Below are 576,716 nucleotides of genomic sequence, written 5' to 3'. Positions count from 1 at the left end.
AGGGAAAGGGACCTGTATGTGCACGAATGTTTGTGGCAGCCCTTTTTGTAGTGGCTAGAAACTGGAAACTGAATGGATGCCCATCAGTTGGAGAATGGCTGAATAAATTGTGGTATATGAATATTATGGAATATTACTGTTCTGTAAGAAATGACCAACAGGATGATTTCAGAAAGGCCTGGAGAGACTTACACGAACTGATGCTGAGTGAAATGAGCAGGACCAGGAGATCATTATATACTTCAACAACAATACTATATGATGACCAGTTCTGATGGACCTGGACATCCTCAGTAAAGAGATCAACCAAATCATTTCCAATGGAGCAGTAATGAACTGAACCAGCTATGCCCAGAGAAAGAACTCTGGGTGATGACTAAAAACCATTACATTGAACTCCCAATCCCTATATTTATGCCCACCTGCATTTTTGATTTCCTTCACAAGCTAATTGTACAATATTTCAGAGTCTGATTCTTTTTGTACAGCAAAATAACGGGTTTGATCATGTATACTTATTGTGTATCTAATTTATATTTTAATATATTTAACATCTACTGGTCATCCTGCCATCTGGGGGAGGGGGTGGGAGGTAAGAGGTGAAAAATTGGAACAAGAGGTTTGGCAATTGTTAATGCTGTAAAGTTACCCATGCATATAACCTGTAAATAAAAGGCTATTAAATAAATAAATTAATTTAAAAAAAAGAGAGAAAAAAATGAGGAGGGGCTCTAAAGGGGGAGGACTGTTTGAGGGAGGTGGTCATCAAAAGCAAAATACTAGGGAGGAAGGAAGGGGGATAGGAAAAAGTTACCTTTATCACTAATAAGGTAAATAACACACTCTGGGTCACATAGTCAGTATGGGTCTTGAGCAGAAATTAAGTCCAGGTCTTCCTAACTTAAAGGTCCATTGTCTATCAATAATGCCATGCTATATTGTGTGTATTATGAATATATATTTATTCCCTAAGCAATCAATCACTCAAGAAGTATTTCTAAAGTACTTATTATGTGCCAGATACTTTGCTAGATGCTAGGGATCAGTATAAAGAATGAAATAATCATAAACATTCTACTAACTTTACCAATATATGGAAGGCATTTAAAGACAACCCTGAATGGTGCTAAGCTGACTACAGTCACACTTCCCAATGGATCAGTGTACAAGGCAAAACACTCATTATTTGTCCACATAAGGGGAAACTCCCCATGGCACCCACATAGCAGCAGCTTTATGCTAAGCCAAACCCTAAAAGGCTAACAGCTCAATTTTTTTCCCTAGGTTGAGAAGCTAAAAGGTTACAGGGCAACAAAGTTACAAATAGTCACCATCACCAGATACAGTAGCAGATACAGAAACTGTTTTCAATTATGATCCCAACCAAATACCCCTGGAAAATAAATATCATTTGCTACACAGTTTATCTATTGCACACTATTCTACTGGGTTTCCCCAGCTATCATGCAACAGTATCCTGCCCACTGAGATTCTTAATATTAACTAATGATCATGAGAATCCTCCTCTAACATCCTACCCAGCTATCTAGTTTCAATGTGGAGGTGACCCTGACTTTTTGAACACTATGTCAATGGATTGCAAGCTCTGGCAAAAGCTATGAAGCTGGAACAGTTTCAAGCATAGATTCAGTGACAGAGTAGCCTAGCTAAGGGAGACTCATCAGGAATGCAGTGGACAATTTTTTTTTTAATTGGTTTTGGGTAAGGTAACATAAAACTGTCTACTAAGGCACAGATGGGTCTGAAATCTGGGTTAGCAGACAGAAGCAAGAAAGCAGATTAAGAGTTAGGGTTCTTAATTCTTTTTGTGTATCATGGACTGCTTAGGCAAATCTGGTAAAGCCTAAGAATCTCTTCTCAGAGGCCATAATATTTCTAAATGGATATCATAGAATGCATAGTAATACAAAGGAAACCAGTTATACTGAAATATAATTATCAATATATATATTTTTTATATCCTAGGTGAATCCTGGATTGGAGATTAGAAAGGGGATTAGATATATTCTGGATCCCAGACAGCAGAATTTGGAGCAAGTAATAGGGTAGATTTACATTGAATGGGAAAACCAAACATCTTGCAAGTATTAAAGTTAATCAGTCAATAGGCATTTATTAAGTGTCTGTTATGTGTCAGGAACTCTGCTAGGCACTGAAGATACAAAGAAGTAGATTGCACCATCTTTGATGGTAGTTGGCTCTCCCAAACTATTAATTTTTAAAACAAAGGCTGAATGACCATTTACTGAAAATGTGGCTGAGTAGATTCTTGGTAAGGTATAAGTCACACAGATTGTCTCTGAAATCTTTTTTTTTAACTTTGTGAGTTTCTGAGACTCAAGAGTCCCAGTATTTACTTGGGATTGTCTGGAATAACCATATCTTTAAAGAAAACTCAACTGGCTAATTTATCTAACTCCAAGTTGTGGACCATCCAACAATCTTAAGAGCCTTTAAAAAAAACAGAATAGAACTAAAAGGTCATCCATGCTACATCTCAATTGTTAAAATCTTAATCTTTAGGAGAGAGGATTTTGGAAAGATGATGAAGTAGGTCAGAGAACTTTTGGCTCTCCAAATTTCCTCCACAAAAAAAATAAAAACAAACAAACAGAATATCACCCAAACTCTGGGTAAAGCAATACTTTTCCTAAAGCAACTTGAGAAGATTCCCCCAGGAAAAACCCCATCTCTAGAGTTGGGCTGCCAAACTCTGTGGAATCAACAAATAATAAGCCTTGGGAGCAGTTGGTGTTGGGAGTCACTTTAGAAATTCTCATCTCACCAACAATGTGGGGGGTCCTATGGCTAAATAGGAAAAGATTGATTGACCTTCTGCTGTCCAGAGATGCCAAGTACAGCTGGACAGATCAGATATATCTCAGACTCGGCTATTTATTATAGGGGAAAAGATAGCAGACACCTAAGTGCACCTAAGTATAAGTGTAGTAGCAGAAATGCTTATGGGAAAGCAGAGTCTCTGGTTTCGGTTACAAGGCAGAGAGAAAAGTTTTAGCTTGTAGTTATCTACAGAGTACAGTACCTGACGGATTGCAGGGAGAAAGATCAGGACAGTGAACCCAAGGTTGAACTCCTGGAAAAACTTTGGTAATGTGTGGGACAGCAATCTGTAAAGTCTGGGTTAGCACCCTGGAGGCCTCAGGAACAGCCGGAGTCAGGATAAGTAAAAGTCATTGGTCTTGAGGGGGAGAAGTGAAGGAGACAGACAAACTGCCACAAATTCGCCATCAACCTCCCTTCTCCTGGTCCTGCTGTAAAGTGAAGTTCTCTTGCCTCTCTCACCCTACCCCTTAATCCTTATCTACAATTATCTGTATATACCAAAAATTGAGCCAGCAGGGAACAGTAAGAAGGGCCATTTTTTCAAATATATGCTAATAGAATCATTGTCCAATGAGTAATTAGCCTTAAGTGCTCAGTTGTCTCATTCAAGCATACCTTTTAAAAGTTTCAGCCCTTTACAGCGCCCTTTACCCAAATTAAAATAGAGACTCTCAAGATAAAAAGCAAAAACACATGATTTATTATGATTTCACAAGAAAGAGCAACTCCTAACAGACAAGGTATCCTCAGTAGAAGAGTGCAAAGCACAAACTGCAAAGCACAAGATTATATAGACCTTAAGTCAAAAGCCCTCAGCCTCATCTGACCTTTTCTCTTATTGACTGGGGAAATTCAGTTTTACATGCTAATTTATCCAGTCAAGAACACACTCTTTACCAGGTATTCAAATGCTAACGAAAAGGTATAGGGAGTGGTGACACAAGGGGATCTCATAAGTTTTAGATAATCAAATGTCTGCAGCTTTTAGCTATAGCTCAACTTGTTATTGCAAAGTCTCAAAGTCAAAATTAAGTCATAGGTCAGGTCACTTTTGAGAGATCTTCATTCAGTTTATCCCATTCCATCCCTCCTCTTATTTATTAACCTTTAAAAATCTCTCACACCATTCTTGATATATTTCCTCAATTATCTTTTCTTCAATATCCCATCCCTCTGGGCCTGGTTTGTTCTTTTTCTCTACTAGGCTCCATCCTGTCCTTTTAATACTCCAAGTCTAACTAGACCTCCTCCTTCAGGTTGTTCAGTTTTTACCATTTTGACCAGTGATGTCTGTACTATCCTTGTGATAAACTGTATCACACAGGGGAGGCAGACAAAGAGTAGTATTTATGTGGGAAAGATTCCTTTCTTTGTGACTCCCAAACAGCTCCCTCCCTCCCCCAGTTAATGTAATTACCCTTTAACTCACAAATCCTGGTCCCTTTGTATTCCAATAGAAGATCTGGGCCTGTCCCAGTCCCATCCAGATCTGAGCCAACTTTGGGGCTACACCCAAAAGCCCCTCTAGCTAAATCTCCCATTATAAAAGGGACACACTGGGACCTCTTCTTTGCAGAGGTCCCAAACATGCTAGCCATGTGAGGACCCTCTGTCCACTGAACACTCTGTCCAGTGCCCTCCTTATCTCTACCTTCACCTATCTCCTTATTTCTAATCCCAATAATAAACTTATTGTATCAATCTAGCTCCTGGGCCAATAAATGCTTTTAGACCTCATTTACCGCCATATCCTTATGCTGAATCCAATGGGGTCACAGGGGAGCTTTGCTTGACTTCCTGTACCCCAAACCTGCCACTAGACCTCAACTAAACCCTAATTTCATTTAGGTACCCCAAATCTAGACCTCATCAGTATGACACCACTTAAAGCTAACAGCAGGAACCAAGTAATCTGTTTCCATTAGCTGCCTCTAGACCAAGACCACCAATAGAGATTAAATGGTCAGCAACAGGTCTGGAATGGGATGTGAACCAATTTTCTGATGTCTTTGGTTATTTCCTTTACTATCTTTCCATCATTATCAATTTTCACACAGCAAGTGAAAAAATTTAATTTCCCACAAACTCCACCTTCTTCAACCAACAAATAATCAAGTACCAATATGTGCTAGATTGCTGCTTCTCTAGTCTGAGAGTCCTGGTTTGCTAACAAATCCAGTGCTTTTGTTATCTGGCCTAGAGTCTAATGCGCTATTCAGCATACAAATTGGAGTCCTGTACCCTCAACTACTATCTAGGGTAGGGGTCCTCAAACTATGGCCCACGGTCCAGATATGGCCTGCTGAGGATGTTTATGTGGCCCTCCAGGTTATGGCAAAATCAGACCGGAAGTGACATTCGACCTTAACTCGTGTTAGCAACACACACTTCCGGCACTGGGCTGAGTGGCGGAGACAGAGTGTGAGGCAATACCGAGGTGAGATGAGTTCCCAGGCCTGGGTGTGTGGTGTGGGGAAGGGAGAGAGATGCATAAGACGGAGAACTGACAGCCCACGGCCTTGTACAGTAACGACAGCCGCCACAACAGACAGGCGCAGGGGATGTACAGTGCACGCTGTGCATATCACAGCTGTTTGCAGGGAGAATTCACTGCAGCAGTGAAGGTCGGAAGCGGGAGTGCGAAGAGTAGGAGAGAGAGTGTGGGAAACGAAGGCATCACAGCGCAGAGGCAGCTTGTAGGAAGTTGGGCATTGCAGTCTGTATGTCTCTGTGTGGGCAAAGTTATTGCTGGTATATTGTTTTTGTAGAGCTGTGTGTGTGTGTGTGTGTGTGTGTGTGTGTACATATATATATATATATACATACATACATTATATATATATATATGCTATTATATATGCTATTAGTATATATGCTATTAGTAAATATATATGCTATTAGTAAAATACATACATATATATATATATATGTGTATGTATTTTACTAATAGCAATTTGGAATCCCTAGGAAATAATGATGTCAAGAAAAAGAAAAATTGACTCGGAGTGTAGGATATTCAAAGAACAGTAGACTTACGATTAATTTTTCATGCAGTACAAGGAAAAAAACTGTATGGATGATATGCCAGACACTATATTCTGTGTTCAAAGAATATAATTTGTGTCGACACTATGAAACTCAACATAAAGATAAATATGAATGTTTGGTTGGAGAAGTGAGAAAAGATAAGATATTAAAACTGAAAAATACATTGACAACTCAGCAAAATACTTTTTGTGAAGCAGAAGCAGCTAAATATTTCATCACTGTGAGCAAGTTTTCAAGTTACCAAGCTAATAGCATGCACTGACCTTCTTTCTGTTGCCAAAGAGATGTGTCCAGAGAAGGCCAATTTATTTAGGACAGTGAGTCTTTCAGGATCTACAATTACATGGAGGATTAAAGAAATGGGAGACAATCTGCATCAGCATTTGCAAAACTCCATAAAAAATTTTTCATATTTTTCCTTGGCACTCAATGAAAGCAATGATGTTCAAGATTCTACACAACTTCTAATTTTTATTCATGGGATGAATGATTATTTTGAAGTCATAGAAGAGCTTGCTGCACTGCAAAGCATCAAAGGAACAACTACAGGAGAGGATATTTATGAAAAGGTTTGCCAAACTATGAATGGTTTGGAGTTGGACAGGGCTAAACTAGCCAGCGTGACAACTGATGGTGCTCATACCATGGTGGAATCTAAGAAAGGAGTAATTGCTCTCATTAACCAAGAGATGGACAAACATAACCATTTTCATCCAATAGCCATACACTGCCTCATCCACCAACAAGTGCTGTGTAGTAAAGTGGGAATCTGTTATGAAAATTGTGGTATCTTGTGTTAACTTCATTAGAGCTAATGCACTAAATCACAGACAATTTCAGGAATTTCTGTCTGAGCTAAATGTTGAGTATGAAGATGTTCTATATCACACAGAAATCCATTGGCTGAGTCGAGTGAGAGTTTTGAAATGTTTCTATGACTTATTTCCACAGATTACAACTTTTCTGCTTTCAAAAAACAAAGAAGTACCAGAGCTCAAGATGCAGAATGGAAATGGCACCTTGACTTTGTGACAATTGTAACAGAGATACTCAACAATTTCAATATGCAACTTCAAGGAAAGGGGAAACTCATCTGTGATATGCAATCACATGTCAAAGCATTTGAAGTAAAATTAGGCCTCCTCATCAAACAAGTGAAGGAGGAAAACTTCTGCCATCTCCCCACAACTCAAAATCTGTTAGCGGAAAAACTGCTGATTGCATTACCAAACAAAACATGTGTGGATTCACTGGAAAAACTGCAAAAGGAGTTCCAATTTAGATTTAAAGAGCTTCATCTCCATGAGCAAGACATACAGTTTTCCCATAACCCATTTTCTATTGACATTGAAAATGTGGATACAATTTACCAAATGGAAGTGGCTGAACTGCAGAATTGTGACTCTCTGAAAGACACATTCAAATCAAGCAGCCTTCATAATTTCCTATGCATTTCTCCCCTCTGAGACATATCCTCATCTCAGGAACCATGCACTCAAAATGGCAACCATCTTTGGCAGCACTTATGTCTGTGAACAGACTTTTTCTAGAATGAAACATTTGAAGACCAGACCAAGACTAACAAATGCACACTTGCATCACTTGTTACAACTAGCAGTGACAAATATGGAACCAGACATTGACCATCTCATTAGACAAAAGCAGGCCCATCATTCCCATTGAAATACTGGTAAGTTTGTTGATTTAATTTTACTTCATTTTAAATACTGTATTTGTTCCCCTTTTGTTTCTTCACTTCAAAATAAGATATATGCAGCATGCATAGGAATTTGTTCATAGTTTTTGTTTTTACTATAGTCCGGCCCTCCAACAGTCTGAGGGACAGTGAACTGGCCCCCTATTTAAAAAGTTTGAGGACCCCTGATCTAGAGCCATCTATCACCCCAACCATTTGTGTCCCCAGTATTTAAAGAAAGTAACTCTTCACAAATAAAGATGACTATCACAAAAATCAACAAAGGAAGTGCCAAAATGAACAGATATATGCATCTAGAAACAAACAGATGACTATGCCAAAAACTCACTACCCTACTTATTTAGTATATAATTGTGAGAAATACTGAGAAGTTGGGTTTCCAGTGTTGTAAACTTTGAAATAGTGTAAGGTAGTGACCAAAACATTTTCAGAATGTGAGAGGTTAAGGAAAGTTAAGATTCCACAGAACAATTAAGTGATCAAAACAAGCCTTGAGCAAACAAGGAATTGAGAAGCTAGGAAGGCACAAGTGGATTCAGCCAATCAGAAAGCATCTTATGGTTTTGAGAAAACCACAAATTTTAAGATAATAGTGGGCTTGGCCCACACTAGTGGGGGAGTCAATGACCTAACTTAACTAAATTACTACAGTACCTGTTTAATAGGCTAATTAAATATTAAACACCATACCCATAGGAGGAATTTTCCATCATTTTAAAATATGGGATTATGATAAAGGTGGGGGGGGGGGCAGGTTTATACACATTTAGTGGGAAACATGTAGTGGAAGTATCAGAAAACTTGTATCCTGGAAGGAAATAGATCTAACCATTCTATCCATTTGCTGAAGAGAGGGGCTGCTCCAAGCTAACAAGTATAAAACTTGGTGTTCCCTCTTCCCAAATAAAATAAATCAAACAGTATTTCATATGGGGAAAGTCCCAGATCACTTTTGAGGACAGTTCTAATTCTTTAGTAAAGCAATAGGCAAACACTTGGTCCAAAGCACTTTAGTATCTAACATCAATTTAGTAACCCATTTCTTAAGAATCTGATTTATTCTTTTCACTTTCCCTGATGAGAGCAGATGCACAGGTATATGGAATTGTCATTCAATTTGCAATCTCTCCCCATTATTTCCTATAAAACCTTAGAAGTGAAGTATGTTCCATTATCAGAATCAATAGTCTCCACCAATCCATTCTTAGATACAATTTGTTCCACTAACCCCTCTTAAGGCAGCAGAGCTGAGGAGAAAGCTTCCATCCATCCTATGGAAAGATCCACTATAACCAGTAAATATCTCAGTTTTCTTACTGGTGTCATTTCAGTAAAACCCAATTTGAATGTTCTGGAGCCAAGTTCCCTTCCTCCAAAGGGACACCTCTTTGATATCTTCTAATTTATCTTTAGACACATTGCACACCTTTCAGTTATTTGTTTTGCAATTACACATATCCCTATACACCAAATTTTCTTGCTTTTATTTCTTTGTTAAAGGGAGAAAGCAAAACAAACCTTAAGATTCAGAATATAGGTAATATCTAAACAACTTTGGAACAAAGCAGGGCTGACAATGTTAAAAGCATAGCTCTTTCAATTTTTACAAATTGCCCAGTATAGAAATCAGTTTAGAAATTGCACAGTTTAGAAATCAACATAATCATCTAATTAGGAGATAAAAACATGTTACCTCTTTGAGTAAGTTACCAGAGAACTTTATTTTAATACCCAATTTTTTTAGCTTAAAATCAAATCAAATACAGATTTAAATTTCTTGTAGCAATACTTCAATGTTAATGCATACATATTTCTAAAATCTCATACCAGAATAAACAAGTTCACAATTTTAGCACACACTAGTTAATAATAATTATGTAAGGGAATATGCAGAGCTCCCATTTCTGATCCAAAAAGGGCAGGCTATTGTTGCTATTGTTTTGGATTTTTTTTTTTTTTTGCTGTTTTTTAGAAGGCTCTTCCTTATGTAAATTAGACCTACTTAAAAAACACCGTAGACTAACTCAAGTTAGCTGATAGAAAGTGTCAAGAAATTTAATGATTAGTTTCAAAAAAGCCAGAAAAATGTTTTAGCAGTTCTATAACTTGTAACTACTTCTGGAGACCCAAAAAGACGAGGTGGGTTTTTTTGTTTGTTTGTTTGTTTGTTTGTTTTGATGTGGCAGTTAAACACTTTCCCTATTTCCGAACTAGTCCTTCTTCTCTCTTGCTAAAAGCTATTTGCATAAGTCCAATTATGTATAAAACAAATGCTTTTAAATCCCAAATGGCCCCATATTTTCTTTTGTGATTCAGCTGAAACATAAAGACAAAAAACACAAACTCACAAGCGCTCTCTCTCTCTCTCTCTCTCTCTCTCTCTCTTTCTCTCTTTCTCTTTCTCTCTCTCTCTCTTTCTCTCTCTCTCTTTCTCTCTCTTCTCTTTCTCTTTTTCTCTCTCTTTTACACACACACACACATACACACACACACACACACACACACACACATACACACACACACATACATACACTGCTTTTCTAAATCAGGCAAGCTCCCATTCTCAGACCCTTTTTGGGGTGGAGTCGAGAAGACTTCTGGGAACCACATACAAGTTGCTCCAAAGTCCACAACCACAAGGCTGCATAGTCACTCTCCTTCCGGATTAAAAATTCCTTGAATTTATACCCAGCCCTTGGGGGATTGACCCAGCAAGGGTACCTGCTCAAACAAAATACAATAGTATTTAAATATTTTCCTTTTGTCCCTCTCTGAAAGTTTTGGTACTTCATCCCAATAAAGGGCTATCTTCCAGGACACAGGTTTTTAGAGCCAGTTGCCTTAGATTGTTCCTTTCCCATGATTCGCAGTATCTTGTCCTCTTTGATGCAAGACTCACCTGATCACAGCAAAGGGAAATAGGAGCACCCTTATGGATCATAACCACTTAGAATGTCCCAAGATCAAAGAGAAATAATTTATTATATACCCTACCTGCTTAAAGTCTCTCATTCCCACTCCCAGTCACCTAGGCTGATAGGTGAAAGTACTCTTATTGACTCTACCACTTAAGAGTCTCTTCCTCTGCTCACCAGTTCTTATCAAAGGGAAAGTACTCTTATTGACTTTATCACTTATAGTCTCTCCCCCTCCTCATTAGTTTCTTGCCCTACCTGGGTTGGGCACAACTTACCCAACTTTCCAAACTTTTTTTAGCTGGCTTATCTCCTGAGTTAAATTAATTCTTGCTTCTGTTTTTGCTTTCCCCAAGTATTTGTCTTGGGGAATTTATCTGTTCCGAGCAGGAATCACTGAACTAAGTCCAAGGACCACTGGAGAACTCTCTCCAGAGGGTCCCTGGCCAAAGATTCAGTACAGGATAGACTCCTGATAAACAGGAAATATTCTGGTACAAGCCCCCAAAACTGTGTGGGACAGTAACTTTTACCCAAATTGAAATCAGAGACTTTCAAGGTAAAAAGCAAAAAAGGATTTATTACAATTTCAGGAGAAAAAGGCAACTCCCAACAGACAAGGGGTTAACAGTGGAAAAAGGCAAAGTACAAACTGAAAAACATAAGATTATATAGACCCCAACCTGGAAGTCCTCAGCCCCTTCTGATCTTTCCTCCCATTGGCTGGGGGATTCCATGCTTATATTCTAATTTATCCACAGACAACTAGTTAATAACAGACTGTTTACCTTATTAGGTATTTAAATGCTAATGAAAATGTCAAAATGTCTACATTTTGAGAGAAGGGCAATGTAAGTTTATCTAAGATAATTGAGCATCTGCAGCTTTTAGCTATAGCTCAACTTGTACTGCAAAGTCTCAAATCACAATTAGTGCATAGGTTTTCACTCAGTTTATACCATTCAATAAAAAGGACCTAAGCCTTGGGACTATAATTGGGACTTTGAGACTATAATTGATTATATTAATAGCTGCCAAAAACAAAATAAAACAATAAACAAACAAATAAATATGAGAAAGAAAAGGAGAGAGAACCCAACCATAAAAAGCTACAATGGGAATAGAATATACCTGGGTTCATATTCAGAGGAATATAATTTTTAAAAAGCCATTTCTTTTTGATTGAAAATATCAAATGGTCCTAACCACACACACACAGACACACACACACACACACACACACACACACAAATTTTCTTAGAACTTAAAAAGAACTTTATAAATCATGTAAGAAATATCTAGAAAAAAATAGAAAAAAGTAAACTATGCAAGAAAAAAGAAAATTAAAAAGAAAGTAAACAAACTTGAAATAGAGAATTAAAAACTTAATAAATAAATCCTTGAAAATTAGAATTGGCCAAAGGGAAGCTAATAATATTCTAAGACATCAAGAAATAATAAAACAAAATCAAAAGAATAAAAAATAGAAGAGAATATAAAATATCTCAGAAAAACAAGTAATCTGGAGAACAGATCAAGGAGAAAATATAAGAATAGTTAGACTACTTAGAAATTACAATTTAAAAAAAGAATTTTGATAATAACATAAGAAATTATTATGAAAACTTGCCCTTACATTCTAGAAAAAGAAGACAAAACAGAAATAGGAAAAAATCCACTTATCACCTGAAAGAGATCCCAGAAAGTAAATTTATAGGAATATCATAGCCAAGTTTTGAAACTGCCAGGTTAAGGAGAAAATTTTGTAAGCAACAAGGAAGAAAAAAAAAGCATTTTTTAAAACTGTGGAGCTACAGTATAAGATTACAGAAAACCTAGTAATTACTGCATTGTAGAATCATAGATCTCAAAATGCTATATTTTATTTAATAATAATAAAAAAATCTAGGGCTAGAAATAAAGGTAACATATTTAGCAAAGTTAAATATAAACCTAAGTGGGGAAAAAAAAACCTGGATATTTAATGAATTGAAAAACTTTTGGGTATTTGTGACAAAAACAACAGGACTTAAGGAAAAATTCAACATATAACATTCAGGAGAAATATAAGGTAAACACTGAAGATCAATTTTAAGGGGCTCCATGAGATCAAATTCTTTGCTTCTTATACTTGAAATATTATCAGTAATTTTATGACTGTCATAATTATTTGAGTTATTTGAAAAAAATGGCTTGGGTGATGGAGTAATTCTAAAAAATTAAAATAAAAAAAAAACTGTAGGAAGAAATTTAAAATGAACAATTATCTCATAAAATGAAACCTAAATGGAAAAATTGATATAAAAGATGCTAGGAGGAGGAAGGGCAGGTAATACTAGAATCATATTCTTACTAGTATAAGTTCTCCCAAATAGCTTCTTCTTTATGTATATGTAATCTAGAAGTTTTCAAACTATTCTAAATTCAGAAAGAAGTAAAAGGACAAGCATAAGAGAGGGACTCTTAGAGGGATAGATAGATTAAGGAACAGAAGGTCAAGCTAGTGTGTAGAAGTAAAATAGAAGACTGAGAAAAATAGAAATAGAGTGAGAAGAATAATGAGGGAAAATAGGAAGAAGAAAATGCACAAGTGATTATAGCTTAAAATGTAAATGGAATGAATTTATCCATAAAATAGAAACTGATATATTAAAAATTTGAATTCAATAATATGTTATTTTCAGGATAAATTATAAAAATGAAATACATACAAGCATAAAATAAAGGACAGGAGTAGAATTTATGTTAAAAAAAAAAAAGCAAGATAGTAATCATAATCTCAAACAAAGTTACTAAAATAGATTAAATCAAAGGAGAAAAATAGGGAAATTACACTATGGTTCAGCCATATAGTTCAATATTGTTTTAGACCATTTAAAATAACTACACAGTATTAAAATATCTGAGAGTATACCTGCCAAAACAAATGCAAGAACTATATAAATATGAACATAAAACACTTTGTATACAAAGTAGATCTAAATAACTGAAATAATATTTATTGTCCATGGGTAGAAAAAGCCAATATTAAAAAATGACAACTTTACTTAACTCATCTATTTAATGTCACCCCAATTAAATTACTAAAAATTATCTTACCAAATAAGAAAAAATATTAACAGTCATTTGGAAGAACAAGAGATCAGGAATTTCAAAAAACCCAGGGAAAAAAGATGTAAATTCTTCAGTAAGATCAGACCTTAAATTATAAGATGATAGTATTGTTGAAGTGTAAAATGGATAATTGTGATTAATTTAAAATTCTCTCTTATAAATAAAGCATATAACAGCCAAGAATAGAAAGAATTAAAAAAACCGGGAAAAACTTTCATAAACCATCTATCAGATAGAATATAATTAGGTATTATTTGGTCTGGTATAGGAAATGATGAGCTAGTTGATTTAGAAAAACATGGAAAGACATGGATTTATGAAGAATGATGCTATTTACCTTCAAAGAAACAGATGGTAAATGAAAATAAACATTATATATACATATATATACACACACATATATATGTCTGTGTATGAGTGTATATGAATATATATATATGTATATGTTTACAGATATCTATGTATATGTATATATATCCATCCTTAATTGTAGTTTTCTTTAGGGTAGGGGTTAGGGGAAGGAGGGGAAAAAAATAACAATATGTGATACTTACTATATAGGCTTTCTTGAAATGGAAATATATTGTTTTATATTGAACCCTTTATGTTCTCCTGTGTACATGAACTTTTTTTTTTCTAATTTCTATTTAAGTTTAAAACAAATTTTAAAATTTACCAAAAAAAACCCTTAATCTTTTAGATAGCTTTTGAAATGTGCTCAGCAACAACATTAAAAGAATGGGGGAGGGGAGGAAAGGTGTCTGTATAAATAAAAAATTATGCTTTGAAAGAATTTTAGGTTGTCAATCAAATGGCAGATATTAGAAATAATTTATTATTGCTAACTCATCTTGCTTTTTTCAAGGTAAAATGGGTTAAGGGGTATGATATAGTGAGTGTATTCCAGATCTCTCACTCTCTGACAAGAGTTCAGGAACAATCATAGCACAGTCTGCCTATGTAGAACTATGCACCTTTGTCTTAGTATTTATTTCTGCAGATACTCTAATCTTATGATGCATATTATTCATAACTATAACTTCTGTTTCTCTGACTTCCCAGAGAAAGGAGGAAGGGATAGAGATGGAGACATACATTTCTTAAGTACCTAGTATACTAAGCACTATGCTGTATACTTTTCAAATATGTCATTTGATGTTCATAATATCCTTGTGAAGTGGATGCTGTTATTATCTCCATTTTACAGATGAGGAAAATGAGGCAGACGGGTTAAGTGGCTTGCCCGGGATTACATGACTAGTGTCTGAGGCAGGGTTTTAACTCGGGTCTTTTTGATTCCAGTGTAAGTGCTTTTTCAACTGCATTATCTTGTTATCTATGCAGTCACAGACCAATAGTATCATTAAGAATAGAGATAACTCACTGGCAGGGAGACTTCCTACACAGTATCATTGCTACACACTTCTAAAATACTCAGCATTTTCATCCTCCACAGATTTCCAAATGGATTGTACTTCCTATCTATCCCATGAAGAAGGGGCTAGTAGTCCTATAAACAGTACACAGTTACACATAAACATGTTCTTACAGCTTCTTATTATTGATGCAGCATAGATTAGTCTGAGAACACCTTATTAGGAGTATTTATGAGCATTTGCTAGGCTCAGGAAGATAGGGATAGAAGGACTGAATGTCCTAATGTCACAATCATCATGGAGGAGGTGATAGGAGGTGGACAACAGATATAAGCAGTGAATAGCCAGTTGACTTCTGGGCTATCTTAATAATGCCTGTACACAGTAGATGCTCAATAAATATTTATTTATGTGTAACACAGGAGCTAGTGGGGAAAGGAGCAAGAGAGAGCTTCATCAAAGAAAGTGAATTACAATTTTGTCTGAAGTTCCAAGAACTATTGCAGTAATTTAAATCCTAAAAGTATTTTAGGTTTAATGCTCACATTTGGTGAGCATCATGGTACACTGTCAAGGTACATAACAAAACTACGATCAGTCGATTGAATTAGATGAACAAAAGGAATGTAATCCTAAATGTTTAATTTATTCATAAAATCCCTGAATGTGAAGGGACCTAAGAAGTTTATTTATATAATAATTTATTTGAATCCCGAGAGGCTATATGGTAAACAACTGATATAATCTTGCCCCTAGATTGACTATCTGAGACATCCATGAAATTTTATATGAATGGTCATCTGGAGGAGACAAAGGAGTAGACAGATAGACAGATAGGTAGGTAGATAGAGACACATATATATCTATATATCTATGTAAATATGTAGATATGTATAGAAGATTATTTGTATATTTTATATATATATATATATGTATGTATGTATGTATGTATATTATACACACACATAGAGGAGATGTTGGAAAGCTGAAAGGAAACCTTACTCAAATGTAAATTGTGTACTTTAATCAAAATTATCTCCTCAATCAAATACTAGCTTTTAGCCTTCCACTTAGATAAAATCAGATATGCTTTAGATTAGGTCAGAAAATATTCCAATGATGTCTCAACATCCCTTACAACTACAGATACAATGAATTTCAAAGTTGAAAGTCATCTCAGAAACTATCAAGTCCAACCTATTTCTGAACAAGAATTCTGGTATTACACCTAATGTATGAGTATCTTTGCTTTAAAACCTCAAATAAAGATTCACCCTCTATTTCTTGCCATTGTCCATCCCACTTTTAGACAGCTCTAATTTTTAGGATATTTTTTTTCTCCCACCTCCCTACTCCCTGCCTTCATCAGGCCTAAACTGATCTTTTTGTAATTCCCATTCATTATTCTTAATATTCTTATCTTCTAGAGCCAAGTAAAATAAATTTAATCCATCTTTCACTTGACATCCTTCAAAACTTTGAAGACCATTCTATATCAGGCAATGAGGCTGTACAATGGCTAGAGCACTGAACCTGAATCTTACCTCTATTCCTAGAGGTTCTAGATTGTTGTGACGATCAAATGAGATAATACTTGAAAATTCTTTGTAAACATTCAAGCTTTATGTAAATGCTATTATCATTATTTTGTCTCCTCTTAAATCTCCATTTATCCAGGCTAAACATTCCTAGTTAATTCAATCAATCCTATTATAGAATAAACCTGAGGCTACAGTTTTATACATGATGATTTTAAAGTGACAAGTTTAATTCAACTCCTGCTTGAATTCTTCCATTACTAAAGAACTCATCATCTATAAAATCAGGCTTTTCTATTGTTAGAGAGATTTAATAGTTAGGAAGTTCTTCCTTATTTTTATTGACTCAAAATCTGTCTTCTCTAGTTTCCAACCAGATAGTCAATAAATAATTGCTAAGGGTCTGTTATATGTCATGCACTACGCTAAGCACTGAGAGTACAAAGAAAGGCAAATGCCTAGAGAACCTCTAATGAGGGAGACTACATGGAAATAACTATGTACCAACAAGCTATTTACAAGAAAATGGTAAATAAGCAATGATGGGAAGTTGGTAGAATTAAGGGAGATTGGGAAAGGCCTCCTGTAAAAGGTAGAAGTTAGCCTGCAGCTTGGAAGAAAATTAAGAAAGCCAAGAGATGGGCAATGATGAGGGAGAACATTCCAGGAATGAGGAACAGACAGAGAAAATGCCTAGAGTTAAGAGGCAGTGTTTTGTTCAGTGCTGGTGCAACTGGATTAAAAAATATATTAAGAGGATCCACTAGGAGGTACAGTGGATAGAGCACCAGCCATGGAGTGGCTAGAGCACCAGCTCTGCAGTCAGAAGGACTCTTGTTCAAATCTGACCTTAGACACTTATGGTATGCAAGTCATTTAATCTTGATTGCCTGCCACCAAAGGGTTGTATTTGAGAGAAGTTGCAAAAGTAGAATAAACAGGTGTTAGCAATAAATTACATATGGGCAAGTGAGGGAGGAGAGAAGGAGGAAAAAATGGAATATCATGCTTAGATTGTAAACTAAAGGGATTATGAAAATGCTAGTTCCCTGATAGTAATAGGGAAGTTTGGGTGGGTGGGAGTGGGGGTTGGGGAAAAGATAATGAGTTCAATTTTGAACATGTTGAGTTTAAGATGTCTATAGTTCATCTAATTTGGAATTGGTCTTAGTTCTGTTTCCTTAACCTTTACAGAATCTTTCATATGATGACCTGTCAAATGTTTTTTAAATAGTTATGGCCTCACTTACTATTCTTTATGAGCTGAAAATGCTCACTTTCTTCCACCTAATCCTCAAATGATATAATTTTCAATTGTCTCATCAATCTGGTTAACACTTCAAAACATTCTCTAATTGGTCAATTTCCCCTTAAAAGGGACACCTAAAACTGTATACCATTCTGTAGATATGGTTTAACCATGGCTAATGAGATCACCACATCTCTTGTCAATATATACTGTATTTCCATCAGGAAGCCTAAAATCACATCAACTTTTTAAAAGTTCATTTTCATTGAGCTTTCATGATACTAAAACTCTCAGATCCTTCACCAAGACCTATTGTCTAGCTATTATTCCTCACCTCACCTCCAGTTCTGTATTAGTGTAGTTCATTTTTTTTAACCCAAGTGCAAGATTTTATATTTATCTCTCTTTAATTTTCTTAAGTTTGTTCTCTTGTTCCACTATACCAAGATCATTTGCAATTCTATTACCCAATAAATTAACTTCTAATGTGAGCATCAAAAAGCCTAATAAAGAATCTCTGATGATATAAAATTTGAAGAAAACTGATTATTGTTCCTATCTCTAATCCATCCCACAAAACCTTTCTTATCTCTCAAATATGTATTTTATTCATGGAATACTTGTGGAAACAGTATTGATAACCAATGTATATCTAATGTTTCCATCCTTAATGTAGCTTCTATTGATAAACTCATCAGTTTCTGATTGCCAAAACCAAGAACTTTGGTGACAAGAACTTTCATTTCTGGATCATCACTAGCACTCACAGAAACAGTAGCCAGCTCAATTATTTTCCAGAAAGATGTGGAATCAATCCAGTTGGGCTAGAAACAGGCTTGCTGGACCAAGAGGTGCTACTATATTCCTTGCCCTCACAAGCACCTATTGTATACTGACTCCAAATATTGCCCATATTTTTCCATAGCCCATATTTTTACATTTTGCTGGTAGTTGTAATTATGTTCACAACTAAGCATAATACAATAGCACAGGTATAAGGTAAGATCACAAACAATTGGATCAGAAACATTTGACAGAGAAGGTACCACTTGACCTCTCAAACTGAGGAGGGAGTGAATTCCAGGCTATGTAAATAGAAACTAAGGAAAAAAAAAAAGAAAAAAATTCAAATAAAGAATGTTTACTTCAAATCTATGATATATTTGCAACATACTATGCATAGCAGTGTGAACACTGAGAAAAGGAAAGAAAAATGTAAGTAAATTAAAAAAAGACATATTCAAGTTTAATGTAGATGATATGTGTCTTTCAGGGATGAGTTGAAGGCCAGGACATGAGTTAACATAATCAGGGACAAAAAGATATTATGAGTCTAGCAAGCAAGGTCTTATTCCAGGTCATGGAAACCAGAAGAGGTCAGGAATAGCTCAACAGTCAGATGAGCAGGCCAAGGTCAAGGTCAGAGGGTCCAAACTCTGTTCAACAATGTGGAAGATGGTGTTAAGAGGTCCAAAGCAGGCAAGGAGAAAAGGTGGGAATAAGGAACAGAAAGAAATTAGGAGATGAATAATAATAGTTCACATTTCCATATGATGCTTTACAATTTACAAATTAATCCTTTTCAGTAGGGAGGAAAAAAAGTGTGTGTGTGTGTGTGTGTGTGTGTGTGTGTGTGCTTGCAGTCTGTGTGTGTATAGGTGTGTATGTATGTATGCAAATATGTGTGTATAAACAGATGACATTAGTAAATATAAGAATAAAAACTTAAAAGTCAGGGAAAATAACTTCTAATGCAATGCCTTCCTCCCCAGATTGTGTGAAAGCCAGCTCTAGCCAATATGAAGAAGCTACTTAAAGTCATGAGCTTTTACCTCACAAATTTTCATACAATAGTGTGGGAATCAAATAGTTGATCATTTCCAGACTCCAGACCTAGAGGTACTGAGCAGAATGATCCTAGTTTGTGCCTGTAAACCAGGAAGAACAAGCTTGTATCCAATCAATGCAGTAGCACGGAGAATGTGAACACTTTTAGAACAGCATAGCCAAAAGCCTTAGCTGTAGTTTAGGAGAGAAAAAAAATGGCCTAAAGTTGTGTTCCCAGAAAGAATGCAGAAAATTACAGTAAGAAGGACATGAAGCCTGATGCACCATTACTCACAATTTAGGATTAAAACCTGATTACAATAACAAACTGCTAAAAAATAAAATAAAAATGAGTAAGCAAAGAAAAAAAAAAAATCAAAGGTAGCTTCTATGACTTTCTCTATGTATATCCATAACAGAGATATCATTCTTAAGAATTCTTTTCTTTTTACCTTTTTATGCTTCTCTTGAGTTCTAAACTTGGATGTCAATTTTTTTGTTCAGCTATGGTCTTTTCATCAGAAATGAATGGAATTCAACTGTTTCACTGAATGTCCATCTTCTTCCCTGAAAGAAAATGTTCAATTTAGCTGGACAGTTTACTGGCTGCCTTCCAAGTTCCTTTTCCTTTTGGAATATCAGATTCCAGATCCTTCAGTTCTTTAAGATAGAAGCTGTTAGGTTCTGCATAATCCTTATTGTGGCTCCTCGATATTTAAATTGTTTCTTTCTGGCTGCTTCCAATATTTTTTTTCTTGGTGTGATAGTTTTGAAATTTAGCCACAATATTCCTTGGGGTTTTCATTTCGGAGTCTTTTTCAGGAGGTGATTGGTGAATTCTTTCAGTGGCTAATTTACCTTCCGATTCTAAGACATCCAGACGGTTTTCTTTGATGATTTTCTGAAAGACACTGTCTAGGCTGGTTTTTTTTTTTCGTCATGGTGTTCATGAAGTCCAATAATCCTTAGATTGTCTCTTCTAGAACTATTTTCCAGGTCAGTTACTTTTCCCAGTAGGTATTTTACAATTTCTTTGGTTTTTTCATTGGGGGGGGGGGGGTTTGCTTGATTCTTGATATCTCTCTGAATCATTCATTTCCATTACTTCGGTTCTGATTTTTAGTGAATTATTTTCTTCAATTACCTTTTTTAGTTCTTTTTGTATTTGGCCAATAGCATTTTTAAATGATTTGTTTTGTTCTATGGATTTTTTTCTGGTTCACAAATTCTATTTTTCAGGGGGTTGTTTTCTTTTTACGTTTCACAAATACTATTTTTCAGGTAGTTGTTTTCTTTTTCTGTTTTGTCAAATCTATTTTGTAAGGAGTTATATGCTTTTTCCATTTCACTAAATCTATTTTGTAAGGTGTTTTCTTCAGATATTTTCTGTATTTCTTTTTCCAAATCCTCTTGCAAAGTTCTCATTTCCTTTCCCTACTTTTCTACTAGCTCTCTTTTAAGATCATTTTTAATTTCTTACAAGAAAGCCTTGTGATATGAGGACCAATTTATATCACCCTTTGGGACTTCGTCTGGAAACAATCTGCTTTTAGTGACATTTTTGAAATCTGTTCTTCTCTTTTACCATAAAAACTATTTATGGTCAGAGTTCTTTTTGCTTTTTTGCTCATTTTTTTTTAAAGTGGAGATCTGTTTTTAGGGCAAGGAGACTGTCCAAGCTTACTCTACAAGCAGCAGTGGCTGTGCTAGGTCAGTGCTGACTAACTTTTGGTACCGGGTGAACATGGCCAGGTCCCATTTTGGGGTTTGTTATTGGCTTTTTGTATTTGTATTGGATGTCTTATAAGTAGTCTGCTGCTCTACTGGCTTGCCACCAGGACAGAGTAGCCAACATTGCTGTATATTCCTTCTTGTAGATTCTCTACCACACAGAGACCACACCACCCTGGCACTGTGTGCCTACACTTAGTGTATGTGTTCAGCCTGATTGCTCTTGGCCTACCTCCCTTCTTGCCTGATTGAAACATACCTTTTCTAGAGATCTTAGAAATTATCTTCTGCTGGTGATTTGTTACACTCCCAATATTCGTGGGTTCAGTCACTCTTAAAACAGTTCAGAGGCTGGATTTGCTATTAATGTGAAGGTCATGGGGAGAGCTCAGAAAAAGACGTGTCTCCTCTATGCCATCTTGGCTCCACCACTACCCTCATTTTTTCTCCCCTTTTATGACTTTCTCAAAGAAAATCTAGGTTCATATTCAAAGGGAGATAGTGAGGTTAAAAAAAAAAAAACATTTCTACCCCAAGGAGGAACATCAAGTGGTCATAAGATAAAAAAGTTCTTGGAAGAACTTTAAAAAAAATTAAAAATCAAATAAGGGAGATTGAGGAAAATTAGAAAAACAAAGTAATCCAAGAAAATTATGAAAAAAAGTTAATCAATTGAAAAAGAAGATCCAAAATCTTAAGGAAGAAAATTAACTCTTGAAAACTAAAATTGGGTAAGAGGAATCAAATAATATTATAAGATACAAAGAAATAATAAAATTAGAAGAAAAAAGATAATCTAAAGCATCTCATAGAAAAACAATCGATTTGGAAAATATATTGAGGGGAGATAATATAAGAACTGCTGAACTTCCTGAATCTGTATACAATACTACAAGAAATTGTTAAGTAAAATTGTCTTGAATTTCTAGAACGAGAGGGCAAAGTAGAATTTTTTAAAATCTACTGTTCACTACCTGAAAGAGATTCCAGGAGGAAAACTTATATGAATATCATAGTCAAGTTTCAAAACTCCCAGCTTAAGGAAAAAATATTTCAAGTCACAAAAAAAAAAATTAAATACTATAGAGATACAATCAGTATTTCACAAGATCTATAAGCTTCTTCACTAAAAGCTCATAGATCTTGGAACATTATATTTTCAAGAGGAAAAAAAGCTGAGATTGTGATAAAAAATAACTTAGTCATCAAAGTTAAATATAAACCTGAATTTTAAAAAATAAATGGACATTTGACAAGCTTTTAGGAACTTGTGACAAAAAGACCAGAACACAATTGAAAATTCAATATAAAACATCAAGACAAATATATAGAAAATATTAAAAATTAATTATAAGGGACCCATTAAGGTCAAACTGTTACTTATTATATATGAAAATCTTATCAGTATTCTTAAAACCATCAACATTACTTGGGTTGTTTGAAAAAAAAAAAGAAGGGGTTGGGATTAATTTGCATATTATGGGTTAATTCTAAGAAACAAAATTGGGTAAAAAAAGGTCAAAAGGAGCAATTATATCATAAAATGAGCTACAAAAGGAAGAAATGATACAGAATAAGCAGATGGGGTGAAGGACTGGTAGAGCTGGAAACTTATTCTTATTAGATCTGGGTTAAAGTAAAACCAACATCTGCCTAAAAAGGTATAAAAAGTTTTCTAAACTTATAAAGAAATGAGGACTAAAGAACAAGAAAAAAGCATGATGGAAAAAAAGAGGCTAGACAACATACTTTGAGAAATCAATGAAAACTGCCCTGATGTTCTATGACCAGAGTGTGAAATAAACATTGAAAATATCCACTAATAACCTTCTGAAGGAGACACCAAAATGAAAACTCCAAGGAACAATGTAGCTAAATTACAGAATTATCAGATCAAGGAGAAAATACTGCAAGCAGCCAGAAAGAAATAATTCAAATATCACCAAGCCACAATCAGGATACACAATCAGCCACAAGACTTAGCAACTTCCACTTTAAAGGATTGAAGGGTCTGGAATATGATATTCTAGAGGGCAGAAGAGCTTGGACTGAAACCAAGAATCAACTATCCAGCAAAATTAAGCATTATCTTTCAGGGAAAAAGATGGACATTCAATGAAATGGGGAGTTTTCATTTATTTTTGATGAAAAGATTAGAGCTGAACAGAAAATTTGATCTTCAAATACAGAACTCAAGAGAAGCATAAAAGGGTAAAAATGAAGAAAAAAACTATGTTTTTACATGACTATATGGGAATGACATATTTTAACTATTGAGAACTGTATATTTGTTAGGGAGATGCTTAGAGGGTATAGGTATAATTTATTTTACTGTGATGATACAAAAAAAGAAGCTACAGTGGGAAAGGAATTGTACTGGGAGAAGAGGGAAGGGGAGGTAAATGGGATAAATTATATCACACGAAGAGGCAAGAAAAACCTATTATGGTTGAAGAAAAGAAGGTGGGGGGAGCATTATGTGAACATTAATCTCATCATACTTGGCTCAAAGAGAGAATATCAGCCATATTTAGTTTAATGTAGAAACTTGTCTCATCCTATAGGGAAATAGGAACAGAAAGGAGAAAGGAAAGGGGAAGATAATAGGAGGGAGAACATAAGTAGAAGGAGAAAGGAATAAGAAAGAGGGAGGGGTTGTAATAGGAGAGGGTTGTTTGAGGGAGGTAGTGGTCAGAAGCAAAACACTGTGGAGGAGGAAAAGGGTGAAAGGAAAGAGAAAAGTATAACTTGGGGAAAATAAGATGGAGGGAAATACAGAGTTAATAATTTTAACTATGAATGTGAATGGAATGAACTCTCCCATAAAATGAAAGCAGAAAGCAGACTGGATTAAAGGCCAAAATCCTACATTATGTTGTTTACAAGAAACACATTTAAAGCAGAATGATATATTCAGTGTAAAGATAAAAGGCTGGAGCAGAATCTATTATGCTTTAGCTGAATTTTAAAAAGCAGGGGTAGCAATTCTTGATTTCAAATCAAGCAAAAGGAGAAAATATAACTAATTAAAAGAGAAAGGAAGGAAATTACATTTTGCTAAAGGGTACCATGATACAATGGTACAATATCATTATTATTATACAATGATACAATATCATTATTATTATACTAAACATATATGCACCAAGTGGCATAGCATCCAAATCCCTAGAGAAGTTAAGAGATCTTCAAGAAGAAATAAATAGCAAAACTATACTAATGGGAGATCTCAACCTTGCTCTAACAGAACTAGATAAATCAAACCACAAAATAAAGAAAAAAGAAGTTAAGGAGGTAAATAGAATTTTAGAAAATTCAAGTATAATAGACCTTTGAAAAAAATTGAATGGAGACAGAAATATGCACTTTTTTCTTTTCTTTTTTTTTTTTCATTTCAATTCACTAAACATTTATTAAGTTTTTATTTCATGCCTGTCACTATGCGAGGCACTGAAGATAATTATAATATACATGTAAAAAAAATATATATATATACACTCAAAACATACATATATACATACACATATATACATATACACACATAAATATCTGTATGCATTACAAACTCTCAAGGTGTTTTAAGTTTTTCTAGCTGAAATCATTAAGTGTCTGAATAAAAGCACTAAAAACTGGGGAAATTGACAATATTCTCTTAGAGATGATGCTCCCTGAGATGGGATCTGAAAGATGTTCAGGATTCCATGCATACAGGGGGAGGGATGGATGGAGAGATGATTCTCAGACAGTGAAGATCACTTCTGGAAATTCATAGGTGAGGGAGATGGAACATTTTTTTTGTTTTTTGTTTGTTTGTTTTATTTTATAGCCTTTTATTTACAGGTTATATGCATGGGTAACTTTACAGAGTTAACAATTGCCAAACCTCTTGTTCCAATTTTTCACCTCTTACCCCCCACCCTCTCCCCTAGGTGACAGGATGACCAGTAGATGTTAAATACATTAAAATATCAATTAGATACACAATAAGTATACATGACCAAAACATTATTTTGCTGTATAAAAAAGAATCAGACTCTGAAATATTGTACAATTAGCTTGTGAAGGAAATCAAAAATGCAGGTGGGCATAAATATAGGGATTGGGAATTCAATGTAATGGTTTTTAGTCATCTCCCAGAGTTCTTTCTCTGGGCGTAGCTGGTTCAGTTCATTACTGCTCCATTGGAAATGGTTTGGTTGATCTCGTTGCTGAGGATGGCCAGGTCCATCAGAACTGGTCATCATATAGTATTGTTGTTGAAGTATGTAATGATCTCCTGGTCCTGCTCATTTCACTCAGCATCAGTTCGTGTAAGTCTCTCCAGGCCTTTCTGAAATCATCCTGTTGGTCATTTCTTACAGAACAGTAATATTCCATAATATTCATATGCCACAATTTATTCAGCCATTCTCCAACTGATGGACATCCATTCAGTTTCCAGTTTCTGGCCACTACAAAAAGGGCTGCCACAAACATTCGTATGCACTTTTTTCTTGATGATACATGGAACTTATACAAGGATTGACCATGTATTAGGAGATTAAAAAACCTCAAAGTCAAATGCAGAAAGGCAGAAATAGTAAATGCATCTTTTTCAGATCATGATGCAATAAAAATTATCTGTAATAAAGGGCCAGAAAAAAGACCAAATCTTAATTGGAAACTAAATAATCTAATCCTAAAGAATGAGTGGGTGAAACCACAAATCATAGACACAATCAATAATTTCATCTAAGAGAATGACAATAATAAGGCAACATCCTAAATTTATGGGATGCAGCCAAAGCAGTTCTTAGGGAAAATTTATATCTCTAGATGCTTACATAAAATAGAGAAAGAGAAGATAAATGAATTGGGATTGCAACTAAAAAAGCTAGAAAAAGAATAAATAATCAGAGAATTACACACACACATATATATATATAATACACATATATAATTACATCAGTAAAAGAGAGAAAAAAAGGCAATGAATTGTATATGCAATTTAAATAACTAGTTAAAAAATGAAAAATCCCCAATTCAATACTAAATAGGAAATCCTAAAAATTTAAATTGAAATTAGTAATGTATAAGTGTTGGGGGTGTCTACCTCAAACATGTAAAGACTTCCCCTGGTAGAATGGGTGGATGAGAATAGTTTGTTCCAATGGCCATGAAGCAGGTGTTGTAGAGCTTTGTTAGACATCAAAGACACCAAGATCATCCACCATATCTCAGATCACCACCATCTTGACACTCTCCTGCCACTGGACAGTTCTGGCTTTAGAAAAGAGAATGAGGTTGATCACTTTGTGCAATACTGACTCACTTAAATCTAATTTACATATGAATAAAAAAAACATACAATTTTACCATTTCTTCCCTCAAAGCCTTATGGGGATGGGCAAGTGAGGGAGTGGCAAGTGTGGATACACTGGGCACTGTGGTCACAACCCTGCACAAAGGTGGTCCAGGACATAGGGTCATCTTCTCACTAGAAGCAGCTGTGGGATTCAGCAGCATCTGGGTGCCTGAGCAGCCTGTTAAGGATCTCACTCCAGGGGTTAGAAGGAGCTAAAAAAGGTGCCCTAAAAATTGTCTGTTCCAGTCTGATTTACCACAGTCTGTTTACCACAGTAGGTAGGGATCCCACCTTCTGGTTGAGACACTAAAAAATGTACAAAAACTTCTTAAAAGTTGATTCCACTTACCATCAGTACATGGAATCTGCATGCGTTTATAGACAACACAAAATCCAGTAAACCTGAAAGAACAGCTCTTGTTGCAAGAGAACTCAACAGGTATTGCATTCACATAGTAGCCCTGAGTGAAACAAGGTTAGCAAATGAAAGCTTCCTTATTGAAGTAGGATCTGGATACACGTTTTTGTGGAGTGGCCATGGTAAAAGGGAGTGCCATGCTGGTATAGGTTTTACAATCAAAACTAATCTAGTAAACAAACTCACATGTCTTCCAAAAGGACTGAATGAATGACAGGCTCTGTCATTGCCACTTGGTGAAAAACATCATACTATCATTATCAATGCCTATGCTCCCACCATGATGAACCCTGATGAGGTCAAAGAAAAATTTTATGAAGACCTAGAGATCCTTATTATCAATGTGCCAAAAGAGGACAAATTTATAATTCTGGGTAAGCTCAAGTTACCAAACATATGAAAGAGTCCTTGGGAGGAATGGAGTTAAAAAACGCAACAACAATGGTCACTTACTACTGAAGACTTGTGCATCTCATGACCTCATAACCAGCACTTTAGTCTATCTACATAAACACAATAAAGCTTCACAGATGCACACATTGGCATTTATTTATTAGACTATGATTGTAAGGAGAAGAGTCAGACAGGACATGAGAGTGATGAAGGCAATGTGTATACAGAGTGCTGCACTGATCATAGACTTAGCCTCTCTGAGCTGAATGCTCACATTCACCAAAAGTGGCAACCCCAAGGCAAAAAAACTACTAGAAGAATTAAAAGCAACAGATTACAGAGCTTCACTGAGAGGAATAGTTGTGCCAACTTGGAGGGTAAGTTGAGCCAGCACATAGTTGGCAACAGTGGAGCAGAAAATAAGTGGGCAGCTTTCAGGAATTTGGTGTTACTCATCTTGGTCAGAACACTCACAAGCATCAACAATGGTTTAATGAAAATGATGGGGAAATTTAGAAGCTGCCAAATGAATAATGAGAACTCCACAGGGTGTACCAGCAGGATAGTTCATCCATCTCTAAGAAGTTAGCATTAATTCCTTCAAAAGTAAAGTACAATTGAAACTTAGAGAGATGCAGGATTCTTGGCTCAGTAAGAAGGCAGATGAAATTCAGTTTTATGCTGATAATGACAATCCATAAAGTTTTTATGATGCATTGAAGGTTGTTTATGGGCCAAAAATATATGGTGTATCTCAACTACTCAGTGCTGATGGTGCCACACTAATTAGAGATAAGAACATAATCTTAAAGAGATGGATTGAATGCTTAATGTTCTCAAGAGATCATCACTAATCAGTGCTGAAGCTACTATTTACCTCAAGTCAAAATCAAACTGACTGAAGTTCCAACTGAAGAAGAGATTTTGAATGCCATTAGGCTACTTTTGTGTGTTAAAGCACCGTGTGCTGATTTTATTCCAGCTGAGATTTACAAGGTGAGAGGGTCCATTGAGCATACAAAAGCTGATTGAAATTTTACAGATTAATGGCAAGAGAAAGTTATGCCCTAGAAGTTCAAGGATCTCTCTGTTGTCCATTTTTATAAAGATAAAGGGAACAGATTGTCTTATGACAATCAGGGTGGGGTCTCTCTCTTAGTTATTGCTGACATGATTCTTGCCAGCATCTTCTTAATAGGTTGACCCTACACCCAAAAAAAGGTCAGCTGCTTAAGAGCCAGTGCGACTTCTGAAAGGGCCAAGGAACAGTTGATGTGGTGTTTACTGCCCAACAACTTCAGGAAAAATGCCAAGAGCAGACCAGAAGTCTGTACACAACATTTGTAGAGCTGACAAAGGTCTGTGATATTGTAAGTTATGAATGCTTAATGGGGCTCCATAAGCCCTCATGGAAAATTATGTCAAAATTCAGTTGCCCAGAGAAGTTCTTCAGTACAGGACCTCAATTTCATGTTGCCATGCTTGCCCAGGTTCTGGACAATGGACAATGTTCTCGAGCTTCCAATGGAGTCACCAATGGAATGAAACAAGGCTATGTGCTTGCTTCCATGCTTTATAGCATGATGTTTCCAGCCATAAGGACAAACATGGAATCAGTCAGCTACTGCAATTATGGTAAAATTTTTCAGCTTGAAAAGGTTACAAGCCAAAATCAGAGTGGAGGGAGTGTTGGTGCATGATCTTTTGTTGGCAGATGATTGTGCACTCAATGTAGCCTCCAAAATTGATACAACAAAGTACGGATGGACTCTTTACTGCTTGTGCTAATTTGGACCTAAAAATTAACACCAAGAAAACACAGTTCCTCCATCAGCCAATACCACATCATCCATATGTGGAACCAACAGTTATAGTAAATAGTGATTTTTGAATGCTGTGGATAAATTCTCTTACTTTGGCAGTATACTTTCCAGAGATGTCCACATTGAAAATGAGATTGACACACACATTGTCAGAACTAATTCAATGTTTAGGAGACTCTGAAGGAAAGTCTGGGAGAGGAAAGGTACTACACTGACTACCAGACTGAAGGTCTACAGAGCCATTGTGCTGACCTCATTGTTGTATGTTTGTGACACCTGGACAACATACTAACTCCATGCCAGAAACTGAATTGCTTCCATTTGAATTGTCTTGGGAAGATTCTGAAGATTAATTAGCAGGATAAGACACTAGACACTAAGGTCCTCTCTAGAAATAAAATGCCAAATATTCCAATTCTGGTAGAGAGCACAACTCCATTGCTCTGACCACATTATGCAAATGTCAAATGTATACTTGCCAAAAAGATTATTTTATGGAGAACTTACACAGGGCAAATGCTCACAAGATGGTCAGAAAAAGAAACACAAGGACACTTTCAAGGTCGCTTTTAAGAACTTTAGAACTGATTGTATAAAATGGGAGGCTCTGGCACAAGAGTCCTCATCATGGTATGCCCTCATCAGAGAAGATATGAGCTATCTCTATGAGCTAAGCAAAACTGAAGTACCTCAGAAGAAATGAGAGATGCAGAAAATTAGAAAAGCCACTCTAGATATTCATAGGGACTATTTGTGTCTGACCTATGGCTGAACATTCTGAGCTCATATTGGTCTAATAGACACACTGTTACTCAACTCTAACATATTGATGTCATTTTGGTCCTCTTCAAGAATGAAAGACAACAACCAACCAGACCACCAATCAAATGCTTAAAGGATATAAACGGAATTTTCCAATGAAGAAATCAAAACAATTTATAATCATATGTTTGTGCCTTAGCATTATTGATTAGAGAAATGCAAATTAAAACAACCTTGCAATATCATTTTACACTTATTCAGTTTGGCTAAAGTGATCGCAGGGGAAAGCAAAAAATATTGGAGGGATGTGGAAAAATTGGGACACTAATTCACTCTTGATGGAACTGCAAATTGATCCAACTATTTTGAAGAACAATATGAAATTATCCTTAAAGAGTTATTAAACGGCCTTTATCCTTTGATCCAGCAATACTACTATTAGATTTGTTTCCCAATATGATTAGAGAAAAAAGAAAATAACCTATATGTTCTACAATATTTATAACAGCTCTCTTTGTGGTAGCAAAGAACTGGAAATTATGGGGTTATCTGTTGAATGGGGAATGGTTGAACAAGTTGTGGTATGTGATTATGACTGAATTCTGTGCAATAAGAAATGATAAGCTCGATGAAATTTGACAAATGTATAACAGAAAGAGGACTATAGGGATTGAATGTGGATCACAAATAGTATTTTTATTTTTTTTTGTTGTTGTTGTTTCTTGCTTTTTTTTTTCCCTTTCACATTTTTTCCTTTTTGATCTGACTTTTCTTGTGCAGCATGATAAATGTGGAAATATATATAAAAGAATTGCACATGTTTAATATATATTGGATTACTTGCTATCTAGGGGAGGGGTAGAGAGAGGGAAGGAGAAAAATTTGAAGCACAAGGTTGAAAACTATCTTTGCACGTATTTTTAAAATTAAAAACTTGTTAAAAAGGAAAAAGAAAAACATGGATAAACTTACACAAAATACTGAAGAGTATAATCAGCAGAACTAAGGGAACATTGTATACAGTAACAACAATATTGTTTTAAGAACAACTTTTAGTGAATAAATCACTAAGACTATTATTAATATCTAAATTAACTACAAAGGACATATGAAGGAAGATTATCTGCATCTAGAGAAAGAAACTGATAAAGTACATATAGAATGATTTTACATACACACACATTGTCCCTTTACTGCAAGGGTAAGGGAAAGAAAAAGAGAGGGGGAAAAAGAAAGTTACATGATAAGTTTATTATATATTTTAAAGGAATAACAAGTTGTACATAATAGATTTGCAGATTTATGTAAAATTATCTTTTTTATTCTGTTATAGAAATACTTGTTTTATTTTTTAATTTGAGAATAAAATAAACACAATTTAAAAAAATTTCTCTAGCAATATTTACACCTCAGAAATTGGCAATTGTTATAAATAAGGGCTTTATTGTTTTGTTGATTTCTAAACTTGAGAGTGCTAATAATGCAGATTAAACTTGAAAGTATCTTTTTTTCTAGAGAGCTTAGCTGTTAAACATTTACCAATACATTTATCCTGCTCTATAAATTGCTCCATAAACCTTGCTTGAGCTCAGCAGGAGTGCAATAGAAGGCTCAGAGAATGAAATCACCAGACTGGAAGACTGGTGAATGAGGCCTAATAATAATAATTAATATTTGGCACTTGCATAGCACTTAAATGTTTGTAAAGTATTTTTACATCTATTATCTCATCTGAGCCTTACAATACCCTAACTCTCTTCCCATATTATGCTAAAAGACAAGTCAACACTAGTGGTATAACTAGGTACATACACATGGTGGTCAGGAGGTTTTCAGCTCTCTGACATAAACTTAGAGTCTGCCAGGTTGTGGGCAGATGAGGCTTGGCAATTATATGCTAGTATCCAGAGAAAGGCAGAACTTATTTTTCTGTTCAGCGATTGGTCAGAGATATTTTTGAGTTTAGAAGGTCAGATTATCTCAGTGTGAATGTTGTCAGTTTTTTCTTGGGCCTGTTCAACCAAATCTAAGATGACTACCACTGTTCTACACCTGCAAAGCTGGGAGATCAGACTCTGGTGTTCAGTCAACAACAATCAAAAGATCTTTCCCAAACATCTTTTTTGAAGTTCTCAGACATAACCTTAGAGTAGAATGGTGAAATTTCAGAACAATTGTCATATTAGAAATACAACCTGTGTTGTATTTGAATGATCATCATAGATTTAATCATATAGGAAAAATTGAACCTTTCTCACTGGGTAGAAGTAAAAGAAATACTACACATAGCCAGAGAATAAGAGGCTTTTAAGGGGAAGAAAAACAGATACAGAAAACTGCTTCCCCAGATGCTACAAGTTAGAGCATTAGAGAAAACCTTCAGGATTATGTCACAAAAAAAGAAGCCCCAGAGGCTTACCTGAGTCTAAACATTGCTTCACATTTGCACTCAAAAGCACTAGGATAGTAATTAGTCTAACATTTTACCAGTCACAGTAATAGTCTTTTTTCTCCTTAAATCCTTCAGTTAACTAATTGTGTATTATTTCTCTATGAGAATACTAAGAGAATACTCTATGAGAACTACTACTTCTCTATAAGAATCAAATGATACCATCAATCAAAGCCATTTAACAAAGATACTATACTAGATGCTGAAGAAGATAACAAAGATGTCCTCAGATGTAGTAAGATTTTTATGGAAAAACTGAGCAGGGTGTTCAGTGAATGGCTTATAACACTAAAGGTCAATTTTATGGTTTGGATCATGTTCTGGGAAGGGGGAGGCTGACAGCAGGCACATAGAATCAAAGTAGCACGCAGAGAGATCCGTCAAATTCAGCCATACTTCATGCCAGATAATGAGACCATTGACACTTGTGCTTTTGTTTAAAATGTCCCCATTTCTCTCCACCACCCTCTGCCGGAATTCCATTCCCCTTTTCTCGGTCCAAGTTTTTCCTCAAATATCTCCAAAGCACCCCCTACTCACCTAGAGTTGGGTTGCTCTATATTGATGAAGAAATTTACCACATGAACAGTTACTTATTTAGGGAGACATTTTGCCAAAGTGCCCCTCTCTCAAAATAAACAGTGAACTCCTTAAAGGCTATCAAAAAACTTGGTATCCCTAGTGCATAATACCCAATAGTTCTCTGTAAATGTTGTTTGATAATTTAGAGTACTCCAACACCCAGAAACATGGACTAGATGATTGAACCAGCACTAGTGTGATGGGAAAAGCAAGACATCTGAAATCAAAAGATATGAATTTGGTTCCTGACTCTGCTATTTCCTTCCTTATCGGAATTTGGGCAAGTGATGACCTCAGTGGACCTTGGTTTCCTAGTCTGTCAAATGATATGACAGGAGCAATGCTTTTTAAGGTTTCTTCCAGATATAAATCCTATGCTGTTTATGATGAAATTGTCACTCTTCCTAATATATCTAGCCAGAAACGAGACCTCCTTCATTTACAATTAATCAGGCAGCAATCATGTATTAATCACCTCCTATGGAAAGGGCACTGCTAGTCTTTCCCCTTGAGGAATTTGTATTCTATTAAGAAACATAATATGCACACGTGTAAATACAGGCAAAATATTTACAGAACAAATTCAAGATAATTATCAGGTGAAAGTACTAGGAGTGTGTGTGTATGAGAGAAAGAGAGAGAAAAAAAAAACTTTTACAGAGTCAAAGGTGACATTTTAGTCAGTCAGTCAATAACATTTCTTAAGAGCCGACCTACCATGTCTAAGCACTGCTCAACAAGATCGTAATCTAATTAGGGAGACAACCAAGAAATCAATATGTACAAATAAGGTATATATGGGATAAATGGGAAATTATTAAAAGAAGGAAGGTACTAGAATTAAGAGGTATTGGGATTTCTTCTGAGACTTAAAGGAGGCCTGGAAGTAGGAATGAAGACAAAGAGCATTACAGAAATGAAGACCAGAGAAAATGCCTAGAAAGATAGACTGCCTTGTGGGAAAAACAGCAAGGAAGCCAAGTCACCAGGCTGAGTAAGGGGAATGGAGTAAGGTATCAGGAGACTAGAAGGGAAGGGAGGAGGAAATAACCATTTATATTGAAACCACTCTGTACCAGGTATTGTGCTAAACACTTTATAAATATTAACTCATTTGACTTCACAACAAAGGTAGATCCCCACTTTACCATTGAGGAAACTGAGACAAACCAAGGATAAGTGCCTTTCCAAGTTTCAATCAACTAGTAAATATCTGAAGTTGGATTTGAATTCAGAGCTCAGCTCTTTATCCATCATGTCATTTAGAAGGTGATGCCAAGGGTTTAGGTTTTGAAGAGTTTCAAATGCCAAACCGAGAGTTCTTTATTTCATCCTGGAGCTGAAGGGAGGCCATTGGAGTTTATTGAATTAAGGTACCTGAATAGAGAGTATGGATTGTAATGGAGAGAGATAAGAGGCAGATTGATTCACCAACAGGTTATGATGATAATGCAAGTGAGAGATGATGATGGTCTATAGCAGAGTGGTAAAATTGTCAGAAGAGGGAAGAAGGTCTATTTGAGAGATGTTCAAAGGTGAAATCTTCAGAACTTGGCAATAGATTGTATATGGGGGTCCATAGATAGTGGGGAGTGGAGAATGACATCTAGGTTTGTAAGCCTGAGGACCCAAAAAGATGGTGTTGAAATGAATATTGAAAGAAAAAAAATGACTTAATATTTTGTCTCCCCTGATACTAGATTATAAATTCTAGGAGGGCAAGAATCAAGTCATAATGTTCTTTATATCTCTATCAACACCCAGTATTAATCCTTATACATAGTAAGCACTCTGTGCATTAATTGAAATGAAATGAAATTTAAACTCATGTTACCCAATCTAATTGAATACAATTCAAATCTAGAAAAATGCCCATCCTGGTCCCCATACTATTCTAAATAATGTGACAATAGTCATTACTTACAGTCTAGCTGAGTAGCTAATACATACATAAAACAAAAAAAGAACAATATGACAGAATGTAAGAAAATGTCAATCTTTGAAGTATAGGCAATGTGAAGTTTAAAAGGTCAGGTAATAAAAAGGTCAGTATGAACTAAATTACTTGTAGAAAGCTTCAGAAAGAAATGGAGAATCATGTGGTCTTTGAAGAATGGTTAAGATTCATATAGTAAAAGTAAAAAAAAAAAAAAAAAAAAAAAGATATTTTACTTGAAGAAAACAGTACCATCCTAGATATGGATATGGCTATATACATCAACATCTTACAAGTGTGGGTTGAATGAGACAATTTTGAGTCTTTTCAGGTCAAAGATTTAAAGAATCTATTCAATCTCCTATTCAAAATTCTATTTTAATCCAAGTGCTAGATTCTAATCAGTTCCTGATAATCCTTTTTTCTTGATGTATTAACTGTGTTTTTCCAAAACCAGATAGTTCTATTCTTACTTCTCTGAAAAGAATCTCTACCAAAGGACTAAGGAGCATTATGAAGTTAATCAAACCATTCATTTTTTTGTTTATTTGTTTTGTTTTGTTTTGCTAAGGCAATTGGGATTAAGTGACTTGCCCAGGCCACACAACTAGGAACCATTAAGTGTCTGAGGTCAGATTTGAACACAGGTCCTCTTGAGTTCAGGGATATCCACCTAGCTATCCCAGACCATTCATTTTTTACAAAAATATCTCAAACATGTTGACCAGAATAGTCTTAACTATTATTTTAAAATGTCAAAAAGAAGCAAAAATGTATATTCAACAGAAATGTGAAAAGAGCTTAGAGGTCATCTAAACTCAGGGTTCTCAACCTAAGATCTATTCAAAGAGGCTATGGGCATATTTAAAGAGATCCATGAATTTGAACAAGAATAAAAAATAAATCTTTATTTTCACTAACCTCTAAAATTTTGTATTTTTTTCAATTATGAGTTTTTAAAAAAATTATTCTGTGGAGGGGATGTGGGAAAACTGGGACACTGATACATTGTTGGTGGAACTGTGAACAAATCCAACCATTCTGGAGAGCAGTTTGGAACTATGCTCAAAAAGTTATCAAACTGTGCATACCCTTTGATCCAACAATGTTTCTATTGGTTTTATATCCCAAAGAGATCTTTAAAAAGGGAAAGGGACCTACATGTGCAGAAATGTTTGTGGAAGCCCTTTTCATAGTGGCAAGAAACTGGAAACTGAGTAGATGCCCATCAGTTGGAGAATGGCTGAATAAATTGTGGTATATGAATGTTATGGAATATTATTATTCTATAAGAAATGACCAGCAGGATGATTTTGGAGAGGCTTGGCAAGACTTACATGAACTGATGCAAAATGAAATGAGCAGAAATCATCATACATGGCAACAGCAAGATCATATGATGATCAATTCTGAAGGATGTGGCTCTCTTTAACAATGAGATGATTTGGACCAGTTCCACTTGTGCAGTGTTGAAGAAAGTCATCTACACCCAGAGAGAAAACCATGGGAACCATGGTGGACCACAACATAGCATTTTCATTCTATCTGCTATTTGCTTGCATTTTGTTTCTTTTTTCCCAATTTTTCTTTTTCTTCCTTCTTGATCTGAGAGGATGTTGCACAATATGTATACACATATTGGCTTTGGCATATATTTCAGCACATTTGGCGTGTATTGGACTGCCTGATGGGTGGGGGAGGGGGTGGGAGGGAAGAAGGGGAAAATTTGCAGCAGGGGGTTATGCAGGGGTCGATGTTGGAAAAATTACCCATGCATATGTTTTGTGAATAAAAAGCTTTAATAAATATATATATATATATATATATGAATTATTCTGAAGAATTCATAAATTGGGCCCATTTCACATACAAAAAAAAAAAAAAGATGAATAATCCCAGAAATAATTTTTTCAGAGGAGAGAACTGAAATTCAAAAGATGAATTAATTTGGCTAAGATCATACAAGTTAAAAAAAAGAGCTAGGATTCAGACCCAGGTCTTTTAACTCTAAGTCCCTTTCAGCTCTCCCATGCTGCTCCACTTTGACTCTTGTGACTAGTACTGGAAAGATTTTCACTGATTCCTTTACAATTTATAGCCCAATAATCATCTTTTGACCAATGGCATACACTTTTGCCATGATCAGCCAGAGTTAAGACTTTGTCTGTATTATTGATGACAAGTTCAAGGGTTGAAATCACTCCCTTGACCTTATGTTGGTTGTCCTCCAAGCAAGTCACAGGTCTATTCTGGTAATTCTGGTAATTATTTATCTCACACAAAAGAGGGTCCATAGCTCACTGAAGCACATTATTAATATTATTCTTTATTTTTATGCTAAATCTTGTATTCTTTCAGCTTGATCTTGTCATGCCTAATTTCATTCAGATTCTGAATCTATGCCTTATATAAATTTACAGTAGATGTGCTCCATTTCCTTAATCTATACTTTAATTTTATAATGCATTTAAGTTTATTAATTTACAGTAAGACAATACATTGTGGAATGTGAAATTTTCAATAGAACCAAGTTATTATACTTATAGCATTATTGTCATGCAAGTTTCTAGAAGGAATAGGACATACTATGGCTACTTAATGAACCAGATTTTTTTCTAATACATGCTGTTCCCTATGCCCAGGGGGCCAGATTATTGCCATTTTGCAACAACGTATTCTCAGAAGAATAACTTGTACTTCTTACAGAAAACAGCCATAATTTCACATAGGCACTCCTTTCCCTGACAAAAATGAAAACACCAGCAAGCATTATCTGATTGTGTATGGAGATAAGGTGAAGGAATATGAATAGTTAGAAAATCCCATACTTATGATATTACACAGTAATCAATATTCTCAAATATTGCCATCATACTGATCTCTGCAAGGTGTCTGCTGAAGTAATGCTAAGATTTTTCTGGGACTGTCAGTTGTAATAAGACTACTCAGCCGAATTTCTGCCCTCTGCTATTATACAAAGATTTCTGGTTACGTTATTATCTTTTTCTATGTAGGCTATATGGTTGGCCAGCCATTAGCTATAGCTATAATGTTGTCTTTCGTTCTTTTATGATGTAGACCCTAGTCAGCTGTATCCAGGCAGCTATTTAGAAAAGCTTTTAAATATTTTAAAATCTGTCTTTCTGAACTCCTTCACTCAGGATCTCTCACTCTAAACTCTTATCAGAGTTAAACAAAAATTCCTTTTAACTCCAATCAAACCCTGAGATTAAAAGGGTACATTCTTACATATCATCCCAAGGACTCCACTTGGCAAAATTACAAAATCATCAAATGGAGTGGTGGTTGAAAAATAAAAATTCCTTTCACTCCCCATAAGTTCCTGTTTGTCATTTTAAATCAACATTAAAGAAAAGCTAAAAAAGGGCCCTTTGGGGCTGGTGGAGCTAGCAACCTTTGGTCTACTTCCTATAAGTCACTAAAATTGCAGTTCTTCCTAAGTTTATAACACTTTATAGCTTCAAAGCCTTTAAAAAATATTTACTTTTCATTCTCACAACAACACTACTAAGTATGTAGTTAAGTATTATTATTATCATGTTAAAGATGAAGAAACTGAGGGCCATAGAAATTAAGAAATTTACCACCAGTTACAAAGCTAGTAAATGTTGAAGCTAAAATTTGAACTTGGTTTGCTTCACAGATTCACTTCATATCAGTGATCCATAAACTAATGTAACTAGCCCCAGTTCACTCAGAAAGTTGATATCAGAATCAGGACTAGAATCCAGATCTTCTGACTCAAAGTTCAATGTCCTTCACTGACTCTCTAATGGCCAAGTTTGGCTGCATGTGTCACAGGAATGTTAGAACATAGGTGAGCATGGTGACAGTTCTGGTGGTGGACTTGAGCTCTCCCACTAAGCCAGGATTCAGGCTTAAGACTTGGGTGTGTTTGAAACTTGTCAGCTTTCAGAAGATTATAAATATTACTTAGAACCAAGCCAGGATATCTTTATTCTTGATCTCAGGATTTTCTTCTTTAAACATTTTTAACCTTCACTAACTTTTTTTTCCCAAATATGAGATAGTGGTTTTAATTTTCCTTAGAAAATGCCTGAGACACAAAAGAATACTAAGATGCATAAAAATGAATAAAGAAAAAAATAAAGTATCTTAAATAGCCTATTTATACTTCCTAAAAAGATAAAAGCTCTTTGTGATACTGGTGGTCAAATACTTTCCTTTCAACTCTGACCTGTTCTATCTGAATTATGAGATCCAGTTCTCCTGGCCAAGGACAAGTCTTGGTCTTGCTTTTTTTTTTTTTTTCCTTTCTTTCTTTTTTGCTGAGGCAATTGGGGTTAAGTGACTTGCCCAAGGCCACAGTTAGGAAGTGTTGAGTGTCTGAGCTCAGATTTGATCTCAGGTCCTCCTCAAATCAAGGCTACTGCTCTATCCATTGCACAACCTAGCTGTCCCAGACTTGGGTTTTCTCTAGTCAATCAGTTTACAAACTAATCCGGCAAAGTATTGTAACACAAGGTTTTGCAAGGGTTAATGTTGAAGAATTATCCATGCATATGTTTTCAAAAATAAAAAGCTTAAATAAAAAATTAATTAATTACTTTCTGAAAATTTAAATATACGTTAAATCCAATATAGGGATATATATTTATACAATTATCTTGCTGCATAAGAAAAATCAGATCAAAAAGTAAAAAAAAAAAAAATGAAGAAAAAATAAAATTCAAGCAAACCATAACAAAAAGAGTGAAAATGCTATATTGTGATCCACTCTCAGTTTCCACAGTTCTCTCTCTGGGTCTAGATGGCTCTCTCTACCACAGATCTATTGGAACTGGCCTGAATCACCTCATTGTTGAAAAGAGCTGCATCCCAGCCTGCTTTGTAGTGGCCAGAACCTGGAAATTGAGTAGATACCCATCAATTGGGGAATGGCTGAATAAATTTCAGTATATGAATATTATGGAATATTATTGTTTGGTAACAAATGACCAACAGGAGGATTTCAGAAAGGCCTGGACAGACTTACATGAACTGATGCTGAGTGAAATGAGCAGGACCAGGAAATCATTATATATTTCAACAACTATACTATATGATGATCGATTCTGATGGACCTGGCCATCTTCAGCAATGAGATGAACCAAACCAGTTCTAATGGAGCAATAATGAACTGAACCAGCTACACCCAGCAAAAGACCTCTGGGAGATGACTAAGAACTATGATATTGAATTCCCAATCCCTATGTTTTTGCCCACCTGCATTTTTGATTTCCCTCACAGGCTAATTGTACACTACTTCAGAGTCTGATTCTTTTTGTACAGCAAAATAATGGTTTGGACATGTATACTTATTTTGTATTTAATTTATACTTTAATATATTTAACATGTTTTGGTCATCCTGCTACCTAAGGGAGTGGGTGGGGGGAAGGAGGGGAAAAATTGGAACAAAAAGTTGGCAATTTTCAATGCTGTAAAAACTACCCATGCATATAACTTGTAAATAAAAAGCTATTAAATTAAAAAAAAAAAGATAAGAAAAGAGCCACATCCAAATGATCAGTGTTCTTTGCCACTCAATATGGCAGAAGAAAGCCACCAGGGACTGAAGTTCACCTTACCAAGCACATACATGTTCCTACTGTCTTCTGCTTGAAACCTTCATTATCCAGGGTGGGGAGGTATAAGAGGAGGAGGAGGAATGGATAAGCAGTGAGGAAACTTTGCTTTCCCTTTCACCCTTGATGATCTTTAATACTGGATCAATACAATGAATTGTGCTTGACTTTCTTAGATCTTGGGCAACATTGACTTCTGAAGTTCAGAAATCTGCTACACTCTATAACAGTGCCCAATTTTTTTCTTTTCTCTACTACACTTCAGTCTTAAAGGACCTTACAAGGAAAAAGAATAAACACATTCAGAAATATTATATCATAAGCAAATAACTGATCACTGATTATTGAATTCTTAGCTCCCTGACAACCAAGAAAGACAAGGAAAAATCATATAACTTTCACCTCAAAAGTAAAAAGTAAAAGATGTTTTAGAGATGTAGCATGACACAATAGAGTATTGGACTTGGAATCATGAAGTCTTATTAATTCTATCTTCAAAACATCTTTTCATATCCAAATCGTCTTTATTTGCAAACTAGTTTAGGCTCTTTTCAGCTCTATTACAGCCTCATACTAGGAGTCCTGGATTTCATTCTTTCTCTTCATTAATTAACATCTACATATTTACTTAAACTATATTCCTAAAACACAATTTTGACTGTCTCATTATCCCACTTAAAAAAACTTTACTAGGTGTCTTTTGCCTTTTGGATGAAATATAAAATCCTCACCTTGGCAATTAAAACTCTTTATAATCTTGCTCCGATGTCTTTTTCTAGGTAAATGGTCTACTCAATTCAACAACCCATCTCCCATTTTTGTGTTTTTGCAAGGCTATTCCATGCCTAGAAAGCATTTTTTCCTCATCCCTGTCACTTAGAATTCCTAGCTTACTTCAGTTCATGTACTTCCCAGAAGAATGTAAGTTTCTTGAGGGCAGAAATTATTTTTCATCTTTGCATCCCTATTTCTATCATCTTGTTTTGGACGTGGTAGGTGCACAATAAATGCTTATGATATTATAGTGTAATCATACCTCTAATACATACTAGCTGAGTGACTATGGACAAGTCATTTAACCTTTATAAATCTCAAGAAACTAAGATTTATTTAATGTCAATAAAATGAGACTGGCATTGGTGGATGAAGTTCCCATAATGGCATCCCCTATGCTAAAGAAAATACAATCCATTTATGTATTTGAATATTGAAAGAATACTATCTTATACCAATCTGAGTGATACTTAATTTTTAATTAAAGTTCCCCATGACAAACAGTTTAACTTTCATGATCTTGGTCTGGGTTCTATTTACTTACCCTAGAATGGTGTCTTCAATCCTAGGTTATTCACCTATTCTACAAATCTAGGCTTAGTTTCAATCAGTTTGGAACCCACTCATTCAGCTTTTACCTCAGGCTCACACTCAAACAAACAGAAACTTCATTGTCCAAGACAAGGTGTTGGATATTTCACCCACATTCCTAACTAATCTTTGGCTATCTAACTTCCCCCATATAGGGAAAGATATGGAAATAAAGCATGTAAAGACCTCTTTGTGCATCAAGGTATACCTCAAATGTAATTATCAATTCAAATTTAGTTCAGTTAAATTAGTAGTGCTTTCTATGTTCAGTTCATTGTTTAAGATGTTAAAGAAAATTCAAAATTAAGATAAAACAAGGTCAAGATCAGTACTCTGACAGAGTTTTTAGTGTGGCAAGGAAAAAACAACCCTCAAAAATTAGAATTCAACTTTAACATACAATGTATTTCCGAAAGTTCAAAAATAGAATTTCTTTCATTGAGACTTACTTTTCATTTTTAATTCATTTTCTACATTCTTGAAAGGTATAAAAATTACCCCAAGTATTAGTTTTCATATTATTTCTTTTTTTTTTTTTTTTTTTAGTTTTTCTGATTTGTTCTGTGAGGTTTACTATTTTTATTTGGGGAAGGGCACAGAGATCACTGTTGTCTTAACGTAAAAGAAAAGAATTGAAGCAGGATGGGATAAGACCCTACCACCCAAATTCTCCCTCGTGGTGAGGGACATAGCCTGGGGAAAAAAAAACTGGGAAAAAAGCATTCCTCTCCTCCCCAATATATTTATATGGGCATTAAACAGTAACTGTCAACTGGAAGAAGCATTAGATTTATTCTGTTTGGGCCCAGAGAGCAAAACAAGGACTAATGAATGAGTGGCTTTTTGGAAGACAGTTTCCATTTCAAAACAATTACTAAACTTACTATCAATCAGAGCACAGTAGCAAAATGGAGTACTCTCCTTCCAATGGAGTAAGTCCCCTTCCCCAATTAAAAATAATAAAGCCCAAAGAACAAATCTAGTTTTTTGACTAGATGATCCCCTGTCGGGAATGGTGTAAAGAAGATTGTTGTATTGGACAGAAAAGGTGGCAGCTAAAAGAGAGAAGTGAATGAAAAGAACAAGAAATAAAGTCAGATCAAGACACAAAGACACAAAAAGGGCTGAGGAAGAGAACCAAGAGAGAAAGGAGAGAATATGAGCTTCTCCAGAGATAGTATGTCTTCAGACCACAGAAACATAATCTTATCAGCAATCCCATAAGCAAAGCCTTTCCATCTGGAGAAAACCTGATGGCCCAGGAGTTCTGCTGATTCAGTTTTCTAGAACCCAAAGTCACTTCTATGCCAACAATTATTTAGTAACATTGGCACTTTAAATTAACTTTTTTTTTTTTTTGTAGTTGAAATATTATTAAGTCAATTCACCAAGCATTTATTTAGTACCTACTGTGGGCAAGGCACAATGCTTAAAAAATGAAGATACAAAGAAAGGGAAAAAATAGTCCCTGTTTTTAAGGAAATTAAAGTCTAATGGAGGAAGCAACATGCAAACAACTAAAAACAAACAATATATTGACAGGATTAATTAGAAATAATCTCAGAAGGAAAGAAGTAACATTAAGGAAGATTGTTAAATGTTTATTGTAGAATTTAACTGAGGCTTAAAGAAAGCCAGAAGGTAGAAATAAGGAAAGGGATGGAGAGAGAGAAAGCGATACAGACAGACATGTAGACACAGAGCCAGAGACAGAGACAAAGAGACAGAGAGACAGAGAGACAGAGATACAGAGATACAGAGAGACAGAGAGAAAGAGACAGAGAGAGAGAGATACAGAGATAGAGACAGACAATGACAGAGACAGAAGAATCCAGGCTGACACCTAGTTTATGAGACTTGTAACTGGGACGATAACAATACCCTCAATAGTATTAAGGAAGTTAGAAAGAAGCGAGGATTTATGGGGAAAGATTATGAGTTAAGCAGTGTACATGCTGAGTATAAGATATCTACAACACACCTAATAACAAGACACTTAAAAACCAGTTGAAGACTCAAGTTAGGGTGAGGAGAAAAATTAAGGCTGGGCAAGAGAGTAATCTGCATAAAAAGTATGACTGAATCTGTGGAAATTGAGGAAAACACCAAGTGAAAGAGTAGAGAATGAGAGAAGACCCATTTAGCAGTGTGATTTAGATGAAAACATGGCAAAGACTGAAATGGAATTATCAGTCAGGTAGGAAAAGAACGAGGAGTGAACTGGGTCAAAAAACCTAGAGAAAAGACAGAATCAAGGAGAAGAGAGTGATCAACAGTGTCAAAGTCTGTAGAAGAGTCAAGGAAGATGTGAAGAGAAAAAAATACGACCAGTTTCAGTTAAATTATATGGTTGAAAACCAAACTGTAGTAAGTTCAGAAAAATAAAGTAGAGGTACCTATTATAGACAGCATTCTCAAGAAGGTTAACCATGAAATAGAGAAGAAATATTGAGTAAGTTTTTTGTTGTTTGCTTGCATTTTGTTTTCTTTCTCATTTTTTTCCCTTTTTGATCTGATTTATCATGTGTAGCATGATATTTGTGGAAATCTGTATAGAAGAATTGCACATTTTTAACATATATTAGATCACTTGCTGTCTAGGGGAGGGGAGGGGGAAAAGGAGGGAAAATTTAGAACACAAGGTTTTGTAAGGATGAATGTTGAAAATTATCCATGTATATATTTTGAAAATAAAAATTTTAATTTAAAAAAATGCTGAATAAGAGGTAGCAAAGATGAACAAATCAAGTGAATGTTTTTTTTTGAGGATGGAAGAAACAAAGGCATGTTTATAAGTAGTAGGGAAACAGCCAGTCAATAGTGAGAGACTGTAGAATGAGAGAGAAAGAAATATTAGAAAGGTCAATCTACTGGAGAAGACAAAATAGAATGGGATCACAGGTATTTAGAAAGAGTTGCCTTAACAAAGGCAAGGTATACATTTTTTCATGAAGGTTACAGTTGCAGAAAGCATTAGAGTGATATGAGATAAGGAGAAGGAGAAAAGGGAACTCTCAGTAAATGACCTCAATTTTTTTCAGTGAAATATGAGCCCAGGTTCCCAGTTGAGAGGGTGGGGGAAGGGAGAGACATAGGATATTTGAGGAAGGGTGAAAAGGTTGGAAAAAGTTGCTGTGCTGAGTAGAATAAATAGTAAACCCATTAGGGAAGAATAAAGAATTACCTTGCTGCTGTGAGGGCCCAGTTGATATTATGTAATATAAATTTGGCAGTTTCATGATTTTCTCTAGCTTCATTAAGCATCACATGAGTTGGAATGATCACAAAGAACAGCAGAAGAAACAAAAGACTGAAGTTTGGTAGGACAAGGTTAGTGTTACCATAAGGGAGCAAGAGTCTTAAGAAAAGACAGAATAGAGTTGAACTGGTTTGTCAAGCAGTCAAGATAGCAGTGAGGAGAGTGTAATTAATGGAAAGATGATGACATGGAGAAGAACTGAAGATCAGAGGGACTAGCGATCACTATGAGGAGAAAGAACAGATTTAGGGAATGTAAGTGAAAGGGAGAGATAAAATTTCAACACATTAATATCATCTTCCTTTTTTCATATTTTTTCAATGGGATTCAGATAGAAATGGTCCTGGTACAAGCCATTCTTCTGCAATTATTCTTTAATATTTAATGACTTATGGATGACTTGAAGAGGGATAAAAAAATTATTTTTATGGTTGAATAAAAGTATTGGGATATAAATTCAATTTTTGACAGCCTTTTAAGTGGCATCCAGGAGCAGATAAGAAAATAGAGATGAAATTTACTTTATACTATTCCCATCTGATTTTGATCTACTATCCTATATCTTTTCAGTGAATTTTTTTCATTCAGAACTTGTCTAATTGACCCTGGTGTGAGATTTGCACTGCTTGAAAACTAAGAAATGATAAGGTAATGAATTATAAGTGTTTTGCAAATTTTAATGTTGTATAAATTTCATTTATTATTACTTGTATTATATTGAAACCAACATTCACTTCTAACCAAAACAACGATTTTTGGCAAACTTAGATTCTAATGGGAATAATATATAAGTAGTACAAACCAGAAATCATCCAATGAATAAAACCCTTCAGGAATAAATGCCTTCACAACTGTTCACAGGTCTACAACTGCTTTATCAAACCTCCAAAGACTTTGTTCTTATTGGAATAATCATAATGTGGTGAGAATATTTTTTGGACCATGACTCAAATATCTATACTTTCCAGATGACAACAAATGATGGGCAAAATGTAGTAGCTTCCCTACCCTGAATTAAAGGACCCACAATATAAAAATTTAATTTACCGACATAATAAATCATACTAACAGGCCTTTTAACTGAAACTAGATATTACAGTATGATAGAATGAAAAGATAAGAAAAGTCTTATAATAAATAATTTACAAAGAAAATTAAACAAACATTTCAATAGTTTAATTAGTACTCTTAGATAAATAAATATCAATACTTATTTCAAAAATGCTAGTAAAAAATGATCACGTCTCTGGGAGTATCACATTTCTTTTATTGAGGTTCTATCCAGAATCTCAGAAACATTTTCCACTAAGGAGCCCCCAAACTGACACTTAGCATCATAGGTTTCATAAGTTCTATCTGGAGGTAAACCACTTATGATTACATTTGACAAATCCAATAGTGCATATCTGCAATCAACCTTTACAACTATTCATTGATGCAATGTCTACTTGTCACAAAAATGTCTGAAAATTTTGGACCATTTTTATCATGTTCCCTAAGAATGTTTATCAATATTCTTTCTTAACAATCATACTTTTTACTTAGGGTAATGGTCCTTGTATTTCATGAATTTTTGGTAAAATACATTCCAAATCATTAGGATCAATTTTGCAGTTTCAAAAGAGTTGTTAAGACTATCTAGCATCAAATTAAGATAACTCTGAGATACCATTACACATCTGTCAGATAGAATGACAGGGAAAAACAATGAGGAATGTTGGAGGGGATGTGGGAAAACAGGGACACTAATACATTGTTGGTGGAATTATGAATACATCCAGCCATTCTGGAGAATTATTTGGAACTATGCTCAAAAAGTTATCAAACTGTGCATACCCTTTGATCCAGCAATGTTCCTACTGGGCTTATATCCCAAAAAGATCATAAAGAAGGGAAAAGGATCGGTATGTGCAAGAATGTTTGTGGTAGCCACCTTTGTAGTGGCCAGAAACTGGAAACTGAGTGGATGCCCATCAATTGGAGAATGGCTGAATAAACTGTGGTATGTGAATATTAAGGAATAGTATTGTTCTGTAACAAATGACCAGCATGATGATTTCAGAAAGGCCTGGACCAGAAGTACTCAAACTTTTTAAATAGGGGGCCAGTTCACTGTCCCTCAGACAGTTGGAAGACCAGACTATAGTAAAAACAAAAACTTTGTTTTGTGGGCCTTTAAATAAAGAAACTTCATAGACCTGGGTGAGGGGGATAAATGTCCTCAGCTGCTGCATCTGGCCCACGGGCCATAGTTTGAGGACCCCTGCCCTGGACAGACTTACATGAATTGATGCTGAGTGAAATGAGCAAGACCAGGAGATCATTATATACTTCAACAACAATACTATATGATGATCAATTCTGATGGACCAGGCCATCTTCAGCAATGAAATGAACTAAATCAGTTCCAATGGAGCAGGAATGAATTGAACCAGTTACACCCAGCGAAAGAACTCTGGGAGATGACTAAGAACCATTACATAGAATTCCCAATCCCTCTATTTTTGTCCACCTGCATTTTTTATTTCCTTCATAGGCTAATTGTACACTACTTCAGAGTCCGATTCTTTTTGTACAGTAAAATAACTGTTTGGACAGGTATACTTATTTTTGTATTTAATTTATATTTTAATATATTTAACATGTATTGGTCAACTTGCCATCTGGGGGAGGGAGGAGGGGGAAGGAGGGGAAAAATTGGAACAAAAGGTTTGGCAATTGTCAATGTTATAAAATTACCCATGCATTTAACTACTAAATAAAAAGCTATAATAAAAAAAAGAGACTATCTAACATCATATGAATGTTAATCTAAACTTTTTAAATGAAATCCTTGCAAGCAAACTATAGAAATACATTGAGAAAATGACTATCTAATGGGTATTTGTACATTCAAAATAGAAGGGAGGCCAAAATGAAGTTGTAATGGGGAACAGAGTCATGGTTAATAATACTGTTCTTGATGAAAAGACAAATAAGGAAAATTTTACACAGTTCAGATAGGATGACTAAGGCATAGAAGAAGAATTTTCCAGTGCATGCGGTGAGGACAAGATGCAACTCCACACAGAAATAAATTGTCTACAATACTTGTGTTCTTATATTGGTTCACTAGTTCTAAGTGAGAGAGCCATCAATCACATAAAAAGCAGAATATGAACTGGTGGAAACTGAAAGCAAAATATACTTTGTCCTCATAAATAAAGGTCATTCCCATGATGGTGATTTGTTTTGTTTTCTTTTATTTCCAGAAGAGGTCTTATTCAGTTTTTTGTTCTCTTTTAATTAGGGTAACATAGCTGATAATTCAAATCTTTTTCCTTATCAAATGAGATAACATGTACAGCACTTTCCAAACCTCAAAGTGCTAAATAAATTCAAACTACAATTAATGTTTTAAGTTCTAATTTTTGTTATTTTGTGTTCAAATCTGAATTTGAAACTTACTTATACATGGGTTTTTCACAAATTATCTATTTGCATGGACTATTTACATTAAATATAAAGGTACTTCAGCTCATCATTTCATATAGCACAATAGCATTTCACCACAATCATAGACCACAACTTGTTTAGCCATTCCCCAATTGATGGTTATATGCTCAATTTCTAATTCTTTGCCACCACCACCACCAAAACAAACAAAAAAAAAGATCTGCTATAAATATTTTTATACATATAGGTCCTTTTCTTTCTTTCTTTCTTTTTTTCTTTATCTCTTTGGGATACAGACCTAATCATAGTTGTTCATCCTTTGTTTTCAGAGGACCCATGTCATGATGTTGGAGTAAAATAGTAGGTGACTATAATGGGCCAGAACTCTGAAACAAGGATTTTTACAAGGTGTTAAGTCAGTGGAATTGATAATACAATGGTTATCTAGTTTAGCATGGTGATTAGTAGTTCTCTAGTTCAGTACATGTACTTACTTAACTAACTTAGATCTATAAGATTGACACCTATTCTACAAGATACACTTATGATGATTTAATTATAATAGAATATATAAGTTGGGACAAACTCAGCCAGATATTCATTCCATTTCCCACCTTTGTGGTGGCTGGAGGCTGGAGCATAAACCCTCGGACTCAGAGAGACATTCCATCATTGATCAAGCTCCTGGTGGCTCTCCTTCATTCCTCCACTGAAACCAAGTCCCATCTGAAGGGCCTCCAGAAAGCTAGCCAGGCCCCAAGTGAAGGAGACAGACTTGAAGGAGATAATAAAGAATTTGGACTTTATCTCTGGCTATTCTCATAGTGATTACTCTGCTGAAATGAAGACTGGTCCAAAGACCTCCAGAAAACCAACCAGAACATTATATATTGGCACCCAATGTGGGGTTAAGGATTTACACTCAGCAGTCCAGACTGACATAATCCTAAATTCAGTGAAAAAGTCTCTGATCCTGAGTTCAATGGAAAAGTCTCTGTGACCCAGAAATTAGGATGAGCACAAAAATAAACAAGAAGGAAACTTTGTAAAGGGTTAAACTAGTGTTTCACCTGAAATGGGAGAAATGTTTAGAAAACAGCCTTCTCCACCACAAGGAAAGTGTATAGAAAGCATAGTTAGACTAATAAAAAACTAAAGCTTGATTATAACATGGGAGCAGATCATTCGACTTTTAGAAACATTAAAATACACATCATTCTCTAAGGAAGAAGAATTAGAGCCAGATGAGTGGAAATTAGTAGGAGAGCAACTAAATTGAATATTACAATGATAATGGTCCTGATTCAATTCCTAAAGAAACATTCTATACTTATAACAATGCAATTGGCTTTAAGGAATTACATAAGTTTTAGAATTAAGAAAAAGGTGAAAGAGCAGAAGGGGGATATGACAAACTAGGTGAAAAGCATGAAGAATTAGACAAGAAAGGAGTTAAGAATAATGCTGGTGTACTTAAGGAATGTGGTGCTTCACAGCAGGACCCATTAGGGCATTTCCCATTCCCCTGATCTACCCCCCTTAATTAATTCTTCATGGGTGGAAGAAGAAGGAAGAGGGGGAGGGGGGCAGTAACACCTTCAGCACCATCCATACAGGAGCTTTGTTCACCCCCTATGACAAGATTACAAAGGCACTAGTTAAAGCTAAAAAGGATAGGATATATCTGATTTAAAAAATAAAATCATACCCTGTTATTCAAGAATTTGACTCTTCAGGTCAACAAAGGAGAAGATACACTTTTTTTGGAAATTATCAAAGATTTGAAAAAGGAATGCACTCTTTATGGGGCTACATCATCTTATGTTAAGATGGTATTAGAGAATTTAGTTTATGAAATTTTAACCCCTAGTGATTGGAAATATAATATAACAAGAACATGTTTAGAACCTGGACAAAAGTTGTGGATTTTGAAATATAGTGAACTATATGTATGGTTACAAGCCCAACAAAATAAGCAATCTGGAGTTAATATACAAATCACCTTTGACCAACTAGCAGGTAAAGGTCAGTATGCAGATGCTTTAGCACAGATTAGTTACTTTTTGATAGCATATGAGCAAATTGTTGCTGCTATCAAAGCATGGGGCACCCTCCAAGGAAGGCAAGATAGAGGGGAAGCCTTCATGAAAATAGAGCAAGGTCCAAATGAATCTTTTGCTGATTTTGTAGGACATTTGCAGACAGCTGTCATACGAACTATTGGTGAAAATGTAGCAACAGAAATTATAAGACAACTTGCTAGAGAAAATGCTAATGAGGTTTGTAGAAGAATTATATGGGAACTACACAAAGATGCTCCTTTAGAGAAGATCATAAGATGCTGTGCCACAGTGGGCACAAATGCCTTTTATACTCAGGCTATGATGCAGAACATGGGAAGACAGGGTCTCTCTTGGCAAGGGACTTCCAGAGAGACTCGTAGGTGCTTTCATTGTGGTAAAGTAAGCTCAACTTTGGCATAGAGATAGGGTGAGAGGCCAAGGTGAGATAATAAAACCCCAAACCCCGTGTCCAAAATGCAACAAGGGCTTCCACTGGGCCTCAGAATGTAGATTGACCCAGGGAAATGAGAGACAGGGCCCAGCTCCAAGACCTCCAGCAAAAAACAGGTGGGGCATAATGGCAGCTGAGGTTAAACCCAGAGAGTCTTTAGAACTTCAATACCCTGATATGATCAATCAGCCAAAAAGCAATCAGATAGGAGAAAGGAATTACAATTAGAGAGAATACAGGCTTTTTCACCCAACAGAAGGACAGTGTCCAGTGCGAGCAGGTCCAATATAATCACCAGGTGATGTGGAGAGATCCAGAAAGTGGTGAATTGAAGGGACCAGATAGGTTAACTGCTTGGAAGAGAGGGTTTGCTTGCATCTCTACAGATGGAGATGGAATCAGATGGGTACTAACAAGCCATATTCACCTTGTCCATCAGAGAGAGACAAAAAAAGAGAAAAAAACTCAAAACAAAGGAGAAAACCTAAGAAATATCTGACACCGAAAGAGCATGGCTGATGTTGAGACTGTTGCAGGACTTCAAAATCTGCAGGAATCATTGGATTCCCTGACACGATAAGACTATTGCAGGAAATAATGGTTTGGTCATGTATACTTATTGTGTATCTAATTTATATTTAAATATGTTTAACATCTACTGGTCATCCTGCCATCTGGGGGAGGGGGTGGGGGGTAAGAGGTCAAAAATTGGAACAAGAGGTTTGGCAATTGTTAATGCTGTAAAGTTACCCATACATATAACCTGTAAATAAAAGGCTATTTAAAAAAAAAGACTATTGCAGGACTTCAAAACTTGCAGGAATCATTGGATTCCCTGACATATGAAGTAATGGACAATCGGTTGGTTTTGGACTATTTCTAAGACTTATGGACATGTACAATTCCTCATGTTGATTCATATTGTTTATTACATCACTACTAGCCTGTGTTAGTATGTGCTTGTGTAATACCTTCCATGTTGATGGATTTATGTATACTTGTTTGAAGTGAGACCCTTCAGAAATCCACTAATCTGGTTTGACTCCCCATTTCCCTTTGGAGTTTTCATCTGCCTTCCTGAGATGTCAGAGAGGGTGTGATCACCTCCTTTTTTGGTGTTTTCACCCCCTTTTCTGAGAAGTCAAGGAAGGTATGATCACCTCCTTGTGGGAGTTCTCATCTCCCTGAGAAGTCAGGGAGGGTGTGACCACCTATGTTCTAAAACAAAAGAAAGCAGGAGATGCAATGGGTCAGAACTCTGAAACAAGGATTCTTACAAGGCGTTAAGTCAGTGGAATTGATAATACAATGGTTATCTAGTTTAGCATGGTGATTAATAGTTCTCTAGTTCAATACATGTACTTAGTACTTAATATAGTTCTACAAGATAGACACCTATTCTACAAGATTCACACCTATAATGATTTAATTATAATAGAATATATAAGCTGGGACAAACTCAGCCAGAGACATTCATTCCATCTCCCACCTTTGTGGTAGCTGGAGGTTGGAGCACAAGCCCTCAGACTCAGAGAGACATTCCATCTTTGATCAGGCTCCTGGTAGCTCTCCAATTTTCCACTGAAACCAAGTCCCATCTGAGGGGCCTCCAGAAAGCTAGCCAGGCCCCAAGTGAAGGAGACAGACTTTGAAGGAGATAATAAAGAATTTGGACTTTTTCCCTGGCTATTCTCATGGTGATTACTCTGCTGAAATGAAGGCTGGTCCAAAGACCTCCAGAAAACCAACCAGAACATTACAAGTGACAGATAATGTCTTAATTCACACTTGGATTTGATCTAATTGAGGAAGAGTAGCACAAAATTATCTGCCTTACATCTCTCGTCATCAAAGTTCAGCAGCAAGGCAAAGTCAAGTTGGCCGGCTGTGGCCCAGGATGGAGAGGATGACTTTGGTGCTTTTATGTCTGCCCAAGCTTGAACACTCCCAAGTGCCTGCTTTACCTGACTTCATGGCACTGGAACAAAATGTTTTCCTCTACATGTTCCTCTACTTCACCTGCTTGAAGTGGTCCTCCCCCACCCCGAGCCCCCACTGGATTTGAAGCCTGTTAAATACTTTCAATCCTTTAGCCCATCTATTGAAATGGTTTTACCAAGGTGTGGCTGCTGGATATGTTACATCTTCTTAGAGTCACAAGTGAGAATTAGGGGGTAGTAGGGATATTTCCAGATCCAGGGGTATACACAGTTGTATAGCCCTTTGGGCATAGATCCAAATTATTCTCCAGAAAGATTGGATCAGTTCACAACTCCAGCAATAGTGCATTAGTTTCCCCATTTTCCCCCCATATGTCCTCTAATATCTGTCATTTTCCTTTTCTGTCACATTAGATAGGTGTATGGTAAGACCTCAAAGCTGTTTTAATTTGTATTTCTCTAATCAATAATGATTTTGAGTATTTTTTCATGATTTCTTTATTTCTTCTGAAAACTATCCGTTTATATCTTTTAAACACTTAAATGAGCTGAACTTTGAAGGAAACTTTAGGGATTCTAAGAGGTGGAAATGAAGAGGGCCTCTCCATCTATTTAAGGTCTTGTACAATCTGATTCAAAACTGGGACCCTCAATTCACTTAAAGCCTTGCACAATCTGATTCTAAACGAGGACCCTCCATCTATTTAAAGCCTTGCACAATCTTATTGCAAACTGGGACTCTCAATCCACTTAAGGCCTTGCACAATCTGATTCCAAACAGGGACCCTCCATCTATTTAAGGTTTCAAACAATCTGATTCCAAACTGTTTGGTGGCTTTATGTCTTAATACTTCTCTGCTTCAGGGAGAGCTAAACTAGATTGGTTTTAGTTAAGCATTTTCATTTCTATACTTTAAGTCACATTGTTCCCTGTACCTGAAAAGCCCTCTTCTACTTACCTCTGCTTGTTGATATTCTATCCTTCCACCAAGAATTAGCCCAATTGTCAGTTCTTCCCTATTCTCCACAAGTGAAAATGATTTCTCCTTCATTCCATATAATATTCTTTAGGAATGCCATGTACTGGCCATGGGTCACATGGGAGAAGCCTGATTTTAGAGCATAAACTATTTGAGATTTCAAGGAAATTATTTCCCTTTTTAGCAAGTAGGACCTAACCATTTGCCAGTTGCTATTATCGTGCAACTGAATGCAGTCAGACAACAGATTTGCATCAAGTAATAATAGTGATTATTAAAAATGCATATGACACACAATGTGATCTTTGTTCACATTAAAAAAAAACTTAAACATCACTTTTATAATATCTTATATTCCTTGCGTACACTAAAAATCTCGTAATATACATTGAATTTGTCGGTTTATGTGTCTCATCTCTCCTACTAGACCATGAGCTCCATAAGGAGAGACAAAGTGAAATTAGTTTTATTTTCTATAGAGTCTAGCAAACCTGTGGTAGAAATGTAATAAATGTTTGTTAAATGAATGATGTGGTTTGGACTTACTCTGAAAAATGCTTCAAGGTCTTACTGTTAAGGTAAATAATAGTGAAGGACTTTCCCAGGAATAAACAACATTATTATATTTTTCAAACTCTTCCTCTTCTTCTTCCAAAGGACTTTTACAAATCCTTTCCAAATAACTTTATCCAAAAAGAATGAATAATGACTAAGGGATTAAAGCTGCCCCTCCAAGAAGTGGAATTTGAACTCACTGAACCTGAGGGACAGACAGTGGTTAATTCAATAAGTCATTCCACTGTCATTTTAACTTTTTATAAAACAAAGCACTAAGGGAGGAATTCTATATCTTATGTATACTCAATACTTCTGATAGGATTCAACCAATGTCAGGTTTCTAAATCAAGATTACAAAATATTAAATAACTATAATGAATCTTACTAGTTACAGGCTTTCCTGGTTCTGAAGAATAAGAAAAGATGTCTTCTCCAGGTCTTTTAATCCCCTGACTCCATGATAATGATGATGAGTATGGTGATGATGATGATGACGATGACGATGGGAGCAGAAGTTGTCTGGATTTCTTTCCTAACCAATTTTTTCTTTGTAGCTCAATCATGTGATGAATTCTGCAGGATAGTTATTCCCACTAATTATCAGTCTCTGGAGGCATACATAACCATTCTGCCAGCCGTGGCATTTATATGTGGTAGAACAACCAATTTATATGTGGTAGAACAACTAAACAAAAAAATAAAAAACCCTGAAACATATAAGTAATAGAGAAAAATTGGAAAGCTCTCTGTAATAAGATCTTTGGAGTGCAGAGACAGGTCACAGACATCATTACTCAGGCTTCCTCAATGCTGTGTAGTGTATTTTAGGAAGAACATTGATAAATGGGAGGACAATAATGGTCTTGAAGTATTTAGAAATCTATTACATGGAAAACAGATCAAATTTGTTCTTCTGGGCCCCAGATAAAGACCAAAAAAAAATAGATAAAATATTGTAAAGAGGCAAACTTGGGCTCTTCAATTAAGGCAAAATTTCCTATCTTTTTCGTGTAAGACAATTGCAGTGTGTCAGGGTCACACAGCTAGTAAGTATTATGTATCTGAGACTAGATTTGACCTCAGATTCCCCTGACTTCAGGGCCATTGCTCTATCCACTGCACCATCTAGCTGCCCCATTATTAGTGTTTTTCATAACTGGAATTAGACATTTCTAGAAATAGTGGATTTCAACACACAAATCTATATATGAATGACAAAGATCATCAGCAAGAGATAGAGAAATTCCACTTAAAATTACTGTAGACAAAATAAAATACTTGGAGATCTACCTGCCAAGACAAACCTAAAAACTATATGAACACAATTACAAAATACTTCTTATGCAAATAAAGACATAAACAATTATTCATGGCTTGGTCAAGCTAATATAATAAAAATGACAATTCTGCCTAAATTGGTCTACTTGTTCAGTGCCATACCAATCAAACTGCCAAAACATTATTTTATAGAACTAGAAAAAATAATAACAAAATTCCTTTGGAAGAACAAAAGGCCAAGAATATCGAAGGAATTAGTGAAAAATAAAATAAAAAGGATGGTGGCTTAACAGTAGCAAACTTAAAACAATATTATAAAGCAGCAGTAATCAAAATCATTTAGTACTGCCTAAGAAATAGAGTGGCGGATTAGTGGAATAGATGAGATACACTTGACAAATAATTAAGCCTAAAGCAATCTAGTACTTAATAAACGCCCAAATTTCAATTTCTGGAGTAAGAACTCAGTATTTGACAAAAATTGCTGGGAAAACTGGAAAATAATATATCAGAAAGTTGGCATAGATCTACATTTCATACCCCATACCAAAATAAAATCAAAAGTGATACATGATTTGGGCAAAAAGGATGATACCATAAACAAATTAGGAGAACAAGGAATAATTTACCTATCAGATCTTTGGAGAAGGGAGGAATTTATGACCAAAGAAGAACTAAAGAATATTATAAAAGGTAAAAGGAACAACTTTGATTATATTAAATTGAAAAGGTTTTTCATAAACAAAACCAACAGAAATAAGATTAAAATGCAAAATTTTTACAACCAATGTTTCTGATAAAGGAATCATTTTAAAAATATATAAAGAGCAGTGTCAAATTTATAAGAATACAAGTCATTCCCCAATTGATAAATGGTCAAAGGATATGAACAATTTTCAGATGACAAAATTAAAGTCATTTATAGATATGTGAAAAAATGCTCTAAATCATTACTGATTAGAAAAATGCAAATTAAAACAATTCTGGGGCACCATCTCACATCTCCCAGATTGACTAACATGACACTAAAAGATAATAATAAATGTTGCAGGGATGTGGGAAAACTGGCACACTAATGCATTGTTGTTGGTAGTGGTATGAAATAATCCAACCATTCTGCAGAGCAATCTGGAACTATGCCCAAAGGGGCTATCAAACTGTGCAAACCTTTTGACCCAGAAGTGCCATATCCCAAGGAAATCATAAAGGAGGGAAAGGGATCCGCATGTGCAAAAATGTTTGTAGCAGCTCTTTTTGTGATAGCAAAAATTGGAAAATGAGTCGATGCCCATCAATTGGGGTATGGCTGAACAAGTTGTGGTATATGAAGGTCATGGAATATCATTGTTCTATAAAAAATGATGAACAAGCTGATTTTAGAAAGACCTGGAAAGATTTACATGAATTGATGCTGAGTGAAACAAATAGAACCAGGAATACATTGTACCCAATAACAGCAAGAATGTGTGATGACCAACTATGAAAAATTTGGTTCTTCTCAGTGGTTCACTGATTTAAAGAAATTCTAATAGATTTTGGACAGAAAATGCCATCTGCATACAGAAAAAGAACTAAGGAGACTAAATATAAATCCACACCTGCTATGTTAACTTCTTTTATCTTTCCCATATTTTTCATTTTTGTTCTGAATTTTCTTTCCCAACATGATTCATAAAGCAATGTGTGTTAGAAATAAAAATTTTTAAAAATTAAAGTAGTAGATTTCAGTTCAATGGAAGTCTCAAGGAAAGATTGGATGACCACTTGGAATATTGTAAAGAAAATTCTTATTTACATGTGGATTTCATTAGTCCATTCTAATGCTGAAATTCCATCATAAAGAACACAATAACTAGGGGAAACTAGTTCATAAGATATTTGAACTAGAAGGAGTCTTGAGATTGGAAAATCCAACCTCTTCCATTTGCACCTGAAAAAAAAAAGATACTCTCACAATAACTAAATATCTTAACCAAGGTCACATACAAAGCTCATACCATGGCTTATACTTTTTCATACTTTCTAGTTAATGTGATTTTCACTAAAACCTGGCTTCTCTTTTATAAGTAAGTGCCAAGCAAACCAAGCCAAGCAAATTGAGGAAATAAAAATTTGCTTAAATAATCGGAGTTGAAAAGAGTTTTTCTTTTGGGTACAGCTGGGAATAGAGTATGTCACAGGGAATAGAGTATGAGGTTTAAAGGCAGAAAGACCTGTGAAAATAATTTAATTGTTATTTGCCTCAGTTTCTCTAACTGTAAAATGGAAATAATAGTACCTGCCTTACAGGATTGTGAGGATCTAATGAGATTATTTAGCCCAGTGCCTGGCACATGCTAAGTACCATATAAATGTTTATTCCCTTTTTAAAAATGAGGTAGTTCAGCTCCTTATTAATCAATTTCAGAAATATAAAGAAAAAAGGTAAATTTAGGGCTTGCAAAGTATGCAGAATTGGGACTCCTTTTGAGTAATGCAATTTCTATTTTAAAGGCTAATTTTAAACATTTTATACTGATTTTCCCACCACCACCAACCCCCAGAGACCAAGAAATTTTGCTTCAGGCATGGAAAAATAAATCAGCAAACAAAAAAGAATGCTTTTATCTTGATTTATGTGCATTCTTCCTACTTAATGCAATCAAAGCTTTCTTTATTTGGATGCTGGGTAACCTGAACTAAGTCACTTGGCTATAGGAAAACATGAGTTTAATGGTATAAAATGGCAGTCACTGATCATTAGAAAAGATACAATGGGGCAAAAAGGCGGATTACTACTTGAACAAAACATTGATATAGTTTCAGATTTGGTCACTTTATTAAATGTTTTTCTTCATTCTTTTACTTGGTAACAAGGAAGAATTTAATTGGGAAGTGGAGGGTTAAAAATGTAAAGATAATAGAAAGTAAAATATCACTTTTTTTAAAAGAAAAAGTATGAGAGATATCAAATGAAAAGTGGTATAGTTAAAAAAATGTGCTAGAAATAGTAACTGAAAAATGGTAGGGAGTGAATAGCAAATGCAATTTTTTTTTCCCACAACAAATCTATGATGTAAGGAGTACAAATATTGTCATTTTACAAATGAGGAAACTGTGACTGGTAAGGTAAAGATAAAATGACTTTCTCAAGGTCACAGAGTTGCTAGTAAGTTAAATTTGGAATTCAAATCTTCTAACTCCAAGAGCTTACAACTAACTAAATCATAATATAGGATGGATATGCTATGATACTATAGTATGCAGATCACTAGGCACTTAAAGGGAACACAAGTTTAAAATATACCTTACTTCAGTGAATTTATAATCTACTTGGAGAAAAAAAATGCAAATACATGAAAAGTTCAACATTACAAGGCAACAAACTCAAATTCAAATTTGACAAATATTTGCTAAATGTTTACTATGTGCAAAAAGAGAAATGATTCAAGGCTATAATCTATTAAACATAGACCATTAGTGCTAATTCAGATTAAATTAACTAAACATATTGAAGAAGGAACTATTCATTTTCTCTCCTTTCTCAGGGTAATGCTACTATATGATTCACATCAGAAGAAAAAAGACAGTTTGGCTATTACCATGTTCTATCATATATCTTCTTTTGAAATTTCCTGAATCTATCCTTTGATTTCTATTTCTCCTTCAATATCTAGAATAATCTGCTTAGGTTCTTGAAATTTTGTCCCTTCTGAAATTTTTGTTTCTGTCACTATATCTCTGCTTGGTGTTCTGATGAAAGCAATTTTCTTTTTACATTACTTTGAGCCTTAATAAAAATCTTCTGATGTGTCACTGTGATATGGAAGTAACTCAGTTTTGAGACTATTCCAGTTGAGTGTGAGCTTTTAAAGGTCCATCAACCTGGGAAGCCTTAAATTACAGACCTGGTAATGGACTATATGTCTTTTATCCAAGGATCAACCTAGTTAGTTCATTATTATGTTGGTCATAATGGTCAAAAAGGCCATAATTTTTTAATGGCCAATATTTTATAGATATGGCAACTTTTTAACACTATCTGCTAAATCATGAAGAGGTTGTAATCTTCATGAAAGAATACCAACACTAAGGAAATCATGGATCTTTTAAGTACTGAAATACTGTACTACATTGATTTGAGCATGTAACCCTCTATGCTTCCCTAAAATGTGTTAAACTCACAAAGGAACAGATTCCGCAAGCTGCATATTGACCTATAAAATCATAAATTAAAGTGATCTATGGTGGGTTTTTTTGTATTTATATTTATTTTGTTAAATTTTCCCAATTATATTTTATTCTGCTTAGGCCCATTAGGATGACCTGAAGAACACAATGAAGGTTCACTCTCCCAAGTGTCCTCTGACTGGGGGTATTTGGGGTTCTATATTTGGTTGACCAGTATCAAATAACATTGATCACTACTTAAGAGATTTTGTAATTAAATATCTACTAATAACATGCTAGATGACATATAATATAATTTAGACAGACTCAGTCTTTCTTCTTTATGAGTTTACAGCCCAAGACTGACAAAAAAAGTTATGGAATTTAAAAAAAGGAGTGTAAAGAAAATATATAAATAATTAAAAGTAATCATTTATGCTACTCTGTGTCAAAAATAAGTGGATTAGGGATCGCAAGTTTGCTGTGAGAATAATCATGGAAAAAAATACATTGAAATAATTAGTAGGACTTCACAAAAGCCAAGCTTACACTTCAATAATTCAAAAGGTTCATAGTACATTTTCTTAGGACATTATGGGCAATTCTCTCTTACGCAACTATCATATTCTTGCTTGCTTTATTTTTGTCTTTATGCTATATCCTTATAGTGTATTTTAAGCTCACAGAGGGAACAGAAGAGTAGCGTGTTCTCTATGAGTGCTACATTTGGAATAAGAAAAACTTGAGTTTAGCTTCCATCTCCAACTCTTATAAGCTATATATTCAATAGCAAATCATTAAGGTCTTTGAACCAGTTTTCTCTTCTATAAAATGGGAGAGTAATGCCTGTATTGTCTACCTGTTACAACATAATCCATATGAAGGACTTTTGCAAACCTTGAAGAATTATTTAAATGTCAGTGATTATTTTTCATTTTTGTATCTCCAGACTTCAATTTAATAAATATTTATTAAGGGATCTACTATGTACAAGGCATTGTGCTAAGCATTAGGTTTTAAAAACCAAAACAGTTCTCGCCCTTAAGGAGCTTAGTTTCTAGAGATACCTGTGGAATATACTTGCTATCATTGGTTATACCCTCTGCACACACCACATTACCAGTCCATTTTCTTTTTCAATTATACATATCTTTGATAGCCACCTATATTTCAATTCTTTTTGTAGTTCCTTATTTGTTATGGATAGGAGGCTTTTCATACACATACACATTGCTTTTGGGGTGACATCCAGTTTTAATTCTTTAAAGAAAAAAGAAAGTGTTCCAAGACTCATAGTCATATCACAATACCAATAAAACTCTGGTAGTGGGGAGAAAGAAGTTTAGTCTCAGTAAAGGAATTTTTTAATTTCCTAAAGAAAATTTGGTTTGTTCTTCTTCCACTGAATAATTCTAGAGTAAATTCATTATATATTTACACTATCTATTCAAAGATATTTAAATACACAAAATATATAATTTATCTTTATGTATACACGCATATACAAACATATTTGAGCTATTCAAGATATAAATCTCTCTATGTGTAAGACAGATAGCATAAATATACAGATACAGGGTATCCTAAAAATCTCAGTGTAGTTATGAGCTTTAATAGATTTGCTAGTTTAAAACTGCCCTAGGATTTTCGGGATAGTCTATATATTGGTAAATAAACTATTAAAGTGCTAGGTGTCACAATGGAGAGAGCATTGAACCCGATGAAGACATGAGTACAAATCCTGTCTCAGAAACTTACTAGCTGTGTGGTCTTGGGCAAACCACTTTACCTCTGCCTCAATTTCCTCATCTCTAAAATGGAATAACAATAGCACCTACTTCCCAGAGAGGTGATGAAGATAAAATGAGATATTTATAATGTACTTTGCAAACTTTAAAGTGTTATATAAATGTTAATTATTATTATTAGTTATCATTATTAGTAATCTATAGGCTTTCATGTGGGAGGGTACAAAAACAAAAAAAGAAATATACCTCATCTCTGGGGGTGAGACCCCCAGAGACCTTACAATCTATCAGGAAAAAAAACAACAACCTGTACACTGGTAGGTAAAAACAAACTAGATACAAGGTAGATATTAAGTCATTTCAGGAGATCAGGAGAGGCCTCATCTAGGATCAGGCACTTGAATATATGAAAAAAGCTAGAAGCTCCAAAAGGTAAAGTGAAGAGACAAGCAAGGGAAAAGAGTCTACGGAAAAGAACAGAGGTGGGAGATGCATCACGGAAGTCATTGGCTGGAAAAGAGACCAATTTTCTTAAAATTGAGCATATTCATAAAAGAGAGCAATATTCAATATTCTGGGAAAGTTAGGCTGAAACCAGATTTTAAAAGCCAAACAGAAGAGTATTAGATCCATTCGTGTAGATGAAGTTTTGACAGCAAATTGTCTGTAATTTGAGCCTTCATTCCTGAGCTGTATCTTTGAATCAAGGGACTAGTATTAATGATTCTGGTGATAGAGAGAAGAGGCTTGATAAACGGGATTCTAACCCCAGAGGGGAGGATCCTGTCTGAGACTCAGTCCTTGAAGTCAGACTCAAGAATTGGGCGAGTGTGAATGAGGTATGTTAAGGTTTTGGTTATGGACTGGGTCTCAATTAGCAACAGAGGCTATAAACATTTATTCACAGAGAGAAACAATCACAATATGGAAAGAGGCCTTTGGCTTCCTGTCTTCTCCTCTCTTGGAGATGACTGACTTGAACTGCTCATTCCCTGGAATGAATGGTTCATCTCAAGCAGGGGTCCTCAAACTACAGCCGTGGGCCAGATGCAGCAGCTGAGGACGTTTATCCCCCTCACCCAGAGCTATGAAGTTTCTTTATTTAAAGGCCCACAAAACAAAGTTTTTGTTTTTACTGTAGTCCTGCCCTCCAACAGTCTGAGGGACAGTGAATTGGCCCCCTATTTAAAAAGTTTGAGGATCCCTGAAGGGGCATGGTACATTCTGGACAGCAGGTATCACTTGGGTGTGTCGTTATTTGGTTTTTGGTTGTTTTTCTGCTTGCATGGTTTGACTAGTCATTTGAATTGTTACAGGTATAGGTACTTCTACACTGTCCCAGAACTTGAGATCTCCAATACAGTCATCTCCAGAAAGGATCATGTAGATATCTAGCCAAGTGGGAATTTCTTTTTCAACTTGGACTCCACACTCTATCTATCCCCTTTCTGATGATGACAAAGATCTTTAATAAGCTTGAGTCTGCATTTTTATGTTACCCCCTCATATTCATGATCATAAGGCAAAGGTATCTGTTATCTCTTTCAAAAAATCTTTACTAATTTTAATGTGTGAATGGAAGACATTATTGGAAGTCTTTAAAGTGACATTTTTATTTTAATGAATACTTTGAAGAAAACAATAAAGAGTAAGTACAGTGGGATCTTGTATAGTAAATACAAAGTAGGTAAAAAGCTATACAAAATAATACTAAGATACAAAGAACACCAAACAATTGAGAAAAATCAGGAAAGGCTATGTGTTACAGGTATTATCTGATCTGAGAATAAAAGATCTAGAAGGTATCTAAGAAATAAATGTTGAATTAAATTGTAAGCATCAGGAATTCCTACACTGATACAAATTACAAACTTGATATCCCTGGAAGAAAATGATTTTTATAAGTTGATGTGGATAAAAACTTTAATCATAGAATGGCTGATCTTTGGCTCATTAGCTTCTCAAAACTTAACTAGTCTATTCCTTGAATAGCAGACATAGTTTGCTTGAAATCTTGTCAGCAATGTTGCATGATCATAGCATCACAGGATCACAAAATCTTGGCAATTAGAAGAACCTCAAAAGTCATCAAGGACAATACTTGTTTGAACAAGAATCTCTTCCACAGCCTACAGGATGGTGATCAACCAGTTTATGTTTGAAGACCTTATGAAAGAAGTTATTTTACACTTGGGACTTTGACTTATTATAGAGTATAGATATACTGTAGTATATCCATTTTAGTGCCAATATATCACAGAATCTTACAGCCACGAAGTAGATCTAAAGATCCAAAGAGATATTAAAAAGTAAAATTATATATACCTAATTATTCTTTTATCAACAAATAATGGTGCTGCCTGACACATTCATGTGTATTATTGATTTGTATATATAGACACATAAACATATATGCATAAACATATGCTTATATGTCTACAACACATGTTACATACACACAAATTTTTTCCCCCAGTGATTTCATCAAATTTCTTCTACCAATATAGATTGAAAACTTCAATTAATAATAGGGGAGGTAGGGGAGGGAAGCTAAAAGGAGTTGGTTACAGAGCACTTGAAACTGTCACCCTATTTAGCTAACTAACATGTGTCAGAGGCAGGACTTGAAACCAAATTTTTGTAACAGCTTAGTTCTCTATCCATTAACTTTATGCTGTGTTTTATTTGTCTTAGGTACACAGAAACTGAAACAGGGAAAATAGAAAATATTTTACTTTGGTTAAGGATTGGGTTCCCTGCACCGCCAACACACACCTATTAAACAATGCAAGAGCAAGCCTATTTTGCCTCATTCTTTACCACCAAGAACCTAAAAATCCTGTCTTCTTTGTCTTTTGTTAAAGACATTTCTTCTTTGTTTTTCTGGTGTACCAGTTTAAGCCAAAATCACAAGAAAATAAAAACAAGTTCTTCTTGTTTACTGCCATATATTATTAGCAGTTAATATAAGTAAATACATTAATAATGGATTTCTTTTATATTCCTTATTTATTTATACACTTTATATTTGTGTGATTTTAATGTGTGGATCAGAAAGCCATTTGTACTAGAACAGGAAATGTAAAAATATATAACTATAGGTGCTATAGAGAGATAAATACGTTCACACTCATATTTTTCAAAAATAAAAAAAAAAAAAGATGTCAATGGTTTCTAGTTTATCACTGACCTTGAATTCTCAAGGCTAATTGGGCTATACCTACCTACTTTGAGGAAAGTTATGAGTTTATCTGAAAAAAAAAGCTACTTCAGTCTCTATCCTTTAAAGGAAAATAATATTCCTTCACTGATTCTAGTCCAAAGACTGTAAAAAACAATTGATCATTACAAATCTCTAATCCTAATTTCAAGCATAGGAAAACTGATAAGAATGAAGTCTAGTCTACATGGGAGAATGATTTTCCTCTGAATTCTCAGTTTATCAGTGCCCTTCCTTAAATGCAAATTAAAACAAATTTCAGATGTAGCTTGAATGTACCAAAGAATATACAATGAAGTTACCACATCTTGAGGCCTGGACGACATTCCTCTAAATGTAATCCCAATGAAACATGGGTCTCACAGAGGGTGCATAGATATTTCCTGCCTGTTCTCAGTTGACCACATGTGCTAGTTTAGTGCTTGTGTGCTTTGGAGGTTATTAAATCATCTCCTTAGGGTGGAGAGGGGAGGGAATAAAAGGGAAATGTGTGTGTGTATGTGTATGTATATATCTACATATGTATGTATAAATATATCCTTTCTTAACTATAGCCTGCTTGGGAGTGGTGGAGGGGATGAAAAAGGAAAAAAAGAATAAAGTAAATAAAGTGCAGCAGAGAACAGAGAACAAAAGAACAATTTACAAGGAAATAACGAAAAAAAGACACTCATGAATATAATTTCTCCTACTAATATCTATACTTTCTTAAATTCGTGTTTGTTGTTATATGTTTTGAATCCTTCCTGATTTTTGCTGGGCATATAATAGTGTTCTCTTTCGTTTTGTATCGCTTTTCTATTTTTCTTTTTGCTTATTCTGTTTCTTCATGTAAAATAAATTTGAAAAAAAAATCATCTCCTTTATTAGATACTGAAAAGGGAGAGGCAATGACTTCATGGACCTTTAAAAGGGAAGTGACTCCACTCCAGTTTTTCTCCTCCTTTCATCAGACTTTCTGTGAGGGGTTTAGGAAATTTAATTTATCCTTTGACCCAGCCAGACCACCATGTGGCAATAAGCTCATAGAAGCTAAAGTCCATTTTTTGCCAAACAAACCTGAAATTGGATCTCACAGCACAATCCTAGTTGCCTCTTCCGATGAGTGTCTTCCCTGAATATGGGTAACAGCACATTGACATTTTTAGAGGGATGTGTCTAGGTTTGAATATGAATTCAAGAATAAGTGCTCCAAAGGTCCAGGGTCCACTGGATGGAGATGACCGGCAGCAGGGGAAATTTCTGTATCAGAGAAGATGACCACAAAGAAAAGTAGCCCAAACTGTACAGTTAATGAAATTTGAGACATTACAGAACTAATAGAAAAATTTACATGATTATAGACCAAGCTTGACAACTATTCTATATTCTGATGAGATTAAAGTTTCAGCCTCCTTAGAGAAAGCAGTTAGAAGTTCAGTTGCTCACTGCTATTTTGAGTCTTTCTGTCAATATTTTTGTTCATATTTCTTTTGTGAGCAGGAAATAAATACCTGATTCATACTACATTTTGAATACTTTTATGCTCTCCAATTTGGGGAGACCATAGACATGAAACAAAATCTGTTTTGAATAATCTCCCTCAGAGCTCTGAGTTGGAAGCATGAATGGAAAACATCAAAAAAAAGTTTAAGAAAAGGTGTCCTAGCTCCCTCCATACTGAACCTCCTCCAGATCATTTCAGTCACACGGCATCTTTCTAACCCATATCAGATGTCAGACACTGTGGTGGCAATAAACAGGATAAGGGTTATAAATATAAATATATAAATATAAATATAAGGTTAAAAAACCTTGAACAAGGTTACGTAGCGTTATTATTTGCTTGGTGATGAGTCGGATAAGTCAGATTTGTAGAATTTGGATTCGATTATGTCAGACACTGTGCTAGGGCAGATAAGTCTGGTAGCAAGAAGACAGTGCATAAGAGTGGTACAGTGCCCCAGTCTATGGGACGATTTATAAAATCGCTCGGTAAGCTTGTACAATACGTGTTTTCTTTACTTATATTTAGTTTAAAATACCCATCCCCCCTAATTGCTGTTTTGCCACATTTTTGCACTTTGTCATAAATTTTACAAATGTAAAACATTACCTTTGTCCCTATTTAATTTCTTCGTTTTATCTGTCACAATGTTCTTGTTTAGCAAGATTCTCTCGACTTCTGGATTCTTCTAGTCTTGATTTGTCACCTGCAAACTTACCCATTATAAAGCATGATAAACAGCAGAGCCAAACGGATCACACAGGAACCGACTTTGCAAGGTGACATACATATACAGCAGATTGCTCTCCGAGTCTAGATGTGGAGTTTCGAGTGATTTCCCCTAATGACATATGTTTGAACCCTTTCCTGTTCATCTTTTCTACAGAAGCATGCAAGGCTTGGATGGTTTTACAAAACTCTGGGCAAACTCTGCGTGTGTGCGTGTGTAAGTATGGCATTTTCTCGATTTGCCGCTCTCGAGACTGTCCAAATAGAAAATAAGATTTATCCGGCAGGGCCCGCCTTGTGCACATTGCTTTCCTCTCTAAGCGTCTGTGTACCTCTGTTAAGAGCGGGTCCTCCGCCGGCACAGCGCTCTAAGACCACGGCCACCACTAGGAGGCACCTATAATTATTACATAAGCATTACAATTCCCATTTCACAGACCAGGAACCTGAAGCTGGAGGAGAGAAGTGACTGGCAGACCAAGCCGCTCTCCTGGCTCTAAGTTTGCTCAACACCAGTCCTTGAAGTCGGGAATGTATGGTAGGATCGGGCGTATAAACGGTCCCGGTCCATCCCTGGGGTCACGCGGTCCGTCCCTGGGGTCACGCGTGGGATTTCGGGGGCTGTCCCAAAGGGCCTCGAGGATTAAGCCCTTCGATGGAAGTTTCATTCCTGTCAATCTGAGCACCTACTCCACGGGGGCCAAGTGCAAAAGCGCGCTCTCCTCCTCCTCCTTCTCCTCCTCCTCCTCCTCCGCTAATAGTAAAAGCCCAAGAAGCCACCTTCCAGCTTCGTTAGTCTACTCCTCCCCCATCTACAAACTCACATTCGCAAGACCCGCACTGCGCACGCTCAGTAACACCGCTGGCTTTCATCAGCCTGGGACCTTTTTCACGCTGCTTAAACCCACCCCGCCCACAGGATCTCCCCCTCCGGATTGGTCGAGTCGAGCTGGGAAGGCGGGGGGGGGGGGGGGGGGGGGGGGGGGGTAGATGGAGGAGGGGCCGGGAAAGGGAAGGAAAAAGAGACCTCGCAGTTTCTCCACTTTTATCCCGCTTCGCTCCTCGCTCTGGAAGCACCCGCGCACGCGCGCGAGCGATCGAGCACGAGACTGCCCGAGAACGTGGAAGAGAGGCGCGGAGCTGGAGGGAGGGGTAGGGAGTGGGGAGCCGAAGATGAGGAAATAGGAGGGCGGGGCTGTCGTTGCCATGGTAGTTACGTCAGGCGGCGTCTGGGAGCGAACCCGACACACATACACACACACACATACACATACACACGGAGATGTGCACACGCACACACAAGAGGAAAAGGTCAAACTAAAGGCGAGGAGGAGACGGAAGGGAGCAGTCGCCGTTGCTGCTCGCGCGCGCCATGACGGACGCGACCTAATCCACTTCCTTCGTCCGGACGCTTCCGACCCCCCTTGACTTTACCAACCCCCCCTCCCGCCCTCGGAAGCACCCCCCTTCCCGGCGCGAGCGTGTCCACGCCCCCCTCCGCCACTCCCCCCTCCCGCGGGAGCGTTATTTCGGGAACGCGCGCACGGGCGCGTGCAAGGAGGGGGGCGGGGGAACGGGAAGGGGTTCCAGGTTGGGGGGCGCTGTGACTGCAGCTGCGGCTGCACCTCCCTGTCCTGGAGAGACCCGAGAGGACTGATGAGGTGAGTGCTCTAAAGGGGGGTACTTGTCAGTGGAAGACGAAGACCCCTTGTACCCCCACCCCCCCTTCTTTCTAATTTGAGAGGCGCTCCTGGAAGATGTAGGGGATCTGCTGGGGGCGGGGGAGAGGCTAGGGAAGCTTTTGTGGAAGGGGGTCCCATCGCCTCAGTTGTTGGGAGTAGGGCTGCGTGGGCTAGAGGGAGCTGAAAGAGGGCAGGACTTCTTCAGGGAGCCCCCTCCCCCCTTTTTCTCCTGGAGTTGGGTGGGCTGGGCAGACCGGTGCAGAAGTTGGGTCAGAGTGAAGTTGGGAACCAAGTGCCCCGTGACTCTGGAAATGATGCGTGTGGGTGCAATGGAGGGAGTTGGAGACGACTTTAGACCGTAAGAAAGTCCTAAGCCAGGGCGGCTTTTTGTGGGCGAAGGTCTGGGAATGGGTTGTTGCCAGGTAGAAGCAAGAGTTGGCCAAAGACAGGAGCCCGGTAGCTATCGCTCACCGCCTCCCGGCTTTCGGGGGTAAGGTCGAGGAAAGGGGTGGGGGGAGGGGGCGCAGGGGCAGGAATCGATACTGACCCGAGTGAAATGGAGAAGGGAATGCCCGGGGACCCGGGGGATGGCTCGGGAGCAGAGTCTGGGGGAGGACAGGTAGCGGGCCGGGGAGGCGCGGAGAGCGCCGGAGCGGGCTCGGGATGGGGACCCAGCGTGCTGTGGTGGTAGTTCCGCCGCACAAAGCTTTGTGACCTTGGCCAGAAACTTGGCCCTGCCGAGTCTCGGACGAGAGAGGGGGCTCGGAATTCTCCCTGGACCCTTCCGAGTTAGCTGGGTCTGCAAGGTGAGCCGCGGGGTTGGAAGTTACTGGGGCTGGCAACTTCGGGCTGAATGGAGATTCCGAAATGGGCCCATCTCTGGCACTTTCTGGCAAACACGCTTAGTTGGGAGAGAGTCCTTAACGTAGTGCTGGACCTAAGGGGTGGAAGTAAGGGAAGAGCAGAGGGTCATGTTGGGATTAGGAGTAAATAATTTGTGAGTCAGTACATCGTGGTACTGTGACTGTTGACATTTCAGTGTTTTGTGAATGTATTAATTAATGGTTTTCCGTAGTATTCATTCTGGTGTATAAAGTTGGTAGGGATGTAAATGCCTTGATTGTATATTTCTTTTGTACTGGGATGGAAAATAGGATGATCTTTTTGCTCTGTTTAACATTAAAAATAATAAGTACAAATTTTCCTAAAACCTTGAAAAGAAGTAACATTTGTCAAATGAGTTTGAAGTAGCTCAGTGTTTCCTGAAAGAAAATTTGTAAGAGAACGTATAAGCAGTCATCTTTATAATCATAAGCTTTGGAAGCCATCAGAGTGCACTTTAGTTGGAACTGCTAGGGTTTAATAATCACATTGACCTAGGGCCACTTTCCAAACTGAAGCTTTGCTGAGAAAATCAGAGGGATAGTAAGAGCAAAGCACTTCATTATAAAGAATGTCTGGTTCTTCCGTATTAGTCTGGAAGCATCTATATGACTTTAACCTTTTTAATTGTTGTAATATTAAATGTGTATTTGTGGCTATGTTGAATGTAAATTCTCATGTTGGAAAGAATTCTCTGACTAATGAATTTCTGTAGGCATTTTAACTTTAATTTGTTTAATTCTTGAATTCCTTTTTTGGCTAATTTATTTTCTGAAGAATACAAATAGTTGAAAAACAATTGCTTTTGTAAAACATGTGTAATCTAAACAGGTTATATACTAGTAAATTGAATAATATTAATTTTTAACATTTAAAGCATACTTTGGAAAAATTGTTTTGTGAAAGCTAAGTAGTGAAAGTAGTGGTCAAAGGGTTAATGCTGATTTAAAAAAAGTGAAGGTGATGTTGACTAGCAGGCTCAGAATATCCAAACTAACTTTTTAGTCACTAGAAGATTTATAATTAATTGAAATGCTCTTTCAGTTTCTCAATTTTATTTTTACACAAAGTTATCTCTCTAGGGGGCCCCCTGCTTTGAAATGTGGGCTCTGTGGCACTTAGCCAAAATATAAGTTCAAAGGTCTTTAGTACACAAAGTAAGAAAGGTTTTATAACTTTTAATATATACTATTTGGTGGAAGTTTGTTTTGTGCTTCATACTGTGTTCTGAACCATTTTATACTTTGTTGACACTGACTATTGGTTTTTTAATGGGATTGTGCAGTGTGAAGAACTGTTTCATTTAATTCATAAGTCCAGGATTTTCAGAAAAGCTGAAAAGTTAAACAACTGTAAATTTATACCTGCCTTTGGGCATCATTGTTCCTGTAAGCAGCACTTATTCAGCAATTCATCTCACTGTAGGTCTTACTGACCTTGATGACATTTCAGAGGTCATGATTTAATACAGAAACAATTTTTTGAATAGTTTTAAACCTCAGTATAATAGAAATAAATGCTTAAGAGCTTTGAAACTTAGATATCTTTTTCATTTTTTTTTTCTTTACTGAAACCATAGCAAAAAAACAAACAAACAAACATTGGTACCTGATCCTATAATAGATACCTTTTCCTCACTTTTTTTTCCTAAAAAATAAAATTTATAAATTATTTTCCAAAGTAACTTGTATTCCCACTCCACCCTCTTTTTAAAAAGAAATTTATGTGAGAAAGAAGAAAGCAAATATGGTTGTGAATCTGCCTTTTGAAATAACTTTATCCTGATTTAAGAAAACCCATTTGCAAATTTACAAACATAACTTAGATGGTTATTCATAATACAAAAGGTTTCTTTGTTTTTCAAAGGGATTCAAAACTAGGGCTTTTTGAAAGAATGAGATTTCTTAGTGTAGTACACGTTAAATGTGATTTGGTTGGCAGTAATTCGGTTTCACAATGTTTTATGAACATTTTTGTGGCATATAGCCAAGGTATACGTGTGTTTAGAGAGAGACAGGAACAGGGACTCAGAAAAGAGACTTAGAAGAGCTAGGAGAAACCTTAGAGATAATTTGGTTCAACTCCTTCATTTTATGTTTTTTTAAATTATCTTCTCTTTCATAGATGTTCAGGTTAGTAGTTTTGTATTTTGTGATTCCAAATAGTGTTCCCGTTGGCTATTCAATTTGGGTGTTGTATAATTGTCATCTGATTTATGCTGTTACATTTATTTAGTAGTAGCCTGAACTCCTACAATAACACTATTTGGTTTAGAGCAAAGTTTGTCTGAGGCAGGTCTGTCTCGGATCCTATCCAAAGAGGTTTAGTTACTCAAGTATCAAAAGCATCTTGTCATAAGATACTCCCCTCCCAAAGGGTGGTCCCATAGGACCCTTAGGAAATGTTAAATTGAAACTCCTGTGTAATGTAAATAGTTTTTATCTGAAATCCACCTTTAAATAAAATCCAATTACATTGAAAATATATGCAAGATATTCTTCAGAATTAAAGCTTTATGTTGTACTAATCTAATTTTACTTAGACCCATAGATAGTTAATATTCATTGTATATATAGGACATATATTAATCATGGCTCTTTGAATTTATGCAAATGCTTATTTATATTTTCTTTATAATTTCAGAAATTTTTCCTCTTTTGTTAGGGACTTGTGTTTATTTGTAATGGCTAAAGGAAGTTGAATGGATTGCTTTCAGAATTTAATTTTGAAACCACTTTGAGTGACCTAAAAGAAGGAATGTGTAATAATGTAACTAACGCTTCCTATAGCAAACTTTTATGTAGGTGGAAGGAGAGGAAAAGAGAGTGAATAAAACCATAGACTTAAAAAAAAGAGGAATTCCTTTTTAGCCTGGTTTAGACCAAAGATGTAATAGAGGTGAGTATTTTTCCAGCTTTTTTTAGAGTAATCTTATGATTATCAGGAAGAAGATTGTTTATAGTGAAACTTATTGCAACTTCATGCTGAATAAAATGAATAGATATTTCAAGACTTTAAAAAAATACTTAATATTCATTTAAAAAGTAAAGATATTGCCCTTAATGTACAAAATTGTCATCATATTAATATGGTCTAGAGAGGCTATATTTGGCATACTTAGAAGTTTTCTTCATGTTTTGCTAAAGGGATATTACAAAAGTTAAAATCTGAATGATACCACTGATTCCAAAATGAATATTTTCAGTTTTTCATTTGAAAATATTAAAACAGTTGCCTATGTCTGGGGAGGGGTGGAAGAGAGAAGATTGGAGAAAATTTACTCCATGTAGCTATTTGGATTTAATTCCAAATTTTATTTTAAAATGTTTTAAGTTTAAAAAAAAAAACCTATGAACTAAACAATTTGTGTGTGTGTGTGTGTGTGTGTGTGTGTGTGTGTGTGTGTGTGTGTGTGTGTGTACTATAATTCAATGAATGGAACAATGATTAGAAAGATGCATAATAATCTTAAATAGAGTTAGTCATAGTTCTTTAAATAGTTCACTTATTTTTTTTGTCTGCAAAATGGAATCAAGAATATACTTTGTAAACTAGGACTGATTTGTATAAAATAATAGTAAAGGTTTTGGAGATAATTGAAAATGCTGTCACAAGCTCATCTTATTTTAGCATGATGTTTGTTAAATTGTATGTTTTTTTTTTAAAAACTTCCTTATATGTTTAATATTTGGAACTAGAATAAAGTTATGGAGATAATTTTAAAAATAGATTTTAGCTTATAGTTTAATCTCCTAAAATTAAATTTCCTTCCCTCATGAACCTACCTACTTGAAATTTTTTTTTTTACATTACATTTACATTTACAGCTCTAATGATGTTAAATGCTGGGCATCTTAGCTATAACAACAATAGAAAGTTTGTTTTTTAATAATGTCCTTCATGTTTTCTTCCAACTGTTCTATTTGTATTTTAAGTTAAACATTGTTTTAATTGTACTTAACCAAGGGCACTTGAATCAAGTTTAATAGAAGGCTTTTGCATTTTCTTTAAAGAGTAAAGAACTAAGCACATTTTATGTTAAACATTTTAATTTAATGATAATTTTAGATCTGCTTTTAAGCTAATTTTAATTAGTATGAACAATGATAACAACATATTAAAAAAAAAAACTTCATGTCATTAAAGTGTTTTTCAAATGTTCTCCATATTGGAATTGTCTATTATCTAACTTGTAATCTTGACAATTTTTAAAAATCTAGAAATCGGCATTTTCTCATTATTAAACCTGGAATGAGAATAGATAACATTTATGTAGCACTTTAAAGTTTTTATGACCCTTTACATGTATTATCTCCTTTGATTCTGATCTTCACAACAGCTTTGTGTGGTAGGTATTACTACCAAACTCACCTTGCAGAGAGGTTAAGTGATTTATCTAGAGTCACACAGCTAGTAGGATTTGAAATTCAGGTCTAGCCATCTGTCTATGGATCCTCCACTTTACCTGGAGATCAAGTTTATCTTACCTCCTTATTTTACATATGAGAGAGCTAAGGCTCAGAAATGGAAAATGACTTATCACAAGTTGAGATAGCTTGCAAAAAAAGAAGTCTTCTGTCACCCTGAACATATGCCCTTCCATATGTTTAAAATATATATAAAACAAAATACATTTTTAAAAACTATCACATTTTTCTGATTTATAAACAAATGTTTTTTGAAAATACTGGGTTTTTTTTTAATGATTATATATAGCAGTTCTAAGACCTGTACTAAGCTGCAGTAGTTTATATGAGCATACTCTTAATTTATGTTATGATATAAGACCTATAAAAACAAATAACTATAATGGAATAATAACTTGTATTTGTTAGTTTAAGAAAATTGAAATGTATCCAGAAATAACATTTTAATTATGAATTGCTGGATTAACTTGAGAATGTCACACGGAAATTATATTTTAGTAATTATAAGTTTTAATTTAGTTTCTGTTTTTTGATAATCTTTGTCATGTGGATAATACAAGTACAGAATATGTTTTAGTTAACTGATGAATTTATGGTTTGCCTCCTCATACCCCTTCTTTATAATTGGCTTTTTGCCAAACAACATCAGAAATATTACTGTATGATATTCATAGTGGACTGTGTTTTTTTAATTTCTTATCTGAAAGAGAAAAGAAATGAGAACTATGTAAGATAAACCTGAGCACTGACTAAAAGTTTCCTATAACTTTTTAGTTTGAGTGTTGAACAATTATTTTGAATGTTTGTTTTTAATCTATAGTATCCCGATAAAGGAGATGGTATTTAAAAACAATTCATCAGAATTTTTAAGTTTGTTAAAATGTTAGCATTTAAAATTTAGCAATTAAAATGAAAAAGGGAGTTTTGTAGAAAGTGAATTAGGTGACAAGTAAAAGTCTATTGAATTTATTCTTACTGTTTTCCTAAGATCACAATCTTACTTTATTTGTTTATGCAGGTCTGATGTTCAGTGGTCAATGATTCACTATAGTCATATCATTTGAAAGTTATTAAAATAGGAATAACCCAGTTCTTAAAAAGTTTGTTTTAACTGCTATTATACTTTTAAAAGCCCAGAGGATTTGAAACAATTTTCTCACTGATTATCATTCTGGATGATCATACGTAAATTTTAAAAGTACTGACTTTTATAAGATGACAGAAAAGAAGAAAGGGTAACAGGCATTCAGGGGAAGTATTTCTATATACAAATCAGCCTTAGAAACCAGGGTCATCAGTTTGCCAAGCATGCTTATAATTGTTTATTTGCAAGCTGAGAAGAAATGGTGAAAGAGATATCATAACTTCTTATACTATAACATTTATTAATTATTTAAGTGTTAATATATGTGTCTAGGGGGAAAAAAAGTAAAGAAAAACTGTGTTATTACCTTAAGTCTGACCAATCACAAGACTCCAAATTGGGTTTCCAAGGGCCCTAGGACCTTGAGGATTTCTGTGGAAGGAATTGAGAAGAACTTAACATGACTATTAGTCCTTCCTCTGTACCCCATTCAGTCTTCTTCTTTCCCCTCAAGCACAAACAGGAAAGGTGGAGCTGGTGCAGGGATGTGAGAAGTTAGAACCTCCTGCCATTAGAGATTATTGTGATAATAATTGGGGAAAAAAGTCTCTGTAGTTCTGATAGAGATCGCCTAGAACATGCTTAGTGTCATGATAAAATGGTGTGATGATCTTGCATCTTGGAATTGTTGAGTCAAGGACTTAATGTCAAATGAAATCAGATACCTTTATTTCATTGATGAGGTACTCCCAAGGGCTTGAAGTGAAGAATCTGAGGTCATACAGCTAGTTCTCTTCTGAGTTCTGAAGCCACAGACTCCCTTGAGTACTAGTAAAGTGGTCTTTCCATTATACTGTGTAGAAAAATGATTATGTTGATTCATTACTTTTGAATGGGAAGTAGTTAAATTATTTTAAAATCAAGGTTTTTCCACTTACTACTTGTATGACTTTTAGCAACTCACTTAACCTATCCAGGCTTCAGTTTTCTTATCTATAAATTGAGGTTAAATTAATTAACCTTAAAACTACTTAACCTCTTCCTACTTTAATTTCATGATTCTGCATTTATTTTGTTATAGCATTATGTTTTCAACAAATAATCCTTAAATACTTATATATCCCTTTAAAATTTCCAAAGGGCTTTTACAATTATGAATCTCATTTTTATTCTTACAACAAGCTTCAGGAGGTAGGTGCTATTCCTCATGTTATAGATGGGAAAACTGAGGCAGAGATTAAGTTGAACTTGGATCCTTCTGACTCAAGTCCAGTACTTTCTGCACTCTGCCATGTAGTTGCCTTTTGAATTTTTCAGATCAAAAAGTAGTAAGGCACTTAAGAACAAGGACCATATATCATTTATCCCCCTCAATTTCTAGTATATATTATGCCTTACGGATTATGGACATGTAATTTTCCTGAATTGGTCAATATTTAATATTGATAACCATTATCTAATGAGCAAATGGCATATTAAAGACATAGTGCTGGTGTTTTATCAGGGAGTAAGGGTAGAAAACAGAAAAATTATATCCTTTTGCAAGTTGAATTAGATGGCCTCAAAGGCCATCATCAACTCTGAGATTCTATGTCATAAGACAAGAAGGAATGGGGGAGGACATTTATTCAGTGCTTACTATATGCCAAGCACAGTACTAAGGACTAGGGATATAAATAGAAAAGTAAGATAATCCATTCTCTCAAAGAACTCACAGTCTAATTGTCTAAAAGACAGCACACATGGAAGATTTTAACAAGTCTGGAAGGTCCAAAGTTATAGAAAGTCCAATGGTCCTTAGGGTACATTAAAAAAAACAGATGGTAATACATCTTTAATGTCATTTCCACCACAAAATCATATTTATTTCTTATGTTGAATCATTTAAGGGAAGACAAGATGCTCATTTGATTCTTACAACAACACTGTGAGGTAAGTTATTATTGACATTTTACAGTTGAGAAAACTGAGTCAAAACAAGTTTAAGTAATTTGTTTTAAGGTGGTAAGTAAATTTACTTAATTCACTATAGTCATACCATTTGAAAGTTGTTAAAATAGGAATAACCCAATTCTTAAAAAGTTTGTTTTAATTGCTATTATACTTTTAAAAGACCAGAGAGATTTGAAACAATTTTCTTACTGATTATCATTCTGGATGATCATACTTAAATTTTAAAAGTACTGACTTTTATAAGATGGGAGAAAAGAAGAAAAGGTAACAGGCATTCAGGGGAAGTATTTCCCTGTTAATTACTAAGCTAATAAGAGTCTGAGATAGTAAACTCAGCTAGTAGGAGTCTGAGTACAAACTTGAACTTAGCTCTTAGTTCGAGACCCAGTGCTTTATCCACTGTCTGAGGTTAAATTTGAACTCGAGTCTTCTTAGTTCCAGACCCAAAGCTTTGTCCACTGTGTCTGAAGTCAAATTTGAACTCAGATTTTCTTGATTCCAGCCCCAATGCTTCATGCACTATGTCACCTAGTTGCCTTGAAAGTGCCAAGGTCTCTGGGGGTGAGGATTATTATTAGTTAGGTATAAACACTTAGGAAGCAAGGACTACAGAACCCATAGAAGCAGTTGCCAGCATCTCCATAGTGCTTCCTGCCAGAATTGATTCTTGCCAGAGTTGGACCAGAAGTCTGAGAGGTGTTGCCATTCCTGGGGCTCTTGCGTTTAATTTGACTGATGGTAGAAGTTGGTGTTTGTGGCAAGGAAAGTGGGCCAATTCTCCATAGAAATAGATCCCCCCTTGATAATGGCTATGGAGCCTAGGCTGAATGCATGAGTTGTGGTCTTGAGGGCACTCTTGTTTCCAAGGCCGTTGATTTCATGGTTCTGGCTAATTTACATGGTGGTCTGAGGAGACTTAGAAATACAAAAATTAGTTTAATCAGGAGAATATTCAAGTAACTGATGATTGGGATTAATTTCTTATATTTATGAAAGTTAAGAAATCCCTTTTATATATAATAATATTATGAGGCTTCTAATGATTTTGATTAACATACTAGTTTCAGTAGCAACACTTTTTTATGGTATACAATATCCTCACTGAGATAAGTCAAAGTAGTACAATTCTTTCTTTTCTAACCATTTTATCATATTTATCAATAATTTATATAATAGCATTCTATCAGACTTATAGATAAAACAGAGATGGGAAGGATAACTATTGTATTTTAAAAAGTTTAATTCAGAAGATTTTGAGAATCTAGAATGTTGGGTCTTATCTAATAAGGTGAAATGTCAAGTTTTACACTAGGATTCAGAATTAATCTTAAAAAATACAAGATGGCAGTTATAATTAGACAGCACATTTTCTGAAAAAAATATTTAGTGATTTCAGTGGACTTTAAGTTCATATAGGTCAGTTTGTGATTGATATGTGAGCTTGGAAAATATATGCAGTCTATGCCAGGTGTGTGTGCCAAGTATTGAAAGTATGAAGACAAAAACAAAAAAATTACCTAACCTCCAGAAGTTACATACTATTAGGGCAAATATGTGTACATAGAAGGGAATACAAAATAAATCCAAAGTAAAAATAATTCTAAAGGATCTAAGCAGCAGAAGTGGATCAGGAAATGAGATATTTTTAAAAGTTGGAGGTGAAGTTAGTATGGTCTTGCCATGAGGGACAGCTTACACAAAAGCACAGAAAGGAGAGTTAGATTTCTTGTAGCAGGATTAGCAAATAGGCTCATTTTGATGGAATATTGAGTGAGAAACAAAAAAATTGGAGGGGATGACAATTTCAAATACTTGAAAAGTATTTGGAATAAGAGAATTCCTGCTTGATTCCAGAGGGGAAGAAAAGTATCATTAGTGGTAAAGGTTACAAAGAAACAAAATTAGACATGATAAATGGAAAAACTTTTTCATTATTAGGAGCAAACCAGCAGTGAAACAGATAGTATTAGAAGGCAGTGGGTTCTGCTTCAAGTTGTCTTAAAGCAATCTATATGACTACTTGGGTATGTTTTTGAGATGGATTTATTTTTTTAGCTTTTTATTTTCAAAACATTTGAATAGTTTTCAGCATTCACCCTTGCAAAACCATGTGTTCCAAATTTTTCCTCCCTCTCTTCCTCTCATCTCTCCCCTAGACAGAAACCATCTAAGATATGTTAAACATGTGCAATTCTTCCACATTTATTTCTACAATTATCATGCTATACAAGAAAAATCAGATCATAAAGATGAAAAATAAGAAAACAAAAAGTAACCAAACAACAAAAAAGGTAAAAATACCATGTTGTGATCCACATTCAGTCCCTATAGTCATCTCTCTGGGTGCAGATGGCTCTCTTTAATCACAAGTCCTTTGGAACTGGACTGAATCATCTTGCTGTTGAAAAGAGCCATGTCACTCAGAATTTATCGTTGTATAATATTGATGTTACCGTGTACAGTGATTTCATTCTGCTCATTTCACTTAGCATCAGTTCATGTAAGTCTCTCTAGGCTTCTCTGAAATCATCCTCCTGATCGTTTCTTGCAGAACAATAATAATCCATAGCAATCACATACCATAACTTATTCAGCCATTCTCCAACTGATGGACATCCACTCAGTTTCCAGTTCCTTGCTACTATAAAAAGGGCTGCCACAAACATTTTTGCGCTTGTGTGTCCCTTTCCCTTCTTTATGATTTTGTTGGGATATAAACCCAGTAGAACACTGCTGGATCAAAGGGTATGCACAGTTTGATAACCCTTTGGTCATAGTTCCAAAGTGGCTCTACAGAATGGTTGGATCTGTTCACAACTCCACTCCACTCCAACATGGGTCCCAGTTTTCTCATATCCCCTCCAACATTTATTGTTATCTTTTTTGAGTTGGATTCTTTTATATATGAATTGGATTAGATAATCCCTGAGATCTCTTTCAACTCTAAAATTGGCATTCTTTTCTGACTCTCTTTTTGGTTGCTGTATCTCCTGTGGTATAAATAAGTCATTCCATTAAAAAAAAATTTTTTTTTTCTATTTTTGAAGTGTTAACCATTTCTTTAACAGGCAGGTTAGTGTATTCAATTCTCATAGTTTCTTGTGAAATAATAGACTATTTCAATCAGAATGACATGGGAAGAAACTAGAAACTACATTCTCCTGACTTTTAAAGCTGAGTATGGTGTTTCTGCCACCTGTACTGCTCTAGCTGGTACTCATAAACCTTAGGTAGAAGAACTCTGATGAGTATGAGAAACAAGTATACATGGCTTTTACATAATTTATGGAAACCCAACAATATTCACAACTTCAGTATTATACATTAATTAGAACCAACAGGGTTTGGCATTTTGCTTTCTTTTTTGACTTCAGATTTATACATCCTCTGAATCAATCTACTCTATTTGTCCATGTCCCAAAGAAAGACCTGTTGGTTTTTATATATGAACTTAACATATTAGATGGCTTCTGTCTAGGGAAGAGGTGAGAGAAAGAGAGGGAGAAAAAATTTGGAACACACGGTTTTGTAAGGGTGACCAGAAGACCTAGTTTTGTATTTTGTCTCTAGCCGAATCTTAAAGCATTACATAAATGTGAGATTATTATTATTGATAAAATTGATTTCATTTCTATGGAAGAAATATTTCATGAACCCAACACTTGTGTGAAATCTTCCCCTCCCTCCCCCCAAGGCTATTGAGCTTAAGGGACTTGCCCAGAGCCACACAGCTAGGCAGTATTAAGTGTTTTTGAATGCCACATTTGAACTCAGATTCTCTTCACTCCAGAGTTGGTGCTCTCTATGTCTCATCTAACTGTCCCTGAAACCCTTCTTTATAAACAGACCAACATTCTATATAAAATATGCTGGGAAGGGGGAACTGTCAAAAATGTAACACATTAATTTTTGTCTTTTAAGATTTTACTTGAGCCAGGTACCGTCTTAATAATAAATCTTGTTCTCTTTCTTCTAATTCCCAAACCTCATGAACTATTCTTCATGACTTGTTTGAGATTTTCTTGACAAAGATACTGGAAGGGTTTGCCATTTCCTTCTCCAGCTCATTTTAGAGATGAAATACTGAGACAAACGGACTAAATGACTTACCCAGGGTCACACAGCTAGTCAGTGTCAGACCAAATTAGAACTCTGGGAGAAAAGGCTTCCTTCTGACTCCAGGTCTGGCACTCTGTCCAGGGAGCTACCTAGCTACCCTGTTTTACATAGAGTGGGGACTTAATAAATGTTTTTGTTATTTTAAGTTATGTATTTTTAAAAGATTGACTTCTTTTTATAATAAAATATATCTGGAGAATGTTTTAACAGTTTGCTGTCGAAGCAATCAAAATGTAAACAGAAAGTATGTTTTATGACAAGCATTCTAGATTACATTAAAGAATGTTAAGTGAATAGAAATGTTCACATAAGTTGATCATACAGCAATATGGTCTTTTAATTGATTCTTTGGTTCTTAGCATAAGTTATATTTTCCCAAATGATGTAAGCAAGAATTTCTATGTATTATAGTCCATCATGGTGGAGTCTTCCCTTGTCCCCTTCTTGTAAGGATTCTGGGAATTAAGCCACAGAAGAAAAAAACAACTCTAGGGTTATTAGTAAAGTTTAGACCAAACCTATTTCCTTTACAAAGATACAAGAAGTTATGAATGTTTTGTATTATGATTAACCTGAAGTTTTCATTTCTGTTTAGCAAAATGTCTTCCTATATCATTTTTACAGATTCATAAAGCCAGAGTGTCTTTGCTTAGTTTTGTCATGAAAAAGAATTAAAATACGGAAGCATTTAAAAACTTTATAATTCCTGTCTTGTGTTTTTATATTACCTTTATTTCCAAATATATACTTACCACTCCTCTACTTAGTGAGCCATTCTTTTTTTTCTCCATTTTTCAAGTGCCTTAGAGAAGAGTTGCTCATGTATTAAAATAGTTCAAATATAAAATTAGTGCTAACTAAATTATAAGAAAGTGCAGTAGTTTATTTCTCTAATCTATTTTTACCATTTTAAAGTAAGAAAGATGATTTTATGTTAGTGCAGAAGGAATTTGTTATGTAAAAAGTATTATCTTTAGATCCTTTGTTGTTTGCTGCAACATGAGCGTAGTTTTACTGAACATCAAAATTGGTGATCCTGTGCTACCAGTTTTTTCCCAAATAATTGGGAATGCTGGCCTGTTCCATCCCAACATCCCTTATTTAAGGTCTGTGAATATTTTCTGTTATTTGAGTAGGCCACCTATTGTCTGGGTAGTATAGGTTTGTTCAGAATCTCAAACCTGAGTATAAATTCCAGTTCTGGTCCAATGAACCTCAGTTTCTTCATCTGTAAAGTGTGAGAACTGAATTAAGTTAGATGTTCCCAATTTTTTTTTGGTTTACATACTCATCATATCTCGGTTTTTTCAGGTAGTCTCTAGACCAAAAGAAATACTTAACAATTCCATTTATTAAATAGATCCAAACAATGAATATTTTTGTCCTAACAACTTAGTAACTGTTTGGAAAAGTAGCATAATTTGAAAGAAAATTATATATCACTGTTAATGTTTTATTTCATTCACAATTAATAATGGAATTATGGATTTTTTTGGGCACTGCACCATTTACTAGAATCAATTTTGGATACCATCATTGATTTCCTTTTTTTTTTTTTTTAAAGTTTTTAAATTTATTTTAAACTTAAGTACAAAATAAGAAAAGGGGGGAAAAAAACATTGCATGTATACTGTAGGACATGAGAGAATTCAATATAAAGCAATAAATTTCCATTTCAACAAAACTTATATAATAAATACATACTGTTTTCAAAGCTATCTAGCTTTTCATTGCTTTCTTGTAGGTTCTTTTGTTTTCTGCTGTGCAGAAAAATTTTTATTTCTATACAGAAAAATTTTTAATTTTCCCCTCCATATCCCTCCCCCTTGCCAAAAAAAAAAAGGTGTGGATTATGCACATACATATATACATATATCTACATATATATTTATAAACATATATCTAAGACTGTTGTGCTTACTTTAACTTGACATCTTTTTCTCTGGAGGTAGGTGGCATCTTTTATAATTCAAATCTTTACTTGCTGTGCTAAATCAACTAGCTTATTTCTTTTCCTAGACCACAGCAGTATTCCAACCCAATCACATTCTACCTGAGAGATGTTTGTAAGCCTCCTCCTTCCCCATTTCCCTGCATTCCTTCTATTCTTAACTGTGTAGGTTTTATTTAGACAAGAAAATTTTAATTTAAAATTTTGCACTTCCACAATGCTCTTACCTTATAAAATGATTTAATGCCTGAATTATTTCTGAACGACTAAATCTACTTCCTTTGCGTCTTTTTCCCCTGGTTTCTTTGAAGTTGCTAACCTTTTGTTCTTCTCATTAAATTCTGTTATTTTTTTCTAACTTAATAAAATAAATTTTTTTAAGTAATTTAATTGGGGTTGCATTTTACAAATAGATTATTTAGGTAAAATTGTCATTATAAAAAAGTATTGACTTTACCTACCCATGAACAATAAATATTACTTCAATTATTTAGATGTAATATTATTTGTATAAAAAATGTTTTATATTTATATCTATATAACTCTTGTTATCTGTTTTGGCAGGTAAATTTTCCGTGCTTATACTCTAATATAATTAATTTAGAATGTCTGAAACAATATTGCATAATATGACTGATACACAATAGTTTCTTTATTTTTCTCTTTTAATTTTGTTGAAAATCAGGACTACTTCCTCAGTCTTTTTTATATAATAAATTCTACTCCTGATCTTTATTTTGTGTTTCTGTGTATCTCTCATTTTTATAATGTTTCCTGAAAGCAACATATTGTTGAATTAAAAATTTTAATCTGCTATTAGTTTCCATTTTGTGAGTAAATTTATCCCATTCATCTTTTCAGATATATATTTTTTTGTATTTTTTCTGCCTTTCTATTTTTCTTATATATTCTTCTCACCCTATTCCTATCCCACCTCACTCCTGTACTTTACTTCTACCACTACCTTGCTCCTTTCTCTTAACCTCCAAGAATTTTCACTTTATCTTCTCCCTCCACCCTATCCTCTGGAGCCTCTTGTTTCTCATTGAAAAAGTAGTACCTCTTTTTAATCTATTATCGTCCTCTGAATGTGAATCCTGATCTCTATCCCCACAGTAGTTATCTATGGTTGGATTCTTTCACCTTTGTTTACTTATTTCTATTTTTTTTTTTATTTTTTAGCAAATATTAATGTAATCAAATTCTAGTCCCAATATATGGGGAATCATGCTCCCAAGTTCAGGTCCTTTTGCTCTTTATTTTCTGAGCTCTATCCCAGGACTCATTCTTTGTTTCTCCTTTCTATTCCTAAACCTGGACTAGAGGCCTTGCTCATACATTCTTGCTAATGATCTTGTCCCCTGTAGTCCTTCTAGTGGCTGTGGCCCATAGTTGTCCTCTCTTCTTGGGACTACTCCTGCAGGTGCTCCCAGCCAGAGAGTTCCTGCCCCTATGCTGCGGGTCCTTAGCAGGAGTGTGGTAGCTTCTTCTCCAGCCGCAGCCTAACCCTGGAGGCTTCTGGTCAGCCCAGTTGTGCTTGACATCCCTCTTCTCAGCCTTAACCTCAGCACCTCTCCTCCCCTTCCCTCCTCCCCCCCCAAGCGCTTAGCATACACACTGTCCATGATATGATAGTTTCTAAGGCTGAAGCTGCTTTCCAAAGCCAGCTGCTCTCAGGCCTGGTTTGTTGATTCCCAAAGTTGGCCTGGAGGTGTTAGCACCTCTCTGGGGTGGTGGGGGATGGAGAGGAGAGGAGAGTCTTTTCAGGTTGTCTTAGGAAAACAACTGGGTCATCTTGACTAATGTTTTTTGCTGCTTCTTCACCTTCCTTCTGAGGCCAAGTTCTTTCATTTTCTTTCTCATAAATTTAGAGAGCAGAAAGTTTTCTAACCTACTTCACAATCATCCCAGAATCTTCTCCCATCATTGATTTTCTTGCATTGAAAATCCAACTTCACAAAAACAAAATATTGAAAATGAGAAAGCTTGAGAGGTTTAACTGATAGAGCCAAAAATACAAGTAATCAAAAGCCTATCATTCACTAATGTCATCAAAAGGAATATAGTTAAGTCTTAATATTGAAACTATCAACTCCCTCAAGCTAGTAGTAGTTCATGCAGTGTTCATTGTCTCTTTGTTTCTCTTGAAAATGTGACACCTCTGTTTTTAAGTTCTTAGTGGCACCTTAGTGGCCACTTTTGGGAACTGTAGGACCAAGGAATGTTTCTGATCCCTTTCAGTTCTGACATCATCTAAGTTTCTGTGTCATTTGCCCATTGTCTTTACATGCTTTGTCTAGATTCTTTTTGCTGATAGACTATCAATACATGTCACCTCTGACCTTCTCCATTGCTCTTTACCTGAAATCTAGTAAAGAGGCTTTAAGTATTGTTCTTTTCATTGACTTCCGAGTGAATATGAATAAGCTTATGCTCCCAGGGTTTATTGTAGGTCATTGTAGGCTGCACTATGTCATTCATGTTCAACTTGCTTATACTAGTGAAGGTGAAATCAGTCTTGAGAAGCTTTGAATCATTTGAGTCTATTTTCTGTCCTGGCTCTTGTTGACTGAGATAACTATTCCATTGCTTTTTCAATCTTTAAACCATCTCTTAGCACCAAGCTTTGTGGGAAGTGATTGCTTTGATTAATTTTTTTCAGGAGTTATAGTTAATCCATCTTATGTCCATTGTATGTAACGGCATTTGGTGTTTATTTCATTAATGGTACATATACACTGAATTTACTTCACTATTGTACATTCAAGTATATTCAAAGTTGCTATTGTTTCTACTGATTCGAATACCATTTGTAATTCACAAAAATATAGCAAAAGGATTTTTATGAACTTAAATCATAAATTGATTGTTTTATTTTCACCAATGTCTTACATTCTCCTCAATACAGAGAGATGTGTATATTTCTACAATGGAATTTTAAAAAAAATTTTTTTGTACCCCAAAGGAGTTGTGCTTAAGTGCCGGTAAGATGTGATTTAAAAATCCTTAAGGCAGTAATAGAAAATTTTTGAGTTTGCTTCTTGACAGCTTTAAGAGAAGAGGGTGATGAAAAAAGACAGTTTGTCTGTAGGCTGCCAACTTTTTGTTTGTTTGTTTGTTTGTTTGTTTTTAATACTCCATGTTATTAGGCTAGGAATTGAGTAGGAGGAAAGCGGGCTGGGTTACATTTGGGAAATTATACAGTGCTTTTAATAACCCCACTCTTCTCTGTGAAACAAAGGCCCATCTTTTAAACAATGATAGTCTTTCTATGATGCTGAAAGACTGCGAGCCATGGAATACCATAGTCATTGAAAAAATAAAATTGTGGGTCACTTAAAGGGCAGTAAAGAAGTATGCTGTGCATGAATAGACTACAACATATAACTAATGATGAACTGAATAGGAAAAAGGCTGTAAAGGATATCAGGGAGATGGATTAATTGGCAAAAGATTCAGATTGTCAGAGAGTGATAACTGCTGGATAACTTGAGTGCTCCATTGAAATCTTCAATACTAAGAACCTTATAAAGATACTGAAATTTATAGGAGAACATAATAAAGAAGAGACAATTAGGTGGTTCAATAGAGAGAACACTGGACCTGGAGTCAGGAAGAAAAGTTCAGAATGCTTTAGACACTAAACACTTGAGACACTAGTGTGCCCCTGAATAAATTACTTAATATCTGTTTACCTAAATCTTCTGGAGAAGAAAGGGCAAACCACTTCATTATCTTTGCCAAGAAAACCCCATGGACATAGAGTGATGTGGTATGTGGATTATGAAGTATCAGACACAACTAAACAAGTGAACAACAAAATGGATGAGGATCCAACCACATGGAATAAGAGATTATAGATAGGTTATCATTTCTGTTGTTGGAAGGAATGATGATATTAATGAAATTATAAGTCTACTTGAAGTATAGAAATCAGTTTAACATGAAAATTTAATGCAACCTGTATCTGTCTGTCTGTCTGTATGTGTTGGGGTTTACTAACTGGTTTTTAAGCACTAGCTGGGTTGTCTTCGCTGGGTTGTTTTCTCTGAGTTTCTGCTCATCTGCTGTCTAGGAAGCCTCAAATGTGTGAGGGTTATGCCATGTGCTAAGAAGAATAAGCCCTTACATTATTATCCTTTGTGGTTTGCAAAGTATTTTACAAATGTCAACTCAATTTTTCTTTGTAAACAACCCTGTGTTGTTTAGGTACTATCATTTTACAGAAAAGGAAATTAAGTCAGACAGAGGTTAAATGGCTTGCCTAATCACAAAGCTAGTATCCAAGGCCAACTTAGAACTCCAATTTTCCTAACTTCAGGTCTACTTCATATCATTTAGCTGCCTCTATATTACAATTAAGAGAGGACACAAAGAAATTAAGTGTAAAACTTGGAGTTTAGAGTTGAGAAGAAATCTCAAGGTTATCCAATTCTAGCTTTCTTACTTCAAGTAGATATGAATTAGGCAACTGCAACTCACAAAAGTGAAGTATCTTACCTAAATAGTGAGTGGCAATTATTTCTTTGCCTTAATTCAAGAAATGAGAGAGAGGAATTAATGGAACTAAAAGTTAAAAATAAGCATGCATCTTTTGGAGCATCAGGACTACACAAGCTTCAGCTTCTTAGCTATAGATTCAAGGCTTTTTGTCTTTTAATATATTTTTAAATTAACTTTAAACTTTGCATTCTGAAAACTGTCAGCCTTGGAGCTGTTTATATTTATAAAGAATTAACAAAATGAGAATTTTAACAATTAAAGTGAGATTAGTGTGTTCATCTAGTGTGTACATGGATAAATGTTGCCTTGGTTATAGAGTCTCTATACATAATCAGACAGGGTCCATGAATAAATATATTCTACCTGTCTTGGTGAGTGTTGTTTTTAGTTATTGTTGGCTCAGGATTTCCATTTAAGTTCTACTTTGATGTCTCAGCTTGGCATGGAGGTGACCTTGGGTTCCCCAGTTTCATGCCAACAAACCATGGATTTTTGCTGATTGTAAAATAGAAGATCTTATATGGGCCTGATAATGGATTGTAATGTCTGTCAACTGAAGGCTAAGGTTAGAAATGAACCAGTCTGGTAAAGTTCAGAGTAGGGCTTTGTCAGAAGAATGGTAATTAAATGGTGAATTTTTGAGAGAGATATACTATTTCATGAAACCATTCCACTGGAGATTGAATTGTTTGTAATATGTAGAAACAAAACTAATGATATTTCCCATCTTTTGTAACATTAATGTAACAATTTATGAGCTCTAGTAACAGATTCCAGGTCTGAAGGCCCTGGAAGCTATCAAAACAGACTGAGTTTATATTTGGCTAGCAAAACCTGTTCTTAGAGTATTATTCCTTTGTGTAGGACCTTGGGTGTGGTGAACAACTCTTACAGGTGGCAGAGTTAAGCTTCTGACTTAGTGGATGTTACTGATAATAGTATATCTAGTTTTAACTAGATATGCAATGTAGTATTGTTAAATCTGTTATTTTAATCCAGTTTAAGAATAGGTAAATTTTATCTCCCTTCTCTTAAAGAATGTTGCAAATTTCATAATTCTAGAGAAAATGTTTTAAGGAAACAGCATACCTTACCAACTTTTTCATTATTTTTCAATCTTTTGTGAATCATTATTCCTGAAGAAAGTAGACATTTTCATTGTAGATTCTAATGAACATGTTCCAAATCTTAAAATAAGCCCCCCACAATTGCATTCTAAGGAGAAGCAGGTCAAGTAGCAGTACTATAATTAGGTAGGAATCAGTATTTTATTTCTAAGAGTTCCTCTTTCAGGAGCTTATAATTTTCTACAAAATGTAAAAATTACCCATAGAGTAAGTATGTTTTATTCTTCCTACCCAAAAGTAATTTTGTGTTAATGAAGTTTGATTAAATTTTTGTTTAGAGGCTATTGGCTTACTGACAACTGAGGGTACAGAAAGAATATTAAATTTACTTTTCTCATACAAAAAATACTCAGATACTATGTGTTTTCTAAATAAAACTGATTTGATTTTAAACTCTTAATCTTACCATAATTGCAAAGTTTCTTAACTTTAAGTTCTAAAGTATGTCTTTAATGTGGTTCAAAGAAGAATGTATTTAGAAAGAAATGAAATTGAAATTTTTGATTATGACATGTAATACAAGGAATATTAGAGGATAAATTCTTGAAGGCTTCATTATGTGACCTCAAGTTTTGTTAACACAAGTCCAGTTTTCATGGTTTAACATATTAAACATTCCCTGAGTCACATCTGAGACTGATGATGGAAGCTAGGTGTTCAGAATTTGAATGGAGACATTAGTTTAAAAAAAAAAAAAATGCGAGTGTATGCTTTCTATTTTGTATAAATTGTGGTATAGGATTATGGGGAGGGAGGATGTCTTGAAACACTCATAGTGAAAGATATAAGCCAGAGTTGAGTGCCAAAGTGATTGTACCCCATCATTAACAAATGTAATACTACCTTCTTTCTGTACTTTTCTGTGTTATAATTTTGTCATTGATGATAACTTTTGTTTTTTTCTTAATTTGTATAATTATAAAATTAAATATCAGGTACAGAATAACTGGGGATCAATTAATCATTATAGCATCCAGTTTGGGGATTTATTAACATTCAAGAGCCCACTATTTTTTGAAGAAATTCAGAATGCAGAATGTATTTCAAGCAGGAGAGCCCTACTTATGTTATTTAAATAACAGAATAGCAGCTCTCCAACACATGGTGGTGAAAACAAGAAAATAACCACATTATCTTTTTGAGCAGCATTTGTAAGCATTTTTAAAGTGCCTACTATACTACAGGCAATGTTCTAAAACTCCAAGCATGATAAGATAAAAATAAAATGGTTTCTGTCATTGAGAAGCTTAATTTTATTGAAGAAAAGACTGGGGAGGAAGAAGAGGACAAAGTAATATACATATAGAAAATTAAATAAAAAATATATGCAAAGTAATTCCAGGAATGGGGAGAGTCCTGGTAATTGATGGGATTAGGATAGACTTCTATATCAAATGAAGATTGCTAGGAATTCCAGGAGAGTCAGCTGGGTGGCTCAGTGGAGGGAGGGCTGGGCCTGTCTGTAGTCAAGAGCTGAATCCAAGTCTGGTTTTAGCTGTGCACCTTGGGTAAATAAATCACTTAATCTGTGTTTACCTTAATCCACTGGATTAGAAAAAATGGTAAACTGAGTGTCAAACAAATCCCATGGACAGCATGAGACTCATGAAGAGTTGGTCACAATTGAACAATGATAATGAGAAGAAATTCCAGTAGATGGAGATGAGGAGAGAGCTCATTCCAGACATGGAGAAAAAGATAGTTTGGGGAACTATAGATGATTTTGGCTGCATTGTAGAGTGCATTAAGGAGGGGTATGAGTTAAAACACTTGCAAATTAGACTGCAACACGATTGTGAAGGTCTTGTAAAACAAAAAGGCGTTTATATCTTATCTGTCAGGTAAGAGGAAGTTATTCTTTAGAGGTTCTTAAAGAGAAAACTAATATAGCCAGACTTGTTTAGGAATATCATTTTGGCAGCTATGTGGAGGATAGATTATTAGGGAGGAGAGAGACTTTAGGTAGCAAGATTAGTTAGAAGAAGGGTATTAGGATAATTCATTCAATTCAGATAAGAGATAATGATAAACTAAGATGTTGACTATGTAAGGTAAAGAGAAATGGACACATTAAAGACATCTCTTAGTAAAATCATCAAGATTTTACAACATTGGGTGTGAAAGAAAGAAAAGCTGAGGAGTCACTTCAAGGTGGCAAATTTGAATGACTTTAAGGAAGATGGTGCTCTCAACAAAAATAGGAATGTAAATAAGAGGTGAGATGTTGAAGGAAAATATAAGTTCTCTCTTATTTCAAATGCCCTATCCTTAATTGAAGATGTTGATGATAGGCAGGTAATGATGTAGGACTAAAATCAGAGGTGAGACTGGGGCTGGATTATGTAGATAGTAGAGTTACTTATATAAGAGGAGGAGGGAAAGAAATGAGCATTTATATAGTTTATATTACCAGGCTTATCTCATTTTATTATGTAGTTGAACTCATAAAATTGCTGAGAGTAAAGGGTAGAGCCCTTGAATATTCTGCTGTATGATGATTACAGAAAAGCATGTGAAGAAAAGATGTGAAGAATCCCATCAGACACAAAGGGAGAAAACCGATATTCATAGATTAAAAAAGAAAAAAAAGGCAAAACAAAAACTATCGGATTTACACAGGAGATTCTCCTTGAAGACAGAAACATCTGTATCTGTCATTTAATGGCAATTAAATAGTAATTTTTGAAATTTTATTTTAGGCGCTGTACTAAATACTGAGTCTACATAGACAGAAAAAGAAAATCTCTTCTCAGGAAGTTTATTCATTAGGAAAGACATCATAGGGCTATTTCATCAGTAGAGAATAAATAAAAGGGGAGGAGAAGGGGGAAAGGCTTTGTGGAGAAGGCGGTGCTAAAGCAGGGATTCTTTGAGGTGAGTACTACTCATTGCAGGTTTGAAAGAGAGTTAGTGCAAACACAGAAGCTGGAATGTGTGATTGGGGGGAGGTTAGCAATAAGGAGTCAAAAAAGATAGGTTGAGGCCAAGTTACAAAGGGTATTAAAAGCTAAACAGATAAAAGCATTTATTCAACTTTTACTTTGTGCTAGGCATCATGCCAAACAAAGGAATTTGGATTTTATCCTAGAAACTATATAGGAAGCCACTAACGTTTATTGAGTTAGGGAGTTGATACTATCAGAATTGTGCTTATGAAAAATTACTTTGACAACTGGGAGATTCTCAGATCACAGATTTAGGCCTGAAGGGGCCCTCAGAGGCTATTCTTGGGGCCAAAAGATGTTGAGTGACTTGCCAAGATCATGTAGATTAAGTAAGCTATGGAGGATTTGAATTTCATTTCTCTAACTACAGTCACTGCTTTTTTCATTTTATGAAGCTGATAGACCAGTTAGATCTTTGTGGTAGTCCAGGTTTAAGATGAGCAATGTCTTGTTGTTCAGCCTTTATTTTGGAAAGTTCTGATGACATTGGGGGGGGGGGGGGGGGGGGGGGGGAGAATGAGGCGCTACTTGATTTGTGCATAAATTGGATTTCAGTAAAGCATAGTTGCATGGAGTCATCAGCATCACCGTCTCTTCCAGGGTCATCGGAGTCCAGTGGCAAGACAAGTGAGGATGACTGGCTATGGCCTGGGCTGCAATGGATGACCTCTGCTATCTGACCAAGCTCTGAATGCTCTCCAGCTCCTGCTTCAGGTGACTTCATGGCTCTTGGAATAAATTATTCTCATCCACCCCTTCCACTAGGAGTAATCTTTATATGCTTGGGGTAGATACCTCCCCCCCAATTCCTCAACAGATTTGAGGTCTGTCATTTATTCTCAACTTGCCCATCTACCAAGACAGCTTTACAAAGGGTGTGGCCATTGAGCATGTGGAATGATAAGTGGACACCAAAAAGGGACTGAGCCACCTTGAAAAGGCATCATTGTAGGTGAGAACAGCTTGAGCAGTTACTTGAAGGTCCAAGAAGTAAAATAGTTAAGGATTAAATTCAGCATGATTGTAGTTGGGTGTATATACTTTTGAAAATGTTAAGTGGATTTCTAACACACACTTTATTACCTTGTATAGTGAAAAAACTATCCATATCTTGTATATGTATTTAACAAGTATAGTCAATTTTGTGGTGAAAAACTACCCATATCTTGTTATGCTTAAATGTAATTCCTAAGATTTATATCAATTACAGAATCTTTCAATTCTGTATGTGGTAATAACAACAGCTCATTTACCTGGTTCTCTGCAAGATTCAGGTTAAAAAGCAGGACCATAGTGTAATTTGAAATTTAAAGAGGGATAAAGTAACTGATTCAAGATAACTTAACTTGAAACTTTACTTGTCAAGGTAACCTTTACAAGGTAACTTAGTTCAGCAAAGCTGAAATCTAAAGTCAGATTTTCTAACTCCCAAGTTACAATAATTATGTACTAAAAAGAATGTGTATATGCTAGTGTTTCTTGTTGATTAGTGAGGATTTTTTCTTCCCTTATCCCCTGAAAGTCCTGATTTCACTTTGAAATTACTGGATTTTCTGAAATGCTGTTGATTATTAAGCTTATTGTTTTTTCTCATTTAAAATGATAACATTTCTTCCCATTAGTGTCATAGTTAACAACTTGAATTTTTCAGTGACCTGGGTTTTGTCAAAGTCGTTCTTTCAGTTGCTCAAATCAGAAATTTCCTACTCTCCTACTTCTCAGTCTTTATATTTATTCTTTAGTATTTAGAAATTTTACATTAAATACCGTTAGCATAAATTTTAATTTCTTTCATTTATGTTTTCTCAGTGACTCAGACTTCTATCTTTGTTTTGTACTTTTGTTTCCTTTAGGATTAAACTCTCCCATATTAGATTATTCTAATTTTTTTCTTCTTTGCCCTAGTAGTGTTTCCTTTCCTCTCATTATTGAACTGTTAGCCTTTTTTTTTGTTTGTGTTGTCAGTTTGCTTGCTTTTAATATGAGCTTCCCCCCCACCCCACATAACAGCTAGGCTGAAGCACTTTAAGAGGATCTTCTTATAAAATTACATTAAGATTTTGATTAGTTTAAATCCAATTTACTAGAAACCTTTACTAGAATTTTTTTTTTTCAGGGTCCCACTTTTAAATGAGAAGCAAATTATTAAAAGCAAGTTGTTATAAACTGATATTTAATCAGTTTGCTTTCAATAATTAGTACAAATTTAAGCCAATCTCCTGTGTTATCTTTGATCTCGACTTCACATTTATCCACTACATTCTAGCAATTATCAAGTCTTGCTCATATTATCTCTCAAAATATCTCTACTTCTCTACTTCTTTTTTCACTACTCTAGCTCAAACCTTCCTCACCTTTTACCTAGATTAATATTTAAAAAAAAAGTTAAAGCTAGATTCCATCTACACTTTATTCTGTATACCATTCTCAGATTTCATTTTCCCTAATGAAAATTATGTTTTCATAATATCTTATTTTGTCAAATCATTAGTGGTTTTTGTATTTTCCTGTCATCAAGTCTATACATCATTCTGTTCTATATATGGTCTCCCAAAATCTAGCCTTGCTTGATTTAGTTTTCTCATTATTCCCCAAAAGTAAACTTTATCTTCTCTCAAGACATTCTTATCCAGACCTTTTTCCTGTTGCCCTGGTCCCTACCTTATCTTCCCTTCTTTCTTTCTGAATTGTACCTACACTTTTAAAGTTTTAGCTCATTCATATGACATTCATAAAGATTCAGGAAAGTCTTTGATTCCTTTATCTTTCATTGATCTCCTCCCTCCCCTCAGAACTTTGATGGTATTTACCTTTTATCATTTAACCCTTAAATATATATCAATTTTATTATTTGTTATTTCATGTGTACTTATTATGCCTCTTTTAAGTGAATTTCAAAATTTATTTAATATTTTTCTCACATTGAAAATAATTTTTTTACGTTTTTAAGATTTTTGAGTTCTAGTTTCTTTCCCCTATCCCCATCTGCAATTAAGAAACCACCTGTGAAGTCATGCAAAATTATTTCCACATAAGTTAAGCTGTGAAAGAAAACATAGATCTTCTACCCCGACAACAATAAAAACCATCAAGAAAAATTAAGTTTAAGAGAGAGAAACAGAGAATCTCGTTTAGACACAATCAGTTCTTTCTTTGGATTAAGATAGGATTTTTCATCCTAAATCCTTCAGAGTAGTTGTGGATCATTATACTACTGAGAATAGCAAAGTCATTTTCATCCCAGAACATTGCTCTTAGTACATTTCACTTTGTTCATGGAGGATTTTCCATGGTTTGTTTTTTTTGTTTTTGTTTTATTTTTCCTGAGAGCATCCTACTCATCATTTCCCAGAAATAAATATTTCATCACAAACACATACCACAGTTTATTGGACCAGTATCCAATTGATGAGCATCTCCTCAATTTCTAATTGTTTTTTGTCCTTAGAAGAGAACTGCTATGAATATTTTTTATTTATACATACAGGTTATTTTCCTTTTTATAAATTCATTTTTTTTTCTGACTCACTCTTGGTATTCATTCCATAGTAGTAGTTTAAACCATAGTAGTGGTTTTTATGTCAAAGGATATGCATGGATTTGCAGTCTTTGGGGCACAGATCATGTATTTAATCATTTATCAATTGGGGCAAGGCTCCTATTTTTTGTAGATTTGACCCAGTTCCCTCTGTGTTTGAAAAGTGAAGCCTCAGAGAAATTTCAAAAAAATTTTTTTACACTTACTATTGCTAATTGTATTTACTCCCCATTTATTCTCCTTACACCCTGTTCTCCTCAAAAGTGTTTTGCTACTGAGCATTCCCTCCTCCCAATATGCCCTCTCTTTTTTCATTCTTCCCTCCTTTTCTCATATCCCATTCCCTTCCTATTTTCCTGCAGGATAAGATAGATTTCTATATCCCTATTGAGTATGTATGTTATTTCCTCTTTGTGATATATCTGATAGAGTAAGATTCACTTCTAACTGCCATAATAATGAGAATGACCTAATGAGTTATAAGTATCACCTCCCATGTAGGAATGTAAAAAGATAAACCTTATTAATAAGTCTCTTATGATATCACCTCCCCGATTACTTTCTTATACTTCTCCAGAGTCCTGTATTTAAAAATCAAATTTTCCATTAACTCTGGTTTTTTCGTCATGAATGTTTGAAAATTCTCTGTTTCATGGAATGAGATCTCCTATTGCACTGAAGGATTATACTGTCTTGCTAGGTAGATGATTTTTGGTTGCAATCCTAGTTCCATTGCTCTCTTGAATATCATATTCCAAGCCCTCCAGTCCTTTAATGTAGAAACTGCTAAATCTTGTGTTATCCTGACTATGGCTCCACTATATTTAATTTTTTTTTTTTTCTGGAAGCTTGCAATATTTTCTCCTCAACCTGGGATTTCCAGAATTTGACTATGATATTCCTGAGAGTTTTAATTTTGAGATCTCTTTCAGAAAGTGATCTGTGGATTCTTTTCAGTTTCTATTTTACCCTCTTGAATATCAGGATCATTTTCCTTCATAATTTCTTAAAAGATGATGTTCAGGCTCTTTTTTTGATCATGACTTCCAAGTAGACCAATAATTTTTAAATTATCTCTCCTGGATCTATTTTTCAAATCAGTTTTTTTTTTCAATGAGATATTTTGATTTTTTTTTTTTTTCTGTTTTTCCATTTTTTGGTTTTGCTTTATTGTATCTTGATTTCTCATAGTAATTAGCTTCCATTGCTCAGTTCTATTTTTTTAAGGAATTACTTTCCTCAATGAACTTTTGTACCTCTTTTCCCTGTTGCCCAGTTTTGCTTTTTAAAACATTCATTTCCTTATGAGATTTTATATTTCCTTTTGCACTTCTCTCAATTCTTTTCCTAATTTTTCCTCTATCTCTCTTCCTTCCTTCCTTCCTTCCTTCCTTCCTTCCTTCCTTCCTTCCTTCCTTCCTTCCTGCTTTCCTTTCTTTCTCCTTCCTTCCCTCCTTCCCTCCCTTCCTCCCTCCCTCCCCTTGCCCAGGATCACACAGCTAGGAAGTATTATGTGTCTGAAGCCACATTTGAAGTCAGGTCCTTCTGATTTCAGAGCTGGTGCTCTACCCACTGTGCCACCTAGCTGCCCTCACTCTTGCTTAGTTTTCAAAGTCCCTTTTGAGCTCTTTCAGGACCTGAGCCCAGTTCTTATTTGTCTTGTCTTGGAAGCTTTGGATGTAGGAGCTTTGACTTTATCATTTTCTAAGTGTGTGTTTTGATCTTCCTTGTCATCATAAAAACTTTCGATGGTCAGAAAATTTTTCTGTTGTCTGCTCATTTTCCTAGCCTATTACTTGCCTTTTAACTCCTTGTTAAAGTAGGTCCCTGTTTCCAGCTTCAGGGTTTGATGCAACTGCTTTCAGAGATTCCCTCTGGGAACCTGATCACAAACCCTCTGTTCTGCCCTGGAGCTGTGAGGGAGGGTCCCTTCCCCACTGTGACTATGAGATCTCATGTGCTGGCCAGAGCTGAGGCTCCACTCACTGACTGGGGCTGCTCTGGGACTGCACACAGTCTCCCACCTCATTGTCACAGACTCTTTCCACTGACCTGCTGAATCCTCTCTGGTTTGCCTGGGCTGAGAGGTCCAGAAGCCTTCAACACTACTGCAAATCAGAGGTCCTGCCTGGGATTCGGGCTGGAGCGGGGACTTGTAATATTAATAGAAGGATAGAATCTTTCTAACTAAATAATGGCATGATAAAATGTTGAAATGATGGTATAGTCCGTGATTAAAGGTTTAGCTACTTCATTCCATTTTAAGATTCATGGAATAGTCTGGCACTTAAGGATTTCAACAATTTGTTGCTTTTCTGTTGTATGTTTTACTACTCAGAGGCTAATTTTTAACTGGAAAGGTCCTTAGAGGTTTTCTAGTTCGGAATCATAGAATTCTAGAATTAAAATAAAAGAATTGGCTACTTGATCTTGAAAAAGAATGCATTCTATAACATAACTCCAAATTGGTCAGTCTCTGAGAGAACTACTTTTAAAGTTAATCAGTTTCATTTTGGTGTAGTTCCAGGTATTGGTCATTAAATCAAAATTTGCATCTTTGCAACTCCCTAAATTAGCCAGAATATAGGGAAAATATTACTACATTCTGTAAGGGGGTAGGGAGAGAGGGAGGCTACAGAGCCAAGATGATGAAGAATAGGAAGGTCTTTGAGCTCTTCTAGTTTCCCTCAGATCAGAGCCAGATCAAGCCTCTAAACTGGTTTTGGAATGACAGAATCCACAAATATTTGGTGTGTAACAAGTCTCCAGCAGAAGATATTTTGAAAAAGCTTCAGAAAAGATCTGTTTCAGTTGAACATGGGGGAGGTGGCTGGTCACAGGCCCACTGTAGAGACCCAGGGCAGTGTGGTCTTCACACATTGGGCAATCTACCAGGAGGCTCTTGGCCAAAGTAGAATCAGCATTGGCTCCTCTGTCCTAATTCAGAAGCCTCTGGGTCAGCATACTAGTTGTGAGACCTCCAATACAACTACAGAAGGCAAATGATGAGCCCCTGAGCCCCAGGATAATGGAGGAACTTGGCCACACCCACCAACATGAGGAAGCCAGCAGCATAGATCCTGTGCCCTGTTGCCTGTAGAGAAAGCTTAGGACAATTTCCCTTTTCCCCTAAGAGGAGACTATAACCTTTAAAAATGCTCAAAAAAGCAAAAAGAGCTCTGACCAAAGATGGCTGTAATGGAGACAGAGAAGATCAGCTATCGAACCTTGAAGACACTAAAGACAAATCGTCTCCAGATGAAACCTCAAAAGGATATGAGTTGGTCCCTATCTCCCAAAGCTCTCTAGGAAAAATTCAAAAAGGATCTTAAAAGAGAGAAGAAAAATGGGGAAAGGAAATGAGAACTTGGCAGGAGAATTTGGAAAAGGAAACACAAATTATCTGAAGAAAACTCCTTTAAAAATACTTTTAATGAAATGGAAAAAGCATATAGCTCCTTACAAAATAGATTTGATGAGGTGGAAAAAGAAAACAATATCTTGAAAAACAGAGTTTGGGAAATGGAAAAAATAATCCCATGAACAAAACAACTCATTTAAAAGTTCAATTGGCCAGATACAAAAAGAGATAAACAATTTAACAGAAGAGAAGAAAATAATTCACTAAAAATTAGAATTGAACAAATAGGAGTGCCTCAGTGAGACATCAAGAATTAACCAAACAAAACCAAAAAAATGAAAAAATAGAAGAGCATGTAAAATATGTCATTGAAAGACAATTGACCTGGAAAATAGATCCAGGAGAGACGATTTAAAATAAAATAAAATAAAACTCTACCTACCCTTTAACATCCAGCCTAAATTCCACATCCTGTGAAGTTCTCCTTTCTTGCCCCCACAATAATCTTTTCCTCTTCATATCATACTTCATAGTATCTTTTTTGTACTTCTGTTTGCATTATTTTAGACTTTTATTTGTGTATATATTGATATCCCTACTGAATTCCATGAAGGTAGGACCTAAGTGTCATCTTTAGGATCTGTACATAGACTCTTCATATTTTTAATAAATAATTCATTATCCTCTAAAGAAAAATATTCTGCTTACTGTATTTACTACTAAGGCAGTGAAAACACATTATGTGCCAGACACTATGCTAAGTACTAAGGATATAAAGAAAGGCAAAAGACAGTCTCTGTTTTAGAGCTCACACTCTAAAGAGAGAAATAATTATGTACAAACAGGATATATACACAGGGAAAATTAGAGGTCAACTTAAAGGGAAGTCACTGAAATTAAGGAGCACTAGAAAAAGCTTTTTTGGAGAAGAGATAGCATTCTAACTGAAACTTGAAAAAAGATGGGGAAGTCAGAAGATGGAGATGAGAAGGGAGAGCCAGTAACAAGATTCATTTGTTAAGTACTGGGGAAAGAAAGACACACTATATATACTCTGAAGGAACTCACATTCTAAGGAGGGACACAGCATATACAAACAGCTATATATGTTCAAAATATATACAGTGGTAGTCTCAGAGATAAGGCATTAGTATTAGGGGAAAGTTACTGAGAGAAGAGGACCCTAACTAGAGCCTTGGGCATACCCATATTTAGCTAGATGGGACATTGTTCATGAATTCAGCAGAGATTGCTAAGTATCTGCTACATTGTTAGGAGAAGAACCCTGAGAGCAGTGCTCTGACAACCTAGAGGGGAGAGAGGATAAGGGTGGTCAATATCAAAAAGTCAATGGGAGAACTGAATAAGGACCATAGGATTTGGCAGTTTACTTAATTGGAGATCAGAAGTGAGATTACAAGTTTGAGAAGTTAGTGAAAGTCTAGTGAAAGTCAAGATGAACAGAAGGTGACAAATGAGGTTAGCTTTTTAAAGAGCTTGTGAAAGAAGAGAGATGAGGTCAGGAGCTTGATGAGATAGATAGGAGGGTTATTGAAGGCTTTTTAATCCTAGGGACATCTGAGTAAGTTTAGAGGTAGCAGGGAAGGGACCAGTGGATTTGGGGAGATTAAAAATTAGGGAAAAAGGAGCAGTTATGAGAGAAGGGACAGCCTGTCAGAGGAAATGGGTTCAAAGATACAGTTCTGACCCCAGTGCCTTAAAAAAAAAAAAAAAAAAAGAATAAGAAAAATAGAGGCGCTAACATTTCTTCAGACATTGGAGCAGAATGATAGAGTAGTGTGGGTCTCTAGTTTTGAGATAAAGAGTAAGGAGTTAATAGCAAATGACCTCTTGTTAGTCAAAGAGGAATGGGTCTTCTGGTATGGAATTATAGGGAAGAGAGGTAGGAGAGGGTCTGAAGGAGACAAAAGATTTGGAGCAAGGTCAATGAAGGACAGGTCTGATAGGGAAGAGAAACTGTGGCTTTAAGTCTTATAGCACTTCGCAGTACCATATAAAATAGAGAAGGCATAAATATTAGATTTGCTCTGGAGTTGAAGTTTGGCGAAGCATAAGATTTGGGGCAGCTAGGTGATTTGGTGGTAAAATGCTGGATTGGAGTCAGCAAAGTCTTGAGTTGAGTTGTGGCTTCAGACATAAGCTTTGTGACTAGGAAAGTCAGTAAACCTCTGTTTGCCTTAATCCCCTGGAGAACAAAGTGGCAAACCAATCCAGTGTCTTTGTCAAGAAAACCCCATTAAAAAAATAGTCATGAAGAATCAAACCAGACCAAATAAACAAGACACAAGAGATGATAGAACAGAAAGGCAAGGGATTCATGCCCATAAAATGGTGTATAATCTGTAGTGTCATTCATTCTACCTAGACAATCAGTAGCCAGATTTTGTTATTTCTACTTGTATGTCATCTTTAATACAAACTCTTCCTCTGTACTCTAGGCTGTCATCACTTTTCATTTAGGGAAGTGCAGTAGAATCCTGTTTTTCTCCTTAACTCAGATCTCTCTCTACTAGAATCCCTTTTCAACAAAGCTTCCAAAATTCTTTCTTACCATGTCATTCTCCTCCTCAGTAAACTCTTAATGGCTTCCCCTTTCTACTAGGATCAACCATAAATTCTTTTCTTTGGCATTTAAAATTCTTCACAACACTTTTAGGATTTACCTGCCTAGTCTCCTCCTAGCATTCTGTGGCCCAGCCATCCTGGGCTTTTTGCTCTACTGAGTCAGGTAGGTGGATAGAGTTGTATGACCCTGATCAAGTCACTTAGCTACTTTCTCAAGTTTCCTTATCTGTAAAAAGAGTATAACCACATTACCAATCTTCCAGGATGGTTGTGGTGATCAAATGAAATAATATTTGTAAAATGCTTTACAAACCTTAAAGCATAATGTAACCAGAGTCCTGGCACCCACAGCTAGGCAGGAGAAATTCCTGTGTCCACCTTCTTGAATAATGAATCAGTGGTTCTGCAGGCCAAGGCAGCAGCCACTTTGCTCTCTATCCCTTTACCCCAATTCTTTTCTCTATGCCTCCTTATTTTGAATGGTTTAATGGGAAAGAGTGAAAAGCAAACATTGAACAGGCTGCAGAATGACTTATCATGTTTTTCAATCCCAGCCTTCTTTCTTACTTTGTTGCTATGGAGGGTATCATGGTCCTTCTGAGGTTCCCAGTTTCTGAATATCTTCATTTTTCCTTAATTGCACACTTAATTTTGAAGAGAGTAATTTACGTTATCAGTGAACTCTCTATTTGCCAATTCTATTAGTTTTTTCAGTCCTTATTCTTTTTTTTTTTTTTTTTTTGTAATTGTAATTTTTATCGACAGAACCCATGCCAGGGTAGTTTTTTACAACATTATCCCTTGCACTCACTTTGTTCCAATTTTTCCCCTCCCTCCCTCCACCCCCTCCCCCAGATGGCAAGCAGTCCTATACATGTTAAATGTCATCTCTTGTTGCACAGGAAGATTTGGATTCAGAAGGTAAAAATAACCCGGGAAGAAAAACAAAAATGAAAACAGTTTACATTAATTTCCCAGTGTTCTTTCTTTGGGTGTAGCTGCTTCTGTCCATCCTTGATCAATTGAAACTGAGTTAGATCTTCTCTTTATCGAAGAAATCCACTTCCATCAGAATACATCCTCATACAGTATTGTTGTTGAGGTATATAATGATCTCCTGGTTCTGCTCATTTCACTCAGCATCAGTTTATGTAAGTCTCTCCAATCCTCTCTGAAATCATCCTGCTGGTCATTTCTTACAGAACAATAGTATTCTATAACATTCTATATACCACTACAAAGAGGGCTGCCACAAACATTTGTGCACATAACTTCTTTAAGATCTCTTTGGGGTATAAGCCCAGTAGTAACACTGCTGGATCAAAGGGTATGCAGTTTGATAACTTTTTGAACATAGTTCCAAATTGCTCTCCAGAATGACTGGATGTATTCACAATTCCACCAACAATGTATTAGTGTCCCTGTTTTCCCACATCCCCTCCAACATTCCGCATTCTCTTTGCCTGTCATTCTAACCAATCTGACAGGTGTGTAGTGGTATCTCAGAGTTGTCTTAATTTACATTTCTCTGATTAATGTCAGTCCTTATTCTTGACCTTTTTGTGGTATTTAATGCTTAGGTCCTCCTCTTCTCCCCCCCCCCCCCCCCCCCCCCCCCCCCCCCCCCCCCCCCCCCCCCCAATCCTCCCATTTACTCTTTTCTCTTGGTTTTCTTGATATTGTTCTCTTGGTCAAGTCACTTATCTTCTCTGACCTTTAGATAAATTACCTCAATTAACTCATAACATGGAGAGTAGGAAAAAGGAAGGAGAATAAACATTTATCTTTGTGCCAGGCATTGTGCTTGTGATTTACTTGTGATCATGTTAGACAGGTACTGAATATCCTCATTTCACCATTGAGAGAACTAGGGCAAACAAATTAAGGGACGTGCCCAGGGTCCCCAGCCAATTAAGTATATGAGGCACTCTTTCTTTGTCCATTCTCTCTGACTTCAAGTCTAGCACTCCACTGAACCATCCTGCCATTTCTATCTTTTGATCTTTGTGCCTGAACTTAGAATTCCTTTTGTCCAAACAGCCTGATTTCTTTTAAATGTGGTTTATTGAATAAAATGTATATAATACTTTTCCCATCAGGGTAATTTCTTTATAACCAATGTGTAATTTTTACACCAAGCAGAAATATTAGTGGCTATTTCTTTAATATAATTGAATTTTTAAGGGTCATGCAACTAACTTGTGGTATAGCTGGGACTAAACCACAGATCTCCTGACTTCTAGTCCAGTGCTCTTTGATTACAACAAACTTATACTATGCTGTTGTTCTGGGAATAAACACTGCTGTTTGGAATTGGAATGTTGAAGAAGTATCTTACCAGATCCAGCTTGCCGGGAAGTAGTGAAAAGAGTATTGAATTTGGAATAGGAAGTTCTGTGTTAAAAGTGTTGGCTTCATCACTTACTACCTATGACTCAACAATTTTCTCCTCTATTAAATGGATATTATAAGATCTTTCCTAGCTGTAGTACAGGGTTTTTGAGAGGTTCCGTGTATGTATGTATGTATATATATACATAACATATATATGTACATATGTAATAATACATCTATATACACACTATAGAATGTGTACTGTGGTCTATATTTGTCCTTTCATAAACCAAAACTATGCATAATATATATGGGGCAATTGGGTGGCACAGCCCTTGAGTCAGGAGAACCTGAGTTCAAGTACGGCCTCAGACAAGACATTTAACCTTATTTGTCTCTGTTTCCTCAACTGGAAAATGAGCTGGAAAAGGAAATGTCAAAACACTCCAGTATCTTTGCTAAGAAAACCCCAAATGGAGTTACAAAGAGTCAGGCATGGTTGAAGTGACTCAACAACAAACATCCTATTTATATATGTGTATGTCACTTAATAAACCATAACTATAAGAAGCTAGAAGCTTTTAAAATATTTGTGAGTAGAACTTTAAAGAATAGTATATAGGAATACCCACTTTAAAAAAGCAGGGATAGGCAAAATATGACATCTTTGGTTTAATATTTCAAGAAAAAATTTAAAGTTTTTAACTAGAATATTTGAATTTATTAATGACTTTTTCTTAAAATGAAGGAAGTAAATTTGTGATCATTCCTCTGATTCTGTTTTCTGCTTTCAAGAAGTATTTTTAAAAATCAAAATATAACTTTCTCTTGTCTTTCCCAGCCAATTTCAATATTTATTGACTGTTCCACGTCTGGAACACCAAGCACTAACAGGGAGATTTAAACAACAACAACAAAAGAATAAGATGATATCCCCATTCTCAAAAGAAATTTAATGTAATTATGAAGATAGAACAATGACTCAAGACATAAATAATCAACAACTTTATCCACCAGACTTGTATACTAAATGAAAAATTAGGAGGTGGATTCAAATATTAGTCTACCTCTTTCTAGCCATCAAGATTAAGTTACTTAGGATCATAGTATCATAGACCTAGAAGGAAACCTTAGAGGTCATTAGTTCAGACCCTCATTTTACCAGTGAAGAAAATGAACTTGAGAAGTGAACTATCCAGGGTCACATAAAGGAGTAAATGACAAAGATAAAATTTGACTTCAAGTCAAAAAAAAAAAAAAAATGGTATGATACTTGTTATATATCTCTCACAAGGATGTTTTAAGGACTGTTTGAAAAGGTGCCATGATGATGTATTAACATGAAAGCAGAGTAATGAGAAATGAGAAATCTAGGCAAGCTTCATTTAAATTTTAAAATGACATCTTCCAATTCCAAAAGACTTGGGATGGAAAAAATGCCATCTGCGTCTAGAGAGAGAATTATGGAGACTGAATGTGGATTGAAACATACTATTTTCACCTTTTTTTGTTGTTTTTTCTTTCTCATGGGTTTTCCCTTTTCTGATTCTTCTTTAACATCATGACAAATATGGAAACATGTTTAAAATGATTGTTTGAATATAATCTATATTAGATTGCTTGGTGTTTGGGGGAGAGGGGGAGGTAAGGGAGGCAGGGAGAAAACATTTGGAACACAAAATCTTAACAAAAATGAATGTTGAAAACTATCTTTACATATTATTGGAAAAATGAAATACTATGGAGTAAAAAAAAAAATCAACGACCATGGATAGACTTGCCCTAAATAATGAACAAAATAAGAGCCAAGAGAAGTATGGTAACAGCAATATTGTTTTAAAGACAACTTTGAATAACTATGTCATATGTAAATATCCAAATTAACTACAAAGTACCTATGTTATCTTCATCCAAAGAACTGATAAAACTATGTATAAAGATATGCACATACACACACATTTATGTCTAATGGTAGCTATCTCTAGAGTGTAAAGGGCTGAAACTCTTAAAAGGTGTCCTTGAATCAGACAACCGAGCACTTAAGGCTAATTATTACTATTGGACAATAACTATTAACATATGCTTGGAATTTCTCTTCTCTCAGTTAATGCTAGCTCAATGCTTGGGGTTAAGAGAATTGTAGGTAAGAATTAGGAGGTGAAATGAGAGAGGCCAGAGAACTTCACTTGGCCTCAGGACCAGGAGGAGAAAAGTATGGAGATTCTGGACTCTAGAATCAAGAAAAGATCTTTGGCAAAATTCCTGGCAGTTTTGTCCATCTCCTTTACTTCTCTCCAAGTATTTTTGCTTATCCTCACTCTTATTGATTCTGAAGCTTCTAGGGAGCTAGCCCAGACTTTACACTAGGGCATGGAGGGAGGGAAGAAAAAAGGAAAAAAAAGTTGTATGATAACATTATTATATATTTCAAGGAATATCAAATTGTACACAGTAGATTTGCAGTTTCATATACAATCATCTTTTTTTCTATTCTCAAGTTATGGAAATGCTTTTATTAAATCTAGAATAAAATTAAAAAATAAAATGTCTTCTCTATAGCAGGTAATGGAACTAGAGACTCAGGAAATGGGTACAATAGGCAACTTCACAGTGTCTAGAAAAGGGTCTTCATGTTGTGTCTTGTTACTGTTATATAAGTAGGGGGTTGACTTGCCAGTATAGAACCAGTTTTTGTATCAAGCTTCAATTAGTTTTTAGCTTCTATTTCAACTACTGTTGTAGCATGTTATAGCCCTTCCAGTACTTGAATAAAGCTGGCACCATCTCCATTATATGAGTGTTCTTTTAACCAGGATAAATGTGTCCCTTTCCCCTTTTAAGGTTTATTTAAAATTACAAAGTTCAGTGACATTTTTCTAAACCATTCATTTCTATAAGTACCCTTTTTTGTCGCATTATTATAATAAAGAAAAACAGTTAATCAAAAATGTGGAATATTTTAATAACACTTAATACTTGAAAAGGGGTAAACAATCTAGTATTTTTATACACACACACACACACACACACACATACACACATACCCCTTTGAGAGGAAGGAGGTTTGCTAAATGCACCTATTTCCTTTTATCAGTCCGAATACGACATGATCTGGAGGCCTTTCAGTGTCCTAGATGGCCTCCTTTGGACATTGTGGTCTATAATCAAGAATAGACTCTTCCAGTTTTTCATTATTACTCTTGAGATTCTGGACTTTTTGTTCCTCTTTGTGAATGTCATTAGCATTTTTTCTAACTATTTTTTTTTTTTGATAATTTGATTTATGTAGAACTGAATAATAAATATATTATTTTATGTTGGCTGAACCAACCCAGGAGCAGTAAATGTATCTCTATGGTTGCTTTTTAATGTGTTAAAATAGTATTTTATAGTTGAAATTCACATAGTTTTAGAGTTTACCTTGGCAGGCATACTCCCAAATATTTTATAACTTTTGTAGTTGTTTTGAATGAAGTTTTGCTTTCTAGCTCTTCCTTTTGACCAAGATGTGAATGTTGATGACTTGTGGATTTATTTTATATCCATCAATTTTGCTGAATTCAGATTAACTTTTTCTTCCTCTGCTTCCCAACTCTAGGGTTTTCTTTTTTTTATTATTATAACTTTTTATTGATGGCAGGATTTTCTAAGTAATGATCCTTTCTTTAGGAATTTGTACCATTTTTATATCACAGAAAGAGATTGGAAAGAGTTCCTTATTATTGCAAACAACAGATTTTCAAGCAAAAGTTTGGAAATTATTTCTCAGATATGTTATAGAGAATTTTACTTCAGGTAATGTGGATTATGGGTTTTGGAATTAGAAAACTGTGAATCAAATTCTATCTCACACTCTTACTAGCAGTGCAAGTCACTTGACTTCTCTGTGTTTCATTTTCACCATCTGTAAATAAGGGATTTGGACCTAGTAGCTTCTAAGGTTACCCTTTAACTCTAAATCTGAGAAGTATTTACAGTTCACATTGGTTAAGATGGACTTTTAGATCCCTTACAATTGACACATTTTAATTCTCTGAGACTTACAGAAACTTAGCCCTTAGGATAATTTGTTGTTTTGGACATTAGCACTTAATGAACACAATGGCAGAGAGTTGTAATAATCTTTGTCAATGGAAAGATCACTTATACATACATATCAAAGCAACAATGGTTCTCAGGGATTTTTATTGTGTTTTTATTGTTTTCTAAAGTATAGTTCAGATGGCACTTCATACTAAGCTTCTCCTTATTCTCCCCTCCATCACCAAAATTGTTAGTGTTCTTTTCTTCCTGAAATCCTGAAATTACTCGGTATAACTGCATCTAGCATTTCCTATACATCAAGGGTATGGGATCTTTTTTCCTGCCAAGGGTCATTTGGATATTTATAACATTATTCTCAGGGTCTACAAAATTATCAAATTATAGAATTCAAACATTAGAAGGTTATTATATCTACCTTTCAGCTCATCCTTGCCTGCAGTGATTTCACAAGCCTTTTATACCACCTGCAGCCTGGAAATTCACCACCCATACTATATATGATCCCATGGTTTATATTGTTATATATTATTATTATGTTGTTAATTTATATTGTTATATAAGGAAACAATGATTTGGCAAAACAAAATGCTTAACTATGGCATGATTTATTGTGAATAATAATATCTTTCTTCCAAATGCTCATATATTTGAATGATAAGTCTGGGACATTCCAGAGCCTCCCAAATGGTATTTGTAGACATCTGAGTTGACTATTCATAGTCTACTTTGTAAATATTAGCTTATCTACAACGAAAAGCTAAATTGATAAAGAATATTTATCTATACAGCATTCTTCTGGTTCTGTTCACTTTACTTTGTATTTGTTCATTTAGTCCAGATTTTTTTAACTCATCCTGAACAATGAAATTTCATCACAACCATCTGCCCCAGCTTGTTTGGCTAAACATTTAGCCATTTCCCATTTGATGGGCATCTCCATTTCCAATTTTTATCTACCACAAAAAGGAACTCTCACAGTGGATTCTAAATCAAAGGATTTGGGTCATAGATCCTTCATATTACTACCTATGTGACTTTGAACAAATGATTTTATCTTGTTGTACCTCTTTGCTCATCTTTAAAATGATAGATATGGACTCGATGTCTCTAAAATCCCTGTCCTCTCCAAATGATGTTCTGTTAGCCTATGAAGGGGGGAGTAGGAAAAAGCATTCAGCACTATCATTATTACTTTTCAATATTGTATTAGAAGTATTAGGTTTGGCAATAAGAGAAAAAAAAGAGATTAAAGGAATTAGAGTAGGTCATGAGGAAACCAAGTTGTTACTCTTTGCAGATGATATGATGGTATACTTAGAGAACCCTTAGAGAATCAACTAAACAATAACTAGAAACAATCCACAACTTTAGCAAAGTTGCATGATACAAAATAAAACCAATAAATCATCAGCATTTTTATATATTCCCAACAAAGTTTTAACAGCAAGAGATACAAAGAGAAATTCTATTTAAAATAACTGTTGATAATATAAAATATTTGGGATCTGTCAAGGCAGAGTCAGGAACTGTATGAACACAACTATAAAACTCTTTCCACACAAATAAAAGTTAGATATAATCAATTGGAAAAATATCAAATGCTCATGGGTAGGCTGAGCAAATATAATAAAAATGACAATACCACCTAAATTAATCTACTTATTCAGTGCTATACCAATCAAACTCCCAAGAAATTATTTTGCAGATCTAGAAAAAATAATAGGGGCAGCTAGGTGGTACAATGGATCCGCCTTCAGGGCATCAGCCCTGAAGTCAGGAGGACCAAAGTTCAAATCTGATCTCAGACACTTAATACTTCCTGGCTGTGTGACCCTGGGCAAGTCACTTAATCCCCATTGCCTCAGCAATAAAAAAAAAAAGAAAGAAAGAAAAAATAACAACAACATTTATCTGGAAAAATAAAAGGTCAAGAATTTTAAGGCAATTAATGAAAAAAAAGCAAATGAAGGTGTTCTAACTGTGCCAAACCTAAAACTATATTATAAAGCAACAGTCATCAAAATCATTTGGAACTGACTAAAACATAGAGTAGTTGATCAGTAGAATAGGTTAGGTTCAAAGGACAAAATAATCAATAACCTTAGTAATCTAGTGTTTGACAAACCTGAAGATCCCACCCAGTTTTGGGGATAAGAATATCTATTTGACAAAAGGTTCTGGGAAAATTGGAAATTAGTATGGCAGAAACTAGGTATTGACCCATACTTAGCACTGTATACCAAGATGAGGTCGAAATAGATTCATGATGTAGACATAGAAAGTGATATTATAAGCAAATGAGAAGAATAAAGAATAGTTTGCCTGTCAGATCTGTGGAAAAGAAATTTGTGGCCAAAGTAAACAAGTTCATTATTGAACAAAAAATAGATAATTTTGATTATTTTAAAAAGTTTTTGTACCAACAAAACTGATACAAGATTAGAAGAGAAGCAATAGAGAAAACATTGTTACATTCAAAGGTTCTGATAAAAGTCTCATTTCTAAAATATATAGAGAATTGGGTCATTTATAAGAATTCAAACCATTCTTCAATTGATAAATAGTCAAAGTATACAAACAATTAATTTTCAGATGAAGAAATTAAAACCATTTCTAGAAATATGAAAAGGTGTTCTAAATCATTGATCAGAGAAATGCAAATTAAGACAACTCTCAGATATCACTACACACCTCTCAGATTAGCTTAAATGAGAGAAAAGGATAATAATGAATGTTGGAGGGGATGTGGGAAAACTGAGACACTACATTGTTGGTGGAATTGTAAATAGATTCAGCCATTTTGGAGAGCAATTTGAAATGCCCAAAGGGCTATCAAACTATGCATATTCTTGGATCCGGCTGTGGATCTACTGGGTTTTTTCCCCAAAGAGATCTTAAAGGAGGGAAAGGGACCCACATGTGCAAAAATGTTTGTGGCAGTCCTCTTTGTAGTGGCAAGAAATTGGAAACTAAATGGATTCCCATCAGCTGGAGAATAAGTTATAGCAGTGGTTCTCAAAGTCTGGTCAGAGCATCCTGGGAATCTCTGAAATCCTTTTCAGAGAATCTACAAATTCATAATTAGTTTTTATTTTCAATGTGATCAATATCTATAACTATAAACCACATAAACAAAAACTCTTTGGAGAGATCCTCAATCATTTTTAATAGGATAAAAATATTGAGAACAAAAGTTTGAGGACCACTGACTTGTTACAGCATATGAATATTATGGAATATTATTGTTTTGTAAGAAACGACCAACAAGATGATTTCAGAGAGGCCTGGAGAGACTTACATGAACTGATGCTAAGTGAAATAACCAGAACCAGGAGATTATTGTACACGGCAACAAGAAGATCATGTGGTGATCAATTCTGTTGGACATGAAGCTTTCCAACAATGAGATGATTCAGGCTAGTTTTGATGATCTTATAATGAAGAGAGCCATTTACACCCAGAGAGAGAACTGTGGGAAGTGAGTGTAGATCACAACATAGCATTTTCACTCTTTTTGTTATTTGCTTGCATTGGTTTTTTTTCTCATTTTTTTTTCTTTTTGAGTTTTGTGCAGCAAGATAATCGTATAAATATGTATACATATATTGGATTTAACATATTTTTACCATATTTAACATGTATCGGATTACTTGCCATCTAGAGGAGTAGGTGGGAGGAAGGAGGGGAAAATTGGAACATAAGGTTTTGTGAGGGTTAATATTGAAAAATTACTCATGCATATGTTTTGAAAATTTAATCTTCCCTTTTTTTAATTTAAAATTTTTAAATTTTCAAAACACTAGTTGGGTCTAGCATTAAATGTAGATTCCTCACTTATACTTTCTGCTATTCTTTCTATTCATATTGTTGTTATTGCCTCTCCTGTCTTATTTATTTTTATTTTATTTTGTATCTGTTTATGTTTTCCTATTCCTCTCCAGTTTTCATTTTTCTTTATCACATAATATTCTATTACAGTCATGTACCATAGTTTGTTTAACTATTTTATAATCAGGGGCATCTGGTTTGTTTCCAGTTCCAACTACCAAAAATGCTACTATAAGTGTTTTGAGCATGTCATAGAACTTTGAAAAAAAATCAACCTCCTTGGCTTTTATGCCTAGTAATTTTATTTTCAGGTCAAGGTAATTTCTGAGGAGGGGCCCAGTTGGGCCCAATTTTCTTTACAGGATGGTTGACTAACTCCATGTCTTTTTTCTTATATATATAATTTTTTTTTTTTTTTTTAGTGAGGCAAATAGGGTTAAGTGAGTCGAATTCAATTTTATTAGTGTCTAGGTATATACTATAGTCCAGTCAGTCACAGGCATCTATTAAGTACTTGCCATGAACCAGTCAGTCTTAATAGAATCGGGAAAACAAAGCTTAAAGTCAAATAGTCCCTGCATTCAAGTTTATAATTAATGTAACAAAGGGAGACATGTTCATGGATAGCTATATATAGAGACAGAATAATTTTGAAGGAAAGGGAGGGAGCTTATCATTTCAGTAAGTCTTAAAGTAGAAACTCAAGTGAGCCTTTGAAGTAAAGTGGATGTTTTAAGAATCTCCAGAAGAAAAGCTGAGAAACTGGATGATGGAAGGTAATCCATGGTTAAAAACAAGCAGATTGTGAATTGTGGATGGTATAGTGAAAGGGGGTGGATGTGTAAAAGGACTTCTGGCACTGCCAGTGCTTCATTAAAAAAAGTGATGGAACCAATGCTGGGTTTGGAAGTAAATGAAACTAGAATGGAAAGAGATGGGCTGGGAGGAAACATAGGAACTTAAAGTCCTGAATGGTAATTGCTTAATTGTAATAATAATGGTAATGAAAGTAAATGTTAATGTGAGTTAAGGAGTTGTGGGAAAAGTGGGAAAGATGAGAATAGGATTTTAAAATTCGTGCCTCAGATATAAATCTGTGAGATGGTAAAATTTGAACTTTGACCATGGGAATATTTAGCTGAAGTGAAGTGAAAGGTTTATCTGGAAGAGAGATTTTGAGTGTGGTGGTTACATCAGAGATGATGACAAGGGATGGATGATATGGAAAAGAAGACTGAATTAAAATCTTTGTGAGAATAAGTAATGTGGAAATAAGTAGGTAATAACAAGGATGGTAAATGAGATGTTTAAATGAATGATATAAAGGTCAAAGGAGGAAACTACTGGGGAATGGTGATAGAGGAAAAGCTACTGATAAATAGTACAGAAATAGCAAGAGTGGAGAGGAAGAAAGAATTACACTGTTTCTACTACTAGACCTGTGAAATGTCTGAGAGTAGAGATGATTCTCAGTCTAGAGAGTTTTGAGTTATTTGTTCTGGGGGTGGGGGACATGTTTTAGTTAAAGCTTGAAGGGAGAGAAAAGTTTTTAAAAGAATAACATAGTCATTAAAGTCAAAGACAGAAAGTTCCTATAAACTATATTGTGTTCATAACTTTTCAGCTTTTATATCTTTCCATTCTTTTAAGTTCTACTTAATTCATTTTTGGCTAGTGCCTCCTTTTTATCCCATCAATCAGCTTTTCTCTTCTTTAAAATCATCTCTTAATGTGAAATAATTGATTTTATTATTTATTCTTTTCTTGACTTATTTTTATTTACCTTTCTTCTACTTTTATTATTTTGTTGTTCCTGTTGCTTGAGATGTTTATAAATCAAAAATTCTTCTGTTTTTTTGTTTTTCCTTTAGAAATGTTTTAAATGCCACTTTTTCCTTGAACCTCCATTTCTTTCTCTCTCTCTCTCTCTCTCTCTCTCTCTTTTTTTTTTTTTTTGGATGATTAATCTCAGATTTGCAGTGTAGGCCTCAGTAGTAGGCATTGGACTAACTACAGATCAAATTAAATAAATATTTAAAAGGTAAATATTAATTTTATTTACTTTTTTTTTTTTTTTTTTTAACATGGTTGACTTTTGCTTCACTTCTACCAGTTTTCTTTCACTTCCATCTTTGGGAGTTTCAAATCTGGTGATTAGATATCATGGATTCATTTTTTTTTTTAAATCTGCTAATTGTTTTTTTAAATTCTGCTCTGAGAATACAAATTTCTGACCAGCATTTATTTTTCTTATTTCTTATGTGTATTTTTGATTCTTTTTGATTCTTTTGATTTTGATTTTGATTTTAGAATCTTTATCTATTTGTGTGCTACTTAAGTTGAAGTTTTATTTTCTTGCTTTTGTTAGTATGTTTATCTTTTTTGTTTTTCATTATCCCTTTTTGTGTTCCCCCTCCTTTACTGTTGAACAGATCTGATCTTTTTACTTTTCTTTATACCGAAATTCCATTTCCTATTTCTGCCTTTGCAATGGTTTTCTACCATGCCTAGGATATATATTTCTTTGGCACTTCTTCTTAGACTGTCTAGTTTCCTTCAATACTTAGCTCACATGCTACTTTCTATAGGAAGTCTTTCCTGAGACCTCCAGTTACTAATATCTCCCTCCCTCGCCCATCTTGCATCTATTTTGTATATATCTGTATATATTTACATGTTATTTTCCCTCAAGAATACAACTTTCTTGTTGGTAGGTAAGATTTTATTTTGATCTAAATGGGGCATTGGGAAGATATATATTCAGAATTGAAAGGGATTAAAAAATAAAAGAATAAATTTATTTTTGAAATAAACAAGTCTTTTTAAAAAGATTTGAGTGGGATATCCTAAAATACAATCAGGTTGAGATTACCCTTTGAAGGGCTAGGAATGCTAGTTTGAATCAGGAGAACAACTCTGAGGAATTTATATCAGCAATTATATCCAGAGTGGCAAGAATGGTGTCACAGAAGAAAGCTTGAAGTTAGTGCTGGGGGAAATTTACTCATTTAACATATAAGGTGGTAGGGGAACTGATAAAAGTAGCCCACATCAAAGTTTTAAATGCAGTACAAAGTTCTGGTATTTCAGAATGTACCACAGGTGGTCTTTTACTGAAGTTGATGGTGGCTTTGGGACTTGTAGGTAGAAAAGGGTGACTGATAAAGAGTATTGTCAGCTAATTATAGTAAAAAAAAATATTATTTTAATGCAGTATTCATTAAAATCTAAAACATATTTTCCAGAGGGCAGAACTTGGACCAGTGGTGGAAGTTAAAAGCAGAGCTTTTAAGGAGATACTGTCTCACAATTTGAAGTGGTAAGTTAACTATTTCCCTAGTTCAGATGGAAACTGTAGAGGGTACTTTATAAAGTTATTCATGCTGCAAGTAGGGGTTTGCTTAGAATTCTACTGACTCTTTAAATCTTTAGACTCCATGATTTTCTTTGCATGTAACTATATGCCAAAAGGACATAAATTGGTCCACAGTATAAAAAACATTAGTATGGTGAGGCACTTTAATAATAGGATTTTACAAAATTGTAAAATTTAATATGATATGATTCTGTGATTCCATGATCAAGAAAAACTTTCTATTTCCTCTTATATTAAGTATAATGACTGTGGTACAGAAATCTTTTTTTTTTTTAACTATGAGAAAAAAGTGGGGAATTCTGTTTTTTTTCTCTCTGCTTAAGGAGCACATTGTGTTAATTTTCACTGATTTTTAAAGAAAAAAATGTTTTAAAAGAGATTGCTGTAATAAATGGTTCGTTGCAACTTAATGCTTAGCAACTTAATTAGTGAAATACCATGTGCTTACCTCTGCATGAAACAACTATTTTTTTTGCAATTTAAACATGAAATTTTTCAATTGTGGAGAAGACAAAGGTGACTTGTAAATGGCTGCCAAATTTTTTAAGTATTTGTCGTCAAAAACAATATAGGTCAAATAAGTAGCCATAGAGATTGCACGTAGTTTTTTTCATTAATCTGAACATGACTTTTGTAATGGCCAAAATTATTTACATCGTATGAACAAATTTTTTTTTTTATAACTGAAAACTTTTAATATTAAAATGTGGTTGTCAATATCTAGAATGATAACTTCTATATAGTTTCTTGCGAAACTATAGCTTACAAAAAAGGAGTAGCTTACAAGGCAGTCATTCTTGTCAGTCTCAGAATACTAGATAGTTTTTACTTTAGTAGATTTATGTTATACCTTGCATGCTACTTTTGAGTGTGCATTTTATACCTTTCTATGGTAAAAGAAAATAGGATTTAGAAATTTCCCCCTTAATTAACCTAAGACGGGTCTAATTTTGTTTTTAGACAACTTGTATTTATTTTTAAAGGTTTTCTTTTTATATTTACATGCTTGAAATTATATGAATCCAGCTCAGTGTAGTGGACTGAGAGCAAGCCTCAGAATCAGAAAGCCCTGGGTTCAAATCAGCTAATAATCTGACATTCTTAACTCAAGCATATTAGCTGTATAACTATGTTAGCCATTTATTTATCTTTTCAAGATTCTAGGCAAATTTGAGACTAAAGGTATATCTCCTTTAGTGGAAGGATTTATTTCACTGGTATTGCCTTTAGGAATGAAATCAAATCACATATCTGGACCAAAAAATTTGTTAAGTATAAAGAACACTTTTTGGCTGGTATTGGGATTCAAATATTTCAGTTTTTATTTGGATTTCATCTCTTGTACTTTTCAGAATACTAATTGCTCATTTATAGTGTTTTACATATTACAAAGTACTTTCAATTCAATAAGCATTTATTAAGCCCTTAATAATAAGGTACTGTGAATAGATTGCCAAAAAAAGAAATAACCCCTTCCTTCAAAATAGGAAACGTGCAAATATGTAAAAAACAAATTAATTTGAGGAGAGAAAGAGAGCACTAAAAACTGAGGGAGAAGGGGAAGGTTTCTTATAAGAGATTTCATTTGAGCTGAGCCTCTTAGGAAGATAAAAATTCCAAGAGGCACAGATAGGGGAGTTTGAGTTTTCAGTCATCTGGGGCCAGCTTCTATCTCTCACATGGCAGCAGGAAATGGAATGTTTAGCTCAAGTTTGAAAAAACATCTAACTGTCCACTTTAGCTGGTAGGTATCAATTCGCAAACATTTATTTGAGTGCCTTCTATGTACAAGGAATGATTTTAGGCTCAAATGGATATGCAGTAATCGAAAATAAGATTTGGAAATGCCTATTTAGAGCCAAATTGTGTAATGCATTAAGTGTTAGGTTGAAAAGGTTATCTTTTATCCTAGTAGCAAGAGGGAACCACTCAAAACTCTTTCGGAAGAAAGAAACATGGTTACTTTAATTCAACAAACATTAAATGCCTCAGAATATTAGTTAGGTAGCCATTTGGAGGATCACTTGGAAAAGAAAGAAACAAGAAACTAGGAGAACAATTAGATAGTCATCAAATCAGAGGTAATCAGGCACTTGATAAAGAGTGGTTATATGATTAAGAAAATTAAAAGGAACTTTTTTTTCCTACAGTAACCTAATAGATAATACAAATACTATTATCTCCATTTTAGAGATGAAGAAACTAAGATTCAAAGAAGTCAAGCAGTTTATTCAAGATGACTTGGCTAGCAAATGGCAGCTGGAATTAAAACAAGTAATATGACTCCAACTCCAGATACCTGCATTGGCAAACACTTCTGCAGAGCCTGTGCCACATTATTCCCATTAGGAAAATAGTTCAGGTAATGTGATAATTTTAGGTAGTTAGGGTAAGATAATATAGTTCATTTTGCTTCCTCAGTTTTGTATCCTTGCCCTGATAGACTGTCTTGCACATACATACCATTAAGTCAGGAACCCAAGAAAGAGATCTCAGATTCATATTGTCCAGCCTGGTAACTGAACAAACATCCCATCTATAGTATTCCTGATAGATGATTAGTCACCCTGTCTCTGCATGAAAAACTCACCATGTCCAGAAGCAGCTTCCCCCAATTTTGGACCACTCTCATTTCTCAAAAATTTTTTTCTCATATTAAGTTTTATTTACAGCCTCCGCAACTTATACTTTTTGTCATTCATTCTGCCTTCTGATATTGAGCAAAACACAAATCTTTTCCTTCGCCCAACTGACAACCTTTCATGTATTTCAAGGTAGTTATCTATCTTAATTCCTCTGGGTTAAGCATATCCGATTCCTTCAGCTTGACTTCTTATGCCTTTGTGTCAAGTATTCTTAACATCATCTTTATCCTCCTTTGGATGCTTTCTGACTTGTCATTATTCTTCCTTATTTGTGGATTCAGTTTCACAAGTACTTCTTGAACACTAGGCTAGACCCTAAAGATAGAAAACTAAAAAGTGAATCAGTGTTTCAGATGTGGTCTGATTAGGGCAGAATATAATCACCTCCTTTTTTGGAAATAGTGTGTTCTCCTGAATATAATCTAAGATCCATTTGGCCGTTTTTGGCTTCCATATGTCATAATGTGGACTCAAATTGACCCTGCAATTACCTAAAACATACAGGTTTTCACAGGAATTTGTCATCAAATTAATATTTATAAAGCAAAAGCTCCATAAATGCTAGTTTTTATTATTCTCCAGCTACATTATATAATTGCAGTTGGTTCTTGAACCCAAGATCAAGTACTTTATTTTAGACAATTGAGATCTTTTTTTTTTTTAACTGCAATTCTGTCACGTGTTTTCTGTAAGTATAAATCCAAGTCATAAATTAAATTGTTAAGTAGCATAGGTCAAAGCACAAATTACTAGGATACTTTATTATAGATCTCTCTCCAAATTAATTTTAATGCATTAAATCATGGTAAATCTACTTCATTACTATTATTCAGTCTATATTTCTACATGTTATTTGCAAAGATTTTGTGAAATGTCTTCCTGATATTTAAGTTACTGTGTATACTCCATTCCCCTGGGATATTTCAACAGTGATCTTCAAACTTTTTTGATATAATAGTCATATCAGTGCAAAAGTTTTTGAAAATATATCCTCAATATGAGTCTACTTACTTAGAAATTATATACATGTTATTGTTGTGCTAGTAATTCTGTACATTATAAAACTTACTAAAAACACAAATGAAAAGGGATGAAATAATAGTGAGCCATTCTTAGAATTTATTGAGTAGGGGAGTGATATGGTCACACCTTTGTTTAAGGAAGGTTGCTTTGTCATCAATATGAAGAATGATTTAGAGAGAAGAAAGTTATGATGTAGGCTGACCAATTAGAAGGTTATTATAGTAGTTTCCGAAAGACAATGAGAGTCTGCTGGTAGGGTGCTAGTCACATAAATAGAAAACAGGGACAGAAGTGAGTGACATGGAAGAAAAAGCGACTAGATTTAGTAACTTATTATTGGGGGGGGGGGGAGTCAGAGATGTTAAAGGTTCTGAAAACATGAGTGTATGCAAGGATGCTGATGCCTTTGGAAAAGTAATATAGGGAAATCTGAGAGATAAATTGAGATAAAAAAGATAACATAATGATGCCTGTACTCTAGGTAACAATGTAGCTGTCCCTGCTTATTTTGTGTAAAAAAATGAAAGGGAAGGAGGGAGTTAAGAATTCTTACTCAGTAGTAGGCATTTGGACTAACTACAGATTTGCCTCAACTACTAGGAGATCTGGAGGTTAGATCTGTGGCTAACACTTATTTTGTGCTTAAAGATTTACTTAATACTTTAAAAATGTTATCTCCAGGCAGCTAGGTTGTGCAGTTGATAGAGCATGAGCCCTGAAGTCAGGCGGACCTGAGTTCAAATCTGCCCTCAGACACTTAACACTGCCTGTCTCTGTGACCTTGGGCAAGTCACTTAATCCCAATTGCCTCAGCAAAAAAAAAAAAAAAGGAAAGAAACTAGAAATGTTATCTCATTTTATCTTCATGACCAACTTCCCTGCAAAGCAGGTGCTATTATCATCCCCTTTTTATAAATGAGGAAATTCAAATAGGGTTTACCCAAGGTAACACAGCTGGTAGCTATTGGAACTCGTCTTTCTAACTTCAGGTCTAGTTCTATGTCTACCTTTTGTCTCTTGGTTAATTGCACTTAGAGCTAAGCTACAATGCCTCCCTAGGCATTCCTTGCCCCACTTCTAGTATGCTGGAGTACCTGATCAATGCGTAACCCTGTTGGGAGGAGGAGGGAGGGAGAATGGATAAAGCTAATTGGTAATGACCTCAATATTATTGGTCACAATGGGAAAGTAGATAAAAGCTTATTATAGATAATCACTACTATCATAAAAATTCAAATTAAAGGGCATATTCTATTAGGGGAAGATCAGAAGTGTTAACTTGGATTTAAAAAATGTTTGTTATTTAATAAAATTAGAGAATTATAAGAGGGTATAGAGATCATCTAGTTCAGTCTTCTCCCCCAAGCATTTTGCATTTCTTCAGTTTGGAGAGAAAAGTATGGTATCTCAGATTTTTTACTCAGCAAGCAATCAGAGTAGAGTTGCATCTTCATTGTTATGTAAAATCATTAGATGACATCCATAATGAAAAATAAGTATATTTAATACTTGCCAAGCTGTACATTTAAATCAAGTTTCTTGTTAGTTTCTTTGTGAAAAGTAAAGTTGTTAGACTTTTTTCTTGTTATGTGAACAGCATGTAACTGTACCTTTTCTATCCTGGTTTTTACATGAGTGGTATTTAACATACGGAAAACTTTTTTTTTTATAAGTAAAAGAGGAATTTGGAAGTAGTTGTTTATAACAGTACTTCGAGTTGGTAATTGTCAATGAAAGTCTGTTGTTGTAAACATCCCCGACTGGAAGCTGTAAGACACAGCCAAGCTTTCAGTCAGATGTTTGCTGCTACCGGCTAATCACAAACATCATCATGTTATAATTATACTACATCATCAAGATCTCTCCTGTGCATAAGGGGCAGTGGTGGAGAGACTGTGGAAAAATTTAGAAGTACTACATTGTTGTTTTGTTGTTTTCCCCCATGTGTTCTATTTGTATTTTTGTTTGCATTGTGATTGTGCTTAATTGTAAATTAGGTCAATAAAATTTTGTAACTTGAAATATTTAGTATAATCAGAGCTCTTAAGATTTTAGTTGCTTTTTCTGCTTTGTGACTCCTACTTAGTCATTTAAGAATCAATCATACTTTAAATTTGGATAACTTTCTTATTATGTCATGATTATTATTATGTCTGATTATGTAAGTTTTTTTTTTCTTTTATTCCTTATGTTTCCATTTATGCCAGAGTTTATCTTTGTACAGATCTTTCTTCTTTATACATTTATTGTATTATCAAGGAATGAATTTAGTTCTTTGCTTAGGTTTGTGCGTTTTTGTTGTTTTCCTGCAGCTTACAATAAGGAACTTTTCTCAGTGTCAGGAATTTAAAATTATAAAAAATTATAAAGATATGGAATTGTTGATCAGATTCCAGCTGTGCAACATAATTCTACAGCTGGTAATAAACTAATTAGTCAACAGTGTGTACTTCAAAACTCTTATCAGTTATCATTTTCTAGCTTGTCTCTATATATTTGCTCTTTACCTTTGAAAAGTACCACACCTTCCCTGGCAGAGATGCCCATATCTTTCAGCCAAATTGTCCTTCTGACTATTTATATGATGGAAATGTTGTTTGTTGGTAAAGCCTTTCTAAGTCCTAAAACACGTTACTTCAAACACACTGACATCTCTTCATCTCCTTGTTCACAGCTGAGAGTTCAAGTTAGAGGACTAGATTTCAAATCCTGGGTTTTCTATTATCTACATGATCTACAAGAAAGAAACTTCACATGTCTGGACCTCAGACATTTATCTAAGAAAGAAAGATTTATACCAATTGTTCTTTTAAGATATCTTTCAACACTAAAAATATCCATAATATCATAGATTCAATTAGTTATTTTATCAGTATCATTGGTGTTTTTCATGTATATGACCCTGGTTCTTTTGTCCTCCACTGTACTTGAGGTTTTAAATTCACCAAAATTATGTCTTTACACAAAGTATGTAGTGATAATTCAGTATCTATTATCATTGACTAATGTTATACAGTATTGAAACATTTTTTAATGTCTTATTTTTCATCTTTAGCAGTAATGATTTCTTGGTGTATTTAAAAATCTCTTTAATAAAACACTAGTCTATCAATTGGTAGGCATTTTTTGTACATGGAAATATATTATCACACCTAATTGATTTGAAAACATGGTTCCTACTTTTATACATCAGATTATGGACGTGATCTATGATTTCACGGACTAGAAAATTGCCAGAAAACCATCAAATTCATTTTGATGCTTTTTCTATAAGAAACATCTACCGTACAGCAATGGTGTCAGACTCAGAAAAAGAACTCTAAACTGGACATAAGGAGCTCCATAGGCACATATTGACCTGGAAATCCAGAAGTTTTATTGTATTTTTATTTATTTTGTTAAATACTTCCAAATTACATTTTAATCTGATTCAAGTAGCTTGGATGTGTTGTAGGTGAAATGTGAATGTATCCCATATTTTTGACACCTTTGGTCTAAAACACTGAGAGGTTATGTGACTCAATCCAGATAAGCCAGACAATATTTATAAAAGTGAAAACTTGAATTCAGATCTTCTGGGTTTAAACCTAGGTTTCTTTCCACTATCCTACACTAGTTCTCCATTATTCTTACACTTAAAATTCTGACAATTGACTTTTAAAGTCATAATAATAAAGTAAATTTAAGCACTCTTTCTCTCATAGAGAATATGTACTTTTTGAGGTGCTTTGTTTTGATTTGGTTTGTTTGGTTTGATGTTTAGTTTAGTAGTCTTTCTCATGGAAGATTTTTCAGAAAAATATGAATGTGTCAGGATGAGAAAGCACTCAGAGGTTTTTCATCTTCATTGATCGTAGTGGTAGTGGGGGGACCCACAATATTGAAATACTAGATTTCCAAAGAACCAAGTTATAGCTGTCTTTAAAATTTTCCAGTGTATGGTTTATTTAAAAGTATTTTGTGAAATAGGCTTTTCTTTCAGATATAGGTTGGATCAGATGTCTTCTAAGATCTCTTTGAACTATGATGCTATAACATTCTAATAACGTTCTCTTTCTTTTGTTTGAGAGGGATAGTGTCCAAGTCTTTCCTTTCTTTATTCAAATATAAATAACTGAATATAATATAATATATTTATATTATATAATATAATATACTTCAAATATAAATAATTGAAGGTCCTATGTAAAAATCCATCAAATTCACTTCTTGATAGTCACTTAAATTTTTTTTTCTTGTAGTAGAATATTAAGCATATGTCCCAGTGATATTGGAATAATAATAATATTAATAATTTAATAGCCTGAATTTTGTATATGCATACATATAAGATGTGAAAAGCTTATATTTTTTCATGTATCCATATGTATTACCAACTCCATACTTTATTGATTCGTGCATAAGATAAATGTTTTTCTAAGCAAAAGAGGTTGAATTTTTTCATTAAAGCTGGTATGCTGTGCTTGAATGGTTTTATTGCCTCTATACATTGCAGGATGAATAGTATAGTTTGTGTTATATAATACCGATTTTATGTTATTTAGACCTAATGAGATGAAATAAATTCTTTGTCAACTATAATTCTAGCTGCCTTTGCTTAGGTATCTCTAACTATGACCTCAAGTATTTTGTGAGTTGAAGTTTTCATATTTGAAGGTGGCAAGTCTCACTTTAAGTGATCAAGTTTATTTACCATTCACATCTACATGTCTTAGAAAAGTTAGATTCTTTTTATTGTTTGTCATATACTATTCAGTTGTTTGTAATACACCATTAAGGTGTTTGTTAACCTTTTATTAATTGTTACTTTGGGGAAAATAGAAAATGTTAAGATTAGATAGAAAACATGAGAAGCTGTATCATTTAAGACTACTTTTTAAAAATCTAGTTTTGTCTTTAAATGAAATCTCTTAATCTTAAATGCTCTCAAGCTAAAATGTATTTTAAGATGATTTGGAAATAATTTGCTAAAATTAAATAATCAAATATTCATTTTTAATTAGGAAGAAAATTATTTTAAAAAAGAGTCTTTGTTAGTTGAAAGTACTTTCCAATAGCCCACAAAAAAGTATAAGTTTAATATATAAGAGCATATTATTTCTACTTTATTTTTCAATTTATTTACAACTTACATAACATTTAAGTGTTAGAAAACAATTTGAATATATTCTCTCTTTCAAATCTCATTCCAGCAGTCTGAGCATTGTAAGGCAGATGATATTACTTTTTATTTTTCTTTTTAGTATGTGAGGAAAGCTAGACTGAAGGGAGTCAATAAGGCCAAATAACTAGAAATAGTAGAACTCATACTTGAACGTACATCTCCAGATTATAAAGCAGAATGTTTAGCAGAATATCTTGAACATACTAAGTATTTGCCATAGCTGTCAGATTTTCAAAAGATTACTTTGTAAGAACTAAAGAAAAATAATGAAATATCAAAAATATCAAGGGATTATATTATAGGGGGGAAGTTTAGAATCCTTTAGAAATATATAACAGAAACAATGTTCAACAAATTTAAAGAGCTCATTTACTGGAAAGACTCACTTTGATAAAAACTGGGAAAAATAGAAAGCAGTCTAGCAGAAATTAGATTTAAACCAACATCTCATTCTACATAGCAAGATAAGCTCTAAATGAATATATGACTTACCTATAGAAAGTCATTTCATAAACAGATTTGAAGAACAAGGGAGGAAATATTTTCTCAACTGTTGAGAAGGTGAAGAATTTATGATTAGACAAGAAAAAGGATCACAGAAGATTAAAAGGACAGTTTTAATTACAAGAAACCAAAATGTTCTTTAAGAAAAACGATTAACTGGAGGAAAAAATCTTTGGAACAAATTTTTCTGATAAAAAGTCTCATCTCTAAGACATATTAAAAACAAACTATTCTCTAATAGATAATTGTTTAGGCAATTTTGAACAGATTTTTTTTTTTAAAGCAAAATATTCAGGCTATCAAAAATCAGGGAGGGGCAGGAATTGGGGAGAAATGTTCCAATTTATTAATAAGTAAGAAAAGAGCAAATTTAATTATTTTCTAAGGTTCTATTTCACATCCATTAAGTTGGCAAAGAAGAAACAAAAGGATGACAGTTGTTGAAGGAATTGTGGAAAAGTAGGCACACTGAATGGCCATTGGTGGAATTGTGTATTAATCCAGCCATTCTGAAAAGCAATTTGGAATTATATCGCAAAATTCAATAAATCTACATGTGCACAGGGAAGATAAACTAATTCTAATTAGCTAAATTAAATCCAATTAAATCTTATCCTTAGCAAAACAAAAATTGTCAAGGTAAGGCAAATTGAACAACATTTTGTTTGTTTGCTATTTACAGAATACATCATTACCACTTCCTTCTTGTGGTGTTGGTAATTGAAAGTTAGTTATATTATGTAGCTATTTCTTTAAGATACATAATACTTTGGTAAAGTTGGTAATTAAACAATTGAAATAGATATTTTTTAAAATTTTGAATACTGAAAGTTGGATTAAAAAATTTCTTTTAAAAATAATGTAAGGCAACAAGGAACTTTTGGTTACTTCTAAAGGATTAGAGATTATTGACTCAATCTATAAGTAATTTCACATCAAACTTAATTCTTGTCCTTTTTCTTAATAATAGGATCATATTTTACTCAATGGAATGAAGAGGGATTTTTTTTTTTTCCTAAGCTAACTCAGGAAGATTGAAAAGAGAGGAGAAAAAACAGTATCATAAATCTACTATGAGAAAGATCATAGGATTTAGAATAGAAAGAATTTTAAAGAAAAACCAGTCCATCCTTTTCAGATGAAGAAAGTTGAAATGCCTCACAATGAATTAATTCATCTAGCAGGGGTTCTCAAACTTTTTAAATAGGGGGCCAGTTCACTGTCCTTCAGACTGTTGAAGGGCCGGACTATAGTAAAAACAAAACCTTTGTTTTGTGGGCCTTTAAATAAAGAAATTTCATAGCCCTGGATGAGGGGAATAATCATCCTCAGCTGCCGAATCTGGCCCACAGCCCCGTAGTTTGAGGACCCCTGAATTCTAAGATATTGAATTCATCCAAGGTTTTCTTTCTGCTAATCTAGTGTTTTTTCCAGTAAAAGATTACCTAAAGTTGAAGCAACAAGACTGAATAGTAATAGAAAAAAGAGGCTAAATATATATGGGAATTATGAGGAAAGAAAAAAGAGAATATAAAGGAATCATTGAATTAGAACAACACACTATGCATGAAAATCCAAGAGAGTTTGGGACAGAACAAAGGATACGCAAATCCAAAGGTACAGAAGGTACAGAGTAGTATAACTTGGGGAATAGGAAGGGATATAGTATGTGTGACCAGCTATTTCTGTACATAGTGTAAGATACTCTTCAGACTGTGATATATAGGGAGTATGAGTATGTATAGCCTTATATGTATGTATATATGTATAATTCTCTTAATAAACAGAAGCTTAGATTCTTAAAATTTGAAGTACAGTTCTGAATTGGTTTTTTTGTCATTTTCATGGGTTACTGTGCTGTTTTTAAAATTTTTGTTTTATTAAGTTAACATTTTAATGAGACTTCATATGTATCCCAAGGTGAACTTAACTCTTATAGATAAGATACTTAAATAAAGTTTCACAAGCTGGGCATTAAACTGAGTTCCAGTTCATGTAAACATCCTACACTCAGCTGTAACACATAGATTGGCTGGGAGGTGGATGTTTACTTCAGCTGACTTGGAATAACAGCCTTTTAACATTCTAAAATGGAATCTGACAACAATATTTTAGGGAATAGAATTTTTAAAGTCATATCAAAAATTTGACCTATTACAGTCTTTCTCATACTATTATAGGCAATTGTGTGATCTTTGGGGGACAAAAAGTACTGGTAGACATTTTTGCTATTAGATACTTGTATCATATTTGGTTATTATGTCTTTGTCAAATTTAAAGTCGTTTTAAAACTATTGTTATTATGGTAGTCAGAGTAATGTTAATTTTTTAGTACTGGGGTATGAGTACAAGTAATTTTTTTTTTTTTTTAACATTACCATAGCTGCCAATAACATTTTCAGATTATAAGTTTTTCTGAATGATTTAAAGCTTAAACTAATATTTGTGCAGTTATATTTAGATATTTAACATCTTATTAAACATTCTTATAAACTATTTAAAATATACTTCCATAATTTTCCCATCAGTTTTATGAAATAAATGCTGTTTGGTATTAGTGAAACATCTGCAGGTTTGTATGAACTAGCAAATACCAACTTTTCTGAACTTGAGTTCAAATATGGCCTCAGACACCTAACATTTTGTAGCAGTGTGACCCTGGGCAAGTTACTTAACCCCAATTGTCTTAGAGGAAAAAATTAGGTATGATTTATAATAGAACCTGTTGGATTGGATAATTACTGAAATTCTGAAAGATTTCCTTCCTTAAGTCCTATTCAGTAAGAAATTTCTAAAGACTTAATTCAGTAACTCTCAGGTGAGGAATATTTCTTTGCCAATGAAGATGTAGATTTTTTTTCTGCAATTGCATAGTCTTAAAGAGTTGCCCTATTACCACTCATATGAAAGAGTGTTCCAAATCATTATTAATCAGAGAAATGCAAATTAAGATAACTCTGAGATACCACTACACACCTGTCAGATTGGCTAAGATGGAAAAAATAATGATGATTATTGGAGGGGATGCGGGAAAACTGGGACACTGATGCATTGTTGGTGGAACTGTGAATGAATCCAGCCATTCTGGAGAGCAATCTGGAATTATGCCCAAAAAGTTATCAAACTGTGCATACCCTTTGACCCAGCAGTGCTACTACTGGGCTTATACCCCAAGGAGATATTAAAAAAGGGAAAGGGACCCGTATGTGCCAAAATGTTTGTGGCAGCCCTGTTTGTAGTGGCTAGAAACTGGAAAATGAATGGATGTCCATCAATTGGAGAATGATTGGGTAAATTGTGGTATATGAATGTTATGGAATATTATTGTTCTGTAAGAAATGACCAGCAAGATGAATACAGAGAGGATTGGAGAGACTTACATGAACTGATGCTAAGTGAAATGAGCAGAACCAAGAGTTCATTATATACATCAACAACGATACTGTATGAAGATGTATTCTGATGAAAGTGGATTTCTTTGACAAAGAGACCTAATTCAGTTTCAGTTGATCAATGATGGACAGAAGCAACTACACCCAAAGAAAAAACACTAGGAAATGAATGTGAACATTTTTGTTTTTCTTCCCAGGTTATTTTTACCTTCTGAATCCAATTCTCCCTGTGCAACAAGAAAAATGTTTGGTTCTGCACACATACATTGTATCTAGGATATACTACGACATATTCAACATATATAGGACTGCTTGCTATCTAGGGAGAGGGTGAAGGGTGGGAGGGAAAAATTGGAACAGAAGTGAGTGCAAGGGATAATGTTGTAAAAAAATTACCCTGGCATGGGTTCTGTCAATAAAAAGTTATAATAAAAATAAAATTAAATTAAATTTAAAAAAAAAAGTTGCCCTAGAACAACCTAGAGTTAAGTGTAGTATCCAGGGTCACATGCCAGTTGGTATCAAAAACAAGACTATAACCCAGGTCTCTCTGACTTTTAAGGCCAGTTCTTAATCTCCTTTGCTAAATTAGTGAGTTGACAGTTTCATCAGATTCCTTAGTCATGGGAATACTGGCTTGAAGCAGTTCAGAGTATTGAGAAGCATTAGTTAGATATCACTGATTTTAGTACCTGGTTTACCCAAGTTCACTTGAAACTTAATCAGTTTTGGGGACAGCTAGGTGCTGCAGTGGATAGAGCACCAGCCCTGAAGTCAGGAGGACCTGAGTTCAAATGTGATCTCAGACACTCAATTGCCTCAGGAAAAGAAAAAAAAGAAACTTAACCAATTTTAAAATATCTTTTTACATTTTATTGCAATTCAAGAAAAATTCTTCAGTGCATTTTGGGAAGTACTAAAGTTTATTTTTTTTTTCTTTTCCATTTGAAAAATACTAAAAGGCAATGAGCACTTTTCTTCACATTTTCAAACTGGAAAAAAAAAACAATTCCTGAAGTGCTTACACATAGGTCAAATTCCTAACTAACATTCTTTATATTTTAATATATTTATTTTTCAGACATTTTAAATCTGAAAATGATGTGTTTTATTGATTAAATATTGTTGCTTAATTCAGTTGCAGATAGAACTTTTGTTCCAAATAAGAAATGTTCATATATCTATACTACATAATAAAAGTTTGTAAAAAATTAAAATGATGCTTTTTTTCCTTTCTAATGAAACAAACATTTTTTAAAAGTCTTAACAAACTGATGTATAAAGTTAAATTATCTAAAGGCAAACATGTTTTTTCATCAATTATGCTGTTAAAAATGTGTTCTTATGCCAGCAATAAATGTTGAAATGTCCCCTCCTTTTCACCAACTCCATACATTTTATGTATGTTTTTTTATGTTTTCCCTTTATTGATAGAAAATACAAAATGAAGTGCTATTTCTTCAATTACTTTATATTTTAATATATGAAAATTCAAAATATACTGTTTTACATTAATTACTTTTTTGCCAGTTCAGTTCAGTATTTATTAAATAAATGCAGTGTGCCAAGCACTTTTGGACCCTATTAAGGCAAAAATGTAGCAATTTTTGTTCTTTGCAGCTTAAATTCTACTTTCCTTCATTTTTTAAAAAATGTGGAATCTCCTTTATTAGTTTTGCTATCTAGACATGCTGATTAAAATGATTAAGAATGGTAAGAAATATGCAGTGAGCTCCCCTCTACAAACTCCTTCAAATAGGTCTAGAAAGTTTTTTAATAAAGGAAATGAGAGTACTTGAGGGAAAAGAATAGAAAAGAAATGAGATATATAAAAGAAGAAATTGGAAAGGGAATAACAACAGCTTGATTCAAGAGGTGCAAAATTTTGTACAAGCAACAATGGCTCTAAAAATTAAGAGTGGACCAAATAGAAATCAGTGATTTCCTGAGCCATGAGAAATACTAAAATCAAGAAGCTAGGGGGAAAAAATGGAAGAAAATGTAAAATGTCTTATGATAGCAAAATAAATTGACTTGGAAGACATGTAGAAAAAAAAAGAATCAGTAGAATCTCAACTCCATTAAGATAGATTAAAAGAAAACTGCCAAATCTCACAGACCCTGAGGCAAAACAGAAATAGAATTACTCAGTCATCTCTTGAAAGAAGCCCCAAATTGAAAATTCTCAGGAGCATCATAGCTAGAATCTAGAGCTCCCAAGTCAAAGAAAAAAAAAAATACTGTGAGCATCCAGAAGAGAATTCAAATACCAAGGAATCAAAATCACAAAAGATGTAGCAGTCACCATTATTAAGAAGTAGAGAACTTAGAAGATAATATTCTAGAAGGGAAAGGGTACAGCCTTACAACTAAGAATGACCTGTCCAATATAATAATACAGGAGGGAAAAAAAGAATTTTTAATGAGATAGAGGACTTCCATGCTTTTATCATGAAAAGACTAGAACTGTATAGAAACTTGGTAACAGCACAGAAGAGAAACAAAAAAGTGAACACAAGTCAATAGTGATAAAGAGCTTAGTATAAAATGCTTACATATAAATATAGGGATAGGATCCTCATTTTGACTCTGACCTCAATCATTATCAAGGTTCATAGAAACCAGTCACAGAAAACCTAGGAGTCAAGTTGTTCTGTTAATGTGTTGATTTTTAAGGGGGGAAAGAGGGAAGAAGAGTACACTAAAATGTGGGAAGAGAAGAAAGGTTATATTGCAGAAGAAAAATATATTACATAATTGTTATACAAATGGATACCTATACAGGCAAAAAGATTATGGGTAATGGTAGACACTTGAACAACTTATCTGAACTGGTTAAGAGAAGGCATACACATACAGCTACAGGTACGTAAGTACTTATTACTTGATAGGGATATAGAATGGCAAGGGGAAGAGAAGAGGAAAATAAGGAGGCATCAGTCCTAAGCAAAACAAACTCGGAGGACATGGAGCTTTTGAGGTGACAATAGAAATCTGAGGGGGTGCATATAAATTGGAGAATGTTTAGAAGACAAATATTAGGCATCAATTCATGTCTATGTAGTGTACACCTAAGTGTATACAGAAGTACTTGTGCATGTATATATGTCTATATAGATTCTGTATTTCTAATTCTAAAACTTTATCATATATTGACTTAAGTCAAATCATCCTTATTTTAAAGTGGAGACTTATGTAATATTAGTATTTTATTAGATTCAAATGTAATATTAGTATTTTATTAGATTCAAGGGAAGTTCACTCCACATTCTCAAAATTACATTAGTAACTCAAAATGCATGATGTAGGGCCTGTGCTAGGTCTTATCAGGGATACAAGAACAGATAGGATCTCATTTCTGAGATATGCTGCAAGTCACGGGCACCATACGAATGTCATAACATATTTTAATAGAGGGCTTCATAGGAAAAGTAGGGCTTTGTCAGGGGATGGGATAAGGATTGCCTCTTTCATGTCTGAGTTTTGAACTAGGCAGCTACTGAGAACCTTTGCATTTAGAATATGTTGCTTTATGTTCAGTATCTTAAAATAATTTTTTATGAATCTATAATGAGGCTTAAACAAATTTAGAACTTATGACCTCTTGCTCTTTACTTTCTCTTTAAATACTTCATATTAAGCTATTCTCCATTCTGTTCAGCCTGTGCTTGGATACCATGCTTCCTCATCTTTGCCTCTTAGAATTCTTTTTTTCCTTCAAAGTTCAGCACAGATTACACATTCTACATGCAGCCTTTCATGATCACCCTCAGCTGTTAGTGCCCCTGGCTAGCCAAATTAACCTGTATTTGCCATATGCTACACTGCGTGTGTGTGCCATTTCAAAGATTAGAAGCTACTTGGGGGCAGGAATTGCTTCATTTTTGTGTTTGTATCTTCAGTTCCTGCCTGACATGTAGTTGGTCCTTGATAATGCCTTGTTGATTAATAATTTGTGAAGGTGGCCACAACTTCTACTTTCAGATCCTCAGTTTAAAGGCATTTGTTTGAAATGCTGAGAAAATATGATTATAAATTTGCTTAAGAGTTAATTTTGCTCTTGAAACCAAAACTTATTCTGAAAGAAATAGAAATATGTGAAGTAGATTTCACTTTCTTTTACTAGGGTTGTTAGCATTAGAGAAATGTACTATCCTTGAGGCTGTTTTCATAATGTGATTTATTATGTGCAGCAAGTAAAATTGTTCCATGAGTCAAGGTTTTAGTAGTTGAACCAGTTCAGCAACTTTTCTATCTTAGGACTTCTCAAGGTTATGCAGCTAAAACTGGTTTAGAAGCTGCGACTTTTTTCCCCCCACTGTTTTGAATAGTCTTAAACACCTGTATATTAAACTATTTTTAAGTACTGTTTATCCTACTCTCAAATGGTTTGGAACTTTAAAAAGTTTAGTATGTAGGTTGAGAAAATTCTTGGGCTACTAGAATGCCAGTCATAATTTTACAGAGGCATAAGTGACTGTTTCTTTAAAAGTTCGTAAAATATAAGTTACTCCTCAGACCACTGGGAAATTACACACTTGCCTTCTTGGTAGCCTAGCCCTTTTCACATTATCATCGGGGTTACTTACATATAGGCAAGATGGTAAATCTTGCTTTCAAGTTTGTGTTAATCATACAACTTAGTGAAAAGAGACATTAAAGGTTAATTCATCTATAGTTCAAATTCTTACCAGGTAAGTAATTTCTCTTGTCCAAACTTATTCCCTATTCCTTCCTTGTCATTTTGCATATTCTATCTAGTTTAACAGCAAATACTAATATTTAAATAGATTAGGATATCAGTCATTTGTTAATGCTGGTTCTAATCTTTCATGTATTCTGTGGCCTGGTAAAATGTCATTTAAACCAAGACTCCTAATCACATCCAACAAAAGGGAAAAAAATAACATCTCAAACCAAAACATTAAAGTAGTACACTAGTGTCTGAGAGGTAATGACGTCTTATCTGTAGAAGCAGGAAGAGCAAGACAAGATGGACATCCTTATATCCTTATACACATTATACATACACATCTGTATTGCTTTGACGTATGAATTCCCGGAGACACCACTACACAGTCTCATGTTTAATACTTAGAAATTGTGTGCCTCACCATGAAATCTTTATCCTGGTTATTGCTAACTTGTGAGTAATCATAGTGTCCAAGCCACAAGATGAAGAAAGCTGATCACAAATAAACTGAATAAAATTAGTTTGACGTTAATGTTGATGTCTAAGCAAGCTCTAAGTGTTCCATAGTGCCTGCTTCAATCACCTTCATGGCCACTGGAACAAATTGTTCTCATCCACCCATTCCATCAAGGGAAGTTTTTGCATGCTTGGGATAAACAACCCCTAACTCATTGAAGGGTTGAGACCCCTCTGTTACCCTCACGTTGGTTTAGCCCTCTGCCAAAATGGGCTTACCAGGGTGTGACCACTGTGCATGCTGCAACTTCTGGGAGCCACAGGTGAGAATGGGGTGGGTCAAATGCCAAAGGGGTAAAGCAGCCCTGAAAAGGACTTGCCACCCTCACATCACAAGTGTGAGTCCTGAACCCATTCTTCTCCTCCATCCTTTTTAGCATGATGCTTTTAGCAGTGTTGTCAAACATTTTCAATGAGGATGAATACTGCATCAGGGTCAGCTGTCACACTGTTATTTACCTCGAAAGAACTGCAAGCCAAGACTAAAATGGAAGTTTGGTGCATGATTTTTTTTTTGTTCACAGATGATTGTGCTCTCAGTGCAACCTCTGAAGTTGAGGTACAACAAAGTAGGAATCCATTCTCTGCTACTTATAATTTTCGACTAACAGCAAGAAAACACAGATACTCCACTTGCCAGCACCACACCATGCATCCATTCATGGAACCACTGGTTACAGCAAATAGAGAAGTTCTGAATACTGTGGAAGAGTTCACTTACCTTGGCAATGAGGTTGACACCTATTGCCAGAGTAGTTCAGTTTTGAGAGACTCCAAAGGAAAGTGAGAGAGGATGTATTAGACTGTCTACTAAACTAAAGAGCTACAGAGCTATTGGGCTGGCCTGGACTGCATACTAGCTCTAGGCTAGGAAACTGACCTGCTTCCATTTGAGTTATCTTAGGAAAATTCTGAAGATCACCTAGCAGGACAGGGTAACAGACTGAGGTCCTTTCTTGAAATAAACTGCCAAGCATTCCAACTCTTACTGCAAAAGCACAGCACTGGTGGGCTGGCCAAGTTTGTATGACATTATATACTTGCACAAAAGACACTTGGAGAACTCAGAATGCAAGCTCTCACATGATTAATCCCAAATATTCACATGGACTATTTGTACCTGACCTATGGTCAGACTGATGACTCCTAAATAGAGTGCAACAACAAATTCTGAGCCATAGAGTTGTGACTTTCTACCCGATGAGGAGAAGCATAGGAAATAATTGTGTGAGGAGTAAAGAGAGACTAATCAAGCCCAAGAATAGTGATCTACTGAGCATGGTTTCTGAATTTCCAGTGTCTGAAAGTCAACCATCAGAGGAAGAATAAAGGATTACTTAGCCCTGAAGACCTGAGAAAGAAGCCAGTGATAGCTGAACATATTCCTTTGCACCCTGTAGCCTAATTCAGTGATGGTAGGGGGAAACTCAGAAAAAGAAAATCATCAAACTCTTACACAATCTAATTAAATCTCAAAATTTCTCTCAGATTTCACTGACATGACTGAGCTCCCTCACACCAATTCTTTCCATACAACAATCTTAGAAAGTTGCTGTGCCCAAAAAGTTAGTCACTGAAACTTTGATGTTTTAAATGGTTATTAAAGAAGAAAAAACTTAGGAAGAACAAGATGGCCATCTCAGAAGCCATCTTAGATGGATTTCTGTCTCAAGAAGTCTTTATTAATTGACACTTGGGTGACTTTCATTTGAAAAGATACCTAGGAGAGGGAAACACATTTCCTCCTAAGGAGTTGTTTATATTTTTGGATAGTTAATGAAAAGTGTTTTCAGTCAAACTAAAAGCTGTTGCTCTGCAAGTTTGTAGCTCTGCAAGTTTCACCCATTGCACCTAATTCCATCCAGTGAGCCAATCATAAATTTATTCCTTCTTACATGTAATTGTTACAAATATAGGTTATATTCCTCATGTCTTTTCTGCTGGCTAAGACCTTTATTTTTGTCTTGCACCCCTTTAGCATTCCAGTGATGCCTATAGATCCCTTCTCATAATAAAAGTTTTTTTTGTTGTTGTTTTTTTGATGCAAAGAACAAAATTCGGAATATTACAAGAGAAACCAATAATTGTAAGGAAGTTATCAAAATCTTTTTCAAAAAGTATTTCAAGGGCTCTAGGTCAAGAACCTCTGGTGTAGAGAAAACTGTTTTTCAGATATTCATAAATCTGAGAGCTAGAAGATTAATCTGTAGCCAACTAGACCAATTCTAAAATGAAAGAAATCCCCACTATAAAAGAACGTAGAAATGATTGTCTTGACTTCTGCCTTGAAGTCTCCAAAGTGGGTTGAGGGTGTGAGGGGGCTGTTTAGAACCAATTACCTCTCAAGGCAAACACATGGTTAGAAAGTCCTCCCACCCTGCCCCATACACATCAATCCTAATTTCGATTCTTTCCATCTTCTATTCATTATTCATAGTTATGTCCTCTGGGCATAAGAGAACAAGTTCAATCCTTTCTCTGCTTGTCATCCCTTCAGATACTCAAAGATACCTATCATATTCCCCTTGAGTCTTCCCTTTTTCATGCTAAACATGTCCTGTTCTTTCAATCAATCCTCTTCAATATCCTCCTTTGGACATTTTCTAGCTCAGCAGTGTCTTTCTTAAATTGTGGTTCCCAGAATTAAACATTTTACTCATAGGAATTCTGATAAGGACTGAGCATAGGACTCTCTTCTCTTTTGTCTTGCAGCTCAAGACTTAATTTTCTATCACATTGCTGATGCATTGGGCTTTCAATCCACAATACAGCTTTTGTTTAGCCATCTCACCTACTTATTCTTTTGAAGTTGGCTTTTTATGCCCAAATGCAAAACTTTATCATGACCCCCTGTGTTGGATTTCATTTTATTGTATGCTGTCACTCACAGGATTAGCTGTCTTTGTCACATGCCAATTTGGTAAGTATGCTTTGTATGGTTTTATCCTAAGCATTCATAAAAATGTTATAGGACTAATCATGTATTCTTGGGGTATTATATTAGAGGCTTCCCTCAGGTTGAAAATGAACTATTAAAAATTATTTTGAAGGCTGACCATTTCATTATTTTCTAATCCATATTTCTCCATCATCATCACAAGAATAAGGTACTTTATGAAAAGCTTTAGTAAAATGTAGTAAAACTACATATGTAGCATTCCCCTCATCTGCAAGCTTAGTAACCATGCCAGAAGTGAAACTTGTCTCACTGGATTGTGAGCTCCTTGAGGGCAGGTGCTGTTTTGTGTGTGTACACTTGGCTCAGTGCCTTGAGCAGTTAAGCAGCATTTATTAAGTGCCTTACATGTGCCAGGCACTGAATCAAGTACTGGATGTATACACAGAAAGACAAAACTCCATCCCTTCTCTTAAGGAATTCGTAGGGTAGTGTGAGTGCAGTAGAGAAAACAATATAAAACTATTTGCAAAAAATACAGGATAAATTAGAAATAATCAACAAAGGGAAGGAAGGCTGTACTATTAATGGTGATTGGAAATGTTCTTGTAGTAGATGGAGTTGTAGCTGAGATAAAAGAAAGATGGGAATTCTAGGCCTGGGGAATATCTAGTAAAGGTGCCTAAGAGGTGGAGATGTATTGTTTTGAAGAAGTAACTGGAAGGAAGCCATTGTCATTGGATTGCAAAGTGGAAGGGGGTGAGTAAAGTATAAGAATTCCGGAAAAATGGAAGGCGGTTGATTGTAGAGAGTTTTGAGAAGGTAGTGATTGATTAGAGTTTTTGAATGGGGCCAAACTGCAAGAAAATTGGGAATATGGGAATATGGGAAAATAGGGATGTGGGAAGGGGAAAGAGTGATAAAAGAAAGGGAATATTGAGGGAGGGAAGGTCAGTAGCAAAACACTTTTGAGTTTGAAAGATTTTTGAGAGTGAAAGAAGAGAATAAATGAGGGAAAATACAATTAGCAATAGTAATTGTAAAAAGATTTTCAAAGCAAGTCTCTCTGATGGAATATTATTCTCTGGGAAGTGATGAACAGGATACTCTCAGAAAAAAAGAAATACCTGGAAAGTGAACAAAGAAAAATATACTGGACACAAAGTATAGTAGCAATGTACTGGGATGACCAATTGTAAACGACTTTGAAATGGAGGATAAGCAGCCTTACATAGGTGTATATGAATATATGTTTTTATTTGAGTATAATTATGGGTATGTATGTATGTATATATATATATATATGTAGTGTATGTATGTATGTACACATGCGTCTATTTTATGTGTGTATATTATCTTGAATTGAAAATTTATTGTTTTGAAGCTTCTGTCTGCTGTACATTTTAAAACTTTCTATTTTCTTTTTCTTTCCTTTTTATTTTGTAATTAATTTTTAAGTAGATAACTTTTATTTTTTTAAAAATGAGAATTGAGCAAGGAGAAGCTAATGATTTCATGAGACATCAAGGTATGATCAAGCAAAATAAAGAAAAGAAAATGTGAAATTTCTCATTGGAAAAATAACTGACAGGAAAAAAATAGATCTAGGAGAGATAATTTAAGAATTATTAGACTACTTCAAAGCCATGATTAAAAAAAAATCTTGGACAATATCCTTCAAAAAATTCTCAAGAAAAACTACCCTTCTAAATCATAATTCATCAAAGAAATGCAAATTAAGATAACTCTGAGATACTACTACACATCTATCAGAGTGGCTAAGATGACAGGAAAGGACAATGATGAATGATAGAGGGGATGTGGGAAAACTGAGACACATACATTGTTGGTGGAGTTGTAAACTGATCCAGTCATTCTGGAGAGCAATTTGGAACTATGCCCAAAGAGCTATCAAAATGTGCATACTCTTTGATCCAGCAGTGTCTTTACTGGGCCTGTATCCCAAAGAGATCATAAAAAGGAAAGGGTGTTGGAATCCTTTCAAAGTGTGAAGCCATTAGAATTGATAGAGACAATAATCATCTAATTTAACATGGTTCAGTATGATTGATCTTATCCTACGAGGAGATGTTATGGGCCAGAACTTGAAACAAGGTACTAAGTGGAACTGAGGAGACAATGTTTAAATTCTAGTTTAGAATTGATTTAATCCTACAACAGATTATGGTTTCCCAGTGATGTAGTGATTGGTGTGTACTCAGTGTACAGCATATAAGCAAGAAGCTCTCAGGACCGGACACAGAGCACTCTGGGAGATACAGAAGCCCACAAGTCCACTCTCAGAGGTGGAGTCAAATTTATTCCATCTTCCACCTTTGTGTTGGCTGGAGGCTGAAGAAAGCAGAGGCAAAGGACAAGCTGCAAGAGCTCTTAGAATTAAGCAGAGAAATAGGCCTCTAAGAAAGCTAACCAGTCCCAAGGAAAGAGATAAGAAATAAATGTTTGGATTTTATCGGTTGGCTGTATTTGGAGTGATTATTACGTTAATTCGAAACTAAGGCTGCCTCCTGAAAACCTCCCCAAGAAACCTGCTCTCACAGAGAACCATCATATATAAAAGAAGAGAACACCACAAAAGGGGCCCACATGTGCAAAAATGTTTGTGGCAGCCCTTTTTATAGTGGCAAGGAACTGGAAACTGAGTGGATGCCCATCAATTGGAAGAAAAGTTATGGTGTATGAATACAATGGAATACTATTGTTCTGTAAGAAATGATCAGCAGGATGATTTTAGAGAGGCCTGGAGAGACTTACGTGAACTGATGCTAAGTAAAATGAGCAGAATCAGATAATTGTACATGGCAACAATAATATTATAGGATGATCAATTCTGATGGACATGACTCTTTCTTACAATGAGATGATCCAGATCAGTTCCAATGACCTTGTGATGAAGAGAGCCATCTGCACCCAGGAGGAGGACTATAGGAACTGAATGTGGATCACAACATAGCATTCTCTTTTTGTTGTTGTTTGCTTGCATTTTGTTTTCTTGCTCATTTTTTCCTTTTTAATTTGATTTTTCTTGTGCAGCAAGATAATTGTATAAAGATATATGCATACATAGGACAACATATTTTTACTGTGTTTAACATATATTGGGTTACTTGATACTGAGGGGTAGGAATGGTGGAGGGGGGAGGGAAATTGGAACACAGGGTTTTGCAAGGTTCATGTTGAAAAATGATCAATGCATATCTTTTGAAAAATAAAAACTTGAAATAAAAAGAAGGGTCACTGGGATATAACATCATTTGTGGACTATAAAATGATCAATTTATAGAACTCAAGTAGTGGGAGGTGGTTCTATCTAGTTTTCAGCTCATTATCACATGTGGTTGTTTAACAAATGATTTCTCATGCCTTATGCAGCCCCATTGCCCAAATCTACCATAGGCAATGAGTAATATTAAAACTAAACACATATGTACCAAATTGTATAGCATCTAAATCAGGAGTCCTCAAACTATGGCCCGCGGGACAAATGCAGCAGCTGAGGATGTTCATACTCCTCACCCAGGGCTATGAAGTTTCTTTATTTCAAGACCCACAAAACAAAGTTTTTGTTTTTACTATAATCCGGCCCTCCAACAGTCTGAGGGACAGTGAACTGGCCTCCTTTTTAAAAAGTTTGAAGACCCCTGATCTAAATGTTTGAAGGAGAAGTTCAATGAGTTACAGAAAGAGACAATAAAACTATTTTAGTGGAGGACTTCAATAAAATGCAGAAAAACAAATGCATCCTTTTCAGAATCCTAACCAAGTAAAAATTACATTCAGTAATGGACAATGTTAAGATTAAAAATTAATTGGAAACTAATTGAATCCTTAAAAGGATGGTGGGGGTGGAAGTCAAAGAACAAATAGAAACAATTATTAATTTCAATAAAGAAAATGACAACAGTGACACAATGTATCAAAATTTATGGGATGCAGCCAAAGCAATACTTAGGAGAAATTTTATCTCTAATTGTTTACATCAAAAAAATAGAGAAAGAACAGATCAATTAATTGGGCATGCAACTAAAAAAATAACCCTAGAAAAAGAACAAATTAAAAATCTTCAACTGATCACCAAATTGGAAATCCTGAAAAGCAAAAAGATTAATAAAATTGAAAATGAGAAAACTACTGGACTAATAAAACGAAGCTGGTCTTATATAAAAAAGAAAATAGATAAACCATTAGCTAATTAGATTTTTTAAAGGAAAGGGGAAAACCAGATTACTAATACAGAAAATGAAAAGGAGTGAATTCACCATCAATCTAGAGGAAACTAAAACTATTAGGATCTATTTTGCCCAATTACATACCAAATAATTTGACAAACCTAAATTTAAAATGGATGAATATCTACAAAAATATAAATTACCAGATTAACAAATGAAAAAATAAAATAATTCAATCTTAGAAAAATTTTAAAAGCTATCAAATTTCCCAAGAAAAAAATCCCCAGGACCAGATGGATTTACAAGCAAATTCTTCTGAATATTTAAAGAACTGTTAATCCCAAAAGTATATAAACCAATTGGAATAATAGGCAAAGAAGGAATCCTACCTAATTCCTCTTATGACACAAATATGATACTGATACCTAATACAGGAAGAACCAAAACAAAATTATAGACCAATTTCTCTAATGAATGTTAATGAAAAAGTTTTTAATAAAATATTAGCAAGGAGATTATAGCAAGGATCATACACTATGAACTGGTGGGATTTATGCTAGAAATACAGGGATGGTTAAGAAAACTGTCAACATAATGGTCATATAATAACAAAGCCAACAAAAACCATATGATTGTCTCAATAGATGCTGAAAAAGCCATTGTTAAAATGCAACACCCATTCCTATTAACAATAGAGAGCATAAGAATAAATTAAGCTTATCTTACAATGGTAAATATTGTTTATCTAAAATGATCTGGAAGCATTATCTGTAATGGAGATAAGCTGGAAGCCATCACAGTACAATTAGGGGTGAAGCAAGGATGCCCATTATCACCTTTATTCAACATTGTACAGCTAATGTTATGTATAGCAATAAGAGAAGGAAAAGAAACTCAAGGAATTAAAATGGGCTGTGAGGAAACATCACTCTTTGCTGATAATATGTTACAGAATCATAGGAGAATGAACTAAAAAATTATTTGAAATCATTAACAATTTTAGTAATGTTGCAAGATACAAAATAAAACCACATAAATCATTAGCATTTCTATACATTAGCAATAAAATCCAGCACCAAGGCATAGAAAGAGAAATTCTATTTAAAATAACTGGGGACAATATAAAATACTTCTGAGTCTAACCTCCCAAGACAAAACTCAGGAACTGTATTGACATAATCACAAAACACTTCACACAAGTGAGATCTATACAATGGGGAAAATATTAATTTGCTCATAGTTAGGCTGAGCCAATATAATGAAAATGTCAATTCTATTCATAAGCTAATCTATTCAGTGCCATACCAAACTATCAAAAAATTATAGAGCAAAAAAAGTGATAATTCATCTAGAAAAACAAAAGGTCAAGGTTATGAAAGAAATCAATGAGAAAAAAACATAAAGGAAGGTTGAATAACCATGCTAGATTTCAAACGATCATAAATTGGCAATTATGGGTTTGTTTTTTGTTTTTTTACTAGAATTTTTTAAAAAATCAATTACAAGTAAAGATAGTTTTCAACATTTATGTTTTTAAAGATTTTGAGCTCCAAATTTTTCTTCTTCCCTGTTTTCCCTTCCCAAGATAGAAAACATTCTGACATGTTATACATGTATAATCATGTTAAACATTATACATATAAATTGTAAGCTCCCATCAAGGATACTGATTGCCAGGGACATACATACCAATCTTCCCTCGGTATACAATATGAGCCCATGTTAGGTGCCAAACAGCCTTTCTTTATTGGTAATTTCAGCAGGGGTTAGCAGGAAGCATGAGCAAGTATATGTATGTCTCTGCATCTCTTTCTGCATCTCAGAATTTCTCTACTTCTCTCCGCATCCTTCTCACCTATGAACTCAAAGCTGGTTATTTATATTTACTCTCCTCTGGGATTATCCTGTTCCCAGCCCATTCAGCACTGCGTAGGTGGATCCACAGAACAAAGATACCTAGAGTTAGTGCTGCATCCTAAGAAAAGATCTAGCAAGAGGACATACCCCTTGCCTTCTCAAGGAAACACCTGCAAGACACAACCTCCTACCTCAGAGACCAAGCCCCTTTTTACTTCCTGAGTCCACCCTACCAGCTACATGGTATACATGATAATTCTCAGAAGGAAAGTCCCTAAAAATAAATTATATAAATTATAAAATTTTATCTATTATAACATATATAATTATATATAATATGTGTAATATAATATGTACTAGACATTGGGGATACAAAGCTAGGGGAAGTGAGAAATCACCTCTGCCCTCAAAGAATTTATACTCTACCAGAGGAGACAACATAATGTGCATATGTGTGTATATGTGCATGCATATGTGTGCATTTATCAGTTGTAATCATGTCTGAGTCTTTGTGTCCCCATTTGTAGTTTTCTTGGTAAAGATACTGAAGTAGTTTTTCATTTCCTTCAGCTCATTTTGCAATTTGCTAATCAAGAAACTAAGGTAAACGATGAAGTGATTTGCACAAGATCATATTGCTAGTGAGTAAAGCTATATTTGAAGTTGGAATTTGGCAAGATTCTTTCTTTGCCTGTTTTTTCCAAATAGTTTACAAAATATTGCAATTAATTGTTTTATTAATGTTTGGTAGACTTCACTTGTAAATCCATCTGGCCATGGAGATTTTTCTTAGGAGTTCACTGATGACTTATTCAATTTCTTTTTTTTTTTAATGAGATTATTTAATTAATTGGTTTCCTCTTCTGATCATCTGGGCAATTTTTATTTTTTTGAATATTAATCCATTTTAAGTAGATTCTCAGATTTGTTGGTTTACAGTTGGGCAGAATAGCTCCTAATAATTGCTTTAATTTCTTCTTCATTGGTGATAAGTTCACCCTTTTAATTTTTTTCCTAGTAATTTAGTTTTTTCCTTTCCTTTTTCTAATCAAATTAATCAGAGATTTATCTATTTTGTTGTTTTTTTCATAAAACCAACTCAGCTTTATTTGGTTTTCTTTCAATTTTATTAATCTCTTCTTTGATTTTAAAAATTTCTAATTTGGTATTTAATTTGGGGGAGTCCTATGCTCCTCTTGAGTCCTGTGTTTGGAGATCATGTTTTCTGTTTAGTTCTGGTCTTTTCAATAGGAATCATTGAAAGTTCCTTAGTTCCTTGAAGATCCATTTCCTCCCCTGAAAGATGATGCTGTCTTGATGGGTAGTTGATTCCTGGTTGCAATCCCAGGTCCTTTGCCCTCTGATTCCTTATTAAAGAAGGTGTCGGATCTGAGTAATCCTGACTATGGCTCTTTAATATTTGAATTATTTTTCTGGCATTTTGCATTATTTTTCCCATGAGATTATGGTTCTGGAGTTTTGCAACAGTGTTTCTTCTGTTTTTCTTATAGGATCTCTTTCCAGAAGTGATTGATGGGTTCTTTTGCCCTCTGGTTCTAGTATATCAGGGCAGTTTTCCTTGATGATGTTTTAAAGATTACTATCTAGACTCTTTTTTTGGTCATAGCCTTCAGATTAAAAAATTTTAAATTGTCTCTTCTGGATCTCTTCTAGATCAGCTGTTTTTCCAATGAGGTATTTCTTCAGTTTTTTTCAGTCTTTCTTTTTAGTGTTGTTTGACTGATTCTTACTGTCATATAGTGTCATTAGCTTCCATTTGCCCTTTTTTAGTTTTTAATGTATAATGTTTTATCAGTTAGCTTTTGTAGCTGTTTTGCTGTCATCCATCTGTTCCAACAGGGACTCTTCACCCCCTATCTCAGTAGGGTCTGAGAGCCCATGGTCACCTTTGCCTTGTTTAGTCCCATCTGCTGAAATGTGTAGCTGAGCTTTCATAGTGTGCTCGCAATGACCTAGGGGCACTTTTTTAGGGATGCAAAAATCCACAGTGCTGGATCCATCCTATTCCAAGTAGCTGCTATATACAGGTAAGTACCTGGATGATCTTTAAAAAATGAATACAGTAGTAGGACAGATATTAGTACTTATGTCTTCAAACTAAGTTTATATCAAAGAAACTAGTCTGACTTAAAAAGCAAACAAACCAGACAACTGACCATCCAATTTCAGTCTAAAATAAGAATGCTGATTTTTTTTTTCCCTGCTGGAGTGTTTTGGAATAGAATATTTAACAAGTTTAGAGAATCTAAAGTGGAAATTAAAAGGGCTCACAAATTTGTTTCATTTTTAGCTAGGGGAAAATATTTGTTGTTGTTGCTCAGTCATTTTAGTCATGTCCAATCCATTTGGAGTTTTTGAGGCAACGATACTGAAGTAGTTGGCCATTTCTTCTCCAGGTCATTTTATAGATGAGGAAATTGAAGCAAAAGAGTTAAGTGATTTGCCCAGGGTCACACACCTAGTAAAGTGTCTGAGTCCAGATTTTAATTCAGGTATTTCTGACTCCCTGGTGTTCTTCATTGCATCATCTAACTATCCCAAAGAAACTACAAGAGCTTTCAATTCCATGTTTGATTGTTTATCATTTTGTTGAGTTTATATCAGATCCAAAACTATTAATATAATCACAATATCTTGGAGTCCTTAGGAGAATACCCAACATGTAAACAGCTTTAGCTTTCTACCTTAAATTAAATTTTTGTGTAACTATAGATCAAAGTTTCTTAAACTGTGGTCATAACCTCATTTAGGGTCTTATAACTGAATGTGGGGATCATGGGATTATGATTTGTTATCAGCAAATGTTTTATTTATGTACCTATTCCATGTACCTATATACTTGAGGTCATGTACAATGAGAAAAATTTTAAGAAGCCTTTCTCTGGAGAAATATAACTCTTCTATATTAGAGGCAAAGTCAAAATACAGGAAATAAATAGAATTGGAAATCAAAATACTGAAAAAAATAGAAGAAAATGTAAAATATCTTAAAGGGGGGAGGGAGACAGAAGGGAAAACTGACTTGGAAAACAGATCAAAGAGAGAAAACTTAAGAATCTTTAGACTACCTGAAAGCCATGAACAAAAAAGGCTCTGTATATAAGATATATAAAAAAAGAAAAACATTCAGATATCTTAGAACCAAAAGGCAAAGGAGAAATTGAAAGAATTTACCAGCTATCTAGTTGGGAGAAAGCCTCTCTATTGTAACCAATAGCTGTAGCTCCCAGGTCAGGGGAAAAATTAATACTGCAAGTTACCAGAAAAAAAGAAATTAGTTTCCAAGGAACCACAATTAGGTTCACACAAGACTTCGCAAATTCACTCTAAAGGATAAGAGAGCTTGGAATTTAATATTCTAAAAGGTAAAAGAATCTTGAGTTATATCAAAGAATAACCTGCCCAAAAAAGCTGAGTATAATTTCACAGAGGAATGGACCTTTAGCAAGATAAAGGACTTCCAAACATTTCTGAAGAAAAAAATAGAATTGGATAGAAAATGTTACATACAAACATGAAGTCAAGCATAAAAAGATAAACAGGAACAACGATCTTAAAGGACTAAAAAAAAGTTAAACTGATATATTCTTATATGGGGAAATAATATATGAAGCTACTCAAAATTCTATCATCACCAAGAGTTTTATAGATCGAGTCTAATTAGACAAAGCACCTGGATGTGATTATATTGTGTTTAGATGAACTCAAAAGAAAAATGGAAAGGAAGGGAAAGAATGATACACTAAGAACAGAAGAAAAGGAGAAGCATGGGGGAAATTATCTTACATAAATGAGGTGCCCAAGGAGGAATTTGTATAACAAGGACACAGCAATGGCAGAAGGGGAGAACAGATGATCCTTAAGCCTTATATTCCTCTGAACTGGTTAAGGGAAGGAAGAAAACACATACACATACATACACACACTTACACAGAGTTAATCAGGCAATAAATATTTGTTAAGCACTAATTATGGCTTTGTGTTAAATGTTAGGGATAGAAAAAGAAGCAAAAAGACCTTACACTCTAGGATCTTACAATACATATTGCTTAGCAAGAAAATAGAAAGAGAAATGTTAAGGAAAGGAGGAAATAAAAGGGAATATAGATTAAGGGAGGTATTAACATGCAAAGTAATCTTTTAAAAGGGGAGAAAGAAAAAGTAAAAAGCAAAATATAAGAGAAAGAATAGGAAGAAGTATAGTTAGCAATCATAACTGTAAATGAGAATGGGATGAACTTACCCATAAAAGGAAGATGATAATAGAAGGGATTAAAAACTAGAATCCAAAAATATGTTGTTTATTAAAAATATGATTGAGACAGAAAGATGCACATTGTGTTTAAAAAGGGGGGGGGACTAGAACAAGATTATGTTTTGGTTGAAGTTAAAAGACAAATTTGGTGATCATGATATCAGACAAAGCAAAGTTTAAAAGAAATTGATCTAATTAAAATGTTAAATATGGAAACTACTTTTTCTTGATTACAAAATAGCAAAACTAATGAATTAATATTAATACTAAACAGGTGTACCAAATACCATAGCCTCTAAATTCTTAAATGAAAATTTAATTATAGGAACAAATAGCAAAACTTCCAATTAGTGTGAGAGCATCAATTTATCCCTCTCAAATATAAATAAATCTAACTAAAACATAAATCAAGATGAAATTAAGTGAATGAAATCTTAGAAAACTTAGTCATAAAGATTCTGGGAAGATGGTTGAGTAGATTAGAAAATTCCAGGCCATCCAGATTTTCCCTCAAACAAAACAAAATTGCTCCTTAGGGAGAACAGAGATTGGGGATAAAAAACAAATAAGACTCAGGACAAAACAAGGGTCCTCCTGAGATAATCCAAGAAGGCCAGGAAAAAGACCTCTGGATTTAGGGTTTAGTTGGTGTGAAGTGTAAACACCTTCAGGCTAGCTCCTCAGAAACAGCCAGAGGGGAGCCCTGGGGCTACTGAGTGAAGCGGAAACCTCAGCCAGGACCACAGGAACTTTCATCTTGTTGGCAGCATGGAGAGCTCAGATCTGAGTAGGGAAGGCAGAGGGAACCTTGGCTGATTAGGAAAGACAGATTTCTGTTCTGTTTCTGTTCTGGGACATGGCTCTGGGCTAGAAGGAACTAACATACCTAATAAGTGCAGAGCTGGTGCAAGCTTCAGTCATTTATTTGCAGAAGAGAGGGGTTTTTGGTTTGGAGTTTCAAGTCAGAGGGGAGAGCCCAAGTGAAGGTAGAAAGACCATCACCTTACCCCACAATCACAGGTGCTAATAGTTCTCATTTTTTTTTAAAGGAGCAAGCAAAGGAGAAAGAACTCAAAAAACTTAGAAACTTACTATGGAATATGGAAAATCGGGGTTCATCTTCAGAGGAAGTTAGTGAAATAAATGAAAGCCTCTTCTACCCCAAAGAACAATGTTAAATGGCTACCAGTCTAAAAAAGAATTTGTTGAAAAACTCAAAGAAAAAGACTTCAAAAATCAAATGAGATGGAAGAAGAAGAAAGATGATTATGAAAAAAATTAACCAACTAGAGCCTTAAAGAAAAAAATAATTCTTTGAAAATTAGAATTGAGCAAGGGGAACCCAGTGAAGGTATAAGTCACCAAGAAATAACAACAACAAAAAAAAAAAAAAAACATAATCAAAAAATAGAATGTGAACCATCTTATAAGAAAAATAACAGATGTAGAGAATAGACCAAGAAGAAAAAAATAAAAGAATAATTGGACTATCTGAAAACTATGACCAAAAAAAAGAAGAAGAAGAAGAAGAATCTTGGCACAATAATACAAAAAAATAATAATAATCAAAGAAAATAAAATTGTCCTGGAGTGATGGAACATAAGGGCAAAGTAAAAATAGAAAAAAATCTATTGATTAACACCTCAAAGAGGTCCTATTAGGAAAATTCATAGAGACATTATTGCTAAATTTTGAAATCCCCAGATCAAAAAAGAAATTTTTATAAGAAACAAACAAAAATTCAAATGTTGGAGTTACAAATAGAATTGGACAGGATTTATCAGCAGGTACAATAAAAGACTGCAGGTCCTGAGATAATATATATTGACAATGAAGAAAACTAGCCCTGCAGCCAAAAATATATCCAGCAAAATTAACCATCATACAAAACAATGAAAACATGGACTTATAATGAAATTAAAGATTTTCAGCATTTTGTTTCAAACAAACCTGAATCGAATAGAAAAGTTAATATGTAAGAGCCAGCATCAAAGATTAATTTCAAAAAACTCAGTAGGGACTAATTATGTTTTAACATTGAAATATAAACTGTTTAAGACTGACATCATTAACTGGGTAGCTCAAAAGAAAAATTAGGACAGAACTGATTTTGATTAGCTCTAAAAAGCAAATATGTCTAGGAAAAGATAAAAATAGTAATTATGTTATAGAAATGAGGTGCAGAGTAAGAACCAACACAGAGGCATTAAAGCGGGGAGGAAGGCTGGTAATTCTGAAAATCTACTCACCTCAAGAATGTGTTAAATATGGAATCATATATATATATATATCAGCAATTTTAATATTTTAGATGTGTCTACATATGTATAAATGCATATGGATATATATGTATGTGTTTCTATAGACATGCATGTGCATGGGTATGAATATATGTAAACATGTGTATATAGAAATGAGTGTGTATATAGAAATGTATATATGTGTATAATCGAATATATATACATATCTATCTGTGTGTGTGTGTGTGTGTGTGTGTGTGTGTTTCCATGTTTAGCCATAGCCTGCTCAGGGGATGTAGGGAGGATGAAGAGGAAAAAATGAATAAAATAAAAAAGTGCACAACAGAGAACAAAAGAATAATCAGCAAGGAAGCAAATAAAAGATGGATAGTCATGAATATGCTTTTCTACTATTATATATGCTTTTTTGAAATGGAAATTTATTGTTACATATTTTGAATTTGAATTTCCCTCATGTTCTGCTTGGTTTATATCAATATTTTGTTTTGTTTTGTTTTTTTCCTTTTCTATTTCTATTTTTTTCTTTTATATTCAATTTTAAATAAATATGTATTTTTAAAAATCTTAGTAATAAATGAAACTTAAACAATCAATTGTTAAGTATTACTTTTTTCTACCTTCAGATCTTTTATATATATGTGTGTATATATATAGATATATATACTATATATATATCCCTTTCTGTCCACACAGCCACTGTCTTATTACAGATTCTCATTACCTCATACTCAAAATTATGATTTATTATAAATATTTGATTTGTATGCTTATTTTATATACTTAAATATCCAGGATCACATAAAAATTTCTAAATTGAAAAGGGGTTGTGAGTGGGAAAAATTTAAGTAGCTCTTTCTCACACAAAACATTTAGTCTCCTGACCAGGCAATTTCACCAACTGTGGTCCATGCCTAGAATCTCCTCACTCCTGGCTTCCTTCAACATTCAGTTTAAATCCAACCTTCTTCAAAGGACCTTTCCCTGCCCACTCCTACTCCAACTATTTGTACTTTCCCTCCAAGGTCACCTTCTATTTTCATGTTATATCCTTTATGGAGACTCCAATTTTATGTTGTCTCCCATATTCGAATTTTAGCTCCTTGAGCTGAGGGACCATGCTACTTTTTATTTTTAATCCCCAAATTATTGACATGTAATAAATACTTAATAAAATTTTATGGACTGGTGACAAATTATTTTAGACTGCCATTCAGAGCAAATATACACCAGCAATACATGCAATAGACAGTGCAGGGCAGAGCGTGCATTGACCAGCTGGAAATAGTTCTGTTATATGCAAGACAGATTGAATGCATATCTTAGCAAATTCATATAAAAACAATTGACTTAATTAGAATTTACTTTGCATATTGCATTATACCCAAATAACTCCTCCCCTTTTTCTTTTTTTACAAATTCTAGGTTTAAATGGTCATTTCCTTTATCCCTAAGTTTTTTTTATCATCTTTACCCATATACTATGGAGTGATGATTGTACAGACTCGGGCCATTATGTTAATAACTTAACCATAAACCTACAGTAGTTGAGTAGAATAATGGATAGAGTGCTGGAAATAGACCCAAGAAGACCCGAGTTCAAATGCAACCTCAGACATTAGCTGTGTCAGGGAAATATTCCCTTCACAACTCACTTAATCTTGTTTGTCTCAGTTTCTTCATTTGGAAAATGAACTGGAGAAGGAAAGGTCTTCAATATCTTTTCAGTACCACTTTAGTATCTTTCCCAAGAAAATCTCACATGTCATCACAAAGACTTGGACATCATGGAAGTGACTGAACTATAGCAACAGAACCTACTATGATTATCTTCATTCAATCACAGACCATTGGTCCAGAATCCATTACCTTCTGGACTCCTATAGAAGCTTTGAAAGCCATGAAATTACCTTCATACTAATCCCTTTAGATGCACTCTTAATCTCAATCCTCATTTTCTTTAGCAAACTGTCCCCTACAATCATCCCTTTCCTTTCCTTTAACTTCAACTTCTCAACATCTACAGTATAAATATTTCTTCACTACCCAGATGTCCCAACTCTATAAAAACTATACAATAAACATTTTAATTAAATGCCTATTATATGTCTAGTACTGTCCTAAACACTAGATCCAAATTTTGGGGGAAATTTTTGTCCTTTTCCTCAAGAAGCTTGTGATCCAATAAGAGAAAATAGCACACAAAAGGGATCTGGGAAGTAGGGTGGGGAGGAGGCAAAGGTACTTACCAAGGGGTTAGGGTTAGGGTTAGAGTAGAGGGTAGGGTAGTTAGGGTAGAGTCAAAACCATGCAGTGCACTTGATAGGCAATGAAAAATTGACTAACATTCTCTAAAGCGAGGCTTTGGATGGAGTTCTTTGCTCCTTTCTCTAATCCTTTAATCAGAGATACAGAGGCAACAGAAAACTGATGAGATGTGAATGATGCTTTTTTGAAATGGAAATTTATTGTTACATATTTTGAATTTCATATGGATATATGGATATATATGTATGTGTTTCTTTAGACATGTCAATTGGGCAATGGCTAATTGCAAATAATGAATGATGAAACCTCTCAATCCTAAGCTATCATATTTCTACTTGTTTTCTTCAAAGTTCAACGTAAGTACAACCTTCTATATAAAGCAATTTTCCCCCTACTTTTGCCCTCATCCTACTAATATCTTCTTCCCAAAATTATCTTACTAAAAAAAAAAAAAAATCAGGGGCAGCTAGATGGTGAAGTGGATAAAGCACCAGCCCTGAAGTCAGGAAGACCTGTGTTCAAATATGACCTCAGACACTTAACACTTCCTGGGCAAGTCACTTAACCCCAATTGCCTCATTGAAAAAAAAAAAAATTATAAGTATATGTCAAATCCCTTTGTTAAATTTTATACTTCTCAAGGTCAGGGATTATTTCACTTTTGACTGTGTTCCTTGTATGCATCACTATTCCTGGCCTATAGCAATTGTTTAGTGAATGTATATTGAATGATTGATTCAGGCAAGACAGAATGAACAATAGTTTATAATATACTTGAGTATTAATAGAGTTCCCTCATTAAAACTAAGTAAGTTGGGAAAAACTCTTATGGCAGTGATTTAATATTGAAATGAATCTTCCTTTTTAGGTGCTTAAATGGGAAAAAAAAAAAAAAAAAAAAAAAAAAAAAAAACTTGTGAAAATGTAAAATACCCCATGGTTGATCTTCGAAAAATAGAAATAAAGACAATGAAATAACTATATATATATATATATATATATATATATATATTAAGATGAAAAGGATACTAATTCAGTTTTTCTAGCAAACATGTACAAAGAGTTTGGCTTCTTCAGAAATGTAACATTCCTCCCTATCCTTCCTCCAATAATAGATCAGGCAGCAAAATAGAACAGAAGGAACTCTGGACTGCAAAAATTGTGGGTCCTAATTCTGCTTTTATAATTGATGAGCTTATTGATATTGGATAATATATTTTATTTCCTTTCACATTTCTCCACCTAGTTAATGGCATAACTTGTTCTGACTAGTTAATGTGTAATTTTGTGATCCCTAAAAGTATTTCTAGTTCTAAAATTCTGTGATTCTATACTTTGTTAGCTTTGTTTTAAATTAATGGAATGTGCAATATTTCTTGTGGGGAAAGCAAGCAGGTACTTCTTTGTTACTAGTTGTTGTTTTTTAAAATAACTATTTCTCACTTTCTCCTAGAAGTCTATTTTACTTTTAGATAGTTCTAATTATTAAGAAGTTTTTTTTTTGTCTCAGTACTAAATTTACTTTTTTCCTCCAACTTCTACTCACTGTTTCCATTTTTTCCTTCCAAACTGAAAAGAACAAGTATATTCTCTTTCCTATAAGTCAATGTCTCAGATACTAAAGATAGTTATTATAAATTATTATACATATTGTACATCCCCACTCTTGTAAATAGGAAATAAACCTGAAACTCTTCAGGAAGCCTCTACATTATCAATGTTCCTTTTAAAATGTGATATCTAAAACTAAACATAATAATCTAGCTACAGTCTGTCTAGAGCAGAAGACAACAAATATATCACATCCCTAGTCCTGAATATGATGCCTCCCTATGCAGCCTAAAACTGTATTGACTTTCTTGACAGCAATATCAATCCCCTATCATTTTCTAGAAAAATTTCTTTTTAAGTGTCCCCCATGTTGTGCTTATGAAGATGATTTTTTAAAATAAATTTTTATTGACATCTTATCCCCAGTACCCTTCCCTTTCCCTATCCCAGAGAACCATCCCACGTAACAAATAATATTCCATTAAAGAGGGAAAAAATTCAACACAATTGATCAAATACATTGAAAAATTCCAAAAATATGTGCAATGTGTAATGCCTGTGGACTTACTACTTTCATGAAAAGGAGGGTTGAAAGTATTTTCTCATTTATTTTTGTTTTGTTTTTGAGTCAGGCTTTATCTTTATAATTTTGTTGTCTTTACTTTTGATTTTTTTAAGCATTTGGTTATTCTTTCCATTTAAATTGTTGTAGTTACTGTTTTCTTAGCTCTACTGACTTAAATTCATGTAGATGAAGTCCATGACTCAATTCATGCAGATCTTTCCATACTTCTCTTTATTCATTACACCATTTCTTACCACACAATAATATTCCATTATATTCATATGCCATGGTTTGTTTAACCATTGCCCAATTGACTGGCATCTACTTTGTTTCTAGTTCTTTGTTATCACAACAAGTGCCAATATAAATATTTTGATGTATACAGGTCTTTCTTCATATAAATAACTTTCTTAGGCTATTAACCCATTTCACAACTCTTTCAGCAATATATTAGTATGTCTATCATTCCGCAACCCCTCCAACATTAACCATTGCTATTTTTTAATCTTCAATTAAGAAGGTGTGAGTTGAAACTTATTATTATTGATTTGGTGCATTCTTTTATGTGTTTGTGAATACTTTGCAATTATTTTGAGAACTGTTTATTCATATCCTTTGAGCAATTATTTATTGGGAAGTTATTTAGCCACACACATACATATATGTATAAGTAGATAGTTTATGAATCTTGGACTCTACTTTCTTATCAAGGACATTTGATACAAAGATTTTTTTTTCCCATTCATCCACTTCACTTATCCTCAGTGCATTAATTTTGTCTGTTGTGAAGATGATTTTTGAAGCCATGTGTAAGACTTTTTTTCATCCCTATGAAATTTCATTAGATTCATCCTGCTGTCCTAGTCTGTCAGTATGTTACTTAATTCTGACTCTTATCATTCAATGTGTTATCTGTCTCTCTTTGGGGCTTGGCCTGGGGCCTATTGTGAGCTAATCAATGAGTCTATCCTAGTTTTATATTCCAGATTTATTTATTTAATAATTTAGATTTTTTTTTTTTTTACTAGAAAGACTATTCCTTTCCTCAATTGCTACCTCATCTTAATTACTGAATAGGTGCGGCCTCAGTCAAACTGAGACCTGTTGATAACCTTAGCTTACAATCCAAGATCTCCCCCTGCATCTCCATCATGCTGATCTACATCTGGCCACTGGACCCAGGTGGCTCTGGAGGGAAAGGTGAGGCAGAGGATCTTGCCCAGCCCTCCCTCACTGAAATCCCAGTCACTTGCAAGCCATGGCATCACCTCGCTAATGTCCTGGTCCTCTTCAAGAAAGGAGAAACAACAAGAAGTCATACCTAAGTCAAAAGTAAGAATAATAGGGTTTAATTAAAAAGTGGATGTTGAAAATATAAAAGCCACTTTCTTGAGAAGTTTATCAATATAAAGCATAAGTAAATAGCATGTCCTCTTTCTAGCCTAGGTGAGCACAGATAGAGACAGGTTTGTAAAGTGGCTACAATTTCTAAACAGAACCAGTTGTGCAGGTATTTAGTTCTGGGAGAGGCTATGCACAGGCACACAGAATTCCCAAATGCAGCACAGAGGGGCCTAAATCTGTGCAGATGGGACTGGTCATAGATGCTGATTGGCAGTTTTATTGCTTCTACAAAGTCCCACGTTACACATCAAGAGCTGACTGAGGAAGGGACTTGTTCCTGGCTGAGGAACAGTTCCAAGTCCTGAAGTTCTAAAGCCTTGTGGCTGTGACTGCAAGAGCAGAATGGGAGAATCTCAGTTCTAGCTTCCTGCCCAGTGTGAAGCATATGACAGGAATCTCAGACCAAAGGGGAGCCTGAAGTTCTGTCACTGTGAAACAGCAGAGCTTTCCAACTGATTGATAATAACAGTTCATCAGCACTAAATTAGCACTCTAAGCAGGGACAAGCCTAAAGATATGTTGTTCAGATGCAAATTCACGCCAGGAATTTGTAGAGTTCAAACTAGGATAGAAATCACCTTTTCCTTGCATCAGGCCACTTTGAGAACACTGAAGTTTTATAGGTTCCCAGCGCAAGCTGTTCTTGAGAACCTGCAATAATGCAATATTTAATGTCCCAAGAAATAAGTGGGAACTAGAAGACATAAGGAGAGCTTGGATGTTCTTCCCAGAAGATGCAGAGCTTACTCCTTAAGTAAAGTCCAAATATAAAGTCAGGAAGTAGGCTGAAAGAATGAGCAAAGGAAAGAAAGAAAAAAAGAATCCCATCAAAGTGTTGAAAAATCAAAGTAGAAAGAAGCTACTGTTTACCTCCTAAAAGATGTCCCAAAATGAAAACTCCCAGCAACATCATAGTCAAAATCTAAAGTTTTCAGGGCTAAACATGCAAAAAGAAAGAATTAAATTACCATGGAGCCACAGTTGCGTTCACACATGATTTAGCAGCCACCACCATGAAGTAGTGGAGAGCTTAAAATATGATATTCCAGAAGGCAAAAGATAAAAGTTTACAACTAAGAATAACTTACTCTTTAAAGCTGAATATAGTCCTAGAAGAGGAAAATTAAACCTTTAATGAAATAAAGGACTCCATGTCTTCCTGATGAAAAGATCAAAGCCACATAGAAATTCTGTCATGGGAACACAACAATTAAGAGAAACATGAAGGACTGAAGGATGAACTGCTTATATTCTAATAAAAGGAAATGAAACATGTGTTCCCATTGACCCTATCATTAGTGATCATAGAGGGAATTTAATTAGAGGATCTTGGGGTGGCTCTGTTGTATTTTGTTAATTTTAGCAGAATGAAAAGGAAGGTGGAAAGGAATATATTAGAATGGAAAAGGAGAGACTAAGGATTTGGAAAATTCTCTCACATAATTAATTGGTTTGTGTAAGTAAAGTCTATATTAACAAAGAGAAAAGGGATAATAAGAAGAAATAGGTGACACTTGAATCTCATTCACATTTGAATTGGTCACAAGAAGAATACTCACAACTGAGTTTAGAAATGCATTTCATTCAAAAGATAAGTTGAAAAAGGGGAGAAGGAATGGAGGAATAAAAGAGATGGTAAATTACGGGAGGAATTTGTCTGAAGCAAAAACGAGCTCTAATGGTATACAAAAATATAGCAGTTTTTTTTTTTTTTTTTAATGAAGGCAGAGATCTAGAAACTGAGAAGGAACTCATCAATTGAGGAATGACTGAACTAGTTATTGTATATCCATGTTATGGAATACTATTGTGCTATAAGAAATGATAAAAGGGATGGTTTCAGAAAAATCTGGTAAGATTTATATGAACTGATGCAGAGTGATGTGAGCAGAACAATGGGAACAATTTGTACAATGACAACAACATTGTAAAAATAACTTTCAAAGACTTAGGAACTCTGATCAATATTATAATCAAATATGATTCCATAGGGCTCATGATGAAACATGCTGTCCATCTCTTCTCATAAAGAGATGAAAAACTAGATGGGAAATTAAGACTTTTTTTATATAGCCAGTATAAAAACTTGTTTTACTTATCTACATTTTTGTAAAAAATATTTTACTTTTCTCTTTTTCTCTTTTTTTCTCTTTTTTGGGGGTAAGGAAGAACACAAATTTGAATTGATTAAATAAAAGAAGTGGTTTTAGGATAAAATACAGGGAATGACCCACAGAGCTCCTAAAAGTCACAGTAAAAGAGAAAAAGAAGGTAAGGGCTAGGAAATTTTTAAAATGCAATAGATTATGTATATAAGAAATGGATGTGAAAGTTGGAATAGAAGTAGTGTAACTATTTATGTGGAGAACATTTAAATTATAGAATGGAAACCCATGTTAGCAGCAGAGAGATAAAATAGCAGGATTCTGTTTTTGTGAACTGGGGAAGCACAAGGGGACAGGTCTATAGAATTTTTCTGCATCTAATCTAACTTTTTCATTTTCTATATTCATATCAAGTGATTTGACTCAATTATTGGTTTCTTGACTCTTTACTATGCATATTTATATGAAGAGACTATAAAGGGGAGTTGTACAATCACAGACATTCAATCTCATGAATCAGGCTGAATCCCAACATTTGAATTTCCAGCTCTGTAAAAAGATTATTAATTTTTTTATATTCTCCTTTTACTTGGGTTAGTTAAAACTGGGGCCTAATGCTAAAGAAGAAGTGAATGTTTCTCAAAGAGATGGGAGAAGAAAGAAGGGAGTCTCAGTAGATGAAGAGGTGGTAAAAGATTTTCTTTAAAAAGAAGGTACAGATGAAAGTCATGGACTAATTTTTATAACTATCCATATGAAAAGCCTCTATAGCTAGGATATAATTTCATACTAGTCCATATTTCCTTGTATTAAAATGGAAATGAAGCACTAGATTGCTTAACTTATCTATTTTATAGTGTGTATTTTTCCCAGTAGCATACATATTAAGTGCCTTTTAAGATTATTACATCAAAAACCATCTTTATTGTGTTATAAAAGTTGGAATTATTGAAGACATTCTAGAGTCTTCATTGGAATCAATTATCAAAATCCAGGAATATTATAGAACATAGTATTAAATATTTGGGAAGAAAAACTTTAAAATAAATTTTGTCTCCTGATTGCAAGCTAAGTGCAGAGAGAGATCAGCTGATTTCATGGCGACTTTATTCCCAGCCGACATTGAAGCTCAACTCAGATTAAAATAAAGGTAATATTCATTTAGGTGTAGTACTGGGATGTTTGTTTATACCATATGAGTCATGGTAGTCGGGAATTTTCCTTGTTTTTTCAGGATTTATCAACATAGGAATAAAGTTGACTGTTATTTCTTGCAGCTGGGACTTCTGACTGCTAAGGAACCACAGGGGAAAACTACCATGTGCCTTCATAGAAAAAGACTTCCCTTTCCTAAGTAATGCCCAAAGAAATGATCTTGTGAGCCCTTTCCCTAGCAGATTCCTCTCCTTCCTTTCTATTGCAGGGCTACCTCTATGAAAAGTGAGAATTGAAAGAATAGCAGGACCCAAGGACAGACATTTCTCCAGAATGGCAAGGAGAAGGAAGAAGAATCCAGGAATGAGTGAGAAGCATGGTAAATGTCTTTCCTAAAATGATGGCCCAGGGAAAGAATTGTAAAGCAGAAGAGCAGGGCAGATGTCCAGTGATAGTTGGCTACTGGATATTTTTCATACAACATTTCACCTAATATCTTTGTGCCTTTGGATCTACTCTTCATATTTTTCTTCCTCACTTCTACCTCCTTATTTCCCTAAATTACCTCAAGACTTAACTCAGATTCCACCTTCTGCAATAAGCCTTTTTCCCCTTTCCCCTCAGTAGCTATACTCTTCCCTTCTAAGGTTTCCTTGCTTCTAATTTGTAAGTATCTTGTGTGTACTGATTTATATGTATTTTGTCTTCCTCCATTAAAATGTGAACTATTTGAAGGCAGAGACTTTTTTTTCTCTTTTTTATTTATATTCCCAGTCAATAAATAATAAGTACTTAATAAATGTTTGTTGATTAATTGATTGATTCCTCCTTCCCCTATACTGTGTTTATCTGATACAGTTAATAATATTTTGGACACTTACTTTTATAATCATTAGGAAAGATAGAGACATAATAAATGATAAACACTTTCTGTGTATCTGGACCTGATTTAGGTTCTATGGGGAATTCAAGAGTATAGAATTGCTTCTCTCCTTTAAGGGGCATAGTTTAACTAGAGATAATATTAATTCAGGTGAAGCAATTAACTGTAGTTAATAGTATACATTTGCACCTACCAAAAGATTCACTCATATGATCTTGAGTCTAAGTGCAATAGGCAGTCAGGGAGAGAGAGCTAAGTATGAACTGAAATAATCATGAAAGGTTTCCTAAAGGTGAGTTTTGCATTCCATTCTTCTTTTTGGTCAAGAATTGATGAAATTTAGCTAATTGGAGAGTAAAAATAAGACCTTAAAGAAGGAGAGAATAATAAAAATGTGTTTAAATTTGTGATATGAATGCAAAACTGTTACACAGCTTTCAAAATAGTCTTCTCATACATTGTTTCATTCAGTCTTCACAATAAGCCTTTCTAAATATCCCAGGTATTACTTCAAAATAGGTATGATCATGGTTGCCTTAGTTTAATGAGTTACTTTGGCTAAAAGACTATCATGTGGTAAACAACTTTCTGGATGCTTAAGCATATCTAAGCTTAAGTAAACCAGCTCTGATGATAAGAGACAAGATTGGCTAGGTAGTCAACCAAATAACAAGAATTTTTTTAAGCATCTATTGTAGGCCAGGTCTCTGGAAGCCCAGCCAAGGATTTTGGCTTTGTTTTGATAGATAACAAGAGCTACATAAAGTTTATTGAGCAAAGAAATAGCTTGATTAGAGAATGGTACTTGGGAAACAATCTAGTGGTAGTTTGCAGAGTGGATTCAAATTTGGAGAGACTAATTGGGAAAATAAAGTAGAAGACTATGGCATATAATCTCAAGTGTAACTGATGGGGACCTGGACTAATATGGTAACAGTGAGGGAGAAAAAATATTAATCCAAGAATTAGCACAAAGATAATAACAATAGATCTTAGCAGTTACTTAAATGTGAGAGATAATGGTGGGTGCAAGGATGACTTAGGAAAATAAATCCCCAAATTCTTCAATGATTCTCTCTTGGAGAAAATGTAAATAAATTATCTTGGAAAAGAGAAGTTGTGAAAGGAGAGGAATGGACATTTCGCTCTTTTAAATATTTTTAAATGGAAACAAATTTATTCTACGAGGCCAGAGAACAGAACTACAAATAGAAATCCCAGGGAGGTTATTTCTATTCAAAATGAAGAAAAGCTTTTCTATCATAAAGCTTTCCCAAAATAGTTTGAGCCAATGAAATCTCCATGATTGGATATAATCAAGCAGAGACTGGGCAATCATTTGTGGAAAGCTGTAGAAGGGATTCATACTATAGGTGGTAGTTGACCTAGAGGGCCTCTGTGGTTTGCTGCAATTCAGAGTCCATTCTCTGTAGTGCTATTGGCAGTCACAGACATACTGAGAAAGAAGTGATATTTATCTTGCTTTTCCGATAGGATCATATGCTCCTTGAGGGCAGAAGCTGTCTTAAACTTGTGTGCATCATTTGTAGCTCTTAGTTTGCACTCAGTGAAGGCCTACAAAAATGAGTTGAATGATAAAAACCAACAAAAGAAGAAAAAAAGATTCTCTGAATCTCGCCTCAAGTTTCTGAATTCACATATGGAAGTAGAGCCAATTTAAGACCACTTCCCAGAACGTGGTAGTCACTGGATTTGCTCCAGAGATGGGTGAAATATGAGTCATGCTTCTATTTGTCTGCTTCAATTTGCTCCTCCTAGTGCCTCATATTTATAGCTTATGGTGGCGGTTTTTCACTTGTTAAACAGCGAAAGAAAAATGGCTGAACTAAGGCAGAGCCATAAGCTAATGGAAATTGTTTAAATAATTAATAAAGAAAGGCTTGAAAATGACAACTCACTAGGAAGTTATGGAAACATTTAAGCTGAAATTGCAGCCAGCAGACTTGGAGCCATGGATTACCCTTCAGAGGTTAAATGGGATGATTTGAAAGCTAGCAGAAAAAGGGAAGCCAGTTATAATTTGTTTTTTTTTAAAAAAAAAAGAAAAATATAACTATAAACCTAAAAGGGAAAACTATCATCATTTTGAATAGTGATGTGAGCAAAAGTAGTAGTGACAGTAATAATAAAATTATAGAAAATAGTTCACATTTGTATTGGCCTTTAGCATATACAAAGCCTTTGCCCTGTGAGGGAGGTATTGCAAAATTATCTTCCCTATTGTGCCAATGGGGAATCTGAGGTTCCTTGAAATGATAGAAAAAGCCTAAAGCCACACAGATTGTTAGTTATAGAGTTAGGACTTGAAAGAAAAGCTCTTGGCTCCCAATTCAGTACTTTTCCCCCTACATCAAAGATTTGGTGGATTTATTGACATTCAGGGGGCAGCATGGTAGATAATGGAAAGAAAATGAAGTTTAGAATCAGAAAACCCAGGTTTGAATCTTAGTGTTGATATTAGTTGTGTGAAATTAGACCTCGCTCAGATATTTTGTGTTTAGGAGTCTCACTCTCCTCAGCTATTATGAATATTTGGAGTGACCATGCCTCAGGAGGGTTGTGAGAAAGATGCTTTATAAACGTTAAGATGTTTGTTATATGGATGTGGGTAATTTTGTAATACGTTCATTCTCTTTTAATGTTAAAGATGTATTCCAATGACATTTTATTCTCAGAAACTTTGTTTTTATTCATATAATCAACAAGCATTTATAAATACCTGCTGTCTACTAAGGTACCATGCTACATTCCAGTTATTAAAAAAAAAAAAATTCCCAGACCCTATCCTCAAGGAACTTACAGTCTTCCAGAGCCAGAATTAATACTAGAGATGGACAAGGTAATATTTTCTAAAGCATAAGTTTACTTATTTTTCTTATCTTCAAGATTTTTTTCTATGGAATGAAATTTATTAGGTCAAGAGGCATTTCTATATCCTGCTATAAAATATGATGTGTTGATATTATAGTTGTTTCTTAAGAGATTTCCAAAAATGGGTGTGTGAAAGCACATATGAAACCAATAAAATGATCATTATCCTTTAAGAGAAATAGGGGTGGTCTCCTTTGGAAAGGAGAGAAATTAGAGGGCTATCACAAAGAACTTGTAGCAGTAATTTTCTTATTGGTTGGTTTTTTTGTTTGTTTGTTTTTTGTATTTGGTGAGAACAGAGACTTACCAAAAGATGTGCAAAGCAAAGCAATTCAATTTGCAAAGCAAAAAAATTCAAACCAAAACAATGAATTCCACCATTGTGGGAATGGTAAAGAGACTTTGAACCTGAGTTCAAAACCTGATTAATCCTTATTATCTGTGTGACTCAGTAAGCCAATTAACTTTGCCCAACCTCATCACTTTATAGATGAGGGGTTTGGACTATCTAACCTCTAAGTTTTAGCTTTGTAATTTTGTAGGTTAGAGTTCCAGAAGTAAATGATCTGAACTTTTCAACATGGGGAGAGGGATTGGTTTTATATATATATATATATATATATATATATATAATTTCTGAAAATATTTTTTTGTATTGATACTTATAACAATTTCATCAGTTCTGGTATATAAGAGTTACCTGCCTTCAGGCAGGACACAATCCTTTATACCCTCTCAGTCTATGTGATTCTCCCTGTCTTTGCAAAAAAAAAAAAAAAGTTCCCTCAAGGATCTACTCGGCACACTGGAGTCCTTTCTTTGGCCTTTTGCAATTTCTTCTGTTCCAGACAAGAAAACTAGCAGCAGTGCATGGATATTACAGATTTCAAACAGACTTTTGATCAGCATAAGAAAAAATTTCCTAATAATTAAGAGTTATCTAGAAGTGGAATAGAATGCCTCAGGAAGCAATAGGTTTCCCATTATTGGAGATCTTCAGGTAAAGACTGAATATCCAGTTGTCACAGATACTTTAGAAGGGATAGTAGTTCAGATACAGGTTGAACCATATGGCTTCTGAAGTTAATTCTGAAATTCTGTGATTTTAGGTTTGAGTGTAACACTCAGGTTATATATCCCTAGTGCTCTATTCTTTTTGCATGGTCATAGCTTTTCCAGAAATACATCTTTTTTCACAACTCATAGGGATAGTAACATAATTCAAATTGGTTAAACTTAACTATATTTAATTACCTTTTTTAAAAAGGAAAGTTCATCTCCACTTTTTAAAAAGTAAATGATACCTTAACAAGGTAAGAACATGTCTTAATCAAACAATCAGACTATTTAGAGCAAATGTAGAAAAAAATCTTGCCCAACTGGAGTTGCACAGAAGGTGTGATCAGATTGGCTGAAGAAATTTGATCACCTTCCAGTGCTCATCTATAAAATATTATCAGATCTAATACTGGAGAGAATCTAATTTAGGAATGAACATTTCAGCAAAAGCCCTGAGGAGAACTATTGTGGAAAGGAGAATGCCTCACTGTGGGCACTAGCTTCAGTTCTTCCCATCCCTTCTGGACTTCTTAGCTTCTCATTTGGGTCCTGGCATTAGTCCCTGGCATGGCAATGGCTGGCAGCTTTGTCAGAATTGGGAACCTAGAATGGACTGGATTCTATGGGGGAAGGCAGATTCATAATTCCACAAGGAGCCCAGTAGAAAGGTGATACCATATGTAAGGTATGGTAAATATATAACACATTACATACCCAAAGAAAACTTCTTAAGTACCCCCTGAAGGGCAGTAAAGGACTTCTAGCAATTCAAAGATATGTTATCTTTTAGTTACATGTACTTTCTGGGCTTGAATCCAAAATCCCTTTGTTTCTTTATGTACTTGTGGGAGATTATGTCACAGACCTTTGGGAGGATGTTTTGTAATGACAGTTCTAACCAGATCATTTTAGTAAATTCCCCTTTGTAAAGGCTACTTAAATCAGGATGACTAATTGATTCCTAACTGGTCATCATTTTAGGAAGTACAGCTATAAAGGAGCATGAGCTATAGCATTAGAAAATATACCCTACCCCCTTGGGGTATATTCCTCTCCCTGAGAGGAGATATATCAGATATACTCTGGGTTTATCAGTGTATGTGGAACTTGGAAAAGTCACCTCAAAATATGTACTACATATATATAACTTTTATTCTTCTAGGAGGATATAATTTGTTATAAAATAGCATTACAAGGAAAATATTGATGGTAAAAACATGGACTTTTGTGGCAATAAGAATTTAGGATTTTTAATTCCAGTTTTTAAGTGGAAATCCAGCCTAATCTCTTTACACTTAATCCTGGAACCAGGAAAATATACTTTCATTCATTTTTTCCAATGTAAGTGGTTAGATAAGTCTTTTTTTTTTTTTTCACATTTATAGGGAATCTATTGTAAAACGTCTGTAATGTTTGGAAATTCAATACAATTAGTATGATGTCATTCATGAGTATATTTTGAGAACCTAACCACCAATAAGAATTCTTGTGTTTAGGCTCTAATATTCCATACCTATATGCTAATACATATTAATATAAAGATAAATATTATATTATATATTATACATATATTTTATATGTAACATAAATTACATTTTGTTGTTATTGTTATTCAGTTGTTTGTCACCTCTATCTTTTTATGACTGAATTTGGGGTTTTCTTGACAGAAATACTGGAGTGATTTGCCATTTCCTTCTCCAGTTCATTTTACATATGAGGAAACTGAGGCAAACGGGATTAAGTGACTTTCCCAAGGTCACATAGGAAGTGTCTAAGGTCAGATTTGAACTCATGAAGATGTGTCTTTCTGACTCCAGACTCAGAACTCTATCCATTTAACCACCTAGCTGCCCCATAAATTACATGTAAATGTATAACACATTATATATAATGCATTCTATATTATACATAATATATGTATAATGTGGATGTGAACATATGCATATAAATATTTGCATGTACCCATTGTTACACACATGTATGCGATATATGTTATATTGTTTTATATAAGGACATTTAAAAGCTGAAACCTTTCTGAAAGATGGCCACCAGAATGGTGAAGGACAATGTCATTTGAAGGATCTATTGAATAATAATGATGAAATGGAGTAGGAAGAGACTGATGATAACATTTATAAAGTCTTTAAAATCATCAAAGCATATTATTTACATTATTTGAACAACCATATGAGAAAGGCACTATATCTCACAGCATAGAAAGAAAACTCAGGCTTTGTAGAAGTTAAATGTTTTGTCTAAGTCATGTAACTAGTAAGTACAGGAAATATTTAACTTGAAGAGGAAGATTTTGGGCACAGGTTGGAAGTAATGAGAGAGTGAGAGAGAGGGAAGAAAAAAGGAGTAATTATTTTTTTATCATGTAATTGAAGGATTTTTATGGGGGAAATGTTAGATTTTTTTGGCTAGGCCATAGACTTTGGCCAATGATTATTGGCCAAAAAGTGCAGAAGTGAATTTTGTTTCTTTATAAGGAATAAAACTCTATCAATTAGTACAATTCCAAAGTGGAATTAACTACTTTAATATATTAATAAGTTCCTTATCACTAAAAATACTCAAATGGAGACTGGATGACTTTTTCAGGAATATTATAGATGGAATTCCAATTCAAGTATATTGCAACTAAATGACCTCTTGGGTCTCTTCCATCCCTGAGGTGTTATGATTCTAAGTATTTCTTGATATAACCTTTGGGTCATGGCTCCTTCTAAAACGAAAGGCCTTAGTTATCTCTGGGTAATTTGTTCCACATACATAGATACATATACACCGGAAAGTTCATAAAGTCTCTGAATTGTACAATCTGACTATGCTTTTGAGATAACAATAGTATTATATAGCACTTTAAGATTTGTAAATCCCTTTACATACTTTATCTCATTTGATCCTTTACAATAATCCAATGAAGAGAGATTGAATGATTTGCCTAAACTCCCAAAGCTATTAATAGCAGAGACATTTAAACTCATCTTCTTAACTCCAAGTCTAGTATCTTCTCCACAATACCATCTAGTTGTCTCAGTTCAAAGTATATTGGCCAGTGTATCAACACTAACTTTATTATTCTAATAATTTAGAAAGAATGAAAAAAGTGGCTTTGTTTGATTCTTAAGTGTCATGGTCCCCTTATGATTATCTCAAATAGCTACAGTTTTAGCAACTAGTCTCATTCCAATTATAAAACATTCCTTCTAAGAGGCTAATTTTTTAACAATTTAAGAGGTTAATTTTAACCATATAATTTGATTGCAGGAAACTGAAAAGCTTAAAAATTTGAATAAAAAGGAAAGTAGTCAACTGGGAAGGAATGAATGAAAAAGCATTTATTAAGCCCTTATTATGTGCAAAGCATTGTGCTGAGTGCTAGGGCTATAAATTAAAAAGTGAGACTAGTCTCTATTCTCAAGGAGTTCACATTCTAATAGCATATAATGAACAGGCTACTGCTGTGAGGCAGAAGGAAAGGCCCCAAGTTCCTTAGATGAACTGGCATGGCACATAGTAGAACATCCCCCTTTATAAGCATCACAGGGCTTTGCACATACCCAGGCTGCTTAAGATGGAGGCAGTTGAGAGTGAGAATCTCTATTGAGAAAAATCGTTCTACATTTCTCAACCAGGCAGGTGGGAGCCCACCTATTCCCATGGCTGCCTAGCTGTACTGGGCTATGTGATGGTCTACGGGGCTAAGACACCATCACTCTTTCTCTCTTTGGATGTGTCCTGTAGTAAAGGTCTTTCTCACTATCAGTAGTTTTCAGTCATGTCTGACTCCTCATGACCATGTGAGGTTCTCTTGGCAAAGATACTGCAGCCGTTTCCCTTTTTCCCTTCAGCTCATTTCACAGATGCAGAAACTGAGGCAAACAGCGTTAAGTCACATATCCACGGTCACAAAGCTAGTAAGTGTTTGAGGCCATATTTGAACCCTAGAAGAGGATTCTTCCTGACTCCAGATCTGGTACTCTATCTATCACCTAGCTGCCCTTATTCACCCTTAGTATGGGTGCCCACAATGTGCTAGGCTAGATGCTGGGTCCTGTATCCAGAGTCTTTTTCACCCAAAACTGGGAGAGGGAGACTTCTTCCTCCACTCCATCTCCTGGCTTCTCTGGCTTCCTTGGCTTCCTTCAAATCACAGCTTAAATCCTATCTCCTGCAGGAAGCCTTTTCCAATCCCTCTCAATTCTAATGTCTTTTTTCTATTGATTATTTCCTATTTATTCTGTAAGTAGTTCATTTGAACATATTTATTTGTATGTTGTTCTATCCTTTCTATTGGGAGTTCCAACTTGTTGCCTTTTTATATCCTTAGCACTTAGCACAGTGCCCCGCACATAGTAGGTTTGTAAATAAATGCTAATGGCAAAAAGAAAAGACCTTTATATGCCAAAATATTTATAACAACAATTTTCCTAGTAGCAAAGAACTATAAACAAAATAGGTGCCAGTCAATTGAGTAATGACTAAACAATTTGTAATTCATAAATGTAAAGAAATATTGTGCCACAGAAACAGTGAATATGATGGCTACTGAGGAGCATGAAAAGACTTCTAAAGTGATGCTAGAAGTAAAGTAGAGCCAGGAAAACACAATATACAGTGGCACAACAAAACAATTAAAACAATGTTACAAAATTATAATGAGAAAAAGTTTGCCTTTGCCTTTATGGAGAGAGATATATCCAAATATCTCCCCATCTTTCTTTAAGAAGTAGAAGATCAAAACAAAAAGATATTTTGGTTTTGTTGTTTAGTTTTGTAGAAATTACTTTACCCATGCCCTTCCTTTTCTTTGTTTATTATGATTTATGGCTCTCCTGGAGGGGGAAGACATACAGTATTAACTGGTTTTACTATCACCAATATCTTCCTTCTCATACAGACCACCAGAAAGGAGACTTTTTGCATGAAGAATGGACAGAAGACAAGATGATATAGTTGAAAGAACATTTAAACAAGAGTAGGGATACCTGGATTCCATTGCTGACTTTTACACAAATTGTGTAACTTTGGGCAAATCAAATCACTTGTCTGACCCTCAGGTACTATGTGGATTACAAGAGATAATGTACTATAAACCTTAGTATAACATAAAACATTAGTTGAATCTCAATGATTATTTCAAAGCTAGATTGGATACCATGGGACAAAATTAATTTGTTTCCATTTTCTTCACTTTCTCTCCTTTCTTTTCCTAGATTCTCATTCTCCCATCAGACTGTGAGTGCTTCATTTGAAATGGTTGAATTTATTATTTGGCCCCCCCAAAAAAACTCCAAATGAAAGCAAGTTTTTTCCTTAGTTACACATCATTCCTTGGGGAATCAAATAAAATCTAAGGTAAGCAGTTAAAGAGAAATTTTCAAAGCAGGAAGCCCCAGATATGTAAATCATTATACTCCCATTTAATCCAATGGTCATTACTCTGCTGCTTGAGAACACATAGGAGAGTTCTAAGATCTTAAGATCATATCTTCAGAGCAAAAGGAGACCTCACAGGCAACATAGTACAACCCTTTTATTTTTACAGATGAATAAAATGAAATCCAGGGAGGTTAAATGATTTGCCTAGTGTCAGACAAGTTAAGAATCAGAGGCAAGGTTTGAAAGTAGGTTTTCTGATTCTGGAGTTAGCACTCTTTCTACTGTACCATATGCTAAATGTGAAATACTAAATAGAATTAGTCATTAAGCTTCTTCAGCATCTCATCTAGAAATCAAAGAGGGCGTTAGAGAAAATTATTGCAAGAAGGGACATTAAAAATCTTCAAACCCATTTATCTCTTTTTACAAATAAAAAAAAAAGATGAAGGACCAGAGATGTGAAATGATTTACTAAGACTGCGTGGTAAGATCTTGTCTGAACCAGGATTAGGATTTCATCCTTTTACCTCTTAGACCATGGCTCTCCCCAGGATACTGCATTATTGCCCTAACTTCATTATACTAATAATGATTGGGAAATGTCTAAAGAACTTGTGGTTTGTATATGTAATAGAATGGTTTTGCATTCTAAGAAATGACAAATATAAGAAATTCAAGAAAACTTGGAAAGATTCATTCTTGAAAAGGAAAATGGTACTAAAAGACATCAGTATTCAGATCAGCACCATGACCAACTGTTAAAACATACCACTCCCTTTTTTAGTAGAAAAGTGTGGGACTTTTGGAGAGGAATGAGGCATCCACTGCAAAGCATGATTAGTGCTTCAGTTTACTTCCTAAAGTACTTGTTTGTTTCTCACAAGGAAGAGTTTCTATTAAGAAATTCAGTAATAGCAGTGAAATGAAAACCATCAATAAAGCATTATTAATAACAGTTTATATTTGTATAGCATTTAAGGTTTACAAATCACTTATACACAAAGCAATTTATCTCATTTGATCCTCATTAATTATCCTGTGAGAAAAGCATCTGCATCCCCATTTTACAGATTAGAAAACTAAAACCCACAGAGTTTAAGTGATCTTTCAAAAGATTGCTTTATAATTGTGAATGTACTTGAGTTCTTATCACTCTCAAGTCCACTGTTCTTTCCATTGTATCAGTCTGACTCGTCCATTAAACTGTTTTGAAGTTCTGCCAAAAGTACCAAAGATCCCATGACACATTCAGTTGGTTATGTTATATTTAATTTCCAAGGAGAATGCTACTAATGTAGATGCATGATGAAAAATAATCATCCAGTCTTGAGAATCTACATATGATATGTTCCCAATTTTTTAAGGTGCAAAAATGGCCAGAAAAATTAAAAATACAAGACATCTTTTCAGATTCTCCTTGCCCACCACAACTCTGGCATTTTAGAGATTACCTAATTCAGTTCTCTCACTGGACAGAAAAGGAAGCTGATGTCCAGAATAGCCAACTAACCTGCCAAGGTCACCTAGCAACTTAATGGCAGAGACAGGACTCAAACACAAGCTTTAAGATTCAAAACCCCAAGAAAATCAAATGTGCTCTCAATTGTATTCCAAAAAAAGACCAAGACTAGACCTCCCACTGTCCAAATGGCCTTGTTTATTAGCAAATCTTGTAAAGTTAAACAGTAGCTAAGATCTCCTGACAGTGATGTTTAATTTATTAGCACTCCTAGCCTTGCAGCTCAAACCTGCAAGTTGAGCTCATTTATTTTTCATAAATTCTTTGAGTAATAGAGTCTGTGTTTCAGAACCATGGAACAACATGATGAGCTAACGAAGCTCAATTGGAGAACAGATGGTCCTGAGAACTGTACATTTAAAATTATGTAACTCACTTTGCTGAGGCTCTGGCAGCTGACACTTTTATCTTAATGAAAAACATAAGCAAAGTGAGAAAAAGAATCCCATGAAACCTTCAGATTCATTTCCAGTTATTATCAAAATAAACTACCATATCCAATGGTAGTGAGAAAGTTAAAACAGGGTGGAGGGGTGCTGATGAAATGTACTTAGGACTGAAGGCTGTTATCTATCATCACCCAGTTTTCATGAGAAGAAAAACTTGCTCTTAGCTATCCCTTCTGAAAATCAGTGTATGATTTCCTTAGAATTACACAGCAGTGGAAGTGGGCTGCCTCATGAGGTAGTTGGCCTTCTGTCACTCATAAGTGTTCAAGGAGTGGCTAAAACCTCAAAAAAAAAATTTAAAGGATACCATAGTTCATGTTTTTGGAGAGATTTGGACTAGATAACTTCCCTTTAGCTTCAAATTGAAGTTCATGCTGCTTATGAGCACATGTGGAGTTATACTTTTGTCATTTCTTAAAATTCACATAAAAAGAGATGTCTTAGAATCATAGGGTATATGCTAACCTAGAATCATAATTTTAGGGATGAAAGGAATTTCTCTCTACAAATGAGAGAAACTGAGAACCAGATATGACTTCCTTCAATCGTAGACCCAATTAGTGTTAGGACTGGGACTAGAACCCAAGTCCCCTGACTTGTAGTGTTCTGATTTTCCACTACACCAGTCTCTTTAATTGCTTTTCCCAGGAAGTAAATGGAAGGCATGTTTACTGTGTTGCCATGGTTTACCAAACCCTGTAATGGGGAAGCAGCAGGCTGTAATTATCATCATCATTGCCCTCAATTTGTTTTTCCTGAGCACTTCCAGTGATGATTGGCTTCCATCCTTCATCTTCCCTCCTCTCTGAAGCCTTCCCCAGTGATCTCATCCTTCTTTGAACTCTGGTAGCATTTATTGCCTTGGATGGTAATTAGTCACAGTCTTGGGATATCTCTTCTGTCGAAGTGTAACTTTTGTACTGTTGGTTATTTCTTTTTCCGTCCTTATATCTTTTCTTCCCAACTGGAGATTATAAACTGCAAGCACTTAATAGTGGTTGAATTAAATTTATTTGTTGATTCATTTATTCATTTAGCCACATTTACAGGCGTAATTTATCTGCACTATTTATGTTCCATGCTAAAGCCTTCCAAGCTCATATTGGTCTGATCGGCATCAAACACACTTTATCTTGACCCCCCACAATAGGGATATCATTCTGATTCTCTTCAAGCATAAAGAACAATAACTAACCAACCAATCAACTCACCAAGAGGCATGCCTTAGAGATACTGTAAGTTCAATTCTAGATTGCTGCAATAAAGTGAGTCACATAATTTTTTGGTTTCCTAGTGCATTTAAAAGTTATGTTTAAGTGTGCAATAGTATTATGTCTAAAATAATTAGAAAGTTTTATTGCCAAAAAACCCATACCTGCTAACCATCATCTGAACCTTCAGTGAGTCATGATATTGTTGCTGGTGGAGGGTATTCTTTGATGTTGATGGCTGCTGACCTGGGAAGGATTGCTGAATTTGAGGTAACTGTGATAATTTCTTAAAATAAGACAACAATGAAGTTTGCCACATTGATGGACTTTTCTTTCACTTGAACTCTTAGTGAGCATTGTAGAATTACTAATTGCCCTAATTTCAATATTGTTGAATCTCAGGGAAGCCCAAAGAGAAAGGGAAAGCTGGTTGGTGGAACAGTCAGAACACATAAAACATTTATTAATTAAGTTCACCATCATATATGAGTATGGGTTGTGATACTACCCCCAAATAATTATAATACATCAAAGTTGTTGGGAGAGCAGGTTTCTCGGGGAGGTTTTCTGGTAATTACTCCAAAATCTCAGCCAGCTGATAAAAGTTCAGATCTTTTATTGTGTCCTTCAATATAGTCCGGTTAGCTCAGGCCTCTCTCTCTTCTTGGTTCCAAGAGCTCTTGCAGCTTTGTCCTTGGCTTCTGCCTCTGCTTTCTTCAGCCTCCAGGCAGCACCAAGGTGGAAGATGCAATGAATCTCTCTTGCCTCGAAGATAGGGCTTGTGGGCTTCCTCCCAGAGTGCTTCTCCCCGACCCCAGTCAATGTTCTGGAGAAATTCTTTTAAGCTCTAAGAGCTTCCTCCATATATATGATCTCCCAAAGGTTAACTCCTCCTTCTGGAGGCAGGGCTTAAGGGAGGTGTAAATTCAGATATATCATACTAAACCTGAACTCTCCCAAATGTGTGAACTCCATTGAGTACTTAAATACTTATGAGCTCTCTAAAGGTGTGAACACAAGCATTGTTTCTATCAGTTGTACTTAGTACCTTGTTTCAAGTTCTGGCCCAAAATATCTCCTTCTAAGATCAAATCAATCATATTGAACCATGCTAAATTAGATACTTATTGTCTCTATCAACTCTAATGGCTTAACACTTTGTAAAGATTCCAACAAAATTAAAATCACAGATCATCATAACAGATATAATAATCATTAAAAAGTTCGAAATATTGTGAGAATTACCACAAGGTGACACAGAAATACAATGTGAGCACAGGCTGCTGGAAAAAATGACACTGAAAAACTAGCCTGACACATGATTGTTATAAACTTTCAATTTGTAAAAGAAAAAAATTTGCAATAATTGTGAAGTGCAATAAAGCAAAGCACAATAAAACAAGGTATATCTGTATTAAAAGTACTATTCTTGTCCAGAATTAACATACTGTTTTTCAGTTAGTTGATCATTCTTCCCATTGATCTTTGGAAATTGCTTATCAGCATATTCCTTTCAGTTTTCTCAGAATCTTAAAAGTTGGAAGGGGGCTCAGTGGTTGTGTAGCCTCATCTGTCCTTATCTGAACAAGTGCCCTTTCTATAATATCGTGGATATATATAGTGATCATCTAACATATTCAAAAGCCTCTAATTTAGAGTTTCAGTTTCTTCACTTGTAAAATGTTAACAGTACCTGTACTATCCACTTCATAGAGCTGTTGTCATCAAATCCAAATAAACCTTATGGACTCATAAAATTAGAAAGAAGAAAAGAGTAGGAGAAGGGGGCAGGTTATTATGGTGGATAGAGGACTGGATTGGGAAACAATAAGAGTTGAGCTTCAGTCTAGCCCACTTAGTTTGCTATGTGACTCTGGACAAGTTTATATTCTTCAAGCAATTTTCTGTTGCTTATCTACAGAGTTATAAATGGCATTGATATGCATTAGCAGAGGAAAAGCCCCAAGCTAAAGAAATCGTAAATCATTGGTTTAAAACTGGTAGGTATTGCTTCATTGAGTCAACATGCTAGTACTCAATGTTTTCTGTTCTCTCCTGCTTGATGAATACAGTTGAAGCTGAATCTTTCCCATCTCTTTTCTATATCCTCTTAGATGGATTGTTTGAAGGAAAGGTATCAAACATACTGTGGCCCACACCAGATTAAAATGGGAGATATTTAATAAATTTGTAGGAAAATAGGAAATATTTAACAAAACAAAATAAGGCATAAAGAATTAATATTCTTTAAAGCTTTTTATTTTCAAAATATATGCATGAATAATTTTTCAAAATTGACCTTGAAAAACCTTGTGTTCCAAATTTCCCTCCCTTTCTCCCTACCTCCTCCCCTAATCCAATATATATTAAACATGTTAATATATATATATTGAATCCAATATATGTATATATATATATATACAATTATCTTGATGCACAAGAAAAATCAGATCAAAAAAGTGAAAAAATGAGAAAGAAAACAAAATGTAAGCAACAACAACAAAAAGAGTGAAAATTTTATGTTGTAATCCATCCTCAGTTCCCACAAGTCCTCTCTCTGGGTATAGATGGCTTTCTTCATCACAAGATCATTGGAACTGGCCTGAATCATCTCATCATTCAAAAGAGCCACATCCATTAGAATTGATCATTGTATAATTTTGTTGCTGTGTACAATGATCTCCTGGTCCTGCTCATTTCACTTAGCATCAATTCATGTAAGTCTCACCAGGCCTCTCTGAAATCATCCTGCTGGTCATTTCTTATAGAACAATAATAAAGAATTAATATTCTTTAGAGTAAAATAGTAAAATGTAGTTAATATGTAGCCTGAAGGGATTCTTATTTATGGATTAGAGGCCCTCTTTCTATTTGAGTTTTATACCACTGGTACAGATCATGATCTCTTCTTAGTTCATCACTCTTCCTATCCCTTTTTTCTCCAGATATTTAGTCAGCCACACCGTCTTGTATCAATTAGCTTACTTTTTAGCTAAGGAGCAATACAACATCCCTCTGGTGTAAGTGGTCCCTTTCTTTATTTTATGTAGTTTAAATAATTAGAAAAGTTATTATAAATCAATAGTTCAAAGACCCTAATTGGGGAAATTTCTAAAAATTCCAAAAGAAAGTAGACTGACAACTTAAATTTATGCTTACTTCTAGTTGACTAGCCCCTGGTCTCCTTATGTTGAAGCAAAAATCAGGAAACAGGAAATGTTTAGGTAAAAGAAGCCAACAGAGTATATTAATATCTGTTCCTGGACTATCATGGGAAAAGGAAGTTGGGAAAGAGAATATTTTTGGAGGTGGGGGAGAGGATTGCCCTTAGCTCTTGAAGAGATAAATATAATTAAGAGCTTCAGCCTGAATCTTCTGCCCTCCAAAGCCTGTAGAAGCCTGATGATCCTCCTCATTTTCACCCTTCTCTATTAGGACTGAGTTCTTCTTTCACTTTTTCCCATTTAGTTTTTTCTTTTGGCCTTCTAGAGCCAAGTTTTGGGGGCCCGTGTCATTAAGTCTGGGTGGGACCAGGAATGCTATCTTTCCTTTGCTGTTGTTGATCTACTCCTGAAGTGCCTATTTCTTCTCTATTCTTGTTTTATGGACTGTGTGTCCCTTTAACAATTCGTAGACATGATTTGTTTCCCTTCCAGCTCAAAGATTTGTATCATCTTAAATCACTCTTGGGGTTGAAATGAAATACTTGTACTTTTGAACTGAAAATCCCAGGATACAAGTCAGTTCTCAAAGCCCTATTGCACTGGTGCAAAGTGCTACATAAAACTCAACTATTTCTGTAAGCAGGAAATGTTTGTGTTGATACTGAATGTTCACACAATTGTTATATCATCAAAGGAGATTCCAGAAGGGGAAATATTCATCTTTTCATCTTAAGAACATTGGAAATGGCTTAGCATAGTTTCTAGCACATAGTAGATGTTTAATAAATATTTCTTGAAATATTTGGAAATAGGTGGAGTCAGAGTCTCAGAGTTGGAAGGGACCTCGAAGCTGTTGTTCTGTCATTTTCCACTCTTTGGGACCCCACTTGGGGTTTTCTTGGCAGGAACACTAGAATGGTTTTCCATTTCCTTTTTTGGCTCATTTTACAGATGAGGAAACAGGCAGTGTTAAGTGACTTGCCCAAGGTCACATAGCTAGTAAGTGTCTGAGGGCAGATTTCAGGAAACTGAGTCTTTCTGAGTACGGGCCCAGTACTCTCTCCCCTGAATAGCTTAACTGCTCAGGAAGAGACCTCTGAAGCCATCTATTACTGAGAAGCTATTTTGTATTTACTTCTCCATGAAGAATCTAAGTTTTCTGATAGCAGAAATGTTTTTTGCTAGAATTTTAGGAATTTTTCCTATTCCTATTAGGAATTCCTATTCCTATTCCTATTCCTAATTCCTATTTCCTATTCCTTATTTCCTATTCCTTAAGTTTTCTCTTCTCCAGGTTAATACATCCCTGATCTTTTCAAATGATCCTCTTTGCTAGGCTGTAAAATCTCTCTCCATCCTAATGGCCCTCTCCTAGATCCCTCAGCTTGTCAGTGTTTTTCCTCCCATGTTATGTCTAGAATTCCACACAATATTCCAGATATGTTTCACTAAAGCAGTATCCGACAGGACTGTGCCCTTCCCATCTCCTAGACAGGACAGAGTCAGGTCGTGGATCTGAACCAGAACGTAAGATTCTGAAGCATTTGTCTGTCCTGGCCTTTGTCTGTTATCCAGACCCTGTTAAGTGGTGGAGGATCCGAGAGAGCCTTTGGGACAAAAGCTGAAACTTGAAAGAACCACAGTTGGGAGTGAGTGTATAAGATAGGGCAAGAATATTGAAGCCAGAAAAGAAAGTTTTCACCCAGGATTTTCTCCAGGATTCCAGTACCTTTCATGCTCAGAAGGAGGCTATTGGGTCAGTAGGACCATTAAAAGCTACCTGGCCTTCCCCAGGGTTCATGACTGTTATGGGACAGAACTGAATTTGAAACAAGGATTCCTACAAGGTGCTAAGTCAGTGGAATTGATAAAGACAATGGTTGTTTAGCATGATGCTTAACAGTTCTCTCGTTCAGTATATGTACTTAGTACTTAATATAGTTCCACAAGATTCACACCTTTGATAAGAGACCATATAAGCTCAGACAAACTCTGCCAGAATCAGAACCAGGGAAGACAGAGACCGTGGTGGTCCTCCTGCTTCCCCCACAGAAACCAAGACACATTCTGGAGGACCTCCAGAAAGCTGGCCCGGGCCCCAGGCAGAGATAATAAAGGATTTGGACTTTAACTCCTGACTACTTGTCTGGTGATTACTGAACTAAGGAAGGCTGCTCTCAGAGACCCAAAGAAAACCCAAAAGAGAACATTACACATGACAGTGACATGCTGATCTTCACCCAAGAAAAGAAACACCCATAGTTATTGTTAATAAATGTGTTCTGGGTTGGTAATCTGCACTTAGAAATAAGTCAAGGACAAGAAAAGGACCTCTAAGATTCTGCCTAACTGTTATATTGCTGAGGAAGAATTCCAGGCCTTTACAAACATAATCATTCTATACCTTTGCATCTTATTTTGTTTTATTTTCCTTTTTTTCTCTTGAGCTCACAGTCAAGATTTAAAAAAGAAAATGAAAATTAGGACTATGTCTGCATTGAGGTTTTGCACATAAATGACCTTCTTCAGTGACCAGATGGAAAAGAAGGAAGTGGTCTGGGTCAGGGGTCTCATGGCTTGGCGGCAAACCTACTTCCTTGATCTCCAAGGCACTGTTCACTCTATCATAGTAATAGCAACTAATATTTATATTGTTGTTCAGTCATTTCAGTCATGTTTAACTCCTCCTGACCCCATTTGGGATTTTCTTGGCAAAGATATTGGGGTGGTTTGCCATTTCCTACTCCATTTTACATTTTACAAATGAGGCCCTGATGTTAACAGAGCTAAGTTACTTGCTCAGGGTCACGAAGCTATTAAGTGTCTGTGACCAGATTTGGATTCATGAAGATGAGTTTTCAAGCCTGGTACTCTATCCACATGGCTGCCCAATGACATTTATATAGCTTTAAAATAATTACAGTACTTTACATGTATTCTTTTATTCGAACCTCTCGTGAGATAGATAATATAGGTATTATTATCCCCATTCTATGGCTAAGTGATTAAGTGGCTTGCCTTGGGAATATAGTAATTATGGTGGGATTTGATCCCAATTCTTCCTGACCACAAGTCCAACATTCTATATTGTCTTGTATTCTCTATTACTTCCCATATCCAATCAATTTCCAGATTCCAATGATTCTACCCTGATAGTATCTTCTATATTTAAGCCCCTCTAGATCAGGCCTTCAATTATCTTCCAGAACATTATAATAAATATAAAGCCTGTTCTTGTGTCTCCACTAACTTCTCCTTCCAATTCATATTCTGCAGGGTTGCTGCAAGATTCATCTTTTTTTTTTTTTTTTTTTTTTTTTTTTTTTTTAATGCACAGGCCTAATCTCATTTCTCTGCTTAAAAATAAGTAGCCCTTATTGTTCATCTTCTGTATGCTTAGCACTATGCTAAGAACTTCAAAATCATCAGGGTCTCCCTTTGATCTACTAAATAAAATACAATTATTTAGTTTAACCTTCAAAACTCTTCTCAATGTGGCTCCTTTCTACCTTTGCAAACTCATCTCACCCTAGTACCCCCCATTTATTCTTTGCTCTAGACAAACGACAAAGCTTTTCACATACATCTGGGAATTCTCTACCTTGGCTTCTTTCCTTCTACCTTTCATTCTGACTGGAGGGTCCTTGCAGAATTTTAGAGCCAGAAGGCAGCTTAGAGGCCACCAGATGAACCTGTACCTGACCAAGAATTCTGAGAATTTACAACAAGGCTAACAAGTCAGCGTGAAAACCTTCAGTGAGAGGAAACTTCTCTGGAGGCAGCCCAGACTTCTCTGCAGTTGCCTTAATGGTTATGTGTATCACTGCATCTTCCTTCTGCCCTCTATCTTGTTTCCATCTCCACTTGATGAAATCCTACATCTTACATGTCTTTCAAGATTCAGCTTTAACTTGATCCACAAATCTTTTCCTGATTTTCATTTCTTGACTTTTTTTTTTTAATTTTTTTAAGCATTTAGCTCTGTTGTCCTGCCCCCTTCTCCTAGTTAATCTCTTCTCGCTAGTTTTTTGTGACACGGCTATTTTTCTGCTTGTCTGGCCAATATCTTTCCTTTCTAGAATCATTTATAACCTGTGCTTTTTGTTCCAGGGGGCAGTTCTCTCTCCCCACTATTTCTGTCTCTCTCTGTCTCTGTCTCTCTCTCTGTCTCTTTGTGTCTTTCTCTCTCTCTCTTCTCTCTGTCTTTCTCTTCTTTTTTTCTCTCTCCTCTCTCTCTCCCTTTCTTCTTCTTTCTTCTTCTTCTTCTTCTTCTTCTTCTTCTTCTTCTTCTTCTTCTTCTTCTTCTTCTTCTTCTTCTTCTTCTTCTTCTTCTTCTTCTTCTTCTTCTTCTTCTTCTTCTTCCTTCTTTCTTCTTTCTTCTTCTTCTTTTCTCTCTCTCTGCTTAACAACTCTGATGGGCTCCAACATCACCTCTATGTAGATGTCCCTCAATCCTATCTATCTAATCCTTGTATCTCTCTCTTGAGCTCTAGCCTCATATTTACAACTGCATGCTATGCATTTCCCACCTTAATCCACAGACAACTCCAACTTAACATGGCCCAAGTAGCTTCTTCCCAATTTATTTTCATTTCTTTTGAGGGCAATACCATTTTGATAGTTATTCATGTTTACAACCTCGGAATCTTCATGCTCCTTCACCCACCAAGTTATAATCAGTCATAAAGTTCCTGTAGTCAAAATAATAACAATTAGCATTTGTATAGGCCTTTTAAGATTTGCAAAGCACTTTACATACATTATATCATTTCATTTTTTTACAGTTTTCAAATGCTTTATTTTATTGAATAATAATGAATTTTTCATTATTATTTTAACAGAAAGATCAATATGTATGATTCTAAATTTATTATTCTAAATTTAACCAAAACCATTTAAGAAGAACATTTTAGATAATTATTTTTAATAATGGTTTTTATTTTCAAAATACAAGCAAAGATAGTTTTTCACTTTCACCCCACAAAACCCTTGTTCCAAATCTTTCTCCCTCCCCTCTCCCGCTCCCCTCCCCTAGACAACAAGCAATCCAATATGTGCTAAACATGTACAGTTCTTCTATACAAATTTCCACAGTTATGCTGCACAAGAAAATCAGTCATTTTATCTTTTTAACAACCCTATGAAGTAGGTACCATTATTATTTCTATATTATAGGTGAGGAAACCACCAGGACTGAAAGGGGTTAAATGACCAAACCCAAGGATACATAGTTAATAAATGTCTGAGACAGGATTTCAAATCAGGTTTTTGTGATTCCAAGTTCAACACTCTCTTTATGGCCCCACTTAATTCTGCCTCCTCACTTTTTTTCACATTTGTCCCTTCTCTCCACTAGCATAGCTACTGCTTTAGTCCAGGTTTTCATTTTACAATTGCCTTCTATTTGATCTATCCCTCTGCCCAATCAATCCTTTATGTAACTTTCAAATCAATATTTCTTTTTTTTTTCAAATCAATATTTCTAAAGCACATACCATGTCACTCCTTACATGTGAAATTTCAAGTTCCCTTTTCCCTCTATAATCTAATAGAAATTTCTTGTTCAATATTTAAAACCCTTCACAATCTAATTTTTACATTACTTTTCCAGACTTATGAACATTAATTTCCTTCACCTAATATAAAGATTCACCTAATGACGATTCTCTGTGTATTATATTCTATTTCCATACCTTTTGCATAAGCTGGACCCTGTGCTTGAAATATACCTCTCCTCCATCTTTGAGTCCCTCGTTCTCTTCAAGGCTTAGCTGAAGTCCTATCTCATCAAAAGGTCTTTCTTAATTTCCTCAGTTGTCTTCTTCTTCCTTCTTGGAGTTGTTGACTTCCTTATTTTGTATTTATTTAATACATATATTTACTTATCTGTGAATATATAATACATCCCCTAGTAGAATATAATCTCTTTGAAGCAAGGACTGTCTTGCTTTTTTATTTGTAGCCTTAGGACTTAAACATTACATAGCATGTATAGCAAGGGCTTCATAAATACCTATTGCTGATTAAATGACAAAATTAGAATTATATGTCTGGTACTAAGGCCTTTCTCTTTTTTCCATCTTCCACTGATTTACAAAAAAATTGTATTTTTGTGAGAGGATTTGCAGAAGCACGATCACTACTTTTGTCCAGGTTCTTTCTGACTGGAAGCCTTGAATATTTGGAATTGAAGGACCTACATGGAATCTCCTTTTTATTCACTACTATATGATCTGGGGTATTATTTGTTCCCTCTGGGCCCAGTTTTATCATATGTAAAATGATGGGAATTGGACTAGATGTAATGTTTCTTCCTGTTCCAAATCTAGGATCCTATGAAGAGAATTGCAAGATTACAGATCTATGATTCTTTAAAAAAATAAAAATGAAAATGAACACCCTACCCATGTGCTTAAGAGTTCATTGGGGAACAACTGATGATGAGAAAAGGGATCAGGGACAAGTAGACAGAACAGTGAATAATGGTTGCCATGAATTCTGTGACTTAACTAGAGGGTTCATTCACTCTTTGGGAATTGTGTCTAACAAGCAGAGCCAGGACCCCCTCAGAGAGTACTTGCTCTCCCAGTGAGAAACAGGGTGGATGAGTTAATCATGATGCTCAGTTGTGACTCTTCATGACCCCATTTGGGGTTTTCTTGGCAAAAATACCGAAGTGCTTGCCATTTCCTTCTCCAGCTCATTTTACAGATGAGGAAACGGAGGCAAGCAGAGTGAAGGGACTTCCCCGGGGACACACAGCGTCTGAGGGCAATTTTGAGCCCACGATGAGTCTTCCTGAGCTCAGACCTGGCACTGTATCTCCTGCTCCACCTGGCTGTTCCTATATCGAATTAATAACTTTAGCTTCAAGTCTGTGAGTATCACAAAGCTATTTCCTTACAATAATCCTGTGTGGGTGGCAGAGCAAGTATTAGGATTTTCATTTTGCATATGCTGAATTTAAAAGATGTGATAAGACTTGTCTTTGATCCCAAAGTAAAGGGATAAGAGTTGGGACTCACACTCCCAGGCTGCTGCCGACTTGGTGCCCTGCCTTTCACTGCCCTGACTCTCCCCCTCAAATACCTAACATTGTCAGATATTTTTAATACTCAGTTTTTAGGAGCGAGAGATCTGACACAAAAACATTTAAAAAAAAAAAAGAAAGAAAGAAAAACCACTTCTAGCAGGATATCCTGAGATTCGTTAGTACTTGAATCAACCGCCCCTGGATTTCACTGTCATCACTGATGTCCACAGTGATACCTCTAGGGCCCTGCAAAGAAAGATTCAATTATCTTCAACAACTGATGCTTCCAGAGGTGAGAATTATAGGTTTACACATTTCCAAAATGTTTGCAGCAGAGAGATGGATGAAGCACAAAAAGGTTTCTTGCCATCCTCAAGGTAACAGAATTTGCCTTGTCAGGTCTTCCCCTTTGCACACCTGGGCACACACACACACACACACACTCACCTGCTCAGTGCTTCTAAAAGTCTAGGTTTGGGAGGCAGCCATTGTTGCCCTCAGCTCCCTGGACTTTGCCCCAGCTTTCTGACTTGGAGACCATGCTCCCTCCTGCCTCGCACTCTGGAGCTTTCATGGCGGGGCCATGGTGGGAAGACCCTCCTAGATGTCACTTTCTCTAAGGGGAGGAAGCCCTCCATTGGTTCAAGCTGGGTGGTCCTGAGGCTCCCATCACTGCCAGACGACTTTTCCAGAGTCTCCTTCTCCCACTGTCAGAACAGCGTGATTAGAGTAGTTTGCCCAACCACGGTAGGACGACCATCTGCTGCCCAGCACAAGGACCGTGGCCAGATGGGATCAGGGGAAGCCCAGAGGTTCACATTAACTCCACGCTATCCCAGACCCTAGAATTGCCAGCTGTGACTGTTGAATGTATCAACAAATATTGCCACAATAAGGAATTTTTGCTTTGAGTAATACCAGTCATATCTGGGGAATACAACATTAAACATATTCTCAAGTGGCAAGGGAATGGGACACTAGCCCATGTGGGGAAATAGGAACTCCAGCACAGGAGGAGGAGAACAGGTAAGAACGAGGTGGAGCCCACTGTAATCTCCATCTACTATTACATTACATTACATTATATCCTCTACTACATTATGTGGCAATTAAAAAAATAGTTGTTCCTTTCCTCCTCAAAGAAGAAAACCCATAGAATCACAGTGTTGAAGCAGGAATACTTATAGAAACAGAGTATTTGAGCTGGATCCTGAAATCATAGAATTGTGAAATTGGAAATGGCTTTCTATTTTATTTTTATTCTTGTTAGCTTCCCCTTTACAGTTTCCAGAAAGACAACATGGTGTGATAGATAGCTGGTCTTGAAGTTGAAAATAATAATTATAATAAAGCATTTATATAGCACTTTAAGGTTTTCAAAGAACTTCACATGTTATTTTAATTAATCCTTACTAAACTCTGTAAGGTAGGTGCTATTATTACCCCCCATTTTACAGATGAGGAAACTAGGCCCCAAAGAGTGTAACTTGTCCAGGATTATACAATTAATATATGTAATATACTTTCTTGATTTGAAGTACATACTTTACCTAGTTGCTGAAAGAAAATCTATTTTCAAATCCTACCTCTGACATTGCTTGTATGACCTTGAGCAACACACTTAAATCACTCACTTAATCACTCAATGACCCAGGAAACTTTCTGAGACTATAAGCTATAAAGAAAGCAGTTACTGATTTGAATTAGTAAAAAGAGTTTCTTTACTGGAAGTTCCATATACTAATGAATTCATAGACATTCACAACCCTCCTTTCCCTTCCCCCCCAAAAAAAGAGCTATTAATTTCCATCGTTTTTATGTTGTAAGGCTAGGTTCCAATTAGTGTAATTAATCCTCTGTAGAGGTTCTGCATTATTTGAATTAGCACTGCAAATTTCTGTGGGGCTGGAACCAATTACCATATTTTGCACAATTACCAGCCTGACTCATGTGAATTCAATGCATTTGGCCACTTCAGGGGATTAATTATGCACACTAATTGGGACTCAATTGTAAATGCTGTAAATGTCCTGTAAATTTAGCAAACTGTAGCAAAGCCCTAGTTGCCCTCCCCTAGTTAACCTGATAAACTTATAAATTATTGATATGTATATCTTGAAAGATCCTTCAGATATTTGAGGGGCTAACATATGATTAAGGTCCAAGGTATGGAAAGTACAAGCAAGCAGATTTTTAGTTCTATATGAAAAAGAACTTCATAATTTTTAGTCACAATCATAGAGTGGATTACTTCGAAGGGAAATTAAGTCTTTGCTCCAAGTGACATTTGGGTGGAGGCAGAATGATCACATTTGAAAGTAAGTAGGAGACTCCTAAAGTTACTTACAATTTTATGATTGTATGATTTCAGGATCTAGCTCAAATACTCTATGTTTTTATAAGTATTCCTGCTTAAACATGCTGATTCAATGATTTTCTTTTTTATGTTTGAGGAGAGAACAACTTTATTTTTTATTGCCACATAACAGAAACAGTAATGTCCTTGGAGTATACTTGTATACTTGTGTTGATAAATCAGACATATCACTTTAAAAAATTTTTAAATGCAAATGAAGGTGGTCTAGCTATACCAGACTTAAAACTATATTATAAAGCAGCGGTCATCAAAATCATTTGGTACTGGCTAAGAAATAGAGAAGTTGGTCAGTGGAATAGGTTAGGTTCACAAGATAAAATAGTCAATTACTATAGCAATCTAGTGTTTCCTAAACTCAAAGAACCCAGCTACTGGGATAAGAACTCACTATTTAACAAAAATTGTTGGGAAAATGGAAATTAGTATGGCAGAAAGTAGGCATTGACCCACACCTAACATTGTATCCCAAGATCAGATCAAAATGGATTCATGATTTAGACATAAAAAGTGATATGATAAACAAATTAGAAGAACATAGGATAGTGTACCTCTCAGATCTGTGGAGAAGGAAAGAATTTGTTGTCAAACAAGAACTTATTGAGTACATTATAGATAACTTTGATTATATTAAATTAAGAAGTTTTTGTACAAACAAAATTAATGCAGATGAGATTAGAAGGGAAGCAATAAATAGGGAAAACATTTTTACATTCAAAGGTTTTGATAAAGGCCTCATTTCTAAATTATAGAGAGAATTTATAAAAATTCAAGTCATTCTCAAATTGATAAATGGTCAAAGGATATGAACAAGTAATTTTCAGATATAGAAATCAAAACTATTTCTAGTCATATGAAAAGGTGCTCTAATCACTATCAATTAGAGAAATGCAAATTAAGACAACTCTGAGATACCACTACACACCTGTCAGATTGGTTAAAATGACAGGAAAAGATAATGACGAATGTTGGAGGGGATGTGGAAAAACAGGGACACTGATACATTTTTGGTGGAATTGTGAATACATCCAACCATTCTGGAGAGCAATTTGGAACTATGCTCAAAAAGTTATCAAACTGTGCATACCCTTTGATCCAGCAGTGTTACTACTGGGCTTATATCCCAAAGAGATGTTAAAGGAGGAAAGGGATCCACATGTGCAAGAATGTTTGTGGCAGCCCTCTTTGTAGTGACCAGAAACTGGAAACTGAGTGGGTGCCCATCAATTGGAGAATGGCTGAATAAATTGTGGTATACGAATGTTATGGAATATTATTGTTCTGTAAGAAATGACCAGCAGGATGAATACAGAGAGACCTGGAAAGACTTACATGAACTGATGTTGACTGAAAGCAGCAGAATCAGGAGATCTTTATACATGACAACAACAAGATTAGTTCTGACAGATGTGGCTCCTTTCAACAGTGAGATGATTCAGAGTTGCAAAGGACTTGTGATGAAGAGAGCCCAGAGAGAGGACTGTGGGGACTGAGGATGGATCACAACATAGTATTTTCACTTTTTTTATTTTTGTTTGCTTGCATTTTGTTTTCTTTCTTATTTTTTCCCCTTTTGATCTGATTTTTCTTGTTCACTGTGATAATTGTGAAAATACATATAGAAGAACTGCACATGTTTAATATATTGGATTACTTGCCATCTAGGGGAGGGAGTGAGGGAAAGGGAAGAAAAAAAATTTGGAACACAAGGTTTTGCAAGTGAGATTTATATAAGGAAATCAAAATTTGCTCAATATTAGGAAAACATATTGAACATGTCAATAACAAAACCAAGAGAAATCATGATTATCTCAATAGATAGTTTGATAAAATACATCTATTCCTATTAAAACTACAGGAGATCATATGAATAAAAGAATTCCTTTTAAAAAATTAAAACAGTATTTTTTGTCTTTATATTTTCTTTAGTAATTAAACATTTCTAAAGAGCAATATTACATTGCTCCTTCATAATTTAAAGCACCAGTAACCAATATAAACATGACTGTGGCTGTCTTTGCTTGCAGAAACAGCATAGTAATCTAATTTTTTAAAAAGTAGCATGAATGTTGTTAATTTGACTACAAATAATAACTTTTCAAAATAATCCAAAAGATATAATTTGACCACTGAATATCAGAGCTGAACAGTACCTCAAAACACAGGATTTCAGAGCTGAGAGGTACCTTATGGAAGCCAGAAACTAATTACTCAAGTCATTCAAAGCAACATTCAAAGAAAAATGAATTACAGAAAAGCCCTCATAATTTACCATGCTAATGTATATTATCCTATCAAGACTTATAACCCATATTTCTATGAGTATTTACATAGACCTTCCTATTAATCATGGAAGCAAAACTATAAAGTGGACTTATATAGAAGATCAGGACTGTAACTTAAATTAAGAGACTTGGGCTCTCTAACCTGTACTGCCACTTAACTAAGATGTGTGAATGTGAATAGATAGGGGAATCACTTCAGCTTTCAAATCATCAATCTTCTCCTCTGAACAATGGAGCTAATAGTCCTACCTTACTATTCTATAGATGTGTTGTAAATATTAAGTGAAATAACATAACTAAGAAGGTTTTGTTAACTGAAAAGCATTATGACATGTAAGGGACAGTTATAATTATGAATGTAATCATAAAAATCATAATAAAACCCTCTCCAGTAATTATTTCCATCCTCTGTATATAGAAAGATCTGTGTTCCAATGTTCCCCTTTTGAGACCCACTGAGGGGAGGAACACTGCTTCCTTAATATCTTTCCTTCCCCCAAGGAATCTATCTACTCATAGATCACTTAACACTGTTTATCTTATTTGACTTGGCTAGTGACTTTTTTTTTTTACATTGATAGTATACATGTATAATCTCCATTTTACAGATGAAGAAACAGACTCTAAAGAGATGTGCTGAGGAGGTCTCAAAGCTAGTAACAGAATGGGGACTAAGTCCTGGAACTTTTTAAAATATATATATGTATTTTTTCATTTTTCCTGAATACTTGAGAGGAGAGATGCTTACAATCAATAATGAGATCATCTATAAAATGTGTGATCAGCTCAAACTACATAATTGAGATTTTTAACATAGATCTACTTTATACAGGATTTACTTCTAAGAGCAGTTTCCTTCTTCTGTACAATTATGGTGGACACACCATAGATAGATGTTATGTGCATTATAATCCCACCTTTAATTTGTGTGCCATCATCTTGATTAAAAGTGTATTGCATTGCTGTGGGCTTGCTGGATTCCAAAGCTAGCTATTTCTGATATACAGCTGTGCTGGGATACGGTTCCTTTCTTTTATTTGAGCATTCAATGCATCTTGTTGCCTGAAAGTTATCATAAAGAAAATACTTTCATCATAGGCAATTATTCTGATTCTCCTTTTAAAAAATGATTGTATTTTAAATAGATGAGGTTTAAGAAAGAAGAAAATAATGAACCAAGTTTTAGAAAACAAAAGCCATAAGAAGTTTTGTGGGTAGGAGTAAGGCAAATTCTTGATCACTGGTGGGGCTGGGAAAATAGCAACACCTGGGAATCAGGAATCCTGATTTGGAGTGCTAGCCATCTGTCAATTGGCAAATCACTTTACCTTTCTGCTTAGTATCCTCATCTATAAAATGGGGAGGATATTTACTATTTCAAATGGGAACTATTGTGATGAAGGTCTGTTATAAATTTTAAAACTACAGAGTTATTATTATTGTTATTAGTATTTTGAAACCACTTATGGATGGATTTTTAAAATATCTGAAAGAGAAATACCACCTTCTCCATGGAAGCCTACCTTGATGCCTTCCCTGAATTACTTTGCATTAATGGTGCACTGGATTTACTTACATGGGGACATATTGTTTCGCCTCACAACTTGGTGGAGTCCTGAATGGATATAACCCCTGGTCTTGAAAGCAGGAAGACCTAATTTCCTAAATTGACATAAAACACTATCTTGAAATCAGAAGCTCTGCGTTCTAATTGTAGCACTGCTACTTAGCTTGTGTGAATGTGAATAGGGAAATCACTTCAGTTTTTATATCCTCAATCTCCTCATCTGAGTAATGGAACACCTTGACTACTCTACAAATGTGTTGTAAAGATTAAATGAAATAAGACAACCAAAAAAAGAGTTTTATTAGCTGAAAGACATTATGACCTTTATCAAATCTCTTACCTTTCCCTCAGTTTCCTTATTTCTGAAATGGGAATAACAATACCATCTACCTTCCAAAGATGTTGGTGTTAAATAAATATTTATGGATTGACTGATTGATAGAAAATGCTTACAAGAAAATGGCTGTCATTGCTCCTAAAAAAGAAAAAAAATCAAGAAAATATCAGTAACTGTGAATCCACATCTTTATTTTCTCATCTCTCCAAAACTCTTATAAGAATAATCCTTAGACCTCTGAAGAGCATCATTGATAAAAGTACAAGAAGGAAATAGACAAGCTTTTACAAATGATATTTTATAGCAGACCACCCAGTTGCACAATTGACTGAAAGGTACAGAGAGTACAAAATCCCAGTGACTGTTGTTAAACAAACCATAAGTGCCTTAAAGGCTCTATTCCAATAAGTTGTCTTCCACAGATGTGTTAGTCATATGTCTTTGAAAGATTTAATGGATAATTGTCTTGGATAAATTGATTATCTTCAAATTACTAATATCAGGTAAGACAAAAAAGAAAGATATGTTCACGTAAGATAGTCACTGCTGCCACAAGAGATCTACCACAAGATCCAAATAGAAGCGACTCCCTAGAGATAGTAAGATCCTCCAGATGTTTGCAGATGATGTTGGGCTGATTGCATCAAGCCTGGGAACACTGCTGAAGCCCCCAAATGACATTTTCAGTCACTCAAGAGAGTTCATCTTAACTTTCCCCACAGAAAAAAAACAAATCAATTGAAGAATGACTTTTTTCCAGACTGTGATATGCAGTTGTACAGACCACCCAAACAGCTGGTCCATTAATACAGATATCTTGGAAAGAAACTGCACACAGAAAATTAACTTAGTGCTGAATTGCTGAGAATGGGTTGAATTTCGTACAATATAAACCACAAGAGAACTTAAACTCCTTAATGGTAGGGATTGTTTCATTTTTGTCTTTATATATCAGTACCTCTTATGTAGTAGTTGTAAACAACTTCTAAATAAATACTTATTAACTGACATGCTGATTTGGACAATCAAGCAATATTTTGATGAATCCAAATATCTCTTTGAAACAAAAATCAACCTTTTAAATGTCCATATTCTTCTGGGGGTATTTAATAGCTGTGAAGCAACTAGGTAATGTAGTGGATAGAACTCTGGACTTAGAATCAAAAAGACCTGAATTGAAAATCTGCCTCAGACGTTTCACTGTGTGACCCTGGGCAAGTCACTGAATCCTAGTGTACCTCAGTTTCCTCATCTGTAAAGTGAAGATAATGATAGGACCAAAGTGTTATATAAATAATTATTAGTATTATAATCATAAGCTACCATAGTCTCCAAAGGTTTAAAGATGCAGTCCATCTAGGGAAAAAAGAAGTACATAATTAAAGAAAATAGCCCCCCTTCTACTTTCCTAGCATTTGTTTATTTTCCTTCTTTTTCACCTACTCTATGATCAGTGATACTGGCATCCTTATTGTTTTTCCTATAAGACACTCTGTCTTCTGACTGCATTTTCAGTGATTATTTCAAATTCTGGCTTTTTCTCTCCCCTCACTTCTACCTTGACCTCACCTCAGTTTCCATCAAGTCTCAGCTAAAATCTCACTTTCTGCATGATCTTTCCCAGTCCCCCTTAATGCTACTTCTTTTCTTCTATGATTACTTCCAATTTACTCTCTGTATATATCTTGTATGTCCATAGTTGTTTGAGTATTTTCTCCCCTATTAAGATGTAAGTGTTTTGATGGCAGGGACACTATTTTAGCCTTCTTTGTATCCTCCAGTACTTAGCACAATGCCTGGAACACAATAAGTATTTATTAGATGCTTTTTGAGTGACTGTAGCATGTTTTTGATGAAGAATCACAAAAGAAAAAAAGCCTGAAAGATATATGAGAGAAACATATGACTGGATGAGGAGATAAGCCAGTTATATCCTGTATCTAAATATTAATAACCGACTCTTCTGCTCTGATGGTTCTCTTTAAGTGTAAAAACATCTGTAGAAAAGCTCTCAGCATTGTGTAGATTACCTGTAGTACATTAATAGAAGATATAGGTATATGGTGGGGGGGAGCCATTGGATAAGATCATGTGAATGGATTGCACTCTGTATCTTCAGAGGGATTGCCCAAAATGAAGAAATCACAGATATGTAGAATTATGGAGAAAATATTATTACTACTACTGAGATATAATCAGTGCTATACATGGAAAGTTAATTATTCTGTTTCAACATACCCAGAATGAAGAAATCACAGCTATGTAAAATTATGGGAGAAGCATTCTTATTACTACTGAGATATAATCAGTGCTATACATAGAAAGTTAATGCTTCTGTTTCAACATTCACTAAACATTTATCAAGCAACTACTGAGTGCAAGATTTTATGCAAGGTGATATAGAGGACATAGAAAGGTGAATAAATGTGGTACTGATTTATGAGGAGTTTGCAGTCAATATATAGTTTTTCCTTTAACCTATATATATATAAGGATATGAAGTTAAATTATTTATATGCTTTTGAAATTCAGAATTACTGAATCTTGGAATTGGATGGGATATCCAAAGTCTGACCCAATGTTTACTTAAAGACCTCTAGTGAAATGGAATTGACTTCCTCCTGAAAACCTTTCATTCTACTTCTGGACAGTTTTAATTTTTTTTTTTTTTTTAGCAATTTTATCTTCATAATAAGCTTAAATTTGCCCATTTGCAACTTCTTCCCATTGCTTCCAATTCTACCTTCTGAAACCTAGAAGAAAAAATTTAACCTTTTTCCATATTTTAAGTCCTTGAAGCCAGACTAGATATCTTTAATTTCTCCAAATGAATATCCTATGAAGTTTTACCATGCTGGTTAGTACCTTCTTATATAGTCATCAGTTTATTGATATCCTTTCTCAAACTCAAGTCCCAAATTTGAGCCTGATTCTTCATGTTTGGGATGCCTCTGGAAGTACTGTTTATTAAATTGGATAAATTTCAGGACATTGTCACATCCAGCAAATGTACTCTGAAAAATTATAAAATTTTCAGTACCTATGTCATATTGACAAACAGCTATATTGGTATCCCTCAAGATGGAATCAACCATTTGGCTATACTACCCTTTTCTTCTTCTTCCCCTGATTGGATGGCCTCTCTTTTAATGTAGATTGGAGCTCTCAGTCCCCTTTAAGATTTAGTAAGTTCAACAAGACTGTTACTTCCCTAATTTTGGACATTCTGCCTTTTTTAATGCTATCTATGATCACATTAGCTTTCTTTTCTGTCACATAGCATATTGACTCACATAAACCTTGCCGTTCACTAAAACTTCAACTCTTTTTCAAGTCAGTTTAATCTATCTATCTTTATCTCCCCAATCTTGTACTTAAGAGATTGATTCTTTTTAAACTGCATTAAGATTTTACATTTATCTCCACTAATTTTCACCTTGTTAGGTTCAATCCCCTTGTTCTAGCTTGCCAAGTTTCTGAATACCAACTGGCATCTAGTGTGTTAATCTTTCCTCCCAGTTTGTGTTATTTGCAAATTTGAGATGCATTCCAGAAGTACTTTTGTCCAAGATAGTGATAAAATGCATAGGGCAACATATAGATTTCTGGAACAGGCTGGCAGAAATCTCTTTCTAAGTTAACATCAAATCATTTTATTCTTTTTCATCTGACTAGTAAATCAAGTATGAATTCATTAAATTATACTATTGTCTAAACCACATCTCGTATGAAGGACAATCATTTTGATTTGATTTCATAATAGCAATGGTCATTCAAATGTACTTCTATTGACTCAAAGTTAATTCAGAACATCTGACTTTGACCAACTAAAACTAGATTGGACTGGCTTCCTCCCTCTTTTAGTTAGTTCTCAGTCATTTGAGTGCAAATTTCATGCTATACACAGGTGTTTTATTCTTCCCTTTTGTTAGGTTCCTAATTCTGTGGTCTTTAGGAATGGATATTATTTCAAGGGAACATGCAAAATTTGTAACTCCTAAGTAGTACACTTCAATGATTTTTAAAGCTATCGTAGAAGTTGTTGGAGTGGAGAAGTCAAGAATTTCAAGGATCATTCAAATCATGAGACAGAAAAAAAGAAAGAAAAAAAAAAAGAAGAAGAATTGACAAACTTGTGCTGCAAGTCCTGGAAAATAAGACTTTTAGAGGAAGTTTGTAGATGAAGGGATTGTTATTAACTTCTCTGTAGTTAAGCACTTGCTTTTTGAAGGTCAAAGAACAATAAGACCAGTGTGAAAAGCCTAGCTATTAATCACTTTTATGAAGAAAAAAAATTCTTGTCAAAGGCAAGATGATATAAAGATTGGTACACTAGAGATTGGGAAAGAATAATTTCTAGTTAGTAAACTCCTTTTGTCATTCAAAGATATACCAAAACTGTTATCAGAAGTATAGATGAGCTGAAAAGATCTGGACATTTTCATCAGGATATAAAAAGATCTATCCCAAAAGTTTTATTTTCTGTGGATCTGGAAATCATACTCTCTTGAGGGAATAATTAACTCTACTAAATGTATTGACAGACTGACAAACATAACTATTCTACAATTCCTGAGAATATGTAGTACTGCAACGTACCCTTGTACATTACCACAAATGATGAAAGGTCAAAAAAAATAAACCCCAAAGCTGGATATAAATATTTCAATGACCTGGAAACTTGTCTTATGCAAATCTCTAGAAAATCTATGGATTGTAATCATGGTTAGACTTGAGAAAATGAACTGTTCAGCAAAGATACACTTAATATCCAAAGGAATAAAAGTTGCTTTCATGATATAGGATTTAAAAAGTATCACAAATCTTGCAAACTCAATGCCAAATCATTTTTTAAAAGTGAAGCAAAAGGACATACTGAATATAATATCTTAATATATAAGAAGTTGCAAAGTTTATCAAATAAGTACATAAATTAGATTATTTAATTTTGTCCCCTTAATTGCCACAACATAGATTCTCTAATCAATCCTCTGAAGACATTCTTGCAAATTGATGTCAAAAGATTAATGATTTCTTTCATCCAAATAGCCAATCAATCCTAAATCTACCAAATTATATCGCTTACACCATTTTGCTTATCTTTTCCCAAAAGAATAGCAAATGAAATAACAAATGTTTTCCTAAAATCTAGGTAAACTGCATTTATAGAATTCTCATGATTTCCAAGTGTAATAACCCTAAAAAAGATGTAAATACTGTTAGTTTGGTATGACCTGTTCTTGAAACAATTATGACTTTGTTATTATCTTCTCTTAACTTTTCTACGTGTTTACTGTAGCAAAATGTGTTAGAATTTTGTCGGACTTACTTGCTCAAAGTGTTTAGAATTCTTTCTCTTCCCTTTTTCCAAAACCAGGAAAACATCTGTCCTAATATAATTCTATGTTACCTTTCCCTATTTCTATGATTCTATGATCCACATCACACCCTCCTCAATCCCTACTATCAGTTCTTTCATTATTTTAGGGTATTGCCATATGAATCAGTGAATTTGCTTCCTCCAGGATAGGTAGGTGCTACTTATTTAGGTATTATGCCCTACTTGCCATTCTTGTTCTGTCCTGTGGAGTCCAAAGAACAATCTCCTCTATAGTGAAAACAGAAGCAAAGTGAAAATGGAGTCTTTGATTCTTTCCTTTTTTCTCTTTTCTGTGATTGTGGTCTATTGTTTCCTCCATCCCAAAAGAAAGTTCCTTTCTAACGGTCTTTGTGTGTGTATCATTTGAGATTGGTTTAGGTAATGATGAACTGGGAATATACTCTGGAAAAGAAGATTTAGAGAGTACATTTTAGTTGATATCTAAAAGTCTGATGTTTGGAAGAGATTTGAATTGTTCTGCTTACTGGAAAAGGCAGAACTATTGATTGAAGTTGCAAGGTGCAAATTTCAACTGGAAGCAAAGAAAACCTTAACAATAAGATCTATCAAAAAATAGAATGAAAGCTGGATGTCTCAGTGGATATAGTGCTAGTCCTGGAGTCCATAGGATCTGAGTTCAAATTCAGCTTCAGACACTTACTAGATATGTGACCCTGGGTAAGTCAATTAATCCTGTTTGCCCCAGTTTACTCATCTGTAAAATGATCTGGAGAAGGAAATAGCAAATCAATCCACTATTTTTGCCATGAAAATCTCAAATGGAATAAAAAAGTCAGGCAACTAATTAATAACAACAAAATGGAATGGCTTGGCACTGGAGGTAGCAGGTTTCCCCTCACTGAAGCTTTTTCATCAAAGTCTAGGAAGACCACTATTTTTCAGAAATATGATAGAAGAAATTCTTTTTCTGTTGTTGCTTGAACTTATGGACATTGACTTCCCATCCAGTTCCTAAATCCTGTAATTCTGGATTCTGTGATACTCCATAACAGAGATATATCTACCCCACTCAACTCCCAAACAATTTTTTAAATTTTTTGTCCTTAGATTTTTCCATTAGCCTCAGGTCATTTTGACCTTTAGTGCTCTTGACAATATTCTTATAAAATTATGACACTGATATATTCACCCTGAATTTCTAACTTTGTATCATATTCCATGTCTTTTAAAAATCTAAGTTATTTGATGAGTTCCCTATCCATTCACATTAGTTTTTTTAAATATCCCCTTTCCTCCCACATTAAAATTGTTTCTCTTTGACTCTTTAGATTTTCATTCTTGAGAACTTCCCATCCCTCTTGAGTTGATTTCTTCTGTAGAATTACAGCTCATGATATCCTATCTATCTTTTCTCAGAACTCTTTGAAAGCAGCATTTATTAAAAATCTAGGTTGAATATCAAACTTATTTCTTTTTTTTTTGCATTTCTTCATTTTTCTTCTCATTCATTTCACAATGTCCTTGAATATAGAAGTACAACTCAACAGCTATGCTAAAATCTTATCTGTCCTTCAAGGCTAAACACAAATGTCTGAATATCCCTAAAGCCTTCTCTCCTGACCTCCATGCTCAACTCTTTCCCTCTAACCAACTCCAAAATACTCTGTCTTTATATTTTAATTGATACTTGTCAGCATTCTATCTTGAATAAACATTATGTATTTGTTTTATCTCTTCTGTTCCATTCTTGGCAGTCAGTCTTGTCCAAGATCCAGACTTTATCACTTATTAGCTATGAGAATTAGGAAAAGTAATTTTTTTTGTATTTTTTTAAATCTGTAAAATGTCTCTCTTTGACTTTACCTTCTACAAAATGGTTATAATAATATATGTACTATCTAATTCAATATGAAGCTCAATGAGATAGTATATGTAGGGCCCTATATAAAAATATAAACTATAAATGATTATTATAATGCTATTAGAACATAGGAATTAGGGTGAGTGGTAGGTTATAATATGAGCTTCATACATGCTCTTTGGATAAATGAGAAAGTGGACATCACTCTCCAAAGATTAGACATCCTTATTGTAGATTTATAATTTAGTATTAAGAATCAAAGCATGAAATAACTAGAGGGTCTTTGGTACCACTTAGTCCATTTTCATTTTAGATAAGAAGTTGAAGCTAGAGCGATGGAATAACTTGGAAGTCCCAGTCAGTGACAGAATAACTGAGATTCCAGGTTTCTTAATGATAATCCTATGTATGCTGTTTCTGCTGCTTGTCAGGTTCTTAGCACAGGTGTCTACATCTCATTCTTATGAAGCCAAGAGAAGCCATAGCAGTATTGGACACAAAAATAAGGCTGAAAATTATATTTAAAACATTTTACTCAGCCACCATTAATGAACTTCTTAGTACTTTATGGCAAACTTGATCATCTGAGAGAAAGATATTCCAATGATACTTTTTAATTCTTGTTTATAAGGTGGACTTTGTATTAATCATGTCCCATGTTATTTAAAAGAAATCATTGATGAAAAGATAGCTCAAGCCTGATTCAGATGTAAATACGAAGTATGGCATTTTGGAAAAGGCACTGGATTCTATGTCAAGAAACTTGGGTTAAATGATTGTTCAGTTATATTATATTCAGTTATATTATATTTTAAAATAATAATCTTGAATTGACCATGTGTTAGCAACATGTCCTTGGGCAAGTCATTAAGTCTTATAAAACCATAGTTAAATATGCCATTTGTAAAACTCTAAGGCTTATGATTCCATAATCAACTCTAATGATAACCTGTGCTTCCAGAGCTCAGTCACTACTTGTCCCTACAGAATCCCTGAAGAGTATATGGCCAAGTAGCCCTAATATATTGAGAGGAATGGGATCTTTTTAATGCTATTGGCTTAACCCCTTATTCTTCTGTATTCTGACCTCAGAATCAACCAACTTATTAAAGTCTCCCCAATCAATATCTTTACAGTATCACTTAGCTGCTTAATTGCCTCAATATCATTGATAACCAATTAACACCAATGAACTTTTACAAAGATATGTTTCCTGAAAAGATTTATAAAGAAGAGAAACATAAAAACATCTATCCTACCCCCAAACTAGGGCAAATCCTCCCCTCTACTACCTTTCAATCTTAGAATAAGGGGCTCAAACTTCCAGAAAACATTATGAACTAGAAGATGTCCAACCTTGAATTATGGTTCTGGCTTGGACACTATTATCAAGTTGTGATCCCATTTCTGAGCTAGGCTATACTTATTTATCTACTGATAATTTCCAAGGTCCTGTGTAGTTCAGGCTTGAACATCTTGTTCTCTAAGATCCTTTCCAGCTCAAATTTTTTGTGATCAGAAAAGGAAGTATTGTCAGGGAAGATAATGTTTGCTTGGTCAAGAGGCAACCTGAGTTTCCTCATTTTTTTCTTCCCCAGGCAACCTGAATTTCCTCATCTTTTTCTTCCCAATGGTGCTTCTCACTCTCTGGACTTAGCCATTGTGGGTCTGCTGTTTTCTCACTCTTATTTCACAGGTAAGGAAACTGAGGCAAGCTGGGTTAAGTGACTTGGTCAGGGTCACACAGGTACTGTGTGAGATCAGATTTAAAATCAGGTAGATAAGTCTTTCTGACTCCAAGCTTTGCATTCTATCTACTGTGCCACCTGACTATTTTAATCATGAGACACAGAATAATAATTATAGTAACAACAATAATACAATAATGATAGCTAGCATTCATATTACATGCAGATAGAATTTTATTTAGCAATTTAATTCAGCAAACATTTATTAATCATCTTCTGTGCAGAAGGTAACTAGATAAAACCCAATGCTTAGTCTTAGAGAAAAAAAGTTACAAATCAATATAAAATATTCAGAATATTCAGAAATTCAGAATCCAGAGAACTCATTTCTAACTGGAGAAAGTGAGAGGAGTTGGAGAAGTCTCCATGGAATTGGACCTTGAAGAATGGGTGAGCATGACAGAAATGTCAGCGAATGCCTTTCTAAGCATAGGAAATGATGTGCACAAAGACTTGTATCCTGCATATAATATATTAAATCATCAGTTACCATAGGATCAAAAATCAAAAGCTGGAAGGAGCTCCAGAAACTCTCATCCAACTCTTCATCTTAAAGTTGAGTAAGTCAAATACTTAAAGTCCTACAGGTAGGAAATGATGAGTGGAGCCATCCTACCTAATCCTTGTCTCCTAAAACTTTGCCCCATCTCAAGCCATCCTTGCCTCCTGCTTCACAGCTTCATCCCCACCTCCTCCCAAACTCAGCAGGTCTTTAGAAAAGAAAGGAAAACTTTTGGCCTTTTAGTTGCCTCTTAGGGACTCCAATAGATAATAGGTACAAATTCAATACAGCACATAAGTATTACAGGAAAGAAACCCCTTGAGTGGGGATTAAAAAACCTAAATTCCAGACCTGAATTGAGCTATGGAGTTTCCCTTTAATAGCCTGCTCAGTCCTTGACATTTTTCTCGAATGAATAAGCTACATGCCTTTGAGTTCCTGTCTGTGGTCACATACTGAGACCGCAGCTCTTTCTTTTCAAGGCCTTGATTTATTGTCAGATAACAAGATTGAATTAACCTTTTACTGACTGCATTTGAAACTCATTCATCCAAAAAGAATCTAAAGCCATAATTAGAACTTAAGAGTTAGGAAGAACATCACCAAATCTAATTCTTTTATTTTACAGCAGGGAAAAGCAAAGCACAGAGGAAAGAAATGACTTGTTTAAGGTCATATAACAAATAAATAACAGAGTAGAAGAATATATATGTAAAAGAATAAGAAAATAACAAACCGGACCCCAAGTTTTCTGGCTCTCACCCAGTTAAATAATTGAGTCTCTTCCCATTGCATTATTGCACTTTGGAAAAAAGTTTAGTTAGTTCTTGGAAATCCTTTGGGGCAGAGGGATGAAATGCCCAGTTTAATCTGATTACTGGTGCTGATGGGGGAGATAATTAAAATCTAAGGCCAATCTTACATCAAGGCAGAAATAAGTCACCTTGAAAGTTTAGTGTGATGGAAAGAGCACTGGAATTGGAATGAAAACATCCAGATTCAATTTCAAATTTTCCATTAATTGGTTCTTAGATCTTAGAAAATAATTTAAACTCTCCTAACCTCAGTTTATTCATCAGCAAAATGGAAATGAAACTTATACTATCTACTTCACAGGATTACGGGAAACATAAGCCTTTGTAAAACCAAAAGCACTATATAACATGAATTACTATTATTATTTTCATTATTGCTTGTTCAGATCCCCAAACCTACCTTCCAAAAATATCCTTATAGGATATTTTATCTGAATCTATCACTTTATCTGAAATTTCACTACCAGATAATCATTTTTTGGTGTTAAGACTTTGTCTCTCCCTATGCCCTATATGAAATGCTAATAGTACTAAGAGGTAGAAATGTATTAAGTGATTAACAGTTTAGAGTAAATAATCCTAATCAAAGATGAAAAGACAGTCATTTTGAAGTGCCCAGGGGGTATGCTGCCTGAGAAGGGCAAGGAGAAAATTGGTTTTGAGTGGTTATAGATCTAAAGAGCAGCTAAGTGGCTTAGTGACTGGAGCACCCAGCCTGGAGTCAGGAACACCTGAGGTCACATCCAGCCTCACACTTACTAGCTGTGTTCTCTTAATCTGTTTACCTTAATCTATCGGAGAAGAAAATGGCAAACCATGCCAGTATCTTTGCCAAGAAAACCCCATGGAAAGTATGGTCCCTAATGGGATCAAAAAGAGTTGGACACAACTCAAGAGATTTAAAGTTATAGAAAGAAATTTGAAAAGTAAAAAACAAAAAGGGGGGATTTACATTTTGTTGTGTATTTGAAAGACAAGTTATACATAATAGATTTGTGGCTATTACCTTTTTAATTATTGTACTATGTTATGGAAATACTTGTTTTATTCCATAAATTTAAGATAATTTTAAAAAAAGGAAAGAAAGAGAAGGGAATAAAACTTAAAGGATTAGAAGGAATTAGAAGAGAAACATTTTGGCCCACTTAAAAAAACAGAGATAAAAGTTTCCCCATCAATACCACTTACATCTAAACATTCAGATCTTTTAGTATGACAAATACCCACTTCCATTCACGTCAATTGTGATTTAAAAGAACCTACTATGCACAGAACACAAACTCCCTACCTTCATAAATCTTAGAGTCTAGTAAGGTGCTTTGATGCAATATGAGTAGATTATACTGCTTTTCTCTCCACTAACCCATCCCTAGGTAGGATCAAATTGTAGACTTACCTAGAGTTATGAGTGAGCTGATTTTCTGCTATTTATAAAACTTTTTCCCACTTTGGAAAGCTATCTACAATCATATAAAAAAAATGTTCTAAATCACTATTGATTATAGAAATGCAATTTAAAACAATTCTGAGATAGCGCCTCATACCTGTGAGATTGATAAATGTGACAGAAAAGGAAAATAATTATTGCTGGAAGAAATGTGAAAAAATTGGGACACGAATGTGTTTAAGCATTAATGCATAATTTTAGTGGAATTGTGAGTTGAGCCAACAATTCTAGAAAGCAACTTGGAACTGTGTCCAAAGAACTATAAAACTATGCATATCCTGACCCAGCAATACTACTTCTAGGTCTGTGTCCCAAGAGTTAAAAAGTAGGGGGTGAAGGTAAAAATAAAGTGGGGAAGAACCTATTTGTACAGAAATATTTATAACATTTTTTTTTTTAGCAGCAAAGAATCGGAAATTGAGGGGATAGATATCCATCAATTGGGGATTGACTAAATAATTATATATATATATATGTTTATATAGCTATAATATACATATATTATTACAAAGGAATATTACTGTGCTATAAGAAATAATATAAGGAACAGCTACGTGGCACAGGGGATAGAGCATCAGCCCTAAAGTCAGGAGGACCTGAGTTCAAGATCTCAGACACTTAACACTTCCTAGCTGAGTGACCCTGGGCAAATCACTTAACCCCAAATGCCTCAGCAAAAAACAAACAAACAAACAAAAAAGAAGTAGTACAAGATGATTTCAGAAAAAACCTGGAAACACATGAATTGATGTAAAGTGAGCAGAACCAGGAGAATATTGTACATAGTAATACCAATACTGTACAATGATCAACTTTTGAACAGTTTATCTATGGTCAGCAATACAATGGTTTAAAACATTTCCAAAGGACTCATGATGAAAATATTATCCACCTCACAAGAAAGAATTGATGGAGTCTGAATACAGAGCATAAAATTTTTCACTTTCTTTTTTTTGGTGTGTTTTTCCCCCTTTTGGGTCTGTGTCTTTTTTCATAATATAACTAATATGGTAATATGTTTTATATGATTGAAAATGTATAACTTATAACAAAGTATTTACTGTCTTTGGAAAGGGGTCAGTGAGGGAGACAGAGAGAGAATATTTGGAACTCAATATTAAAAAAAATGTAAACAATTGTACATTTTGTAGTTATCTTGGGCAGGGGGAGGGAAAGGAGGGAGAAGAAAAAAATTTGGAATTCAAAATCTTACTGAAATAAATGTAGAAAACTATCTTTATATGTAATTGGGGAAAAATAAAATGCTATTTATTAAATGAAAAAAAGGAATGTAAGTGTGTGTGTGTGTGTGTGTATAGTGTGTGCCTCTGTGTGTGTATGTGTGTGTGTGTGTATTTAGAGATAGTGAGAGAGGAAGGAAACAAAAAGGAAAGTGAGAGAATTGAGATGTAGATGGTCAAGAAGTTCCTGCATTGATAAGAGTTAGAAACACTGAAGATAAAGTGAAATCAGTAACGTCAGACATTCAATTCTTAAATGGACTAATAAAGATAAGACACATTTAATGTGGAAGCAAGGTCAAAACTAGGAATCACAGTTAAGGTCTGAGAAGTCACTAGTTAGAATCAAGGTTATTCAGTTTACAGTTGTTTGGTGACAGACAAGTAATAGGGAATATTCAAAGATTTCTCAGTTTATCTCACTCAACTGGATTGCAGAATAGTGAATGATTTTTACCACTAATTATGGAGGACCCTGCCCTCCATCTCCATTGCCCTTTCTTTACTTGAAGAGCTCCTGATACCACTTATCTTGTCTTTCCTAGCAAAAACTGAATTCACAGAATCACAAATCAAAAGCTGGAAGGGGCCCCAGAGGCCATATGGTATCAGACACAAGCCAAGTTATACCTAACATTTTTATGTTCATAAGCTGACAAAGTGACAAATATAAAAAGGGTGCTAAAAATAATGTATATAAATTTGTGTTATATGTTGATATGTTGTTATCTGATGTTGGGATGTTATATTGTATGTGCGGGGCATATGTTTGTGCATTATTGGAGCATTATGGGAGAAATATAAATAGCTCCAGAACACAGGATACTATTTAGGGATTTCAGGTCTATGTGAGGTACTACATAAAGAATCCCTGGGCAGTAAAGATAGCTCATGATCACCACTCCCACTCCCTCGTCACCTACTCTGCGGCTTAACAATGTTACATCTGTCTCCATCACTCTGACGATCGTCATGATTTCTTTAATATCTCCTACACACACAATCACCTTTCTCATCTCATTAATAATCCCTCTGTAAAAGAGGATTGCCCACTGGCCTCTTTATATTTTTTCCCAATTTGGCTTCTGTGACACTACTTATTTTTTTATCTTCTAACCATTTTTCTATCTTCTTTAATGATTTCCCTTCCCTTCCCTGCTTCCCCTCTCTCTTAGTTATCACCTTTATAGGACTGACTCCCAAATCAGTTTTTCTAGTTCTAATCACTCTCCCACATTCTACACATATACATCAAACTGTCAACTATTCTTATCCACCCAGATTTCCTGCCAAATATAGTGTCTGGACTCTTAAACACACTGAGGGAAGAATGGAATAGAAGGTCAGACCCCTCACCATCATAGAGCGCAGCCGGAGCTGTATCTGAATTTCTGTCATTATGTACTCATCTACCCTTTCAGTGAATAGATAACCCCTATTCTAGGGCAGGGATGTGTGTGTGTAATCTGGTATGTGATGAGAAGGGGAAAGATACATATACACTATAATTGCTCCTCAGGGTTGTCTTTCAGAAGGTCACTCCACTGGAAGAAGACTCCCACCTAAAGGAAGATGTCGCAGTTCTGGAGATTTATTTGGGTCAGTTATCTTCAAAATAAGTAGGTCCTACCCAAAGGTAGCCCCATTATTGCTGTTGGCAATTATTCTCCTTAAATATCCTAACTAAATGCTATCTCCTCTTATTGTAAAGAGGGCACAATTCTCAAGACTTCTGTTGCTTCCTTTGGTTCTACTGGGTTTCCTTAATTAAAGTATTAACAAATCTGCCCATTTAGGTCCTTCTCTTCCTTCTTATCTTCCCAAGGTGGAACTGAAGAAACTCATCTCTATATATACTTGAGGAAAATTGGTTTCAATGGCAAAGGTATAAATGGCCTCTCTCCAAAAAAATATGCTATGGTTGTTACCAACATAATTACCTGTTGCTGGTTGACCATCTTACTTACTGTCAATTATTTCATGCAGTGTTTTCCTTCCTTGCTTGGGTCTTCTGATCCTTCCTTCAGACTCCCTCCTATACTTACTATCTATGTAATATAGAACCAGACATCCCATGGACATGATCAACTCAACATGCCCAAATTAAACTCATCTTTCTCCTTAAATCCTCCTCTCATCCTAATTTCTATATTACATTTAAGAATACCACATCTTCATATGCCAAAACAGCATCTTTAGCTACTCACTCTCTCACCTCCCTACTCTGTTGCCAAGTCATATTAATTCTGCCCCACTCCTGCCATAGGTCCATATCACTTCATTTCTGGATTATTGCAATAGTCTTCTAGTAGGTCTCCCCTTCTCAAGTCTCCCCATATTTCAGTCCCTTCTCCAATAAGCTACCAAGGAGATCTTCCTAAAGTGCAGATCCAACCATGTCATCTTCCTCCTCCACTATTCAATAGACTCCAGAGGCTCCCTGTTACCTCCAGAATAAGAATAAAGTTGTCTGTTTGGCTTCCAAGGATCTTCATAACTGACTTTTTCCTTTTTTTCCAGTCTTCTTATATCTTACTCCACTACACATTCTTTATAATCCAATGATATTGGCTTTTTAGTGTTTCTCAAACAAGCCATTTCCTCTCCTGTCTCTGGAAATTTTCACAATCCATCCCTCATGCATGAAATGCTCTTCTTCATCTCTGCTTTCTGGTTTCCTTCAAATTATAGTTAAAAATCTCACTTTCTACAGGAAAATTTTCTTGATCTCTCTTAATTTTAGTGCTTACGCTCTGGTGATTATATCTAATTTATCCTGTATATAACTTTTCTACATAGTTATTTGCATATTGTGCCCCCCCCCTTTAGATAGTGAGCTCCTCAAGGATAAAAACTATTTTGGTCTTTCTTTATATCCCCAGACCTTAAAATAGTACCAGGCACATAATAGGCACTTAATAAATATTTCCCAATTGACTCTAATACCAACAAAACAGAGCAGGAAAAAGTAGGAAGAGAAGTTTCATTTAAAATACATTAAATAAGGGGCAGCTAGGTGGTGCAGTGGATAAAGCACCAGCCCTGAAGTCAGGAGAACCTCAGTTCAAATGTGACCTTAGACACTTAACACTTCCTAGCTGTGGGATCCTGGGCAAGTCATTTAACCCTAATTGCCTCAGCCAAAAAAAAATATATATATATATGTATATATACATACATATATATATATATTTAAAATATTTCTAAAATAACAAACATATATGCAAAAATTATGTAATGTAACCACAAAATAATTTTTAAAGCAATGAAAGAGGACATAAGTATTCACTTTGAAATTTTGTTTTTTATGACTTAGTTATACCAGTGTAGTAAAAAATGACAATACAAAAATGACAAAACAAAATGACAATGACACACAACAGATTTAATGCTATTAGAAGAGCACTAGACCTGGAGTCAAGAACACCTGAGTTCAGATCAGTCTCAGACATTTAACTATGTAACCCTGGGCAAATCATTTAAACTTTCTGCCTGTCTCAGTTACCTCATCTATAAAACTGGGAAAATTTACTTCCCAGGATATTATGAGAATTAAGTGAAATAATATTTATAAAGACTCAGTATAGTGCCTGGCACATAGTGAGCGCTTAAACATTTTCTTTGTTCCTCTTTCTTCCTTCTTTCTTTTCTTTCTAATTTTCTAGGTTACTAAAGGGAAAACTTGTACATAGTAGTTAGTATGTATTCATTGAATTAATAGAATCAATAGAAGAAAATTGCCCCTCATTCAAGTTAAACATTTATTAAATGCCTGCTTAAAGTCTATCAATGTCCAAAGCCCCAGTTAATGAAATTTAAAAAAAAAAAATTGAAAAAAAATTTTTTTGCAAAGCAAAAGAATGACATTTGGAGACTTCCACACAAAAGTATTGAGTGCTGGGGATATACAAACAAAAAATATTGTAACAGTCCCTGCTTTCAAAGAATTTAAAGTCTATTGAGTGTTGACCAACTCACTCATCTAGATTTCAAAAGGTTAAGAAAAAGAATAAATAGGATCAAATGGCCCATTAACATTCTGCAAAGGATTAAAGCGTATGGGAATCTACTAATGATGAATTTCTGTTAGAAATTCATTTTTGAAAGTAGAAAAAGAGGGAGATTTCTTAAAGAAAACAGCTTAACTATACAAAGACTTCATTAGCTAACTCAGGTTTTACAAAGACACATATAGAAGATGGAAATAAAGGAAAGTGACTAAAGATGAATACTTTAAGAATAGTGTGGAGAGCACGAAAATTTAGAATTAATTGGTGCTGATAATGGATGTTAAAGACTACAAAATTGCATTCCTTTGAGTATGTTGGAAGTATGATGGTCAAAGAAAGGACAGAACTGGGCTCAAGATGGAAAAAATATAATAATGGATGAAAATGGGAAGGATAAAAATATTTAATTTATTTTCTCCTTCTTGGAAAGAGAATTTTATTTGATCTGTGAATGCTAGAACTAAAATGGTTAGTAAGGTTTTGAAACTGAAAACAATTGGAATATACCCAGATCTCCTAACATGAGGCAGGGTGATCTGGTAGGAATATCCTGCGTTCTTCTGCTGCATGAGTGGAACCAACCTTCCTGTAGCTGGAACAAACTGCCTCTTTAGAACTGCCAAATTGGGACAGACTCTGTTCTTTCCCCTGGAACTTTATCCTCTTGCCTCCAGGAAACCGATACCTTCCCCTTTACTCTCCTTTTAGGCTCTATGGCTTGGAGTGTTTCTCTTTCTGTCAGGATTCCCAGTGGGATGTTGCAACCAGTCAGCTTGAAAAGAAACCTTTAGAAGCCAGTGTAAAAACCTAATTTTCTGGCTGGAATATAAGACAGTGATGGTGATGATAGGATAAATAAAGCATCATATGTTGGAGAATAACTCTATATATGTGTTGTTATACCTTTGAGGTAAATAATCATTTGTAAAAGTTAATCCAACAGCTAGTGGCTACATGAAATTGAGGTGCAGGGTTACATCTAGTTTTCCCCCTGTAAATTTAAGCTACTAGACTCACCTAGAATCCAGTTGGTGCATGTGATTATTGTATGTGTTCAAGACCTTTTAAAGACCAGGAGAATGGCAAATGGAATGGAAAAGGGCAAGATTTTCCAAGAAAGGGGAGAAAGTAAAATCTTATTGCTCTTGCTGACACAACATTCTATCTCTGGTTTTGTGGCAAAGCCTCCTGGCTTCTGTGGCCTTCTTGAAGTCCCAGGTAAAATCTCACCTTTTGTAAGGTTCTTTTACTGACCCTCACCACTGCTAGTGACTTCCTTCTGAGATTACTTTCCATTTCCATGTACATATATATGTATATATACACATCATTTATAAGCAGATCATTGCATGTTGTCTTCCCCTTTGGAATGTGAGCTCCTTGAGGGAGGGAATTGGAATTTTGATATTCTTTATATTCCCAGCCCTTACTTAGTGCAGTGCTGATATACAATAAGCACTTTGATAAAGGCTTTTTGATTGATCGTAAACTATCGATCAGTGAGTATGACTCATTCTTGGCAAACTCTTAGTAAAATTCTAGGACACATCATTAAAGGCATGGTTTGTAAGCATCCAGAAAGGAAGTCGTGATTATTAACCAAAGATAGGACTTCATTAAGAACAAATTGTGTCTGATTAATCCCATTTCCTTTTTTGACAGAATTCTGGACTGGTAAACCAGGAGAATATTTTAGATGGTATACTGTAATATTCTTCTCTAGAATGTAATTTTCTCTGGGAGCAGATTTCTTGGGGGGCTTCTGGGAGTAGCCTTCATTTCAGTTCAGAGTAACCACCCCAAATGCAGCCAGGAGTTAAAAGTCCAAATCCTTTATTGTGTCCTTCAAAGTCTTGTCTCCTTCACTTGGGGCTCATCTAGTTTTCTGGAGGCCTTCCGGATTTTGGTGTCAGTGTTCTCCCCAGGACACCCTGCCACTACTTCTCTGTCTTCCTTAGTTCTCTTCCTGGCTGAGTTTATCTGAGCTTATATGGTCTCTTATCAAAGGTGTGAATCTTGTGGAACTCTAGTAAGTACTAAGTATATTACTGAACTAGGGAACTGTTAAGTACTATGCTAAATTAGATAACTGACTTAGCACCTTGTTTCAAGTTCTGGCCCAAAACCTCTCCTTGTAGGATTAAATCAATCATACTGAACCATGCTAAATTAGATAACTATTGTCTCTTTCTATTCCACTGACTTAGTACCTTGTAAGACTCCTAACAGTATACTTAGGTTACAGCAAAGAATTTGATAAAAGTCTTTCATGCTGGATTTATGGACAAGATAGAAATGTGTATGTGACAAAAAAAAAAAAAAAAAAAAAAAAAAAGAAGAAGAAGAAAAAGAAAAAACAAATTCAACCAAGGTAATGAACACATAAATTGTGGGTGATAATCCACTATATATGCAAAGAAATGAAGGAGTTATACTTTCTCAATTCTCCTCCAAAACCAAACTTGTTGGTCATTATAACTGTATAACCTTAAAGTTTCTTTATTTTTTTTTGTTTGTTTGTTTATATTGTTATGATTCTGCTTTCTTCCTTCTGTGTCAGTACATATACATCCTTCTGAACTTCTTTGAATTCTTCATGTTCTTAATTTTTTTCAGTGTATTTAAGGTTTATTGGGACATGGTTGATTACAAGGGGTCAAGTCTGGCCGTTTGCCTGTAGATTCAAGGAAGTACCACAGAGAAAGAAAAGACTTCCCAGAACTTGAGTTTACTTGAAGATATAACAGATATGAAGATATAACAGATATGACAGATATGAAGATATGACATCTCCTCTTCCAAAGACCTTGAACCTATAATATAATATGGGTATAACATGGATAGTTACAATAGGATTTTCCTTTCTGCTTTGTATGACCTCCTGTGTCACAGTGTCTTTCCACATTTTTCACATTTCAGGCAAGATTGATGCCATTCTTTTCCCAAGGATGTTACATGTTCAGCAAAATAAACTTCCTTCTCACGCTTGGGACACTTGGGCATGTTGGCAGATAGGAATTGAAAAAGTTTGATAAGGAAGTTTGGAGAAATTGAGCTCCCCTCTCTTAATTTCTTATGGTGTATTAATATTCCATTTTATTCATATATCACAATTTGTTTAATAATTCTCCAATTGCCAGGCATTTACTTCCTCCCTGTCCCAGTTCTTTGTTACCAGAACATGCTGTTATGATTATTATGGTGAACACGTGAACTTTCTATCTTTAACTTAAACTCTTTGAACTATATGAACATTCCATTTGGGGAAGGGGAGGGACATGAACTAGTTATTCAGGAAAGAGACCAAGGTGATTGAAAGAATGAAATTATTGTTATAAATAGATTCATTAAAGGAGTTAAAGATGTTTAGCCCAGAAAAAAGAAGAACTAGAGGGAATATTATAGTAATCTTCAAATATTTGAAGAGCTATCATTCAGAAAAGAGTATTAAAGGCCAGGCAAGATTCAGTGTATTCTTTCTTATCTGATAATGTAATTCTGACATGATCTCTATCAGTACTCTTCAAGTAGAGTAGCCAGGCAAGAAATAAGTACTCTCAAAGCTTTTTATAATGGACTCAATAATTAGGTTTTTTAAAGTAGGTTATCAACTTTAATTTTCCTAAATATTTTGATCTCTCCACTAAAGTTTCATCCAGTGGCACATCATAGTATGAGAGTAGTTATCCTGGCCCTCATTGCCTCAAGCCTAAGTGTGTTATATATTTCATCTGTCCCCAGAATTCTTTAAAAGCTCTTAAGAAGATTTGGGATTTTTACAGTTTTTTTCCATTGGCTCCAACTCCCATTGATGATGTACCCTCAATTGTAGGGACCCCCTATTTCTCAGTTCAATTCAACCACTTAACAGTCAAATTTGTTTTTACAAAAGAATGTTTGCTTCAAAGGAATAGCAAGAATAAATATATAAACATTTTTTCCAATACCTGAACACATGCTATTTTTTCACCACCATCACCTCATACTGCAGGAAGGGAAGGGATTTAAGTACATAGCTTAGCTCACTTCCTATATCACAACAGTCCCACCATATTCCAAGTCCAAGTCCCCTTTTTTGATCTGCAGGTACCATGCTTCTCTAGTATTCTTTATTAGGTTGGCCATAATGGTCTGCTTAGAATTCTGCTTCCATAGTCTCCATAGCTCAAGTTCTTTAATCCAGTGGGGATTCAACTGCCTGAACCTAGAACTTAAAATGACAAATGAAAAAGACTGAAACACAATTACTCCCAGGCCATTTCTGGTAACATGGGAGTTAAAAGATGAGAAAAAGGAAAGGTACCTCTTTCTTCCCCCTGGTCCCCATCTCAGTTAACCAACATTCATGCTGTGTGTGGACACATTGGAAAGACAGCAAGAATGTATAGTTTTTAAAGATGAAGCCAGTGGAAAGAAGTTATTCCAAAGCTGAACAGCCAATGGAAAAAGGTAATCCCACCAACAAGAGAGTAGAGAAACCCTGAATGTTTTCTCTCAGAAGCCACGTGCCTCCATCTCAGATGATCTTACCATTCACAAAGCTCCCTTCCAGTCTCAGTTATAGTGCATGGGCCAACTTCTAATTCTCAGAGTCTGTGCCAGGGGAGGACAGGCTTTGAAAGGTCCTATCAATCTGAAAAGATAATAATAATAATAAGTAACATTTATATAGCACTCACCTTTTAAATTTATTTTTAATAATAGCTTTTTATTTTCAAAATATGTGCAAAGATAGTTTTCAGCATTTACCTTTGCAAAATCTGGTGTTCCAAATTTCCCCCTACCTCCTCCCAAAGACAAGTAATCCAATATATGTTAAACATGTATAGCACTTATCTTTACAGCAGTTCTGGAAGGTAGATTCTATTATTATTTTGCAATTAAGAACACTGAGATAAATAGAGATGATCTGCCTATGATCACTAGTTAGTAAGTATCTGAGACCAGATTTGAAGTTAGGCTTCTCGAGCTTCAGGCCCAATGAGCTATCCATGATTCACTATACTATCTATCTCATCCAATTATTTTTCTGTCATCTAAGCACCAGCTGACCTATACTTGAGAGGCTTAATTCTCAGAAGGCTGGTCTCTGGTTATTGTATCTTTTTTTTTTTTTTTTTTACTTTGTCACAATAAATAGTATAGGTTACCCACTGAAGGTAGAAAAGATTGTGCCTCATATCAGTGGAGAAAGTTCCTAGATTGAAGAGATAAAATCATTATTTCCAAATAAGTAAATATTTTTAGTGTGGTTCTAAATGTATTTTATAGAATGCCTAGAGGCCACATTGGAAAGGTGTGAAAAAATAAGAAAATTCCCATAAATCTCTGAAGTAAACCGTGAAAACAGGTTGTAATACATAGATCATTCACAGATAAATTTCAGTTTTCTCTATTATAGTTAGAGTAATTAACTTCCCAAGACCAAAAAACTCATAAACTCTTGGCATTCTTTATGTTTACTGTTCTTTTTTCCCAGGGAGGTTTCAAAAGACTTCATCACTTGACATACAGAAAGGAAAAACACAAAACAAAAACATAGCCTTTTAAATTTATTTCATTTATTTGTAGTTCATGCTATGTGTAGAAAGTAATCACTAACCATATATCTCAATTACACATCCATGGCATAAACAAACTAGTAAGAGCTTTAGGGTCAATTTTGTGAACAGATTTTTTTTTTTAACACAAGCAAAAGCCAGTGTTAATTTGTTGGAAAATATTATTTCTAAAGGTGCTAAATGGTAGGATTTTAGTGAATTTCAAGGTCCAATTAAATCAGTTAACATTGTAATACAAACACCAGAAAAACTAATGTATTCTTAAGTTGCATTCATAGAGAAGTGTAGTATACTAAAGTGGGAAATGATAGTCTTACAATATTGTGCTCCAGTTAGACCCAATCTGGAATGTTGCATTCAGTTCTGGGTAACACATTTTAGCTTAGGCATTGATTGACAAACTGGAGGTCATCCAGAAGAAAAGGACCAGAAATATAAGGAAATTCAAAATGGTAATGAAATAAACAATTGAAGGAACCTGCGATGTTTAGGCTTGGGGAAACTAAGACATGGCAGTTGGTTATGATAATGGTCTTAAAATCTTTTAGGATACGCCATGTGAAAGACAAATCAGCTTTATTCTGTTTGACCGAGGAGATAGAACCAATGGATTGATGTTTCAGGGAGGCAGATTTCAGCTTAATCTAAGAACTTCCTAACCTATATAATTTGATCACATGTACTCTCCAAGTGCATATCCTGAATGTGATCATTTCTCCCACTAAAGATATTTGTATTGATGGGAAAAAATGCCTCAAGTTAATGGGAGAAATGTTTAATTTCTACTTTTTTGTTATGCTATTTTATTAAATGATTTTGTTTTAATCATTTCAGTCTTCTGACTAACTGGAAAAGCAAATTACATCAGTGGGAGCTAGTGAGCTATGGTTTAGCGTGAGTATAAATCTACAAAGTGCCTTGAAGTTTTAGAAGTCTTGTCTGGAGGATAAAATTTCTGAGCAGGGGGAAAAAGAAGTACAGATACTACAAATACTCATATAATTCCCTAGCTACTTTTTATTTTTAAGACCTACTCATTTGTATTGCATGAAGGAAATAGGAGTGGTTAGTTTGGGAAAGAAAAAATAGATTCAAAGGGAACATAATAGTTATCATCAGATATGTAAAGGGTTAGCTTATGTAAAAGAGATCAGACATTGACTTGACTCAGAAGAGCAGAAAAAGAAGCAAAAGATGGAAATTGCAACATGGCTTGATATAAGGAACACTTATTTTATGCTTTGAGTTATGCAATAGGAAAGAGAGATGCCTTGAGGGAAATAATGGGTTTCTTTTCCCTAAAGATCTTTTAGTGAAATGAGCACTTGTTAGGGATATATGTATTAGAGAGGATTTTTTTCAAGTATGGATATTCAAATATACAAGGCCACCAGAGCCTTCCAACTTTGAAATTTTGTGTTTTTTTTTTTTTTACTAGCCTCTCTTTGCTTCTATTTTAATGATCTCTAGCCTACCCATCCCCATTACAAAAAGTAAATAATTCATTTTGCAACTTACAGACTATCTTCCTAGCTGTCTTCTGACCAATGCTATATACATTAGTGCTATCCTTCAAGCTACTTCCTGGAGTAGTCCCTTCTAGTTTCCACATTGATTGACAACAGGCAGAGCATTTTGTGCTTGCTCCATGGACTGGGTCCTCATTAGCCAGTCCTCCTCTTTATAATATTGTACAACAAATACTTGCAAGTGGTGAGCCAGTGTTGAGATAAGAAGAAAGAAGGGAATAAGCAGATTTTTCCCAATTTACTGAGGAGTGTGAGAAGTAAATGAGAAAATTCATCAGGGTGCACCTATCTGAGGGGCAAGTTTTCGCCTAGCAACTGGTTTACTCAAGAGTTGAGAAGTGAGATCAATTTTTTTTTTTTTTTTTTTTTTTTTTTTTTTTTTTACTCTTTAAGCCACCTGAAATCAGTCAGTGAAGAAGCATTTATTAAGATCTGAGTCAAATAGGATTTGAATTTAGGTCTTTCTGATTTCAAGTTCTGAATTCCTTTGCCTGCTTTGAAAAATTAAAAATTGTTCTGACAATGAGGTGATTCAGGTCAATTCCAATAGACTTGTGATGGAGAGAGCCATCTGCGCCCAGAGAGAGGACTATGGAGATTGAGTATGCATCACAAAGTTGCGTTTTCATATTTTTTGTTGTTGTTTACTTGCTTTTTTCACATTTTCTCCCTTTTTGATCTGATTTTTTTCTTGTACAGCATGATAAATGTGAAATATGTGTAGAAGAACTGCATGCTAACATATTGGATTATTTACTGTCTAGGAGAGGAGGGTAGTGGGAAGAAAGGGAAAAAAAATCAAGATTTTGCAAGGGTGAATTTTGAAAACTATCTTTGAATTTATTTTGAAAATAAAAAACTATTATTATTTTAAAAATATTCAAATATTAAATATAATAAATTAAATAATAGCATTATATTATAATATACAATAAATAGAATAATGTATAATAGAATAATATATAATAAACTAAATAAAATATTTAAAATATTTTTAAAAGCTATCATTTATTTTTTAAAATGTTCTGAAAAGAACCTTGCTACCGCAACTCAGATCTTCTGAGTCCTATCTTGGTGACTTGCAAGCTGTATGACCTCAGAGGAGTCATATTAAATAGTCCCTTTGATGTTGCTGACTCTTAAACAAATTCCCTACCCAAGGTGAACTCTTTGGTAAGCTTTCCCTGTCCCAGGCTCTATTTCTATGTGTTGTTACATCTGTCCTGATGGATCTCACATTGGTTGTGGAACTTTGGATGGGTCTCTTAATTTCTCATCCTACGGGTAAAACTTGAAGACTCTAAATTATAGGGTTGGTGTTGACCTGTATTGGCAGAGAATCTGGAGTTCTCTTCATTTATATACCTAGTTTATTTCTCTTCTATCTATATATAGCTAATTTAGTTCAGGTCTTTTTTCTTTTTCTTTTTTTTTTTAACTTTTTGCTTTGAATATTTAAATAAGCTTCCAAATTCCTCATATCTCTCTCCAGTCCAATCTCTTCTCCTCTCATCTCCCAAGGTGATTTTTCCTGAGGTGTACATATGACCATCTCTCCTCCCCTATTTAGTAAATTTTAGTGGCTTACTATTATCTCCAAGATAGGAAGTCCTTTATAACCTGGCTTTTATAAAGCTCTCTATAACTTGGCCCCTTCCTTTCATTTATGACCCTCTCTTTTTTCTCCTCTTTATCTCATATTACTTAAATGCCTTCTATCTTCTCCTTCACCTTTTAAATGAGGAGGAAGTATTTCTCCTTGTCAAAACAACCCTTCTACATACACAATTGATCCCATTCCATCCCATTTTCCCTGGCAGAATGTTCTTTTGTAATCCTCACTCTTTCAGTAATCTTCTTTCTATCTGTTTGCTTCCATTTTGCCCACAAATATGTCCATGTCTTCTCCATTCCTAAAATTCCCTCACTTAATCTGCTTATCCCTTCTAATTATTGTTCTATATTTCTCTTTCACCTCATCATTAAATACCTTGGGAAGGTGGCGTACCATTTATGCTTTCACTTCTTTTCTTGGTTACTTTCTTAACTCCAGTCTGGCTTCTAATTTCATTATTCAGCTGAAACTGTCTATCAAAAGTTTCCAAAGATCTCTTAATTACCCAATCTAATGTCCTTTTCTCAAAATTTGTCCTTCCTGACATCTCCTTCTCAGTCCTCCATCTTCAGTCACAATTCACCCATTGGCCATAGGTGTCCTCCAAGAGTTGGTTCTGGATGCTTTTCTCTTACCCTGTATCATTTTATTTGGTGATTCCATCAACTTTCATAGTTTCTGTTGCCCTCTCTGTGTAGAATGACTCTCAGATCCATTTGTCTGACTCTAATGTCTTTTCCAGCTTTTAGTATCATATCTCCATCTTAATGGACATCTTGAACTAGATGTCCCCATAATATTTTCATTCCACAGGTCTAAAACTGAACCCATTATCTTTTTTCCAAAACCTTCCCCTCTTCTTCTTACTTTGTCTATTATTGTGATATTATATAACAGCCTCCTAGTTCTTAAAGCTCACAATATAGGCGTCTTTCTTGACTGCTCTCTCTTTCACACTCACTCACTCACACATACATACTTCCCATCTTCAATCTGTTCCTAAGCCCTGTTGATTCTACTTTTCTACTTTCTAAAGATCATTTATATATTTTCCCCTTCTGGGATTACTGAAACCTTGATATGAAATTCAAACAACTCAGTTAGCCTTTAGACTGGACCTTTACAATGAGACTTAACAGAGGCTCAGACATAGAAAGAAAGAAGAAATCTCAATTCCCATGGAGACAGCAGCAAGCACAGAAGGGCAACAGCACTAAGTAATGGAAAATAGAAAAACTACTCACTAGGACCAGAAACACAAAAGCAGAGGCTTTAATATCCAGAGTCAAGATGGTTTGGTTCCTTGGAGGGAGGTCTGCATAATGATTGGATCTTTCAGGAGAAAATGTTTAGAAGTCTGGTGAAAGAATATCTTCCTTCACTTATTCCATGAGTCATGTGTGACATATGTATGTATGTATATGTATATGTATGTATATACTTCCATGAGAAAAAGGAGACCACTAAAGGATTAGAGTTCTCCTGACTAGTTAGGGTCTTCGGTATAATTCCTGCAAATTTTCTGTTGGATTAAACAAAATCTGTTATATTTGGTATATTGTTGGTATAAGTTCTCATATGGAAACTGAGGATCATTTTTATTTTCCTTTTGTGGGGAAATCCTAGACAAGAATCAAATTCTTATGTTCCTAGGGGAAATCAAGCTGGGAGTGGGACTGGGATGGGAAAGGTACGAGTCATTATGGACTTTTAATGAAAAAACCCCAAGAAACAAATGGGGGGAAAAAGCATTTATTAACTGCTTACTGTGTTCCAGACAATATTCTACGTGCTGAGGATACAACAATAACAACAACAATTGCCATTACTACTAGCTAGCTAACATTTTTGTAGTTCTTTAAGATTTGCAAAACACATTATAAATATCTTAATTTATTCACACAACAATCCTGGGAGATAGATGTTATTATTATCCCTATTTTATAGATGAGGTAACACAGAGGCATAAAGTGATTTACCCAGAATCACACGAGTTGGTGTCTGAGATAGGATTCTAACTCACCTTCCAAATCCAGATCCAGTACCCCTATCCACTATAAACTAGTGCAAATAAGATGAGCCCTGCCCTCAGCATTGAAGAATGCAAAACCTATTAAAAAAAGTTTTGGATAGGGAGAGATGTTTCGGTTGTGATCATTTAATCAAATAAAATGCACTGCTCTTATGATCAAATTCTAAATAAATGGCTGCTATTTCAGGTTTTGATTCACAAGGACTTTTAATTAGGCGCAAGACAGTGAAATTCATAGATGACAAAGTCTTAAAGATACACAGAGTTGGTGAATGCTCTCATAGGCAATCAATTCCCATTCTCTTTCCTAGTATACTAGGATTTTATGTTGGAAAGGTGGTAGAATGCATATAGCAGAATTATAGCAATATGAAAAATGACCAAGGTAAAGAATGGTCCAGCCTGGGGTTTGTAAGATATCATGAATTCTCATCAATCAGGAGAATATGGCTCCAGGAGAGCTCCTGGAAGTCACAGGGAAAATTGAAGCGGGAGAATGAGTCAGGGACATGAACGGGGAAGGAGAAGATTGATGAACTCTGGCCCTGTGAGCTGAGGATTCAACAATAACCAACCTTCACATTTTAATTTGAATATTGTCATGATGGGAAGGTCACTATCACTTATCTCCCTAGGAGTTTGTTACTGGGTCAATGGCCTTTTCTTACCTTCTCTTGGATGGGTAGGGGAACAATTGCTGATGAGGATGAATTCCATCTCTTTCAGTCTTACCCAGGACCTTCCCTGGCAACTACAGTTGGTCCTTTCCACAGACCAGTGGATGTCATGACTGTCTAGCCTATCTAAAAAGGGACAAATTTCCAGGAACTAGTGAATATGTGATGTTAAAAAGAAATGGACTGAGTAAGCTGATCTCAGCATCATTAGGATAAGTATTATTAGAAATAAATTTTCATCCTTATTCTCCTTATTTTATTAATTCTGGCATGCAATACAAACCAAAGCCCTGGTAGCTTTCAAGTGATATTGGAGATCATGAAAACTTTTTTTTTAATTTAAAAAAATTTTAAATTTACAATTCCGCTGGTCTATACTGCCATCATCTTCATTATAATAATTTTTATCATCATCACTTCCCTTACAACAAAATGGGAAGGAAAAGGAAAAACCCCAATAACTAAAGCCTAGCACACCACAACATAGACTAAGTTCATTCTCAAGTGAAAAGCTAAGGGAGTGAACTTTCCAGTATTTCACCAAAGGGTCCCATATTATTCTCCTCTTCTTCATTCCTAGTCTTCCAGGGAATATAGGGGAAAAAGAATCAAGAGAAGCTGGAATGTAATCAAGCAGGAAAAACAAGTTGGAATCCAATTATGGTAGGCCTTGAATGTTAAGTTATGCAATATATACTTTATCTAGTACACAATACATTTTATTTTGTTTTTAGTAGAGGAGTTATAATCAGAGTAGGGCTTTGGGAAGATTACTTAGTCAATAATATGAAGGACATATTGGAAAGAGGATGAACTATGGGCAGGAAAATTGATTAGTTGAATAGAGAGATGATGAGGAACTAAACTAAGTGGTAGTATCGTGAAAGCATGATAGATGATTAATTGAACCCTTATTTTATTGAATCTCTATTCTATTCCAACCAGTATTAACCAATTTGATATGATGCCAAAGAGGTAATGATTATAAGTTTTATAGTAGGTTTCAGAGCATAAACTTCAGATTATAAGTTCATTTGCTTAGAAAGCAAACTAGAGTATCTCTATCCTTGTTTTTCCTTGCTATGGTGACCAAGCCCATGATGATAGAGATAACTCAGTTATACAAAGAGTCCCCCAGTTAGCTTTGTTCTTTGTTGTCTTTGTATCTTGTTGTCATTCTTTTATTATCCAACACAGGGGGGATGACCATGAGCATGTAGCCATTGAGTGACCCTGGTTGTCAGCCTGTGATGTGCCCTTCATGGCTCATATGATATTTTGATATTCCCTTAAGCCTGCTCATTGGCTTGATAAGACCTCCTAGAGGGTCAATATAGGCCTATAAGTTCTGTTCACCAGCCCATTTGTCAACAATGGGATTCTGTATTTTGTGTAGACCCTCCTGGAGGGTCAAGGGCCAAGCCTATCCACCAATCAGACTGTATTTTGGGGCTCTTCACCTGAACGATCCAGATGTCAAGTACTAAAAAAGTAAGGCCCTGGAGGAAGGGGCATCTCAGATCATGGAAGTCTCATAGACTTCTGGTCTCTCAGCCCCATTCTGAATAAGCCCTTTTGTTCTTAAGACCATTTTAGAGCAGTACACTGATCTTCCAGCTCATTCCACTGGGCCCTGCTCAGTTCTCATCAAACTCAAGTATAACTGTAGACTTTGGGCTAATACCCTGCCCACATCATTGCTCTAACTGAAGCCCACTTCTCCTCTGAGAATACCACATCCATTTCAAGTGTCATAATGAATCAGACTGGCCAAGTTCAAAAGGACCTCGAGCCACATTTGCAGCACAGTGTTCAGTTCTGGATGTCACTTTATATCAACCCTCAATCTACTTTCCTTTGACATGTTGCTCCTAGTTCTACTCTTTGGGTCCAACCAGAACAAGTCCAATCTATCAGTTACATGACAGACATTCAAATATTTGAAAATTGCCCTCATGTTCCTTCTTATGTCTTCTTTTTCTGTAAGCAAAAATCCTCAAATCCTCCAGGTCTCTCTTAGTGTTTATTGTCCAGTACCCTCCACATCCTAGCTAATCCTCTCTGGATGTGCTTCAGCTTATTTATGACATTACCAAAATATGATATCCAGGACTGAACACACTACTCAAAGTACTGTCTAACCTGACCAGAATACAGAGGAACTATCTATCATTCCATTCCTTCTAAACTGCATCTCAAGCAACCTACAAGAGAATTAGATGGTTTTTGTTTTTAACTTCTGTGTCACACTGTTAACTCGTGATGAATTTAGAAACCACTAAAAGCCCATACCTGTTTCACAGGAACTCTTCTAGAGATGCATTTCCATCCTATACTTCCAAAATTGACTTTTTGAATCTAGGTAAAAGATATTACATTAACATATATTTTTTACTTTTTTTTTATATTTAGCACAATATTTTATCCTATCAAGATTGTTTTTTATTTAAAGTTTATCATCCAGTGTATTAGGCATCCTTCTTTACTTCATGACACCAGTAAATTTTACAAGTATTCCTTGAATTCAGTGAAGTCATTTAAAAAATGTTGAAGAACACGACATCCAGAACAGATCCCTCAGACACTCCAATACAGACCTCCTACCAGACCTCCTACTAAGATGACATTGATCCATCATTGGCTAGTCTAAATCTACTCGTGTATGAATTATGGTCTAATTTATGTCTCTCCATGTCTCAGTTTGAGACAATTCATCAAATACTTTGATGTAATATGAATATCCTTACTTTGGAATTCCTTGATTTAACTATCTAAATACTTAGGGAAGCAAAGGAAATGAAGTTGACCCAAACCATGTTGACCCATAATAGTCATTGATTTCTTTCTAATTGTTCACAAACCATCTCTGTAATATTGTGTGCTAGAATTTTACCAAGAATAGAAGGGCAGGCTTACAACTCTATAGTTTTAGGACTCTAACCTTCTATTTTTTTGAGACAAAGACAGTATAGATGAAAATGAATCTGATTTCTGTCTTTTCTTAGAAACATACCAAGTTGTGTCAACAAATTGGAAGCCAGCACACTTTCTTCTAAGGAATACACACTTTATTTTAAAAGTTCACTTTACAGGCATTGTTTTATTTTTTGGCTTCATGAGATTTGTTTGTTTATTTTTCCAAGTATAATCATGACATGATATATTATATGAATACCTGCAACCCTCTTGTGAAGTAAATGTTCCTTTAATTCTTGGAAAGCTGACATCCCAGAGTTTGACTCTCTAGTTGAAGATCATGAGAAACATAGCAATCCCAAATTCTTGGGGACTGGGGCTAATCCATGAGACACCTTTCCTTGTGTGTTCTTTTACTGTGTTTGTCCTACACTGGAATTGGTGGACAAGCTCATTCTTCACCTTATATTTTAGGAGACTCCTGTTATGGAAATTTCTTCTACTAAATGAGTTTGGCAACTTGTCTGTGACATTGTCATAGGGACAACTGAAAAAAAAAACATTGAGAAGTGAAGTGACTTTCCCATAATCACACCACTGAAATGTGTAAGAAGCAAGACTTCAATCCAGGTCTTCTTGGCTCCAAGGGCAATCATCTAGTTAATTACTGCATCATAGTCTCTTTAAAAAAAATCATCATAATAAAATACTCAAGCAGATTTGTGATCTGGTCGATTGTAGAACTCCCTCCAAAGATGTAGATCAAAATTTACCCATATGTGCCCATACCGTGGGACTCTTACCTATTTTCCCCCCAAAAGTTCCTCAAAGGGTCCCACTGATGGGCTGAGAGGCTCCCTCATTTTCTGCTGACATTGAAAGAGTAATAGTGGATTGCTCTGGCTGTGCTTGATCATCTATCATTATTGTCAGTCATCCAGCTTATTTTCTCTTCCCATTTTATAATCTTTTCATGACTTTTTTTACTCATATTCTTTATCCCAGAGTTTCTCATGAATTCTCTGGGGCAGTCTGCTTGCATCTATTCTGATTCTCTCTTTGCCCTCTGGGTGATACTCATTTTTTAGTTCTTCAGAAGCACTTTTTTCATGTTTTGCTGCCATATAATAATACAGGTAAAAATTGGGCCTTTATATGTTTAACAGACTATTGAGGTTCTGTCCTTGCTTACTGTGATATGGAGGAAGACTGGGGCTCTCAAAGGCTATGTCAGGAGCACAATTTCTGGCAGGGGAAAGACTGAATATTGGGCCATTTTTATAGTCATCCAAGGATCATCCTTGGGAAGTTCAAAGAAGAAGTCACAGGTTGTTGAATTCTAATTAATGTGACTAGTGACTGTTACTCAGGTTTATGTAGAGAGCACATATACTTTGAGGTACAGAAGTTTAAAGTAGACAAAGGGGTTTTCTTTAGAAAAACAGAATGAGCTGGATCATGCAAAGTACTATAATCTCTAGCCCTCATGATCTATGTCTGGCCACCAGACTCAGATGGCTCTGAAGAGGAAACTGAGGCAGGTGACCCCTGAAATCCAATTCACTTGCAAGTCATGGCATCCTCTCCCTGATGTCCTGGTTCTCTTCAAGAAGGAAGGACAAATAACAATCCTTTTTTTTTTTTTTTTTTTTTAAAAAAAAGAGGAAACTGAGAGTTCACTAAGAATTACTTGCACAAGTCCCACATAGTTATTCTATGTGGTCGGGACTTGAACTCGTGTCTCTGACTTCAAGATCAGCCTTTTTTGTACTGCACCATGCTATGCCATGTACTAATAACATTATTGTTTTTAAATGTAAATTCCAGAGAGCTCTCTTAATTTAATGACATGTAATTTTATTGGTGTGAATAGTTTTTCCTCCTATAAATATAGCCAATCAGCAAGAGAGACCATTCCTAAAATATTCATCACTGTAAAGTGATGGCATATTGATTGCCACATTGTAGCCAGTGATAATGAACTGGAGTTCTTTGAAATGGGTTCTAGATAATTGAATTATCAAAAATTGAATCTATGAATTATGAAAATAAATGAATTAATCAATTAAGCAAATTGGTATTGCTTGTCTATTGTATCCTCATGTGTCTGGTATATTCTGAAAGGGGTCCTGCATTGGTTGGGCTTGATGACCTCAATTACTGATCATAGGCTGAGAGCTGGAAGAACCCTTAAAGACTAATTCATTCTCCTCACTGTACAAACGAAGAAACCAAGGGCTAACAGGTAAATAATTTGCCAGAAGATATCCAAATGGTAAATACTAGGGATAAGATTCGAACCCAGGTTTTTTGACTCCTAGTCCATCACTCTCTTTCTGCTATATCGCACATTATATTTTCTTCCAATTCTACAATTCAGTTACTTGGAATAAGTAGTACTAAACACCATGAAAGCTTTTATAAAAATCAATTGATCCTTTCTTTTTTTTTAATAATTATAATTTTTTATTGACAGAGCCCATGCCAGAGTAATTTTTTACAACATTATCTTGCACTCACTTCTGTTCCGATTTTTCCCCTCCCTCCCTTCCTCCCCTTCCCGAGATGGCAAGCAGTCCTATACATGTTAACTAAGTCACAGTATATCCTAGATACAATATATGTGTGCAGAACCGAACAGTTTTCTTGTTGCACAGGAAGAATTGGGTTCAGAAGGTAAAAATAACCCGGGAAGAAAAACAAAAATGCAAACAGTTTACATTCATTTCCCAGTGTTCTTTCTTTGGGTGTAGCTGCTTCTGTCCATTGTTGATCAATTGAAACTGAGTTAGATCTCTTTGTAGAAGAAATCCACTTCAATCAGAATACATCCTTATACAGTATCATTGTTGAAGTATATAATGATCTCCTGGTCCTGCTCATTTCACTTAGCATTCATATAAGTCTCTCCATGTCTCTCTGTATTCATACTGCTGATCATTTTTTACAGAACAATAATATTCCATAACATTCATATATCACAATTTACCCAACCATTCTCCAATTGATGGGCATCCACTCAGTTTCCAGTTTCTAGCCACTACAAAGAGGGCTGCCACAAACATTCGTGCACATACAGGTCCCTTTCCCTTCTTTATGATCTCTTGGGGATATAAGCCCAGTAGTAACACTGCTGGGTCAGAGGGTATGCAACAGTTTGATAACTTTTTGAGCATAATTCCAAATTGCTCTTCAGAATGGCTGGATTTGTTCACAACTCCACCAACAATATATCAGTGGCCCTGTTTTTCCTCATCCTCTTCAAAATTCATCATTATTTTTCCCTATCATCTTAGCCAATCTGACAGGTGTGTAGTGGTATCTCAGAGTTGTCTTAATTTGCATTTCTCTGATAAATAATGACTTGGAGCATCTTTTCATATGGCTAGAAATAGTTTCACTTTCATCATCTGAAAATTGTCTGTTCATATGCTTTGACCATTTACAATTGATCCTTTCTAATCACCTCTTCTTCAATTTTTTTTTGAGCTAGAATTTTGAAACATCTGATTTTATTGAAGCAAGTTACTAGTAGAATATCTTAACTGAATTGAAGAGAGCTAATTTTTTGAAAGAAGTTGTAGAGTTGCTTTTAAACAGAACATGCTTTTTGAATTCCATTTTATTATAGCAGAGATAATGAAGAGAATATGAGTCACAAGGGTCCCTAAAGATTTGGTCCAATATATATTTCTTCATTTTACAGAATTCCAGAGATGCTAATTGTTTGTACATGGTGATAAGGAAATGTGATATAATGAAGAGAATGCAAGATAAATCAGAAGATCTCAATTTGAATCCAAACTCTATTAGATAGGTGATCTCTTATATATGGGGCAACATAGTAGATATTAAGGAGACAAATATGTCTATAACATGGACCATCCCCGGGGTGTTTATAATCTAATTAAGGATATATTTGAACAACAATGGAATAAAATGGTTAACAATAATGCCTTGTCTTTTTATTCTGAGCCTTTCCATTCTCAACCTACCACATGCCCTGCATTTTAGGACTTCTTAGTGCCTTTAGAAAATGCTTTTTCAACAACTTTCTTATTTGTTGCTCCTAAAAACAATAAGAAGTAAGGAGGATAGATGTTATTATCATCATCCTATACCACAGAAATTAAGACATTAAGATATTACATGATTGGCACAAGTTTGCACAGGGAAAATTACAATTGGAATTAGAAAGCCAAAATCCAGAGAACTTTTTGATTCTGGAGTTCTTGACTCCAGTCTTGCCATTGACTGATGCACTCCTTTGCCCTGCTTCTCATTTTTCCTTCAGGCTTTATTTGTCTAAAAATTTGGATCCATTGTAGAACATAAATCTGACTTTTTTTTCCTTCACCATGGAGAGGCTGGAAAAGACAGAGCAAGGTGAAGAATCTTGATTTCTAAAATAAGATAATGAATGGGAGGCTCTTTAAAGATCTAGGAGGTACAGAGACTGTTTTATCCAGATTTTATTTCTTTCTTCCCAGTATTTATTGAATGAAGTCATATTTCTTGTAATAGGAGAGAAGGAACTCTGGTCCAATTCTTTTAACAACAAAACTCCTGTTTTTTATTTCATTATCTATCATATCTTATAAATAGTCCTCCCTTAAAAAGGCTTCATCAGAGTTAAATCTAAAAGAAGGAATATGATTAAGGCCATTCTAACAAATTTGAGATAGCTCACTGTTAAATTTTCAAGGTAAGCATTTAGAAATTTGTAATCACTCCAAATAAGAGTTTGATTTATTGTTTTGTTGCTTGTGCAGACTTTAGAAGCATTAATAATGAAGATTCAATTTAAAAGTGTGTATGCATAAAATCCAACTCCTCCCTCTCCAGAGCGTGATTATTAAACACTTAGCAGTACACCTCTGTGACGCTCTATAGACATTACTTGAGTTTAGTAGTATTACAGTACAAGGGTCAGGAAATGAAGTAATCATCTGATTGGAAACCTGGTGACCAGAGGCTGAGGATATCACTGAAATGTTTACCGAGCGCTTTATATCAATTATCTCATTTGAGACTCAACACCTTTGTCTAAAAGGGACCTTAGAGAAGATCTCACAGTCCCTCAATTTCTAAATTAGAAAATAGAAAGCCAAAAATGTGAACTGATTTGCCCAAGATTACACAAGGCAGAACTGGGATTTAATCCCAGTTACCTAATTCAAAAGCTACCATAAGTATATAAACAAGAACAGAAATTGTCTCACTTCAGTCTTTATACCCCTATGACTGGGTAAATGTCCTACCAACAGGTACATAGTAAGTACTTAATCAATGCTTTTTCATTCATCCAGCATACATTTCTTTGCTGGAACTTTCTGTTGTACTGCTAGCACATAAGTCCTAAATTATAATTAAGGGGCTTCTAGATGTTACAGTGGATAGTGTATTAGTCCTGGAATCAGGAAGATCTGAGTTCAAATCTGCTCTCAATAATAGCTGTGTGACTCTGGGTAAGTCACTTTACCCTGTTTGTCTTAGGTTTTCATCTGTAAAATATAAACTGGATAAGCAGTAACTTTGCCAAGTATCTTTGCCAAGAAAACCCCAAATGCTGACATGAAGAGGTAGAGATAACTGGAAAATGATTGAACAACAATAATGAACGATAATTGTTGTAGACTGTTTAGACCCACCACGTGCCTCTCCATTGTACTTTTGATTGCCAAAATTTGATTTTTCAACCTCTATGGAATTCTATGTTTGCAGTCATATAGTATTGCCAAGAAAATATTGGTGTTAAATACATGAGTTTTCTGACAGAGAATGGTGTAAGATAATTAAAAACATAATATAATTCTCCAAAGACAATTCAGAACACTTTCTTTCTATTTAATTTAGATTCCTCATTGTCTATTGGTAGAATTTTTTCAAGTTATACATACTGATGATGGAAGTAAATGAACTAGTCATTCAACTGCATTCTTCATCTATTTGTTTTTGTTTTGTTTTCTGGAGCAGATTATTAGGCAGATTTTTGTGAGTGACCACAGATCTCGCTCAGGAGACCTTGTAATATTCTGGGGTTTGATGCAATCAGCATAATGTCATCCACAAATAGAAACAAACATATAACCTTTTCATCCACTTATCTACTACTTAGACTTTTCATAGGATAACTTCTTTAACATTTGTGAATACATTTGACATGCATATATTTTCCAGTTTTATATCTCACTTGATATTAAAAATTAATTGAACACAATTATGCTAGTAGTTGTAATTTCTAAAGAACTATACATAATCGATGAAAAATTAAAACCATTTATACTCATATGAAAAGGTGTTTACATATATTGGATTTAACATATATTTAAACATGTATAACATATATTGGATTGCTTGCCATCTAGGGGAGGGAGTAGGGGGAAGGAGAGAAAATTTGGAACATATATATTCTATATATATATGTTGCATATATATATGCAAGGGTCAATGTTTAAAAATTATCCATGCATATGTTTTGAAAATAAAAAGCTTTCAAAAAAAAAGAATTATACATAATCCTAATGTATAATTCAAAGACACTCCTAGTTGATCTTTCCATCCCTCTATTGTCTTTTTTCTCTTCTGTCCTCAACGGCTAAACTCTTTAGGTTTCCATTTTCTCTCATCTTCCTCATCCCTTATGATCTGCCTTCCGAGCTCATTTCCCAAAATTGTGGTCTCTAAAGTTTCTAATGATCTCATAATAATCAAATCCAAAGTCTTTTTTCTCCAATCCTCATTCTACTAAATCTCTCTCTGTAGGCTTTTACATTGCTGATTACCCTCTTCTTAATATTCTTTTCTTTCTATGATTTTGGGAAACCACTTTCTCCTTGTTCTCTTCCTATATATCTTCAGTCATTCTCAATATCCTTTGCTAGATTCTCATAAATCATGCCGTTTACTGTGTCCCAAAGTTTTCTGTCCTGGATCCTTTTCTTTCTCCCTTTTAGACTATTTTACTAGGTATTGTCATCAATTTCCATGTATTTCATTAGTACCTCTATGCTGATGATTCTCAAATCTGCTTTTCTTGCCCTGAGCTCTCTACTGACTTCCAATCTTGCATCTCCAAACACCTTTTAAACATCTCAAATTGGATATCCAGGAAACATTTTAAATTCAATATGTCTAAAACTAAACACATTTTCTTTCCCCCTAACCCTCCCCACCTTCCCTATTACTATAAAGAGCAACACTATCCTTTAAGTCCCTCAGACTCTCCATCAAGGTTCTATCCTCAGTTTCTCGCCATCTCTCACCACCCCATATAACTTGGTAACAAACTGTTACCAAGGCTTGTTCATCTTGGCAATGTCTCTTGATTACATTCCCTTCTCTCTTCTGGCAAAATCACTTCTCTAATTTTGGCTCCTGTCACTTTATGCCTTTATTACTCAATAATTTGCTGGTAGATCCATCTGCCTCAAGTCTACCAAAGGACAGGAACTATCTTTTGTCTCTGTACTTCCAGCATTTAACACAATGCCTGGAACCTAGTATGAACTTCATAAATGAATGTGTGATAAAGCTACATTTTGACACTACTGAGTCAAATATTTAAAAAAAAATAATAAAATGGGATAATGTTTAAGCCATAGACTCTTCTCACTCTAAGTGCCAATTTTGTCAGAGGTTCTGAATTTTTTGTGGGTCAGAATTCTCTCTTCAAACCATAGTTCAGATTGGAATGCTTCCAGAAGAGAATGAACAGAAAGCCAAGAGGACTGGTGGACATACAAGAGTCAGTGGAAGAACTAAAGAGAGTTATGCTGGGATAGAGAGGATGTAATGGTCAAGTGTTTGAAGGAGTCTACTTCAAATTGAGGATTAGGTTTCTTCTGCTTGACTCCATAGAATAGACTTAAGAATAAGGGATAAATATTGTTGTTGTTCAGTCATGTCAAATTCTTTGTGAACACATTTGGTGTTTTCTTGGCAAATATCCTGGAGTGGTTTGCCATTTCCTTCTCTACCTCATTATACAAATGAGGAAACTGAGGCACATGACTTGTCCAGAGTCACATAACTAATAAGTGTCTGAGACTGGATTTGAACTCAAATTTTCTTGACTCTAATCCCAATAGCATGTCACTCTTCCACTTAGTTGCCAATGGATGGATATTGCAGAGAAGCAATGAGTTTTGATAAAAAAAAATGTTTTTCTAATTGTTAAAACTATTCAAAAATGGGAAGCCTTGAGAGAGAATTCTTTCTCATTAAAAGGTCTTCAAGGAAAGCTTAGATGACCATTGTTCAGGTATATTACAGAGAGAATTTCTGTTCAGATATGGATTGGACCACGTATCCCTGAAGTCCTTTGCAACTTGAAGTTTCTATGCTTTGGGGTATGTGGAAGAAATTCTATTTACTCTTGCCAAAAAACAAAACAAAAACTATTACACAGTTGCTATGTGTAGAGGATTATGCTAAGCATGGGAGAAAACATCAAGTTCAGTTAAGATAGTATTCCTTCTTTCACAGAGTTTACAGTCTAGTAGAAGAATATGATACACAAATTAATATATGATAAATGCGAAAGAGAAATATACATAGTATATAATGGTAGAAATGGGGGGAAATGTAATCACCAACAATGGATTAGGGACCATTAAGTAGTCCAGTGTGAAAGGAGTACTAACTGTACAGAGAGAAATAGTGTAAAATAAAGCTTGAAATGTGTAGGCTAAGGACCAGGGAGGCAGGGAAGTAAGGGGCTTCAATGCCAAGTTAAGAGATTTGGAGATTTTATTCATTAAGTAATGGGAAGCCATTGAAATTTTTGGCCATGAAAGTGTGAAGATTGGAACTGTACTTTAGGATAATTTCTTTGAAAGTGATCTGTGGAATAGGATGAATTAGAGAGGAGAGAAATGAGGAAAAGAGACCACTTAGGAGGCTGGTAGAACAGTGCAGGTATAAGATGATAAATGATTGAATCTTTAAATGAATATAAAAGATTCAGTAATATTCACCATATCATACCTAATAAAGAGAAGTCAGTGCCTATATTTTTAGCAAGTTTCTCAACTATTTCCTACATGATTCTGGGCATGAATATCTTATACCTATTTGTTTTAACTTTCCTGTACCTAAATATTTTTCCTCTGTTGAATTATGGGGTTAGACTAAATTATTTCCAAATTTTTTACCTTGTCTAGGTCAAATGAGATTCTATAATACAGAAAAAAGGTTTTTGTTTGTTTATTTGTTTGTTTGTTTTACAAAATTCCAGGAAATGAAATTAATTATTAGCATGTATGTAGAACTTTATGTAAAATGCTTTACATAAGTGAAATCGTTTGATCCTTTCAACAATCATCTTAGACAAGTACTATCTCCATTTTACAGAAGAGGCAAAGAAACACTGAGGTAGAGAGCGATTAAATGATTTGCACATCACACAGCTTGGAAGTTTCTGAAGCAAGATTTAAATGTATGTCTTCCTGACTTCCAAGTCTAACACACTGTGTGCATTGTGCCAATTCTTCTTGCTAGAGCATTCTATGTTAACTCACTGGTTTCAGAAAATAAAGGATTTCATGAGAATCTCTTCTTACTATTTTCAGAAAGGATAATGGAAATGGGGATAGTCAGGGTATCCCAAATTGAGAATATTGTAAAATGGGGATAATAATGACACCTACTTCCTTGGGTTGCTATAAGGATCAAATTTTATAATATTTTTTACAGAACCTGACACATAGTAGGTACTTAACAAATATCCTTCCTTCCTTCTTTGACTTTTGAAGAATCTTCATGGTCCTGTGCCCTCTCCTTTCTTATCTCCCTCTGTCCTTCACTATTTCAGAAGGAAAAATAAAGAAAATTGTCCACTTAAATGTGGAACAGCATCCCAATTCCAACTACTTGAACCCTGACACTGTTGGGGAGAAGTAATGTGAGTTTGAGTCCCCTAGTAAGATTAAGCCAGATAATTATCCAGCAACACTCTAACATTGGGATAGCTAAATACTCTAATTTGTATGAAAGTTACAATCTGTCTTCCTCTCCTTCTTCTTTTTCTCTCCTTGCTTCTCTCTGTTTTTGTCTGTCTCCATCTCTCCTTTTTTCTGTCTCCCCCTCTTTCTTTCTCTCTCTTTTCTTTCTTTTCTATTTGTTTTATCTCTTCTATTCCTCATTTCTTTACTGCATTTTCCCTGCCCTAATTCTTTTGTTTTTAATACTAATGGAATGTTTATATTATTCAAGTGAAAATGACCATCTTTTTATTGGTTTTCATTGAAACATATTGGATTTTATTTTATTTTCCAAAATAGCACTGAACGATACGTAGGAGTCCTGGGCTCTAGTTCCCTAGTGCCATGAATTAACTACCTTTGTCAACTTGGTCAAGCCACTTTATCATTACCTCTCACTTCCCCACCTCTAGCTCCCAGCTACCAGGTTTGGGTCTCAGTTTTCTTATCTATAATATGAAAGGATTGGGCTAAATAATTTCAGAAAGTTCCTTTCTGGCTATAACATGCCGTGACTGGGAGCATGTTTATGTTGACCCTTGCACAAATACTACATACTAAATGTGTGGTGTTTGCTGTAGAATGGGGACATGTATGGAAGCAATGGAGAATTCAGTCCCTAGTGGTGCACTTTAGCTCTTGGAGATGGTGTGAATGGCATTCTGTTTTCTATAGTCTGATCTGTCTTGGAAGGAAAAAGAGAGAGGATTATGTACACTTGGGTGGTTCTCTAGAAGCTACAGGGAGTTGGAAATGTGCAAAACACATTTTAAAGAGACCAAAATCATGGGGATGAGTCAAAATCAATGAATATCATGTGAGACTTGAGGGGAATTTTGTTAAGTGGGGAAGGTGGATGGCCAGATTCTCCATATGCTTTATCATTTTGGAAGTTTAGCCTAGAGGTAGTGCTACCTCTAAAAAGGGAAATAATGCTGATTTTCCCCTTTGGCATTAACAGGATTTGCCTCATTTGCAGAAATAATTCCCAGGTCAGACATTTCCTTCAGTTATCTCCTTGACATATGTTGTATTATAATGATCAGACAAGAAGGCAAATCAGCAAACCAGGATCACAGGTTCCTGTGATATTTGAATCCCACCAAATCTCAATGCTATTTAGCCAATTTAAATATATTCAAGATGTGAAAGTGGGTGGAGGAATAAAAATGTGAGTCCAATTTGTGACAAATCTAATTTTGCAAAGCTTAATACGAACAGTGGAGCTTTGGTGATTAAAAAAAAATAAGAGAATATTTGAATTTGGGGGTTTGGAGATATAAATATTTCCTTAGAGTGTTAGATTCTTAGGCATATAATAGGGCTAAACCCTTCCAATGAACAATCCATGACTGATTAACCCCACATCTCTCAGATTTCTTATTTAGTTACTATCTCCTTATGTAACAAAAAGAATAAAATAATAATTAGAGGCAGCTAGATCACAAAATGGTTAGACTGCTGAGCCTAGGAGTTAGGAAGACTCATCTTCCTGAATTCAAATCTGGCCTCAGACATTTACAAGCTGTGAGTGATTTTGGGCAAATCACTTAAACCTATTTACCTCAGTTCTTCATTTATAAAATGAATTTGAAAAGTTATGTTTTCTCTGGTATTTGGTATCTTTGCCAAAACAACAATAACAACAACAACAACAAAACCCAAATAGCTTCATGAAAATAACACAACTGAATAACAACAAACAAAAGCATTTGGATGGAATTTTAAGATTTACAAAGTAGTTGATTTAAATGAATTTTCATTTTACACCTACAACAACCTTAGGAGGTAGGTACTATTGAAGAAGTGATTTTGGGAGGGTAGTTCAATATGTGACAAACTCGCATAAGACATTTATCACAGCCACCTAAGGATGCATTTATTATATGAAATGGCACATGGCTAAACCAAATATAATAATCATATATGATTAAACATTGTATTCTGAGTAATGTGGACTTTTAAAGGTGGAGGGAAATAAGAGTGGGGTCTAGGGAGTGAGAAAGGAATTAGAGAGGAGTTGGGAAGGAAAAAAAGAGGAGCTGGGTAGAGAAAAAATTCACATGCTTTCATACAAAATTGACTGGATTCCAGTCTGTCTAAAGATATACTAATCAAGACACTCTCTGGAGTTGACCTATCTCTATGTGACAATGGAAAATGATGGGTAGATTAAAGTTCTGAAAATGGAGGCAGAATGGACTGATTAAATCTCCCGTTCCACATCATTATTATTACCCCCACTTTAAGGCTAAGGAAACTGAGGCAGACCGAGATTAGGTGAATTGTCTAGAGTCACACAAGTTATTAAGTGTCTGAGGAAGGATTTGGACTCAGGTTTTTTTTTTTTTTTTAACTCCAAGTCGACATTTTTTATCTAGTGTACCACTTTAGCTGCAATCATGGGATCATATATGAGAGAATTTGTGACTTAGTGAAACTTGGAGAAAGAAAATGTTGGGTTTAAATTCTTGCTCTGAACTTATTGGCCACAGGATCCTGTTAAAAGTCAAGTCAATGGGCATATATTAAGTACCTGTTGTATGCCCTACCATATGTTCACTTTTGATCTGAAGGCAGATGAAATCTGGGTTTTAATTCTTTCTCTCGTGCTTTCTAGTTTCTACTGCAATGAAATGGGGTTAATTGAAACTATAGTAACTGCCTTCAGGATTCTTATAAGAATGAATGAGGACAATGATGTACATAAAACCCTCTGTAAATGTCAGCTTTTTTTTTTTCTTTCTCTCTCTTGCTCTCTCTTTTTTTTTTAAAACAACACTTAACCTGTGGTTTCATTGTCTTGGAGAACTCAGTGCAGATCTTAGAGTTGCCTAAAGTCACACATATAGTCAGCACATGTGAGAACCTAACTTGAAACCAAATCTCTCAAGCTGAGACCAGCTCTCTATCCCCTGAACCAGAGTTACTACGATCATCTGCGAAATGGGCAATCACTTAAGTTCAACAAAGATTTTAAAAGTATCTACTGTGTGCTAGGATAAAATATTAAAGAAACCTAACAGCAATTGTTCTTGCTCTCAGAGTTTATCTTCTAAACTGGAAAACACACACACACACACACACACACACACACACACGGTAAAGTAAATGCAAAGTATTCTAAATGAGTAGGATGAAAGCAACTGAGAAAATCAGGAAAGCCTCCTTAAAGGTGATAGCCCTTGAACTGAGTTTTTCAAGAGGCAGAGGAAGGAAAGCTTTTCAGGTATGAGGATTTGCCTGCCTAGCCAAAGCAGGAGATAGAATGTCATGCATAAGGAACAGCAAACAAGCCAGTTTATCTGGAGAGCATGTGAAAGGAAGTGATATATAACCAACCAGGAAATGTTGGTTAGAGCCAAACTGGGGAAGACTTTAAATGCCAAACAGAGGGGTTTTTATTTTATCCCAGAGGCAATAGAAGATCAATGAAGCTTTTTTTTTCAGAAGAGAATAGCATGCTTAAATCTTTCTTATACAATGTCAGTTTAACAAATATGTGGTAAAAGGTTTGAAAAGTTGAAAGTCTAAATTTTGGAAGTTCAACTTAAGAGGTAATAAAGACATGAATTAGTGTACCTAGACAGGCACAGACTCAAGAAATGTTAAATTTCAATAGCATTTTATTTTTCCAGTTATCTATAGGGATAGTTTTCAACATTCATTTTTGTAAGTTTTGGCGTTGCAATTTTTTTCTTCCTCCCTCCCCAACAGCAAGCAATCTGCCATAGATTATACATGTATTTTAAACATATTTCCATATTTGTCATATTGGGAAAGAAAAATCAGAACAAAAAGGAAAAAACACAAGAACAAAAAAGCAAACAACAACAACCAAAAAAAAAGTGAAAATAGTTTGTTTTGATCTGTATTCAGTTTCCATAATTCTGTCTCTAAATGCAGAGGAAATTTTCTTTCCCAAGTCTATTGGAATTGTTTTGGATCACTATATTTCTGGCAAGAGTTAAGTCTAACATAGTTGATCATCACACAATCTTGCTTATTGTGTACAATGCTCTCTTGGTTCTGCTCATTTCACTCAACTTCAATTCATATAAATCCAGGCTTTTCTGAGATTAGCATGCTCATCTTTTTTTAATTTTATTTTTTAATAGAACAATAACATTCCATGACATTTGTATACCATAACTTATTCAACCATTCCCCAACCAATGGGCATCCACTCAGTTTCCAGTTTCTTGCCACTACAAAGAGGGCTGCTACAAACATTTTTGCATATGTGGGTCCTTTTCCCTCCTTTATGATCTCCTTAGGATACAGATCCAGTAGAAATACTGAGGGATCAAAGGGTATGCACAGTTTGATAGCCTTTTGGGCATAGTTCCAAATTTCTCTCCAGAATGACTGGAACTCTATCAATAATGCATTAGTGTCCCAGTTTTTATCTTTTCCTGTCATCTTAGCTAACTTGATAGGTATAAAGTGGTACCTCAGAGTTGTTTTAATTTGCATTTCTCTAATCAGTAGTGATTTATAGTATTTTTTCAAATGACTATATGGCTTTAATTTCTTCATCTGAAAATTGCCTGTAGATATCCTTGGACCACTTATCAATTGTTATATTCTTATAAAGGTGACTCAGTTCTTTATATATTTTAGAAATATGGTCTTTTAACAGAAACACAGATTTTAAAAATTGTTTTGCAGCTTTCCACTTACCTTTTCATTTTTGCATTGGATTTGTTTGTGCAAAACCTTTTTAATTAAATGTAATTAAAATTATCCATTTTGCATTTCATAATATTTTCTATTTCTTGTTTGACCATAAATTCCTTTCTTCTCCAAAGATCTGACAGGTAAACTAACATAGGTAGAATTATCAAATATCTGGTATCTGATAAGGTAGTAGAAATAAGTGAGAAAGAAGAATGCAGAGTGACTTCTAAATTTTGAAACCAGGGGATTAGAAGCATAGAGATAGTCTCAACGGAAATAGAAGTGAAGAAAGTATAGGGTATGTGTGTGTGTGTGTGTGTGTGTGTGTTGGGAGGGAGAATAATGACTTCTTTTTTTGATATGTTGAGTTCAAGATTTCTTTAGGACATGTAAGTGGAAATGGTCAGTTGAAGTTTAGCATTTAAGGGCATAGACTATATGATACTAGCCAACCCTTCCTGGCTCAAGGGATAAAGACTGGATAAGCCATATTCCCTGGAAACCTTTTCACCAAAAAATATCAATCCTTCTGTGAGACTGTATCAGCTTTCGTACTCATACCTCTTCAGTATATTCAGTTCCCTCTGTCCTACTAATTAAAGGAATGGAAGATGGAACAAAAAAACTCTTCCCAAAGCCTCCATTTAAAGAGGACTCATAGACTGCCCAGTTCTTTATTTCCTACCAGCTAAATTCTTTGGATGGGAGTCTGACATGACCCCACTCTGGGTAACTTCTCCTTTCTTCATCCCTTCTTCTTGCTTTTTGGCTTTCTTTTGTGTGCTTTCTTTACTCATTAGATTATAATCCTCTTGGGAGTAAGGATTTTTTTCTTATTTGTATCTTTAACATTTAGAATAGTGCCTAGTACTTCAATATTTTTTGACTGCCTGACATATAGATTTGAAAGTCATGTCGATGGCAATGACACTTGAACTCATGGGAGCTGATGGAATCACTGAAAGACTAGAGAAGAAGAAGAAAAAAGAGCTCAAAACCACCCTTTGGGTATGCACATTCATAGGTGCTTGGGAATGGATGATGACTCTGGAAAGGAGACTGAGAAAAATGGTAAGAAAACCAAAGTAGTATCACTCAAGAAAGAGAATTCCAAAAGAGGGTGTTTGAAATTGTAAGTGGGTGAGAATTGAGAAAATGCCATTAGATTTGCCAAGAAAGAGATCCTTGATGACTTTGGAGGTGCTCCAGTCATGAGGGGCAGAGGAAGGAGTCATGGTGCTAATTAAATGTGAGCTCTCATAAAGATTTGAACTGGAGTCAGGAAGATCAGAGTTCAAATCTAGCCTCAGACACTTAGGAACTGTATGCTCTTGGATTAATCACTTGAAGTCTGCTTTCCTCAGTTTTCTCATCTGTAAATAAAAATAACAAAAGCATTTGCCTTCTAAGACTGTTATAAGGATCATTTGTAAAGGGTTTTGCACAATGCTTGGCACAAGTTACGTCTTAATAAACATTTTTCTCCCCAACTTTGTAAACTCAATATATTTCATAAATATATGATATACAATTATCCAATAAGTCCTTAAGATTCCTCAACCAATCTTCTGATTTTTTATTCCAACATTCCCAACTAATATATCAGTCAAGGAGGTTTTAGAACTGGAAATTACTTGAGCAATTATTGTAGTTGAACTCATTCATTTGAGAGATCAGTAAAATGAAACCCAGAAAAGGTCAATTATTAAATTCTATTTATTTATCTGTTAAGGTTCAGAGATATAATTTTTTTTATGCTATTTCAACAGACATCTGTCATTTCCAATTTTGTAACTGCTGACTCATGAAGATGATGTGGTTCAGGGAGCAGGGCCACTGGCCTGGAACCCAAGGCTCTGCCACTATTGTCATGACAAATAATTCTACTGTGGTTCAGAGGATTTTGAACTTGAAATGACATGGGAAATCATATGTGCCCAAATCTTCATTTTACAGATATCAACACCGAGATGTGAGTGACTTTCCCAAGCTCACACACGCAGTATTCTGCTCTTCTTGTTCCAAAGAAATCCAGTGTTCTTTTCCTTAATGCATGCTTTTTCTTTACTTGTGCCATCATGGCTAGCAAGTGACACAAACCTTCTCATTCTGAGTCCATTATTCATTACCATCTCATATTACATTCTCTGCTGCAATGTACTGTACTTCCCTGGGACTCAATTTCTTTATCTGAAAAATAAAACAATTAGACTACATGGTTTTTAAGATTTGTTTTCAGCTTCATGAGTCTATTCTAAAGCGTTTTCATTTTAATTTTTTTGCTCTACCCACAATAATCGTGTATATCTCAGTCATTTTGGGGCTAATGTGACCAAGGTTATGGTTTACTCCTCTTGTAGGTTGGTTAGCTCTGCTCTGTTGGTTGATGTAAGGCTGTATTTCTGATCCCAACCAGCTTTCAGGCAAATTTGTGTCACTGATCACATGGGAGAAGGAAGGGAGAACATGCAGATGGATGGATCAGCACAAAATTGTCACTACTACAGAAACAACATGCTTTCCTGGAGATGGGCATATAGAATTTCTTTCACATATATAGCCCATTGGTAGATTCTCTCCTTATAAATCAGTGCTTTTTTTTTTTCAACTCAGTATGTGCATTTTATTGTGCATATTTTTCCTATTCAATTCCTCCAAATCCTATGACAATTAATACTCTTGAAAACTCTCAAAAAAACATTCACTAAAGTGGGATAGAGACATACTTCTTGTGTAATAAATCAGCATCACAGATACATAATTCTTCTCTTCTCTCTGGATTTTAGTTAACAGTCCTGAAAATCATTTCTTGATTATTCTTGCTGTTGATAATTTGGCTCTATAAATGGCTTTATTTTTTGAACCTAGGGAGAGTTTACACAAATTATATGAAAACAAGAGGTCTTCTCTCCCTCCAAACTCACTCTTGCATTAATTATAGAAAGTCAGCAGGAGAAAGAACCAGGGCACCTGCACTTCAGGGAACAAGAAGAAAAAAGAAACAAAACAACTCTGGCAAACAGTATATCACAATGATAAATGGGAGGTTGAAGATTGTAAGAAATACATTAGTAAACATATAAAGTTTTTTTTATACATAACTATATATACATATAATTTATACATAATATATATAAACAAAATTCTATAGAATGATATAAAAAGTTCTGTTTAATATTTGGAATGCTGTATCTCTAAGCAGAATTTGGGCCATGGGCATTGGGGAAGAGGGGCTACCATTTAATGTATATTTCCATGGGTTGAGGAAGACATTTTTAATGACTTCTCCAATAAACTGAAAAAGCCTATTGTTTAACCCCAATTTATTTTTAGTGATTTTAAATGGCTGCAAACCAAGGAATATGATTTCAGAATAAAGATTCTACCTAGAATAAAGATTGATAGAAAGAGCCACAGTGAATGTGAGCTTAAATATATTATAATAGTAATGATAATGACTAGCATTTATTTAGTACTTTAAGATTTATAAATAACCTTCATTTGATCCACACAAAAATGTTACAAGGTAGATACTATTAGTATCTCTATTTGACATATGAAGAAACTGAGACAGATGGATATTAAGTTATTTAGTGAGGGTTCTGTAGTTATTAAAGTATAAGGTGGGATTTGAGTTCAGATTTTCCTAAATCTAAGTCCAGCATTCTATCTAGTATGATAAACAGGAATTTGTATAACAGATAATCAAGGGTATACATGACTAGAAAAGATAAAACTGTTTGTGGAATATGGGTTAAGGAAGACAGGTGAGCAATCCAAGTGCTACACTGGTATCTGTAAAATATTTTAAAAAGAAAAACAAGAGGTAGGGCTCTGGTGAATTACAAGTAGATTGCCTAAGCAAAGCTATAGAAAAGAGTCATGTAGGATGAGAAGTTAAGGTAGTCGTCAAATCAAACAATCAACCAACAAGCTTTTATTTAGTGCTTATTATGTGCCATGCTCTGTTCAAGGCCATGATACAAATACAAAGGTAAACTAATCTCTGCCCTCAAAGAGAGTACATTCTTTCAAAAAAGTGCACCAAGATCACAAATGAACACTGGAATACACAAGAAATAAACACACAGTGATGAGAGTGGAGGGTAAGTGGTGATACGGAATCAAGAAAAATCTTCCTATAAATTACATTCTAAGATCTTTTCTATTCTCTATGAAAGATCTCTCATTGAGAGATAACCTTCACCTTGAGAAGATCTAGGGGCTATAAAAAAGAGAGAGGCGAAGGGTGGGGATGGAGAAAGAAATAGTTTGGCCACAGGGGATAATAGAAAGATCTTAGAATGCAATTTATAGGGAACATTAATTACATCAATTGGACTGACATGTAGAATGCATGAATGGGAGTAATGTGTTAGCATCCTGGAAAAATAGACCAAAGCTAGGTTGTGAATAGCTTTAAATGCCAACTAGCATGTAAATGCCTACAAATGACAGGGAGCTGCCAAAGCTTCAGGTAAAAGAGTTAGGGTAGGAGAGGTAGTGTCATACTTTTGCTCAATAGCATACAGTAAGTTTATGCAACATACATTTAAATAAGGCAGGTAGGTAGAATAATAAAAAGAACATTAGACCCAGAATCAAGACCTGAGCTCCAATCCAGTCTCAGCTATATGACCCTTGGCTAGTCACTTAATATCTGCCTACCTCAGTTTCCTCTTTTAAAAAATGGGTAGGTAATAAATAGAGAGGATTCTTGGAAGATGGTAGAATAAGAGAGGAAATTATCTGAATTTTCCCACAAACAATATAAAATAATGTCTTTGAGCAGCAGATATAATTTAAAGTCAGGGCAAAATACTTGTCCCTTAAGACAATTTTTGAGAACCTTAGGAAAAACCAGACTTCCTAAAGTTATGGTTTGACCTGATTGAAGTTAATGCCATAGGGCAGATACAAACCAACAAATAAGTCCCGGCTGTAACTGTGTACATTGCAGCTTCCTCTTCAGGAGCTTTTGTCTCCAAGACAGCTCAGACAGCTGATCAGGGAAGATGGCCGGGCTATGGGTGAGAAGAAACTAGCATAGGTCAGTTGAGTATGGTAGCAGAGGACAAGGACTCTGCTGGCACCAGAAAGTCTCTGGTTCTGGTTCCAGGACAGAGGATGAGATGAAATTTTCAGCTTCGGGAGGAAACATAGGGAATAAGAGCAGTTGTAGTGACAGCATTTCTCAAGTGCACAAAAGAATAGCTGAAATTAAACCCTTAAAGAGAGCTTAGACAAGAACAGCACAAAACAACTGCAGTCTGAGATATTATCCTTGAGCCTGACTTTAACACAAAGTTAACAAACAAGAAGAAATAATCTGCTAAAAATAATAATGATTAAGCAAAAGAGAAAGAACCCAGCCATAGATAGCTACTATAATAACAGAAGATCTGGGTTCAAACTCAGAAGACAGTGAAGTTAAAATGGTGACTTCAATCTCAAAGAAAAAGGCAAAATAGTCACAAGAGCATGAAAAGAATTTTAAAAATCAAATAAAGGTTGAGGAAAAATTAAGGGAAAAAACTAAGAATAATGCAAGAGAATAAAGAAAATTATGAAAAGAAAGTCAACCAATAATAAAAAGAAATCAAAAAACTTACAGAAGAAAATAACTCCTTAAAATTAGAAATGGGCAAAGCTAGTAATTTTATGACACCAAAAAGTAATAAAACAAAATCAAAAGAATGAAAAAAATACAAGAGAATGTGAAACATCTCATTAGAAAAACAATTGACCTGGAGAACAGATTGGAAAGAGATAATATAAGAATTTTTGGACTACCCAAAGTAATGATTAAAAAATGAGAGATAATATACTTCAAGAGATTATTAAAGAAAATTGCCCTGAAATATAACATAGAAATAGAAAAAAAATTTATTGATCACCACCTAAAAGAGATTCCAAAATGAAAAAGTTTTGAAGCTCCCAAGTCAAGGAGAAAATTCTATAAACAACTAAGGGGGAAAATTAAATACTATACTACAGAGAATAACACAAGATTTTAATGTTTCTACATTTAAAGATCAAAGATCATAGAACAAAATATTCTGAAGAACACAGTAGCTGGGCTTGCAACCAAGACTAACTTTCCCAGAAAAGCTGTGTTATCCTGAATGGAAAAAAAAAAAGATATTTAATGAACTTTGGGACTTTCAGATATTTGTGAAGGGTCAGAACTAAATGGAATATTTGACCTATTACACTCAAGTGAAACATAAGAAAGTAAGTATTAATGAAAAATTATAAAGGACTTACTAAGGTCAAAATCTTTACTTCTTACATGGAAAAAAGTTATCTGTAACTTTTAAAAATGTTATTACTTTGTTTGAAAGAACATTTGTACATAGAAGGCTTGGGATTGAGTTGAGTATAATATGATATTTAAAAATGAAATTGGGTGAGGAGAAGTATAATGGAGCAATTATCTCAAAAATGAGACATGAATGGAAGAACTGCTACAGTGGAAGTTGATGGGGATAGAGAGCTGTAATGCTAAAACCTTATTCTCATCAAAATTAGGTTAAAAACAGAACAAAGAAGGAATAAAGAAGGGTATAAAATCTTTTTAACTTATGAAGGAATAGGATACTTAGGGGATAAAATAATGAAAGGATATACAAGTCAAAAAATAGGAGGGGAATGGAAGAGGATAAGGGAGGGATTCTTACAATGGTGAATAAGTTAAAAAATAGGAGAGTAAGGGGAGAGCAGTTGTAGTGACAGCAAGGGATTATATAAGGAAAGGATTCTTAGAAAGGGTGTGAACTAGAGAAGCAAAGGTTAAAAATCAGACATTTGAGGAGGAATAGGTTAAAAAGAGAGGGGTAAACAATGACTGAAAATAGGATGAAGACAATAGGATGCAGCTAATATAACTTTCACTGTGAATGGGATGAACTCACCCATAAAAGAGAAATGGATAGCAGAATGAATTAAAAACCAGAATCTGACATTTTGTTTGCAAGAAATACATTTAAAATAAGAGATAATACATAGAGTAAAAATAAAGGGCTAGAGTAGAATTTGTTATGTTTGAACTGATACAAAAAAAAAAGCAGGATTAGCAATCATGATCTCAAAGTTAAAACTAAAATACATTTAATTAAAAGAGATATAGATGGGGGCAGCTAGATGGCATAGTGGATATAGTGCTGGTCCTGAAGTCAGGAGGATCTGAATTCAAATCCAACCTCAGACATTTAATACTTCCTAGTTGTGTGACTCTGGGCAAGTCACTTAGCCCCAAATGCCTCAGCAAAATAAAAGATATACAGGAAAACTATGTTATGATCAAAGGTACCATAGATAATAAAGTTTTATCAGACCTAAACTTGTATGCAACCAAATGCTATAGAATCCAAATTTTTAAAGAAAAATCTAAATGAATTACAGATGGAAATAAATAACAAAGCTGTAATAGTGAGGGACCCAAGTCTTCTTCTCTCAGAACTAAATAAATATAACTAAAAATAAATAAAAGTCAAGAAGAGGAATAGATTCTTAGATAAGGTAGATATGATAGAAATCTGGAGAGAAGTGAATGGGAATAGAAAGGAATAAACTAGGTTTTATTTTATTTTTTAGCAGTATAGGGTGCCTTTACCTTTATGGTACCATTTTTAGGGCATAAAAATTTATAGTTAATATAGGGTATATTAATATAATAATATATAGGATATTATAACATTATTTAATAATATGTAATATGATATATACTATATAATAATAGATAGTATAATAATATATTAAACATATTAAATATAGAAAGATAGAATATTGAATGCATTCTTTTCATATCATAATGCAATAAAAATATATTTGATAAGGGACCATGTAAACAGATTAAAAATTAGAGACTAAATAATCTAATCTTAATGAATGAGTGATTTAGGAAAGCATTGTACACAGCAACATCAATATCATACAATGGTGAAGTCTGATGAACATGACTCTGTCCAACAATGAGATGATTGATGCCAGTTCTCGTGATGAAGAGAGTCATCTACACACAGAGAGAGGACTGGGAACTGAATGTGGATCACAATATAACATTCTCACTCTTTTTGATGTTGTTTGCTTGTATTTTGTTTTCTTACTCATTTTTTTTCCTTTTTGATCTGATTTTTCTTGTGCAACAAGAGAATTGCATAAATATATTTATATATATTGGTTTTAACATGTATAACATATATTGGATTGCTTGCTGTCTAGGGGAGGAGTTAGGGGAAGGAGGGGAAAATCTGAAACACAAGGCTATGCAAGAGTCAATGTTGAAAAATTATCTGTGCATGTGTTTTGAAAATAAAAAATTACAACAATGCATCACAGAGATTATACATGACGACCAAGTGAGAGTTATACCACAAATGCAGGGATGATTTAACATAAGGAAAACTATTAATATATTTTATCAATATCAATTTTTTATTTTATCAATAAAAAAGTCATAAAAATTATATGATTATGTCAATAGACACAAAATTCTTGGCAAAATACAACATTCATTGCTATTAAGAAACACTTGAAAGCAAAGATATAAGTGAATTTTCCCTTAAAATGACCAAAAAAATTATCTAAAATGGTAAGCAAGCATTATTTGTAATGGGACTAAGGTAGACATCTTCCCAATAAGATTTGGAGCAGAATAAAGATGCCCATTATCACTAATATTATTCAATATTGTATTAGAAATAATAGCAATAGCAATAAGAAAAAAATTAATTGAAAGGATCAGAATAGGAAAGGAGGTAATAAAGCTATTTCTCTTTGCATTTGATATAATATACTTGGAAAATCCTGAAGATTCACCTAAAAAGTTAGTGGAAACAATAATTTTAGCAAAATAACAGGATATAAAATAAACTCATATAAACCATCTATATTTCCTATATATCACCAAAACTCTGTAAGAGATAATAAGAGACACCTTATTTAAAATAACTGTAGATTGCATAAAATACCTGGGAGGATGACTGGCAAGACAAACAGGAATGACATGAACATAATTATAAAACATTTTTTATACAAATAGATTTAATTAATTGGAGAAACATTAATTGTACATGGGTAAACAAATCCAATATAATAAAAATGACAATTCTACTTAAATGACTTACTTATTTAATGCCACATCAATTAAACCACCAAAAATTATGTTATTGAGCTAGGAAAAAAAATATAATAATTTATTTATTTATTTTTTGGGAAGAATAAAAGTCAAGAATATCAAAGGGATTCATGAAAATGTGTAAAGAGGGAGGTTTAGCAGTTTCAGATGTTAAATTATAGTATAAAGCAATAATTATCAAAACTATCTGGTAATGGCAAAAAAAAAAAAAGTGAATCAGTGGAACAGAGCAGACATACAATGCATAATAGTGAATTATTATAGTAACCTTATATTTGACAAAAGTGAAGATTTAAGCTTTTGGGATAAAAAAATACACTTAATAAAAATTGTTTGGAAAACTGGAAAGTAGTCTGTCAAAAATTGGGTTTAGATCAATATCTTACATCATTTGCCAAACTGAGGTCAATGGTCATGCATACATAACCAAGATATAAAGGGAAATAGGATAAGAAACCTAAAAAAAACATGGAACACTTATTAGACTTATACAGGAGAGAAGAATTTATGAATAAATAAGAGATAGAGAACATTGTAAGTTGTGAAATAATTTTGATTACATTAAAATAAAAAAAGGTTTTATACAAGTAAAATCAATGTAGCGAAAATTAAAAGGGAAGAATAAATTAGGGAAAATTTTATAGATGATTTCTCCAATAAAGGTCTCACATCAAACATGATTGAAGTAGCTCTTTTTTTTTTTTTTTTTTCTGAGGCAATTGGCTTTAAGTGACTTGCCCAGGATCACACAGCTAGGAAGTGTTAAAGTGCCTCAGACCAGATTTGAACTCAGGTCCTCCTGACTTCAGGGCTAGTGCTCTATTCATTATGCCACCTAGCTACCCCCCAGATATCAAATATGCAGAGAACTTTGTCAAATTTATAAGAAGGTGAATCATTCCTTCAATTGATAAATGGTCAAAAAATAGGAACAGCAGTTTTTCAATAAAGATATCAAATATATATATTCATAAAAATCACTCTAAATCATCATTGATTAGCAAAAGGAAAAATAAAATAACTTTGAGATATAATCGCCTACCTAGAAGACTGGCTACAATGATAGAAGGGAAAAATGACAAATGTTGGGAGAAATGTGGAAAAACTAGGACAATATCATTCATGGAACTGTGAGCTGATTCAACCATTTTGGAGAACATTCTCAAATTATGCCCAAAGAATTACAAAAGCTGTATATACCCTTTGACCCAGTAAGACTACTATTATGTGTGTTTCCTAAGATGATAAGGGGAACAAAGAAAAAGAACCCATATTTTCTGAAATATTTATAGCTGCTGTCTTTATGGTGCTAAAGAATTGGAAATTGTGGGGATACACATCAATTGGGGATTGGCTAAACAAGCTGTGGTATATGATTGTGATTTAATACTACCATGCTATAAGAAATTATGAACTGGTTGATTTTAGAAAAACAAAGAAAGACACATGAAATGATGAAAAGTAAAATTAGCATAATCAAGATAACATTTTATATAGTAATGCAATATTTTTGGAAGAATAATTATGAACAACAAAGTTGTTTTTAATACTATAAATACTGAAAAAAATTATAACACAAAGTTTTACAAAAATGGATGTTGAAAACTATCTTTACATGTATTTGGAAAAAACAAAATACTATTAAAAGACTCTGTGTTCCAAATTTTTCTTCTTCCTCCCCCCCGCCCCCATTACTTTCCCCTTTCCCAAATCAGCTATCATCAGATTAGGTTCACAGGAATCATCATAAAATAGGTTGAATATGTGTAATCCTTTTATTTGTCACATTGTACAAGAAAAATCAGAACAAAGGGAGGGGAAAAACACAAGAAAGAAAAACAAAGCAAAACAAACAAAAAAAGTTGAAAATACTATACTTTGATCCACATTCAGTCTCCATAGTTTTCTCTCTGGATGCAGATGGCATTTTCCATGTAATCTTGTTGTTACTATGTACTATGTTCTCTTGGTTCTGTTCATTTCATTCAGTATCAGTTCATGAAAATCGTTCCTGAAATTAGCCTGCTCATCATTTTTTATAGAATAAAAATATTCTATTACATTTATATACTATAACTTATTCAACCATTCCCCAATTGATGGGCATCCTCAGTTTCTAATTCTTTGCCACTACAAAAAGAGATACTACAAACATTTTTGCATATGTATTCCTTTTTCCTCTTTTATGATCTCTTTAGAATACAGACCCAGTAGTAAAATTGCTGGATTAAAGTTTTATAGCCCTTTGGGCATAGTTCCAAATTGCTCTCCAGAATAATTGGATCATTTCACAACTCCACCAACAATGTATAAATGTCCAAGTTTTTCCACATCCCTTCCAACATTATCATTATCTTTTCCTATTATCTTAATCTGAAAAGTGGGAAGTGGCACTTTAGAGATGTATTAATTTGCAATCAATTGCGATTTAGAACATTTCTTCATATGATTAAAAATGGTTTTAATTTCTACATCTAAAATTGTTAGAGACATAATTTTCTTTCTTTTTTTTTTTTTAAACTTTTTTTTAAATAGCTTTTTATTTACAAGTTATATGCATGGATAATTTTACAGCATTCACAATTGCCAAACCTTTTGTTCCAATTTTTCCCCTCCTTCTCTCAACCCCCTCCCCCAGATGGCAGGTTTACCAATACATGTTAAATATGTTAAAGTATAAATTAAATACAATATAAGTACACATGTCCAAACAGTTATTTTGCTGTATAAAAAGAATCGGACTTTTAAATAGTGTACAATTAGCCTGTGAAGGAAATAAAAAATGCAGGTGGTCAAAAATAGAGGGATTGGGAATTCTATGTAATGGTTCATAGTCATCTCCCAGAGTTCTTTTGCTGGGTGTAGCTGGTTCAATTCATTACTGCTCTATTGGAACTGATTTGGTTCATCTCATTGCTGAAGATGGCCACATCCATCATAATTGATCATCATATAGCATTGTTGTTGAAGTATATAATGATCTCCTGGTCCTGCTCATTTCACTCAGCACAAGTTCAAGTAAGTCTCTCCAGGATTCTCTGAAATCCTCCTGCTGGTCATTTCTTACAGAACAATAATATTCCAAAACATTCATATACCATAACTTATTCAGCCTTTCTCCAATTGATGGGCATCCATTCAATTTCCACTTTCTAGCCACTACAAAGAAGGCTGCCACAAACATTTTTGCACATGCAGGTCCCTTTCCCTTCTTTAAAATCTCTTTGGGATAAAAGGCCATTAGTAACATTGTTAAATTAAAGGGTATGTGCAATTTGAAAACTTTTTGAGCATAGTTCCAAATTGTTCTCCAGAATTGCTGGATGTATTCACAATTCCACCAACAACGTTTGTGTCCCAGTTTTCCCACATCCTCTCCAACATTTCACATTATCTTTCCCTGTCATTCTAGCCAATCTGACAGGTGTGTAGTGGTATCTCAGTTGTCTTAATTTGCATTTCTCTAATTAATAAGGACTTAGAGCATCTTTTCATATGGCTAGAAATAGTTTCAATTTCTTCATCTGAGAATTGTCTTTTCATATCCTTTGATCATTTATCCATTGGAGAATGCCTTGATTTCTTATAAATTAGAGTCAATTATATATTTTGGAAATGAGGCCTTTATCAGTACCTTTGACTGAAAAAAATGTTTTCCCAATTTATTGCTTCCCTTCTAATCTTGTCTGCATTGGTTTTGTTTGTATAAAAACTTTTCAATTTGATATAATCAAAATTTTCTATTTTGTGATCAGTAATGATCTCTAGATCTTCTTTAGCTATAAATTCCTTTCTCTTCCACAGGTCTGAGAGGTAAACTATCCTATGTTCTTCTAATTTATTTATAATCTCATTCTTTATACCTAGATCATGAACCCATTTTGACCTTATCTTGGTGTACAGTGTTAAGTGTGGGTCAATGTCTAGTTTCTGCTATACTAGTTTCCAATTTTCCCAGCAATTTTTATCAAATAGTGAGTTCTTATCCCAAAAGCTGGGGTCTTTGGGTTTGTCAAACACTAGATTACTAAAGTTATTGACTGTTTTGTCCTTTGAACCTAATCTATTCCACTGATCAATAGTCTATTTCTTAGCCAATACCAAATGGTTTTGGTAATTGCTACTTTATAATATAATTTTAGATCTGGTACAGCTGGCCACCTTCATTTGATTTTTTTTTTCATTAATTCCTTTGAAATTCTTGACCTTTTGTTTTTCCATATGAACTTTGTTGTTCTTTTTTCTAGGTCATTAAAATAGTTTTTTTGGGAGTCGATTGGTATAGTGCTAAATAAATAGATTAGTTTAGGTAGTATTGTCATCTTTATTATATTTGCTTGCCCTATCCAAGAGCATTTAATATTTTTCCAATTGGTTAGATCAGACTTAATTTGTATGGAAAGTGTTTTGTAGTTTTGCTCATAAAGTTTCTGATTTTCCCTTGGCAGATAGATTCCTAAATATTTTATACTATTGGTAGTTACTTTAAATGCAATTTCTCTTTGTAACTCTAACTGTTGGATTTTATTAGTGATATATAAGAATGTTGATGACTTATGTGGGTTTATTTTGTATCCTGCAACTTTGCTAAAGGTATGGATTATTTCTAATAGCTTTTTAGTAGAATCTCTGGGGTTCTCTAAGTATACCATCATATCATAAGCAAAGAGTGATAATTTGGTTTCCTCATTACCTACTCTAATTCCTTTAATCTCTTTCTCAACTCTTATTGCCAAAGCTAGCATTTCTAATACAATATTGAATAGTAATGGTGATAGTGGGCAACCTTGTTTCACTCCTGATCTTATTGAGAATGGTTGTAGTTTATCCCCATTACATATGACTCTTATTGACGGTTTTAAAATAGATGCTACTGATTATTTTAAGGAAAAGTCCACTTATTCCTATACTCTCAAGTATTTTTAATAGGAATGGATGTTGGATTTTATCAAATGCTTTTTCTACATCTATTGAGATTATCATATGGTTTTTATCAATTTGGTTATTAATATGGTCAATTATACTGATAGTTTTCCTAATATTGAACCAGCTCTGCATTCCTGGTATAAATCCTATTCGATCGTGGTGTATTATCCTGGGGATGATTTTCTGTAGTCTTTTTGCTAATATCTTATTTAAGATTTTAGTATCAATATTCATTAGGGAGACTGGTCTACAATTTTCTTTCTCTGTTTTCAGCTTACCTGGTTTAGGTATCAGTACCATAGGGACATAATTTTCAAAGATCTGGTCAATGGGGTAGAAATAGTGTTGGTTTCTCAAAAACTTATTTTCTGCCAATATGCCTCACTCATATCCTGCCTCCTTATAACATAGAATGGAATGAATCTTACATTTAGAATCAGAAGGGATAGATTTAAATCCTGTTTCTCTTGCTTATTACTTGTATGATTTTGGATTTATCCTGAGCCTTTATTTACTTATCTGTAAGATGAGGAAATTGCCTCAGCTGATCCACAAGGTCTCTTTCTGATTCTAAAATTCTATGATTCTAAGATAAAATACAGTTAGAAACAATTTTATTAATGTAAATGATCTAAGAGCTAGGAGACTGGGTGATCTCTTTCTATGGAATTCTAGCTTGTGTTTTCCCTCAGTGTCTTCTAGCTCAATATACCCTCGTAAGTATCAACTAGTTAACATTTTAACTCTTCTCAAAATTCTTCAGATGTGTCCAAAGAGATTTTGGGATGTTTGTTTTTTTCTGCTGGCTCAATCCCCCATTACTTGTGTCCACCCCTCCAATTTCAGGAGTCCTGAAATTTCAGTTCCATTTAACCACTCAACAGTCACATTCACTTTTACAAAAGAATATTTACTTCAAAGGCACAAAAAGAACAAGTATACAAATATTCACTTTAGTCTTGAGGGAAAAGAGGGGCATTAGGTTCACAGCTTACCTCAATTCTTATATAATATTTTGGTTCCATAAAGTTCAAAGATGCAAGCCTACCCTGGGTTATGTTCCAATGCTCTGGCTTCTCAAGTAGTCTCTTCTGGATTGGCAGCAACATCTGACCTGGAATCTCACCTCCAAAATTGCCATGACTCAAGCTTTTGGTGGAGTGGCTCCCACTAACTGTGCCTTGAACTGAAAAGGACAAGTGGGAACAGACCAAAACTCCAAAGTCATTGTATGAGACTGCAGCACCTAAAGCAGAATAACCTTTCAATTCAATAAACATTTATTTAGTGCCTCCTTTGAGGGCACACATATTTACAGAAACTGCTGAGAAGGCACATGAATGAGGAAAACTCCAATGTTCAAGATAATTCATAATCCCAAAATGTAAACTTTGGAGTACTCTTTCTGTCTCATGTATTAGCTATAAAAATTCCTTGATGAATGTAGCTTCTAGATGCTATTTCATAGATGCTACTATGTCTAAAGTGAACTGATCTACCCTATGCTTGACTAACACCTCAGAAGGCATAACATTTTAGTCAAACTTAGTTGATCCCAAGAGACTTATCTGATTCTCCACTTCCAAACTGTTAATTCTACTTATCTAGATTTACTCTTTAAGTAAATGTGCTATCCATCATTTCTAGATACAAACTTAGCTTATGAATTTCTGAAATATTTCTTCCTCTTCTTCTCTGTTTTCTCTCTCATCTCTCTAAGTTAAGGCTCTGGAGCCTTTTCCTGAATAAATTCTTAGGTTATAGTTAGTAAACAAATTCTCATCTATTTATAGTCAGGGAAATTACATTTGTCCCCAAATCATACTACAATTCTGGTATTCACATTTCTCCAGTATATAACAGCTTATCAAATTTAAAACCCAGCAACAGCTGATTTAGAACTTTGAAGCAAAAAGTAACTGTTCAAGCAACTATTTATTTTGGAACTGTGAGCAGGTTTAACTAATCAACAAACTAAAATAGTACAGTTAGATCCTAACTAATGCAATTATGAATCCTTTTGAAGAAGTCACATTATTTGAATTCACACTTCCTATTCACATATTTCCATATATTTCCACAATCATTCAAGTAATGTGAATCTGAATATAAATGATCAGTTTAGAGAATTTATTATTCACACTAATTGGGACCTAGCTATACATAACTTTTATTGTGTGATGTGAATTTTTAACCTTTGAAGTCATTCCTGCAAGTCAATGAGAATAGACTCTCTTTGCAATTAGAACATATTTCAAAATATATGTCAATCAGCAATCAGTTGTCCTAGAGAAGAGCTGGGCCAGATGAAAGGGGGGCACCTATGTCTAAGTATCTATTCAATATCTGCCAATGGGAGATGTTAGCTGTCATAAAGTCATAGATCTAGAAAGAAAGATTTCTACTCTTTCTGTTATTGTTTGCTTGCATTTTTGTTTTCCTTCTCAGATTTTTTCTTTCTTTCTAGATCAGATTTCTTTTGTGCAACAAGATAACTGTGTAAATATGTATACATATATTGTATTTAACATATACTTTAAAATATTTAACATGTATTAGATTACCTGCCATCTAGGGGAAGGGGTGGGAAAAAGGAGGGGAAAAGTTGGAACAGAAGATTTTGCAAGGGTCTATGCTGAAAAATTACCCATGCATAATCTTGTAAATAAAAAGCTATAATAAAAAAAAAGTTGAGGCTATAAGAGATGGTCTCTGTATAAGGTGCTAATTAATCTCTTGAATGAATCAAAGAAAACAGTGGGATAGGATAAAGTGATCAGATTTCAAGGTGATCTTTAAAAGTCATCTCACTAACTTCAGGAAATAGATTCAAAGAAGAGACCAGCTCCTGATGGAGTAAGGAGAAAAACCATAGAAGCAAAGAAACAGGAACTTTAGAAAGTCACATGTAACTGGAGAAAGGGAAACCAGGTGGAGTTGAGAGAGAAGAACAAGCAAACAAGAGAATAGTTCGGTTCTGCATACATGTAGTGTATCTAGAATATACTGTGCCATATTTAACATATATAGCACTACTTGCCATCTGGGGGAGGGGGTTGAGGGAAGGAGGGGAAAAGTCGGAACAGAAGTGAGTTCAAGGGATAATGTTGTAAAAAATTACCCAGGCATCTGTCAATAAAAAGTTATAATTATGGGGAAAAAAAAGAGAAGAGCAAGCAAAAGTAACTCCTGAAAGAAAGGTAGGGATTCTGGAAGTAAGTTATGCTTGGGGTTAACTGGGACATATAGCTTTAGAAGCTGTGACCTGGAAAACGGATGAGTCAAAGAACAAATCATAGAAATAACATGATTGCATTAAAAATAATGAAAACATTTAGACAATGTACCCAAATTTTTATGATGAAGCCAAATAGTTCATAGGGGGAAATTTGTAGCTGTAAAAGAAAAAGAGTATATTGAGGTGCCTTCCAAGGAATAGAAAGAATAACAGGAAAGAAAATAGATAATTTTGATTTTAGAAAATTAAAAAGTTTTTGCATAAATAAAATCTGTGCATCAAAAATATAAAGGAAACAGCTTGGGAAAAAATCCTTATAAAAAAAGAGGTCATATAGCTAGTAAATACTCCAGGCAGGATTAAACTCGGATCTTCTAGTCTCTAAGTCTAGTACTGTATTCACCATACATTTAACTCCCTGACACGGTGTCTCATATTCTTATAAACCTGCCAAGTTGTTAGATGCTGAATAGGTTTCATTAACTAGGGCTGATCCCAAAATAATTCTAGAGGCCTAGGATGCTCAGATGATGAATTCTTTTTGTGCAGGTCTTTAAGATGAGCTTTAGAGATGATGACCAATTCCATCATTTAGTTATTTTGATCTTTCCCCACTTGGTCTTCTTCCCTCTCGAATCCAAATTCATCTAGAAAGCAGTGGAAATAAAAGTCAGCTGAGCTGTTTGGGGGAAGGAAGAATTGTCTATATGTATACAGTCTCACACAATCTCTACCCTCTACCACTTCTCCAGATCATTAATATATATCCAGGGATACAAAACACACAGAATGTGTGTATGCCATCTTTAGTTTTGTCTACATAAGTCAGAGTCCAGAGGGCTCAGAGTGGACTTTCCTACTCAAGAAAAATAGAAGTTGCACCTTCTAATGGTGGAAGAAATATCCTGGAAAAGTAAAAGAAAACCCCATATAGTGTTTGTTTATGTGGTAGTTTAGGGCTGTGAGCAATGTCCCTGAACTTAGCCTCCCATATAAAGAAAGGAGGGATTTGTTGGGTAGCATAAACGAGAATTTGGTCTTTTTAAAAATTATTATAGCTTTTTATTTAGAAGTAATATGCATGGGTAATTTTATAACATTGACAATTGCCAAACCTTTTGTTCCAATTTTTCCCTTCCTTGCCCCTACTCCCTCCTCCAGATGGCAGGTTGACTAATACATGTTAAATATGTTAAAGTATAAATTAAATACAAAATAAGTATACATGTCCAGACAGTTATTTTGTTGTACAAAAAGAATCGGACTCTGAAATAGTGTACAATTAGTCTGTGAAGTAAATAAAAAATGCAGGCAGACAAAAATAGAGGGATTGGGAATTCTATGTCATGGTTCTTAGTCATTTCCCAGAGTTCTTTTGCTGGGTGTAACTGATTCAGCTCATTACTTCTCTGTTGGAACTGATTTGGTTCATCTCATTGCTAAAGATGGCTACGTCCATCAGAATTGATCATCATATAGTATTGTTGTTGAAGTATATAATGGTCTCCTGGTCCTGCTCATTTCACTCAGCATCAGTTCGTGTAAGTCTCTCCAGGCCTTTCTGAAATCATCCTGTTGATCATTTCTTGCAGAACAATAATATTCCATAATATTCATATACCACAATTTATTCAGCCATTTTCCAATTGATGGACATCCACTCAGTTTCCAGTTTCTGGCCACTACAAAGAGGGCTGCCACAAACATTCTTGCATACAGGACCCTTTTCCTTCTTTAAAATCTCTTTGGGATATAAGCCCAGTAGTAACACTGCTGGATCAAAGGGTATGTACAGTTTGATAACTTTTTGAGCATAGTTCCAAACTACTCTCCAGAATGGTTGGATGTATTCATGATTCCACCAACAATGTATTAGTGTCTCCAGAATTTAGTCTTAACAGAGAAAGTAAAATTTTGAGATATTGCTTGTCTTGGGGGTTGCTATGAATGAAGCCCAAAGTCTAGGAGTTCAGAGATTCTCCCTTCTAGAAAGAGAAAGGGAGTTCCTGAATAGTATGCCTTTTAGTGAGAAAGAGGACTGCTTATTACCTCCCTGTGATTGCTTCACGTTTTCTGTGTCTTATTTCTGAGCTCCTATGAGGTATTTACATTTTCTGAGGTGAGAGAAATGATTGCTAAATGATTGCTAGCAAGATCCAGTCTCCACCTCCCCCTTTTTTTTTCTAAAGTTCTCATTTCAAGGCTTAATCTCTGAAGAACAGAACCAATGATGGCACATAAAATTAATGTTCTCAATCTAGGTATTGCTTATAAGGAATTTAGTCTAAGGTGAAACTCTTGCCCATAGTGTTCTACTCTGACTTGGGTTGGGGAATATAGATTTTTTTTTGTCTAGATTCCAGCCCACCTCTCATTATAATACTTATTCTCTCTTATTAATTGTTAATCAATCATTATTGATTGCCACTCTCAAGAACACCCACTCTTCCAAGAGCACATAAACTGAACCCATTTCCACCATTCATCTTTTGTCTGAGAGAGATGACCAAATAACCACCCTCTTTTATTCACAAATATACTAACATTATTAAGAAAACCATTAATTACCCAGAAACTATATCTCTCAAATTTCTTAAATGTCACAAAGGGAAGGAATAAATGGTATGCTGTGTCCTATATATATTCATTATTTGAATTGAAAACTCAATATGAAACAACAGGGTGACCCAGTGACCATAAAAGGCGTAATATTAGACAAAATTTGGAAGCATAGTTTCCAAGACAAAGGAGATATGAGTCTCTGTACACTGAATCTGTTTCATCATTTGTAGGATGGAGAGCATAGAGAGAAAGATGACCAGGAAGGTCAAGATTCATGTAATATGAAAATTAAAGTACTTGAGCATATAGGTTAAATATGAATTCTCAAGGTTGATGAGAAAAGAAGATGTTGGAAAGGTTATGGGAATAATAGTTGTCTTCAAATATTTGGACGGCTGTTGTGTAATAAAAAAATAATGAGAATAATAATAACTATCATTTAGATAGTGTTTTAAGTGTTTAGATAGTGTTGTAAAGCACTTTGCATGTGTTAATTCATTGATCTTTATAATAGCTATGCAAGGTGCTATTATTAATCCTATTTTACAAATTAGCAAATTGAGGCTGAATGAAGTCAAATAACTTGCCCAGATTCCCAAAGCCACTCAATGTCTGAGATAGGATTGGACTCAAGTTTGCCTTGTTCTATACTATATTTACTATGCCAACTTGTGGTGCAACGGAGTGGGGGGAAAGGATAAGGAGTGGGGATGGGGAGTAAATTGGTTAAGATATGGGTTGGATTAGTTGATTTATGAACTCTTTTCCAAACTTAAGATTCTGTGGTTCTATAAGTCTCTCATTTTCCTTCCATTTCTGAAACTTTGTGATTTTTTTTTTTACATTGTAAACTTAAAAATCTTATTTCCTGGTTTCTCTTTCCTTTAAGACTCAATTAAAATCTTGTCTTCTGCAAGAAGCCTCTCCCAGTCTTATTTCGTTTTAATGTCTTTCTTCTGAGACTATTCTCAATTATCTTGTATAAATCTTGTTTGTACATAATTATTTGCATTTTATTGCACCCATTATACTGTGAGGTCCTTGAGAGAATAAACTATTTTTCTTCCTTTCAATTATGATCAGAGTCTGGCATAGAGTAGATATTTAATAATTGCTTGTTGACTTGACTTGACTTTGTTTAATTAAAGATGAAAAGTAATCATAGGGAAAAGTAACTCCCCTAAGTGGCCTTATTTATTTTGAAAACTTTATATTGCTCAGGCACATTTGTATCTTCTACTCTTTTGTCTTGTCAAGGTAGGGAAATAAGTAATATAAAAAGAGTTAACAGAGGGCTGTTATCCATATTCATTTTTTCAGCTTTTAAGGTGGCCATATTAATATTCACAGGCAATTGAGTTTTGAGACCATTTTAAATTTTCTTTTTCCCCAAAATTCACTTTGGTAACAACAGCCTGGAGAAGCAATCCATCTGTATATCAATAAATAACATTTAAAATTCTGTTGCAGGAAAAATACTTTGCACAAAGCCAATCTTGTGAGCTCTGCAGAACAATACTGACTTCCTGATGAAAATCAATTCAAAGCAATATGGTCAGGGTTGCTAACAGATGAAAAAAAGGAAAAGCCAATTAACAGATTTTTTTTTACTCATTTTATTCTAGGTAAAATTATTCTGACATAACTTACCTAGAAAACAATCTATATTGTAAGATCCAGACAATCAGTACAACATATTGGGCTCCTTTTGCCTGAAATTGTCTAACTCATATTTAGCAGCATTTTGAGATCCCAGATTTTCAAACCTTTGAAGAGCCAATGAGTGTACTATTTAATATAATTTCAGCATCCTAGCAAAATTACTTGCCAAACAGGAGTGATACTTGATGGTAGAAATTGCAAAATGTTACTGTTCTGATGAGTGACTGATGTGATGGAGATTCAAGGTCAGTGGTAATAGAAGAGATTGAAGAGTTGGGTCCCTGTCCATCAGGAGATACAAGATTTACCAGATCTTTGAAACTTGTGCAAATCTACATTTCCTAAAGCAGGAAAGCAAATTTCTAATTTTTAACTTGGGCATATCAGGGGAAAGTTTGTACTTAGAGTGAAATTCTATGATCATAAAGATCATTTAAAGCTCTTCATATTTTAAATGAAGAAACAGGCTCACTGATTTAGAGCTGTTGGGGGCCTTAGATCTTGATCTTAGGAATATAATTATAGAATCATAGATTTAGAGCTGGAGTCTATCCCCTCATTCTACAGATAAGGTACCATCTCCTTCCTGTTCTTTCTCCTTTTTCCTTATTTTAGAACTTATGTAATTCCTTATAGCCAATTGTATTATGTTGTATACATAGAATGTTTCCTTAGGAATTGAATCAGGACCATTATCATTGTAATATTCAATTAGTTGCTCTCCCACTAGTTTCAGTTATCTGGTTCTAATTTTTCTTCCTTAGAGAACCAAGAAGACATGTATTTTAATGTAACTAAGAGTCCAGTGATTTGCTCACAAGTTACCCACAAAACTTGCTCCTTTATTAATCTAACTATGCTTGCTACACACTTCCCTTGAGGTGGGGAAGGCTCTTTTCTTAGCATTTGCCCCACTTTAGTTGAAAAACAAAAGTGACTAGTTACTCACCTTATTTCTGGGTCACAGGGACTTCTCCACTGAACTTACCATCACGCCAGTTGAACTGCTGAGTGTAGGTCCTTACATCCATGTTTGGGTGCCAAAATGTAATGTTTGGGCTAGCTTTCTGGAAGACTTCAGAATCAGCTGGAGTCCTTGATATTAGTGGAGGAGTGAAAGAGGCAGGACAGCCACCATGAGACTAATCAAAAATGGAATGTCTCATTTCCAGTCCTCAGCCCTTAAATACCTTATTACAATCACCTCATTACACCATACTGATTATGTGTGAACTAGAGAACCATTGTCTCATCAATTCTACTGAGTTAACACTTTGGGGTAAGTATTCTTGTTTCAAATATAATTCTCCAGAGTTATGGCCCTCTACAACAAGGGAGCTGAGGACCAGAGAAATCAATTGACTGACCCAAGTTCACATAGATATTAAGTGGAAGGCCAGTCCTCTGACTCCCAATCCAGTCATCATTTCTGTGTTCAGAAATTTAGGGAAATTTTCTTATATTATTTATTGTATTGTGTTCAGGTTTTTTGACTTTTTATATTCTTTGGCAAACCTATATTTCTATGTATTCTGTTTTCAGGATTAATGTTTTGCTTGTATATCATGTTTTCTTTGAACATAGTCACTTTTTGCTTCTATTCTTTTAGATTGTTCTTTGCTTCTGTGGATTTACATTTCTGATCAGTTATCTATTTTTACTCTTTGGTGAGACTTGTAATCATAGATATAAGTTTTTCTACTTTGTCAGTTACTTTAGTTTGATAAGACAAATTCTTCTTTATAATTCTTATTTCTTTTTTAAAACAATCAGGAACATTCTTCCATGTAGTTCCATGCTCGCTTGGGAATTTACAGGATCTTTTGTCTCATCATCTTTGTCATCATCTTTTAAGAAGGCAGAATAGTTATAACATTATTCATCTACATTAAAATTTATGGATAAATATATTATCTGCATATTGAAATATAATCATTTATATAGAAATCATCAGGTCAGAATAATTGTCAGAATAATTTTATTTAGAGCAAAATGAATTTTAAAAACTTGTTACTTCTTTTTTCTTTTTTTTTTAAACAATATTTATTGATGGATATCTGGTTTTACTTAGCTGATTTGAAGGCCACACTTATTATCTTTCTTATCGGGTTTATTTGCTTAAATAAACTTGAAGTCTTGTTTTCTTCCTCCTGAAGTTCTCTCCTGAGTTCTTTGGTGATTTCAATCTTTTACCATTTATTTCCTTTTGTTCACTTTCTGACTCTTCCTTTGTTGGTGTTTTCCTTTGTAGATAGACCTCAAAACTATATTAACCTTCTTCCAATCTTGCGCATAATAGTATGTTTCACGGGCTTCACTTTCTGTCCCAGGTAATTGGTATGGCATGAGGGTAGGGTATGAACAAAACTGATCCCAGTTGGATGCTGCCTTCTTTCCCTAGTGGAGTATCACTTAAGAGCCATGCATGGGCATCTTGCTTTACTTTTTTTTTGCTCCTTAGTTCTTTTCCTGGGCTCTTTTGATGTACAGGTTTTATCATGGTGCTATCTTAGACAGGGCAAGTTTCTGCCTTTTGTTTTTCTGAGACATTGGGAGGAAAAGAGGAGAACTGAGTGCTTTATCAAAATCATGAGTTGACTTATGTAGCCTTGCTTTAGCATCATGGGCATATGATCAGCATCATTGAGCTTGTTGGGGGGTTAAGAATCAGGTTTCTCTGATGTTAGTTCACATATCACTACATTGCTAGGATTCTTGGTTTCTTAGACTGTAGAGCAGTGGTTCTCAAACTTTTGTTTTCAGTATCTTTATCCTATTAAAAATTATTGAGGATTTCTCCAAAGCGTTTTTATCTAGATTATATTTATAGACATTTACCATATTGGAAATAAAAACTATTTTTGAATTTGTAGACCTTCTAAAAGGGTTTCAGAGATCCCCAGGATTCTCTAGACCATACCTTGAGAACCACTGCTGTAGAGGGAACCAAAAATAATTTTTATCTTTTACACATAATTCCGATTTCAGAGAGGTTTGAAAGGTCAACGAAGACTGGTTTAATTCTCCATTTTGTTAGTTATTTGACTTCCATCCAGTCTTCTTTCCACAGTGCTGGCTTAATTCTACACCTGGTAAATTCCTTTCTGATGTCCTATAAAGGTTTTTTAAATTTTATCTCCTTTATGGAGTCTTCCTTTATCTCACTAATTTCCACAAGTTTCCTCCCTTCCCTCAACCCTTCTCCCTTTTACCTACCTTAGATCACATAACAATTAGAATATAATATTATCATAAATACCTGTTTCCATCTTGTTCTTTTTACTGGTTTGTAAACTCTACAAGGGGAGAGATGTTTATATCTTTTCCCTTAACCTCTAGCTCTATGGAATATAATGCAATTAGCAAATAATCTTGTATATAATGATATTATAGTGGAATGCAGGACTCAAGCCTATTTGTTGGTAAAGAATGGTTACACAGCAAGAGAACTGTTTGGTTCTGCATACATATATTGAATCTAGGATATACTGCGACATATTCAACATATATAGGACTGCTTGCCATCTAGCGGAGGAGGTGGAGGGAGAGAGGGGAAAAATCGGAACAGAAGTGAGTGCAAGGGATAATGTAAAAAATTTACCCTGGCATGGGTTCTGTCAATAAAAAGTTATTATAATAAAAAAATTAAATTAAATAAAAAAAGATTAAAAAAAAAAGGAAAAAAAAAGAATGGTTACACAGTACTTCCATTTCTGAGTGTGGGGGGAGGGGGTGGAATTGGTGGGAAAGAAGTGGGGAAAATACAGATCCTAATGTATCTGCCTTCTGGCATGGAAAGAGGACATAAGCAATTCCATAATCTCTCCAGGGAGAGGTTCCTTGTCAGTCAGAAAATGACCAAAGAAAAAGGAAAATAGCAACATGTAGACCTTTGATTATGTCCTTATTCTCAGTTTACCTTAATAGGAACTGAAGAAATTTCTCTTAGATGTGATTAGGAACTCTTTCTCTTTCTGATTTATCTATTTCTAGGGGAGGAGATTATTCATTCTGATTTATTGTATTATATAAAATATTTTCCTCTGTAAACTTTTCTGATTTGTTTCTATCAGCTTGAATAGATGGATATATTTGCTATTCATTATATATATATATATATATATATATATATATATATATATATACATACATCTTTTGTAATTGACATTTGGTGGTAAGGAATTCATGCTATTAGATTTATAGCTTGGGACACTTCTTCCTGCAGGAACTAGTCAGGGATAAGGAACAAGAACAAAACTTCAACCTAAAAATTATTCCCATTAGAGTTGCATTCTTCTTATTATTATTACTGGAGGGGAAGATAGAAATAATTCTATCTCTGGAAGCTTTTTCTGAGAAGAGCAGAGTAATAAACCTCAGGGCTCCAATCTCTGGCTTCCCTATTAGCAGGAATTAGTCTTGCTTGGAGATGGGTGAGCAGCAGTCTGGAGATATCTATATTTCCCTGTGAGCCAAACCTATTTGAACAACACATAAATACACCTTCCAATAGTGATCAATGTTTCATTCTTATTAAACTATAAGCTCTATGAGGGCAGGATCCTCTGGCATCTTTTTCATAGCCACTATTAAGGAATTCAGAGACCGTATGCCACTATTCTCTCATTTTTACAGATTTACCTGGCCCTTTTACTGATAGCTGCTTTGCTTGTCACTGCCCCTTCTCTCTTTTCTAAATAGGAGTTTCACATAGGAGGCATTTATACACCCTGCTGATTGACTGAGACACAGGCCAGAAGATTTATAGCTAGGACTTTGGGAATCATTTAACCTGATCCCTTTATTTTACAGGCGCAGAAATCCAAGAAAGGCGATTTGTGCCAAATTTGGAACACGGGACTTGGGTTCCAATAGGCAGTAGATGATGATTGTTACTAAGGTGGGTGACTTGAAAACTTAAATGAGCTGTCAGGAACTTTAAATGACCACAGAAAGTCGAGTCAGCTTTTTGGAGAAAAGCGTATTTTTAAAAGTTTGACGTCTGTGGAAAACGGCTTAGCTCCCACAGAAACTTGCTTTAGCCTTCCAAAAAGCGCTAGGGACGATCAGACCAGAAAACAGACCATCTGTAGGTATGAGACAGAAGGAAGGAGCGCTCCCAAACGCAAAACCTTTAGCTCCACCAAACTCCATAGAATCCAGTTACGTGGCTTGTGAAAACCTGAGTTAGCGGAGTTCAAAGATGCTGGGAAAAGGGTACAGAGGAACCAGGAACTACAATCAGGCATGCGCACTAGGCTGGTCTCCCGCCGGAAATACTCCTGGGACTTTCCAGCTCGCCCCCCCCTCCCTCACTTAAACTGATGCAGACGCTCGGGACGCCGGCGTCAACGTCCCAAAGGGAGGAGGGCGAAGACTCCATCCGCCATGTTGAATACCGCAGATTCGCCATAACCTCGCCAGCTCTTTTTAAAAAAAAAATAAAATTGGAAAACAAGTCGCTAGCGGAGAGTCCAGCCTTCCCACTCTGCACGGAAGGGACCCGACGTTATTTTTTTTAGCTCCGAAGGGGCGTTGCTATGGAGACGCAAGCTGCCGGTAAGGCGGGTTGGGGACGGGAAAGGGAAAGATATGAGTGGGGGGGGTGGGGCTCCCGGGAATCCGTTTGGAATGTAGCGTTGGGTAGAAGTGTTGAGACCGTCGCGGCGCGGAGGGATTCCTCGTCGCGCGCCGCCTTGGTGAAGCGAGAGGATGGGGCGGGCATTGGGGAGAGGACCCGCGAATGTAGTGCCGTCAGGGAGTGAAGCGTCAGATCTGATCACGCCGTCTTAAAAAAAAAAAAAAAAAAAAAAAAGTAGTGCGCACGGCCTTCAGTGGTGGTAGTGATGGTGGTGAAGGGGTAGAGAACGGGTTTCCATGGGAACGGGGTGGGGCGCGCTTGCTATTTGGGGCGACACGTGCTTTTCTTGGGCCTATTAGGCTAGACCTGGAGGAGTATTCTTAGTGGCGGTGAAAATATCGAGTGCAAACGCAGAGGAAGTTGGAGAAGTCGGGGGCCTGTGGGGACGGCTTCCAGAGCTCCGACGCCGAATGAAATTTGTGCCTGGACTTTTTTTGTCTTTGCTTTTTGAGTGGACGGAATAAAGAAGTTAATTATCTAATAAGGATCCGGAATGAAGAAGTTAGTGATCTAATAAGGATCCGGAATCAAGACGCTAGCGATCTAATAAGGATCCGGAATCAAGACGCTAGCGATCTAATAAGGATCCGGAATCAAGACGCTAGCGATCTAATAAGGATCCGGAATCAAGACGCTAGCGATCTAATAAGGATCCGGAATCAAGATGCTAGCGATCTAATAAGGATCCGGAATCAAGACGCTAGCGATCTAATAAGGATCCGCAATCAAGACGCTAGCGATCTAATAAGGATCCGGAATCAAGACGCTAGCGATCTAATAAGGATCCGCAATCAAGACGCTAGCGATCTAATAAGGATCCGGAATCAAGACGCTAGCGATCTAATAAGGATCCGGAATCAAGACGCTAGCGATCTAATAAGGATCCGCAATCAAGACGCTAGCGATCTAATAAGGATCCGGAATCAAGACGCTAGCGATCTAATAAGGATCCGGAATCAAGACGCTAGCGATCTAATAAGGATCCGGAATCAAGACGCTAGCGATCTAATAAGGATCCGGAATCAAGACGCTAGCGATCTAATAAGGATCCGGAATCAAGACGCTAGCGATCTAATAAGGATCCGGAATCAAGACGCTAGCGATCTAATAAGGATCCGCAATCAAGACGCTTAGCGATCTAATAAGGATCCGGAATCAAGACGCTAGCGATCTAATAAGGATCCGGAATCAAGACGCTAGCGATCTAATAAGGATCCGCAATCAAGACGCTAGCGATCTAATAAGGATCCGCAATCAAGACGCTAGCGATCTAATAAGGATCCGGAATCAAGACGCTAGCGATCTAATAAGGATCCGGAATCAAGACGCTAGTGATCTAATAAGGATCCGCAATCAAGACGCTAGCGATCTAATAAGGATCCGGAATCAAGACGCTAGTGATCTAATAAGGATCCGGAATCAAGAAGTTAATTATCTAATAAGAATCCAGGTCTAGAAATTTAAAATAAAGCACATCAAAACCAGATTTTTTTTTCTTTTTTGATTTATACTTATTCCTGTGTTTTTAAGTGATACATTTTTGGGTCATAGTAACTCATTGTAGTGATGATTTTATATGTTGCCATATCGTGTTATTTTATTGCTATAAAGTTTTACTGTATATGTGAGAGTCAAAACCTTAGTTCAGATTTCAGTCTTAGACATCTGCAGGGTATGTGATCCTGGGCAATCCACTTAAACTCCATTTACCTCAATTTACTATCTGAAGTAGGGGTGGTAATATAGCATTTTTCGCTCAGAACAGTTATGTGGTTAGGTAGCAAATTTTTAGGAAAAAAAAAAAACAACTCGTTTACAAGGAGTTTTTCCCTCCCATAAATACTGTGATGTAGAGTGCAAATGCTGTCCTTCCCATCATACAAGTGAGGAAACTTGATGCTTTGGGGACTTTCCCTGCTGCTATCTATCTAGTGCCCTCCTTTTTCTGGCCCATAACTCGTTACTTTATTCAACATTTTAAATGGAGTTTAAATTCAGTGTTTAGCTAGATCTTCAGTTTCCTTCTGTGTAAAAGAGGTCTGTCTGCCTTAGTTCTCTTCTATACCATAGCTAGAGCCTTCCCTTTGTGTTTGCTCTCCACATATGCAAGATATGGATAACATTTTTTTTGCATGTTATTTCCTCTTTTATAATGATAACTCCTTTAGGATAGAGACCTTGTTTTTACTTTACTTTGTATTCCTAGTGATTTGCACAGTTCCTGGAGCAAAGTAAGATCTTAAATGCTTCTTCAGCTAATTCACTATTTAAGTTCTGTCCAAGGTGCTTTTTAGCTAAAACATGTTTTTGTTCCTTAGAATAGCCATCTCATGGATGCCCCAACCCAAGCTGTAAGTACTGGTGAGTGGGGGAGTCAGTGATGACAAAGATACTGCATTTATATAGTGTTTTGAGGTATATAAAGTTTTTTTACAGCTATTATATGTGTGATATAGCCCTCACCACATGTTCATTTTTCAGATAGGGAAATTGAGGCAGACAGCAATCATGTTAAGTGACTTGCCCAGATTCACATTACTGGTGTCTGAGGCTAGTGTGGCTTTGGCCTTTGCTTTACTATGCCTCAGTGTTTTCATCCACAAAATAGATAAAAGAATACTTTGTACTTGGTTCCTAGCTTACTAGAAGTTTGTAAGTTAATTAATTTCTATCCTTAAAGAACTATGGAAATGTGAGTTTTATGGCAATATAATTAAAGGGTAGGATCCAGATAATGCCTGGTAGAATATATTAGGAATTGTAAAAGAGGTAAAAAGTGCTGTGTGATGATTGATTCTGTGTGAAGCTTCTCTGGTTTCCTTCAAATGTTTTTGAAAAATCTCTCTTCTTGATGGAAATTTTTCTCTTATCTTCTTGAATCCTTCCCTCTGTTGATTAGCTCTAGTTTAATCCTTTATGTAGCTTATTGATACATAGTTGTTGTTTCCATGTTATCTGCCCCCATTAGACTGTGAATTCCTTGAGAATAAGGACTACTTTCTATATTTCTTTGTATCTTCAGCAGTGAGCATAGTGCCTAATAGTAGATATTTAATAAATGATAGTTTATTTACTGACTACTAGGTGTGAAGTATGGGAAAACAATTCAAAACAAATGTAGGTATGTGTTTGTAAGAAAATAAGAGTCATAGTATGTTAGATCTTAGCTACCATCTACTCTAAATCAGGACAAGGAAACAAGCTGAAGTGACTGGCCTAAGATAATACAGCAGAGCCACAAGTAGAACTCAGATCTTTTTCTAATGTAGGAAGGAGTTCTTACTCTGGAGTCAATGAAATTTTTTTAATGTTTTCTTTTTCCCCCTGAGGCAATTGGGGTTAAGTGAATTCCCCAGGGTCACACAGCTAAGGAAGTATTAAGTGTCTGAGACCCTGTTTGAACTCGGCTCCTCTTAAATAAAGGGTTGGTGCTGTTATCCACTGAGCCACCTAGCTGTCCCTAATTTTTTTTTTAATGTTTTGATAACTTTTTCAATAGTTAGTTTCTTTTGTAATCCAAAATATTTTATGCATTTAAAAAATTATTCTGAGAAGGGATACATAAACTTTGGCTGGACTGCCAAAGGAATCCATGACCCCCCCCCCCCCCCCCCCCCAAAAAAAAAAATAACAAACCATGAATAATTCCTGGCCTTGTGCTACTTTCAGAATATGGACTTTCCCAAGATTCATGAAGCTACAGAATCTCAGAAATGGCAGTAACTTTCAAGGTCCTCTATTCCAACCTTTATCTGAGTAGTAATTACCTCTATAATATTCTGATCTAAACTGAAGATGTCCAGTGTTAAAGAACTCAGAAATATCTGAGGAATCAGATTCCACTTTTGTATAGCTTTAAGCCTCTCTTCCATCTCCCCACTTCTGAAGGGAAAAAGAAAATTGCCTGTAAACATTATTTCAATCAAATCAAGGAAAGTTTTATCTCTACAAGGTCAATTCCTTCAAAATCACATTTACTAAATCAAGTACTTTAGTTGTGCACAGCTGTGTCAGGTCCTCTCCACATGATTATTTTGAGAAAACATGGATCTCCACCCTTAATGAGCTTTCAGCAAATAGGCAGTACAGATGAAGTTTTATGAAGAGCAAAAGATTTTAGTTAGAATAGAAAAAAACAAAAACAGATGCCCCAGGAATCAGATATCATATTAATAATAATTGGCAGATACATAGTACTTTGAGTGGAAGTGGAGTATAGTGGCTAGAGAACTTTTCTTAAGACCCAAGTTCAGATTATATCTTTGAAACACACTAGCCATGTGACTCTGGGCAAGTCAGAATCAGTGGCCCAGTTTAATCCATTAAAGTTATAGGTAGAAGGAAGTTCATTTGAAAGAGCTCTACTCTAATGATCTCATAGAAGAAAAAAGGAAATAGTATCTTAACATTTGCAAAATACTTGATATAATTTAAATTGAGCTTTACAATAACCCTTAGATATGACATTTATCATTCTCATTTTACAGATGAGGACACTAAGGGTTGGTAAAGTTATTTGTTATGGTTCCACAGCTAATATACATATTGGAAGGAGTATTTGAATCAAATGCAGCCTTTTCATTAGACTCCATTGCTTTTCTTATCATCTAGTCCAAATCTCATCTTGTACATTTCCTAACTGAGGGTCAGATAGTTAACCATGCTATGAGTACATAAGTTATACCGTGAGGCCCTTATTATGTTTCTGGTCTGGGAAGGGTTCCAAGGTACACAAACCTGTTTTATGTGGAATTCTACCTTGAGACATTGGGTCCCTAGAATTTTGGTGTAACTATCACTCAGCTTATTTATTTATCTGCCTGTTAAAGAGGATTTGCTGCAGGTTTATATGTTGTGACCTTCCCAGGGAGCCACATTACCCATGGAAAAATTTTTTTTTTTTTTTTTCTTTTTCCCTAGCAGCATGAATTTATACCTGCTATATACCAGGCATCGTGCTAGGTACTAGGGAAAGACAAAAACAGAACAGTTACTATCTTTAATGAATTTATGAGCTTGTCTGAAGCACATAAGTTTTCAGAAGTTATTTACTGCATTCTTTTAGAAATACTTTGTAGATCAAATTTATACAAGAGAATGTGGTTTAGAGAAGAGCATGCTATATCTGGAATTGAATCCTGGATTTGAATATTGTTACCAATACAAAACTGTGCAAACAACCATTGACAAAGAATCACTGAGCCTCAGTTGACTTATCTAAAATATGGGAATGAAAGCATTTGTGGTACTTCATGATATTGTGAAGATCACAAGTTAATTTATGTAAAGTACTCTGAACATTTTAAAGCATCATATAAAAGTCTGTTTTTATTGCTATTTTGATGAACTCTCATTAGTAATTTTAAATCCTCCTTATTACATTAGGATTTCATGTTAATTCAGAATGGAAATAATAATAATAATAATAAGATACATTTATTAGTATTTTAAAAAGATGCAATTTTCACAGATATAAAATATCTCAAATCGTTATCGCTGAATCTCAGACTTTTAGTAAATTTAAGAACATTGCACCTAAACCAATTTATTTGTGACCCGTAGCCTGATAATAGTTTCTTCTTTTTTTTGTTCCATAAAAATAGTAACAACCAAAGGTTTACAGAATGTTTACACTCTCTTATTTGATTTCCACTACAGCTCTACAAGGTAGATGTGGTTATTTCCATTTTGCAAATGAGGTTATTGAGGTTCAAACAATAAGCGACTCCTTAATATCTCACCTCTGCAAAGAGGGGGATTATTCCAAGTTTAGCACTGTTAAATGAGCTATACATTAGTATCTGAAGTGCTTTGTGAAATTATGATTATGATCATCTTCTTCATGAAAGAGAAGAAAACTCTCCTCCAGGTTTTAGTTGCCTTACTCCATAGACTTAATCCTTCTTTCGCTTGTAGTCTTTCTTGGTCTGTACTATCCTATTGTCACTCTAAAGTATGTCAAAGCTGGCCATCAGCTAGGTGGCTCAGTGGATAGAGTACTGGTCCTGAGATCAGGAAGACTCATCTTGAATTCAAATCTACCTGTGTGTCCCTGGACAAGTCACTTAATCCTGTTTGCCTGAGTCCCTTATCAGTAAAATGAGTTGGAAAAGGAAATGACAAACTACTCAGTATCTTTGTCAAGGAATCCCCACATGGGATCACGAAGAATTGGACATGACTGAAATGACCAATAATAAGAAATACTCCAAGAAAAATCCATTATCTTGATTCCCTACATTTGGCTACTCCCAAAAGTGCATTCATTCTTCTTCTTGAATGCCCCCATTGTTTCTTTTTATAGTAGGAAGAATGAAAAGGAAGGGCTAGATAGGAGAAACGTGAATAAATAATTGATAGAACCAGATACCTGGATTTTCATATATATAACAGGGACAGAGAGGCAATGAATTAAAAGATGAATTTAGAATTTTGATCTTGGGTATTAATAGAAATAAAGAATCAGGAAGACTGAAGACTTTTTTTCTGGAAAAACGATAATCAGTTTTATACATACATAGTGCCTTAGAAGCAACCATTTAGACATCAGGTGGAAATATCTACTAGGCAGTTGGAAATGTGAAACTAGAAATTAGGAGAAAAGTCCTCAGATTTGGATATGTAGATTTGGAATTGATTGGTATAGAGCTGGCTAGGGCAATGGGAATTGATGAGCCAGATCTTCAAAGGACAATTTAGAGAAAAGAACATAGGGCTGAAGATAAACAAAGGGGCCATGTCCATATTTAGTGGATTGAAGGAGAAAGGGAGGCCATTGGAATCACTTGGCTTTAATATGATGACAGTGGCAATGGAATTGGCCAAGGGGAATTGAGGAGGTGGGTAAGGTCTCCAGGCTGGATTTCCTTTGCAGCTGCTGGCTTTTGCAATTTTTGTTTTTGCATTTTTTTTGGAATAACCTTTATTTCTAATTTATTTCTTCCCCTAATGTCATTTGAGGAAGAAGCTTTCTTTTATACTGAAGAGAACTCTACCTATTTTTACTTTCTAACCACTGGCTTAATTTTGTCCCCTGGAGCCCTAAAAATTAATAAATTTTTTATTACCATTGCAGAAGCTTAGATTGTTTCTCCTTTGGATATTGTGACAGTTGATCCCTCCAGAGTTGCTTTTCCTTATCTGTGGGACAGAACAGCTGTACTTTCTAAAGGGTTAGTTTCTAAAATGCACTGAAATATGTTATGACAATAGAAATTAGAAGAATAATTTTGGAATTTGGAGATGATCTAATTAGCTCAATATAGAAAATGAGGCTTAGAGAGTTTTAAGTAGCCTACTAAAGTGATGGAGTGAATTACTGTCGAACTAGATCCCTGAGGTATACCTTAAAACCATTAGTGTACTCTTTTTGCCTGGGACACATTTTCTGGGAATCTTTTTACCTACCTGGTATTATATATGAAGAAAAAAAGATGTGCTAGGACTAATACCCAACTTATTTCCCTAGCCTCCAGGGAATAATTTTCCTTTAAAGTCCCTGATTGACCTGGGAGTCAGTTAACCATAACTTCCTGGTTAACCACCTAAGGGTCCAAAAAGTCCCACAGCAATTCAGGTCCCTTTGACTTGGTGGATTTCTAAGGATCATTCAATTCTTTTTTATCCTGATGAGATGCTATTCTTTATGAAGATAGGAGTAGGGATTGTGAGTGAGGGAGGCATGTTTTAGGAGCTAAGTGCCATTGTATTTTTATTGTATAATATATTAAGGCTTTCTTAAATGTGCAGTGACTTATGACTATCTCCTTTCAACCTAAAATCGAACCTGAACTAACAGGAGGGTGATATCAGGTTCACTTTTAACATCATGACTTTCATGATATTCAGCTTATTTTATTTTTCAGATATCTCCTATTTTCTCTATATATTTTCTTTCTGTTTTCTATGGGATATCTGAGAAATTCTTTTTCATTTATTTTTTTTTTAAAGCCTATATGATGTTCATCAAATGAGCATTTAAAGTTTTATGTCAATTAAGAAAATAAAGTGAGAGTACTTAGAGCAGATAGAGCAAATGGTATTTCTTCCTTTTCAGGTGAATGTCTAGAAATGTTTCTCATTTTTTTCCTCCAATAAATACCTGAATTAGTCTGAACTTAATAAGGCTTCTGCTTGTCATCTCTCTCCTTCTAATTTAAAATTACAAAGTGTTAAAATAATTTATTCAAGTGGTATAAAGTGAATGAAAATTTACCCCTTATCTCCCCCTAGTGGATCTTTAGAATGAACTGAGTTGCTAACTGGTTCTTATTAGGTAGATATTTTGGGGAGTTAGGCAAGAGTGTGGACATGGAGAGGTGCATCTGGACTTGTTATTTCATCTGTGTAGAATCTTCTACTCACTTGTAATTTAGAGTGTCTTAGATTACCTGGAAATATCAAGAGATCAAGTAGTTTACTTAGTTTAGATATTCAACAACCAGAAGTATTAAGTGCTTACTATATACTAGGCATAGGTCTAAGGATTGGGAATAAAAAGAAAAGCAAAAATAGACTCTTATCCTTAAGGAGTTCACTTCACAAGGGAGAAACAACTTAACAAGTCCCCATAAAAGACAGCTTGGTGATGTAGTGGATAGCACACCAAAAATGGAATCAAGAATACTCATTTTGGGTTCAAATGTGATCTCAGACACTAGCTGTAAGAACCTGGGCATACTTAATTCTGTTTGTCTCAGTGAAATGAACTGGCAAAGGAAATGTTAGACTATTTGTTATCTTTGCCAAAGAAACTCCACATGGAATCACAAAACGTTGGACATAATTGAAACAATTGAACAACTACAAAGAAGGATTCCAGCTTACTGCCTCTTCAGTCTACTTAGTTCTCCACTTCAGTTATGTATAGAGATCTTTATATCCTCCCTATCACCCATTTGTGTTTATTTCATTTCCATTTTCATGAACTCTGAAATTATTTTGATTATAATATATTATATCATTCCATCTTGTCCTCTGCCTTACCCCTTAACCCATTCTTTGTTTTCAACAAAGCACTATGGAGTGGCCTTCAGTCTTTCCATTTCTCTGGTCTCTCTCCTACCTCTTCACTGACCTAATCACTGTCTTCAGATATCTGAAGGTCTATCACATTAAAAAAAGGATCCAATTTGTTCTTGACCCCATAAATTAGAATTAGTGGCATTGAAATGGGAATTACAGAGAGACAAACTGATTTACCTCTTTGTAGGAGGAGAACTTCCTAATGGTAAAGCTATTTGATATAAGAATATGGTAAGTCTCCATTACTGAAATTGTTCAAGCAGAGACTGACTGCATGACGACTTTAAAGAGGTGTCCATAGGGTAATAGGACTAGGGCTGGAAATGACCTCAGATACCTGGTCATCTAATACTTGTTTTACTGAAGGAGAAACTAAAGTAAGATTGGTTAAATGTCTTGCCCATGACCATACAGAGAATTAGCAACAGAGATGAGTGGCTGACCTTTTACAAACTGGGAAATTGACCAGCTCCAGAGCCAGTACTCTGTCCCCGGTATGAGGGAGTTAAAGGCTATTCTCCTTGTTGGGTAGGAAGGAGGTTGGGCTACGTGACTTGTAGGAATTTGTTACATTTCTCCATAGTGCTAGAAACTAATAAAATGCAATTATATTTGTCAATATACTAGAATTATTTGTTAGACCAATTACCAAATCAACTTGACATAATTTCCTTTTAAAAATTTCCAAAGCAGTGGGTCAGCTAGGTAGCCCAGTAGATAGAGCACCAACTCTGGAGTTAGGAGGAGTTCAAATTTGGCCTCAGATACTTAGTAGCTGTGTGACCCTGGGCCCCTAAGTGACCCCTAAGTCACTTAATCTCAATTGTTTCCAAAAAGAAAAGAAAGAACATTTCTTAAGTAAAAAGTTGAACTTTATTTATTCCTAAGTAAAAGTGAGGCAGCATAATTTAATACATGGCAGGTGACCTTTGCCCTCAAGTACAAGTCTTGCCTCTGATGTACATTGAATGGCCAGAACTTCTTGGTAGTTAGGGCAATGTTTTAAGATTGTATTATAAAACAGTTTGGGATCTACATTGATTGAAAGGGTTTCTTCACTATTAATAGAAGTAGTATTTTCAAAACAGATACAATTCAATTAATCAAACATTTATTAAATTCCTACTTTCTTACAAAGTAGTGTGCAAGATTCAAGATAATGTTTGCCAAGAGAGCCGTTTTCAAAGTAAAGTATTAATTAAAAAAAAAATGTTCCAGGGGAGTCAGAATTAAGACTCTGTCTTTACTGGAATCTGACCATATAATAGGGATTTGAAAAGATTAGGGCTTGACTAGCCTGAATTTAACTGTTTGAGGAAGCTGAGACCTGAAATGGAGGAGATTGCTTAGGTTTGTAGTGATCAGGAAGCCTGCAGAATGCCTGGAGTTTTTCCGAATGGTAGACCATGGGGAACAGGTTGCCACCAGTGCCAGGAAGGACCCTGAATGGCACCTTTCTGAAGATGCTCGATGGAGAACTAAAGATAGTAGTGACATTTAAAAAAAAAAAGAAGGATGGGAAGAAGGGTAAACTCTCTGTTTCTCAGGAATTTCAACTTCTACTTAAATATCTAGCTAGAGATAAACAACATCAGAAGTCTTAACTTTAAAAAAAGAGAAAGAATCTACTATCCATATCTTAAAAAGGTAAAAATCCATCCTCCCAGATAAGAATATTGGAGCCATGATGGTCTCTGTGTGTCTTTATGTGTGTATCAGTTGATTAAAAGTGAACTTCAAGTATTTCAGGAGGAATAGGATAATATTTAGAATGCTTTATACTAATAACATTTCAGATATAATGACACATTAAAATAGACATTTAAAAGTTTAATCTCATTTATGTTTCTTACATTTGTCTTCAGGTCTTTTTGAGAGTTGCTATTTTGTGTCTTTTAGTCTAAATTTGCTGTCTAAAAAATGGAATGTCCTGTTTTAAGAGGTAATATTTCCTTTAGTGCTTTTCAAGCAGAGATTAGATAAGCACTTATTGGTAAATTCATGGGATTTATGATTTTGGCAAGGAATCAGTGTGATTCCTTTCAGATTATTTCTAAATCTAAATCAATGATTTTTTTTATCCAAATTCTGCCTTATTAATATAAGAATATATATTATATATATATATTAATATAGAATCTCAGCATTGGAAGGAACTTCAGAGGACCTAGATTAATTTATTCTTGATTAAGAATTTCCTCTATAACACCTGATAAATAGTTTAAAAAGCCTTGATTCTACTATGCAAAATTTACCTTTCTTCCCAACGCAACCCTTCCACTTTTGGATAATTCTAATTTTTAGGTGTGTTTTTCTTGTGTCAAGTCTTAATTTGCCTCTTTGCATTTCCAAATATTACTCTTAGTTCTAGCCTCTTCAGAAAGTCAGAACAATTCTAAGCCCTCATATGTGTGACAGTTCTTCAAAATCCATAAAATTATAATGTTCACCCTCTTTTCTTCTGTAGGTTAAATGTTATTAATACCTATAATCAATCTTCATAAGGCATTTTCTTAAAGCCCTTTGTTATCCTGATTGATCTGTTCTGGAAGCTTTCCAACTCAGGAATGTACAAACAATAGCCCCCAGGCTGGTGTGCCAAATCTCTCCCTCAATTTACCAATTTCACTCCTAAGAGATGGTAGCAAGAAGTGAACTCAGTATCTCAGATATGAACCAACAAGTGTGGAACAGTGTCATTTCTAGATGCTGTGCCTCTACTTGTGTTTGTTTCCCTATCTGTTTTTAGCCTATGAGTATATTAACTTTCTGGGCTTTAAAATGTGGCTTTGTGATGTAATTCTCATGTTACTTTTTGTAAGATTGTTAACCTTTCTAATCCTGTTTCCTCATCCATAAAATGAAGAGTTTGGGCTATGGAATATTCAAGGTCTTTTCCAGCCCTAATTGTGATTCTGAGTGCCATTTTTTCTTTTTCCTTTGGCTTATGTTTTGTTTGTCAAAAATCAGGGTCACCTGTCCACTTCAGCCCCCTAATAATATGATTAAATTACTTGAGTTACTTAAGTGATTATCAAGATTAATTTTCTTTTAATACGTGTGACAGAATTTGCAAACTTTAGAACCCTCAAACAGAAGTGGTCATTATTAGTAGTAGAAAGCAAATTAACCATGGTATATATTTTTGTATCTAACGGATATCATCTCATACTTTTGTACACTGTTCTCATGTCTAGAATGCATGTCTTTCTTATTTCTGTCTCTTGACTCTGCCTTATATATGAATCTGTTCTTGATTATCTTTTGTATTCTGTAAAACACCTCCATCCCCCATCTATTCAGTTTTTGTCTATTATCTCTGGCACTTAGAACCATATCAGGCACATGGTATCAATCAATGAATTAATCATCATGTTGCATTCATTAAGATTTTACTTTGTGCTATGTAGTGTCTTAGTGATGCTCTCTTCAAATTATCTTGTATTCTATATTGAGTATCTTTTTGAGTTTTGAATTCTTGGCAAATTTTAAAGTATTTTTTTAAAGGCATTGACAAACATGTTGAATAAGGAAGAATCAAAGACCAGGCTCTATAGTAGTCCCCAGTAGAGACCTCAGGATGCCTTCTACATGTGAAATGAACTAATTTATGAGACAATGAAAATGACACTGAAATGTTAGTAGGGAGAGACCAGATAATCACTTAATGTATATGATATAAAAAGTGTTAATCCAGCAAGTTAATCCAAGGTGATGATGAAGGTTTTGTACAACTCAAATGTAATTTTACTTTTTTTGTTTCCTCTATTATGTATTAACATTATATGCCAAGTGGTGAATCTATTCTTATTTAGCCCCTGATTCAGGTGTAGCTTTACAAGTTTGTTTTGTTATCTTTATCATTCTTCCTGAGCCTTTATTTATTAGTGCTTTAGATTTTCTGATATTGTTCTCAAATAAGTTCAGCAAAACGTATTAAGTGCCTAGTGTGTGCTGTAGAGGGCACATGCTAAAAGTATTGCTCCAAGTCCTAGTTTTGCAAAGACAAAAGGGAAATTATCTTTGCCCTTGAGAAACATATTCAACTGATAGTGACATTTATATATTGTTTTAAGGTTAACAAAGTGCTCTATATACATTATATCATGTGATTTCTGGACCAACCTTGTAGTTAAAATAGAGATAAAAATAATCTGTGTGTGTGTGTGTGTGTGTGTGTAAATGCTAATAATGAAAATTTAACAATTGACTTGAAAGCAATTCAAGCTGGCTCTTGCATACTTCTGGACATGATCATAACTTCATTTTATGGATATTATTTGTTAGCTGTTTGGAAAGTAATAAAGGAAGGACAGAGGAGTGACTGGAAGCAGGTAGACCAATTAATAGTTTATTGCAGTAGCCCAGGTGAGATATAATAAGGACCAAACTAGGGTGATTGTGAAGTGAGGAAACAAGCAATGGATAAGAGAGATGGTGAGAAAATATAATTGACAAGGCTTGGCAGCTAATTGTGTGTGTGTGTGTGTGTGTGTGTGTGTGTGCGTGCGTGTGTGCGCCAGCACCTCCCTCCTCCCCCCCCCCAAAAAAAAAAAAAGAGAAGAGCAGGGGACACAGAAAGAGGGAGAGAGAAAAAGATAGGGGGAGGGGAGAAAGGGAAGGAGGAAGGGAGAGAGAATGTGACAGGGAAGAGTACAACATGATCTCAAGGTTATGATTTAGGTTGAGGAGAAAAATGGTAGTGCCTTCAAATAGAAGTAGGAAATTTGAAATAAATATGAGTCTGGGAAAAGATCATGAATTCTGTTTGCATATTAAGTTTCATATGTTTATGGGCTGTCTAGGCATAGATACTCAGTAGGCAGTTGTACATATGATCCTAAAGCTCAGGCATAATATAAGAGTTGAATGTATAGATTTTGGAGTTATTTGCATGAAGAGGATACTTGAATCTTTGGGAGCTGGTGAGATTACCAAGAAAGAGTATAAAGAAATAAGAGAAGAGATATTCAGGTGTCAGGTGGGAACTGGCCAATAACTCCAGCAAAGGATACTAAGAAGTATAAGTTAGATAGATAGGAAGAGAACCATAATTCAAGAGAGAAAGAATATCCAGAAAGGGCAGAGGAGGGTAGTCAAAAATATCAAATTCTATGGAAAAATGAACAATGTATTTAGCAGCAAAGAGACCCCTGCTGATAAGTGATGATAAGTGAGACAACACTTTCTGTTGGAGAGTGTGCATTTAAACTAGACTTATGAGGAAAGAGTTTTGGGAATTGGAAAGTACTATATAAATATCAGCTATTACTATCATCATCTCATCATCATCATCACCACCACCACCACCACCACCATCTTCTGGTTTTTTTGAGACTAATTCCTCATAAGATTAAAGCATTTAGAGGAAGAAGGTAATTTAAAGATCTAGCTTCATTTTTGAGATGAGGAAATTCAGATCCAGAGAGATTCGATGATACCCTAGGTCATTAGGTGAAGTGGCAGAGCGGGGTTTTAAATGAGATTCCGAATCTTTTCTTTACTCAGTCAATTCTGCTGGTTTTCCTAATGGCTTTATTAGTTATAGAAAAACAAATGAAAGGTGCAAATTCTTGAATATGAGCATAATATCATGAAGACTCCTAAAATGTGAATTTAAATTGAGCTGAATTCAGGGAGCTCTCCCCTCCCCCAACATACATACATACATATACATATACATATATATATATATATATATATATATATATATATATGTGTGTGTGTGTGTGTCTGTCTGTCTGTCTTAGCTTTCTCAAGCATCATACCTTATCCACACACACACACACACACACACACACGAGGCCAAGTGCTTAATTTTTTAAAAAAATTCATAGTTACCATGTAAATAGTAAAAGTTTTTAAAATTTATTTTAACTTTTAGCAGGAATGTGTCTTCGCTGTCTTTATCATCTGTATATGGCCAAATCTTGTATTACCATTTCCTCTGAACAATGAGCCAGCTTTCATCCTTGGGGCTTTTATTACAACTGTTCTCTTGTAAAAGAGCTTAATAATGTTGTTGCCAAATGAAATTATAGGGTTTATTTGCTTCCTTTTTCTCTTTATTTTTGTGATCTGTCCCTCCCTCTCCTTGTTTGAGAAAATAGCTTAGGCTCCTCTCCGTGATGTTTGTCTTGATTGTTAATATTGTGCATTGCTCTGAGTTCTTATTTTCAGTGTTTCCAAATAACACTTTAAAAAATTATGACAAGTTTCAGTTGTAAGAAATATGTATGCATAAAATTATAATGCAACTGTTGGCCCAGCTTTAATTATTGCTGATACTAAGCATTTTTCATTTTATTTTGTTAACCCAGTTTCAGAAAAGAAAAGCCCACAGGAGTTGTTTTCTGCATTTAATAAAAATGTTAACTTTGTGAGCAGCAAGAGTTGGCATGCTTATCAGCATCTTATTATATATGTGTTGTTTTAATTTTTCAAATTCATTCATTCTATGTGTTGCATTTTTATTGGAACTTCACCATTGTTTTCAATAATTAGTTTAATATATATATCTAAATGTAAGTTTCTGCCAACGTTAAAATAACCTAAGGCAAAATTAGTGCATTTAGTTTTGATAAAGAGATAATCCTGGTGGAAAATATTATTTAGCAATTAGTTATATAGAAATAGAGCATGCTGAACATCTAAAAATAGTCTAAGCCTTTTATGTTTTTCAGTTGAATTAAAGGTACAAAAGAAAATACGGCAGTATTATAAATTTGCATTTTTTCCCCAAAAGAAGAAAAATGAAAATACATGGCACTTAATTCAAGAAATGTTTCTTATGTAATCTTTGCGCTACTTTTGGCTGAAATATGAAGAAACAGTTACTTTTTTAGAAAATTATTATGATATAGACCTTTACCAAAAGAAGTTGATAGTTTGCAAATTATAAATCTGTTTTTCAGAAGAAGGCAACAGGATCAGAAATCAACTGGTATGTGGATCCATACAACTGTAGTTACAATTTGATATCATGGTTTACTAACATGACACTTTGTAGCAAGTCAATTAGTCTGCTAGTTCCTCTATGATAGCTTATAAGGTAAAATTCTCTTTTTTGAAAATCTCAAGTGGGATGTATAGTGGGGCCAGACAGGCTGAATTTAGCCCTCAGAATGTATGTTTGAGACTCTTGAGTTTGGTAGATATATAGTTAATGTTTATATAATGCTTTCAGGTATAGAAAACATTTTCCTTACAGCAGTCCCCAGAGACAGGTTATTATTCTTTTTTTTTTTTTTTTTTTTTTAAACAAATGAGCAAACTGAGGATCAGAGATATGATAGATTGGCAGACTTTGGAACTGTGCTTTGAACCCAGATCTTTTGACTTTGAGCTCATTTTTTCTTTTCTTTTCTTTTTTTTTTTTTTTTTTTTTTTTTTTTTACTTTTTACTATGATATGCAATATTGGACAGGATACAAAATAGAATGTGATAAATGTTCATAAACAAGTGAACAATGTGTTCTAGAATTTAGATCTGTTAGAGTTTGCAAATCTGCTCTTGCTCTTTACTCCCTCTTCCTTCCATCTTTTGGGGGAGGAAAAAAACATCTAGAATTTATATAGTACTTACTACATGCCAGGCAATATGTTAAGTGCTCATTTTATGCTCACAATAATCCTGGGATGTAGATGCTATTATTATCCTCATTTTTGCAGATAAAGAAGCTAAAACCAATAGAGATCAAGTGACTTGTCCAAGTTCATACAGTTATTAAGGTTCTGATGCTGGATTAATTTAGATCTAATTGATTCTATGCCCAGACTTTATGGTATACCCACTGTTCAGCTTCCTCTAAAAATTTTGCCTATCTCTGGTCATCTTTCATCACTCATTTCTCCAAGCTCTTTCAGAGATTACCAGTAGCAGCAACCTGCTAATTCTTTCAGTACTCTAGAACAATGATTCACAAAATGTCATCTGGGAGTCTCTGAGACAGTATTAGAAGATCTGTAAGGTAAAAACTATTTTATAATAATGCTAAGATGTTTTAATTTATAACATAATAAATGTTGATAAATATAACACATCAACAAAAGCTTTTTTAAGGTTTTCAATATTTTTTTTTTTTTTTTAAGTTTGAGAACTATTATTGTAGGATATAGTTTGTCTGGGCCTAGTGGGATATCACCAGTTTGTGTGGTTCAATGGAAAGTTATACTGGCTTTGTACATAAAAGACTTTTATTCAAATCCCACCTCTGATTTTTACTGTCTCTTGAGTCAGTCACTTAACTTCCTTATTCCTCAGTTTTTCACTCTCCGTAAAATTATATTGGGAGTAATGTAAAGTTCTACATTTGGTTTCCAGGAATCAAATACAGAAATATAAATTGGGACTAGAAAGACCTGACAATGCTTCCCATGAAGCACATCATAGTATGACATGGCAGCTAAAAAAAACCCCACAATTAATTCTTTCTTAATTTGTCTTTAGAGAAACATAGTGTCCAGAATAAGGGAGGAGCAAAGTTTTGGATCAAGTTATATCTGGACTACTTGTATTTAATTCTAGGTGCCACAGTTTAGAAAGACATACATGAGCTGAAGTGTATTTAGAAGAGGTTCATCAGAATATTGAGAGACCTTAAGAACCTGCCATCTGAGGAACTGAGGGTATTTAAGTTTAGAGAAGATAAGAAGATATAGACGAGTGAATTGACTTCACAATGTGGAGATTGCCAGAGGGATAAAAGATGAAGTTTATTCTGCATGGACCCCAAAGATAGAAGTAGGAGCAGATTTAGTCTTGATATAAGGAAAATATCTTAATAAACTGAAGTTTACCTTTAAAGGTAAGAATTCTTTCTTACGGAAGTTTTCAAACTGAGGCTGGATGACCATATGTTAAGGATACTGTTGAAATGATTTTAGCTGGGTATGGTTTGGACTAGATGCCTTATTAGGCAGACTTTGAATTCTTTCTGTGACTCTATGAAAACTTCAGAAGCAGTGGTCACAAAACAAAATAAGAGGTAAAGAATGAGTGATCACTTTTTTCTGGGGTAATGTATCCCAGCTTAAGGGAATGATACGAACAAATATTTGGAAGCAGAAAAGGGAAGGATGAATTTGGGAATAGTAGTTCAGTTTTGCAGGATTTTAGAGTATATGAATCTGATAGGAGCCAGATTGTGGAGTGTTTTGAATACCAACAGAAAGGAGATTGGAATTGATTCAATAAATAATAGAAGATATCTAAATGGTTTTAAGTAGAGGGCTAATCAGACCTATAAATTAGGAAGGTTATATAATGCTTTCATATATAATGCTAGTGATATAAAATGGAATAAGGGAACTCCATGTTCATTTAATTACTGTGAGAAAAAGCCAAAAGATTTAACTTGACTGAATAGCCTTAAAAAAAAAAAATCAGCCTGTGAAAAGTAGTGCCAGGTTTACAAGATCTTGTACAGGTAGCATTTGATTCCGCAAATACTTTTATTCCCCATTTCTTTACTCTGAGGTTTCTGCTAATAGTCTGTAATATTAGTGTCTTCTGATACACAACTTGGTTGATTTGAAGAAATCTGTGAGAGAATTTGTGGAGGAAATGCTTTTTTTTCTTCTTTTTTTCATTATTTGATTTATCGGCCCCATCAATATCTGCCTCACCTTTATTTTGGTTCTAGTTAGATCAGAAATTAGTTGCCATTTAGAGATGAAACAGTAGTTATCAGCAGTTGCTATAGTTGCTTTTTGCTATTGACCTCATCCAATATTAGTCCAGGTGAACAGGAAGCTGGGACAGTAAAATTGTTGCCTGCCTCATTGCCTGAAATTGAAGTTGACTTAACATCTGGATCGATAATTGAAATTCTTTCTTCTCTAGATCAAAACTACACTCATCCATAGACCCATGAAGACCAGCTGATTAAACTAATCCAAGGAATTTATATGGATAATAGGAACTCCAAGTTGCTTGTGTCTCTTTAGTCCATTCAGTTTGGTAGGGCCTAGTACTAAGAAGATGTACTCTATTGGTTTGGATCATTTTTGCTCATTTCCATTTTGCAACTTTCACTCTTCCCTGTTTGATTTGGCATGAAGGAATTGGGTAAAGTTTGTTTTTGCAAATCTATCACCACTATTAGAGAAAAAAAGTCTCTACCTCTACTATCCCTTCCATCTCCAGTTTTTCATACTTTTTAAAAAAATAAATGCTTATTAATGTTTTTTTATATTTTATGTTTTCCCTTGCAATTCTCCTTCTTCCCTCACCCCGAGAATTATCCCATGTAACTAAAAATGTCCAGTTCTTTCTTATGATTATGCTTCAAGTAGCTAGCAACATTAGTTTCTTCTGAAACACTTATTACATTGTTTTTTCCAAGTGTTTACTTGGTTGGCTGTAACATTTTCGTGCAAGAGGATTAGTTTGATAGGTATCAGGAGAGAATAGACTTTTCCCAAAATATATCCAGGATATGTATTTATCCTGCTTCAGCTGAGCATGCAGATTATTATAGTATTAAAGCAATCTCTCAATTTCTCAACAAATAGAGATGCCCCCAAATGGGATGAGTTACCCCAGGGTGTAATGACTTTTCTGTCATTGGAGATCTTTGAGTGGAGGCTAACTAACTCCCCATCAAGATGTTGTAGGCCACCATTTAAGATTGAGTGGAGATTGGACAATATGACTTAGGGAAGTTCCTTCCAACTCTGAAAACATGATTTTATACAGAAGCTATACTCTTTGCATTTCCATCATTTATTTTTTCTCCTGTCACAACATATTAATAGTAAAATCTATTAAGCACAAGAGAAGAGAAAGTGCATCCCAGGCAGTCAACACCAAGGAGATGGGAGACAGAATGTCATAGTGTCATAAAAACCCACGTTTACTGGACCAAAGTGTGAATGAGAGCAATGAGAGTATAATAAAGCTACACTATCTCATTTGAATCTCACAGCGACCTTATGGTGTTATAGATATTATTATTATAATTTTATTCATTGGGAAACTCACTCAGAGATTAAATTACTTTTCCATAGTCATGCAGCTAGTATTAGAGGCAGCATTCTAAACCAGCCTTTCCAACTTCAAATTCCGTAGTCTAATTCATTTGTGGTTGCTGTCCACTAAAGTCCATTAAATAGGTGTGTCCATGAAAATAGAGTAGGATATAGACTTAAGAGATGTGTGATTTTGGCAGTGGATATGGGGAGGAAAATGTCATAGGATCTTATTGTAGGATCAGAAATTTAGGGCTGAAAGGGGCTTTAGAGGTAATTGAGTTCAATGCCCTCATTTTACAGATGTGGAAAGTGAAGCTCAGAGAAGTTTACTGCATGCTCCCTAGAGTTACTGACCTAAGTGTCTGAATTAGTACATGAATTTGGTTTTTTCTAAATCCAGGGTTCTCTGTCCATTACACCAAGCCATCTCTTAAATCTAAAAGAAGCAAGAGTCAAGAGATTCTGGGGTTACAAAACTGAAAGTTAGAAGAGGAAAGGGTTTATGGTGGGGTGGGCAACGAGTTCAATTTTGGACATGTTGCACTTGAATGGGAGTTCAATTGGGATATAGACATTTGAGAGTTACCAACTTGAGAATGATACCTGAATCTTTCACCACAGGTGAAATCACCAAGGAAGATAACAAAGAGAAGAAGGAGAGGGAAAGGATGATATAGTATAGGAACTTGGTTGACATTTGTGCTTAAGGTTCAAGAGGTGGATGTTATATTATAGTAGAAATACTATAGTAGAGACCAAGAAGTACAGTTAGTAGGTCAATTTTGGAAAGAACAAAATTAAGGAAACCAATGGGGAGAAGATACAAGGGGGGGGGAGGATGACTAGTCTACACAGCCTTAACAATAAAGTAGCCTAAATTGATAGACTGTAGGATATGTCCCTATTGTGTTATATTTTTTTAAAATTTCACTTGAGATTAGATAATTCTTCATATATTGATTATTCATAGAGTATGTTGGATTCCCCCTCTCCCCCTATTTCTAAGATTCTTGGAAACTTTTTTCATAAGTTATTATAGGATTATCAATAAAAACTAATTTTGTCCACATGACAGATTATTCACTTAATTTTAAAATGCAGAATTAATTGAAAATGAAGCTAATTAGTTCTTACATTAAAGCATGGCATTTATGAGCCCCAACTCACAGATTCCTGGGTTTGACCCAATAGCTTCCCTCTGGTCATTATTGATTATACCTTGAACTCCAGTTGGCACTGTTGATTACAAGGGGGATAAGGCAAGAAATTAGAAGCCATGCATGGATAATGGAAAGAAAACTGGATTTGAGAAAGAATTCAAATTTAGATTTGATTTGGAATCCTTTCTTTCTTATGTACACTGTATACTTGTGGCAATAACTTTGTGGTCAGTTTCTTTAGCCATTCTGGGCTTCAATTTCATAATATATAAAATGAAGGTCATGGTTTATTTCTTCTAGTTCTAAATACTATTGTGATCTGAAGTGTGAGTCATTGTTGTGGGTTAATTTTTTTGGAGGGGGCTTAGCTTAAGGGTTAACTATCTTTTGTCCTAATGGATAATTTATTGTAATCTATACCTTAATATTAAACAAGCAAACAAAAAACAACTCAGAATTCAGGTCCTACTGATCTAAAGGAAATTGCATTCTCTTCACATATAGAAGACATGTTATTTTATGAATTTTACCTTTTGATAATTCCAAATAGTAAGCAGTGCAGCACTCTTCTTTGGCCACAAGAGGTTGCTGATAGAACATATTTTGATAGTTTTTCTTCTCAATGAATGAAAGGAACTGTGAGCTGTTTAATAGCCAATGTACTTATTTTTAAATATTGATTTATATTTAAATGCTAAAATTCCTATATATTACAGGAGTATCCATTATGACAGACAGTGGATGTTTATTAAATACATATTTCCTTTGTGTAAAATGATACTAAGTGGATTATACTCTTCCATTTTAATGGACTGCTGAATAATCACACCCTTAATTTTCTGGTTTATTGTTCCCTGAAATGGACTGCTATAGTAAGTCATAGAAAATATCACATAAACCAAAGTTCCTGTTTTAATGTGATTACTCTTTTTATTTGCAATCAGTCATTTTTAGAGGGAGTTTGTTGTACTTAAATCTTTATTTATTATTTCATGGTTACATGAAGACTAATGCTTTGCTTTCCTGACAAATAACTGTTCTTTACCTACCAACTATGCCACCAAATACAACAAATCATGTTGATTCATATTCTTTTTTTTCTTATTGAAGAGAAGGGCATGAAGTATTACTTTAGAATAAATTTCAAACAAATAACTTGAAGAGTTTTGGAGGATAGTTGTTTATGCTTTATAGATCTTGCAAAAATCCTTCCCCATCTCCTTGATCTAATTGACTTTTAAAGATGCTTTGTATTTGTTTTGGACATGTACATTCAAGGCACATGAATTTGGAGGTCATTATACATTAATAAAAATATTTGAAAAACTAATTATCCTGTAATGTTAATAGCTTCTGGGACAGGTTAGTGATACAGCAGATAGACCACAATGCCTGGAATCAGGAAGACCCGAGTTTAAATATGGCTTCAGGCACTTACAAGCCATTTAAGTCATTTAATGGGCAAGTCATTTAATACTGTTTGCCTCAGTTTTCTCATCTGTAAAATGAACTGGACAAGGAAATGGCAAATCACTCTAGTATCTTTGCTAGGAAAACCCCAGGTGGGGTCAAAAAGAATTGACATGACTGAAAGTGACTGAACAATTACTAATAATTTCTATTTATACTAGACTTTGTAGTTTTTTTCCTCATAGCAATCCTTTATCCAAGTAGTGCAATTATTTTTTAAAAAAATATGTTCAAAACATATTTTATTTAAATATTTCCCAGTTACATTTAAAAATTTTTTTAACATATATTTTAAAAAATTTTGAGTTTCACATTTTCTCTCAATCTCTTGCCCCTTCCCATTCTTTGAAAAGGCAAGCAATATGATATTGATTGTACATGTGATATCATGCAAAACATATCTCTATATTAGCCATGTTGTAAAAGAAAATACACACAAAATCTCAAGAAGCAAGAAAAATAAAATAAAAAAGACATGCTTAAATCTGCTCTCCAAATTTTTCATTTCTTTCTTTGGTAGTGGAAAACATTTTCCAACATGAGTTCTTTGGAATTGTCTTGCGTCATTCTCACGATCAGAGTAGTTAAGTCTTTCATAGTTAAACACCATTACAATATTGCTGTTACTATTAGTACAATTATTATTAACTCCATCTTACAAATGAGAATACCGAGGCCCATAAGTAATTTGTATAAAACAACAGGGTGTAGTTTCTAGTTATTTCTAGGGTGTTTGTATAAAACAACAGGTCTTCTCACTATTTAAATTCACAATTTGTTCCACTACATACATGCAGTCTCTTGATAGGGAAACTAGAAAAGACATCATAAAAATACTGAGTGATTTTTGAAATATTACTGAAGGAAGAGTAAGTTGAAAAAGTGCAATTGTAGGCACTGAAGAAAAACCACCATTTTATTTATTGCTGACCTTGATGCTTTATAGCTAAGGGGTATTTTTGTGCATGTAAATACTATATTTCCCCTTTCTGCTCAGAATTATAATTTAATTCAATTAAATGTATAAGCATCTATTAAATGTCTACCATATTGTCAGCCTCTCAGATATATCCTGGGGATAAAGAACCAGAAAACAATCTAGCCCCTCAACTCAAAGAATTTTGAATTCCTTGAGTGGGAGCCCAGTATGTGGAATAAGACACACATACAAAGTAAATATGTTTATCATATCGAATAATGTCAAGGTTAAATGTAATTCATTTAAGTAAAATATTTAAGTGCCTTGATGAACAAAGCACTGGATTGGAGTGTGGTATATAAGAAAAATTACCCAGTCTTCAAGAAACTTGAAGGGATTATTTAGGAGATTAAGGGATGAGGTAAGGGTACATGTAGCATCTGTACAGATAAATATAGTATAAGATAGAAGAGAGATTCAGATAAAGAAAGTGGTCTGGAAAATTTGAGGAGGAGAATGTTACTTGCCCCATAATATGGGTAGGGTAAAGCTAGAACTCAGTGAAATATATCATGGAAGTGGTGGGATATAAACAGCCTTGTTAGAATAGGTTTTGGCCAGCAGAGATCAAGAGGCAATAAATTCTTAGAACTGGAAATGGTGAATAAACTGATGTGGAATATGTATATTGAGTTTGGGGAATATTATAGCTTACTAAAATGACTATAGATTACTAAAATAACTTACTAAGATGTGGTTCTACAAGATTGTCTAGTATTCTAGTAATTTATCCTTTTGAGGTATGAAAGTTCCTGTACTTACATTAAGAGTAAGAAAGTGGGCCTTGCACACTGTTTTTTAGTGAGATGAATGAAAAGTCGGAGAGATGGAATTGCTGGGTAATTAATAATCAGTTTGTTAATTAGACTAGCTGATAATTAATTGATGATCTTTGGTTTCTCTCAGTAGTCAAAGACACCTAATAGAGATGCTGAATCTTGTAGCAACTCTTTTTGTGCTGCAAAAAATTGGAAATTGAAGGAATGCCTATCACAAAGAAGCTATATCACAAATTAAAGTGTAGGATTATGATGGACTTTTTTTTTTCTTCTTTTTTTTTTATTTAATAGCCTTTTATTTACAGGTTATATGCATGGGTAACTTTACAGCATTAATAATTGCCAAACCTCTTGTTCCAATTTTTCACCTTTTACCTCCCACCCCCTCCCCCAGATGCCAGGATGACCAGTAGATGTTAAATATATTAAAATATAAATTAGATACACAATAAGTATATATGACCAAACCGTTATTTTGCTGTACAAAAAGAATCAGACTCTGAAATATTGTACAATTAGCTTGTGAAGGAAATCAAAAATGCAGATGGGCATAAATATAGGGATTGGGAATTCAATGTAATGGTTTTTGTCATCACCCAGAGTTCTTTCTCTGGCCGTAGCTGGTTCAATTCATTACTGCTTCATTGGAAATGGTTTGGTTGATCTCCTTGCTGAGGATGGCCAGGTCCATCAGAACTGGTCATCATATAGTATTATTGTTGAAGTATATAATGATCTCCTGGTCCTGCTTATTTCACTCAACATATGATGGACTTTTATTGGACTTTTATTGTACTATAAGAAATGTCAAATAGGTTGCTCTCAGAAAAACCTGGTAAGACTTATATGAATTTATGCAAAGGGAAGTGAGTAGAATTAGGATATTGTATATAGTAATAGCAATATTGACCATTTATCAACTGTGAATGATTTCACCGTTCTCAGCAATACAGTGACCCAATCTGTCACTCTGACAGGACCTGTGTTGGAAAATGTTATCATTAGATCTGATGAAGTCAGAATACAGACTAATGCATACTTTTTTTTACTTTTTTTTTCGTCTGTGTTTTCTTTCACAACATGACTAATATGGAAAGTTGTTTCGCATAACTGTTAATGGGACTAATTGGATGAAGTTTTCTCAAAAAGTCTGAGACTAGGCCTAAATCAAATGATCCTTAATCCCAGAGCCAGAAGATCAGGTCTTGGACCCTGGGTTGCAGGAAATCACACGATTCTAAAGGTAAGACCCTAAATTACACAAAGTTACAGGAAGTGACTTGACTCACAGGAAGCAGACAACATTGGTGACCATTGGTTAGTGATGGTTATTTCCTTTTAGTCTATCCAATGAAAAGCCTTGGGTCTTTTTCTGTTTATATCCTGAAAAGCCAGAAGCTGTCAGGTTCCACAAGCACATGGTAGGAGCTGGGATGCCTCCTGGGTGTGCTTGGGCCTCTCCCCACAGGGACTAAATAAATACTTTCTCTTTGTACCTGAAGATATCTTGATTAGTTAATTTGGGAAAAGGGGTCTTGCACCCATTCCACACAATTGCATTTGTACAACATATTTCAAAATTGCTTGCCTTGTCAGTGAAGGGGGAGAGTAGGGAGAAAGAATTTGGAACTCAAAATTTAAAAAGAAACAAATGGTAAAAATTGTTTTTTACATGTAATTTGTAATTTTACATGTAATTTTTACATGTTTTTTACATGTAACCCTAACAGTATGTTAGGGTTCTCAAAGTTTTAGCATAGCTGTGATTATTGTATTTGGACAAACAACATAAGATAGGCAAGAGCCACCTTCAAAGTCAGTCAGGTGTCTCAGATCAGGAGGAAAGATGCACAGAAAGAAAGGGACTAAGTTATTAGATACAAAGTGGTGGAACTAATAGAGCAGTGTTACAAGACCAATTTAGCTTAAATTTTTTTAATGTTGGATAGAAGATTTTGAATACTTTTAGGTTTTGAAATTATTTAAAATTAGGTAGTTGGAGAGACTTGGGGAGTTAGAGCGATGGTGTTGAAATAGCAACAAGTACAATGAACTATACACACAAACACACACACACACACACACACACACAGAGTTTCCCACAGTTCCTCCAAATAGATCTATAAAATACATCAGTGAGGGAAAAAGAATAAACATTTAAATAGCACCTACTATGTACCAGATGCTTTGCAAAATATTTTACAAATACCATTCCAATTACTTTCTCATTGTATAAAAACAAACAAAACAACAGGAATCATTGTTCCAATAAAGGTCATCTTAGGGAGATGAGAAAGAGGAGTCTTTGGGACTAGGTCTATATGCTGAATTCCAGTGCACAGTGAGCTGTATGTACATCAGGATAAGAAGATCTAGCGTAAATCTTGTTTGGAGTATAGAGTATAGAACAGATGCTGACAGACAGATCATTTGCTTTCTGCTCACTCCTAGGTCATTGACCTAGGATAAACAGAAGAAGGAACTTGTGTGATAGCACTTCAGAGTCCTCACTCTGATCTGAGGACCCTATCCTGTCTATTTAGCAAGTTCTGATGCTAGCAGCAGTTACGTGGTTTTAAAGTCAGGAGGTGGAGAAGAGTTTCAGTTTCTAGGGTTCCCTTGAAAGGTTTTGGGGATCGCTTTTCTCACTGTCATCTGCTCAAGCCCCTACGATGTTTAAAAAGTTCGAGAGACATAATTTCTGGGTAAAGAGTCATTTTATCAATAATGCTAGCTTTTATTAAAAGAGGTCAGTGGCATTCTTGAATGCCAAAGACCATTATGGCAGCAGGGCATCATGACTTAATATTCCCTTGAAAAAGGATGTTCCTAATGGCCACAATCAACTTTGGTTAACAATTAATGAGAGAATGGATGTTACCTCCAGGAATACCTTATTCCAGTGAGGCTCTGGGATTAAAGACTGTCTATATACAAAACACCCTCAGCTTTGGTCAGTCTGGACAAAGAATCTATATTCTTCACTCAAAGCAGAGCTGAAGACAAGAATGTTAATCGTATCTTCCATCAGCTCCTTTCTTCCCTATGTACCTCCTTCTCCTCTACTCTCTTCTCTTCATCTTCCCTCCTTTTCCCCCCTTCATTCACTTCTTCTCTTCCCTTGTCTCTTTCCACATAGGGTATCATATCTTATAGATGCTCTCTTTTTAAAAAAAAAATTTAATATACAATATTTTATGAATCATGTTGAGAGAGAAAAACCAGAGCAAAAGAGAAAAACCATGAGAGAGATACAAAAACAGAAAAAAGAACTGAACATAGTAGTGTTGCTTTACATTCAGTCTCTTTAGATCTTTTTCTGGATTTAGAAGGCATTTTCTGTCCAAAGTCTATTGAGATTGCCTTGGATCACTAAACCACTGAGAAGAACCAAGCCTGTGACAGCTGATCATCGCACATTCTTGTTGTTATTATATACAATTTATTCTTGGTTCTTCTTGTTTCACTCATCATCAGTTCATGTCAATCTTTCCAGGCTTGTTCATCATTTTTTAATAGAACAATAATATTCCATTACTTTCATGGACCACAGCTTGTTCAGCCATTCCCCAATTGATGGGCATCTACTCCTTTTCTATTTCTTTGCTACCACAAAAAGAACTGCTACAAACAGTTTTGCACACGTGGGTCCTTTCCCTTCTTATATGATTTCCTTGGCGTATAGACCCAGTAATGGCACTCAAAAGCATTTTTTCTTCTTTTGGATCTCTGAACCCTCCTATGATATCTTGGGATTTAGAGGCTAGATTTCTATCTTAATGACCTTGCCAAAAACCAAAATGACTGATTCTCATTTATTGGCCACCTATAGGTCCCAGGCCAAGCTCTATTTGGTCATCATCTGGGTCCTGGTCTTCTCAGACTGAATGTAAATTGCAGTCTTTTCTGCTTTGTCTAGAAACCCTGAAGGTCTTCCCTTCCAGATTTATTTACTTAGATTTTTTTTTTTTTTTGACTTGTTGAAAGTGGAGATTTTTTGCCTCAATTACTACTTAATCTTAATCTCTCAGTGGGTGAGGCCTCACTCAAATGGAGACTCCTTATCTATGTCTTGCCCCTGGACCAAATGGCTTGCCTAGCCCTCCCTCACTTAAATCCAATTCATTTGAATCTGGTGACATTACTTCCCTGATAACCTGATTCTCTTCCTGAAAAAAGGACAAACAACAACAGCAGCTTCCACAGGCTAGAGCCTGCAGAGGAATAACAAGTGCAGGAACATAGGACCAAAGAGAAGCCTCCAATTCTGTCACACCGAATTGGTAAAGTTTTCACTTTTCTGATAGTGCTTAAGCACTACAAACAATCTTCTGGATCATGAAACTGGCAAGGCCATGGTAGTTTTGCTCAGACACAATGTAGAGAGCTCAGACCAGAGGAACAGTATTAGACTTTACCCTAAATTAGTCCATTTCGAGAGTAAAGAAAGTTTTCAAGTATCTAATTTGAGCTATCTCTGGAAAACTAAATGAATATAATTCTAATACTTCAAGAAAGCTGCAGGAGAAAGACCATTCATATGTTCCTTCCAAAAGTATAGAGATCCAGTCATAAAAAAGAGGTTGGAAAGTAGTATAGAGTAAATAAAGTCCAAATAAAAGTTCTGGTGACAAGGATGTTCAAGATATAAGCCCAAAAGGAGAGAATAAATTTATAACATATAAACAAAGTCTCAACAAAAACACAGTTTGGGAACAATTTTAACTAGAAGTCTTGGAAAAGATGATGTAAGTTTTTTTTTTTTTTTTAAGAGTTAATTAAAAAAATTAAATAAGAGGGTTATAAGTTTAAAAAAAAAACATGGAAAAGAAATGAGTGCTGTGGGGAGGAAAATTGGAAAAAGAATTCAGTTTAAAAGAAGATGTAAAAAAACTCTGAGCAAGTAAAAACCTCTCAGAGAACTGGAATGTCACAAATATCTAGTGACTCCAAAAGACATCAAGAAATATTAAGCCAAAATAAAAAAAAAATATGGAAGAAAACTTAAGATATCTCATAATAAAACCAATATAATGTAATGCTGGAGAAACTGAGGCAAAATGGAGATTAGAGAGTTTTTAATATTTTATTTGGATTTCTGAGAGGGAGAGATTTTCTGGGACCAAAGGATCCATTTTGGTCCCAGGGCTGATGTCTTAAAGCATTCAGCATCAAATATGAGATTCCAATGAAATATATATACACATACCTCTAAGTGACCAGGGTAGACAAAGACAAGGGGATGGAGTTTGAGCACTGAGAGCGGGAATGGACCATTGATCCAGTTCTAACAGGGTGGGGGGTAGGATCATAAATTCTTGATAACTTAGGAGAACTTAGGAGCCTTTATGTCTGTACTCCCCCTTATCTTGAGATTACATACTTACAGTTTATAACCTTAGAATAGTCAGCCCTAAGTTATCTCAGTTCTAATGGTCAGGGTGTATGTGTTGGAACCAAGTGGGACTGAGGCAGAACAATTTAGGGAAGCTGAAGGAGGACAATTAGGGAAACTGAGGCAGGACAATAAAAGGGGACTGTGGCACAACAATAGAAAACAGATTGATAAGTTTTCATTTGGGGATCTTTTTTAGGAGATGATTGTGGGATTTTTTCTGATATGGTATAGCTTCTTTTGACCTTGGGGGCTTCTGTTCTAACAAAAAGTCAGTAATCCTAAATCTTCTGGCATTGGAGCCTACCTCAGGGACTTCCCACATTCCCATTCTGTCTGATTCTGACTAGATCACTCTTCAATTCATTGCTAACTATCAGATAGTTTCTGACCTCAGGATAGTCCTATGGACCAAAATCCTGAGACAATAGTAATTATCTTTTCAATCATAACCAAATTCCAGAGACCACTCTTGAGCTGTAGAATTAGCATGTCAATGATTGAAAGCCTAATAAATGTATCTCCTTGCTTCTGTTTTTCTGCTGAATTCTCTTAGACTTCCAACCAACTTTGTAATGGCTTACTATTAAAATAAACTTTGCCCCTTGGCCAAGGAGATGGTCAAACCTGCAAATTCCTTTGAGACACTGATTTATGACCCCAAACTTCTGGGGCCCCCTTTCTTAACCTCAGCATTTCCATTTTTACTTTATGCTGATTTTAGAATATCAGGGTAGTTTTTCCTTTGATAATTTCTTGAAAAATGACGTCTGGACTTTTTTTTTGGGTCATGGCTTTCAAGTAGTCCAGTAATAGTTAAATTATCTCTCTTTGATCTATTTTCCAGGACATTTGTTTTCCCAATTAATTATTTCATATTTTCCTTCTTTTTTTAATTTTTTGATTTTGTTTGACTGTTTCTTGTGTCATGCAGTCATTAGCTTCCTCTTGTCCAATTCTAATTTTTAAGGAATTAATTTTCTTCTTTATTGAGTTTTAATACTCCTTTTCTGTTTGGCTGATTCTGTTTTTTTTAAGGCTTTCTTCTCTTTGGTGACTTTTTGTTTCTTTTTATCATTTGGTCTATTCTGTTTTTTTAAGATATTGTTTTCTTAAGTATTTTTTGCGCCTCCTTTACCAAGTTGTTGACTCTTTTTTTTCCCATGATTTTTTTTTTTTTTTTTTTGCATCACTCATTTCTTTCCCCATATTTTTCCTTTGCTTCTCTTATTTGGTTTTTAAAATTCTTTTGAGCTCTTCTAGGAATTCTTTATGAGCATGAGATAAATAAACAGTTTTTCTTTGAGGCTTTGTATAGCTTCTGAATCTGTGTTTTGAATTTTTGCCACCAAAGTATCTTTTATGATCAGGTGCTTTTTTTTTTTTTTTTTTTTTCTTGTTCATTTGGCTTACTTTTTTGGGGGGAGGATGAGGGCTTATTTTTCCTGCATGTTTCTTGACTTTAAATTCTGGGTTAAAGTGGGGCTATGCTACAGAGATAAAGGGGCATTGTACTACGTTTCAGACCTTTCTTACTCTTGCTTTCAGTTTTGTATCTGTAAAATTTCAGTTCTTCTAAGGTAGTGTAATATAAGGAAGAAAGTGGGATCATTGCTTTTCTAGCCTTGCTCTGATCTGTGGGCAACTTCAAACACTTTTTTCCCCACTCTGGAACTGTTTCTGGGGTCCCTACTTCCCTATAGCTACTTGCTCTGATGTGCTAGTGCTCCCCCTTGCCTTGGAACTATGAACCAGGACTGTGATCCAGATCAGATACAACAGAGTCCTCTGCCCAGTGCCAGAAAAGAGACCCCTGAAATCTCCTTCTGATCAGTTTTGATGTATGGGCTGAGAGTTCTAGAAGCTGCTGTTGTTGTGTAATGCGGAAGAAACTGAGGCAAGATAAAGATTAGAGAGTTTTTAATATTTTATTTGGGCTTATGAGCGGAAGAGATTATGTGGGACCAAAGGATCCATTTTGGTCCCAGGGCTGATATCTTAAAGCAGTCAGCATCCAATGTGAGATTCCAATGATTTTTATATATGGCTCTAAGTGATCAGGGGAGACAAAGGTGAGGGGTGGAGTCTAAACTGTGGTAAGAGCGGGAATTTCCAGGCAGGGACCATCAATTCGGTTCTGATTGGTGGAGAGTGAGGACCATAAATTCTGATTAACTGGGAGTAAAGGGGGTAGTCAGCTAGAGACCGAAAGTCTGAAACTTAAAAATGTGTAAGCATGTCTCTTAGTAAATGATCTGCTTATGGAAAGGTAATGCCTGGTGAATTGATTTTTATAGTTTTGTCAGTCAACCTGTAAGCATTTACTAAATGCCTACTATGTGTTAAGTGCTTTTTGTGTACTATTCTTTATTTACTTATCTCTTTTTTTTCTTTCTATGTAGATGGCTTCATCAGTGTACTGTACATTAATTCTCACCTGGATTCCTTGAACTTAAAAACAATTTTTCTATAATTGTATTTCAACATAATTATTATCCTTTATAATCTTAGACATTTTATTTTATGCATTTAAAAACATTCTGAGAAAGAACCCATAGGCTTCAAAACACTGCCAATGCAGACCATGACACAAAAAGATTAAGAACTTTAAGTTAAAATATGTCATTGTTAGAAAATTGCCAGTTACCATGGATTTCATAGAATATGTAAGTGGAAAAAGACTTTAGAGAACTTGCATTCCAAACCCTCTTATAGTTTAAGTACTTTTCATAAGGAAAATAATTACTTTTAAAAAGTAGGCAAATAATGGTGATGGTGGTGATAAGATAACAAAACCCTAAGAACCAAGTCCATCTAGAAGTGTCTTCCAGCTTTCACCTAGATTATTTTACTCAATGTTTGTGAAAAGATTGGGTTTAGAATAAATTGGTTTACACAATTCTTTGCTTTGGCTAATGAACTCTCCATCAAGTTAATAAATTCACTGAAAAAATGTGTCAAATCAGAGAGAGTGATTTACATTTACAGAAGAAGAGGAAATTGGAGTTCATTTCAGACTATAATATGTCAGTAGAGTAATTTAGTAGTCTGATAATGTTATAGCACTTTATTTGGGGGCATATTTGCATATGCTTTTGAGCCTAATGATTTATGGCTAGCTAAGAATGATCTAGTTATTTATCTTCCTAGGGGTCAGTGAATCAGAGTGATCTCTCTGACCCTAAATTTTGTTGCCAGCTAGATGGTGAGGCAACTGTACAGGAAAAATGAGATAGCTGCCATTTTGTATTCATAAAATTTGATTTCACTTGGATAAGAAGCCAAGATGCTTGGGAGGAAGCTGGGTGCTTTTTCCTGCCTCTGAGTTCCCTAGTCCTTATGGCCTTTCCTACTTTAAGAATGGATATACTTTGTAAATTAGTTGTTCAAACAGGTTTTGTTTTTTTTTTTCCCCCCCACAAAGCCACTGTTCTAAGTAGTACTTAGAGTTAGTTGCAAGATAGGGGTCCATTTAACCCTGCATATAGCCGAACTTTAGTACTTATTGTGCAATGGAATCTAATACTAAGTAGTGTGTTTCTATGGTAACCCCTCTTACTCAAGTCTTCCTCCAGTGTTTTCTCTGGCACCTCAGCTTTGTGGGCTGGGTCAGCATAGCCCAGGCAAGTCCTACCAAATTAGGTTTTAAACAGAAAAGATTTTTGAGTGATACATGGTGTCTTTTGGCAGAGGAACAATCTAATTAAGTGTGGAGGGGAACATCATCAGAAGTTAGCCAATAGGTACATATTTTTGTCCATAGTAAAGCATAGAGATCATTTACTGAGTTATTTACTGTGATACAGTGTACATCAATGGTGTGAGTACCCACACTTCTGAAGTTATTATAAATCTTTGAAGTGTTCTGAATTATCAAAACTGGCTGGAATTTTGTGGTAAAATGTTTAATTCATTTCAACAAATCTTTATTTAGCAGAGAACTTTGAACTACATGCTAAGGAAGATAAAACATTTAAATCCCAGGGAGGTGTTGTTCCTGTGATTTGTATAGTTGGGGGATGAGACATATGTATAGATATCTGTATTATATGAACATAGAATCATATATAAAATCTGTGTTACCTGTGAAGGTCTTATGTGGTCCATATGGGTTTGCCTAAATGTAGCTCATAGAGAAATGTGAAAATACACACAAACACACACTCTTCTTTATAAAGTTTATAAAATGATTTTCTTACTAAAGTTCTGTGAAGTAAGTGCAAGTATAATTATCTCTATTTGACAGAGGAGGAAACTTGCCTAATTAAGTAAGGCAAATTAGATTATTTGACCTGGGTCACCCAGCTAGTAACTGGAAACAGGGCTCTCACTTCAAAGTGTAGCCCTCTTTTTTACTACACTGTATTATCTTTGGTTTGTAATAGTACTAAAGAAATAAGTTAAACCTTGATAAAGGATATATGATAATTAAAAGATGAAACATGGAACCCTGATTATTTTTCTATACTAAATGCACTTCTCCCTATTTATCCTTTTGTTATTAAAATGACTGCCTAGAATTTGACTTTAAAAACATAGCAATGTAATCTTCAGTAATTTTAGCTAACTTTATAAGAAAGATTATATTTCAGATATTTAACATCTATGTATTTGTTTATATACATGTAAATGAATATTTGCATATTTGTAGTATATGCATATATATGTACTTATTGTCCTATCACACAAAAATGAACCCTTTTTGTTGTTGAATGAAAAATTCATAATTTTGGGGTTTTGAGGTTTAAAAAGTTCATTCTTTGTAATAGCATACTGTTTCTCAACTCACAATTCATCCTGGGCTATATGAAGTATTCTCTTGAAAGAGCAAAAACCCAGCTGTAATAATACTTGTCACTGCTGACATCATGGGGACAGAGAAAAGCTAATAAGATTATGTTAAAAAGGGTAATCTCATATAAAGTGTTTTGAGCTTTGGGGAAAGTACTGTTCATAGTAAAATTGAATTTGCTGATCAGTAAAATTGACTTCTTCCTGATGGTGTTTTTTGATCTAGCTGTATATTGCTCAAAAGATGCATCCTTTGGAGAAGCTGTCATTGTCCCCAGAAATTCAGCCTTTAATTGAATCAAGATTTATGCTACAGTTGTTTAAGACCATTTTTTCTCCCAGGGGATCCATAGTGGATTAGCCAGAGAGAAGAAAAGTGAGGTTGGGGTCTTTTTGTTGGTTTTGTTTGATGGTATCATTGCAAGTATCCTCCTTGTTATCCCTATTTATGCTGTATAGGTCAAGGAAAGCAAGTAAAGATAGTCTTCAGTGATGTTATTTATTTTATTAATTGTAATTATTCAGTTTAATCTTGTTCATTTCTTTGAAAATATAATTGGATGTTAAAAATTTTCCCACTTTTTGGTCTTTTATGTCCTGACATACTGCCTGGAACATATTAGGCTCTAAGCACATAATTTTTAATTTTTTGAATGTCTAGATCTAGGTATATCTCTTGCTATGTTATTGGACCATTCACATTTCATAGCTTCCACATTTCTGTCGTGTGTGTACAGTAACTTATTCTTCATACACAAATTAACAAAGGTGTTTCTTCTGCACAAGGGCAGATTTTTAATTGGCAAACATTAATTCTTTTTTTTTTTAATTTAATAGCCTTTTATTTACAGGATATATACATGGGTAATTTTACAGCATTAACAATTGCCAAACCTCTTGTTCCAATTTTTCACCTCTTACCCCCCCCACCCCCTCCCCTAGATGGCAGGATGACCAGTAGATGTTAAATATATTAAAATATAAATTAGATACACAATAAGTATACCTGACCAAAACGTTATTTTGCTGTAGAAAAAGAATCAGACTCTGAAATATTGTACAATTAGCTTGTGAAGGAAATCAAAAATGCAGGTGTGCATAAATATAGGGATTGGAAATTCAATGTAATGGTTTTTAGTCATCTCCCAGAGTGATTTTTTCTCGGCATAGCTAGTTCAGTTCATTACTTCTCCATTAGAAATGATTTGGTTGATCTCGTTGCTGAGGATGGCCTGGTCCATCAGAACTGGTCATCATATAGTATTGTTGTTGAAGTATATAATGATCTCCTGGTCCGGCTCATTTCACTCAGCATCAGTTCGTGTAAGTCTCTCCAGGCCTTTCTGAAATCATCCTGTTGGTCATTTCTTACAGAACAGTAATATTCCATAATTTTCATATACCACAATTTATTCAACCATTCTCCAACTGATGGACATCCATTCAGTTTCCAGTTTTTAGCCACTACAAAAAGGGCTGCCACAAACATTCGTGCACATACAGGTCCCTTTCCCTTCTTTATAATCTCTTTGGGATATAATCCCAGTAGTAACACTGCTGGATCAAAGGGTATGCACAGTTTGATAACTTTTTGAGCATAGTTCCAAACTACTCTCCAAAATGGTTGGATTCGTTCACAACTCCAATTTTTATTAAGTACCAGCTATGTATTCAACTTAAACATCTATTAAATATTTCAGCACTGTATATAAGGCTAAGTGCTGGGTTTTGGTATATAAAGACAGGAAAAAGATAGTCCTTGTCTCCAGGAACTTACATTCTACTAAACAAATGCAGCATGTACACAATTTGGTAGAATACAAATACAGTGCTTACCATTGTGCTAGGCATAGAGGGAGAATACAGAAAACACAACACAAAAATCATGTGGGCAGCAAGGTGGTGTAGTAAATAGAACTCTGGGCCTGAGATTCAATTTGGCCTCAGACATTTTAAAAGCTTTGTGACTCTGTGCAAGTCATTTTACTTGAGTTTTTCCCAGTTTCTTCTTTTATAATATGAGGACAACAAAAGCACCTTCTTCCAAGGATTGTTGTGAGGATCAAATAAGGTAGTAACTGTAAAGCTCTTAGTTCCTTAGTTCCTGCCATATAGTTGGGGTCTATAAATGTTAGTTATTATTATAGTTATAAAGTATTTGTGTTTTGTAATGCTCTTATTTTCCTAGAAGTCTACTATATCAGTTAGGAAGTCAAGTAGCATTTATTGAATAAAATAAGTAAGATAGGAAAAGTGTCAATATTTTTGCCTCATTCCACTTCCTAATAAAAGAAACTAAGGCTCAGAGATATGAATTGTCTTTATTTAGTTATTTATTTTTGGATAGATTTTTGGATCCAATATTTTTGGATATTTTGGATAGTTATTTTTTTTGGATATAACAATTTGAATAATTGTTATACTCCATACTCAATAAGAAGCTAGGTGGCATAGTGGATAGAAAGCTGAGCTTGAAACCATTCCAGATGTCTACTAGCTACAAGAGTTTGGGCAAGTCTCTCTTAGCCACAGTTTCCTTATTTGTAAAATAGGGATAGTAATAAAACAACCTTACAGGATTGTTGTGAGGATAAAATAAAACCCCTTCTATACAAATGGCAGTTGTTGTAATATGAATCAATAGTATGAAATGGTAGCTCAGAAAGTGGCTTTAATAGAAGCCCAGATAAATTGAATGGATGCCCATCAATTGGAGAATGGCTGAGTAAATTATGGTATATGAATGTTATGGAATATTATTGTTCTGTAAGAAATGATCAGCAGCATGAATACAGAGAGGTTTGGAGAGACTTACATGAGCTAAGTGAAATGAGCAGAACCAGGAAATCATTATACACTTCAATAACAATACTATATGCGGATCAGTTCTGATGGAAGTGGATTTCTTGGGCAATGAGAAGATCCAAATCGGTTCCAATTGATCAGTGAAGACCAGAACCAGCTACATCCAGCGAAAGAACACTGGGAAATGAGTGTGGACCACAGCATAGCATTTTTACACTCTCTGTTGATGTTTGCTTACATTTTTGTTTTTTTCCCAGGTTATTTTTACCTTCTTTCTAAATCCGATTTTTCTTGTGCAACAAGATAACTGTATAAATATGTATACATATATTGTATTTAACATATACTTTAACATCTTTAGCACGTATGGGACTACCTACCATCTAGGGGAGGAGTGGAGCAAAGGAGGGGAAAAGTTGGAACAGAAATTTTTGCAAGGATCAATGTTGAAAAATTGACTTCACATGTGTGAAAAAATGACTTCACATGTGTGAGAGATATCATGTTTCTTGCCTTCTCAATAGGTGGGGGAGGAAGTTTGGGAGGGAGAGAATTTGGAATTGAAAATAAAAATTTAAACAAAAAAGTGAGTAGAAATCCCCACGTATTCATGTGTTGTATTTTAAAGTTAATTTGTAATTCCTACTTTCAGAGAGTTTGGTATATATACAGACTGGTGAATGGATAAAGACCTGAAAAAAGAAGCAAATTTAAGATTGAAATAATTTAGTAAGGCTCATTAAACACACACATGTATCCTTTAATAAAAAGAAGTTTATACTTTCACTATTTTTTAGCATAGAATTTTTGAGGAGGGGATGGAAAAGGACTGAGTACTTCATTTATGTCTGTTAATTTCACCCCCTATAATTTGACACATCCATTTTGCTAGTTTTTTAGGTATAATGGTCCATTTGCAAAATAGCTAATCTTGGCCTATTGGCTTGTTCTATTTCAAGACTGAACACTCAAGACTGATGTCAGTAGTAAGGAAGAAAACCATATAATTTGTAAATCAATGCTCTGCTTACAGCTTTTTGACTTACAGTCAAAGAATAAGAATTTCATTGTTCTAATTAAGATGTTTGATTATGATTACAAGATTTTTGGTAATTATGAGTTGCAGAATGTGTCCTCAAATTTGTTTTTATTTCCGTGTTTTTTGATGCCTTCCCCCCCCCCATTTTCCTGTCTTCTCTCCCCCAACCCTCCCCTTTGAAACCAAAAAATCCAAACTAAGATACAATTAACATAAAAATAGACAAGTCTGAAAGTGTATGCAACATTCTGCACTCATGACAAGAGATTATGCAAAGGATGTTCAATTTGGAGGTTGAAAACCTGAGCTCATAGATGGCTCTGACACTAGTAACAGGATGTTAGTACTAAACAGGACCTCAGAAATTATAAAATTCATACTTGTTAAAGATTTGTCTTGTTCCATTTACACAAATTAGGACTATGTAGAAAGAATTGTTGCCAAAAGTGTTTTTGTTTCTAAGCTTCTAATCAAGTCAAACAGCATTTATTAAGGATCTGCTAAGTGCTAGAGACTGTTAAGTGCTGGACATGCAAAGAAAGAAACGATCTTTGCTTTGAAGAAACTCATGGTTTAATGAGGGAATACACTGTGTAAACAACCATGTTATGTACATATACAAAATTTATTCAGAAGAGATTAAATATAATCATGGAAGTAATGCAATAAGAATTAAAAGAACTGGAACACACTTTTGTCCAAAGGTAAGACTCGTAAGATTTTAGCTAAGACTTGAATGAAGCTGCAGAAGTCTTAAGGTGGAGAGGAGAAGGGAGAGAACACAGCTAATGAAAGTGCACTAAATTGGAAGATGGAGTGTTTTGTGAGGAATAGCAAGAAGGCCCGTGTCATTGAATGTGGTGGAGTGAGGGAGTAAGATGTAAGTTTAGAGAAGGTAAAAAAGAACCAGATTAAAAAAGGATTTATAAGCTGTTCTTTTTGGAGGGGGAACAATAGTACCTATTACAGTTTATTGGAGAGGTGACATGCTCTAGTAAGAGCACTTTGCTAGTTGAATGGAAGACTGGCAAGAGTGAGGAGATACTGGAGGCAGTGAGGTCATCCTCATCATGAAGACCTATGCCAGGGCGCTGACCCTGTTAGAAAAGAGAGAAGTGACAGAGAAAATGACAGGATTTGGTCACAGATGGAGTGAGAAAGGTAGAAGTTTTGGATGGCACTTAAATTGCAATCCCAGGTTACTGGGAGGATGGTAATGCCTTTAAGAGAAATAGGGAAATTAGGAAGAGGGAGAGATTTCAGAGGAAAGATGATGAATTCCATGTTGGACATGTTGACTTTAAGATGTTTTCTGGATATCCAGTTTGAGGTATCAGAAAAGGTAGTCCTTACCTTCCCAGTATTCTTATCCTTTACTCTCTTTTACAAATTGTATGACCCAGTGACACAGGTCTATTTTTTGTTTCTTGAACATGGCACTCCATCCTCTGTCTTTATCAAATAGCAAATAAAAGAATTATGTAAATAAAATATATTTAAATATAAATATGTAAAAACAACACATGTAAAGTGTTGCACCTGGTTTCTGACACAAGGCTGGTGCTATATAAATGTTTATTCCCTTTTTTTCCTTCCCTCATCTCCATGCCATTGTACCACCTGTCTCCAATGCCTGCTCTGCCCCCTCATATCAGCCTTCTCATTTCCCTGGTTTGCTTTAAGATGGGCTTAAGTCCAAGTTTGCAAGAAGCTTTTTTCCCTGTGTCTTCGGTATTCCTTTTTCTGACTACTTTACATTAACTTTGTGTAAATCTTGTAACTATACCTAGTTATTTACATATTTTCTCCTCCCTTAGAATGTACACACTTTGAGCTCAGGGACTTTTTTATTTTTTACTTTTTTGCCTTTCTTTATATGCCTAGTGCTTAATTACTTAATAAGAGCTTGTTGACTGACTGACTTTAGATCTCTTCCAGCTTGAAGATCCTGTGTTTGTATTTCAGATCACGTTGTAGGATGCTAAGTTGTTTCTGAAGGTTATATATAAATAAACCCATATTCTTCAACAATTTTGATAAAACATGTGTGGACATATTTTTGAAAGAAGAACTTTATTCAACCGCAGTAAATATTACATTTATAGTGAGTATTGTGTGGGTGTTTGAAAATATTTGTATATTTCCTTATTGGCTGTGAGGTAATTTCACTGAAATTCTTACGACCTTAACTAACTAGTTTTGCTATTATTTTCATAATTTAAAAATAAAGCTGCCCTTTTGCTAAAAAGCCTGAGGGGCACCATTTCATGTAGTCAGAATCCTTCATTAAAACATGACAACTGAACAGCAGTAATGGAAGCAACATAGATGGTGACAAGTCTCTTGAGTTCACTGTCAATTATAATCCTATAAAGTTTCTTCATTGGTAAAATGAAGATAATGCTTGTACTACTTGCACTTGCACTTGCAATTGATTAATGTGACATATTTTTGAGAGTGTTAACTCTGATTCCATCTTCACCACCTTATGAAAACTATTCTTCTAAAGGTTACCAACAATATTGCTAAAGGCCATGGTATTTTTTCCTTAAACCTCTGTATCTCATACGCGACTGATTATTTTCTTTTGTTTCTATCCTCTCTTCCCTTGTTTCATTATTTGCTTTCCAGATTACTTCGTGGGAATGTCATAGAAAAGATCTTCATTGGTGGAGTAGATATTAGATGACTAATGAGGACCTTTGCAAATCTGAGATTCTATTATTCCCAAGTTTTTTGACCTCTCCTGTGCTTTCTGAACTTTTCTCATTGACTGGCCATCATGAAGGATCAGTCCTTGGTTTTATTTTTTCTTCTTCCTTCATTAAAAAGAAACTAAACAAAAATGTAGCACTTTGCTTGAGTAAATGGGGCCTCTCTTCATCAGGTTAACAGGGGAGGAAATACTGAAGTCTTGAAATATCCACCAAGACTGAATGCAGTTCTCTTTTACACTGTTAGGTGACTGGCAAACCACACCAATCAGACTGAAGCTACCAGAAAGTCTCCAGAAAACAGTGCCTGAGCTCCATCTCCTTGGATCATTCGAGTGCTGGAGACAGTTCCTTGCATCTTAGGGAGGGAACTAGCCTAGTTTATATGGTTGAGTGGATGAGGTCCTAGTATGTATTGATCTTGTCATATCATATCTAGGCGTCCTTGGAATTGTTGGGGGTTCAAGAGCACTCCAGAATATTAGAGGTGTCTCAGAAGAATTTGCAGGCTCATGTAAAGTTTATCATAATTGTAATGCCAATTAAAACAGCTAAATTTCAAAAGAAGAAGATAGCAAAGAGCCAGGATCAAGCTGGTAAATTTTTAGGGAAAAGTAAGAGAAATCATGTCATAGCTTCATGTCACTGATATGCTAATTTTATGGCTTAGAGGTGGAGTTGAGGAGTGGTTAGGTTTTTGTGTGTAGGTGCCCCATCTATAGTTCCCTGGGTAGAACTCAAGGGGAACTTTCCAAAGGTGTGTTTTTAGGCCTGAAATATCAGTAGGTCAAGGAATGGGCCTTCAATTTTGTACTGCATCTGTGTTAACTTTAGGTACCTCATCATTGATACTCATTAGTTTCAGAAGCCCTATTAGTACTGTTTATCTGACATCAGCTGTCTTGGATTCAGCATCCTGGCCATATAAAATAAACTAAGGCAAGAAAGCCTAAGGACAGAAATACATCACTCCTAACTACATCATTTCTATGGCCAGGTAGACTTGGAGTTATTACTACATCATTCCTAAGGGCTATACCACACAGAATCACTGTGCTCTATACTCTGGGTAGGACTCTCCCTCATGGGTAGTACTCCTGTATCTCCTGCCAGTATCTACACAGTGATGAGAACATGGAAATATCATAAAATTTTGTTAATTGAAAAAAATAGTTCATGTTAGTCAATGATACATTTTTCATCTTTCCACTAATGTGGTCTCTCAGGAATAGCTGAGTAATATTCTAAGTTTTTTCCATACTTCTTCCTTAAAACATGATTGAATTAGGAATAGAATGCTAGGAAAATGGCAATTCTACTTAAGAAACACTGGTTTCACTTACAGCAATACTTCTTGTACCTTAATTTACCATCATATGGTACCTTTTAGTTTATAGACAGTATTTCTAACAATAATCTATAAGGTAGGTAGGGCAAGTATTATCTTCAGTTTTCCAATGAAGAAACTTTATTAGCATTATGAGATCTAGTATTAAAGGGGAGTTCTTCATTCCTATCTTCATTATTTTATAGTTGAGACCGTGTGGGGTTAGGTGATGCCCAAGAATATAAAGATTTGAAGTAGCAGAGCCAGATTTTGAATCCAGGTCCTCTATATTTCAAGATCTCCAACAATGATTCTACCTCTTCTCTCTTTAAAACTTCATCACCTCTCATAGATTTAATATTCCTACCTCTGAAGATGACTCTTTACTTTCCCTTACCCCACCCCACATATAGTCAGTTGCCAAACTTCTCTCAGAACTTGAGCTAAGTTACCTTTTTAGCCTCAATGAAGATTATTCTGCCTCCCACATTTTACAATATTACATAACTAGCCTTCTTTCTGTTCCTCAGACCTGACACTCACCTGTATGGTTCTTTCCTGGCCATTTCCTAGTACAGTTCTATTTGGTAGGCACTCCTTTCTTACCAAGCACTCAGAGAATCCCTCTCATCTTTCAGGATGTAGTTTAGGATCCATCTTCCTCTTAATTATTATTATTATCATTATATCATATAAATGTTTCATTATTAATTGAATTATTATATTAATTATTATAATTTATTATATAACATATTATTTAAATTATAATGTATTATTACTTTATAGAAATTAAATTACATTTATTATATTAATTAAATTAGTATATAATGTATAATTACATTATATAATTTTTTTTTGCTGACATAATTGGGGTTAAATGACTTACACAGGGTCACACAGCCAGGAAGGGTTAAGTATCTGAGATCAGATTTGAATTTAAGTCCTCCTGACTTCAGAGCTGATGTTCTATCCACTGCGCCACCTAGCTGCCCCTACGCTCTATCTTCCTTCTGCCAAATGCTGATGTATTCTCATAAACTACCTTGCATTTAATTACTTTGTATTCATTTGCATTTATTATCATTCATTCATTCATTTATGCTGTATCTTTCTTTTATAGTAGATTGACTCCTTGGACATTATTATTATTTCCTTTTTATCATCTGTGACTAGTTTAGGGCTTAGCATATAGTAGGAATTAAATAAATAATTATTTATTCTTGATTGATTGTTTCTTTCCACTATATTTCACTGTCTCTATGTGGCCCAGAAAGCTTCATCCACCATTGAGAAAATTATGGAATCCAGAGCTTATGATCTTGTGCTTCAAGTGCATTGTTTTTCTACTATGATTTGTAGTAATAATACATATGTGAAAAGGAGCATCACAAAAATAATTTACTCAGTACTTTGAATGCTTTGGTTCAGATGTAAAATAATAGTGACATGGAATTGATAAGCCATTTTAGTATTGGAGAGACAAGGGAATATAGCTTGTGTTCTTTGAGATCCTGAATTTCATTTCAAGCTTGCCAGTTATGAGCCCTAGTATTTATAATTCATGTTCTGTAACTAATTATAATTTTCCAGTGTAAAAATAGATATATTACTAATATTGGTTTGAAAAACATTTTGGCTTTCTGGGATGAAAAAAATTTTTCTTGGAAGAAAGGAAAATATTGATTTTTAGCAATCTGGCAATAAGGCATTTTATTGATGGTCTAATGTTCTGCTTTGTTAAGGTTCTATTTGATTAGTTGTTTTGTAGAGGAATACAATTTCAGGTCATTTTCTTCAATTTCCTGCTCATGTATAACAGTGGTGTTATCTGATTTCTGCTTGGCTCATCTTTTATCAAAATTTTTTCACATTTATTTGTATTTATCATTTTTAAAAGTTTCCTTTGTTTTTTTAAATGAACAAAATTTTATTTTTCTTTTCTTCTTCTCCCAGGGGAAAATAAAAGAAAAACAAAACTTGTAATATCTGTAGCCAAGAAAAAGGAATTCCTACATTGGCATGTTTCATTCTACACCGAGTTTATCTCCTGTTTCAGAAAGTGGTTTGCATATTGTATTAATTAGTCCTCTGCAATCATGGATGGTCAATGTGTTGATCAGAGTTACTAAATTTTTTTAAAGTTACTAGTCTGTATGATACTTTTGTTACTCTATAAATTGTTCTGATTCGTTGTACTTCACTCCATATTAGTTCTTACAAGCCTTTCCAGGTTTCTCTGAAACTTTTGTCATTTCTTATAGCAAAATAGTTTTCCATTATATTTGTGCCATTTAAAAAGTTTCGAGAGACATTTTGGGTAATTTAGTCATTTTATTAACAACATTTTAAAGAGGAGAGGTATTTGGCCATATCTCTTTCAGACCAAAGACCCTCATTGAAGCTCATGGCTTAAATGCTCTTTTAGAAGAGGATGAAAATCAACTCTGATTGATTAATAATTAATGAGGAAAAAAGATGTAATAATGAGGGGCTGAACATGAACTTTGATTATGTCATTTAGTTCTTAAGTTATCTTCACCTAAACTGAGTGGAGCACAATAACTACCCCACCAGGTTAGGATGTGAACTAGAAAATTAGTCCAATCTCATCAGCAATGCCTTTCAAGAGACTGAATTTTTTATATCAGAACTTTCTGGAAATGGGGAAGTTCTGGACTTCCCCAAATCATTGAATATTAATAATCATTTTCTTACATTAACATGCTGTAATTTGTAGACTAATTCTCCAATTGATGGATACCCCTTTAGTTTCTAGTTTTCCTTTATTCATCAATTTCTTGTAGTACAGTAATTTTCTATTTCATTTCTGTACTACAATTTTTTTTTTTAGAATTCTTCATATGATAGATATTGATCTTATTTCTAGTTCTTTTTTTTTTTTTTGAATCATTGACTGCCTTGGAATATGTCCTTTGCTGAAATGCCCATAGCATGGGCATTTTAGTCTCTTAGGAAGCTATTTTAAATGATTTTGGGTGGACAGATATGAAGTGGTGTATCTTTTTTCTTTGTTTTTTCATTCAGTGTTTTTTAAATTTTAACTAGTGCCAAAACTAATGGTCTTTTGGTTGCCCTCCTATCTCCATCCTTATCCTTTTTTTTAACTTCTTTGAAACTGGCTGCAATTCCATTATCTTCTTTTTCCTTGGTATTCTCTTTTCTAAGTTTTAGTAGCATTGCTCTTTCCTAATTCTCTTCCTACCTGTCTATCTTTTTTCCTGAATCTTTATCCAGATTATGCTTACTGAGGTACCAGACTCTTCTTTTCTCCCTCTGTACTATCTCCTTTGTTCCTCTCATTAGCATAGTGGGTTCAGTTGCCATTTCTATATAGATGATTCCCAGATCTTCATAACCAGTGCTAACTTTTCTCCTGAGTTTCAGTTTTCCATTACTATCTGATTCTTGAACGTCTCAAATTTAGTCTTTCATAGGCATCTCAAACTCAACTTTCAATTCGATTTCAATTTAATAAAAATTTATTTGGTGCCTTCTGTATGCAGGCACCATGCTAAGTGCTGGGGATATTAAAAAAAAAAAAAAGGAAAAAAAGAATAGTTCTTGGCTTAAAAAAACTTACAATCTCATGAGCAAAAACAGCACATAAAAAGAAGATGAAAAATGATGTATGGAGTGGAATGTACCATCAAGTGTTACTCAAAATGGAGGCATGATAATTGGTCATATTGAAGTCATGAAGAGGTGTTTGTGGAAAATGGAATTATTTGGGAAGTTCTAGGTTCCTTATGAAGGAAGCTCTGAGAAGAACTTATTGCTTTGCTCTCTAACCCTCCAGTGAGAGAGGAGAGAAGAGAGGCAATTGTGGGAATTGAAAAGGTGTTGAATATCAAAACCTGAGTTATTATGCATTGTGATGAGATTTCAGATGATCAGTTTATCCTGGAGGAGACACTATAATCTCTGAAATCAAATCAAGCAGAAATATTAATGATAAATGTTCCAAATTGAGCTCATCATCTCCTTGCAAATCTTTCTCTATTCCAAACTTCCCTGTTATTGTGAAAGGTAACAGCATTCTCCTAATTAGCTTTGCAATCTCAATGTTTTCCTTTCCTTTTCTCTTGTCCTTCTTTCCATATATCAATTCTGTTGCTAAGTCTTGTCATTTCTACCTTTAAAATACCTATTTTATGTGTCCCTTTCTCACCACTAAAGTAGGTGCTACAGTAGTATAAATTCTCATCACTTCTTGCTTGGATTTTTCCAGTAGCCATCTAATTCATCTCTTATCATTGTTTCTCTGAACTTCATTTTTCTTATACCTACTAAGGTGATTTTTCTGAAGCGAACAGTTGACTGTCATTCCCCAATTCCACTAGTGAATGAACTTCATTGTTTCCCTATTACCTCCCAGATCAACTATAAAGTTTTCTGGCATTTAAAGCCTTTCATAACCTGGTCTTTTCCTGCCTTTCCATTTTTCTTATGTATCACATATTCTATAGTCTCACAAAATTGGACTTCTGATTTCTCTCACATGGAGCTGTGCCTTTTTTAATAGAGTGCTTGTCTCATATACTTAGAATGCCCTCCTTCCTCACCACAATGCTGGACACATAGTAGGTAATAAGTAAATGCTTCTTGACTTGGTTCTTCAGAGATTTAGTCTAAGCTTCTTCCTATCACCCTCCACTTTATTCTCTTATAGATTATTTTTTGTTTACTCTCTGTGTGTGTACATGTATACATGATTACATAAATGTTTATATATACATTTATGTGCTTGTATATATAAATATATAACAAATGGAAGTAAAGTAAAATTTATACATACACACACATATATATATATATTAAAAGAGCATATAGCAAATTTACTATAGATAATACATATAAAAATATGTGCAGTTGTTTACATGCTGTTTTCCCTATTCGAATGTGAAGTTTGTTAGGGCAAAGACAATATTTTTGCCTTTCGTTTTAGCTATAATGCTTGGCCCAGTGCCTGACATAATAGGTGCTAAATAAATTCAGATTGCTAAAATGGCAGTAGCACTTCCTTGATTGATCTGTTTAACAATTTGGTTAAAAGAAGGAAAGGTACTTGATCTGATGTGCCTAAAGCGAGTTGTTAGTCAAACTATGCTGGTGATTGCTGGTTCCCTTTCCAAGTATTTAGAAACCTTTTGTTGTTCAAAACTAATATCAGGTTCACTTTCTTCCAGTTTGTAGGAACAAATGACCATTTTTGTCCGTCTTCAATCTGTGGCATCTTTTTTTATTTTCTATAGTTCCTTGGTTATCAGTGAGTGGTTCAGCAACCATATCTGTAAGTATACAAGAGAGTAATTCTTCCACACTAAGAGATTTGAACTCATTTGGAATTACGTTTGTAACAAACCTGCAAATCTCACCTAACTTCAATTTTCCTTTAACTCTGTTCTATTCTAAAGACTATTCTCTTTGTCAAATAAAACAGAAACCAAATAGGAGTTGAATAGTTTTATTTTTTCTCTATTCCGTCTACCTGAAGTAGTGTATATCTGTATAACTCTCATTCTAAGACATGCTTCCTAAAGTAATGCTTAGTAAACTTAAGCATTTGTTTAAAAAAAAATCTTCCCAAACGAAAGTCAGAAAACATTTAATAGTAAGGCTTTATACAGACTAGTTGGGATTTTTGTGTAGTGACTTGTCTTCTAATCATATGTACTTTCCTAGAATTGATTAGTTTTGAGAAAACAGGACTTCATGCAAAAATGATGATATAAATCCTTGTTAGTTCCATTACTGCAAATGGGAGCTCTGTTCCTGGTCAGCCAAAATTCAAATTGTAATAGCTTAAAATAAGGAAAGAAAGAGAGAAATATTGATTATATTAAATTCCTTCTAGCTGGACATTCTCTCTCCTCTCCTCCCTTATTCCTTCCCAGAAGAAGGAAAGACCAATTGAGATAACCAGTTAATAGTTACATTTTAAGAGTCTCAAAAAATTTAGCTATGTCAAGGAATGAAGAACCTCTCCTTGAAAAATGTATTAAAATATATTGTTTGTTAAACGTAAAAGACATTCCTAAAGCATAATGCTGTTTTAACAAAATTATTTGTTTTGATCTAACTCAACTTTCATAATAATTGTTTTAATATTACCTCACTTGAGTTTGTCTTAGAATTGAAAAGCAGAATATCATTCTTTTAAGTTCTCCATGTTATTCCCTGACTCATATAGTAAAGAAAAAAGTAAGTTAGAAACCAGAAAGTGCCTGTTGTAGTTGTTTATTTTTTTAATTACATCTTTCATATTTCCATTTTATTTAGATTTATCTTAACATTGAGTGATTTCGTCATCTTCAAGCATTTGAACATTGACTTTATGCCCCAAACTATGCTGTCTTGAGATAGAAATCACTGCTATTTTTTTTTTGAGAGCAATAATAATCTATGAAATCATTTGATATGACTGGGAGAGAGGCCTTGTGGTGAAATAGAAAACTGTAGAATTTTGAGTCAGGACCTTGGCTTAAATGCTCTTTCTGGTATCTTATAACTCTTTTGTTATTGGGTAAGGCACTGAGCTTCTTGAAGTCTCAATTTTGACATCTCAGAAATGAAGGGATTGTCTTTTAAAATGCCTAAGGTTCCCTTCTGCTCTAAATCTATATGAGCCTATGATTGGAAAAAGGATAAAAAGGCATTGGATTTGGTTGTAGTATTTTTCTCATCAATTAATCAAGTATCTATTATGTACCAAGGCTTTGTGCTAGATGCAATGGACACAACTACAGCGAATGAAAGAATCCCTATTCACAAGGAACTTAAATTCTGATATAGTGTGTATGCATGTGTGTACACACGCATGTATTACACATTACATATGTTTGTATGCATGTGCACATGTTATGGTATATATATATATCTACATAAATGTATTAAGTGTCTGTATAGGTATATGTATATACATATTTACAGACACAGCCATCTATTCATCTACATTTATATCTATATCCATATCTGTATCCATACATACACATTTCCATCTATACACACACATGCACACACACATATACATACACATGAACACACACATAAATAGGCAGCTAGGTTGCATAATGGATTAGTGCTGAACCTGGATTCAGGAAAACTCACCTTTCTGTGGTTAAAAAAAAATAATCTTAAACACAATATCTGTGTGACCCTGGGCAAGTCATTTAAGCCTATTAGCCTCAGTTTCCAATCTGTAAAATAAGCTGAAAATAGAAATGGCAATTCACTCCATTATCTTTGCCAAGAAAGCCCCAATAGGGTCATGAAAAGTTGGACATGAATAAAAATAATAACAATAAAAATGTATAATATATATTGTATATTACATATACAATATATTATATAAATATAAATGAAAAAATACAACTGTATACAAAGAAGTTAAATGCAAGGTAATTGAGGGAAGGTGCAGTAGCATTTAGGGATATTAGGAATGGCTTCATGAGAAAGAACTGTGCTTGAGTAAAATCCTAAAGGAGAAAGACTCCATGAAGTGAAGGTATAGAGGGAATGTATTCTAAGCATGTGTGATTGCCAGTACATAAACACTAGATGGAGCATTACATGTGAAGACCAGAGGAAAGGATAATTTGGCTGGATCATAGAGTAGGGGAAGGAGATGAATAGCCATTTAGGCTGGTCAGGTGTGTTCCTGTTAAAAGCTGGTTAAAGCTAAACAGAGCAATAAATATTTGATCTTAGAGGCAAGAGCAAGCCACTAAAGTTGAATAGAGGAATCGTATCAGATCTGTTATTGAGAGAAATTACTTTGACAACCCTGTGTAGGATAGACCGGAATGGGAGAGATTTTGAGGCCAGGAGGCCGATTAGGAAGCTATTGTAGTAATCTAGGCAAGATATAATGAAGGCATGGACTAAAATTGTAGCTATCTGAGTAGAGAGAAAGGGTCAGATGCAAAGGAAATGTGAAAGAAGAAAGGCAAGATTTGGCAGGTGATTAATTTTGTATGATAAGAGAGTAAGGCATTTAGGATAGTGAACCTGGACTGGACTGTTCTGGACTGGACTGGATAGACTGGAAGGATGGGGGTCTATTCAATAGAAATAGGGATGATTAGATGAAGAGAGGGTTTAGGAGAAATAATAATAAAAAAGGTATGTTGAATTTAGGTAGCTCCTGGAAATCCAGTTTGAAATGTCCAATAAGCAATTGTTGATGATGATGTTTAGGGGAGATACTGGTGCTCTTTATATGTTTAAGTGTGTAGGTAATTTGTGAGTCAGTTGCATAGACATAATCATTATAACCATAAAAGTTAATGAGGTTACTAAAAGAGAAAAAGAATAAATAAAGATAAGAACAAGACAGAATATTGGGAGATGCTCCTAGTTAAGACCAGTGATGTAGTGAGCCAGCAAGAGACAGAGATCTGGTAAGGAGAACCAACAGAGAGTAGAATCATAAAATCCCAGAGAGGAGACATGAACCAGGAGGTAGTAACCAGAAATAGTGCTGCAGAGGGGTGGAGGAAAATGAAGACAGAACAGATTATCAGCTATGGCAATTGACGGCTTGGAAGAAAAAGGATAGAGTTGGAAGTCAAATCGCAAAGGAGTAAAAGAAAGAGAGGAAAGGAAGTGAAGCAATTAATCTAATCTTTTTCTAGGAGTTTGGTAGGCAAAGAAAGTAGAATTATAGGATGATATCTTGAGGGAATGGTAGAATCTGGTGAAGGATGAGGGGGATTTATGGTTGAACATAATACACAGATGATTTCATGGTTACAAGTTATTGTATTATCTGACATGTGGTAGTACAATAAGCTTTTTGTACCTTTTGTTGATACTGGCCTATGTTTTATTTCCCTTTCTCTTCTGTCTGTAGGGGCCTGATCTGCCTGGCCTTTGTCATAGCCAAAAGCTGATGAACTCTTATTCTGCATTAAGAGAACCAAAATGCTGAAGACTAAAAAGTTGGTAATCCCTTTGTATTTTCCCAGGTCAGAACATATATGGTTGCCACATTTCAGGCAGGAACAAATTGGAGAGTGTCCAAAGTATGGCAGTTAGGAAGGTGTCAGATGTGTTGTAGATTTGCTCTTCTTCAGGTATGGGTTGGAACAGCTAGCTTATTGGCTCTGTTTCCACTCTCAGATCTTGTGGTTTTATGAATTGGCATTTATAAGTACATCAAAAGTATTTCATAGATTATAAAACTTGGATTTAGTTTATCTTTCTCTATAACTTTGAATATGTCTTTGAAACATTATTATAAGATTGTTGAAGGAGAAAGAATGTTAATTTACTAATCTCCATATACTATGCATCTAGTTTGATTCTGTGAACCCTATGAGCTTTCTGTCAGTTTGTTATTGGTGATGAAGTCATTAATAGGAATTTGTTAGCATAAAGTAGTAAGATTCCCATCTTCTTTGTTAATTAAAGAAACATTTCTCAGCATAAGTCTCTGTGCCAGCCAAAAAAAAGAGTCTTGGCTCCTGTGGCATTCTACATTTAAATCATATATGTAAATAATTTAAGATTACATTATTGAATTCATTTAAGTGCTACTAGTATCTTTTTAGGGAATTTTATAGCTTCTATGTAACAGACATTTACCATCAACTAACATTAAGTTAAACTATACAAAATTCAGTCAATTTACATTGAGTTTAATGTATGTAGATACTGGAACCTGGCTATAGCACTGTTAGTGATAAAGTAGAACATAATAAAGGGAAATACCATCTATTTCCTCATTTAAAGGCATTTACTTACTTATTTTCAAAATAAAGTTATTTAACTATTCTTAAATTTTGATTTCCAAATTTTCTTCCTCCTATTCCTCCTCTACTGAGAAGACAAGCAAAATATCAGTTATACATTTGAAACAATACAAAACATATTTCCATATTAGCCATATTAAAAAAATAAAAAGATGACAAAAAAATAAAATGAGGAACTATTTCAGTTTCCACTTGGAGTTGATAAATTCTCTCCAGAGGGGGATATTATTTTTTTGTCATGAGTCTTTTGGGCTTGTCTTGGATAATTGTATTGATCAGAATAACTAAGTCTTTCATAGTTAATTATTATTACAACATTGCTATTACTGTGCACAGTGATTTCCCAGTTCTTGTTTCACTTTGTATCAGTTTCTTTGAAACTACCCACTTTGTTATTATAGCACAATAGTATTCCATCATAATTATATGCCACAACTTGTTCAGCCATTTCCAATTGATGAGTATTTCCCTCAATTTCTTGTTCTGTACCACTACAAAATATATATATATATATATATATATATATATATATATATATATATATGCATGTCCTTTTCCTTTTTCTTTGATCTCTTTTGCATACAGATGTAGTAGTAGTAGTATTTCTGGATCAAGGGGTATGTACAGTTTCATAACCCTTTGGGCATAGTTCCAAATTGTTCTCTAGAATGATTGAATAAATTCATAATTCCAGTAACAGTTTATTAGCATACATATTTACCCTCAAACTCTCAAGTATTTGTCATTTCTAATAGGTATGAGGTGATACCTCAAAATTGTTTTAATTTGGATTTCTCTCTAATCAATAGTGATTGAGAGCATTTTTAAAAATATGACTTTCGATAGCTTTGATTTCTTTTTCTGAAAACTGCCTATTCATATCCTTTGACATTTATCAGTTTGATAGTTACTCTTTTTATAAATTGACTCAAGTTTCTTCTACATTTGAGAAATGAAGTCTTTGTCAGAGAAATTGCTGTAAATTTTTTGTATATTCTTTATCCACCATACCTTTTAGCAAAATGTAACAAACTTTAGCAAATTTTTTCTCTCTCTTAATTAGGACTGTTTTTACTTTTGCTTTCCCTGAGATCATGATTGCTGTCCTTACATGTTTCACTACAGCTGAAGTATAATAAATTTTTCTCTAGCCCTTTATTTTAACTGTGTGTCTTTCTATTTTAAGTGTGTGTCTCATGTAAAACAACAACATTCTTGTAAACAACATATTGCTTTATTCTTCTTTCTAATCTATCCTGCTATCCACTTTCATTATATGGGTGAGCTCATTCCATTCACCTTCAAAGTTAGATTACTAATGGTCTGTTTCCCTCCATCCTATTTTCATGTGTTTAGCTTTCTCTCTTTTTATCTTGTCATTCCTCAAGTCTGTTTTGTGTCTGACCCTTTTCGCCTTTATTCTTGTTATCACCCCTATTCCATATCTCTGCTCCATTTTCCCTCCTATTTCCCTATTGAGTCACATAGATTTCTGTACCCAGCTGATTGTGAATATATTTTCTTTCCTCTTTCGATGAATTCTAATGGGAATGAAGTTTGAGCATTTTCTTCTATCCTTCTTAGTTTCCCTCCAGTGTAAAAACTCTTCCTTGCATTCTTTTTTTTTTTTTTTTTGGTGGGAAAAATTCCTCCCTACTATCTCTTCCTCTTTTTCCCAGTGCTTCCCTCTTTCTTTCTTTCTTTCTTTCTTTTTTTTTTTTATTGAGGTGGGAAAAGGCGGGAGGATCATGCTAACATTATCAGATCACATTCATGTCTTCTATCTTTGCAGCCCCTAGTAATGATAAAGTTCTTAGCAATTACAAGTTTCATTTTTTTTATATAGGAATATAGTTTAAACATATTAAGTCCCTTATGATTTCTCTTTCATGTTTATCTTTTTATGTTTTTCTTGAGTTTAATATATAAATGTTAGATTTTCTATTTCTTTGATCTTTTCATCAGCAATCCTTTTCATCAAGAATTATATGTAGTTTTTCTGGATAGGCTATTCTTAGTTGTAATCCTAGGCCCTTTGCCTTCTGGAATGTTGTATTCCAAGTTCTCCGCCTCTTTAATGCTAAATCTTGTGTGATCCTGCTATATTTGAATTGTTTCTTACTCTCTGCTTGCAATAGTTTCTCCTTGACCTGGGAACTCTGGAATTTGGTTATAATATTCTTGGGAGTTTTCATTTTGGGTTTTCTCTCAGTAGGTAATTAATAAGTTCTTTCACTTTCTATTTTACCCTTTGATTTTTAGACTATCAGGGCAGTTTTCCTTGATAATTTTTGAAATATGATAATTAGGTTTTGCTTCTCAAAGTTTTTTTTTTTTTTTTTTTTTTTTAATTTTTAATCATGGCTTTTAGTTAGTCCAGTATTTCTCAAATCATCCATGCTGGATTCTGTATTCCAGAGAAGTTGTTTTTCCAATGAAATATTTTCTATTTTCAATTTTTTTTCTTTTTTTTTTTTTGACTTTGATTGTTTTTTGGTATTTCTTGGAATCATATTCTCATCATCTAATTTTCATTTTTAATGAATTATTTTCTTCAATGATCTTTTACTAGTCCTGTTTTTAAAGAGTTCTTTTCTTCAGTGAATTTGGTCAGTTCTGTTTCAATATTTGTTTGTGCTTCTTTTACCAAGCTATTAATTCTTTTTTTCCCAATAATTTTCTTATATTATTATTTCTTTCTCCCAATTTTTCCTTTATCATTTTTATCTCTTTCTGTAGATCTTCCTAAAAATTTTATTACATTTGGATCTGGTTAACATTTTTCTTTGCAGCTTTTTTGGTACCTTTTCACATCATTGATATCTTCTTCTGAAATTAAATCTTGGTCTTTCCTTCCACTATATTAGCTTTTTATCGTCAGTTCTTACGTTGTTGTTTGCTCGCTTTTCTAGTCTATATCTTGATTTTGAACTTTATCTTAAAATTGATCTCTACATACCATGGGGTAGGAATACTCTGGCCTATATTTCAGGTGTTTTTGTGCTATTTTCAGAACTAGTTCTGGGGGTTCACAAGTTTTGGTGCTTTCAAAGTGGTGTGATCTTGGGAGAGAATTAATCATTGTTTTTTTGGTCTATACCCAGGAAGGCCTCACTAGTGCTCTTTTTGACTTTGGAACTGTGACCACAAGTTCTTCTTCAGCCACAAGTGCTGTCACTGCCTTCTGCCTTTGAACTCTGACTTAGAGACTCAGCTCCCTTGAGACAAACCTCAAAAACTCTTTTCCGACCTGAAACTATGACCCCAAACTGTGAAACATAACTGGGTATGGTTATGCCAGTCAGTACCAACTGTATCCAGTGCAGTTAGGATTTACTTCTTGGTTGCTAGGTGTCTGACTTCTTTACCATCTTTGACCTGAGAACCCCTCAAGCTGTTACTGTTGCTGACACTGCAAGTCCGTACTGCTGCTGCTGGTGAATAAGTGGGTTCTGCACAGGCTTCCCACCTTGGTGTCACAGAACTCTTCTATGAACTTCCTAAGTTGTTTTATATTGGAAAAATGCCTCACCTTGACCTTTTGTGGAATCTGATGTTCCAAAATTTGATTTGAGGTGTTATTTTAAGATTGTTTTGAGAGGAATATTGGGAAAGTTCATCTGGGTTGCTGTTTGTACTCAAGCCACTTTGGCTCTGCTCTGTTCAAGGAATCTAGATTTTGAAATATCAAAGAGATAGCATTATGAGCTAATATTACTAGAAAATGTGTTTGCCATAATTCTATATTGCGGTATTAAAACAAACATATTTATTAATTGCTCAATTCATTTCAATGCAGTAGATATTTTTTGGGTACTTACCTTATGATATTAGCTAGATAAGAGTCAAAATGGATTACTATTGAGAAGAGTCATTTTACAGAATTACGGAGCTGGAAAAGATCTCAAAGTTTAATCAAATTCAATTTAAACCTGAACAAGAATATCCTCTACAATGCCAAAATATCCTTTATAGGATCTCCTCTTCAGAACCTTCAGTGATGAAGAACTCATTACTTCTGGATGTAGTAAATTCTTGCAGAGCTCTTATATTTTGGTTCTATTCAATCCAACAGGAAGAGTCTTTTCTTTCTAGAGAAAAAAAAAAAGGAAAATATGAATCAAATAGTTCTGCCTTTTTATTTTTTAATACATATATCAAAATCTTGTCAATTGGAAGTATGTGATTTCTTGATTAAATAACATGTTTGTAATTTTTCTTCTACAGAGCAACATTCCATCTTCATGTGTAAATTTTGTAATTTATTCTCACCAAGTCAGTCGGAACTACTTTCACATGCATCTGCAAAGCACAAAGAAGAAGGAGTTAATATTGATGATATCATCATTCCACTCAGGCCACTTACTACTACTGAATCCACCAATCAGCACAAAAGTGGAGAAGGTATGGGCAGAATGTCTTTTCATCTGTCTTTTTGTCTGTCTGTCTATCTGTCCAGCTGTCTGTCTGTCTACCTATCTACCTATCAGCCTTCTATGTAACTATAGTAATCCATAGCTTGACTCACTGTCAGTTTGCTAGGATGAGATTTTTATCAATGTTTTCACATTTTTGCTGTTTGTATTAAGTTCATATTGAATTTATAAAACATTTTCCAAGATTTTGCATAACAATGATTTATGGCTCCTAGAATTTTAAAAAGAGATTTTATTTATATCTTTCTTTGTTCATATTGCCTAGATTTATCCTATGCTTTTGTTTTCATTATTAAATGTCAGGAATAACTGTACATGTCAAACAATAAGAATAACAGTGTGTTGCTAGACGAATGATCAATAAGTAGTTCCTTGAAGTTACCAGTTCACTGAACTACCAAAGCTACTATATTTTTTTATTTATTTATATTGTGCTTTCACACTGATGATATACAATCAAGGTGAAGGTAATTGACAATATGAAAGATTGCAGGAACTTTAGCTTTTTAATTAGGTTATGGAGTTTAGCTTTTTAATTAGGTTAGACTTCAAATGAATGCCTGTTCACTTTCTAATGTGTATCACGAAATTTTGTGAAGATTATAAATACTAAATCCCATTAAAAAAAAGCTTTAACATCTTTATTTGCATTTCTCAAATGTAATCAGTAGGAAAAGCCATATTTTATTCATAAAATAATAAGAAACTCTGAGATAAATGTAACTAAAGCTCATGTAGAATTTTTTAAAAAAAGAAATACTAAGATTCTTGTAATGTAAATATCTTAAGGTATGATTTTCATTACCTGAGACATAATTAACTCATTCTTCTATGTGTGGGGTGGAAGTTGATATATTGGGAACTTTTCCATGACTTCATCATGTTAAGTTTTTGCTTTTTGCTTGTCTGGTCACTTCTTAGTCTGCTTTGTTAGGTTTTCATCCATCCAGGTCAGGCTTGCTTATTGTGGATAATTTTAATGTGCTGTATAGTACCTATCACATAGTACCACTTAATAAATTCTTATGGATTGACTGATTTGATTAGCAGGTGGGTATGAAAAAAGGAGGTTTGTTGAGGTAATGCTGAAGAAGTGTAGGATATTCCCATGCAAATTCCATATTTCTCCTTTCTCATTCCTGGAGAATTTATTAAATTATTTTAATTATAATAGTTTATGCATTATATATAATATGATAACAATAATAATTATTAAATCAATCATAACATACCAGTTGGCTTCACTTTTATGCAACTTATTTTTTAATTTATTGTTTTTTTGGAAAACAATAAGGTCATCACCCATTAAATGGAAGAGGATAGCAGAATGGATTAGAAACCAGAATATGTTGTTAACAAGAAACATCCAAAATTAAGGAGATATACATCTGGCCCTGTACTCTTTTTCTTAGGGAGTAGATTAAATAGATTGTTTGATTTTTTTTTTCCTAAAATAGGACTATTTAAGTAATTTAACTCTGTTAATTTGGGCAATCTATTTTTGTAGGTATTCATTCATTTCTCTTAAATTATCCAATTTATTGACACACAGTTGGGCAAAATCACCCCTAATTATTGCTCTAATTTCTTCTTCATTGGTGGAAAGTTCTCCCTTTTAATTTTTTTTACTAACATTTTGATTTTCACCTTTGCTTTTTCTTTTTTTCTTTTATTTTTGCTGAGGCAATTGGGGTTAAGTGACTTGCCCAGAATCTAGGCAGTGTTAAGTGTCTGAGGTCAGATTTGAACTCAGGTCCTCCTCAATTCAGGGCTGGTGCTCTAACCACTGCGTCCTCTGCTTGCCCCTTCTTTACTTTTTTTAATCAAATTAACTAAAGGTTTATCTTTTTTTTTCATAAAACGAACTTATAATTTTATTAGTTCAATAGTTTTCTTACTTTCAATTTTATTAATTTCCCCTTTTATTTTCAGAATTTCAAATTTGGTATTTAATTAGGGGTTTTTAATTTGTCATTTTTTAAAAAGCTTTTTTAGTTGTATGCCCAATTCATTGATCTTCTCTTTATCTACTTTATGCAAGTAAACATCTAGAGATATAAAATTTCCTCTAAAAACTGCTGTGGCTGCATCCCATACGTTTTTGTTATGTTTTCTCATTATTGTCATTTTCTTGAATGAAATCATCAATTGTGTTTGATTTTTTTTGTTTCACCCACTCATTCTTTAGGATTAGATTACTTAGTTTTTAATGAATATTTGGTTTATATTCCCCTGGCCCTTTATTACAAGTAATTTTTATTGCATCATGATCTAAAAAAGATGCACTTACTATTTTCTGCCTTTCTGCATTTGATTTTGAGAATTTTATGTTCTAATACACTTGATTTCAAGTCTAAGTCAAGACTGTCAGGAACCTCTGAACTTTATATTCTTGGTTCTGCTACTGAAAGGACTCCTAAATTTAAAAGGTTAAATTTAACAATCTCTAGTTATTTCGTGGTACCAAGGTTCTAAGGTACTGAAAGTATTATTGCATCTTCTAATTGGAAGGGTTCTCCAGGGCTATGTAGTCTAACTCTTTTACTTTATACATAGGGAAACTGAGCTTTGTGTAGGAAAAATGAGTTACCCAAGGGTCACATAGTTAATTAACAATAGAATAAATAGCTCTGTCACACCATTTGACTTTCTATCTTGAACATTATTCTTTGTGAAAAAGGGAAAATTATATTTCTTTTCTGGATCTCAGTTTCTTCTTTTGTAAAATGGCGATAATATAGGGAATATTTAACACACATAGTCATTATGAAGGTTGAAAAATATATACAATTAAAATGTAAGTAAAACTATATCTCTATATATATGTATAAATACATTTAAAATGTAATCATTCATGTGTATAAAATTAAATAATATATATGTAAAATACAAGTAAAGCTTTAAACATATCATATTATTGTTGCTGATTATAACAATAATTATGTTTGGTGCCCTATAAATTTGCTTGTCTAAGAAAATGTCTCAGGATTTAATAGTTTTAAATTTGCATATATAGAGAAATACATATGTGAGATTAAAAGAGGATCTGAGTGATAGTGTTTAGCTAAAATATTGTTATGAAAGATACTTTTGGATTGGTAGTTAATAACAATGCTCTAGGAACAGATTTTTTGGTACAACTAATCTGTTTCATTCTTTCTTTAGTCAGAACTTTGCATTTATGGAGCTAAGGTAGCAGAGAAAAAGGCAGGAATTTGCTTGAATTTATCCTAATCCCCCTCCCAACATCTTTAAATAATCCTTAAAATGAATTCTGGAGTGTTACAACCCACAAAAGGATGGATTAAAACAATGTTCCAGACCAAGACAATTTAGAAGTTCAGCTGGAAAGATCTATTGCATTGAGGTGATATTGAAGTGCAGGAAGCCAGCTCCTCAGCAAAGAACCAGGAGGCCTTGGGCGTGACTGAATCAGTGGAAGCAACAATGACTTCTGGCTTGGACAACAGGCCAAAAGGAAATTACAAGGGCTGCATTGCTGGCACTGGGTGCAGGACTTTGTTGCATTGCCCAAAGGTGTCCAGATTGCAGTCCTGGAGGAGGAATAGTAACATACCAAAGCTTGTGTGCACAAGGGAGCAGGAATTCTAGTCACAGTTTTGTGGTAGAAAATCATACTTGCGATTGCTCACAGACCAGAGATAGGTCAGGAAAGCAGTGACCACACTGCTTAGATCATAGCACCTTGGAAAAATTGAAAACAATTTTCTCCTTTGCCCCCTCCTCTTTTCTTCCATAAGATGATTAATATGGAAATACGTTTTGTAGACTGCACATGTATAACCTATTTCAATTCCCAATTTAAAAAGTTAATTTTAAAAATTGTTTTTATATGCAATTGGGGAAAAATAAAACATTAAATAAAAACAATAACTACACTTTGTGAATAATCAGCTGATTGTTGGATAGACTGGAGCAGAACAACCTAGAAACAGAGAATAGAAGTCTTCAGACATTGCTTCCTTAGTGACATTTTTGACCAATGGTAGATTAAAAGTAATGAAAGAGATGGAACCTTATTACTCAGGACCTTCTCTTTCTCTCACTTTGCTCCCTTTCCCTTCTTAATCTTCAAAGTGAAAGAGGAACAGCAAGATAACTTTTGTCTACATGGTCAGAGTAACTTTCTCTTAGATGGCCAGTTGTGGGAAGCAGTGTCCTCTTGTACTTGGGGGATTGGCTGCCTCATTTCCTAAACTGTTCTAACTCCTTGTAGGGAATTTCCTACCTAATCTGGTCCATTTTAGGTCCTGGCTAGAGATTGAATTACTACCCATTTCTTTTGGAAAAGTAGTATCACTTGGTGGATAGAGCATTGAAATTAAGAGTCAGAAAGACATGGGTTAGAATATTGACTTAGATATCTACTAGCTGTGTGACCCTGGGCAAGTCACCTTCTGTCTTCAGCCTCAGTTTTCTTATCTGTAAAATGGTGATAGTAACCACAGGACTTATTTCCAAAGTTCTTTTGAATATCATATTAGATGATATATGTAAAATTTTTTGCAAAGAGTAAAATTCTATATAACTTTACTTGTTCTCCTTCTGCTCTTCCTGCTTTTTCTTCTTCTCCTCCTCTTCCTCCTCCTCCAGTGCTTATTCCCTTCCTGAATCAGGGCCTATGAAAGGTAGGAGGCAATCAATCCCTAAATTAAAAGTTTGGTCATTACTACTACCATTGCTTTATTATCTTGCTCTCCTGCCTCTTGTAGTTTGTGTTTATAATTTTTTAACAAACTATTTTCCCTCATATAAGACATACTCTAAAGATAAATTAATTTAATCAAGGGTATTTTGTCACGATGGAAAGTGTACTGGACATGGAGGGAGGAGACCTGCACCTTCTTTTGCACTGTGTGTTACCTTAATCATTTTGTTTTTTCATTTTCCTCACCTTTAAAATGAAGGGTTTGGACTCACTGATCTTTAATGTATCTTCTAGTTCTAAAATCGCCACAATAGTTTCCAATTTCCTAGCAGTTTTTGTCAAATAGTGAGTTCTTATTCTAAAAGCTAGGGTCTTTGGGTTTGTCAAACACTAGATTACTATAGTTACTAATTAATTTGTCCTGTGAACCTAACCTATTCCATTGGCTGACTACTCTATTTCTTAGCCAGTATCAAATGTTTTTGATGACCACAGCTTTTAGGTCTGGTACAGCTAGGCCATATTAATTTGTATTTTTTCATTAATTTTCTTGAACTTCTTGACCTTTTGTTCTTCCAGATGAACTCTGTTATTTTTTCTAGATGTGTAAAGTATTTTCTTTGGAGTTTGATTGGTATGGCACTGAATAAATAGATTAATTTAGGTAATATTGTCATTTTTATTACTTTAGCTCAGTTTACCCATGAGCACTTGATATTTTTCCAGTTGATTAGATCTGATTTTATTTGTGTGGAAAGTGTTTTGTAATTGTGTTTTTTTAGTCACTGACTTTGCTTTGCAGGTAGATTCCCAAATATTTTATATTATCGACATTTATTTTAAATGGAATTTTTCTTTGTTATCCTCGCTGTTGGACTTTGTTGGTAACATATAGAAATCTTGATGATTTATGTGGATTTATTTTGTATCCTGTAACTTTGCTAAAGTTGTGAATTGTTTCTAGTAATTTTTAGTTGATGTTCTAAGATTCTATAAGTATACCATCATCTCATCTGCAAAGAGTGATAAGTTGATTTCCTCATTGCCTACTCTTAATTAGTTTGATTTCTTTTTTCTTTTCTTATTGCTAAAGATAACATTTCTAATACAATATTGAATAGTAGTGGTGACAGTGAGCAACCTTGTTTCACTCCTAATGTTAGTGAGAATGGTTTTAGTTTATTCCTATTCCTTGCTGATGGTTTTAAATATATGTTGCTGATCATTTTAAGGAAAACTCCATTTATTCCTATATTCTCTAGTGTTTTTAATAGAAAGGAGTGTTGGATTTTGTCAAATGCTTTTTCTGAATCTATCAAGAGAATCATATCATTTCTGTTGGTTTGGTTATTGATATAGTTAATTATGCTTATAGTTTTCCTAATATTGAACCAGCCTTTCATTCCTGGTATAAATTCTGCTTGGTCATTGTGTATTCTCCTAGGGATAACTTGCTGTAATTTCTTTGCTGTTTTTTCTTTAAGAGTTTTATATTTATGTTCATTAAAGAAATTGGTCTATAATTTTCTTTTTTTGACCCTACCTGGTTTAAATATCAGCACCATATCTGTGTCGTAAAAAGAATTTGGTAGGATTCCTTCGTTCCCTATTTTCCCAAATAGTTTGCATAGTATTGGAATTAATTGTTCTTTAAATGTTTGGTAGAATTCACATTTACATCCATTTGGCCCTGTATATTTTTTCTTAGGGAGTAGATTAATAGATTGTTCGATTTTTTTCCCCCTAAAATGGGGTTATTTAAGTCATTTAACTCTGTTAATCTGGGCAATCTATTTTTGTAGATATTCATCCATTTTACTTAGAGTATCAAATTTATTGACATACAGTTGGGCAAAAGCACTCCTAATGATTGCTCTAATTTCCTCTTCATTGGTGGAAAATTCTCCCTTTTAATTTTTGTTACCTAATAATTTGATTTTATTCTTTTCTTTTTCTAATCAATTTAACTTAAGATTTATCTTTTTTGTTGATTTTTTCATAAAACCGACTCTTACTTTTGTTTATTAATTCAATAGTTTTCTTTCAGTTTTATTAATCTCCCCTGTTATTTTCAGAATTTAAAATTTGGTATTTAATTAAAAAAAATTTTTTTGTAGCTTTCTAGTTCTATGCCCAATTCATTGATCTTCTCTTTCTATATTTTATGCAAGTAAGCATCTAGAAATATAAAATTTCCCCTAAGAACAACTTGGCTGAATTCTATAAATTTTGGTATGTTGTCTCATTGTTGTCATTAACTTAGATGAGATTATTGATTGTGTCTGTGATTTATTGTTCACCCAATCATTCTTTAGGTTCAAATTATTTAGTTTCCAATTAAATTTTGGTCTATTTTCTCCTGAGGTTTTATTGCATTATGATCTGAAAAAAAAATGTATTTACTTTTTTTTGCCTTTTTGCATTTTATTTTGAGGTTTTTATGTTCCAACACACGGTCAGTTTTTGTATAGATTCCATGTAGTGCTGAGAAAAAAGGTATATTCCTTTCTGTCTTCATTCAGTTTTCTCCAAAAGTCTAGCGTACCTAACTTTTCTAGAATTCTATTTACCTAATTAACATCTTTCTTATTTATTGTCTGGTTCCATTTATCTAGTTCTGAGATAGCAAAGTTGTGATCACCCACTAGTATAGTTTTGCTGTCTACTTCTTGCAGCTCTCAACTTCTCCTCTAGGAATTTGGATGCTATACCATTTATTGCATATATGTTTAGTATTATATTACTTTATTATCTATGGTGTCCTTTAGCAAGATGTAGTTTTCTTCCTTATCTCTTTTAATTATATCTATTTTTGCTTTTCTTCTTCTGAAATCAGGATGACTACCCCTTTTACTTCAGCTGAAGCATAATCAGTTCTGCTCCAGCCTTTTACCTTTACCCTGAATCTTTCATTCTGCTTTAAATGTGTTTCTTGTAAACAATATATTGTAGCATTATGGCTTTTAATCCAGTCTGCTATCTGCTTCCATTTTATGAGAGAGTTCATCCCATTCATATTCATAATTACAATTATTAATTCTGTATTTCCCATCATCTTATTTTCCCCAAGTTATACTTTTTTCTTTACTTTACCCCTTTCCCTCTTCCCCAGTATTTTGCTTCTGACAACCACCTTTATCAAACAACTCTCTCCTTTTACAGTCCTTCCCCCTTTCTTATACTTTTCCCCTTGTACTTCTGTTTTGCCCTCTATTAGCCTATTTTCTTTTCCCCTTTCCCCTCCTACTTCTCTATAGGGTGACACAAGTTTCTGTGTAAAACTAAGTAAGTATGAAGTTTTCTCTTTGAGCCAAATCTGATGAGAGTAAGATTCACAGAGTATCCCCCTTCCTTCTTTCCTTCAATTATAATAGGTCTTTTTATGAGATGTAATTTACTTCATTTTGCCTCCATTTTCCTCTTCTTTCAGTACAATCCCCTTTCCACCTCTAGTTTCTTTTTTATATTATCACAAATAAAATCAAGTTATACCTGCACCCTTTAAGTGTACTCATAACAGAGATATAGTTTTCAAGAGTTCTTTCCTTTTTACCTTTTTATGCTTCTCATGAGTTCTGTATTTTGAAATCAAATTTTCTGTTCAGCTCTGGTCTTTTCATCAAAAATAAGTGAAATTCACCTGTATAATTGAATGTCCATCTTATTCCCTAAAAGATAATACTCAATTTTGCTGGATAGTTTTTTCTTGGCTGTAATCCAAGTTCCTTTGCCTTTTGAAATATCAGATTCCAGGCCCTTTGATTCTTTAAACTGGAAGCTTCTAGGTCCTGGGTCATCCAGATTGTGGCTCCTTGATATTTGAGTTGTTTGTTTCTGGTTGTTTGCAATATTTTCTCCCTGATCCAATAATACTGAAATTCGTGCTATGATATTCCTTGGAATTTTCATTTTGGGATCTCTTTCAGAAGGTGATCAGTGGCTATTTTAGCTTCTGGTTATAGGACATCAGGGTAGTTTTCCTGAAAAATGATGTCTAGGCTATTTGTTTTCGTCATGGTTTTCAGGAAGTTTAATATTTCTTAGATTGTCTCTCCTAATTCTGTTTTCTAAGTCATTTGTTTTTCCAATGAAGTAATTTACATTTCCTTCTATTTTTTCTTTTTTCTTTTGTTTGACTGAATCTTGAAGTCTCATTGAGTCATTTACTTCCATTTATTCAGTTCTAATTTTTAGTGAATTATTTTCTTCAGTTAGTTTTATCTTCTTTTGCATTTGGCCAAATAAACTTTTAAATGAGGTATTTTGTTTGTTGTTTTTTCCCCCCATTTCACAAATTCTGTTTTTTTCAAGGAGTTGTTTTCTTTTTTCATTTAGTCAAATCTATTTTGTAAGAAGTTATACTTTTACTCTTTTGTCACATTTACTTTTTAAGGAGTTATATGATTTTTCCATATTACTAAATCTGCTTTTAAGGAGTTTTCTTTAGATAATTTCTTTGTTTTCTTTTACAAACTCTCTTGCAAAGTTTTCATTTCCTTTCCCCATTTTTTCTTCTAACTCTCTTTTAAAATCCTTTTTGAATTCTTAAAATAGAGCCTTATGTGATGGGGACTGATTCATATCTCCCTTTAGAGTGTCATCTGAAGTTGATTTGCCTTTAGGATCTTCAAGGTGTGAGGTGTGTTCTTTTCTTTCTCCATAAAAGCTTCATCTGGATTTGATTTGCCTTTAGGATTTTCAAGGTATGAGGTCTGTTCTTTTTTTTTTTTTTTTTTTTTTTCCTCCATAAAAGCTATCTATGGTCAGATTTTTTTTTCTTTTTTGTTCATTTTTTTTTAAAAATTAAGGTTGGCTCTTAGGGCAAAGGGGAGATTGACCCAAGTTTCCTATACAGGCAACAGTTACAGCAATTTTAGGCTACTCTGGACTGGTGCTCACTGACTTCTGATGCTGGATGAGTATGGCTAGGACCTGCACTATTCTGGGGTTCAGAGGCTTACTATTTGCCTTTTGTATTTGGGTTGGATGTCTTAAAGCTAGTTTGCTGATTCACTGGCTTATAACCAGGACAAAGTAGCCAACCTGCTGTATTTTGATTAAGAGCCTCCCAGTAGATTCCCTGTTACACGGCTACACTGCTCTTACTCCTTGTGCTGCATCTGCACTCTGCTGCCTCCTTCACCATGCCAGATTGGAACAGATCTTTTCTGAAGTTCTTCCAAAGTATCTTCTGCTGGAAACTTGTTAGACTCCAAATATTTGTGTGTTCTTTCACTTGATCTGTTGTTGTTCTGAGAGATTCCAGGAGGAGCTCAGATAAAGATCTGTCTACTTTCTGTCATCTTGACTCCACTCCATCATTTCTAAAATATATAAAAACCTGTATCAAATTTAAAGAATACAGTTCATTCCCCAGGTGATAAATGGTCACAGGGTGTGAACAATTTTCAGATGAAAAAGGTTCTCTAAATCACTATTGATTAGAGAAATGCAAATTAAAATTTCTATGAGGTACTAATTCACATCTCTCATATTAACTAAGACGACAGGAAAAGATAATGATAAATGTTGGAGGGATGTGGGAAAACTGGGATACCAATGCATTACTAGTGGATTGTGAACTGATCCAATCATTCTGAAGAGCACTCTGGAACTATGCTCAAAGGGCTATAAAACTGTGTTATACCCTTTGACCCAGCAGTGCCATTACTGGGTTTGTATCCCAAGGAGATCAGAAAAGAGAGAAAAGGACTCACATGGGCAAAAATGTTTGTAGTGGCTCTTTTTGTGGTAGCAAAGAATTGGAAAAGGGGTGGATGCGTATCAGTTAGGGAATGACTGAACAAGTTCTGTACATGAAGGTTATATGGAATGTTATTCTTCTATGAGAAATAATGAACAAGCTGAGTATAAAAAGCCCTGGAAAAATTTATGTGAACTGATACTGATATAAGCCAGGAATGCATTGTAGATAATACCAGCAAGAATGTATGATGATCACCTATGAAAGGCTTGGCTTTTCTCAGTAGTTCTGAGAAAAAGCAATTCTAATAGACTTTGGACAGAAAATGCCATCTGCATCCTGAAAAAGAACTAAGGACACTGAATGTAAATCAACACATTCTATGTTCATTTCTTTTTGCTGATATATTTTTTTCCATCCCTACCTTGATTTTTTCCTTTTGCTCTGATTTTTCTCTCCTAACATGATTCATAAAGCAATGTGTATTAAAAATAAATAAACTTCTTACAATAAAAATAAATACAATTTAAACAATTCATGTTGTGAAAGAAAACATAGATCTTCCCCCCATCAGCCCAAAAAACAGTTCTCAAGAAAAATAAAATTGAGAGAGAGAGAGAGAGAGAGAGAGAGAGAGAAGATATATGCTTTACTAGATATTCAGACACAATCAGTTCTTTTTCTGGACATAGCATTTTTATTGTAAGTTCTTCAAAGTGTATATGGATCATTGTATTGCTGAGAATAGCAGTCATTCACATTAGACATCCCAGAACATTGCTATTACTTTGTACATAGAACATTTCACTTTGCTTGAGTTCATGCAGGACTTTCCAGGTTTTTGTGAGAGCATCGTGCTCATCATTTCCTATGGAACAATAATATTCCATCATAATCACATAGCATAATTTATTTAGTCATTCATTATTTGGTGGGCACCTCCTCATTTTCAGGTTTTTTTTTTTTTTTTTTTTTTTTTTGCCATGAGAAGAGGGCTGCTATAAATGGTTTTGTACATATAGATCCTTTTCTTTTCTTTTTTTTTTTTTAAATCTCTTTTGGGATTCATGCCTATTAGTGGTAATTTTAGGTCAAAGGACATGCATTATTTTGTAATCTTTTAGGCACAGTATATATTTTATGATCATCAATTGAAGAATGGCTCTTTTTAAAATTTTTTATATGAATTCTTCTCAGTTCCCTATATGTTTGAGAACTGAGGACTTTATCAGAGAAACTTCCTTCACGTTGTTTTTCCAATAACTATTCCTAACTGTATTTCCCCCGTGTTTATTCTACTCTCTCTCCTTTTACCCTCACCCTCCTCAAAAGTGTTTTGCTACTGACTACCCCTCGCCCCTCTCTTTTATCACCCTTCCTTCTTCCCATATCTCCTTTTCCACCTACTTTCCTGCAGGGTAAGGTGTATTTCTATACTCCTATTGAATATGTGTATTATTTGGTCTTTGAGCCAATTCTGATGAGAGTAAGGTTCCTTCACTCTGCTTTTCTTCCTCCTCTTCCCCTCTATTGTAAAAACTTTTTTTTTGTCTTTTTATGGCAGATAAATTATGCTATTCCACCTCTCCCTTTCTCATTTTCCCAGTACATTCTTCTCTCATTCCTTAATTTTATTTTTAAAATTATTTTCTTTCATCTTCAACTCACACCTGTGCCTTCTGTCTGTTATTTCTTCTAACTGCCATAATAATGCAAAAGTTTTTATGAGTTACAAGTACCATCTTTCCATGTGGGATTGTAAACAAACCTTTTTAATACACCCCTTATGATATCTCTTTCTTGATTATCTTCTTATGCTAAATTATCCTAATTCTTGTACTTGAAAATCAGATTTCCAGTTAAGCTCTGGTTTTCTCATTATGAAAGCTTGAATGATTTCAATTTCATTGAATGTCTACCTTTTCCATTGAAGGGTTATACTCCTAGCTCCTTTGCTCTCTGGAATATCATATTCTAAGGCCTCTGATCCTTTAATTTAGAAGTTGCTAAATTTTGTTCTGACTATGTTTATTCTGATTATGGTTGTCCTCTACTTGAATTGTTTCTTTCTGGATGCTTGTAATATTTTCTCTTTGATCTGGGAATTCTGGAATTTGGCTATAATATTCCTAGGAGTTGGGGCAGCTAGGTAGTAAAGTGGATAGAGCACCAGCCCTGAAGTCAGGAGGACCTGAGTTCAAATCTGGCCTTAGACACTTAATATTTCCCAGCTGTGTGACCCTGGGCAAGTCACTCAACCCCAATCACCTCAGCAAAAATAAATAAATAAATTAAAATATATATTTCTAGGAGTTTTCATCTTGGGATCTCTTTCAGGAGATTTGATGGATTCTTCCAGTTTCTCTTTTATCCTCTGATTCTAGAATATCAGGGCAGGTTTTTTTTTTTTTGTTTGTTTTTGTTTTTGATAATTTCTTGAAAGATGTTATACAAACTTTTTTTTTAATTATGATTTTTAGGTAGACCAATAATTTTTAAATTATCTGGATCTATTTTCTACATTCATTGTTTTTCCAATGTGATATTTCCCATTTTCCCTCCTATTTTTTATTTTTGGGTCACATTTTATTGTATCCTAATTTCTCATAAAGTCCTTATCTTCTGTTTGCTCAATTCTGATTTTTAAGGATTTTCTTTAGCTTTTGTAGTTTCCCATTTTTTTCAAATTTTGCTTTTTTAAGGTATTCTTCTCATTAGCTTTTTATATTTCCTTTTGAACCTCTCTCAATTTTCTCACAGTTGAGGATGTTGTTGGATGTTGCCTTTCTGAACTAGTTAATTTCACATTTAAAACAGGTTCATTTTCATGTAAACTATTATTGTTTATATTTTGATGTGTAGTAGATAGAACAGCTAGGTGGTGAAGTATATAGAATGCTGGCTCCTTTTCCTGAGTTCAAATTCAGCCTTAGGCATTAGAGATATGTGACCTTAGGCTTCAACCAGTTTACCTCAGTTTCCTCATCTATAAAATGAACTAGAGAAGAAAATGACAAATCACTTTAGTTACTGTCTTTGCCAAGAAAATCTCAAATGACAGCATAAAGAGTAAGATACAACTGAAAATGAAACACAATAAGATGTTTCATTGTCTACTCAATTTGATGAGAACTCAAGCCTCCTATATGGGCTTAGGGAACCTTTAACTTTTCTTCCAATCTTGAGATTCTGTAATTTTATAGCACATTTTAGAACTCAAAGCCATTGTCACTGAACGTTAAGTTAAAAGGAGACCTCCTCTTCACTGAGTTAGATTCCCCTTTGATTCTGGAGATAACATGATGTTTTACATGAACCACACAATGACTCATTGATTTGTTCTTTGGTATAATCATAACTTTTTATCTTCATCTTTGTATTTGAATTGCTTAGCAAGTGAAATATTTTAAAATGATGGCATAAATATGGGATGTTGAGTCAGAACAAATCTTTTATTAATGGCAGAGTGGCTTGACAGGATGCTGCTGGGGAGAGCTTGCTTCATGGAAGGGTAGAAGAAATGACCTGAAAAATTACTTCCAATTCTACCTTTCTATATTCTCCTCCCCTTTTGTAACAAATGTGTATCATAGTCACATGTGTTATCTAATTGGGCAGTTGGTTCTTTGGTAAGGACTTTCCATTTTAAAAAATTGAATTCATTTCTGAAATTTTTTTGATTGACTCTCTTTGGAAAAAAAAGAGAGAGAAAATGGTTCAACAGAATAAGCCCTGGGAAAAGACGTCAGAGTTCTCATCCTTACTTGGCTCCTATTTGGCTATTATTGGACCAGATATGTAAAATTTTAGTGCTTTATTGCTTTAGGGAGGCAGTATGGCAAAATGGTGCAAAGGATGAACCTGATTTCATATCCCAGTCTGTAACTGTGTTATTTTGGACAAATTATAGGATCATAAATAAAGTTTAGAATTGTATTCAGAGATCATGTGGTCTAATGTTGTACATTTTACAGCTAAGGAAGCTAAAACCCAAAAGAAGTTAGGTGAGTTGCTCAGTCATACAGGCTGACAATTATCCGAGTTGGAATTTGAAGCTGAATCCTTTAACTCTGTGTCCTAGAATGTATCACATCACATTGCTGTGGCCATGTCCTCATACACAGTCAGTGCACTTGCACTCTTCTCTGCTGTAGCTGTGGTGAGGAAAGTGCTCATATATTTTTGCAACATTTTGAACTTTTAAAAATACTTGTAATATCTATTGGATCATTCTAATAAAGGTAGGTTGTGTTCTCATTATAGGTCTTTAAAAGCTAAATAGAGAAAGTGGTATTCCATCCTAGAGGCAATAGGGATCCATCGGAATTGGCTTAATGCCAATTCTTCTTCTACTTTTCTGAACACTCCTCAGGCTCCTTTATGGCTCACTATCCATATTATTCTCCCTAATTGCTATGTTTGGTTCTATCCTGGATGGTAATATATAGGCTGGATTAGAGTGCGGAGAGACTTGAATTAGGAGGATATTGTAGTGATCTAGGTCAGAAGTGCTGAGGATCTGAACTAACATGATGACTGTGTGTGTATAGCAAAAGAGATCAGATGTGAGAGATAGTTGTGAAGGTAGAAATGGCAAGATTTGACTATGTGTGGAATGCATAGTTGAAAGAGGAGAAGGATTTAAGGATGTTGTTGAGTTTACAAAATCAATAGAAAACTGGAAAAATGATGATCCCTTGACAGAATTACAAAAATTCAGAAGGGAGTAGATTTTCTGAGAAAATGAGCCCTACTTTGGACCGCTCTTGTTTGGTTTTCACTCCCTCAAACACCATGCTTTCCCCAGGATAAGATCATTACCAGAAATCTTATTGTGAAAATTGCTTTACCTTTAGCACTTAATAGTTCATCAGTATCCTCAGTTGCCTCTTCCCTCCGATTTAAAGACTGGGAGGCAGGACACCACCTTCCCCTTAAAACTTCTTTTATAGAAGGCTCAGAATTTCCAACCCCCCCCCCCTTTTTTTTTCCCCTCCAAGCTCTTATGCATGATTTTCTCTCTGTGAACATCATTCCTCCATTCTGGATACCCTTTGGCAGCTCCGTTCTCCATTCTCTTCCCTCTTTCAGCTCCCTTTTGTGTATTATCTTTAATCATAGATTTTGAACTCTTTGAGGGCAGGGACTGTTTCTTTTTTTCATTTGTGTCCCCAGTGCCTACAGCAGCACCGGTACATAGTAGGTACTTGATAATGTTTATTGATCATTGACTAGATTGAGTTGGAGATGTCTCCAGTATATCCAGTTTGAACTGTCCAGTAGTCAGTTGGTGAGTAGGACAGAAATTTCAGGGAGAAACAGAGGGTAGATATATAAATCTGGGAATTCCTTATAGAGGCATGATAATTAAATCCATGGGAATTGATAGTTAACAGTGGGGCAAGGAGAAAATAGAGGAGGCAGGAAGAGGACAAGGGAGGAAAGAGAGAGGAGGGGGAGGGAGAAAAGGAGAGAGAGAGAGAAAAGAGAGGAAAAAGGGGAGAGGGGAGTATAGACAGAATCTTAGAGTTACCTGCAAATTGGGGGAATGATATGGATAGTGAGCCAAAAAAGAGATTAAGGAGTATTTAAACAAGTAGAATAAGAACCAGAAGAATTTATTGCAACAAAAACCCAGAAAGAAAAGAGGATCCAGTAGTGATTGACAAGTATGAATGCAGTAGAATAATTTCATAGGTAGAAAGGGATGACAATTGGGAACAGATTGTCAAATTTGGCAATTAAGAATTGTCTACTGTGTGCTAGGCACTGATGCAAAGAAAGGCATAAGACAGTACTTACCCTTAAGGAGTTCATAAAAAGAAGCTAAAAATGGTGGTGGGAGAAGATAATCAATTAGAGCTTAATAAAGTATAGTAGCCAGGTGGGAAATGATCAAAGGAGACATGAGTTATAAAGTTGATTTCATTTTGCAGAACGATGAGTTTCTGGAGATCATGAAATCCAAGAGGCCATTTGCTAACATGGAAAGAACAGATTCAATTTAAGTGGTGAGGTCTGAAGTCAGATTGCAAAAGCTTGAAAAGTTAATGAGAATAGAGGAAAAGGAAATAGTGACTATAGATGACAGATTTTTTTTTTTTTTTTCAGGAGCTGGCTGAAAAAGGTAGGAGAGCTAATGGGGTGATCATTTGAGAGGAATTTTAGTATCCAGTGAAGGTTGATTTAAGATTGGGGCCTACTTTGTCATGCTTGAAGGGGGCAGGAGGGAAGGAACCAGTAGATAGGAAGAGGCTGAAGATTAGATAGAAGGAATGATGATTGAAGTTGTATTCTGTTTGAAAAAATGGAAGGGGAATCAATCATGGACATGTATAGAGCAAGCAAGATGGCAAGCACAAACATCTCATTTTCAGTGCATAGGGAAAAAGAAGAGAGAAATAAGGTAGATGTCAAGGGGTTTTGACATGAAAAGAAAAAGAGTACTCAAGAGAGGACAGTGTCAAATTGAATTGATCATTAGAGAGGTTCAGAATACACAGGGAGGAAAGTAAGGTCTGAGCAAGTCTAATGATCTGTGAAAGTGCTAAGTGTGTGGAGGACTTGATGAGGTGAATGGGTTTAGGAGAGGTGAGCAAGATAGAATAGCTAGGAGATATGGAATAATAGGAATTTATCATCAGATAGATGAAGATCACAGTAGCAACTTTTGTAGAAATTTTGAATTAAAACCTCCTTCCCCCTCCCCCCCCCACTCCCCCCAGCACTAACCAAGTTTAACCTCTGCTTCCTCTCCCAATTTACTTTGGCCTTTTCCTAGGTATTTTCTGTGCTTCTCTTAGCCTAGAAGCAGACCGTCATCCTCTGGCAGACCATGCTTACCCTTCCCCTTTATGTTGTTTCATTCTTCACATTCATATCTCCCCTTTCTTCCCAGCTCCACTGATTTATTCTAAAAACATTTTTGTTGATGTACCTTCTTAAAATTACATTTATCTATTCCTTGAGAGAGCTCTTTTAACAAAGTAAAACAGTTAAGCAAAATTAACAATAGAATGATTTCATCTAAAAGTTCATATAACATTCCACATCTGTGGCATTCTCTTTCACTTTATTTTAAAAAAATATTTTAATTAGCATAAATTTATTTTTTCTCTTCACCCCTTTGAAAAAAGTGAGAGAAAAAAATTTGTAACAGTTATTCATAGTCAAGCAAACTAAATTACCTCAGTGACTTTATATAAAAATATATATGTATTATTTTGTACCCTAAATCTATCCCCTCTTTTTAAAGAAGTTGATACAATGTTTTATCATAAATCCTTTGAAATCATGAGTGGTCATTGTATTGATCATAGTTCTTACAGATTTCACAGTTCTTTGTTCTTACAGTGTTGTTATTACTGTATAAATTGTTCTCCTACTTCTGCTTATTTCATTCTTCTACAGCTTAAATCGTTCGTTTTTATAATATTGATGACAGTATAAATTAGAAATATGAAACATAGCCTACAGCTGCTTTGTCACCTGCAACACTCCAGAATTGTTTTAAAAATGTAATAGGGATGTACTTAACAAAATAAAAAATATAATAGCACAGAGAAAATGTTAATATATGATTTTCTAAAGTAATATTCATGGTCAAGGATTTTTATGCATGATTAGTGGCCCCCACTTTAATTTGCATTTCCTATCACTGATATAAATTGTTCTGATTCTGCTCACTTCACTCAGTTATCAGTTCATGTAAATTTTTCTTTGTCTCTTTGAAATCATCCATGATGGGTCAAAGGGCATGAGCTGTTTAGTAATTTTTTGTGTGTAATGCCCAGTGACAGAATGGTTATGCCCATTCAGAGACCCACTAACAATGCATCACTGTACCTGTATTCTCACAGCTTCTCCATCATTACTCATTCCCCCTGACTTCCCCTCCCCCTCTTTTTATTTGATGGATGTGATTATATTAAATATATATATATATATATATATATATATATATATATATAAGATATATTATATATATCTTATATATCTTGAAAATGAGAGCTTTACTTGTTACAAGTATTGTTACTTGTTACAAAGATTTTTTCCTAAGTTAATTGTTTATCTTTTGATCATTCCTATATTGGATTTGTCTGAGCAAAGACTTTTTAATTTTATATAATCAAAATTATCCATTTTTTCATTTGTGCTTTTCTTTCCTCCTTAGATTATGAATTTTTCATCTATCTATCTATTAGGTAACATTTTCCATTTTTCTCTAATTTGATAATTTTTTTTTTTTGCTTTTCTTTGAACCTCCAGTGCTTAGCACAATGCCTAGCACATAGTAGGTGCTAAATGCATTGAGTTAATAAATTAAATATATTGACTGACTGACAATAGCTAGGATCTTTGTGTTCCTTGACTTCTTGGGTACATTTATTTCCTTTTGTATGTTGTGTGTCTAATCTGTTCCATTGATCAATTTATCTCTTTTTTAACTAGTGCAAAATTATTTTGAGAATTGCTATTTTTGAAATGTAGTTTGAGATGTGGCACAGCTGGGCCTTCATCATTTGCTCATTTCATCATTTCCCCAGAGTTTCTCAATTTTTTTTTTTTTTGCCTTTTTGAATTTTATTATTTTTTAGGTCTATAAAGTAATTCTTTATTGGTTCAAATGGTTTAGTATCTGTTATAATAAAAAATGGCAACAGTATCTAAAATATTGCCATTTTTTTATTATAATTGCTTATCCTATCCACAAACAATTAACATTATTTTAAATATTTAGATTTCTTTATTTCTAGAAGCCATAGTTCATTTTTGTATTTATATAGTTTTTGAGTATCTTGGTAGGTCGGCACCATAGAATTTTTAAATTTTTTTCATGCTGGGATTTATTGGTTTTAAAGAAAAATGATGATTTTTGTAGATTTATTTTACATCCTACAAGTTTGTTTTAGTTATTTTTAATTGACTCCTTGTGAAGACCATATATTTTTAAATCAGCAGGAGTCAGGGATTCAGGTTAGGGGAAAATCGTCAGTCTTTATTCTCAGTGAAGAAGGATCGGAGGTGGAAGAGAATCGACAATAGCAATGTGTGCAGCTGAGTCAAGAAGCTAGCTAGACCAGCAGCCACAAGACCAGCAGCTAGGAGTATGGAACCCAGGCCCAATCTCTCCCAGCTTCTCTTCCTGTCTCTCTCTGCCTCCACCCACCAAAATCGTCATTTCCTATACAACACATCAGGACTTGCACAGAGAGTGGGCAGGGACCATTCTTTATCCAATCATGTATATTAATAGAGTATAGCCCAATTATTATTTAGCCTCAAGTACTTGGGACCTCAGTGCATCCACTCAAACCTCAGCCCATTACATCTCCCACTTTCTTTTATTTCAGAACACAGGTGGTCATGCCATCCCTGACTCCTCAGGGAGATCAGAACCCCCAAGGGGAGGTGATCACAGCCTCCCTAACTTCTCAGGGAAGGAGATGAAAGCACCAAAAAGGAGATGATCACACCCTCCCTGACATCTCAGGAAAGGAGATGAAAAGCGCCAAAGGGAAGTGGGGGTTGCTAGCGGGTTTCTGGGCTGAAGGGTCTTATGCACAAATCTATCAGCATCGGAGGTATTATACAAGCACATAGCAATAACGCAGAGGCTATTAGGGATGACTCTCCCCACAGTCAGTGCAGGCTTGATGTGGTGTAACAAACATGAATTGTACACACAAGTAGCGGAATAGCAAACAATATAAATCAACATGGTGTTGGAAAAGATCACCAGAAGTCCTAGAAGAAGGGTATGTAAACAACAGTCACACATACACCTTCTTCAGCAGTCAAGAGATAGTCCAAAACCAATCTATTGTCCATTGCTTCACATGTCAGGGAATCTAATGCTCCCCCTGAGTTTTTGAAGTCCTGCAAAAGTCTTTTTATGTGTTAGGGAATCCAATGATTCCAGCAGATTTTGAAGTCCTGTAATAGTCTTATCATTTCTCAGAGAATCCAATGATTCTGAGAGTTTTCAAGTCCTATGTCTCAGAGAATCCAATGATTCCTGAGGGTTTTCAAGTCCTATGTCTTAGAGAGTCCAATGATTCCTGAGGGTTTTCAAGTCCTACAACAATCTTATCATGTCTCAGAGAATCCAATGATTCCTGAGGGTTTTGAAGTCCAACAATCTTTGATGTCCATGAGTCAAACGCCATAACTGCCACACTCTTTCAATGGTGAGCACAATCAGCAACAGAACCACCCAATATTTCTTGGATCATCTCCTTTGTTTCAAGGGTCTGCTCTGTCTCTCTGCGATGGACAATGCGAATATGGCTCATTGGCACCCATCTGATTCCTTCTCCACCTGTAGCGATACAAGCAAACCCTCTCCCCAAAGCAGTTAGCCTATCTGGTCCTTTCCATTCACCACTTTCTGGGTCTCTCCACATCACCTGGCGATTATCTAAAGATAGTGGAGCTGCTCGCACTGGACACTAACCTTTCGTTGGTTATAAAACCTTCTGCGGAGCCAGTGCATCTTTGTCAAAATCAAGAAGTTAATAGTATAAAGAGCTAGATTTAGAAGTTCTCTAGGGTTACCTGTGGCTCCCCCTTTCTTTTGTTTTTGGAGGAGCGTCTTAATATCTCTGTTTCTCCTCTCTACTATTGCCTGTCCTTGAGGATTGAAAGGTATGCCCGTGGTATGTAAAATCTTATACTGTGCACAAAAGTGTGCAAAATGTTTTGAAGTATAAGCAGGACCATTGTCTGTTTTTATTGCTTGTGGGCACACCATAATGCAAATGCTTGTGTGAGGAATTCAGTGACCACTGGGCTGTCTCTTTTGCTGCTGGTATTGCAAGTGAATCCCAAAAGGTGTCTACCACAACGTGGATGAAAGACAGACGACCAAAAGATTTATAATGGGTCACATCCATTTGCCAGATTTCATTGGGTCTCAAACCACGAGGGTTCTTCCTGAGGCAGTGTAGGAGCATGGAAAGGAAGGCAAGCCGTAGGCTTTACTATGCTCCTAGCTTCCTCTCTTGTTATTCCAAATTGTAAACGTAAAGCTCAAGCAGCCTGATGATATTTAGAATGAGATGCCTGGGCTTCTTGGAATAAAGGGGTATTGACCAAGATAGTTAGAAGGCTATCTGCCTTTGAATTTCCATCAAATATGGGACCTGGAAGTCCACTATGAGAATGGACATGTAATATATAGATCTTACCTGGATGCTTTCTCACTTGCTCTTGAAGTTCCTTAAAGAGCTGATATATATTACAGGCTACAAATTTTATTTGGGCTGTGGCAATTCTTTGTACCACACCTACTGAATAGGCCGAATCAGATATTATATTTATATCTCCTGGATAATAAGTAAGAGCTAGAATGATCGCGTACAATTCATTCTGATGAATGGACTGAAAGGAGTTCTGATACTCTCTTTATAGTTAGATCTGAGGTACACAGCACAAATATTATGTTTGGATGCATCCGTGAAGATAGTTGGTCCTTTAAGAGGATCTTTAGAAACTTTTTCTTCAAGAATCCATCGCCAATTATGTAATAGTCTAATTATCTTTAATGGAGACCCATGTATAAAATTTGGAGCCATGGCTAATAAAATTTGCCACTCTGGGATGGTCTCACAACACACATTAATTTGTGTATTGGTATAAAAGGTGTATATCTTGTCAGGTCTTGTCCCAGATAATTGCACTGCTCGCTTAGTGGTCTTTAATAAAATTCTAGCCACAAGCACTGGGTAGGGTGTAAGGCTTTGTTCTGGTTGTGTCGGGCGGTTCACCCACTCTATCACACTGTCTCCTTGATGAAGGACTGCTGTGGGTGCCTCTTGTGTGCCAAAAACTGATATCTCCGGGTTTTGAGTGACTCTTTCAACCACATTGGATAAAGCAGTTCAACTTCTCTCAAAGCCTTTTGAGCTTCTTTTGTAGGCTAGCGTGGTGAATATAAAGCACTGTCTCCCCTTAAAATGTCATATAACAGTTGTAACTGATAGGTAGTCAAACCTAACACTGGTCGCATCCATTGGATATCTCCTATCAATTCCTGAAAATCATTCAATGTATTTAGCTTTTCTGTTTTTAAGGACAGTTTTTGAACTGTAAGCACCTTAGGGTATACTTCATATCCTAAATATTGAAAAGGAGCATGTCTTTGAATTTTTCTGGTGCTATGTATAATTTGTAATTCCTTAGTGTTTCTATGGTCTTTTGTAGACATGCTTCTAACATTTGTTCCTCAGGTGCACATCCCAATATGTCATCCATGTAATGTAATAACATAGCTTTTGGGAATGCTTTTCTTACTGGAGCAAGAACAGCAGCAACATACATTTGACCCATAGTAGGGCTGTTTTTCATTCCCTGTGGCAAAACTGTCCATTCATATCTTTTATAAGGCTCAGCTAAGTTAGCTGGGCACTGAAAAGGCAAATCTTTTCATATCCTCCTTATCCAGAGGGATAGAATAGAAACAATCCTTAATATCTATGACCCAAAGAGGCTATTCTCTAGGCAACTGAGTAGGAGATGGAAGTCCAGGCTGAAGAGTTCCATAGTTTCCATCTGTTCATTCACTTTTCTTAAATCCGTTAAATCCTCCATTTTCCAGATTTCTTTTCACAACAAACACTGGGGAATTCCAAGGACTTAGAAGGTTTTAAGTGTCCTTGGTCAAGCTGCTCCTGTACTACATCTAATAAGGCCTGAATTTTATTGTTACTTAAGGGCCACTGTTCTATCCACATTGGTGTATCAGTTTTCCATTGGATAGGAACAGGTGAAAGTGTTCAGGCCTTCAAAGCAGCCCTGCTTAAAAACCGAAGTACTCATTTTTAACCCTAATTGCTGTAAACGTCCTTCCCCACAGATTGATGGGGATTTTTCAACTATAAAAGGGTAAAACTCCTGTTTTGCCTTCAAAGTCCATCTCATGGGAAGCACTAACTTCAGCTGCTGTTGATCCCCTACACCAGACATGTAGGTGTCTGCTTTAATCTTTGGCCAGTGACTGGGCAATTGGCACCTCTAATGACCGTCGATCTGCAACAGTGTCTACAATCCTTCCAATGGAAGGCCATTTATATAGATCATGAGCATAGGTCGTCAGTTGTTACACTGCTGTCCAATATATTGCTGGATTTTGTGATCTGAAATCAGAATCGTGGTGACTATCATAAGCTGCTTATTAGGATTCTGTTGAGTAAACCTGATGCTACTATTTCTCCTGGGTGATAAGTCACACATTGTCTGCCTGTATTGGTGACTGGGATATTATCTACACATTCCCCAGTTTCCCACATCAGTGTGTAGATGGACACTGTTTGTACATACTCTCAGGAGGTAAATGGTCAGAACCTACTGTGCCTGGAGGCAAGGGATCCATAGGCTGGAGAGGAACAGATTTCACCTCTGCAGGGGGTATCTCAGTTGTCTCAGCTGCATACAACTCTATTCTCCCTAATTGTAATCCCTTTCTCCCATCAGGTTGCTTCCTGGCTGGTTGATTGTGTAATCCCTTTCTCCCATCATATGGCTTCCTGGCTGATTGGTCATAATGGGGTATTGGCTGTCTAGGCACTCTCTGGGTGCGCCATTGGCTGCCATCATGCCCCAGGTGTTTTTTGCCTGAGGCCCTGGGGCTGGGCCCCTCATCCAGTTTTCCTGAACCTGTCTACATTCTGAGGCCCAATGGAAGCCTCTGTTGCATTTTGGACATGGGGTGCTGGGTCTTGTTCTCCCACCCTGTTTTCTCACTCTGCCTCTATACCAACATTGAGCTTTCAGATGCCCTACTTTATCACACTGAAAGCATTGACGTGTCTCTCTAGAAGTCCCTTGCCAGAAGGGACCCTGTCTACCCATGTTGGGATCTTGGGAAGTCTGCATCATAGTCTGGCTATAAAAGGCATTTGTGCCACTGTGGCACGCCTATGAACTCCTCTAAAGGAGCATCCTTGCGCAGTCCTAGTATAATCCTTCTGCACACCTCATTAGCATTTTTCTTAGCAAGTTGCCTTATTAAAACATCTGTTGATGAATTTTCCCCATCAGTTCTTGTGATAGCAGTCTGCAAACGTCCCACAAAGACAACAAAGGGTTCATCTGGCCCTTGTGTTATTTTTGTGAAGGCCTCACCTTTGTCATTTTTATTGTGAATCAAAGTCCACACTTTGATAGCATTAGCAGCAATTTGCTCATATGCTGCTACTGAATAATTAATCTGTGCTGTGATGTCTGCATAGGGACCTATACCTGTTAGTAGGTTATAGGTGATCGCAGCATGAACAGCATTTTGACTATTTTGTTGGGCTTGTATCCTACAGAGCTCACTATATTCAGAAAGCCACATATAATTTTGTCCAGGTTCTAGGCATACTCTTGCTATAGATTTCCAGTCATTAGGAGTCAAGATTTCAAAAGCCAAATTCTCTAATAGCATCTTAACATAAGCTGATGTAGCCCCATAAAGAGTGCAAGCCTTTTTCAGGTCTTTGATGATTTCTATATTAAAAGGGGCATATCTTCGACTTTCTTGACCGGAGGCATTAAACTGGGAAATTACAGGAAAGATATGTGGCTGGAGCTCCCGGACGTCCACGCCCTTTTCTTTGGCCTTCATTAAGCTCTCTTGCAGTCTACTCATAATTGGATACTGGGGGGGAGGTGCTGGTACTGTCACTGCCCCCCCCGGAGAGTCAATCACTTGCTCCTGAGGTGGGGCTGAAGCAGACTCCTGAGGTGGAAAGTCACCACACCCTTGCTCACTTAAGTCTCCATGCCCTGTGGGGATATGGTTATTAATCTCTTCATTGCCTTCCTCTTTAATATCAGGCCTCCCTCTTTGTCTACTCCAAGGGGGAGCAATGGGTTTTTTCTTTCTTCTAGGGATAGGGTTTCTTAGTGCTAACTGAATTATATTGTATAAATAAAATGCCTCCATGGAAATTGAATGAGGACCTTTTCATTGAATATGCAGACATTTTTATCCAACCAAGGACCAGTTATCTCAAGAATTGCTCCTGCTCTACAAACCAAAGGGAATCGTTTAATGTACCCAATCTAGCTATTTCCCAAAGATAAGTAGCCCTTGTCCTTCTATCCACAACATCTTTCTATAACCACTATGGGTGGGGTTGAAGGGGTTGGGGGGGATGGAAGGTTTTAGCTAATTGTTCCATTTGAAAAAAGATTACTGGTTTAATTTTAAGAAAATAAGTTCCCTGTTTGTCTATTAACAATACTCACCCAAGTTCTGGTACGGAGACTTTTCGTCCTTGGTTCCCCACCATTTGAAATGTGAAGACCATGTATTTTAAATCAGCAGGAGTCAGGGTTCAGGTTAGGGAAAATCGTCAGTCTTTTCTATGAAGAAGGATTGGGGTGGGAGAATCGACAAAGCAATGTGCAGCTGAGTCAAGAAGCTATGGAAGCAACCCAAGTCCACACTAGGAGTATGGAACCCGGCCCAATCTCTCCCAGCTTCTCTTCCTGTCTCTCTCTGCCTCCACCCCAAAATCGTCATTTCCTATACAACACATCAGGACTTGCACAGAGAGTGGGCAGGGACCATTCTTTTCAATCTGTATATTAATAGGTATGCCAATTATTATTTAGCCTCAAGTACTTGGGACCTCAGTGCATCAACTCAAACCTCAGCCCATTACAACTCCTTAGAGTTAAATTCATAATCTTATAATCCGTGAAAATAAATGATCATTTTTCTACTTCCTTTTATGTATGGTTATTTCTTGTATTTCTTTTTCTTGGATTTCTAGTACTATGACAAGAAGAAGTAGTGGCAATGGACATATTCTTTTATTTTTCCAATCAATAATTGTAAGAATTATCCTAAATTTATATTTATGTTCTTCTTTTTAATTTATTACTAGATTTATCCAGGAATTGTAGGGTTAAATTTCAGTGTGTCTATCTGCCTGTCTTTCTCCCTGCTTTTTTTCTCCCCCTCCTTTCTTTCTTCCTTCCCTCTTTTCATTATTGTGGGATTTTTAAAAATTGTTTTTCCTTGTAATTAATTTAATTTTTCTTCAAGTATTTAAAATTTATGCCATTTTTTGCATCTGTATTTAAATTGAGATAAATATGCTACTGTTGAATGGAAGGTAGTTTTTCCCTCTTTATCTTTTAATTCGGTCTAATAACATAATTGTTTCTACTACTTTTTTTGTATTAAACTCAAGTATAATAGATTTTGCTCCAATCCCTCATTTTAAACCTGTGTGAACAACATATTGTATCTTAGTCATACTACCAGTTATCTTCTATTTCATTTCTGAATAGAAGCAACTACTTTTCTCCTTAGCTGTCTTCTCCCCACTTCTTTTAGTGATTACCATCAAATGCCTTTCTTTATCCTGGAAATTCAGACTTTATCTGCTTCTTGACCCTAGAAATGGTGTTTATTATAAGTGTATATGTTAATATTTATGTCCTCTCTATATGCAACTCTTCATTTTGAAGAAGGGAATTCAATTTTCTAAAATGAGAAAGTATTCTAAGGAAACAATTTTTTTACTAAATAAATAACTGCCTAATTAGATAGTATGTAGATAACTCAGCTTTGCTGGGTAGGTGATTCTTGGTTGCAATTTTAGCTCAGTTGCTTTCTGGAATATCATATTCCAAGTCCTGTGAGACTTTAATGTTGAAGCTGCTAAATTTTGTTATTCTGATTACGGCTCCACTATATTTGAATTGTTTTTTTCTGGATGCTTGTAATATTTTCTTTTTGACCTGTGAGTTCTGGGATTTGGCTAGAGTATTCCTGGGAGTTTTCATTTTATATTTTATCCTCTGGTCCAGAATATTAGGGCAGTTTTAATTGATAATTTCTTGAAAGATGATGTCTAGGCTCTTTTTTTTTTTTCCAGTTAGACCAATAATTTTAAAATTATTTCTCCTGGATCTATTTTAAATAGTATTTTATTTTTCCAAGTACATAATTTTCAACATTTATTTTTATAAAACTTTGTGTTCCAAATTTTCCTACCTACTTCCCTTACTCCCCCCTCCCAAAAAAACAGCAAGCAATCTGATATAGATTAAATATGTGCAATTCTTATATACATATTTCCGTATCTGTCATATTATGCAAGAAAAAATAGATCAAAAAGGGAAAAAATCATGAGAAAGAAAAAAACAACAAAAGGTGAAAATACTACAGTTCAGTCCACCTTCATTCTCCATAGTTCACTTTCTGAATATGTATGGCATTTTCCATTCCAAATCCATTGGAATTTCCTTGAATCTGGGAAACCACCAATACTGCTGCTGATTCAGAGGTCTCAGTGCCCATTTCTGCTTTGCTGCCACAGGGGCTTGGGCAGCAGTTGATTAGTATGGTTTGTGCTGGCACTGTGCACTGAACTCCCACCCTGGTGCCAGAGACCTTTCCTGCTGGCCTTCTAAGTTGTCTTAGGCTGTATAGTTGTTTCACTCTGACTTTTTGTGTGTTCTGACACTCTAAAATTTGTTTAGCATCATTATTTAAAGGAATTTGGAGGGATTTGGGGGAGAGATGGCAAGTCCCCTCCTTTATTCTACCAATTTGGCTCTGTCTCTTGGTGTATACCTCTTTCAACACATTATCTTTATGTTGCCCTTTTCTCCTCCCCCATTTACTTGTTCCAGAATTACCCCTTGGGCTTCACTTAATCCAAAAGAATGAAGAATGAATCTTTTAATAATGGGACTTTCAGGAAGCTGTGGTAGCTAAATGTATGTGATTTTCTTGGGGAAAAGAATATGAATGTGTGCAGGAATGTCAGTGGAACCCCTCAAACTGTCACAGAAGCATTATCCTGATCCAATCTTACATAAGCCAACAACATTTAAGTTCCTTCCCCCAATATCTGCCTTACTTTTTAAATTTATTTTTACTGTTAAGATTTAGAAGAGCAATCAATAAGAATTGAAAGTTTCAAAGTAATTTTAAAGTTCCTAATGCAGCTTCTCTATCCCTGACATTTAAATTCAGTTGGTCGCTAGGAAACTATGTAAAGTTATTATTTATTTTTAGTTCTTTAGTTTCTTGCTTTGGGTTGTATCCCTCCCCCCCCCCCCCTGGACAATTTGACTCAAATAATTATGATTTGGAAAAGTAGTTTGAATGGTGTGCAACTCATTAAAAACACAACGAGCTTAAGTTAAAGCAGCCTTTTATTTTTAGTGCCTATTTCAAAGACGTGTTTAACATTTTTTTCTGGGACTGACTTTAAATTAAAATGATGGTTAACAAAATACATGATTTGTGATTTGGGAGCTGTCAGTCATAACTTAAATCATAACAGCTTTCATAGTAGTTGCATGTAAGTGTTCTGATAAAATAATATATTTCAATCAGGAGAAAGAAAGGTGTCAGGGTTCTAAAACTGTTGAATATATTACAGGTTGCTAAATAGCTATAATGGTGTCAGTTTGTAAGGCTGCTATTAGTGCACAGCTGCTAGTACCCTGATTTTTTTCTTTTCTTCCCATTTTGGCTTCAGAATTTGCTTGGATAGCTAAAATGTGAAATGTTACCTGTATTTTCAAACTTGATTGTTCCAGTACATGACCTCACTTCCCAGCATCCCTCTCCATCTCCCTCATTCAGTTATGTCATTATACTCTTTTTTAATGCTCCTTTTTAGAGCTTTTGGTAGTGAAGAGAAAACGGGGAAGACCAAAAGGCTCAACTAAGAAGCTCTGTCCTGATGAGGAATCAACTGAAAATACTAACTGCAGTCTAAATGAAGAAAATCAGCTGGCTTCCCCTGAAGGAAACAGCCTTCCTGAAGTTCCTGAAGTGGTGCCCAGCAACTTGGAATGCAGTAAATGTTGTCGGAAATTCTCCAACACTCGCCAACTAAGAAAGCATATCTGCATTATTGTTTTGAATATAGAAGAGGAAGGTGAACCAGGTAAATTACTTCTTGATCACAAAACATAATAATATATTTTTAATACTATCCTCATTTTTTACAAGTTGGTAATGATTTCATGTGATTTCTATTGATTCAGTTCATATTTCTAAATATCATACATTTGAATGCTTATCAAATGTTAAGATATTTGTTACATTCTGGCAAGCAATTTTTGAATCATGTCAATAATTATTTATTAATTTTTTTATCTGTGTAAAGGAATGCCCTGGGTGCCATGAAGGACACAAAGAAATATGACATGTCACCTAGCCTTGAAAAGCATGCAATATAGTTGGAGAAACAAAAGACATATGTATAGGAAATTAAATAACAATAAAAAATTTAAATTAATACACAAAATAGCAGAAGATGTATCATAGTGCTTCCTATGATTCATTGTCATTTGTACTATAGAAGGTGAAAGGGATTATCACAGGTATTCAAAAAAAAAAGAGTTCACTTCTGGGTGTCTTGGACTGGGTAGGTGGTATATTAAAGGTTAGGGGCTGATTTCATCTTTGAAGGATTTGGATAGATGGAGAAACTGTGAAGGATATTTTGAATGGGTGGGAGAGTATGAGCCAAAGATCAGAGGTTGAAAGCCCTAGAACACATTTGAAAGACTAAATTTGCCAGTTTGGCTGGAGCAGGGGATGCGAGAACAGTAGTAATGGATTAGCCTACAAAGGTGCATTGAAACCAAATTATAGCAAATCCTGATGAATATCTATTGAAGATGACTAACCATGGAAAGACTGCTTCAGCAAGGCAAATTTAGAGCAAGCCTTAGACTGGAAAGGAATTTTGAAAGAGAATTTTAATAGTTGAAAGCTTACCAAGGTAAGCTTCAATAAGCAACTGAATTGGACAATTAGGTCTTCTTCCTGAGGGGCGCCATTCTAATCTCCCTAGAATGGTCTTGCCTTCCATGGGCCAGTGATTCCACACTATAAACCAAGTGTGTTCTCTGCCCTCTTTCAACTTCATCTTCACATCAGTTACCTTAATTAACTGTATCTTCCCAGGAAGTAGGGGAACACCTTAGCCTCTCCTGGCCTGCCATTCCATCATGCTCTGGATACCTGCTGCCCTCTTTCAAGTTATATACAGCTCTCTGATGCCCTGAACCAATTCTGACCTGAGGCTAACCCCCTAGGAATCTCATTTCATTACTCAGTGATTAGCTTACTCTCATTCTGTCATACACTTTTCATTCCAATGAATCTGTAGTCCTGTCTGTAATTGTTCAAACCGAGTTCTTTGTTCCTTACTGCCTGCTTCCTTATTCCCATCCTTCTTAATCCCAAAATCTCAATATCCCATTCTTTAGTTACCCACTAAATGGAATGTTTATACCATAGATAACAAACTTACTTTCATTTTAATCTTTTCTTTTCTCTCCCCCTCAGTTCTCTAGTATTCACTTGATTCTAGCTCTCTTCTGATGACAATTTTCCTTGCTACCTTTTTTTTTAGCACTGGTGGTACTTTTACTTATACCTTCCCACTCATTTGCTGAGGTGTGGGAGTGAGACTATTCCTTGTTCTTAATTGCTACTTCTAGGTACTTCTCTTATTTTCATTCAATAGACTCTCCTCATTTGAAGTTTGTTCAAGTCATATCTATATCATCTATATTTATCTATATCTTTATATTTTTACCATATCAAGATTCTTATCAGTGTTATTTCCTAACCCATGGGACATTCTTCTTCCTTCCTTAATGAGTTTAGTACTTGACTCATCAATTTCTTTTTCTTTTGCCCTCAAACTAGCAGACTTCAAAAATATTATGTATATATACATATTTGTCTGTTTATCATCTACCTATCTTCCATCTTCCCTTAAACATCATAACTTTTCAGTTTCTCAATTTATTCATTTCCTGTGACTTATTACTATACCTTACCTCAACCACACATGTAGTCAGTACTACTGAACTTTCTTTAAGCTGCAGGTATTCCAGATTTGTGTTCCTGTACTCTGAAATTCCTTTATCTGATCATAATTTATTGTCATTCCATCTCTTTTTTTTGCCTTTTAACTACTATCCTGGTTCTTCATCTTCTGTGTGACCTCCAGTGCTTGCCCCACTTCAGTTCTTACTCAAGTCATCACCTTTACACTGACTACTTCTTTCCCAATTTAACTGTGATAACTGAGTTCATTGCAAATTTATATTATTTAGTCTCAATTGGGTTCTTATTTTATCAAAGCAATCCTTTTATAATTCTCCATTTGCTTAACTATTTTACTCACTACAGTAGCTTTTCCAAACCTTTTTATCCTGCCTCAAACCTTCAATCTCTCCCCTTTTCCTCCACCTTATATTTTATTGAAAAAATTGAAGCCATTCACCAAGAACTCCTTGTCATTACATATCATTTCTTCCTCATTGCATAGTTCCCAAATGCTTTCTGCCACTATCTTCTCTTTCACCCCTGATTAATATGAAGAGATGGTCTTTCTTGTCAAGATAAACATATATGCTTCCATTCTATCCCATCTGCTTCAACAAGTTTCCCTATCTCATGTTATTTTAATCTCTTTTCTCCCTATTAATTATTCAATCTCTTTCTGTCCAGTGACTTCTTCCCTACTGCCTATAAATATACTTATGTCTTTCCTGTCCTCACAAAACCCTAACTTGAACCATCCATCCTTCCCTCCTAATTATCATCACAAATATCTCTCCTTCCTTTTGTGGATAAACTCTTTGAAAAATCCCATTTTCAATTTGTGCTTCTACTACCAATTCCCAGTGTTTTACTTCACTTCTTCCTCTTATACTGTTGTGCTTGGCGATCTTATCAGTTCCTATGGCTTTATTATGCATATTTTTCTCAGATTTAATTGTCTAGTCTTAATCTTTCTTTTGACTTCCATTCTTACATTTCCATCTGTCTACTGGATATTAAATTAATCAATCAATAAATATTTTTAAATCACTTCTTCTATGTGCCAAGTAGTGTTAAGTATTGGGAATAAAAAGAGTCAAAAAGACAATGCCTGTCTTCAGGGAACTTACAATCCAATGGAGGAGAAAACATGGAAACAAATAAATACAAAATAAGCTATATACAGGATAAATAGATGATAATTACCAGAGTGAAGGCACTAGAATGAATAAGGATTGGGGAAGGAGTACTTCCTGTGGAGGGTGAGATTTTTGTTGGGGCACAAAGGAAACCCAAGAGTCAGTAAGTAGTCAGAATGGATGAAGGAGAGTATTTTAGGCATGGGGGAAGGCAGAGAAAATGCCCAAAGCTGAGAAATGAAGGTCTTATTTGTGCAAACTATAACAAACCTATAAAACAGATATGATCCAGTGTTACTGAATCAAAGTGCCAAGAAGATCAGAAAGATGAGAATAGGCTAGGTCATGAAAGGCTTTGAATGCCCAACAGAAATGTTTTGTATTTGCTTATGTGTGTGTGTGTGTGTGTGTGATGATCAGTCCTGCAATTGAGGAAAATCATTTTAGTGACTGACTAGGGGATGCAGTGGGGAAGATACTTGAAGAAGGAAGACTATCAGACTATTGCAATAATCACTACAAGTCACTCATCTCCCCTCTTCAGTCTGGACCCCATTGGGTAGGATCAGCTCTACACCCCTTGTCAGCCTGAAGAAGTTATAGAAGATGAGACCTTTGTCCCTTTATCACAGAAATACTTCCCTTCTCATCCCCTTTATTGCATCTTTGTACTTTTTCTACTTTAAGCCTATGTTTTATATATAGAAATATTGTTAGGTGTTAGGTGATAAGAGCTTGCACTAGAGTGATAGCAGTGCCAGAGGAGAAAAAAAAAGGGGTGAATTTGAAAGAAGTTGTAAAGGTGAAAACTATAGGCTCTGTTGGCTATGGAGAGTGAGAGATAATGAGGAATTAATGATGACTCCCAAGGTATACTGAGAACTAGGAGGATAGTGTTGCTCTCAACAATAATATTTAGGAGGGGAAGAAGGTTTAGGGGGAAAGACGAGTTCCATTTTGGACATATAGAGTTTATGATGTCTACTGGGCATCCTAATTTTGAGGTGTCTGAAAAAGTCAGTTGGAAATGCTCCATTGGAGATTATCAGAGAGTTCAAATCATCAGCATATAATAAGATTTGTAAGTTACATTATCATCTTTCCATATAGAAATGTAAACAGTTTCACTTCTTTTTCTTTCATGCTTACCTTTTTATGTTTCTCTTGAGTTTTCTATTTGCAAGTTAGATTTTCTATTTAGCTCTTATCTTTTCATTGGTACTGCTTATATTGAATGTTGATTTTTTTTTTCATGAAAGATAATATTTAGTTTTGATGGGTGGAGTGTTCTTGATTGTAATTCTAGTTCTTTCACCTTTTGAAGTCCTCTGTTCCTTTAATGTGGCAGTTGCTAAATGTTGTGTGACTCTAATTGTTGCTCCATGGTATTTGCATGGTTTCTTTTTTGTTGCTTGAAGGAGCTTCTCTTTGACCTGGGAGCTCTAAAATTTGTGTTTGATATTTTTTAGAGTTTTTATCTTGGGATCTCTTTTTGGAAGATGATTAGTGGATTCTTTAATTCCTATTTTACTCTCTAGTTTTAGGATATCAGGGCAATTTTCCTCTATAACTTCTTGAATTATGATGGTCAGTCTCTTTTCTCATTTCTAATGATCCATCCTTTATTATACAGGTTTAAAAAAAAAGTAAAAAAAAAGACATTTTAGCCTAACTTGTCTTCTGTCCATAGTCTTCCACCTTTGCCATAAAGAGAAGGTTCATTCTCTGCATTATTTTTTAGGAACAAAGTTATGTTGCTGTTCTTTCCAATAGCATTGTTGTAGTTATTCATGCAGATATCAGTTTCATAGGTTACAGAATAATATTATGAACAGAGGAATTTTTTCTTGAAGTGATTGCCAATGAATCACCTCCTTAAGAGAGCAGAGCAGATTGAGGGGACTGTCAAGGAGTGGAAGATGATAACACTTCAGTTTACTTTCTGCTCACATTGATCATTGTTGCCAACTCTATTGTGCTGTTTTATATGCATGTCTTCTGGCCCAGATGAATGACATTCAGGGAGATGGAAGAAACTAATAGATGTGATTACTGAACTGTTGTCAGTAATCTTTCAGGTATCGTAGAGAACAGGATAGATAATGAAAAAAGTGGAGATAGGCAAAATAATTTTTATAGTGGTAGAAATATTTTTCTAGTTATCAAAAAAGGCAAGAGCTTTAGTTCTTAAAATTATGGGAAAATGATCTTGATGTTAATGTCTGGTTAAATTTTAAAGCAGTTTGCTAAATATATGGTTTGTGAGCACTTAGAAACAAAGAAGTGAGTACTCTTCCCTCATGATATCTATTAGCATTGGTTTGGTAATTGTATGGTTCGGTAAACTGAATTTCTATGCCTAAAGATTATTAATTGCTATGTCAGAGACCTTCTGGAAGATCTTAAATAATATGATTTAAATTTGAGCCAGAAAACTCTTCTTGAGTCTTGTCATGCCACATTTCTGTCAGTGATGTGGACAATGATCAAACTTGTTGGTGACATAAAAAGGCTGTTGGCCTTGTCCATTGACAGAATCAGAATCTAAAAATATTTGGACATACTGCATTAATGTTCACTCCCCAACATGCTGTCCTTGCATAGGGGTAAATGAAAGTGATCCAGCTGAGTCAGATGTTGATGATAATAATGATAATAAATGATGATCATAATAAATAACAGCTACCATTTCTTTAATGTTGTAAAGTTTTCTACAAATTTGATCTCATTTCATTCTGACAAAAACCTTGAAAGATTGGTGCTAATATTATCCCCATTTTACAGATGAGGAAACTGATGGAGACAGAGGTTAAGTGTCTGTTGCCCAGGACACAGCTAGTAAGTGTCTGAGACCAGATACAATGCTATATCCTTTGCAACAACTAGCTGTTGGATTATCAGTTTCTTAAGTACCTCATGGGGGAGAATTGGCTTAACAACAAATCATATGAAAAAGACTTGAGAAGTGTTTTACTCAATTTCATAAATTTATTAAATTGTATAATCTGAATTGGAAGGATGCAATAGGCTATCTGGTGCAACCTATACCCAAAAAAGAATTTCTTCTTTGACATACTCAATAAATAGCAATCTAATCTTCACAGAGGCTAAACAAATTAGAATTCAGTGCAGGCCCTTCCAGTTTTGAAAAGTGATTATTAGGATTTTTTTTTTCCTTTGATGTCAAAACTAAATTTCTCTCTTTGCAGTTTCTACCCATTTGTCTCAGTTCTACCTTCTGGGACCAAACAGAACTAGATATATTCCTCTTCTCCATATCTCTTCAAATATTTGAATTTAGTGGTCAGATGCCCCAAAATCTTTTCTGGGCTTAAAATCTCCAATTCTTTCAGTTAATATTTACATAGCATGATCTCAAGGCCCTTCTGTTCTGGACATGTCAGTATATCCATGTCCTTCTTAAAATATGACTGTCAGAAATGAACACAATCTTAGAAATATGATATAATCAGGCCAGACTGTGCATCCCTAATCTTAGAAACCTTGTCTTCCTTAAAAAGACTGACATTAAGTTACTGATATTAAATTACCACCATGTCATTCTATAATTCATCATCATCATCATATGTAAATATAATGGTAATATTATAACCAACATTTATATTTTATATTTTGTAAACGTGTTTACATTTCTTATATTATTTGATTCTCACAATAGTCATGTTAGGTAAATGCTATTATTTTTTTATCATTTTGCAGATGAAAAAAAGTGAAGATGAGAGGTTTAATAATTTGCTAACATGTGAATATATTGACTGGCAAAATTTGAATCCACTTGTGCCTAACTCAAGTCCATCACCTTCTCCACTCCATCACATTGTCCCACTCATATTTAGTTTGCAGTCTGCTAAAACCCTTCAGATTTTGAAAAAAAAAAAAATTGTTGTTTATCTACATCTTTTCCATTTTAGGTCTATGAGGTTAATTTTTCTTTAAAACTTAAGTGTAACACTTCATTGATTTTTATTAAACTTAATCATTTAATATTCTAACCCAGTATGCTACCCATCAGCATTTTTTTGTGGACCTTGACTATTTTAAGAAAAAAAAAAGTTTTATTAATGAATTTTTCTTTTCTTAATGTCACTGTTACTTTCTAGTGACTGCCCCATCTTTTCCTCCAAAGAACTTTCTCTTCCAACAAATACAGTCAAGCAAACATGTTGACACATTGATCATGTATTCCTCATTTAAAATTTCTTCTCTTCCACTTATTTTCCCATAAGTAGGAGACATATTTCATCATCAATTTTTCTGAAGTCACATATGGTTTCTTCATGAATCAGGATCCTGAACTCTTTCCAACCTTGTTTTCCCATTCTTGTCAGCTTCACATATCATGAGTTTATTCTGAGCAGTGGTAAGAATTTAGGACATGGAATCAAAAAATACTACATTTATGACCTTAGAAAATTTTTCAATCACTGTGAGCCTTGGTTTCCTCATCTGAAAAATGGGGGGGGGGGTTGAAAAAGGTTAACTCTGATGCCCCTTCTACATCTAGATCTATGATCCTTTGATACAAATTTCTTTGAATTTTCATATCCATTATTTCTCATGACATGGTGATTATTTATTGTGGCAGTTTTTAAGCCATCTCTCAGTCGTTAGATGCTCACTTTCCCTTCAGTTTCTTGATATTATAAAAAAAATTACTATAAAAATTTTTGTATATATGGGTCCTTATCCTTTGTCTTGGACTTCTCTGGGAAATAATATACTTAGTGTCTATATTACTAGGTCAGAGGTTATGCATGTTGTAGTTATCTTTTAATTATAATTCAAACTGTTTTTAGAATATAATCAATGTATAGTTTCAGTAGTGTATTAGTGTGCCTGTCTTTTCATAGACCCCCCCAACATTTATTTTTGTCTTTTGTTAAACTCTGTCCAATGTGTTAACTTTTGCTTCCTGCTTTGTGTCATCCACAAATTTGAGAACAATGGTATCTCTGTCTAAATGTAAATTATTGGTAAACACTAATCTCTGGACATTGCATCACAGAAGTCTTTCCAAAATATTATCAAATCATTAATGACTGCTCTGAGTCTTTCAATGTGATGGAAGTAACACTGTAACCTCTTCCTCCGAGGCTACTGATTGCCAGGCCATACATACCAATCTTCCCCGGATACACATGGAGACAAAACCAATGTTAAGGTGCCAAACAGTCTTTCTTTATTGGTGTTGTCGGCGGGGTTTAGTAGGAAGCAAGGGCAAGTGTATGTATGTCTCTGCGTCTCTGACTCTCTCTACTTCTCTCTGTATCTTTCTCGGCCTATGGCAAGGCTGGCCATTTACGTTTACTCTCCTCTGGGATTATCCTGGCCCAGCCCACTCAGCATTGTGTAGGTGGATCCGCAGAAAGGAGACACCTGGAGTTAGTGCTGCGTCCTGAGGAGATATCTAGCAAGAGGACATACCCCTCGCCTTCAAGGAAATACCTGCAAGACACAACCTCCTGCCTCAGAGGCCAAGCCCCTTGTTACCTCCTGGGCCCGCCCTACCAGCTGACATGGCATACATGGCAATTCTCAGAAGGAAAGTCCCTAACATATCCCCCTTTCTGTTTAGCGGGGACCGCTCATAAAACCAGCTTTGATATTAAAAATATAACAATATATCTATATATAAAACATAGGCTTAAAGTAGAAAAAGCACAAAGATGCAATAAAGGGGATGAGAAGGGAAATATTTCTGTGGTAAAGGGACAAAGGTCTCATCTTCTATAACTTCTTCAGGCTGACAAGGGGTGTAGAGCTGATCCTACCCAATGGGGTCCAGACTGAAGAGGGGAGATGAGTGACTTGTAGGCAGCAGCAGCAGCATCTGGTACCAAATGTCAACATCAGGTCTAAGGTGATTTCAGGTTGGCCAGTGTTTGGTATTTCTGGAATCCTTCTGAAATCCATTGGCCTTTCCCATCAGGACCTGGAAGACATAGATATCGCAGCCCTCAGCAAAGCACTAAGTTTGGACCTTGCCAATGTCCTTTCTCGTCCTTTCAAAGGCCCTTTTGAGTGTTCTCTGGCGCTTGAAGCTCTGTTTTCATAGGATCTAGTTTTCTATCCTGTAAGATTCTATCCACATTCACCTGTCTGGCTCTCTAACTTATATACTACAGCTGTGTCACCGGGCATGATCCTGGGCAAATTTATACCCTGACCCATTATGCATTCCTGCCTTCCCTTCTCTCAATGAGGCTGTTGAACCTTCCCTTGCGGGGCCTGGCAATCCTCATTTGTTTCTCCTTCAGAGGTCACTGACTGCCAGCTTGCCTAATCCCAGGCCTTGGGGTCTCCGGCCACTGCCTCATTGAGCAGTGGTTCTTGTTCACTAGAGCATCCAGACATAGGAGCTTGTAGGCTCAAGTTTGAAAGACAGTGGAGCTAACTTTCTCACATCTTTTTATCATTTCCTCAAGGCTCGCATCCCCGTGTAAGGAGAGCATGGCTTTCTAGCAGTGGGCGTTAGTGTTCTCTCTAGCTAATTTCTGGATAAGAAGACCAGCTGCTTCTCCTTTACCTACTGAGCTCTCAACAGCCACCTGTAGGCAAGCCACAAAATTAGGGAAAGGTTATCTAGGCCCTATTTGCAAAGTTGTTTTTTTTTTTTTTTTTTTGCTAAGTCTGAAAACAGTCATCCATTGCAGAGACTCCTCAAGTATAAGGCAGACTTTAGCAATAGTCTTCCAATTATTTGGTGTTAATATACTGCTGGAGGCTAGGAGAGCCAGTACCTCCTTAACATATGGAGCTTCAACCCTGTAAGTGTTAACCATGCTGTTTGGATCAGTAACAAATTTATGTTGTTTAATCTCTATTGGGACTTCACTGCTGAATTACATTTCTTTTAGTAGTTAATTTTCATCTTCCCTTTTACTATTTTCCCTTTTTACTATTATCCTTGAAAGATCAGCTATTGAAAGTCTTTTTGTTCCTTAAGCATCTTTCACCATTCCTTATATCTTCCAGTTTGTATAGGGCCCCACTTTATAATTTTACTTTATAATTTATATAAATTTCAGAGGTCATTTATCATGATTGTTCTCATCTCCTCTATTATCCCTTCTGAGATTATCACCTTTTTTCTTCTCTTTCACTTTAGTCTCAGGTAAAGATAATAAATATGAGCTTTTTTTTTTTTTTTTTTTTTTTAAACCAACATAAACCTTTTTGGAGTGCTTGGTTCCATTTACTTCCATTCTCTTTGGCAACTTGCCTCCTCATTTCTATACATGTTGAATTTTACAGTTTCTCCCTTTGTACTAACTCATTCCCTGCTTTCTATTTATACCCAAGTCTCACTTTTTCTTTATACATAAATGTGTGTGTGTGTATATATATGTATATATATATATATAAACATATATATGTGTGTACACATATATATGTATAGCAGGCATTGTATATATTTGTACACAGCAGTAGAATAATTCTCTGAATTTAATTTATTGTATTTATCTTGTACATATGTATTTTGAAAGCTTTTAATTTGAAAAATAACATTGAAAAAATATATGTGTGTATAAGTATCTATGTATGTATATACTTACAACAAAAAAGAATTTTCACTTGACCTACCATCCCTTCAAGTTATCAAACTATCATTTTTCTCCTCCTCTAAATTTTTTCTTATTCCATTCTAACTCGTGACTTCAACATTTAACAAAACCAGTTCTCTCCAAAGTTACCAGGGATCTGTCAAATCTAACAAATTTTTCTTAATCCTTATCTTTCTAGACCTGTTTATAACTTTTGACAATGTTGACCACCCCATTTTGCAGAATATTCTTTTCTTTATGAGTTCTTTTCTTCTTTTTTTTCTCTCTTTATATTTTCTTTCTCAAGTCTCCTTTTCTATATAAGTTTTGCCTCTATTGTGTGTGGCACCCTGATTTCTCTGCTTCTGTAAAGTCAGTTATTTCTTTGCAGATGATATCAATATCTATATATCAAACACTCATGTCTCCTCTTCTTCAGGCCCATACGACAACTGCTGTTGGACCATATCCATTAAAAATCCCATAGGAATTTTGGACTCATTATTTCCAAAATGAAAATAACTATCATTTCCCTCATGCCCTTGTTCTTGACTTCTCTGGATTTCAAAACCATGTCCCTGTATTACTGGCTCATGCTGGAACTTTTATCATCTATGTGCGACCTCTGGGTTTTGCAAGAGTCTACCTCACTCATCACAGGTTATCTACCTCCCCTTTTCAATTGGTAAAACTTTGTTGTGTTGTAGGGTCCAGGCTACTCTGCCTTCATTCCCATTCTGTTTTTTTTTTTTTTTTCCTGACCTTCTTGGGGATTCAAAATTATGCCTTTCCATACCCTTCCTCCCAATAAGAACAATAACAAAATTTTAGCTCTAGAAAACACAATAATGAATTATGGAGAAGGAAACCTTGGCTCAATATGAGAAAGGATTTTTCTTTTTTTTCCCTTAAAGCTTTTTATTTGCAAAACATACGTAAAATCTTTTGTTCCAAATATTTCCCTCTTTCTCCCCACCCCTTTCCCTAGATGGCAGGTAGTTTAATACATGTTAAATGAATTAAAATATATGTTAAATTCAATATATGTATACATATTTATAGTTATCTTACTGCACAAGAAAAATCAGATCAAGAAGAAAGAAAAAAAAAACGAGAAAGTGTTAAGACCGTGTATTTTAAAATCAGCCAGAGTCAGGAATTCAGGTTAGGGGAAAATCGTCAATCTTTATTCTCAGTGAAGAAAGATTGGAGGTGGAAGAGAATGGGCAATTCTGTAGCTGAGTATGTAGCTGAGTCAAAAAGCTAGCTAGACCAACAGCCACACGACCAGCAGCTATCAGCATGGAACCCAGGCTCAATCTCTCCCAGCTTCTCTTCCTGTCTCTCTGCCTCCACCCACCAAAATTGTCATTTCCTATACAACACATCAGGACTTGCACAGAGAGTGGGCGGGGGCCATTCTTTATCCAATCATGTATATTAATAGAGTATAGTCCAATTACTGTTTAGCCTCACGTGCTTGGGACCTCAGTGCATCAACTCAAGCCTCAGCCCATTACAAGAAAGAAAACAAAATGTAAGCAAAAAATAACAGAAAGTGAGAATGCTATGTTGTGGTACATACTCTGTTCTCACAGGTCTCTCTCTGTGTGTAGCTGGCTCTCTTCATCATTGAAGAAGGGAAACTGGTTTGAATCATCTCACTGTTGAAAAGAGCCTTGTCCATCAGAACTGATTGTAGTATAGTCTGTTTGCCATAATAATGATATCCTGGTCCTGCTCACTTCACTTAGCATCACTTTGTGTAGGTCTCTCCAGGCCTCTCTGAAATCATCCTGTTGGTCATTTCTTACAGAACAATAATAATTCATAATATTCATATACCACAATTTATTCAGCCATTCCTCAACTGATGGGCATCCACTGAATTTGCGGTTTCTTGCCACTACAAAAAGGGCTGCCACAAACATTTTTGCACATGTAGGTCCCATTGAGAGAGTATTTTTCTTATAATTCAATGGTCTAAAAAGGGAATTGGTTGTCATATAAATGCTGAATTCTCTGTCTGGGGATGAAGGATCATAGATGATAGCATTATAGATTTATAGTTGGAAAGAACCTTGGAGAGCATCTTGTTGTAGATCCTCTTTTTAAAAATGAATAAGAAATGGTCATACAAGAAGCAAGTGACAGAGGTAGGATTTAAACCTCGGAGGTTTTGACTATTGACTCTATAGACATTGGTCTTTGCATTGTACCAAGTTGCCACTCCAGTATATTCCAATACTTTGTCAGATTACCACCTAGTGGAGACTACATTCTAATGGGAGAAGACAATATAATAAAAGGTAACTGAAAAGTAGGTGTGTGTGATGGCAAAGCACAGAGTTAGTAGATCCAGGAGGAAAGTACAAGAAGGCTGGCCTTGAACTTCCTCAAAATGGGAGATCCAGGAAGAATTGACCAATAAGTGGAGGTGACTCAAATAATAAACATGGATTTATTGGAAAGATAGTAATACACTTGATCTAAAGAAGGAGTTTCAAAAGGGTGAGGGATTTGGGAAGAAGATATTGAGCTATTTTGTATATATTAAGTTTGTGATATCTAAGGAACATCCACTTAAAAATGGTGATTCAGGCCTACAACTTGAGAGAAAGACCAGTATATGGAGATCTGGGAGAATAATTAAATTTAGAAGGGCTGATGGTGTCCAGGACAGAATCTCATGTGCCTTATATATTTCAGATACACACATATGTAAACATACAAACATGTACACATATGCAAATGTATGTATATTCATATATAATGCCTATATATCCATATATATATATGTTTCAGACAAATGTGTATATACACAAACACACATCAACATGTATACACACATACCTGTTCAGACAGGTAGGAGGTAAACTGAGTGTTTTAAAAAAACATAAAAAGAATAGTAAGGAGAAGAATAGGGGAAAAAAAGGAAGCATGACTTAGTCTCTTCTGCTAAAAGGATTCTAGTCTAATGAAAGGATGTAATTTATTTGCAAGTGAATTTGAAGTCCCTTCTGTCATTCAAAGATTTTTTAACTTTGGTCTAAATTTTTTAAGTAAAGTGCTTTAAGAGATGTCTGTTATAATTTGAATTTAAACAGTTAGAGTTGAAGCCATTGAAATATTGACTACTGTCTATCGTTGTCAGATAATACATAGAGTTTGAGAAGGATGATGAGTATTGAATAAAGTCCTTCATTATTTAGGATTCAATTTTTATGGATATCCATTTGCTACATGCAGGTTCCTGTATTTGTTGAATAGGAAAGTAGTTAAAATGCCTTTGTTAGAGCTATAGCAGTTGAGAACTTTCAAGGCTTCTCAGGCAATTCATGGTATATCAAGCTAGGTTCTAAAGGAATAGCCGTGGATAAGAGTCAGTATGAATAATAATGGCTCATTTATGCAACAATGCCTTAAGAGTTTTAAGGTGCTTTCTTGTAACAATGCTGAATTATGTAAGTACAGCATGAGTGTCTCATCATACTATTAAAGAAACTGAGGCTCTAAGATATTTGTTTTGTCCAAAATCATAGAGTTAATGAATATTTGAACTGAAATCATGTCTCTTGATTTCAAATCTAGGCTCCTTTCCATTAGGCTATGGTGCCCCTCTGCTAATTAACTAAGTAGCTTTAGAGGATTCATTTAATTCTAGGAGATTTTCAGCCCTTGAGCTAATCTTTTGTACACAGATGGAGAATTCAGCATTTATATAATAGCCCGTTACCTTTTTAGACCACTGAATTGTGAGAAAAATTCTTTCTTGTTTGAGCCAAGATAATATCTACCCATTGTTCATAATTGTGCTTTCTAGAATCTGAAAAAGCAGAGCGGAAGGAAAAGAGCTAACATATGGAGACCAGAGGGTAATTTCAGTAATCCAATTTAGGAAAAGAAATGCTTAGGCTGGAAGGTAGAAAGGAGGATCAGTGAAGGTACTAAAGGATCAGAGGAACTGCTAGTACTAAGAAGTCTATCTTGGTGTTTGAACCAAGGTTGGCAGATAGAGGAAATAGCATCCAGGCAGAGCAAAGAAGGTACTAATAATAAATCTCTGAGAATTCTCTGTTGGTTATTCTTTGTACCTTTAGGGCTCATCACAGATAGAGAGGCTGGAGAGCTGTGGTAAAGGTTCTTATTGGTTCTTCATGAAGAATCCTAGAATCTCTCTGTTTCATATCTAGTTCTACCTAGAAAATAAATGCCCTAGTAGCCTCTCTCTCAAGTAGTTTTCTAGCCTAGGTTAAACATTTTCAGTGACGGGGAATTCATTACTTTCTGCAAGTCTATTCGTCCTTTGACTAGTAGCCAAGAAAGAATTGCATTAAAATTGGCCAATGCATATTCATCAGGTCACATTGAATTTTTGTGAGTCTAATGGTTTTTTTTTTAAACTGCTGTATTTGCAAGGCAGGAGGAATTGATGGCAGAGCCCAGAATGTACTCCCTTATCAGTCTTCTATTCTGACAACTGTTCTATGAAGTTTATTAATGTGGTTGATAACATTTTTACTCTCTGAGGTATTCTGAGATTTAATTAGTTCTTGGGTACTTTAGAAATTTTAGAACATTAATACTCTGTTAATTATGCATGAATGCATGTGAAATAATTTTTACAAATGTTTGATTGAATTTACATTTAACTCTTTGTCTGACCTTTAATAGTGAGCTTGTTTGACAAGGTCTTTCTCTTTTTATATGCCCTGAAAATGGCCAAATGTATTTTCTTTGCCTTATTAAGTCATGATCATGCAGCTGGTACATAATCATAGTGTCTTATTTTGATGTAAGGATGCCAGGGAATAGCTTTAGATATAAACACTTGAGTGCTGTGGTGATGTGCACACATGGGCACACATCTGTCTCATTGTACAGTGTTTTGAGTTTCATTCTGTGCAGTGTAATCATTTTTTAAATGCTAGTTTCTCAAAGGGGAATGAAACATGAAGAATTATGTTAATGTTCTGGATTGAAGAATAACATTGAGCAGATGTCAAGAATTTAAAAATGAGTTCTTATAGCCATAGAGATTGACTCCGAAGGGACTGTACCATTGCTTGCTTTCTTGAACACAGGGCAGCCTGAAACATTAATTAATCTTGTATCCTTTAACCAACATGAACTTAAATCTTGCCATTCTTCATGTATAGTGATTTTGGCCTTTCCCTTGTATATTGTTAGTCTCTAAATCATCCTAGTTGATTGATTGGGATGCAAAAGTGGTTATACGATACTTGACATGCATATATTAAGTTAGGAAAGAGGACAAATGACTTACTACTTTCTCTCAAAGGGCTTCTAGTCTATTGAGATGAGAGACTGTGGCTTATTCACAAATAAGTATATGAACAGCTACTTGTCAGGTATTTATTTGACAGAGGACTTCATGTTCATGTCTGAGTTAAACTTGATGGTCTCAAATCCTTTTCAACTCAAAGATTCTGTAATTCTTGGTTAAATTTCTAGAATAAAGATTTTTAATCAAAATCTATTGATATAGCATGCATTTAACAATTAATAGAGCTGAAGTCATTGGGGATAGTTGTCAGGCAAGTCACTTCCTTTTTTGAAAATTTAGTCTTCTGGAAGATGTTTTAAAATTTAGGTTATTTTTTTTTTTAACATTAATTTATATTGCAATGTAAGTACAGAGGTAAAGACTTATGATTTTTCTTTAATGATAATGGAACCCAGCATCTCTATAGCAAAGAGACTTTAAACTTGCTATCTGGTTTTATTTTTGCCCCTCATTAAATTTTGCTCCGACATATAGTCTGTAGAGAGTATTTTTCAGGATGTGTATTTTCACATTCTAAAACAAAATTTCTTCTCTTATCTTTGTTTACATGTGAATATTGAAAGAACCTGTGATTTCAGGTTGTTCAGTCATTTCAGTTATGTTTCATTCTTTGTAATTCCATTTGGAATTTTCTTGGTGAAGATACTTGAATGGTTTGTTATTTCCAGCTCCAGCTGCTGCCTCAACCAAGGCAAACAGGGTTGAATGACCTGCCCAGGGTTGTTGGAATCTTTACAAACTGTTAAGCCATTAGAATTGATAGAGACAGTAATTATCTAATTTAGCATATGATTGATTTGATCTTGGAGATATTTCGGGCCAAAACTTGAAACAAGGTACTAAGTACAACTGATAGAAACAGTGCTTGTGTTCACACCTTTAGAGAGCTTATAGAAGCAAGAAATATTTAAGTACTCATTGGAGTTCACATGTTTGGGAGATTTCAGGGTTTAGAAAGAGATATCTGAATTCACACCTCCCTTGAGGCTCTTAGGGCCAGAGGGCATGCTGGGAGATATCCCACAATCCCACTCTTGGATTAATACAGCTCCAGTGAGCCACTCGAGAGTTTTTACTTGGGAACATTCCAAGGGTTGGAGAGGAGCACTTTGGGAGGAAGCCTACAAGCCCCTCTCTCCAAGGCAAGAGAGATTCATTTTCATCTTCCACTTTGGTGCTGGCTGGAGGTTGAAGAAAGCAGAGGCAGGAGCAAAGGACAAAGCTGCAAGAGCTCTTAGAACCAAGTAGAGAGATAGACCTCTGAGCTAACTGGGCTATATTGAAGGACACAATAAAAGATCTGAACTTTTATCAGCTGGCTGCAATTTTGGGTGATTATTTACTTTCAACTTAAAACCAAGACTGCCTCCAGAAAACCTCCCCAAGAAACCCTCTCTCCCAGAAAGAACTTCTATTATTTTAAAGAAGAGAAAAACACCAACACAGGGTCACACAACTAGTAAGTATCTGAGGCTGGATTTGAACTCATAAAGAGGAATCTTTCTGGTTCCAGGGCTTAAACTCTTTCCACTATGGGGCCACCTTGTTGCCTTTGTGTTTTCATACTTCTGGGAAACTCATCAGTGTGAGAACTCCCCATTGAGAGAACTCTTTTCATCAAAGCAGATCACATCCCATCTATGACTTCACAGATAAGTACAAGGACATTGTTTAAGGCACATAGAGATTATGCCCATGGCCACATAGGTAGGAAGTGAGTGATAAGATTTGAAATCCAAGACCAACACCCTATCCTGTATACTATAGTATATACTGTATCATTTTGTCCGCTTAAATTATATAATTATATAACTACTATATTTAGAGAATAGAATTATATTAAAGCACTACTACATTAAAGCATTATGTTATTAGGTTGTTTCGTTGCTAAGACAGAATGATCCAATTCTCACTTTTATAAACAAACTCAGATAAAAAAATTCTCCAAAGTCATTATGCAACAGACTAAGTCTTTGTATGTTGTACTTCTGACTCTCTTTGGATTCAATGTTCTGTTCACTGACAGTAACACCTGGCATTTATAGAGAGCTTTAATGTTTGCAAAATGCATTGTAGACATCGTCTCTTGACTTTTTAAATTTTTTTTCTCTTATTCTGAACCAAACATGAAAACATCCCACATTTCCATTTATACAATTAAGTTAAAATGAGTACTATATATATGAAATCTTTATTTCATACTGGTTGCTTTAGAAAAAAAAAGCAATAATATTTCCCCATAATACTTCTTGATTTCATACTGGGTGTATTATTTTTCTTTACTTGCTTTTGTTTTTTAAATAAAGAAAAGCATGATATTTTCATACATTACTTTCAAAACTATCTTGTTTGTATGTGCTTCCTTATGAACTTTGTTCTATTCCTTTCTGTACATTAAAAAAATGATTCACTGATCTGTTTTGTTGGCAGCATGATTGCTAAACCACCTTACTGCTCCACATTAGAAATCTAGAGGGATGAGGGAGAAACAACAACCTTGTAACAAATAAGAATACTAAGCAAAATAAATCCATACATTATCCATATCTAAAAATGTATACTTCTTTGCATCTTGAGGCCAAGAGAGTTAGATCATCATAAGTCTTCAGGAGATGTTTACAGCTATTCCTTTATAGCAGCAAGGTGGGTCAGTGAATAGTGTGTAACCTCTACAAGTCACTTAATCCCTATTTGCCTCCGTTCCTTATCTGCAAAATGAAGAAGTGCTTCAGAGGGAAATGGAAAACCACTCCAATACCAGTGTGAAGAAAACCCTATGGAGTCATGTAGAATCAGACACTACTGAATGATTCAACAACCACCATTTCTTCCTTGGTATCATACCATCTCTTAAACCTTCTCTGAATCCTTGCTTGATACCCTATTTAATTTAATTTATTGTATGGGTTTTGTTTAGCTGTGCTTTGTTTCAAATGAGCAAGATTCCCCCAGTGCTTGCTTCTCACAATTCTTCTATGTTTGTGTATTCTTATTCACTGTAATTATGATCAGTCATAAATTAAACCCCCTTCTTATCTCTGTCTCCCCAGAGACCTTTTACCCTCTTTTCTTTTTTATTTCTTAAGGCTTTTCAGGACAGAATCTCCCTCCAGGCCCTTAGTTTTTCTTATTTGACTCTCTTAAAACCGTTTGAAGAAATTAATGCTTTGAAGAAATATTTGTTTATTTCTTCTCTATTAGAATGTTAGAACTATAACATCCAGGACCTTCAAATTGCTTACATAAATGTATATTTCAAGTTTAGCTTAATTTTATTTTTTTTAATTTCAAAATTTTAATTGTTTTTTCATCAGAAGGGATTGAAACTCTTCTGTTTTATTCAAGGTCCTATAGAATTATTTAGCTTTGCAGGGTAAGTTAAGTTTTAATCATAAACTTATTCCTTTTCCTTTTTGGAATATTCTATTTCAAGATCTCATTGTATTTGTTGGTATTATTACTAGGTATTATGTATCCTTATTGTGTTTCCTTAATATTAAACTTTATTTTTGGATTTTTTTAGTCCCTTTTCTTTGATATGTGGGAGCTCTGGATTTTGTCTGCAACCTTCATGAAACTTTCTTTTGAACTTTCAGGAGATAATTGTTGGAGTCTTTTTGTCTCTACTATAACCTCTGGTTCTTATATATGCCTACTAACAATAACATCTGGCATTTATGATTTCTTGAAACAATATGTAGGCTTTTTTTTTTTCTTGAAATCATGATTTTTAGGAAATTCATTGTTCTTAAATTTCTTTACTTGACCTGTTTTCCATGTCAGTTGTTTTTGATATCATTTACCTTAATATTTTCTTTTATTTTTTCCATTATTTTAATTTTCTTGTAGTATTTTTAGAAAATTTATAGATTCTTTGATTTTTGTTTAGTCTACTATTGTTTTTAAGGAAGTTTATTACTTGAGTAAGATTTACCACTTTCTCCTCTAAACTATTTATTCTCCTTCTACACTTTCCTATAAAACTTTTATTTAATTTTTCAAAATTTCTTGCTCCATTTTCCCCTAGATATTTATGTAGGCCTTATAGAATTTTTTTTTCCTTTGACTTGTAGTCCCAGAATTATTTCTATTTGGCATTTCCTAAAGCTACAATGGGCAGCTATGTGGCAGAGTGGACAGAGTGCTAGGCCTAGGAGTCGGGAAAACTCATTTTCATGAGTTTTCCCATCTGGCTTTAGATATTTATTAGCTCTATGAACTTGGGCAAGTCATTTAATTCTCAGTTTCCTCATATGTAAAATGGTCCAAAGAAGGAATTCAAAATGTTTGCCTTGAAAAACCCTGTATGGGGTCACTAAGAGTTCGACATGACTAAAAATGATTAAACAGCTACAAAAAAATTAAAACAATATTAGTTGTGGTCTTCTTTGGATTATCCATCTCTTATAGATTTAATTCTTGGGGTTTGGTTGTGGCTAAAATGTCTCTATTTGTTTTTGGAAGGAGGGGGTAGTGGTCTTTCTTGCTGGGTCTTCACTTAGGCCCTGTGGGTTCTTGTGCTATTCCCTGACTCCTGAGCTCTTGAATTTCAAGTCCAATTAAATCCCATTTATTAAGCACCTATTTTGTTCCAGGAATTGTGTTCCACCCTGCAGGGAATCAAACTGATAAAAAGACAGCTCTTGTCTTAAGGAGTTTACAACACATAAAAGAGGCAGGTTAACAGGGAGACAGAGAGTTGAACACCAGTAGTACCTGTCTCAGACATCTTGTTCTTTAGGGTTACCATGGAGAGTGGAGTAAACTCTGCTCTCTAGGTATTGGCACTCCATCCACCAGCCCTCCAGGAAGAGGGGAGAAATGTGACTGGGGCATCAGGAAAAGCAGAAGGAGCAACAGTTGACTTTGTGTGGCAATTTAGGACTTCATCCCAGAGATCTTGTATCACTCCTGCCCTTTCTCTGAGCACTGCTACTCCCTAGGGCTTTTTAGTCCACTGGGTACTTATGGACACCCTGGATCTTTCTGTGGCTCTCACACCCAGAATCTTGCAGATGCATGTGTCTGCTGTTCATCTCAAGTCACAGCGTGAGGTTGCCAGTTTCTTTACTTGTGCTAATGCTGGATGGAGGACTTTTTTTCCTTTCTGGGCTTTTGGTTGGGTTTTTGTATAATTCTAGATGGATAAAGTCACTAGAGTTCACTGAATTTCTTGATCATTATTTTGTCTGATTTGAATTTCAGACTTTTTCTGGAGTAGCTGTGTGAGAGTTAGAGGGTTTATCTCATTTCAGGCATCCATCTTGGTCAGAAGTGGTCTATGTCTTTGGGTATTCACAACTGTTTGAAGTAGGTGCTATTAATATTTCCATTTTACAGGTGAAGAAACTAAGGCTATGAGATTTTCTTAGGGTATCATAGTATTCCTTATTCCAACTGTAGTATTCTCCTCTATGCGATGATCTAATGACCAGACCTTTTAGATTTTTGTTGTTGTTTTACTAGGTTTTAAAAGACTTGTAGCCTCAGATTCCTCACTTTACACCTTGGAATCATTGAAAGAACATTGTTTGACAGTAGCGTTTAGACATCCTTCCCTAGGATATGGGTGAAATTCAGAAGGCATTATTCTATTGCAAGAACAGCATAAGATTGCAGAGGAAGGTCAATGGAAGAGCGGATGTGGAGGAATAAACATTTACTAGTTTGACCTGCATGGAGAGGGTAGCTATTTAATTTCCGGAGAACTGATTCTTGATTTAAAGAGACATAAATTCAGACCTGGAGGAAGAGTGTATGTCATTGGCAATCTGCATTTTGATTCTAAGCATTTAATGGTGGGTATAGATGAATTGGCTCTACTTTCTGTGGCGCCAGAGTGCCAGCTGTTCCAATTGTCTATTTAATGTGCCTTAGTAAGGGAGTGCTGAAGTACTGTCATTCATCCAAATACAGTGATTAGGAGTGAACAGGCTCCTACTGCTTCTAAGAGTTTGGTATAGATGACACAAAGGGAATGTTTTTCCTTTCCTGTTTCAATCCTTGACATACAAAGAAAATCAGTGTATTAGGAGTGGATGGGTCTAATTTTTTTTTTTAAAGAGAAACAGTATTGTAATGATACAGCTCATGAAGGCAAATTGCAAAAAAAAAAAAAAAAAAAAAAAAAAAAAGAGCCATCTATCTATAATATAGTTGATTGAATGCTAGCTAGGAGTCAGAAGAGAGCTGGATTCAAGGTTTGCTTCCTTGCCACATACTAGTCATGGGCTAGTTGTTTAATCTGTCCAAATCTCAGCTTCATATGTAAAATGATCATAAAAATATTGAGTACTTATCTTCCAGGATTATAGGGAAGATCAAATGGCAAGCTATCATATATTGTCTGTATACTAGTTATGTTATTGCTCCTAAGAGAAGACGGTACCAAAGATAGCAACCGTAGATGAAGTCCATGTATTCTTTATCTTAGCAGGATTATTTTTTATCTAGCCAGATCTTCACTGATTTCCTAATTACTAAATCTGCCAGCCTTTTCTCCTTATCCTTGACTTCTCTGCAGCATTTGACACTCAGCTATCATCTCGTTCTGGATATTTTTCCTCTATGGATTTTGTGAATTTTTTTTTTTTTAGTTCTTTTTCTACCTTTGTAAATGCTTCTTTTGGTCTCCTTTGTTGGATCATTTACCTATGTAATGGGTTAATATGAGTTGATCCCAAGACTCTGGCCTAAGTTTTCCTGTCTTCTCTTTTCCTTGTTGACTCACAAGTTCTCATGAGTTTAATTATTATTTCTAAGCTGATGATTTCCTTATCTCTATATCCAGCTTTCCTGTCTCTCTTGAGGTCTAGTTTCTCATCACCAACTACCTATTAGACATTTAAAAAACAAACAAACTATTGCTTAGGTTTGTTTTCTTGGTAAGAATTCACAGGAATTCTTGGTAAATGACTTTGGTCATTTGAATTAGTTTATATTTTAGATATATTAGTCAATTGAAATATATATTAGATATATTAATCAATTAGATTATAAGTAGTATGTAATTAGAAAATGAGGACTAAACATAGTTTACATATTAAATTTTTATTCATCAAGGTCACATGTGCAGGTATTCTGTTAAATATTTCAAACTGGATTTCTCATAGTAATCCTGATTCAACATACCAGAAGGATAGCTTGTTAATCCCTTGTAACCCCTCCTTCCCCCAAGTGTTATTCTTTTGTCCTCTAAAACATCTCTCAACCTGTCCTTTCCTCCCTACTCACAAAGCTACCACCCTGATTGAGGCCTACCTCCTCTCTTGTCTAGACTAGTGCAGTAGCATGTATTAAGTCTCCCTTGTCATCTCTGTCTTCTATCTTCCTAAATTTTACCTAAATTTCACCTTTTACAGGAAGCCATCCATGATTCCCTCCTAATTCTAGTGCCTCCCTTTTGTGAATTATTTCTGGCTTATCTTCTGTGTAACTTACTTGTGTATAGTTGACTGCATGTTCTCTCCCCTATTAGAATATACCTTGAGAGTAAATAATGTCTTTTTTGTGTGTGTGTGTATGTCCTTGGTGCTTCACACAGTGGCACATAGTAGGCACTAAAGAAATGTTTATTGACTGACTGGATAACTTCCTAATTGGGATCCTTATCTCAAGTTTCTTCTTTCTCTAATCTGATCTCTATACACTGCCAAAGTGTGTTTTCTAAAGCACAACTGCAAGTTTCACTGGTTCCCTATTATCTCCAAGATCAAACATACCTCTCTTTTTAGCATAAGCTCACCCCTTCCTACCTTGCTATCATTTTTACCCATTACTCTCACCAACACACATTATGCTTCAGCCAGGTTGATCTCTTACTCACATATGACGTGCCATGCAGAGCTGCATGAATAAATGGACCTTAAGAGTGATCATTAACAGGATAGTATATATTACTAATAGAGTTCTCTAGGTGTTTTAGCTCTGTGTTTTCCAGACTTTTCATGACTGGCTTGGATAAAAACTTAGAAAGCATGCTTGTCTACAAGTGACATAACACTAAGGGCAATAAATAATATATTTTATTACATTGTGAGGATACCAAATGATCTTGACAACTTGGACTTAAATAAATAAGATGAATTGTATTAGGGTAAAGGTAAAAGTTTTTCAATTGTATGAATCAATCAACTTTACAAATACAGGATGAGAGATAGACAATTCCTACTAAAATGATCTATGTTTTTTATGCATTCTAAACATATTATGATTTAATCTTGTGATACAGGAGGCAATTGTGATTGAATGACAATATCAAAACTTCCTAGTATATAGAACAGTATTCAGAACAAGGGGGGTGATAGTACTGTTTTGCTTTATCCTGATTAGGCTCTCCATGTAGTATTATATTAAGTCCTGGGTGCCATATTTTAGGAAACAAGCAAATAAATTGAAAAATGTCTATTCATCTGTCATCTGTCTATATTTCTCTCCACATACACAGAAAGGAATAGAAATTCATGTTACCTAAGAGGTAGGAGGGGAAGGAGTTGAGAGAAAGGGGGAGGCATTATAATAAAAGGAAGGATATATTGAAGGGGAAGTTAGATGGTACAGAGGTTAGTGCTGGGCCTGGAAGACTTGTCTTCCTGAGTTCATATTTGACCTCGGATACTTACTAGTTGTGTGTAACCCTGGGCAAGATAGGTAATCCTGTTTGCTTCAGCTGCCTCATCATAAAATGAACTGGAGAAGGAAATGTCAATAAAACCCCAAATGGAGTCACAAAAAATTGGACACAACTGAAAAATGAATGAATTATCAAAATATTAAGGGAGTCGGTGGCCAGAAGCAAAACAGATTTTTAAAGAGAAGAAAGGCAAAAAATAAAAATAAAGAATATATAGAAGAGAATAGAATGAGGGGAAATATATAGTTAACATTTATAATTGAATGTGAATAGGATGAACTCGGTGTTAAATGGAAACAGGTAGCTGAAGGGTTTGGAAGCCAGAATCATATAATATAACAGGAAAACACTGAGTTCAAATAAGGGGTTAACATAGAATCCTTTATTCTTCAGGTTAAGTTAAGAATGGAGGGAGGATAGCAGTTACTTTTTCAAACAAAAACAAAAATAAGACTAATTAAAAGATAATCAATGAGAGTATATTTTGCTAAAAGATATCAAAGAGAATGAATTAATATTATTATTGTGTGTGTATGCGTGAAATGCATAACATCTAAATACTTAAAGGAAAAGTTAAATGAATTACAAGAGGAAAAAGATGGTAAAACTATAATAGTTGAGCACTTCAGTTTGCCCCTTTCAGATTTAGATAAATCACAAATTAAAAAAATCATGAAATAAACAAGAAAGAAGTTAAGGCAATGAATAGAATTTTAGAAAAGTTAGATATTATTGACTTCTTTGTATAGTATTGGATGGTAATAGAAAGGAATATGCTTTTTTTCTTAACTATACATGGAATCTTCAGAAAAATTGAACATATATTAGGTCATATAAACCTTGCAAACAAATCTGGAAAAGCATTAATATTAAATGTTTGCATTTGGACCATAATGAAAAAAATACATTCAATAAAAAACCTTTAAACAGATTAAGAATTAATTAAAAACTAAATAACCTAATCCAAAAGAATGAGTAGGACAAAGAATAAAACAGAAACAATAAGATCATGACAACAGTGAGACAGCATATCAAAATTCGTGGGATTTAGTGAAATTAGTACTTAGAGGAAAATTTATTTCTCTACTTACATCAATAAATGAAAAAAAAAAAAAAAAGAGTGGATCAGTGAATTGGGCTTGCAACTACAAAAGTAGAAAAAGAACAAATTACAAATTCCTAATTATACACTAAAATGGAAATCTTGAAAATCAAAAGAGTAATTAATATTATTTAAAGTGACAAAACCGTTGAACCAATGAATAAAACCACATACTGATCTTATCAAAAAGACTAATATAGATAACTCATTGATTAAGTTGATCACAAATTTAAAAAAAAAAAAGAAAATCTCTATCGTTTTCAGAAATGAAAATGTGATTATATGAGCAATGATGATAAAATTAAAGTAATAATTAGGAGTTATTTTGTCCAACTATATGCCAATAAAACTGAGATTCTTAATGAAATGGATGAATAAATTGAATAAATTAAAGTCATAAACAAACACCTTAAGAAAAAAATCCTTAGAATGAGGTGGATTTACAAGTCAGTTCTATTAAACATTTAATGAACAATACATTTCAGTTCTATATAAATGATTTGAAAAATAGCTTAAAAAAAAAAAAAAGACAGAGAAAGAGAGAGTCCTGCCAAATTCCTTCTTTGACACAATCTTGTTTTGACACCTAAACCAGGAAGAATGAAGATAGGAAAAAAATGTAGACTATTTTTCTTAATGAATATTGATACATATAGCTAGTAAGTAGATTATAGCAATATTTCATAAAGATTATACATTGTGACCAGGCTGCATTTATGCTAGGAATGAATGTAAGGTTGGTTCAGTAATAGGAAAACTATAAGCATAATTGACTCCATCAGTAACAAAGATAGCAAAATCAGTGTGATTATATTAATACGTGCAGAAAAAGCTTTTGACAAAATACAACACCCATTCGTTTTAAAAACACTAGAAAGCATAGGAATAAATGGAGCCTTTCTTAAAATGATAAGTAGCATCTATCTAAAACTAAGAGGAAGCATTATCTTTAATGGAGATTAAGTAGAAACTTTCCAAGTGAGATCAGGGATGAAAGAAGTATTGTGTGCATTATAACCAATACTATTTTATAGTGTACTAGAAATGCTAGCTATAATAATAAGATAAGAAAAAGACATTGAGGGAGTAATCATATAAATTATTCTAAAGAAAGAATTTACTAAAGAAAGAAATCTACTAGATTTGATGGTATACTTCCAGAATCCTAGAAAATCAATTAGAAAAATATTTGAAACAATTAATACTGTAGCAAAGTTGCAGTATATAAAATAAAATTACACAAATCACCAGTATTTCCATATATTAACAATGAAAGAGTTGGCAGAATGATCAAAGGATTGCAGATATTGCCTTATGAGATTTAATTAAAACTGAAGATGGTTAATTTGGGGAAAAAAAAACATTAAAAGTTTCAAGTATTTGCATTGCTGTCATGTGAAAGAAACATTAGATATTTTTTTTTACTTGATTCCAGAGGTTAGAACTAAGAATAAGATTAATTATGCTTGATGTTTTTAAAACTTTTAAACATTGAAACTAAATGGCAAGCATATAGTAATAACCTTTATCCTCCTGAGACAATCAGGGTTAAGTGACTTGCCAGGGTCCACAGCAAGTAAAATGTATTAATCTTAAAAGTATTTCTCTTTATTCTGTTTTCAAAGTCAATTTATTTGACCAGTAGAGAATTGTTGTATTTTTTCCCAAAGTTATTTTCTTTTTTTTCCCCCCTTTTCTACCACATTTTCTTCAACTTATGCATTTTTAGACTCTAATTTTGTTATCCTCTTTTAGAACCTCATTTACTTTGAGGAAGATTTCTCTTGTCTGTTCTCTATTATCTAGTTTTTTGTTTGTTTTATTTAGCTTTGTTTTGAAAGCTCTGATTTTGATGTGGTTATCTTTCCAGTGTCTTTTAAAATGCTTTATTTCTCTTTTGAATCATTATAGAATTTTATACTGTTACATGATTTTTAAGTAATGTGTAGAATTTATTTTCTTCTCTTTGCCATTAGTTTTGAGCTTTACTTGTTTTTTTTTAATATTATATTTAAGTATTTATTATATTTTGACCTTCTAAAAATATTTTACTCACTTCCCCTTCTCTTTATGAATTTTACTTTTAGCTTTTCTGTTTGCTAACCAAGGTTATAGTTTTATCTAACTTCTCTTTCTTGGATTTTTTTTCCTCTCTAATTTTTTTTTCTTCTATTCCTAGAATTTGTCTAAGGCTCTCCCACCCCAATCTTGAGATGATTAAGATTTCTCCCACACAAAGTGATGAGGCTTAGTATTTTTGTATTCCTGAATGGTGTAGGGGACCTGTCTGGGTGTCTCCCTTATATAATTTCCTCTATGAGATATTTTTAGTCACTTTTTGCTTTTCCCATCGAATTGGTTCTATGTTGCCTTTTATCATGGCTTCCATGCCATTTATTTTTTCTCCCTCTTCCCCAATCCATAACATACTTCTTCAGTTGCAAGCCTTTTACATTGTGTATATGGGTAGGATCAATGTTTACAACCCCTTAGGAGCCAAAGGAGATGCAAATTGTGCCTCTACCTTGATGGGACTACATAGAGCGTAAAACACAGACTTCTGCTTGCTTAAATTGGATTTTTCTATATTCAAAGTAGATTGAAGGTGGTGGGGAAAATTAGCTGCTACTTCTCCTCCTCCTCCTCGTCCTCCACCACTACGTGTTAAGTGTTTGAGGTCAAATTTGCACTCGGGTCCTCCTGACTTCAGGGCTGGTGCTCTATCCACTGTGCCGCCTAGGTGCCCCAAAACCAGCTCTTTTGGTTTTACTTTGGGTGGTTGATAAAACCAACTTTCCTTTATTCTCCTGTGAGAACTTCAGAACCATTTTTCTGTTTAGATTCACTTCTTTTTTTTTTTTTTTTTTTTAGGGGTGTGTGTGTCTTTTTAATAGCATGATGATCAAAGATTGATACAATTCAATTCCTTCTCTGTACTTGGCCCACTCATTGGTCAGTAGAACAAAATCTCACATTGAAACTATCAAAAAACTAAGTTAATGGTAATAAACAGTCTAAAATATGTGACTTAGGGTCTCCAACTTCCTTTTCTACCATTTTGCTACTGGCAGAGATCTACTGGGGCTACATGGGATTGAGAACTATTTTAAATTTTTCTTTGTTTCGTGAATTGCAATGGGCAAAGGAATTTATAATGAAGAGAAAAAACCAAGCTTGATGGGCCTTTCTGCACTTAGCTAAGCTGGTTTTCACATTGGTGTTACTGTCTATTGCCTGAAGCATACTTGAAGCCTTTCTAATATGTTAGAAACTTCAGAATTTGTACCTTTGAGCATCTACAGCCGATTCTGATCCACATAATGAGATCCTAAAATATATCATTTTGGAGGTTATATTTACATAAATTAAACTATGTATGAATGAATAATTTCTGTTAGACTTTTTAGTCATACAACTTTTTTTTTGTCCCTTTACAGTTGGTTGTTATTTAACAGCTTCATTAAAAAAAAAAAAAAAAAAGTCTAAAAAAGTAAAAATGAAAAGTTTTTGTAAAAAAAAAAAATTATTGGGAATATCCCTGCATCATTAAAATTATCTCTGTCTATACTTTACTGTCATGTAAATATGCAATCATAGAATGTTAGAGCTATTCTGGCCTCTTCATCTTATTTGATTTTCTAAAAGCAAAACTAACAGACATTTGCTTGGAGGTTGTTATACATGCATGTAGGACCACTATTTTGCTTAAAAAAAAAAAATTGAGCTTTGCACCATGTTCTGCTATTTTTAATGTACAATATATTCTGCTGGATTTCCATTTCATTATAATGTTAATAAGCTTAGTTAGTGTTCAGTGCTCAGACTAGAAAATAAGATATTTTATAGATATTTTTAATACCTAGCAAACTCTCATCTTTTAAAATTCATTTAAAATGTGATAGAAGTGTTTCATTTAGATATAAACTGAATACCTGAATACTTTTGCTATAAAAAGCATGAAAATATATTTACAGAGCATAGGAAATTAGAATACTTCTTTTGATAGGCCTGCTAAGTCAGCTAAGTTTTTCAGTTGCTTCATCTAGAGATTTTTTTTCAAACAGCCTAACTTTCAAAGAGTTTATATGCTTATTCCTATTTTTATGGGAATTTATTAGAATATTTATGCATAGAGTTTGATCTGTATAAAATTGTGAAATAGGCAAAAATGCATTTTTGGTGGTGTATTCTCCAATCTATAAAGGCTTTCTTCAGATTTTCTAGGTCATCCCTTGCTCATCTCCAATTATACACATACTTCTGTCGTTTCTAGTTATCCTTGGCCACTATATTCCCTTCCCCTCCCCTCCTCCAGATTTTCCAGATCTGTAAAACACATTTATCAGTAATTTAGTTAAAGCCATAGATGGCACGTTTTCCAGATTTATAAATGACATGAAGCTTAAAGCAATGACTAATTTATTGGGTGACAGAATTGGCATCTACAAATATCTGAATGGGTTGGAGTGATGGAACAAATTTGAAAATACAAAATTAAATAAGTATAAATGTAAAATCTTGTACTTGGGTTTTCAATTTTACAAATATGGATTGAGAGAGATACATTCTTAATTGTAATAACTAACACTTATTTAACACCTTAAGAGCTGCAAAGCATTGTACTTATTTATTTGATTCTCATAACTTATGATGATTAATGGGTGAAAATTACAATGAGAAATAGAATGTTAGAAGGTAGTTAGATAGGGTCTGTGTCACTGGGGTCTTCACACAGAGATTCCATGATCCTTGTGAGGGACCATATCAGGGGGTTCATGTGTCAGGAATGGACTGGATTAGATGAGTTCTGAGATACCTTCCAATTCTTAACTTTGTGATTTGGTTCTTTACTTATCTTTTTCTTTGCCTATTCTTTTATTGTACAGTGGAATCTTTTCTCATCCCTCAGGGTTATGTTCAGTGCTTGTTAATAAAAGGTGTTCAGTGAAGCTCTTGAAAAAGGCTCACATGTTATCCTTGTGCAGAAGATGGGGATTTGGAACTAGTTGCATGACTAGACTCAAAGAGTAGTCAGTAATGGAATCATATTCCTTTGGAAAAAAGTCTCTAATGGAATGCCCAAGAAATTTCTCCTTGGCTCTCTATTCTTCAACATTTTTATTAATGACTTGGGATGAAGAAATAGATGATATGCTTACCAGATTTTCAGTGAGGATATTAATTGGAGTAGCTGGCTCATCTATTCTGATACTTCATCTAGAAAGCTCTTCCTAACTTGGGGGAAGGGGAAGAAGAGAAGGAAATTGAGGCAGGAGGGATAGAAAATGAAGATGATTTACAAATTCAATGTTTAAAATTAATCTTGTTAATAAGCATTTATTTTCTCTTTACCCACTTTCCATCTCTCCCTTCCCCTCAGTACACAAACAGAGGAAATATAAAACTCTTCTAACAGATAAGCATAGTAGAATGAAACAAATTTCCTTATTATCCATAGCCAAAAGAATGTTTCTCTTTCCATGTGTTTAGCTTTTTACCTCTCTGAGGGAGCATGCCTTATTATTGATCCTCTAGAATCATGAAAGATCAAAACATTTTTCAGTGTGCCAAGTCTTTCAAAACCAAAGATAATTTGATGAAAACATCTAATTGCTCTGGCAGTATTGCTTTTGCTGCCTCTTCACATTGAGGATATAGTGATGGATGAATTAGTTATAAAGATATAACTGATGGTATAGATCATTTAGACTTAAGAAATCACTGGAGATCACATATCTACTAGGGAAATAGGATACACATGCAAATAATATAATAAATGATAATTGTAAAATAGAGGCAAACAAAGTATATATTAAGGTGTAGGTTAAATTTGATGACTTGGAGGTCTTCTCTGAATCTGAATCTTTGGCTTTCTGACTAAACAAATACATGAATATTTGCTAGTGATTTTGCTTGCTGATTCCTGTGATTCCTTTCCTTATTCATTTATTCCTTTTACTTATCTAACAAGTACTTATTCTGTGCAGGGCATCAGTTAATGTTTTATATGTCTAAAATAACATAATACTTTATGCAAATTAAAGATACTGCTCCAGAAAGCTCAAGAAATAATTCCTATGTAGAATGTTTCAGATGAAAGAGAGAGGGAGAGATTTTTCTTCCTGACATCAAGGAATCTTGTTGGCTATCTTACTTCTGAATTTTGATGGATCTTTGATTATGTTACCTCTGTTGATGTATTGATGATTACAGTCTCTCCCTTGTATCTTATCTGGAGTATTTCTTGCCCATTTATTACCACTAATTCTCCATGAAAGGTTTATTCAACACATTAGAGGTTTTCCTCGGATTCTTTGATTTTTCTTTGGATGCCAGTCTCCCAACCAGGCTGTCTTTACTTTGATATGTGATTTCTCAAGACAAAGCACAGAAAGTCCCATCAGAAAAGAATAGAATAGATACTCTTACTGTGCTTTTTATGTGTCATCATGTGTGTCTTCAAAACATAACAAATATAAGAAATCTTTTTTCAAATGTCTTTATTTGAGCTCTAAATTTAGATTAGATTCAAATCATGGCAGAAGTATTATACTTTTGTTATGATTTACATTAAGTTTGGTGGGTTTTTTGCACATTTTTTCTGGTGTTCTAAGATGTAAATACAAAGTATCTGTACTATATAAATTATTTTTGTTGGTGGTGAGTCATTTTTCAGTCATGAAATTACCCCATTTAGAGTTTTCTTGGTAAAGATACTGGAGTGTTTTGCCATTTCCTTCTCCAGCTCATTTACAAATGAGGAAAATGGGGCAAATGATATGAAGTAATTTGCCTAGGGTCACACAGCTAGCCAGTGTCTGGGCCAGATTTGCATTCAAGAAGATGAATCTTTCTGACTATAGATCCAGTATCCTATCCACTAGACCACTTAGCTGCCTGAAATAATTTTTTGTTTCCTTTTATTTAAGTTACATAGAATGTTTATTAGTGGTAATGACAATTAAAAAAAAAAACTTGCAAAGAAGTCATGGAGCTAGAATCTGGAATAAGGGAATCTTGTGTGTGTGTGTTTGTGTAAGAGGGTGGGGGGAGAGAGAATACACATGTATGTATATTTATGTCTTTTCTTTTTTATATTACCATCATTTCCCTCAGTATCCCTTTTGCTTCCTCTTCCAGAGAACCATAATTTGGTGTGTATGCCTCTCTTTATATTTTACAAAAAAGAGAAGAGACAATGAGATACTGTCATTGGTAGTAAAGTTTTTACATATATTAATGGATGCTTTATAAAATTTTTTGTCTTTGCTTCTTAGGTAATGATTCTGAAGTTGAACTTGATAGGAAGGAGAAAGAAGATGAGCGAGAAAAGGTACCTAAAAGATCACGGACACAGAAGGCAGAGAAAGTCCAAAAAATCTCATCAGGAAAGGAGACAGTACAGTTATCAGGAGCAAAAAAGCCCATTATAAGTGTGGTTTTGACAGCACATGAAGCAATTCCAGGTAACTGTGACAAAGGGTCAGTAGTAAAACTAGAATCTCTTAGCCACAAGTACAACTGAGATTGTGTTTTTATAATATACTTACCGTCCAGTGTAGTGAGATTGCTAGATTATTTCTTTAACCAATTTTTCTCTCCTGGCAGATAGTTTTTTCCTCTGACTTCTTCAGGTGATTTCTGTCGCTCCTAAAAGGTGATGAGTCCATTTGGCAGATACTATTTGCTGTGTTGTTTTCTTGTGATTTTCTTTTTAGGACCTTCTTCTTGAGCTCATTATCCACTTAATTTGACCTCTCTATTTTTACTAGAGATTCAACCGATTCTTATATTCTGGGAAATTTTTCTTTTTCCTTCTGTTCTCATAAAATGAATACCTGTTGGAACAAATATTCATTTCATATTTAAAAACTCTTTTCTAAGAAGAGATTTTTAGGCAGAAAATGGCTTATGGTAGTTGATGTTTTAAGAATCATAGATATTTTTGAGGGGGATTTTGATCAGACTGAATAAGAAATAAAGTGTATGACTTTAAGTATAGCTTCACCTTTATATATCTATTTATAGTGTTGATGGTAGTAGCTCATCATTTACAGTGATAGAAAGAAACACTTGAAATTTTAGGATTAATATAGCCCAGTCTCTAGAGAGCACCTCATATAAGAATAGCCCAAATTTCTGTAAAAGCTTATTTTCACATTTCTATAGAAGGTTCATAAAATACTTTCCTTAGAGCAGTGTAGGGTATGGAAGGATTTCTAGAATCATTTTACCCAACTGAGTAAACTGAGAATCTTAGTGGATAAGGGACTTGTTCCTTCTGATGTTGGAAACTCAGCTCCTCTAATTCCAATATCATCAGGCCTTGGATTAGAATTAAATCACTTGAAAAGAAATTCAGTGTGTCAGCTAATCTGTCTTGCCATATTTCCTAGTAGTATTATTCCAGAAATTGAACATTCTAAACAGTATTCCTGTTCTTTTCAATTTTTGCAGTAATTTTTTGGAACTTAGGAGAAGACCTATGTAAAAGAGTCAAGCTGATCAGGATGTTAAAAGCAAGATGATTTTATTTGCTACATTTTAATGCCTTTAAGGGAAGACTTCTTGTGAAGAGATTGGTTCCTATACTGTGACACATCCAGCATCGGCTTTCTGACCTTCATAGAGAAAGTGTAGCATATGGGTTGGGATCCATCTCCTCCACCATGATGCTAATCCAACAGTGGTACTAGGAACTGACCCCTCACTCGTGCATGGATCATTCACAGATTTTGGATCATCCAATCAAGTAAATGCTTACTCTTTGGAAAGAGGTTACAAAACAGTCCTTGTCCTCAAGAAACTTAATTTTCTTTCAGGAGAGGCAGCATGAAAGAAATAAATGAGCCCATAAATTTAAACAAGCTAAATAAAAATATTGCAAGTTAATAGTGGAGAGGCAGTAGCAACTAGGGGAGCTGGAAGATGTGGCATATCGGCTGTGGCAGTAGATTTAAGTGGCAAAGAAAATTAGAGATCCCCAAAAAGGAAATTAAAAGATTACATTTTCTAGGCATGGGGATCAAGCTAGGCAAATACACAGAGCCAGGAAGGTAAAGTGTGCTATGTATCAAGATGAACAAGAAGGCTTTTTTTCTCCCTAGAACAAAGGTTCTGTGAAGAGGGGAGGATCATGCATATTAATGCAGGAGATGTAGGTTGGGCCAGGGTTGTGAGAGGCTTTAAATGCCAAATAGAAAGAGTGCATTTGGTTCTAGCTGTAATAGTCACTGGAGTTTATTGTTAAGGAATGGTGTGACCAGAGGCATGCTTTGGGAATGTCACTTTGACAAATGTGGAGGTGGGTTAGGGAGAGGAGAGACTTCAGAGAGGAGAGAAAGAGAGAGATGACCAGTTAAGAAATAATAGATTAGATAAGAGAGCCTGAGAGTCTTTAGGATCATATTCCTTTGAGAGATGATGTAGAACAATATGATTTGGCCACTGATTTGATATGAGATACTGGAGACAGAGGAGTGGAGGATGACTCCAAGCTTGTGAACTTAGGTGGCTGGAAAGAGGGAAATGCTCTCAAAAGAAATAGAGATGTGAGCAAGTAGAGTACACTTTGAGGGAAAAAATGGTGAGTTCTCTATTGAACTTAATGAGTGTGAGATGCCTATAGAGGGTAGTTAGTTATATGTGGGACTGTAGGTCAGGCAAAAGATTAGGATGTCTGTATAGAGCTGGGTGACATTTGTGTAAGATGGTTATCCAGAATGTAAAGAAAGAAAAGGACATAGCCTTAATGAAAATAAGGGAAGCCTAGGACCATCCAATTACTGGGACAGCAACAAAAAGTGAGTGGGATCAGTTTTTTTTAGGGAGAGGTGGGATGTTGCTCCAATGAATTTGTTTTATTTTCTATTTCTGATGTCATAGTTAGGGAAATAGCAATTAGCAAGATTTCAGGAATCTGGAAGGCAGCTAAACCTTGGATTCAGGACAACCCGAGTTTAAATCTGGTCTCAAGAACTTACTAGGCTATGTGATCTTGGACAAATCACTTAACCCCTGTTTGTATCAGTTTCCTTAACTGAAAAATGGGGGGTAGTAATAGTATCTGTCTCACATGATAAAATAATTGCAAAATGCCTAGGGCATATAGTAGGTATTTAATAAATGTGTGTTTCCTCGAACCCTTTTTCTTTTCTTCTTTTCCTACCTTGTGTTCTTCTCAATGTTCCCCCTTCCTTCTTCAAAAGATTCTAAGGGAAGAAGATTCTAGAAAAGGGAAGGTGCACAGGCTAGAGGAGGGGGGGGGGGATGTATAGATAATTTATTGAAAGTCAAGGTCTAGAAAATGAGAAAATTTTATCACCATTTTATAATGATCTAGAGAAAGCAATTCCATAGTTCTATTAATAGCCAGTTATGTCTTTGCCTTTTTCTTCCTTTAGTCCTAACCTGTGTTTTATTATTGTCCAGAGTTCCCTATGAGGAAGTACCCTCCATCTACGTAGGTTAGCAATGATTGTACCATTTATACAGAATTGCCTGAGGAACTGGGAGTTGAGTTGCTTGCCCATGATTGAACCCAGACTTTGTGACTGGGGCTTTCTTAATATCTGCTGGGCTGTCCTACCTCTCATGATCTTGTTTGTTTGGTTGGTTTTTGTTTTTATGTTTTCTTTTGTTTTTGTTGTCAATCATTTGGGAGTGAGTGTGGGAGAGGGGAAATTAGTAAATTATTTCCTTTGCTAAGTTTGTAATGATCAGATTGAAGACTTTTTTTTATGTAATAAATTTATCTCTGCATTTTGTTTGTGTCTATTATTGTAAAAGATCATTACATTTTGAAAAAAAATGATAAATTTGTAATCTTACAGAATGTGATCAGTTTAATCCTTTCACTTTAAAGATGAGGACTCTGAACCCTAGAAGGTAAAGTGATTTGCCCAGTATTACAGGTGGCAAGTGGGAAGATGGTATGGGAACCTAGATCTCCTGTTACTCATGTCAATGTAAGTTTTTCTTTATAATATCTATCAAAGAAGACATCTTAGTAGGTTTTTGTTTTTGGTTAGGACAGGGAAAGATGATAGCAGTAATCTTGGACTTAATGGTTTGGTCAGTGGTTAAAAATCTCTTGCTTTTGTGAATAAACATGATTCTATGAGCTATGTGGAAGTTAAAGGCATGCATTGTTAAGCAATTTACTCTTAAGAAACAATTTACTTAAGAAACTAATGGTAAAATTCCTGCAAAATAGTTTGTACTATATGTGATCAAATTTCAGTTGGTATACAAATCTGACAAAAGATACTATTTGTTCTTCAATATTAGGTGCCACAAAGATCGTCCCAGTTGAAGCAGGGCCACCAGAAACAGAAACAGACAATAGCAAGGCCACCATCCCTGATCTAGCTCACCGGAGAGGGTACCAGGAATATGCGATTCAACAAACACCATACGAGCAGCCAATGAAGTCAAGCAGGTAATGCCAAGTGCTTAGAATTATGCGAATTGCCAATAAAGAGTAAACACAGCCTAGTGTCCTTTGAGGGAAAGAGAATTATTAAATTAATTATTAAATATTCTGTTTACAAACCTCTGGAAAACATGATCATATTTCTAAATGACTTTGTGCTTTAACTGTCAATAAATCAATACATTAGCTTCAACCTTAGTCCATGTTGTTAAATACAAACATATGCTTAAAATTCTAATTCCTTATTATTTACTTTTAAGTATTAATCACTAATGAATTGGAACGTATTACTTAAAACAAACATGATAAACCTTAATAAAATAAATATAAGCAAGATCCTAACTGGTGAAGATTCTGGTTATTCTTCCATGAAGTAGATGTTAATTAGTGTTCATTCTTTAGCTATGGCTTTTATGCATTACTTCGAAAATCTGCTCACCTAAATTCTGAAAATATTTTTGACCAGATGAAAGAAAAGACAAATGAAAACAATAGTCATACTGGTGCTTTCCTGAATCTTATGTGATGTTCCATTAATTAGTATTGTTAGTACTATGTGCCATCAAGTAGGAGCATCTTTTTTCATATGGACTAATAATAAATGCTTATTACTTTGGCAAATCTGTAATGGGATTGAACCAAAACCATTATTCAGTATCATTCAGTTGAAAATGAGAGAGTGCTTCTCCGGCAATAATTTAATAACTTCACAATACCCTCAAGTTTGTAGGTGAAGGAATTTATAATTTATACGTTATGCCCCATATTCTCTTTTTTATACAGAATTATAACTCATCTTGTGATGGTACAAAAAAGTAAATTTAGACAACTTAGCATAACCATCATATTCATTGCTTTTAGCTAAGCACTGTGGCAAGCCTCTGCACTGAGGACTTTACTAAGTATTCATGTAATTATAGAGAAAATCAGAACAAAGATTCTCTTAAGACCATTTGGATTTCTCATTGGGGAGGAAATGTTATAATTTGTTTATTTAATTAAATAGCAAATGCAGGTTTTCTTCTTTGGTGTCCTTACTCTATGTACCAATAAAACATATTGCCTTCTGGTTATCTTTGTTCATTTGAGGGAGATCCAAATTAGTTTTTATAAATTAGCCTTGGGTTTGTCAGTGAGGTATACTGATAACTTTAGCTCAAATTTGAATATTTTAATTACATCATTTGAATGGTACCCTCTGGTATTTATCGAGCATGGTACATTTAAATATTTTAAACTTAAATATATGACAACCTATTTTGATCAAACGTGGTTGTGTGATAGATTCAAATATATATATATATATATATATATATATATATATATATATATATATATATATTTCAAAATTAAAATAGATACAGCCAGCTTGTTGTAAGCATTGGTAATTAAATTAATAGCAGTGTTCATCATATTTAATTTTTTAAAGGATCTAAAAATATCAATAGAATGAGTGAAAGGAGAGCAAGTGTGCCACTATTGGGTATTTTCGTTTGTTCATATTGCCACCCAAGTGTAATACGTGTTCATTACTGCTATTGTTTGGTAAATCTAAGTAGTTGATATTAGAACTAAAATCAGGTCTGGAACTGGATAATAGTTTCCATGGAGAAATTTGATTCATAAACCCAAGAAGAGAAAGAGAAAAGGAGAGGGATAGAGGGAAGGGGAGGAGGAGGGGCAGGAGGAGGAGAAGGAGAGTGTGTGTGTGTGTGTGTGTATATGTGTGTGTGTGTGTGTGTGTATATGTGTGTGTATGCATGCGTGCGCATCATGCACAGGAGTGTGATGTGGAAGAGGTTGTTTGTTGCACAGCATTCCTTTCAGGATGAACTCATTTAAATATTTCAATTGTCACAGCTGTTTTCATCTTTAAAGAAGGATAATAGACAACTAGATTTTCTGTTCTCTTAAAAGAGGGAACACTATATTGAAAATGAGATATGCTAATTTAACCCATTTAACAAAAATATATTACAAAGAAACATATCCAAGTCTTAGCTGTCCTTAAAATACTTCAGTAGACCCTTCTTGGTTCATTCAGAAGTTTGGGGAAAAGCTCATTGCTGCCTTTTCTCTTGCTCAGTCCTCCAACTCTTGCTGGCTTGCTTTTTCTTCATTACTCTTAAGTTCTCTTTAGTTACCAGTGATGTATTCATTGTTGAATCTGATGGTCTAATGGTGATGGTTCAGTGTTCTTGAACTTTTTACCATATTTGATGCTCTTGACCACCCTATCCTCATCAGAATTCTGTGTCTAACTTGGTTTTTCATAATCTTTCTTGGATATCTATCCCTCTAACTATATAACTACTCATTTTCAGACTTTGCTGGCTCATCATCCATATCAAGCCCCTCCTCGTGATTGTTTGCCAAAGCTTTGTCCTAGAACATCTTCTCCACATTTGTAATTTCAGTGACCTCATAAACTCATGGATTTAATTATTAGCTAAATCCATAAATCTAACTCCTGGTTCTCTGAATTGATTTTCTGTCTTGCATTACCAGTTGTTTAGTAGCTATTCAAATTGGATGTCCTAGGAATTCAGTGACTCCATATTAGCACTCGTTCTTTAAATCCATACTTCTTCCAAACTTCTCTATTTTTATTGAAAATATCACCATTGTTTTCTAACCAGTTTTTTGGTTTTCTTTCAGTTTTCTAACTTTGGTATTATCCTTGACTCTTCATTCTCTTTCATTCAACATATCTAATTAATTGTCAAATGTGATTATTTACACTTCCTCTATCTGACTCTTTCTTTCTTTTATACAGCTACCACTTTAGTGGAGGCTTTTATTACATTTCACCTAGAGTCTTTCAGTGATTGCTTCATTAGTTTGTTTTCTTCAAATCCAAGAGATTTTCTTCCAAAGCAGATCTTATCACATCATTCCCCTACTCAGTCAGTTCCTATTGTATCTTCTTGCCTCTAAGAAAAAAATATAAACTTCTCTTCATCCTCTGTCTTGCCACTTCACCCTCTGTCTCCATGCTTTTGCATTGATTGTTCTCCTATTTGGGATATATTCCCTCTTTCTTCTTCCTAATGGAATCCCTGTTATCCTTCAAGATACAGAAAAAAAACACTACTTTCTACATGAAGCCTATTTTGTTATTTCCTTTTATCCCCAACTGCTAATGACTTAATTACCTTATATTTATTTTGTATTTAATCTTTTATTTTTATTGCATATGTATTTGTAGATGTGCGTATTTTCCAAGAGAATGTAAACTTCATGAGAATAGGCATTTTATTTCTTGTATTATTTGTAGGTGTAAAACCTTATACTTGTGTATACAGCAGGTGTATTCTAGATGCTTAATTGATTAAAACACATATTGGCAGCACATCATCAGAGGGAAGTGCTGTATTTACAGCCAAGATATTTGGCTTTAAATTTGGACACTGACATTTTGTGACCTCAAACTTTTAACTGCTTTCAGCCTCAGTTTCCTTACCTATGAAAAAGGAATTATGTTTCCTTAACAAGATTGTGAGAGAAATGCTTTGTAAATATAAAAGTGTTATATAACCTCAGGTTACTTTTAGTGTATATTATGTACTATACTAGTGTATATAAAATACATAGTTATAAATAGTAGCACAATAGCAATGAAAAATACACAAGAGGAATATGGAATACTGTTTTATTATATGACCCAGCTCTCGTTTTCAGCTGGAGAAATCAGGGAAGCATTAGCAGATATCATCTATTCTATAAAAGTAGACAGCATTAAGTGAGCAAAATAAAAATATGATGGAATATATGAAATTAAGTTTTGAGATGCATTATTTTATAGTCATAAGTAACAGGCTGACAGCTAGTGATTGTCATGCATGGCATTTACTGTATATTCATCTCTTTTCTCATTAAGTTCTCTTTCATGTGTCTAATATTTGGTTCATGAAAAGAGAATTTGACATTATCAGACTTTGCACATGCTGTTTCGTTAAGCTCAACCCTCTAACCATAACTAAATCCTGATTTTTTTTTTTTCTAGGTTAGGTCCCACTCAGCTCAAAATTTTCACTTGTGAATACTGCAACAAAGTGTTCAAATTTAAGCACTCCCTCCAGGCTCATCTGAGAATCCACACCAATGAAAAACCTTATAAGTGTTCTCACTGTAGCTATGCCAGTGCCATCAAAGCCAACCTCAACGTCCACCTCCGGAAGCACACGGGGGAGAAGTTCAGTTGTGATTACTGCGTGTTCACCTGCCTGAGCAAAGGCCACCTCAAAGTTCACATTGAGCGCGTCCACAAGAAGATCAAACAGCACTGCCGCTTCTGCAAGAAGAAGTACTCAGACGTCAAAAATCTCATCAAGCACATCAGGGACACTCATGACCTCCAGGACAAGAAAGTGAAGGATGCTTTTGACGAGCTCCGCCTGATGACCCGGGAAGGCAAGAGGCAGCTTCTCTACGACTGTCACATCTGTGAGCGCAAGTTCAAGAACGAGCTAGACCGTGACCGGCACATGCTGGTCCACGGGGACGAGTGGCCCTTTGCCTGTGAGCTCTGTGGCCACGGGGCCACCAAGTACCAGGCCCTTGAGCTGCATGTCCGCAAGCACCCCTTTGTGTATGTCTGCTCTGTCTGCCTGAAGAAGTTTGTTAGCTCTATACGCCTCCGCTCCCATATCCAAGAGGTGCATGCAGCCTTACAGGAGGCTGTGGTTTTCAATGACTCTATCAATCAGAGTTTCTGCCTTCTAGAACCTGGTGGTGACATCCAGCAAGAAGCTGTTGGAGATCAGCTGCCTCCAGCAGGAGGTGAATTGGAGTTCCAGGCTGAAGGCCCACAAAAGGAAGCCACCAGCCCTGAGGAAACAAGCAAGGAAAATGAAGGCAGGAGCATCAGCCATGTAGAACTCTCTGCCGCTGCTTCTCTGGACTTGGAGATTCCTCAGGGAGTGGCAAATGTAACGGTGCCATCAAGTGAGCTGGCAACCGAAGTAGCAACCCCTGAACTCCATTCACAGGTGGTTTCAGAAGATTTTCTGCTGAAAAATAATACCTCCGATCCTGCTGAGACTCAGGCCCCTTCTAAAAATGACCTGCAAGACCAGCCTGGAAACTCAGCTAATACTATTCAGGGTGAAGAAATAACACTACTGTTGCCCAGGGACAAAAATTCTGAGCCAAATCAGGAGAATACCAGTACTGAGAACCCTGTAGCCGAAGGAGAAAATATAGTTGCCCTTTCCCTTACTGAACTGGAAGCGAGAAAGTCCCCTAAAACAAACCCAGCCCAAGCCACAGAACCTTCTTCAGCAGCCACCAGTAGTGATTCACGTGTCAGTACCCAGCCTGATTCTTCTACTACTCTGCCTTCAGAGCATCAGACTAGAACTGCTGCATTCATGCAGGTCTTGAACAACTTACAAAAGAGACAGATGAATACCAGCATGTGTGAGAAGATCCGAAAGGTCTATGGGGATCTGGAGTGTGAATATTGTGGTAAGGAAAGGCACATTTTAGTATGTAGCAATTTGGAACTCTTCTGTAGTGGTCCCTTCTCATTTGGCTATCTCTCCCAGTGGTTGTTCTGTGCTTCTATATTTCTCTTTTATCATCAAGAAATCCATCTAAATGGATATTTGATCATGTTAGTAGTAGTTATTAATATTAAAAGCCAAAAATCAATCCCTTTAATGTGTATATTTGAAGAATTTTTTTTTTTTTTTGTAAAGTTAACAGGGGTTGTAGTAAATAGTCTTAAGAATTATATTTACTTGAGCAAGTATTTATGTAAAGGCTGCTTCCATAAAACTCCAAGTCCCTAAGTAAGAACACCCTTCTGGTTCTTAATTTTACTTGAATGTTTCACATTATGGTAACATGCTGGATGAGTAAAAATTAGCCTAATTGATAATTAGGCCATACATTTCTCATTGATTCTTTATAGGCAGTCCTTGTTCACAATCTAAAAGTTGAAAATGAAAATCTGAAACTTGGTCCCTTTTTGAAGAAAGTCTCCAGGGTAAAAAGAGGCAAATTCAGGTTGACAGATACCTTAGGGTGTTGGTAGGAGATCTCATCATGCAATGGGTAGCCTTGGACTTGGAGAAAAAGACTTGAGTGTGAATCCTCACTCTACTCTTTGGTAGCTTTGATAAGTCTCTTAAATTCTGCTTGTCTCAGGTTCTTAAAATAAGTAATTATTTGTAGTAACTTACTCAGCATTGCTTTGAGTCAAACTTGTTCTGTACAACCCCCAACTTCAATTAAAAATGAATTAGTTATGAATTGGAACATTTTGAAAGTCCTGGAGAGATAACAAAGTTTAAATAATACATAGACCTTGCCCTCAAGGAACTTAACAAGTCTATAAAAGGGATATGGACAGATTACAGTAGTACACAGTGTTACATAATTAGTGCATTAGAGGACCACAAAAAAATGTCAAGAGGACTGAGGGAAATATCATTAGCTGCCAAATAAATCATGAATGCTGACTGGATGAGGTGACACGTGAATTAAGCTTAGTCCACCCTTGTTGGATTGCATGAGTTTAATGTTGAACAGCTTCCAACAGGTGAAAAGAAGCAAAAGAGTCATTTCAGATATTGAGTTAAGGCACTGAGAAATGAGAGCACTGGCTATGTATTCAGAGAGCCAGACAGCTGACAAATATGGACCGGGCACAGAGGGTATTATATAAAGCTCAACTTTACCAATATGATTTCTTATTGTGTTAACTTTTAAACCTTGGAATAATCATATAACCTCTCTGAGCCTCAGTTTTTTTATATGCCAGAAGGCAATAATAACTGCAGTATGTAACCACAATGGTATTTTGAAAGAGTACTTTATAAACAATAACGTGCTGTATAAACATGAATTTTTACAGGTAGTAGCATTAGAATCCAGTACCTCTTTGTATTTTCTATGGCAACGTAAAAAGAAAAGCTTACTTGAAGTTTCAATCTTTTTTGCCTGTTCTTTACAAATAACAGTATAATAGAATAGGTACAGTTTTAACTGGAAATTGAGGGAGCTAGAATCCTGAACTAAAATGTTGTCTTCTCATGTCTAATTCTTTTTTCTCCCTAGGTAAACTTTTTTGGTATCAGGTACATTTTGATATGCATGTCCGTACCCACACTCGAGAACATCTGTATTATTGTTCCCAGTGTAATTATTCTTCTATCACCAAAAACTGCCTTAAACGCCATGTAATTCAAAAACATAGCAACATCTTGCTGAAGTGTCCCACTGAAGGCTGTGACTATTCAACTCCAGATAAGTATAAACTACAGGCGCATCTTAAAGTTCACACTGAGTTGGTAAGTGACATTATCCTAAGCAGCATTCTGTTTTCATTCTAGGCTTGTTTATGTTTTTGTGTTTTTTTTTTTTTTTTAAATTATGTGTATGTAGGTATGCCTTGCTTTGAGAAAAAACAATAAATATTATCACGACCAAAACTTTAAAAGAGGGAGAATAAAGATATAGTGGTATTGAAAGGCTGTGTGTTCTAATAGGAAATATCATTCTCTAGAAAGTAAGAAAGATTGGGTGTGAATCCCAGCTTTGTTACTTACTATCTATTTATTCTTTAGAAAAACTTCATTTGTTACTTTAATTTATCAAAAAAATTCATTAAAAAATTAAGGTGATGGTACATTTATAATAAATATAGTTATTGTACAAAGCAAGGTACACTTGTATGAGCATATACCAAGATCAGTTAAAAGTATAATAAAAAAATTTTTTTTGACATTTTAATTTAAGGTTTTGAGTTCCAATTTCTGTCCTTCCCTACCTTCAAGAACTTTGCCATCCTTGAGATAGTAAGGAATCACATATAGGTTATACATGTGCATTTTTGTAAACTGTTCCCATATTAGTTATTTTGTAAAAGAAAAAAAAAAAGAAAGTGGGAGGGAAAAAAGCATGTTTTATTCTGTATTCCGTCCATATCAATTCTTTCTCTGGAAGTAGAAAGTATGCTTCATTATTATTCCTTTGAAATTGTCTTGGATCATTGTAATAGCTAAAATAAATAGTTTGATGAAAAACTATCAAACTATATTGTAATTACTGTGTACAGTATTCTCTTGGTTCTGTTCACTTCATTATGCATCTATTCATGTAAGTCTTTCCAGGTTTTTCTGAAATTATCTTGCTTCTCATTTCTTAACAGCATAATAATATTCCATTACAATTATATGTCATAACTTGTTTAGCCATTCCTGAATTGATGGACATCTCTTTGATTTCTAACTCTTAACCATCACAAAAAGAGTTGCTGTAAATATTTTTGTACAAATAGATCCTTTCCCTTTTTATCGGATGGCTTTGGGATATAGACGTAGCAGTGGAATCAAATGCATACTTTTAAAGAAATTTTGTTTGTCCCCATATTTTCAAATGATTTTTTGCAAATTGTACAAATTAAGTAATCATCTATACTGTTCCTTAATATCATTTTGTTTTATTAGAGTTTTATGCATGATATTGAGTGTGGTTTTATTATTTTAATGCTTCTGAGTCCTGGCAACCAAATTATAAATTTTTTTTTCCAAGGAGGAAAGAGGAATATATGGTTTTAGGTACATTAATTGTCATAGGACTGATTTTAGGAAATGCACATCCCCACTAATGAGAGTCCCTTGAGATAATAATTTTAAATCTCCTACTTTATAAACCTACCATTTTTCATCTCTAAAATGACAAAATTACATCCAAAGTAGGATTATTCTGTCATTGAATATAACTCCTAACATTTTTCAATCCCAGTTTCCTTATTTTTAAAATGAAGGGCTTGCACTGTATGGCATTTAAAATCCCTTCTACCCCAAATATATGATTTATATGTGCCATATACATTCTCAGAAATATTAAATTAAGTAAGATTATATGTATAGGGGCCTTAAGTTCTTTTAAAAAGATGATATATTTATTCAGATTGTTTTAATAAATACTCCGATAAAATTTAATTGTTTCATAAGATTATTGATAAAATTTAAGTATATTATATAATATATATTTTATTATATATAATATTTTTACTTATATATATTATATAATACAAAAGAATAATGTTTATGTGTGCAAATGTTAAACTTTCTCAAAGACACTGTTATCTGAAATACATTTGACAATTCTTAAAACAGCTATGTACCATAAAAATTTGGCCCGAGGTATAGTCATTTTTTAATTAAATTTTTGGTTATAATCAGATGTGGCATAAAATAACTCCTCCTTAACTATATGGAGTTATTAAGATAATGTGCCTTATGAACCACAATTTATCATTTCACTTGTGACCTTCTGTTATGCTATGACTGACAGAAGTTGGGTTCAGAGTTTTGCTCTGCACATGTGTTGATTATAGCAGTTTAGTCATTCTACCTAAACAGTGATTTAGTCTGGGGGAGGGACAGGGAGCTCTCGTGCCCACTCAAATTATTTTCATTCACTTTTTATAAATGGGTAAACTGAGATACCACTTATTTGACTTATCAGAGAGATCTCATTAAGGGAGGCACATTATGAATTTTGAATTAGAAACCTGAGCTTTTGTACCCACTGTGCCACAAAGAGGACTGTGATTCTGGACAAATAACTTAAACCCTTTGATCCCAAGTGTCAGTTACCAAATGGGGTACCTGTAAATACCTAGTTCACAGACGACTGAGGAGATCAAATGAGTTAAGCCTTGTAATACTTTAACACTTTAAATACCTGTAATTTCCTTATTCTGTGTCTTGACCAATCCATAGAACAAATCCTATATAAATTAGTAATTGATCCTTGAAAATTGGGAGTAGTTGTACTTAAAATAAGTAAAAATTGAATTAAAATGGAAATAAAATTGGTTTAAAACACTAATTAAAAATTTGAGGTATATTTTTATGATCTCTATAACAGGTACCCTCAGATGACAGGCATACAGTCAAGAAATCAACAAGCATTTATTAAATGCTTCTTTGCTCCAGACACTATGTTAATTAGGCACTAGAGGCAGGTGTGATTCATCATTGGACTTCTACTTGATGCCCTTTGGGCTTGATAAAACTTTCCAGAGCTTATCCTCCATTGGCATAATTTTAAAGACTCTGGAATCAGATGTATGACATAAGATATTAAAAGAAGACTTAAATGGAAAAAAATATATTGAAATCATATGGCTAAAACTATTTAAATGTGAACTAATATTGTTGATATTTGAGTTATTAAATGAATTCAGGCGACAGCTAGTTCCCTAACATTTATTTCTCATTCTAAAATCTGCTCACTTGAATTCAGAGGTTTATGAGGTCAAAGACTGTCTAAATACCAATAGAATGTAAGGTCCTTGAGGGCAGGCAATGCCCCACTTTTGTATTTGTATACTTAACTTCTTATACAGAGCCTTGTTCATTAGGTTTGTCATTTATTGACTGAAAGAAAAGTTTTAAGAAATCATTAGAAAATATGCTTCCTCTTTTAATTAAAAGAGAAATGGAAAACATGGAAGAATAAAAGGGACTACAGAAATAATGAAGATACGTTTTTGGAAAAGATTGGCAACACTGAAACTTTAACTGACATGGTTAAAAAAAGAAAGGAAAATAAGTTGACAAAATTAAAAATGAAGAAGGTGATTTCGTGGTTACAAAGAGAAAGTAAATAGAATGCTTATAACCTACACAGAATTTTATGATAACAGAAATGAAAATTTAAAGAAATCAGTCAGTTAGTATTTATTGATTGTCTGCCTTATATTATTCATTGTGCTAGGAGCTGGAGAACACAAAAGTCAAAGTAAAATAGTCCCTGCCTCCACAAGGCTTTCATTCTGTTAGTGGAAATAAAGTATGTGTGTTATGTGTATGTAAAGAGAAATACAAATATATGTGTTATAAACACACATATATATGTATAGAAAGACAATAGAATATACACAATATATGCAAATAAAAATTATATATAGGAAGTGTATCATTGTGCCTCAAAATATAAGCTAACAAAATTAATACTATAAGAAGAAAGATGTCGAACAACCTTGGTTTCCCTTGGTAAGAACAAAATTCTAGATTGGAACAGAACTTTTTTTCTGGATGCTGTGTCTTAGGAATATAATTGAGAAATTGGAGAGAATCTGGAGGAGGAAGGTAGTAACTATGATGTGTAAAGGAGAGCAAAAGTGTCTCCTTTATGAAGATCAATTAAAGGATTTAAGAGTGTTTAACTTTGAGAAAAAGATTTAGTGGGAGACTATAAGCATTGTCAAGAATTTGAAGGGAGAGCTTGGGTGATGAATAGAAGTTACAAAGCGCTATCTAAAGTGGAATAGGCCACCTTATATGATTGGATCTCCCCTTTCTGGAGGACCTCTAGCGCAAAAGTTTAATGAGTGTTTATTGGATTTGTTATAGGTGGGATTCTTCTTTAATTCATAAACATAAATTAAATATTTGTGAAGTGCTAATAATTCTGCCAAGTCATAAAGATACAAAGACAAAAGTAGAGTAGCCTCTACCTTCAAGGAGCTTACATTATTAATGGGGGAGAGAAAATGTATGATTTGGATTAGCTGGTCACCAAGGTCTCTTCCAGTGCAGGTTTTGTGAAATAGTGTAATACAAGAATATACAGCATGTTGTACTTGTTTAGTCATTTTTAGTTGTATCCAACTCGATCCAATTTGTAGTTTTATTGATAAAGATACTGGAAAAGTTTGCCATTTCCATCTTTAGCTCATTTTACAGATGAAGAAACTGTATTATACCATTGTGTTAAGAGTGAGGAATTATTAAAATAAAAAAGTATAGACAGCAATTTAGAGTAAACTACATAAAAAGGCAGAAGAGATTATGTATTTTATGAATTTTTAATGCAATCTACATTTTTCCCCTAAGTCTGATATGAAAATTTTTTTTCTGTGATCTACCATTGAATTTTCCTTGATAAGTGTATGTGAATTAAAGGGAAGAATATAAAGACAGTGATGATGATTAAAAAGAATATCTTTAAATCTTTCACAATAAGCATATGTGGGTATGTATACACAATAAACATATGTGAAAATCTTATATGTATCTGAATATAAGTATGTAAAATCTCAATATATGTTTATATAGATGTCTGTGTATATACACACATATAGTTTCTCAGAGATCTCTTTTTGAGGTGGAGTTTATCATGTACATATTTAGGGATAGTCTGTGCTTAAACCAGTTCCTCATTTAATATTTCAAAGATCTGTGATTTTATCAATCTGTCCCAATCAAAGATTTGTTAAGCATCTCCATCATATGATAAAGTGTACTAATACAAAATGAAAAACGGTTACTGTCTTCTAGGAGCCTGCATTCTCCTGGGGTGATGTACCTTACAGTTTAGTACACAGTCTTCTTGAGTTATTCTGGATAAACCTTTCTATATAAAGACCAAGGCTGGTCCTTGAATTAAAGATATAGTTCCTCAATAGATCAAAGCCTTTACTACTTGATAAAATCTTTCAGAATGTGGGCTCTACTGGCATGGACCTTGGAATCCAAGACCATTTGCATGTTCTGATGAAGCTTCAAGGCTTTAGTGCAGGATGTGCAGCAATATGTCATTGAAATGACTAAGCAATTCTTTTTTCCTTGATCTTTTTTTTTCTGATTCCTTTTTAGAACCCATTTTCTACTCTGTACAATGTTTATTATATATGAAAATCCTAATATCTCCACACAGGTTTTTCTCCATGGAGGTAGTAATAGTTAAATGATACAGTCCTATTGAGATCTGTCTATATGTTTCTTTCTTCAATATCTCTCTATATAACATTCTCATAGTGTTTTAAGGTTTATAAAATCCTTTTCACAAGAGCCCTATGATTTAGTTAGTAGAAATATTCTTATTCCCATTTTACAGAAGAACAAACCAGAGTCAAAAGAAATTAAGTTAACTTGCTCAAATTTTTTAAAAAATGGCAAAAAACTAAAGTAATATTGCTAGAAAGTTAACATAGCCATTCAGTCTAACTTTACAAGAAAAAAAAATAAATTAATATCTCCTTTTTAGGGAAAATTTTGTTTTGGGCTAGAGGATGAAATAGCAAGTCAGAACTGATTGCATTTAGAGGGAGTATCCTGTAGAGAAGTTGGCTTGGATCTTGACCAATTTCTGGCTAGCTTGAACCAATAATAATAATCAACATTCATCTTGAGTAAACAAAAAAAAATATTGTTAGAATTGAACTTTAAATAGTGAAAAACTGATAATATTTTCTGATGAGGCATGAAGGAGAATCAGAATGTTTGGGGATTTCTTGGTAAATATACTGGGAGTGATTTGCTATTTCCTTTTCCAGCATAGATGAGGAAACTGAGGTATATAGGGTTAAGTGCCTGAGGTCACACAGCTAGTAAGTGTCTGAGGCCAGATTTGAACTGAGGAAAAGGAGTTTTCAGGCTTGGCACTCTTTCCACTGTACCATCTGCCTATCATGTCACAGTATATATGCCTATGTCTTGTCACTTTTGTTATTAACATCAGCCATTACCATTTCTATTCTTTTTTTTTTTTTTTTTTTTTTTTTTTTTACTTTTTGACCTCAAACCTTTTATGGGGATAATTATATTTTTTAAATTGCATACATTGTTGGAGTAAGGCTTAGGATTCACTGACTAACTATCTGTGAGCATGAGAGGCCTATGGATTTAAATGTCATATTAATTTGAAATTTACCAGATACAGATGACTCAGCTACAGAGGAATAGGCATTTAGCCCAAGGGCACAAAACACAGTAGAAACCTTCTCTCTTTTCCTTGGCTTCTTATTTCTTTTTTCTCAGTCTTGTTCTCTCACCACACTGCTACTCATGCTGATGCTTCAGTTTCCTAAAGTTTCAAATTTCTTATAAGACATTCTGACATATATACTGTAAAGGATGGGCATTTTTACAATAATAACAGAGTGAATTTCACACTTTCTGCCTTCCTGAGAAACTCTTAACAATCAATTTTAAGTTATATGGCAATTTAGATTTTTATTTCCTATCTAGACCAAAAATTTGAAACAAGAAGAAATGAATTCAGACTCCACCAAAGTGGCTTTATCTTCCAGTCCCTTTTGCCTACTGTCACTGCCCTTCTGAGAATCTTCAAAGACATCACAAAAATAAGGGACCCTGATAAGCTATGGGATAAATTGCTTTCAAAGTATCAGAGAGAGAAAATCAAATCATTAAGGCTGTGCGGGAGATACTGTTGTAAACTTGATCAAAGCCCTTCAGAATACCTCTGTCAACAAGAATGACAAGGATATGGTGAGCTCCAGAGCAATGAAATGAGCTTCCTCCTCTACAATGCCAATTGAGTGCCCGGGGTGAATTCTGAAATAGAGTTTAGAACAGCAATCTGACGAGCCAGTGCTAAAAGTGATGGGGTTACTCTGAAGGACTAGCTCAGTAACAAGAACCCAGAAGGATAGTGTCAGGAGATTGCTTAAAAGCAATAAACTAATGATGTGACCTAAGAAAAATTCTTCAGGGTTGACTTGGACAAACAGTTTGAAAAAAATCATCCTAAACTGGCCACCCTACATAGGCTTATAAGATTGACAGGCAGGTACTGAAGGGGCTGCTACCTCTGAGAGAGGTGCTATCAAATGGAGGAGACTCAAAGATCATGTAAGCCTGGGTACTCAGAAATTTCTCATTAGCAACTCACTGAAAGGATGAAAAAAACCTTTCATTTTCTGAAGGCCTTTTGGTTATATGAGGAATAATAGTCTCTTGTAATCAATGCCTCTTATGGTTTTTGCTAATATGAATATACATTATTTTCAGTGTTCAATTTTGAATATTATTTGCAAATTGGAGTACTCTGAAACAGTCAAACAGTTAAGCATTTTGGCTATATATGACTATATGTCAGATACTGTTAAATGCCGAGAGTACAAAGACAGAATAAAAATGTCTTTGTCCTTAAAGAACTTAAATATTATTGGGGGAAACAACCTTTACACCTAAAAGTAAATGTAAAATATGTGGAAAATTAACATATGATGATTTCTAGGGGAAGTACTAGCTCTGAGGAAAATCTAAAGGAGCTTTCTGTATGAGGGAAAGTTTAAGCTTAGCTTTGAAATAAACTAAGAATTCCAAGAAGCAGTGATAAGGAGGGAATGAATTCCAGATCTTTGGAGGATGAGAGATGGAATATCATGAATGAAAAATAATAAGACCAGTTTGAATCAAAGTTGGTGAAAGGGAATATGAAATGGATCAGAAATTTAAAAATATACTTTTGGAGTCTAGTGATGAAGAGCTTTAACTACCAAAAGAAGAGCGGTTTCTATTTCTCTTTCCATGTAACAAGGAGCCATGACATTTCTTTTTTTCCTTATCTTTATTTTTTTGGGGGCAAACCACTTGGGGTTGTGACTTGCCCAGGGTAACAGTTAGAAAGTGTTACATGTCTGAGACTGAATTTGAACTGAACCATGAAATATTTTTTCCTAGTAAATTTATTTATTTTTAATATATATTGTATTATGAAACATGTTGAGAGATCTGAGCAAAAGGGAAGAATCATAGGAGAGAAAAAAAAAGTGAACATAGCATGTGTTGATTTACATTCAGCCTCATTTGTTCTTTTTCTTGATGCAAGTCTCATTTTCTATTCAAAGTCTATTAGGATTGCTTTGGATCACTGAATCACTAAAGACAACCATGTCTTTCATAGTTGTTATTGTGTATGATGTATTTTGTTTGTTTTACTCAGCATCAGTTCATGTAAATCTTTCTACATCTTTCTAAAATCAGCTTGTTCATAGTTTTTTTTAATAGAACAATAATATTTCATTACCTTCATGTAACACAACTTGTTCAGCCATTCCCCACTTGATGGGGTATCTCCTTATTTTCCAATCCTTTGCTACCACAAAAAGTGTTGCTACAAACATTTTTGCACATGTGGGTGCTTTTCCTCCTTTATGATTTCCTCCCTCCTCATAAATTCCTCCCTTCTCCAAGATCTGATAGCTAAATTAACCCTCACTCTCCTAATTTGTTTATGGTGTCATCCTTTATGCCCAAATTATGTACTGATTTTGACCTTATTTTGGTATGGAGTGTGAAATATAAGTCTGTGCCAAATTTCTGATATATTATTTTTCAGTTTTCCCAGCAATTTTTGTCAAATAGTGAGTTCTTATTCCAGAAGCTAGAATTGGGTAGTTTATCAAATACTTGCTGTAGACCTTGATTATTGTGTCATGTGCATCTAATCGATTCCACTGATCCACCACTCTCTATTTCTTAGGCAGTACCAAATAGTTTTGATGATTGTTGCTTCACAATAAAATTTTAGATTTGGTACTGCTAAGCCACTATCCTTTGTATTTTGTTCCCCCACTAATTCCTTTAATATTCTTGACCTTTTGTTTTTCCAGATGAATATTGTTATTATTTCTAGTTCTATAAAGTAATGTTTTGGCTGTTTGATATGACACTGAACAAGTAGATCAATTTAGGCAGTATTATAATTTTTATTACTTTAGCTTGGCCTATTAATGAGCAATTGATAATTTTCCAGTTGTTTAGATTTGACTTTATTTGTGTGAGAAATGTTTTGTAATTGTGTTCAATAGTTCTTGAATTTGTCTTGGCAGGTAGATTCCCCAAGTATTTTATTTTGTTTACAGTAATTTTAAATGGAATTTCCCTTTCTTCTCTTGCTGATGGGCTTTATCAGTAATATATAGAAATGCTGATGATTTGTGTGGGTTTATTTTATATCCTGCAACTTTGCTAAAGCTGTGAATTGTTTCCAATATGTTTTTGGATGATTTTTTTTAGAATTCTCTAAGTATATAATCATATCATCTGCAAAGAATGATAGTTTTATTTCTTCATTGGCTATTCTAATTCATTTAATTTCTTTTTCTTTTGTTATTGCTAAAGCCAGCATTTCCAGTACAATGTTGAGTAATTGTGGTGATTTTGAACATCCTTGTTTCATCCTTGATCTTATTGAGAATGTATGCAGTTTCTCTGCATTATAAATAAAGATTGCTGTTAGTTTTAGATAGATTCTACTTGTTATTTTAAGGAAAGCTCCCTTTATCCTTAAGCTCTCTAGTGTTTTTACTTGGAATAGGTGCAAATTTTGTCAAAAAGCTTTTTCTGAATCTATTGAGATTAATTATCATATAATTTCTGTTGGTTTTACTATTGAGATGGTTGATTGTGGTAATAATTTTCCTGATATTGAACTAGCCCTGCATTCCTTGGTTATAGTGTGTTATCCTGCTGGTAAGTGCTGTAATTTCTTTGCTAAAATTAAAATTTTTTTTTTTTTGCATCAACATTCATTAGGAAGATTGGTCTGTAATTTTATTTTTCTATTTTGGCTCTTTCTGGTTTTTAGGTGTCTATGCCATAATTGTGTCATAGAAGAAATTGGCAGGACTCCATCTTTAGCTATTTTTCCCAGATAGTTTACACAGTATTGGAATTAATTGTTCTTTAGGTGTTCAGTAGAATTCACTTGTGAATTCATCAGCCCCTGGAGATTTTTTTTCTTAGAGAATTAATTAATGGCTTGTTCAGTTTCTTTTTCTAAAATGTAACTATTTAATATTTTATTTCCTGTTCTGTTATCTGAGCAATTTATATTTTTTGTTAATTTTCATCCATTTTGGCTAGTTTATCAGACTTGCTGCTCTACAGTTAAGCAAAATAGCTCTTAATTATTGCATTAATTCTTTTTCATTGGTGATAAGTTTACTCTTTTTGTTTTTGATGGTGGTGATTTGGTTTGTTAAGGTTTATCAATCTTGGTTTTTTTCATAAAACCAATTCTTAGTTTTATTTATTCAATAATTTTCTTAGTTTCAGTTATTAATTTCTCCTTTGAGTTTCAGAATTTCTAATGTGGTATTTAATCGGGGGTTTTTAATTTGTTCTTTCCCCAGCTTTTTCCTTTGTATGCCCAATTCATTTATCTCTCTCTTTTTTTTTTTTTCTATTTTATTCATGTAGTTATTTAGAGATAAACAATTTCCCTTATAAACTGCTTTGGTATGTTGTATCATTATGGTCATTCTCTTGGATGAAATTCTGGCTTGTTTCTATGATTTGTTGCTTAACCTGCTCCTTTTTAAAAAATGAATATTTAATTTCCAATTTTTTTTTTAGTCTATATTCTTCTGGCCCTTTATTGAATATGATTTTTATTACATTGTAGTCTGAAAAGGAAGCATTTACTATTTCCCATTAGACCTCTTTTTCTAGTATAGACCTGTTTCCACCCCTTAATGTCTTTTTTTTTTTTTTTTTTTGTCATCATACCAGAGTCTATTCACAACTATACCCCCTATCCAAGTGATGTCTACCTCTGTCTGCCCAAGTAATAGATACAATTCTAAAGAGTCACAGATAGCAATCTTTTTCCCATCTAGGGATGGAAGTAGTTTAGCCTTTAAATAATATATATATTTTTTATAAATAGATAAGTAAATATATATATATGTGGGTGTGTATATATATATATATATATATATATATGTATGTTGTCCCATTAACCTTTCTATACTTCTTTCTATTTCTTTATTTGTAGATTAAATTTTCTGTTTAGTTCTGGTTTTTCCCATAGAAATAACTGAAAGTATCTTATTGAAGATACATGACTTCCCTGAAAGATGACATTAAGTTTCCCTGGGTAGTTAATTCTAGGTGGTAACTTAGGGCTTTTGCCTTATAGAAGTATTCCAGGCCCTCCAATCCTTTATTACAGTAGCTGCTAGATCCTGTGTAATCCTAACTGTTGCTCCTTGATATTTGAATTGTTTTTGCTTGGCAACTTGCAGTACTTTTTCCCTTGAGATTGTTGTTGTAGAGTATTGCGATAATGTTACTTGTGGGATCTCTTCCCGAAGGTGATTGATAGTTTTCTTCCTCTGTTTCTACAATATTGGGGCATTTTTTTCTTAATGATCTCTTGAAGAATGCTATCCATGCTGCTTTTTTTTTTTGGTCATGGCCTCCAGGTAGGCCAATAATTTTTTTAATTGTCTCTTCTGTATCTATTTTCCAAGTTGGCTGTTTTTCTAATGAGATTTTTCAAATTTTATTCCATTTTTTTCATTCTTTTTAGTTTGACTGATTTTTTAATGTCTCACAAAGTCATTAGTTTCAGTTTACCCTGTTCTAGTTTTTAATGTGTGATTTTATTCAGTTAGCTTTTGTATCTCTTTTTCCATTTGGTTAATTCCACTTTTTAGGAAGTTGTTTTCCTCAGACATTTTTTTCCTTCCCTTTCCAAGCTTTTGACTCTTTCATGCATACCACTTATTTCCTTTCTCATTTTTTCTTCTACCTTTCTTATTTGCCTTTTAAAGTCACTTCCAAGAAGCCTTTTTGGGCTTGAGACCAATTCAACTCACTTTTTTTGAGATTTCCTCTATGGACATTTTATTCTTGTCTGAATTGGGCTAAACACCCTTTTCATCCCAGTGAGACTGCCCTTTGTTGAAGTTTTTCCAGTCTATCTTGAGGTCTTTTCAGACTATTTTCAGAGGCTTGGCATCATGTGGTTTTCTAGGGAAACTGGGAGAGCTAGAGCAGCTTCTTGCCTTCACTTTGCCATCTTGGCTGGCTCTACCTGCAGAACTCCCATGAAATTTCTTGATGGCATCATTATACCTGTGCTTTTTGTAGAAAGATGGTTTTGTCAGCTGATTCAAAGATGCATTAGAATGCATTAACCATGGTGTCTGACTGTGTGGGTCTGACTGTGCATCCTCTCTCAATGGTGAAATCCTGTGATATAAAATGGGAACATTCCTATCATTTAGAGCTCTTCTTCCTTAGTTGACTGCTTCCTTCTTTTCCAACCTTATTAGACTTTCTTCCCCTTCATATATTTTCAGATCTAGCCACAGTGGCTTACTTAAACATGACATTCAACAGTCTCTTGTCTAGCTTGTCCATTGCTTGAATGCTTTATTCCTTCACCGTTGCTTATTCCCCAATTTTTTTTCTCTCCAAGTTTCAGCTCGAATCTCACTTTAAAGAGAGCTTTTCCTATTCCCCAGCAATTAATGCCTTCCTTTATGACACTAACTTTTTATTTTGTATATATCTAAATATCTGCATATTGTTCCCCCATTATAATGTGAGTTATGAAAGGTAGAGATTGTTCTTTTCTTTTCTTCATATCCTCAGTGTTCATTCCTGACACACAGTAATAATGTAAATGCTTGTTGATTCACAGACTTTGTGGGTAAGTAGATATCGGATCAGACTTAACAACTGATTAAATGTCTACAATGGAAATTGAAAAGTCATGAAGGATTTGTAAACCTGAGTGAATTGAAAGCTGATGGTGCCTTTGAGAGAAACAAGAAGCTTAGGGAGAGAGGTAGGTCTGGAGAAAGAGAGGGGAAGATAGTGAATTCTATATTGGATGTATTGAAATTGAAATATTTATACTTATCTTGTTATGAGTAATTGTTGGGTAATTTTTGATTCATGGAATCATGTAGATAAAGATAATTGTTGAAACTTATAGGAATAGAACAGAAGAGAATACAGTTTAGATACTTGGAATATATCAATAGTCAGATGATGGCTTATGGATGATAGAGGAGCCATAGTAAAGGAGAGTGAGAAGGATCAATCAGACAACAAGGAAAGGAACCAGGAGAGAGCTTCATCAGGAGAATTCAGAGAAGAGAGTATCTAGGAAAAGAGAATGGTCCATAATGTGAGATGCTGCAGAAAGATTAAAAAGAATAAAACTGGAGCATTTAGGAAGGGACAAACATATCAAGATTACATTGAGAAAAGACAATTGGATTGGGCTATTAAGAAATCAGTGGTAATTTTACATGGGCAGCTTGGTGCCACCATGGATAGGACACTGGCCCTGGAGTCAGGAAGATCTGATTTCAAATCCAATATCAGGCACTTCTTAGCTATGTGACCCTAGGCAAGTCACTTGATCCTATTTGCCTCAGTTTCATCATCTGTAAAGTGAACTGGAGAAGGAAATGGCAAACTACTCCATTATCCTTGTTAAGAAAACCCTAAACTGGGTCATGAAGAGTTGAACAGGACTGAATAATAATAGATAATTTTAAAATTTGATATAAATCAATACACATCAATACATATGTTTTCTTACCATCAGCTATCTTGCTCATCATATATAAGGAGGAATATTTATCTTGATTATAAGGAAAAACTTCTTAGCAGTTAAAGGTGTCCAAAAGTTGAATTGGCCAATTCAGGAGCAAAGTGAGCTCTTTATCATTGTAGGTAGATCTGAAAGTTAGATCATTGTTTCTTGGTGGTATTATATCATAGGTGGGATTCTTGATTTCATTAGTGGTAGGACTAAATGACCTTGAAATCTGTCTTCTGAAATCTGAGTCTGTGGTTTCATGTTATTCTTCTATTGTTTCCCAATGCTTATTAGTCCTTAACTTTAAATATTTCCTAAAGGTTTATAAGTGAGGAGAGGGCATCAAGAGTGAACATTTATGAATGGAATCCACAAACACAGCATTGCATTATTTTGTTATTTGTTAGAGTGCCATTTTCTCATCTAACTTTTACAAAGTAGCAAAATCATCTAGTATCAGTTTAATCCTATCTCCTTCGTCAGCTCTCTCCATTTTGAAAATATCATGTGTGATAATATGGCCATGAAGAGGAAGCTTGATAGAGAGGAGGAGAAAGAGTCCAAGATAATTCACAAAGGCTGTAAGATATTCAACAGTTGTCTCTAAAACGGTCATTCTAGTGCTAACTTAAACAAGAAGTTCAGATATAAATCTTTGTTTATTTGTTGAGAGATGTGATTTTCAGAGCCCAGGTTTCCATCTTGTAGTGTTACTGATTATGTTTTCTTTCTATTTAAGGACAAAAGGAGTTATTCTTGCCCAGTATGCCAAAAGTCATTTTCAGAAGATAGGTTGATAAAATCACACATTAAGACAAACCATCCTGGTGAGTAAAAGCTGTTCAGAAGACACATAAAACAAGGAAGAATAATTTTCACCTTACAGAATTCTTTTTGAAGGAATTGTATTTGAGTAAAATTGATATGTTTTATAAAAAATAGCATTGTACATTATTCCAAATGAAATGAGGTGAGAAGCCAATTTCTTTAATAGATTTTTTTCCTCTCTACAAACGCATAGACCCACCCATACCTACATACATCTCTACCTACCGCACTACATAGTATACAAAGCTCTTTGTATCCGAGTATATGATGTGTGTGTATATATATATATATGTCTAACATACACATACATATTACATATGTATATCAGAATAATTCTATCTATAGCTTTTAGATATAAAAGTATATAGCTTTTAGCCTTTAAAGCAACTCTCATATAAACTTAGTTTTGGGGGCTTTTAAATTTGGGATTGGTGAATTTATTAGTTTTTAAATTAATATTTTGATAACTTTTAGCATGATTGGTTTTCTTTAAACAATATGTATTTTATTTTATGCATTTAAAAAATAATTTGAGAAGGGACCCAAAGGCCTTCCTAAACAGCCACAGGTATCCATGACACACTGTTGTTTATCCTTACTTTTCAAAGAGGACTAATGACATCCCAGGGTGATATGATGGATGTGAATTGGATATAAGTGAGGAAGAGTTGCACAAAGTCATCGGCCTCACTCTCTCTTTCTGAGTCACCAAAATCCAGAACAAAGTCAAGAGAATGATGGCCTAGGATTCAGTGGAGGATCTCAGGGTCTTCTTTATCTGACCGAGCTCTAAGTGCTCCCCAGCAGCTTTCAGCTGCCTTCGTAATCATTGGAACACATTGTTCTCATCTGCCCCCAGAGATATCCTTACATGCTTGATGTAGTTACCTCTCCTCCACTCCCCTAATTCACTGAGGGGTTTTAGACCTATCATTACCCTCAACTTGGTTTAATCCATTTGTCAAGATAGTTTTACCAGCATGTGCCTGCTGGTGAGAGTGGAGCCCAGGTGAGCATGGGGTGCCAGGCAGATACCAAAGATGAATAAAGGAACCTGGAAAATGTTCAAGAAGCCTTCACATTGGAACTGCTAGTCTTCCCTGAACACCTTGAGAGTGATAGGGAAAAACTTCCAGTAGGAAGAGAGTTTTTTTTTTTTTTTTTTTTTTTTTAAGCTGAGATTTGAGGGAAACTTGGAGGCAGAACTCATCCCACAGCAGTTTTTAACCTTTCGGGATACCTAACACATTTTACTAGGCATTTTCTGGATCCTAGCCCCCTTAACTATAGTGTAATAAAACTCACGTTTCTATTATTTAAGCATAACAAATAACTTTCCTCACAAATCCAATAAGCTAAATAGTAAGTACAGAATATTATTTTATCTGTTTTGCAGATGAGAAAACTGAGGGCACTGTGAAGTCCAGAGTCACACTGCTTCATGTGCTTAGAACTCTGGTCTTCTGTTTCAACTCAGGGGGCAAGACTCCAAAGGAGGCAGCCAGGTGCCACAGTGGATAGGATGCTGGACCTGGAATCAGGCAGATTGGAGTTCAAATGTAGCCTCAGACACTTACATTATAAATCTAGGCAAGGCAATTAATGTGATCGATCTGTCTCAATTTCATTGTCTGTAAAATGGAGATAATAAGAGCACCTGCCTCCAAGGATTGTTGTGAGGTCAAATAATGTTTGTAAAACACTTTGAAAAACCTCTTACACTGTCTAAATGCACATTTTCATGTCTTTGTAACTTTTGAATCTCCTTACCAGTGCCTACAGCTTGCCCTGGGGCATTCTGTGGAATAGCCATTCTTAGGACCAAAACTTGTGTTAGCTAGAAAGTACTTTAAAGATAACCAAGCCAGTCAATCAGTGAAGAAGTATTTGAGTTCTTACTATGTCCCAGGCACTGTCGGACTTGATGGGGATACAGAGCTGGCCCAGGAGAAGTCTTTTTGATGGCAGTGAAAATATTGGGTTCAAATATAGAAGGGAAAGTTAGATAGATAAGGGGCTGTGGAGGCAGCTTCAAAAGTGAAGATTTGTATGTGGATATTTTGGGGGCTGGGGGAAGGGAGAAGAAAATGAAAATAGAATACAGTGAAAGTAGAATGAATATATATATATATATATATATATATATATTCAATTTTTTTTTTTGCTTTTGTTATTTTGTCATATACATTTATTTGTATATGTGTTTTAAGGGATACATTTTTGGATAACAGTAACACATTGCAGTGATTATTTTATATGTTGCCATATTATGTGTAACCTTATTTCCACAAGGTATTACTTTATATTTTGTAATCAGAAAGACCTGAGTTCAAATGCTACCTCAGATATTTACATATTTAGAAGCTGTGTGACCCTGGGCAAGCCACTTAACTTCTCTAGGCCTCATTTTTCACATCTGTAAAATGGAGATGGGCAGTAATAATCTACTTTCCAGAATGATTGTGAGGCTAATTTGAGATATTTGTGAAATTCTTTGTTAACCTTTAAAAAATGTTCTATAGTTCATTTACCAAGATTTTTTTTTTTCTTTCTTTACTGTAGTACTGAGATATAAAGAGTTTCTTCTTTATTTTTCCTGTTGTACAGGTGGGGAAACTGAGCCACTAGGGATGTGACTTCTGCCTCTATTCTTAACAATTAACAGAGAAAAAAAATTTCTCTACATCTAGTGATTGGCTTTGTTTCCCCCCAAGATATGGAATTCCATTAAACATTTTTGAATGGAGTTTAAATAAAGGGCCTAGTTACTTGATTAATCAAAAAATATTGAACATCCTTGATCTTGGCTGCCTTAGTTCTCTTCTTCATTGGCACCAGTACCTTTTCTCTAAGATTACCTTCCATATGCACTATATACATATGGATTGAGTATAGATAGTTTGTTGTGTCCCTCATTAGATTGTAAGCTCCTAGAGGGCAGAGACATTGTTTTGCTTTTTTTTCATACACACACGATTAAGAACCCCTGACTGACAAAATATCCAGGAAGTGGCCCGCTTCTAGAAGGCAAGAACTATGTGGTAGTCATTGAGATCTGGAGCCTCAGAGTAATCTCTACTTTTTTTTTTTTTTTTTTTTAAAGTAACCTCTATTTTCTCAGACCTTAGCATCTTTTCTTAAATTTTGACCTACTTTCTTTATTATAAATGATTAGGTCTTTGGTAAGAAGTCAGAGGATTCATTGCTAGGCTTTGCTTTAGACATTTTATTAAAATACTTATCACTACTTAAGGCTCTCTTCCTGATAAGTACTGATGAGGTACTATTTATTCTTGTATGTCTGGAAAGGTGAGACTAAAATGTTGTCCTAATATTGTCCTTATTCATTCATTCTAAAGGCACAGGGCTAATTTCTGGAGGTACAGCAACAACAACAATAACAAAACAAAGCAAACAAAAGACCTCAAATAGTGTCTCTCCTCAAAGAGATTACATTTTCCTGGGTCAGAGGATACAACATTTATTTAGATACTAGAAGTAAATTCAAGATGAACTGTGGAGAAAGCATGCTTTGTTCAGCCTTGAAGAGGATCTGCTCAAGGTCATGCAGCTCATAAGCATCAGAGTCTGAACTCAAACCTTTTTTCTTTTAATTTAAAATCCATTACTCTTTCCTCTGTGCCTCAACAGTCTCAATGTGATAATTAGTTTCAAGTTTGAAATTTTACTTGACATGTATACCAGTAGCATTTTAATGTACTCTTCTCCAAAATACAAAATGGAATCTATTTGCCATCTGGCAAGTGGCTTTCAAGCTTATATATTTTAGCTCCCTGTCATTTTTCTCTACTCTGTCTATAATATTTGTTCAAGAAGCCTACGTTACTGCTAGTGAGTGAATGGGGGAAAAAAAAAACTGAAAAACAAAGAAATGACAACTTGAAGAGCAAGTAATAATAATGTTAAATCAACCAATTTCAAATTAGAAATGGACAGAAAATGAGCATGCTACTCAAGTAGGCTCATCCAACAACCTATTTACCTGTACAAGTAATATCCAAATGCCATGTAAATGTACATGTGATCTTTTGAATTGTAACATTTCTTAGAATAAAATTAGTGGAAATTACTTTTGATAGCTAAAGTCTCATTTAGAACCTGAACCAAAAATGATCAAAGCATTGTTATGTTTTATTTGTTGTTGTTGTTCAGTTGTTATTCTTCCTCTTTGTGACCCCTCAGACCATAACACTCATGCTGCCCATGGGATTCTCTTGGAAAAATTTTTTGGCTTTTCCTTCTCTGGTGGATTAAGGAAAACAGAGACTACATAATGATTTCCCCAGGGTCACTCAGCTGTCTAAGATTGAATTTGAAATAAGATCTTCTTGACTTCAGGCCCAGTGCTCTATCCAGTGAGCAACCTGGTTGCTCCTGTTTTTATTTACAATTCATTTTTAAAATAGATTTCTTTGATGCTTAGATCTGTTTGTTCTTCTTCTTCTTCTTTTTTTTTTTTTTTTAGAAGTCTCCATGAGCACCATCTCTGAGATTCTTGGCAGAAGGGTTCAACTCAAAGGACTAATTGGAAAGAGAGCTGTAAAGTGTCCATATTGTGACTTTTATTTTATGAAGAATGGATCAGATCTTCAACGTCATATCTGGGCTCACGAAGGTAATTGTATGTGCTTTTGAAATATAATGATCTTTCTATTTTAGTTTTATGTTCTTCATTAGGGTGATATTGAATTAGATGAGGAATGAATGTCGGGTCCCTGGAGATCTAGGTCTGTTACAATTCTCCAGTGCCTCATAGATATGTGTCCTTAAATCTGCTATGGTCAGCAAATTAGCAGATTATGTCTGAGTTTACATTTTTCAATTCTATGGCTTTTTTTATTTAACTGTCTTCATTAGATAATATTGAGACGGCAAAAGAGTGTGAAGAAATAATAGCCGTAGACACTAAAGAACAAAGAAAAGCACCACCTAATCATTTTGTTAGGAAGAGCAAACACCACCTTGATGAGTTAATGATGCCTAATGAAATCAGCAAGCAAAGAGAAAAGAATGTCTCCATACATATTCTAGCATGCAACATTTTCTGGAGTTAATGTTTGAATCCATAAATAGCACTTCTTTTAGAGTTTCCAAAATGAAACTAAGAAAGTTAATAAACCAGATCTCTATTATGGTTATGTCTTACCTTGGTCAAATGAATTAGTTGCAAATAAGAATTCTCAATGGATTTACAAATAACATAAAAGTAGAATGGGAAAAGTATTTCTAGTACCATTAATATTATCTTCTCCATTTCTTTATAGAATGTGTGTTTAGGGAAAGAAATTGGAAATTTTGCTTTTACAGTTTGTGAGAATAACTATTATATCATCAAATTACTTAGCTTTTAGAAAAGTATTTGTTCTGCAAAATATTTTGGGATGTAGTTTATATACCAAGACGATACTCCTCAAATGTTGTGGAGAATGCATATGATTTGTTTTGTTTTTTTTCCACTGATTCCTGGTAGTTTTTGTATCAAACCATTCAGAATCTGCCACCTATGCCTCTGTTATTTATGACATCCATTTGTGAAATGGTTCGTCAGACTTGGGTGATCTTTGGGCATGCAGCACAATGAAGGTAATTGGCTTACCCACATATAGCACATATAACCTTGACTTCATTAGTCACAAAGTGAACTCAAATTAGGCTGTTCAAAGAAATAATGCAATGAGTGTTTCACCACTGATATTTTAAGTTTCTCTGGAGCATCAGGTGAGAGGAGTTAACTTTCTCAGATGTATGACATCCGAATACCAAATATATCAGTCTTGTCTAGCAGATATAGCAAAACACTGAATTTTAAAACAAAAATTTTAAACTCCTTATCTGTGTGACAATGTCACACCAGTTCTCTTAAATGTCTTTTTGAAATTTTCCTTTTATATATATATATATATATATATATATATATATATATATATATATATATATATGTATATATATATATAAAATATGTACATATATATTCCTTTTCTATATATATATGTATATATATTTATAAAAATTATCAAGCATGTATATATACAGAGCACTAAATCTTGAGGTAAGAATTAGTAGAAGAGATTAGCATATTAATACTGTTGTCATTTTTGTTAGTTATGATATGTGAAATATAGACAACATTGATATTAGAAAAAGTGAAATTGCACAGGCAACTCAATGGATAATGGTATGAACTACTTGGATAAGAATGGCCTTAAAAAGTTCCATCAATTTAAATTTTTTATATTCATCCTCTATTACTTAATTTTTTTTCCATTTTAAAAATTCAAATTCATCAATAAATTCATTGGTATCCTTGAAATTTATCTTCTCCTCCTTGTTGAGAATGGGCCTTCAGAATTTCATTATTGAAAGCATCCCTTTTTGCCCTATAGAATTTTAGGTGATGGAATCCTATGAATCTTTTGAAATTAGCTCTTTTTAGATCTCAGGTTTATTTTAGACTGTTCCCACTTTCCTTCTACTTTTATAATATAAAATCAACTGTGTAGTGATCACTTTATTCTGGGGTTCTCATTACTTTTACTTCAACAACTAATTTTCCTATTTGGTGAGAATTAAGGCCAGAATAGCATCTTGTCATTTTCTCCAACCTTATTGAAGATTAAATTATTGTGAGCCCAAGACATTTTCAGTTTTTCTGCTGTTATCTGATGGAGGAGATGTCTGAAAAATTAAAGTCCCCCTTCATTATCGTGTTGCCACAATGTCTTAATTATTATATATTTCCCAAACTCTTCTTCTGTTTATCCCTTTGTCTTGCTGATAGTTAGTAATACTGTGATGACACTATTGCTTCTATTTCTTCCTATTGTAAACTTTCTATAAACACTCTCTTCAGTGGTTGTCCCGTTTTTGCATGAATCAAAAGACTCCTCTTAGGTTCCTGGGCTTACATATTGAGTAGATCTTCTTGCTATATACATAGTTCTACCACCTCCTTTTAGCCATATTTTAAGCATGGTTCTTATTTCAGAAAGTCTTAGAGATTCCTGTGAGGTCAAATTCACCTCCTTGTCCAAGTATCTTTAATTCACTTGGCATATTGCTCATATTAATCATGTTCATGATAATCATCACAATAAATATATATGTACATATATATATTAATTTTTGGCAGTGTTTTACCTAAATAATTTCAACAACCCTATGAAGTAAGTACTGTTTTTACTCCCATTTTATTTAAGAGGAAGACAAATAGAAGTTGAGGCATTATTCTGAATAGCTAAAAGCTTCTGGTTTGATCTTAGTTTTCAACATCTATCTATCTTGAGTTTTGGAGAGGCAGTATGTTATCATGGGAAGACCAATCAAAGGAACCTGGATACAAATTTCATCTCTGAAATTAACCATATGACCATAGCTATATATAACTATCTTCTCTGGGTCCTGTTTTCCTTACTTGTCAAAATGAGGGGATTGGACTGGACCACCAAAATCTCTTCAACTGTAGAGCCTATGACATATGACCTTCTTAGCGTTACCCAAAGTATCTAAAGTGAGTTTTTTTTTAATAATAGATTTTTAGTTTCAAAAAATATGCAAAGATAGTTTTAAACTTTTACCCTAGCAAAACCTTGTGTTCCAAATTTTTTCCTACTCTTCACCTTGCCCTTTCCCCTATACAGAAAATAATCCAATATATGTTAAACATGAACAATTCTATATGTATTATCACATTTATCATGCTGCACAAGAAAAATCAGATCAAAAAGGAAAAAAAAATTAAGAAAGAAAACAAAAAGCAAGCAAGCAAATAACCAAAAAAAGGTGAAAATACTATGTTGTGATCCCCATTCAGTCCCCATAATCCTCTCTCTGGATGCAGATGGCTCTCTCCATCATAAGTCTGTTGGAATTGGCCTAAATCACCTCATTGCTGAAAAGAGCCTTGGCCATCAGAATTAATCATTGCATAATCTTCTTGTTGCTGTGTACAATGTTTTCTTGGTTCTACTCACCTCACTTAGCATCAGTTCATGTAAGTCTCTCCAGAGCTCTCTGAAATCATCTTACTAATCATTTCTTATAGAACAATAATATTCTATAATATTTATATATTATAACTTATTCAGCCATTCCCCAACTGATGGGTATCCATTCAATTCCTAGTTCCTTGCCACTACAGAAAGGGCTGCTACAAACATTTTTGCACATGTAGGTTCTTTTCCCTTTTTTTATAATCCTTTTGGAATATAGACTCAGTAAAGACATTGCTGATCAAAGGGTATGCACAGTTTGATAGCCCTTTGGGCATAGTTCCAGATTGTTTTCCAGAATTCTTGGCTCAGTTCATAATTCCACCAACAATGTAGTAGTGTCCCAAGTTTCCCACATCCCTCAACATTTATCATTATCTTTTCCATCATTTTAGCTAATCTGAGTGGTGTGTAGTAGCACCTCACAGTTGCCTTAATTTTCATTTCTCTGATCAATAATGGATTTAGAGAATTTTTTCATATAATTAGAAATAGTTTAAATTTATTCATCTGAAAATTATTTATATCCTTTGACTATATATCAATTGTATTATGGTTTGTATTTTTGTAAATTTGAGTCAATTCTCTATATATTTTAGAAATAAGGCCTTTAGCAGAACCCTTGGATATAAAAACTTTTCCTGAGCTTTCTGCTTCCCTTCTAATCTTGTCTGCTTGGTTTTGTTTGTACAAAACCTTTTTAATTTAATATAATCAAAATTATCCATTTTGCATTTCATAATATATTCTAGTTCTTCTGTAAATTCCTTCTTTCTGAGGTCAGTTTTGAGTCCATGTCTTCCACACTCCAATTGCAATGTTGTATCCACTATATGACTTAGATTCACATAGATATCTGAGGCTACCAGTTTTCTTGCCACCTTTTTTCTTAAATTTTGTTCTCTAAATTATTGAACATTTCCTCTTTTTTAAATTGTTGCTACTTTCTATGGTACCTACTTGTGTAGCTACCCCATGAACAATTTTTTTTGTTTGTTTCCCTTCCCTTTTGATTTGACATACTGTGCTACCAACACTTCTTAGCATTTGTCAAAGAAGAACAGCTGATATTTAAGCTCCTCTTACCTCTTTCTTTCACGGGTTTTTAATCCTTTTTTTTTTTTTTTTGTGGGTGTCATGGACTCTTTTGGCAGGCTGGTTAAATCTGTGCATCTTTATTAGTGTACAGTTTTAAAATTCATATGGTGTGTATGTGTGTGAGTATGAGAGAGAGAGAGAGAGTGTGTAGAGAGGAGAGAGAAAAGGGAGGGAGATTACAAAGAGGATTACAAAGGAAAGCAGTTATAGTGAAATACAGTTACCAGAATGTTAAAAGGAATCACCATGAATTCAATTGGTTGAGAATCTGTGTTCTATTTTCCATCAGTCATGGCTCTCTTCATAGATTTAATTAAGTTCCCTATGCTCAAAAAGTTATCAAACTGTGCATACCCTTTGATCCAGCAGTGTTATTACTGGGATTATATCCCAAAGAGATTATAAAGAAGGGAAAGGGACCTGTATGTGCACGAATGTTTGTGGCAGCCCTTTTTGTAATGGCTAGAAACTGGAAACTGAATGGATGTCCATCAGTTGGAGAATGGCTGAATAAATTGTGGTATATGAAAATTATGGAATATTACTGTTCTGTAAGAAATGACCAACAGGATGATTTCAGAAAGGCCTGGAGAGACTTACACGAACTGATGCTGAGTGAAATGAGCAGGACCAGGAGATCATTATATACTTCAACAACAATACTAGATGATGACCAGTTCTGGTGGATCAGGCCATCCTCAGCAACGAGATCAACCAAATCATTTCTAATGGAGCAGTAATGAACTGAACTAGCTATGCCCAGAAAAACAACTCTGGGAGATGACTAAAAACCATTACATTAAATTCCCAATCCCTATATTTATGCACACATGCATTTTTGATTTCCTTCACAAGCTAATTGTACAATATTTCAGAGTCTGATTCTTTTTGTACAGCAAAATAATGTTTTGGTCATGTATACTTATTGTGTATCTAAGTTATATTTTAATATATTTAACATCTACTGGTCATCCTGCCATCTAGGGGAGGGCGTGGCGGGGTAAGAGATGAAAAATTGGAACAAGAGGTTTGGCAATTGTTAATGCTGTAAAGTTACCCATGTATATATCCTGTAAATAAAAGGCTATTAAATAAAAAAAATAAAAAAAGATTTAATTAAGTTCCCTTAGATCCCACATCATCAATGTTGTTAGCGAATTTGCTTTTACCATGTTATTTTCATCCTGGTTTTTCTTGTCTCATTATTAATGCAAACGGCTCTATTTCCCCTTCTGTGTCCTTTTTTTTTTTTTTTTTAAACTTGCAGATTACATAATGAGAAATGCCTGAAGCAAATTTTTATACTTCTAATTCTACTGATTGATATAAATGTTATACAACTAGGTCACTTGCTTTTTTGTACAGTTAAGTCATCTCATGATCAGTCACTTGTTCAAGCCTTTCTTAAAGCATGAATCTTTTACAAATACCTTTTCCCTTTTTAAAAACTGGGACATTTGTCCAACTCTGGTTTTTGGTATTTTTCCTCCTTCTCTGCTTTTCTACAGAGATCACTGGCAGGAGATCAGTAATTAAGTCTGCAGGTTCTTAATGTAGCTTGGAATTTGATTCATCTTCTTTGGATGATATGAAATCCTTGAGGACATCTAGCAGCCCTTACTATGTCTTTACTTGCTGTGAATTTCTCTTTTCTCATCATTGGTTTTATTAACCACCTTTTTGTTCTAGGATCTTCTCCCTTGGTAGAGGAAACAAAAGCATAGAAGTTGGGTAGTTAAACTCTCTGTTTTCATATATTACTGTTGTTTTATATGATCCCAAGCTGCAAGCTTGCTTTCTTTATTCACACCTCACAGAATTTTTTTTTTTAATTTGAACTTTATTTGTCTTTTATAAACTTTAGGTCATGCTTTCCTCGCTTCCATTCTTTCCATTACAATATACTCCTCATAAGACTGGATTGTATCATTCATAACACCTGGAGCATAAAAAGTACCTACTAAATTCTTACTGATTGATTGATACCAAGTCTTAGCCTTGGTTTTCATCCTTGGTTTTTGCTTTAATCTTTGGAGTATGCCCTTTTGAAATCTGTTTTCCTTGCCAGGGAGCTTTCAACAGTGTCTTCTATGCATCCCTGTTTTCATATTCATTGGAATAATTTTATATTGTGTCATCAAATTTTTTTTTTTCTTTGAGAGCCCTTCTTTTATCTAGCCTCACTAAGTCTCAAATCATGGTCAGTGAAAATTTTGTCATTCATTTTCATATTTTCTTGTTACTCTGTACATTCTAATTCCTGCCATTTCAAGAAGGACTCTCAAGTCTTAGCTTTGTTTGTTCAAACACTGTGGATTAATTAAGTTAGTTGAATGAAAACATTCAGAAAGGAAAAATCTTAATAAGATGCCATTGAGGGCAGCATGACTAATGTTGCTTCAGTACTTCTGAAATAACTGGGATTTCATCATTGAGAGCCCCCTCTCTTCTACTCCTTACTTATGTGTCTCCCTCAATGGTTTAATGAGTTACTGTTGCCTGCATAATTCATCACCTGGTTATGGTTTGTCTCTGAGGCTTAGCTCCTTTAAACTTAGCTAGTTTGTTCTTGGCTAATGGATGTATAGTAGGAACATAATAAATGCTTGCTGACTGGCTGATTTATTTTCCATGAAGGTTTTCCATCTTGAAAGGATCTGTTTGTGGCCAAAGTCCAAGGTCATTTTCATGCCATAAGAGGAGGAACTTAATATTAGTTGTGGGTGATTTCTGTTACTTTCTCAAGTGTTTCCAAAATAGCCTCAGTCTTTCATTCTCATATGCTCTTAGTTTCTCAAAATAAAAATTTTAAAAGGAGATTCTTTTTTTTCCTTTCATTTTGAATAGGTGTGAAACCATTCAAATGTTCATTATGTGAGTATGCTACTCGCAGCAAGAGTAACCTCAAGGCTCATATGAACAGGCACAGCACTGAGAAAACACATCTGTGTGATATGTGTGGTAAGAAATTCAAGTCAAAAGGAACACTGAAAAGCCACAAGCTCTTGCACACTGCTGATGGTGAGTAGCAGACCCTCTTCAGTCTCTTTTGTTTAGGTGCTATGCAGTGTCAGTCCATTACCCTTAAATTTGATAGACTTAAAGAAGGAAGCAATCTCAAGAAACTGAGCACATGGTAGTTCTGATATACTTATAAGTTCTCCTTTACATTTTTTTTTCATTGATTGCTTTGGTATCATTGATCTTTTGTTCTTTGGATGAATTTTGTTGTGATGACCGTATATTTTAAAATTAGCCGGAGTCAGGAATTCAGGTTAAGGGAAAATCCTCGATCTTTATTCTTTGCCAAGGTGAAGGGTGATGGCGCTAGGAAGTGAGAGCAGTCTCTTTGCCTCTCTCCCCACCAAAATCATCTCTACGTCATTTCCTATACAACATATCAGGACTTGCACAGAGAGTGGGCGGGGGCCATTCTTTCTCCAACTATATATTAATAGAGTATCATCCAATTTCTATTTACCCTCAGGTGCTTGGGACCTCAGTGTCTCAACCTGAGCTTCAGCCCATTACATTTTGTTGTTCTTTTTTTCAACTCTACAAAATAACTTTCGGTAGTTTTATTGGTACAGCACTGAATCAATAGATTAATTTAGGTAGAATTGTCCTTTTAATTATATTGGTTAAGCTTATTCATGAGCAATTAATATTTTTCTAATTATTTAGATTTGACTTCATTTGTGTGAAAAGTGTTTTTTAATTGTGTTCATATAGTTCCTGGGTTCGTCTTGTCAGATAGACTACCAAGTATTTTATATTATCTACAATTATTTTAAATGAAATTTGAAGTTCTCCTAGCTTCTTGATTGATGTTTTTCAGCTAACTTAGATTGAGGGGGCCTTAATGTCTTAGAAAACTGCAATTAGACTAGATTGAGATAATGCATTAAGTCATTAGCATTTGCTTTTTTATGCCTCTCAGCATCATTGCTTCTGGGGCCAGAGCTAAGCCAATGCATTCGTGTGCTCTTGGCAGGATTTAAGAAGTCCTATTTTGAATTTCGCATCTTTTCTCCATTACTGTACAGTGAAAGCGTTATGCCTTCACTGTGAGCACATGCAGCTTGATTTACCTCAAAAGGCCTCCTTGAGTGACACAGAGCTTTGACTTACTATTTTTTTTTTTTTTACAACAGCAATAAACCAAAAAATATATTAATATTTATCTAGCACTCTAAGGTTTACAAAGTGCTATGTGCATTTCTAAAAAATCATTTAAAAGTATCTTTTGTACTTCCTGACTGATCCTGGCTGATATTTATTTCACAGTTACAAAAAAAAAAAAATTACACACATTTTTACCTTAATTTCACTGATAGTTGGTATAATGGGTAGAAGCCTGGGCCTGGAGTCAGGTCCAGTCCTGAACCCTTATTATTTGACCCTGGTCAGGTCACTGAACTCCTCTTTGCCTCAGTTTCCATGGATAAAACAGCAACTACCTCAATAATAGCAACTACCTCCCAGCATTATTGTGAAGATTAAGTGAAATAGTAATTGTAAAGTGCTTTTCATTGTGCCTACCACATAGGTGCTGTGTAAATATTACCTGTTATTATCTGTTATTATGTGTCTATATTTATATATTATGTATGTATGCATATGTGTTTAACTGTACACACATTCATTCACAGACAAGGTTATTGAAATATTGAATGGATGAATTTTCAATGTTTTATATTATAAAAGGAGAGAAGGTAATTTATAAAAGAAGATATGTACATTAAAATTTTTTTATGCTTTTTATTTCTCAGAGTTAGTTCTTCTTTAAGTGCTATCTTCTTCCATTTGAACTGCCTCTAGAGCAATCCAAATAGAAAACTTTAAAATAACAATATTTGCAAATACATCTTATTATTATTTTAACACATGATTGATTAGACCAACAGCATGACTTAAAATGAAAAATGGAATTATTTTTAGAAATTATTTTTCATTTTAAAACTGAGTGTTCTATGGTATTTGTTCTACAAATTAAAAATGTAGAATGAAAAAAACATATTAAGTTAAGTTCTTACTATATGCCAAACACTATATCAAGTACTGGAAATACAAAAAGGAAAAAAAAAATTAATGTCAGCACTCAAGGATCTTTGATTGGAGGAGATAACACAAACAAAAAATTCAACTAGGGGACAGGTGTGTGTGTGTGTGTGTGTGTGTGTGTGACACTGATCGAGGGACCATGACCAAGAGTCCTTAATTTTTCAGGTCAGATGAAAAGTCAAGTCAGTAAGCAGTTATTAAGTACCTTCTATGTACCAAGCACTATGCTAAGTACTGAATACAAATAAAGGGGAGGAAGGGCAGGGGAGAAACAATCTCTGTTAGCAGGTAATTCACAGTCTAATGGGGGAGACAATGGGATTTTGGAATATACATAGTAGCAGGTCAGATGGTAAGGCCTAGAGAGTTTGAGGATGCATTGACAGAACAGTTGATCCCTCTAACTGCAGAACTTCTGAATTGGCGCTCAGCTTATTTAAGTATTACGAGTATCCATAGATGTTCTGTCTAGGCACCTTTTGGGGAAAAAGAATGAAAGGAGAGCAAGGGAAAACATTATCCATCCCAGAGTTCCAACTTGACTCTCCCATGGATTCTGGGCTTATTGGGGGTGATTAGGAATCAGGCAAAGGGAAAATAAGGGGAAGGATGTTTTACTGTCAACTTTTGCTCTGTGGAATTTAATGGAATTTGAGAAAGTTACAAAGATGAATAAGAAACAGTCCTTATCCTCAGGTAACAGAGAATTACTGATAGAATTTAAGAGTTCGAAACATCTAGCCTAATTTATTTACAGTGGTACTTTGGTACTTGTCTGTCTTGAAACCCATCAAATTCAGTATTTTGAGGAGAAAAATAAGCTTCAGCACTTGCTCCATTACGCTTGGCTGACCACTAGGGATGTCATGCTGGCCCCCTCTGCTGTGGACTGCTCTTCCCCAGCGAAGGTGGCAGTATACAGGACTGAAGTTGGAGCCCAGAGGCAGAGGGCGGCTCCTGGAGCAGTTCCTGCAGGATGATATGGCTGCAGCTTAGTTTCCCAGCTCCCAAAACAGTAGTACTCAAGAGGCCATGGAATGGTCATCATGCTCAGGAGGAGGAATAGCAGGAGCAGTACCAGGAGCCCCAGTAGAGGAGGCAGTGGTGAACACCCAGGAGTCCGGGGAGCCCCAAACCCCAGGCTGCAGTCAGAGCTCTGGGGAATGGGGGGCACTGGACCTTAGCTTCTGCCCCCACATCCAGGCCCCTAAGCCCTCACCTGATGAAACTTGGAAGATGTGGGGTGCAGGGAGAGTATAAAGTTGTGGTTCATCTCAGAAAGTAAGTTGGGTCAAGAAGACAGGAGCCCACCTAGGCCAGACTGGGCTGGGCTGAGCTGGGCTGGCTTGGCTTGCCCTTGTTTTAGTTATCTAAAAACTGAAAATGAAAGTACACAGGATTTGTTACACAATAGATTTTTATGCATGAACTCAAGAATGATTGGAGCTCCTTTAATGATCCTTAAGATTATATCCCACAGTCTTGGGAATTTTTATTCTGCTTGACATTTAAAGCCAGCAACCTGGATCCAACTTTTCTTTTCTTTCTTTTTTCTTTTCTTTTCTTTTTTTTTTTTTTAAGGTTTATATATTACTCTGCTTTATGTTCTCTATGGTTCCACCAGACTTCTTGCTGTTTCATGCATGCCTTGCTATCTTATTTCCCCTTGCTTAGAATGTTCTCCTTCTTCCTCTCTTAGAATCACCAGTTTTCTTAAAAGTTCAAAGCTTAATGCTTCCTTCAACATGACTGATACAGAAAAAACATTGTGTTTACTACATGCAAAGCACTGTGCCAAGTGTTGGATAAACAGAGAGAAAGAATGACAAAGTGTCTTCTTGATGAGCTCATGCTTTTGTTGGAAGAAATAAAAAAAGTTCATCTGAAGGAAAGCTAAAAAGGTTCTAAGTCCAATGGGATCAGTTTTGGGGTAGATGGCAAGGTCCAGAAAAAAAAATTCTTATCCCCAAAGTCCTTGGCTCTGTCAAATGAGTCAATAATTATGGTTTTGTCTGTAGAAACACTCAGCAAACAATAAAGTGACCTTTCTATCTACTAACTAAATAATCAACAAAGAATAAAGTGACCTTTATATCTACTAAATTCGAATATATCCTTGCCAAAAATATTTTTAAATTTGATTTGTAAAGGTGGTATAGCTACTTATGTTATATGTATGGTCTTCCACTTATAAAATATAAGATTCTTAAAGAACTGTTGCTTGATTTTTGTGTTTGTATCACCAATGTCTAACACAATGCCTGACATAAAATAGGCATTTAATAAATGATTAGTAATTGAATTATTGAGTTTTCACAACAAAACGTGATTAGGAGGATGGTTCCAGGAGAAAAAAGTTTTGATTATTGTAAATGTGTGGTGTATATGTGTATATATATATATATATGTGTGTATATATATGTATATATATATATATATATATGTGTGTGTGTGTATATATATATATATATATATATATACATATATACACACATACATACATGCCATTAGAATAGCATGTATAATGTGACTATACTTAATAGTGAAAATATTCGGCTTTGGGGATAATTTTATATGCCTGATAACTTGACTCAAGATGTTATGTTTTATTTTAAGTCCCTCAGATTGAAATAGTGATGTACCTATCAGTAGAAAATTTATATTTGCCAAGTCAGTGGCAATGACTATGCTATTGACACATCTAACTTTGTTATCCCCAAATCTTCAATTTTAGAGGTAATCTTTATTTCATAGATGGGAAAATTAATACCCTGAGAAGTGAAGTGATTTTGCCAAGTCACGTGGTGAGGTAGAAAGAAAACGGGGACTAGAATTCTGGTCTCTTGAATCCCTGCTGAAAATTCAACTCAAATTATTTTTTTCTGAGCAATGCCTTCCCTAGGAGATTAATTGCAATTTATCCTGCATATATATATATATATATATATATATATATATTTTGTCTTCTGTTATTTGTTTGTTGTCTCCTCCTTTAAAATATAAATTCCTTGAGAATAAATGTTGAAAATGCAGATCTTTGATTTAAAAATAATGCTAGCATTTATATAGCGCTTTAAGGTTTGCAAAGTGATTTAAAATTATCTCATTTGATTCTCATAACAATATGTGAAATAGGTGCTATTTTTATCCTCATTTTATAGATGAGGAGACTGAGGCAGATAGTGTTTATGTACTTGTCTAAGGCCACACCATTAGGAAGTATCTGAGGTTAGATTTGAACTCAGCCTTTCTGACTTCCAAATCTAGACCACAACTCACTCTGCTACTTAACTCTTCTTTTATGGGAAATTTTAATACTGTATTATTTAAACAAATTAGTGAAAATAAAAAAATGAGAAATGGAAATGACAGACACAGAATAAGAATTGTAACCAGAAGTTTGGACAGTGCAAATTAATTGCTACAACAAGAAAACCAAAAGAGCCCAGAGGGCACCTTAGCTAAGAAACATCTGATTTATTATCCAAATGGAAAGAGATAGATGGCTACCAAAGAATGCGTTTGGTTAAAATAAGAACTCATCTCTTCTAGATAAGGATGATAAAAGATTATGAACAATGTTGTCTCATAAAGCAGAGAGAAGTAGTGGAGAATAAAACCTGTCTGAAGAAAGCTTGACGAAATATCCAGCTAAGCAGTCATCCCCAAAAGTCATCCAGCGGCATTCAGAGATGAAAGTGAAATCAAAGAAAAGTGGGAAAAGATTTTTCAAAAGTCATTTCAACAAACTATTTTTTCTATTATGGATAGAGGAATAAACATACCTGGACCTTAACATCACAGTCCCTAAGGTACAGAAAAAGTAGCAGGACTGGATTGGTATCTAGAAAAGAGATCCATGCCAGAAATAGTACAATTACATGGTCATATGAGGTATCTGAGGGTAGAAAAGATTTAAAAAAAAAAAAAAAAAAAAGCAATCATGACCTGCTAATGACTGACTCTTGCAAGTTGAAAAGGCTTATAACCAGTTGTAGCCCTCAAGTGGTGAATATTTTTGGTCAGAGTTCCCCATAAAATTGTATGATGAGGACTATGATTAGCAGGGATAGAATATTTTCATCCATGGGATCCCAGATCTTTAAGTATTGAAGTAATCAGCCAGGAAATACTTTTACTTTGCCTGATATTTAATAAAAGCCTGAAAATAGTTATTGAGTTCCAGAGTTCTATTCTCTTTCCCATCCCCAGTGATTATTAGAACCCATAGTGTAGTAGACAGATTTAAATGAAGCAGGGCCTACTTAGTGCGTAATCAAAATAAGAATTCTCCAATCTTAAAATAAAAGCCCTTTTAAGTTCAGTACTCTTAATTCTTTTGGTTCTTTCCTAATTCCCTCACCACATACATACTTCAAGGGGAATCAAGGGGAAATTTTCTTGCAAAATTTAAAAAGAAGAATTATTCAGTCTTCAAACATGCTGGAACAGGCAGTAATTAGGCAAGTGGAGAGTTGAATATGGAAATTGAATTTGAGTGGAGGAAGTGCCTTTTCTGTCTTCTCTCATAATGAGAGTTCCTATGGCTAAATGTAGAATGAAATGTCATCCAATAAAGCATAAGTGAAGAGTTCCAACTATTTTCTCCTGTAAAAAGAAATATCAGCACCCACTTTAACAGCACTTATCAGGAAAATATAAATGTGACACTTCAGACACTTATTAGCTGTGTGACCCTAGGCAAGTCCCATAACTCTGTTTCAGGGTTCCATCTCAATGAAATGGGCATTAAAGCAACAACTTTGTCAAATAGTTGTTATGAAGAATAAATAAGTTATTATGTGTAAACTGCCTTTTACAGACTTTAAAGTGATAGATAAATATTAGCAATTATCCATAGATCACTTATCCAGTAACTTCAGCTGTCTTATACACTATAGTTGACAAAAGAACGTTTTTGATCAGTCACAAGATATGCCCCAAGTCTGTGCATCTAAGCTTATTTAGTATTTTATAGGAAAACCTCTTAGATATACATTGTTTGTTTATCCAATGATCCAGGCCACATAAGAATTAGACCATGAACTAGTATTGAAGTAAATAGGCGACTGTCTAGTCCAATTCACTAATTTTTACATCTTTTGCATATATTTTCAGCCACGTGAAATTACAGGGAAGATATTAGTATTAAAGACACACAGAATTTTGTGATGTAATAAACTTGGAATCATTGAAGACCATGCATCATTTCCAAATTACACAATTCTGATATTATCCAGCTTACTCAATTTTCAGATTCCCTTTTTTAAATTCATCTGCAGAAATGAAATACGGTATTGTGGAAGGAGAAATGAATTCTAATTTTGCTTATTGCTTTTTTGACTTTTGACTAATCGGCCTAGTTAACTTTTCACCAGTGAAAGCTTAAGTGGCTCAGTGAATCGGACTTGAAGTCAGGAAGACTTATCTTCCTACATTCAGATGTGGACTCAGACACTTACTAGCTGTGTGACCTGGACAAATCACTTAACTCTGTGCCTTAGTTTTCACATTTGTAAAATGAACTGGAGAAGGATATGGTAAAGCACTTTAGTATCTTTGCCAAGAAAATCCCAGATGTGGTCATTAGAAGTTGGACATGACTGAAACTACTTAACAATAACAACTAATTTCACCAAAGTAATTTATTGTTTCTAATACTTAGTTTCCTCATCTTTAAAATGATAATGTAGGACTAGAAGATCTTCCAGGGCTCTCTTAAATTCATTCAAATTTCATTATTTCTGAGTTCTAAACCTTTACAAGGTATATGTATAGATGTATACATATGGATACAAACTAATTCAATAGGTGATCCATTAAGTTGAATGTAGCAGATTGGGTCATGTATATTTTTGAACTCATTTTGTATTTGCAGTATGAATGGTTAGAATAATAATCTTTTGTGTCATTGTGGACTTTGCTGATGGGGTTCCATAGTATCCTAGGACTCAAAGCAAAAATACAACGATATCTGTGAATAAGAACATTTAGAGAAACTAGTTGCCAGTAGGAAATCCTTCTTTTGTTGGAATTATGCAAGACATCTCCCAAGTCCCTATGGACAATTTGTGTAAGCATATATTTTCCTATTTTATACATTATTTGATTCAACACAGTGGATAATTGAACAGAATTGCCAATAGTTTATCATGGATATGTGAAGATTTATTTTGTTTATTAGTTTTACAAAGCTAGCATACCATTTTTATTATTACATGACCATCATCATTATTACTCTTACAAATTTTTCTATGTAAAGGCTACTCTATTAAAAAAAAATTGTAGTGGATTGCCTTAATTTACTTTTAAAGAATTATAGTTTTGGTGGGCATTAGATCGGTACTCTTTCTCCAGGATTCACATTACAAACTAAAAGTACATATACATATACTCATACTCACAAATATAGAACAATATTAAGTAATTTTATCATATGCAAAACACCTTTGAGGAAAGACTTCAAAACTATGTTTTGGTCTACTATCTTGAATGCTTTTGTTAGAACAATATACAGTAGACATTATTGATTCTTCTGTTCTGTACATCTCTCAGTCAATATTCTGACCTCAAAGATGTGATCTGCCCTAGAAAATCATTGGCAAAGCCTGCTCTATCCCTTCTCTTGTTTACATCAGGGCATATCTAATGCCTTCCTGGGCCATTCTCTTAAAGATTTTATGGAGATAAAGAAGTAATCATAAGGGTCAGTAGTTGCTAATCTCTTCTTGCTAACCTTTCTGGAGAAGAGAAAGCATGGCTTTTCCATTATTTTTCCAGTTTTCCCTTTGACACATCTTACAAATTGATCCCTGGATATCTTCAAAATCGCTTCTCCTAGCATATATTTTTTTCTTGTATTTGTTTAGATTCTGCCATGCTCCCTGATTTGTTCTTCTTAAATGTGACATCAGAATGAGGTATTCATAGAGTCAAAATATTGTCGACAGATGGTTCTGTTATCTTTGCTGATGAAAAAAAAATCTCTATAAATGCCACTATTCCTGTTTAATTTCATGTATATTTGTTGTTCTAGATTCATTTATATGTATTCTCGGGATTAGCTGTTTCCTAAAATGCTTTTTGTTATTTTGTGAAGTGATATTGCTGGGGCTTTCAATTATTCTCCACCAAACTCTCTTCTACTGTGTTTTATTAACTGTGCTGCTTGTATCAAAGTATATGTTGACTTTGTTTTAAAGATCTTGGAATCATCATGGAATTTCTCTGCTTCTGCAGCAAAATGAGAATGCATTTATTGTTATCACCTAGAACAGTGGTTCTCAAAGTGTGGTGCAGTGAATGCTGGAGGGTCTCTGAAATCCTTTCAGAAGGTCTACAAATTCAAAATTAGTTTTTTTCTAATATGATAAATATTATATAACCCATATAAACAAAAACTCTTTGGACATATTCTCAATAGTTGTTAATACCATAAAAATACAGCGAAAAAGAGTTTGAGAACCACTGACTTAGAAGGTGGTTACTTGTGTCTACTTATTTTGAACACTGAAAGATGTGACGAATATATGTCACATTGATCATTTCTCATGTCTTTTCAGTTTAGAATGAAATCAATTCTGTGAACTCCTTTCTTTGTCTCTCCAAGGGGAGCCCAGAGTCTTCCTTTCCATGTTTTTTTGCACCTTTGTGGAAGTAGTGTTTATAAAGATGTATTCAACTTAGTTCTAAAAGGTTAGCTCGGCTCCCTCATCACTGGACAGAGATGTCTGTGTGTGGAAAGAGGTCTAAGTGATTTCTAGCATATTCTGTCCCCCTTTCTACCACTTGTTCATAGGGACTGTGAAAGTAGAATCAAGCCACGCATGATTGAGGCTGTTTTGCATTTTTGTCTGTTAAATCACTTAGAGTTGTCCAAAAATAATCTCCATTGGTAGCCTTCTGAGGATGCACCTCTCCATTCTAAGCTATAAACAGTGAGATGGTAGGTCTGTTCTTTAAGTTTTTTTGTGTTTGGTAGAAGCTGCCAACATTTATATAGTTTACTGAAATAGCCTTTTAGATGTTGAGGTTTAGAGGATTTCTAATTACTGTATTTTTTACAGCAAGTACAATTGAGGTATGGAAGTATCTCTGTGTCCCTCTGAAATAGGCAAAATAATTTATAACAAGTCAAGGAATTTTAAAAGTGCTGCTATAATTCTTTTCCTCTTGTATCTCATTGTCTTGTTTTGTATCCTTATTCATTATTTGCAGATTTAAGCATTTCTTATTCAGTTACTCACCATTTGGTGTCAGTCTAACCTCTAGCCAATAAAGTTATTCATTATCTATTTCCCTTTGGAATGTCATTACAAAAAACAAAATGGTAGTTCCAAATTATTACTTTTTATGATCAGTAGTGAATCAGATTTTCATCATTTTAATTAGATAACAAAAGATCTTTTGTCAGATTCTTTCCTAACTCTCCTTTATAGGAACTGTCAGTGATTTTGCAAAAGTATTGGCAATTTTTATTGCAGGGATTCAGATTCAAGATGAAATGATTCCTTGCTAGTATATAATATCAGAAACTTTTATATTCCCTTTTTCATACAATGTCTGTCAGAACTCTTGGCAAACTCATAATGGTGGGCTCTTGATCTTCAATGAAATAATTAGTTTTCTCCACTTTATGTCACTGCTGTACACTTTTTTTTGTTGTTGTTCCATCAGAAGATATAATAATAAATGACAAAATGTTTATTGACTGACCTCTTTTCCCAGGGTCACTTTTCTGTTTGAATATGGTGGGTATGCCTAATTACTAATTAGCTGATATGTTAACATCACTAATATAAACCTTCTCATTAGCTTGTCTAAGACACTCATTAACTTATTTATGTAAACACTATAAATAAGCTTCTTGGAGACATGGATTGTTTGATTCTTTTTCTTTGTATCATCAGCGCCTTGCATAGTGCCCAGAACACAGTAGGTGGTTTATAAATATTTACTGAATTTTGAGTATATTACCACTAGAGGTATGAAGGCAAGAGACATATAACTCAAGGAGGGCAGACTCTGGGTCTCACATAAATTTTGTATTTCCCCCATCTCTTGTACTGTTCTCAGAACACAGAAGGCAATTCATAATTGTTTGTTAAAAATGTGTTAAATTTTTGAAGAGGTACCATAAAAAGGAAGAAAACTATGCAGCTGCATAGAAGGAAATAGTACAAAAATGCAAAGCTTAAGTTTTTTTTTAATAATTTAATTTTATATTTTGCAAGTTGTATTTTTCATGGTGTGCTTATTAAAATTTAGTTTACTCATTGGCCCAAGTATCAAACTAGAATTTGTCACCTTGCATGGTGATTATAATTGGATAATTGAAATACACTTGCTTTAATTATTACATTGAATGAAAGCTTTAAAAGCAAACAAACAAACAGCACTTTGAAATGCATCTTGATGCCAACTATTTAGTAGGAAGAGTTTGCTTTATTTGCTTTGCACCAAGATTTAGTTTTTTGAATATTCATTTCAGAAACTTTTGGAACTACAAAGTTCTTGACTTGAAAATGGAGTTTTAAATTCATTTTGATTTTCCATTTATTAAAGAGTCAAAATCTACTATTTAAGAAAAACAGCATTATAGAAAATTCTGATAGCTTTAAAGAAGAATACCTTGCCTTAGAAATACTATGAATGTTTTGTATTTGGTTCTGTTTTATAATATTTTGGGCAAATGAAATCAGTGTATTCCTGGGCCAATTTAATTTTGTTCATCAAAAATGTAGATTCAAATCCCCAAGAGTTTCTAATAAGTACTGCATGATCTCATTTAACAAATATTTGTTGAGCACCTTATATATTTCAGGCACTATGTTAAGCAAAGATAACCAGACGAGCAGCAAAATAGCAAATAAATATGAGGTATAGAATTGGGGAAATTTCCCCATTTCCCTAAATTTATTTCAGTAAAGTATAAGCCAAAGTCAATTGCCAAGAGGAAGGGGAGAAAGGAATGTATTTGACTTGTAGATAGAGGAGAATATTCTTAGTAGTAGTTATTATGAACAGCACAATAGGAAGGCAATTAGATAAGAATAAAAGTATTGTCATGCACTAGTAAGGAGCCAGTTGAAATTAGGTAACATGAATTTGAGTAGAGAGGAAATGACATCTAGCATGAATATATTTCTCAATGACCTTAGTTGAGAGTAGAGATATGATAGTAGATGAGGGAAATGATTGGATTAAGTTTTTGTTTGTTTGTTTTGTTTTTGTGGTTTTGTTTTCCTAAGAGTAGGAGAGACATGGGTACTTTTGTGGGCAGCAGGAAAATAATTAACATTGAAAGTGGGAATGATAGAATGGCACTATACTGGGTTAGATAGAAGGGGATGGGATCATGGGGAGCATGTTGAGAGATTTGTTCTACTGAAGGAGACAAGGATGAAGAGATTGTGGGGCAAGAGGTCTGATTGATATGAAAAGTGGAGAAGAGGAAGCTCTTGTGAATGATGTTAATTTTTTTAGTGAAATATGAGGCAAGGATCTTGATTAAGAGAATTGGGAAAGGCAGTGCTGTGGAATCTTGAGAGATGACAATGTTTGGAATGGACATTGTGCTAAGGGGAACAGAAAATCAATTGTATTTGAAGATTGTTTGCTATAGTGAGTGCCCTGTTAAGTTTATATTAGATGAATTTGTCTTGTAACTAGTCAACACTCTTTCATAGCTTCTTCAGCTTTGTTTAGCAATATACAAATTGAAGTGAAAGAATTAGATGTTGGGAGTAATCTAAGATTAGGGTTCTAAGATGTGTTCCGCTCTAGGTCAAGGGGCAAAGGATTTATTTGATTCCAGAGAATAGTATAGAGGTAAATTGATTTTACAAGTAATTGAGATAAGGAGAGAGCATACTGTGACTAGTGTAGGGATGTTGACCTTTGAAAGAACCAAGGGATAGGCTATTGCATATCATGATAGGGAATTTTGACAGAGATAGAGGGGTCAAAGGCAAAGAGAAATCTATAATAACAAAAAATTATCATTAGAAAAAGGATTTTCAAAGTTCTGAACATGGAGTTCTGAATTATAGAGGTGTAACATTGATGAGTGGTAATGTAATTGTATAACTATCTATCTGTCTCTAGATATGTGTGTGTGTGTGTGTGTGTGTGTGTGTGTGTGTGTGTGTGTGTTAGTGAATTGAACTTCTCAGTAGGAAATGAAAATATTAGATGGAGGACCAGAAAGGAGCAAAGAAAATGACTCCTCATTTCTCTGGCAGGATGTATCTAGATACACGAGAGGATGAAATTTATCATTGGTGAGGATGGTCAAAGATATTGTGTTTTGGGGGGCAGGTTCCTCCCAAACCCCAGTACTTTCCATCTTCCTCGTATGCTTGTTTTCCAGATTGAGGACAAAAACTTTTTCTTATTTGTATTCCCAATGCTCAGACCAATGGTAACAAAATCAAATCCACTCCAATGCAACATACATTATATGCAGAGAGTGTTGGAGTGTGGAATGTTATAGCCAAAATTGACTTTAGAGTTTGTCTAATCAAACTTTGAGACAAGAGGTTGACTTAGATCACTTTGAATCCATGTTGACCCCTTATGAGAATCAAGGGTTTCAGGGTTCTCTACTTCTCCCTGGTTCTTCTTCCTTCAAGAAGTAGGTGATCTGATTCTGATATTTAAACCTATCCCTCACTTAAAGGAGCCCGTATTTATTCCAGGAGTAGCTTTGCCAAACTCTTCATTCTCAGCTGGGCAAATGTGTGCTTAGCTGAATTACTGCACAGGAGCTGTGACATTGAGCCACTGTCCAGACTTTTCTGAAGCTAACAATGATGCATGTCCTATCTATCAATCATGCTGTTATGAGCAACATTGCTAATATGATTAGCAACATTAATTTCACAACTTGGGTATTTAACATAGTAGAGGACTTTGCTTTCTTCTTTGTCTCAATTTACCCCTACATTCCCAGAAGCCAAATTTCCTGTATCTATCTAGAACAGAAAGAGAGCTTACTGATGCTGAGCTGGCTAAGGACCTGGAACCTAGGAGAGAAGATTCTGCCATCTGTTAGCTATGGTACTTAACTACTGGGTAATTCATTTAACTGTTTGAACCTTAGTTTCCTTGAATAAGATCACAGTACTAGACCATGTTGTACAAATCAAACAAGAAAAATATGTGCAAAAGTGCTTTGTAAACTGTTATATATAGTATATCTAAGTGTAGGATATCATCCTCATCATCAAGGTTTGTTCCGTTTACATTATTATAGATGATCTCTGAGATTCCCTCCTTTTAATCCACACAGGGTTCTTTAATCTTATTTATGTCTCTAGGATCTCCTGGGGCTAAAAGTGTCTCCTGAGCTGGGCCCCTGTGCTTAGTACTGCTGATCTTACTGGTACAGACTGGGGATAAGCTCCATCTCACTTACCCTGATATGTCGTTTCAGGTAAACAGTTTAAGTGTACAGTATGTGACTACACAGCTGCTCAGAAGCCGCAGCTCCTACGCCACATGGAACAGCACGCCTCCTTCAAGGTAAGAAGATGCAGCCAATCAGAATGCATTCTTAGAATGGAATTGGTGCTCACTTTTCACAAATCAGACTTAGGTGCATTTACTTGTTTAGATATCACTGACTTATTTGTACACCAGAGCCAGATTTCATCCATCATAGAAGCAGCATCTTGAATTAAAGGGCTCTCTCTCTTTAACTTGATCTTCTATTCCAGAGACATGTCTTTTTCAGTATAGTTTGAAAAAACAAGAAATCTGTGCTGCTCATAGTGTGTTAAAAATTCCCAGCAACCATAAAGATTCTGTCACTTAATGTAGTTATTTATATTTATTCAATTGATTTGTTTGTTACATACTCTCAATGCCTCTATCATTATTGATTGTTTTAAGCTGTTCAGTATCCTAGTGGTGTCCAATGATTTATACAGTACAGAAGCTGGCCCTGTGCCTTGTACAAATGGATATTTCAAACATACTGTTGTTGAGGATAATGGTGACATGTAACAATGAGAAATGGGTTGTCAAGCATGAGTCTGAGAGGCAGGAATGTGAACAGTACTAAGCTCTACAATAACAACTGCAGCCACAAACCAAAGGATAGTTGTAAGTAGAAGGGAGTATTAATCCTGTATCAGCCATTTAACTTTATTCTGAACCTTAGATAGTGATTATTAATCTTGTGGCAAGGACCACCGTATTGTCTTATTGTATTGGGAAGGGCCACACCTATTGCTCTTTTAAGTTCTTTTTGGAACTACATAATTCATATTAGAGAGGCAACTCGTATACATGTATTTCATATTGGAGTGTGCATATGTGTGTGTATGCATATGGATGCTTATGTACAACATATATATATATATATATATATATATATATATATATATATATACATACAATATGTAGATATTATCTATGTATGTGCTCTGAAAGCTGTTAAGGATGATGCTGGTTAGATTTTGAGCAAGAGTCATACAGTCTATTGCAATATATAGCTCTTTAGAGAGTTCTTAAATGCATTTTTTTAGTATATTTAACACATAAAATATATAAATGTATTTCTGCATTGTCAATATTTCTCCACCCAGTGCCTTATTGTGGTGTGGAAGTGGCCCTTGGCTCTGAGAGACTGTGTGGGTGAAACACAGGTTCTGGAGTGCTCTACCTAGTTGGAAAGTTTTTGAATATTGGTCTGGCAAGACATTCCGTCTGTGTAACTGTCTATGTACATTTGGAAGTCCCTAGCACCAGGGTAGGTATGGATTCATAGGGTCAGTTTATTAGGCACGGGATAAACAAAAAGAGACAGGGGCAGTCTCTGTTCTCATGGAGCTCACAATCTAAGGAGGCAGACAAGCAAATATATTAAAAAAAATCACTGCACTGAAAAAGTGAAAACAATTAGAAAAGAAAGAGAACCTTGCTTATCAAGCATATTTTATGGTCATATTATTATTTTTTCAATTCTTTATCACTTTTTTTTTTGTTCCAATGCATAGACTGAGGGCTGAGTTAGAACATCAGCTCTGGGAAAGAGGAAGAAATTACTCTGTGGTCAGAGTGGGTGTAGAGAAAAGAGAATGAATGAGAGAAGAAAAGGAACATGGAAAAGAAGGGAGAGAATGAGGAAGAGTTATGGAGACAGAGGCTGATCTAGATATGGAGGGAGAGAGGAAGAAAAGGGAAAGAGAGGGAAGGAGTAGGGAAAGGTTAGAAGGAAAATGAATTCGGGTCCTCACTGCTGTACCAATGTTTGTTCACTTTTAGCCATGATAGCTAGTCTTGCTACTCAGACATTCTCATCTGGTAACTTTTTCCTTCTTTCCTAACTTTTGAATCTTAGTGCATTTTTGAACTGTTGATGGAACAATACTGCTTTCTAAATATTCTAAGTAAAAAAATGCCATTATGATTCTTCCCTTTTCCTTGATAGTGTTTTTATACCTATCATTATGCTTCCAATCTGGGATTAATATTTTGTTAATTGTATCTTATTATAATTGTTTTTCTTTTCAATTCTATCTGTTTTATTCATGTAAAATCATTATTCTGAAAAAGGGATCCATAGGTTTTCTCAGGTTTCTCAGAGTCCATGATTTCAAGGTTAAAATTGCCTTCCTTGGTAGGATGGGCAAATTTTTTTTTTAATGTTAGCTTTATTTCATCAAGGGCATATAATATAAAATAGCAAAAGTATAAAAATAAAATGTTATAATGGAACATACACGAACATAAATGGGATAGTGAGAATTGAGATTTTTGTCTTGGTTCAGATCTCTGTCCTGTCACATCAGGTGTGTGGCTTTGGAGCCAATTATCTTCTGTATTTCAGTTCGCTTTTCTGTAAAATGGAGTTAATAACAATTGAAGTATCTTCCTCCTTGCTTCACATAGTTTTTTTGTGAAAAAACTATGCTATAAAATGCTTTATAAATGTGTAGTTATTCCCATAAATTACTGTTAAAGCATGATGGAAACATGGTTTTGGATCTCTGATGTTACTTATCAAAATAGTGAAGAGGTAAACACTGGAATTTTACAGGGGATCTCTATAGCATTTCAAATTACCTTCCTGCATAGAGAATGAAGGCATTGTTCAAGGATGATTGATTATTTGAATAAAGGCTTCGAAAGGAAAGCTTAATTTTTATTTTTTAACCAACTGTCTGTACCAGTTGTAGGGATTTTGTTTCTCTTGCTTTTGATAGCCTTACATTTTATTTGAGTCAAAATCATGAGTGTTTTTCTGAATATTAGGTTTTGTTCTTTTGTTCATTTTTAGACCCAGTTATTTGAGCTTCATATTATAAACTTCATATTTTACTAAGATGCAGCTTACAGGTTGACATAGATATACATAGATATACAGATAGATATATATTTTTATTAAAGGTTTTTAATTTTCAAAAGATATGCATGCATAATATTCCAACATTAACCTTTTCAAATCCTTGTGTTCCAATTCCCCCTCTTCTTTTCACTCCCTTCCCTAGATAATGAGTAATCCAATATATGTTAAACATGGTAAAAATATATGTTAAATCCAATACATGGGCTAGAAACTGGAAAATGAATGGATGCCCATCAATTGGAGAATGGTTGGGTAAATTGTGGTATATGAATGTTATGGAATATTATTGTTCTGTAAGAAATAACCAGCAGGATGAATACAGAGAGGCTTGGAGAGAATTACATGAACTGATGCTAAGTGAAATGAGCAGAACCAAGAGATCATTATATACATCAACAACGATACTGTATGAAGATGTAATCTGATGGAAGTGGATTTCTTTGACAAAGAGACCTAATTCAGTTTCAATTGATCAATGATGGACAGAAGCTACACCCAAAGAAAAAATACTGGGAAATGAATGTAAACTGCATTTTTGTTTTTCTTCCCTGGTTATTTTTACCTTCTGAATCCAGTTCTCCCTGTGCAACAAGAAAACTGTTTGGTTCTGCACACATATATTGTATCTAGGATATACTAGGACATATTCAACATATATAGGACTGTTTGCCATCTTGGGGAGGAGGTGGAGGGTGGGAGGAAAAATCAGAACAAAAGTGAGTGCAAGGGATAATGTTGTAAAAATAATTACACTGGCATGGGTTCTGTCAATAAAAAGTTACTATAATTAAAAAATAATAATAATAAATAAATAAATAAATCAAATACATGTATATATATTTATACAGTTATCTTGCTGCACAAGAAAAATCAAATCAAAAAGGAAAAAAATGAGAAAGAAAATAAAATGCAAGCAAACAACAAAAAGTGAAAATGTTATGTTATGATCCACACTCGGTTCTGACAGTCTTCTCTCTGGGTGTAGATGGCTCTCTTCATGACAAGATCATTGGAACTGGCATCAGTCATCTCATTGTTGAAAAGAGTCACATTGATCAGAATTGATCATTGTATAATACTGATGATGTTGCCATATACAATGATCTCCTGTTCTTCTCTTGTCACTTAGCATCAGTTCATGTAAGTCTTTCCAGGGCTTTCCTAAATCATCCTGCTGGTCATTTCTTATAGAACAATAATAGTCCATAACATTCATTTACCATAACTTGTAGAGGGCTGAAACTCTGAATAAGTGTACTTGAATCAGACAACTGAGCACTTAAGGCTAATTACCTATTCAATATGAGACAGTCACTCTATTAGCATATGTTTGGATAAATGGCTCTTCTCACGGGTAATGCTGGCACAATGTGGTGTAACAAACATGAATTGTACATGCAAGTAGTGATATAGCAAACCATCTGATAAGAGGTGACAAGATATACACCTTCTATACCAATGCACAATGTGCACAGCATTATATGCTGTGAAACCATCCCAAAGTGGCAAATTTTACTGGCCATGGCTCCAAATTTTACGCATCAGTCTCCATTAAAGATAACTCGACTATTACATAATTGGCAATGGATTCTTGAAGAAAAGGTTTCCAAAGTTTCTCTTAGTAACTTATTTAGCCATTCACTGATAGAAACCTACTCAGTTTCCATTTTCTTGCCACTACAAAAAGGGCTGCCACAAACATTTCTGCATATACGGGTCCTTTTCCCTCTTTTAAGATCTCTTTGGGATATAATCCCTATAGAAACAATGCTGGATCAAAGGGGTATACACAATTTGATAACTTTTTGAGCATAATTCTAAATTGCTCTCCAGAATGGTTGGAACTGTTCACAACTCCACCAACAATGTCAGTGTCCCAGTTTTCCCACCTCTCCCCCAACATTCATCATTGTCTTTTCCTGTCATCTGAGCCAATCTGAGAAATGTGTAGTGATACCTCAGAAGTGAATGACATATTTTACTGCATAAGGAAGAACTTCCTAATGATTAAAGCTGTTGAAAAGTAAGATGCTTTGTCTCAGAAGTAGTGAATCCTCAGCAGTAGAGATTACTCTGCAAATATTGGATGACTACTTACTGGGGAGACCTTCCTTTTCCATTCTTACCCTCCTATCTCCAGGCTAAACATCAATAATTCTTCCCACCACTTTTTGTATGTTATAATTTCCAATCGTCTGAATGTATTTTGACTACATAAAGAAGAACTTCTTAATGATCAGAGCTGTTGAAAAATAAACTGTTTTGTCTCAGAGGTAGTAAATTCTCATCAATAGAGATTTCTCTGCAAACACTGGATGATTACTTCTTGGGGACATTGTAGGCAGGAATTAGAGTAGCTGACCTATAAGTTCCTGTGATCTAAGATCTCACTTAATTCTTTAGATTGTCTAGAAGATTCTTCTAGGAGAATTATATCTTTGACCAGTATTTCCATTGAGGTTCTGTGTGCACTTCTTTAAAACTGGTAATTTGATAATAAAAGTATTAGAGATGATGATGTTGTTAATCTATGTTGCTGTGTTGTATTAGAAAGTGTCCTGGCTTTGGCAGCAGTAACTTTGGATTTTGGCCTAACGTTTAATCTTCTTTGAGGGGATGAGAGACAGGAGAGGGATGCACAATGGGCATTAAGTGACTTGCCTAGGGCCACACCACTAGTAAGTGTCTCAAACTATATTTGAACTCAGGTCCTCCTGACTCGAGGGTCAGTGCTCTGTCCACAGTACCACTAGCTGCCCCAACATTTACTTTGTCCCTTCTCTAACAGCCTCTGTTTTCTCATCCGCTGAATGGATAGAATAACATTGGCAGTACTCCCTTTTTCATGGGGCTGTTTTGAGGGAAACACGGTGTGAACCTTAGAGAACTATAGAATTGTGAGAATGATGATGATGATGTCTCATCTCAGAGTAGGAAGGTGATCTGCATTTCTGTGTCTCCTGTGTGAGGCACCATGTAAGCCAAAAGCCACTTGCTTTCTTTTATCTATCTCCTAAAACAGGTTGGTGAATTTCAGAGTATTCAGTATAGGAAGTAATGAATTCAGAAAGCACATCTGAAAGACAGTAAAAAGAAATGATATTCTGAAACCACTAGTTTCCAGCATTTGATCTTTTAGGAAGCTGTGCAGTGTGGCTTACTGCTGACTTGCCATACTATAGGACTCTTCAGCTCTGACACTGAATCATTTCACAGACCACTTTGATCATTTCCTTACACATCAGCTTTCAGAACATGAAACATTGCCTTACTTCTAGGTGGTAATAAACCTTTTAGTCTTAGATGAATCGTTTATGTAAGGCAGAAGACCTGTTTTTTTATTCTTGAAAAAAGATCTATGAGTCTCCTTATGATAGGCAAACACATTTATATATAGTAATTTATTCTAAACTTAACTTTTAAAGTTACAAAACCAATTAATGTATATTTAAAATCAATTAATTACTTGTTTTTTTAACTTTTAAAAACATCAGCTTATGAATATCTTGCTGTTAACTTTTTGTGTGTCATTCACTCCTTTGACCATCTGGTGAAGACTATGAAGCCCTTCTCAGAATAATGTTTTTTGTTTTGTTTTGAAATTGCACTTGAAGGAAATGATGTTTCTATTTGAATTTAGTGAAAATAATTTTTTCCCCACATTCATTTTCACAGATCCTAAACATGATTTATGACCTCTTGGTTAAGAGCTCTTGCTCTAACCACTTATTAGTTTCTCCCTCAACATCCCTTTTCATTTATTTTTGTTGATTTGCTCTTATGTTTTTGTGCTTTTTTTCTTCTGATATTATCATAGTGTGTTTATTGATCTGACTCTTTTGTCTAATTTTTAAATGTTTCCCATTTTGTTATAGTTTTCATATTTGTCATTCTTAATTATATATCATAATTTGTTTGGTTACTTTCCAGTTATTTAGATTGTTGTGTTTAGATACTTTTTGTCTAGCTTTGAAATATTTCAATAAAGCCTTTAATATGAAATATAAAGATGTTATCAGCTGCTGCAAATATCAGACTTGTATAAGGCTATATGTGAAGATTTGTTCCAGATCTGTGATTTAATCAATATGCGTTAGTTTCAGAGTAGAATCTCCAACAGTACCTATTACCAATGTGTATGTAATTTATAGGCTTAGAAACTGCCTGGGGGCACTGAACTGAAGTGACTTGAATGTGCTCACATAACCTTATGTCACAAGTGAGACCTGAACGTAGTTTTCTAAACTCCAAAGCCAGGCTACCATCTCTTATGCCATATTTCTTACTGTGTATACATCGTAAATGTATTAAATATGTGATATGTGTCTAAATGTGACATGACATTGAATAGTGAACTAGATTTTGAGTCAGGAAGAATTTTATTTGCTTTTTATCTAAGAAGCTCATTAGCTGTGTGACCATACACAAGTCACTTATTGCCTGCCTTGGAAACTCCCAGGGATCTAACAATTAAGTTACAAAGAGGTTTTGATCTGTTTTGGTGGAGAAAGTTTCCACACTGCCATTCCTGAACTCATTGAATCCCTGAATCAGCACTGATGTTGTGTTGGTGGTATTGGTAATTGACTTTTATATTATCATCTTGAGGTTGCAAAATGCTTTATATACACAATCTTATTTAATCCTTAAAATAATCTTATAAATAAAATGCCACAGACATTATTATTCCCATTTTACATATGGGGGAATTGAACTCTATAGAGATTAAATGAAGTTTTTTGAGTGGCAAACGGGCCAGGTTTTTTTGTTGTTGCTGTTTATTTGTTTTATTTTGTTTTGTTTTGTTTTTTAAGGCAGAGTAGGTAGTAATGTTTTATCAACCTGGAGAAGTACTCTGGAGCCATATTGTAAAAGGTTTTAAATGCTAAACAGAGACATTTGTATTTTATCTTTGAGGGTAAAGAGAGGCAGTGCTTGGTGAGCAATGCAGTGATGTTGTCAGACATATACCAGGAATTATAGAGGAAGAATTAGAAAGGGAGAGACTGGATAATTAGAGATGAATAAGGAAGGGATGATCATCTGAAGTAGGGTGATTATGGTATGAGTTTAGTGAAGGAGATGGATGCAAGAGATGCTTGTGTTGAATGACCACTTATTGAGAAAGAGGTAGACGAGTTTCATGTCTCATGTAGTGATTAGATGAACTCTGAGGTTCTTTCCAGAGCTAAATTTTTATTTCCCTCAAAGACTAGAACAGAAGACTGTGTATGTGGATAAGCCACAACTAATTTATCTGGGATCATAGATTTAGAACTTGAAGAAACATAGATGGCATCCAGTTCAAATTTCAGATTCTGGTAAAATGAAAAATTGAGTTCTTATTGACTTTTCCAAGGACCTGATGTATTCTTTGTTTCTCAGTTCCATGCTCTTTTTACCACACCACAGTTCAGGCAATGAGTTCAGTGTAGGCAATTTTTTGTGATGAAAGGTGAAGGAATGAGAGTCAGGGGTGATCTGCTTTGTGGTTTTTGCAGTAGACCTGATTTTTTCCTTGCCCAATTCTTATATTGTTTAAGATTTTAAAATGGTAACTCAGGTTCATTTCAATAGATAGGAACTATTGGCACTTATTAAGTGCCTGCTGTATATAATATTCTATGTTTGGTCTTGGGAAAACAAATACAAAACTGTCCCAACTCTTGCCCTATTGGAGAATGCAATATGGACACAAATAAATAAATACACAATCAAACAAAATAGCTTAAGAGTAAGAGGAGAGTACTAATAATTCTAGGACATTACCAGAAGACCCTATGCTATGACATTTAAACTGATGTTTGATGGGAATTAGGAATTATTAGAGCCTGGAAACGTGTTAGGAGGATAGGCATAAAGTGCATTCAAAATATGGGAGACAGCCTATGCAAAGTCATGAAGAAGCAAAATGGAAGTCTCATTCAACAGATGTTGTGTGCCTTCTTTATGTGAAGACCTGTTAAGTGTAATTGTGTGCTTCCTTAAACCAGGGATCTATCACCTTTAGTTGATTTAAAAAAAAAAAAAAAAGTCTCTGCCTTTTTAAACTATACCTTTTTGCTAAATTGTGAAGTCCGAGTTAGCTCCCTGTTGAGCTCAGGATCGGCCAGAGTCAGGATCAGCAAAAGTCTTTGGTCTTTAGGGGGAGAAGTAAAGGAGATGGATGAAGACTCCACGAGTCTTCACAACCTCCTCTCTCCTTCTTGTCCAAAGCCAAAGTGACCCTGGCTTGTCTTACTGCACTCCCTAATCCCTCCTACAATTATCTGTATACACCAAAAGATCCCAAGGCAGCACAGAATAATGAGAAGGGCCATTTTCCAAGCATATGCTATAGAGTATTGTCCAATCAGTAATTAGCCTTAAGTGCTTGGTTGTCTGATTCCAGTGCACCTATGCAAAGTTTCAGCCCTTTACACTAAATAAAATACTTCAATTTCATAAAACTTTGAATTTTAAATATCTTAAAACAGTAAGGAAAATTAGCTGCTTCATATTAAAATAATAAATCACTTGGTTTGTAGTTTGAATTATGAGTATTCTATATGTTTTGATAGCAAAGGGAATTCTGAAGCAATTAAAAGGCAAGCACTAAAGAGTTTTAATCTTTTCAACTGGAATTTGTTTTGAGCAAATTGACTTACTGCTGCTTATTGAGATAATTGACTAAATGCAAATCAATTTTGAAATTATGCTATTGCATTTTGAAAACATTCCATTCTTTAAGAATATTTTGCTTGGTTCTTTAAAAAAACTTATCATTTTCTATTTTTAAAGGGGGAGAGAAGAAAGAAGAAAAAAATTAAATTGTGTTTATTTTCCTTCTTTATCTTTATATTCATCTGTAATGATGAGGGGAATATGATTCTGCCTGTTGTTTTACAGAACCACAGAGTCAAAGGGAGTTTAGTGATCATGAATGAATGAATGAATGAATGAAAATGGATTATTTATTGGCTTACTGTGTGCTAGGCATGGTACTTTGCAGTGAGGATATAAATACAAAAATAAGAATGACAGTTCATCCTCATAGAGCTGACATTCTGCTACTAGGAATGTGATGTAAAACAACTTGTAATTAAAGAAGTAGAAGCAATATACAGGGATAAGGAACTGGGCTTGTGATTTCATTGGTATAATAATTAACTCCTCTGCAAAATATATGTCCACCTGAGCCAAGCAGAAGTCTTGATCCTTCTGCATGACAACTCTTCATATTCTTGAAGAAAACTATTTTGTCTCTTCTTATACTTTTCCAGGCTAAATAGACTCAGTTTCTTCAACAGACATTTTTGTATGCTCACCAGTCACCTCTCCATCCTATTCATACTCAAATACTTATATAGCTTTGACTATAATGTTGTCTTTCTTAAAATGTAGCACCTTTCCTGGCTATCTGAATTCTGGTAATTGTCTTGATTCCTGTGCTGACCTGCCATTTCTAGTGCTATTAGGACATAATTCCATGTGAGTCATTCCCTGATTGATAAATGGTCAAAAGCATTTTCAGAATTTTCAGTTTTCAGAAGAAAACAAATATAATTATACAAACCTGCTCTAAATCACTATTGATTAAAGAATGCAAATTAAAACAATTTTGAGGTGCCACCTCACACCTATTGGATTGGCTAAAATATCAGGAAAGGAAAATAGCATGTTGTTGAAAGGGATGTGGAAAAATTGAGACATTAAAACACTGTTTGTGGAATTGTGAATTGATCTAGCTGTTCTGAAGAACAATTTGGAATTGTGTCCAAAGAGATATAAACCATGCATACCCATTGACCGAGCAATTGTACTACTGATCTATATCCCAAAAAGACAAAAGGAAAAAATCAATTTGTACAAAAATACTTATAGTAGCTTGTGTGTGTGTGTGTGTGTGTGCGTGCACATACATGTGGGCAGCAAAGAATTAGAAATTGAATGGGTGCCGATCAATTGAAGAATGACTGAACAAGTTGTTGAATGTGATTGTGATGGAATACTATTTTATTATAAGAAGTGAAGAGCAGGATGGTTTCAGAAAAATCTGGAAAAACTTACATGAACTGATAGAAAGTAAAGTAAGCAAAACCAGAATTTTGTACATAGTAACAGCAATATGGTACAGTCATCAACTGTGAATGGCTTAGGTTATTCTGACTAATAGTATGATCCAAGACAATTCTAGGGGACTAAGATAAAAAATGTTACCCACCTCCAAAGAAGGAACTGATAAAGTATGAATACAGATTGAATTATATTTTTTTTTCATTTTTTTTTATTATTCTTGGGGTTTTTTTTTGCACTATGGTTAATATGGGAATATAGTTGGTATAATTTTTACCTGATATCACATTTCTTGCCTTCTTAATGAGTGGAATAGAAAGGAGAGGGAGAATTCAGAGCTAAAATTTAAAAAAAATGTTAAAGATAAGTAAATAATATACATTTTTTGAAAAGAGCATTATTTCAGAGAGCTGATCTTAAAATCAAGAAAATATGGGTTCAAGATCCATATCAACCTTGTGATCATGAATAAGTTACAAAACTTCCCAAAACTATAGATATTTATCTACATACAAGTTCCAGTTGAGTTGTTAACCTTCTTTGATGCATTCTGTCTTTGGAATTTGCTATGCTACTGAAATCATAAGAATATATGGACATGAGGACTATGGGTAAATATTACAGTTTTATTAAGTATAGACATCCAGTTTTAGCTCAGGCTCATGAGACAGTAGGTAAATTGAAGCTCAGAGTGGTTCTAATTGTACTGTCCCTTAATTATAGCAATACAGACCTTTGAACTTGAGTTTGCAGAATCTCAGTTTAATGAAAGGCTTTCTGCAGTGCCTCACTGCTTTTCAAGCATGTCACCAGTTAAATAAGTATCTCAGTTTAGCTGTAAAAGGAAAAAAAAAACACTAAAATTAAGCATTCTTGATTTTCCCCATTGCATAGTTCTTGGGGTGACTTTGTGCCAGCTTGCATTTTATAAAATTTATCGCTACCTTAGACCTAATGAAAAACTTCCATCTTCCTGTCGTGGTTTTTTGGCTTTAGAAACTATGTCATAAATCCTAGAGGTGTCCTACCAGCAGAGGCTGTGGGAAAGCACTCATGTAATCCAGAGTCTTTATATCCATGTAACTTGATTTAAGTTTGACAGTGCCAGAGTTGTAGTTAATATTTTTTTTTGGGGGGGGGGAAGGTTGGATCACAAGGGTTTTAAAAGAACCAACTATTGCTTTATTATTTTTTGTTGTTATTTCATATTGTGGAAGACATAATTGAGGCAATGAATAAACGAATGTGCCAATTACTATGTTAGATTCCATGGGTATAGTTACAAAATAGTCCCTGCATTCACAAAACTTAGTTTTGAATGTTCTGGGTTCACTCTCATATAGTCAGGCCTCCTACATTTATCCCTAAGGGTTTTAGGGTATCCTTGAAAGGTTTGGGGAGATCGCTTTTCTTACTGCTGTCTGTTTAAGCCCATACCAACTATATTCCACCCAGACTTTTATGTATGATGTTTAAAAAGTTCAAAAGACAATTTCTGGGTGAAGAGTCATTTTATCAGTAATGCTAACATTTTAATAAAAGAGGTCAGTGGCGTTCGAATGCCAAAATCATGGCTTATATGCCCCTCTTTTAAAGGGGTGTTCCTGAAGGTGACGATCAATTCTGATTTTTAACAATTAATGAGAGAATGGAATTATATTGAGGTGTGCATTTATTTCAAAGAGAGCCTGAGAGAGTGACATCATGTCAATTTTGGGCAAAAGACTATCTGTACACAAGTCACCTTTAGCCTTAGGCAATCTAAAAAAGGAATTTATATTCCTTTCTCAAGCCTGAGTAGAAGAGGAGAATGTTAGTCCTGTTTTCCATTAGTTCCTTCCCTCTTTCCCTTTCTCTCTCTTCCTTCCTTCTTCCCTTTATCCCTTCTTTCCCTCCCCTCTTTCCACATAGAGTATCATAACTTTATTACAGATGATCTTAAAAGCTTTTTTCTTTCTTCTTTTGGATCTTTTTTTTTTTTTTTTGGATCCCAAGATATCTTGGGGTTTACTGGAGAGATTTCTTTCTTAAGGAGAACTTTTAAAATAAAAACCATTGTGATTCTCATTGTTTAGTCACATATAAATCCCAGCCAAGCTCTATTTAGTCATTGTTTAGGTTGAAATTGATTCAAATTGAATGTAAATAGCAATCATTTCTGCTTTGGCCAGAAACCCCAAGGATCTTCCCCTCCCAAATTTATTTATTTATATATATATATATATATATATATATATATATATATATATATATATATATATATATATATATATTTTTTTTTTTTTTTGACTAGGAGAAAGAGGAGATTCTTTGCCTCAATTGCTACCTAGCCTTAATCACTGAATAGGTACAGCCTTAGCCAAACTGAGACCTGTTGAAGACTTTAGTCTTCTATTGTATCCAGGTCCATCTCCACTCATTCTGATCTATATCTGACTCAGAGGGCTCTGATCCTAAACAGCTCTCCCTCACTTAAATCAATTCACTTGTTACCCTTCCCTCGGACAAACAACAAGTTGATATAATGGACAGAGGGCTGGATCTGGAGTGTAGAAGAGTTGTGTTGAAATTTAAACTCAGATGTCTGCAATTTGTTAAGTGTTGGACAAGTTTATCATTCTCATTTGTTCTCATTTGTAAAATAAGATAATTAGTTGTGAGAATAAAATGAGATAATGTTTGTAAAGCACTTTGCAGACTTTCATGCACTGTATAAATGCCAGTTATTATTATTATTCACTTACTTAATCAATAGACATTTATTAAATACCTGCTGGGATATGAAAAGACTCAAAACACAGTCCCTACTTCTCACGGAGCTTAGTTAGAATCTTATACCAGAGATAACACACAAATACATACAAAGTAAGCTTTATTTGGGATAAAATAGAAATAATCAATGGACGGAAGACACCAAAGGAAGAGAGTTTGAAGAAGGCTTCCTGTAGAAGGCAGCATTTTAGTTGGGACTTAAATGAAGCAAGAAAGGTCAGTAGTCCCAGTGGAAGAGGGAGAATATTCCAGGCACTGGGGAGGGTGAGGCAGCCACCTGCCTTTCTGAGGCAGCCAGAGAGAATGTCTAGAGCTAAGAGATAGAGTGTATTGTTTGTGGAACATCAAGGAGGCAGTGTTACTCAATTGAAGAGTACAGGCAGTGTAAGAAAATTATGAAGTTGGGGAGGGGGTGAGATTATGGATGACTTTGAATGTCAAACAGAATGTTTTACATTTGCTCCTGCATGCAATAGGGAACTATTGAAATTTATAATAGGAAAGATAACATGGTCATTCCTGTCCTTTAGAAGATGGTTTGGAAATAAAGTTAGAAGCCAAGGATCAAAGTCTGTTTCTTGGGGTCCTATGATCTTGGATCAGTCTCCCAATTTCTGGAGGCAAAGAGGTCACTGAGCTTCCCCTGAGAGCACAGCTCTAGAAAATGGTTCAAAAGCCATGCTGACAAGCCAAAAAAAAAAAAAAAAAAAAAAACCCTCAGCCAATTAAAGAGCCTCCTCTTCACCCATCCTGAACCAGCTATAGATTAATCTCCACTGTCTCTCTGAGGTACTTTTCACTAATCCCAACTCTTTTAGAAGTGAGTTTCCTAGCTTCTCTACATGGGAAAGTTAGAGCTAGTAGGGATCTAAACATGTGCCAGACCATAATTGCATATTATTTGTAAATAATACTTTATTTTTTTCCCCAACTAAGTGATTAAATTTTTTAAAATATTGACATTTTTTAAAAATTGTTTTAAATTTTATCCCTCCCTCCCTCTCTCTTCCTTCCTCTCTGAGACAGTAAGCAATAGGTTATAAATGTGCAATCATATAAAACATTTCCATATTAATAATTTGGTACAAGAAGAATCAAACAAAACAAAAAAGAAAGAGTGAAAAATATTATGTTTCAGGCTCTATTCAGACAATATTGGTTTTATTTCTGGAGGCAAATAGCATGTTTCATCATCACAGTTACATAATCTAATGAGGCACAATTTACACATAACCGCCTCACCTTTCCCACTACACACAGAGGAGTAGTGGATAGAGAAGACAAAAATGGTAAATGAACCAAGAACAATCCATTAATCCATTAATATACCCCTTCCAGAGAAAGGGAAGGAGGGAGAAGAAACAGGGTGAGAGTTGTAGGGCTTAAAAATGAGTGGGTGGTCATGAGGATACACAGAGTTCTGGAGGACAGAATCATTGACTTAATTCCTTTTAGCCATGGCCTAGAGTACCTAAATTAAAACCCTGGCTCTATTAAATACCATATATGTAGCTTTTGGCAAATCATTTAATTTCTATATTTCAGCTTTCTTTACTATTAAGCGGGAAAGCACTACATCATGTGCCTCACAGGATTGTTATAAGGAAAGCACTTAGTAAACCTGAAGATTTTATGGATATGGGTGTTTTTCTTATTAGTTCCTATAATTTTATTATTAATTTCTATAATTAGTTGATGGTCCTGATTTAATTATTGTTATTTGTATAATTTTAACTATCTTGCTGGGGGGGAAAAACTTGGAGCCAGCTCTAAATAGATTATTTGTTAAAAATACTTTTTTATTCAAGTTATCCTCAAAGTCTTAATATGGTTTTAAACTTTGAGAATTTTAATAAACTTTAATTACTTATAACTGCATTGACATTTTTGTATACACTGTATGCCTATTTTTGCTTTTCATTGCTAAGTAAACATCTGATGCTAGTTCAGTCTGATATAATTACAGAATCTCAAAAAGTAGGAGGGTCTAAGAGTACACCTAGTCTAACTTGTAACTCCACTCCACTTTTCATTATCCCCTTCACATAGTTATCTGTCTCTAAGACTAGGGAAGAACTAATTCTTTCAAAGCAGCTGCTTCCACTTGGGATGGCTCAAATTTTCTTCATATTTAAATCTACTTCTCTGAAATATTCACCCATTGTTACAGTTTGAGTCCAGGCAGAAAAAAATTTTTAGCCTTTTTCAACAGGAGAGTCTTTTAGACACTGAAAGGCAGCTATTATATCCTCCTTCAGTTCTTGTTTCTCCGGCTTAAAACATCCTTGTTCTTCAACTGTTTCTGGATGCAAATCCCTCGTCTTTATGGTCAACAGAATCATAGACTCTCTGGATTGAAAAAGACCTCAGTGACCATATCTAGCCAACCCATATCTAAAAAAGACATGGCAAATCTGATATGGGGTCATCCAGCCTTTCCTTGAAGACTTCAATGAAGGGAAACCATTGTGTCTAAAGACTTCCCTAGGAAGCTTTTCTTGGTATTGAGCTAATCTCTGCCTCTGTAATATTCATCCAGTGTGATTCCATTTTTTGCTTCTGTTTTAGATTTTCAGGATCTTATATTAGCTATCCAATGTCTTAGTCCTCTAAGCTTTGCTTTGTGTCATCTGCAAATTTGATAAGAATACCAGCTAGTCATTTATCCAAATGTTAAATAGCATTTTACTAAACATGTCTTACAATGCAGCACTAGAAATCATTGACTGTTCTTTGAGCCTAGCTTCTCAGTACCTCTAATTTTTCTTTCTTTTTTCTAATTTTCTCTCAACTACCTCTAATTTGTTAGTGCTTTTATGAAAAAAAAATTGTAATATTGTAGCATATATGGTCTGATGAGAAGACAGGAAGACCATCATCTCTCTAGTACCACATACTAGCTTTAATTAATATTCCTTAAGGGAAGAACATTTTTAAGCTCATTGTCACACTGTTAATTCACATTGATATTAAAGTTCACTAAAATTTCCATGTGAATTCTAATCTCCCTGGACTATTCCTTTCCTGAACTTATAGGGTTAATTTTTTTGAGCCTAAATATAGGAGTTAATTTTATCCCAGCAAAGATTCAACTAATTAGATTTGCCTCATTGCTCTAGCCTGTTGAAATATTTTTTGTGTCTCGACACTGTCCAGGATAGAATGATCAACTCTTTCTTTCTCCCTCCTAACTTTGTGCCTTCTCCAGATTTGATAATAATGACATCCTTGTTGCTTGCCCAACTCATTGATAAAAAATGTTTGATAGATTCAAGGACATTTTGAAATCTTTTTGATAAGAATGATATCCTAAATTTATGCTTATCTGGCTTGGATATGACTGTAGTCGAGACAAATTATGAAGTCTAACCAAGAATTTTCTAGAATTAGTAGAAAACACAGATACTTCCACCAAAGACCTTCCACCAAATTCTTGGAAATACTCCACTAGAAAAGTCCTTTAATCTTGATTGTCTTTAAAATATAAAATAATATGAAAAGTAATGCAAGCTATTTTTTAGCCACTCACTAAAATTTTGTTAGGTTCCCACGTGGCTCAGAATTAATTTTTTTTTATTCCTTACTTGATTGGAGACTAGTTATCCCTGGGAATTAGTTGTCCCTAGGATGACTGATTAGGACTTCTTTTCTCCTAAGTAGATCTGAGTCCCTTAATAGTGCCCAGGAAAATGGTCTGCAGGGGACTGCATTAAAAGGCATATCATTTGCTAATTGATTTTGGAAAGATAAAAGAAGTTGACTTGTAAAAATCTGGCTATAGTAGATTATGGTGTTTTGCACTATCATTATTAGCATAAATCATTTTGGGAAAGCTTCAGAGGAAATAGCTCATGTATCTTATATCCCAGAGATGTATCAATAAATTAAAATGAAGCATTAAGTTGATTGCTCTGTGATATAACAAATTAAAAATACTAAATTCAGTCACCCTTCTAAATGTTATAATGCTACTAATTTTTCAACAGTCATTCTTCCCTTTATCTACTAAACAAAACCAACAATTTCAACAAGGTCAGTTAATCCATTTATGATTTAAAAAGCAGCAGCTATTCTTTTATTTCCTCAAAAATGATGGTTATAACATATCAGCATTTCATAGTGAATTCCTGCCTACTAGAAGCATTGCATTAACAATTCAAATATACTTTTATTCTCAAATTATGATTTTTGTGGTCCTCGTTCCCCTCCTTCCCTGACTGTCACAGTTCTGAGTAGTCTAATGTTCTATAATGTCTCCTGGGAAAACCAAGGGACAAAATGCAGTTACTTATTGTTTAGATCACAGAATCCCAGAGTTCATTGGACCAGAAACTTCAGGCAGGATTTAAGAATCCAGGGGCAGATTTGGAATAGGATGATGGAATTTAGAATGAAAATGAATTTTAGAATGTGATCTAGTCAGACTTTACCCATTTTGCAAGTGAAGAAACTGATGTCCATAGACATGAAAGGATTCTCAAAGGTCACACAAGGGAGTTGAGCCAGAATTCAAATCTCACTCCTGTTATAACAAAATTTTTAAAAGAACGAAAAAAAGTAGTTCAGTAAAACAAAATGTGACAGCAGCTTCATTTAATAGCACGTGCCACATGCTGCCTTCGTAATCTTTTATCTTTTCATTAAAAGAAGGAGCTGAATTTTTTCATTTATTCTCCAGGGCCAGTATGGTCATTATGATTACATAACTTTCACTTTTATTATTATTTTCATTTTTGTTATTGTAATTATTATATAATTTTCTTGGTTTTGCTTGCCTCACCCTGCATGAGTTCATGCAGATGTTTCCATGTTTCTCTGAACTTTTTGTATTCATTATGGCATATATAACAATAATACCTTATTCAAGTAATGTGAACTTTTTAGCCATTCCATGGTCTATGAGCACTTTCTTTGTTTTAAGTTATTTGCATTTGGCAAGTATTTACAAGGCACTAAAATAAATATTTAACTTAAATAGGATTTATCTTTCTACCTTTGAAGTCCTTGTGATATGTGCCTAGTTATGAAATCTCTGAATAAAAAGATATGAAGTTACTCACTTTTTAACTAAATTCCAATTATTATCAAGAATTAATGGATCAATTTATATCTCCACATAGTGGTACTTTTGCAAATATTCATCATGACCACTGGATTATGAGGTTACCATATTATGTCTCATGATAATAATGTTTCTTGTTGACCAACTCAGTCAACTACTTTGTCTCTCCAAGGAGAGTGTGTGAGTAACCCTTTCTTTTGGCTTTATATAATGAATAAAAATAATTAATATTTATATACCTCTTATATAATTTGAAGATTGCAAAATGCTTTACATAGGTTAACTCATTTTATTTTCACAACAACCCTACAAGGTAAGTGTTATTATTGTCCTCATTTTATAGATAAGAAAACTGAGCTAAAGCAAGTTTAAGTGACTTGCCTGGTCACATAGCTAATAAGTATTGAGGATGCAGGGAGAAAGGCTGTTGGAATAGTCTAAGAGAAAATATGATGGGATTTGAATAAAGAAATAGGATAAGATCTGAGAAATGTTGACCCAACATTGTCACTGCTGGGTCTGTGTCCCAAAGAGGTGATGAAAGAGTGAAAGGGACCTTATGTGCAAAAATTTTTGTAGCAGCTATTTTTGTGGTGGCAAAAAATTAGAAATTGAATGTATGCCCATCAATTGAAGAAAGGATACATAAATTATGGTATATGACTGTAATAGAATGCTATTGTTCTATAAGAAATGATGATTAGGCTGATTTCAGAAAAGGCTACAAAGACTTTAAATGAACTAATGTTGAGGGATTTGAGCAAAACAAGGAGAATATTGTACACAGAAACAGCAAGATTATGTATTGATCAACTGTGATAGACTTGGCTCTTTTCAGAAATACAGTACAGCCTTGGGATAGAAAATGCCATGATGATCCTGGGCAAGTTGCATAACCTCTGTCTGTTGCAATTTCTTCAGCCTACCTCCCAGAGTTGTTGTGAAGTTGAAAGGAGAATAACAACTTTAAAGTACTTAGTGAAATACCTGGCACATAGTAGGCACTTAATAAATGTTGATTTTCTTCCTTTTTTTCTTTCCTTCCTTTTGGACTGACTTGTACCTTGATCATACCTTGATCAGCAGTTGGTACTGGTGATAGCAAGAAAAGTGGGTAAATTTTCCACCAGAGTTGCTCCACTCAGTGATGGCTATGGGAATTGGTCTGCAAGCAGTTCAGGGGATCTGTGGGGAAATGTTCTTCCTGGGAGCTCTTGGTTTTTGGGTCTAAAGAGAAGTGGTGGTGGTGACTGACTGGTACATTTTACTTCTCTCTCCTTCAGGGGATCTTGCTGGTGCAAGCTTAGCAATGATAGTCGAAGTCATGAAATAGATTCTCAAGGGAGAGAGCCTTAGAGAGGGGACCTAACCTTAAGAAAGGAGAGCCTTAGGGGAGAGCCATATCTCAGGAGTTATAGGATGCTCTTGTCATGTCAAACAGCCCCCAACCAATATCTGTTCTTGTGTAATCAGCTAATCTCTGTTGATCTTTACAGCAACTCTGGGAGATAAGTTGAGAAAATTGTCACAGATAGAGATTACACAACTTGCCCAGGATCATTAAGACCATCATCCAGGAGAACTACTATGGAGTAGGGGGTTAGCCATTCTCATCAATTACATATAGTGAAATAATCGATGTAGTCTAGTTAAAACAATAGCCATGCACAATCAGTGCCTCTATTTCCTTTCTCTGATTTTCTTCTAAACTCTTGGCAATCTGGCATCCAAACTTCCTACTCCTGAGTGTCCTGAGAATACTCATTCTGAAGTTACCAGCATTCTCTTAATTGTGAAATCAAATGAAATCTTCTCAATGCTCATCCTTCCTGACCCTTCTGCAGCATTTATTTCTGTTGACCATCTTCTACTGTCTATTCCCTCCTGAGTTTAAAACTCTTATCATTCAGTCATCTAGGATTTATTAAGTGCCTTCTGTGTGCCTGGTACATGCAAAATGCTAGGAGTACAGAAAAAAAGGCAAAAAATAGTTTCTACTTCTAAGGAAAGTATTGGCTAATGGGGAAGATAAAAATAACTTTGTACAAACAACGTATTATATAGAGTAAAAATTGGGAATAATTTCAGAGAAAATACAGTAAGATTGAAAGGAGCATTGAGAAAGATTTCTTGCAAAAGGTGTGACTGGCTGAGACTTGAAGAGAGCCAAGGAAGCCAGAGAGCAAATTTGAAGGAGGGAGAGCATTCCAGGAAATGAAATTTAACCAGAGAAAATGTCTGTGGCTGAAAGATAGTGTCTTATTCAAGGAAGAGCAAAGAAGTCTCAGTGTCAGTGGACTGAAGATTATATGGGAGGAGGAAGGACAGAATTTAAGGTGTAAGAAGACTAAAAAGAAGGCATTAGATTATGAAGAGCTTTGAATGCAGAAGATTTTTTATTTGCTCCTGGGGTGGTAGAGAACTTATACAGAAATAGAAATTTTGAAAGAGTGAGATAAAGATAAAATCTTATTTGATACTGGAGCTTATAGGGAGCCACTAGAATTTGTTGAATAGAGAGATTACATGGTGATACTTTCAGTTTAGGAAAATCACTTTGTTGGTGGCTAGAGGATGGATTGGAATTGAGACAAACTTATGGCAGGCAGACCCCAATAGCTTTTACAGTAGTTCATGTGTGAGTAAATGGGATAAGTAGGGAAGATAATGTGATCAGTTTTAGATATGTTGAATTTGAGATGTCTATAGGAAATTTACTTTGAGATACTTAATAGGCAATTTGAGATATAAGACTTAAAGTCAGAAAATTAGAACTAGATAAATAGGTTTGAGAATCATCAGCCGAAAGGTGATAACAAATTGTGCTAATGGATGAGATTATCAAGTTAAATAGTATAAGAAAAGAAGAGAAGAGAGGAGAGAAGAGAATAGGAGAATAAAGACAAGACAGAGCAGGACAGGACTTAGGACAGAACCCTTTGGAATACCCACAGTTATTAGGTGTGATCTGAGTGAAATTGTTGGCAACTGAAAAGATCAATTAGATAAGTAGGAGAAAAGCTGGGAGGCAATAGTGTCCTGAAAATCTGCAGAGAAGAGTATCAAGAAGAGGATGATCATCATCAGCAGATTTTGCAGAAAGGTTAAGAAAGATGAGGACTGAGAAAAAAACAAGTTAATTTCAGCATATCTCAAATAGAACTTATTTCTTCCACTCCCAAATTCTACCCTTTTATGAGCTTCCCGTTTAGTATCAAGAGGAATAATATTCTAGTCATCCCGGTTTGAAAACTTGATGTCATCATCAGGTTTCTGTGATTCTTTCCTTTCTCCTCTTACCTGTCTGAACAGGCATTCTTCAGTACTTTTTGATAGATCTTTATCCATACATATAAGCTAACTGTGAATGTCCACCGTTCTTTTCTGAGTTCTCTTCACTCTTTATAATTTATCACTTGGTGATCTCAGGAGTTCTTAAAAGTTCAAATATCATCCCTATGCAGATGATCCCCTGATCCATTTATCAAGCCCTAGACATCTTAAACTCTCTGTATCCAAAATAGAACTCAATGGTTTTCTCATAAAAAAAACCTCTCCCCAATTCTGAAGTTACCTGTTACTATCTAGGGCACCACCCATTTTCCCCAGTCATGTAGTTTTGAAAACTTGTTATCTTTCCTTTTTCCTCTCACCCTATATATCTAATCAGTTACAAAATTTCCTGATTTATTTTCCTTAAAACATCTCTGACTTATACCCCATTTCTCCATTCATTTAGCCATTACCCTAATTCAGCCTCTTGCCAAGATTATTGCAATACCCTTTCAGGTATTTCCCTGCTGTTTATCTTTCCAAACTCTAATCCAGTCTTCAAGGTGGCTTTTTAAAGTATAGATCTGATTGTGTCTGTCCTCCCAATTCAAAAAACTCTATTGGTTCTCTTTTACCTCCAAGATCACATCTATATTCTTCTTTTTGATACATAAAGCCATTTATAAATAGATCCCTTCCTACCTTTCCATTCTTCTTAAATTCTACTCTCTTCTTCAGTGAGTCATTATGAACTACTTAAACATCTTCACACACGGTATTCCATCTCTTATCTCTTCTCTTTGCACTGACTGTTCCAAGATGTCGCCTTCCTACCTTTGCTTTTTGGAATCCCTAGCTTTCTTTAAGACTCAGCTCAAGAGAGCCTCTATTCCCAAGAAGTCTTACCTGGTGTTCCCATCTGCTAGTCATCCTCCCCCCCAACCCCCCAGCCCCAGGTTTCCATCTTTCCATTCTGTATTTATCTTGGAGGTCCTGATTTATTTTTCATATTTTCTTTATTAGACTTTTAAACATCTTTAGGGAAGAGCTTTTTTTTTTTTGCCTTTATCTGTATTTCCTGTGCTTAGCACAGTCACTTATTGATCGCTTAGTAAATTCTTGTTTGCTTGATTGTGACAAAACTTATATAGGTGGAAATTTCACAGGTGATTTTACTATTTTCCTATAGACATGCAGTAAGTTGTTTGTTCATTGAATAAATTATTAAACCTGAGAGGAAATTAAGAAGAATATTTAAGTTTTAATTTGCTGTTAATCATCTTTAATTAAGCGAGTTTAAAAAATGTTTTGTTTATTACTTATTTCCTACAGGTATGAGGCAGAAGGTTCATTTCCCTTTAATATTATTACATCTTATCATTCATCAAATATATCCCTTGACATTAATGCTTTTTTCCTTTCCAAATAATTTACAAAATAATTTGACTCATTCAAAATTTAATTGGCAAACATTTATTAAGTACCAGCGAGTACAATGCTGGATGTGGGGAGGGATATGAAGTCAGAAATGACTTAACATTGTCAAAATCTAGAAATGGATACATTGGAAGTAGGGGAAGGGGAGGACAGGATTCTGAAGCAAGTTTAAAGTATAAGTAACATGAATCTGATCATGTCTTCTCACTACTAGCATATTCTGGGGGAAAGTACAATTCTGGATTTCGAATCAAGGCTTTGGTTTGAATCTTGGTCTTCCTATTTAATATAACCAAGTTGTATTAAGTCCCTCCTAGCCTTGGTTTACCCATCTTTAAAGTGAGACAGTTGGATTAATTTTTCTTAGGAGTTTCTCTCAGCTCCAGATAATAAGAATTAGGGAGCTATCCCTAATAGTTTGAACCTGTTAGAATCAATTAGCTAAAAACATTTAGAATTAATTTCTCTGTTTCCTGATGCTGGGATTTGGGGGAAGGTGGGGAAACTAATTTTAAATGTTCTGCCAAGCTATCCTTCTGTTTCAGTCAGTCACTGAGCATTTATTAAGAACTATGCCAGACTATGTGCTAAGGACGGTGATATAAAGAAAGTAAAAAAGGGAAAAAATAAAAACCCAGTCACTGCCTTTCAGGCTCTCACAGTATAATGGCAGAGACCCCATGAAGATTACTATGTACAAATTATATACAAGATAAATAGAAAATAATTAATAAAGATAAAGCATCAGAATTAAGAGAAAGGTTGCTTGTGAAAGGTGTTATTTTAGTTGATAATTGAAAGAAATTAGGGAAGCTAGGAGGCAGAGATGAGGAGGAAGAGCATTCCAGGCATAGGAGACATTGACAGAAAATGCCCTGACCAAAGAGATGGAGTTTTTTGTTAAGCCTAATGGGAAAGGGACAATACTTGGAAGGAAAGTAGGCCCTAAAATTATTTTTAGCACAACCTCTGCCTTTAGTGTGATGCTTTGTAGAGTTGTAATAGCAAAATGATAAAACTTAATGTATTTATTGAAGCATTTTACCTTTATCAAAGAACTTTCAAAGTCATTATCTTTTTTATTTTTACAATCCAATAAAGTGCAATAAAGATAAATATCATTATCCCCATTTTACAGATGAGAATTGTTGTTTTTGTGTTTGTTCTTTGTTTTTGAAGAGGATCAGGGACATCAGGAGAATGATGTCTTACCTTGCCAAAGAATTGGATTTAAGTGAGGCAGAGCTGTGCAAAGTCATCCCCTTTACTCTTCCAGTCATCAGACATAGGTCAGGACAAGTAGACAACTAGAGATGGCCCCAACAGATGAGGAAATTAGGCGATGCAAGTGTTAACCCCTGAGAGCACTGAGACTAGGTGTCAGATCCCCTGACTTTTGCTCTATTTTATGTTCCTATATGCTGTCACTGTAATTAGAATGTCAAGACTCTTTGTCCATGGAACACAAAAGCACAGATGTTTCCAGTGCATCTTCAGAAAGGTACCACTTTTCTTCCCTTTCAGTGCTGCCTAGAGCCAACCCATAAAAGGAGAAGTAACCTAACCTTCTGTTTCTTTAACTGTGTCTTAACATAATGCAGAGTTGACTTTTTTGTTGGGAGGGAGAAAAAATGGATCAGAGTGAGATCTCTCTGTGGCAAAGTAGTGTATGGGAATCTAGTTACCTTGGAGTTTGCATGTTTCTCTGTGTTCCTTTATGTTCCATATGTCCTTGGGGAGCCCTGACCAGCAAACACTTATCACTGATAATGTCACAAGTTCAATACTGTTGGGATCTTCAGAGCACCTCCCTGGGGCCCTTTCCTGTTCTCTTAGGTGTTTTCAGAAGTCATGGAATTCTTTAAATCCAGGACTTTGAGATCCTTTCATTTGACATAGAACAGTGTGGCTATATCAGAGTGAAATTGTTCCAGATAAAAGTTTTGTGAACCTCAAGCTAATATAGGTCATATTCTATTACTCTAGTAGGAAAGAGCCTTGTAACAGAGATTGTTCTATGACATATTTCTCTATCCCAGCCATTGGCCCTCTTATTTTGAGTCATGCCCAAATTATCTTGTATTGAATAATCTCTTTGAGTTGGTTGTCTCAGAGTAAGTGACCTTCACTGCATTCACATCCCAAATTCACTTGCATAACATACAGACATGTTGTTAGCCTATCTTTTTATTGCTATAGTGTATTGGAATCAAATTACTGAACCATGAAACAGAGGTTACAGAAAACTTATTTATGGTACAGGAATGCACCCCTGTCTCTTTGACTCTACTGTGTCCTCCTTGGCTATTAATGTTTTGTCACCTTTGGAGAGGGAGATTGTCATCTTACAAAGAGGCAAGTCTCTCCTTTTGGCCTTCCAACAATTTGATGTATTCATGGGACCATAAAGCCATACTTTGTTGTACAAACAAAACTGTATATCGCCTCCTGAGCTTTCTTATAACTATGCTCACAAGACATTCTATTCTACCTTTACTCTTTTCAAGGGCATTATTCAGCTACAGGAATTTTTTTTTTATTCCTGCATATTGTAATTGAAATTGCTTGTTAACTTTATATTCTTGAATATTACTTTTCTTAATTGTTTCCAAACACTACCAGAATTCAAATTCAGGTATTTTGTTTTGGGATAAATTTAGTTCCTATGTTGAATACACAACACCACTTAGAATCACAGAATGTAAGAGCTATAGTGGGCCTTGGAGATAAGGAAAGAAATAGTTCATTCAAGGTTACATCAGCTTACAAGTGGCCAAATCAGAATTTGATCCCAAATTTTACATTGGGACATTTGGCGAAGGAAAGATTAGACCATGTATTGGTTTTGTGGAATTCTAATTTTCAAAGATTTAATATTCATAGATGTTCTTTTTCTTTTTACAAAATGTAAAGTGCTATATACAAATGTTAGCTAGCTACTATAGCATTTTGAAATTTGGAGTCAAGACATGGGTACAAATCTTGCTCCTGACAAACAGCAAGAAGGTGATTCTGAACAAGTCACTTCATCATCACTTGTTTGTGGTCCTTTGTACCGACTTCCCGGCACACTCATAGTGCATCCTATCATTATAGAATCCTGCCCTTCCTGAAAGCTCAGCCCAGTGCTTACCTTCTGCTTCTGGCCTTTCTGCGTCCTCCCAAACTGCTAGGGCCCCTCTCCTAGCTATGTATTATTTACCTGTGTTATATTTACTTTGTACTCCTAGCTCATATATGTATGTGTGTCCTATGTGTGTAACTGTACATGTAATTTGTTTATTATTGTTTGCCCATTGTTCTTGAAGAGGAGGGGATGTCATGACATGCAAGTGAATTGGATTTAAGTGAGGGAGGGCTGCCTCACTTTGCCCTCCAGAGCCTTCTGGGACTAGTGGCCAGATATAGATCAGGATGATTAGAGATGGCCCTGGATGTAATGGAAGACCTTTGGCCTTTTTAAGTTAAGTTTTTCAATAGGTCTCACTTTGACTGAGGACCTAACCATTCAGTGATTAAGACTAGCAATTGAGACAAAGAATGTCCTCTTTCTTTCACCTCATTCAAAACAAAAAATTTAAATAAATAAATTATTTATCCTTCATTTTTTCTAAATATTTATGTAAGTATTGACTCCCCTGTTAGGAACTCTAGGGAAGTTTCTGTATTATTTTTGGTGTTTGTTGAACTTTAGAGATAGCAGCAATATTGAAGAAAATTCTGCTTGTATCAAATTACTTATTTGAATATTTCCTTTATTATGATTATGTGCATGAAATTTGGCATATTCTAGGCCTACATGAATGATATTCTGGCAAGTTTTTATTTTAATTGTTTGGTTTTAATCCTTTTTTTTTTTTTTTTTTTTTTTGAATCATAGAATCTAAGGTTTGGGGGGGGGGTGTTAAAGAGACCGAGCCTCTTTCCAATTCATGAATCACATTGACAACATCTCAGGATAGTGATCATTAAACTTCTGTGTAGCAATCTCTAGTAACAGGAAACTCACTTCCTTTTCAGGCAGTGCATTTCATTTTTGTACAGCTAAATTGAAAAAAAAAATGATTGATAAATTGAAAATTGTTTTATTGACAGAGTTCAGTTTTGAAGTGCAGATATTTTATTTTTATCCTTTTGGCTTCTCTAGTCAATCTCACAACTTTGTAAAATACGTCCTAGTAAGTAAAATTTCTTGTCCAAATTGATATACAAATCAATGCTAATATTCGGGCTGCAAGACCCTGGCTTTAAAAGTTGGATTTCTTTTGGCTGCAATTTAGTTGTAATTGTGACAGAGATATAATTCACATGATGTTTATGTTTGTCCTGTTTCCTAGAATTTTCTATTTAATAGACTTAGGTAAGTGTAACTTTTATTCATTGTATCTTTTGAGAATCAGAATCTTAAAATATAGCCTTAAACTTCTCTTTCTCTCTCCACCATTTACCCCCAAAATAAAAAAAGAAAATCAGAAAAAAAAATTGAGGACGCTTTTGTGACATAGCTCCCTTTTAACTTTTCCTGTTCCTTCACTGTGAAGGCTGTTACCAGCCTTATTGGGTAGTTGGAGGTAGCAAATTTGCAATACTAGAGTAGTCAAATGAAGCACCAATTGTGGAGGCAATCAATGCTTTGGATAGAGTATTAATTCTATACAAATCTCTTCTAACTCAGAAATATTAGGTTATTATTTAGTATCCTTTTTGAACCAAACATTTTTGTTTTGACTTTGCACACTTTACTCTGTTTTGGCTAATAATGGTCTTGCAAAGTTTCTCTGAAAGTGACCCATGTTGTCCCTTCTTATATTATAATATTATTCCATTATATTCATGTGTTTTGATTTATTCAACCTTTCTCCAATTAATAGACCCATTCTTAATTTCTTGATCTTTGCCACTACAAAAATAGAGCTGTTATAAATGTTTTTGTATACATTCATTTTTTTCCCCTCTTCTTTTATTTCTTTGGATTATAGGTCTTGTAGTGATATTTTTTTTAATTTTATTTTATTTTTAATAGCCTTTTATTTACAGGATATATGCATGGGTAACTTTACAGCATTAACAATTGCCAAACCTCTTGTTCCAATTTTTCACCTCTTACCCCCACCCTCCCTAGATGGCAGGATGACCAGTAGATGTTAAATATATTAAAATATAAATTAGATACACAATAAGTATACATGACCAAAATGTTATTTTGCTGTACAAACTCTGAAATATTGTACAATTAGCTTGTGAAGGAAATCAAAAATGCAGGTGTGCATAAATATAGGGATTGGGAATTCAATGTAATGGTTTTTACTCATCTCCCAGAGTTCTTTTTCTGGGCATAGCTGGTTCAGTTCATTACTGCTCCATTGGAAATGATTTAGTTGATCTCGTTGCTGAGGATGGCCTGGTCCATCAGAACTGGTCATCATATAGTATTGTTGTTGAAGTATATAATGATCTCCTGGTCCTGCTCATTTCACTCAGCATCAGTTCGTGTAAGTCTCTCCAGGCCTTTCTGAAATTATCCTGTTGGTCATTTCTTACAGAACAGTAATATTCCATAATATTCATATACCACAATTTATTCAGCCATTCTCCAACTGATGGACATCCATTCAGTTTCCAGTTTTAGCCACTACAAAAGGGCTGCCACAAACATTCGTGCACATACAGGTCCCTTTCCCTTCTTTATAATCTCTTTGGGATATAATCCCAGTAGTAACACTGCTGGATCAAAGGGTATGCCCAGTTTGATAACTTTTTGAGCATAGTTCCAAACCACTCTCCAAAATGGTTGGGTTCGTTCACAACTCCACCAACAATGCATCAATGTCCCAGTTTTCCCACATCCCCTCCAACAATCATCATTATTTTTCCTGTCATCTTAGCCAATCTGACAGGTGTGTAGTGAGTATCTTAGAGTTGTCTTAATTTGCATTTCTCTGATTAATAATGACTTGGAGCATCTTTTCATATGACTAGAAATAGTTTCAATTTCTTCATCTGAGAATTGTCTGTTCATATCCTTTGACCATTTTTCAATTGGAGAATGGCTTGATTTTTATAAATTAGAGTTAATTTTCTATATATTTTGGAAATGAGGCCTTTATCAGAACCTTTGACTGTAAAAATATTTTCCCAGTTTATTGCTTCTCTTCTAATCTTGTCTGCATTAGTTTTGTTTGTACAAAAACTTTTCAGTTTGGTATAATCGAAATTTTCTATTTTGTGATCAGTAATGATCTCTAGTTCTGCTTTGGTCATAAAGACCTTCCCCTTCCACAGGTCTGAGAGGTAAACTATCCTTTGTTCCTCTAATTTATTAATAATTTCATTCTTTATGCCTAGGTCATGAACCCATTTTGACCTTATCTTGGTGTACGGCGTTAAGTATGGATCAATGCCTTGTTTCTGCCATATTAGTTTCCAATTTTCCCAGCAATTTTTATCAAACAGTAAGTTCTTATCCCCAAAGCTGGGATCTTTGGGTTTGTCAAAGACTAGGTTGCTATATTTGTTGACTGTTTTATCCCTTGAACCTAATCTATTCCACTGATCAACTAATCTATTCCTTAGCCAATACCAAATAGTTTTGGTAATTGCTGCTCTATAATATAATTTTAGATCTGGTACAGCTAAGCCACCTTCATTTGATTTTTTTTTCATTAATTCCCTTGAAGTTCTTGACCTTTTGTTTTTCCATATGAACTTTGTTGTTATTTTTCTAGGTCATTAAAATAGTTTTTGGGACTCTGATTGGTATAGCGCTAAATAAATAGATTAGTTTAGGTAATATTGTCATCTTTATTATATTTGCTCGCCCTATCCAAGAGCATTTAATATTTTTCCAATTGGTTAGATCCGACTTAATTTGTGTGTCTTGTAGTGATATTGATGGGACAAAGGTTTATGCAAAGTTTAGTGACTTTTAGCTACTATAGCATTTTGAAATTTGGAGTCAAGACATGGGTATAAATCTTGCTCCTGACAAACAGCAAGAAGGTGATTCTGAACAAGTCACTTCATCATCACTTGTTTGTGGTCCTTTGTACCGACTTCTCGGCACACTCATAGTGCATCCTATCATTATAGAATCCTGCCCTTCCTGAAAGCTCAGCCCAATGCTTACCTTCTGCTTCTGGCCTTTCTGCGTCCTCTCAAACTGCTAGGGCAGTTTCCAGAACTGCTTTCCAGAATTGCCTGGATCAATTCACAACTCTACTACTGATGTATTAATGTACCTATTTTCCCAGAGTCCTTCAATATTTATAATTTCCCTTTTTTTGTTATCTTTGTCAATTTGATGGGTATGAGGTGGAATCTCAGACTTTCTTTAACTTACATTGTTATGATTATTAGTGTGGGGAGGATTTTTTTCAAATGGCAGTTGATTACTTAGATTTATTCCTTTGAGACCTACCTGTTTGTATCTTTTAGCCATTTATTAATTGGGGAGTGGCTTCAATTTTTATAAATTTGAATTAGTTCCTTGTGTATCTTTGAAGTGAGACATTTATCAGAAGAACTTGCAACAAAGATTACGCTGTCCTCTTCTCCCCCAGCAACTTTTATTTGGCTACATTAGGTTTTTATTTTTGTATAAAAACTTTAAAATTTTTCTATAATTGTATTTTAGATAATTGTTCATTCTATGTTCTTCTGTCCATCAAAAATGTAATTTCTTCTTTGCTCCTCTTGTCTGTTTATGAAATGATTTTTTGGTGTCTGAATCATATATCTCTTTAGAACTAATCTAGTCTCTAGTATGAGTGTTAAATCTCAACCTAATTTGTCAGACAGCTTTTTGATTTTTATTAGAGATTTTGTCCAATAGTAAGTTCTTATCTTTTTTCAATCAACCCTCATCACCCCCTTGGATTTGAATTCTTTGCCACTACAAAACAAGCTGCTTTAAACATTTTCACAGTATGTAGGACTTATTGAACATTATGTTAATAGGTTCATTTCTTTCTGTATTATATGTAATTAATCTGTTCCACTGATTAACTTCTCTTTCTTTCCCTCTCTTTAGTACCAAATCATTTTTATGATTATTGTTTTGTAATATAGTTTAAGGCCTGTTTTCTTTCTACTACATCTGACTGGTATGGAATGTTATGTAATGGTATGATAGTTTTTAATATTTAACCTTTTTTTGGAGGGGTGGGGAAGTTTCTTCTTCAAAAATTGTTGCTCCTGAATGCAGAATTAATCCTAACAATTTCTTAAAAGGGGCCAACCCCATATTGATACTTTTAGCTTTTCTCCAAAATTACTTGTGTAAGAAAGTTTCATTTCAATTTATCAGACTCTTATTAAACTCTTATCCTGTATGAAATCCTATAGAAATGACTTGGTAAAGAACAACATGGTCTTTGCCCTTAGAGAACTTATACTCTACTGGGGGCTGGCCAAAAGTTAGCTATGATAGCCTCCCAAGTTAAGTATTATACAAAGTAGGATTGTAATGAGCAATTGTGGTAGAAATGATGGACTGAAACAGCATTTAGATAGTTTGAGGAAGTTTGACTTTCAACAAGTAGGAATTAGGAGAGAGGGTAAAGAATGGCTCTTCTGAGTATAAATGCATAAAGGGAGGAAGATAGGGAAGGGCAGGTCAGAGAAAGAATAGAAAGGCAAAAGGTATCAAAGATTTACTTTTTTTTCTCTAGAGAATCTGTTTTAATGGAAAATGCTGTTAGAACTTAGTCCTTTATTCACTGTTCAACAGAAAAAGAGGTAGAAATGCCTTTTTTGTTGTTATTAGTTTTTTAAGGAAAGCCTTTGGTTTAAAAACCTGGCTCTGATTTAATAAAAAAATATTGGAAAAAATCTTTTCTAAGAAATTAACCACATAGTATATTTTTAAATAACCATCCTTCTATAACCATCCTTGTGATTCAGAAGTGAGAGGAATCAGGAGAACATTGCACACAGTAATAACAAGATTATATGATGATTAACTGTGGTGGACATGATTTTTCTCAACAATGCTGTGATTCAAGGCAGTTCCAGTAGATTTGAAATGCAAAATGTCATTCACATCCAGAGAGAGAACTATGGAGATTGAATGTGGATTGAAGCGTATTTTTACCTTTTGTTTGTTAGCTTTTTCTTTCTTGGGTTTTTTCCCCTGTTGGCCTGATTTTTCTTGCACAATATGATAAATAAGGAAATATGTTTTAAAAGAGTGCACATAGTTAACCTATATCAGATTGCTTACGATCTTGGGGAGGGAGTAGTAAGGGGAGGAGGAAGAAAAACTTGGAGCACAGAGTCTTATAAAAATGAAGATTGAAAAATATCTTTACATGTATTTGGAAAAATGACATACTATTGAGGAAAAAAGTTGAGACTCAATTGGTTTTAGAGATAGAAATCTTAGAGGTAATCAAGCCAGTCTGTTTTATAAATGAGGAAACTGTGGTCCAGAGAAGTAATATGATATGCCCAAGTTTAAACAACTACTTAGAGGCAATGCTAATAGAACCCAAGTTTCCTGCTCCAAAACCATTCCATCTACTCTGTTGCCTCCTAAAGTGATTGCTTTACTTATTTTAGGAATATTGGTTCTGGAACACTTATCATGGTATGCTGAGAGTCAAAAGGCTTGGGCTGTAGGCCAGGTCAACCATTTCCTCGCTATGTGATCTTAACAAATAAGGCATTTAACTTTTTTTTACTCTTTTTTTTTTTTTTTTAAATTTCTAAGATGAGAGAATTGGACCTTATTTTCTTTCTGGGTATATGTCTCTCCTTTTTACACAGTCTCCCTCTCTCTCACTGATCTTAGCTTTTAACATTCTGTGATTGTATGATTTCAGGATCATCAAGCAAAATAATTATTTAAAACTGTTTTTAAAATTCATTAAAACACATAAATATTGATTTTTGTTTGAAGGACATTACCACTTTGTTGACTTGTTTTCCTCTAATTGGACTCTTTCTGTTTCTGCAGCCTTTCCGTTGTGCACATTGTCATTATTCTTGCAATATATCTGGTTCTCTGAAGAGACATTACAATAGGAAGCATCCCAATGAAGACTATGTCAATGTAGGAACTGGAGAACTTGCTGCTGATGCCCTGATACAGCAAGGTGAGGTTTCTTCTACTAACAAAACCCCAAATCTCTTTGGAGAATTTCTGGAACAGTCAGTTAAGATTAGGAAATAATTTTTTTTTACAGGAACTTTTTACCAAGTTCCAAAGGCTTCTGATTTCTTCAGAAAGAGGCCTGCTTTTATTGAAATAGATTATACAATCTCCATATTTTCATGAATTACCAAAGTGTTTTTTTTTTATTTAATTTAAAAAGAACATTATCTGTTGACCAGCTTTCTGAAGAAAGCTACGCCAAATTTAGCTAGACTGGTCCTTGCATGACAGAGAAGCAATCAATTGCTCAGACTATATTTCAAAGATTTGATAAGATCTTCCAGGGTTTTTGTTACACTTACATACTTTTTGAGTACCTGGTGTCATAGCTATGTAACAGTACATCGGAAGAGAATCTCAGTGGTGGAAGAAATATAGAAATGAAGTGAACCCAGTAACTTTTGGTCAATATCACCATATGAGGATTTTCACCAAACAAACTTTTATTAGGTGCTCTCTATGGTAAGTAAGTTATACTAATAGCTAAGGATACACTAAGATTAATAAGAAAATTGGCCCAGCCATAAGGACCTCATAATTAAAAGATCAATAGACATATATAGATATGTATAATACAAATTAGAATTTAAATTCATCAAAGAAAAAGCTCTGTGGAAAAACGGTAGAGAGAACTTTTTAAGTGTATGGTATCATGAGAGGTTTAACTGAGGAGATGGTATTTTGAACTGGACATATAGCTGGATTGTGAGTGAACAGAATTAGCGTTATAGTTGAAGAGTATTCCAGGTATGGGAAACAACATGAGTGATGACACACAGGAAAATTTGGAATATGCTTTAGGTAAGATAAATAATTGCAATGTATAGCTTGATATTGTGAGATACAATTTGAAAGGTAGATGGAGGGCTTTGAATTTGGATTTTATTCAATAAGCGATATGAAATCTTTGAGGGTTTTGATCAGTGAAATAAAAATCATAGCAATGCTTTAGGAATGATAATAAGTAGCATGAGTGGAATTGTTTTGAAGGGCAATCTGAGATCCTATTAGAAAGATGTGTCTGGGATTGTTTCCTTAAATTAATACTTACTTTCTAATCAAATCTCATTTATCTTATTGTTCCTTTCAATATTAAATCCCTTCTTTCAGTTAAGAAAATTTTCTGATAAGGAACAACTAGGTGGTACAGTGGATAGAGTACCAGCTCTGAAGTCAAGAAGACCTGAGTTCAAATGTGACCTCAGACACTAGCTATGTGACCCTGGGCAAGTCACTTAATCCTGATTCCCTCCAATTTTTTTTTTTTCTAATAAGATTTTTTTTCTTTTCCTTTTGTTTTTTCCCTCCCTCCCTCCTTCCCTTCCTTCCTTCCTTCCTTTAAAAAAAAAAAAAACAATTTACCAATGCAGAGCTTTTCTTCATAGCCAAGAATGCATGATGTTGGCTTGTGAAATTTAGTAGTCATATTTATTGATAAGTAAAAAGAATAACTTACACTTCATCCTATGCAGTTTTGTATCCATAACTACTCAGTCCAAAGTGGAGATGGCTTTGTGATCTCCCCTCCAGAGACAAGCAATGTTTAACCTCTGAATTAAAAGCACAAAATAATAAGATTTAGATATGGAAAGAACTTTGGAAATTACCTAGGTCAGTATTCTCATTTTATTGATGGATGAATGAATGAAAGAATGACACTTAGTTACTTAATGTGATTATTAATGTATGCAAAGCATTCTACTAAACTCTTGGGAATAGAAATAGAAGAAGAAAGTCCTTGCTCTCAAGGAGTATGCATTTAATAGAAGAGATACCTGCTATGGAAGATTTCAGTCATGATGGAGACTTCTCATGGTCAACAAAGCAGATGTTGATACCTCGTTTAATGCCATTTCCATTGACAAAATGATAGTGATTTCTGAAATGGAACGCTTTGATAGTGCTGAGAGCTCTGATGACAAGAACTTTCTTTTCTAAGTCTTTGGTACCTCCAGCTATCAAACCTCCAGGAGAAGTTTCCAGGTTGGATCTCCACAGGGTTGCTTCCCATGATGATGGTTTAGCAGACTGAGTTAGAAGTAGCATTGTGGTTCCCAATGGTTCTTGAGTTCACAGTCCTGGACTGTCCCCCTTAGCATTTGAAGGTAAAAGGTAGGAAAAGCAGTGGTGGTTGTTTGACTTACCTGATATGTGCTTCCTATTATCTTTTTCTCAGGATAACTTGCTATTTCAGTTAGAGGTGTTTGACTGTCCCTATGGCAATTTATGACAGTTGATGAGGATGGCTTACAACCTTTGCACAAAAATGGAAAGTGAGGGTCAGCCTTGTAAGTAGGAGCGGTGATTTTTGGAGGTGCTGCCATTCCCAGATCTCTTCTGTCTGACTGTTAGGGACATTTGATGAGCAGTTGTTGCTGGTGGTCATGAGGAAGGGGACACTTTTCCACAATTATTTCTCTTCTCAGTGATGACTGTGGATTGCTGGGAGAGAAGCAAGTCTGGCTGTTTGTGGGATACGTGGCTTTTGCAAGGCTCTAGGATTCTATCCTAGGCTCTCTCCATCACTTTCCCAAGTCATAGAGCTGGCAGTGGCTGGCATTTGGGCAATCTCGCATCTAGAGCTCAATTTGCAGTAAATCCAACTAACACAGGGAAGAGATGGGATACAGACTTAAACTCTACTGCTCTCCTCATGCTTCATGTTCTTAAAATAAAGTGAGGTCCTGCAGGAAGATCAGGCCACTCTCATAGTCAGGAGGAGAAGTGACAAAGAGTTGAACAAGGCTGTGGTATGAGTAAAGAAAGGGGAGTAGATTTAAGAGCTGTTGAGGAAATGCAATTGGCAAGACTTATTAGCAACTGACTGGATATACAAAGTCAATGAGAATAGAGTTAAGGATGTCTCTGAGATTGCAAGAAAGGGGAAGGGGAAGAATGATGGTGTTATCATCAACAGAAATAGGGAAGACAGGAAGACCAGAGGGCTTGGCAGTGGGGATAGTAAGTATTATTTTGAATATGATGAGTTTGAAGCTTGTTATAATAGTAAAGAGCTGGTGATATAGAACCAGAATTTAATGTGTGTGTATATATAAATCTAGTAGTCATCTACATAGAGAAGATAATTGAACACATAGTTATTAATAAGGTCACTATCAAGGAGGGCATAATGAGAGAGAAGAGGGTCCTGGGCAGAGCCCTCGCTCCAGAGGATTGTTGTCAAGAGTGGTATAAAAATAAGCTTTTCTTCGTATGGAGCACAGAAACACCTCTGTGACATTGTGCCACCTGCCACGTAGAATTATGGAGACAGCATTTTGTAAATCTAACCGAAGTGTAGAAAAGTAAGTTTCTATCATTATTTATAAGAGACATTAGACATCACATATTCCAGCTGCCTCATATCCTATAATAAGTAGAAACAGGACCATTTCATTTGACCTACAAAGCATATTCCCTCCATGTGGCCTGTCCATAGAAATATCAGAGTCCTTAGACTGCCCCACTGGGTCAGGGGGGCCTGGTTGCCGATCGGAGCAGGAGCCGCCCCAAGGAGTGCCGAGGCTGTTGGAGGGTATCCCTGAGGGAAGTGTTCCTCCCTTGGGGATCCCTGTGCCAGGTCATGGAGGACCGAGATCTTCATCAGCTTCAGACCGAGCAGCTTTTAACTTGTTGTGTGTAGTAACTCACACCTCTGGATGGCCCCTGGAACATCGGAATCAGAGCAAGGTAAAGTTCCAACTTGAGGCAAAGAGATATGGGATTGTCAGAGTGCCTGCCGTCCCTCAGAACAGCAGCTACTTCAGAGTTTTCTCCCTGACTTGGTGAATTGGCAGCTTGGTGGACTTTGGGGGACTTCGGGGGACTTCAGACACAAGATGAACGATGTAGAACTTCATACTGGCTTTGGCAATGATGTCACTTTCTCGGAATCTGTTTCCTTAGATATGCTATGGGCCTGGTAATGACTTGTACTGCCTGTTATTTGGAACTGTTGTGAGGAATGCAAGCACCTGGCAAACCGCGGAGAGCTAAATAATCGTGGACGCTTAGCCATTTAGCGATCCATTCAGAGACCACTTGTAAAGTACCTGCTGTTTGAAGCGTGCTTTCTGGACTCTGAATAGGGCTCCTCTGAGACCCCCTGCCAGATTTCATGGGGAGCTTCTGAGTCATGGAAGTATTTGTTCAGAGACATTTTAACTAATCACAGCAGACAAGATCTGGTCTTTACATTGAAAAGCCTATTTTTTATTTTTTTTGTTTCTTTTCTTGGCACATGATTATCTTCTTTTCATGAAGTCTTTGAGCCTATATTGCTGGCATAAAAAGAAGTGATGTCTTATATCTGAATTTTGATCATTTCCTTGGAAGAAAGTATTCTTGCAATATGCATTATTTTAATTTTAATTTAGACTTCTATTTAAACCCTGTGACTATTTAAAGCAAAAAGCAATTTTATAAATCCACTAAACAAATCAGAGAACTGTGATTTATGAGCCTGCTGTTGGAAATCTTGTATACACTGCAAGTTTTCTGATTTTGAGTGATGCTCCGCTTATATTAATGGGCCATGAAGTGAATCCGAGTGTAAGAAAAATGAACTGACCAACCCTTCAGCACTCTTTGTAAGGAGGTTGGTATGGTGACATACAAGAACTGTCTGAGAAGTTCAGAGAAATTCTAAAGCAATTCATTGGAGGTAAAGGGAAGATGCCACATTGGTTTACCTTTAACGAATTGATTGTGATGGCTACAGTTTCTTTAGAGCCAGTTTTTCCTGTGAATTTTGGAACTAGTTGTTCAGATTGTTTCTGCTTGTTGAATTAAAGCAACAGTGTAGTTTGATAAGTTTTTCTACTAGTGTGGCAGGGCCAGTGATATGTGGTTGAACCTGGTACCTATGGAGACTTCTATGCCAGGAAGCCTGACAGGTAGCTTCTTCTAATCCCAAATCCCCAATATTCTTCCCACCTCTCACCTCATACACTTAGAATCTTTTCTGTCATACAGAGTTATGGAACAGTATGGTTAGTGGTTGGACAGAAGTTCTCATTTTTTAAATTTTTACATAGTTCTTAACTACCCCATATTTAAGACTAAGAAGTGAAGGGAAAATAAGGGATTATAATCCTACCTCTTTAATCTTCAATAATTTTTATTTCTCATTTTTAAAATGAGCAGGTTGGGCTTAAATAATCTCCATATCTTCACATTTTTAAAGCCATTGCATGGCCACTCATTGGATCCCCAAACATCCTTCCACTGAGCTCAGTCATTGGCCATTCTCTGTCTCCAGAACTAGAATCTGAACCCACATTCCCCTTCTCTAAGTCCAGTGTTTTTCCCACTAAACCATTTTCTGTAAATATAAAATAGGAAATTAAGAGGCAGAGAAGGTGGGGGTGGGTGGAGAGGAAATGCACTTCAGATACAGGATACAAAGGCACAGGGTATTATGGGTGTTATAAAGTAGAGAAAAGTAGTAGGACAATTTGGCTGGAATGTAGAGTATATAAAAGAGAACAATGTACAGTAAGCCTGGAAAGGAGGTTAAGGTCAGATCATGATGGGTCTAAAATGTTAAACAGAGAAGTTTGTATTCTGTCCTAGAGACATTTGGGAGCCCCTGAGGCAGAAGAGTGACATAGCCAGATCTGTGCTTTAGGAAGATTGCTTTGGTGGCTGTCTGGATGATAGATTATAGAAGTAAGAGACTAAATGCAGGGAGAGAGTGGGAAGCATTTTTCAATAGTGCAGGTGAAATAGGATAAGGACTTGCATTAGGATGGTTATAGTGAGATGGAAAGAAGAAACAAGATATTGCAAAGTAGTATCAAAAAAAAAAAAAAGCGGCTTTGGTATTGGTGGCAAAGGAAAAGACAGAGGAAAAGATGATTGTGAGATTGAAAAGGCATTTTTAAAATGCATACTATGTTCAAAGCATTTGTGGATAAAAATGGAAAAACAAAACAGTCCTTTCTCTAAAGGAGCTAACATTTTAATGGCAAAGATGCACATGGAAGAGGTTTTAGCTGCAAGTAAGATGAAAAAGGTCCTATGGTCCTTAGGGTACAGCAGCAAAGAAGATATTAAGGCATCTTGAATGTCAGTTGTGCTGATAATGATATTTTCTGATGTTGAGCTATTTGAAACTGCCAAGGAATTGGGGCATCAGTACTTTCTTTTTTGGGTCTTCAGCAGCTGAGGAGGCAGAAACTGTAGCTCCTACAGAAGCACTTGCCAAATCTGGTCTTCACAGGGTTTGTTTCCTGGGAAGATGATGGTTTTAGTGGCTGAACTGGAAACTGGACTAGGATTCAGACATTTTTGTCCCTCCCAAGACTCATAGGCTGACCTGCTCATAAAACTGCTACCGCTGCTGAGTATTTGGTTGTCAGATGGCATTGATGATAGTACGTGTTTATATCACACTTCTTCCCAGTTATTACTCCTCGTAGTGATAGGCGTGAGACTTGGACTAAAAGCAGGGCCAAGTAGTCTGGGGGGCTCTGCTTTTCTCAGGGATCCTTGGCTCAGGATTCTGACCTTTGTCAAATAGGGTTGAGAGGAAGGGGTAGACAAGGAAGTATGGTGAATTGCCTGACACAGTCTACCCCTTGTCTCTCCTTCAGTTGTTTCTTGCTGCTTTAGCTAGTCTCCTTGCCTACCTTGTATGTGCTAGTTAGGTCAATGAAAGGGTGGGTAAGAGAGGGTTTGGAGGAACAGATAACCTTATACAATCTCACCAGGCAGTCCTATTTTACATCTTCCAGCCCATTTCACTTTTGAAATGCTCTCATTGTTAGGAAATTTTTATATTTTATGAAGTCTCTACCTCTTATGTCAAATAGCTCAAGTTTTATTTTTATTTCATGTGAAAGTCCTTGAAATTCTTGAAGAGTTTTTCACACCTTGTCTACTGTTATTTAGGCTAAACATTCTTAGTTTTTTTTTTTTACCCTGTTCTCACATGGTAGGTTCTTTTAGGCCCTTTTGGTACAATTCCAGTCTATCACCTTCCTTTGGTAAGGTATTACAGAATGTTAATTCTCTTCAAAAAAGTGGAACTTAGAATTGAACATTTTATTCCATATGTGGACATCTGGACTATTACCTTCCTAGTTCTGAACTTTTCTTAGGGCAATCAAAATTATTCTAGATCCTATTTTTGTTATTTTTTTAATGGCAGAAACAGAGCTCAAACTTAGGTGATAGGATGTCAAGCATAATGCTCTTTCTATTATATGATAAATATAAGATACTATGTTGTTGCTCTCACACAAAAACAATATATAACTCATATAAGAATGCATATTCTATAAATATGTATTTTACTTGTCTGAGCACTTTTCCATCTCTTGTTGGATTGCTCCTCTTCCCACCCTTAGCCGTGAGGGAGCCCTAAAGGTTTGAACTAGTTCCATTTCTCTGCACTCTTGTAAATCAGTACACTAGCATTTATTAAGTTTGTGTCAGACTAATCCAATTCTCATAGTTAAGACTGTAATCTCTTGAAGATGACTTCTAGTTTTTTTTTTCTCCATCTCTGGTCTCTCTTCAGTGTCACCAAAATCTCTCTTAAGCACTGACAAGTAGTTGTCAACTGTCTCCCAGTAGAATTGGAGGATCTTTTAAGCAGAGATTATTTTGATCTTTTCTTGTGTACCCAGAACCTAACAGTTCCTGGCACACAGTAGTAAGCTCTTGATAAATTCTTGTTGAGTGTTACTTTCTTTTTTTTTTTTTTTATTATAGCTTTTTATTTACAAGATATATGCATGGGTAATTTTTCAGCATTGACAATTGCAGACCTTTTGTTCCATTTTTTCCCCTTCTTCCCGCCACCCCCTCCTCCAGATGGCAGGTTGACCAATACATGTTAAATATGTTAAAGTATAAGTTAAATACAGCATATGTATACACATCCATACAGTTATTTTGCTGTACAAAAAGAGTCGAACTTTGAAATAGTGTACAATTAGCCTGTGAAGGAAATAAAAAATGCAGGTGGACAAAAATAGAGGGATTGGGAATTCTATGTGGTGGTTCATAGTCATCTCCCAGAGTTCTTTCACTGGGTGTAGCAAGTCCAATTCATTACTGCTCTATTGGAACTGATTTGCTTCATCTCATTGTTGAAGAGGGCCACGTCCATCAGAATTGATCATCATATAGTATTGTTGTTGAAGTATATAACGATCTCCTGGCCCTGCTCATTTCACTCAGCATCAGTTCATGTAAGTCTCTCCAGGCCTTTCTTGAAATCATCCTGTTGGTCATTTCTTACCAAACAATAATATTCCATAATATTCATATACCACAATTTATTCAGCCATTCTCCAATTGATGGGCATCCATTCATTTTCCAGTTTCTGGCCACTACAAAGAGGGCTGCCACAAACATTTTGGCACATACAGGTCCCTTTCCCTTCTTTAGTATCTCTTTGGGATATAAGCCCAGTAGTAACACTGCTTGGTCAAAGGGTTATAACAGTTTGATAACTTTTTGAACATAGTTCCAAACTACTCTCCAGAATGGTTGGGGATATATTCACAATTCCACCAACAATGTATTAGTGTCCCTGTTTTCCCACATCCTCTCCAATATTTATCATTATCTTTTCCTGTCATTTTAGCCAATCTGACAGGGGTGTAGTAGTATCTCAGAGTTGTCTTAATTTGCATTTTCTGATTAATAATGACTTGGAGCATCTTTTCATGTGGCTAGAAATAGTTTCAATTTCTTTGAGAATTGTCTGTTCATATCCTCTGACCATTTATCAATTGAAGAATGGCTTGATTTCTTATAAATTAGAGTCAATTCTCTATATATTTTGGAAATGAGGCCTTTATCAGAACCTTTGACTGTAAAAATGTTTTCCCAGTTTATTGCTTCTCTTTTAATCTTGTCTGCATTAGTTTTGTTTGTACAAAAACTTTTCACTTTGATATAATCAAAATTTTCTATTTTGTGATCAATAATGATCTCTATTTCTTCTTTGGTCATAAATTCCTTTTCTTCCACAGGTCTGAGAGGTAAACTATCCTGTGTTCCTCTAATTTTTTTATAATCTCATTCTTTATGCCTAGGTCATGAACCCATTTTGACCTTATCTTGTTGTACGGTGTTAAGTGTGTGTCAATGCCTAGTTTCTGCCATATTAATTTCCAATTTTCCCAGCAATTTTTGTCAAACAGTGAGTTCTTATCCCCAAAACTGGGGTCTTTGTGTTTCTCAAACACTAGATTATTAAAGTTATTGACTGTTTTGTCCTTTGAACCTAACCTATTCCACTGATCAACTAGTCTATATCTTAGCCAATACCAAATGGTTTTGGTAACCGCTGCTTTATAATATAGTTTTAGATCGGGTACAGCTAGACCACCTTCATTTGATTTTTTTTTCCCATTAATTCTCTTGAAATTCTTGACCTTTTGTTTTTTCCATATGAACTTGGTTGTTATTTTTTCTAGGCCATTATAATAGTTTTTTGGGTGAGTGTTCCTTTTTTAAAACAAGATACCTGTTAATGAAGTACTGCAGTGATTTTCTTATTAAAAATAATGCTTTGGATTTATAATATTTCTTTTGAAGCTCATTTCTTTAGAGTTTTGGGTTTATGAAGCACATTCCTCACAGTAGCCCTGTGATGTAGGTTATACATGAATTATGTCCTCTATTTTACAAATTAAGAAACTGAGGTTCAAATTGTTTAAATTGTCCTTGGTACCCAAGCTAATAAATTTCAAACCTAGAACTTGAATGTAGGATTTCTGATGCTCAGTTTATTGTTCTTTCTTTTGTATTACATTTGTTCCTTCACACCAAGCTGAAGGGATCATGGTATTTTGTCCTGTCTCCTTAGTTGTAAAATATACCTTTTTCTGCAGAAGCACAGAAATATGGATGGGTTGCTATAATACTAGTGTTAGTGTTAGTGGAATAGTAGTCACTGCAATACTCTCCATGTGTTAAGAAGGGTCGGCAAGGAATTATGGTATTTTGTTGTTGCTGTTAAAATTTGTTCTGGTGATTTGATTTATGATTGTTATTGCTCTGCTGCTTCCAATCTTTTGTCATTGGTCTGCTGAGCTTAAAATATTCCAACTAAAAATGTTCAACTAATCTTCTAAGACTGGTTCCAATAGTGATCATCCCTGCTAGAATCTTGGTTTTTCCCTTTGATTTTTTGAAGAGTGGTATTTAGTCGTCTCCTTCTTTCTTTTTCTTCTTCTTCTTCTTTTTTTTTTTTTTATTTTTTTTGCAAAGGAATATGGTGAGGGAGGAGACAAGTACAAACTTTCTGCTTCCCCAGGGAGGTTGTACTATTGTGCCTTTGGCAGGCAGACCAAGGGGAGCAATCTCTATGATCAGACAGCTTGTATAGTTAGAAAAACATTTAGAACACAAAACTCTTAGAGTCCTTGGGGGAATTGGGGACGAGGTGGAAAAAATGGCTAGGGAGGAGATGGAATGGGGGGAAGGCTGGGAAAATGAAATGAGATTAGAGAAGGAGATTACTCTTTTCTTAAATGATGAGCTGTTAGAGTTTTATTTCTAAATTTTACTTTGGATAATTTCCATAAGTTGTTTCTTTATTTTGAATAGAATATACCCTCTCCTCCCCCAAAAATGTCTGTAGGAGACTATAATATCTTGCTTTTATATAGATGAATAGCACTCTGAATAATGCCACAGGGTAAAATAATAAAGTGTTCCTTCCAAGTTTGGTGTTATTTTTAAATAGACTTTTTTAAATGTGCAAAGTATCAGGGTTTACCAACTATATTTTTTAAAAATGAAATTATTTAGAATATGCCCTTGTATGTCAATGAGGGGTCCCAAAGTTCATCACGGTCACAGTGAAATGGAAATTTCCCTATTAAATTTCTCCATTTTGGAGATTTAACCTGGTACTTACAGTCTTATTAGATAATTTTCTTGTAGGTGTCCTGTGAAAGTGTACTGTGTATCACTCCCATTTTATAAATTAAGAAAATAATGATTTGCTCTCACAAGGCAATAAGTAGCAGATATCAGGAGGGTAATAAAAAAGACAATTCACTCAAACTTGGTTTTTAAGGTCAGTATTCTTTTCACAATATCATCCTTAAATACCACTGCTATTAGTTATATTTATAACATTTAAAAAAAACATATTTATTTTAGAAGATATTAAAACTGTCATTCTCAATATGGACCAAAAGTCAGGTCCTGTATTTCTGGGTGTAGGTTTAGACCATATATAAAATATATCTGTTCCTTTAGGCCTATAGAGTACTTTTTAGTATTTATCTTTCATTATCTATTCAGTTTCCAAGTACTGGATTCTATCAATTTAATATCTTTTACATGTATTCCCTTTTCTATACTAATATGATCCACCTTAGCTTAAGGTTTCATTAGTACTTTCTAATAATTTCCTAATTGATCCTGCTGTTACTAATCTCTCCCCCCCTCAAATCCGTTCTTCACACAGATACCAAAATATTCCATTCCTCAAGAGCCTTTAGTGGTTCCTCATGACTCTCGGATTTTCACCACCTCCTCAGCTTGACATTTAAAGCCCTTTATAGACTGGCTCAAATCTATATATCCAAAATGGAGGAGAATACATTCTGACTTTTCCTCCAACCTGGCATTTTTTTCTCCTTTTTTCCAGGCTCTTTTCCCAAACCTGGGAATGTACTTGCTCATCACCTCTGTGTTGTAGGATCATTAACTTCCTTCAAGACCTACTACTTCTTAGAGGAAACCTTCCTACTAATTGGGAGTGCTTCCTTCTGCCTCTTCAAATTGTCTTGTATTTACTTATCTGTATTATACATATTGTATTCTCCTGTACAATATAAACTTCTTGAGAACAGAGGCAGAGTTTATTTCTATGTACCTATAGTGCCTAATACAGTGTCTTGTAGATTGTAGGTGCTAACCAGTTAATTATTGAATGAAATTTGAAATGGAAGAACCAGAAATAGATACCAGCTACTCTGATTCCCAACTTAATAAAGTTCATTTATAACACTGTATTGCTGAAAATAATTTTAAAAGTGTCAATTTATATAAAGGACCTGATAATTTAATGCTATATTATGATTAAGCTAATTCCTGTAACTCTTTCTAAGGATACCAGCTTTCAAAAAGAAGCTACTGCTGTGTGTTGTTTAATTGGTATCAAAGGACTTGTACCTTTTTGCTCAGTTGGGTATTCATAAGGAAATCATGATTTGGAGCTCCAGTTTCATTAGCAATTGATTGTGAATTCTAGAATCAGTGCACAATGTAATCTTACCACTTCTTTCATTGACTTTCCCTGAATCTTGCCTATGTATTTAATGAATTGGAATAGAAATTAATTTTTTCTTGACTTTGATGTCAGTTAACTGACAGTTACCCATTCAACAGAGATTACCCATTGTCATTTGTTGTTGCTTAATTAAAAGTTACAATGACAAAGGTTATTGAAGCTTTAATTAATGCAAGGTATTGTTATATTAATTTCAATTTAAATATAATTTCAGCCATTATTTCTTCTTAATTAGTTTCTCCCAAAAGGCACTGACAAAGGAATCTTTAATTTCATTTAAAGCCTGATGATGTCTTTGCCTTAACCTCAACCAATAGGTAGTTTGCTTGTGTGAACTATTTAATATTAAAGATGTGAAGAGAGAAGGAAATTGAAGTTAAGAGGAAAGAGCAGCAACGTTTCATCTGCCCTGTGAAAGTTTACTAATAGTTCAAATTGAAATTGTTTTTGAGGAATAGTCAATAACTGTGATAGAGCCTAAACATTAAGTTGAGTTTTATTTTCTTTGATTGAGATAGAAAACAACAACAACAACAACAACAAAAAAAAAACAAAACCAAGCAGCTGAACTTGACATTCAGAGTGACATTTTGGAGTTTCAAAATAATGTTCTCATTTAATCCATTTTTTTCTTAAGGTTTCTGAATTATTTGGGGTTTGGCTTCTATGACCAATCTTTCAGGGAAGATAGTTAATAGAAAATGGAGGGGATTCTCCAAGGCTTTAGTATCACACAGGCATATGTCCTAGAAGCTAGAAAGGTTTAGCCCAACCCTTTCATTTTATAAATGAGAAAACTAAGAAACTAAGCCCGAGAAATCAAAGTAATTTTCCTCAAGTCACACAGAGGAGTCAGTTTGAATGCAGATTCTCTGACTCCAGATCCAGTTCTCATTCAATTTTACCACCTTTCTGTGCATGTGTCGTGGGGTTTAGCAGAAAGGATGTCAATCTCTGACTGAGACCACAAACTGAGACCAGCTCTGTACAATTTAGCCATGCAACTTCAGGCAAATCAGTTTATTCTGGGAACTCAGTTTCTTAAGTATAAAATGAGAGGCCTGGATTAGAACATTTTAATTCTCTCTTCAATCTCTGGCATTATATCATGCTATGATTTTAATCCTTTTCTCTCCTGGACTCTAATGATCACAATCTGAATGTGTTGATTGCCACATGATGAGGCTAAGGTGTTGGATTTCTATTCAAGGTATTCTTAGGTTTCTTAGAAACCCTACTATTAAATAAAATAATAGGCCAGAAAACCCATTTGTAGAATAGTATATTAAGCATCTTTTAATTGACAGTGAATTGAGCCAACAGATGGAACGTATCAATTCATAACTATATTAAGTATTTATTATTTGTCAGGTATGGTGCAATATATTGGGGGTACCCAAAGGAAAAATAAAAATAATCTGTTCTCAGATAACTTACATTTTAATTAGGGAAGAGACAATAAGGGAAAGGGAAGGGGGGAAAACCAACACATTTTTAAAGTACCTACTGTGTGCCAGGATCTGTGCTAAACAGGATTATGTATTATTATTATCCCCACTTTACAACTAAACAAACTGAGGTGGTGAGAGCTTAAGCGATCTGCCCAGGGATATAGTTAGTAAGAATAACTAACTAAATCTGATCTCAGATCTTTATGATCCTAGGCTCAGTGCTTATCCACTATGCCATCTACCTGCCCCTAGATGCATAAGTGAGTACCTGCAAGAGATTAACTATATCTGTGACTATTTACATTTCACTTTTTTTTTCCTTATGGGAACGATCAGATCTCTTTTAAATGTAATTTTTTTAGTCACTTTGATTTTTCAGAGCAGCCAAGTCATTGGAGCAAAGCCTTCCCATGCTTCTCTTGCAATCTGATAGAAAGTTGCAAATTTGGCAGACATATGGTTTTTCAATTATAGCTCAGACTTCTTGCTCTTTAAAGACAAACATTTTAATTATTTGCTACAAGGAGTAAGCTATTATAGGAAATAAAAATGATTAGAAAGGGTAGTGGTGATCAATAAGAGCTAGCATGATTTTCTCAAAGGCTCCTCATTTCAGACTGACTTTTGTTTCCTTTTTCTTAAGGGGTCATTTTTTAGGTAAGAAGGGTGTATTACTATGGGCTTTCTTCGTGGTGCCTTGCAACCTTTCTGTCACTGATCTGAATAAAGGCACTAAAAGTCATACTTATCATCTCTTCAGATGATATACAATGCTTGGGAAATAGCTAATATATTATATTGGCCCTCAGACCTAGTATTCAAAATGATCTTGGCAAATCAAGATTATGGTCTAAATTTCAAAAGTTGACAGTTTACTAGAAAGACATGTGATTTTATTTATTTATTTGTTTTTGATCTACGCAAATACATTATGAGGGAAGGCATGGCAAGACAAATTTGGGAAAAAATAACCTGAAGTCATGAGATTTTTGTGTCCTTTGGGTTTATTAAAACCATTAATGTGCCTTGAAAGCCCAAAAATTCAATTTATTTTTTGACTTCATTAACAGAATTAAGATATTCAGAACAAAGGAAATATAATTTCATGTATAATTTGAAATCAGGAGATCTGGGTATAAATCTCAATTCTGAACAGTATGTTTTTGATCCTGAGTCTCAGTTTTCCTCTTTATAAAATGGGGAATAATATTTGTACTAACTACAGTTTTTACAGGGTTTTGTAGGAAATTTTTTATATAGATCTCAAAGCTCCTTAGACATATGAATTATTAGTATATACTCCTGTTGTGCTTTTCAGTGGCACCACAGGTAAGAACACTGATGATCTTGAGCTTTTCCAATGGAAAGGTGACAAGAAAGGAAAGGGATTGTAAAACCTTTTAAAATATTATACAAGAATCAAGAGAAGGGACAGGAAAAGATTTGGGTTGGGAGGATGGGATGAAAGGATGATTTTAACCATATTCAAGTATTTGAAAATCTGTCTTGTGAAAGGGTCAGCTTTTGCTTGAACCTAGATGGCAGGACTGGGAATATTGGGCAAATGTGTCAGGGAGCCATATTTTGGCTGATTCACAGGACAGATATCCTTATAATTAACATTATCCAAAAGTGTAATGAACTTGTTCAAGAGGGGCTAATTCAACTTCCTTAGAGCTACTCTTGTTATAGCAGCTTATTGGGCTTTCCTAGAATTAGATTCCTACCTGCTATATAGATTGGAACACACTTCCTCTCTGACATTGTGACTCAATGATTCACTATAAATTACTCCATGATTCACTGAGAGATTGTGAATGCTCACCTGGGAAAGATATTTTATCAAGGAACACAATATTAGATGAAGATTAGCTTTATATGATTTTTAATTTATCCTTATATAGCACAATATTGTAAGTTCTGTGCCCTTAAAAAAAGATTAATATCTACTTATGTATCAAAGATATTATGTCCTTCTCCAAAATTTTGATTTCTCTTTTCTGATACCAGTTTGGATAGACTAAACTTTAACTTTGGAAATATTCAATATCTATGTGTGGGGATAGTATTCCTTCTTTTAAAACTTTTAAATCCTTGATAAATTCTTTGATATCTTGGTTCTTTTCAAGAAATGAAAAGGATATGATAGGTTTTTCAATAACAAAATGCTAAAATCTATAAAAAATTTTTCAAAATTTTTATAGGCATATTAAAACTAGTAATGGTAGATTCATATGAGTGAAATTTTTTTTATGTCCAAATCAAAGGTTTTTGAAGTTTGTGCTCCTTTCTGCAGAGTTGAGATAGCCATCTAAAGGGAATAACATTGTTTCTTTTAATCTGTCTTCTTCTTTCTTGCAGGTGGCATAAAGTGTCCAGTTTGCAGCTTTGTTTATGGTACTAAATGGGAGTTCAATAGGCATTTGAAGAATAAACATGGGTTGAAATTAGTGGAAAGTGATGGTGACACTAAATGGGAGGTAAATCATTAATTGTTGGTAGTTGTCATTGCCAGATCTACAAAGCTGTGCTTTCTCCTAATAATTCAAAAGTTAAGATAAAGATTTGCTGATAGGCACACACAGAAGGTATAATTCTTTGGCAATATCTTCAGTTCTTAAATATGTAAAGATCATTTTTGATTCTCTGGATATTGTCATAATAAATTAGGCCTGAAGATCTTTGAATATATTTTAGTCACTTAGGTAAATCTTGTTTTCTTCATTTAAAACATAGCATTTTGGAAAGCGAGCAAAAGTAAGATGGCACCTTTTAGACAGATTGTTAAAGGAAGGAGAAAGTTAGGTCTTTGTTTTCCTTACCCTTTCCTTTCTTGTGCCTATCAAGAGAGAGATTGAAGTCAGTAACTATGCTGAAGAAAAATCTATAAAAACTGTATTAAATTTATAATCAAATTGTAGATAAATTGTGTTCAGTGACCAAGCAAAAACAACATTGCCTTCCAAATAGTAGGCACCTTATAAAAATTTGTTAGACATTAATTATGTTTCTTTGATGTCACATCAAGAACTTAATTTTCCGTAAAAAAGAATTCTAAACAAAAATCCAAACATGTATAAACATGTCAATTTATATATGAATCTCTCAAAAATAAATAATATTTATTAAAGTTCCACTTCCCAGAAAGATACAATTCCACTTACCCCTAAAATAATAAATACAGTCATAACTCTAAAAATAAGTAAAAGGTCCCAATTCCAGAGTCTAGCTATTTTATTCTATAGTAGACAAGAGGGAAAGATAAACGGAAATTTTCTTAAGGATTGACTCAGATCCCACTGACTTAAAAAGGTATAAAAATTCTTTGTAAACCTGTAAACCTTGTAAACATGAATTTGTATCCTTTATATATTATTTAACAATATAATTAGTTGCATTCTATACTGTTGTAGAGAGATAGATCTAAAGGTCTTTTTTCTGTTAGTGTATAGAATTCCTTTGTGTAGAAACTCCCCACCTGTATGATCAGAAATTTTTCTATAACTTGTAAAATTTGATAGTTGTCTGAAGAAAAGTTGTCTTAGGGAAGACCAACATATTTGTGAAATTAAGAGACTTAGAATAATTATCCAGTCAGTGTTGGTCACACTGTGTCATAAGTAGTTGAAAACTACTTCTTCCAAGGCTTGCTGCTCCTCTATTACTGTATAGAATGCTTTTTATTATATATTAATTGTATCAATATATTATCACAATTAATTAAATATTACTATCACATTGATCATTAATATTAGTTAAATGTTAATGTTATATTTATAAAAATAATAATTAATAAAATAATTCAACATTTAAGTAATTACTTAGAACAATAGCAAGTGACCATTGATGATAAAGAAAGGAGATGAATATAAAATGCAGACACAAAAAACTAAAAGAAATAATCAGAATCATCTTGCTCCATTTTTAGTAACAAAAAGCAACCTTAAATTCCTCAATAGTTTCTAAATATGTTATATGCTACAATATAGATCAGAAATGACTCTGAATCATTAGGAAAAAAGAGCATATGATCATATATTGAAGTTAAATTATGTTTATTTTATTTATTATAAAACCTGGAAGTAATAATGTATTTTTGGGCAAAAAGAATTTCCACCAAAAAATAATTAAAATGCTTTTGTCCCATAAAAGAGTAAACATCAAGGAGTTGTTTTTAATGTATTATATATTTATATATAAAATATATTTATATATATATATATACATATATATATATATATATATGTATATATCTTTTTTGTCATTTATTTTTCATCAAGCCAATCATGAACTATTTTTCTAGGAAAAGCATTACTTTATTAAATGTTTATATCTAGCTAACAACAGAAATTTCTGAGGAATCATCCACCCAGTACCTTCATATCACAGAAGCTGAAGAAGATGTTCAAGGAACTCAGGCAGCTGTAGCAGCTCTACAGGACCTCAGATATACCTCAGAGAATGGTGAGAGAGTTTTAAAAAGGCTTTTCTCTTTATCTATGCATGGGACTGTATCTTGCAATAAGGCCCTACTAACTGCTAAAGGAAATTATCTCTGATATGACAGAACCAATTGCCTTTAAATACCAAGAGAGGATCATCAGCTTTGCAATCTGTAAAACCTGGTTTGAATCCCTTCTTTGCTTTCCATTAGCTGAGTGACCCCCTATATAAGGTTGTTTGTCTCTTTTGGACTCACTATTTTTATCTGTAGTATGAAATGGTAGGACTAGATATTTAAAGTCCCTTCTAAATCTGTGATGGGTGAAAAATGAAATGACTGGAAAAACAAAAGGTTTGCTCTTTCAGTCATATCCATTCCTTAAACAATGCTTGCCAGTTGCCCAAAAATTTAGAAGTAGTTGGCTTCTTCAGCTTTGCCACTAGATCATGAATACAAGGGAAAACAGATTTTTATATATTAAAAATAGTCACTTAAGATCAGTTAATTTAAAAGGAAAAAAATGAACCAGAATGAAATATTAGATAATGATTTCTACTTGGAGAAAAGATTAGAGAGACTTTCCAAGTTGTGAGGAAAAGAGTGAATAGCTGCAATTCCCTGAATTCAGGAAAAGTGTCTGTGAACAATCAAAAGAATATGGAAACAATAACTGATAATAAATATCATAGGCATCAGATGAGACATATAGATTACTTGAGATATACAATTATGCGAAATTTTCTTGCATTGGTCTTTGGATCTAACTGTGTTTCTGATCAGTATAACCTAATCCTCAATTAAATGTGTCTCAAGCAGAAGGTAGAGGTTGTCCAGATTCTCAGCCATTCAGTGCTAGGTTAAAACAATATAACAAAATCTTCTCACAATTCCCACAATTGAGTAAAATTTTTTCACAAGTCATGAATTGGGCTAGACCCATAATTGAATAGAAAGGAAAGTGAGCTAGTTACAAAGTGAGTCAAAAGATGAAGTCAATGTAGTTTACTCAATTCCCAATAGCACTTGATATTCTAATCCCTTCAATTCCCTCAGACCTAAATTCTGTAATTCTAAGATGTCTATAAATACAAATGTGAAAAATGTAGCAATTTTTGTACGCTGCTTTACAATTTTCAAAGCATTTTTCATACATTATTCAAGTTTTCAAAATAGATTTATTAAGTTGGCAGAGAAGGTATTATTATAGACATTCTCTAGGAAAGGAAGCTGAAGTTCAGTGATTGATTTACCTGTTTATGCTTACAAGGCTAGCACATGGCAGAACCAAAACCCAAATCCACGTTTTCCTATTTCTAATCCAGTACATTTTCCTGTGTGGTTTATATTTGTCCACACTGATCCCCTAGCCATCTCTTCTCGGTTGTAAAAAGTCATGACTTGACATCTTAAATTGTTCTGTTTGATTCTTCTACCTGGAATAGTTGAATTCTATACTTTACGATTCACAAAAATTGGCCTTAAGACATATTAGAATATAATACTAGCTGTCTCAGTGAGGATCTCAAAATATTCAAAATTATTTTAAAAGCCTAATGATATATTCACATAGAATTAAAGAATTTGAAATGGAAGAAATCTGAAAGAGACCTTAGTTCAACATCTTCATTTTACACATGAGGAAATTGAGACTCAGAGAAAGGCTTAAGTTCATCATAACATAATATATTTTCAACTTCCCCTCATCCTTTTCAGTCTTAAATATGGAGTAGGAGGAATTATTTAAACCTCTGTGTCCTGAGTTCCATCAACCTCATTCATTTTAGAGATTTTCGCTTTCATTAATTAAAGAGTAGACTCTATATATTGCCTCCTGAGAGTTCTTCAAGCTCTTGAAACATTCCAACCACAGTTAAAAGATTTATAGTGGGGCTTTATTGCTTCAAGCACTATTTGTGAATGAGATGGAAAAAAAGGGGATGGTTTTCAAGTAACTGAAAAGGGAGAATGAATTTTAGATTTTTTTTTCATTTAAAGTTTAAAGGTTTGATTCTTCACAGAATCTCAGAAATCATAGTAATCTCAGGGACCACTTAGACTGGCTCATGTCTTATAAAGAATTCCTTCTCTAGCATACATGACATCTGGTGACCCAGCCTCCACTTGAAGTATGCTTAAAGATGGAAAACATTCTGCCTGTTCAAGCAGCCTGCTCTTTTTCTTTTAGAATTTTTTTTTCCCATTCTGAAATCTCATTCTGCAATTTTTATCCTTTGCACTTAGTTTTGCTCTATATATTCAGGCAGGACAAGCCTAATTTCTCAAAGCCCAGAACACAGTTCTTCAGAAAGCTACTCTGTTCTTCCTAAGACTTCTCTTCTTTATTGTAAATGGCTCCAGTTCCATCAACTGGTTCTTGTGTGTCCTGATCTCCACTTTCTTAGTCAGAGTCCCACTGATCTTCTTGTTCCTTTGCTTGAGTTTCCCATGTTTTTCACAGAGTAGAATTAGTAGAGAATGATGGAAAGCTTAGGACTGAGCCAGTGACAAGTAGCGAGCTTCTTTAAAATCTCCACCTTTTCTTCCCTGACTGAAACAAATAGTATTATAGTTAGAGAAACTTGTCTTTGGTAATGGTGGTGTCAATTGCAGATTGCAATTGCAATTACAAATAGCAACAACAACCAAAAAAAAAAATAAATAACAAAAGCAGGAGAAGTAAAATGGTGATCAGAAATTACTCAGAGAAAGCCATTTTCTTGATTGTATTCTTAAAAACTCAAAGAATAATCAGGGTGGCTCAGTGCAATGTGTAAATATGTTGAATTATGCCATCCAGAACTTCATTTGGTTATGAGGCAGAACTGTAGGAACTGGGAGAAAATTTTTTTGAAATCAAGATGCTTTTTTTGAAAATCACCACTCTGTATTTTAATTGAAAGTTAGCCTGGATTGGCCTTGAAGTTAAGGCTTTATCTATGATACCCCTACTACACAGAAATCATTATATTGTTTTGGGCTCCCCTTGGACCAAGAGACTCTCCTGTAGTTTTGTTCTTAAGAAACCTCATAGAAAATTACTCTGTTGGAACCAGGTAACTTAGAGAAACTTGTGGAGCCTAGTGTGATTTAGCAGATGAATTCCTTATCTCAGTTTATGGTCATGGAAAATATTTTTTATTCCAAAAGGAAATAGCCTTCTACTAAATAAGCAACCTAGCAATTGAGATTATCTTCCTCTTGATGGATTTATGGTTTGTCAAACACTGGATAACCATTCAAAACTTGAGCACATAATAAGACAAGAATATATTTGAAGATAATAAAACATTTAAATCTTTAAGTTTAAGGACAAGAGTTTTTAACTTTGTGTTGCTTGGTTTGGTGGAGATTAGAGAGTGAAATATTTTAAATTTGCATAACTAATATAAGGAAAAAAAGCTTCCTAACAATTAGAATTTTCCAAATGTGAAGTGTACTGTTTTGAGAAGTCAAGGGTTCATTGATCACTGGAATTCTTCAAGAAGACATTGGGAGACCAGCCGGTGGTAGTTACATGGGAAAAAGGTTCCTTTCCCAAATACAGGTTAAACTAGATGATCTCTGAGGTCTCTTCCAATACTGAAATCTTGTGATTGAAAGTATTTTTTATTTATTTATTTTTTTAGCGGGGTGGGAATTAGTTTCTTATTTGAAGTAAAAGTAAATGCTTAATACAGTCTTATACAATAGAATTTTGAATTGGATTGAGTTGAAATTCCTATTTCTCTTCTAGTAGCTCTCTCTTCAGGTGCATAAGTCTCTGTTATATAAAGTTCACGCACACAATTACAAACCAAATTCTATTTTCTAAACTTAAATACATTTGAATCTCTTTCATCAATAATGTGTTGACTCATACTGGAAAGTGGCCTTTAACAAACTAGACATAATAATGAGAAAATTAGCACAAAATTTTCTACAATTGAACTATCGTAGCAGTCAAGTCTGATCATTTTTTCAAGAGATAATTTTCTTTCTAGTAAATTAGTGATAAGGGTCATAGAACTGTGCTCATATGGTTTTACAGATGGTCATACAGCTGGTAGTGGTGGTTGTTGCATCCTAAAAAGCTGCTGTGATGATATATGTTTCAAGCTTCAGACATATTTCAGGGAGTCCTGAGCTCTCTTTTGATATGATTAAATCCAGGACTTTGGCAATGGAGACACTCATCCAATAATGTGTGTGTGTGTGTGTGTGTGTGTGTGTGTGATCAGTATCTCATTTCAGATCTGTCCATAATAAAGAAAAGAATGACTCTGAGTTTGTTTGCCAATCAATATGCTATCTGGAAGGCTTGTCTTTTGAATAACTTCCCCTAGGTCTGTCACTAACAGGGCTAAAAATCTGTGTGTCCTTTACAAATGACAGAGTATTTTTTGTTTCTCATAACAAGGGGATCTTCTTGATTGTAATTGTCTCTTGCTTTTGTCTTTCTAATAAGGTGAAAGACTTGATCCCACAGCTGTGAACATCCTTCAGCAAATTATTGAGCTGGGAACAGAGACCCATGATGCTGCTGCCGTTGCCTCTGTGGTTGCCATGGCACCAGGAACTGTGACAGTTGTGAAACAGGTAAAGACCTTTTAGCTTTCCATTAAATGGACATCCTCAAACTCCCTGATCCCTACCTCCCCCCTACTATTTCTGCAGAGAACTCATTTTCTCAGGGCTAAGTTCCAGGGAAGACACTGAAATGACTAGTCTAAATCAAAGGAGACTATTCTAGTGTGCTTATCTCTTCTCCTGAAAGTGTTATTGTGGTATTATGTTTATAAAAGTTCTATGTGTGTATGTGTGTGCACGCACACATGCTGCATATGTGTACATGTGCAGAAACTTCTAGAAACTATTTTTTTGTTTTCTTTAAGAGACACCCAAAGTGACGACAAAATATGGTAAATACATTTACTTAGATATTCCTAAAATGTGTTTAAGTCAATTAAAATGTCCTCATTGCTTAAAATACTATGACTGCTGACATTTTGATATTTTGATTAGTGGGAAATGGGACATAGAAGTAAAAGGATAAGGATATATTTTTTTTGGAGATAATCTTCAATTTAGCAATCAATTTTTAAAAGCATCTTCTATATGCAGGGCACTGTAATAGGCTGTGGAGATGCAATTACAAAAAGAAAAAAAGAGTTTCTGTTCTCATTCTTTCTATAAAGCTCATATTCTACCAAGGGAATAAAACCTATATGCCAATAAATACATATAAAATATTTTTTAAGAACTAAAACACTAACAACTGGGGGAATAAGACAGGACCTTATAAAAGGGGGCAATACCTGAGTAGAAACTTGGCGTGATCTAGGGATTATTTGAGGTAGGACTGACGTGGAGAATTCATTTGAGGCATGGAGGCAGGAGAAAGAATATAATTTAGGGGGGTCAGCTAGAATGTAAAGTGCTGGGCTTTTATGCAAGGAGGACAAATGTGTACTTTATTTTAGTTGAAATAAGAATCCATCAGGACTTGAGCCAAGGAGTAACATGGTTGAGCCTTTGCTTTGGGTTTATTTGGCAGTTATGCGGAAGCTGAATTGGACTTATGATAGTTTAGAAGCAAGGAGGGCAATGAGGAGATTATTGCCGTGAGCATTACTGAAATCCTGGCCGAGGATAGTGGCTGTATGAGTGCATAGAAGAGGATGAGAGGTTGTGGAAGCAGACTTGACAATTGTGGCCACTCTGGTGGAAGGAAAAGTGTGAGTAAACTAAAAGACGTGTGAACTTTTAAGAGAAATAGGGAAGTTAGGAAAGGAAGGTCAGAAGATTTGGGATCATGGTGTAATAGATGGAAAGTTGGTCTGACAGTCAGGAAAACTTGAATTCAAGTTTCACTTCTGACATATAGTGGTTCTAGCTAAGTCACCTCACCTCTTATTGCCCTAAGTAATTCTCTTTGATGATATGTTAAAGAGAAGGCTCTGATTTTCATTGACATAGAAAGCTCTTCATTGGGAGCTTTGTATGCCAGTGAAACCACAAGCCTGATTAATACTTATCCACCCTCCCCAAAAAAATGAAAAATAGGGGATGAGAGGGGACAAGATGATGAATTCCGCTGTAACGTGTTAAGTTTGAGAAACCCATGTAGGGAACATCCGAGTGGAGATGTCCAGGCAGCAGTAGGTAACATGAGTCTTGTATTCAGGAGAGAGTTGAGTGCTTTCAATTATATAAATAAAATGTTTTCTTTTTGAAATGTTCTTGTAAAAATTCAAAGCTAAGAAACATAGGTTATGATGAATATAAATCAATAATTGGGGAAACGTTGATTTACTTGAGAATAATTAGTTTTTTTTTTCCTGTTATTCTATTCTCAGTAAGGATGTAGAGTGTCTCTTAGAGCTTGGAAACCAGGGGCATATTATCTTGACTTGCCCCTCCTGTGTGTAAGTGGCTGTGGTGGATATTTCTTTCTGGGCCCAATCTTTGCCTTCAAGCTTAATTGTTTAGTCTATGCTACTGCCATTCTTCATCATTCCCAAGAAGTTAATTCTTCCTTTTGTTAAGGACTATGGAAATGATCTCTATTGTCTTATTCAAAAATGTTCTTGGGGTATTCACTTCTAAAGTTTATTTGCTCTTTGCCTAAAGGGAAAGAGTTATGTGCCCTAATCCTTGCCTCTTGAAGTTTTCTCAATCATATGATCCATTAGTAACATTCAAAATGGTGACTTGGTCCAAATGCATCTCCTATGTTCGACCTTTCAGTCCACCCCTAATCAGCAGATTTGTGCCCCTGGGGAAGCTCTGAAGAGAAAAAGATGAAAATAAAATACTTCCATCTCTCACCCCCTGCCCCTCCACCTTCAATGAACCCTCTGGCATTCCCAGAAGAGAGCAAGTCTCTTTAGTACTCTCAACTCCATTTCTCTTCTTTATAAACCTGAGCTAAGATTTGATCTTAACTCTCCTTTGGAATTGTTGTTAGAAGAAGACTTTGTACAACTTAAGAGATGCTGTACAAATTTGAGTTCTTGTTATTGCAGTTGTAATTTTGTTTGTGGTTGCATATTGCACAAGTTGGCCGTAACTAGAATGCCTCTGACCATTCCACAGGCCCAACTGGTGCTGAGATTGCCCTGGACTTTTTCTTCCTCCCTCCCTCTTGCCATGCTCACTTGGCTGTGAAGCCCACATTGACTTTCTTACTACGCTTACTCGGCTGGACTCAGCTCAGTATCCAGTTTAATTCAGTTCAATGAACACTTGGTTCATCCAATCCAATAAGCATTTATTGAATGCCTGCTTTGTGGTAGGTACCATGCTAAATGCTGGGCTACAATTAATAAAAATTAATAAAAAGAAAGACAGCCCTTGCCCTCAAGGAACTCACAATTTAATAAAGGAGATAATGCACAAAAGGAGGCAGAAATAGGAGAGGAGGAGACCAGAGGAGCCTTGGGGTGCTGAGGGGTCTGGTGGAGTTGGAACCAACAGATACCCAGTGGGCATGAGCTGAGTTCAGTTTCTGCCTTCTGTAGAGGAAAGAGTTTGAGACTCCACCTCCTCAGAGGGAGAGGAGGCGAAGGGAGGTGGTATCAATCAAGGCCTGGGGTGGTGAATAGAGAAAATGAGTTTGTGTTCCCTGGAAAGGGCATCTTGTTCCTCAGAATAGAACCCAGGCAGGGCAGCAGATGCCAAGTATATATATCAAGACCATAAAACTGGAAGGGACCTTAGATGCCATCTGGTCCCAACCTCTCATCTTACACATCAAGACTTTGAGAAGCAAAATAACTTGGCCAAGGGTACCTAGGAGTGACTGACAGAAATGGGGTTTGAATTCCTTCCTATGACCCACAAAACATGTGCACCCTGATGACAAACGTGAAATTGTCCCTGCCCTCAAAGAGCTTACTCTTCTGGGGGTGGGGCATCTCAACTGGATAGTAAATACGAGGTAACTGGGGACTTGGAGAGCAGTTAGGACCAGGGATGTGAGGCTTGAAGGAAGCTAAGGGGGATCTAAGAGGTGGAAGCAAGAAGGGACCCCATCAGGGAATGGGGCACACAAGCTATAGAGAGGCAAAGGTATGATAGAACACTCTGTAAATAGGTGAAAGTCATTCCCCAATTGATAAATGATCAAAGGATTGAACAATTTTCAGATGAGGAAATTAAAGCCAACTCTAGTCATATGAAAAACATTCGCTAAATCACTCTTGATTAGAGAAATGCAAATTAAAATGACTCTGAGGGACTACCTCACACCTCTCAGATTGGGTAAGATGATAAGAAAAGAAAATGATAAATGTTGTCGGGGAAATGGGAAAACTGGGACACTAACAGATTTTGGTGTAGTTGTAAAATGAACCAGGCATTCTGAAGAGCAATCTGGAACTATGCCAAAAGGGCTATAAAACTTTGCTCCAGCAGTGCCATTACTGGATCTGTATCCCAAGGAAATCATAATAGAGGGAAAAGATCTACATGTGTAAAAATGTATGTAGCAGCTTTTTGTGGTGCAGAGAATTGGAAAATGAATAAGTGCCCAAAAATGGCTGAATAATTTAGGGTTTATGAATGTAGTAGAATATTATTATTCTTTAAAAAAGGACAAATAGGCAGATTTTAGAAAGGCCTGGAAAGATTTACATGAACTGATACTGAGTAAAACAAGCAGAACCAGGAAAATATTGTATATAACAACAGTAAGTTTGTACATTGATCAACTGTGACAGACTTGGTTCTTCTCAGTGGGTCAATGATCCAAGGCAATCCCAATACTATAGAGGCTGAATGTCAATCAACACATGCTATATTTACTTTTTTTTCTTTTTCTTCTTTTTTTTTTTCCTCTCATGATTTTTCCCCTTTGTTCTGATTTTTCTCTCCTGAAATGATTCATAAGGAAATATGTAAAAAAAATGAATGCACATGTGTAACCAAAAGAAGGGAGGGAGGGAGGAAGGAGTTGAATTGGTGAAAGGGAGGAAGTATTTAGTAAGCAACTTCTATGTGCCAATCACTGTGCTAAGTACCTTATTCAAGTATTGTCTCATTTGAACTTCATGACAACCCTGGGAAGCAGGTACCAGTATTTTATATTTGAGAAAACTGAGTTTTTCATCATCTTTCCCTGTCTTCTTAACCAATCTGAGAGGTGTATAGTGGTACATGAATTGTTTTAATTTGCATTTATTTCATCATCTAAAAATTGTCTGTTCATATCCTTTGACTGAGAAATTGGTCAATTGAGGAATAACTTGTATTTTTAAAAATTTGACATAATTCTTTATATATTTTAGAAATGAGACCTTTATCAAAAATACTGTCTGAACTATATAAATATGTATACATATATTTATATGTTTAACATATACTTTAACATATTTAACATGTATGGGACTATCTGCCATCTAGGGGAGGGGATGGAGGGAAGGAGGGGAAAAGTTGGAACAGAAGTTTTTGCAAGGGTCAATGTTGAAAAATTACCCATGCATATAAGCATAAAAGTTATAATAAAAAAAAAGAAAAAAAATAGTCTGTAATGATTTTCCCCCAGCTTTGTACTTCCCTTTTAATCTTGTTTCTATTGGTTTTGTTGGTACAAAATCATTTTAATGTAATCAGAGTTGTCCATTTTGCCTTTCATATAATGTTCTCTAGTTCTTCTTTAGCCAAAAATTTCTCCCTTCTCCAAAGATCTGATAGGTAAATTATCCCTTGTTCTCCTAATTTGTTTATGGCATTATCCTTTATGTCAAAATAATTTATCCATTTTGACCTTATTTTTGGTATGAGGTGTGAGACATAGGTCTGTGCTGAGTTTCTGACATATTACTTTCCAGTTTCCCCAGAAATTGTTTGTCAAATAGTGAGTTCTTATTCCAGAAGCTGAAGTTTGGGGATTTATCAAATATTAGATTGGCATAAGCCTTGATTTTTGTGTCATGTGCATCTAATCTATTTCATTGATCCACCATTCTTATTTCTTAGTACCAAATGATTTTGATTTCTGCTGCTTTATAATATAGTTTTAGGTTTAGTACTGCTAAGCCACCATCCTTTGTATTTTTTTTCCCCTTAATTCCCTTGATGCTCTTGACCTTTTGTTCTTCCAGATGAATTTGGTTATTATTTTTTCTAGTTCTGTAAAATAATGTTTTGGCAGTTTGATTGTTATGGCATTGAACAAGTAGACCAATTTAGGCAGAATTGTCATTTTTGTTATATTGGCTCGGCCTAGCTATGAACAATTGATATTTTACCAATTGTTTAGATCTGATTTTGTAGAAGGCTGTAACTCTGAAAAAGGTATGCTTGAATCAGACAACCAGCACTTAAGGCTTATTATGTATTTGATGTGAGACAATGACTATTAGCATATGTTTGGATAAATGGCTATTCTCACTGTTTGGCCCGTACTGAATGTTTGGAGTTAAGATAATTGTAGACAACTATTTGAAGGGGGGGCGTGGGGTGAGAGAGGGGCCAGAGAGTCACTTTATAGCAGGAGGAGGAGGAGAGAAGTTGGTGTCTTTGGATTGGAGAATCCAGGATACATCATTGGCAAGCCTCATGGTGGTTTGTCTGTCTCCTTCACTTCTCCTCTTTAAGACCAAGGACTTTAATTTATCCTGACTCTGGTTGACCCCAAGGCCCTCCAAGGAACTAGCCCATACTCCATATGATTTTATTTGTGTGAGAAATGTTTTGTGATTTGTTCACATAGTTCTTGTATTTGTCTTGGCAGATAGATTCCCCAAATATTTTATTTTGTCTATAGTAATATTAAATGGGATTTCTCTTTCTAGCTCATGCTGATGGGCTTTGTCAGTAATATATAGTTATTCTGATGTGTGGATTTATTTTATGTCCTGTAACTTTCCTAAAGCTGTGAATTGTTTCCAGTGGGTTTTTGGATGATTTTCTAGGATTCTCTAAGTATATCATCTTATCTGCAAAGAGTGATAGTTTTATTTCCTCATTGCCTTAATTTCTTTTTCTTTTGATATTGTTAAAGCCAACATTTCTAATGTAATGTTTAATAATAGTGGTGATAATGAGCATCTTTGTTTCACCATTAGTCTTATTGGGAATGCATCCAGCTTCCCTCCATTACATATAATGCTTACTGTAGGTTTTAGATAGATACTGTTTTAAGGAAAAGCTTTTTTTTAAGGAAAGCTTCCTTTATCCCTATTCTCTCTAGTGGTCTTAATAGAAATAAATGCTATATTTTCTTAAAAGCTTTTTCTGCATCTATTGAGATTATCATATCATTTCTGTCGGTTTTGTTATTGATATGATCGATTATGGTAATAGTTTTCCTGATGTTGACTCACTCCTGCATTCCTTGTATAAATCCTACTTGGTCATAGTGTATTATCCTCTTGATAAATTGCTGTAATCGCTTTTTAAAATATTTTATTACATTTTTTTGCATCAATATTCATTATGGATATTGATCTGTAATTTTTTTCTCAGTTTTGGCCTTTCCTGGTTTAAGTATCAGTGCCATATTTGTGTCATAAAAGGAATTTGGCAGTACTCCTTCTTTACCTATTTTTTCAAATAGTTTTACATAGTATTGGAATTATTTGTTTTTTAAATGTTTGATAGAATTCACTTGTGAATCCATCTGGCCCTGGAGATTTTTTCTTAGGAGTTCATTAATGGCTTTTTCTAAAGTGGGATCATTTAAGTATTTTATTTCCTCTTCTGTTAACCTGAACAATTTATATTTTTGTACATATTCATCCATTTTGCTTAGATTGGAGGCAGTTTCTTATGATTATAATCATAATTTAGCTTCCACCTACCTTTTCACTCTTATTCATTCAGCAGTCATTTATTAAGCACCCTCTATGTGACAGGTACTGTGCTGAACACTGGTTATACATAAACAAAATGGTCCCTCCCTTCTGGGAGCTTGTAATGTACTGGAAAAGCAACTTGCATATAAATGAACCAATCATATACATGCATATATATGGGTATATATGGATAAATATGTATACACACACAAAGGAAATTTGAAGCGATTTCTACTAGCAGGATCAGATTATCTTTATACTCCAAATCCTCCACTCTTCTGAACTTTCCTCTTACCATTAAGTATATCCCCATTCTCCTCAGTTAACCAGATCTGTCACCTCCATGTCTTCCCTGAGTCTTCACTCTTGCTCACCTGTTTTATCTAATCAGTTGCCAAATATTCATAACCCCTCTTGCATATATTTGCTTCTCTCTTTTCAGTTGCCATCCCAATTTCATTCTCACTACATTTACCTAAACTACTGTAATGACCTTTCAATCTCCCTCCCCTCAAATCTTTCTCCATTCTAAACCATTCTCCCCACAGCTACTGAAATACTTTTTTCTAAAGCACAGGTCTGATAACATATTCCTCATACTCATTAAACCCCAGTGGTTCCCTTTTTATTTCCAAGATCAAAAACAAAATCTTTTATTTAGTATTTAAAGCTCTTCACAAGATGGTTCCTTTTCTACTGATGAAAAGTTCTCTCAACCTAGAGAAATAGGACCTCTTGGGAGAGATGTGTACTCATCGGTGAGAGTCTCATGATTGTGAGTCAAAGATAGGAGGCCAAACTGAAAACAAAGAGATTTATGGGTACGCTCTCATTGACAGCAGATTCAGTTTTCTAGGGCACAGATTTCTTTTTTAAAACCTTTTAGACCTATTTAGTGTAAGCAGCCAATTAGCAGCAATCTTTGACAACTTAGGATAGATAAGTAAGGCATTTCAGAGGAGAGGGAAGGGAGCATTTGGAATGTATGTCAGGCTTTATTTTAAGAAAATATTCCTAGTTCAGGGGCAGAAGACAAGGAAAGGTGAACAAACAATTGTGAAAGAAATCCTTTTAGACAAAACTGCAAGGTCTCTTTTCCACTATCTGCTTTACTCTGTCCTTGCATAATTTATTAAATTTTATTTCTCTTTCAATAGATATTAGATTCTGTTAATATTTGGCCACCAGGTTTTGAGGGAGTAGTCCATTAACATGTTGCATAATAAATTTAGTTCAAATTTTCCTTCACACTATCTTTCTGCTTCTCTTACATTCTGTTCCTCTCTCTGTATATTATTTATATTTAATTATTTGCATTCTATCTCTCCCATTAGTATATAAACTTTTGAATGAAAAGGACTATTTTTACTTTTTTTTCTATTAGCTTCATGGTTAACCCCATAGCTGACACATATTAAGTATTCAGTAAAAGTTGATTGATTGATGGACATAGGAAGTGATACTTCAGCTTTTGAAGGAAGTTAGAAATTATGAGAGGCAGAAATAAGATGGGAAAATAGCATGTGCAGAAATATAGGGATGGTACCTAAAATGTTATTTAATAGGATCAGTAAGCCAGTTTACCTGAAACTTATAGAATATGCAAGTATTGCATACTAGCTGTCATAATGGTTGTAGCACTGGAATCAAAAGCTAGAAAGACCTGAGTTGAAATCTAGCCTGTGTGACCTTTCTGAACAAAAGGCATTTCCTCTATCAGATGAAAATAACACTTGCCCTCCTTACTTCAGAGTTATTATGTGGATCAGCCTAAATAAATATATATAAAGTGTTTTGGAAACTGCTTAACACTATTATTATCCTTATTATTATATCATAGTTATTATTAATTACTGTCACAATTCAACTACATTTCACTTGCTGAAAGAGAGTTCCCTAAATATAAAATTGTCTGTCTTGTTAAGTATTCAGTTCTTCATTATTTGAAGCATTCAGGCAAAATCTGGTAAATCCGTAATTTGGGTAGTTTAAAGTGGAAATTCACATTTCTAGTAAGAATTGGATAAGGTGAAGACCCCTTCCACTTCTCTCAGAGTATGTGATTTTATAAATATTGGCACAATGATCACATCTACAATTTTATAACAACTATTCTTTAGTTCATAGTGGGTTACAAAAGTAAAACAAGTTCTAATGAAATCTGTAATGTGAAATGGGTGATTAAGTTAATATGATAGCCTAAATATCCTGCTTATACACAGATTTCATTTTCCACAGTGCCAAAAACTAGGATCTGTGTGATGTTTGGGTAAGCCAGCATTTTCAAAATCACTTTCTCAAGTCAAGAAACAATAATACCCTCTGGTTTTATTTCATGTGTTCATGATTTATTAGTCTTAACTGAAAAAAAAGTTTCTTACAGGTTAAGGACAGACAGTAAAAAATGAAAATGACTCCATTTCAAGATTTTATGTCTCTGGTTTTGTTTCTAGTAGTGAAATCATAGTATAGATATAGGTACAGAGTTGGGAGGTGGAAAAGAAAAAACAATTACAGAAGCAGAAGTGTTCGGGGAAAAAATTAACAAGATATAGAAAAGATTTGACCTAGAATGTGTACCTGTTGAATTTTTAACTGTAGCCAGAACTAGGATTCATTCATCTTCCTGATTTTACCTCTTTTTCATATGTAAGCAGTAAAAATGAATTCACAAAAATCTAAGATTTCAGAATATTATAGAGGTACAGATGTGAGGGGTCAGCATGTTCTGGGCATGAGTGGCAGCTAGTATAAAAACCCAGACAGGTGGTGAAATGCCATGTTTTAGAATCACAAAATTCCAGGAAGGAATTGTAAAAAAAACTGGAAAAGTTGGAAGGGACCAGTTTAGGAGGAGTTTTAAAGGCCAAATACAGGAGTCTTAATTTTTCTTAGAGTAATAGGGTTTATTGAGTAGAGCAGTACTTTTGTCAGATCCACATTTAAATATCCTCAGCAGCTGAATTGAGTAAGAATAGGGGGAAGGAAAGACAAAGTAGGTAGAGTGGTTAGAAAGTTGTTACAGTATTATGGTAGCCCATTAGAGAAATGATAAACTTGTGATCTAAGGTTGTGTCTGTATAAGTAGAGAGAAGGGAATGAATATGAAAGACATTGTGAAAGTAAAAACAAGATTTAGATGTGTAGGTGAGTAAGAGTGATGAATCAAAGATGACACTAAAGATGTGGACCGAGTGATTTGAAGATTGGTGTCCTCCACGGCATTATGGAAGTTCATGAGTTCTGTTTTGAATATGCCAAATTTTAAATGTCTACAAGACATCCATCAGAGGAAGCCTAAGTATTTGTAGATGTATGACTGTCACTCAAGAAAAATACTAGGATCAGATATATTAAACTGGAAATCATATACATAAAGATGATTGATCCATGGGGACTGATGAGCTCACCAAATGACATAATGTAGAATGATAAAAGAATAGGACCTAGGACAAAGCCTTGATACTCAGCACCAACCATAGAGGGCATGAAAAATCAGCCAAAGACACTAAAAAGGAACAGTGAGGTGAGTAGCAAGAGAACCAAGAGACAGCTATATCATGAAAACTTACAGAGAATATTCCAAAAGAGAAGGTATTTAACAAGATCAACATCTGCAGAAAGGTTAAGGAGACTCAGAATTGAAGAAAGATAATTAGGGTTGTCAATTAAGAGTATTGATAACAACAACAACAAAAAAAAAAAAACTTAAAAAAATGTATTCATTGTTGAATGATGAGGTTGAAGACCAGATTTCAGAATGTCTAAAAGAGAGTGAAAGAGAAAGTGAAAGCATCAGATATACATCACTTTCTCTAGGAGTTTAGCCAAGAAGAAAAGAACAAATATAGGACAAAAACTAGCAGGAATGTTTGGATCACATGAGGGTTTTTTAAGGATGGAGGAATGATAGTGCTTAACACAGTTCCTGGCATGTAGTAAACATTTGATAAATGTGAGGTTGAATTAATTTGACTTGACATGGTTCTATGTGTAGATATCAGGGAAGTAGCCAGTAGATAGAGTTTTGAAGATGGAGGCAGAGGGATGAAAATGACAATTTGTTGGAAAAGTCAGAAAGGGAATGGATCAATATTGCATGTAGAAGAGTTCACCCTGGAAAGGAAATGAACCACCTCTTTATCTGAGACCAGAATGAAGGAGAAGACCAGGATAAAGGAGAAGATAATACAGAAAGATGGCTGGATTATAAGAGATAAAAAAGAGAGAAGAAGGAGCACTCATTAATTGGTCTCAATTGTTTTGGTGAAATATGAGGTCAGATCTTCAGATAAGGGAGCTGGGAGTGGGAGTACACTGAGAGGCTTAAGGAGAAAGGAGATTTAGAGTAGCCCTTATTCATGGTGGGGTAGTGAATCAATTAGAGAACTATAAAACATTTGCCTTGTGCAGAGAGAGTCCAGTTGAGATTATTAAACAGAAATTTGTGGAGGGCTCAATAAGCACATTTTCATGATTTCCTTTCAGCAACATGTGAATAGGAGTGAAGGAGATGGTTGATGGGCATATAAATCAGAATTGAGGTTTGACAAGGCAAGATTGATGATAGGACAAGGGGAGCAAGAGAAATGAGGATAGAAGATAATGTAGAGCTCAGTTTGTTCACCAGTTGGTCAAGATAAGAGATGGGAAAGAGTGTTGTCAGTATAAGAGTGACAGAGTGGGAAAGAAATAAGGGGTTTAAAGAGGAGGACATGATGAGGAGAGGAAGAATAGGGTTAAAGGTTGGAAGCATAGGGAAAGATGAAACAATGAAAGATTATGATCAGATAAAGGTATTTTGGAGTTCATCAAGATGGAAATGAACAGTTGTGATGAGAAGAGCAAGGATGATGTTTTTTTGTGTAGTTGAGGTGGAGTGGAATAGTAGGCCATGAGAACTGAGGAGACTGAGGAGCTGAGAAACAAAGTTATTGAAGGGGACATTAATATGTATGTTGAAGATCCCAAGTATTAGAGCAGGAGATGGAAAAAAAAAGGAAAAAATGCAATAACCACACTAGGATTTGGATTAGTAATACATTTTGATAGCATGAACCACAAAGGAGAATTTGCATTGTGAAGGTGTAAGGAAGAGTCTAGAAGGAGTAGTGGAGAACAAGGGATCATATAATACCCCCATCACATCCAGTGAGTTAAGGCTTTTGAGAGAAAATGAGCCAGACTTGGAAAGAGTGCTACAGGAAAGTTCTGTGGGAGGGGACTTTGTTTCATGGAAACTTGAGAAAAAGGGGGTTTTAAATGAAAGGAAATTTGTTAATTATGTAATCGACATTACAAAAGACACAGTGGAAGAGATGGGCAGATGTGGAGTTTTTGAGGTACATTAGGCTGAAGTGCACTATTGATTGAACAGAGAATACAGGCACAAGATTTGATAGAATCCTCCTCCCTTATACCAACACTGTCCTGTGAGGTTCAGCTGCCTCAATGATGGAGATGTGTCCTGGGGGACTCAGGAATGCTCACCTCACCGCAGGTAAGAACAAATGGAGGGATGATTAGTGAGAAAGTGAGGATACCTTACTTAACCTGAAGAAGCCCTCAGAAGCAGGAGATGGAAGTCAGCTTAGAATATATTTCTTCCCAACTTCTGACTCTTAATAATCTCTGGCTTCCTATAATACTCAGATTAAGTAATACATTGAAAAAACTTTTCCTAGTCCTCCCATCTAATGGTGTTGTCCATTCTTAAGATTATTTTCCATGTACTTTTATGTAAGTTGTATCCCTCATTAGAATGGGAGCTCCTTGATAATAGGGACTAATTTTGTTTTATTTTTCTTTCTGTCCTGTACTACATTGTATGCAACACTGTGCTTGGCCCATTGAAAGTGCCCAATAGATGCTTGTGGATTGATTGATTAATGTACATGATGTTCAGAGCAGTCAAATGGTAGAGGCAGGACCCACACGCAGGCAGGACTTCCTAATTGCAGTCAGTCCAATAGCATGCAGTCCTTTTCTCTTCAACATAATATCTTAAAAAAACTCTAGAAATGAACATTCAATTTTTTATAGCTTTTTATTTACAAGATATACGCATGGGTAATTTTTTAGCATTGACAGTTGCAAATCCTTTTGCTCCCACTTTTTCCCTTCTTCCCCCCACCCCTTCCCCCAGATGGCAGGTTGACCAATATATGTTAAATATGTTAAAGTATAAGTTAAATACGATATATGTATACATGTCCAAACAATTTGCTGTATAAAAAGAGTTGGACTTTGAAATAGTGTACAATTAGCCTGTGAAGGAAAGCAAAAATGTAGGTGGACAAAAATAGAGGGATTGGGAATTCTATGTAATGGTTCATAGTCATCTCCCAGAGTTCTTTTGCTGCTGTAGCTGGTTCAGTTCCTTACTGCTCTGTTGGAACTGATTTGGTTCATCTCATCATTGAAGAGGGCCACGTCCATCAGAATTGATCATCATATATTATTGTTGTTGAAATATATAATAATATTTTGGTCCTGCTCATTTCACTTAGAATCAGTTCATTGTAAGTCTCTCCAGGCCTTTCTGAAATCATCCTGCTGGTCATTTCTTACCGAACAATAATATTCTATGACATTCATATACCACAATTTATTCAACCATTCTCCAACTGATGGGTATCCACTCAGTTTCCAGTTTCTGGCCACTACAAACAGGGCTGCCACAAACATTTTTGCACATACGGGTCCCTTTCCCTTCTTTAGTATCTCTTTGAGATATAAGCCCACTAATAACACTGCTAGGTCAAAGGGTATGCACAATTTGATAGCTTTTTGAGCATAGTTCCAAATTGCTCTCCAGAATGCCGAGAGAACATTCACTTTTTTTTTAAAAAAAATCCATTCTCTTGCCTCTTTTTCATGATTTTTATTATTGTCTTTAGACGGAATTATAAGAATTAATTTTGAATTTAAATTTGATGCCTTTCACTCGACTGGTATAGAATGATATGCTTTAAGAAGTCAGGAAGAGAGGGTGTCAGCAGAGTTTCACTTACAACTGAGTCTGTTGTGATTAGCCTGAGAGGTAATTTCAGTAACAGCTCTGCCGAGGAGGCAGAAGCTGATTGCCAACCAAGCTGTCTGTTATTTGCAGCCCATTATTTTTGCAGAGAAATGTAATCTACTTTAGTAGTCTACAACTTACATTGGTTGTCTATTTTCAATTAAGTAGAGTTCTGGGCCTCTATGTTTTTATTTAGCACCTTAAGCAAAACAACAGTTCAAAGCACTGTCCTCTGCACTGGTACCTGCAAGTGAAATACATTTGATGGTGAAGAAACCGTTCATTTATCAGCTGACACTTAACCCAATAACAGCTTATGATCCGAGATAGAGCCTGCGCTCCTGTGATGTATTTCAGAATAGGACCTTACATCTATTTGTTTTCTTCTCAGTGATGCAATTGGTGAAGTGTTTTATATGATGTGACAAATAAGGGGGATGCAAGATATAACTACACATTTGCAAAAGCATTTTTAATTCAGCAAGCAGTTTGGTTCAGAAAGCATTTATTAAAAGCACATCCTTTGTACAAGGTACAGCACGAAGCTTTGGGAATACAAAGACAAACATTTAAAAAAAATCATCCTCACACTCTAGGACTTGAAGAGGAAGGAAGAAGATGGCATATGACAGGCATGTCTATTAAATAAATAAAAGATAATTTTTGAGGGAGGAGAGCACGTACCCCTAAAGGGATCAGGAAGGGCTCTGTGAGGGACTCATAGAAACCATGTCCTGAAGCAAACTGAGGCTTTTCAACAGTGAAAAGGAGGGGGAACACATCCGATCTGGGAAAACATCCTGTGAAAGGCTCAAGGGCGGAGAATGGAACACCAAGTTCAGCAGACAGCATTGAAACCAGTTGGGGAACTTTCATATGTGACAGGGAGTAGAGTGTAGTATATCTAGAGAGGTAACTTGACATCAAACCGCCAAGGGTTTGAAGGGCCAAGAAAGGAGAGGGAGGGCATTTTATTCTAGAGGTAACAGGTAGCTTACTGGATCTTGATCAAGATCATATTTATAAAACATTTTGCAAACCTTAAAGTGCCACATAAATATCAACTGTTGATGGTGAAGAAGTAGGAAAGAATTGAGGATGACTTCTTGATTGTAAATTTGGATGGCAGCATAGTGATGTCCTTAATAGAGATAGGGAAATTGGGAAGTTGTTTGAGGTTGAAGGTTGAGTTTTGGAGGAAAAAACAGTGAATTCCATTGGGACAAATTGATTTTGAGATGCCTGCGGGGCATCCAGTTAGAGATTTCTCTCCAGCACTTGGTGATGCATGGCTGGACTTTAAGACAGAGTTGAGAGCCAGATGTTTTCATTTCTGTTTCATCCTCATAAAGGTGATAATTGAGCCCAGAATATAGGTATAACTATCCAGGGAAGTAAGATATTAGTTCTGGATCATAGAAATAAAGCCTGTCACATCAAGGATATAACTACTTTCATGTGTAACTGAGATGAAGTGAAAGTGTTATGTATATCATGATTTCTGAGATTGATGATATCAGAGAGTTTGAAAAAATTCTAATGTGTGTATTAAACCTTTATATACGAAAGCAGGGTTAGGCTAGAAAGAAAGGCCGAGTCAGGTACTGAACTTGAAAAATGAGAATTAATCCCTTGAAAATCAGTAGAGAATTGTAACAGGGTTCCAATTAGAGTAATGTAGACAGGTGGAAGGAACTTTCTAGGAAAATGGGGAATCAAGAAATGCATCTGCTATTCCCTTTGGCCAAATGTATCAAACCCTTCCAAAGAGGAAGGACCCAATTATGGAGATGGAGGCAGCAATGATGCATCCCCTTGGGGTGGTGGGGAGAGGGGTGTTTCTGGGAGTACAAGAGATAAAAGGGGTCTTAAAAGGAAGAGTTCTAACAGGACAGGAAATGAGATCATGACAGAATGCTAGTTTTAAAGTGCACAATGAAAAGTGAGGACAGATTAGGATGGGAGTGGATAGACCCCTCTTTTCTTCTCCCTCTATACCATTTTACTTAATGAGCTTAATGACAGCCATGTGGCTGTCAAATATAACTATCCTACCACAACCCTCTGCTGACCTCCAATTTCCCATTTCTAATCATTTTTCAGGCATCTCAAACTGAATGTGTAGTAAATATTTTAATTTCATCATCTCTAAAAATAAATGTCCTCATCATCTTTCTCCTTAAACCCTTTCCCATCCTTCTCTGTTACTGTTGAGGGCAATATTGCCCTTCAACTCCCTTGGGTTCACATCTTAGGAGTCCTCCTGGATTCCTCTCTCTCACTCTCCATAGTAAAACTATGGTCAAAGCCTGTCAATTTTACATTTGTAGTATCTTAAAATATTCCTTCTTCTCACTTATTTATTTATTTGTGTTTGTATCCTCAGCACTTAACAAAGTGCCTGACACTTTGGAAGCTGGATGCACAATTAACATATTCAATCTAATAATCAACAGTCATTTATTAAAGGTATATACTATGTACCAGATATTGTGCTACTGACTGGGGATGCAAGGACAAAAAGGACACAGTCACTTTCTTTGAGGAGGGATTGCATTCTGTATGAGAGACAAGATTGTTTACACATAAATTTATACAAAATAGATTTTTTAAAATTCATAAAAAGTGATTTGGGGAAGGCGCTATCAGCAGTTGGAAGGATTAAGCAAAGGGCTTCATGGAAAATGTGGTGCTTGAGTTGGTTTTTGAAGAAAATTAGGAATTCTAAGAAGGTGAGTCAAGAAGAGAATGTAGTTCAGGCCCAGGGGGCATCCAGTGTTAGGGGAAATGGAGCATGAGGAACAGTAAGAAGAACTCATTGACTGGACCATAGAGTACATGAAGAGCAGTAATGTATAGTAAGTCTGGAAAGGTAGATTACTTGTGATGGGCTTTAAAAGCCATATGGAAGAGTTTATATTGGATTTTAGAGGTAATTCAGAGGAGCCGATGGAGTTGATTGAGTAGAATAGTTGACATAGTCAGACCTGTGCTTTAGGAAAATCACTTTTGCCTCTGCATGGAGGATGGATTGGAATGGAAAGAGACTAGAGACAGGAAGACCAATTACAGCTTTATTGCCATAATCCAGGTAATTATGGGGTTGGAATTAAACTGATATATATGTGGATAGAGAGACGGGAACAGACATGCAAGAGATGTGCAAACAAAATTCCTTGGATATGGAACATGATCTTGGCTGCTATTTGGACTTGGTAACCTCAATAAGGTCCTGATAACAGTAAGTTATAGAGGATAATTTCTTCCTTAATTTCTAATTTATTATGTGATCTCTTTTATCTAAATCATGTGCCCATTTTGAATTTGTCTTGGTGTATAGTGTGAGATATTGGTCTATATTAAATTTCTGTCAGTTGAATGGGAAATCAATCCCAGTAGTTGGGATCTTTGGATTTATTGCTAATAGATTATTAGATTCATTTGATTTTTATGTTATGTAAAGGTGGAAGGGAAAGAAAAAAAATTCTTGTTAATTGGGAAAAATCATATGTCAAAAATTAAATAAATAATTAGGAGGGATAAAAAAGCTTAATTTAAAAAAAAAATTATGGAGGTAAGAAATAATGTTGCATTTTTTTTTTTTAAAATCTGTTTTGATGAAGTAAGTTGAAGACTACAGGACCTTCAGATGAGACAGTAGGTTCAGGTTTCCAAATCCAGTTCCAGGGAACTGTGTAGCAGAGAAAGATTATTATGTTCCTGTGGAGGCACAGGATAAATGCACCTCACCAACGTTCTGGAGTGAAGAATGTTATAGATCCTGTCTCTGAGAAGTGCAGAGTGATAGCTTCTCTCTGGATCAGGGGAAAGGAGTTGTTAGGTCTAGAGTTTGGAGTTATTGGTAAATGAAGGGCTATCATTTTGTAGGGTTAACATTTAGCCTCCAAGCAGAGCAGCAGGTTCTAGGACAGTTTTTGAACCAGACTAGGCTGGGGGTTCCTGTCCTCCTAAGCCCCAGAGATAGAAATTCTAGGCAGGTGAAGGTAGTAGGCAGGGGAGCCTTGGTTATTGGGAAGGTCCCCATCGACTGTAATGTGTCTGGGGGAACTTTCTTGTTCTTAATCAGCCTGGTGGCACAGAGCCCGGAGTCAGGAAGATCTGGTCATATGTGGTCTCTCAGATCCTTAGCAGTTCTGTGACCCTGGGCAAGTCATTTCAACCTGCTTTCTTCAATTCTCTCATCCATGAAAGGAGCCACAGAAGGAAATGGCAATCCAGCCAGCATCTTTGCCAAGAAAACCCCCAGGGGAGTCAAGAAGAGTCAGACATGAGTGGAAAATGACTGACCAGATCAGAAGAATAGACTCCAGGCAGTCAATGTCCTGGGAGAAAGAGGCCCCTAATCCTGGCCGGGCCGGACAGGCATTTTGTTCTCAGGTGGCTCCTTCCTGGTTCCAGGCAGTTCATCCAAACCACATTGTAAGTGAGCAGTGCAGAGCCCTGACACAAGTGACAGAGCAGACTAGGACTTGGGGCTCCTGTCTCCCCGCACGTATTCTTAGAAAGTCGGCAGAAGTTTTTAGTCTCTGCTTTCTTTGTGAGGAGACATTAGGTGATTTGTTCAGGTTTATCCAGCCAGCACAGGACAGTGCTGGGGCTCCAGTCAAGGCCTTCTAACTCTTAATTCAGCATGGCACTCATTCCGTTTGACCATGTGACATAGAACGACCTGCATACACTGCCTCCATGCAGGCTTTAGCTTATGAGCTGTGCGTTCCCATCACTACGTGCTTCTGGTTCCAGACTCACTTTTCCAGGAAGTATTTCCCTCGGGCCTTTTATTAAATGGTGATGCATTATCCTCAAATGTGTGTGGATGGCAGACCGCTGTCCCCAGTCATCTCCTCTGAAAGGATTAAGTGATATCTTCTTTCTTTGTCCTCCCAACCTCAAATATCTAGTGAGTTAATGGAATTTTTCTTGTTCCCATAGTAGCACTTATTGGCTTGTATTGTAAACAAATCCTTTCCTGACTTCAGTCCAATTCTCTTGATGGAGATAGCAGATAGTCAGTAACCAGTGGGTATCAAATTGTTCTTTCCATTTACCTTTTCCTTTTAAGTCTTAGATCACCCTATGACATTTTGGGGGGCATAAATTCTCATGATATTTTTATATAATCATGCTTTGACTTTTCATGTAAAGGCTCTGGAGCCTTTGGCTATTTTGTTTATATCATTCATCATTATTTGTCACATAAAGTGTACTTTTAACGGTGTTATGAATAGTACTTGGTATTTTTTAAAAATTAGTGCAACTGACTGCCGATGTTGCTTCTTCATCTTTTAAATACCTACATTTTTCTGTTGTTATTCCCTCTGTGATTAAAATGTTACTTTGTGCATTCTTCCATTCCATGTTTACTCATTCTATAGGGTAATTATGATCATGACAGATTCACAAGTTTTGCAGAAGCCTACTCTGAGTAAATTATATGCCCTGTTTGGTTCATTTTCATTCCACATCTCTTATGTGCAGCAAGAACACAGGTCACATTTATAAAAATCAATTTCTTAAAGCTGTAGGACTTTTGATTCTACAAGCTCAGTCAGAAATTTAATCTGTGTTTCCAATAATTTGCCTATAATCTCAGTTTGCATTTATCTTTTACTCCTTAAGTCTTGTTATTTGTGCAAAAAACAAAATTTTCATTAACTCTGCTCTTTTGCTTTTTTACTCATTTGGTTAGCACAATAGAGTGAAAAGACTGGAGGTTTGGAAATCTGGCTTTTAGATTTGTTTCCTCTAAACTGTCTATATGACTTTGGATTAACCATGATCTCTGTGTATCAGTTACCTCATTTGTAAAATGCTACAGGTGAATTGATGATGTCTAAGTTCCTTTTTAGTTTTAAATCCTATAATCCTCTGACAAATTAGTCTGCATTCTAAATTATCTATCACCAACTAGAGTACCCTTCATAATTTGAATTTATCGCAGAAGTTTCATTATATTTCAGCAGATTCAAGGAATATTGACCAGGAATAATGGAGGAATACATCTGGAAAGAGTTTTCCGCCCTCCTTCCTTCTTCCCTCCCTCCCTTCCTTCTTTTCTTCCTTCCTTTCTACCACCTTAAGGAAATTTTGTGGTAAAAGTTTCAAGAAACAATAGGAAAAATTTGCTATGGATACATTGACTTAATGGTTTCTTTTGTTCCTTTAGTTTCTTTTTTTCCCCTCCCTTTTCTGTTTCCTTTCTTCCTTTTGTCATCACTGTGTTGTACTTTCCTGTTGGCTCTTTTCAAAAGAACTTTATAATATAATTCATCCTTTGTCATTTCTAATTATTTCAAGTTCCTAATTGTTCATATTGGTTTCTTCTTAAAATATTTTCATATTTCACTTTACTCTTGGAAAATTTATTCCATTCTTTCTGAGCAGTGACCTTCAGCTTGCAGAGAGCGAAACAAAAAAATCATTCAGGGTCTTGGCAATATATTACTTTCTCCTGTCATTTAATTCCCATTCTTGTCCTTTTTATGGCCTTACTTAGTCCTTGCTTAGTCATTCAAATTTTTTTTTGGACAAAACTTCTTTGAACTATTTCTATTTTTAGTATATATTCTGAAAGCTTGTACCCTAGACTGGAACCTGCTTGCTCAATGCTTTACTTATAGAACCTTCTGATTCAGTGGCAATCAGAAGGTTCAATAAGTTAAAGCATTGAAAGTGTACTTTCAAAGTACAAATAAAACCCCACCACATGCCACACATCATTGGATTTTTGAGTTAGGAAGGACATTAAAGATAATCTGGTTCAACTGATTCATTTTACAGATAAGAGATCTAGAGCCTGAGCTATGACTTGCTTAGGATAACTCAACTAATTAGGTAAATTCAGATATCCTGATTCCTACTTTATACAGAGCTCTTTGCATTGTACTTTTGTCACAAGCAGGAAATGAAGGACATGTATACACATATACATATTTACACATGTGTACATTCATATGCATGAATATATTATGTGCACATGTATATAAAATACTAATTCTCCTTCAGACTGCTCTGTGCCTCAATTCATATAATATGTATTTGAAAAACTGAGAAAAGAGTATTAACCTGGGACCCTTAAGGCCCAGTGCAAAATGTTCTTTGACTTAGTCTCTTGAATTTTGCTTCTATTTTCTTTTCCTTTCCCAAAGCTCTGATTTTCCTACTTTGAGCTTTGCAGATCTGAAATACCATCTGTGCTATTTACAGAATTCCACTCTGTTTGAGTTTTTAATTCTCTTGAGTTTATTACCATTTGCTTGTTCAGCCAGGTTATGATTCATTTGTCTGATCAAATCAGAAAACCAAATTGTTGGTTTTCTCTCCACAGTGCAGTTCAGAAGAATTCCTCCTTGTAAGATAAGGATGGATCATGGTATGTAATATAACTTAGGGAGAGCTCATCCTGACAGTGTCTCTTGCATTTGCCTTTCTCCACCATGAGATAGTTTTCTGTAAAATAATTAATAAAAAGTATAAGCTTTTGCCCAGTGAAATGTAAGTTCCTTGAGGACAATGACCATTTACTTTTATCTTTATATCTCTAACTCATGGTACAGTATAGGCACTTAAATCAATAAATTTGTTGCCACAAAATGTTATACAGCCCAGAAATATCCTTTGTAAGACTTTTAAGTAATGTGAGGGTTAAAGAGGAGGAACAAAGATTGTATAAGATTACTGTGGGGTAGAGGGAGCATTGATGGTGGGAAAGAAAGCCTAAGAGCTGAGGTCCTACTTTGCTACTATCTTCTATGTAAAGAAAAATGATCTTGAGCTAGTAACAGAATTGAAATGACCAATAAGGAGTTGACTTCCAAAATCAGCAAGTAGCTGTTAAGAGTCGTTGTTGCTACTTTTGATGAGCCAGTCACCAGGCCCAGATGGACAGTGTCTGCAGACACTGAAAGAACCAGCACGTGTAGTACCCGTGTCAGTGAGAGGTATCCCAGTGAGAGATGTTGCCAGGAGGTCAAGAAGATTGGGCTGAATAGACACCATTGGATCAAATGATCATGGGAAAGTGCATTTTCAGCCACAGGGTGAGACTGAAAATCAAATTATATAAAGAAATTGAGAAGTGACTGAAAAATGAGCAGCTTTTCCTTGGAGTTTGGCTGTGAAAAGAAGGAGAGAATGAGATTATATCATGCAAGGACACATGAGCAGGGTCCATTGCATGTATATATTTTTAAAGGATAGGGGAGATCTGAGCATGGTAGGAAATCAGCAGTGATACAGCCTAGTGGACCAAGGAGAGAAGGTAGTGTGGAGGTGGGATTGATATTAAAAGCAAACAAGAGATGAGATGAACACAACTAAATGGAGTGTTTCTACAGTCATTTTTGTTTAGGTTTGAGATGGATTGAGTGACTTCTTTGTCTCTTACAACTCATGGTCTCTGAATTTAAATGCTAGTAAAAACTAATTTTTGGTTAAAAACAATCATAACTGCCATGTTTTCTCTTAAGGGAGCTAAAAAGAAAAGGAGAATAGTGTCACTGAGACTGACACACCTAAGAATTGGTGGCAGCTCTGAGGTATCAAGAAGTGAAGATCAAGTAAGACAGTAGACACAGAGAAGAATTAAAATGCTGGGTCAAAATGGAAGCAGTCAACAGTCTTTACTGCTTGGGATACCATTTCTTCACAGATGCTCATTTTTTTTCTTTTTTCTTTTTCTTTTTTTTTTTTTTTTTTTTCAGATGCTCATTTTTTTTCTCAAGTAGTTTAAATCCCAACTTAGTAAATTAAGATTTACAACCCCTTATGGGATATTGTAACTGAATGTGGGCATTGCAAAATTATGATTTATGTCAGTAAATGTTTAATTTATATACTTGTTTAATGATACTTCTATACCCCATACCCGGGGTCACATAAAAATTTTGGGGACAGAAAGGTCTCACAAGTAGAAAATTTAAGAAGCCAAGTTTTATTGATAATTGAAATGGAAGGCCCTTCAAACCTTAAGATTCACAGATTCTAGATCAGTTCTATGTTATAATATTTTCTAGTTTCCATTTCTAAAGTTGTTATTGGTACATTAGCAGGGGAGACTTACCCCTTACCTAGGGGTTTTAGCAGTAATCTAATAATTTTGGCAGGAAACATGTAAAATTTTTGCCTGGTACTATTCAGGAGTATATTTCTTAGGATAGAAAAAGTATCTGTTGTCTCTTCACAGCCAAGAGAAAAATAATGGTGGTAGAGGAACATAATGCTGTCTTCCTCTATGAAACATTTCTAACTTGAGACTTGGATGAGTCAGTGCCTTCCTTGTTCCTCATACATTTTTTTCCTTTTTAAAGAACACTAAATCTCCTTTTATGTATGGAATGGCTTCTTCCTGCCTATGAATATCTTTTGATGTTGAGATAAGTTTGTTGTGCAAAATACTTAGCTTTTTCTTCCATATGGGCATATATTTTCTTATACTGATAGGTTCATAACTCTTTAGGCATTCATGTCCATTCACAAATTCTTTTCTTTTTATACATTCAGAATACTGTTTTGCATTTACTGTAATTTCCAATTTATATAACACCTCTTAAAATCTGAATTTTCTTATTTATATATGTTCACATCCTCATACTTTTTATAATGCTAATTGATGACCCAAGTCCTACTTGTGAAAAATTCCTCATTGAGTATAGTTTAAATTATATTAAGCATTAAAAAGTTTTAATTTAGCCATATTGAGGATTTGTGTTTTAATTTATGTTAATCATCATATTACCTTAATTGACAGAAAAAATAAGGGACCTTTAATTAGAGCCTGGGAATTCCAGAGTTTTTCATATGCAATCTGCTATTTCTTTTCTTTTCTTTCTTTCTTTCTTTTTTTTTTTTTTCTTAAAGACAATAGTTTGGTGCCACCTGAGAACTGTTTTATATCATCAAAAATAATATCATCCCAAAGTTGAAAGGTTCCTTTGTGATTATCTAGACCAATTTCCTGCACAATAGAAGAGAAACTATTTACATGTCCAAGCACACTCATCTAAAATACCTTCAGTGATGGGAGCTCACTCCTCTGAGAAATATCTCCTTTTTGGATGACTGACTACTATTAGAAAGTATTGTTAGAATAAGGATAAGGCCTGAACCTAGGATTTAATTGGTATTGATAACTCCCAGATGGAGAAACCTTTCCTATCAATTTAGGTCAGCACTTTGTTTGCAATGTAGTTTTATACAGTTTTTCCATAACATTAGAAGTGTGTTTGCTTTGTTTTTACTGCATATATATATATATATATATATATATATATATATATATATGAAATTTTTTTGTTTGGCATTATGAATGTGTATGTGTGTGTATGCTGGTGTGTATCTATAGAGGAATAGGGTTTTTTTTTCCATTTAAGAAAATTTGTATGACTTTATAGACTGTTTATGTGTGTATGTGTACACAGTTACATTATGTCACCAGATAGATGTACCTTTATACTTGCATCTGTGATACAAGATGTGTTCCCATGTGTGGACACAGGAGTTTGTGCTATTCGTACATAGCGTTTAAAAAGGAAGCATTTAGGTCACCCACTGCAGCCGCTTGAGGTTGGATCCTGGTGTTGACACTTGGCAGCTTTGTAACTTTAAACAAATCTATTGCTCGTTTGCTTGGCTTTAAAATGGAAACTTGTGACGCTTGTTCTGTGTACCTTCCTCGGTAGCTGGGAGGAAGATGCTTTAAAACTTCTAGGATTGTGTGGATGAGAACTTCATGATGGCTTTTAAGGAACCGGTATTTGCTCTGTACGTAGGGATGAGCAGATGTACATATGCATGTGTGAAGACCCCTCGTGATCTAATGGTTTTGTTCTGATTTGTTATATACTTGTAACGTTTTCACCTTTAGCATAGAAGTCTTTAATAATATTTTATACAGTACTTCAGGTACAGTCTTAGGTTAAGAACACGCATGTGTGTGTATGTATATATGTGTGTATACAGATTATATATATATATATATATATATATATATATATATGTATGTATAAGTGCATTCATATATATTCACACATAGATACATGAATACAGATATATCCTATTTTTCCATAAAAGAAAGGTGGGGAGGCAGGGAGAGAGGTAGACATACAGACAGAAAGCATGCAAATGAAATGGGGACAGGTGAGAAGGGGAGAGAAAAGAAAAAGTGACCTTTCCAAAAGGACTCTTGGTTAGTATTTAGCCAGCAGTGAAATACCATAGTGAGATATATCGGTTTTCTTGCATTAATTCTGAATGATCACAGTGAAAGAGGTGTCTGTGAAACATATTGACCGATTCCCCTCATTCCATCATATATTGTAGAAAAGTCCATTCACTCAAAAAGAGTCCTTGGTTCTGTATTGAAAATGAGAGAGCTCGATTGAGCTCTCTGATCCTCTCTGAGAACTCTGCCCTTCATCCATAATGAGATCCCTGATGCCAGTGAGGAAGGGGATAAGGAAGTGTTATACTTTAAGTAAATCCAATGTATAAAAAAATCCAGGCATTATTTAAGAAGATATTTGTCATCAAAATAATGAGAATAACAGCCACCACACCTAGTACTTATACAGCACTCTTAAGTTTTCCAGAATGCTTTGTATGCACCATCTCAGTTGAGCCTCATTAATACCTTATATGTATGAGTCATTCTAATAATCTCGTAGTCAAATAAATTAAATTTTTCTTCTCCCCCGACTCTGTGGTCCAGTGATACTGTCCCTACTGCTGTGTGCTAAACACAGTATCCTAAAGCTCTCTCTTACCCACTTACCCATGCCTAATACTCTCCCCACCGCAGTCCCCATTACTGGACCCTATGGCTTCCTTGTTGACCTTGTAAAGCTCTCCCTCCTGGAGGAGGCCTTTCTGGGTGTCTTCCAACTGAGTGCTCTTCCTTCTAAAGTAACTCTCTGCCTGTTCTGTTTTTATTGAGTAAGTTCCTCTTTGATACTAATCCTATAGATCCCCTCCCAGATGTATATACTGACAGCTCATCACATTAAGTTTCCAATCGTAGACTGGTCAGTGGACATCTTTTACCCATTTAATTATTCTTTCATGAATTGTTTGGCCCATCTCTTTGAGGACTCATGGTTCTCTTTTGAGGAAGCAATTTTCTAGGTTTTGATGCAATCATCACAGTTCTTTCCACAAGCAGGAATATTTTGAGGTCATAATTATCCATAAAGGACTATCACTTTTGTTTGGACTTTGTACAGGATACAGTGACAGAAATGAACACATTTAATAAGTAGACATTTTCCTGTTTTATTTCCCACATGATTTTAATAATTATTAATTCTCAAAGGAAAACATGAGGTAATAGTATACTATAGTTATCCGCTGCCTCATGTGTTCCATTAAGTGATAGTTTTAATGTGTTCAATGAGTCATATAAGGTAGTTCACATCTGTGCTATATTCCTTTTTTTCTTAGAAGTGTTCTGACAGACCAATTGGTCTTTGTGAAGAAAAATGAAAACTTGGAGAAGAGTAGTATGAATGAGTGCTATGAAGTTAGAATATATTTGAGGTATGAATTTGAGACCATTGGACTAAACCATCCTACAAAAAGTCACTTGTCCTCCATACTTATTCTGAAATACAAAGAAAATAACAGTTTTTGTTTGCATAGAGATAACAATTTATATAATATTTTTCTCACACAAACTAGAGTAAATTCTACAAGTATTAAAAATCACAGAATTAGAGATCAAGACCTTAGCAACTACTAGTTCAGCCTATGCCATTCTAAAAGGAATTCCCACATTAATGTGTCCAGCAAGTCCTTGTATAATCTTTACTTGAAAAGCTCAAGAAGTAACTCACAACCTCTCTAGGCAGTCCCTTATACTTTGGGGCAGCTTTAATTATTAGAAAGTCTTTTTCTTGTTTTTCCCCTGATATCAAGACTAAATTTGCTTCTACACCTTTGACCTATTGTTGCCAGCTCTGTCCACTGGTGTCAAAAAGAACAAATCTTATTCTTTCTCTCCAGAAAGTATTCCAAATACTTAAAAACAGTTATATTCCCCCTGTGTTTTCTCTTCTCCAATCTAAAGAATCTCTTTTTCTTTAGCCAATACTCATGGGACATGCACTAAAGAAAGGCCCTTCACCATGTTGGTTGCCCTCCTCTGGACACCGGATTCTTAAATCAACTTTAGTACCCACAATGGATAAGAAAACAGAATTAGAGCAGTCTCCCCCTATCATATAGCTAATAAGTAGCACTCAAGGTTTAAGGAACAATTTAAAGTGGGAACATGCTTCAGATTTCTACTTAATTATGGAAGACTTTGTGAAAGAGAATAGATCCAAAGTATGCTTTTTAAATATAGGTAGGAGGAGGGAGTTTTATAGAGAGAACAAAATAATTTTAAATATGGGAAACATTCTAGAACTAAAAGTAAAAGGAAAAGACTGAAGGGATTTAAAAGAAATCTTACTTGATTTCTGTTTTTAAAAATCTTTTTCAGGGGTCACCATGGCCACGGAAATATATTATCTAACAGCAGGTCTGATAATAAACTATTCCATACTTAACTAGGCTGGGCGTTGTATAGCAGATAAATTGAGCTGCTGAAGCATACTTATAGATTTCTAGCTTGGTAGAAACTCCCAGAACTTATTCTCTGCAGGCCTCCTCTTGCAAAACTTAGAATAACTTCTATAATAGAATTAGATATCAGGAAAGTATGTTCTTAATACTTTTTTTACTTGAATGAGTAATGTGTGCATGTATGGGTGTTTTTAACTGGATTAAATACCCCATTCTGTACTTTTGACAATTAGATACCTGGCCAGACCAGTTTCACAGAGTAAAGCATTGTGACCTACTTTGAACTCTGATTGGCATGTTTAAGTGAAACCTGAAAAAAGGCTTGAATATTAAATTCCAAGAAATTAAATCTCTTACCTATAGTCACATAGCTAATCATATCTGAATGGCGAATTTATTTTTTCCAGTTTTAAGATGAATCTATGATAATTATGGTGAGGCAAATTGGAGGGAGTAGGACTGAGGCAATTGTGCTGCAGTGGAATACTCTCCTTAAGTGCTTGTGACACAGATGGTATGGTGAGAGTAGAAATGAGACATCCAAGCAGCCATCGGCATCTACAACAAAGCATTCTGTAAACGTTCCAAAATAAGCCTATGAACGCCTGATTCCCAGTCCCCAGCTGTACCCAGCAAATTAATCCTTCGGCAGTGGCCATTGTCCTGGCATGGCTTGGCAATGTTCACTGAGCATGTAAGTGTCAGAGGTAGCATTTGAACTGAAAATCAAACACTTTGTCTGCTATCCCATATTGCTTCTGATAATTAGAAAGGTACCAAGCAAAGTGGTTTATGAGGTCCAAAACAACAACAAAATCTTAGTTGTTTAGAAGGATCAGAAAGACTTCAGAAAGGAGCAGCATTTGAGTTAGAATTTAAAAGCTGGATAGAAAATCAATTGACGTATCTGTGGGCCAGGATGTGGAAGGGAGGTCTGGGTAATGACATTTTCATTTTGAGAACAAAATTAGCAAAAATATGGAGACAAGAAAGGACTTGTGTCTTTAGGTGAGGGTTAAATAGGTGGTGATGGTGGGAGTTTATTATGGTATAGGTTTGAGGATGTCAGCTGAGGATGTAAGATTATAGATGACCTTAAAAAGCAAGCAGAGCTTGGGCTTTCTTCTGTAAGCATGAAGAAACTAAGGGAGACTTTTAAATAGAAAGCACCTTATCTTAGGAAATGCATAGAAAAGCTGGAGCACATTTAAAAAATTGAAATCAAGACAATAGATATTTTTGGAGAACATGTGTTAGAGGAAGCAAGTGGAGATATTTTGTTTGGAGAAGAAGAGACTCAATAGGAAACACTATAGTCTTCATTCATTTGAAGGACTATCAGTCACATCATAAGAAAGATTGGACATGTTCTTCTTGGTACCAAAGGACAGAACTGGGACTAAATAGGAATTATAGAGGTTAATAACAGTAGTAGCCATCTATAATCCTTGCTACCAGAGACTGAGTCTGGGGCCCTCTGTTTCTTAGCAGTTAGGGTTAAGTGACCAGCCCAGGGTTACATAGCATGTATTAAACTCAGGTCCTCCTGACTCCTGAGGCAGTGCTCTAGCCACTGTACCACCCAGCTGACCCCCGGCAGATCCCTAGAATGTGCAACTTCGGAGATGCAGCAGGTATCCATACTGAGTCTGGCGTCAGGATGGTGATTTGTGTGGTGTAAGGGCAGGTGAGCTAACCCAGGTTGGAAATGGAGCAGATTATCCCTCCTGTAGAATTCATTATTTGGAGGAGGCTTGTGGGTAGGGCCTGCATTTTTAACCTGAGAAATAGGGGGAGAACCAATCTTTAAATAAAAAAAAGTAAAAAAAAAAATTACAAAGAAGCATCTCTAAGATTAGCATAAGGAAAAGCTTTCTACTAATCAGCTATCTCAAAGGATACTGAGCTTTCTACTAATCAGCTATCTCAAAGGATATTGAGCTACCCTGAGAAGTTTCGAGCTTCCTCCTTGATGTAGGTTTTCAAATAGAACCACACTGACTACTTCTGACTGTTCTAGAAGGGATTCTTGTTCACATACAAGGCCAATGACCTGTAAATGCTTTTCTGTTTCTCAAATCCTGTGATTCTTCTATTTGACCAAATTCATGCGTGAGGGAGGGCAGTTAGAATGATGGGGGAGATTGGAGGAAGCAAGTCCCAGCTATTGAAGCAGGTGGCAGCCAAGGAGATTAAAGGGCTTTGGAGGACCTGTTCAGCTAGGTCTGTTACACACACACACACACACACACTTTCCAGCATAGTGATTTATAGCCAGTAAATGTCTATCAGATGCCTCCTTGTGCTAGGCACTGAACCGACATTCAACAAATGGTTACTGTTATTGCTGATGACAATATTTAGGATTCGAAGGGGTTCTCTACAGGGGAGGAAGTAAATGTTTTATATTTGACCCCCAGAAGGTAGAGAAGTCAGTAAGAAGAACGTACAAAGAGGCAGACTTGAGTTTTTATGTAGGGACAAACTTGTGACCAGTAAAAGGGATCCACATTTGGAATGGGTTATCTCAAGTGGAGATCTTTACTTAAGCTCCTCTTCTTTGGAGATCTTCATATAAGATGGCAGGATCAGTGGTTGAATATGTGGCTGTGTCATAGAGGAGATTCTTGTTGAAATATAGGTTGGACTTTACTGTTGCTTCAGATCTCAAAGAGTCTGTGATTCTCACTTTATAGAGGGAGAAACTGGAGCCCAGGGAGAGACTTGACCAAGTTCATCTTTACAGTTGCAAATCCAGGATTCAGACTTTCTTTTATCTAAGTACAAATCCACTTGTGGGAAATGTTAATGGTTGACAGTCATTTTAATGATGATAATGGTTAAGATGAGGGATGATGTTCTGCCTTGGTTGCTATCTAAGGTCCAGAATATTAAAACTGGCTTGACACTCCTCATATCCACAGATGCACACCAGAAGGTCAGGTATGCAGAGCTTAAGAACAAGAGAAAAAGACCAATAAAAGAACAAACTGTGTACTATCTCCTTTCATTCCTTTACTAGCCGTCCTGCTGTGTCCTCAATTTCAGGGATGTAAATTAAATTTAGGCAGCCACTGTGCCCCAAGACACATTTTAATAAATAGGAAACAAGTTAAAGTCATTTAAACATTCACTTGAAATGTGAATGCCCAAAGAAAAACAATGTGGTCTTATCTCCCCCTCCCTTCTTCTCCTCGCCTCTCCAGTCAACATAAGGGATTGTCACTCTCTTAAAGAGATGCCGCAAACTAGATTCTGGGAAAGGGAAGGTGTTAATCATCTTCCCAGTGCCTGACAAGGGTAATAAACACAGGGAGGAAGGAGGAAGCAAGAGGTAAATAGAGGTTTCTTTAGTTACCATTTTCATTTCAGTGTATGGAATTGGATTGGCATTAAACTAATGTCATTCCAGTATCATCCAAGTTTCATTTCATTTTACTGCTAGCATAGGTTTATTTATCTTTCTTTTTTTCACCTTCACACACATATGTATATGTATACATAAACATGTATACGTATATGTTGAAGGCTCAAATCAATGAACTTGCAGTTTGACGTCACTTGGCTAATGCAAGAAAACCCAGATGCCCAATCATCAACAGTGACAGCCTGGACTTATATTCAGCTAAATAAATAAATAAATAAAGAATGGGGCATCCTTCACTGGCCTACCCACTGATAGGAGCCTGTTTGAAGCTCATGGACTGAGAAGTTATTTGAAAAATGTTTTGAAAGCCTTAGGTGAGAGGTGCTGTATAAGTACATGCTGTTTATTGCATCTCCTACAAGAGCTTTTTAAATAGCTCATGCTAGAAGAGCAATCTCCTTTCTCATCCTAACTAATTTTGAGGGATTTCACTGTGAGATAAAATACTTTCTACCCCAATTAGTATTTGTTTGCTATGTTATAATGTCCTTGGATGTTTCTCCTTGGCATTTGACAGCCCAAAGATGAACTGCAGCTGATATATTTTAAAAAGCTGAAAGAAATGTACATGAGTGAATTGGATTTCAGAGGATAGTTGAAGGGCTATTAAAATCCTGCCCATCCTTGAAGGCTCAGCTCAAATGCCACCCTCTTCATTAAGCTTTCTCTGATCCCCCATCCAGAAATGAGCTATCCTTCTTCACATTTCCCATTGTACTTTCTGCCTTACAAATGTCCTTCTCATGGCCTGTTTTATGTCATGTAGTTCAAACCAATAAGCATTAATGGCTTTTTGAATAGGGCATTGTATCTAGTAGAGGGAGAAGTATAGGGACTGGACCAGTGATTTCACTTGTATAAGGAACTCCTGGGAAAGGAAACTCTCTACCAATGCAAATTGACACTTTAATCCACAATTTATAGTCTTAGAAATTTGCAAGAACACCTAGAAGTGAAGGGACTTGGCCAGGGTCACGCCCCCACTTGTTTGTTTGTTTGTTTCCCAGAGTCTGTCTCCTATACCACTGGTTTCCCAGCTTGGATGATTATCTCAAATTATATATAGTCTTTTTTTTTTTGGCCTTCTCCTTTGCATTTATCACACATATCACGGTTATTTGCCTACTTGTCATTCTCTCAGATATAAAGCACAGGAAAGAGAGTTTTATGTGTTTTTTTTCCCAGTAGGTATATTAAGAAACAGCATGACATTAACATACTGAAGAGCCTAGAGCATCATTTGGAGGAAATAATCAAAGTTTGAGCTAGAATAACAGAATCCGAGGGTTCAAAGAGACTTCAGATGTCATGGATAATTGGGCTGAGCCTGAATTAGGAAGACTAAATTCAGTTCTGACCTCAGACACTTAACAGCTAGCTATGTGACCCTGGACATGTCACTCACTTAAACTCTGCTTTAGTTTCTTCATCTGTAAAATGGGCGTGATAATAATAACCCCTAACTTCTTATCATGAGGATAAAATCAGATGATATTTGTAAAGCACATAAAAAAGTATCTGATATATAGCATATAAATGCTAGTTGTTATCACCATCATCCAGTCTAATCCTGATACAATGGATGAATCTCCTCTGTTAAATTTAACTAAGTGCCCACTATCTATTTAAAAACTCTGCATAGATGAGGAATTACAAAGTTATAAAAAATGGAACACAACTGTTCCGGAGAGCAATATGGAACTATTCCTAAAGGGCTATCAAACTGTGCATACCCTTTGATTCAACAGTGTCTCTACTGGGCTTATATCCCAAAGAGACCATAAAGGAGGGTAAGGGACCCACGTGTGCAAAAATATTTGTGGCAGAAGTTGGAAACTGAGTGGATACCCATCAATTGGAGAATGGCTGAATAAGTTGTGGTGTATGAATATTATGGAATATTATTGTTCTGTAAGAAATGATCAGCAGGATGATTTCAGAAGGGCCTGCAGAGACTTGCATGAACTGATGCTGAGTAGAACTAAGATAATGTTGTACATGGCAACAGCAAGATTACATGATGATCAGTTCTGAAGAACGTAGCCCTTTTCAACAGCAAGGTGATTCAGGCCAGTTCCAATAGATTTGGATGAAGCTCTCTTCTGCATCCAGAGAGAGAGGACTTGGGGACTGAATGTGGCTCACAGTATAGTATTTTCCCTTTTTTGTTATTGTTTGCTTGCATTTTATTTTCTTTCTCATTTTTTTCTTTTTGATCTGATTCTTCTTGTGTAGTATGGTAATTGTGGAAATATATAGAAGAATTGCACATGTTTAACATATTGAATTACTTGCTGTTTGAAGGAAGGGGAGTGGTGGGAAGAGAGGAAGAACAAAATTGGAATACAAGTTTTTGCAAGGGTGAATGTTGAAAACTCCCTATGCATATATTTTGAAAATAAAAAGCTAAAAATCAATGCTATCTTTAATAAAGCATAATAAAAAGTATTCCTAAAAAAAAGGCACATTTCCTGATCCAAAGGAATTTACCTTCCACTGGATTCCCTACAAATTGTTGTCCAGCCTCCACCTGAAAGATTTTTCAGTGACAGAAACATCACTACAGAGGGGTCATTTCTTGTAATCACTAACCCCTAATTGAAGTGTTAGGAAATCTTTTTTCAGTAAGCTTGATTTTGCCTTCCTGGGTCTTCAACCTCAAATTAGAAGACTCTTAAACCTTCTTATGCAGCCTTTCAGATGTTTGAAGTCAGGAACCATGACTTCTCTTCCATATGTTCCTCAAGCTAAACATTCACATATGAGGATACACCAGCTAAAGAAATAGCTGTTATAGATGAATAGAAAAGGGAAGATTTTCAAAGTAGAGAAGTTACTGTTTCATCTTAGTAATAGAGGGAAGGCTATGGACTCCACTGTTACACGATGGGCAGCTTTGTCTTTGTGATTTGATTGAGTTGGCAATCAGACCATTTGAAATATAAGCAAAGGGACGAACCAGAGGGATGAAGTGCAGAATTAAGATAACATTACCCGAGGATGTCCCTGTACCATGCCTGATAAGTACTCATTTTACCATTTTAACCAGAGGCCTTCTAATTAAGATTTGAGGTAATATGAACTGCCCAATGCATGATTTAGGCGATAATTTCTGAGACTCCATTGACTATGATTTTCTGCTGTGAAAAGTATTAGGGACAGTTTAGGGGGAAAAGAATCCTGCAACTTGGAGGTTAATTATATTATAAAAACCAAGTAATTCCTGCTATGCAATAATATGTAGTATAATACCTAACCTGTGCATCACTAGCCAAATGAGGAAGAAAAACAGAATAACTTAAGCCCATAGGTGCAGACTAGTGGATGAATAATTTTCAGTTTTAACGGATTTGCAAGTTTGTTTTTATTTTTAGTCATTTTTTATTGTACAGATGTGTTTTGCTCTATCTATAGCAAACTATACTTCTGAAGACAAGATATCAGGAAAAGCATTTTCATAAATCAGATCATGTTTGAATTTGTGAAATTTGTATAGATAGCCAGTTTACAACAGTAATCTACCTCTACACATCAAACTGTGATGTGGAGAGAATATAACATCCATTTGTGTTACTTATGCCAAGAAAGCATTTGACTCTATAAATAAAATGAAACTTCGAAGGCAATCTTTAGGCAGGATGTTTATCACATAATGGGGCTATTCAAGACTCCATGACAGACATGACTACAGGTAACTCTTCAATGATCATGATTGCTCATGAGTGACATTAAGCTAAATGTTAGGTAAGGAGGTATTTTGCTAAATGTATTCACTAGAACTGTGAAAGATGCCCTGTGTAAGGGGTACATATAGAATATGGGGTTTTTGTTAATAGTGGGGGCCATTGCATTTTCCATTTACAGATGAAATTGTTCTAATTTCTAATTTCATCAAGGTCTGGAACTCTATGAAATCCTCTTACAGAACTTTATAGTAATAGAAATGAATGCAGTCTAACCAATCCCATAGAAAACACAAAGTGAATAAAATCATATTACCTCATTTTATGACAAGCAGCTAGAATGTATTTAGCCAATTGAATTAGTCCATTAATATTATGTATGGGCAAAAAAAGAGAAAGCCTCCAGATGGACTGGGTCCAGACTTGCACAGGAGGAAGAGATTAGTTTGATCACATGTGGGAAATTAAATAATGTTTTCAGTGATCCCTCAAATACTCTGTACTGCAAAATCTATGAAAAACTAGCATTTGCACAGTGATATTATTTGGCCTCAAATAATGACATTAAGAATATCTTAGAATTAAGATATTAATTAAAATAATTAAAATTACAATAATCCAGGGAACAATGAGTGGAAAAATGCATGGTTGACATAGACTTCAGGAGATCACCTTACAAATAATTTGGGCTTTTAGAATCATAAAGCATAACTAGAAGAATATTGGTATTAAAAAGGGTTTTTTATTGCTTCCTAGAGCAGCTTGTGACTATTGCAAATTCTACTTGATTTTCTGAATTTAACCTAGTATGCGATCTTCCGCTTTTTTCTTTTTGGAACCCATATCATTGTCTATATGTAGTATCTTTAAATATACCTTTATTTATTTGGTTTTTCCTGTGTAGATGGTTAGTCTTGATTATTTTAAATGGTTATAGTTTTTGTTAGGAAACTTTTGTATTCAAGTTTGATTCGGTCATCTAAACTGTATTATCTGGAAGAACTCAGCAAAGAATCTTTTGTTCATTTGAATTCCGTACTGGATATTCTTTATAATGGTGGCAAATGCTTGTGATAAACATATTGCATTTGATGTAGATATTCAGGGGATCATCAAAACTAGATCTTTTGTTGCATTTATCAAAAAATCTTTTCATTTACCTTCACATATGCACAGGAGATACCTTGTGGAAGGAGAGCATATCAAGCTAGTATTTTGTTCTTCTAAATCAAATTTCAAGAAGGAAAAATTGGAGCGGGGGGGTGGGGGTGAGGAGGGGGGGAGATGAGCTTGATAAGTCACCAGTTACAATCTTCCCTAGGTATGGAGGTCAATCAGGTCTTATATACTTCTGCATCCAATAGTCTTCTGAGCCTTTCCATGTGCCCTCATATCCTTTAGGCCCCTTAGTACTGTCCTCTGATTTGCTACTGTGTCTTTAGGACTTATGGGCCTTTTCATCTATCTTACAGCCAACCTTGTATATGAGCTGTCTTCTCCAATTACATTGTGGTCTCCTTGAGATCAGGGACAGTTTCATTTTTCTTATTGCTTGTCATAGTGTAGTCATTTGGCAAGTACATCATATGTAAGTAAGTTCGGGGATCCTTTTGGCCATCTTATTGTAGCAACTACTTTATATTGGAAATAAAAGGTGATTATCCATGTGAATGTATTTTCCTTTATTTATTTTCCAGGAATTAATTTGAATAGGTCAGGTTGGAGCTATTGTCATTGTATGTCATCATTTCTTCATATATACCTTCTTCTAATTTCGTATTGTCTAAGTTGATAGTCTTACTGCTCATCCAGAAATTATTTACTTTTTGAAGATCATCCATCTCCTGTTTAAGATTGCTTAGTGATTGCTCTGTCCTGCACTAGGAGTATCACACTTAACTAGAAGTGGATCCCTGTGGTCCATGTATTGACTCCAAAAGCCACAAGTGAAAAATTTTTATGTTATATTTTTATTCACTGTTTATTGAAACTTTTCCCAATTATATTTTAATCTGATTTAGGCTTTTCTTGGAAATTTTACATTCCAGACCTAGAGTTTGACTACTTGGTTCTACACCTTTTGTTTTTCTTCCTGAAGAAAGTTTTTGTGATATCCAATGAATGGCTTCTTGGTAGTCCACAAACTTTGTCTTTTCCCTTTCTTAATTCTGAGTCATACTTTCCACCCCATTTTTGCCATTGTTCCCTATATGGACTTTTGTCTCAAAGTCATTGAGCATTAAGATATAGAATTACTTAGCTGGTAGCGACTTATATAATTCTTATAGATTTTTTTCCTAATTGTAAAGCATCTGCAATAGACACTGATATACTTTTTTTATGCTTTTTTACTTATGCTTTCTATCAATACTAACAAGTGTCTTATAAATAAAAAGATTTTTTTTTTCTTTAGGCAGAAGATGAAACCAACTCCACCAATAACCATATTTGTTATTCCAAGTAAAATTCTTGAGTCAGTCTTCTATTTAGCACTTTTAATAATTATCAATGAATTGTGTGACCTTGGACAAATCACTCATTAGTAAATTTATCAAGTGGAGGTATTCCTACCCTACTTTAAAACACTACATAAATGTCATTATTATTATTATTAGTGTCAGCAGTTTCTTTTTATCTTCTGCTCTGAACCTTAAACAAGTCTGTCAGTAGTAGTATAGCATCAGTAACACCACGGGAGTGCCAACTTTTTGGTTTTTGGACAACAATTCCATTAAATTGTCAGCAAATAAATTAATCTTTGTGGAAGATGTAAGAACTTTGATCATCATATACCTTTTCCTCTCCTTCTATCACTTTGCTACTCTTCTTGAAGAATTGGGAAGGGACCATATAGGATTAAGGACTTTTAAAAATTATTGTTCTTACTTTTATGAGTTTCTAAAGGGCCTAGAATTTGTGTCATAATATCTGTGTATAATGGGTTGTCCTGATTAATCCTCTGGTAGCAGGTACATATACAGGCTTGGCCAGGATCAAGCTTTCTCACTTGGGGGGCGGTATATGACAGAGCTTACTCAAAGGCAAAGGCCTGCCATATAGAAGAAAAAACTTTCTTACTCTTAGAAAAAGCCTACTCCTTTTTAAGTGATTCTGAGTCCAAGTTGGACCAGACCTTTATGGCCATCTGGTACCATCTTCACCCTAATAAGAAACCTGTCTACAACTTGTCCTGTAAGTACCCTCCAGTGTTTGCAAAGTATTTTACTTGTATTATCTCATTTGCATCTCAGGACCTGAAGGTAGACATTGCAACTGTTATTATCCGTTTTGTGTTTTTTTTTTTGTTTTTTTTTTCCAGATGATGAAACATTTGCTTTATTCGCATTCAAATAACATGACTCTGAAGTCTTAACCTGAAGGCTGGCGCTATCTAATAATTAAATTTTTTTTTCTTTCAAGTTTAATCAAATCATTTTGGCAATTACTATTCATTGCTCCTAGCAGGACCAAACCTAGGCTAATCTTTATTCCTTGTTATGCCCCTTCATTTATTTGGAGATGGTAAGCATGTCTTCTCTAAGGCTTTCCTTTTCCAAATTAAATATCTTCAGTGCCCTCAACTGGTCTTTAAGTGGCAAGATCTCAAGTCCACCATTTTTGGGATGTTCTCTAACTTAGCAGTACTCAGAACAGAATTCAATACGGTAGATGTGATCTGTTTATGTAAGGGTTCCACAGGACTCATGTCTTCCTTGTTTTAATCATTATCGTTTTCTCTAATCCCATATGAGATTGCATTAATTTGTTATTGTTTTTTATTTCATTTTGTTATTTACCGCCATGTTGCTCCGTTAATTCATAGTTGGTTGTAATCCACTAAAAACCTTTAAACTTTTTTTCAGGCAATCTCCTGCCCTGCTTCACTTCCTCCATCTTGTATATATGTAAAGATGAATTTTTGAAACCCAACTACAGGACTTTGCATTTTTCGCTATTAAGTTTCATCTTCTATTTAGCCTAATGGCTTCAGTGTAGTAAGGTGGATTGAGGACCAGCCTTAGTTAGGAAGACCTGAATTTAAGTTCTTCCTCTAATTATATACTTAGTAGCCAAGAGGCCATGGGTAAGACACTTAACATCAACACTTATATCACTCTCTGGGACTAAGTTGCCTAGAAGTTACCAATCTGTAGTACAAATTTTCATACTACATTTTTTCTCTCACTGCTGGCATCACAAAATTTATTTTAAAAAAATAATTCAGTCTGATGTTCTAAGCAGCTGAGTTATTAAATTGTTTTCAGATCCTGACTCTGCCATCTGGTGTATTAACTATACCTCGCAGCTTTGTGTCATTTGTAAATTTGATAAGCATATCACAGCAAAGTCTTTAACTAAGTTATTGAAACAAATAGTAAAAAGTACAGAATTAGGAACATTGGACATTCTACTAGTGACCTTCTGCATCCAGATGGTCAGTGATTCAGAATCTACAGAACTCAACTGTTATCTAGCCCATAATTCTCTTATTTTGTCATTAAGAATTGCATCGGCTTTAAAGTAATCATATTCACACAACTCCCCCAATCTACCAATTAATAAATATTGTCAAAAATAAAAATGAGTGACTGGCTGGATAGGGAAGGGGAGAAAGATTTCATTGCAAATAATGGTTATAAGGGTAAAGAATTAAGCCAATATATTTGTATATCATATGGGCATGTATTTATGTGTATATCATACACTATATGCATTTGCATACCCCTATCAATATATGCACTTTAATTTCATTTTTAATTAGCCTAAATGCTTTTCCCCTTTCCTAATATCCCTTTCACAATATATCAAGAATTTTGACAAAAATCAAAATCAGGTTTATTAACCTATAATTTGTAGAATTCATCTTTTTCACTTTTTTTTTTTTTTTTTTTTTTTGAAAATCCAGAGAACATTTGCCTTCTTCATTCCTGGGAGACTTCTCCTGTTCTTCATGACATTTGAAAGATGGCATTCACCCGTTTTTTATTTGTTTGTTTGTTTTGATAGCTTAGGATATAGCTTGTTATTTTGTTACTCAGTTGTGTCTGAGTCTCTATAATAATATCCTTTGGGGTTTTCTTGGCAAAAATATTGGAGTGGTTTGCCATTTCCTTCTCAAGCTCAATTTTACATATTTGTAACCGACATAAACAGGATTAAATTACTTGCCCTAGGGTCACACAGCTAGTAAGTATCTGAGGCCACATTTGAACTCAGGTCTTCCTGACTCCAAGTCCAGTACTCTAACCTCTGTACCCCCTAGCCTCCCATGGCTTATTGTACCTTATACTATGAATTCATCAAGAACAAAAACATGTTCTTTTATCTCCTTCCTTAGGAATTTCATCTTCCTGTAAGGCAAGTTTATTTTAGTTTTTTCGGTTCACAAGTTGTTCTCCTTGCTAAGAAAATAGAAGCAAGATAAAAGTTAATTTTTGTAGTATCTGATATTGTTGGAAAAAAAAAATTCTGGGTAGCTATTTTATCTACTCTTCTCTCTACTCCAATGTAGGCTTCTGTTCTTTTCATATCCAGGATGTATTTCAGACTATTTCTGTCTTCTTCCTTCTCTGTCCTAAAGTTGAAGGTAGAGTGCTCATTTCTCTTCAAGAGCCCCACTATTTACACTCCAGGGAAAGAAAAAGTTTCTCCTTCTTGGTAGGAATTATATTCAGGTCAGAATTTCCTTTTGTTGGTTCTACCACCTTTGAAAAGATGAAATTATCAGCCCAGTAAGCCAAAAGCATGATTAGCATCTCTACTTTTGGCAGAGACTGAGCTCCAGCAGATGTCTGGGTAATTAAAGTTCCCCATCACTGCTCTACCATACCATCGTGTCAGTCTTGTAATCTCTTTCCAAACTCCTCATCTATTTACTCCATCTCACCAGGTGGTCTTTAGTATTATACTTTGATGACAGTAGTGTGTCTTTTTCTACCTTCCTTGATCTTCAGCTAAAATCTCTCTACTGGGCATCTCTTTTTCCCTATCCCAGTATTAGTTCCTGGACTTTTTCATGTATGTCTTCTTAATATGCAATGTTAGTTCACTATTCTTCTTTTCTTTTCTGTTATTTTGGGGGAAAATGTACAACCTTTCTGAACTATATTCTAGACATGTATCTTATTATATTCTCTTTGATACCTATGAGGTCAAACATGTTTCTTGAATTAAGCCATTTAGTTCTTTTTGCACGTTATTTTTACATTCTGCATTTAATGGTATTAATTTAATGAAAATTTGAATTTTTATTCTGTTTTGTAAGAGCAAACATATTCCATTAAGACTCACTTCTATTACTAATTCTAACTAGTGTCTAAAATGACTTGAACTATTTAAATAGAAACTATTGCATGTCATTTTAATATATCAGGTCACTGTTTTTTTGTTTTTCTTTCTTTACATCTGTTTGTGTATATATGTGTTGTGTACACACACACACACATACACACACACACACACATACACACACACACACACACACACACACACACACCCTTCTGCCTGAAAGGGATCATAGAAGTCATCTGACCTGACCTCCTCATTTTACAAATGAGTCAACTCATTTAAATGACTAGAGTTAAATGACTAGACCATAATCACATTGCTGGTGATTATAATTATGAAGAATAATAAATAATTTCTTTTCTAGTGCTTTAAGGTTTGTAAAGCATGTTAACTGTATTCTCACCTACTGGACTTGACCCATAGTCCCCCAACTCTCAGGTACAGTTTTCATGCCCTCTTGGACTGGTCAGAGCCTGCGATTCGTGTGCTTTGCTTCAAAAACTCAAGATCACCTTTATATCCTCTAAAAAGACATCTGAAGAGAACTGCCTTTCATTTACTCTTAAATTGTAATAAAAATGATTTCCTAGATGAGGAAGCTAAGGGTATGAGAAATTAAGTAACTTTTCTACAATCACACATTTGATAAATGTCTGACACTGGAATCTGTTGTACATAAATAATTGTTATACTTTAAGGTTTTTAACCAGCTGAGTTTTTTGCTGTTAATTTTTGTGGGGATAGGAGCTCTAGATCTAAGTTAAATTGATAGAGGGAATGTTCAGTGAGAAAGCTAAGTTGAACAAATATATTCCTGATTCCAGGGCTGGCTTTCTCTATACCAGATTACACTGCTGCTTTTTTTTTTTTTTTTTTGCCAATAAGTGCTTCAACATTTTCTAAAAAATTATTTATTTATATAACATAAATATAAAAAAACCCAAAAAAACCAAAAATTGCCATGTGCACAGCACATCCCAAAAGAAGATATTAATATGAAGCAATAGATTTCCACTTTAAGAAAGCCTACATTGTAAATACAACATATTGTATTCAGAGCTATCCATCTGTTTCTTTGCTTCTTTGTAAGTTTTCTTTTCTTTTCCACTGTGCACTTTTTTCTTTATTTTTCTTTATTCTTCTTTCACCTCTCTCCCCTTCCCCCCCCCCCCTTAGAAGGCTATAATTAGCCCTGAATATATTTTTGTATGCATATATGTAATACATAGATATAATCATACATATACATACACATATACATTCATATACATTTATGTAACTCTGTACTATGTTTGTCCTTTGTTTCTCTGAAGGTGGATAACATCTTCCTTCATAAGTCTAAATCTTTCTATATTTTTCTAGATCCATCGACTCATTTCCTACACTGCATCAGTATTCCAACCTTTTACTGTCTAGTTATTTCAGATAGTATAAAATAATGTTGATTATTATGACTGACATATAATGTAGTTCCCCAATTTTTCTCTTTTGATTAGATCTATTTTAGCTTTAACTATATCTAAAGTCATATTTATTACATGTGCTTTTTTTTTTACTTAATAAACTCTACTCCTGATCTTTATTATTATGTTTGTGTTTCTTGTGTTCTATCCTGCCTGACTCCTCTGCTTTACTTCTACTCACTACCTTGCCTTCCTATTATTTAACCTATACCAACCCCACAAGGATCCCTTCCTTATTCTCTCCCTACAACCTTTCCCCTTGCCCTCTAGTTTTTATCTGAGTTTGGAAGAATTTTGTACGCTTCTAGATATGTATGGATTGTCCCCTCTTTAACATATTCCTGATTAGAGTAGGGTTCCAGAACTACCAGTCTTCCTCCCCCATCTAATTCTTCTGTGTAGTTCTCATACTTCATTTTTATAAAATAATTATTCTTTTTACCTTTTCCTATGTGGTTTTGCTTTTTAGAATAACATCATACTCAGCTCTACTCTAATTTCTTTTTTGAACCACCTGATTATCAGTGACAGTCTTAGAGACGTGGTTTATATTTTCATGTATAAAAAGTAAACATTGAATCCCTTGAAATCTGTCTTTGATATATTTCTCTAGGATCTTGTCTGTCAAATTTTCTATTAAGTTCGGGCCTTTTTATACAAAATCCTGAAAATCTGGCTATTCATTGAATGTTCTCTTGTTTTGTTTTTGTTTTTTAGTTTTGTTCAGAATTATGCTTGACATTATTGAGAATGATATTTTCAACTGCAACCCCAGAACTTGTAGTGTTTCGAATATGTAGCATTTCAAAATCTGTGGTCTTTTAGAGTAGCTGCTGATAGGTCTTATGTGATTTTACTTGTGGCTTATAATATTTTCTCTTTGACTTGGGTGTTTTAGAAGTTAGCTATAATATCACTGTAGGTTTTCCTTATAGGATTTCTTTCAGGTGGTGATTGGTGAACTTTGTCTTCTTTTCTTTTTTGTTCTAACTTTTCCAGACAATTTTCTTTTCTTTTTTTTCTTTTTCTTTTCTTTTCTTTTCTTTTTTTTTTTTGGCTGAGGCAATTGGGGTTAAGTGACTTGCCTAGGGTCACATAGCCAAGAAAGTGTTAAGTGTCTGAGATCAGATTTGAACTCAGGATGTCCTGTGGACAGTTTCTTTTAATCATTTCTTATGTTATTGTATCAAGATTCTTTCTTTGATCATGGATTTCAGGTAGTTCAATTATTTTTACATTTTCTTTTCTTGTTTTCATCTCCAGATAAATTGTTTTTCTTATGAGTCTTGCATTCTCTTTCATTTTTTCATCTTTTCAATTTTGTATTACTATTTCTTTGCTGGCTTCCCCTTGCCCAATTCTAATTTTCAAGAACTCATTTTCTTCCTTAAGATTATGGATCTCCTTTTCTAGTTGGTTGACTTTTCCTAATCTTCTTGTTTTTCTTGGGTTATTCTTATTTAAAATTTTTTTTCTTAGTCTTTCTTATTTTATATTTAAAGTGTTGTTTTTTTTAAGTTCTTCCTAGAATTCTTTTTGGACAGGTGACTATTTAACATTACTCTTTGGGGTAGGAGAGGATTTTTGCTTTGTTATTTTCCACCTCCTCTGAAGACAAACCTCATTCTTCTTTATTCCTGTAGTAACTTTCTTTTTTTTTTTCTTAATTATAGCTTTTTATTTACAAGTTCTATGCATGGGTAATTTTACAGCATTTTGTTCCAATTTTTCCCCTCCTTTCCCCCATCCCCTTCCCTAGATGGCAAGTTGACCCATACATGTTAAATATGTTAAAGTATAAATTAAATACAATATAAGTATACATGTCCAAACAGTTACTTTGCTGTACAAAAAGAATTGGACTTTGAAATAGTGTCCTATTAGCCCATGAAGGAAATCCAAAATGCAGGCAGACAAAAATAGAGGGATTGGGAATTCAATGTAATGGTTTTTAGTCATCTCCCAGAATTCTTTCACTGAGTATAGCTGGTTCAGTTTTATTGGACTCTGATACTGCTCTATTGGAACTGATTTGGTTCATCCCATTGTTGAAGATGGCCACGTCCATCAGAATTGATCATCATATAGTATTGTTGTTGAAGTATATAATGATCTCCTGGCCCTGCTCATTTCACTTAGCATCAGTTCATGTAAGTCTCTCTAGGCCTTTCTGAAATCATCCTGCTGGTCATTTCTTACAGAACAATAATATTCCATAACATTCATATACCACAATTTATTCAGCCATTCTCCAATTGATGGGCATCCACTCAGTTTCCAGTTTCTGGTCACTACAAAAAGGGCTGTCACAAACATTCTTGCACATACAGGTTCCTTTCCTTCCTTTAAGATCTCTTTGGGGTATAAGCCCAGTAGTAACACTGCTGGATCAAAGGGTATGCACAGTTTGATAACTTTTTGAGCATAGTTCCTAATTGTTCTCCAGAATGGCTGGATGTATTAACAATTCCACCAACAATCTATCAGTGTCCCTGTTTTCCCAAATCCCCTCCAACATTCAGCATTATCTTGCCCTGTCATTCTAGCCAGTCTGAGAGGTGTGTAGTGGTATCTCAGAGTTGTCTTAATTCCTGTAGTAACTTTCTATGGTTAGCTTTTCTCCTTTGCTCATTTTTCAAAATAATAATAATAATAGCAGCTTGTTATTGTAATCACTTCTAGTCCTGAGGTATGGAAAGTACTGCCTCTAGCCTCAGGTCCCTTTAGTTATCCCCTCTGGCCTGGAATTGAAATCATGAGCTCTGCCCTCCTATAAGTATCCATAACTAGAAGTGTCCCTGCCCCACTATTTTTGCATTCTCTGGCCTGGGTTGGTTCCTCCTAAGGCTTCATCTTGGCAGCATAATTGGATCTTGTACCCCTTATTAGCAGAGGTTTCCTCAATCTTACCCCACTTAGACATCCAACTCCCCACGCTGTTTAGGAGGTGAAAATTTTTGTGGCTGGGGCCAGCTTACTTCCCAGCTCGCCTAAGGCTTGCCATTTGGTCGTTCAGTGGAACTAGTCTGAAAGTGTGTGTGTGTGTGTGTTTAATTAAAGTTTTTTATTTTCAAAACATATGCATGGAAAATTCTTCAACATTAAACCTTCAAAACCTTGTGTTCCAATTTTCCCTCCTCTTCCCCTTCCCTAGATGGCAAGTAATTCTGGAAGTGTTTATACTTCCCAGGGGCTAAACTTCATACTTCACAGGGGTTAAATCTCCCTCTTGGTGTTTTTCTTCAGATCTTCTCTGATTGTCCCCTGAGGACCATTCTTCTGCCCCAACTCTTTGTTTGTTTATTTATCTATCTATTTATTTATTTGTTACTAACTCTGCATGTACCCTGAAGCACTATTTTGTCTTGCTTATTTGGGAGATCCGGAAAACCTGTGGTTTTCTGAACTATTCTGCCCTCTTCCCAGAATCATCTCCCTTCCATATTTTAGGTTCCTGGAAAACAGTCTGTGGGCCTGCTGGAGGTGGGGATGGGAGGAGGAAACATGCATTGAAATATTACCATTATGTGTAAAAGTTGGTCAGAATGATTGTTTACCATATGTTCTCCTAGCTAGCATCATGTTATGTATATACCTATATGATTGTAGACTTGTTTGCAAATGTCATAGCTAAAAGACTTGGCATAAATTATATTTGATTACACTGTATTTTCTTATGTATGGAATTCATAGATAGTTAAGAAGAGAAAGGCTTTTGTTGCTCGTTTTCCCCATTCCCCCTAGTCTGTCAGTTTCTATCTTTCAAAGGGAAATAAATCAATGCTTACTTCTAAAGGGACAGTTCAAAGTACATTTTCCCAGTTAAGTAAAATAGAAACACAATAAAATTCTGTATGTTCACTCTAGAAAGAAGGCAGACTAAATGTATTAATGTTTCTCTTGCTCAGGGCAGTTGTGGAGCTCTTAGTAGACATTTGTGTTCAGATAGTATATTCCTTCCAAAGCCTAACCATATTGGAGAGGTAACTACCAGAGTTTTCTCTTTTTGAGAGAATATCTACCTTTTTGACTCATGACATTTTCTGTGTGGTTTCATAAAACTACAGCTCTGGGAGGAGTCAGTTACTGGTAGTGTTGTTGTTTCATTGTTTCCACACTGAGAAAGAAGATAAAAGGTGATAAATTGCTGTGCTATTTGGGGAAGAAGTCGGGACTTTTGGAGCAGAGACATGAATACACTGTTTTTATGTCAATGCTAATAGTGAACCCAGAGGCTTGGGGAAGTGGCTAGAATGTGGCTTCAATAGCAGGAAGAGCCATTCGTTCAGACCATACTTCAGACGCGTATGGGCTGAGTGACCACCAGTGGATCATTTAATGTCTCAGAGCTCCTAGCAGCCCTCGCAGGTGTTAGAGTACGAATGAGCTGCCGATATGCCTTAGTGAAGGTGGTTTCTGCACATGTCTATTTTCTTTTTCTTTTCTTTTTTTTAAACTATATACATGGCTGTGTGACCCTGGGCAAGTCACTTAACCCCAATTGCCTCATTGGGCAATTGTATGTATATGTGCGAGTGTGTGTGTATACACACACACAGAGATAATTTCTGACATTCACCCCTACAAAACCCTGTGGTTTAATTTTTTCCCTCCCTTCCCTCACCCTGTCCCCCAGTAGGCAAGTGATCCAATATATGTTGAACATGCTGCACACGTCTAAAACAAAATCCAAAGAGTGAGATACAGGTCACAATTAAATGAAAGGAGAGTTGTAGAAATCATCATTCCATATTAATGAGTATTAGTCGTCCCATAGTAGCCAGATTCTCTTTGTTCAATCCAACAACCATTACGTTAGATAAAGGGATAAAAAAGACCCTGGCCCTCAAGCAGTTTAGCTTCATACCTTTTTCTGAGAGTGGATTGGTGGGTAGGAAGTAGGGTGGGAGGTATTTAAAATTCCTGGCATGGAGTTAGGAAGTCCTGAGTTCAAATCCTGCCTCATTTGGTTGGTGGGCAAGTTGCTTAATCTCTCAGTTTCTTCATTTATACAATGGAGATAATTTTAGGCTTCTGTCCTCATAGGATTATTATTAAGTTTAAATAAAAGAACTTATATATCTAGTACTTTTAAATTAGAGTGTTTTATAAATGGTGACATTGCTGGAAGAAATACAAAGGTGGAATAAAATAATTTATAGATGAAAAAGACCTTGAATATTAGGCAGTGTGACCCTCTCTTTTTACTTTGGCCTAGAAAGGAGAAATGACTCAACTGAACTCCCAATGAGACGTCACATGGTCAGGATCCAAGGACTTACTTTAGTGTAATTCCAAAGCCAAACCTCTTTTCACTGTACCATCCAGCCCTGTTTTGCAAAGGATCAAAAAATAAGACCACAGTAAGGAAAGAATTTGTAAAGATGTCATTCAGGTTGGGATAGGCAAACCCATTTAATAAAAAGCCTCCAATAATATGAAAATATTTTCCTCAGAGATTGTTGATCTGCTGGTCCTCATTTCTATTGAAAAAAAAAAATAAGGTGAAAGATACTTATATTTCAGCTTCAGAGAGCTGTCCTTTTTAAAGAATATTTTTCTCTCTGAATATTCTCAAAGACTAGAATGGATTAATAAAAGAAATTGTGGGGGTTCTTTCTCTTTTTTTAAATCGAGGGTAGCTCTTTGCTTGGCTGTAATAGATTGAATGATCTTGCCTGAAAGGAACAGGTGACCCTTTGAGATCCCTCTGACACCAGTAATTCTTATAAAAGCCCAGAAAAAGTGATTCTGTATTCTTTTTCATCAGCATATTTTAGTAATGTGTGTCCATCATTTTGCCGTGTTCAATTCAGTTCACTACCAGCAACCCAAATCCTTTCTAATGTAGCTTAAGCTTATTATTCTTTCAGTAAAAATGACATAGAATTGGCCTCCTCATTTATTTTAAATATGTTCTCTTCTCCAGAGAAATTCTCCCAATTCCTCTTTAAATTTTTTTCTTAGTATTTTAATCATTTCTGTTGTTATCATCTGAGGAAACCCCTTCTTCATTTTTTGCCATTTAAGCTTATTAGCTATAAGTTCCATAATAATAATAAGCTTCCAAAGTAAAAAATCATACCATATCTGTTTTTAAAGTAGATTTGTGTTTTTTAATTTAATATTTTATTTTTCATTTTTCTCCTGTTATATATAAAAGTTTCAAATTTGTTTTAAAACTACGAGTTCCAGATTTTCACCCTCCCTCTTTCCATTGCCCCTCTTCTCCCTTGAGAAAGGGACATGTGAAATTATGCAAAACATTTCCATTAAAGTCATGTTGTGAAAAAAAGACATAGATTCCCCTTTAAAATAAAACCCTCAAGAAAAATAAAGTTAAAAAAAAAAGTATGCTTCAATCTGTATTTAGACACAATCACACAATTCTTTTTCTGGATATGGATAAAATTTTTCATCATAAGTCCTTCAGAGTAGTTGTGATCATTGTATAGCTAAGAATAGCAAAGTCGTTTACAGCTGATCCCACAACTTTGCTATTACTATGTATACAGTATTTCACTTTGCAGAACTCATGAAGGACTTTCCAGGGTTTTCTCAGAGCATTCTGCTCATCATTTCTTATAGAACAGTTGTATTCCATTGAAAGCACATACCACAATTTATTCATTCCTCCCCCTAATTGATGGGCATCCCCTCAATTTCCCATTCTTTGCCCTGAGAAAAAAGCTAGTATAAATATTTTTATACATGTAAGTTGTTTTCCCTTTTTATTTAATCTATTTGGGGATACATGCCTAATAGTGATATTGTCACTCAAAAGGTCTGCATGACTTTATAGCCTTTTGGGCACAGCAAGAAATTGCTCTCCAGAATAGTTGAACCAGTTTATAATTCCACCAACAATACATTAATGTCTCATTTTTCTTATATTCCCTTCAACATTTATCATTTTCCTTTTCAGGCCCATTAGCCTATCTAATAGGAATCATACTTATCTAAATAGCCCAGTCTCTGTTATAGTGTTTTATACATGTAGGTGCTTAATGAATATATGTGGAATGATTGAACAAAGACCAAACGCTGCTAAGTGAACATTGCAGAACCGGGCTCTGAATTGAATTGTTTGTACCTTCTGCCTTTGGGCTTGCTCATGGCGGATGGAGGCCTTTCCTTCATTTCATCCCCTCTTGTTATGGTTGGGAACACGGCCTCCCTGGCCCTTTGTCAGCTGTTTCACACACACTGTTCTTCTGCTCAGGGTGTCTGAGGCATTATAGTTGATTGATGACTCCCAAGTATAATCATTCCTTGAAAGGGAGTCTGTGGATCTCTCTGGGATGGTATTGATGTTCTCACAAAGAGTGGAACTACCCAAATAAAGACACCTTTAATAAACTGCACATGGCTAACAGGAAGGATAATGAATGATCAGGAGGGACTCTGGCAGCTCTGTGTTGGAAAACATCACATCCTGGGGATTTCTCTGTGTTTTTGCCTTCAGTAGGTTCTCGCCCCCCCCCCCCCCCCCCCATTATCCAGCTCGAGCCCCCATGACCTTGTGCTTTCACTTCTAGGTGACCGAGGAGGAACAGAGCACCAACCACACCGTGATGATCCAGGAGACTCTCCAGCAAGCCTCGGTGGAGCTGGCTGAGCAACACCACCTGGTTGTGTCTGCTGATGATGTGGAAGGAATTGAGACAGTGACCGTCTATACCCAGGGGGGAGAAGCCTCTGAATTCATCGTCTATGTGCAGGAGGCCCTGCAGCCGGTGGAAGAACAGACTATAGAGCATCCAGCCCAGGATATCTAGAGAACCAGGGGTTCACCCATTTAGGGCCAATTGAGACCTCCCATTTTACCTGGAAGCCTAGGGGGGTGACGAGCCAGCAGTCACCTGACAGTGCCTCTCGTGGGTCCCTGGTGGATGCAGATTTGGAAAATCGCCCAGCGCTTGCAACATTTTCCACCTCCTTATCCCCTCCTGCACCAGCATTTCCTACATGGTACTACTAGAAACTAGTCTGACTATTGATGAATTAGTGACCCATCTGCCTCTCTGGGCAGCTGCTTACTCCTCGCCTTGTATAGCTTGCTTCTAAAAAGACTTATGCACAATACCCATTTCCCCTCTGTGCCACCTAAAAGGGAACAAAATGCTCATTTTTATTATGAGATGTATTTTAAGAGAAAACTTTCAACCCAAATCAGAATCTGCCCATAATCTCCAAATAAATCCTCAGCCAGATGGTAGATCCCTGTATAATAAACCCATTTTCTCTCCAGAGTTATCAAAGAGAAGATTCTCCTGTGGAGAGAGAACCACAATACTAAGACAAAGTGACCTTATGGAGAGAAGATGAATTTTGAAGAGCCTCATTGAAGGGAAGGGGGAATGGGGTGAGGGAGGGAATGTTCCTATTTTATCCATAAAGTTCCAGCTCAACTCAAGCAGATCGGACATTTTTAGCAAGTAAATAGAGCACAGAGCAGAATTACTCAACCTTTCACACCTACAAGTGTTTTTTCTAATTCTTCTTCTTGAAATTATCTTGCTTCTTTCCTCTTTCTCCCTTCTTTTAAATGCACCTTTAGAACTCCTAGCTAGTAGCAGCAGTGGTGGTGAGAAGGGTAAATCAGGAAAGCAATGTAAGTGGATAAATATTTTTCTGGATATTTTCCTGTTTCTCATTTAAATCATGGTAGCTTCAATTTTATACTTTATGATCCCAGTCTTAGATTTTAGCATCAAATGCAAATGGTACTTATCCATTTCCCAGATACTTGAAAAGCAATTCACTATTATTTTATTTCTATTAAAAAATTCAGATTTATTGTTTTTGTTTTTTGGTTTTTTTTTTTTTTTTTTTTTTTTTTTTTTTAGGTTTATAATCTTTCTTTCTAGTTCCCTGTGCCCGGTACATTATTTGCTACCTCCAAAGGAATGAAAATGCACCTTTCTCTAACACTATTTGAAAACAACAATAAATTGACTGTACAAAGACTTTGTTATGCTTTATTGCTTGATCAAACTCAAATTCAAATCCAGATTTTTGACAGCTGGAACATCACAGCATAATTACAGACCTTACAGATCAACTAAGGAAAATGAAACCCATGGTATAATGGAAAGAGCACTGAATTTTAACTAAAAAGACTTGGGTTCAAATATTAGCTTTTCTACTGAATACCTATGCAGCCTTGTTCCAAGTCATTTAATGTCTCTTGGTCTCAGTTTCTTCAATTATTAAATAATTAATTTGGATTTTATGACCTCTACAATGCCTTTCAGCTTTAGACCCTGTGATCATAAATACCCATGTCAGAGTCATACAACTGGTAAGTCATGGCACTAGATACCAAATCCAACTCTTGACTCTACCTGTGAGGCTTGCAAGTAAACAAGCAAGGTAAAATGGGACACGTGAGCAGATCCAGAAGTGGCTACCCCATCCACACAATGGGCATGCACAAGGTTTAGGGACTTCACTAAATAATGCCCAAATAACCTTCTCATTTTAAAATTCTATAATTTTTTTTTCATTCAGTTTAATGGTAATTAGTAATCATTTTTCCATTTGTAGTAGTAATAATTGTTCATAATTATCTAGTCTTAATACAAGTTCATTGGGAAAAGACAAACTCTAAAGTTACAGAAGAAGCATGCAGTGGTAGAGAGTACTGGGCTTGAAATCAGGATGATCTGCTCTCAGAAGCCATTTCTAGGTTTGTGATCCAAGGCAAGTTACTTTAATTTTTCCTTAGGATATCTCTACTATCAAGTCATAGATGGATTGCCATTTGTTTTGGTGAAATCTGGTGTTCCTGACATTAGATATCACAGATCCTTCATGTATCAAGATATGGTTCATATCTATTCCTTCCTTATCCCCACCTCATTTCACTCTACAAAAAATACTTCTATTTTTATTATGGCCATTTTAATGATATTATAACTGAGATTAGGAAAGCTCAGGGACTTGCTCAGAGTCATACAGTAAATGGAGGTGCTGCTACAAGAACCTAGTCTCCTGATGCAAAACCTAACAATTATTTTGCTACTAAATGCTGATAGCTCTTTGGCAGATGGAAGTGAAACCCTTTCTTGAAATGGATTCTCAAAAAATGATTAGTCAGATTTTTTTTTTCAATGTCATAATCAGTTTGTTGAGTTATCTTTCTCTTTTTCTATATTAACAAAAGTTCTTTGTTGCAATACGTGGATCTCTGGTAGAGGGAACAAAAGAGCACAGAGAGAAATCTAGGATATGTCAAGACAAAAATAAATAAAAGATTTTAAAGAAAAAAAGGAGGGAGATTGAGAGGAAAGAAATTAACACACAAGCTATATCTGAGATAAAGTGATGTTGACCAGGAGGGGGAGACATTAGAATTAAAAGACACCAGGAAAAGTTTCTTACAGAAATTATTATTTTGGTGGGAATTTGCAGGAAATTGGGAAAATAGGAAGCAGAGATGAGGAGGGAAATCTTTCCAAGTACAGAAGATATCCAGGAAAAATGTCCAGAGTTGAAAAATAAAATATTTTATTCAATGAACATCAAGAAAGCAAGTGTTACTGGATCCCAGAATGCATGGAGGGAGAAGATGGAAGAAAACTGGAAAGATAGTGGCTATGGCAAGGTGGGGAGGGGAGGTTCAGGTTATGAGTATTTTGGAATGCCAGACAAAGGATTTTATGTTTGGTCCTAGAAACAAGAGGAAAAAGAAATTTATTTCTATCTCTGTTTCTGTCCCTTCTTCCCTTCCTCCCTCCTCCTCCTCTTCTTCTTCCTTCTCCTCCTTTCTTCTTTTCTCTGTCTGTCTCAACAGAGACAAAGACAGAAAAAAGAGAAGTATATGAGGATTATTAAGTGCAATGTGATCAGAAATAGGTTTCATATAGAAGATGACATTTAAGTTGGACTTTGCAAGGTTGATATACTCTGATATCCATATCAAAGGCAGGATTTTGGATTGAATATATCAGGGATCATATTGTCATATTTATGACAAAGGTGCCTCTGTGTTTAATATACACAGTATATACACATATAATATATATAATATATACTCATCTGTGTCCATATTGTTTTCCCTAAGAGAATACTATCTCCTTAAAGGCAGGGATTCATTATTATTTTTTTTTCTTTATATCTCTCTCTAGCTCCTAGCAGAGTACTAATGATTGGTTGGTTGGTTGATTATGGAGATTGAGTTGATGGACAGTGAGTTGTAGCTGATGAACCAGCCAAAGATTTAGGCTAACTTGAGTTCAAATCCTGCCACTGACATATACTGAATTTGTGATTCTGGGCAAACCAAATGAATTCTTAGTATACTGAAGCAATTCCTTAAGATTACAAATTATATAATAGTTGCTGATTTGCATTGTTTGAAGAAGCTTACTTAGAATGTACTTTTTAAACCAATGGAACTATTAATCTTTGCCTTCCTCCCCCAAATTGAAATGAATTCTCAGTGTACTAAAACAGTTCCTTAAGATTATAAATTGCATAATAATTGCTAATTTTCATTGTATGAGGGAGTTTCCTCAGCATGTATTCTTTAAACCAATTCAATTATTAATCTAAACCTTCCTTCCCCCAAATTCTGATATTCTTAAACCTTTTTTAAATTTTATTAGAACTTTGGGAACAAAAATAATCCAAGAAGTTTTCAATAACGAAGTAAAAATTATTCAATTTTTCAGTAGCTACAAAGCCTGAGTTGGCTGCAGGGTACTGTTTAAATCCTGAATGCTGAGCTTCTTAAAGACTAGATATAGTGACTAATAAAAAAATGACATCTTGGTTTGAAATATTAATCCATCACATAGCATCACCCGTAGTATAAACCCATCATATTTTCTCTTGCTCTTTCTGCAATTAAGATACTCTAAAAACTTCAAAGACTTTTTCATTTTTCTGATGCATTAAAATTCACAGATGATTATAAATACATTATCCTGGTATTTAAATATGAATGAACTGAGTATATGAAGAAACATTGTCTTTGCAAAGTCATTGTTCACTTTTGAACTTAGTTTTTTAGCTATTCATTATTCCTTCAATAAACATTTATTAAACATATGTATAAGACACAATGCTAGGCACTGAGGAAAAGACAAACCTTTGTTAAGACACAATTCCTTCTTCCAAATATATAAACAATACAACGTAAAATATTTGTTGGAGAAGTGCACCCAAAATGTGATGTGGAATCTGAAGGGTGAACTATATTACTGGTGATAAATCCTGAAAATGTTCATGGGGGCTTGGGGCTGGGGTCTAGGTTGTCATTAAACCTAGTAGTGAAAGTATAAATTGGAATTTAACAAAAAAAGATTAGTTTGAATTACCAGGACCAAAGTGCATAGGATCATAGGTTAATTCATAGATCTAAAGTTGGAAGAAAAGATTGGAAGCCATCTAATCCAACAGCTCTCTTAGCATCCTGGGATCCTACCTTGTCTGTTCACTAGCTGTGAGACCTGGAACAAGTGACTTCACCTCTCTGAGTCTAATTTTCCTCATTTATAATTGATGCAAAGGGAGCTGTTAAATGGGATAGTTTTGGGTTTGGGGGGAGATTTTAAAGGGTTATTTTGTAAAAAATGTGGGAAATTGGAAAGGTTTCCCAGGACTGGGGAAGAGCCAAATTCCTCCACAAGGGAAGAGAGTAGATTCTTAAATTATAAATAAATAAACAAATTAGAATGATTTTTAGTGAATATCTCAAATAGAAATCAGGGATCACAAAGGACCAGTATGACCTCATTAAGAATACATCATGCCAAGTTAACTTTCTTTTCTTTCTTTTTTTGAAGAGGCTACTAGATTAGTTAGCTAATATCAAGAAATGACTGATCAGATGCCATTATGACATATTTCAGCTTAGAATGAAGTCTAATAGTTTTTCAATATATTTGTATTCAAAATCCTATTTTGGCTATTTTTTTTTTAAAGTCAGTGATTTGGAATAAGGCATTATCAATGGTAGGCTTATCAAAATTTTTAACTTTAATGATAGTCTTTAATTTTTGAAATACATGCAAAGATAGTTTTTAACATTCACTCCTACAAAACCCCATGCTCCAAGGTTTTCTCTTTCCCTTCCCCACAATTCCCTCCTTTAGACAGCAAGTAATCCAATATGGATTAAGCATGTGCAATTCTTCTATGTACATGTCCACATTTATCATGCTGAACAAGAAAAATCAGATCAAAAAGGGAAAAAATGATAAAGGAGAAAAAAGCAAGCAAAAAAACAAGAAAAAAAGGTGCAACTACTATGTTGTGATCCACACTCAGTCCCCATAGTCCTCCCTCTGGATGCAGATGGCTTTCTTTATCACAAGATCATTGGAATTGGCTTGAATCATCTTGCATTTGAAAAGAGCATGAACATCAAAATTGATCATCACATAATCTTGTTGTAGTTATGCACAATGTTCTTTTGGTTCCACTCACTTCACTTAGCATCAGTTCATGAAAGTCTCTTTAGGCTTCTCTGAAATCATCCTACTGATCATTTCTTATAAAACAATAATATTCCATAACATTCAAATACAATAACTTATTCAGCCATCACCCAGCTAATGGGCATCCACTCAATTTCCAGTTCCTTGCCACTACCAAAAGGGCTACTACAAACATTTTTGCACATGTGGGCCCTTTTTCCTCACCTTGACCACCTCCTTTTCACTTAACATTCAAAAGTTATGTCTATGGGGAAATAATCACTCCATCTTCAAGATTCTATGGACTGGCACTTTGAAAACTATATGTAGGAAGCCTTCCTCAATGAGTTTCCCTTAAATCATCATTCAAAAGATAGTTAACAAAAAAGAAAGGCATTTACTGAAATACATAGTAAGAATAGAAACATGGGAAAGCTAGTATAAACTCATATATTTATGTTTTTATATTATTAAATTATTTTTCAATTATTTAATTTATTAATTTAAGTATCTAAATATTAATATTTAATAAAATTTAAATTAAAAATAATTTGTTTAAATAATAAATATTAAATATATTAAGAATTTAATAAGTGAAATCAGACTGATTTTGCACAATAATATAAAAAACCCCATACTCAAAGTTCAGTGCCCAATGCCCAGTCATTTCCCAATGCAATAATAGCAATGTAAAAAAAAATTTTAATATTTCATTGGGAAATAATAACAATGTAATTTTTTAAAAATTTAAGTAGACAAAAGACTCTCGGGAGTGAATAAACAAAATCTTCACTCAACAATTTGTTAAATGACCAGTTATTTACAATCCACTCCTAGTTTAAGTCCTGTAACAGAAAACAACTTTCAGAGATTCAGAGGTTACTGATATCCCATGTGAATCAATATCAGGTGTGAAAAGAAAATCCAATTTCCCTTAAATGCTATTATCAGATTATATCTCTCATGCCTATATCAGTTATATATCAAAACAAAAATTTTAAATGTACATGGACCTCGTGGACACGCCATTGATGCCTCTAATTTTACTTGAGCTGAATAAACATTTCTTAAGTGCCTACTATGTGTAAGGTACTCTGCTAGGCATTGAAACACAAAGAAAAATTGCAAATTCTGCTATCAAACTTAACAATTATCCTGATGGGGAAGGACTGTATTTCATCTTTCTTTGTATCCCCAGCATGAAGCAGAGTGCCTAATGCACAGTAAGCATTTAATTGTTCATTAATGATTTTATTGATTGACTAATGTGAGGAAGACAAATAACTATGAAACCAGGGGAAAATGAGAAAAGTAAGGGAAAAAGAAATATAGGCAATATAAGAAATATGAGAAGAGAAAATATACTTTTTTCATGAAAAGAATGATTGTATCTGAGAGATATCAGGGATTTTTGAAGTCTTCTAGTCCAACCTTGACTTAAACTTTGGATATTTTATACTGTATGAGTATCCTCAAGCTTCCGTCTGAGCCCCATTTTGTCCTCTTTATAAATTCTCCCAAGAATTTTCTCATCAGCTGTCATTGACACAGTTACCATTTCTAATACAGTGTACAAGATACTGTTATGTGAAACACTGGAGATAGCAAAGACAAAAGGGAAGCTCCCATTATCAAGAAGCTATCCTACTTGGATACATAATAGGTATACAGATAAGTAAATACAAATTGTATTTTAATCTAGAAGTTGTAATGTCTGGGCTAGCTTTCTGGAGAGCCTTGGGACCAGCCTTGATCTCAGCAGAATAATCACCACTAGAATAGTCAGGAATAAAGTCCAAAGTCTTTATTGTCCCCTTCATAGTCTGTGTCTGTCATAGTTTGACCCAGTCTCCCCCATAGTGCAGGAGGCAGGAGAGCCACCAGGAGGATAGTCAAAGACAGAATGTCTCTCTTCCAGTCCTTCTTAACCCTTATATACCTTATTGTAATTACATCATTACAGCGTAATGATTATGTGTGATTATGTGAGAACCATCACATCACCATGCTAAGTACTAAGTATATATGTGAACTAGAGAACAATCATCTCATCAGTACCACTGAGTTAACACCTTCTTCAAAGTTCCACCCTCTACAAGACAAATTCTCCATATACTAGTCCGTATAAATTGTTTGAGATATGCAATAGGCATTTGGAAATATCAGAAAAGAGTTTAGGTGAAAGTTTGAGTTGACTGTAGATCTGGAAATCAGTAGAATGATAATATTTGAATCCATTTGAACTGATGATATCACCAAGCAGAATAGAATGAAGAAAGAAAAAGATGGAATCCAGGACAAACTCTTGGGGACAAAGGTACCCTTGATTAGTGGGTACAATGTGAATAAAAAGCCATCAAAAAAGATATAAAATATCTGATCAAACTGGTAGAATACCAGGAAGATACATACACCTTAATTAAAAGTAGTTAATTGCTAAAACATAAAATGCCAACCATCATCTGAACCTTCAGGGAGTCATAAACTATTTGCTGGTGGAAGGTCTTGCCTTAATATTGATAGCTACTGGCTGATTAGCGTGATGGTTACTGAAGGTTGGAGTGACTGTGGTAATTTCTTAAAATAAGATAACAATGCACTTTACTGAATTGATGGACTCTTTCTTTCATGAAAGATTTTTCTGTACTATACGATGATGTCTGATTTCATTTTATGCACAGTAAAACTTCTTTTAAAATTTTAGTCAATCCTTTTAAATCCTGCCCCTGTTTTATCAACTGACTTTATATAATATTTTTGTATTATATTTCAGGGAACAGAGGTACCTAAGGAGAGGAAGAGAGAAAGAGAATGATTGGTGAAGTAGTTAGAACATACAACATTTATCAGTTAACTTCTCCATCTTATAAGGACATTGGTTCATGGTATCCCAAAATAATTACAATAGTATAGTATCACAGATCACTAATCATACATTAGTGATATAATAATATAACAGATATAATAATAATGAAAAAGTTTGAAATATTGTGATAATTACCAAAATGTGACACTAAGCTGAGCCACTAAAGGAATCAAAGACATAAGAGCCCAGAAAAAAAGGGAAAGATTCCCCCACATCCTTTCCCAGGGAATCTTTTGATCCCTACTCTACAATCCACAGGAATGTATACAGTCTACCAGGTCTCTCCCTCTAAATTTGAAAGCTTCTGATTGTGATCACTGTATCTCATCAACCTGTTTTGAGGCAGAATCAAAATTTCAGATAAGGTCTTTGATTTCAAATCCAGTTTTATACTGTTCTAGTCAAATCAAATCTAAATCTTGGATCTGAGTTCATCTAGAAAAATGTGATTGAAGTACAAGCAGTGATAAAAATCATGAACAACAGGAATCAAAACTCAGTGGAAGGGAGAGAGGCATAAAGTCTGGGAAAGAGGAGGATGAGATATGACATGAAATCTCTTTTAAGTCTTGAAGGAAGAAGGCATTGAATTTGCCCATAAGGATAGAAGGGGTAGTGGGTAAGTTGCAGAAAGACACATTTTTAGCTCAATGTCAGAATAAAATTTTTATGATAATTTCAGTTATTTGGTCATTGTCCAGTCATTTCAGTCATATCTGACTTTTCATGGCCCCAATTTGTGATTTTCTTGACAAATATACTGGAATGGTTTGCCATTTCTTTTTCCAGCTCATTTTACAGATGAGGAAACTGAGGCAAACAGTGAAATGACTCACCTGGGGTCACATAGCTAGTAAGTGTCTGAGGCCAGATTTGGATTTACAAAGATAAGTCTTCCTGACTCCAGGCCTGGTGGTCTATCCACTGGAATTATACAAGAGTAAGACAGATTGCCACATAAGGTAGTGAGCTCTTTCTCATTAGAATTTTCCAAGCAGAGCTGGGTGACATATTCATCATGATTATTATAGTGGAGATTCCTATTCAGCTCAAGGCTGGACTAGGTGACCTCTGAGGCTGCTCCAGTCCCAAGATTTTATGAAGCAGCTCAAGAGATTTGGGGAAAGGGAGCTAATTTCATAGAAGAATAAGATTTAAGAGCTGAGAAATATGTTAGAGATCATATACTTCAGTCTCCTTGTTGAGAATCAAAAGACCTGGTTCATATCTTGAAACAAAGAAAAGAAACCCTACAATGGTGCAATCATGAATTAAAAAAAAAAGAATGGTAGACTTAGAGTGAAAGAATTAGGTTCAACCCTTTTTGACCTTGACAATATATGCGACCAAATATAAACTGGGAAGAATGATGCCTGAGTTACCTGTCTCAGTGCTAGATTTGGAGTCAGATTAGAGTTGGGTTCATATTTCTAGATCTATCATTTATTAGCTATGTGATCATGCTCAAGACAATTAACCTCTCCAATCCTCCATTTATAAAATGAGGATAATAATACCAAAAGGATCTATCTCACTTTAGTTTTATGAATGCCAAATGATGTAGAGAATGTCGCTCAGTTAATGAACAATTAAGCACTTTGCAATATCTCAGAAAATAGGTTAAGCAGTGAAGACAAAAAAAGGGAGGGGAGACAGTGCCTGTTCTTAAGGAGTTCATAATCTAATTTATTAATCTAATAATGGAAACAACATGTATATAACTATGCAAAAAGAAGCTATAGATAGGATAACTAAAAAATAATCAACAGAGAGAAGGTATTAAAATTAAGAGGGATTGAGAAAGGCATCCTGTAGAAGATGGATTATGTGTAAGTCACTTTGCAAATCTTAAAGTTGATTTTCAGGACAGTCTGTAAAGTATAACATATTATTAAAATTATAGAAAATACCCTACTGAATATGACTCCTAATACTCTGGACCTCAGATTCACTGCTTAAAAAATGGAATTGGGGTTAAAATAGACTAGGATCTCTCAGGTCCCTTTCAACAATAACCTTTTAAACTATGAAGGCTATATGAATGATTCATAATTCCAAAAGATCCTTTCTTTCCTCACATATGCTCAGTATTATTGATATGGCCTTCCCCCTTCACTTAAACTAAGGGGCCCTAACAATTGGCTTTTAGTTTCATTTATTTGAAGCAGAATAGGATTGTTCTATATCCCAAGTCTACAGGTCTAATTTAGTAAATTAATTTTTCTTTTAATAACTATTTAACATTCCTTGGCCGTTTGAAAAGATGATTACTTCATCCTCCAAAGTTCTGCCTTTTGATGCTGAAAAAATTGTAATTTGTAAGGGATATGTTGTTGTCTTCTCTCCCCCCTTAAAATTTCAAAATGACATCCACGCTCTACTTGTTCTTGAAGTCATATTTGGAATAACATCAGCCTGGAAATGATAACATTTTGATGTTATATGAGCATGAAAACTTTTGGAATCAATTAGGCAATTACTTGGGTTAATATTTTGCTGAAGAAAATGGGGAGGAGAAAGGAACTAATTTACCACGCATCACTTACAAAGTTTTTCAAGTACATTTTTAAAAGTAGATTCGGTGACTGTCATGGTTACAATAGGATTTTTTTTTCAAAATTTGACTTTAAAATTCTAATCTATCACTGTCACCTTACCTCCAACAATTTAAAGCTTGGCTGCTCTGTATTAGATAAGAGTGGATGTACTTCCTATGGGGCTGAAGGAGGCAATGGATGTTTGACTTCCTAAGTATTGCAAACTAGACAAAACAAAGAGATATGATAGTGTTGCATTAAGCTGACTTCTCCTGGAAGAGGGTGAAATGAAAGGGTGCTTTTAGTATTTGAACCTAAGTCTTTCTTACTAGGGGCCATCTCCATTAGCCAAACAAAATAGTAATAATAATAAAACCCAGCATTTATATATTTTAAGTGCTTTACAAATGATCTAATTTGAACCTCATAATCATTCTATGAAGTAAGTGCTGTTATTATCTCCATTTTACAGAAAAGAAAACTGAGATTGAATGACTTGCTCAGGATTACATAGGTAATTAAGTGTCTGAGAAAATTCCAGCTCAGGTCTTCTTCAGCATAAATTCTAACACACTATTACTGAACTGGCACAGAAGACTCTTCCTTAATCAGAAAAGGATTATATGTTAGGTTGCAACCTAAAGCTGCAACTAAGAAAGATATTCTAGGGAGAGAAAAAAGGAGAGATGGATGGAGGGGAGAGAGAGAGAGGAAGATGGAGGGGAGAGAGACAGAGAAAGAGAGAGAGACAGACAGAGACAGAGACAGAAAGAGAAAGAGAGATAGAGAGAGACAGAGACACAGAGACAGATAAATTAGGATACTTGAGTTCTAGCTTTCTCTTTCATTCCAACCATCCCTTTGGGCTCTGGAAAATTCTCCTTAAACCTCAGTTTTCCTAGCAAAATTCCAGCAAAAATGAACACAATGGATACTATGATGCTTTTGAGATCTAAAAGTAAAGGTATATATACAATCAACTTTATTCTACATGATCCCAGTTCGATATGGTTCTACATAATTAGTTAACTTTGTGACTGATGTTTGAACAAATGTTATAATCATAAGATATCTGGAAATACTTTCTAGGAAGGATGACATCAATAAAATTGAAGAAATTGGGACACAATTGGTGTTTTCATTATTTCTGTCAATTGCAGGGAAATAGGTTGGTAAAGTGAAAAACTGGCTAAAATGGTGATGTCTGAGAATGGAGTTTGGATTTCTGGACCACAATTGAAGATATAAAATCATGAGTTCTATATTAGAGAAGGGATGCTTTTGATGAGGTCTAATAAATTATACACACACACACACACATACACACACACACATACACACACATCCCTAGTACAAACCTACAAAACAGAAATTCCCTCTAAAATATCTCTATTATAATTTAATATTTTCTTGAAGACCTCTATAGAGGTCTTCTCCCATTATCTCCCATTAATTAAGTAAATAAGCTAAATTAAGAGCTTACTAAATGCCAAGCATTGGGTTAAATGCTGAAAAGGCAGATGCAAGTAGAAAGAAAGACACTCTTTGCCCTCTAAAACTTTACATTCTAATGGGGAAAGACAAGATATAAAAGAAAACTGGTAAATATTGGGAGAAGAAATGAAGACACCCTGTGTGGAGGTAAAGTAGGGCAAGTCCAGTGAGTCAGGTGTTCAGCTGGAGAATAAAGGCACAGTTAGACTAGGCATCGGAAATAAACCAGCTTCTCAAAGAGAGAATAAGAGAATAACACACAGAGAAATGGAGAGAGAAACAGAAACAGAAACAGAAAGACAGAGATAGAGACAGAGAGAAACAAAGAAAGAAGAGGGAGATGGAGACAGAAGAGAGTTGGAGACAGAGATACAAAGACAGAAACTAGGGGATATTTCTGTGAGATATCTCATTTGGACCCCTACTTTATACAAATAAGTATTAATCAATTTGATAGAATCATATCAAAGTTCTTTATATAAGATCCCCTAGAATTTGAAGATTCTAAATTTAACTATAGGAAGTTAACTAAAGGCCCCTCACCCTTGTTTTCCTTGTCATAGTGATCAAACTCAGCATGGCAGAGGTAACAAGTACATGGAAAGTCCCCAAAATATTTTTGTACCTCTGGACCAATACTTGTCTAACAGGAACAGATGATCCTCATATGACCACTTAAGTCCCTGACTATGATAGCTAGTAGCCTTTCTTCCTGCCCAACCTAAGAAGAAGCCTGTCCATCTTGTATGGAGATATTCCTCACTTCACCAATTTATGGTGCTGCTGATACATAATTTTGCTTATTTTAGCTTATGCATCACATGTCAATCAATGGAATTATTCTATATTTGATCTCATTGTTCTTGAATGTCTGCATATCTGGCCCTATAAAAATAGGTCCCTGGAAGGAGGAAGCTTCTCAGATCATGAGGAAGGCCTGAGCTCCACTTCATTAGAGGGAACCATGAACCCTTCAATAAAGTATCATTGACTCAGAGTTCTGCTTCAGTCTATTATAGGTGGATAATTTTAATCCCCATACTTCCAACTTGTGAAGTCCAAGGTAGAGACAGTTTCAACGATGAAGAAGTCTCTTTAGTATGGTCATTGAAGCCTAGGGGAGTCAGGAATGCCGCCTGGAATCATAATGACACAAATTACAGAACAGTACATGTTCCTGAATCATTGCATTCTATTTTTGTATTCTAAATGGTCAGAAGCTTGTTTGTGGTGGTTGTTGTTCTGGTTGTCATCCCTATCCCCAACAACATAAAGTAGTGTATGGTCACCAACCAGGAAAAAGAACTAAGCAGTTTTCCCATTATCTCAAAACTTATCCTAACAGTTCAGAAGCACACAAATATCTTTCTTTCATTGCAAATGTTAAACCATTTAAAATAGTTAACCTTTTTGTGGATTAAAGCCTTTCCAAAATAATTCACATAATGTGCTATCTTCCTAATCAGAATATTTTAAATAGAATTCAAACTTGCCCTGAAGACTGAGTTATATGATAAACATCACTTACAGCCCTGAGACATAACCCAGTGAGACTCATGAGATCTACTGAGATAATAGAGACATAGGTTTAGAGCTGGAAAGCCTCTTAGATGTGATCAGTTCTAACCATCCTCGATTTGAGGCATTAACTCCAACTTAACTGTCCCATTCTAATCACCATTCTGTCTTCTCTAATTTACTCACTAGACATGTTTGCCCTTTCACTCAGTGGCTCCAGAATGCTTCATTTTTTTCAAGTTAAGTCTAATTCTATGCAATTTTTCTGGGTCCTCTCTCTTTTCCCAATATGATAACTCTTCAAGGACTTGAAGGTAGCTATCAGTTCCTCTCCCCTGCAATCATTCTATTCTCTAGGATAAATATCCCTAGCTTCTTCAATAAATTCTCTCTTCCAGATTCCTAGTTCCTCTCTTTTGGACATTTTCTAGCATATTAATTTCATTCTTAAACTGTGGTGCCCATTGCCTAAAGCAATACTCCAGATTCAATTTAGCCAAAACAGAAAAGCATCTATCACCTCTATATTCCTAGAAGACATATCTCTCAATATTATTGCATTATCTCTTTTTGGCTGTCCTATTAAACACAGTTGGCTTAAACTGAGCTGACAGGGCCTTCAAATTGCCAGTATTTTTCAGAAAAACTGGTTTCTAACAGAATTCCTTAAATCTATTATTTGAACTAAAATGTAAGACCTCACATGGATTCTTATTGAATTTCACCCAACTAGAGCTGGCCAAGATTCTAACCTGTCAAAATCCTGTTGGATTCTTGCTCAGGTGTCTACTATATTAGCCCTCAGGAAATTTGATATACCTATCTCTATATCTTTACCAAGATCACTGAAAGAAACTGTCAACAAAACACTTGTTCAGTTTTTTTTTTCAGTTGGACCCAATACTTTGTAACTGATGTAATATAGCTTCGAGGGAAGACAGCAATGATTTTGAAGTCCCCTGAATTTAGGGAGCTTCTGTTCTAACAATAAGTCAGTGACTAAATCTTCTGGCTTTGGAGTCTGCCTCAGGGAATTCCCACACCCAATCTTAAGAATAACAATCTGTCTGTCAACAAATATTACACTCTGTGGATCAGTGAGAATCACATTGCTGAGACTACTCCTTGGTCCATTTCTGGGCCACAAAATTAGCATATTTATAATATGAAGAATTAAATAAATGTGTCTCCTTGCTTTTGTCTCTTTGTAAAATTCTCTTGGAATTTTTTTTTAAAGGCATTACAATTACAGTAAACTTTGCCCCTTGATCAGGAAATGAGTTCAAACTTGCAAATTCTTTTTGAGACATCTCCCAATGTAATGCAGGAGAAACTGAGGCAAGATAGAGATTAGAGAGTTTTTAATATTTTATTTATTGGAGAGCTTGATTGACTGGACATGTCTCTAGTCTCAAAGAATCCAGTGGTGAATGGGAGTTCTCAATGACATATATACACACATGGCTCAGCTACAGGGGTAGACCTCATAGATAGATAAGGAGTCAGAACATTGAGAGTGGAAATGGATTATCAATCTGGTTCTGACAAAGGGGGAAAACTAGGAAGCCAGAGTCAAGATGTAGAAGTAAAGATGTCAGTGAGGTATCCGGGATAGTCTTATCTTTTGGAATATTTAGAGGGGGTAGTGCCACAAATTCTTTAGGAGTTAGGAGCCAGGAAGTCTGAACTTCCCCTTATCTTGAATCTCACATTAACAATTTATAACCTTAGAACAATGGCCCTCAGTCTTAATGGACCGGAGAGGGGTTTTACAACTAAGGGGATTGAAGCAGAACAGTTAAGGAAACTGAGGCAAAACAATTCAGGGAAACTGAGGCAGAACCAACTAGGGAAACTGAGTCAGGGCAACAAAAGAGAATTGTGGCACAACACTAACACCCGTCTGTGACCCTTTTGGGGTCCCTTCCCAACTTCAACATAACCCCATTTGTGGTGTTCTTGGCAAATATACTGTAATGGTTTGCCATTTCTTTCTCTAGATGATTTTACAAATGAGGAAACTGAGGCAAGAAGTAGTTAAGTGAGTTGCTCAGGGTCCTATAGCTACAAAGTATCTGAGGCCAGATTTGAACTCAAGGAAATGACTCTTCTTGATTCTAGTCCCAGTGCTCTATCAACTGTGCCATCTCACTGTTTTGTCGCAAAGCATTTTGGGCTGAAAAATTAGTATGAGCATGTTCTGATAAAATTTTAGGATATGGATTTTGTGGCACTGACTTTGGCTGTTCTGTTGGGTATCTGCCCTTTCTTTTTGGTTCCTCACTGTGTGTCTGAATAGTCACCTTTGCTGCATATGATTTTCATAGAAATAAGGTGTCTCTGCAAATACAGTAAATCAGTTGGTTCACTAGCATGCATATGCTTTAGATATTCAAAGCCCCAGGGCACCAAGTGTTACACAAACAATGCACTGACCACTTTGTGTTAGATTCCCTTTTCTAATCCTTATTTTTTCACCCATAAAATGAAAAGATTGTATGAGACCAGAGATTCCTAACATGGAGTACATGACTTCAGGGGAACTATAAATTTGGATGGTAAAAAAAATCACATCTTTATTTTTAGTAACCTCGAACTGAACTTTAAAATTTCCTTCAATTATTTACTAAAGTAGAGCTCTCTGCATATCTAAGGCCATTATGAGTAATGACATTGTGATATAGAAGACCTATTGGGAAGATGTGTAGCTTAGTCACATCAGTCTGTCTCATTTTTGTGTCCAAACTATGTTTAAGAAGTCATCTCTCTCTTTACTACTATTTCCAACTAGAAAAAAATAGTGATTAGTTTAATAAGATACAATTGTATATTATATATATATATATATATACATATATGTATAATTGTAATGCTGGAGAAACTGAGGCAGGACAGAAATTAGAGAGTTTTTAATATTGTATTAATTGGAGAGCATAATTGACTGGACAGAACTCTCGTCTCAAAGTATCCAGTGATGAATGGGAGAATCCCAAATCCTTATATACCTTTTACAAACAAAGAAGGGGAACAAAGCAGGAAACTTCTTCACAAACCCATTTGGTTCTGTCAGGATGGGGGGAGGCCATAAATTCTTACTAAAAGCCAGAGTCAGGATGTCTGAATAAACAGAAGTAAAGATGTCAATGAGGTATCTGGCATAGTCTTATCTTTTGGAATATTTTAGAGGGATAGTGTCATAAATTCTTGAGGACAGAAGGAGTTAGGAATCAGGAAGTCTGATCTCCCCCTTATCTTGAGTCTTAAATTGACAATTTATAACCTTAGAGCAAATGGTCCTCAGTCTTAATGGACCAGAGCGGGGGGTTTACAACTAAGGGGATTGAGGCAGAACAGTTAAGGAAACTGAGACAGAACAATTCAGGGAAACTGAGTCAGGACAATAAGGGAAACTAGTGCAGGCAAACTGAGTTAGAACAGTTCAAAGAGACTGTGGCATAATATTATAAATGATAAATATATATAGTATATAGAATGTATACATACATACTCATATAGCTTTAAGAATTTAGTTCAAATTAATAAAGTAGAATGATTGAATAAAATATAACAACACATATTATAGAACTTTGAGGTTTTCAGAGATCTCTTTGAGATGGTACAGATGATGAGATTGAGGTAGCAATACCTACTTTGAAATAAATATATGACAAATACATAATGGCCATTCTTTTTGCCAAAAGGAAGATTTATTTAGGAGAAGAGTTTACAAACAAAATAAGAGGTAGGGGAGGCACCTGAAATGACAAATATAAAATAAAGTTGGGAGACTATATAGTTGGGAGGAAAAGGAATTTGGAAAAATCCATTAAAGGAATATGCTATGAGGTCTAAGCATGGCATTGACTGGCAGATTAGAAACATAGAAGTTTGGTAGATTCAACAGAGTTGGGCAGAGTAAGGAAAAGGTGCCATTAAAGAGAAGGCACCATGAAGGAGAGAGTATCTCATAGTGAATGGGCTTAATCCTGAAGAGAATTTAGCAAAGATCTTCATCATAAGCAGATCTTTTATAAGAGAGATAAAGCCTTGGGGTTTCTCAGGTACAAAGTTAAACAAACTCAAGAAGGAGAGTCTGAGAGCTAGATGGAATGTACCTGGCAGACCAGGTTCCAGACCTGTCTAAGGATATGTCAATCAATATCAAAAATAAATCAAAATCAATCAAATTGACATGTGGTCAATGTCCTCCAAGATGTTAACTCCATTGGAGACAGGATGGATGAATTAACAATAGACTATATCTTCATATTATTCTATAGGAACAAGATCTAGGCTTTTTCCTGACAGAGGAAGATAGATCACATCACAGGTGTCACTAGTTGACATGATATATATTGTCAGGATCAAAGGGATTTGAACCTATTTTTCTCACTCTAAGTCTATTCTTCTTTTTCTTATTCATAATTACATCATTGTAGAGTTTCTTTTCATCATAAGTCAGATCATAAAAGGGATAACCTTCATGTGTTGTATGGTAAAAAATAATTGCTTAAAGCTTGTGCTCTATTGATTGTGATAGCTCCTGAAAGCCTAGGGGGACTCCCATGCCATAAGGAGATAGAAAGAGTGGATTTTAATAAAAAAATGAAAGATCATTTATAAAGCATTTTATCATTCAGAAAGTGATCACTGGTAAGAAAGGAGTCTTCCTAGAGGGATGGAGCGGGAATGCCATTCTCATTTCTTTAGGACTTCCCTTTTTATGTAGAAGGCTGGCTGAGATTAGGATTGGGATGTCAAGTGAGGACTCCAGATCCAGAGGTTATCGATACTCATCCACTCATAACTTTACCCAGTGGAAATAGGAACACTGCCTCTGTCTTTTCCTGCTAACATTTTCAGTTGAGGAAGAAATACCAGGGATGATCAAATCAAGGAAATGAAAGTCACATAATAATAGAGGCACCTTTCAGGAGCCCCAAGAAAAAAGATGGTCACCAGTTATAACAAGGAGAGCACCTTGTCTGAAAAGGAACTGATAAAATATTTAAGCCTTCTGTGAATAACAGATAGTTGTTCCCTGTGTAGAAGACCCTCTCTAACACGGTCTTGATGAAAAAGGATACCTTGTTATTCAAAATCCTCCTTCTAACTATATTTCCCTGTGAATAACAATTGGGACTGAAGTTGTCTTGTGGAAAATATCAAATCATATTTTTCTAGAACCATATCCTCTAAAATAGAGATTATTAATCAGATACTTTTAGACTAGTTTGGCTCTGTCACTCACATGCAAAACTCATACTGTTATAATGATTGGATCCGATTAAATAGACATTTTGTGATCACCAGGCACTGTGTCAGGCACAGGAGGATGAAAAGAAACAGATAAAAGATAGAGAAGAGAGAGAAGTGGGGAGAGAGAGAAAGAAGAGAGAGACAGGCAGACAGACAGACACAGACAGACAGACACAGATACAGAGAGAAACAAAGACAGACAGACATAGAAACAGAAACAGAAGAAGAGAGAGAGATAGAAAGTAAGAGACAGAGATGCATAAGACACTGTTTCTATCTTTAGGGATAATGCAGATAAATACAAAAAGAGTTAAAGCATATTTTAAGAAATTTAAAGAGAAGGTTATTTGAGGAAGGAAAGAGGAAAGACTTCATGGAGGATTTGTCATTTGAGGGGAGATACTAAGGAAGGAAGGAAATAAATATTTCTTATTGTGTGCCAACCACTATGCTAACCTCTTTTTTTGTTGTTGTTGTTGAGGCAATTAGGGTTAAGGGACTTGCCCAAGGTCACACAACTAGGAAGTGTTAAAAGTGTCTGAAGTCAAATTTGAATTCAAGTCTTCCTGACTTCCGGGCTGGTGCTCTATCCACTGCACCACCTAGCCGCTAAACTCTTTACAAATATTATCTCACTTAATCTTTACAACAATTCTGGAAGTAGTTACTATTATTATACCCACTTTACAGTGGAAGGAACCAAGGTAGACAGAGGTCATGTGAGTTGCAGGATCATGCAGTTAGGAAGGATGTAAGGCTGGATTTGAATTTAAATCTTCTTGATTCCATGTTTAGATCTTTAACTATTGGATCCCCTAGCTACCTCTTATTAGGTTTCTGATAAGAATTCTGAGAGATTCAGTTAGAAGCGAGTATATTAAGAAAGACCTAGGTAAAAGGTTCAGAATCTGGAGATAGAAGGCCAGCTTTAGAGAACTTCAAGGAGTTAGTTTGATGAACATTTACAATGTGTGAAGAAGAGTAATGGAAATTGAGGCTGAGAATAGATGCTAGAGGCAGAGTGTGATAACTTGAAATGCCAAGCAAAACAGTTCACATTTTATTTCCAAAGAATCTGCTGAAGATTTTTTGAGAGAGGGAATAACATGGTCAACCTGTACCTGAGCAAGATTATTTTCCCAAATTGCAATTCAATGTCAAAGAAAGAAAATATCAATTCTGAGTATGGTGACAGGGTAAGTTTCATTTAAGAGGAAGGCATTTGATTTGGGCTTGAAGGATGGTTCGGATGTTAATAGGAAGAGATAGAATGAAGAGGAACATTCTTGGTAGAATGAACAATATGAAAAGGAGACCAGAAAGAACAGGTGTGTTTAAGGAAGAGTTTGTGGTCTAATAGAAAACAGTGAAAGATAAGGAAACATGACTTGAAACATGAATATACAAATCTAAATGCCAGACTAGAGTCTGTATTTTGTTCACCAGCCATTTAGGAACTACTAAGGATTTTTTAAAAAGGAAAATGATGTGACCAGAGCTCTACATTGAGAAAATGATGTGCAAAGTATGAAGTATAGAGAGATCAGAATTTTAAAGCTGGAAAGGAGCTTAGAAGGGAGCCAATTTTATTTTATTATTTTTTTATTTTATTTTATAGATCAGGAAAATACAACCTAGAAAAGTTAAATGACTTAGCTTAGTGGGTAGCTGAAATTTGAACCCAGGTCTTTTGACTCCAAATTAAATAGGCTTTGAATCCTGCGCTATGAAGCAAAAGAGAAGTGATTTAGCTTTAAATCTGTAAAGAAGTGATGAGAACTTGACCTCTGGTGATAATTGTAAGATCAGAAAGGTTAAAGAAATAGAATTAGTAGAACTTGGTGACTAATTAGATTCAGGAATTAGTAACCAATTATCTCACTGTGACAATGTTAAATATGCATGGATAGTCTGGATTGGTTTTTAGTCAATCCAAAAATTAGTATTTATTGAACATTTTTCTATTCTGAATTTTGTACTAAGTACTTTGAGGGACAGGAACATAAGAAAATATCATTGCATTAAAAGAAACAATATAGATGGGATAATAGGAGATGACTTGTATGAACTGATGCATGACAAATAAAAGGAACTAGAGAACAATACACATGGTGATTATAATAGAGCAAATAAAAATGACCCTGAAAGATATCATAAATCAGTTAAAAGGAATGACTAATGTTGGCACTAGAGGACAAATACATTTTCCTCCTCTTTGTGGAGAGGTGATAGACTCTGTTTGGAATGTGGCTTACTATATCAAATTTGGTTTTGATTTACTATTATATGGAATATATAAGAGAAAAAGGTGATGGTTTAGGGTACTGACTATTTACAAAGAGCATTGCATATATGTACATATATGCATATATATATATATACATATAAGGTCAATCCTCAATTTTCACAGAAGAAACATTCCTAAAGTCAAAAACAAGAAGGTTGATAAATTTAAACAGTAGAAAATAGGAGGTTAGGTTCCCCTGGCCATCAAAAATTGTAATCTTTTGCTAGAGATTGCTGAAAATACATTTATGCATATAATTCTTTATAACAAAACATTAATTCTGATTATATACACTTTTCCTGATAAAATAAGCATGAAATAGCCTACAAAAATTCAGTTACCCAATACAGTTGATAACATGCAAAACATTTTTTCTTACTAGTAATTCTCTAAAATGGTATGACCCTTTGTACTAACCTCAATTAAAAATCCATTGATTTTAGATAACATTCACTTTTTATAACAGCTAGTATTGTACAGCAAATAAAATTCATAAAACTAAAATATTTTTAACTTGAATCTTATCTTTCACTGTGTCAAATGGCAGAGCAAAGATGTTATATACTTTATGTTATATCCTACAAAGCTGTAAATCTTTCTACCTTGATCACCCTCTGAAAACCAAGGGAGATAGTCTGGGACTTTAGTCACTATTCTCAGAAGATGCCAAGAGTGGTGAGGTTTTGCCATCCTTTTCAAAACTAGGCTTAAAGGCTTGTGGATGGTGTTGGAGATCATGAAGTATCTCTAATATCTCACTATAGAAGTCTTCTTTGTGTGCCGTTTGAAATCCTTAAGGGCCATGGAGTATGGAAGCATAGCAGAGATGAGTTTACATGTAACCTTGAGTCTACAATCAATGATGAGATCCATGAATGTGTGTGATTGCAAACATGAAAGTGAAAATGAGATTCCTAATAAGATCACAACAATGGTTGAAGTTGCAAAAGTTATATGCACCCATGTATTTACTAAATTTTGTGTGAGTGTGTATACAAATATGTATTTAAAGAGGTACAAAGAGAGAGTAGTTTATTGATGGAGAACTTCATGGCAGCAAGGAAAACTCAAGGAAATGGAACCTAGATCAAGGTGAGCAGTGTCAATTTCAACAAGCCAGGTTGAAGTTGCAGGTTATATCCATTCACCAAAGTGAAACAAAGTGGGTAGCTTTTGAGGCACAGTTAAGCAACCAAGATTGAAGCTGATTGTTGGTACATCTGAAATGCATGATTTAAATTGATCATTGTGTTATCACTTGAATTCTGCATTTTATATAACATTGAAAGGTTATCGAAATATCGAAATATCGAAAATAGGGTTTACGACCTTGATGTTGGATCAGGACATCCAAATGGTGCAACCGCTATTAAAGGTTCGTTTGTTCAAGGTTTAATAGACAGAATAAAGCTTGAGTTGTACTTTGAAGAATGAGTAGGATTTGCATACAGAGAGAAGGGATATCTAAGGTAAGAGGAATGACATGAGCAGACATGAATAGAGAATGAGAACCAAGACTACACTGTCTGTAGAGGATATGGGGACCAAAAGAAATATGGGAAAGTCTTCCTTCCAAGATCAAAGCAGGTCTATCTTTGGGTAAGTTTTCTAAATTAATTTGATCATGAATCATTCCTGAACTTGACATAAGTTGAAAGAAGCTATGAATACTGGTCTAGATGCTGGCACTAGAAAATATACTAGAGATAGAAGATAAGTTGTAGAAATTTAGAACAAATCTAAAGAAATGAAGACCACTTTCATAGTCCCCAAATAAATGAATTTAAAAGATACTTGTTAAGTGCTTGCTATATACATAGTACTGTGCTGAAAGTTATAAGTATTTTTTCCTTTGCCTAATATTATGAATTTAAGCATTAGTAAAATCAATCAAGCATACTTTACAACTATTCACAATTTTGAAATTAATTTCAGCATACAAAGTAATAATTCATCATATGGTTCCTTTGGGTCCATTTCAGTCTTCTTTCTTATTCATCTATAACTGCATTTGAATATACATCCTTCCTTGTATATATTTGAAATTAATGTATCTGCAACTCACTCCAGCATTATTGTCTTTGCTCATTTTGTGAGAGGGGAAAAAAACATTCCCTATATTCAAAATCAATTTTGACTCTCTGATTTATTATTAGTCATGTCATAGGAAATCATTTTGCCTCATCTATAAAGTGGAAATAATATTATTTTACAGTTATACAAAATCAGTAGATATGGAGAGATTACAATTTGGTTCCTTGGAGAGATAATCAATAAAGATATTCTATTCAAATTCTTGCTTTGGATGAGACATTTCTCGGTAAAAAGTGTCATGATGAAATGGACAAAGATTAAGTCTGTATTCTAGTTCTGCAGTGGCTTAGCTGTGTGAACCATGGCAAGCCACTATTTACCTGTCTGTATCTGTTTCCTGATGTCAAACATGGTTGATAACATTCTCATATTGAAATTCACAAGTCTGTTATGTGGAAAGTGCTTTTTGAACTTTAAAGCCCTATAGAATTAGGGGCTGTAATTATTAATCATCTTCCTAAAATACATTTGAAGGTCTTTATGTATGTAATACAGTTTGTTATCCCTAATAAAACATATATCATTAGTCTCAACATTTTCTATTTCCATGTTGTGGAAAATGGACTCCACAGTCAGCTTGGGAAATGCTAAGAGAAAGCAGTTCCTTCAGGTAGAATCCCTCATACTATGTGTTCTCTAGAAAGAAAATCCCAAAATTTTGATGGATGGGGTAGAGGGTAAATCATCTGTGGGTTTTGTTTGTATCTAATCCATTACTTCTTTTTTAATTAAACAAACACCAAAAAGAAAAAGAAAATAACATTTTTTAAACATACAAAGTTGTAGGACAGAAAAAACAATTGGTTATATGTAAAGCTAGTATATGTGATTTGCCAAAAAAAGCTCAATTTAATGTTATTTTCAAAGCTACCTTGCTTGTCTATGTTTCTTTCTGAACTTTTCTGTGCTTTTTAAATTTAAAATCATTATAATAATTAATTCATTTTATGACTAGGAGTCAAATAATGGCCTTTCTAATCCATGCATTTATATCCTCTATAACTCTGGAAGTTAATTTATTTTGGATGAAAAATTAGAGGAATAATGGTAATCACTCTGAAATATGCAACCTTTCATCCACTTCCACATGAAGTTAGGAATATTCCTAACATTTAGGTAGTGTCATCTTTTAACTCAACAAACATTTACCAACTGTCTATTATAGTGGTTCTCAAAGTATGGTCTAGAGAATCCTGGGGATCTCTGAAACTGATTTAGAAGGTCTACAAATTCAAAAATAGTTTTTATGTCCAATATGGTAAATGTCTATAAATATGTGAGGGATGTAGAAGACCCTTACCCAAAATGACTACTCAGAGATCACTCAGTAGAAGGCAGAAAAGTTGTTTATTGAAAACCTCCGGAGGATGAGCCGTCCCATCGTGAGATAAGAAAGAGAAAGCTCGCGGTAGGAGGGCTAAAGAAGTAGTAAAGATACATAGCTTTTATACAAGAAATTACATCACAAGTAAGAGAGCATTGAGAAGGGGAGGGGGAGGCATCTAATTGGTTGTTGCTATTTGGGGAGATTGGAATGGAAAGTTTCTGTTTCCCTGAAATACCCTGATTTCAAGGAAACAGAAAGTCAGGCCTTCAGGCTTAATCAAGCAGACAGTGGTCTAGCTAATAGACTAAATATCGATAAATGTCAAATACCAATAAATGTCATCAGCTCAAGTTAAGTAAATATGTTTCTAGCTGGCCAAGGCTCAAGTAGATATGAGCCTGCACATATTATACAGGTCATAGGGGAAACACAGAAATAATAAAATACAGAAAAAGAATTCATACATTCTTGTAAGTTCTTCACCTTATCTCTCTCTATTCCATACAAATATAACCCAGATAAACAAAAACGCTTTGGAGAGATCCTCAATAATTTTTAATAGAATAAAGATACTGAAAACAAAAGTTTGAGAACCACTGGTCTATTATGTGTTGGGAATAAAAACTTAAGAGGAAAGTATAGTCCTTAGTTGTTAGAAGAAAACTGGTTATTCTTCTCTTATTGCTAAGTTTTTGAAGTTAATAGTCCTTTATAAAAGATAATTAAAATTAATTGGCTAACTAGAATTAGGATCTTAATCACTGGTAGTTAACAATGGAGAGAATTTAGGAATATGGGCTGAGTCAATAATATTAGAAAAATAACCATTCAGAGATATTGCCAGATCCCAAGAAGATGGAGATTACCCTTTTCTGGAAGAGTGAGGTCAAAGAATAAAGAATGAGAAAAGAAGTGGTTTAAGATATAGGAAGGGCAGCTAAGTGGTACAGTGTATAGAATATTGAGCTTGAAATCATAAAGATTTATCTTCACGAATTTAAATCCAACCTTTGACACTTACTACCTGATTGACCTTGAGCAAGCCACTTAACCCTATTGCCTCAGTTTCTTCATTTGTAAAAGGAAAAGGCAAACAACTCTAGTATTTAGCCAAAAAAATTCACAAAGAGTAAGACACAGATATGACTGAAAACTACTGAACAACAAGATAAAGGGAAATTTGTTATTAATAGAGCAGGCATTCTAGAGGGGACAATGATTGAGGAAGATCTGGAGTGAGAATTTGAGCAAAACAGATTAAGGTGGAGGTGAACAGGCATGGAGGAAAAGTAGTTGAATCTGGGTAATAGCACTGGAAACTAGAATCACTGTGACGGAGTGTGTATAAGGGTATATATCAATATGCTAATCACTGAGGAGTGAGTCTAGACAGAATGTCTTTGTTTAGAGATTGTTCTACCCAGAGGCATATGATTGAACTTTGTAAAAATTATATATAAATGACAATTATTAACATGCTTATTAGTCTACTATTAACAGGTTTCCATCATGGTGATGATTTCGTTCCCTGAACCTTCTACTGGATTTGTGTTGAGTTTGAGCAATAGGAGTATGCTGGTAAATATTTTAACAACAGGTTCTCCTAAAAAAAATTATACATACATTTTTAAGTTTGATCTTTATTATTAATACTTCCTTAAGTCTAGACAATAAAAAAATCCTTGATTTGTAGTGATTGCCAAGGTATAAATGTTAACACTGAAAATTTAAAGATTAGATATTCGAGGGAGTTAGAGCTAGATCCAGCACACTCTTGGGGTTACTGTCATAGGAGGTGGTAATTCTGTGTCCTGTAAGATCCTGTCTTGTCACACAAGACAAGAGGAAGTTTAATAAGGAGCAGAGCTATCTTTTCTACTTTGGAGAAACTCTAGAATGGGGATGGAGTGCTCAAAGAACTGGAGATAGAAGAAATATCATCCTCAGAAGACAGCTTGGTCCTGGAGATGGTCCTAGGTGCAACCTCCATTAAATGAGAAGCAGGTGATGACCCCTTGCTTGTGGTGCTACAGAAGGATCCAGGACCCTGTATCCTCACTTTTCCTTATATTGGATCTCCATCTCCTAACTGCATTTTTTACAGACTGTCTTCTATGTTAGGATTTCTCTGCCTCCTCAACTCTGCCTCCTAATTTCCTCTAAGTTTCAACTAGAATCTCACCTTCTATAAGAAGCCTTTCTCCATAAAGTAGATGATTAATAAATGCTTGTTAACTTGAGTTGAGATTTTGATCTCAAAATCTAGAGAGAAAATGGCTATTTTTCTGGACTGGATTTTTTTCAAGAAAGGAGAAGTCTCCATGGGTGTAGGAGTAGTAAAAGGGAACCTGTGACTTGCCACTACCTGACATTAAAAGGAGTAATTCAAAGATCTAATGGGAAAGGGTGTTGCTTGTTCAGCATTCTCAAAATACAATTGCCTTCCACAGGGTAGTTTATGAGCTATTTGAGTGCTGTATGTGTTTTCTGTATTTGTTTATGAGCTCCTGCGAGTCATTTTCATCTTGTACATTTCCTGTGGGGTGAAATAAAGGTTATTTCATCCTTAATTTGCATTTATTTCCTTGTGTGCTTGTTTGAAAGCCAGAGATTTAGCTAGCTACCTACATTTGGTGAAATCTAGTTTTGCGTTATCTATAAACTTTATTTGAGCCTTCTTGGAGCAAACTCTATATTAGAATAAGGAGGACAGAGAGGAGAGAAGAAGAAGAAGAAGAAGAAGAAGAAGAAGAAGAAGAAGAAGAAGAAGAAGAAGGAAGAAAGGAAGGAAGGAAGGAAGGAAAGAAAGAAGGAAAGAAGGAAGGAAGGAAGGAAGGAAGGAAGAAAGAAGGAAAGAAAGAAAGAAAGAAAGAAAAGAAAGAAAGAAAGAAAGAAAGAAAGAAAGAAAGAAAGAAAGAAAGAAAGGAAGGAAGAAAGAAAGAAAGAAAGAAAGAAAGAAAGAAAGAAAGAAAGAAAGAAAGAAAGAAAGAAAGAAAGAAAGAAAGAAAGAAAGAAAGAAAGTCTGGTCCCCAGCATCATTCATTCTTTGTGAGCAGAGTCTTGAGATGCTGGACCACAAATGGCACACTAGGAATATCCTCTTTCATTGGTGAAGGAAGGCCATAATTATAGTGTAGGCCTGAATTAGTCATATCACTTCTTGGCAGATAATATTGTTCCCTTTATCTGCTTCTTATTATTTGGGCTAACCTGCAAATTAAATTCTCCTTTTTACCACTGTAAGAATCCTACTTTTTTCTCCCTAACATTTCGATATTTAGGGCTCAGGTAAGTGAATTCTCTTTCTTGTAAGATCATTGGGGAGCTCTTATTGGTTATGTTGGATTCTTTCAATAAGGAAATAGATACTTGAAGGAAGGAAAATGGCATAAAATAGAGCTTCCCAACTTGAAATCTGCATTTACAATAGGTACAACCTTTTCCTTTCCTGTCATTCTCTTCGTCTAAAATCTGGTATCCAGCTTCATCATTTAGTTGATGCTGCTCTCTCCAAAGTTATTAACAATTTTTTTATTCACCAGTCTAATAACTGCCTTTTCTTACGAAAGAAATTCTTTTTGAGATCTCTGCAACCTTTGACACTGTCAATTTTTCCTTTTCTCACATTGTTCTTTTCTCTTTAACTGTTTTCTTTCTTTCTTTCTTTCTTTTTTGGTAATTCTACCCATTCTTCTTTCTTTTGAACGGCTTCTTCTATGTAGCCCCTGAGATTGCAATGTAGGTGTTATCCTTCCCTCCCTCCCCTCATCCCCCATCTCCCTATGCTTTACCACTTTTGTTTGGTAACATCTTTCCTATTCTCCTTCCTCTCTCCTTTGATACTGCCACTATCTGTCATCCTGACCTGTCTTGCCACCTGATTCTGATGATTTTGGAGGAAAGAATGAAGCTGATTGCCTTTCACAGCTCTGCCTCACTTAAATCCAATTCACTTGCAAGCCAGACATTCATCCTCACAAACAACTTCCTCCATCCTGGTACAAGCTCTCATTATTTCACTGTGGCAGTAGTCTGCTAATGGATCTACCTGCTTCAAATCTCTCTCCAATCTATCCTCTACTCAACTGTAAAAGTGATCCTCCTAAAACAGTTCTGACCATGTTACCCCCTACTCAGTAAATTTTAGTGGCTCTCTGTAACATCCAGGATCAAATATAACATCCTTTATTTGATTTTTAAAGCTCTTCATACTCATTGCTCTTTCTAATTTTATGTCTTGCTTTTTCCTTTCTCCACCTACCATGGACTCTTCTTCCTGTGATGTCTTCCTTTCTGTCTCCTAGAAAAGGTTCTTCATCTTCTGACTCTGGACATTTTCACTGATTGTCCCTAATGCATGAAATGTATTCTATCTCTCTGTATCTCTCTGTCTCTGTCTCTCTCCCCCCTCCCATTACCTTCTACATTACTACTTTCTCTGAATTTATTTAAATCTCAATTAAAATCCTACCTTCAACAGGAAGCCTTTCTTAATCCCTCTTATATTTCTTTCCTTCTGTTTATTGTTTTCATTTTATTCTGTTTGTGCATAGATTTTTTTTCCCCATGCTTTTATTTCTGTTAAATTTACTCCATCAATATTCTTGAGAGTATTTTGCCTTCTTTTCTTCCTCCTCCCCTTCCCCCAGGCAATTGGGGTTAAATGATTTGCCCAGGGTCACACAGCAAAGGAAGTGTTAAGTGTCCGAGGCCAGATTTGAATTTAGGTCCTCCTAACTTCATGGTTGGTGCTCTATCCACTGCACCACCTAGCTGCCCCTATTTTGCCTTCTTTTGTATCCCTAGCTTTCAGAACATTTCCTGGCACATAGTAGTCACTTAAATGTTTGACTGAGCCCCCCCCCAAAAAAAAACAAAATACAAGAAAAAATCGACAATTCTAATCATATAAATTAAAATTTTCCTTTCCCTGAAAATGTAGTAAATATTTGAAGGGAAACAGTAATTGAGAAAAATCTTTGCAACAGATATTCTTTGATAAAAGTCTCACTTCCAAGCTATGTAAGGAACTGATTAAAATTTATAAAATGAAGAGCCATTCCCCAATAGATACATGGTCAAAGGATATGAACATTTAAAAAGGAATAATTAATTTCAAGTTTTGAAACTCATATATCAGAAAGCTCTAAATCACTAATATTCAGAGAAATGAAAACCAAAAACAAAAAACAGCTTTGAGATTCTACCTCAAACAGAATGGCATAGATGACAAAAAAGGAAAATGAGAAATGGAATGGCTGTGAGAAAGAGATACACTAGTACAGTCTTGGTGAAGATGTGAATTAGTTCAGGCATTCATGAAATTAATTTGGAACTATACTTACAAAAGTACCAAACTGTGCATATCCTTTAACCTAATCATGTCATTACTTAGTCTAAATCCCAAAGAAATAAAAAAGAAAATCATCCATATATTCAGACATATTTACAGAGCTCTTTTTTTATGGTAGCCCCAGATTGAAACTAATTGTGCTCTCCTGCTAGTGAAATACTAAACAAATTTTGGCATATAAATATAATGGAATATTATATAAGAAATGATAAAATAGACTATTTCAGAGAAAATTGGGAAGGTCTTTATGAAAATATGCAGAGGAAAGTGAGTAGAACTAAGATAAATTATAATATAAATATAATATATTATATTATATAAAATAATATAATATAAATAAGATTGTTATTAAAATATTTGAAAAATTAGAACTCTGATTTATACAATGAGAAAAATTTAAATAAATGAAGATGAAATTATGCTACTTACTTCCTAAGAGAGAAGAGATAAACTTTAAATGTAGAAAGAGACACATTTTCAGACATGGCCACTGATGGAATTTGTTTTTCCCAGCCATATAGATATGTTTTAAGGGATTTGATTTTTTGATTATTTATTTATTTTGCTTTGTGTGGGATGAGGTACAGATTAATAAAACCATGATTACTTTAAATATAAAAATAATACTCTAAAAATACTTAAAAACCCAGTTTATTACTCCCCCATTCTAGATACTCTTTTTTCTCCTTTATCATAAATACCACACTCTTCTTTTGTTTCCTTTCATGAACTGCTTCTTTTCTCTTTTCTTCATTGTTACTACTTCTGCTTCACAAACCCTTAATGTAAGCATTTCTCAATTTTATCCCCATGTAACCTTTTTTCTTTCTTTGCACTTTTTTCACTGTCAATCTCTTTCTTCTTCTCTTCCAAGCTTCAACTAACAACTCTATGCAGCTAGTTGTGATCTCTTTTTTGAGCTCCAGACACATCTCCCACTTCCTACAGGACATTTTTTGCCAGAATAACCCTAAAGAACTTAAAGGATGTCAAGCTCAAAAATCCCATATCAAACATATCGTCTTTCCCTCTAAATCTCCTCCTTCTTTGAGTTTTACTATTTTTCCAGTGGATCTGACATTAATTCAAACTTCTATGTTCAAACTTTGATGTTATTTTTTACTTCATTCTTCCTTAATTCTTATATTCAGTCATCTAATCTTGATTCTTCCTTGAGAACATCTTTCATATCTGTCCTTCCATATTTATTCCTATTGCTACAATCAACTATCAACCAGTCAACTTGCATTTTAAAAAATTATTTATTTAAAACTAAATAAAAAATAGAAAAAAGAAAAAGAAAAGAAAAGAAAACATTATCATGTACTTAGCAGAATATCATGGAAGATTAAAATATGTAAAAATAATTTTAATTTCAAGAAAGCATGTATAATAATAAAAGAAATTATTTTCATGAGTGTCCATCTTTTCTTTGGTTCCTTGTGGGTTATTCTTTTGTTCTTTGCTGTGCACTTTTTGCTTTATTCTTTTTATTCCCCTTTCATTTCTCTACTTCCCCCAAGCAGTCTACAGTTAAGCATAGATATATTTATGTATATATACATATACTTATATATGTGTGTATGTATATGTGAACATATACATACACACACTCTAACACACATGCAACATATTTATATACACACATATATGCACACCTACACACACATATATAATTTGCACATATGTACATATGCATCTAAAACAACATTAATAGGACTTATATAATGTAGATTTCTTGATTGAATCTTTAAGTTTGACTTTGAAATCAATGATTATTAATGCTATTTTTTTTCTTTCTTTTTTCTTTTTCTTTTTTTTTTTTTTTTTTTTTTTTTGTTTTTTTTTTTTTTTTTTTTTTTTTGGCAAGGCAATTAGGGTTAAGTGGTTTGCTCAAGGTCACATAGCTAGTAAGTGCTAAGTGTCTGAAGCTGGATTTGAAATCAGGTGCTCCTGACTCCAGCACTGGTGTTCTATCCACTGTGCCATCTAGCTGCCCTCCCTTTTTTTCTAATAAATTCTTCAACTTAAATATTTAAGGGCCTACTCTGTGCCTAATAGCTTAGTAATAATGGTTAATCAGTTCAAATAGAAAGAAAGGAAATACACAGTTCCTATTCTCAAAAAAATCACAGTATAGGAAAGATAATATAGAAAAATACCCACATAAATAAATAAGATATATACAGAATAAATTAGAGATAGTCTTCTAATAAGGGCACTAATACTAAGGAATGCTGAAATTGGCTTCTTGAAAAATGTAAGATTTTTATCAGAGATTTGAAGGAAGCTAAAAGATAAAGATGAAGGGGGATAGAATTCCAGGTGTGGTTGGACACTCAGTGAAAATTCACTGAGTTAGAAGATGGAATGTCATATATAAGGATGAACAGAGGTCAATGTAACTATATTGAAGTATTTCTAGGGGAGTAAGATCTAGAAAAGGATTAGATTGTGAAGGATTTTGAAAGTCAAACAGAGAATTTTGGATTTGATTCTGGAGATAACAAGCAGTTGCTAGAGTTTATTGCACAGGGGAGTTAACACGGTCATGATCTTTGACAGATAAGTGGGACTATTGTAATAATCCAGGAATAAACTGATGAGGATCAGGATAGTAGCAGTATTAGAGAAGAGAAGAGAAATGGGTGGATATGAGAGATATGAAAGAGTAAGGGATTGTTAATCATTCAGTTATGTTTAACTCTTTGAGACCTAATTAGGGGTTTCTTGGCAAAGACACTAGTTTCCATTTCCTTCTCCAGCTCATTTTCCAGATGAGGAAACTGAGATAAACACGGTTAAGTGATTTGCCCAGAGTCACATATCTAGTAAGTGTCTGAAACAAGATTTAAATTCAGGAAGAGGGTTCTTTCTGACTTTAGACAGTGTTCTAACCACTTGGCAACCAAGTTGCTCTGTAACAGAAACCTTACTCATGTCCTATGGGATTGGAATAAAACTACAGAGCTTGGTAGAATTTGACTTTTGATGACCTGGGAATAGAAAAGAGATAGTATTTCAGCTAAGACCCTGAAAAAGGAATCAAGTGTCGTGTGTGTGTGTGTGTGTGTGTGTGTGTGTGTGTGACAGAGACAGAGTGAGGGAGGGAGAGGGAGGGGGAGAAGGAGAGAGAAAGAGAGGGAGAGAGAAAAAGAGAGAGATAGAGACACAGAGACAGAGAGACACACACAGAGACACAAAGAGATAGAGACTGAGACAGACGGACAGAGATTGAGACAGGCAGAGACAGAATTAGAGACAGACAGAGATACACAGAGACAGAGAGATAGACAGAGATACTGAAGGAAAAACAAAGAGAAAACACAGAAACAGACACAGGGAGACAAAAAGAGACAATCAGACACACACACACACACACACACACACACACACAACCACAGCTTAAATTCCTTTAATTCCATTTTTATCTTCCTTCTCTTTGCTGGAAAAGGGCCTTTTAAGATGCATGGAAATTTTGGACATCTAGTCCTCTCAACGTCCCAACTACATCCTGAGAACAGATTATATAGCAGTATCTGCATTGGGAGACAAGGAGAGAATAAATGTATATCCAAGGTTTTACAAAAAACTGAGAAGATTAGCATTCCAGCAAAAGGAAGTTACTCCTTTGCCAAATGATCTATGAGTAAACCCACGTTTCCCTTAGATTTAGCACTTGTGTGGGAGTGTTTCATAGATTTTTTTTTTTTTTTGAGGGAAAGGGTAATATTTATACTAACCACATTACTATGGTAAAATGCCGCCCTCTAAAAGTTAATTAAGTCCGGTTGACTGCCAACCAAATGATAATCATGATGAGAAGTGTATCAATATAGACTTTTGGGAAATTACATTAGAAAATAACCCCCAATTCTTCAGGGTTCCCCCTAGATTCTGAAGCGCTGAGTAGCAGCTGATACCTAGACACTTGACCTACCAATATAAAGGAGAGTTGAGAGATTAGCTGCAGACTTTAATACACTTTGTATGTTTTACATTGTATCAATGGGATTTGGGCATGATAAGTGAATATAAGAAAACAAAATCTTTTTGGAACTTAAAAAAAGTTCCTCTTGTCAGGTTCTACTGACCAAAATGAAAAATCTACAAATTGTTATATCATTGAAGTTTTAGGCTAGAGTAAAGGGAAAACTAGGAGAGTAATAGAGAGTAATGGTTGGTTGGTTGTTGTCCTTGTTCTCAAAGAGGATCAAAATGTCATTATTATGTTAGAGTCGAGTTACTGTGTGTTCAAGGAAGACTAGTACCTTCAATATGATTAGTTATAATATCTCAATATAATTTTGAATTCTCATATATTTTATTTTATTCATTTAAATTTTCTCTTTTTCATTTAAATTTTCTAAGAAAGATTACATTAGCTTCACTTGATTATCAAGAAAATCTGAGACACAAAGGAGGTTAAGAACCTTTGCTTTAGCTGGTCTCTAAGAGCTCTCCCGGTTTCAATATTTTTTTACTCAAAAGGAGACTGGGATTGAAATGAATTATAATAGAACATACAATGATATGTTGCTGGTAGATATTCATCTCTTTGGAATATTTTAGGTATATTACAATTCTGAATGAGAAGGATAACATTTCTAAGGTTATAAAAGAGGAAGAGGGTCTTCCAGAAGAATCTTTATAATTTCTAATGCAATTAAATATCAATTTCCCTTTGGGAATCAATCTTACCAACCTTTGAAATCTAGACACTGGTCAGTGTGTATTATAAACTGACTCCCCACATTCCTTCAATAATACACACAAAGATTTCTTTGAGGAGCAAAGAGGGAATTATCCAATGCAGTCAGGAGTCATGAGTACCTTTAGAGGAGAATTTAGCTTATTAAAAGTGTGGACATCTAAGAAAATTATTTCTGCAACATGATGATGCACTTTTAGAAAGGTATTGGTATTTTGGGGGAGGGATGCATCACATATTTCATATACTCTGTTCCTGTCCTCCTCTATCACTGAACCTTCCTTTGTTAAAATGAAAAAAAAAATGGTTAAGATAAACTAAACAAAAAAACTAGTTTCCATCTGATAGTAATTTCAACATTTCACACTTAAAATCTCTCTTTCTATACTAAGACATGGGAAATGTACATCATAACTTTTTCTTTAGGACCAATATTGTTTATCACATTTAATCAAAGTACAACTGTTTCTTAGTGTTATTTTAATTTATTATTGTTATCGCTTTATAGAATTTTATTCTAATTCTGTTTTCTAGGTTTTGCATCAGTTAATACAAGTTCTCCAATGTTTCTCTGTATTCTTATATGTGTCCTTTCTCATGATGTATTGATATTTCTTTGTTTTCACATAGTATAGTTTGTTCAGCTATTTCACAATCAAGGAATAGCAAATTTGTCTACAGATTTTGCTATCACAAAAAATGATCCTAGAAATATTTTGAAAGATGAGATCTTTCTTTTTGTCTCTGACTTATTTGGCCATATACTCAATAATTTCATCACTAGATTAACTTGGAAATTGTTTAGTAATTTTTTCATTTAATTTCTATTTCTCCCCCTGAATGGTTAGTTCATTTTATAGCTTACAAAAAGTATATTAATATTCCTGTCTTCCAATATCCTTTTCAATACTATTTCCATATTTTATCATCTTTTTTCAGTTGATAAATGCAAGATGAATCTGAATTGTTTTTATTTTGTATTTCTCTTATTTTTAGTGATTAGAGTTTTTTCATATGATTATTGATGGTTTCTATTTCTTTTCTTCTAAAATTATTCATATTTTAAAAAACTTAACTATGGATGAATTACTTTGTTCTGATATGTGTCAATTTCCTCTACATTTTGAATATTTTATTTTGATCAGATGAACTTGAAGTAAGAAATTTGAGTTGAATTTTGGAAGAAACAAGGGAAGTCAGGAGGCAGAATTGAAAAAGGAAAAATCATTTCAGGCACAAGGGAATTAAGACATTGTTTCCTCCCTGCCATTTTAATGGGGGCATCCAGTTCCTCGAACTAAAGAAATTCTTCTAATTGTGCTACCTCAGGAACCATTGAACTTGTCATTTATGTGAGTCACTGGGGCTCAAAAGTTGAGTTAGATAAACTTTATGGTCTCTCCCAACTCAAGCACTTAATTCTATATTTTATGGAATAAATTTTCAGTTGAAGAGGGAAATGACAAACTACTCTAGTCTCTTTGCCTAGAAAATCTTAAATGGGGTTATAGAAAGTTTGGATGTGATAAAGAGACTGGATGTGACTGAACAACCACAACAAAAACTTTTCCATGTTGTGAGGTTTTATAATTTCCTGTAGTGGTCCAGAAATCAGAATATCTGGGTTAAAATTCCTATGTGATAGTGGGTAAATATTCCTCTTCTACCTTAGTTTTTCTCCACTCTAAAATGAGAGGAGTTGGGTTACCTAATTGCTAGGCTACCTTCTAGTACTGACATGCAGTAGAGGGCCATGAAAATGGTGGAAGACTTTGAATCTTTGATATATGAGAATTGAGTGAGGGAACTGATGATATTTAGTCCAAAAAAAAATATCCAAGGACACAGGATGGGTATAATAACTACTTTGAATTATTTGTAGGGTGATCTCATGGAAGACAATCACTTGACTTCAGAAAATAGAAACAATGGCAATAAGTAGAATTGTAAAGCAGTAAATTTAATGTAGATTTAATGTTGTCAGGGGAAAAGAAGTCAATTTCTATAGCTTCCAAAGTCATCTACTAAATTGTAACAGGGTTAAAATCTTCAATGATGGAATTAGTATATATGCCAACAAAATCACAGAACTTATGAAGAAAGAGCTTATTAAAATTAACAAAGACAATTATTTTCCATACTCATAAAGGGTCACACAAATAGAACTAGACTTATGAGTGTCAGGGAAAAAGTCTAGTAACTTTGTTTTATAAAAGATAATATGTACTCTCAGTCCTTTGATTTCTACAAAACTGATTTTACAAAAGCTATTCCAATAAACATATTTAAGTGTGGTTGATCATATATACTCCCCTCAACTGCTCTCAT

General features: G+C 34.9%; 1 protein-coding gene and 1 long non-coding RNA gene across 7 annotated transcripts; both read left to right on the top strand.

The window, feature by feature from the left end:
- The first annotated feature begins 68,575 nt into the window (after positions 1–68,575).
- On the top strand, positions 68,576–202,630 carry LOC105749385. Of its 4 annotated transcripts, XR_004231103.1 has the most exons (8): positions 68,576–69,019; positions 92,632–92,745; positions 114,968–115,041; positions 117,290–117,460; positions 157,830–157,940; positions 180,826–181,003; positions 196,523–196,620; positions 202,197–202,630. It is a non-coding gene; the product is annotated as an uncharacterized LOC105749385 (long non-coding RNA). The 4 variants fall into 4 exon arrangements; XR_004231102.1 differs by lacking the exons at positions 180,826–181,003; positions 196,523–196,620; positions 202,197–202,630 and having other exon boundaries at positions 68,597–69,019; positions 157,830–158,322; XR_004231104.1 differs by lacking the exons at positions 157,830–157,940; positions 180,826–181,003; positions 196,523–196,620; positions 202,197–202,630 and adding an exon at positions 135,748–136,879 and having other exon boundaries at positions 68,597–69,019.
- Positions 202,631–260,416: 57,786 nt separating this feature from the next.
- Positions 260,417–540,497, top strand: ZFAT (zinc finger and AT-hook domain containing). Of its 3 annotated transcripts, none has more exons than XM_031947230.1 (16): positions 260,417–260,766; positions 317,306–317,482; positions 346,526–346,795; positions 379,720–379,908; positions 383,732–383,882; positions 387,883–389,345; positions 390,942–391,174; positions 405,742–405,829; positions 410,317–410,466; positions 417,785–417,958; positions 432,438–432,526; positions 465,911–466,049; positions 482,193–482,311; positions 484,169–484,295; positions 488,720–488,850; positions 539,054–540,497. In XM_031947230.1, the coding sequence occupies exons 1-16, from the start codon at positions 260,748–260,750 to the stop codon at positions 539,291–539,293; spliced, it is 3,759 nt and encodes a 1,252-aa protein (XP_031803090.1). In that variant the 5' UTR covers positions 260,417–260,747; the 3' UTR covers positions 539,294–540,497. The 3 variants fall into 3 exon arrangements, with proteins under 3 accessions (XP_031803090.1, XP_031803091.1, XP_031803092.1); XM_031947231.1 differs by lacking the exon at positions 260,417–260,766 and adding an exon at positions 312,181–312,265; XM_031947232.1 differs by lacking the exons at positions 260,417–260,766; positions 317,306–317,482; positions 346,526–346,795 and adding an exon at positions 356,466–356,623.
- Positions 540,498–576,716: the final 36,219 nt, after the last annotated feature.

This window comes from Sarcophilus harrisii, chromosome 1, assembly GCF_902635505.1.
Source record: "Sarcophilus harrisii chromosome 1, mSarHar1.11, whole genome shotgun sequence".
In the NCBI taxonomy this organism is placed as follows: Eukaryota; Metazoa; Chordata; class Mammalia; order Dasyuromorphia; family Dasyuridae; genus Sarcophilus; species Sarcophilus harrisii.
Note: the sequence above shows the minus strand (reverse complement) of the source record. Positions and strands in the feature narration are given on the sequence as shown.

Excerpts from the sequence above, each read along its gene's own strand:
- ZFAT (XM_031947230.1), top strand. Across the intron at positions 391,175-405,741 it reads TTAAAGTTCACACTGAGTTG|GACAAAAGGAGTTATTCTTG; the intron begins GTAAGTGACATT and ends TTTCTATTTAAG. Across the intron at positions 482,312-484,168 it reads ATGGTGACACTAAATGGGAG|CTAACAACAGAAATTTCTGA; the intron begins GTAAATCATTAA and ends GTTTATATCTAG.